This window comes from Morchella sextelata (genome assembly GCF_020137385.1).
Source record: "Morchella sextelata strain SCLS chromosome Unknown scls_17, whole genome shotgun sequence".
Lineage (NCBI taxonomy): Eukaryota > Fungi > Ascomycota > Pezizomycetes > Pezizales > Morchellaceae > Morchella > Morchella sextelata.
Genome location: NW_025408632.1, coordinates 607,603 through 1,100,840, shown reverse-complemented (window position 1 = coordinate 1,100,840; position 493,238 = coordinate 607,603). Strand labels below are relative to the sequence as shown.

At 48.1% G+C, this 493,238-nt stretch overlaps 112 protein-coding genes across 112 annotated transcripts; 60 read left to right on the top strand and 52 right to left on the bottom strand.

The window, feature by feature from the left end:
- Nucleotides 1–3,856: 3,856 nt before the first annotated feature.
- H6S33_004395 (uncharacterized protein) lies at nucleotides 3,857–5,393 on the bottom strand (the record flags this gene model as incomplete). Its single annotated transcript, XM_044835751.1, has 10 exons — nucleotides 3,857–3,903; nucleotides 4,003–4,147; nucleotides 4,234–4,301; nucleotides 4,433–4,498; nucleotides 4,599–4,692; nucleotides 4,792–4,863; nucleotides 4,931–5,005; nucleotides 5,098–5,132; nucleotides 5,188–5,316; nucleotides 5,390–5,393. The coding sequence occupies 10 exons, from the start codon at nucleotides 5,391–5,393 to the stop codon at nucleotides 3,857–3,859; spliced, it is 735 nt and encodes a 244-aa protein (XP_044691133.1).
- Nucleotides 5,394–7,465: 2,072 nt separating this feature from the next.
- H6S33_004394 (uncharacterized protein) lies at nucleotides 7,466–8,677 on the top strand (the record flags this gene model as incomplete). Its single annotated transcript, XM_044835750.1, has 1 exon — nucleotides 7,466–8,677. The coding sequence occupies one exon, from the start codon at nucleotides 7,466–7,468 to the stop codon at nucleotides 8,675–8,677; it is 1,212 nt and encodes a 403-aa protein (XP_044691132.1).
- A 1,005-nt stretch (nucleotides 8,678–9,682) lies between these two features.
- H6S33_004393 (uncharacterized protein) lies at nucleotides 9,683–14,569 on the bottom strand (the record flags this gene model as incomplete). The annotated part of the gene is made up of 6 exons (XM_044835749.1): nucleotides 9,683–10,303; nucleotides 10,358–10,621; nucleotides 10,678–10,833; nucleotides 10,892–14,131; nucleotides 14,220–14,319; nucleotides 14,394–14,569. 6 exons carry the CDS (start codon nucleotides 14,567–14,569, stop codon nucleotides 9,683–9,685), a joined length of 4,557 nt encoding a protein of 1,518 aa, XP_044691131.1.
- Nucleotides 14,570–15,286: 717 nt separating this feature from the next.
- H6S33_004392 (uncharacterized protein) lies at nucleotides 15,287–17,012 on the bottom strand (the record flags this gene model as incomplete). The annotated part of the gene is made up of 4 exons (XM_044835748.1): nucleotides 15,287–15,958; nucleotides 16,009–16,230; nucleotides 16,280–16,740; nucleotides 16,802–17,012. 4 exons carry the CDS (start codon nucleotides 17,010–17,012, stop codon nucleotides 15,287–15,289), a joined length of 1,566 nt encoding a protein of 521 aa, XP_044691130.1.
- Nucleotides 17,013–18,269: 1,257 nt separating this feature from the next.
- Nucleotides 18,270–18,830, top strand: H6S33_004391 (uncharacterized protein; the record flags this gene model as incomplete). Its single annotated transcript, XM_044835747.1, has 1 exon — nucleotides 18,270–18,830. One exon carries the CDS (start codon nucleotides 18,270–18,272, stop codon nucleotides 18,828–18,830), a length of 561 nt encoding a protein of 186 aa, XP_044691129.1.
- A 901-nt stretch (nucleotides 18,831–19,731) lies between these two features.
- On the top strand, nucleotides 19,732–23,307 carry H6S33_004390 (uncharacterized protein; the record flags this gene model as incomplete). The annotated part of the gene is made up of 10 exons (XM_044835746.1): nucleotides 19,732–20,130; nucleotides 20,202–20,319; nucleotides 20,376–20,498; nucleotides 20,548–20,903; nucleotides 20,985–21,366; nucleotides 21,420–21,536; nucleotides 21,591–22,969; nucleotides 23,023–23,107; nucleotides 23,187–23,213; nucleotides 23,279–23,307. The coding sequence occupies 10 exons, from the start codon at nucleotides 19,732–19,734 to the stop codon at nucleotides 23,305–23,307; spliced, it is 3,015 nt and encodes a 1,004-aa protein (XP_044691128.1).
- A 1,208-nt stretch (nucleotides 23,308–24,515) lies between these two features.
- On the bottom strand, nucleotides 24,516–25,791 carry H6S33_004389 (uncharacterized protein; the record flags this gene model as incomplete). The annotated part of the gene is made up of 2 exons (XM_044835744.1): nucleotides 24,516–25,632; nucleotides 25,706–25,791. 2 exons carry the CDS (start codon nucleotides 25,789–25,791, stop codon nucleotides 24,516–24,518), a joined length of 1,203 nt encoding a protein of 400 aa, XP_044691127.1.
- A 1,270-nt stretch (nucleotides 25,792–27,061) lies between these two features.
- H6S33_004388 (uncharacterized protein) lies at nucleotides 27,062–28,712 on the top strand (the record flags this gene model as incomplete). Its single annotated transcript, XM_044835743.1, has 3 exons — nucleotides 27,062–27,232; nucleotides 27,306–27,748; nucleotides 27,812–28,712. The coding sequence occupies 3 exons, from the start codon at nucleotides 27,062–27,064 to the stop codon at nucleotides 28,710–28,712; spliced, it is 1,515 nt and encodes a 504-aa protein (XP_044691126.1).
- Nucleotides 28,713–35,337: 6,625 nt separating this feature from the next.
- Nucleotides 35,338–38,955, top strand: H6S33_004387 (uncharacterized protein; the record flags this gene model as incomplete). The annotated part of the gene is made up of 4 exons (XM_044835742.1): nucleotides 35,338–36,344; nucleotides 36,593–37,076; nucleotides 37,653–38,009; nucleotides 38,485–38,955. The coding sequence occupies 4 exons, from the start codon at nucleotides 35,338–35,340 to the stop codon at nucleotides 38,953–38,955; spliced, it is 2,319 nt and encodes a 772-aa protein (XP_044691125.1).
- Nucleotides 38,956–48,733: 9,778 nt separating this feature from the next.
- On the top strand, nucleotides 48,734–50,176 carry H6S33_004386 (uncharacterized protein; the record flags this gene model as incomplete). The annotated part of the gene is made up of 1 exon (XM_044835741.1): nucleotides 48,734–50,176. One exon carries the CDS (start codon nucleotides 48,734–48,736, stop codon nucleotides 50,174–50,176), a length of 1,443 nt encoding a protein of 480 aa, XP_044691124.1.
- Nucleotides 50,177–53,440: 3,264 nt separating this feature from the next.
- Nucleotides 53,441–54,421, top strand: H6S33_004385 (uncharacterized protein; the record flags this gene model as incomplete). Its single annotated transcript, XM_044835740.1, has 1 exon — nucleotides 53,441–54,421. One exon carries the CDS (start codon nucleotides 53,441–53,443, stop codon nucleotides 54,419–54,421), a length of 981 nt encoding a protein of 326 aa, XP_044691123.1.
- Nucleotides 54,422–58,651: 4,230 nt separating this feature from the next.
- On the bottom strand, nucleotides 58,652–60,244 carry H6S33_004384 (uncharacterized protein; the record flags this gene model as incomplete). The annotated part of the gene is made up of 5 exons (XM_044835739.1): nucleotides 58,652–59,361; nucleotides 59,465–59,554; nucleotides 59,616–59,829; nucleotides 59,919–60,121; nucleotides 60,208–60,244. The coding sequence occupies 5 exons, from the start codon at nucleotides 60,242–60,244 to the stop codon at nucleotides 58,652–58,654; spliced, it is 1,254 nt and encodes a 417-aa protein (XP_044691122.1).
- Nucleotides 60,245–60,289: 45 nt separating this feature from the next.
- H6S33_004383 (uncharacterized protein) lies at nucleotides 60,290–61,026 on the bottom strand (the record flags this gene model as incomplete). Its single annotated transcript, XM_044835738.1, has 4 exons — nucleotides 60,290–60,334; nucleotides 60,416–60,674; nucleotides 60,742–60,772; nucleotides 60,837–61,026. The coding sequence occupies 4 exons, from the start codon at nucleotides 61,024–61,026 to the stop codon at nucleotides 60,290–60,292; spliced, it is 525 nt and encodes a 174-aa protein (XP_044691121.1).
- Nucleotides 61,027–63,660: 2,634 nt separating this feature from the next.
- Nucleotides 63,661–66,500, top strand: H6S33_004382 (uncharacterized protein; the record flags this gene model as incomplete). The annotated part of the gene is made up of 4 exons (XM_044835737.1): nucleotides 63,661–63,808; nucleotides 64,031–64,398; nucleotides 64,482–64,880; nucleotides 64,935–66,500. 4 exons carry the CDS (start codon nucleotides 63,661–63,663, stop codon nucleotides 66,498–66,500), a joined length of 2,481 nt encoding a protein of 826 aa, XP_044691120.1.
- Nucleotides 66,501–68,772: 2,272 nt separating this feature from the next.
- On the bottom strand, nucleotides 68,773–69,868 carry H6S33_004381 (uncharacterized protein; the record flags this gene model as incomplete). Its single annotated transcript, XM_044835736.1, has 3 exons — nucleotides 68,773–69,330; nucleotides 69,399–69,675; nucleotides 69,735–69,868. The coding sequence occupies 3 exons, from the start codon at nucleotides 69,866–69,868 to the stop codon at nucleotides 68,773–68,775; spliced, it is 969 nt and encodes a 322-aa protein (XP_044691119.1).
- Nucleotides 69,869–71,445: 1,577 nt separating this feature from the next.
- H6S33_004380 (uncharacterized protein) lies at nucleotides 71,446–72,970 on the top strand (the record flags this gene model as incomplete). The annotated part of the gene is made up of 3 exons (XM_044835735.1): nucleotides 71,446–71,501; nucleotides 71,562–72,439; nucleotides 72,501–72,970. The coding sequence occupies 3 exons, from the start codon at nucleotides 71,446–71,448 to the stop codon at nucleotides 72,968–72,970; spliced, it is 1,404 nt and encodes a 467-aa protein (XP_044691118.1).
- Nucleotides 72,971–74,179: 1,209 nt separating this feature from the next.
- H6S33_004379 (uncharacterized protein) lies at nucleotides 74,180–76,190 on the bottom strand (the record flags this gene model as incomplete). Its single annotated transcript, XM_044835733.1, has 9 exons — nucleotides 74,180–74,616; nucleotides 74,672–74,843; nucleotides 74,897–75,322; nucleotides 75,388–75,455; nucleotides 75,524–75,670; nucleotides 75,721–75,856; nucleotides 75,908–75,988; nucleotides 76,051–76,120; nucleotides 76,177–76,190. 9 exons carry the CDS (start codon nucleotides 76,188–76,190, stop codon nucleotides 74,180–74,182), a joined length of 1,551 nt encoding a protein of 516 aa, XP_044691117.1.
- Nucleotides 76,191–78,338: 2,148 nt separating this feature from the next.
- Nucleotides 78,339–80,174, top strand: H6S33_004378 (uncharacterized protein; the record flags this gene model as incomplete). The annotated part of the gene is made up of 3 exons (XM_044835732.1): nucleotides 78,339–78,458; nucleotides 78,524–78,931; nucleotides 78,987–80,174. The coding sequence occupies 3 exons, from the start codon at nucleotides 78,339–78,341 to the stop codon at nucleotides 80,172–80,174; spliced, it is 1,716 nt and encodes a 571-aa protein (XP_044691116.1).
- Nucleotides 80,175–82,463: 2,289 nt separating this feature from the next.
- Nucleotides 82,464–83,408, top strand: H6S33_004377 (uncharacterized protein; the record flags this gene model as incomplete). The annotated part of the gene is made up of 5 exons (XM_044835731.1): nucleotides 82,464–82,466; nucleotides 82,645–82,914; nucleotides 82,968–83,107; nucleotides 83,167–83,283; nucleotides 83,399–83,408. 5 exons carry the CDS (start codon nucleotides 82,464–82,466, stop codon nucleotides 83,406–83,408), a joined length of 540 nt encoding a protein of 179 aa, XP_044691115.1.
- Nucleotides 83,409–86,701: 3,293 nt separating this feature from the next.
- Nucleotides 86,702–87,292, top strand: H6S33_004376 (uncharacterized protein; the record flags this gene model as incomplete). The annotated part of the gene is made up of 1 exon (XM_044835730.1): nucleotides 86,702–87,292. One exon carries the CDS (start codon nucleotides 86,702–86,704, stop codon nucleotides 87,290–87,292), a length of 591 nt encoding a protein of 196 aa, XP_044691114.1.
- Nucleotides 87,293–91,728: 4,436 nt separating this feature from the next.
- H6S33_004375 (uncharacterized protein) lies at nucleotides 91,729–94,296 on the bottom strand (the record flags this gene model as incomplete). The annotated part of the gene is made up of 3 exons (XM_044835729.1): nucleotides 91,729–93,341; nucleotides 93,424–93,928; nucleotides 94,003–94,296. 3 exons carry the CDS (start codon nucleotides 94,294–94,296, stop codon nucleotides 91,729–91,731), a joined length of 2,412 nt encoding a protein of 803 aa, XP_044691113.1.
- Nucleotides 94,297–98,556: 4,260 nt separating this feature from the next.
- On the bottom strand, nucleotides 98,557–99,851 carry H6S33_004374 (uncharacterized protein; the record flags this gene model as incomplete). Its single annotated transcript, XM_044835728.1, has 5 exons — nucleotides 98,557–99,091; nucleotides 99,144–99,553; nucleotides 99,607–99,674; nucleotides 99,727–99,766; nucleotides 99,837–99,851. 5 exons carry the CDS (start codon nucleotides 99,849–99,851, stop codon nucleotides 98,557–98,559), a joined length of 1,068 nt encoding a protein of 355 aa, XP_044691112.1.
- A 2,875-nt stretch (nucleotides 99,852–102,726) lies between these two features.
- Nucleotides 102,727–104,508, bottom strand: H6S33_004373 (uncharacterized protein; the record flags this gene model as incomplete). Its single annotated transcript, XM_044835727.1, has 2 exons — nucleotides 102,727–104,200; nucleotides 104,279–104,508. The coding sequence occupies 2 exons, from the start codon at nucleotides 104,506–104,508 to the stop codon at nucleotides 102,727–102,729; spliced, it is 1,704 nt and encodes a 567-aa protein (XP_044691111.1).
- A 1,738-nt stretch (nucleotides 104,509–106,246) lies between these two features.
- Nucleotides 106,247–108,548, top strand: H6S33_004372 (uncharacterized protein; the record flags this gene model as incomplete). Its single annotated transcript, XM_044835726.1, has 5 exons — nucleotides 106,247–106,387; nucleotides 106,467–107,217; nucleotides 107,292–107,524; nucleotides 107,581–108,267; nucleotides 108,327–108,548. 5 exons carry the CDS (start codon nucleotides 106,247–106,249, stop codon nucleotides 108,546–108,548), a joined length of 2,034 nt encoding a protein of 677 aa, XP_044691110.1.
- A 1,602-nt stretch (nucleotides 108,549–110,150) lies between these two features.
- H6S33_004371 (uncharacterized protein) lies at nucleotides 110,151–111,056 on the top strand (the record flags this gene model as incomplete). Its single annotated transcript, XM_044835725.1, has 5 exons — nucleotides 110,151–110,204; nucleotides 110,261–110,289; nucleotides 110,430–110,576; nucleotides 110,956–110,978; nucleotides 111,043–111,056. The coding sequence occupies 5 exons, from the start codon at nucleotides 110,151–110,153 to the stop codon at nucleotides 111,054–111,056; spliced, it is 267 nt and encodes an 88-aa protein (XP_044691109.1).
- A 2,085-nt stretch (nucleotides 111,057–113,141) lies between these two features.
- Nucleotides 113,142–114,820, top strand: H6S33_004370 (uncharacterized protein; the record flags this gene model as incomplete). Its single annotated transcript, XM_044835724.1, has 7 exons — nucleotides 113,142–113,245; nucleotides 113,305–113,349; nucleotides 113,429–113,657; nucleotides 113,732–113,910; nucleotides 113,978–114,313; nucleotides 114,625–114,708; nucleotides 114,778–114,820. 7 exons carry the CDS (start codon nucleotides 113,142–113,144, stop codon nucleotides 114,818–114,820), a joined length of 1,020 nt encoding a protein of 339 aa, XP_044691108.1.
- A 1,765-nt stretch (nucleotides 114,821–116,585) lies between these two features.
- H6S33_004369 (uncharacterized protein) lies at nucleotides 116,586–117,746 on the top strand (the record flags this gene model as incomplete). The annotated part of the gene is made up of 1 exon (XM_044835722.1): nucleotides 116,586–117,746. One exon carries the CDS (start codon nucleotides 116,586–116,588, stop codon nucleotides 117,744–117,746), a length of 1,161 nt encoding a protein of 386 aa, XP_044691107.1.
- A 3,536-nt stretch (nucleotides 117,747–121,282) lies between these two features.
- On the top strand, nucleotides 121,283–126,512 carry H6S33_004368 (uncharacterized protein; the record flags this gene model as incomplete). The annotated part of the gene is made up of 8 exons (XM_044835721.1): nucleotides 121,283–121,429; nucleotides 121,505–122,367; nucleotides 122,430–122,547; nucleotides 122,600–122,921; nucleotides 122,972–123,522; nucleotides 123,584–124,999; nucleotides 125,060–125,434; nucleotides 125,496–126,512. 8 exons carry the CDS (start codon nucleotides 121,283–121,285, stop codon nucleotides 126,510–126,512), a joined length of 4,809 nt encoding a protein of 1,602 aa, XP_044691106.1.
- A 1,676-nt stretch (nucleotides 126,513–128,188) lies between these two features.
- Nucleotides 128,189–129,258, bottom strand: H6S33_004367 (uncharacterized protein; the record flags this gene model as incomplete). Its single annotated transcript, XM_044835720.1, has 2 exons — nucleotides 128,189–128,884; nucleotides 128,950–129,258. 2 exons carry the CDS (start codon nucleotides 129,256–129,258, stop codon nucleotides 128,189–128,191), a joined length of 1,005 nt encoding a protein of 334 aa, XP_044691105.1.
- Nucleotides 129,259–131,400: 2,142 nt separating this feature from the next.
- Nucleotides 131,401–131,691, top strand: H6S33_004366 (uncharacterized protein; the record flags this gene model as incomplete). Its single annotated transcript, XM_044835719.1, has 1 exon — nucleotides 131,401–131,691. One exon carries the CDS (start codon nucleotides 131,401–131,403, stop codon nucleotides 131,689–131,691), a length of 291 nt encoding a protein of 96 aa, XP_044691104.1.
- Nucleotides 131,692–133,279: 1,588 nt separating this feature from the next.
- H6S33_004365 (uncharacterized protein) lies at nucleotides 133,280–135,986 on the bottom strand (the record flags this gene model as incomplete). Its single annotated transcript, XM_044835718.1, has 3 exons — nucleotides 133,280–133,438; nucleotides 133,496–135,540; nucleotides 135,701–135,986. 3 exons carry the CDS (start codon nucleotides 135,984–135,986, stop codon nucleotides 133,280–133,282), a joined length of 2,490 nt encoding a protein of 829 aa, XP_044691103.1.
- Nucleotides 135,987–136,384: 398 nt separating this feature from the next.
- Nucleotides 136,385–137,163, top strand: H6S33_004364 (uncharacterized protein; the record flags this gene model as incomplete). Its single annotated transcript, XM_044835717.1, has 7 exons — nucleotides 136,385–136,451; nucleotides 136,651–136,673; nucleotides 136,730–136,769; nucleotides 136,816–136,821; nucleotides 136,911–136,956; nucleotides 137,013–137,070; nucleotides 137,149–137,163. The coding sequence occupies 7 exons, from the start codon at nucleotides 136,385–136,387 to the stop codon at nucleotides 137,161–137,163; spliced, it is 255 nt and encodes an 84-aa protein (XP_044691102.1).
- A 782-nt stretch (nucleotides 137,164–137,945) lies between these two features.
- Nucleotides 137,946–140,138, top strand: H6S33_004363 (uncharacterized protein; the record flags this gene model as incomplete). Its single annotated transcript, XM_044835716.1, has 3 exons — nucleotides 137,946–137,979; nucleotides 138,043–138,683; nucleotides 138,906–140,138. 3 exons carry the CDS (start codon nucleotides 137,946–137,948, stop codon nucleotides 140,136–140,138), a joined length of 1,908 nt encoding a protein of 635 aa, XP_044691101.1.
- A 1,533-nt stretch (nucleotides 140,139–141,671) lies between these two features.
- On the top strand, nucleotides 141,672–143,282 carry H6S33_004362 (uncharacterized protein; the record flags this gene model as incomplete). Its single annotated transcript, XM_044835715.1, has 2 exons — nucleotides 141,672–142,337; nucleotides 142,431–143,282. The coding sequence occupies 2 exons, from the start codon at nucleotides 141,672–141,674 to the stop codon at nucleotides 143,280–143,282; spliced, it is 1,518 nt and encodes a 505-aa protein (XP_044691100.1).
- A 2,356-nt stretch (nucleotides 143,283–145,638) lies between these two features.
- H6S33_004361 (uncharacterized protein) lies at nucleotides 145,639–145,887 on the top strand (the record flags this gene model as incomplete). Its single annotated transcript, XM_044835714.1, has 1 exon — nucleotides 145,639–145,887. The coding sequence occupies one exon, from the start codon at nucleotides 145,639–145,641 to the stop codon at nucleotides 145,885–145,887; it is 249 nt and encodes an 82-aa protein (XP_044691099.1).
- A 4,219-nt stretch (nucleotides 145,888–150,106) lies between these two features.
- Nucleotides 150,107–150,716, top strand: H6S33_004360 (uncharacterized protein; the record flags this gene model as incomplete). Its single annotated transcript, XM_044835713.1, has 2 exons — nucleotides 150,107–150,410; nucleotides 150,517–150,716. 2 exons carry the CDS (start codon nucleotides 150,107–150,109, stop codon nucleotides 150,714–150,716), a joined length of 504 nt encoding a protein of 167 aa, XP_044691098.1.
- A 1,191-nt stretch (nucleotides 150,717–151,907) lies between these two features.
- Nucleotides 151,908–153,534, bottom strand: H6S33_004359 (uncharacterized protein; the record flags this gene model as incomplete). Its single annotated transcript, XM_044835711.1, has 2 exons — nucleotides 151,908–152,994; nucleotides 153,155–153,534. The coding sequence occupies 2 exons, from the start codon at nucleotides 153,532–153,534 to the stop codon at nucleotides 151,908–151,910; spliced, it is 1,467 nt and encodes a 488-aa protein (XP_044691097.1).
- A 3,943-nt stretch (nucleotides 153,535–157,477) lies between these two features.
- H6S33_004358 (uncharacterized protein) lies at nucleotides 157,478–159,352 on the bottom strand (the record flags this gene model as incomplete). Its single annotated transcript, XM_044835710.1, has 1 exon — nucleotides 157,478–159,352. The coding sequence occupies one exon, from the start codon at nucleotides 159,350–159,352 to the stop codon at nucleotides 157,478–157,480; it is 1,875 nt and encodes a 624-aa protein (XP_044691096.1).
- A 3,833-nt stretch (nucleotides 159,353–163,185) lies between these two features.
- H6S33_004357 (uncharacterized protein) lies at nucleotides 163,186–164,345 on the bottom strand (the record flags this gene model as incomplete). The annotated part of the gene is made up of 2 exons (XM_044835709.1): nucleotides 163,186–163,199; nucleotides 163,253–164,345. The coding sequence occupies 2 exons, from the start codon at nucleotides 164,343–164,345 to the stop codon at nucleotides 163,186–163,188; spliced, it is 1,107 nt and encodes a 368-aa protein (XP_044691095.1).
- A 27-nt stretch (nucleotides 164,346–164,372) lies between these two features.
- H6S33_004356 (uncharacterized protein) lies at nucleotides 164,373–165,554 on the bottom strand (the record flags this gene model as incomplete). The annotated part of the gene is made up of 1 exon (XM_044835708.1): nucleotides 164,373–165,554. The coding sequence occupies one exon, from the start codon at nucleotides 165,552–165,554 to the stop codon at nucleotides 164,373–164,375; it is 1,182 nt and encodes a 393-aa protein (XP_044691094.1).
- An 831-nt stretch (nucleotides 165,555–166,385) lies between these two features.
- On the bottom strand, nucleotides 166,386–167,348 carry H6S33_004355 (uncharacterized protein; the record flags this gene model as incomplete). The annotated part of the gene is made up of 2 exons (XM_044835707.1): nucleotides 166,386–166,864; nucleotides 166,925–167,348. 2 exons carry the CDS (start codon nucleotides 167,346–167,348, stop codon nucleotides 166,386–166,388), a joined length of 903 nt encoding a protein of 300 aa, XP_044691093.1.
- A 740-nt stretch (nucleotides 167,349–168,088) lies between these two features.
- H6S33_004354 (uncharacterized protein) lies at nucleotides 168,089–169,521 on the top strand (the record flags this gene model as incomplete). The annotated part of the gene is made up of 3 exons (XM_044835706.1): nucleotides 168,089–168,151; nucleotides 168,218–168,785; nucleotides 168,833–169,521. The coding sequence occupies 3 exons, from the start codon at nucleotides 168,089–168,091 to the stop codon at nucleotides 169,519–169,521; spliced, it is 1,320 nt and encodes a 439-aa protein (XP_044691092.1).
- Nucleotides 169,522–171,851: 2,330 nt separating this feature from the next.
- Nucleotides 171,852–172,307, top strand: H6S33_004353 (uncharacterized protein; the record flags this gene model as incomplete). The annotated part of the gene is made up of 3 exons (XM_044835705.1): nucleotides 171,852–171,925; nucleotides 171,986–172,119; nucleotides 172,273–172,307. 3 exons carry the CDS (start codon nucleotides 171,852–171,854, stop codon nucleotides 172,305–172,307), a joined length of 243 nt encoding a protein of 80 aa, XP_044691091.1.
- A 46-nt stretch (nucleotides 172,308–172,353) lies between these two features.
- On the bottom strand, nucleotides 172,354–175,070 carry H6S33_004352 (uncharacterized protein; the record flags this gene model as incomplete). Its single annotated transcript, XM_044835704.1, has 5 exons — nucleotides 172,354–173,055; nucleotides 173,120–173,315; nucleotides 173,372–173,443; nucleotides 173,494–173,891; nucleotides 173,955–175,070. 5 exons carry the CDS (start codon nucleotides 175,068–175,070, stop codon nucleotides 172,354–172,356), a joined length of 2,484 nt encoding a protein of 827 aa, XP_044691090.1.
- Nucleotides 175,071–177,411: 2,341 nt separating this feature from the next.
- Nucleotides 177,412–179,028, bottom strand: H6S33_004351 (uncharacterized protein; the record flags this gene model as incomplete). The annotated part of the gene is made up of 3 exons (XM_044835703.1): nucleotides 177,412–177,891; nucleotides 177,970–178,584; nucleotides 178,672–179,028. The coding sequence occupies 3 exons, from the start codon at nucleotides 179,026–179,028 to the stop codon at nucleotides 177,412–177,414; spliced, it is 1,452 nt and encodes a 483-aa protein (XP_044691089.1).
- Nucleotides 179,029–183,282: 4,254 nt separating this feature from the next.
- H6S33_004350 (uncharacterized protein) lies at nucleotides 183,283–184,411 on the top strand (the record flags this gene model as incomplete). The annotated part of the gene is made up of 2 exons (XM_044835702.1): nucleotides 183,283–183,502; nucleotides 183,555–184,411. 2 exons carry the CDS (start codon nucleotides 183,283–183,285, stop codon nucleotides 184,409–184,411), a joined length of 1,077 nt encoding a protein of 358 aa, XP_044691088.1.
- Nucleotides 184,412–185,571: 1,160 nt separating this feature from the next.
- On the bottom strand, nucleotides 185,572–186,207 carry H6S33_004349 (uncharacterized protein; the record flags this gene model as incomplete). Its single annotated transcript, XM_044835699.1, has 1 exon — nucleotides 185,572–186,207. One exon carries the CDS (start codon nucleotides 186,205–186,207, stop codon nucleotides 185,572–185,574), a length of 636 nt encoding a protein of 211 aa, XP_044691087.1.
- Nucleotides 186,208–188,679: 2,472 nt separating this feature from the next.
- Nucleotides 188,680–189,560, top strand: H6S33_004348 (uncharacterized protein; the record flags this gene model as incomplete). Its single annotated transcript, XM_044835698.1, has 2 exons — nucleotides 188,680–189,276; nucleotides 189,336–189,560. The coding sequence occupies 2 exons, from the start codon at nucleotides 188,680–188,682 to the stop codon at nucleotides 189,558–189,560; spliced, it is 822 nt and encodes a 273-aa protein (XP_044691086.1).
- A 490-nt stretch (nucleotides 189,561–190,050) lies between these two features.
- Nucleotides 190,051–191,439, top strand: H6S33_004347 (uncharacterized protein; the record flags this gene model as incomplete). The annotated part of the gene is made up of 3 exons (XM_044835697.1): nucleotides 190,051–190,214; nucleotides 190,285–190,367; nucleotides 190,433–191,439. 3 exons carry the CDS (start codon nucleotides 190,051–190,053, stop codon nucleotides 191,437–191,439), a joined length of 1,254 nt encoding a protein of 417 aa, XP_044691085.1.
- Nucleotides 191,440–191,742: 303 nt separating this feature from the next.
- On the bottom strand, nucleotides 191,743–192,930 carry H6S33_004346 (uncharacterized protein; the record flags this gene model as incomplete). The annotated part of the gene is made up of 3 exons (XM_044835696.1): nucleotides 191,743–192,259; nucleotides 192,312–192,810; nucleotides 192,867–192,930. The coding sequence occupies 3 exons, from the start codon at nucleotides 192,928–192,930 to the stop codon at nucleotides 191,743–191,745; spliced, it is 1,080 nt and encodes a 359-aa protein (XP_044691084.1).
- Nucleotides 192,931–194,746: 1,816 nt separating this feature from the next.
- On the bottom strand, nucleotides 194,747–195,430 carry H6S33_004345 (uncharacterized protein; the record flags this gene model as incomplete). Its single annotated transcript, XM_044835695.1, has 4 exons — nucleotides 194,747–194,760; nucleotides 194,822–195,136; nucleotides 195,245–195,260; nucleotides 195,317–195,430. The coding sequence occupies 4 exons, from the start codon at nucleotides 195,428–195,430 to the stop codon at nucleotides 194,747–194,749; spliced, it is 459 nt and encodes a 152-aa protein (XP_044691083.1).
- A 1,577-nt stretch (nucleotides 195,431–197,007) lies between these two features.
- Nucleotides 197,008–204,320, top strand: H6S33_004344 (uncharacterized protein; the record flags this gene model as incomplete). The annotated part of the gene is made up of 4 exons (XM_044835694.1): nucleotides 197,008–197,078; nucleotides 197,129–197,182; nucleotides 197,255–199,284; nucleotides 199,339–204,320. The coding sequence occupies 4 exons, from the start codon at nucleotides 197,008–197,010 to the stop codon at nucleotides 204,318–204,320; spliced, it is 7,137 nt and encodes a 2,378-aa protein (XP_044691082.1).
- A 3,406-nt stretch (nucleotides 204,321–207,726) lies between these two features.
- Nucleotides 207,727–210,002, top strand: H6S33_004343 (uncharacterized protein; the record flags this gene model as incomplete). Its single annotated transcript, XM_044835693.1, has 8 exons — nucleotides 207,727–207,746; nucleotides 207,817–207,841; nucleotides 207,931–207,942; nucleotides 208,011–208,158; nucleotides 208,221–208,637; nucleotides 208,687–208,783; nucleotides 208,843–209,927; nucleotides 209,989–210,002. 8 exons carry the CDS (start codon nucleotides 207,727–207,729, stop codon nucleotides 210,000–210,002), a joined length of 1,818 nt encoding a protein of 605 aa, XP_044691081.1.
- Nucleotides 210,003–212,542: 2,540 nt separating this feature from the next.
- H6S33_004342 (uncharacterized protein) lies at nucleotides 212,543–221,002 on the bottom strand (the record flags this gene model as incomplete). Its single annotated transcript, XM_044835692.1, has 8 exons — nucleotides 212,543–212,557; nucleotides 212,617–213,791; nucleotides 213,842–214,777; nucleotides 214,831–217,375; nucleotides 217,453–219,063; nucleotides 219,171–220,529; nucleotides 220,711–220,857; nucleotides 220,949–221,002. 8 exons carry the CDS (start codon nucleotides 221,000–221,002, stop codon nucleotides 212,543–212,545), a joined length of 7,842 nt encoding a protein of 2,613 aa, XP_044691080.1.
- A 3,717-nt stretch (nucleotides 221,003–224,719) lies between these two features.
- On the bottom strand, nucleotides 224,720–228,263 carry H6S33_004341 (uncharacterized protein; the record flags this gene model as incomplete). The annotated part of the gene is made up of 5 exons (XM_044835691.1): nucleotides 224,720–225,568; nucleotides 225,624–227,378; nucleotides 227,437–227,705; nucleotides 227,867–228,035; nucleotides 228,126–228,263. The coding sequence occupies 5 exons, from the start codon at nucleotides 228,261–228,263 to the stop codon at nucleotides 224,720–224,722; spliced, it is 3,180 nt and encodes a 1,059-aa protein (XP_044691079.1).
- A 1,766-nt stretch (nucleotides 228,264–230,029) lies between these two features.
- Nucleotides 230,030–233,128, bottom strand: H6S33_004340 (uncharacterized protein; the record flags this gene model as incomplete). The annotated part of the gene is made up of 8 exons (XM_044835690.1): nucleotides 230,030–231,163; nucleotides 231,219–231,327; nucleotides 231,386–231,468; nucleotides 231,521–231,891; nucleotides 231,945–232,591; nucleotides 232,680–232,765; nucleotides 232,848–232,940; nucleotides 233,093–233,128. 8 exons carry the CDS (start codon nucleotides 233,126–233,128, stop codon nucleotides 230,030–230,032), a joined length of 2,559 nt encoding a protein of 852 aa, XP_044691078.1.
- Nucleotides 233,129–235,099: 1,971 nt separating this feature from the next.
- On the top strand, nucleotides 235,100–235,906 carry H6S33_004339 (uncharacterized protein; the record flags this gene model as incomplete). The annotated part of the gene is made up of 1 exon (XM_044835688.1): nucleotides 235,100–235,906. One exon carries the CDS (start codon nucleotides 235,100–235,102, stop codon nucleotides 235,904–235,906), a length of 807 nt encoding a protein of 268 aa, XP_044691077.1.
- A 1,290-nt stretch (nucleotides 235,907–237,196) lies between these two features.
- H6S33_004338 (uncharacterized protein) lies at nucleotides 237,197–238,982 on the bottom strand (the record flags this gene model as incomplete). Its single annotated transcript, XM_044835687.1, has 2 exons — nucleotides 237,197–238,662; nucleotides 238,715–238,982. 2 exons carry the CDS (start codon nucleotides 238,980–238,982, stop codon nucleotides 237,197–237,199), a joined length of 1,734 nt encoding a protein of 577 aa, XP_044691076.1.
- Nucleotides 238,983–243,566: 4,584 nt separating this feature from the next.
- On the top strand, nucleotides 243,567–245,715 carry H6S33_004337 (uncharacterized protein; the record flags this gene model as incomplete). The annotated part of the gene is made up of 2 exons (XM_044835686.1): nucleotides 243,567–244,017; nucleotides 244,070–245,715. 2 exons carry the CDS (start codon nucleotides 243,567–243,569, stop codon nucleotides 245,713–245,715), a joined length of 2,097 nt encoding a protein of 698 aa, XP_044691075.1.
- Nucleotides 245,716–248,282: 2,567 nt separating this feature from the next.
- Nucleotides 248,283–248,864, bottom strand: H6S33_004336 (uncharacterized protein; the record flags this gene model as incomplete). The annotated part of the gene is made up of 1 exon (XM_044835685.1): nucleotides 248,283–248,864. One exon carries the CDS (start codon nucleotides 248,862–248,864, stop codon nucleotides 248,283–248,285), a length of 582 nt encoding a protein of 193 aa, XP_044691074.1.
- A 1,956-nt stretch (nucleotides 248,865–250,820) lies between these two features.
- Nucleotides 250,821–251,700, top strand: H6S33_004335 (uncharacterized protein; the record flags this gene model as incomplete). The annotated part of the gene is made up of 4 exons (XM_044835684.1): nucleotides 250,821–251,042; nucleotides 251,151–251,255; nucleotides 251,322–251,383; nucleotides 251,436–251,700. The coding sequence occupies 4 exons, from the start codon at nucleotides 250,821–250,823 to the stop codon at nucleotides 251,698–251,700; spliced, it is 654 nt and encodes a 217-aa protein (XP_044691073.1).
- Nucleotides 251,701–252,629: 929 nt separating this feature from the next.
- On the top strand, nucleotides 252,630–254,058 carry H6S33_004334 (uncharacterized protein; the record flags this gene model as incomplete). The annotated part of the gene is made up of 6 exons (XM_044835683.1): nucleotides 252,630–252,693; nucleotides 252,819–252,949; nucleotides 253,015–253,132; nucleotides 253,232–253,428; nucleotides 253,499–253,568; nucleotides 253,631–254,058. The coding sequence occupies 6 exons, from the start codon at nucleotides 252,630–252,632 to the stop codon at nucleotides 254,056–254,058; spliced, it is 1,008 nt and encodes a 335-aa protein (XP_044691072.1).
- Nucleotides 254,059–255,400: 1,342 nt separating this feature from the next.
- H6S33_004333 (uncharacterized protein) lies at nucleotides 255,401–260,654 on the top strand (the record flags this gene model as incomplete). The annotated part of the gene is made up of 7 exons (XM_044835682.1): nucleotides 255,401–255,691; nucleotides 255,754–256,147; nucleotides 256,201–257,157; nucleotides 257,209–257,294; nucleotides 257,348–259,690; nucleotides 259,754–260,350; nucleotides 260,412–260,654. 7 exons carry the CDS (start codon nucleotides 255,401–255,403, stop codon nucleotides 260,652–260,654), a joined length of 4,911 nt encoding a protein of 1,636 aa, XP_044691071.1.
- A 1,025-nt stretch (nucleotides 260,655–261,679) lies between these two features.
- H6S33_004332 (uncharacterized protein) lies at nucleotides 261,680–264,656 on the bottom strand (the record flags this gene model as incomplete). The annotated part of the gene is made up of 2 exons (XM_044835681.1): nucleotides 261,680–264,175; nucleotides 264,243–264,656. The coding sequence occupies 2 exons, from the start codon at nucleotides 264,654–264,656 to the stop codon at nucleotides 261,680–261,682; spliced, it is 2,910 nt and encodes a 969-aa protein (XP_044691070.1).
- A 5,107-nt stretch (nucleotides 264,657–269,763) lies between these two features.
- Nucleotides 269,764–270,865, bottom strand: H6S33_004331 (uncharacterized protein; the record flags this gene model as incomplete). Its single annotated transcript, XM_044835680.1, has 2 exons — nucleotides 269,764–270,587; nucleotides 270,646–270,865. 2 exons carry the CDS (start codon nucleotides 270,863–270,865, stop codon nucleotides 269,764–269,766), a joined length of 1,044 nt encoding a protein of 347 aa, XP_044691069.1.
- A 2,796-nt stretch (nucleotides 270,866–273,661) lies between these two features.
- Nucleotides 273,662–275,485, top strand: H6S33_004330 (uncharacterized protein; the record flags this gene model as incomplete). Its single annotated transcript, XM_044835679.1, has 5 exons — nucleotides 273,662–273,899; nucleotides 273,962–274,050; nucleotides 274,110–274,342; nucleotides 274,405–274,919; nucleotides 274,986–275,485. The coding sequence occupies 5 exons, from the start codon at nucleotides 273,662–273,664 to the stop codon at nucleotides 275,483–275,485; spliced, it is 1,575 nt and encodes a 524-aa protein (XP_044691068.1).
- Nucleotides 275,486–276,758: 1,273 nt separating this feature from the next.
- H6S33_004329 (uncharacterized protein) lies at nucleotides 276,759–277,499 on the top strand (the record flags this gene model as incomplete). Its single annotated transcript, XM_044835677.1, has 4 exons — nucleotides 276,759–276,905; nucleotides 276,989–277,018; nucleotides 277,112–277,165; nucleotides 277,224–277,499. 4 exons carry the CDS (start codon nucleotides 276,759–276,761, stop codon nucleotides 277,497–277,499), a joined length of 507 nt encoding a protein of 168 aa, XP_044691067.1.
- Nucleotides 277,500–278,790: 1,291 nt separating this feature from the next.
- H6S33_004328 (uncharacterized protein) lies at nucleotides 278,791–279,720 on the top strand (the record flags this gene model as incomplete). Its single annotated transcript, XM_044835676.1, has 1 exon — nucleotides 278,791–279,720. One exon carries the CDS (start codon nucleotides 278,791–278,793, stop codon nucleotides 279,718–279,720), a length of 930 nt encoding a protein of 309 aa, XP_044691066.1.
- Nucleotides 279,721–280,917: 1,197 nt separating this feature from the next.
- H6S33_004327 (uncharacterized protein) lies at nucleotides 280,918–283,683 on the bottom strand (the record flags this gene model as incomplete). Its single annotated transcript, XM_044835675.1, has 10 exons — nucleotides 280,918–280,960; nucleotides 281,099–281,183; nucleotides 281,258–281,271; nucleotides 281,373–281,409; nucleotides 281,561–281,607; nucleotides 281,670–281,678; nucleotides 282,026–282,595; nucleotides 282,734–283,288; nucleotides 283,345–283,586; nucleotides 283,660–283,683. The coding sequence occupies 10 exons, from the start codon at nucleotides 283,681–283,683 to the stop codon at nucleotides 280,918–280,920; spliced, it is 1,626 nt and encodes a 541-aa protein (XP_044691065.1).
- Nucleotides 283,684–284,272: 589 nt separating this feature from the next.
- Nucleotides 284,273–288,221, top strand: H6S33_004326 (uncharacterized protein; the record flags this gene model as incomplete). Its single annotated transcript, XM_044835674.1, has 10 exons — nucleotides 284,273–284,345; nucleotides 284,471–284,521; nucleotides 284,611–284,640; nucleotides 284,719–284,759; nucleotides 284,841–284,937; nucleotides 284,997–285,217; nucleotides 285,315–285,862; nucleotides 285,955–287,033; nucleotides 287,123–287,418; nucleotides 287,484–288,221. 10 exons carry the CDS (start codon nucleotides 284,273–284,275, stop codon nucleotides 288,219–288,221), a joined length of 3,174 nt encoding a protein of 1,057 aa, XP_044691064.1.
- A 1,634-nt stretch (nucleotides 288,222–289,855) lies between these two features.
- Nucleotides 289,856–291,377, bottom strand: H6S33_004325 (uncharacterized protein; the record flags this gene model as incomplete). Its single annotated transcript, XM_044835673.1, has 3 exons — nucleotides 289,856–290,662; nucleotides 290,741–291,295; nucleotides 291,360–291,377. The coding sequence occupies 3 exons, from the start codon at nucleotides 291,375–291,377 to the stop codon at nucleotides 289,856–289,858; spliced, it is 1,380 nt and encodes a 459-aa protein (XP_044691063.1).
- Nucleotides 291,378–292,408: 1,031 nt separating this feature from the next.
- On the bottom strand, nucleotides 292,409–293,228 carry H6S33_004324 (uncharacterized protein; the record flags this gene model as incomplete). Its single annotated transcript, XM_044835672.1, has 3 exons — nucleotides 292,409–292,621; nucleotides 292,687–293,019; nucleotides 293,082–293,228. 3 exons carry the CDS (start codon nucleotides 293,226–293,228, stop codon nucleotides 292,409–292,411), a joined length of 693 nt encoding a protein of 230 aa, XP_044691062.1.
- A 4,103-nt stretch (nucleotides 293,229–297,331) lies between these two features.
- Nucleotides 297,332–299,727, bottom strand: H6S33_004323 (uncharacterized protein; the record flags this gene model as incomplete). Its single annotated transcript, XM_044835671.1, has 4 exons — nucleotides 297,332–298,695; nucleotides 298,818–298,908; nucleotides 298,980–299,104; nucleotides 299,157–299,727. 4 exons carry the CDS (start codon nucleotides 299,725–299,727, stop codon nucleotides 297,332–297,334), a joined length of 2,151 nt encoding a protein of 716 aa, XP_044691061.1.
- Nucleotides 299,728–304,259: 4,532 nt separating this feature from the next.
- Nucleotides 304,260–309,904, bottom strand: H6S33_004322 (uncharacterized protein; the record flags this gene model as incomplete). The annotated part of the gene is made up of 8 exons (XM_044835670.1): nucleotides 304,260–305,894; nucleotides 305,955–306,212; nucleotides 306,272–307,492; nucleotides 307,554–308,662; nucleotides 308,720–309,071; nucleotides 309,131–309,418; nucleotides 309,480–309,773; nucleotides 309,833–309,904. 8 exons carry the CDS (start codon nucleotides 309,902–309,904, stop codon nucleotides 304,260–304,262), a joined length of 5,229 nt encoding a protein of 1,742 aa, XP_044691060.1.
- A 6,700-nt stretch (nucleotides 309,905–316,604) lies between these two features.
- On the top strand, nucleotides 316,605–319,692 carry H6S33_004321 (uncharacterized protein; the record flags this gene model as incomplete). Its single annotated transcript, XM_044835669.1, has 3 exons — nucleotides 316,605–317,713; nucleotides 317,762–317,830; nucleotides 317,889–319,692. The coding sequence occupies 3 exons, from the start codon at nucleotides 316,605–316,607 to the stop codon at nucleotides 319,690–319,692; spliced, it is 2,982 nt and encodes a 993-aa protein (XP_044691059.1).
- A 1,622-nt stretch (nucleotides 319,693–321,314) lies between these two features.
- Nucleotides 321,315–323,033, bottom strand: H6S33_004320 (uncharacterized protein; the record flags this gene model as incomplete). The annotated part of the gene is made up of 4 exons (XM_044835668.1): nucleotides 321,315–322,207; nucleotides 322,266–322,719; nucleotides 322,790–322,882; nucleotides 322,950–323,033. 4 exons carry the CDS (start codon nucleotides 323,031–323,033, stop codon nucleotides 321,315–321,317), a joined length of 1,524 nt encoding a protein of 507 aa, XP_044691058.1.
- Nucleotides 323,034–326,084: 3,051 nt separating this feature from the next.
- On the bottom strand, nucleotides 326,085–328,642 carry H6S33_004319 (uncharacterized protein; the record flags this gene model as incomplete). Its single annotated transcript, XM_044835666.1, has 10 exons — nucleotides 326,085–326,648; nucleotides 326,723–326,758; nucleotides 326,820–326,932; nucleotides 326,989–327,217; nucleotides 327,277–327,408; nucleotides 327,463–327,955; nucleotides 328,023–328,182; nucleotides 328,267–328,284; nucleotides 328,347–328,577; nucleotides 328,636–328,642. 10 exons carry the CDS (start codon nucleotides 328,640–328,642, stop codon nucleotides 326,085–326,087), a joined length of 1,983 nt encoding a protein of 660 aa, XP_044691057.1.
- A 1,181-nt stretch (nucleotides 328,643–329,823) lies between these two features.
- Nucleotides 329,824–331,757, bottom strand: H6S33_004318 (uncharacterized protein; the record flags this gene model as incomplete). Its single annotated transcript, XM_044835665.1, has 3 exons — nucleotides 329,824–330,940; nucleotides 331,063–331,366; nucleotides 331,538–331,757. 3 exons carry the CDS (start codon nucleotides 331,755–331,757, stop codon nucleotides 329,824–329,826), a joined length of 1,641 nt encoding a protein of 546 aa, XP_044691056.1.
- A 3,724-nt stretch (nucleotides 331,758–335,481) lies between these two features.
- Nucleotides 335,482–338,564, top strand: H6S33_004317 (uncharacterized protein; the record flags this gene model as incomplete). The annotated part of the gene is made up of 3 exons (XM_044835664.1): nucleotides 335,482–335,572; nucleotides 335,671–337,156; nucleotides 337,214–338,564. 3 exons carry the CDS (start codon nucleotides 335,482–335,484, stop codon nucleotides 338,562–338,564), a joined length of 2,928 nt encoding a protein of 975 aa, XP_044691055.1.
- Nucleotides 338,565–339,475: 911 nt separating this feature from the next.
- Nucleotides 339,476–340,566, top strand: H6S33_004316 (uncharacterized protein; the record flags this gene model as incomplete). Its single annotated transcript, XM_044835663.1, has 5 exons — nucleotides 339,476–339,610; nucleotides 339,661–339,785; nucleotides 339,845–340,141; nucleotides 340,203–340,267; nucleotides 340,328–340,566. 5 exons carry the CDS (start codon nucleotides 339,476–339,478, stop codon nucleotides 340,564–340,566), a joined length of 861 nt encoding a protein of 286 aa, XP_044691054.1.
- A 1,130-nt stretch (nucleotides 340,567–341,696) lies between these two features.
- On the top strand, nucleotides 341,697–343,444 carry H6S33_004315 (uncharacterized protein; the record flags this gene model as incomplete). The annotated part of the gene is made up of 3 exons (XM_044835662.1): nucleotides 341,697–342,557; nucleotides 342,659–342,862; nucleotides 342,968–343,444. 3 exons carry the CDS (start codon nucleotides 341,697–341,699, stop codon nucleotides 343,442–343,444), a joined length of 1,542 nt encoding a protein of 513 aa, XP_044691053.1.
- A 1,517-nt stretch (nucleotides 343,445–344,961) lies between these two features.
- H6S33_004314 (uncharacterized protein) lies at nucleotides 344,962–346,609 on the top strand (the record flags this gene model as incomplete). Its single annotated transcript, XM_044835661.1, has 2 exons — nucleotides 344,962–344,985; nucleotides 345,053–346,609. The coding sequence occupies 2 exons, from the start codon at nucleotides 344,962–344,964 to the stop codon at nucleotides 346,607–346,609; spliced, it is 1,581 nt and encodes a 526-aa protein (XP_044691052.1).
- Nucleotides 346,610–349,718: 3,109 nt separating this feature from the next.
- On the bottom strand, nucleotides 349,719–350,346 carry H6S33_004313 (uncharacterized protein; the record flags this gene model as incomplete). Its single annotated transcript, XM_044835660.1, has 2 exons — nucleotides 349,719–350,099; nucleotides 350,161–350,346. 2 exons carry the CDS (start codon nucleotides 350,344–350,346, stop codon nucleotides 349,719–349,721), a joined length of 567 nt encoding a protein of 188 aa, XP_044691051.1.
- An 813-nt stretch (nucleotides 350,347–351,159) lies between these two features.
- On the top strand, nucleotides 351,160–351,564 carry H6S33_004312 (uncharacterized protein; the record flags this gene model as incomplete). Its single annotated transcript, XM_044835659.1, has 1 exon — nucleotides 351,160–351,564. The coding sequence occupies one exon, from the start codon at nucleotides 351,160–351,162 to the stop codon at nucleotides 351,562–351,564; it is 405 nt and encodes a 134-aa protein (XP_044691050.1).
- A 3,286-nt stretch (nucleotides 351,565–354,850) lies between these two features.
- H6S33_004311 (uncharacterized protein) lies at nucleotides 354,851–355,444 on the bottom strand (the record flags this gene model as incomplete). Its single annotated transcript, XM_044835658.1, has 3 exons — nucleotides 354,851–354,857; nucleotides 354,930–355,317; nucleotides 355,384–355,444. 3 exons carry the CDS (start codon nucleotides 355,442–355,444, stop codon nucleotides 354,851–354,853), a joined length of 456 nt encoding a protein of 151 aa, XP_044691049.1.
- Nucleotides 355,445–356,623: 1,179 nt separating this feature from the next.
- On the top strand, nucleotides 356,624–357,470 carry H6S33_004310 (uncharacterized protein; the record flags this gene model as incomplete). The annotated part of the gene is made up of 3 exons (XM_044835657.1): nucleotides 356,624–356,830; nucleotides 356,888–357,221; nucleotides 357,280–357,470. 3 exons carry the CDS (start codon nucleotides 356,624–356,626, stop codon nucleotides 357,468–357,470), a joined length of 732 nt encoding a protein of 243 aa, XP_044691048.1.
- A 3,506-nt stretch (nucleotides 357,471–360,976) lies between these two features.
- Nucleotides 360,977–365,080, bottom strand: H6S33_004309 (uncharacterized protein; the record flags this gene model as incomplete). Its single annotated transcript, XM_044835655.1, has 3 exons — nucleotides 360,977–361,662; nucleotides 361,714–364,400; nucleotides 364,644–365,080. The coding sequence occupies 3 exons, from the start codon at nucleotides 365,078–365,080 to the stop codon at nucleotides 360,977–360,979; spliced, it is 3,810 nt and encodes a 1,269-aa protein (XP_044691047.1).
- Nucleotides 365,081–368,949: 3,869 nt separating this feature from the next.
- On the bottom strand, nucleotides 368,950–370,647 carry H6S33_004308 (uncharacterized protein; the record flags this gene model as incomplete). Its single annotated transcript, XM_044835654.1, has 5 exons — nucleotides 368,950–369,066; nucleotides 369,134–369,541; nucleotides 369,591–369,828; nucleotides 369,876–370,355; nucleotides 370,409–370,647. The coding sequence occupies 5 exons, from the start codon at nucleotides 370,645–370,647 to the stop codon at nucleotides 368,950–368,952; spliced, it is 1,482 nt and encodes a 493-aa protein (XP_044691046.1).
- A 1,072-nt stretch (nucleotides 370,648–371,719) lies between these two features.
- H6S33_004307 (uncharacterized protein) lies at nucleotides 371,720–372,828 on the top strand (the record flags this gene model as incomplete). The annotated part of the gene is made up of 2 exons (XM_044835653.1): nucleotides 371,720–372,226; nucleotides 372,328–372,828. The coding sequence occupies 2 exons, from the start codon at nucleotides 371,720–371,722 to the stop codon at nucleotides 372,826–372,828; spliced, it is 1,008 nt and encodes a 335-aa protein (XP_044691045.1).
- Nucleotides 372,829–374,645: 1,817 nt separating this feature from the next.
- On the bottom strand, nucleotides 374,646–375,235 carry H6S33_004306 (uncharacterized protein; the record flags this gene model as incomplete). The annotated part of the gene is made up of 2 exons (XM_044835652.1): nucleotides 374,646–374,934; nucleotides 375,027–375,235. The coding sequence occupies 2 exons, from the start codon at nucleotides 375,233–375,235 to the stop codon at nucleotides 374,646–374,648; spliced, it is 498 nt and encodes a 165-aa protein (XP_044691044.1).
- A 1,084-nt stretch (nucleotides 375,236–376,319) lies between these two features.
- H6S33_004305 (uncharacterized protein) lies at nucleotides 376,320–379,551 on the top strand (the record flags this gene model as incomplete). The annotated part of the gene is made up of 4 exons (XM_044835651.1): nucleotides 376,320–376,386; nucleotides 376,565–376,770; nucleotides 376,826–377,335; nucleotides 377,398–379,551. 4 exons carry the CDS (start codon nucleotides 376,320–376,322, stop codon nucleotides 379,549–379,551), a joined length of 2,937 nt encoding a protein of 978 aa, XP_044691043.1.
- Nucleotides 379,552–380,575: 1,024 nt separating this feature from the next.
- Nucleotides 380,576–384,935, top strand: H6S33_004304 (uncharacterized protein; the record flags this gene model as incomplete). Its single annotated transcript, XM_044835650.1, has 6 exons — nucleotides 380,576–380,650; nucleotides 380,731–381,736; nucleotides 381,821–382,120; nucleotides 382,202–384,019; nucleotides 384,130–384,380; nucleotides 384,453–384,935. The coding sequence occupies 6 exons, from the start codon at nucleotides 380,576–380,578 to the stop codon at nucleotides 384,933–384,935; spliced, it is 3,933 nt and encodes a 1,310-aa protein (XP_044691042.1).
- Nucleotides 384,936–393,835: 8,900 nt separating this feature from the next.
- H6S33_004303 (uncharacterized protein) lies at nucleotides 393,836–395,824 on the bottom strand (the record flags this gene model as incomplete). Its single annotated transcript, XM_044835649.1, has 1 exon — nucleotides 393,836–395,824. The coding sequence occupies one exon, from the start codon at nucleotides 395,822–395,824 to the stop codon at nucleotides 393,836–393,838; it is 1,989 nt and encodes a 662-aa protein (XP_044691041.1).
- Nucleotides 395,825–404,260: 8,436 nt separating this feature from the next.
- Nucleotides 404,261–404,557, top strand: H6S33_004302 (uncharacterized protein; the record flags this gene model as incomplete). The annotated part of the gene is made up of 1 exon (XM_044835648.1): nucleotides 404,261–404,557. One exon carries the CDS (start codon nucleotides 404,261–404,263, stop codon nucleotides 404,555–404,557), a length of 297 nt encoding a protein of 98 aa, XP_044691040.1.
- Nucleotides 404,558–411,996: 7,439 nt separating this feature from the next.
- Nucleotides 411,997–412,368, bottom strand: H6S33_004301 (uncharacterized protein; the record flags this gene model as incomplete). The annotated part of the gene is made up of 1 exon (XM_044835647.1): nucleotides 411,997–412,368. One exon carries the CDS (start codon nucleotides 412,366–412,368, stop codon nucleotides 411,997–411,999), a length of 372 nt encoding a protein of 123 aa, XP_044691039.1.
- Nucleotides 412,369–418,615: 6,247 nt separating this feature from the next.
- H6S33_004300 (uncharacterized protein) lies at nucleotides 418,616–420,896 on the top strand (the record flags this gene model as incomplete). The annotated part of the gene is made up of 3 exons (XM_044835646.1): nucleotides 418,616–418,862; nucleotides 418,964–419,068; nucleotides 419,128–420,896. The coding sequence occupies 3 exons, from the start codon at nucleotides 418,616–418,618 to the stop codon at nucleotides 420,894–420,896; spliced, it is 2,121 nt and encodes a 706-aa protein (XP_044691038.1).
- Nucleotides 420,897–423,534: 2,638 nt separating this feature from the next.
- On the bottom strand, nucleotides 423,535–424,362 carry H6S33_004299 (uncharacterized protein; the record flags this gene model as incomplete). The annotated part of the gene is made up of 1 exon (XM_044835644.1): nucleotides 423,535–424,362. The coding sequence occupies one exon, from the start codon at nucleotides 424,360–424,362 to the stop codon at nucleotides 423,535–423,537; it is 828 nt and encodes a 275-aa protein (XP_044691037.1).
- Nucleotides 424,363–428,414: 4,052 nt separating this feature from the next.
- On the bottom strand, nucleotides 428,415–431,008 carry H6S33_004298 (uncharacterized protein; the record flags this gene model as incomplete). Its single annotated transcript, XM_044835643.1, has 5 exons — nucleotides 428,415–428,690; nucleotides 428,749–429,855; nucleotides 429,916–430,152; nucleotides 430,214–430,275; nucleotides 430,477–431,008. The coding sequence occupies 5 exons, from the start codon at nucleotides 431,006–431,008 to the stop codon at nucleotides 428,415–428,417; spliced, it is 2,214 nt and encodes a 737-aa protein (XP_044691036.1).
- A 6,906-nt stretch (nucleotides 431,009–437,914) lies between these two features.
- Nucleotides 437,915–439,258, top strand: H6S33_004297 (uncharacterized protein; the record flags this gene model as incomplete). The annotated part of the gene is made up of 2 exons (XM_044835642.1): nucleotides 437,915–438,971; nucleotides 439,023–439,258. 2 exons carry the CDS (start codon nucleotides 437,915–437,917, stop codon nucleotides 439,256–439,258), a joined length of 1,293 nt encoding a protein of 430 aa, XP_044691035.1.
- Nucleotides 439,259–445,713: 6,455 nt separating this feature from the next.
- On the top strand, nucleotides 445,714–450,657 carry H6S33_004296 (uncharacterized protein; the record flags this gene model as incomplete). Its single annotated transcript, XM_044835641.1, has 4 exons — nucleotides 445,714–446,328; nucleotides 446,384–446,483; nucleotides 446,543–450,531; nucleotides 450,586–450,657. 4 exons carry the CDS (start codon nucleotides 445,714–445,716, stop codon nucleotides 450,655–450,657), a joined length of 4,776 nt encoding a protein of 1,591 aa, XP_044691034.1.
- Nucleotides 450,658–451,927: 1,270 nt separating this feature from the next.
- Nucleotides 451,928–453,889, bottom strand: H6S33_004295 (uncharacterized protein; the record flags this gene model as incomplete). Its single annotated transcript, XM_044835640.1, has 1 exon — nucleotides 451,928–453,889. The coding sequence occupies one exon, from the start codon at nucleotides 453,887–453,889 to the stop codon at nucleotides 451,928–451,930; it is 1,962 nt and encodes a 653-aa protein (XP_044691033.1).
- Nucleotides 453,890–454,480: 591 nt separating this feature from the next.
- Nucleotides 454,481–456,364, top strand: H6S33_004294 (uncharacterized protein; the record flags this gene model as incomplete). Its single annotated transcript, XM_044835639.1, has 3 exons — nucleotides 454,481–454,593; nucleotides 454,667–455,315; nucleotides 455,411–456,364. The coding sequence occupies 3 exons, from the start codon at nucleotides 454,481–454,483 to the stop codon at nucleotides 456,362–456,364; spliced, it is 1,716 nt and encodes a 571-aa protein (XP_044691032.1).
- A 2,048-nt stretch (nucleotides 456,365–458,412) lies between these two features.
- H6S33_004293 (uncharacterized protein) lies at nucleotides 458,413–458,855 on the bottom strand (the record flags this gene model as incomplete). The annotated part of the gene is made up of 3 exons (XM_044835638.1): nucleotides 458,413–458,576; nucleotides 458,643–458,780; nucleotides 458,846–458,855. The coding sequence occupies 3 exons, from the start codon at nucleotides 458,853–458,855 to the stop codon at nucleotides 458,413–458,415; spliced, it is 312 nt and encodes a 103-aa protein (XP_044691031.1).
- Nucleotides 458,856–460,064: 1,209 nt separating this feature from the next.
- On the top strand, nucleotides 460,065–460,731 carry H6S33_004292 (uncharacterized protein; the record flags this gene model as incomplete). The annotated part of the gene is made up of 4 exons (XM_044835637.1): nucleotides 460,065–460,082; nucleotides 460,184–460,265; nucleotides 460,336–460,569; nucleotides 460,655–460,731. The coding sequence occupies 4 exons, from the start codon at nucleotides 460,065–460,067 to the stop codon at nucleotides 460,729–460,731; spliced, it is 411 nt and encodes a 136-aa protein (XP_044691030.1).
- A 1,467-nt stretch (nucleotides 460,732–462,198) lies between these two features.
- Nucleotides 462,199–463,222, top strand: H6S33_004291 (uncharacterized protein; the record flags this gene model as incomplete). The annotated part of the gene is made up of 2 exons (XM_044835636.1): nucleotides 462,199–462,614; nucleotides 462,730–463,222. 2 exons carry the CDS (start codon nucleotides 462,199–462,201, stop codon nucleotides 463,220–463,222), a joined length of 909 nt encoding a protein of 302 aa, XP_044691029.1.
- A 2,448-nt stretch (nucleotides 463,223–465,670) lies between these two features.
- H6S33_004290 (uncharacterized protein) lies at nucleotides 465,671–467,139 on the top strand (the record flags this gene model as incomplete). The annotated part of the gene is made up of 2 exons (XM_044835635.1): nucleotides 465,671–465,758; nucleotides 465,821–467,139. 2 exons carry the CDS (start codon nucleotides 465,671–465,673, stop codon nucleotides 467,137–467,139), a joined length of 1,407 nt encoding a protein of 468 aa, XP_044691028.1.
- A 3,399-nt stretch (nucleotides 467,140–470,538) lies between these two features.
- Nucleotides 470,539–471,074, top strand: H6S33_004289 (uncharacterized protein; the record flags this gene model as incomplete). The annotated part of the gene is made up of 2 exons (XM_044835633.1): nucleotides 470,539–470,666; nucleotides 470,744–471,074. The coding sequence occupies 2 exons, from the start codon at nucleotides 470,539–470,541 to the stop codon at nucleotides 471,072–471,074; spliced, it is 459 nt and encodes a 152-aa protein (XP_044691027.1).
- Nucleotides 471,075–472,585: 1,511 nt separating this feature from the next.
- Nucleotides 472,586–474,739, bottom strand: H6S33_004288 (uncharacterized protein; the record flags this gene model as incomplete). The annotated part of the gene is made up of 7 exons (XM_044835632.1): nucleotides 472,586–473,363; nucleotides 473,419–473,568; nucleotides 473,626–473,790; nucleotides 473,847–473,899; nucleotides 473,958–474,495; nucleotides 474,560–474,579; nucleotides 474,659–474,739. 7 exons carry the CDS (start codon nucleotides 474,737–474,739, stop codon nucleotides 472,586–472,588), a joined length of 1,785 nt encoding a protein of 594 aa, XP_044691026.1.
- Nucleotides 474,740–475,849: 1,110 nt separating this feature from the next.
- H6S33_004287 (uncharacterized protein) lies at nucleotides 475,850–477,419 on the bottom strand (the record flags this gene model as incomplete). Its single annotated transcript, XM_044835631.1, has 8 exons — nucleotides 475,850–475,956; nucleotides 476,013–476,118; nucleotides 476,174–476,383; nucleotides 476,476–476,535; nucleotides 476,598–476,894; nucleotides 476,995–477,098; nucleotides 477,189–477,249; nucleotides 477,315–477,419. 8 exons carry the CDS (start codon nucleotides 477,417–477,419, stop codon nucleotides 475,850–475,852), a joined length of 1,050 nt encoding a protein of 349 aa, XP_044691025.1.
- Nucleotides 477,420–480,676: 3,257 nt separating this feature from the next.
- On the top strand, nucleotides 480,677–486,133 carry H6S33_004286 (uncharacterized protein; the record flags this gene model as incomplete). Its single annotated transcript, XM_044835630.1, has 4 exons — nucleotides 480,677–480,978; nucleotides 481,165–485,461; nucleotides 485,511–485,823; nucleotides 485,883–486,133. The coding sequence occupies 4 exons, from the start codon at nucleotides 480,677–480,679 to the stop codon at nucleotides 486,131–486,133; spliced, it is 5,163 nt and encodes a 1,720-aa protein (XP_044691024.1).
- A 1,731-nt stretch (nucleotides 486,134–487,864) lies between these two features.
- Nucleotides 487,865–489,583, bottom strand: H6S33_004285 (uncharacterized protein; the record flags this gene model as incomplete). The annotated part of the gene is made up of 5 exons (XM_044835629.1): nucleotides 487,865–488,036; nucleotides 488,265–488,597; nucleotides 488,658–489,262; nucleotides 489,320–489,468; nucleotides 489,526–489,583. The coding sequence occupies 5 exons, from the start codon at nucleotides 489,581–489,583 to the stop codon at nucleotides 487,865–487,867; spliced, it is 1,317 nt and encodes a 438-aa protein (XP_044691023.1).
- A 1,369-nt stretch (nucleotides 489,584–490,952) lies between these two features.
- On the top strand, nucleotides 490,953–492,212 carry H6S33_004284 (uncharacterized protein; the record flags this gene model as incomplete). The annotated part of the gene is made up of 3 exons (XM_044835628.1): nucleotides 490,953–491,150; nucleotides 491,215–492,132; nucleotides 492,186–492,212. 3 exons carry the CDS (start codon nucleotides 490,953–490,955, stop codon nucleotides 492,210–492,212), a joined length of 1,143 nt encoding a protein of 380 aa, XP_044691022.1.
- Between the last annotated feature and the right edge of the window lie 1,026 nt (nucleotides 492,213–493,238).

The following is a 493,238-nucleotide window of genomic DNA, read 5'->3' as shown; positions in this document are numbered from 1 at the left end:
ACTGAAACCCTATACCCACACCCACTATACCCCCCTCCATCGGGGCAGCCCGGGTATAGATGCACATAAGCATTTTCCCTTTCCCACCTTTTTTCCTCCGCACAGGCCGCGCCGCCGGAAATCGCCGCTTCCAAGACAGAAAAGAAGCGACTGTGCAGACTCGCTACCCGTGTTGAAAAAAATGGATGCGAGGGATGAGCGAGTGTATCCGGGGTATTGCGAAAAAGTGATGCGCAGGAATTCATTGGGTGGGCTGGCCGGCTGGGTGGGAGTTCATGTTGAGGGTGAGGGCTGAGGGTTGAAGGTTGAGCTGAGGTCGCGAATGGGGCCGAGTGACCACCCATGACCCCGATCCCGACTCATTCGGGGAACTAGATGAGCGAAAAAACGCCACCACAACCACGATCACGAAAAACAAGAACAGACTAACCCCCCATCATTCCCTTCCCTCCCTCCCTTCGATCCCGCACTCATCCCCGCTCGCGGCCCGCGCGACGAAGTAGCAGCGTTCGGACAAAAGGCGCTGTCAGCACTCACGCCTACAGAGTGTACGCAGAGAGTCAGAGTACATGGAAGAATCTTATTGTACGCTTCAGACTTGAGTCTCGAGTCTTAAGTCAGGGGTACGCGGAGTCTCCCGTAAACGCTGCTTCTTTCTTCTTCTTCTCTACATGTGCATGTAGGTACACAGATGGACGGATGGAGACAGCTAGAGTAGATGGACAGATGTTCGTACCTAACTGTACTCTAGAATTGCGCACTGCCAGCGCCCAGGGTGCCACATGGCAAATTGACCGTGTTTGCGTTTATGCCTCTTCTCTGTAGAAGAGGCTCAACCCTCCGTGTCCCCTTCGTCTCCCTAAATATCCTCCTACTCCTAGATACATGTGAAGGGCTCATAGGTACATGGGATCGTCAAAACGTCATGATCTCCTTTTCCTCCCTCCAATGCAAGACAAGGCACAAGGCAGGAGATTAAGGGGCCGTGTCTATCTATGGACTGCAACGTGGAAGTCAGAAAGGAAAACTCGGCCTGTCGGCCCCTCGGCCAGGCCATCGGCTATGGGGCACGGCACTGTAGGGTGAGTAGAGGAGCTCGCTCGGCATCATATCCGTCCATACTCAAAAGGATACCGGTCCGAATCCTTGGCCCTGTGTGTGAGGGTTTTTTTTTATATTCCGCGAGGGATTATTCGATTGGCCGGATATGCGTTTTCGAGCTCCTCATTGGCTGGTGTTGTACTCCGCTACTCTGCTCTACCGTTCTCCAAGCCAGCCAGACAGCCAGCCAGAGTTTAAAAGTGTTCATAGAGGCTTGAACTCTAACGCCGCAACGGCATTTGTGGTGATGGGCTTCATGTAGGTACATACTGTTACCAGTGGGCGCTCCCACTCGCCAAGGCCTCCAATCCACACTGCGTAACCCCCATCACCGCAGCGCACATCCCATCACTCTTCTAAAATTGCGTCCAAGAGTGGGGCGCGCGGAATCGTCAATTCGAAGCTGAGGACTTTTGCGTGTTTGTACAATTGTGGTAACCGCAACCAAGATCTTCCTCCCAGAATGGACTAACCTAGCAGACTTTGTCTGCATCCTCGAAATTACAGGCGCCCTGAAGAAAAGACTACTGCACGTGTAGTGTAGCGAGCAATCGTGACAGCTCCTCCAACAGTGACAGTGACAAGTTTGAGGAGCTAGCCACACTTTGTTTCGACGTCCCTCTCCCCTCCCCTCCCCGCTGCGCTGCCCAGCGCTCCAATGCAATATCACCTACTCTAAGCTGAGAAAGCACCATATCATATGCACTCACTCACTCACTCACCAAGACATGCATCCCCATCCCCACGGCCAATCCGCACCGCCAGACTGCTGCTCCGGTATACCCATCACCCCGAGATGCCTCTCCAGTCCACGATGCAAGAGTCTAGACCACGGGCCTGTGTTACACAGAGAGAGGTCTAGATAAGAACGATAGGGCGCTGTCGCTGCTGTTATTGTTGCATCGCTGGAATCGAGATCACGATGTATCTCTACATCGCGCAATTAATACGAAGGTGTCCTCATGACGACCCGGCGATCAGCGTCATTAGATCTCCGGTAGGCTGGCCAGCCACTGCGGGAGGGGAGCTTAAAGGTGGAGGTGGAGGTGGAGGTTCTTTTTTCGCTGTTGCTGTTGCTGTTCCTCGTGAGCAGCATCATAACAGATCGGCATACGCCCAACAGTGGCTACCGCGCGCCTGTCAACTAGAAAGTGTCCAATAAGGCGCGGTAGTCGAGTATCTACAAACATCCAACAGAGACAGTGACAGAGACAGAAACATTGTTTATATTACTGCTTGACTGACTGACTTTAGCTGTCATGTTATGACGGGCGGGGGAAGGACCACATTCAGGTCTGCGCGCGGGGGCGACAAGCACTAGTATGCACTTCAAGGCGAGCGGGTGGATGATGAGTGATCATGTCGAGTGAGTGATGCACCATGACCCATCCGTGTACTGCCTACATGTACTACTACTGCAGTAGGTACCGACTATCACTCAGTCACGCCAACAGCAACAGCAACAGTCACGCTCTGTCTCTGTACCTACATGTCACTGTCTCTCGGAGCCCAATAAGCACCCGTTTCTCGGCGAGAATATTCAAGAGGAACATCCCAATCCCGGGAACGAGCACCCATCCGGCCTGTAGAACACCTTCATCCCGGGAACAACAGGAACAACAACCACCTCACCCGCCCGCCCGGCCGCTATTCCACACACCCGCCCGGTCATCAGTCATCCACCAGTAATATGACATCCAAGACCGCGGCCGACCTCCGAAACACCGCCATCCAGGATACAGGCGAGGCGAGGTGAGGCGAGTTGGGGGGGGGGGGGGGGGGGTTTGCACGGCGGTCGGTCCATCACAGTGGATCACTCATCCTGAGGACGCTTTCCGAACCCCCATCGATTTTCAAAAGAGGTGTCACTACCAGACACGGCGTACGTACGTACGCCGACCGGAGACTTGTCCTCGCCTCGCCTCGTCTCGGGTCGCAGAGTCAGGATTTGCTTTTCCCCACCCACCCCGAGTGTAGGTAGTGTGTGTGTGTGAGACACAACATCCATATGGGTGTATACTTCTAGACCGGCGGCGGCGTCTTCTCGAATGGTTCTTCTGTTCCGGTTTTGTTCCGTTGCTGTCTCGTTTGTTTCTGGTACTGTTTCTGGTTTCTTGTTCAACGCTCGAGCACAACCAGGAACAGACGTTCGGGCTTCTGGAATGTGACAATCAGCCCATGGATAGGGATAGGGATTTGGTGGTTGTGCAGTCCAAGCTTAGGATCACCGGTGCGAGACATAGCAGGTAGAGTAGATCAGATCAGATCAGATCAGATCATTTGTATGTGGAATATAGGTAGGTAGGGTACAGAGAGACGGGTCGCGATTCGATTGACGGAACTGAACTGGCTTTGGATGAGTATTGAGCATTGAGCATTTTTTTTTTGTTTCAGTCCCGCTTGGTAAGATGTTTACTCAACGAGAGACTGAACTAGATTTTTCATAACGGGACATGCAAAAAAAAAGGAGAAGTAGGAATCTCAGACATGGATTATCACGCGCATGACAGATCGGATCAGATAGCAAGTAAAAAAAAATTAAAAGGAAATCAGCAAGAAAAAAAGTTAAACGCGAAAAAGCGAAATAGAAAAAAAGTCATATCACACGTATGAAATGCACCAAATGAAAAGAAAAGTCCCCCCCCCGCGAATTAATGAAAAGACTGTTTTCCTTCAGCCCTACATCCCAACCCACGAAACCCCCAACCCACTAAAACAAAAGAAAAAAGGTCCCCGAAAATATACCCTGTCCCGTCTACCCAAAGATCTGGATCTTCTGCTTCTTGATCCTTGGATAAGCACCTACACGCCGTCCCCACAATCCATTAGCCATTTCCTCATCTCCGGGCCCCGTCGAAGGCCGCCCTCAAAATATAATCAGAACGGCGAATATAGACTCACCAATCACGACCAACACACCCGCCGCCACGACGCCCCACGTCTTGAGATGGATAAACTTCTGTCCATAGGGCAACCTACTCGCCAGGACGACATTGACCAGGTACATCAACAGGATGACGTATCCCGAGACACGATGGTACTTGTACTAACAAACCGTGCAAAAGACCCGTCAGCTTCCATCATTACCCCTTCCCTCCCTCCCTCCCTCCTCCCACATCAAGTTTTACTAACCAATTTCTTTGCATTATCCACGCCCCCATAGATGCGCGGCGCAAAGAATTGCGTGAATCCAACAAATGCTATATATCCACGGTTAGGGTTAGGTTAGTTGGGTTTTGGCGCTTTTTTATACATAGGTATATGGAGAGATTGATTGATATAGCTGGGCTGGAATGGGCTGGGCTAGTTTTTTTTTTGGGGGGGGGGTTACCCTGGATAAAGAGAAGCCCGTAGATGGTGATTCCAAGGTAGGCATGGACCGACTCGAAGTGCGGGACTGTAAAAGCAGAGCACGCAGATTGCATCAGTAAGAAGCCCCACTAGCTAGCCTTAAGGCAGCTCTCTCTCTTCTCTCTCCCACGTGGTAGAAAACATACTCCCGCTATGCTGCTTGTGCCAGATGACGATGACCAGCGCGGTAAAGAAGCTCAACGCGGCAAGGCCGTTGAGGGTCGCATGGACATATGTGCCCTGGTATACTACTATTAGTATTGAGCGGTGTGGGGGGGGGGGGGGGGGGGGGGGTGGGTGGATTGGTGGATTGGGGGATCCGATGGATGACAAGCGTACCCTGCGTTTCTGGTGCGCGGTGTGCGTGGGTTGAAGCACCAGGATGGCCTGGAGCGAGAGAAAAACGCCGAGCTGCGAGATGGGGGAACCAGTCAGTCCCGTTGGCGTGGAGTGGAGTGGAGTGGAGCAGTCAACTCACAGAGTTCAAAAGCGGATGTAGATTGAAGACCATCCATTTGTGACTGAGCACCGCGCCCCATACGGTCACGACAAGCTATACATGGCGGCCACAGACAGCATCGTTAGCCCACTATCCCACGTTTTTCTCCACCCTCCATGGTTTAGAGGTGTTTAGATCAGACATACCATCACGCCGCCGACCTGGGCGAGGGGAGCAGTGCCTACGGCAGATACGTCAGTTCGTCAATCCCGCTGTTGAGAATCGGGTATGCATACCGGTAATCAAGTTCCTGGCTAGCCAGCTTTCATCGCGTTGCGCCACGTCCCCGGGGCGCCCGAGCAGGGGCTCCTGTTCGGTTATGGGCGCGGCGGCGGCGGGCTGGTCTGGGGGGGCTGCTGGGGAGGCTGCGTACGGGCGGAGAGCATTAGATCTGGGGTGGGAAAGAGGGGCCGAAAAGGTGGGGGGGACGAGATATACTCATTTCGGTGATTGTTTGTAATTTAGCTTGTGGGTTTTTAACTTGTTCTGTTGTGTTTATAAGGATTGTCAGCAGGGGGATCCGGGAGCTCTGTGGGAAGCGAGAATAGCTAGCTAAGCTTGGAGGTAGCTACTAGCTACATGTATGTAAATAGCTAGATGGCTACCTAGGCGACGGACAGTAGAGCGAGTGCACGGCGTACTTTACCTGGGAACGAGCCCACGAACGACGTAGGTGGAGATCTTGGAGGTATCAGAATACTTCCAGGATCGGATATTGAGATGTTTAGAAGGCCAAAGACGTGGAGTAGCAGTTGTGAGAAAGAGGAGAGGTGGAGTGAGTACCTTAGCTATGCTTAGAAATAGCCTGTGACTGAGACAGGTGGGTGCCCGTATCGCCAATGATGCCATCGCCGGCGATTGTGCCGACCAATCGATAGGGCGCATTTCCAAAAAGCATGACGTTGACAGGCGGCACCCTGGATTAGGCTCCGATCATGGATGGCCGTCATTAACCGCTGGATCGAAGCGTAACCACAACTAATATTACATTTACCAGTTTTCTAATCGATACATAGGCACATAATTAAATCAACTGAAGAGTTGAACTGGAGCCTAGTTAACTCACGGAGCGTTGTTAATATAACTGGCGAACAGGCAAGTAAGTAGCGAGTACTGCGAGAATTCAACCTTGCATGGCCGGAAATAGACTGCCTCTCCTTTCCAATCTTTCGGTCTATCAAAACAACTCTCACGGGCAGGGTGTACGTAGGCTTCCTCATGGTTGTGTACGTATGTACATGGTAGGCACCAAATGAGGTTTCGCAAACCACAAGTGCAACACAGTAGTGTTTTGTCGGAACCTGCATTCTATTGACGGGGAAGCAGTATGTGTGTGATACCGGTACGGTGCTCTCACTTGTAAGCTAGATTATCGGACCATTGTATACATGTACGTTTCCTCGCGACGCTTAAGTTGGTTAAATGATAGGCTGTCTATCATATCGTGAATTTGTAGATCAAACAAGACAGTGTATCGACAGCTGGAATACATAAGTCTCGCTATGACTTAGAAAATCTTATTTTCTTCAGGATAAAGGGAGCACTATCACAAGGGCTTGATATTGTATGCCGCGTACCTGCAAATAAAGGCGACGTGCATACTCATTTGGGACGCATCCTTCCGAAGATATCACAGAACCAACCTTAGATATACTCATGTCGGCTGCCCATAACCAACCAGGGCTGATTCGGTTACAAAAGAGAATACGAGCCTCTCTACTTGTGCACACATATGATGGTGACATGTCTAGTTAAGATAGACTGCAGACACCGTTACTAAGACCGCCTTACAATAATACCGATATTGTCTGCATAGCAAGATATACTTGTTCTCCGGGAGAATAACAGATGGAACACCGTTCTTGCACCGAGCCAGCCATTGGATGTCTCTCCGCGTTCTTCCCTTTTAACTTTTGTCGAACCTCTCCCTGACTGACATAAGACATGTGCGCCGGTACTTACTTAACCTACATGATGTTTCTTATATATCACCACCACGTTCGGGCGGCTGTTGTGGAATCATACCATAGTCAGAGGTGCACAGACTTGTGAATGGCTACAAATAACATTCCGTACCAATCACACAGTCTGGGGTGTGTATGCACCGGTACCTTTGTACCTTTGTACCAAAAAACCCGAAATTAATACCACAGCATCAGAATTCTGAGATACCCAACTGCTAATAAGGCTCTCACGCTCCCGCCCTTCACGTGCGCCTGGAACTAACCAACATTTCCCCTGCTTCTGATAGTGCATCGGTACTATACCTATAGTCCAGGGAAGTAAAATCTCCTTTCCAATAAAATCCTCGGGGTATCAGCACCGGTGGTACATATTGCGAACCGGCCCGACACGCTGCTTGGTAGATGCCACTGTCAATGATCAACCCGCGCCAAGCGTTGCAGGGTCCCCGCCAGCCAGAGCCTCAGTCACCCCACCAACAACCTTGTCTGCCATACGACAAAAAAATACCCCAAACCTCGACCCCACCAACCACCACCACAGACTCCCACCATGGCTCAAATCGAAGAAATCGACGACCAAGCCGCCGACGCCGCCATCAACGAGCAGGTCGCCGGCCTGGACCTCAACGACCTCATCGCGCAGGCCGCCGCCCGCCACGGCCATGCCCCCTCCACCCCCGGCTCCATGGCGCCCGAGCTCCCCGCCGCCATCGCCGGCGTCAAGAACATGACCACAGACGAATTCCTCAAGACCATGAACAAGATGCCGCTCTTCATGACGGAGCTCGACGAGACCAACGCCGAGGGCACCGGCGAGAACATCGAGCTCGAGGCGCTCAAGGCCCTCGCCTACGAGGGCGAGCCGCACGAGGTCGCACAGAACTTCCGCAACCAGGGCAACGACAACTTCAAGGTCAAGCAGTACCGCGACGCCGTCGAGTTCTACACAAAGGCGCTCGCCGTCAAGTGCGGCGTCGCCGAGATCGAGACGGCCTGCCTGACCAACCGCGCGGCGTGCAACCTGGAGCTGAAGAACTACCGGAGATGCATCACGGACTGTAAGCTCGCGCTGCAGATGGCTCCCACGAACACGAAGGCGTGGTATCGTAGCGCGAAGGCGCTCTACGCGCTCGAGAAGCTCCCAGAGGCGATGCAGTGCATCAGCGCGGGGCTCGAGACGGCGCCCGAGAACGCGGCGCTGCTGCAGCTGCAGGCGGAGATTGCAAAGAAGCAGAACCGCATCGCGGAGATCGAGCGCGTGCGCAAGGAGCGTGAGGACAAGGCGCTGCGGGAAGCGCAGATTCTGCGCGTGGCGCTGCTGGCACGGAAGATACCCGTCAAGGTAACCCCGCAGCCACCGGAGCTCGAAGACGCAACACTCCATCTCGAGGACCCGACAGACCCGAAGTCGGCGCTGTGCTTCCCGACGGTGTTCCTGTACCCGCTGTCGCTGCAGTCGGACTTCATCAAGGCGTTCCCGGAGAACAGCACGCTCGCCGAGCAGCTCTCCATGGTGCTCGCCGAGCCCTGTCCGTGGGACTCGGCGCGCGAGTACTTCCCCGCGAGCAAGGTCGACGCGTACATGGAGACGGCGACGGGCGGGCTGATCAAGGTGGGCAAGAAGGTGCCGCTGTTTGAGACGCTGGGAGGGGGCAAGGTGGTGGTTGTGGACCAGATTTTGACGGTGCTGTTGGTGCCGAGGGCGCGGACGGAGGAGTTTGTGAAGGATTGGAAGAGGAAGCATCCAAGCCCTGCGAAGTAGTGGGAAGGGGGGGAAGGGGGTTGTAGGATTTGTGGTGTTGGTGGCTTTTTTGTTTGGGATGTTTGGCTTTTTGTATATAGTGCGTAATGGGTAGATAAAATTGCATGGTTTCTGATATCATTAAGTGACTTGATTCTTTAATCAACAAGACCCCAACAAAATATTTCTATGGTCACAGATCGGACAGGTTTGGACATGCCATAATTGAACAGACCACCCTCCCGGGTCTGGCATCATTCGAAAACCAAATATCCAATTGACTATCGACCGAGTGATATCCCATGACTCCAAATGCGAACTTAACACCAGGGTGGCTAAGCAAGCACTCGGCCCGCAAAATCAACGAGCCAGCCTCAGCTATCTGTTCTTGGGTCACTGCAACAATGTGGCCGTAGCCGTAAACATAGTCTACAGTGTGTTATTATTCTAAAAGCACTGTGATGGTGATCCGAGGATCAAACACGCGGCGCTCAAGAACTCATATACGTTATAAATACACCCAGAGCAAGTACCCAAGTGAGGGAGACAGCAAACATAGTAGAGAATTGTAGTATACAATATACAGTTTCCCGCCATGACCATTGAGAAGAGAAGACGAGGTGGGTAAAGTATTAGTACAAAACTATTGTAACTAAAACAACAAGATAAGAAAAAGAAAATACACGTACCCCGTAGCACAATTACTACTACTACACATGTACTCTAGAGTCCCCAGAAAAAGATAAACTGCTGTTCATAAACGATGCATCATCCCCGTTTTTCTTTTTTTTTGTACCATAAGCCAATTCCCGGCCGTTTTGCATTTACCCTGCATGCACCCAATAACTAGAGAAAGAACAAGAAGAAGAATAAGGTTTACAAAAAGAAACCCAAAGCAGATAAAAGGCTGGAAAGAAAAAGAAAAAAAACTCCTTGAACAAATCCCACATATAAAATCGAAATTCGGCTTTAAAAAACAAAAAAAAAAAAAAAAACGTACAACACTAAAGGCCGGTAATGATTGCTTTATTGAGGCGGCTGGTATTTCCAACCACCCTGCTCAATCATCTTCCTCCTTGCCTCCATATCCGCCGCAATTTCATCCGGGGTGAGTCTATCCGCACCCGACCAGTTCGCCGACGAAGTTCTTGCTCGGAACTTCTGTCTTCCGCCCCCATCCCTGAAGATGGCATCCATATCTAATCTGGCCATGGGACCGAAAACATCTTCGGGGTTGATGCTCTGCTGATTTTCCAACAGCCCGCGAAGCTCCGGAGATTCGGCCCATTTGGGTACATGGAAATCGCTCTTTGCCGGGTAGTCGTCATCGTCATCATCAGAGTCAGTTTGAATGTCGGGCAAATCAATTAGCTCCCCGTTCTGGTAAATTGGCGAGTCCTTGGCGCCAGCTGGGGTCTTGCTTGGTTTGGCAGATTTGGATCCGGGTGTTTTGAAGGTGGATGGCGTGGTAGATGCGCTAGCAGTAGAGGATTCGCCCGCAAACCGTATCTTTTCCTTTGAGAATTTAACACCCTCGACCGGAGGCATTGGAACTCCGTGCTTGGTAGGCAGCCTCAACATTGATGGCATTCCAGATGTTGATGCCTGTGTATATCCATGAGGCATTGCACTCTTTGGCACAATTTCCTTTTTTCCTATTAGCCGTGTTTTGTTTTCCCCGGAGACAAGAGCTTCTTTTACCTTTTTGGCGACTGATTGGCGGATGGGCGGTGCCATCTCATATGTACGTTCTCCACGCTCATCGTATTCTCCGGTTCTGCGTTTCTTTGCAGCATCTTGCTGATACGATGGAGCCCCAGATTTAGTAGCTGTTTGCCTGTATTGCTGCTGTTCCTCGGCAGCATCTGGCTGGAAGGCACGTTTTACGGCGGTCTTGGCAAGACCGGGCTTGGCCCCAGTCTTGAAATCCAATCTTCTCTCTGGTTCTTCAGATGTTTGGCGAAGCTACAAATGGTCAGCAGATTGCAACAGCTATATTGATAGGTAAACTCGGAGCATACATTTGCCACGGCGGGAGTCCTAGCCAGCGTCTTTTGGGTAGATGCTGGCTTTTGTCTTGCCCTGCGCGCTTCATCATCCATCTTCCTCTGGTTTTCCAGTTTACGGCGTTCGATTTCTCGCTTTGCGACCAGTTTACGTTCCTTGTCCTCTTGCTCCTGTACGTAATACATTAGCATCATAGCCACCACAAACAAGATAAGAAATGGACCATACCTTCTTCAGCTGACTGGCCGCCGCTGCCAACGACTTAAGCGGCTTGGATGGCCCTCCTAGGTTGGAAGACCTTAAGCTGTTGTTGGATGTAGACGAATTTAAGCTGGTTTGACTTGTACTAGTTATTAGAGACGGATTTTCGAAGCTTTGTTTGAGTGCGGCCACCAGTGTCGAAGTTGAAGGCGCCTGCGGTTTGTTTCGTTGATTCTGCATCTCCCTCTGACTTGCAGTGCCTACACTTATAGAAACAGGTGGGCCGTTTGGTTTTGCATGATCCTTCATTGCTGACCCAGGACGCTGTACAGGTTTGGTATCTCTTGTTTTTTGGAATCGAATGCTTCCTGCTTTTTGGAGACGAGATGGAGGACGTTCTGGCTCGGCAGATGACCTGATCATCGTGCGGGTATCAGCCTCCGAAGCATTATCATCCTCATTATCTTCATTTTCCTCTTTATCCGTAGAGTCATCTTGGTCGTGAAACCTAGCTGGGGCCTCCTTCGCCTTTTGGGCCTCTTCCTTCTGTTTCCTTAGTTCTTCCTGTTGTTGACGTCTCTTGAGTTCCTCCTTCTCCTGCTTCAACTTTTCTTCTTGAAGTTTCTTGAACTCCTCCTTTTCCCTGCGTATCTGCTCCTCTTTATGTTTTTGCTGTAATTCCTGTTCTTGACGCAACTTCTCTTCGGCCAGCCGTAGACTTTCCTCGCGTTGCTTCCTAAGTTTTTCTTCCTGTTGTCTACGTTCCAACTCCCTCTCCTCTCTTTCCCTGCGCAACTCCTCCTCAACCCGTCGTAGCTGTTCTTCTTTCTCGCGGAGCCTTTCCTCTCTCTCTAACCTCTCGGACTCTCTCTCCGCCCTAGCCTTCTGAATTTTGACAGCAGGTTGTTCGACCTCAGGGCTGTTTTCATGAGTATCCTTAGATGCCGAGTTCCTAGTACGACGTGGCTCTCTATTAGACTCTGTACCTGCTTCTGGTACATCAATGCTCATTTGGCGTGTTTCCTTCAGAGTTTCGGTTACTGGAGTTTTAGTAGAGGAGGGACTATCCATATCCTTGGTTATCATTGCTCCTAGATCAGGATAGAGCTGCTCCATCGGTTTAGCGGGTTTTTGCGAGTCAATGCTTTTGGGCTGTTCCCGAGAATTCTGCCCCCCTTGCCAGCCCCGCGATGCGGGATTCATAGTCTCGATCTTAGCAGAGGTACTGGCTGTCGAGCTTTTGAGCAGCATCTCCTTCGCTTTCTTAAATACAACCGAGGTGTGTGCTTTAACAGCTGTTATTGCACCTTCGCCAGATGGTTTAGCTGCTGGTGAAGCGGGAGTTTTTATCCAGTCCTCAGAGAATGATGCCTTGAGCGGTGAGAGAGGTAGTTGTCTGACTGCTGCTGGTGATCTCAGATTGGGCGCACTTTCACTGGTAGTTATTGTCCGAATAGAGGTAGGTTGAGGGGATGTGTTCTGAGGCGAGTGATGTCTCCACCTTGCGGATACTGGCTTCTCAGTCTCTTGTTGTTTAGATGCAACTGTGCCCTCTGTATGGCTTTGACTTCTAGCCAAGGTCTGCTCTTTAGCAGCGACCTCTTCTTTCTGACTTTGGCTTCTCGTCAACGTCTGTTTGGGCATCGGAATCCATTCTTCATCATCTTGGGCGACACTTGTCTGGCCAATGGCCGTAACAGAAGAAGGTTGGCCTTTCTCGCTTTCTGTGCTTTTCGAAGCTGGTACAGCCTGTACTGGCTCTTTTTCAAGCTGTGGTAACTCGGGATATGCAACATTCGAACCCGATGAGGGGAAAGAACGAGCTTCCCGAGATGCATTGACTTTCCCAAGTTGTTGAATTTTGTCATGCAGCCTTTGTGTCGATGTCTTATTATGTAAGGCTACGGCCTTTGCTGTCTCACCATTTGACTCGTCGCCTTCCAATTCCGATTCCTCGGAAGTACCCTTCGACTTCTTTCGTGACCCATCGCGAACAGTCTCGCTCTTTCGTTTTAGATTGTTTGATGCATCAGACTTCAGGACAATTTCATCCTCCTCCTCCTCCTCCTCCTCCTCGGCATCTTTCATTCCCACTTCTTCAGCCTCTTTATCTGCCTTTTCGATCCGCTCGATCTGCCTGCTTGAAGCCCCCAAACTCTTACCATTTCCTTTACGGTTCATCCAGCTGGCTCGGCTTGTACCATTAAGACGGACTTGTTCTACGTTGCTATCGCGCGTATGTTTAACCCCCAAGCTCTTCTTTTTATTTGTCAATGGTTCTCTAGCCGGAAGAGACGCAAAGTTAAGTATACTCTTCCGGGCCATAGGAATTTCAGGCGCTGGCGATTCAGATGATGAACTAGAGCGTGAAGAGTCTTCATCCCCCGGTGTTTGAGGAGCAGCTGGCGAGTTCTTTGCTGATTCGGCAGTCTTTTCGGGAGAGGGGGTCTGAGGTCTTACTGGTTCAACAGCAGCTAGCGGAGGAATGGACGATTGTTCAGTCGGTAGTGTAGATATTTTCTCACTTGTTTCTACCAATGTCTCCTGTTGGGGTAGGTTGGGCGGCGATGATGGTGGCAAAGATGAATTCGGGCGATCCGGTTGCGCTTCGACGGTTGCGGGTGGAGGTGAAGAGCGTCGAGTAAGGCGACCTGACCTTCGAGGTTCAGGTTCGCTTATATTGGCCCCTTCCTTTGGTAAAGAAACAGGTTTTACAGGAGACTTCTCTGAAGAGAGTGGTTTTTCCAAAGCAATTATGCCTGGTGAAGCGACCTTTATGGTATGTCCCGGTGACTCTGGCTTTGGTGGTTCTAAATCATTATCCTCCGGCTTCTCCGGCTCTACCTCCACCACCCCCTCCTCGGGCCCTTCATCCTCCTGCTCCTGCTCTTCGCGCTCCTGTTCCCTCTCATCCGGCTCCTCGGGGGCAATGTGGTAGTTTGAACTTCGATCCCCTGTTCGGCTATCAATGGCAGGCTCCGAGACAAATGAATTATACTCTGATACCAATCCAGTTTGTTGTGGCTGTGATTGAAAGTCGCTCCATACACCGCTGTCAGTGAGACTTGGCTGACTTTCTGGCTGTTTCAGGCCAAAAGAGTTATCCTTGATAGGGTTTGTGGGCTTCTTCACTTTGGTATCCTGTAATACTCGTAATGGCCGAGAAGGCGATTTTGATGAGCCACGAGCTGGCGAAGTCTGTCTCTTACCTGGTAGTGGAGCAACTGTGTAGAATGGATTGTCGCTTGGGTTCTCATTGGCCGGCTGCTGGAAGTCCGAAATGTTAGTAAGAGGCTGCAGCTCACAGAAATCAACCACCAGTAGCAGGGGGGGGTTAGAAATCTCAAATACAGACCTCACGTCCTGGCGCCGCTGGACGCACTTGCTTCCGCCCGGTCCTAGGAGTTTTCTGACCACGTAGTTTTCCTGGTGTCTTTAGAAGCTCGGCCACATCGCTAAGCACAAGAAACGGCATTAGCGATCAATGTTTTGCCTATTGAGAGACAAAGGAAGTTTTATGTCAGCATACAGGTTATTTCTCTCAAAAATCTCGGCCATATGTTCATTCAACCACTCAAGATCATTTCGAGCTGCAAACGCGAAATCCTCCATATCCTGATCCCCAAGCTGCTGAACAGTAGATCGCTCATTTGCGATCCAGCTAACTGATCCAACGGAAGGCTTTGCTGTCGAAGGACCTGCCATGTTGCCGACAATGTCGAAGACTACCGCTCGGTTGATACAAAAAAAAAACGGAAGCTAAAATGCTTCGATTGCTCCCCTCCGGTAATTCACTCCACGATGGTAGGAAATTTGTTGGGGAGAGTTGAGTTTTCGGCGTGGGGAAATTGGGTATTGGGTGGCGCCGTGATCGTTAATGTCTTGAGGAGCGGTGACTGTTCGTCGGTGTTGTCAATGGGGTGGGGGGAGGAAGGGATGGTAAAGTGATTGTTTTGTTGTGTCCGAAAACACGCTAGCAAGCCACTTCTCGCGTCTTGGCTCTCGCGTCTAGTCTTAAACAAAGCTGCCAACTGCTGCCAGCTACTGCCACATGGTATTTACATATACCCACCCTCCCACCAGATATCTCTTTGTGCCTGCTACATGATATATCCGACAAATGATTTTCTCTTGCGCAATTGGCTAAATTACTAACTAACCCCAGCATGTGTGGCCTCGCACACGCCTGAGACTTGATAAAGTACCTACGCGTAGAGGTGTTCTTGATGGTAGACTTTTGGCGCCCTGTCGTTGCCATGGAGATCAGGGTCCTCATTTCCAGCTATGTTCAAATAAAGTAACTATAAGCATATACATGTAATAATAACGCACATATATCTAACCCTTTGATTTAGAGTCTACCTAAAGTTCCAAACTTTTGAACGCCATATGAACCGAAATTACTTGCTTAGAAGAAACATTTTACCTCATGTACCATAGCTGCTGGTCCTTTTTTTCATCAGTCTTCCATGAGATATCAACTTCAACCTCCCTAGAGTTTTTGTTGCTCTTCCTGTAAGTAATTTCCCCTTCGATATTCTCACCAGATTTCAACATTCCGCTTTTGTTCTCTACTAACAAAACCCCCTGTCTCCAGTGCGTAGGGGTCTTGAAGGGTCCAGTAGTGAATGCAACACCCTTATCCTTGCTCGCCTTCCACGTCTCTGCTCTTGCATTCTCGGGAATATACTCTCCGCGCGAGGTAGTGAAGAAGGTGTCGAAGTAGATGACGAACGCATCCAAGCTCTCGATATTATCCTTCACACTCAGAGAAAATTTGCTTGTAAATGATAGCTCGGAAGTCTTGATGGTGTGAAGAGGGAGGTTGTAGAACACAACTGGCTCAGATGCTAGAGATTTGGATTCGAGCACGTGAACGATAACGTCCTCGCGGATTTTCTCCTTCATAGCTGACATGGAGAAGCCGTAAACGTGGTTCCAGAAGTTGACGTTCTCGTTGATGTACTCCGAGTCGTGCATTGCCGCGATTAAAAGCTTGCACTCGGAGGGGACCATAAGACCATCTGGAGCAAGATATTTATCACGGGCGTAGAGGACTGAATCCAACATAGCTTCGTATAGAAGAAGATATCCCTATGGGCTCGAATCAGCACATGGATGTTTCCCGGAAATAATATCATTACCATCCACTCAGAGACAATGATGTCCACTTGTTTTACTGGCAAGACAACTTCTTCAATCTTTCCATGCAGACAGGTGATGATTCCATCAAGGCTGTTCTCAAAGACATTCTCCCTCGCTTTGTCAATAATTGCTGAGTTGTCCACAGCAATGACCTTCTTCGCACCAGCTTTGGCGCAAAACATGGAAAGCACGCCGGTACCGCACCCGACATCAAGCACAACCTATTCGTAATCAACAATAATTCAACGACTCTTACTAAACAAATCTTACCTTATCCTTGAACAGATGCTTGTTCTCATAAATGAAATCTCTGTATGCGTCTGTCCTGACGGTATCCTTCAACATGGTTTCATGGATGTCATTACCCGCATATGAGTGGAAATAATGACTGTCGTCATCCCGCTTTACTTCGTCCTTATCCGGCTCGGCAAGTTGTGCCTCGAAACTCTTGTTTACGGCATTCTTGTATTCCAAAAATTGCTGCGAGAGACTTGCTAATCGAAGTTCTAGTTCCTTGACCTTATCTGCATCAGTAGTTGCGCTTTTTTCTTCTGTGCCCAAGTCCAACTCCGGGTCGTCTAGGCTGAATAGGAGAGTATCGTCTTCCAACACTGGCTGAAGGAATTTATCATCATCCAGGAATGCCTTGGAAGTGAAATCGGGGATGCGCGAGGCCTTAGTCTCGCTTCTGATGTAATTGACTAGTTTGATTGTTCCGTAAAAGTCCAACCCTGATCCAACACAGCTAAATCAGTAATTGGTATCTCCCAAGTGTAATAAGATCAGCCATACCAAGTTCTCCCTTTGTCTTCACAAAATCAAAGCCATGTGACTCCCCGCAGTGTTCAAACAATTTATTAGGTGCCGGGAATGTGTTTGGGCAAAACAAGCAAACGACAGGAGATTCCTCCTCGTTGTCAGGCTCTGCGTCTTCCCATCCCTCCTCATTTTCGGACTCAACGTCCTCTGGGATTGGATTGTTAATTGTCTTTTCGGACGCCATTTTGAAAAAAAAGTGTCAAATAGGATTGGCCGGGCGTAACCAAAGATATTTTTTTATGCGGGGTACCGGGCAACTGCTAGTGACGCAGGAGAAGGCCGGGTAAGGTGCCTTTGTATAAGCGAGTGATGACATATGAATTCACCTCAACGGCCCACTCAAATTGGCTCTGACAGCTCTTGGATTGGACTCCTTTACCAATCGACATCATTCTCTGGGGCTTTAGTTACTACACTTAGAAATGCCCTGTGTAGTTGATCTCCAGTAAGTAGAGCACCTATGCAGACGTACTGTACCAGTAGTTCACTAAAACCTTACAGAGCACCTTGCAGAACCATATCAGCCGAATTCAATTGGAATAGATACACATCAGAGCCTCTCCCCGCATCCTGAGCCTAGGATTACCGTCCAACCCTCAGTAAACTTCAGCGCACTGACTGAGTGAGGAACGGTGTGTGTCTCCCCAAGAAGTTGCAAACATCTACCGATAGCCCTGAACCCTGAATTTCCCCATACCTTTTTTGACACAAACCCCGAGATGCACAAACACAAGCAATACCTACCATGCTGACTCAACAGTGACTAAGCGCATAGGGTGCTTCAACCTCAGGACATTGAAATTATTGAGCCACAGAGGCTTATGTACTCGAATATCATTGATAGTTCAGTTCATGCCTGTACGCCGGTACAAATAAGTGGGAATCATCACACCGCCACATCTATAGCTAGTTGACTCAAAGGCAGCACTAAATACTTGGACGGTCAATAATCAACAGGGCCAAACTTCTGTTTGGGTACAAGATACCCGTATGTAACGAGGCTGAGACATTTCGATAACGGAACAGCGAACATCCATACTGGATACCGCATCATTGTCTTATATATTGATTGGAGGCGGCACGATTTTCCACAGTACCGTATGAGTGGCCTCGTGCGGCCCAGTGTGCACGCAAAGCCCGGGAGCGAGGAACACATTGTGGAGAATGCAAAGTACATGGAGTGCCTACAAATCCAAAGACACGGCTCGTCTAAATGTCACCCGGAGGTGGCTTCACAGGCTCACATACCATTTGCTGGTTTCGCCCGAGTCAGTGCGTCAGCAGATGTCTCAGGGGGAAAAGTACGACTACATAATACACTTGGTATCACGAAAGTTCTAGATTTGATATCTATCCCTTATTTATATAAAGTGCAACTCCTCACCCACCCAAAGGACCCTCTACTACTACTGTTACGACTGTGCAGCATCCCACCCCTGAAATGTCTACTAGATCAAGAGCGCCCGCCGAATCACTTCACGAACAATACAGCTTTCCGAACCTCACCGGCATCGGCCGAGGGTTTGAAGAAGCAATTGAACACATCAATAACGAGAGCCATCAAAATTTGCAAGCGGATGCTCGCTCATGGCTTATCGCAACCGCCCACCAGATTATGAAAGAACTCAAGTACGAACTCCGAAAGCTTCAGATCAATCGAGACACACCGTCACTACTCCCGAGATACGCCTATGATCCCACTGCATCATTACTCCTATCTAGCGATGACGTCCCACCGCCATTGTACGCATTCAGCGGGCAGTTTATCGATTATATAACCCAGCTGCTCATGGCATGCGGTTTTCACGCGAAAATATACTTGGTTGATCCTGCATCACTTGGGACCTGGGCGATCTCGAGTCCGGCGTACATTAGAATCGAAATTACTTTCCCTCATGTGTACAACAGAAGTGAAGCTGGTGATGGAAGAATCGTGGCATTTGATGTTGACGAGAATTTCAACCGGGATTTCTTTGGAAGTATGAGTACTTTGAGCACTTAAAGACTGGGATTAGAGATGGGTTTTTTGTCCTCCGTTAACTATTATTAATATTAATTATTTATAATTTGTACTACATTTCATTTAGAATTCCGAGTGCCGATCCTGTATAGTAGTAACGGGGTGTTTGTATTCCGTGGTTGAGATCATTGTACCTACACCGCAAAGGTACGTTGCTATGCGCGTCGGATGGCACGTGATGTTCAGGATGCTTCGCGAGGCTGCCATCCTTGACCATACATAGCCTGGCTGGCTGCCTTGCAGCATCAGCGACAACCTGGCATGGGCTGTCCACGCGTGTGCGAGAAAGCTGCAGCATATCGCCAGCAACACCAAGTGAGCAAGAGGATAGGAAAAGAGATAAAAGCGGGGAACAATAATAATTGCAAGGCGGCGGAAAGCCGGAGAGTGACCGAATGAAGAAATGATGGTCGTAGCATGTGCTGTTTTGTGGGTGAATTGTCAGGTTGAAAAGGCAGGGTGGTCTAGAGACGTCAATCAAACAGAAGATGCTCGGGAAACAAAACCTCAGCAAAGGAAACCCTGAGAGAGAGAGGTTTCTCTGGTACATTCCTGTAGTTACCCGGCACCTTCTCCACCCCCCGAGACACCGGATCCTAGACCCAGTTTCCCCAAGATGAGAAATCCTTCCTGAAAAATTATTTCAAAGAAGCCTTCCCATCCAAATTCTATATTATCCCTTTCTCCTTACATTCGTCCGTCTTTTCTGCTGTAACCTCACACCACCTTACGTATAAAAGCTCTTGCGCCGCGATCGCATTCCCCCTTCACCTACGACAGACTTTCATTTCCATCCCTTCCCTCACTTTCCTCTACTGGTCTCGCGAGACAGCTTTAGGGGGACTGTTTTGGCCAAGCTTAGCTTCCTTTACAGTAATTAACCATGGAAACAAACGGTGTGTCCGCAGGGAAACGGAAGCACGGTGGATCGCCAGCCCCAGATCGCCCAACAAAGCATCTCCGAGAGGAGTCTTTCGAGATCGATGAGGACGAGATGATGCCGGGGGAGGATGGTAGTTTCATTGTTGAAGCCAGCAGGATGCTACCCCCAACCGCTGCGACGCATGATTCAGCGGAATGGCAGAGGACCATCGAGAGTGTAGTTCGCAACGTCGTGTCGATTCGGTTCTGCCAGACATGCTCCTTCGACACCGACTCTGCTATCACAAGCGAAGCTACGGGATTTGTTGTGGATGCTGAAAAGGGTTACATCTTGACAAACCGACACGTTGTTTGTTCGGGTCCATTTTCGGGATACTGCGTTTTTGACAACCATGAAGAGGCAAGCTGCGCAAATCCCCACAATTCATAGCTGCGCCATTTTTTTCTAATAGACCAGTGGAGGGGGTGTAGTGCGACGTCTTTCCAGTGTATCGCGACCCTATCCATGACTTTGGTATTTTGCGGTTCGACCCGAAGGCGATCAAGTACATGCCTGTTGCCGCCCTAGAACTGAGGCCAGATCTTGCGCGTAAGACGAATAGAGAGAAGACTTTCATGGGAATAACCACGCTAATATTTCAACAGATGTTGGCGCGGAAATCAGAGTTGTCGGTAACGATGCTGGAGAGAAACTCAGTATTTTATCAGGTGTCATTAGTAGAGTAGACAGAAATGCGCCAGATTACGGGGATGGATACAACGACTTCAGTGAGTAAATCCGTATGGCTACTGTAGCTATGTCTAATATCTCGACTAGACACAAACTACATTCAAGCAGCAGCTTCTGCTAGCGGGGGAAGTTCTGGCAGTCCCGTGGTCAATGTGGATGGTTATGCTGTTGCCCTACAGGCTGGAGGTAGCACTGAAGCTGCAACCGATTATTTCCTGCCCCTTGACAGGCCTTTACGAGCGCTCAGGTGCATTCAAACGGGCCAGCCAGTCACCCGTGGAACCATTCAAACACAGTGGTTATTGAAACCTTTCGATGAATGTCGGAGAGTAGGGCTTACAGCAGAGTGGGAGGCTGCTGTGAGAAAAGGATTTCCAAAGGAGATCGGCATGTTAGTCGCTGAAATTGTTCTCCCAGAGGGTCCTGCTCATAATCATATCGAAGTAATTAAAATCCAATTGAAACATCGCGGACCAGTATTTCTCGTTGAAACAAAAATTTCTGACGTATACCGATATATATAGGAAGGTGATATCTTGATCAAGCTTAATGGAGAGTTGATCACCAAGTTTGTCCAGTTGGACAATATTTTGGATAGCTCTGTGGGCCAGAAGGTCAAGTTATTGGTCCAGCGCGGAGGGCAAGATATGGAAGTCGAAATTGAGGTTGGCAACTTGCATGACATTACACCGGATCGGTTTGTGACTGTTTGTGGAGCTGCCTTCCACGACCTTTCATATCAATTGGCCAGGTTATATGCGATTGCCGTAAAGGGGGTGTATGTATGCGAACCAGCTGGCTCGTTCAGGTTCGATGGAATGGACAAAGGATGGATCATTGAGTCAGTAGGCAACAAGAAATGTTACAACCTTAATGCGTTCATCGATATAATGAAGAGTATACCAGGTATGTTTCCCCCCGGACCCCATAGTCGGAATACTGACGCTAAAATCGCCTAGATCGTGCCCGAGTGGTGGTTACTTATCGCCATCTCCGTGATTTGCACACTATGCATACTTCCATATTGTACATTGACCGACACTGGAGTACGAAAATGAGAATGGCGATCCGAAATGGTAAGTATTTGTTAATCGAATGGTTTTGCAATCGCTAATTCTTGTACCATATAGACTCTACGGGACTGTGGGATTTCTCAGACATCGGAGATCCTCTACCCCCAGTGGACCTTGTGCCTCGATCAGCCCAGTTTATCCGATTAGATAATGTGAGCTATTCAGCAGCAACTGATTTGATTCGCAGTTTTGTGCGGATATCATGCACAATGCCCATTAAGCTCGACGGGTTTCCGAGAGCTAGAAAAACTGGATTTGGTTTGGTTGTCGATGCTGGTCTAGGGCTCGTTGTAGTTTCCAGGGCAGTCGTGCCCTACGATTTGTGTGATATTTCAATCACTGTTGCCGAATCCATCATTGTGCCTGGCAAAGTTCTGTTTATGCATCCACTGCAAAACTATGCTGTGGTGCAATACGATCCGAAGCTTGTTGATGCACCTGTGCAATCCGCAAAGCTAAGTACTGAGCACGTCAAACAAGGTTCCCCCACAATCTTCTTGGGTTTTAATCAGAACCTGAGAGTTGTGGTTGCCAAGACTTCGGTCACGGACATCACCACCGTCGCTGTTCCCGCCAACTCGTCTGCACCCCGATACCGCGCTATCAATGTCGATGCTATCACGGTAGATACCTCCCTGAGTGGTCAGTGTGGTAGTGGTGTACTTGCAGACGAGGACGGTACCGTCCAGGCCTTATGGCTTACCTACCTCGGTGAGCGGACCCATAGTAACAAAGACGTTGAGTACCACCTTGGATTAGCCACCCCATCATTACTACCTGTCATTCGTCAGCTCCAGGCTGGTGTAATTCCAAAGCTGCGGATGTTGAATGTTGAGCTCCATCTCGTACAAATGAGTCAAGTTCGGATCATGGGTGTGAGCGACGAATGGATTCGCAAAGTCGAAGAGGACAACCCAGAGCGCCATCAGCTCTTTATGGTCCGCAAAGTTGAGTGCGGGTACTCACAGACCCTTGAAGAAGGTGACGTGATCCTGACCATCAACGGGAAGGTTATGACAAGGATCACAGAACTGGATGTCATGTACGACCACGACTTTTTGGACATGGTGGTGGTCCGGAATTGCGAAGAAATGACCTTGAAAGTTCCCACTGTGCCTACTGAGGACTTGGAGACAGACCGTGCTGTAATTTTCTGTGGTGCTGTATTGCACCGACCGCATCATGCAGTTAGGCAGCAGATTAGCACGTTGCATTCAGAGATCTACGTTTCCGCGCGCACAAGAGGAAGCCCGGCATATCAATACCAGCTAGTACCAACCAACTTCATTGTTGCGGTGAATGGAGTTAAGACGCAAGATTTGACAGCGTTTTTGGCGGAGGTCTCAAAGATCCCCGATAACACCTATTTCAGATTAAGAGTGATCACTTTTGACAACATCCCGTTCGTCATCACAATCAAGAAGAATGAACACTATGTAAGCATCAATCCCCAAATCTGAAAGAAGCCGTTGCTGATTCTGTTCAAAAGTTTCCAACGATGGAGTTCATCAAGGATCCCGCTGAGCCCTGCGGCTGGCGGAGACAAACTTACGAGGGGACCTCAGCACACGCAGGTACGCAGCTAATCCCTAGCACAGCCTTCTCCACCAAGCAGATACTCGGGCTCTAATAGAATCCGATGTGATGTTTTAGGTCTCACATCAAGTATCCTCGCCGAGAGTATGCCAAACGATCCTTATGAGAACGATGACGGTGACTGTGAAGCTGACGATGGCGGCATATAGACATGGAAGAAGTTGGTGGTTGCGAGTAAATAACTCGGCGGCGGCTAGAATATACGATTCTTCAACAGCTTGCTCGGTTCTTTAACTTTGTTTTCAGCTATGATTGTGAAATTAATTGTACAATTCTTTTGTTGTTTAGGTGAAATGGCGGTACAATAGAAGGGGTTTCTTTTTGTGCTATTTTTGTGCGAGAGAGTGTGTGTTAAGAGGGAGGATGTAGGAGGGAGGAGGTTTCTCTTTTGCTAGGATTTCTTCCTATTCGGTTTGGCGATACGAACTGTAGTACATGTAATAAGCAATACTGTGCCCAGGTGGCTACCATGACCTTTCTCCTCAACCGTAATCAAATGCCAAGCCCAAATAGAGAAACGGCCGGAGGGGGCCTGTAAGTACAGTGCTCTTCTTGCGGCCGACTATTTGTATCGCCCCTTATCAGGGACCTCCGGAAGCCCAGGGAATAGTGTCTTCCATTTACCTCACCCCTCCCTCTTAGCAGTCTGCGGATGGCCCAGTCCGTTTTGGAGAGCCTTGGAGGGATAGTACAATGAGAAGGCCAAGCATGGGCTCCTCTAGCTTGTAGAAAAGTAAGGGACTAATGTCGGATAACGGTGAGTATGGGGAAGTGAACAGATTGAGGAAGGGAAAGCTCCCTAGCTACTACTATGCCTTGAGTATATGTACCTCTTCACTGATTCATTCCACAAGTTGGAACACGAGTTACTGGAACACAACCACCTGTTTGTGGAGCGGGGGGTCTCACATCACACGGCAGCCTTGTGTAATGAAAAGTAGCCAACAATGCAAAAAGGTATGGTTTCTATTGGAGTATAATATAAAGTTTTCTCTTCACGTCTTCTGTTTGTCAGTTCTTGCCCGCTGCAAGACCCCGCAGTCCTTCTTGACACCACCCTATAAGATCACCCCCGGTGGGAAGATAGAAAAATAAGATAACCGGATCTAGGCTCCCCCGTAGAATGAAGGTCAACTTCCTGCCTAATAAGAGTGACGGCGTCTCGAACTTTTAAGTCGATTTCAACTGACCACTGGGCTTTTCCTCACTGAGGAAACTACAATTTTCATGTTGGAATATGTACTACTCCGCAGATTACAAGATCAAAAGACTACAAACTGACCCATGTAGTCAGATTGGTACAACATCTTGAAACAGAAACATATGGTATATTTTATCTAATCCACTCTAGAGGCAGCAAAAATAAACAATATAACCCCCCAAAGCTTACGCACTCGTTGAATAGATGCCCTCCAAAATTCCCCTCAATCTCTCCAGCAGCCTTCCATTCTCCTCCTCTGTACCCACAGTCATTCTGAGGCACCCAAAGCATCCCTTCTCGCCGCCACGGAACCTCACAACAACCCCACGGGTCTCCGCAAGCCCTTTATACGCCGCCAGCGCAACAGTATTAGACGGCTTACCACCCGGCCCGTCCAGTATCTCCACCAAGATAAAGTTAGCATCGAAGCCTCCGAGAAATCTCCCGATTCCGGGAACGCTAGGCAGCTCCCGGAGAAGACGGGCCCTCTGTGAGAGGATCTTGGCAACATTCTCGCTCTTGACCGCAAGTCCTGCCTCCGAGAGCGCTGTGTATGCAAGTGACGACGTAGGTGTCGAGATGCTGTATGGCGCCTTCAAGTTGTTCAACAGCTGCGCGATTGGCGGCGATGTGAAGGCCGCTCCGAGCCTAATGCCCGCCAGCCCAAACGCCTTACTGAGTGTCTGCATGACGACCAGATTGGGGTAGTCTACGACCCAGGGTGCGAGTGAGCCCCCTTCTGGCGCAAAGTCTACGTATGCCTCATCCACCACCACGACACCGTTCCACGTCGGGTGTGCAAGGACCTTCTTCACTGCCTCGGGATCCACCAATGCACCAGTAGGGTTTCCGGGGGAGCAGATGTAGACAACCTTGATATTGGCGTCCTGCGACAAGGCCTCGTTGATAGCATCAGGGCGGAGCTCGAGCCTACCGCTCTCGAGGTTGAGGTCGACCTTAACGACCTCAATGTCATTGACCTGCGCGGAGACGGAGTACATGCCGTAGGTGGGTGGGCAGGTAAGAATCTTGTCCTTCCCGGGAGTGCAGAAGCATCGGAGAAGGGCATCAATTGCCTCGTCACTTCCGACACCGAGGAAAAGATTCTCGGGAGTTAGAGGCTTAGAGGGATTAGTGTTGCGAAGGGCACAGAAGGCGCTCTTGAGGACATGTTGGTGCGGGTCGGGGTAGCGGTGGAGGCCGGCAGTTTCGGCGGTCGAGGACGCAGTCAAGGGAAGTGAAGGGCCGTAGGCATTTTCGTTGGCGTCAAGGAGAATGTTGGTACCATCATCTTTATAGTCGCTATCAATTGAGTCTGGTTAGCTAGTTTTTCTTTCTTTTTGTGGGGGTAGTATTGCGGGGTGAGGGAGCTTACTCGCGCGCACATCGGTATGGGACGAGTTTGAGGATGTTGGGACGAGCACAGGTCTCGAGGTTAAAGGGGGAGGTGCTAGCGGTCATTTTAAGTATGCTTTAGGTCTTGGAGAAGAATTGGTCGTGGAATTGAGACGGCGACGGGATTTATGAGAGCTTGGTGGTGAGTCAGGTCAAAAATCTTTCAGGTTCGTGTGGGGCTTATCGGTATCGGGCTGACATCGATCATTGACAACGAGAGAGGGCCAAGAGTTGGGACAAGCCTCTCCATTTACGGACTGAGGGATGGGGTTTCGGCGCATATAATAATCACAAATGAGCAAATTACTAACGTGATGAGGATACAAATATACACCAGGGATATTTGTTTTTCCTGGGAACTAAAAGGCAGCGCGTAGCTAGAGTGGACTAGCTACATGTACTCTACCCCACTGTATCGCCGGCCGTCTCTACTCTGAACGGCTGGCCTGAGATATGATCAGTAGTATCTGGAACCCAAGAGGACATCTACTGGATGTGATAGGTCGCAGTGCTGGCCTACTAATATTGAGCAGGCCCATTGATTGGTGAACCTGCAGGTGCTTAAATATTACTTGGAAGCTTATTATTATTTCTACTATACCGGCTCAATCAGGCGACTGGGTCAATTGATTGATTGATAATTAGTAGGAAAAATCATTACCGCCAAATTTCCCGCATAAACATTATTTTCACGTTATCCAGCCGGCCTCAGGCTACTTTGTTCCAAATGGCAGAGTACAATTGTAGTAATACTGGTGTTCATCCACGAAGAAGCGAGCCCAAAGATGTTCCGGATCGCTGTAGGAAATGCAGGAAACATGCTACCACCTCAGCGTCAACAAAAGCAGGAGTCGACATGTTCTGTCTTTGTTTCGCTGGATTCAATTGAAACCATTGTGACGGGGCCTCATGTATCTACGTGCCCCGTAGAAACCAAGCTAGAGGATAAAAAGGGAAAACTGAAAGGGATTCCCTTCATCCTTTTCATCCACTTCATCCTCATCTTCTTCCTTATTATCGCATCTATTCGAATAAACCGATTCGTTTCCTCTCGTCGAAACACCCTACGCATATTTAGCAACCACTGAAATGCCTCAGGGACCTGCACCGGGACCCCCCGGCCGTTGAGCCCTCGAGAATTTATCCGAACCCCCCGGCCAGGTAAACACACAACTTATCCCCAATTATCCTTTGGAAAACGCTCCCCCGCTTTCGGGCCCCGCACCCCACATGACATAAAGCTGCAACCCCAGTCCCAAGACCGCCATGTAAAGCAGGCACAATAGAGAAGATCATCAGAAAACAAAACACCATCATCACCACACAGGCCTTAACAATGAGTGAAAACGTCCCTGAAGTGCTCACAATAGCAGAAATCTATCCAGAAGCTCTCCAAGAGTCTCAAAAACAGCGCTGGGAACACCTTCTCGCAAAGTTCCAAGAGCTCTATGGCGCCCCTGCTGACTACATCTCTCGGAGTCCCGGTCGAGTCAATATCATCGGAGAGGTTAGTCTAACTAATACTTCCCCACTGAGTCTCGCTTGATACCTGAAACTGAAGCTATGATTGTGGCATATAGCACATCGACTACATGCTCTACTCCGTGATCCCCATGGCCGTCACGGCCGATTTCCTTCTCGCGGTCCGCCTGGTGCCCGGAAGCTCTACAGTCAAGCTCGCAAACGTTCTGCCAAAGTTCCCCACCAGAGAGTTCACAATCCCGACCACGGGCGATCTCGAGATTGACGCCACACAGCATGAATGGAGCAACTATTTCAAATCTGGACTCCGCGGCGCAATAGAGCTCCTCCAGAAGAGGGATGGAACTACCAGACAGGTCGGGATGGAGATACTCGCCGACGGCACTGTCCCCTCCGGCGCAGGTCTCAGTAGTAGTGCAGCCTTCACGTGTGCGAGTGCGCTTGCATCGCTAGTTGCAATGGGAGAGGAGATTGTGAACCAGAAGGACCTTGTGAACCTTGCGGTTGTCGCAGAGCGATACGTAGGTGTCAATTCTGGAGGGTGAGTAGCTATCCAGGCGCATCTATTAGCTATTCGGTCATATAGACTAACAATGGTATAAAGAATGGATCAATCCGCCTCTGTCCTTGGCCAGGCGGGATCTGCGCTATATATCAGCTTCCACCCCGCCCTCACCGCACAACCAATTGCTTTCCCTACCACCTCCCCAGAGCTAACATTCATCATCGCCGATACCCTCGTAACAGCCGACAAGCACACTACGGGGCCTATCAATTACAACCTCCGTGTTGTCGAGTGCACCCTCGCTGCACAGATCCTTGCGAAGAAGCTCAACCTCGGCGCGCTTCCCGCTGACGCCGGCCCGCTCGGAAACACCCTCAAAGGATTGATGGATGTTTACTACGCCTCTTCCGCCTCCCTCCCACTCGAACAGAAGCTCGAGACCCTCATAGATCTTACAGAGAGCACACTAACCCAAGAAGACGGCTACACACGCGAGGAGATGGCCGCCATCCTGGACACGAACGTCGACGAGCTGGTAAAGCGTTATATGACCCGCTTCCCCATCCGCGCTGAACGCTTCAACCTGCGCTCCCGCGCCATTCACGTCTTCTCCGAAGCCCTTCGTGTCACCCGCTTCCAGGCGCTACTTGCCTCATCCTCCAACTCTAACTCCGACACTATCTTGACACAGCTAGGCGCACTCATGAACGAGTCGCACGACAGCTGTCGGGACCTCTACAACTGCTCATGCCCCGAACTCGACGAACTCTGCTCACTAGCAAGGAAAGCGGGCGCTTACGGGTCACGACTGACTGGTGCAGGATGGGGCGGATGCAGCGTACACCTGGTGCCGCAGGACAAAGTTGAAGCGGTGAAGGAGGCGTGGAAGAACGAGTACTATGGGAAGAAGTTCCCTGATATGAGCGCCGAGAAGATTGAGGGTGCTGTGGTCGTGAGTAGGCCCGGGAGTGGCGCGGTGCTGTTTAAAGTCACCGAGTGATGGATTGTGATGCAGCCTTCTTCGGGTGGGATGGGGGATTTGTGTATGTAGTTTTTTCTTTCTTTAGGTAGGGTGTATATATAAAATGCAAGTGACTTTTTTTCTGGTTTTTTTTGTGGGAATGAGATACATTCTTCGTGTTCCTGTGATGACTGCGAGTAGATCTGCCCGGATGAGCAGAAATTTGATGAGGTAATGGCTTCCATCTTCCACGGCATAGCAAATTTGCAAGATGTGTTCGAGATTCTTTATAACTCCGATACTAGCGGGCGGTGGGGCGCGGTGACGGGATATCTTACTTAGTAAGCGTGGGCGTGGTAGACTCGACACAGAAACAATACATCTCCAAATACTATAAAGTAACTCAACGACCAAACAAGCAGCACAAGAATAAAAACAAAAAACCAGCCTACACTCAGCCATCAAGCAACAAGTAGATACAATTAACAACCCTATATCAAGGGGATACGCAAGACTCCAACGTAGCAAAAGAAGGAGTGCTCTCGCTTCTACCTCTTTTTACCCAGTCACAGTCTTTCGACCAAGCCTGGGAGGGACTCGAACCACCGCTGGTGATGCAAGTTAGACCTCGGCCCCTCTGGGCGACACCATAGCTATTAACCTACAATGGCAGATGACGGTATGGAGCTAGCTTAAGGGTCATTTGAGCTACCCATGCTCTCGGGTACATACATACCTGGCCGACTGGGGTCCTTTCTATGTGCTGTGTGAGTTGTGGTAAGATCAAACTCGGGTACTTTGGCCTGAGCCTCACATACCACCAATGAAGCTTGCTTGAGATCTCTAGCTGAAAACCGTGCATCCGAGGAAAGAAATAATCAATCCTTAGCCTACGATCAAGTTCGAAAGACTACCCCGTTGACCGACAGCTCTTCATAGTTAAATCAGGATCCCCAACTGGAGAAGCAGTGATAGATTCATGAGGTCTAACGCCAAGATGCTTTATGCTTCACCTCGAGTTGATGAGCGGAATGTGGCTAAGGATGCCGGTGTACTGTTATACAGTATGTAACTCCTCCTTGAAAGAATAGCTAAGCTTAGTGAGATACACACTGTACACACTTGAAGCAGTTACTAATAAAGTACTCTAAATGAGTCTAATCGATTATCATGGATGATGGCAATTGGCCGAAATGTTGTGAGGAATCACGGAAGAGCACTTTTGATGCCATGGAGTTCAAAACTGACTGGTTGGCAGTAACTACTACCCGAGGAAGCTCGTGATAAAACTCCAGAACGGGTTGGAATTCTGGAAAGAAGGCTTATTATACCTTGAGGGACAAAGCAGTCGGCAACACCGCAAGATCTCCCGCTTTGCATATATCCAAAGAGAGGACGATAGTTGAGAGGATTGTCTTGCAGATATGGAGCATTAATCCATTCATTTTGCATCGAGCGGGATAACACAGCGAGTTAATGCTTATAAAGAGATGACAAATATATTCATAAGTTATCACTCGACCAGAGATGAGATTTTACAATGTCGATATATGACTTCTAGATCTTATATAGCCATTTCCGAAGCAGTATCTAGGTATTCCAAAAGTATTCGCATCCACAAATAGTGGTGCAAATGACGGGTATATAGGATTGTGGATTGGAGTGCTGTTTACTTCCTTTCAAAATGGAGGATAATTGACAGCCCCTGACGGAACACCCCCATGCGCCTCCCTTAACTAAAATCCTAGCAACTTACTAATCAATCTCTTTGTCCCCCTTTCGACTCTAATAAACTCCGTGCAGCTTTCTTCCCATCTGGATCGAGTGATTGTTTATGAATGCGAGTCATACACAATCACTCGGTAAGGATAGATAGCCCTGGCAGGCACACGTGGGATGTTTTTTTTTTTTTTTTTTGTTTAATTCATACTCGCATGCAGCCCGTAAGCTATGGCGGCCACACGTGGGATGTCATTAACACCAACGACACTTATGAGTTCATGGCTCACTAAACATCGTAATCTAACGCCTTGTGAGTTAACACCGTGACTTCCTTGGTATGCTAGACCAATTATTCCCAATTTCGAGGTTCTGACAGAACGCACATAGTCTTGGCCAATATAAAAGATCGTAAAAGAACATTTGTGCTCTCCTGGTGTCCAAGTTCGTTACCACTGAATATATGATATGCAGTTCCAAAACTGGGTGCTGCATCCCAATCGACAGGTAGTACTTGCGGCATCGAAAATCCTTTTCGAATCTCCTAGGGAGCATCACTCCAGTATGTACGACGAAATGAGGGCGAATGTGATACGCTACACAGTTCTCTAGAGATACGAGGGTAGAACCAAACATCCTAGTGACTTCGCCCCGTTATTTTTCGTTTCGTTTCGTACTGCATGCATGGAGCGCCCAGGACAGCATAGTAATCTCGCCTCGTCAGAAATTAAGTGGGTTTAAACAAGTATGTAAATGATATGGTCCCATAAGCCTCTTTTCTGCTCGATCGTTCCGCGGTCGAGTTCCAAGTCTCCCAGAGACATACCAGGCTATCAGCTTGGAGACTCCACGAAACTTCAATGCTCACCCTAGTAGCAGTAACGAATGTTTCATTATTACACATGTGCTCCTCAAGAGTGTATGTGGGTGCGCAATCCGTCAGCTGCCTCACCTCATGCAAGCCATGGAGGAAATCCAAGCAAATGAGGATTGGTTGGGGAGACTGAGAGCGGGGGTACAGCTAGCCCCCCGCATCCTTCGTTATCTATCCTTTCTGCAATATAGGAGAACGCTGATATTGTCCAGACGATGTGTGCTCTCTGTTTCAAGGACCCCGCTCCTCTTTTTGATGTTTTACCGGGCCATGCATTACACTTCTCCTGTCTCCGCTCATAAAGGTCTGGATAACAGTCTATAACCATGCCTTTGGTAAACACTGGTGTGATCTTCGCCGTAGGCGCTTCGTTGCAAACTGGAACTTTCAAGACGTACGTTCTTGGCAGTAATGAGTAAAGGACTGGCTGCTCGAGGGATTAAGCTTGTGGCCGCGGTGTCGAGATTATGTTTTCTTTTGCTGATTAGGCTATCGAAATATATATGGCGGTCTTTATCATAAGGGTACATACGTTAACGTGGAGGAACGTCCTCGGAAAAGTTGTCGAGGAGGACGGTGAAGCTAGTGATGTCACTCGGATATATATCGATCGAAACCGTTACGTTTGATCATCAGGGGATTTCCAAAACGCGCAATTTCATGCTTTTATACTTTTATCGACGGCAGATATCATATTTGAAAAACCGCACTCCCATAACTGCATCGCAGGCATACAATTAACCTACTAACACCAATATCGATACCACCCATGACCGCTGCTGTTCCTCTCCTACCCTACCTATCCCCAGCACCCCAGTAAGCCTCCTTTTTACCACACGCTTACCAACACAAACCTCCAACCTCAAGTTCTCAGAAACCCCCAACCACCACAACCACCGCCGCGCCAAGCGAGCTCTAGTCCCCTAACCCTAGTGCCTTCCATGCATGGAGGCTCAATAACCTCTGTCTGGCCTGGTCTGGTTTAGCTCAACCCTGCCAGCTGCAGTCTGATACCGTCTTGGACAGTTCTCGATACCTCATTTATATGGGAGGGAGCCCACCGACCGATCGATGGCTATATTTTTGGCGCAGAGCCAGCCCCGGAGATTTGGTTACTATTGTACTTCTACTGAGCACGACCCTACACTCTAGAGTAGAGTAGGGTATGTAGAGCTTCTGGGAATACAGTCTCGGGATGGGATAGCCTCTTAGGATAGGGGTGTTTTGCGTATGTGCTGCTGGAACGAAAAAAGAACATAGGGGATAGCTAGAGGGAGAGTGGGTTAGTGGGGTTGGGAGTTTGCGTACCCCTGGCTGGACTCTGGGTCTAAGCTTGATCTTCCCTACCTGGGTGTGAAGGTTTCACTTCTGCGGTGGTGGTGGTGGGCGTTGTCGCTGTTGGGGTTTGGATCATGAACTTCTTGGATCAAGTGTTGGTACAGATAGGTACCTTGAGGGCGAGAACTTTCTCCCGGCCCCGCGGCCACCACGGTATGCGTCGCGAATCTAGAAGGGCTGGTAATCTAGATAGGCTCATATCATAGCAGCTGGCTGTATGATAGCCGATAACTACTAATATGTGTAATATACCTACTTTGTACTCTGGGTACTCTGAGTAAGAGTACATTTCTCGTTTCTCTTCCAGCTGCATGCAGGTACATCCTTGATCCTGATAGAAAACATGTACCTCGCCTACTCTCCTCTACGCAAACACAGCCCGTCATCGCCCTCTTTCTTTCTCACGACTGTATAGAGTAGGCAGGTGCTGTAGGTAGACAGACAGGCAGACCGACCGTTGATCATCACTCGAGTCCAGTCCAGTCCAGTCGCCCGGCGAAAAACCTAACCCTTATCTAAGTAAGGCAAGCAGCCTTTTTTTTTACTTTCCCCACCGCGCGCCCGGTCCGGAGGAGAAGGAGAGAGTGATCTGAGTGAACGCGCGGATTTTTAGCCGGTCAGTCGTATACGTAAGCTAAGCTGCTTAATCGGCAAGCGATCGGACAGCTGGGACAGTGAATGACAATGCCTTGGGTTCAGTTTTCAGGCGGTTTCTATTTTGGGGGGGAGAGTAAACATAAAGTACCTGTACTCTAGGGTGGAGTAGGTACTTGCCTGCCCTGCCGGTTCGATGGATGGGTGTTGAGATCAAGCTTTGTGATGTCAGCTTGCCGAGATATCCTTGGTGCCTGGTGTACCTATGGAGGAACAGAGTACTTCTACTGTGAGAGACTCACTCAGTCAGGCACACACACTCTCTCTCTCTTCTCTCCTACTCGCTCATCCAATCCATTCTCCATACCGGGGACCCATATGCATATATATATTTAAGCCTCATTCCACCACCCCTCTCTCCCTTCTCCGCCGTCCAATCGATCGGTCGGTCAGCCCTGTTGTGTTCTATTTTTGCCAAAAGGGAGGTGGGTGGGGGGTGGGAAGGAGAAAAGGTGTGATGTTCGGAAGCCACAAAGAATGTTCGCCGCCCTGAGACAAAGATCGCCCGCTGTTAAGTGTCGGTAGGGATATCGTGGTTGGGCAACGATTGGCTGTCGTGGGTTGTGGTGGGTTGGTGGGATCTGATCTACTGGGGTTGGTTGTGTGTGTGGTTGTTGGGCTGCAGGTGTAGTTAGCGAGTGTTTGTGCGGAAGGGAGGAGGGGAGTAGAATAGACTGTGGGCAAACAAAGTAGCTATTGAGTCATGAAGTAGTTAAACATGTAGAAATACTTGTAGATCTATCATGAGAGGTATTCTCCAAACTCCACTTTCTCTAGGGCCCTCAGGGTTCATGTAGGAGATACTGCACTTGGCTGCCTGCCCCAACCTGCAGTCTGCACTGCACCGCACGCAAGTCCGGGGAAAACGCACACCCTTTTTTTCCCCTTCGTCTTGGGTTTCTGTCTCACCCACGGCTGAATCCAGCCAAAAGACAACTCTCGGCAGTCCTGATGCGGGTGGACAGGCCGTCCCAAAGTGGCTTCCTGTTTTTTAAATTGCTTGCTGGGAAACTCTGGAAAGGAGGGAGGAGTGGGTTCGTGCCAAAAGGAAAGAAGGAAAAAAAATAGGGAATTTTTTTTTTCTTTCTTGCGAGGAAAATTAAGGATTTTATTTTTTTCTTTCTCTGGAGCGTTAATCACTGACTGACTGTGGTGGTGGTACCGGTACTGTTGCTGTACGACCGATAGATGATAAGGGAGATTTGAAGGGCGCTGCAGAGAGAAAGAAGAACTTAAGACCAAGAAGCTGGGGAAAGCATAGAACTGAACTGAGGTATCCAGTAGCTACATAGCTAGGGATCCAGGCATAACAAGATCAAGAAGGGTCTCACACTCCCTACATCCTGCTTTCTACTGCTGCTGCTTCTCCTGCTGCTGTGGGTTTCTTCTTCTTCTTCTTTTTCTTCTTCTTCTTCTTCTTCGACTCTAGTTCTTCTTCTTTTGGGACCTGCAACTGCCGGTACTTGCTTGCTTGCTTGCTTGCTTGCTCCCCATAGTAGAGTACCTACGTGCCTGTCTGTCGACTTGCATTTCGTCCCTTCTACAAGCTACATACATCACATCACATCACACTCCCACGCGCACACACAACTGCACTGCACCTGCTGCTGCTGCACACTGCACCACCGACACCTGAACAGCCCACCACAACCACAACCACAACCACAACCACCACCAACTCCACCACCTCCACCACCGCCATCATCATCATCATCATCATCACCATCCATCACCATCACTGCAATCCGGTGAAAGGTGGCAGAGGGCAGCAGGTAGTGGTCTTAAAGCCCTTCGCCCCAAAGGCTTCGTCGAAGCTCAAGAAGTGGCTGCTATACTCATCCACAATCGCCTAGACTACCACTGCTGCCACTACTACAGCACACCTACGTATCTAGTACTTACCTCGCCGTTTACCCGGGGAATTAACGAACCACCACCACCACCACCACCACCACCATCTCCACATTAACCATCCACCACCCCCGCGAACTGCTACAATCTACCTACAACAATCTCTACGACTCTCCACCATCACCCAGCAACACTGACTCGCCAGCTCCGCCCCCGCCCGCCGCTACAATGGCTGGCACTAGCAGCAGCAGCACGCTAAGCACCCAAGCTCCCGGCAGCACCCCCCGCCGCTCAAACGAGACCATCCCAAACTTCTCCCGCCCGCACACACCGCGCTCGCAGACGGCCCCGCCCGAGCCGCAGGACCTCTACCTCCCAGCCGAGGCCACCACCGGCACGGCCACAGAGGGCGAACCCGTGCGGCTCGAGATTGCGCCAGTGATACTAGCAACAGTAGTAGTGCCAGAAGAGACCGAGCACACAACAATAACACCAGAATCAATACCGGGGCTCGCAATCGCCGACCTCCCCGCAGAGTCAATACCGGGGCTCGCAATCGCCGACCCCACAGTGTCAATACCTGGCCTCGCCATCGCCGACCTCCCCACAGCGTCAATACCGGGCCTCGCCATCGCCGAGCCCCCCGGCGACATCCCAGGGGTCGCAATGTCTGACCCCGACCCTGGCCCCGCAGACATAGACACGCCGCTACTACCGCGCCCATCAATAACGCAGCGCCCGCCCACCGCGGCGTCAACAACCAGCTCGACCTCTCCGCCGCCGCACACCCGCCGCGCCCGCATCGCAATCGTCGACGCCCCGCCGCCGCCGACGCGCAACGGCGCCGACAGCAAGAGCATCCGCTCGCAGATCGCGCCGTCCATCTGTTCGCCCGAGGACGAGGTGCTCAGCCTCAAGGTGCGGTCGCTCTACGACTCTGGCGTCGGCGGCAGCGACGCCGGCAGCCAGTTCTCGAAGCGCGTCAGCAGCATCATGGAGGAAGGGGGGAAGCGCGCGAGCCGTGTGTCGCGCAACTCGTTCGTGGGCAGCGGCGACGAGCGGTTTGCAGAGGAGGAGGAGGAGGCGGAGGAGCAGAGGATCAAGGAGGCGTTGGAGGCCGCGGCGATCGAGGAGGAGGAGGCGGAGGAGGAGAAGAGGGAGTTGGAGAGGAGCGTGCATTTGAGGGCCGGGGGAGCAGAGGATTGGGAGGATTTGACTGGGAGCGACGTGGACAGGTTTGTGGTCAACCTTTTCTTCTGCTTTGTTTTGTTTTTCCTTTGGCCTTGGCTGGTTTTGGGCTATCGTGTGCATAGCGTGGGGTGTTTGCATGCTTCCCACGTTTCTGTTCCTTTTTTTTTTTCTTTCTTCTCAATCAAGAACTATCACTCGATCCTATGTCACGTGACCTCCAACATCGAAATAAAAAAATAAAAAAATAAAAAAAGATATCTACAAACAAATCTAACATAAAACCCACCTACAGATACGGCTTCATCCACACCACCACCACCCGCCACTCCGCCCCCGCCGGCACCGCGCCCCCCACCCCGCGCGTATTCACTCCCCCTCGCCGCGTCTCCACCGCCCTACACCTACACTCCACCACCCCGCAAAAGCGGAGCCACCACCTGCACCTCCGCATCTCGCCCTTCGGGCACGCGGCGCCCGAAATGCTGCGCTCGCCGCTGCCCGGGGCGACAGCGCTGCTGCGCGAGAAGGAGAACAACCGCGCCAAGAAGTGGCGCGAGATGGCGGTCGTGCGCAAGATGAGTGAGCGCGGGGATGAGGGCGGCAGGGGAGGCGGGTGCGAGTGGGGTTTCGTGACGGGGGATCCGAAGCTGGTGAGTCGGACGTGGAAGGGGATACCGGACTGTTGGAGGGCGGCGGCGTGGCATGCGTTTTTGACGGCGAGTCGGAAGAGGAGGGGTATTGGGAGGGGGGATGGCGATTTGGTGGAGATGTATGCGGTTTGTGCGCCCTTTCTTGGATTTTGTTTTTGTGGGGTTGGGGGGTTTGGGGGGTTTGGCTTCTTTGGGTTTGCCTCTTTGGGGTTTACTCTTTGGGGTTTACTCTTTGGGGTTTACTCTTTGGGGTTTACTCTTTGGGGTTTACTCTTTGGGGTTTACTCTTTGGGGTTTACTCTTTGGGGTTTACTCTTTGGGGGCCCAGCCAGCTCTTTGGGTTCTAGCCTCTTTGGGTTGTGGGTCGCGGGTTGCGGGGAGCTTGGAAAACGGTTTGGTCACGTTCTGAGAAACAAGAGGGGAAATGATCGGAATGCTCATATGGCTGGATTTATGATCTCTGGATTTATGATCTCTGGATTTATGATCTCTGGATTTATGATCTCTGGATTCCGGTGTACAGTGCCTGGGTAACCAATCCGACACAATATATCCAGCAATATGAGATCACCGCAGAAAGAAAGAAATAGAGAGTGCAGAGATATGCAGACATGGCCAAACCACTCCCAAGAGCCCTCTACAAACATAAAACATAAACTACACTTGGATTTTCTAGAAACGTACGACTAACACTACATACAGGAATTCATCACACGGCCCTCAGCAGACGACGTCCAGATCGACCTTGACGTCCCTCGTACCATAAACTCGCACATCATGTTCCGACGGCGGTATCGAGGCGGGCAGCGGTTGCTATTCCGAGTACTACATGCACTGTCGCTGTATTTCCCGGCGATGGGATATGTACAAGGAATGGCGAGTCTGGCGGCCACGCTGCTATGCTACTACGATGAGGAGACAGCGTTTGTCATGCTCATCCGCATGTTTGAGCTTAGGGGACTGGAGAAGCTATATCAGGCGGGCTTTGGTGGCCTGATGAGTGCTTTGGAGGAGTTTGAAAGTGGGTGGATTAGAGGTGGGGCGGTTTCGAGGAAATTGGTGAGTGCAAAACTTCTTCTTTTGGGGGGATTCGTTTTGGGGGGGCTGGGAGGACCTTGGATGGGAGCTTCGGGGGTAACACCACAATGGTGTTTTATTGGGTGCTTCGTGGCCTGCCAATATCCAAATAGTGCCAGCTCCATTTTCTAGAAACATTATTAGCGCATATTACACTTGGCCAATAATTTTTCTAGGAAGTGGGGCTGGCATTGTTTGCGTAAAGTCCGTATTATGCCAGGAATGTGTTTGTTGTCAGCGGAAGGTGCTGCAAATGGCATCTCCCAGTGACTCCAAACGGCAGCCCGGTATAGCATAATCTTGTATGGGCGGGCCTCAGCCCCGATTAGAGCTATCAGTCCTTTCGAGTTAGGCTCGAGCCTGCTCACCAGGTTTTCTCAGCTCGCGTAATAGCGTTACATTAGAGGCCGGGAACGTGGTAGAAGGGACGCATGCTAATCTTCCCTTTGTAATGTAGAACCACTTGGGCATTGGTCCTACGACCTATGGGACACGATGGTACCTGACTCTGTTCAACTACAGCATGCCGTTCCCAGCACAGCTTCGTGTCTGGGATGTATTCATGCTTCTGGGAGACCCAGATGTAATCTCCGAATCGAAATCGGTATCCTCGCCGCTCGGAACAGCACCTCCAGCTGCGCCCGGAGGAGAAAGTGCAATCTCGGCGGATGAGGGGTTTGGTGGAACCCTTGACATCTTGCATGCGACGAGTGCAGCCCTGATTGACTCGATGAAGGACATTATTGTCCGCAGTGATTTTGAGGGTGCCATGAAGGTTCTGACTAGTTGGATTCCGGTTAAGGACGAAGAGTTGCTCATGAAGGTTGCAAAGTCAGAGTGGAAGATGAGGAAGAGACGACGTGGCGGGGGAGGAGGGGTTGCTGGTGGGGCTCATCATCATCCGGGAAGGGCCAGTCTTGGAACATAGCGGAAGCTATGTATTGGATGACTGGTTCTCCGAGGAGGGGTGGTGGGTGGGGTTTAATCTTGCATGAAGGAGGGTTGGCTGGGGTTGCTTCTGATTATTTACGAGACTGATTGGAGAAGGGACCGTTTGGGGTGTGTGGGATACGACGGCAGTCAAGACCACAATCCAGTGTCTTCTCTTAATGGGTGTGGTGAAAGATTGGAGGGGCTCGATTTTGCTGGTTGGTCGGAGGAGGGGGGAAAGGTGCAGCAGCTGACGCTACAGAAAGGAAGGCTTCTTACCTGCATGTTGTTTGCTACTCACAACTCGAATAACCCTGTACGAGTTTGTTCAGGGATCAGCACTTCACTTCTCTTTCTGGTTTGTCAAAACCTACTGACTGGCTTCTGGCATCAACACCTGGCAATCACTCTTTCTTTTTTCATTTCCCTTTTTTCTTTGTACAACACATTTTCCTTTTTTAAAACCCTTTTGGAAGGTTCGTTTATTAACGTCATCCTACAACTACTTACTACCTCTTAATGTAGCCCATTTCATGCGCAATTTCATTGCGGAAATATTGTGCTTTTGTTTTTGTTTTTGTGTTTCTGCTTTGGGATTTGGGGAGACCCTCGGAGTTTTATTGTTTTGTTTGCTCTGAGGTTTCTTGGTTTCTGTGGTCTTGATAGGTACGAACTGGAGATTTGAAGATTGTGGCGGCCCCCATCATCGTTGTTGCAGGTCACCGTTGTTGCAGCGGTGGTGGCGGTGGCTAAACATACCGAATCACATTACTGTATTCGGGTTGGTTGGCTGCGGGATTGGAGGGAGCGGGGGGATAATAATCAATCCGTCAGTACATAGTGGTTCCGTCGCACCGGAATCGAAACCCTCCATCACCCCCTTGAATTTCGTTTTGTGCTTTTTGCTTTTTTCCCCGTTCTTGATTCATATCTTTTTTTTTTCCCCACCAGCCTGCTTGCCCTTTTGTTGTTATTTCTTTTTTTTACCATCACGATCATTGGCCGCTGCCGGGAATTCCCCCCAAACTTCATCATTTCCTTTTTTTTCCTTTCCCTTCCCTCTTTCTACGCTCATTCTCTGGTCTCTCATTCACTCGTTCAGGCGGACTCTTCTTTAATTTGTTCATTTTGGGGGGGAGGGGGGGCAGGCATTGCATTGCATTTTTCTTTTCCTTCCTTTTTCTCTCTCTCTGTTTTGATTTTCCGTTTTCTTTACCGGTTTTAGATGGTGGTTCATTTTTCTTTCTCTTTCTAATCGGGTGTTTTTCTAACTACTGCTTCCATATCAACAACAGCTACTATAGTGTTTTTCTTTTTTTCTTATTCTTGAAATCCTTTTTTTTCTTCACTTTTCCTTAGAGTGTATACATACTTTCAGCTCCGATTTGGGTGTTTTGTTTTTTACTAAAAGGGTATTTTTTTTTCTGGCTTTTTTACTTCACTTCTTTGAATTATATTATGAATAGGCTTTTTTTTTTTTCTCTCTCTCTTCTCTCCTCAACTTCTCTTTTCGGATTTCCAGATAGGTAAGGCATAAAAGTGCTGGTTTACTGAGGAAGGAAAAGGAAGGAGGAGGGCAGGGTGATCTGCTTTGCGGTTTTTTTTTCTTTTTCTTCTCTTGATGAGTTTATGTATCCATCATCCCATAAGTTATGATATGCTCACCTCTTCCTCTTCATCGTCTGTCACTTCTTGTATTTAGATCGATTTACACTCTGTTCCTCACACACTACTCTCATTTGGTTGGCGGGGCCCGGGTGCTAGGTAGCTTTAGCTGTACATATACACACACTCGAAACACAGTCAAGGACACTCCGGGCCAACCTCATTCGATCGCACTAATGTTTAATTTCCTTAATAGTAATAAACAAACAAACAAATAAAAGACGATAACCGTTGGTTCACACATAAAAAGCAATCTGAATTTTGAAATACTAACTTCCTTTCCCCGGAAGTTTAAGGTTACTGAATGTCTCGCTGGATGGGAAAGTAGAACTAAAAGTGGGGATATGTTCTACTATACGAAGACCAGATAATATGACCTGAATTGCCCAATGTCAAATTACGCAAGCACCGCGTAGCTGCAGCAAGGGTGAAGCTGCTGGATGGATGGCATGGACGATCATCCATGTTAATTCCAAGGCGAGCTGACAGCTTCGGCCAAGTTAAGTTCTGCATGACAGCCTTGTAGTGTGTGCAGGCCTCGAAAAGGGAAACACCACTGTGATAGGGCGGCTTAGTGGGGTTGCTTTGATTTCCTGGAAGGATGGTTGTTTTCAGAAGCTCGCATGTGATACGCATGTGAGGAAGGAAGGGTGAGTGAATGAGGGTTTTTGCTGGTATTGGGGCGTTTCGGTAGATTTTGCGTGCACACCTTTGCCTACATTCTCGACAATTTCGCAGTAGCGGCGAATGAGAAAGTGCAATTCTGACATTGACATGCACAGGGCCGTACATATGTGTACATCCAGCCAGGTATACCATCCGTGGAAGAATGGATATGCCTTCAAAAGCTCTTAAGCTGGCTTAGAACGGCAAACCAGCTAGGTTCAAAGTTGGTCATAATACTAGGAAAGCTTTCTATCATGTTCCAAAGTCCCTCCTAGGCCTTATGGAAGCCGTGCTCTAGAGTGAAGGCCGGTAGTTAGTTGCAGGCTTGTTCTTTTCCGGAATTCTAAATCATGACCGTGTGCTTGCTACTACCTGCTGAGTACATCATGTCGCCCCACTTTTCGCAACCCCCCCCCCCTTGTGGAGCTTTTCGGGCTTCACTTCCTCTATTAATCTGCAGAGCCTTTGGCGGCGGGAAATAATTGAAGGATTAGTCTCATGTCCTTCTATAACATTGTAACCGCGGAAGGGCTCAATGAAGTGAGGGAGGGGAGGAGGCGTATTTTTATACGCAACAGACGCGAGCATACCTACCCACATAACCCACGTTACGCCGCGGAACGTGGGTAAGGTTGACCGGGGTTGGATCCTGTCCTGGACTCCCGTGCATCTAGGGGTTCTCGTTTCATGTTCTATAAGTCGTGTATCTTATGCATATGTAATCCCAAAAGGCTCCTTCATCTTCTCGGTGATGATACTGCCTCACTATCATTGCTGCAGTTGGGTTTACTCTCGTGACCATTCATACTTAAAGCAAGTTGTTGTGGCGCGGTGGTGGTGAAGGTGTTGAGTACTTAGGGTTTGATTAATCAAGTATCTTGTTTACACCTGACCTTCTGACCCTGAAGGGCACCCAATCTAGGCAGCCAACGGCAAAAATACCACTCATAGATACTTGCTAATATCAAAGGTTCATGGCCGTATGTAAAGTCGAAGATATATTGCGGGCCTTGAGATAGTGGCCGAGTAACAGAAAATCAATAGAGATAACCTAAACCATAAGTTAGCCACTCTAGAATTCATAAAGGCGTTCAGTTATGCATGCTATTGTTAGTTACGACGAGAGGATGATGTGTATTCATGGATAGAGAGAGAGGTGTTCGAGCAGTCTTCCAGCTCGTGATGTTTGAAGTGCAAACACGATCACGGGTGATAAGTAGGGATCCCCGGTCGTCGTCAACAAATTTCTGTGTACCGTACCACAGTGGCTGAGAACCCCAAAACAAAGAAATCTCTGTGTAGCCAGCCCCCAATAATGCAGGATAGCGCAAAGACTCCCCCACTCTCGAACCTAAAAGCGTTTTGTTTCCATAAAAACTCTTCCCTCCTGAGACAATGCCAACACCATAACGGTTTTTGCTTTTCTTTATCTTCAAGCCGTCGCTCTACACATTGCGATACGCAATGCCCTTATCTACGGCAGCAGCTCGCCTGATCACTTGGCACATGTTTTATCCAGTTCCGAGCTTGCTGGGGTTCGGATTTTCAAGCCATCGACAGAGACCGATATCACCAGCTGTCACTCGCTAGTCGTGGGCGGATGCAGTTCTATTTGGGAGTTATGTACATGCATGACCCTTAGCCACATATTTAATCCCGGCGCCACATAACGCCCATGTGAATGTTGGGATCCTACTGACTCGATTTGGACAGATATTCGGGATTGGCTGGCTAGTGGCACCCGATAGGCGGTCATCTAATGGTCAAAGCTTCAAAGGAATGGATAGGTAGGTTGTTAAACAGGCTGAAATGCCGGCATATCGCTCGCACCTTAACCACGTGCGTACATTTTGCTGTGTTTCATCAGTCAGATGCTGTAGATCCGACCACCGATTTTCACAATTGCAGCCACAACGGAATGATATGGTATTCAGTTTAGGTTGTGGCTGAAGGTGCCCCCCGGGTTCGACATAACTAGACACAAGCAACCACCCTTCGCATCTCAGCGCTTAGTTACTCTGCCGTATGCCTAACGACGTGGTGCCCGCCAAAGTGCCATGGGCATAACCATTATGATAACTGCACTCTGTTAGTTGTTAGTTAGAGCCTTAAGAATAGGCACCACTTCAAATTCCGAGCATGTTCGGATTATCTGTGCTGTGCATTGTACAACAGGTTGCCCCATAGTCGCAGAAATCTCTGAGGCTTTTGTGATTTCAGGTGTCCAAGAATTGGCTATCTTTTCACGAGTTGAACATTTCTTTTGAACCCATTTTATCCAGCCGGTTTTCCCTGCATACTAAAGGCACAAACAAATGTCCTTGCACGCAACCAAACACAATGTCGAAAAATTTAAAAGAGGCTGGGGGCTTGAGATATCAAAGAGAAAGTAATTGAATTGTTCGCGAATTTTGACCTATCCCTGTCATAAACATTTATGATATAATTCGCCCATATTTGTTCAACATTAATTTGTGGCTTTTGTGGCTCCTGCAGCAGAAATATGGCCGAATTATAAAAACCAAAATCTTCTTATTCTGGATCATTCGACCCTCTCTGGTCATGTGGTAGATCGATACTCCTTGATTTTGGCCGTTTGACGTTGAGTTGAACCTTGGCTAAGGCGGAAGACGATCTGAAATCAATTCCCCACTTAGTGGTTCAGACTAATTGAGGGGCTTTACCGCTGGAACGGCGCTGCACATTGACGGCGCGCGCGCTTGTCGACACTTGTGACATTAATGACAAAGTCTGAAAGGGCATCTCAAATCCAGTAATCTAAATCAAACCACAATAAAGGACAGCCCGTTACCGAGATAACATAGGATTTTCCCGAATGATATCCTATCCTATCAATTTCAACCGCGGTGAATAATGATTTTGATTAGCTGCACAGAGGGCGCAAATTTGAGTCGAAGGGAAAGGTTGGTACAGTACAAAAGCCTTTATTAAATATTAGTCATCAAGTGCATAACCTCTTTTAGGGTTGGCGTTTTGCAAGCGGCCGCGGAGTTCGCCTGAAGGAGCGGGGATGGACGAATAAAACTTGTGGGGGAACCGAGCAGATGGAATGTGTGAACTGCGCAATGCGGCACCGCTGATCTTGCCTTAGTATGCAGAGTGGATGAGATTAATGCTGTTTAAAGGAAATGATTTCATGAGTCTACCGAGTAATTTTTTAGCATGACTCTTGTGGTGTTTATCATTGGACTACTATAATCTGCGGCCTTTAGTTGCAGCTTTTAGTAAGCCATTGGTCAACTCTGAAGCAACTTTGGTCTGGGACGCAGCTCTAATCGAACCGCCACGAATCGACGCGAAAAATGTATGCCAAGAACGCAAGGACGAGGTGCGTTTCCAAAAAGGTAAATATTTCAAATGGCAGAGGGGTGGGGGGTAGTTAGCTATCTGTCAAGCTATCACTTCAGGTAATATACTCTATTAGGTATCGTTTGGGACGGGAAGAATACCAAAGGGCGCCCATCATATATTATCACTCGCCACCGATGGCACGCATTGCCTGTCAGTCCGGGGGCGCAGGCTGGGCCAGGGTAATCCCAACCGCCTTTCAGGTAATAAATATACTGCCGCTCACAGCTTTGAGAGTATTAGCTAGGGTTGAAATATCGGAATTCCGCACATACGCATATCAATTTCAGATCCTATGGAATGCACAATGGTCTCACCTGCACGCTTGGTAATTTAGTAATCCCGCCTGGTGATTCAAACTTGGATTTATGTAATGTGAATCGGAGCTAAAGGAGTTGAAAAATTGCACTCTAAAAACCACAATCCTCACTGGGGATCAAGTGCTGGTGCGGGTCGCTCATTACGTCTACTCGGAAATGTCAGTACGGAATACGGGTGATATAACTTGATCTTCCTTATCCACTAGTTAAAAGCAAAGAGTGGCGTGTTTAACACATTCACAAGCATATATTGCATGATAATGTGCATACACACAATCCTGTCCCTGAGGTGTATTCGTCCCAAAATAACAATAATAGCGCCAAAAAGCATTCCAGCCTAGTCCGGGACCGGTGAATAAACCGCAAAGCGGGGTATAGGATCAGCTTTCTTATGTATGCTCAAACTTAGAATTTTATAGTGAATTAGAAAACACACCCCACGACCCCATATAGCAGGACTCATGGCCTATGAAATATAATCGAGGGGATACAGCAGGTCATTCTTTCGGGGTCGTCTATCTATCTTCAGAATGCGTTAGGCTTGACGGGTCCACCAAGGAAGAAAGGAAAAAAAAAATGGCAACCAAGGTAAGCAGCCGTAAGAAACTGTGAGGGTACTTACTTACCTGCAATCTTCGTCAGGGATGCTCGGAACGGACAAAATTCGACGAACGTGTGAAACCTGGTCGGAAAATGACATACATAGGCTAGTTTGGGCGACAGGTTGCACAAGGAGGTAGAAGTGATTCACTGTAAACAGGAAACAAAGTCGAGGATGGACAAAAGTATGTCAAGACAAACACTAGAAAGCACGTGTTTCCGGCCCCAAAAGAGCAGTCAACAGGCCCCTCATCGCTCGAGCTGACTTGCGTAGCCAATAGATGCCAAAAACCGTCGTTTCGGGTCGGGCACCCCTCATGATCTTCAACAAGAAATTGAATAGACGTTAGATGCAACCCTGAAAACATGAAACAGCACCCACCAGATAGGTAATTAGTTCCGACCTTTTGATCCATGGCAAGTCGGTGGGATTTCAAGTTGAACCGAGAAAGAGAAGTCGATAGGTCCTTGCTGACTCGTTGCATGTTCGCAAGTAGGTACACGTTTTATCCCCAGACCCTGGAACCTAGTAGTTTACTGCGAAGTAGTCCCCAACTGGAAATTAAGAGGAATCCGCTATGCCTTTTTGCTACTTCAAACGTCAAAGGTGACCTTGGATAGCTGGTACAGCTTTATCAAATCAAATTCGAGTGTATGGGAAGCACTCCTAGCAATCTTGTCGGATTATGTCCTCCGATGCATGCCTATTTTCGTGCAATCTGTCCTCGTTCCAGTAACTAGGCTGCTGTATGCAGATTGAGGCTCACAAAGCAGCCAGAGATATCCCAATTCCTCTATTTACCTAGAGTACTCAGAATACATACATGTAGGTACATACTTCATGTATATCGGTGCATGCCTTTGCCTTCGCGCTCTATTCCGCATGTTCCCGGTAGGGCTAAGGCGCCTCATTCGTCCTCACTTGGGCTTATGGCGTTTATCGATCTCGGTCTCTCTTGCCACTTATCATCATCATGGCTTTTGACGTGGACTGGATTGGGTAAACTGCGATAGATATGTAGTCCTTGGTATATTCTCTTAGACTGTGTCTTGTCTCTAATTCGATGTCATCGGCAAATAAGAAGAGGGAGAAAGAAATAAAGGAGCACGATAAAGGCAAGCCCTACACCAGCCTCACTATCTTAACCTGCTGTGAAACTTCGCTTTGTGCCGGAATTCGTTTCTTTCAGCCCTCGTCGTGGCGCGATCCTGTATTCAGATTACAAGCTGCCCAAAGAGTTTCAAGTTCACGCATCGTGCAGGAGCCGTCTACTCTATTCCAACTTCTTCGGACCGTGACACCCAATTAGTCACTGTCGTTTTTAGGTACTTGGTGTTCGCCTTATTCGGTAGCGATGTTTAAAGAGACCCATCGATTCTACTGGGAGAATCTTTACAGTAGAAATCGTATCAGATCCCACTATCGTGGAGCTGGCTCGTTGGGAGTTAGGATAAACTGGCTTGCTTATCCACCGATCTCAACTATCCCGAAGAGAGCTTAGCGGCCCGGTGAGGCTGCTATTAGCAAAAAGTAGGTGCGCCGTGAAAAACGATTGTCTCAGACCGAAAAGAGAGAGAGAGTGTGCATCCGTGCTACGCCAACCAAGGTGCACCGCCAGCCGTGGATTTGCTTTTTTGTCGCAGCAAACGACCACCACTCTATCCACGCTCCTTCCACGCGCAGGCCACGCTTCTTTGAGTCTTCCAAAAAAAAAAAAATCTCCTTAATTTTCTCTAGTATATTTTTTCTGCCTTCTTTGAGAAATTAGCAGCGGCTCTACTTGTGGGTTCTGGGTGTTTGTTCTCTTCTCTCCTTCACTTCTCCGTCCAGAGTCACTCTTTCAATTCACGAGGTTTTATTTTCTCCGTCTTTTTTTTTTTTTTTTTTTTTTTTATCTTCGAATCTTGGGGAGGGGTTTTTCTAGTTTCCAATACCCCCCCCCCACATCATTCTTTTATTTCCAGTCGCTTTCACTTGAGAATTATCGCTGGTATCTTTTTTTATTTCGCAGGAAGTGGTGAAGTGGGCAGTGAATCCCTCTTCATCAACGTTATCGCAGTCAGCAATCAATTCAACCACAAGAACGACGAAACGATTTCTCCAGGTCGTCTGGACCTGCTGGCATAGCTATACATACTGCGTGTCCTCAGCTAGCAACATCAACGATACGCCTGTCCCGTTTGCAGCCGCTACCCCCACTGCAGTTCAAGGTTGGTATTTTCTGCCCTTCGTGTTTCGTGAGGGTGTAGCCAGAGCTCCTGGTCCTTCCCCTACGGACAGACGTACGCGCATTAGATACCTGTTTCTGCTTCTTCTGCGACCTACTTTGTATGCGTGCGTAGAATACAGTACCAGATTGCGGCTGGAAACTCGCGCGTTCGCCTGAAGCCTTTCCCCGCCACAAACACTATTTCTGCCATTACCGTTCCTACTGCCACACTATTACTACTACTGCCACCACCACTACCACTGCTACAGTACTACTAGTACTGCTACTACTGCCACCTCCGTTACCAGCTACTTCTTGTTACTGAAAGGTGTTGCTGCTTCCCGCCAACATCCCCTCTCGGTGCATGCTCACCGCCCATATATCATTATTTCCCTGTGAGTGCTGAAAGTGTGTTTATGTGAGTGTATGAGAGAGTGTATGCCCATACCTGTATCTATCCACCACCACCTTGTATGATTATCATTCTCTATCTGTACCTGTGTATGGCGTGTGTTTCTTTTTTTTTTTTGTTTTACCGTTCATAAAGTTCAGCTCTTTCCGATTCCATTTTAGAATCTGCACCCCCCTCAAAGTGGGTCCCTGCCCCCCCCCCCCCCCCCCAAACTGGCATATTACGTCCGCCTACCACAAGCTCGCAAGCCTAGTTCGAGGCACCAGCAACTACATGTACTTCTGTGACGCTAACCTCATTTTTTCACCTTTGCGATGTCTAGGTAACCCGGCTGTTGTCGATGCTTCGGACTTCCAGTGGTAGTTTTCGAATCCGCTTCTCTTCAAAAAAACACCTTTCGTAGCGGCCACACTGGCATCCAAAAGCTCACCGGAGGGCCCAGTTGTTATCTTTTCTATGACCTCACATCGACTGCCGCTACCAGCGGCCATGATTCCATTACCTACTCAGCAGGCTTCGAATATACTTGAAAATATGCCCCACCAATGGCAGAACCCCGAGATCCAGTTAAAAATCGAGGAGGACCGACGGAAGGCAGAAGAAGAGCGGACGAAACAGGAACAATCTCGAGTGGATTTCAAGAAGCTGGAGTTGGAGTTTTTGAGGGAGGCTCATCAGATGGGAATACCGCCACAGATGATACCGATCATGTTCGCCGGAAGTGCTCTCAAGGGCGTTGTTGGAGAATGGTTTAATGAACATTGTGCTCAAATGATGGGCCAACTTCAACAGCAGCATCAGATGGCCCAGCAGCAGCAGCAACAGCAGCCTCAACAGCAGCAAGTCCATCCCATGCCACAGATTCATTCACCAGGTCCTGATCGCAAAATACGGAGGGAAACACGTACAATAGCAGATTCTTTCCCGCCTGTACAACCACATATGGGCCCGCCTCTAGGAGCAGGAATGCAGCCGCAGGGTGCTCCGCCGGCGAGCTATACTACTTCCTATTTGCCTCCAAGAAATGGCCCAGCGCAGCAACCGCCGCGACCACCGCAGATCAACACTAAAGACATGCATCCTCATTCTCAACAGCCTCCTCTACTTCCAGGGCAGATCATTGGCACCCCAATTGGTGCCCCCCATGGTCCAATGCAGACAGTGGCACAGGGACACCCCCCCCAAGCAACTCAACCAGCTCAACAACAAGAGTCTGCTATATTCTTTCACCACTATGTTCCACCAAACAGTCAAGCTAGTAGCATGACAACACCAGTCAAAACGTCTTCGCCACAAACACAATTGCAATCCCCATTTGCTCACCAACCACCTTCGAATCAACTTACTGGGTCTGACTACGCGAGCTCCCCTAAAAAGCGAAAACATGGAAATGCCCCATCTTCACAACAGCAAACACCTTCAACACCTTTTTCTCCACCCTCATTTCACCAAACTCCTTTGTCTGCGGCGACTACACCTAGTCGGACACGGCGCGGGCACTCAAGACATCGGAGTGAGACAGTAGGATCCACCGGAAGAGGATATGAGCCCTACAACAGGTCGGCTACAACGCGTCACCGGCGATCAATCGGAGGATCGCCACTACCCGAATCAGGGCCACAGCTGCCTCCGGTGTCATCGGCAGGCGACGGTGTCAGTGGGGGAAATGGGGGACCTCACCACCCACGTGAACAAGAGCATTTACGACAAGAGCAACAAAGGCAAGATGACCAACAGAGGCATGATCAGCAGAGGCAGGAGCAGCAGAGGCAGGAGCAACAAAGGCAGGAGCAGCGGGGACACGAACAACAGAGGCAGGACCAGCAACGGCCACAGTCAGTGCCTCCTCAGCCACAAGGGAGGCCATACTCGGCCGGTCCCGGTCCCGGCTTCGGAGCCACATATCCCCCTCCCCACCCCCCACCTCCATCCTCAGACGGCGGTAGGGACAGCAAAAGCGGGAATGGGCGGGGTTGAGAGAGCAGACTCTATTTTTTAACATTTTCTTTTTATATTCCATTGCATCGGCTATATTGATGAAGTGATGAAGCTTTCCTGACAAAGATTGTATCGTTACAGCTCGGACTGGGGTTTTTCTTTCTTGGCACATAGATTGCCTCTTACTTTCGTTGGGTTTGCATTCTCCTTTTCTGTAACAATATTGTTATTCATTTCATAAGTACTTTCAATTCTTCTGTTTATATATTTAGGGTATTAGGGTTTGGGGGAGACTTCTTTTTCCCCTGCGTATTTTGGTTGTTTGCTTACACCCATCTCTTTCATTTGGCCTCCCCTTCCTGTCTCCTTGTTGGCTATGGGACAATTGCCCGAAGCTACCAATGGTAATGAATAGGTATGGGAGGGTTGAGTCTACTTTTATCTGTTCTGTTCATTGTTGCCTGGTGTGATCCTGCATTTTTTCCGCCCGTTTATATCCAATTTCCTTTTTTTTTATATTCATTTTCATTTTCATTTTCCTATTTCTTATACAATATCGGATGCATTTTTTTAGGGGAACATGTGCAGGATGATATTGCATCCACCATGGGCAAAAACATAGGGTCGAAAGAGTAGAGAAAAACGGAAACCTGGAGAGGGAGTTCTTTGTTTGGCCCGGATTTATGGCGTCGTTGAAAAAACAAATTATATATGTATATTCATCGTTTATAGGAAGTATCAAATGGCCTGAGCGGGACGTAAACAAAAAAAAAAAAAAAAAACCTCGTTCTTTTTTGTGTGGGGAGAATTCTGGGTTTTTCGGTCATTGACACTCTACAGATTACAGACACGTGCCGGGAATATTTTTTCAACATGTTTATTTACCGTAGGACAACCCGCCGCCGCAGAATTGCATGTTTACTCATACATGCACAACTAATTCCAAATAGTTTGTTTTTGTTTTATGATGGAAGAGAGGTTTTTTTTTCAAAATCCGGGAGAGGTGAGATTGACTACGCGTATTCACGTGTAGTTTGCACTAGAGCTCGGCGGTCGAGTCGGTGTAGAGCCAGATTCGGACAAGCAGTTCGTCAATGAAGTTTGTTTTGCGTGTCCCGGAGAGTAAAAATTATGTCGGTTGAGAAGTCGTCCAGGGGAAGGAAAAGATCTTCTCTATATGATTGCTTTTTATTTCAACCTTGGCTAACTGAGATTCTGTCTCTTTTCGTGACAGTACCGATAAAGGCAACCTTGGGAGAGGATCATCCCTGGATTCGCCTACACTGTGCAGCATCGTGGTATCTAATTCCATACGACTATCCTGATGAGGCAATCTGGATTTGTTGCTAAGGTTTCTATCTATACTCGGACCGTGGATTGGACAGAGTAGGGTACTTACGCCCGATACGTGCTACATTTCCACTCATGTACCTACATGTCGTACAATGATCCCTCAGACGGCATACAATTCCGCTCGCGAGAGCTTTCGGTGTCGGTCAGCACGAATCATTGGCCATCGATTCCGATCCCATGCGATGATGTTACCCCCGGGGGTGCCCGTACCGACTGGCTAGCTGCTAGCTGCTTACTCTGCTCCTGGGTAGCGTAGGGAATATATAAGGGCCAGGTAGCGTAGGTACTTTGGGTGGAAGATTCTCGAGTGAGAGATTTGGTCCTATCCTTACTGCGCTGCTAGCTGCACTGCAGCGCAGGGGTGCTTGAGAAGGAAGTGGAAGTGGAAGTGGAAGTTCAACAGAAGGATGAAAATGTTCAAGTGCGGCGCCGGCTGTGTGACACAGGTCCATGAAGGTACCTTCTCCTCCTTTCGCTCTACTCTACCCTCTACACAACGCACATATGTACCTACTCTGTACTCTGCGTTACCTAGGTACATACATGTACATGTACATGTACCATATTTACTCTAGATTACTCTAGAGTAAAGGTAGAGTACTTGTATGCTGCATGCAGGCAAAAGATCCCTCTAATTTCCAATTGCGTTCGAATCTCGCGGGAACGAGCTCTTTCCCCTTACCTATTCTGTCTGTCACTACTTTGCAATTTGTTCTGCCTTGGGCTAGAGGCATGTAGCCTATGCTATATATACTGGACTAGGAAGTACAATTGTTTCATGACGATGAGATTGAAGGGATATTGCTTTATGAGCGGGGGGAAGGGGGGGGTGGTTGTACCTAAGTTACTCTGCCCTATTTTTTGCTGTCAACGACTACATACTTGGCACACGGACTGGTATTGGGGAAATTTATTTATTTTCAGCCGCGCGCGCGCTGTGGAGATCCTTGTCACGGATCATCACGTTATTTCCGGCTTGATTACCCGGCCTCTGGTGTCGTTTTTTTTTGACTATTACATACATGTATCCATGCTTGATAACGGTCGGTACCGTGAATATGCCCTGCTCTACACATGCGTGGTAACTTCGTTTTGTGTACAGTTTCCGGTAGAATTATTGCGAAAGTCAGAGCTAAAAGAGTGGATTTTGTTGGTCTGTGCTCGTAGCAAAAAATTCTTAAGGGCCAATAGGACTATCGGGTCACGGAGAACCCACTTTCGAAATAACCCTACCGGAATCTGTAGTTCCCTCTTACTTGCACTGCAGCTAAGGACATAGGTACATTTTGAAATGCTGTGAACCGTGGAGCCGTTGGCTGGCAGACTAGGAGAGGGGGAGAGAGAGGTGGGGGGGGGGAGGGTGCGGGATTGCAGTAGCCGGCGGTGGTCGAAACGACGACGACGCATGGACCGTAAGATGAACTGACGGACGGGAGAGCAAGCGAAGGGAGATGATACATAGGGTGTTTTGACTAGGATTGCAGTGAACCTGGGAAACTGGGACTTGGCCTCCCCTCCCCCCTCCCCCCTCCCCCCTTCAACCCCCTTTTTCGTAGGTGCAAAAAGTCCGACCCGGGGGTTTGACTGATACAGTAGATAGGAGAATTTATTTCTCGGTATGTAAGTATTTGGATAAACTGGTACAAACGGGAGAGTGCCAAGAAATATAAATACTTACAATACATGTACTTAACTCTTGTTCCCAAGTTGGGCGGTTGTTGTAATCGAGGTGCGGTTGGAGACCCAAGGGTCTTGTCACTGCAATGCATGCACGTGATCTGCAAAGTCAACCCTAGCCCCAGACGTGTCTGTGCTCCTTGAATCCTGGTCAAAGCTTCACCTTCACCAAGCTCAAGCTCCATTGCTGCAAGGGATTCCCCATTCGATCCATCTCCTGGTCATCAATTTTTCATCCGTTACCTCAATTGTTATATCATACCCCCCTCCATAATGACATCAAAAGTCAGTCGTATCGCTATGAGCAAATTATCAGCTAAAAGAGCTGACCCTCCAAAAAGCTTCCTCGCCAGCCTAACACCTGTAGCCCCAACAAACGGAGCTTCAACCGCAGCAGCCATCAACTTATCTTCAACAAGCAACAACAAAAATCATTCCGCTCCTGCTGCTGCTGAGGGAGGTACAAGAAGTGGTGCCAACTCAGAAGAAGATCAATGCCAAGAAGGTGGTGCTGCTGCTCAAGTTGGAGCTGACTCGGGGCCCAACGGACCTCCTCCGAAGACCCTAACTATCCCCACCACCACCAACCGGCTGATAAGCTTTTACACGCGCCCCAATGGCGGCACCGACTCGGAGGACCGCACTCTATCTGAGATCCTTCGCTTCCCTGACCGCGATCTAGAGTACCACCACGACTACATCCAATGGCTCTTTCCGCTACCCGAAGCCTCCCCCTTCAACATAAGCGCCCCACGCATCGACAGACACACTGCAGAGGCCTTCCGAACACGCCTCGAGCTCCGTGAGCGAATGCGGGAGAGTCTAGTGCGCATGTTGGAATTTTATGGGTTTGAGGCGATCACCACCGCCGCCTGCGGGTTCGAGATCAGGGAAGCGTCAGGAATCGACTTTCGGCGTAAAGCGAGGTTCTGGTTGTGCCGCTTCAACCATAATCATCTCAGAATTACGAGGATCATCAGGTGTCTCAGGGTGCTTGGGCTGGAGCATGAAGCGCGGGAGTTTCATAAGGCGCTGGTTAGGGCTGCGACACCGGAGCCGGGGGGTAGAACTTTGGTGGGGCAGAATACTCTGAAGTTCTGGAAGAGAGCTGCGATGAGGCCATTGGAGGTGGAACCTGCTGATGAGGAATTTGATGATGAGGAGTATGAGAGAAATGGCGGCGGTGGTGGCGAGGAAGCTAATAATAATGGTGTAGAAGACGTGGAGGATAATTCTGGGCCCAGAAATAAGTGAGTACGACATGAGATATCAGTAGTCTGGTTTAGGATTACTCTAGATCTTAGAATAGAGTGTTTGCTTTTTTTACACTTGTCTCAATCACAGTTGAGTACATTAATCCGACACTTAATCGGAGTTTCTTTATTTTAAGCCTTAGTGAAACATGCATACATTGATTCATGCAGTTCATCTTCCGGAATCGGCAGCATGTAAAATAAAAGTTCTGTCCGTATCTGGAATTGTAATCATAGGATATCACTCGCGTCACTAATACACCGAGTGAGCATGGCACATGTAGTCAGCGGCACTTTTGTACTTGTAGACTGTTTGAGACCTTGGACTCTTTCCTTTATTTATATATACCGAGCATCCGGACCGTCTTCTGGTGGAACCCATATTTTCTTATCCCTCCTGCATCTTGATAGCTGGCAGTCCGTCCTGCTAAAGCAGAGCTCGAGAAGTTTTAGACGCAGAGCTTTCCATCGCCAGATCTAGAATCCCCGAGCACCTCCCTACCATCTCGTGCTCTAATACTGCATGCCCTAGAATCCAACATGCCCATGCTCTCAGGTCTGTATGTGCTGCTCCGCCTTCTACTCCTTCTTCTCCTCTTCGCACGGCGTGGTTATGCTTCCTTCCTATCAGTATAAAACATGTACACAGAGCTGCATGTAATTGCGTATAGACTTAAGCCGCCGGGAGAGACAAGAAAAAGAAGTCGCAAGTCCGTGAGCACTTATATGCTTCATGGCGCCGCTCGAGGCCAACCAGGTGGAAGATCCTCGACGTACTTATTCTCACCAGGTAACCACCTCGCCTGTGACACGAGTAGTGGTCTTTCTAGAATGTGGGAATCCATGAGACTAAGTCCAGATGCTAGCTTTTCTCCAGGGGTGAATTCACCATGCATTGATCGCATTGCGGAACACGGGGACAATGAAAGCCCATGCACCCCTTCCCTCCGGCATTACAGCAGTGACAAAATCAGACATCCGAAGATCCATGAGAACATATTAGTACCATCGAAGACACGAGGGCCCAGTGAGATTTTCTTTTTTGGTCATTGAAACTCAGGACTTTGGAGCAGCGGCTAATGTTCTGGTCTGGGTGATGAGGGTGTACGTACCATGCATGAGGGGCCGTGCTGCTAGCTTCTAGTCCTGGCTCTGTGTTGTTTAGTTCAAGGGCCGGCGGCTTATGTCGTTCTGGACGATACGTTTAAGCTAGCTCGGCTCATTGGGGACTAAGGCTTTCATAGCCGCCGGAGACATTGATACTACTGGTGGTGATGGTGATGTGGACTACAACAACAGGTCAATGATCGGGAATACAAGATATTCTTTTGCTAAATGCAGTGAGTGAAGAAGGACAGCGAATAACAGCCATGAGGTTCTCTGCTGGCTTGGATCTCGCCGTATAACACAGTCCACATTACTCACTTCTTCTTGCGGAGATATGTAGCTTTAGGTTCAAGCTGGCCCCGTTTAGTGGATGGTAGGGATTACTCCGAGCGAGTTCAAGGGTTAAGTGGGTTTGGTCGGCCCATGAAACTCACTCATTGAGAGATTTCTCTTCAATCTGAGGGTTGGTTTAGCTGAGTAGGCAATTCGCGTTGTTGTACGTGAGATGTCTATGATTTAGCAGAGAGGACGAGAAGTGAGGAGACTTTGTTGATATGTTTATAGTAAGCATGTATTATATATGTGCTACCCTGCGTGTATATAAACTACATATATGGTGTACGCATCCGGAAAGTCCCAAAAGTAGACCTCGTTTCGCTAGGCAATTCCTGGAAGAGTGATGAGGTCTGGAACGGCTAGAAAAGGGAACTTCAAATACGTACCGGCTTGTATCAAATTCTATGTAGAGATCAGAGATCATAGGAGCTAGGTCCTTCTGTTTGTGCTAAAGCCCATGTATAGAAAGTTTCGCAAAGCCCGGCTGTCTAACCTCACTGACTGATACGGTGTATAGTATACCCTCCATACATAAACTCATAGTACATTAGTACGTTCGTTTCTTTAGTTCATCATGATAAGTAAAGTTATTTTATATGTGCGTATGCTAGTACATGTATAGCACTGGCGGCCTGACTACATTGCTACTTGTAGTAGTAATCTAAGGCTGGATAAAGCTATGAAATTAAATATTATAAGCATGGGGCTGCTATATATATGAAGTAAGTACTCAAAAATCATGAGAGGTGGAGGGCCGGAGGTGGGGCGTGCATCATATATAATCACTCGTACCCAGCCTTTCGTCACCCCCGATCCTCGTCACCCCCGGAGGATCTGGCTTCACTGCGACCCAAGGCGCAAGTAGTAAGAAGGAACGTAAGGAGCCGCTATTTCAGGTGTAAAATAACCAGCGTGTATGCCTTGTGGGTCATACACTCGAGCTCGAGGGGGGAGCGGTGTACTCGGGTATGTATGCTGGTCCGCCAGTTGTATATTATGGTGTAAATTATAGATAATCTAACGACAAAAGAAAATTTGAAGCTTTGACGATAGGCCAAGAATTGGAGTTTCAATGTAGATGGCTTAAAGTCGTCGTAGAACCACGTAAGCCTTGTCTAAACCTTGCGTGACCTTTAGAGGATACATAAGCTGTTTTTCAACATAAGCCTCCGATAAGTCCTATAATGTACTTAAGTATGTTATAAGACTCAAATAAGGCTTTAATAATACATTGTATTCCGAAAGGGTTGTTTAAAACCAACGTTTTAGATATATAATGCTGGCGTTTGACTTTAAGGCATGATGATATTCTTTTTAGCTCGTCTGCCTTAGAAAATTTATGTAGTATCACAGCATCGGCAGCCTGGCCAAAGCTCCGGTCCAGGTCCGTCACAAGTCGTGTAGTACAAAGAACGATTTCTACCCTTGTCGACCACACATAAGACGTACATCCCCTCCCTAGCTCTGGCACGGAAAGTACATGTAGGTCATGAGACCATTGAACTAGCCTCATACCACCATCTGCCATTGCTATGGTGTCACCCAGAGGGGCCGAGGTTTAACTCGTATCACCAGCGGTGGTTCGAGCCCCTCCCAGGCTTGGTTGAAAAACTGTGTGACTGGGTAAAAAGGGGTAGAATCGAGAGAGCTCCTCCTTTTGCTGCGCTGGGACATGGGGGCTGGAAACCCTTTTTTTTATTGGGTCGTTGATGTGGGGCTTGATTTACGGAGACGGTTTCGCCCCGTCTTTTCTTAACCTGCGTTTTAGACGTCTTTTCTCGCTCGCCGTCCAGTCTTTTGTTGTTTTCCCGCAAGTCTTGAGATTTCGTCTTGGTGCAACTTTCCTCTTAAGCTTGCATACTATCCTCGCATATTAAATACAATTAATGAAGTAATCAATCAATCAATCCTCACATATTAAATGAGTGAACCAACCAATCAATCTTGCCCATCACTGGAGATGGAGGTGTATCACACCCAATCACTCGCTCCAATCTCGTTGAGTTTCATGAAACTACCAACTCCTGTCTCCTCTAAACAGCGTTTCCAGGCACTCAAATAAGGTTCTACCTGCTGCGTACGTTGTACAGCTTATGACGGCATCTAACCATACTGGTAGTCGTAGTAACACAAGCCTCTGGCGGCATACTTGCTCGCGTGATCACCACGCATACATACCCGCTAAATGCCATAGGAACCTTGAACAAACCCCATTCCGTCATCTGCCATTGTAGCTTAATAGTTATGGTGTCGCCCAGAGGGGCCGAGGTCTAACTCGCATCACCAGAGGTGGTTCGAGTCCCTCCCAGGCTTGGTCGAAAGACTGTGTGACTGGGTAAGAAGAGGTAGAAGCGAGAGCGCTCCTTCTTTTGCTGCGCTTGTGTCTAAAATCGGGGTTAGGGTTATTGTATTCTGGTGGTCTTCTGAAGTTGTTTTTTTGGTTTGTTGTCGTTCTTTCTTAGGGGTTATATTATGGGCGTCATGCGAATCACGGGGGCCATTGAGTACTCGTCGTAGTGACGGGTAGTTGTGGTCATGAATGATCACTCGACCGGCCAGCAGTCTGAATCTCTTTAGGTGCTCAGTTTGTGGGCGCGTTATCGAGTGATATATCATGATTACAATCCGGTTCATCTGGCCTGCCGTCCCTCCCCTACATGAGTTAACCCCCTTTAGAAGTTCAATTTTTGCTCATATCATGGTCCTCATGATTGTATAGCGTATCAACCACAATTATATACTTCTGTATTAACTACCAAAATACATCCATCCATTACAAGACCCAGCCCTACGCCCTGGCCTTTATTATATCCGCCGCCTTCTCTGCAACCGCATACACCATACTCGACAAATGCGTCGCCGGAATCAACGGCATCACACTCGCATCCACAATACTCAACCCCTTCACGCCGTAGACCCTCAACTGCGCATCCACAACGCCGCCATGCTCCCTCCTCATCATCGCGCACGTGCAGCTAGGGTGCGCCAACGTCGGCACCACATTCGCCCTCACCGCCGCCCTGATATCCTCGTCCGACTTCACTGTCGCCGGGTCCGGGTTCGTTATGATCGGGCCGAGCTCTTTGAGTGCTGGCATGCCTACGACGCGGCGGAAGTTCTTGATCATGTCGACGAAGATCTCGACGTCGGAGGGGTTGGAGAAGACGCGGTAGTCGGCGACGGGGTTGGCGAAGGGGTCGGTAGAGTTTATGAAGATGGAGCCGCGGCTAAAAGGTTTTTGGAGCGCGTTGAGCATGCTGGGGAGGGCGCCGAAGGCGTTTTCGCTGACGGCGACGCGGCCGGCGGCCATGAAGGTGGTGAGGAGGGTGCGCTGGAACTTGTAGCCGGCGATGACGGTTGCGTCGGTGTTGGCTGGGAGGTGGGCGGAGGGATCCTGCTGTCGGATGAGGTTGAGGAGGGATGACACTCGGGTTTTGTTGGTAATGTCCGGTAGGGTCAGGAAGGCGCCCGCTGTGCCGAAGCCGTTGGAGTATGGCCCTATGGAACGAGTGAGTGACTGTGATCCACGAAGATGAAAGGGTTTCGGGAGTCTCTATGTAACAACAACACTTCCCCGGCATTTGAATCGGGAAAGACTTACCTGTGCGATTATATTTATACAAGGCCAGCATCTCCGCCGCGTAAGTAGCGTTTGACATATTAGCCGGGCTCGGGTTCATATCATTCGTGACTACGCAAGTAGCATCAGTAAATTTTCTAGCTTCAGGTTCAATTAAACAGCCGTCACCTACATAATCCAGCAGTATAATACGACGGATGATCCTGGAAGTTCGCCCCCACTCCCGGCAGATCAACCACTATCGGAATCCCGAGACTCTTCAAAAGCGCCTTAGGTCCGATACCAGATAGCTGTAGAATCTGCGGAGTATGTCCTGACCCTGCGGCAAGAATTATCTCTTTCTTCGCTGATACAGTTGTGGTTGAAGCGGTTGGCGAGGACGCAAACTACTCATATATTCAGTTTTCAGTACTCAATACACAGGCCAATATCTCATAATACCTTAACAGCAGAAGCTTTTTTTCCCCTCAATAACCAATTTGGTGACAGTTTGACCGGTCAAGAGATGGAGGTTTGGGCGGCCCTTAACAGACTCATAGTGCGCAGTTCTAGCGTAGGACCGGGTGCGGGTGACCGGGTCGACTGAGTTGGAAAAGAAGAAAGCACCAAGTGCGTTGCCGTTTGTACCGTCTCTGGAGTATGGTATGCCGAGTTGTTTCCAGGCTTTGAAAACAAATTCTTAAAAAGAGGATGGGTAATATCAGTTATCGCTATATTACGCCCTTTGCATAAAGGGCCTATATTGTGAAGAGTTTCGAACTTACTCATAGCAGGGTAGTAGTATGTTGGCATCGAAGACATAACCGGTCCCTTGAACCTATGGGCGGAAGGGTCGTACTCCGTCCCTCATTCCTTTACAATCTCGGGCGGCGAGGGCGTAAAGGTCTCACTCTAATGGATAAGTTAATTATATATACGATCTTATATATAGACCCGCCTCAATTGAATCCAATCTGAAGAAGAAGGTCATACCTTCTTGAAGTACGGAAGTGGCCCTTCCCATCCCCACCCTGGATTTCCCAAAGCTTCCCACAAATCATAGTCACCTCTTGACCCTCTATCAAAAGCTTGACCATTTACAACAGTCCCGCCGCCAACAACGTGTGCAGCGAGAAAGCTGTAGGTGCGGTTATTAATACCAGGCTGGGGCTCGCAGGTCATGTTGTACATGTATTTTTTCCCGGTACCACCTGCGAGCCCGGGAACCAGGACGCCGTCTTCTTGATCGTCGCTGTAGGAGTTAAGGGTTTAGTACGAGGGATAACGTCTTGATGATCACATGGTGTACTGCAACTTACAGGTTTCCAGATTCAATGACGAGGACGGTTTCTGTTTTACACAGTCAGCTTATTGTCATTGGAATATCGCAGATATAGGGGTTCGGGAGTTTTACTATCTGCATCTTTAGTTAGTCTGTTAGCAACAGTAAGCCCACTCGTACCGCCTCTGACTACAATATAGTCGTAGTTTGCAAGAAGTGCTACATCGCGCCCAACGATATTTAGTGACACAGGTGCAGCGCACCCTCCTGATATGAGCGAAAGAGTTGTCAGTAAACCGGTAGCTAGGTATATATGAGCCATTGTAATAGACGGTCCTAATCTTCGAATAGAAGTAAAGATGTGAGAAGAAAGACCAAGGCCCCTATATTAGACACATAATCCAGTGTCGTCAATTTATAACTATATGTTCATGTCTCGGACCCCGTATCACATCTTCTCGATTGAGTTCATGCTTAAACCCCTTTAAACTAAGAGTCGTTAGGATAAATCTGCTTTGGGTTCGCTCAAGTCTTAATAGTAAACAACTAACCAAAAATGGAATTGATATTGAATAAGTAGATTGATTGTGGTATTACTACCAGCATCTGTGCCGCCATGATTAATCCAAAAGGCACATGGTTTGTACTACCATTCGATCTCACCGCTGCTTTGATAGTGAGGATTGGTGTCGCTTAAATAAAAAAAAGCACTTAGTTAATCAACATCACTGCACTGCGCTTGGTCATTGACCAACAGCCGAGAGGAACTTTTAATTAGACGCCGTATTCAATAGTAAGTGCTGTACGACGTGGGTACACGTGCAAGGTAAATCGAGGGCGGGAGACCCTTTGGATCTATTATCTTCTCAAAAGCTAGGAGCTGTTCCCAGTTTGGCAATATATGGGTGCCAAACGGAGCAGTTGAGTACATGTAGTTTATGTATCTCGTGAGATGATAGCATGCTATAAACTTCGTCTCAGCGTAACTGTCCAGTCGTTGGAGGTATGGTTGAAAGCGGGAAATTGGGTTTAAGTAGGCTAAATCCTAACTCCTGAAGAGGCAGGGTCTGGAAACACCCAATGATTTGTCGACTGTACCAGCTGATGATCAATGATACAGAGCAGCGGTCTTGTATCCCCGATGTATAATAGGTACAATAGCTAGAAAGGGGTCAGTATAAAGACAAAGTCAGAAATTGGAGGGTTTGGAACCGTGCACTTGGTATCATACACCAATGTAACTATTAGTAGTTTGAAGACTTTATAATAAGACGTGCAACTCTTACTACCAGATACATAATGATTTGTCTCGCGGTAACAAAATCGAGATCACAAATCTGGCGACACGCGTAAATATAACGCCGTTTTAAGTCAGAGGCCTCAGAATGTGATCTACTAGAACTCGCCAATCTAGGGGAATCCGATATGGTTGTAGCACCATCCTATTTCGTAGCATAGTGGAGCCCGTGGCATGCGAAATTCGGGAACGGAACGATGTATCTTTATTTGCGAGGGGCTATCAAAGTTCGGCTGTAAGTACCGGCCGGTAGGTTGCGATGATACTTGGATGGGCTGGCTCGGCCACGAAGTCGACACAAAGTAGAAAAAGACCAACTGATCCAGCAAGAGAAGGTTGGAGCTCTGTATCCTGGATGGGATTGCACGCAGATGATGCGATGTACGTACATGTAGCCATATGTTGTGAGCTTAAGCTTTAGGCTACGCTTCTCGCCCGCTAGCCTCTTTTTCTGGCTAGCAATCACGAAACATCACTCGATCTAGTGTATGCTTGGGTTCTGGGAGACTCATCGGACCGACTAATGTAATTCTTCGCGATCATCGTGTAAACAGGATGAATTCATTGTTTTGATCATAGATTGTGTTAAGGATGCGCATACACAGCGAAATTCCGTCGAATATATTTCTTCCCTGTTCCTAGGCACTCATTATATTATGCTCGGTTTAAAGTTCATTCATCCCGAATTTTTTGTGAAGGTTATGGTGTATGAGGCGCCTCATGACCTACAAGGTATCAGCGACCCCGAGTACAATGTATATCGAGAGGATGGATCTTGATCATAGCATTGTAGCACCGTTGTCTTTGACCCTTGGCGTCTCGCATAAAGTTCCTTGCGTCATCGCGGTACGGAAACGCGCAGATGAGATCCGGATGAATCCTCGGGGTTCGTGAAAAAGGAAATATTTAAATACAGATCGATATATTGTACTCTATCTACATGTATCGAGCCGGTCCCTCCTGTGTTTATTTCTTGCTACATTCTATGTGCAAAGGATGGTAGGCGTTCCGCTCGATCAAACCACAGAACAAAGGGAAATTTAAGGGCCTTAAGCAGAGAGATATTGTTTTAAAGTCCACAGTTTGATTGTTCCACGGAGGACCTATATAGCTGTAAACCCCAGTTCTCTCCAGAAAATGTTGTTTGAACTCGAAACTCCAAACGCACCGACCCGATGGACTGGATGGTGTTCGTAATGCGCTCCGAAAGAGGCATCTGGCCAGGGATGTTCTCTGGAGTTGAGGACAACCCCGAGCTCCTTTTACCCCTCGTAAACCATCTGGAAGCTGCATAAGTCTTGGCACCGTGGAGCTTTGCCAATGCCATTGGAACATCACCATCCGTTCCAGAATACCCCAGAGACAGTTGATGAGCCTTGGATCTGATATCTGATAGGTACTAATCTTGATAGGTCTTGCATAGAAAAGTAAGTAAAGCATTACTCCGGCCTACGAGGAAGCTCCCTCCACTGCTTCACCCCCCCTCACCCCCCCACCACCAGCCATCAGGCAAACACTGACAATCACAGCCACAGCCATCTTTCTACATCATCTTACGAAGGACATACGCATACGCAGCCCCGTATTACAGGACACACTCCAACAACCACAGTCTTTTTTTATTATATCCCCTCTTCTCCCCCCGCCCCATCCCCTCTAATGGACTTAGGCGATCCGCTCAACGGCTTTGAGCTTCCTCCAAAAGTCCCCAGAGTACTCCCCGCGGACCTCCCAACGTCATTAGACGACCGCCGAAGAACGCCTCCTCTCACTACCGAGACCGAAGTCTACGACGCCTGGCAAGGTGGTATGGCACCCTCCGATTCGAAACCCTCCCCATACTCTAGGGACTTCTACCTCCCACCCCAGCACTATCATAATCCCTATGATCAAGATGATTTCTATTCCTCTTTTACTCCCCCTGCTTCTTCTGCTTCTTCATCTCCCGGCGACTCCAGACGCAAACCTAGGAATATCATGATGACCAGTAGTACTGACGGAGCGATGATGCCCCATCTTCGGTTTACAGGTGAGCCTCAATTCATCACCGCGCCGGTACCTGCCAGGTTAAACTTCAACCTCGATCCGGACTTTCGCGATGAAGACGATGACGTAAAGGGAATTGCGGATAGCGATACACGCCTTGTCTCTATGCTGGCCGCCCAGGCTGCCTTCAATGATGGGTCGGGCTTGGAAGATGAGGATGAGATTGCCGATAATCCGAAGTTGTCGGACAAGGAGAAGACGGATCATTTACAACGTGCGCTCAACATGGCGGCCAGCAACGGAGACGAGGGAAAATGCAGGAGAATACTAGAGGGCAAGGGGAGAAAATACATCGATGTTAATGCACCGGATGAGGAGGGGACTAGCCCACTGATATATGCGAGCTGCTTCGTAAGTCATGTTTTTTTTTATGGTTTTCCACGCAATGCCGGCGGGGGGTATCTTGGCTGAATTCGAGGTGGAATTTGCGATAGGGACATGAAGATGTTGTCTCTGCGCTGTTGGACGCTGGTGCAAATGTAGACCAACAGGATAGGCACCAGTGGAGCTCGCTGATGTGGGCCATGACGAATCGCCATAAGGGTATTGCAAAGCTGCTGTTAGACCATGGAGCATCGGGTGAGATTAAGAGCTCTTCGGGAAGAACGGCGTTTGATTTCATGCCGCCAAATAGCGAACTTTCGGATTACTTGCACGAGAGCGGGTATATTGGCTCGGCGGGGGTCAGTGACGATTTCTACGACACAGGCTTGGCGCAGGACAGGTTTGAAGAGGAGATGGCGGAGAATGAGCTCAAGAGGCGGATGATGATGGAGAGTGCCATAAATCTAGAGGTAGATTTATCGAGTTTGGGACTGGATGAGCAACAGGAGGTGAGTGCGGATATCCGAATATACGCCGGGGGTGTGCTTGCTGACTTATAGCAGCTACCCGAGTCAGAGGAAGAAGAAGAAGGGCAGGAATTCGTGTGGGATAGATGTTTGAATGATCAAATGTTTGTGTTTCAAGAGCATGAGCTAGATCGAGTGCTTGAGGTTGTGATCACCAATATGCTACCGCAGCGATCACCCAGTCAGAAGCCAGTACCTGCGAATGTACTTTTCCTGGCCGCCCGGTATGCCCATTATCATAGTTCTCAGGAGCTTCTTTCCCGACTACTTCTCTCGGCAATGGAGAAGATCAATAACGTAGTGGAGCGGCATCAATGGGATATGACGATCCTTGCATTTTGGATCTCCAATGCAACCCTACTCCTTCACTATCTCAAGAAAGATGCCGGTCTCGTAGGCGCAACAATAAACTTTCAACAAAACCTTTCGGAGCTGATAAACGAGATTTTTATCCTCATCATTCGGGATGCCGAGCGGAGGATGGACAGGGTCCTCGACCAAGCCATGCTTGACCACGAAACCATTCCTGGGTTTGAAGACGTTCATTTTCAGAACGAATGGCGGTTATTCAAGACTAAAAAAAAATCGCCCGAGCCAGCAGGAGAACGGCGGTTCCGTCCGCCTTCCCCAAAACAGCGCGCAAAACCAAGTCCGAGAAATATAACATCTTTACTCTCGTCGACATTATTCGTATTGGACTTGTATGACATTCACTCAGTGATCATTTCTCAAGTCCTGAGCCAATTGTTTTATTGGCTTGGTGCAGAGCTTTTCAATCGCATCATGTCGAACCGTAAATACCTTGCCCGAACAAAAGCGATGCAGATCCGTCTCAATGTCTCCACACTTGAAGACTGGGCACGGACGAATAACAGACAGCCCGAACACTACGAATCCGGCTCACTGACAACAAGCGGCGAGAATACAATCGAGGCTGCGCGACGACATTTGGTACCAGTCATCCAACTACTCCAATGGCTACAATGCTTTACCTCCCTAGGTGAAGATCCTAGTGCGCTACAGTCCACAACGCAACAGTTCACTCGACTCAACCCACAGCAGCTTCTCCACGCGACGAAGAACTACAGGCCCGAAGTTGGCGAAAAGACCTTGAACCGCGAAGGAATGAAATACCTTCTTGATCTTAATGTATCATTTTTCGATTCCAAAGCACGCCGAAAATCTCGGAGTGTATCTATATCAACATCCAATATGTCCTCGGGTGGCCGCTCGGCGACTCAAACTCCCACTACTCCTACGGGCTCCCGTTCAAGTACTGCGCTTTCCCCGTCAAAAACACCGCCTTTCATCACAGCTACTTCTCCAGGAGGTCTCCATACATCCGAGCCAGCAGAGGAAGAAGAAGACAACAATGCGCCTGAAAATCTGCTCCTCGATCCTGCACTCATGCTCCCTTTCTCGCTGCCAACGAGTACAGATATGTTACTAAGCTACGGCGCAGGGTTAGGCGGCACAAACAGAGAGCGGGAGAAAAAGTATCAACCCAGTGTCCCACCAGAATTTCTAGCCAAGCTAGATTTTGGGCAAGGAAGGAGTAACGGTGCCAATAATTTTGGCGGAGGCTGGGATGATGAAGATTGACAACGAAGAAAAGCGGTGTGGGCGGTAGTGTAGAGAGGACTTGTAGTGCTGGTGGAAAAAAGAAAAAAGGTTAGGTTTCTTGTTTTTATTTTCAACTTTTCCCCTTTTATTCTTTCATATCTTATTCTTTCTTCAGTGGGACGGAAAAATGGGAATTGAACTGATTAATCAACGCAATGACTGTTTCTTTTATTTTTCATTATTATATGGGATTTTCGTCGTCGTTTTTTCTCATTTGTCACAGGAATGCATCTATATATTTCTTTGTTTTAGTTAGGGCGGACTTCATGCTTAGTTGAATATGCATTTATAATCATAGATGCCAGGGCTAAGCACGTATCGAGAAACTTGGGTCTTGCCGAGGCGAGTGACTGGCTATGACCAAACGCCATTAAAGCAATGTTGAAAGGCTCGAAGAGAGGTCACTTATCGTAGCGAGCCGTCCATATATGTATCCCGATAGTCAATAAATTAGAAAGAAATATGATGTCAATATAGCTGCATATATTATAAGAGAATTAGAATTAGATAGACTATGATGATAGATTCGCAAATTACTACGTAGTACCTACATAGTGGCAAGCCATTCAATGTTGGCAAAAATAAAAACCAAAACATCCGACCAATGTTTAACATAATATGAGCGAACGAGGTATCTTTGCGACAAACCCAGAAAGTTTATCAGCGCTTCGGCTTGCGTGTTTGTATCTGTGCAGGATATATATAGCCGTGGTCAGGGTTGATTGTTATCCCTACGCTATCTGTCCTCATCCTCACCCTCTGCTGCACCACTATCCTATCGTCTCTGCAATGTTCATCACAAAATACCAACACCATCGTAGCGCCTTGTGCAGATCAAGAAAAGGCTCTAGATACGTGAAATCAATGCACCACACCCATGACAGAGATTGGCCAGGAGCTAGCTAAGGCAGCCTACAAATTCCAAACACACAACTGTGCCTGCGCCAGTTGATCTGACTATTTACTGTCGCCGAGCCTCGCTGCGTTGTGGCTGGCCAGGCCGCAGACTGCGCGAATATGTTCAGCTCAGGGGGGAAGAAGGGACTATCAAACACCAGGACTTCTGGTTTCCTTGGTGCCGCTGGAGGCTCCACTAGGAGTTATGAAGCGGCCACACCTAGTGAGAACACCAACGACCAACCTCAACAAGGGAACCCGGGTACGCGGGAAACAAAGAGCGATCGGTTCGGTTTGGAAGCGCAATTGCTCTTCATGCATCATAGGGACTCCGATCTATCCTTTATAAGTCAGTATGTGTTCATCCCATCACCCTAACTACCGTAATGATACGTAAATAGCACCTACATATATGCATATCGATGATTAATAAAACATTGTAAAACAGCAGTCTTATCGAAACCAATGGTCCCTTTCCCGTGCAGGAACACACACTGGAAAACCGGCAACACGTTTGTTTTGTTTCGGATGAGACACCGTGCATCACTCGGTTTCGGCACATGCCAGCTTTACTTTTTTGCAAGAGTTGCATTCTACCACCGGAGGTCCCCAGAAGGTCTAGGCTACATTCTTTTGTCGGCTACACATGATTACTACAGCGCGGATAATACCCGTTACCATGTAGATCTACCGTTGTCTTCATGAAGATCAATGATGACCTTTCTCCCCCTATGTGTCACCGTTCCCGAAATGGCAAGGAGGGAGGAGGCTCGTCTCGTTTAGATATAAGCAATTTTCACACCCTGCAGATGCGGTTGTGATGATTTTGGAAGGGCAAACCATATTTTATCTATATACAGAAACAGACGCCTTCTGCCCACAGGCACTACTAAACCCAAAAAGGAAAATATCAATACATATCTGGCCTTTAACAGGGAACTTCCTCGCCAAATATCAATAATCAAAATCTATTCGGGTAGGAAGATTGTGCCTATGAGGTAGCGAAGATAACTAATCCAGTGATTGGGATCATTGGCCTTTTGGAGGGTTGCTACATGTGGGTGTTGTTTTAGTTTGAAAAAAGCTTGGCCTTGCCACGTTGGAGATCAGGGAGGATCGTGAGGGTTAGGGTTTCTTCATGTGGGGGCTAAACTTTGACAGCGGGCGGTTGCAAAACGTTTTGTTCGATAGGGCTGGCGCCTAATCAGCAGGATAAAACGGGCGAGTGATAAGAAATGACTCGCTTGCGCATGCACGATAGCCAACTACACTTCAAAGCAAAAACAGAATTCAATTCTTTTCAATGCCTAGCTAAAAACTTAAAAATAAAAGAAACGCCCCAATGCGAAAAAAATCACTCGTCCTTCTCGTTTGCCCAGACGTTGTAGCCAAAGGTATCCTTCATGTTCACGAACCTCGTGTGCCTTCCCTTTGCAACGGCGTTGATGGCCTGGAAGTCCTCCTCGGTCATATCGTAGTCCTGGAAGTTGCTGATGATGCGTGTAGGGTTGACACTCTTGGGAAGGACACAGTATCCCCTCTTGACGCCCCATGAGATCAGGGTCTGCGCCAGCGTGTGGCCCGTCTTCTCGGCGGCGGCGTTCAGGGTCTTGTTCTCCGAGACTTTCTCTCCTGTTGAAGGGACCTGGTTCTGGGAGCCAAGCGGAGAGTAGGCAATGAGGAGGATGTCTTTCTCCTTGCAGTATTGGAGGAGCTCTTCGTTGGGCAGGAAGGGATGGATTTCGACTTGGTTTGCGTGAGGCTTGACATTTGCGAAGGCAAGGAGCTGCTCGAGGCCTGGGATGGTCCAGTTGCTTACACCGATGGCTTTGGCTTTGCCGGAGCCGTAGAGCTCCTCCATGGCCCGCCAGGTGGGCTCAGGGTTGTTGGTGAGGTCGTGCTTGATCACATACTGGAGACGTAGAAGCACTGTCAGTTGTGCCGTCCGTTTGCTATCTTGATTAACAGGGTTCATCATACCTTGCCATCAGCCCCAATCTTGGGCATGTACTCGTCGGTTCGCTCTGCGGCAATGGGCCAGTGGATAAGGAAGAGGTCGACATAATCAAGCCTGAGCTTCTTCAATGAATCCTCCAGGGACCACTTTACTTCCTCAGGCTCGTGCAGGTGGTTCCACACTTTGGTGACAACAAAGATGTCCTCACGCTTGACAGCCCCGTTGCTCTCCTTGAGAAAGTCATGGATGGCATCACCGATCTCCTCCTCGTTCTGATAGTACCAGGCACAATCAAGATGCCTGTAAACCCGGTGTTAATCTCTTGATGGTAAAAGTACTCAAATGGTTTTGATGATTACCTGTATCCAGCCTTCAATGCTGCAAGGCAAGCTTTGTAGGATTCACCTTTTGATCCCTCGTTGGCGAAGGTCCCGAATCCAACAGCAGGAATCTTTGCTCCAGTGGGCAATGTGAAGGTTCTTCCCAAAGACATGATGATGATGTTATTGTTGATGATGTTGTTGTTCTTGAAGGAGAGAGATTTGTGTTTGTGTGAGGGGGGTTGTTTAGAAATTGGGACTTGTGCTTTTCGTTCTTTCAATCTATCCTTTTCTTTCCAGAAGGTGATGATCGTTCTATCAGTCGGCCCACAGCGCTCTATTATCTACTTTGATACTATACCGTCTTGAACAGAACGAAACTGCGTTCTCCCGACATGAAAATACCCGCACTGATGTCATCGAGTGAATTTCTCAATCGTTCTGCGTGCAGATCTGGCCGGGAGAAGGTTACTGGAACCACGGCCTGCATTTTCGAAAAGACTTCGCTGTGCATGTTTCGCCAGGGTGTTCCGCCTCCAAGCCTACGGATTCATCTACAGTTAACCGAAAAGGCCGTATTCCAGCCGCCTATGCAGGTTCACTTTGTCGATCCCTTCGGAAGGGTCAAATTTTTCTACCCAAATCCATGTTCGAACCGAGACTGACAACGAGGGAACGACTAGAGACTCCGACCCGAGGGAATTTCATTGCCTGGTTGCTCTACCGGCCTTACGTCCGATACCTCGATTTCAGGAGTGCCGAAAGTATGACGCAATGCCAACGCGCCCACGCTCTCCGGCCGCCTCCGCGCAGGTGCGACTAAGGTTTAGCTGCATTAGATTCTTCCGAGAACGTAGCAGCCCGAGACATCTCTGACGTCCACCCGCTGCTTGAAGCTGGGTGCAGGGATGTCATTATCAGTACGCGACAACGCTCTCCACTCCCAATACAGATCCATCATAGTCAATCAACCAACTCAATCAATCTCTCTCTTCTTCAGACGAACGATCGGTTCTCAGGCCATCAATATGCCTGCTTGATAAGCGCTTTAGGCGTGATTGAAGAAGGACAGCCCTGCGGGTACTTTACAATTAATATACGCAGGGCGAAATCAAAGATAACATTCACCCTAAGAAATATAATATGTCATCCCATTGTAATCAATTTCCAATATTTTTAATTGCTAATAATGAGCAATTGGAGATATCAACTGAGCTGAGCTTGTGAGTAAACATGAAATTATGAAATTGAACATGTACTTATCTGCAGATCCCGTTTTTTTCACTGAGTTTTGATCTTTCTCTCTTAGCAAGATCTTAGCAGAACCCCCCCCCCCCCCCCCTTCCCTCTCCCCTAACATAGTGAGTCTTTCATCGGTAATTGCACCATCGGTAGATTGGCGCTGGTACTGCAGCCGAGTGAAAGGATCCTCATCTTCAAAACCCTCTTGTAACAATTGCAAGCATGTACATTGTAGAGTACGGCACCCGCTTCCCGGAAACGTTGGACTCATTGAGCAACTATATCCAATCTTGGCAATCGAAGAATTGTTGTCGGGTTTCGAGAAGGAGTTAGTGTCTATTTCGAATATTTGATGATCAAGGCCGGACGTAAGGGATGGTCACATAAATACCTAATAGTCTCTCCCTTCAAGTCCCTCTCAAAATCATTCCAAAAATCACTACACTCACTCCACAACATCTTTATATACTACACTCAAATATTTAAACCTTATTACCACAACTTCAATATGACTACCTCCAACATGAACAACGTCGAGAACACCAACGGTACTTCAGGAAAGACGTAAGCAATTCTCCAACCATCTTCACACATAAGTATCAATATTCTAACAGCCTTATTCAGCGAACCAAAGTTGCCAGTTCCTGCACCTCAGGGTTCCGGAGTCATTGAGATTGAAGCAACTCGCTCTGCTCTCGGAGAATCCGAGAAGTTGATGCACTCATTGTCGATTGTTCCCTCTCAGCGAGAGCGCCGAGGTTCAAGAAACTCGTTCGGTGCTTCTCTTCCTATCCCACGAGTCAAGCGTCCATCCCACCTTTACCGCCCTGATCTTCCTGCCTCGGTTCCCTCATTCGACATTCTCGCTGCCAAGGCTCAGGATCTTGCTCAGGAGAAGGTTTCAGCAGCCAAGAACGTTGCCTTTATCTTTGATATCGATGGTGTCCTCGTCCACGGTGACAGGGTCATTCCCGAGGGTGCAAAGACATTGGAGATTCTTAACGGACAGAATGAACTTGGTCTCAAGATTCCTCACATCTTCTTGACCAACGGGTCTGGAAAGCCAGAGGCAGAGCGTTGTGCTCAGCTTAGTAAGATCTTGAACTCTCCCATCTCTACCAAGCAGTTCATCCAATCACATACCCCCATGTCTGCCTTGGCAGAGTACTACAACACCGTTTTGGTAGTAGGTGGTGAGGGCTACCGTTGCCGAGAGGTTGCTGAGAAGTACGGCTTCAAGGACGTTGTTGTCCCCAATGACATCGTCGCCTGGGACGAGAGCATTGCCCCATACCGAACCTTCGGAACATGGGAGAGGGCGTCTGCACGACCAAGAGATTTCACGAAGCACAACATTGATGCTATCCTTGTCTTCTCTGATTCAAGAGATTACGCCACAGACGCACAGATCATCATGGATCTCCTGCAGTCCGAGAACGGTCGTCTAGGCACCAAGGCCAAGGACCCTGTTAGCCAGCGTATCCCTATCTACTTCTCACATGGTTAGTATCCGATTGAATATTTCCACAAGACTTGAACGAAAATACTAACAATTCTCTCCAGGCGATCTTCTCTGCCCAACTGAGCACAAGTACCCCCGTATGTCCCAGGGTACCTTCCGTCTCGCCCTCGAGGCCATGTACAAGGCCATCACTGGTGTTGAACTCGAGCGTACCATCTACGGAAAGCCCGAAAAGGCTACCTACACCTACGCCGACGAGTGCCTCACCTCATGGATGGAGGAGATCCACTCCGAGAAGGTACTTCCCCAGAACATCTACATGATCGGAGACAACCCGCAGTCCGACATCATTGGCGGAAACCTCTACGGCTGGAAAACCTGCCTTGTCAAGACCGGTGTCCACCAGGGCGACGAGAATGACAAGGAGAACCCAGCCAGCATGGGTGTCTTTGAGAACGTTCTTCACGCGATTGTGACCGTGTTGAGGAAGGAGTTGGGAAAGAACTTCAAATTCCAATTCGACATCGAGAACCCAGTACTGGCCGGCGCCGGTGTCTCCGCTGTCGAATAGATTCATTTTTTTTTCTTTTCTTCACTCTCTTCTTGGGACCGTAAAGATTAAGGGAAGTCTTTTATTCAGGCGTTATATCCGTTTTTGTTTGTCACGTTCTGTCTTTTTTCTTTTTTTCGATTGTGTTTTCGGAAGCAAGGGTTATCTATGGGCTGGGCGTAGCCCGGGGAATAAAGTTAAAGCTTGGGATTCTGTTATTATTATTATTATAGAGTTTTCCTTTTTGTCCTATAGTCATGATCAAACAAAGTTCAAATCAAAATTATCATCATTTTGACTTTAATCGCTGAAGAATAATGAACATGCATTTAGCTTTATCTGTAGAAACGGAGGTTGGGGGGGGTGGCGGGTATTCTTTCCGAGGTCCTACCTTCTTTTGGTACTCGAACAATGCAGGGCGGCAGGGCGGCTGCTAGTGCTTGTACTCGTAGTCTCCTGGCGTTTTTGGACTGGGCCACTATTGCATACACCCAAAATCAGGATCTTGGCGTATTTTTGTATGGTATGCAATATCAGTCGCGTTCAAAAACGTCAGGAAGTTACGAGTAGATCAGATCCCGCATCTCATTTCCCTGCATAAGTAGCTGATACTGCATGGATGTAATTTCGAGTGATTTGATATGATCGAGCACAATGTAATTTTTCATCGACTTAAGAAAATCCTAGCCATTTTGTGCGTAACTACATGTAAGGGTTTAAATAAAGGATACATATAATATATGTGTACCTACATACATGTATGTACATGGTTTGCATAACGAGGACAAATGATATACCTACAGTACCCTAGGGATTGTTATTAATCAAGTCAACCTAATAAAGAACAAAAGCTTGGTTCAATAAGCTCTAGGATCCTAAGCCAAACCTATCAAATCCACTCCGGGAGACATGTGAACAGATATCTGGCCTTGATCACTTTTATGTAAGGGACCCAGGATCTTTGTAAAGACCAAGTAGACTACCGCCGCCGCAGCACGAACTTTTTATTACGAAAATTTTAGAAGACATTTTACTACATGTAGGTTTGGTCTTTATGATATCTTGGAATAATACACGTATATGTCTTGTACTAATTTCTACAGCCCTTCTATGAATGATGTAATATATATGTTTGAGGGTATAGATATCTAAAACTAAAACGATATATAAAGATTCCTTCATCACCCAAAATTCGCTTGCTAAAAAGATTCAATGTATAGTATTCCACTCTTAGTTTCTCCTTTCAACATCCTGATAGGCGGGGAGTTGCGAAAAAAGCGCTTTGCCTTCAATAAGGCTTCTCTCGGTATTGGCACGACTATTGACAAAGTCAGGGTAATTCAAGGTAAGCTCAGTTGCTCCATGAAGAATGTTATCAACCGCCTCAACACCGAGCATGAATGAATGGTCCTGGTTTCCGACTTCGTATTTCCAGCTGCCGAACCGACCTCTTGAGTGAATGCCCTTTGCTTGTAGTTTAGGAAGTAGCTGCTTCAAAACCCCGTCGCGTTCCAGGCTGGGTGTAGGGTATCCGTGATCGAATCGTCTGTGATAGGTAGATACAATCTCGGCATCTGCACTTATGAGACTGGTGTTGATACAGCCTTGAATAGTATCACGGAGTAGGTTAGGCTCATCAACTGGTTTCATTGACGACTCAGAAATTTCTGTAAATCCTGTCAGCCTATAGTTACTTCTTAACACAATCACACGTTAACATACCCATCATCAATGACCAGTAAGGTCCCCCCTGGGCTTCACTCGAGTCAGGCTTGCTTCCATCGGCTTTCTGGAGGGTGGGTAGCTTGATGTTTTCTTGTGGCTGGTTGTTGGGAGAATAGTTGCTGAAGATAGTTGCACGATAGAACGGGCAATCGTCTTCGGGGAAGTAAAGCTGTCGACAAATTTAGATTCAATAGATAGAAATTTTAGAATAATAGATCCTACCCAGCATTTGTCGCCAATGTTCTCTGGTCTCGCGCCTCGAATACCAATTCCAACAACGTGGGTGGTAGAATAGAACAGATCTTTGGTCATGGTTACCAATTCCTTGTCATCAATCTTTTCGCACAGAGCATCAACGGCCATTGTGCTGACGAGTCTTCCGTATGTAATAGTCTTTCCGTCTGCCAAAGTAGCAACCTTCTTTTCCGCATCAATTTTTTCAACAGTTCCACTCTTACCCAGGCGAATGTTTTGCTTTGGTAGGGTGTTTGCAACAGCGATCCAGATGCCACCAGTACCGCCATGGGCAGGGAAACGGAATGTTGCATTAGGGCCCCAGTTACCTGCCGTCTTCTGGAGAATGACGTTCTTGGTAACAGTCTTGAGATCCGGTGCTGCGACACGCTCTCCAAGCCATTCGCATTGCATCTGAAATTTGACAAGGTTGATGATAAGTATAAGGAACCAAACTTATAATGATCTTGAGAATTTACCTTGGTGGTAGGCACAGCCCAAACCTTGTAGTTGTATGGTCGCATAAATAGATCCGCGATACCCTCACCTATTGAGATTGAAAGTGTCAGTTAAAGATCAGTGCAAAGTCAAATTCAGATTCAAAAAATGGCCTACCCATCATTCTCACAATCCACTCATCGAAGTTTTTTGGCTTCGTGTTTGCAACTCGGAATTCCAAAGCTGCATCGATCATGCCATTCATACAGCTAACCTGGTCTTCCTTGGGCAACATACTAATGTTGTTCTGGAACGGGTATGGAACTTGGATAAAATTAGCGGCCTGTTCTCAAAATTGGATAAGATTCCTTTACCCCAAAGCTCCTTGCAACGGACGTAGGAGATGCGTTGATGTGTATACCAATCATCAGACTTGGGAAGAGCTTCGTTGATGCAATCATCGAAGTACTTGTAATGAGAGAAAATGACATGTCCGCCAACATCATAGAGCTACCGTATTCCATCAGTAACAGAATTTTGAAAGGGGATCAAGAGACGCACAAATCCCTCGGGTGTGACATCGGTAGAAGCAAGCCCTCCAGGGGTTTCATTAGAGTCAACGAGGAGCCAGGAAGCCTCGTTCTGGAGGAATGTTGTTTATTAGCTTGATATCTCTGAAGTCATTAAGATAGATAGAGACGTACAAGCTGGTTCAACCTTTTGGCAGCACCTAGACCAGTAGGTCCAGCGCCAATGACGAGAACATCAACATATCTAGAGAATGGTACTCAGCAACTGTAGCTTCATGAAAATCAGGGAAATCCACTCACGTATCTGAAGACATGATAGCTGGCGGAAATCAGAATTGGATATAACTTGGACGAAAAAACTGCGATTGAAACAAGATGGGGTCAATTGTCTATCGGGGAGGCTTTCTATACTTGGGGGGGTAGAGAAGGAGGGGGATAAGAGGGGAAAGGGGGAGGGAGACGCGAGCACGTTGTGCAGAGGCAACTTACTCTACAACTAGATTTGAAACTGGGCTGAAGCCCTGGACATAAGCCCCCTAGTTAGCTGTGGAACCCAAATTAGGGTCCACACGGCAGGGGCTGTCTATCAACACATATTCAGCAATTCCACAAGGACATCAAATTGCAAACCAGTTTTTGATACCGCAATCATGTAGGTATCCTGATTGCTTACGTCCTTCTCGACGGGCCCACTTCCGTTGTGCTTAGCCAGGGTTGTTGGTATGTATGTATAAGTACGCGTGTCAATTTTCAGGGGAGCTCCATGGCCTCGAACTCGAGCGAAGAAGTCAAGCTTCAAACGCGCTGTACGTATTCGAGGATCTGGGAGTTAGAGATTTGTTATTAAAGTCTAGACTTGATGCACACATGTACGTAGAGTAAGGTTAGTTGTACTCGGGGCAGGCATGAAGAACCTGAAAATGACTTTTTATGGTAACGACCTCTGATTCGCGGCTGGCGAAAAGCTACACCAAATTGAGCCCCTGCTTGCAGCTTGCATTTTCGGGTTCTTATTGCCTGCCCCGAGTACATCTTGTACTAGTTTGTGCGGCATATCCTACATACACATATGTATCATATACATACCCTTTGGTGGGGTTCGTGAATGTTTATTTGAGCCTCATAATAATCGTGCAAGGGTCCAAGCTACGTTTCTGGGCAAAAAGTCTTGTCTATAGCTGGCAGTGGCAGCGGTGTTTTCTCAATGCTTGACTATTAGGATTATGCGAGATTTCTCTGAACTTTTCCTACAGCAACACATTCATCTTGATTGTCGTTGATCTTAGATATTCCAATACCTATTTTTCACCGAACCACTATCAACATTCTTGGCGTTTTGTTTCCTGGAGACGGACCCTGATATCTGAATTAAGAATTTCTTTGCTAGATGCTTTCCTACAGCTTTAAACACCTTTCTTGAAGCTATATTTGGACATGCATCTATATTTTATGTATCGTGACCAATTGGTGGGGCAAAGCAATGTCAACGATAAGCGTCCCGCAGTGTCTTTGTTTTTTCCTATTGTGCTATTTTTTCGCGTTTCAGCATCTCACCCTTCTGGGGGACCGCGGTGTAAAAATACTAGAGCTCGCAAAACTATATGCATCTTGGGTCATGACGGGAATTTCGTCCAGGGGTGATCGTCTTTTCGAATTTTGAATAGGGGCTGGGTTACTCAGAACACGATAGCGTATCGTCTTGGTAGCACGTTGATCTATGTGTGGTTGTGGATCGAAATAAAACCTCTGCTGCATTCTTCCCTGTTTGAGCGCCGTCAGCTTAGAGCCAGCTCTCCAACCCCCTCCTTCTTCGGTATTATTTCGACCTTCTTTTCTTCTAGGTACCTCGCGTCCTAACCTACTGCTTTCGCCGTACAGTTTCTTCCAGAATCCTGCATCTATCATCTTTACTGTCGCTCGTTTCATCCGTTCTTCCCAACCTTCGTTCAGCATCCTACTTTAAACTTTAGCCATGGCCGCCGATTCCTCCGACAGGAGGGATGGTGATTCTTCGGGTTCACTGCCTGCACCGAATATCGCATCACCTCCCAAACCCTCTTTACACCCGGCAGTCTATGTAGCGTATGTTTTCAATCTTCTCAATAGGAATCCAGGAGTTAACGGCCGTCTCCTTACAGAGTATGGATTGGTTTGAGTTCGTCTGTAATTTTGTTCAACAAGTGGATTTTATTCAGTCTTGAATTTCGTAAGTTCTCCGAAAGTTTAGTGAGAGGTTCAATTGCTGATATTCCCCCCCCACCCACAGCGTTCCGTAAGACTCCCGGAAAGCCAGTTACTTGATTTCCCTATATCGCACGCATTCTTCGAGGTCACAGCTAAACCCCAGGAATTTGATTAATATAGCAATATTCTTAACCACATGGCACCTTATCTTTGCGACTATCGCGACGCAGGTTCTCGCGAGGACGTCTACCCTTCTGGACGGCCGTCACACTGTTAAAATGACCGGACGGATCTATTTGAGAGCGATTGTGCCCATTGGATTCTTTTTTAGCTTAAGCTTAATTTGTGGAAACAAGGCATATCTTTATCTCAGTGTTTCCTTTATTCAAATGTTGAAGGTAGGATCTTTTATCCAAACTAAGAGAAAATAATTCATCGATGCTTACCAAGGTTAATTATATAGGCGACCACTCCAGTAGCTGTGCTTCTCGCGGGGTGGGGACTGGGGATTGATTCGCCCAATCTCAAGGTTCTGGGCAATGTTTCTTTCATCGTCATTGGTGTCGTGATTGCCTCGTATGGGGAAATTGCGTTCAACCTTATTGGCTTCCTCTACCAAATCATCGGTATCGTTTTCGAGGCTATTCGTCTCGTCATGGTTCAAAGACTTCTATCTTCGGCAGAATTCAAGATGGACCCCTTGGTATCATTGTATTATTTCGCTCCGGTCTGTGCAGGCATGAACTTCGTCATGTTTCTCATTTTCGAAGGGTCAAAATTGGGATTATCCGACATTGCCCGTGTGGGCATCTTCACTCTATTGGCAAACGCCATGGTGGCTTTTGGTTTGAATGTTTCTGTCGTGTTTTTGGTATGTGCTGCCGGTTGTGGATGCCTCTGATGAATCAAAGCTAATAGAACGGCAGATTGGGAAAACATCGTCATTGGTTCTTACATTATGCGGTGTACTTAAGGATATTCTCCTTGTTGTTGCCTCTGTCGTTATTTGGGCAGATCCACTTAGCGGTCTCCAGATGTTCGGTTACAGCATAGCATTGGGTGGTCTTGTGTACTACAAGCTTGGATCAGATAAGCTCCGGGAGACCTATGTCAAGCTTCGTAACGATGGCACGGTGGCATGGCGAAACTTTGGGGATACCTACCCAGCATTGCGGAAAGCTACTCTTATTGGCGCAACCGTCATCTTCTTATTATTAGGCTTGGGATCTTTGTATGGAGGCGGCAGCGCTGGGCCCGCATACACGGGAGTCCGGTTATCTGATTCATCGGCAGTCCTTCCAGGCATTCTCCCAGGTAGCACTCCGGATGAAAGTTACAAGCCCAAGCGAAAGCTTGACATTGTCGTCAGCATAAATTCCGAGGAGCCAGCAATGGTCGGCTGGAGTCTAAAAGAAATCAGGGCTATCAAAGCTTTTTCTGGGCTTGACCCGAATGTTGTTGTCTACTTTAGAAATCCAAAGTTGGATCAATTATCTGTCAAGAAAAATACCGAGGCAGCTTCAGTAAAGGGATTAGGAAGCATTGGAGGAGATGACGACACCTATCTTTCACACATCGTGGAGCAATGGGACGACCTTGCGGAACACACATTATTTCTCAACGGTGCATTCAAAGATCTTCCAAAGGTTAAAAGCCGTATCGAGGATTTCTTTAAGCCCAGCACTGGTGTGCTTTCCCTGGGTGCCGGATACGGGAGTTGCTCTTGTGAATCATGCAAGGACCCTTGGGGTAATGATGATCTGAGCCGTGTCCCTGGTATCTTCTCTGCTGTCTATTCAGAGCTCTGTCCTCCTTCCAATGTGCTCTTGTCATCTTCCGGTCAATTCCTTGTCTCTGCTAAGCGCATCAGAGGAACACCAAAGCATACTTACGAACACCTGAAAACCCTATTGGAAAGCGACAAGAAACACTGGATCCACAAAGAGGCAAAGAGCATCGATGAACCTGATCACCCTTCCTTCGGGCGTGTCATGGAAAAGAGCTGGATGATTGCATTCAAGTGTGTCGACCCCAGGTTGGCGCAAAGCTGCCCAACTCTTGGCGATAGAAGAAGGGAGACAGACCCAGATGAGAGGTGCCAGTGCATCGATTAACCATACAAACCAGAATTGGTAATGAAGTTGCAGTGCAGAACATTTTGGGGTTTATGGGAAGAGTTAGAGTTAATAAAATAGCTATATAGAGGGATCGGTACCTTCTCCAACTTAAATTGATGGGAGCGAACTCAGGATCTTCGGCCCCGGATTTCTTTTATTTCTTTTTATTATTTTGCAACATTTTCCTGTACTATTATCGGCGTGCTTTAGAGGAGGAGACGGTATTTCCTCGGAAAAGATATACATGTATTAATGAATATCCACATGACATGGCTCGATTGGATGATAACTACGAGTTGGCGCATATATGCTGGATATAGGTAGAGCGGTTTGGTGCAATGGAACGAAGGCAACCTATCAAGGGCGATATTTTACCCTCATATGTACTGTGATGTGACAGCTTATAACCGAGAAAGAACTGCTATCGAGATTGGATTAAGGGGGACAGCATGATAATTGATATATAATATTTTTTAACAAGCGGGTTCGCGCTCTAGTAAGGCCCGGCCGGGGACATGATGGGTTCTAGAGATTAGATCCTTGATTCTGTATGCTACACGAGATCTAGAGCGTGTCGGGCCAATAATCCACTGTACACTATTTGTTCCCGGGCCCCGGTAGTGTAGTTGGTTATCACCCTTTCAGAGCTTGAAAAGCCAGCTCTTAATGAAACAGCTATAAGAATAATAGTTTGGTTGAGAATCCTATTGTTATCATGGTCAGTTTCTTTTTTTGCTCTCCCTCTGGATCCAAAGATATTTACATATGTTTCGCGATGCAGATGATCTACATGTATATAAGACTTGTTCCCAGTCAATCCTATCTAAAGAACACCATATCCACCTATATACTCTCCACAGTACGGTTAACTATAAATGTAGGATGTAAGCACAAGTACATGTAGTTATAATCAGTGCTCCATTCAACGGAGACCTTGGTTTGGTCAACTGATAACCTAATGTGGAAATTGATCGACCCGAGTGATAATACATGAGTATGCTAATTGTTACCCAAATGGTTAGATAGATATAGATTTTACGAGAATATAATAAGGTCTGAACTTGTGCACAAATACAATCTTGAACTATGGATGTGGAGGTCTGAATTTTTTTTAAAAAAAGGGTGGCGTTTCTTTAATTTTCATTGAGTGAACTCCCGAATTTGCAATTGAGGAAGTTCGATCCAAACAACACTTTGTTTAATACTACTGGACTTCAGTCAAATATTTTCAAATTTATTTTTGGGATTCTATGTGGAATTTTGCAACCCTGCGCGCCTCCCTTTTTAGAGATTTTTTCGCTGATAATACTTATATCGAGTGAGACCTGGTGACGAAAATTATGGCTACAATGGGTTAGGAAAAATAGAATCTTCGTTGAATTAAGGAGATTGTATTCCTAGCGATTGCATCCAAGACCTGCAACAAGCCGTAGGCCTGAGTTCTTTAGTTTTCTTTAGTGTGAGGTCATCTGGTCCATAGGGCCGTTCAAACTAATGCATTCCTCTTCAACCCTGAGACATCACCAAATCTCGATATTTCCACAAAATCCCAGCTAATATAATACTATCATTATCTCTTATTAAAAATTCTATGTTGGCTCCTGGTGGCCCGAGGCGACGGCGAGGCACCTATTTCAGTACAAAGATTTTTCTTTCTTTCTTCCTTCCTTTCCTCCTTCCTTCCTTCCTTCCTTCCTTCCTTCCTTTCTTTCTTTCAGCAAGTTTTTGGCCAACCAGTACCCGTCATTTGCGAAATTATTTTCGTCCTGACCTTTTATATTGATTACGGGTTCGAATCCCGTGCCCCCCACCCCCGGTATATACCCATCTCAAATGAGGACAGTGGTAATCCCTTGAACGTCGCCATAACATGCGAGCATGAAATTATTATTATTATTATATTATTACAGGAGATTAAATCATAGGATATCACTCGTATACAAAGGTACCAGTGCGTAGCTGTGCCTAGAAGTTTCCTTATGTGGGAGCGGTGTAGAACACATCACAGGTTGTGACCTGTTGTGCGGATGATGCGGGCATCAATGGATAACCCCACGATCTGCGGGCTCGGCTAATTCGTCTGTGAGTGGCGCGTGACCTTGGTTACGCAGCCGGCAGTAACAGCAACTATCCAACTGTCCAACTGCCAACCCCTCATCTAAAGGTCGCCGCCTCTCCGCTAGCAGTAGCATCCTAAGAAACAGCTCGCTCTCTTTAAAAGTCCTTCATATCTCGATATCTAAGTTAACCCAGTGTTCAAGTCAATTCGCTTTCCCACAATCGATCATGGTATGTATGCAACCTAATCTATGCCCCTCCCCCTCGCTCCCTCCCGTCCTTTTCACCCCCTGCTGCGATGCAGCAACTACAGTACATGTAGATATATACCCGCTGGGAGGGATGGAGTGAAGTGAAGTGCAGGTTGCATGGGCCATGATACAGTACGATATTAATACGCGGCATCTAGTCTACCGAAGAAACCGGTCTCCCCGCTCACTGGACCGTGCGGTTCTCCAAGTCTAAGAACCTCCCATACTACTTCAACACATCTACCAACGCATCGCAATGGGCTCCTCCGCCTGATGCGGACACTGAGAAGCTGAAGGTGTATATGGCGAATGAATTCCCCGCCACGATGCTGCAGCCGTCTGAGGGCGGTGGCCAGGCGGGGAAGATCAGATGCAGCCACTTGCTTGTCAAGCACGAGGGAAGCAGAAGGGCTAGCTCATGGAAGGAGGTTTGTTGTGCCCACCTTCCCCAGCCCCCAACTTATGCTGAATAAGAGTACAGGCCAAAATTACCAGGACAAAGGAAGAGGCTATGGAGATGATTCTCGGCTTCGAGGCGCGTGTGAGAGATGGCTCGGTTAGCTTGGCTGAACTGGCGCTCACCGAGTCTGATTGCAGCAGTGCGAGAAAGCGCGGCGATCTGTTGGTTTCCCCTTCATATATCTATCGCAAACCACCTTCCAGGCGCTGACAGAGAATAGTGGGTTCTTCGGAAGGGGCGAAATGCAGAAGGAGTTTGAAGATGCTGCCTTCGAGCTAAGACCTGGTGAAATGAGCCATGCCGTGGAGACTGCTTCTGGAATCCATCTTATCGAAAGGTATGCGCTTTCCTTCCTATTTTCATTTCTCTCCATCTTGCTTGCCGCTTTCTTTATCCCGAATTTAGACGGCTTGAAACTAATTCGGTGGCATGTGGCATGTGGCATGTGGCAGGTTGGAATGAGCTTTTAGCTTTAGGTACTTACCCGTTCAGAGATATTATTCTCGTAGGAAATGAGAAATGAAATACAGCATTTTTTTTTTCTCTCCCTCCTGCGTTCAGGTATTCTGCTCGTTTACCGCCACCTACTTATATCTTCCCCCTCCATTTCTCATCTTTCCTCTTTCCTCTGCTAGTATATGTAGCGTATTGCTATCGATTGATTCAAACAAATGAACTTGGAAGGCGGGTATATTGGGTGATTATGTATATTGTACATTATGTACTGTACATCCGGTTGCATCCCCGGATCCCCGGCCTTCGCATTTCTTTCTCACTTCTGCAGAGAAGGAATTTGGTAATTTGCCAGTCAGATACCGACTTTTGAGATAGATAGCAGAGCTCAATTGAGCAGTGTAGAGTACCTGAGACACGTGTATGTGCATAGAGATAGAGTAGTATACCCGGCCGGCGTCAATCAGATCTACAAGGCAGCCATTTTTGAGAAAACCCTCGGCCCGTGTTTAGCTGCCTAGAGCAAGCTTGAGAGAAAACAAATGTACTGATTGAGGTGATATAACCCGATCCATTCCATGAGTACTACAAATACCGTACCGGTACTCTACATACTATCTAATCCCTGTTACATGCGCATATCTGAGCCTTATCTCCAACGTTCTATCGAGATCGAGAAAAACAAACAAAAAACCTGAAAACAGCCATGTTCTCCACTCCATGGTCCACTCTACCATGGGTGGAGGTTAGGGCGGGGCGGATAAATTTGATATCCATCATACCTGTGGGATGACTTCACGAGCTCAAGCAGATCGGATGCTGATGCTCGTGAAGTGGGGAGATGGAGCGGGGGAAACACGTATTCATCAGTGAAACAAATCACCCAAGAGAAAATGAGATCGATGGGTGCGGGAGAAGTTGGGACCCTTCCTACCTATGGGCAGGATTAAAAAAAGCTTCAGAGGTTACAATAAGATGCCATGCACCGCACAGACATCGCCGATTCGCCTGGCGATGAAGTAGGTAGGTAGGTGTAGGTACATATGTATGTAGGTAATAGCTGAGCGCCATCACGAGTCATTTCACGTAATGAGTGTTTTCTCGGTTGGTTGAAGCGCTGGCTAGCTATCTGGTTGAAGGATCGATATCACGAACGGAATATAAGATAATCAAATCAAACGTTTCGACAGCCTATTCCTGTCATATAATCCAATTACCGGGTTCTAAGAGCGGAAACACAGCACTCTAGTAGTAACTCCAAGCTCTGTCAACAGGGACTGGGGGGGGGTTAAAAGTTCTTCCGAGGAAAATTTCTGGTGTTGACATTAGATGATAAATATAAACATTCGCATGTGATATGACTTGTTGGAAAACCAGAAATTTGGTGTTGGCGGGCACATGTCTGATCGTATCATATACAGTCGCACCTCGCTATGTCGTATCTCGATGTCCCGGATCTCTTGCTGTCTCGTACGAATTGGCCTGCTACTTGTTTTCCACACCAAAACCTATTTGCTATCTCGTATTTTGGCACTTTTCGGATCGTACGGAAAATTGAGAACAGATATCCCCTGTCTCCATACAAATAGTATTTGCTATCTCGGATTTTTAGGTCTTGGAAGCAGTTATAGCGGGGGTTGAGGGAGCAGCTATTCTAATAGAGAAGTGAGCTTAAGGAGGATTCTGCACTGCTCTGTACATGGGCTCAGAGTAGGCTCAGAGGATCGCTCCATCTCTCATTTATAGGAGTTAAACCTCTCAATAACCTTTATATGAATTTCAGGATATTTTAACAACTGATACTTGTATCTATCTCTAATTTGGTACCTGTTCGAATTCCAGTTATTTAGATAGATTCAGCATGAAATTCCATCCAAAAATGAAGATTTTTTGATTCCATACCCCTGTCAGCTTGGGAATTATTATTTGCTGTCTCGTATATTTGCTATCTCGTACGGACTGAGCTCCTCGAACGCGCTAACGACATAGCGAGGTGCGACTGTATGGAGGGGTATGTATTCTAGGGTGTGGTTTAATTGAGCCTCATGCCATTTCTTTCATTCCTAACCTTCACGAACCTCGGGTACACGGGAATGAGAAGAGGGTTTCTACTCGTTCTCTAGCCCGGTGGAATTGAAGCCGGGAAAAAGGGTTCTATTCGACCAATGTTGTTGTCGATGTGAGAGTTCAGGCTAGGTACCCACTACCAGTACCACCACCACTATGGTCCACCTAGGGAACGTTTCCGCCACAGGGCTGACACTGACGATGCATGTGGCGGCCGGAAGCGAGAAGTTCGTGTGTGTGTGTTTGGGTTTCCGAGCGAGCTTTAATCCTTGTCTTGCGCGCTGATCGTCCCTTCCGCGGATTGGGATTAGGGAGAGTTATCTTTGGCGCGGTGTGCTCGAGCCGCGAGCGGTTTTCACATGTGAAGGCGCCTTTCTTTTTTTTTTTATTTCTCTCGCGATGTTTGCAACACACTCAGTCTGAGCTCCTGAAGGCGAGAGATCAAGAGATCACCCTGTGATGGGTCAATTGGATGAAACCTAGAGCATTGAGAGTTAATTGACTGCATACAATACCTTCCCTACCCAGAGGTTGAAAGAAGAGGAGTTGACAGGAAAGTGGAGAAAACGGTTAAAATCTACAACGGCATGCAGCTGCAGATACGGCCAAACGACTCACAACCTATCGTCGAAATCTGTGGTCGTCGAATCTAGCGGTTTGCGGACAACATACCGGCAGATTTACGATATCGGAAAGCACACCCATGACAAGCCAGCCCAATGATAAGAGACCCTATCGAGTGTGTCCAACTGGGGGCTTTTCTTTTTCTTGCTCTTCACATGTCAGGCAAAATGAGGGAGGCGAAAGTTGCGGCGCGGAGCGCGAAATACAGTGGGGGACGAGAGGGGTTGCTGCTGCATACGTACGTAGACGCAGATACTTATCACCCACTCAATTCTAGGCAGATACGGTCTGTGTGAGGTACATATGTTTCGATACAAATACGACGGTTTCCCCCCCTCATCTGCCTTGATCTTACTTGTCTCTTAGTTCTGCTCATTGCTTCATCTACACTTGCGCTCCTACCTCATTGCTACATAGTAAGTTGATCCTCCTGGTTTCAACCCAACCACATATTTCCTCCTGTTCTACCCCTTCTACCCGCAAACCAATCCTTCTGGCCTCACTATATATATAACATCCCACTAACTCACCTCGTATCAATAGCTTCTTCGTCGTCCCCCAATAAAAAAAACTTAAATCACCTCATCCCAAACTACTATCACACCATCACAATGTCTGCCACCGAGACCCAGGAGCAAATGACCAACGGCGAGGCCGTCACCCTCAAGTCCCTCGACCACCTTGCCTCTTACCCAATAATCTCTGACTCCATCACCACCTTCAAAGGCTACCCTCTTGGCCAGCGATCCATCAACATCACACACTCAGCATACAGCACCTTCATTGCCCCATTCTCATCCTACCTCTCCAAAGCCGCCCCTCTTGTCAACCGCGCCGATGACCTCGCTGAGAGCAGCCTAGGAAAGCTTGAGGAGCGCTTCCCCATTGTCAAGGAGCCCACTGAGAACATCAAGAACTCGGTCGTTGGATACCCAAAGAAGCTTGCTGGTGAGGCCTACGCACGTGGATTAGAGCTTGCAAATGACACAAAGGAGTATGTCTGCACTGTCTATGGCGAAGAGCTTAACAGGCAAGGATCCGGAGAGAAGGGATATATTCCTATGGCCAAGGCAGGTGTGACGACGGGATTGGTGGTCAGCTCAGACTTGATGAGTTACATCGCGTCATACCTGGGAAAGAAGAGCAAGAAGGCCAACGGAAAGCTCGAGGAGATCAAAAATGATGCCAAGAGAAACAACTAGAGAGCGTTTTTAAGCCTCTTAAGTTATTGTTTTTGTTTTTTCCTTATCTCTGTTCTTTGCGTTGGGTTGGATTGATGTTTTGGCACACATCCTGGATCGGTCTGCCGCAAGCTTTGCTTTTTTGCTTGCAGTATGGAGGGATTTTCTTTTTTCTTATCAGCTTGGATCTCACTCCGCGGTTTTAAGGAGACATCGAGCAAGAGGCCGGGTCATCGCTTTTTTGTGCTTTTTTTCTCGGTTAGATGGAGTGGCAATTCGTTTTCTTTTTCACTCAACTTCTCTTCTAGGTAAATATATGTAGTCTAATAGAATCGGGGTTTTTCCTTAAAAAAAAAAAAAATACACGTGACTCGCAATTATTCTGAGAAGAAAAGATGAAACGCACTAAAGCTCCTCACTTCTGTAAACGGTATTTTTTTTCTTTTTTGCCCTTTTGCCTTCGTCCGAAGTCGAGCCTCCGCCCGCATGGTTAGGGCATATCCGCCGGCCGGACAAGTGGAAGGATGGGATGGGATGGGGTCAGGCAGGTCGGTAGGTTCGGTAGAGGAGAGGGATCTGAGCACAGACGGGGTCGCCGATGACAGCTACAGATGCGTGGCGCATACATATCGGCCGTGATCGCAATCGAGTGATATTTGGTGAAGACAGTATATATGTTTGTGGATTGTGTATGGTATCCTCGTAGGGCCGCTTGTAGTTCTTACGGGCCCTCATGATGGTTGTTTTTGGGGCGTTGGGTGATACGTGGGTGATGCGTGAGCTGTGGGGGACTGGGTTTGGATACTAAAATATCGAGGTGGGAATAAGAAAAGTCATTTATTTATATAGTACTGTTGTAAGATGGTCTTAGTAACGGTAACTAGACGTGTCATCTTTCTGTATAAAAAGATACCTGTCTTTCATTCTCCTTCGTGATAGAACCATCATCCTATCACTTACATATATTGCGTCTTCCCACAACCATTAATACACCCGTACCACAGCACAATTCTAATACCAGTACCAGTAGCCAGTAGAGAAAACTCCTCCCGAGCCCTCCATATCCCATAGTTGTCCCACCCCCACACTTACACCCCGCCATGGACCCACACAGCAAATCTCCCCATGACCAAGAGTGGTAAACCTATCCCCACCAACACGTGGCGAGACCGACGTACATACACATCCAAACAGGCCTCAACCGGCCGGCACCGTATGGCTACAAAACAGGCAAAACAGGCAAGTAAGCGGAGCCCACACTCTGCCCGTCGCCGCTCGATCTTGTCCCACCCCGCCCAGCGTCCGATTAGCACAACTCAACCAGACGTACGGGTACGGGTACGGGTAGCTATAGCTAGGCAAACTTGAAAACATGCATCTACCCCTCCCCCCGCACACTTTATCGATTCCCCCTGGCTGTAGGTGGTTCGAGATTTTAACTAGTGCAGGGTTCGGAAGGTCAATGATTGAGGATGCAGGAAAATGGTCTGCCAAGCCTCTGTGGCCTTTCTGCGGTTTGTTGTCGCGCGGGGTACTAGGGGTGTGGAGTCTGGATGTGTGGCATAATAAGCTGTCTTTAAGCGAGCCTCTATTCTTGGTCTTTTGGATTCTCGTCACTCAGGTTTGGTCTTGCGCCGGCCGTTAACGCGTTGGAACACAACACTCGTTAAGAGAAGTCACAACCCGCACCACGGGCTTGGCATCAATTATCTATGTCTAATACGGCCATAAGTTCCCTGCCTGAACCGGAGTCCTAGCCAGGAGATACTATCCTGGCCCAAACAGTTCTCTGTATGACCACCTATATCCTTCCCACCTAACCCTTTCGCCGGAGCTTGATCCTTCCCGCCCAAAAAAAGATTCCCAATGGCATCTCTGCTTCACAAATTCTCACTCGATCTCACAAACACTGGAAATTCAATTATAGAGGACTAAAGTGTTTTGTTTCAGCTACAGAACCTAATTATGATACATGAAAATCTGACAACACGCCAGAAAAGAAGAGGCACACAGGGGCCGCCAAAAAAGAAAGAACCATGACGCCATCACACATAACCGCGGCAAGACGGCGGAGGGCGGGGCGGGGGGTGTCTTTCGGGCAGTGCGGGATGATCTAGAGGGGCTACATACAGTTCGACGCGGGGAAAACAGTTTCTGCCGATGAAATACATGCAAGATGCACCTATGAAAAGAGCGGCATAGATGCACAGATATACCACAGCGAAAACTCCTTTTTTCCCCGAGAGGAACAATGTGGGCTCCGGATCACCTCGCGGCCGGGTTAATGGCGCGGGTACCCCCAATTGTTCGCTGCTTGAGTAGAAAAGTTGCTTGATCCTTCCAATAATAAGAAGGGCTGTACTGAAATATCAAGCGCGTCTAGTTGCAATTGGGGGGCGGGGGGTGTCTCTCAGGCAGTGCGGGATGATCCAGAGGGGTTACATACAGGTCAACGCGGGGAAAAGTACAGCTTCCGCCGATGAAATACATGCATATGCACCTATGAAAAGAGCGGCATAGGTGCCAGATGTACCACAGCTAAAACTTTGTTTTTCCCCCGAGAGGAACAATGTGGGCTCTGGGTCGCCTCGCGGCCAAGTAGTGGAGTGTTAGGAGATATGCGGGGTGCTCAAGGTCGATGGATAATTTCCTTTCTTGAACTGATCAGGGTCAAACTTGGCTTTTATCCAGCTCGATTCTTGAGTGTTGGGGCGATATTGACAGGTATCCTCACGGGCCTGTGCACGTGAATATCGCCCCCTCCCCCGCATATAGGGGTTGGTGTGAACTTGACAGTTTGCTGTGGGAGACAGAGTAGATATATATAGCCACTCAAACTAACAGCCAACACTCTCGGTTATGTCAACTGCTCGGCGAGTGGCAATATATATACTATACTACAGCTCCCAAGTCTCTCGAAGAGAGAACAAACCGACTTTCCCCAATACTGGTGCACACAGCACCCGGGAAGACGTGGTCATTCACACCGATTTGCGCCAGCCAATTCACTCGGCGTTCTCGGAGGGTGGAACTTCCGAGACCTAGGGTGTGGTTAGTGAGCTGTTGGGGAAAATGAATTAGTTAGGGTCAAGTCGGAGGCTCACCGCCATGTGAGTAGGGTTTTGTAAATAACCCTCGAGGCTCCGTACACACCGATACTCAGCGGTCTCGGTGGACGGTTCGACGACCCTGGCGTAGGTCGTTATAGAGCGTGCGGGCGTAAGGGTTGGGTGGACTGGCGCCCGCACGTAAACCATCCGTCTGCTACACACGGTGTCGTGAAAACAAAAGACCACTTCGTCCATTAACTTTTGTTTCCTCCACACGCCGGTAGTCGCCAAAAAGGCAAAAGGAGGGGGTGTCCCTTCCAGACGGATGATATTGGGGATTGACACCGGGGGGCGACACATGGGGGCGGGGCTTCGCAGCATGTTGAAATACTACACAGCCACCCAGGATGTGTCTAGCAGGTGTCGGGTTTGGTAGCAGGGTGGCTCAAACAGCGGAAGTGGGGGAATCCCATACCCGCCTATTGTAACCCCTTCTCTGTTGGATCAACCATAGGAGACGGGGGGTGCCAGTGGGTTGGGCTTCCCGACGAGAAGTGGGCCGGTGCTGTGAGCTGGTTGCTGCTGAGTTGAAGTGGGGGTGGATTGACCGCCTATTTATGCACGATTTCTGGACGCTAGACACCGCCTATTTCGAGAGACTGCTTTTCAATTAGTGATGTGAGAGGGACAGGTAGAATCTAGATGAGTGATGGATGGTGATGCAAACAATACCGCATAGCAACCCCGGATTAGGGCTAACCTAGCCCGCGCCGGAGAGTTTATGTCAACGTCGGAGACGGCCTTCAACAAACTTCTTCTTACGCGAGGAAGAGTTACACTGCATCTCCCCCCGCCTTCCTCGCTTCTGATGGCTTGATTCATATCGTGGGAGGAGACATCTGTTCTCTTTGTCAATCCTACATACCGCACTGCATGGATGGCATGATGCACAACACCTGGCGGTGGATGCTAGGACTGCCCATGTAATTATTCGACAATTGCTCTAACCACACCGCCTATGATGATATGGATGAAGTCTCTTGCTCTACATTGCACAACACGGAAAAAGAAGAGGCACGAGGAGAAAATAATTTGGTAAAGTAACGCGGTCATCTTCTAAGCCTTTCCCCGATGGTGGGAAAGAAAATGATGCAAAACTCCAAATCGAAAACCGTACGTAAAGTAATCCAAAAATAACCAGCAAAGAAGAAAAAGAAGCTAAAAAAAAAGAGTTCTATATACAAGAAGTTCTAAAGAAATTAGGTGATTAGATCCCCACCACCGGAGAGTGTGTGTCGTTCTATGTATGTATAGGGCGGTAGCTGTAGGTATTTACAGTATACTAATGTATTATACAATTCGCAAGGCAAGTCAAAAATTCATGAAAGTCGTAAAAAAAGATCCCATTCATTCCGGCAAAGGCACACCCTCATCCCAATGCTTATGCTCCCTCGAGCCTCCCGCATCCAACTTCGGCAAGAACTTCCCTCCTCTATGCCGCATCAGGTCCCTCACCTCAGCCCACGACTTTGGCGACGCATCGCTGCAAAACGCCCGCGAGAAGGCAAACTCCCGCAACACAGTGCGCGACGAAGCTGGTTCGGGCCGCCGCTTGCACTTCTTCAAGTAGTGCCTGACGCCCTGGGCGGTGAGCTTTGGACACACGGGCCACAGCGACGTGTGCGAGTACCGCGCGTTGGTGAGAAGCGGCGGATACTCGATCCACAGGCCAGAGTCCGCATCCCGCTGGGTCTGCGGGTTCTGGTTGTTGTTGTGTGCGACCTGCACGATCTTGTCCCAAGCCCTGATGATGAGTCGTTCTAGCTTCTCGCAGGGGCTGAAGATCTTTGAGAGGTTCGAGTCGCGGAGGTCCTTAGTGGAGAGACAGATGTCGACGCTGGTGATAGTGTTCCGCATGGCGCGCATGACGTCCCGGGTGCGGTCGGAGAGAAGCCAGACTGACACGTCGCCAGCGAGGACGAGGGTTTGAAGCTTTGTTAAGCTTTCGAGGGGGGAGCGGGAGAGAACTGTGCTGCGTGGATATCGGATTGCCCCGCGTCTGGCCTGGGATCCCATGCTGAAGTCTGCATCCATGAGCTTTAGGCTCGTTAGGCCAGCTCCAAGTGAAGGGAGGATGTTGGTGAAGAAGTGCATGTATGTCTTCTCCGCACCCAGATGCTTATCCTCCCAGGAAAGCGACAGCTCTTCAAGGTCCAGGGTGTGGTATGTGTAAGAGCACCGCGAGCGGGTATCGTCAAAGCTGTTTACACTCTTGGCCTCCGCTGCCGCCGAAACTAGCCCGAACATCCCGTTGAACTTTGAGAACTCCACTGTGCGGAGATCCCGCCAGAACTGGGGTGCGAAGTTCCATCCAGCAAACACCTTGCTTTCAGTAGCGCTATCCTCCATGATAAGGTCGATTAGCTTCAGTGCCTGGGGTACAAATCCAGCGGCACCCATGTCGACCAGCATTCGCCAGAGCTTGAAGGTGCCACAGCTCATCCTTGCCAGCCTCAACGCTTTGAAGCTCCCACTCTGGCGAATCGCAAATGGAACACTTCTAGGGTCCTTCCCGGGGAGCCGCGAGTACTGTATGTTGAAATCTAGATCCAATGAGGTTACAGAGTTGGGGTTCAGGCAATCAAAGAACCTTTCCAGGGCTCCTACAGACCAGTTGGAATCTGACCGATCACTCTTCCAGTCTTCGTTGTGGCTGTAGATGGGATCATAGTGCGTCTTGAAGCGCCAGTCGAGGATTGTTAGGCAGAAGGTGTCTGCTTTGACCTTTTGTCTTCCAGGGCGTGAGAAGCTGCGGTTCACCAGCGTGGGCCGGATCGAAGCTATGGCTTTCCCGAGCTCGGGGCAAACCATCCAACCGGAGGAGATAACGAGGCGAGACAAGTTTTCGAGGGAGCATATGAGCGATATGGGATGAGATATCCGGACTGGATCGAGGGTTCGCAGCTGACCCAATTCCGGGATTGTGAAGCCCTTGAGATGATGGATATGGGGATATAGGACTGGATTTCGGAGAAGAAAAATCTGTCAGTATCTCTCATCTGTAAAAATAATTAGCCAAAGTGCAAAAAAGGATTCACCCACAATCCATAATCATCAAAGCCGTATCTCCGACGAAAATCTTCACATCTTTCCCGTAAACAGGGCTTTTGGAGTCATACTCGGATCCGCCAACAATCATCCTGTCACCTCTCGACGCCCCCGCTATCTCCAACCCCCCCAAAAGCCCGCCGAAAAAGTACTCAGAGGCCCCGGAACCAAGCGCCGTCTTCACGCCCACAGCTCGCTGTGATTTCATGATCTCCGTCAAAACCATTACCAAGGTCCGCGCATCGAGGTGGGTGACATAGTTGATGTATGGATACAGCGTTGCGTTTGCAGATTCCGTGCTCGATGAGACGGTGAAGCACGAGAGAAGGAGTGTACGCCAGAGCTTCATCATCCTTCGGTCGGCCGTGGTGCTGAAGAAATCCACTTTTCGCGAGAGTGGGAAATATGTTGATACAAGGTCTCGATTTGAGGAGTCCGGCATGAAGACGCCATATCCATGCGTTTTGTACAGCATCGGAATTGCTGCATATGACCAAAGCTGTCGAATTCCATAGTTAGCCAGAAATTCGCAAATATCCTATTGCGTACAAAAAAAAAAAAGGACAAACTAACTTGGCAAGTCAAGGCACAGTTCAATAGATTCTCCAGCGGCGGATATCCATCATCTCTCAGGCCCGGTGCCACAAATCCAAATATCAACTCCCACAGCTCGAACGGAATCCGATCTATTGCTGGTGGCAACGGTTCTAGTTCCAGGAGACCTGGAGTGCTTGGTCTCGACTCGTCGTAGTCGTAGTAAAAAGTCCCCTCAACATCTTCATCATAGAGCTCTGCACCCCCCATTTCCTCATCCTCTGATTCGGGCGAAGAAGACTCCTGATCGTAGAAGGAGAACAGCATAGACATGACAGAAAGTCTACATATGTACAAGGCGCGTGTCTAAATCGATATTGAGCAACGTATTATCGATCTAATGATGTAGGACGGCCTTATTAATACCTGAAGATATCGCATGGCATGTAGGTACAGTAAGGTAGACTAGGTAGGAGGGCTTGTAGGAGAGGTTACGGTTTGGTGGTATTTATTCCAATGGCCCAGCCAGCCACAGGTCTCATGTCTGCAGTTTAACAACGCATCCTATTGACCCCCCTCCCTCGTTAGGTGCACAGATGGAATCGTACATACTCTACCGGTACTCACATACTTGACGTACATACATGGAGTTTCCCCAACCCAACGTCGTTTGTCAATTGGGTCATCCCAGCGTAAGCGTGAACCCGGTTGGCCGCATGAAAGTGATTGTTTGGCTTGCCCTCTCCCGGGGCGCTTCGAGAGGGTCCTGGACCGGTTTGAAACCCCTAGTCCGGTTCTAAATCCACCCCCAAATGGACCACCACGTCGACAGCTCAAGCACCACCGTACTGCTGTGTGTAATCGTCTTTTGAAAGTTCCAAGATGTGGAAACTCAATCGCGTAACCCCGCTCCACACAACCGACATTGTCAAACCACCCTCCTTGGGAAACATTCAAGCGAGCGAATGAGATTTTTTCTCTCTCTCTCACGCCTTACTCTAGACCCGATCATTCGAGTACGGAAAATACATGTCTAGCCAGTCAGATACCTAACCTGGCTCACACGATCTCTGGGCGTCGGCTTGCTTTCCGAGAAGAATCAGTCAAGTCAGGGCCAACGTCAGGCAACAATCAAGCTAGGTCGAGCTTTCTACACTTGGATCCAAACAATCTTGGCACATAATCTACCCCGCCAACGTTTGTTTGGATAATTTATGTTTGATTATGCGGTAGACGCGGTGATGCGTACTCTATCGAGGAAGCACGATCGAGACCTGGATCAGACCTATCGAAAATAAAAATATGAAGAAATTAATGAACAGCTAGAAACACGGCATGTTCATCAAAGATTGGCCAAAACTCAGCCAATCATACCGAGAGATACACATATAACATACCAAGATCAGATCAGAGCCCTCAGAGGTATCAAAGACAAGAAGACAATGAGTTATAATGGGCGAGTGCTCAGTACATGTCAAGAGTCTCTTTGACACGGTATCTCCAGCATCTCAAACATATTCTACTGATTGGCTCACCAAACAAAGTCGTGTACCTGGATCTCACAACTTACTCCAACATGTACCTACATGACATGAACCTGTCGGAATATTTGATATGGGAAGAGACACACAATACATGCCCCAAGTATCTTTCGGATATGACATTCTTAATTGGGTCGCTGAGCGCCCTATGCTTGTTTACCGATCATGAGGTCTCACTCGGTAATTAAAACCTAAAAGGGTTACCCGGTAAAGATTTGCTTCTTTTCCCATGGGAACCTGTTCCAGATTTCTCGGCAGGCAACCGAAAAACATCTGGAATCTCCGGGCAATTCTAGAAGGCAATATTGAACCGTGTTATAAAGTGGCCCAGGCAAGGAACTCTATTTGAACCCTGCCTTGGGGCTAAACCGACTTGGGTTCCATTATATGATGATCTGTAAGTTGTCGGGATAAGCTCGTGGGAACATAGCTCGGAGTCATGGATCGCCTTGACATCAATATCTGCAGAACCTTGGGGACCGGTATCCATGCAGCCCCGTTGCCCTGTGCTCATGGGTGATCACGACGAGCGGCAGGAGACGAGATGTCTTGAAACCTTTTCCCGAGAGCGGGTGCCCGGGACTTAGAATATCAATTCGTAGATGAGACAAGTCTTTCGGTAGGTCTCGAGATTGTGGAGGTCTATCCATTGACGGAAAGCTTCCGTGAGTACGGAATTGACTGTCTAAATTTAAACATCAGAAAAGGCCTTTTCTTTTTCAAATCTTCGAGGATAACAAAGCCCTGGTGGAACCGAACTTAATCGAGTGCCCTATGTAGAGTAGAAAGTAAAGCCTCTTGCAAGGCCTAAAGATGCATAACTGCACTGAGTTCAAGGTCGGCGACACTCTCCAGGGAGCAGGCTTTCGATCCGCCCGATTTAGATACTCCCTGGGCTCCTCTCATACCATCACGGACCGCCACGACACAACAAGGCTGATCTTTATCAGCCCGTGAGGAAGAAGAGGAGGGCTCGAGATATTCAAGCCCCTTCGGTTACATACTTCAGCTGACAGGTAAGCTCGCATTGATCATCATATTAATGGTGCACCCTCTGTCTTACCACACTACTCCAAAGTGCCCATGTGACTGAATATCTCACCTTTCTATCGTTGGAATCTTTCGGAGTCAGGCGTAGCCCTAAAAGCTCGTGCCACGCGTGGTCCCCCCAGATTTGCTAATAGGAGCTAGTACGTAACATCATTGCTTCTGATGGGCGTGGTGGATCTAGATGTGTGAGCTGAAGATGCACGATATATCCCACAGGAACCCTAGCCCTGAAATATGCCGACCCCACGTACTGTAGCTAGTGGGGGTCTGTAAGACTGATTAGTCTCTAGATAGGAGATAACCGAAGAATCTGATTGCAATGCTAGTCGAACTGAAGAATAAAGAAAGAAGGAGAGAGATTCCCTTATAGAAACAAAACTAAGAGTGGCTAAGTGTTCTTTAAAACAACATACGTACGCATATGGCTACATAAGCTGTTAGAACAACGTCCAAACTATACAAGCCAGCCAACTAACAATGATGAATTTCCACAACAACACCAATGACGTGGTGCAGTATGCAGACTCGCTTGTTAACACGCAATGAGCGTAACTATGTAACGTTATAGCGCCAAAAAAAGAGACTCGTAATTTTGAACTCCCCCGCCCCATTGCAGGCTTACTCCAGTATATTAAGAGCAGGGCTGTAGGACATCCAGACAGGCGCTCTTGCAATCGGGGATAGGTTGTACTGCTGTTGAAGCGAGGAGCAGATGAGATCCTTGGCTTCCTTATTCCTGTCTTCTTCAGTCATTACTAGTAGTTTTTAGAGTTGTGAGGGCGAGGGAGAGAGGCCTCCGTAAATCAATCACAGAATTTTCGCCCTTATACAAATTTTCTCATCAAAACAGCAGAAGTTCCCGATCGGTACTCAGTGCCTTGGCCCTTCGGTATATCTCTTATGCCTCGTGGTTGATCGTCTGAAACTACATGTACGACAGCTGTTATACCGCTAACTGAGCCATTCAACCACGGCACCACCCCCTAGCCCAATCCACTGGACATTATTTCGAAGCTACGCTATTAGCGTAAGGCTCTCGATCGGAGGTAGGAACGGATTCTATTGCCGTGTCACTCTTTCCAACCTTTGTGGTGGCTGCCTAAGGACCTCATGGCACTCATCACATTTCATTCATGGGCTGATGCATACGTGTACAAGACGCCGTGAGCATTCTGTGTTTGATAACTGCAATGAACAGCACACCAAACAGATGAAGTATATGCACATGTATGTACCAATTGGGGGTTGTTCTCCGTGATACACCTATAAATCACGAGTGATATTCTATGAAGCACATTCCAGAAGTGGAGACTTGAGGGCCATTCGATTTACGAAAACCAGAGTAGACCAACTCTGGTAGGGTGCGTATCTGTATAATATCCCCACAAAGATGCACCTGCACTGCTTTCACTAGCACCCACCCGCTAAGAGAAAGGGGCTTAGGGCTTTAGACGAAAGATCCGCCGTGCGACTAGTTCCGCTCATGCATGCAACAAGTTACATCTCTACTCTCAGGAGCGATATGCAACTCTCTGAATAACAGTACTCGAGCAGTAGCAGTCCACATGTGTGGGGCGATGGCATCCCCGATTTTGGTTTTGACGGGAGTAGTCTTCCCGGATTCTTATGTGTAAATAGTGGATTAGTGTAGCCTAGTCCGTTAATATCAGTATATAATGCGAGTGACATTTCATGAGGCAAAAATCAATTTCAGTACTTTTTTTTGTTCTCCCCATTATAATACAACAGGAAACCATCCAACCCGACAAAAGAAAAGAAACAAAAAAAGAAAAGATCCAATAGTGTAAGGACCAAAAAAGAAAGTAAAAACAGCCGCGAGGCATCCAGAAATCTTGGCATGTATAAACCTAAGAAAAGAAAAAAACAAAAGAGAATTAATAGGAAACAAAAACGAGGAAAACGCCAATCATTCACCCTCCGTTAAACATAAACCCACACAAAGCCGCTAACACAGAGACGTACAGACGTACACATACAGACATTACAACTTGACTCCACTACCGTTGCTCACCACCACTTGGTCCTGCATCACCATATCCTCCATCACGTCGCTGGGCTCACCACTGTGCCCGCCACCCCGACCTTTATACCCGCCGCCGATACCCTCAATCAGTGGGCGCTCCTCTTCGCCGCCACTCGCCTCATCATCACTGCATACCCTACTCCCAGCGCCACTGCGGCTGCCCCCAAAGTCGCGCCCCGCCTCAATGACTTTGAGCTTGTCTCGCAGCGCCTGGGCGGTGACTTCCTTGGACGAGAATCCATTCTTGGGGTGGTTGCACCCGTTGACGCAGCCGCCATATGTCAGACGGGCGGCCATGGCGGCCTCGAGCTTCTTGATCTCTTGAGGTACATCCTTGGCGCGCTTTTCTTCCTGCTCTTTGCGGTAGGCGGACCATGTGCGTAACGTGTTCTGCAAGATGTATTTGTCGGTTTGGGGGTCCTTCTCCATTAGTACGAACTCGCAGTGGTTGACATTGCGAAGGTCCTCAAAGTGCTCGACAGAGTAATGGTACCTTTTCACTTAATTAGCACTAACACAGCACTAAAAGAGAGGCGCGAACAAACCATTTCATCAGGAAGATCCTGGTCATAAGCCCGTGAGTGACAAGCACAAGCACACTCGGAAAGTCATCCTCCGCAAACTGTCGCCAAAGACTCTCATTGAACCCCGAGACCCGATCGTATGCATCCGCGGCGCTCTCACCATTCGGAATCCGGTAGAAGAAGTGTCCGTAGGCTGCACGCTCGTGCCACATCCGTTCCATCTCCTCGCTGCATGGTTGGAAGTTGCCGAAGTCTTGTTCACGGATGCGAGGCTCTTCGTAGACTTTGATGGTGCTGCTGTTGGGGTGGGGTGTCAGAGACTGGATGATACCAGCGGTGGTCTCACGGGTTCGTGTGTAGGGCGAGGTGATGATCTGGACGGTGTCTTCGGGGCGGAGGAGCTTAAGGAGGCGGTCACCAGCTTCGAGGGCCTGGAGGGGATTAGTAGGGTTGAAGTGGGGGTGGGGGCATTGGAGGTACGTACCTGACGGTTACCTTCTTTGGTAAGCTTCACACGGTGGTCGGGAACAGTTTGGTGAATTGCGCGGTTCTCTGGAGAGGGAATTAGTAGCTGACGATGAGATTTTGGCGGGGGAAGACATACTGTTTCCTTCGCTCTGGGCATGGCGGACGAGGATGATGAGCTGTTGCCACCGAGAGGGGCCCTGGTTAGCTACTAATCAATTAAACAGGTACTTGAGTAGAGAATCTCACTCTTGGCTTGCCCATGGTGATAGTTGTTGGAGACGGTGGTAGTAAGTTGTTGTTTATTTGGATTGCTAATCAATTGGCTGTAGTTGGATAGTCGGGAGTGCGTTGTCGTCTAAAATAGTTTCTCGAGTTGGTAGTGCCCGGTGGGTAGGGTAGCTAAGGGTAGGCTCGGTAATGTAGCGGGAACGTCGGTTGAGATCTTATCCTTCAACGTTAGCTGGATGTTAGGGCTGAGAAATACCCCTTGCTTATCGATGTGCTTGGTAAACGGGCAAAATAGGAATTCGAAAAAGGGCTTCCTCTACTGATTTATCATGCAAGGAGGTGGACTAACTAGGGAGACGAGAAAAGAGCTTGAAGAGATCCAATGGCTGCGACAGATGGAGTTGACTGACAGCTGGGAGCACTATCACTCTACTTAAGTACTCTTCGTTCCGCGGTGCGTTGGCGCCGATGTCCTGATCTGCTTGCTTATTCTGATTCTCGGGAGTGGGATGATGCCTGGGATTGTTGCTAATAATGTTGGTTTTTAATGTTTCTGTTTTTGTCTCTCGGTCTCTTTTTGTCTCTGTCTGTTTCTGTATCTGTAGGGCTTGAGTTATGCAGGTGGGGTGGATTCCCCTCATCCTTTATCCTTTATATTTCAAGCTCACCTCAGTGCGATTGCGATTTCCAATCTTGATGCATTGTCCGGGGGCATTGCTTGCTTACTGTCTAGCTTGAAACTTCTCTGTTGACTGATCGTGATCTTGACCGAAGCATTACCTCAATACCTCCCATACCTCGCGGGATTAGATGGAAGCATCACTGCGCTGCCCACAAAGCACAGTCCATCATCAAGTATTCCTACTGCACTGCACTGTAGATCTTCACCAACTGTACCAAGCGAGCCAACTGCCTCTCTAAATTAAACTGAGTGACAGACAGAAGAAGGCAGAGCACATGATTACAGTGGAAGCTGCACTCAGTGCTGACTTTAACCAACCAGGTCGTTCCTGACTGGGGGTTGGCGCATGCGCAACCGCCCAATGGAAAAAGCAAAAAGAAGGTACACTGCAGGCCACTGACAGACAGTAGTTCAATCGACGACACAATAATGCTTGATGGTGTGAGAGAGCGGATATTTCCCCCTCATCTATAGATGGGTCTAGTGGCGATAGTACTCGATATGTTAATACGGGGTAAAAAATTCAGAAATTGTCGATGGCACTGAGGAGGCCTTTTGGGAAAAAAACTGGGCAGGTTTTTTTTTCTGCTGCCATGTCCCGGCGGCCAATTAATGCCAACGCACGAACTGCGCTGCAACATCTCATGGAGAGGGGGGGGATGAATTGTGTTTTCCCTTTCTTTCTCTCCGGTTCAATCTTCCTATGCGCAGGATCGTACTCAATTAATCGTACGTCGTCTTAGAACAATTCCTCGATTCCAATCCCATGGCATGGGCTGGCGCATGGCATAAACTACATAATGCAGGTTTAAAGGCTAAAACACTCACCCATACATGTACTCTTAGGTATGGGGAGCTAAAGCTTAAAACCAATATTAATCATCGCCACGTGCTCTAGCTACATGTAGGACTCCTTGCAGAACTCTACCTACATACATGAGTGAGTGTATGAAATGTAGGTACTCATGAAACGGCGATATTTTCATGATGCACTGAATCTGCATGTAGGGTGATCTGTGTCAGAAATCCCAGCCTTCCAAAAGTGAGTAAAAGGGCAAAAAAAAGTCTGGATTGAAATTATGCTCTTTTGAGTAGTTAACTATCTTTGGTAGCCCAGCTCATCTCTATGCTATCCGCTGGCCGGATTGACATTCACACAGTTATCGGCTGTGCTAGTAATATTTGAAAGTTGCCATAGGTCATCGCAGTTGATACTCTTAACCCCTAGATGTCGCCAACGTAGATGGGCGCAGTCGTCTCCGTAGCGGAGTGGATTTAAAGTTTTTTTCAAGCCTGAAGACAAGTCCCTCCACCCCCTCCCTCCCATTATGTTTTGTATGCAGTATGAATACAGGGCAGTCGTGGTGCAGATCTGCACTTAGTATGATCAAACTACTAGGACGCCAATATGTCTTGTTCGAAGCCCCTGAAGTATATAATTCTCCCCATCAGTACATCTCGGTGGCTCTCGATTGGTCCTTACGATCCAGTCATAGGGACGGCCGCAGTCGCACGCCATGGCTCACCTACCACATGCATATAACTAACGGACAAGTTAAAAACATCGATCACTTAATTACTTAGCAACAAATAATGCACTATCATATCTACTTCGTGGAGAGGCTGGGCACTCCGGCTTGGTATGTATATACATATGATGTGCTGTTGTATTCGAACGAATTGGCCAAGGCTGCACAAGGCGGACACGAGTTTTGAAAAGAAAAAATCTTTCTCGGATGCTGGCGACTACAGAAAACAGCGAATCATGTATCGATAAATCAATATTTCCTTGGAAATCTCCTTCGGAGATAGACTACCTGAATGCCTTGGTGTAAGCCCAACCAAACGCTCCGAGGTCTCGATGATCATCATAAAGTTGTATCTATTGGTGGACGCCGGAGAATACTGAGATAGTGCTCTAGAAGATGAGATTGTCTCAGATACAAAGAAACACCAGTAGCGTGCGCAGAGAGGGGTTGATGGCGTGATGGGATGATAGAACGTGTGTTTCCGATACGAGATAGATATGCGCAAAAAAGTTATTGGTGCGGGTTCTGGTATGAGGGGTACGCTGTAGTGGGGGCGGACAAGGCTAAAATGCGAGTGATATTCGGTGATTTCATTATCGCACAATCACTCGTGACGCACTTGCATAGATCATCGCGGCGCGCTGAACGTTGGTATTAACTGGCCTCTAATCTAGCCGGTGCTCAGCTGCACCGACACCTACTCTTTGACCACCTCTTCCACGAGCTCGTTTTCCTCCTCTCTTTCTTTTGTTTTCGCCCTCAAGCTTCTCGCCTCAACCCTCCTATTTCTGTTTTCCATCCAATCCCCTTTCTTATCCACGTATCTTTTATTAATCACTTCCACCTCTTCCATTCTTTTTCTCTTCATCACAGGCATATACTTGCCCCTCAGCAGGGCAGCATGCCCACCATCCACAATCACTTGGCTCTTTTTCGAGCCCTTCAGCTCCCTACTAGTAACCCCGACCCCGCCACCAGCAGCGATAACGTCCAGCAGACCTCCTGCCAACACTTCGTCCACAGCAGCCTTGTGCCAGATTTTCCACACATCTCCGGTGAGCTCCGCTTTGCTCTCGTATTCCCACCTTAACATTCCCTCAGGAAACATACAATCCCATAACACAAGGCAGCGATCGTTTGCCATCTCATAGTGGGGCTTGCAAGGGTTAGTTTTTGTATCTAGAAGTTCGGTGATAATTGATGGCTCCTCCAGTCCCTGCCCCACAAGAAATAGCATTGCTACCATGTGGCGAACCTGATGCCATAAGAACGCGGACCCATGCAGCTCGAAGTAGAAGGTTTTTGGGCGCCCTGTTTCCGCCACCTCAGTAGCAGAGCCGGAAGCAGCGCCAAACGTTGGCGCTTGCGGGACGACCTCATTTATGGAAGCGTGACGGATAATGCGATCAAACCGGCTAATCTGCTTGCTAGCGTCGATCTTACAGAAATTTCTAAAGTCGTGATCACCAACATACAGTGCCGCGGCCTCTCGCATCTTGTCAATATCGAGGTGGATGCTTTCTTGGGTTGTTCCAGCAGTCCCTGGAGGGATTGGGGGGTTGGTGAAGAAGTAGCGGTAGCGGCGCTCCTCACAATTGAAGCGGGCGCTGAAGCCTTCCGGGGGATTGGGGCACCAAGCAAGGACCCGGATATCGGGCGGAAGAAGCCGGTTGAGAATTTGTGGGTAGAGGAGCTCGTCGGCATCAGAAAATTCAGGGGTGCTGGGCTCGTCAGCCTCGGCGGTTAGGTCGGCACCGAAACTATCGTCTAGGGTGACTGCGGCGGGGTCCTCGGTGGTTTCAGCGGGCGGAGAGCGGGGAGCTGCGGGGAGTGGTCTGTTACTGCGCACACGCACACCAATCACCTGGCCAAATGCTGAAACTCCCTTGTCAGTGCGCCCGCATTTAGAGTACTCCACCGCCTCATCTCCAGGCCAGCCTAGTACTGTTTCCTCCTCTCCAGGGAGCCCGTTGTGTGGGACTAATCGTCCTTTGAGCAGCGCCTTAAAGATCTGCTCTTCAACCGTAGGAGTGCTGAACGGGTTGTTAGCATGGTACTCGAAACCTCCGTAGTTTGCACCAAGATAGGCGATCTTGAGTGCGATGTGACGTGTTGAATAGGCCGAAGAGTCGAACGTCTTTTTGGCTTTTCGAGGCTGGACCTGCTTTACTCTGAGGGATGGGTTAATTCCAAGAGCACCAGAGGGTTCTCGATGCCAGCAAGGTCTGATGAGGGAGGGACTTACTTACGTTTCCTGTGACTTTTCCAGTTCGAGGATGCGAGTGATGAGTTCAGAGTGCGACCACTTTGAGTAGAGCTGTTCCCGCTGCTTCTCCATGGCTAGACGTTTAGCTTCGAGCGCAGTGACGTTGAAGTTGCGGCAGTGTATGTGGGGGAGTATGAGGGTGGTGCGAGTGGTGCGCTGAAGACGGATGAGTCGCAAGACAGTTTGTGAGCTGTTGAGCCGCAGAGTTGTCATTACCCCTCCAGTACCTGGGTAGGTATATAACGACCTGCTTTCAGATGTATTTCCTATTGCGGATTTGACTGGAGAATTGACACACGAAGCACCCGAACCTACTGAAGTTTTTTGGTATTGTTGTTATGTAGTGGTGGATGAGACAATATTTTTCTTTGACTGTGGGTCAAGGTAGATACGAGAAATGACTGTTTGGAGAGTTTTTTTTTTTTTTTTTGTTTCCATCCGAACTTTTACTACAGCGGGACTTCCCGCGTACTGCCACATAGAGGTCTCCACAGCATCAGCCACAGGTGCCCGAGCTTGAAGGAAACTCCATGGATGGACGGGGAACGGGCATTGCAACGTGTCCTTGGAAGAATTCTCTCATGTGAGAAAGGGGAGAGAGAGGTAGCAGACGATGGATTAGGATATATTATTGTTTTGGTATATGGGCAGAAGCAGCAGCAGTAGTAGTAGTTGTTGGGTGGTATTGAACATAGGTTGTAGTAATTGCAGAGTAAGCCCTGGTAAGCAGAACTGAGAAGGGTATGGGAGATAATATTCAGAATGTGCTAGGATCCATAGGGCTGGATTGGATGCTGACGCGAAATTAAATCTTTCCCTACACGCATGCCTACATACGTATCTACTTTATTTACCTACATGTGCCTGTGTGCTCTGCTCTACCTACGTCGTCTCTAGATCTATCTTCTCTACCTACCTACATCCTACCCCCCCTCCTTGATCTTGGATTCGACATCTCCTCCTTGTTATCACAAGTCTTCAGATAGAGTGTAGGTACCCAATTCACATATCCAAGAAGTATCTATTGCACTTACGACGGATACTCCCAACCACGCACCTCGACCAGCCAGCCCGCCAGACTCTCCCACCAACAGAAAACTTGTCCCACCCCCCCTAAGAGCCTCAACGCCTCGCAACCCCCACAGCGCGTCATCTACCTGCCATACATCATACTCACAATACATATCGAATCTGTCTGCCAGCCAGCCAACCCATCCACGCCAACAGCTTTTCCCCCATCTGCACTCCACGATATAGATGTTTCCACAAGAGCTCTAGCAGCACAATTACTTTTTTTTTTCTCCCAAGAAAAACGACAGCAGCAGCGAGCGCTCTCTACACCCCCGACTCGGTCACAGTTCCATGAATAGCTGCTGTTCATGCGGCCTCTGTCAGTAGTACCTATCTATTCCTACCTCCTATTCCACTTGCTCGCGCCCAACACACAACCCAGATTGAAACTAACAACCAAAAAGGCTATTGGCGATCTTGGTTTTCATTGCCGGATACATTACTGCGCGCTTCTCTCTAATCACCCAGGCGATTGAATTGGCATACTTTGCTTGGGACAACGGTGTTGTCGTAAATACTCCCTTCTCCTTCTCCCCCGTTCTCATCGAGACAACTCCCAACCCCCGTGGCTTGGCTGGAAGCTTATCCTCACCTCTACCCACTTGGCTAACTGGGGTGTCTGTGTGTGTGCGGTACAGGGACGAGCAACAAAAGGATTCCTCATACTATCGCTCTTCTTCTTTCTCTTCTTCATCCCCATCGAGCGCATCGCATCGCGGGAAACAAGCCTAGTTAGTAGTCGATTCTGCACCGTCTTCTCTCCCCCGGTTTGGTTGCTGCTAACCAAAATGCACACAGCAAACACGCAGCGGCAGCGCAATCTCGGCGCGCGAGCAGCTCCGTCGGCGCGGGAGCTTCTACTAACTACTGCGCGGTTACTATGGCCAGCGGCAATGAGAACGGGCTGATGCGGATATTCTGGCCGCTCGACTTCCCGCGCAGCAGCGAGCCGGGGGTGCTGGTGGGATGGCGCAACTCGGAACATGATGTGTTTGTCGTGGACGTGCTGAATGGCGTCGATGTGGGTCTTCCTGTGTTTCTAGCCGCCGGCGCAGTAGTAGGAGTGGTGGCTGTGGGTGCTGATAGAATTGAGGAAACAGAGCAGACGAATCGGCCGCGACCTCGCCTCAACGAATCTCTACCGCAAGTCCCCTCACTCCGCCACCCGCCTCTTTGAGCTCTGCGGTCAGAGCGCCCTTCATGTCCTCGGAAATGTCAACGAGCCTGCAGCATCAGCGCAGACATTCGACCCATCGCATATTTACGCCTACACGCAAAAGTCTAGCCGCTACCCGCGCATTCACTGCCCGCCGTCCAGCGGTATCGCAATTCAAGTGATCTTGTTCGAGCGCCCTCACCCGCACCGTATGCAGTACCTCTCTCTACGGCCTATATCACTGGCGCTCGAAGACCGCGCCGAGGACATGGAGGGAGAGGCCGACGAAACGGGAGAGCGGCTGCGCCGCGAGGAACTGGTGCAGAAATTGCGCCTGCACTCAGTGAAAAGACCGCAACCGACAGAAAAGGAGCGGAGTTTGGAGATGATTGTGGACCAGGTCAATTGCTCGCATGAGATGCGGGTACTGTTGAAGGAGAATATAAGTCTCTTGGTTGGTAGAAGGAATAGGAGGGCGCTGAGCGTGAGCGAGAGGGTGGTGGAGGGGGCGACAGGCCTGTGGAAGGGCTTTTTGGATGCGCTGATGAGGGCGGTCTGGGTCATGTGGCCGCTGGTGACGAATTGTTTCGTTGTGTTGATTGTGGTATGGAGGTTGGTCGCAGAGACCATATTGAAGGTGTTAGAGTGGAGACTGAGGCCGGAGCTGGCGGCGCTCAAGGATATCTCGGCGACTGGTGAGTTTTTTTCTTGCCTCTTCGTTTTTGGTTGAGGGGATAGCTGCTAAGCGGTGATGATGGGAGTGCTATAGCGCAGCAATTTGATATACGTTTGCAGCAGTTCTGCTATTGGCCCATACAGTACGTGACGCTCCGACGGCGAAAAAAAGACTGGGAGAGCGTCACCAGTTCGCACCCGGATTATATCCGGTTTTATAATAGTCTTTGGCTAGTCGCCAATGATGTAATCATCGGGATTGCTTTAGGGTCCTACATTATAGAGAACGCCCACATTGTAGCCCACCAGATTGATTCCTATCTTCATGTACGTGACCTCAATCATCACCCATCACTCGCCCCCTGTTAACACTTTATGTACAGGCTTACACCGTTGAAGGCATGAAGGGCATGATCTCCTGGCTCATGAACCTCCCCGGCGGTCTCAAACTCAATCAAGAGCTCGGCTCCTTCCTTGGCGATCTGTTCCTCTGGGTAATCGACTACTGGGCCGATACCATGACCAGTATCCGCCCGCACCTCCCGCGCGTCATATACGCCATCGGCTTCTCATCATTTGCCGGTGCTTCTATGCCCATAGCCCTATTCTCAGATCTACTCTCTATATTAACACTGCATATATACTCCTTCTACATCGCATCAGCGCGTATCTACAACTGGCAGCTGTCCATCATCATATCACTATTCCACCTCTTCCGGGGCAAAAAAAGGAACGTGCTGCGGAACCGAATTGATAGCTGTGACTACGACCTCGACCAGCTGCTGATCGGGACGATACTCTTCACACTGCTGATATTCCTGTTGCCAACGGTGCTAGTCTTCTATCTCACGTTTGCAAGTGCGCGAATGGCCATCATCATGCTCAAAGCAACGCTAGAGACACTCCTGGCATGCCTAAACCACTTCCCGCTCTTCGCACTCATGTTACGCGTCAAAGACTCCAAGCGCCTCCCCGGCGGCATCCGCTTTGAGCTCAAGAACACGCGCGCCATCGTCGCCGCATTCGATAATACCGACACCACCCCGTCTATATCCTATATCCACCTCAAAGTACGCCCCCCCCTCCCCCTCCATATATCCCTTCTTCCACTAACCAAAATAAAAAATAGTCCACCCCTCTCCCCTTCCGCGCAATGTTCCACCAATACTTCCAGCTCGGCCAGCGAATACGGGGTCACTACGTCTCCCCGCACGTCATACTCTGCCTCATGACCGGCCAGTCCGTGCCCCCAATCCACCGCCGAAACCTGTATAGCATGCAATACAGCATGTTGCCGACGAAGCGGGCAGGGCCGTGGGAGCTGTGGGGCAGGCTGGTGGAGGGAAAGTGATGTTGGGACTTTTTTTGTCTTTATTGTACCTTTTTATTTATTTTTTTTGTAAGCGGTTGTGACAACTAGACTTGGGAGAAGGGAGGGGCGGGGCGGGGCGGGGCGGGTATTTAATGATGAACCTTACAATTGGATTGGATTGGATCGGTGGGTAGATTGGGATGCGTGTGGGCTGTAATTGTGATTTCTGATGATGTGATGTGGAAAAGTTTTTCTATTTTTATGTTTGTAGTTATTTTGGACTATGTGTGGGGGTAAGGGGGTTTATAACAGATCCTTTAGGGAAGGGATTTGATGGACTTTGAGGTGCGGCCAAGTTGTGTGGGCACTTGGGGATGAATGGAGATATGATATCAGGTCCATGGGGGGTGTTCATACCATGTAGTTGGATTTCAGTGATGATCCACATCGCATCTAAATCTATCATGTGATGCATACATGTAGCTAACATACCTAGCCTTTTGTACCACTTATAACGTGTAATATTGGCGTGGTGGTGTTTGTATCGAGTGATTCTGTATGACGTAGACGGTCATGAATAGTCACTCGGACACAGAGCGGCTCTGTGGGGACTGAACCACCCATATTTATCGCCCCAACTCGCGCTCAAAGAACGTAAAAATGATAAGAATCGAGATATTTTGAGTTTACTAGCGACGCCGACTGAATGAAATATCAAAGATCGCGTAGGAACACTAGTAGTAGCGTACCCTTCGAATTCATGATGGGGGCTTATGTTTCAGGAAGCCTACCCATGGCCCGGCTTGGATAGATCTGGGTAGACGAGGATTTCCTTGGTGCTCGCGGTTGGAGTGGACCTGTGGCTTAGGAGGAGCTAGCGGAGCGGGAGCGGAGAGGCGCAGTGGTTCTCAGTCACCAGGCCTAGGTCTCACATATGTGATTTCCTCTCTACCCCACATCATCCGCACCAAGAAAATGCTGTGATATTTAATATATCTGGTGAGATAGAGCAGGGTGGAAGGGTAGAGGATGGGGGTTGTACCTAAAATAAAGATTACTTGAGGTCAAGATATGTACCCACTTTGTCTTATGAAGATCTTCCCAGGCTTGTCTTCCCAGTCATAGGCAAAATGCTTTTCCGATGTATTTCCAGATGCAAGTCCTAGTACTTTGGAGTGAGTCCTTAACATTAAGAGAAACTTTAGAAGGTAGTCTAGGCACGGCGTAAATAAAAAGGTCACTCAGGAAACAAAAGTAGGTAGGCGGTATAAGTCCATACGATGGAGAAGAGTACTCACTGTCTAATGAATTTGCGAAGCGCGTCGTATTTTGGTAGAAGGCAAGAACACAATTACCCTTGCCACAGATAGTCCGAGAAGAAGAAAGCTGGGGCAATAATAGCCTCTATTAGCGAACCTTCATTCATGGTTGTTGCAGTTGTTGGTAAGGTTGTCTAGCTGCAGATGTCTCTCAAATGCTGGGCTGGACCGCCGGTCTTACACCATCCTGCTTCCAAAGGTACATGTATATACATGTAATGTGTGGAAATCTTTGGCCCCTTCCCGCAAAGCAGGGAGCACCCCGTCTTCCTTCTTGTATGTTGGAGGCATTGGGGCACCACATCACTATCATTCATGCAGAATGTCTCGCCTTCGGATCTCAACATCCGTATGTAAGATCTTAGGGTTTGCCCATGTATGTATCAGTAATGGCTGCGTCTGCACTGATTCCAGCTAAACGGGAAGTCATAGTTTTACTTCATCTCGCGCTCTGGAGAAAGGTATAGAATGATTCACTTTGGACAACTCTCCTGATTGTCTCATATAGTTCTGTTCCGCAACGTGTTCTCCTCAGTTTGCTATTGAGTTTTCTCGTTGCACTGGCACAAGTAATCAAAGAATAACAGCTGTAGCTTATAAGTTCATCCATCACTTTGATTGTCTCAGCCAAGTCTGGAGCAACCCTGAGAGACCGAGGATCTCGGTTCCTGAATGGTGACCATCAGATGGCTTCAGAGGAATCCACAAGAGACCCACCAACGAAAGAAACCGTGCCTTCTATGCATAGGTACATGTATTCGGGAGCTGAGATGGGTAAATACATGTGTGTACTTTACTCTAGCTACTCTACAGCGTGAGGTAAAATTATTGTAGAAGCATGGGAAGAGTTCTATTGGCCGAGTCAGCCACCTAAACCCTGTTTTTAGACCCCTGTTTCTACAATAATTCTACCTCTCACTGTAGAGGACTCTGCATAGGGACAGTTGCATTACATTCAGAGCTAGTAGTTCGGTACACTGCCGAACCAGGGTTCTCAGAAGTCATGCAGGGTAAGGATACCTATTCCATGAGTTATCCTCGAGCATTCGGTTCTACTCCGAATACAACATGATTCCTGCATCTGCAGTAATTAGGGTGCTGATACATATAGCTTCCTGCTTGTCTAGGAAATCCTCCGGGACGTATGAGAGTAGTTTCTCCCCTCTTGGTCGAGTAGAATTATGGCGGCCTTTAAGCTGACCGCCCCCCCTTAGGCACGTATTTCTAACTTTCGTTATAGCCAGTCGAGTCTATGCGGTAGTGATAAGCGTAGCAGAGGAGGGTGAGCATAGGTACTAGGTACCTCGCCTAATATCGATATCAACAGCAAGTAGTGTCAACTGCTGGTCTACAATTTGGACATGAATTTGAATGATTCGACGAGACAATTTACACACCCATAGACTGTATCTAGCGCTTTCGATCCTGTTTGCCGTGTATGGCGGAGTTTCTGCCTGAGTCTTTGATCATCCGCATGTGTAGTACCTCCCTCCTTCGCCTGTTTCTCTCACACCTAAACCTATCAAAATTCATAAAGCAAGTCGACAGATCATTAGCTGATGGTTGTTCTCTTCCTGTAGGAATAGAAAGGACTTGATAGTCGAGTGCTTGAGTGAGGTGATACTACCCAAGTTTATGCTGCGCTTAAACTTATGCAAATCTCTGCAATTATCCATAAATGCTACGAGATAAATAATTATATCTCCACCACAGTGAAGAGATAGGGGTCTGGGCCTAAGAATGACAAACAATTCCTTTAACGCGGCTCTTTCCTGTCTGGGATATTCGGAGTTTTAACGAGCGGTAAAAAGCTCATGCATTCAGCGTGTAACTTCTCACACCATCCTAGAGGGTGTCTATGATTGCCCCCACACTTTTCACGCTTTTTTTTGATACATACATACAAGGGGATTAATAATCTGCAGAATTGATACCTACTTGAGGTAGGTATCACAGACATTCAATGATTACACGCTCGTGATTGTATCGAAACATCCGCGAGAGCCTGCAAATAAACGGCTCAATCCCTGAAGTTTTGACGCCAAATAGCGAGATTTAAAATCTGGTAGACGTCTCGATTAGCCGCGCAGCCAATTAGTAGAAATACTTCGGGTGAGATTTTGAGCTTCTACACACGCATACGCATAATTTGCGTGGCACTTTATGTGGACTTTACCCAATACATCGATGATCCATTTGACCCTTGTTCCGATGTCTGGCATGAACTAATGTACCCTGAGCATTGTTCAAAGTCCGAACACACGTAAAGTAAGTGCGCCTCTTGTGTGGAGAAGAGCTCTCGGAGATCTCGGGAACGGGAACGGGAACTAACATTCATTTCCTTTGCTTCTTTTATGTGTAGCTTTCGGCTTAATTTTCCTGCATTATTACCAACATCCAAATGACGGTTGGCTAATATATGTAGCCTGGCTTTCCACAGAAAAATCCGCACAAGACATTTGTGTGCCATAGAGCGATGTGCCTCCATACATGTAGAGTGCACCATGTAAAGCACTCTGCTTGCATCTCAGCGCAGAGTTGGTTTCAAGTCTCATGTCGATTCTCGTACGATATATGCCCTACGGCCATAGCAGGACTTCTCCTACTAGTACCAGCAGAACCGCAGTAACCGGAGATAATTACTGGAACAAAAAGCAGACCTAAGCGATGTTTACCTGGAGGCGGTATATCTATATTTTTAGGCTCTCCATATGACATGAGATTGCGCAGTGAGTTAAAGGAGAACATATGTTTTGATGTGTTGTGGCCGGCCGGACGGCCCACGCGGACTCCAGTTGACGAAGCGTTGTAAGGAACTGCATGTATCCCAAAAAAGATGCTCTATGCTAGTCTACTCTAGACAGAGTTAGGTGCTCTAGAAGGGCACAGCTCCTTCCTGCACACGTGGAGAAGAGAAAACGGTTTCCATAATGGACGTCGGCTAAGATGTTAGTGCTCGTATAATATAATATTGACCTACATGGTCGGGTCATATGTTTTTCGACATTCCGATTCGCCATATTGCCTGCTCCTTTTGTACCGGATATGTGGAACGGTAGTACCTTTCTACACCCCATGTTCACACCGTCACGGTAGACATACTTACTGTGACTTTTTTTTAGGGGAATTATACCCCGCTTCCTTCCTCTTCGGAATGTAACGGTAGGAGAGAGTCAATTTACTTAAGTGTGCGAGGCCGGTCGTTCAATTTTTGATTCTTCTTGTCTCCCAAATCTCTCAAAAAAGAAGAATCCCTGATCCTACGCACTTATTTTCGTTGAGATATATAAACGACTCAAGATATATATACGAGATGGCCGAATCAGCTAATGCTAATGCTGCGAGCGCCGCGCTGCCTGATCTTGATGTGGATTCCGGGAACACAACTGACGACTATTCCGTCTACTCCAGCGGACTGTAAGTTCAAATCATTGATAGTAGCTATACGATCATTATTGACGCAAACAATTTTCCAGAGAGAGCGCCACAACATCCCTAAAATCGAGTGTCCTAAAATACAAGTAAGTGTCGCCTGACTGTCAGCCTCTGGGAATATATATCCATGGCCAACCAAGCCACCTACTGATACTTTGCCTCCAGATATGAACATGGAAGAAGATACCACGCATACAAAGAAGGTTCCTACTATGGTCCCAACGACGAGGCCCAGAACGAGCAATTAGACATCTTCCACCACTACTGCACCCTCGCCATGGGTGGGAAGCTCCATCTCGCGCCCATTGGTGACAACCCGCAGAAGATCCTGGACATCGGCACGGGAACGGGAATCTGGGCCATTGATTGCGCGGATATATATCCTTCCGCCCAGGTTAGTAAACAATCATGCCATGAAAAGAAAAAAAGAAGAAAGAAAAAGGCCAATAATATTAACTCTCTTCACAGGTCATCGGTAACGACCTCTCACCAATCCAGCCGTCATGGGTACCTCCGAACCTACAGTTCGAAGTCGACGACCTAGAGAGCGAATGGGCGGTTCCTCCGGACGTGTTCGACTTCATCCACATGCGCTACATGGTCGCCTGTGTCAGCGACTGGCCCACGCTCTTCCGAAAAGCATACACGTAAGTCCTCCCCTTCCTTTCTCATCCCCCGCTGGGGCGGCCCGTCCTAACATAACCACGAAAACAGCGCAACCAAGCCCGGCGGATACTTTGAATCGCAAGAACCCACGCTCCAGATCTTCTCCGACGACGGCACGCTCCCGCGCGGCTCACCAATTGATATCTGGGTCGACAAGATGGCGGAAGCGGCAGATAAGTTTGGGAAGCCGGCTCATATCGCGCACCGCACAAAGGCCTGGATGGTCGAGGCAGGCTTCGAGGACGTTCATGAGAAGGTTATTAAGACCCCGCTGGGCCCGTGGGCGAAGGATCCGAATATAAAGGAGATTGGGAAGTATGCGCTGCTGAGCGCGTTGACGGGGTTTGAGGGATTCACGATGGCGCTGTTTACGCGGGTTTTGGGGTATGTCCTGGTTCCTGGATTAGTGGTGGTGGTGGGTGGTTGGTGGTTGGTTGGTTGGTTGGTTTGGCTAGCTACAGTACCTAGTACTAGCGAGAATATAAAGTCTGTCCGCTTTGGTACATGTGTGGACAAGAAAGTTTGGTGTCCTATCTACGTACCAAAGCGGACAGACTTTATACTTTCGGTAGTAGGCTGCTTGCTTGCTTCTTACAAGTAATTCTTGGCGTTAGGCTGGCTAGCTTCCAACCCATAGCTACCAATCAGCAACTTATACTGAGGATATACGCTAACATTGCTTCTTTAAATTCTAGATGGTCAAGTGAAGAGGTGCTGGCCTTCTGCGTAAAGTGCAGAGAGCAACTCATAGATAGAAAGACGCACGTGTATCAAAACTAGTAAGTCAACTTCCAATCATTGAACCCACATTGGTTACAGAAACTAAACATTTACACCTACACTTCTAGCCATGTCGTTTATGGACGCAAACCTGAGAAGGACGAAAAGTAATTGGACAGTGATTTATAGGCTGGGAAGGGAGTTGTGGCCGCAACTCGTTGTAAATTGTAGTTTTAGGAATCATTGACTTCGTAAAATATTATTTCGTGTGCAACTTGAAAGACACATAAAGAGAACCGAAATCCAAAGTATTGAGTTTCCCTAATTTGTGTAGCTTATTAACTCCTCAGCATCCGCTTGTAGAGTTAGGTGTCGTGACTCTTGTTATATGCGCACGTATTTATCGGCTCTTTTTGGTCGGTTGGCGCATGTCTACATAAATCATCCACTATATATCCCCAAACTTGTATCTGCATCTACCCTCCCATCAGAAACTCACAGTTCTTTCATGCGTTCCACCAATATTCCCCCTTTGCCAGCAGGTCTAGTAATAAAAAATCCCTTCTCTAGTTCTAGCCAGCTTTCCATCGAACCTTATTACACAAGTCAAAAAAAGTTTCAATGCTTACAACGTTACCCCGTCGACTACTTTTAACCTTCCACCATAGCTTGTTATTTATGTTGGACCTGGGTCATACAGGATTATTACCCCTTTCCCCGGATCTAAGAGCCTCTAGAGCTTAATTCGACCGGTAGTTATATCCAAGGACGTCATTGTCACACCGGCAAATAACAAAACCACCTACCCTCCTAGGAATCCCAATACATAGCTACAATTTAATTTTTTTTTAAACCCGGGAGAATTGGCATATGTAGGCCTCTTTATAGAAGGTGCCTAAGACAACGCAACTCTGCTGAGTTGTGCTGTACTGGGTTGTGTATATGGAATCAGGAGAAGTGTAGTACTGCTGTTAATTGATTCTAGTTTTTTAATGACCCGATCAGGAACTAAGCTCGGTGGTGGAAACCTTTAGGACAATTGAGCCACGTTACAATGATGCACCTTTGGGGGTACCCCTGTGCTCAGAGAAAAGGTTTTTGTCGAGGTGCCAATGACGAAATCTGTTCCTGGCTATATTACTGGACCAAGATTTAACGTGCATGCAAACCCTCACTCACTCAAATTAATTCCCCGGGACCTTCCTCAAAGGTACGGACGGCTGTACTGTACTTTAATTGGAGAGTTTCTCAAATAAGAAGGAATCTTTGTGGTTCAGGATATCTATTCTGGCGGTCTTGATTTTGGACCCGTCATCCTCCACCGCTCGATTTAGGGCTCGGGTTTAGCCGAGTTCGACTTGCCTTGGCAATTGTCGGAAAACAACGAATACCTGCTTAATACGCTGCCTTGGTTCGACATTATTATTGAAAGCTTCTATGTCTTTGGATCTGGCGTGTGGTCATGGTACCCACAAATATTTACCTACTGATATCAACTCAGCATAAGCCAGTTTCGACTTTGGCGGGTATACGGCACCCATTCTATTGGTACCACATTTACACCTCCTGCAAGTTGCAGGGGTAGAATTCATACCGCTAGGTAACCCGGAACGCTTAGCGCTATGTGCGCCACGCGTTCTTCCGTCATTCCAAGCTTTCTGCCACATGCGGCCCCCAAGGCTTGGACAAAGCTTGTTTCCTCGCGTTCCAACTTCCCAGAGACAAGACAAGACAGGACGATCAACCCTTCGTACATGCCATTTCGTCATGCCACCCAAACAAGAATTTGAACCAAGGAATGAAACCCTTAGCTGTGACGTGAACATCAATTTAGATGAATATAAATACGTTCAAGCCACCACGATGTATTTTTCCTAGATCATCAGCAAGCAATTCTACATCTCCACAATAACCTCGAGCTCTCTATTCCCTCACAATGGGGCTATTCTCACGCAACACTGAGGCCGCCGCACCTGCTGGAGATGGTACCTCCAGCAGGCATCATCATCACCGCCGCTCCAGCGCCTCCAATGGCCACCCCGAGAAGCACAGACGGGTTTTCGGGAGACACATGAACGAGCGGCCCACATTTGGCGAATGGCTCCGCACTATCTGGCTCGACATTTTAACCATGGCGTGCTTGGGAGCCGTCGGTCTCGGTGTTTACATGGCGCCTCCAGCGCCCTCACGATCCTTTCCCGTCTATTTCCAGGATGGTGAAATCGTATATCCTCAGTTTGCGTACCCCCTTCGCAAAAACATTATCCCCATCTGGCTCGCTGCGTTCCTCGCCTTCTTTATACCTTTGGTATTCTTCGCCCTATTCCAGATCCGCGTTCGCAGCTTCTGGGACTTCAACGCCGCAGTCGTTGGACTCCTCTATTCCCTCATCAACGCCGCCGTCTTCCAGGTCTTTCTCAAATGGCTCATTGGCGGTCTTCGCCCACACTTCCTCGCGGTTTGTAAACCAAACCTCCCAGACGTCGGGATGAATACCGGCAATGGTCTTCGCCAGATCATGTACGACCGCAGCATTTGTACCGGTGACGAGAAAGAAATCAACGACTCGCTAGAGTCGTTCCCATCGGGGCACAGCACCGCCGCATTCGCTGGGTTTATCTTCCTGTATTTGTACTTCAACGCGAAGCTGAAGGTCTTCTCCAACTACCATGGCGCCATGTGGAAGCAGACACTGCTGTACGCGCCTGTTCTTGGTGCGGTGCTTATTGCAGGATCGTTGACGATCGATGAGTATCACCACTACTATGATGTTATTGCGGGTGCAATTATTGGTACCATGTTCGCATTCTCATCCTTTAGGATGGTATACGCGTCAGTATGGGACTTCAGATTCAACCACATCCCGCTGCCTCGTGGCAGTGGAACAATGGGATTCTCATACACCGATTCGGATGAGATGAGGAGTTTCCATGATGCGATTGCGACTAGGAAAGCAGGATGGGGAACATTAGGTGGTGGTTTGACGGGTGCTCCATTTGATGCAACGTCGGCGGCTGTGGATATGGGAGATCTTGTTGGAGGATCTGGGAGGGGCGCCAGGATGAGCGGGAGGAGGAGAGGAGATGATGTGGTTTAATTGCCTGCTTCCTCCCTATTTTCTCTTTTTCTTTCTTTATCCCTTTGCTTTATGGTGTTGTGATGCCTCTACGAACTAAATTCGCTTCTGTTTAATGACGGGCTTGAGATCCCTTTTCATGCTGGGTTTTTCCTTCTTTTGCATCCTTGTACAATTGGAGTTATATCTACATAGTTAGTTGTCTAATGAATCTACACTCGGTTAATTGCGTCAATGCAATGCGTTCCGTTGATTTGTTAAGAGCGAATTAAGGCCTTAAACATTTGAAGATGTTGAGGTTTCGATGATAATTCCGAGCTCGAGGGGGGGTACTCACCTCAAGGTATTGACTTGTAATCATGCTCAATCCCAGCATCTAGCATACAATGATCAAACAGCAAGCTGTCCATAAGGGATAGCACGGGTTGATGCCACTTTTATTGTGGATACAATGTCATGTAATTAATCATGGGCGATGTAAAGTAGGAGTGGGGCGACGAACTCAGCACAGAAGACAGTCCACTAGCGTAGATATCGGCCCGAACCTATTTCGTAAATCCTGGCGCCAAGGAGCTCAAAGCTTCCAATATTTGCCAAAGAACTGTCAAGAGAAATTTTAAGGGCATTCCTTCAATTTCAACTTTTGAGAGAGCATTGTTGCATAGAACCAACAAGCACGGAATATCACTCGATCCAAGGCTAAGAGTTGGCAAATGCTTTAGTTTGGAATGTTTTCTCGAGGAAACAGACGTCAACAACAAGTGAGGTTTCGAATTATCCATGTCTATGTAGGTGGACGAATCAGAACATAACTCAGGCATGTAGCAAGAATCACCAAGTAATAACAGCGTTAATAATTATAAAGCAAAAGCCACCAAGAACGGGTTTATATAGTTCTCTCTATGTAACCTTCGGAACCTCGCCGAAATGCAGAAACCGAGCTCCAACTCCATGGACTCCGCACTATAACTGATGTAGATACTTTAGAATATTCTATTCAAATCAGGCGCTGTAGAGATTCACCTGGAACTGGTGTAATATCATTCGGATACACGCCGAAAGCTTCCCTCAAGGGGCGGTCTGTATCAATAGTGACCTCTTGAAATGCTTCAACATCACAAAACGCATTTCTACATGATACTAGATGAAAAAGCTTCATGTGTCTTATCTCACATACTTAACTGTCGCTCCGTCTTGATCAGTATGCAAGTACTCAACTTAGGGGGAAGAATGCCCCCGTGATTGAAAGAATATAGAGCTAAATATGGTGAAGCAATCTAGACGGCGCAATTGAAGAATAGAATTCCTTCCAACGGCTCAACAGAATGTTCTTGATACCAGACATTCGGTTGATTGATCGTACATGTGATTGAGTATTTAAGTACTCAATTAAGCGTGCATGTGGAGCCAAGGGGTTTTGGCATCCTCGTCTCCAAATTGAGATGTAACTACCACAAGCATGAATCTGATCTGATAACCGGGCTCAAAACTTGATACTTTACTAGCCTTATAAATAAGGCAGAAACTCTCATAAGACGTAGGGCACGGAAAGTTCCGTTATAGCCCTGTAAATCCATATACCCCTCTCATAAGAGTCATGTTATATGATCATGAGAGAGGAGGAATCCTCATAACGGCAGCAGTAATTACCGTACATTGTAGGTAGCTTTTTAGAGGGAAATCCATGCTGTATGAACGACTAAATGAGTGAATTTGAAGCCCCAATCCAATTGCTTTGCCAGTAGGTTGGTCTAAGACGGCGGATATAATCATTGTTAAATTCATATCCCAAATTTGGGTGAATATTCGCCTCCAAAAAGTGCATAATCCCGTTTCAAGTCTGTATATACCAGTGAAAATCGTTGATTTTGAGAAAGAATCAGGGGAGACCACAAAGAGATTTTCCCTTCAGGCTGGAATTCGAAGATCACGGAGAAATCTCCGATTTTGTATCGAGTGTAAATATCTACACCAGACAATACTGTGCATAGGTCGGACCGTATGCAGTAAATGCGGATTCTTCCTGGATTCCGGCCCTATGATGGCCATCAAGACTACTTTCCTAGATTTATTAACTTTGAGGAAGAAGTTTTGTACCAAATATGTACCATCTGAAGCCTAAACCACTGTCAATTCCTGGTAGTTGGTAGACACGCTGCTTGATTTACACGAAACTTGGGTTAACCCTGTTTGTCTTAAGCTTCAAGTTCGCCAAAGTAGGGTACCAAGATTCAGCGGTGAGTCTAATACACGGTCTTTCAAATCCCTTGACTTGAGCACATCGATGTTTGATGGGGTGACGCGGTCCCGGGATGACCATCTTATGTCAAACACCTTGGCAGCCCTCAAGCCTTGCTTGGCGTCTGGGAAAATAGTTGGCCCGGGCACAACCCCACAGCCATATGTGACCACTGCTAGTAGTATATAACTGAGGTTGTTTCAGATATATCGTAATACTGCTGCAATTGAGATAAACTCCTGAATAAAGTTTTGAAAGTGGGGAAAGGTACAGTTCTCAGACCTGCCCAGATCCATGTCGCAAAGGAGCTTTCTCAACATATGAAAACCTATGTATTGTCTCGAATCAGCAGCCATAACTGTCGTATTACAAAACATTTTAGCCGCTGCTTGAAGTTGAGATCGTCGATAATGTGATGAGGACGAAGCAAAACAGTTATTAGCAAATGGTAACCAATGGATCGTTTGATTCGGCTAGGTAGGAGTAATGAGGAGCTGCAGTTGCATTGTGGAAGTCTTGGCAAACGAGAAACCCCTTACCGACAAAGGCTTAAAACTAAGACATCCGTCTAAGAGCTTACTATCATATTACTCTCGTATCTCAGACACAGGTCGCGCGTAGCAATCGCAAGACATCTCTATTGGTTTAGTGGCACTTCATTTTTTTCACTATTCTTGTGAAAATCAAGCTTAATACTGATTATTCTATGGGCCAGTGAGTATATGTAAAGTCTGGGGAATCTAGAGGCACCTACAGATGTCTTAGAACCTCGACCCTGGCTACATACGGAGTTGGTTGGTGGAGAGGTGCCACATTGAAACGCGCGCGGGTTCGAACGGCGGTTCCACGAGTCAAACCCGTCGCGTGGGACCCGTGAAGACCTAACATACTGTTGGTGGTGGGTCCATTGCGCAGTGGCAAAGTCAAAGGGCATGCAGATGCGGTTCTGAGGCCTGACGAGTGAAACACAGAACATCAAAATGTAACGCCCATAACCACCTTTTCACAGGTATCTCGCCCGCCTCAATGAGACAGGAGAGACAAACTTGGCGGCGGCAGCCCAGCTGCGATTCAACACATAAAGGATCACGAGCCTCCGCCTTTTGTTGGTACTGGTGGTCTAGGCAGTTAGGTATTCCAGTGCTCGGCCGGTCCTCAACACAATATTCACGATACTCACAACCTAAAGATACTCATATTAAAAATTCTAGTTTCCATCATAACTTTTATTATTTATTCTTCCCAAAGCTGGATTTTGAGAACCCTTAATTAATATTACCTCCTCCTACGGATACTCCTACTTAAAGCCAAATAAACAATGGCAATCCACGATTCAAGATGCCCCGTTAGCGGTAATTCCGACGCCTCTGGTTCCTGTCCTGGCTCAAGAAGCTCCTCCAGGATGGGACCTAGAGGTTGTGCCTTTTCAGGCTTCTCTCAAAATGCACAACAAGTTCTCTATGGTGTAAGTATTATACTACCAAAACCATTAGCAATTAGCCATGATTGATAGACCCAATTGCTAACACTGCCTTAACAGGCCCCCCAAGGCCCAAACGCATCAGCCATAATATACGAGCACGAAAGGCGCACAATGGTCGACGTTCTCCTCCCCAGCGCACCCTCCAAAGACCAAACCCGCGGCCTAAAAAACGCCGACATCCTCACCCCGTCCAACGAAGATGTCCTCGCCGCTGCCCTCGGCGCACCCGCACGGCGTGTCCTACAGCGTGCGGAATCCATGGGTCCTCGGACAGGCTGGAGAGATGGGTATTTGACCAGCTCACATGGATTCTGCCCTCCTGACCCTTCGGCCTCTCCAATTGCATTGGCCTCCAGTCCGGGGCGTGTCTGGAGCGACTTGTGCGCTCGGATGCCAGGGCTTGTGGGCCGTGGGAAAATTAGAGAAGCTATCCTTGAGCTTCCACTTATAAGTGGCGGGCCTGAGGTTATCCCGGATCAGGCGCTGTGGGCGGCCACGGTATGTCTGGGGATATTGGCAAGTGTTTATCGTTATGAAGAGAGGAACGATGGACACGAGGGGATTGTAGCTGGCGCACATGCATCGGCCTTTCTAAATGCCACAGGAGATGCAGAAGATGAGGAGGAAGAGACGAAAGGAATACCGCGGAATGTAGCGATTCCACTGCGAACTGTATGTACGAGAATGGGAAGGCCGCTGCCGCATCTAACACAGTACGATGTATCGATATATAATTACAAGCTTAGAGATCCGACAAGCGTCTATCCATATGTGGAGCGATTTGAGAATATGGATTTGAGGTGGCCGGTATTTCAGGATTTAGCGGAGCGCGGATTCCTGATTTGTATGGCTGCTAGTCATGGATGCTTTACTCCGGGAGTGGAGTTAATAGCGAGGTGTCAAGAGATGGTAATGGATAGGTATTACCCTTTAGAAATTTCGTTAATTAAAAAAGCTTCAACTAATTACTCGAGTCGTTTAGGGATAACGAAGGGCTATTAAAGGAACTTGTAGCCTTGAAAGAAGTGGTCGATCAGCTAGGATACGTCTTCCATCAAATCAGCGTAAACCCCGGCTCCGGGGAGAACTTTTCCAATCCAGTAAGACCCAAAGATTCAAATATCTGCAAATATCATTTTAACGAGTCCTTAGGTCGAGTGGGGCCAAAGATATGCCAAATTCTCAGCGCCACTGTCAAAACGGGTGCCAGCTTTATCAGGGCTAGCATTGCCACTTTTCCAACTCATGGATGCCTTCCTGGGCCGCAAAAAATATGACTCTTTCCTTGGGCTGGAAGCATTGCATTTGAGGGCTTGGCTGCCGTTGAACATTCGGGCGTTTATCACAGCCGTGGAACAGTATTATTCAGTCCCTGAATATGTTAAATCTAGTGGTGATTCACGATTGATGGGTGTGATGGAGGGGATCGTCGAGTCTTATGCTGGAGAACGAGGCTTTATGGGAACACATAGATGTAAGTTTTATATCACGTTCACAATTCGTTTTTATACTAACGTGCAATAGACAAGGTATACGGGTTCCTGGAAGTAGTTGCAAAAACCGGGCGTACCGAAACCAACGGTGGAGCCGGCGCCGCAGACAACCAAGGCCGTCCCTGGGAGGAAGTCCACAAGACCCTTTCCGACTCGATGATTGAGCGTCTGCAGCCGTTCCGGGAGAACATATCGCGCAAGCCCCACGAAATGCGCGGGTGTTTCGAGGAATGCCGTTTCAAAGCCAAGATCGCGCGCCGCTCATTTATCGATAGTGATCCTGACAGAAGTACAGCCAAGGTTACAGTCGATCTCATGCAGTCTGGGATTACCTTTGGCCCTGGGGACCGTCTCGCGGTGATGCCGCTGAATGGGTGGAAGGAGGTTGTGAAGTTGGCGGATGTGTTGAGCTTGATAGAGAGGTTGGAAGAGGTCGTTGCGTTGGAGAGGTCTTCCGAATGGAAGAGATATGCGCACCACGAGGCAGCGATTTCGCGTGATAAATCTGCAGCGGTATTGAGGATAAAGGATATTCTGAGAAAGGGCCATCTCTCCCCTCTTACGAAGGAAACGGTCATGCAGGTGGGTTTTCATAATCCTTCAGTTCCCAGGACATTTCATACTCATGGTAAAATCTAAACAGGTTCACGTTCTTCTTCGAACATCATCATCGACTGTCCTTAAAGTGCTTGCATCCGAGACCTGGCCAGTCAGAGGGTCACTAGGTGACCTTTTATCTGCTGCATATTCCGAAGTCACCCAAGAAGTGTGGGACAAAGCATTCAACCCAGAAGACCTATCATGGCTAGTAAAACTTATCCCCATCGAGGTTCCCAGAACCTATTCAATCTCCAGCTTCTCTAATGAGCTCCTCCCATCCTCGTTGGATCTGACAGTATCACGCGTGGAGCATGATATCTCACCCACCCTTGCCTCTAGTACTGGTAGAGATGGATCCTACTGGGGCGTAAGCAGCGGGTTCCTAAATCCCCACCCCGAGGAAGAGAGAATCATCAACGAGATTCCCGGATTTGCAAATCTCGAAGATACAGTGCTCGTCGGCGTCTCTCGCCCGCTCAACTTCCAGCTTCCCATTTCTCCCGCAGCCCCAGTGGCCATGTTCGCTGGTGGATCCGGAATCGCGCCTTTCAGGAGCTTCTGGGCGAAACGTATCTTATCTGGGGCGGTTGGACGAAATATCCTATTCCTCGGAGTCCAATCTCGGAAGAAGTTGGTTTACGAGGAAGAGCTTCGTGACCACGTCCGGTACAACAACCTCGAGCTGCACACAGCGTTTTCACGGGACCGCAAGGGCCTCGTGTATGACCCCTACCTCCGCGACTTGGTGGACAAAGACATGGAGCCTCGGTATCTTGATCTAGCAATTGTCGAGAACGGCAACACTGTCTGCGACGTTGTAATGTCGACAAAGCTCGGTGGGCTGGGCGGATACCTCTACATATGCGGGTCCGTTTCCGTCTACGAGACCGTCATCTCTGGCATCCGGAAAGCGCTCTACAGCAACCGCGCAGTGACCGCGAAATCCGCAGACGACCTTCTGGCCACTGCGTTTGCGGAGCGCAGATTCATGCTGGATATATTCATGACGCCGAAAGACATGTCGTTCAAGGACCCTGTGATCTCCATCTCGGAGCTCTCGCGGAACACGGGGCACCGAGAAGGCTCAAAGACCTGGATTGGCGTCCATGGTGCTGTGTATGATGTTACCGATTTCCTGCCTATCCATCCTGGAGGGTCGCTCATCGTTGCTGCCAGCGCCGGTTTGGACGCGACAAAGACCTTCGATGATCTGGCCCATACGTCTAACCCAGAGGTTACAAGTCTGCTTTCGAAGTATTTCATCGGGTATATGGCGCCGAAGCCGCAATTACAGTCTGCGGAACTATCGTCGTTGTATGACGGGTGGCAGGAGTACCTCCGCACCTGTGTGGAGAGCTTGACAACCCTCTCATTTGAGGTCAAATCCCTCATGAAGGACGACCATATCTGGTTCTCCGGCGGCATGCTGAACATGGGAGGAGTGCGCAAATTCTACCAGGTCTGTAACCCCAACCCCGCCTTTTGAAAGAAAAACATGCTAAAGCAATCATTTCCACAGTTTCAATCGCGCCTGATGCAAAACGCATTTAGCGACCTGTTTGGCACAAAAATGCAGGAGTTGTACCTAAAGCTGACGTTCAACCTGATGGCCCTTCAGAACAGTGGGTCGCGCTTTCCGGATGTCATGGGGATTATATCCCGTGCGCAGTCGTCCCAGTCGGCTACTAAGGCGCAGAAGGAGATTGCCCAGATCGGAGATATGGTCTGTAATAGTGGGGCAGCGCAGTCTCTTGAGCGGGGCCTGATCAGATATGCCCAGTCTGTCACGGAGTTGGATGTGAGGTTCCTGGAGCAGATTCGGGAAGAGCTTTGCACAGGTATGGATGGGTTCGATCTAGTGGCATCCATGAAGACCACGACCAAAGAGAAACAGGTACGCCCCGAACCACCTCCGATATTCTGTAACTAGGTATGCTAACATTTAGTTTCACTAGCGGTTATTCAAAGTCTCCGCCTTCCTGATCTCCCTCCTCGAAAGAGTCGCCGAGCGCCTCGAAACCTTCTACGCCGAGATCGCCCAACAATCCGTCTACCACCCCAGCATCGAAGAAAACCCCGCCCGCGCCCGCTGGCGCCTCATCAAGCGGCGCATCAGCGACGGCAGCTTCTTCCTCTTCGCGCAAGAAGTCACGCTCGAAGGCCAGCCCGTCGACGAGATCAGTGAGCCCCTGTCGCCCTTCCAGCCGCTCCGCCAGGCGCGCATGCGCCAAAGCGTCTCCTTCAACCAGATCGTCTCGAACGCGCACGACATGGTCAACCGGCTCAACCACGGGCGCAGCATCGAGAGCTTCCTGCAGTCGAAGCCGCCGCTCCTCCACCACAACAACCACCACCACGACCAGCCGCCGCCGGTCCCCCGGAGACTGGCAGACATGCACACCACCCGCGCACAGGCACGGTCAGACAATCCGAAGTCGAGCTACACGGAGCATCTGGACCGCAAGGCTGCGAGCAGGATGACGAGCTTCATGAGCGAGAACGTGAGGGCGCTGCGGAGACTCAGCCGCATCCCGCTCGATATCGATCCGGCGGCGGTGCAGCATGCGATGAGTGTCTATGGTGGCTCGAGCCACGGCGGCAGTCACGATGGTGGTGGTGGTGGTGGTGGTGGAGCGCGCAGGATGGCAAGGCCGTTAATACCCGCGGAAAGTGTCAGCAGTAGAGCGAGTTCGCGGGATAGGAGTATAAACCGGTCGGTCACTATGGAGAGCCTGGAGACGCGGACTTCGTCTGCAAGGCCGAGTCATGCGCGGGCGGAGAGTGTGGCGTCGAGGTTCTCGCCGGCGCATATGCATGAGAGGTCGGCGTCGGTGGCGTCGGCGTCGAGGGTGCATCGGAAGTTGTCGATATCGTCGGTCGGTTCGCTGGGCGGGGGTGGGGGTGGGGGTGGGGGTGGTGGTGATCCGATGAGTAGGGGGTTGGAGGCGTTGAAGAAGAAGTTTGTTGTGTAGCTGTTTGGTGTTTTGGGTGGAGATGATTTGATGTATGACTTTGCGTTTAATGATTTTTGGGTAATTGGATACGATACGCCTTGATGGCTGGATGGGTTTGGGCAGATTACATGTAGTTATAGAGAAATACAAGAACAATTCATGACATCCTGGCTATATGTACTTTCACTCCATCTAACAAACAACAATTGCGGTAACATAACAGCCGTAAACCAATCCTCTTCACAAGTTATCACTCGCACCTCCAGACCGGGCGGTCCTCACCTTTGCAACTTAAGTCAAGCCGTCCGTCCACGTTGTATCCACATTCCCCCCCCTCCCCCTCCCTCCCTCCCTCCCTCCCTCCCTCCCTCCCTCCCTCCCTCCCCACCCGAGAGCACCCCGCGCCCGCTACATGTACAAGTAGAAGTACCAGCCGGCCAGTGTGCGGAACGAAGATGAACCGCTCCGGTCCCGGGGCCGGGGACATCCGGCTACGTGTTCTTCATGGGCGCGGTTCGTCGAGTGAGAGCATATGACGCAGTTTGGCTCACTGGAGGCACCTGCAGGTTGGGCCGGTTGGTGCTGAAGTAGATTATCTCCGCTTCGTTAAATCTTAATTCCGGGTTTGGGGGGGGGGGGGGGGGGGGGGAAGTGTGTATCCGTACGAATCCGTGAAGTCTGATAGGTCCGGACTTGTCACATACAAATACGGGGATAGTGGATTTTTTTTTTTTTTCGAGAATTAACGGTACATGTAGAGTAGGGTACAATACTTGTAGAGTATGCGTGCGTGCGCAACGCCGGTGGTGGTAATGATCGCCGTGCAGAACGCTTCACGACGTCGCGATCACCACTGGCCTGAAAACAAGAACCACTGCAGTATTATAACCAGAATCTAATCTAATACTATCCGTTTTTAATCCCATCTCCGTCTTCAGAACACCACAAACACAGTACAGATACTAACACTACCACTACCACTACCACTAGCTAACAGTACCAACAACAGCTATATAGAGAGCGAGGAAGTACATGTAGTAAAAGCATACAATAAAACGTACATAGTAAAGACGTACACAAAAAATGTAGTCTGTATATATTCCCCCCCCCCCCACCCACCACAAATCAAAAGCCACACAGTCAAAATTCTACACACATACAAGCTTTATCTCAGCGCATGACAACATCAAGGGAACAATAAGAACAAAGCGAGGGGGTAAAAAAAAAAGAATTATAATCCATAAATCCAAGCTCAAGTAAAAAGATGCTGGGATAGGTAAAGAACTAGGTAGGTAGGTAGGTAGTATAGTAGATAGGTAGTGACTAAACTAGAGTAGAGTAGAGTAGAGTAGATAGGCGGCAAAAATTGTAATAAGAAAGAAGAAGAATAAGAAGAAGAAGAAGGTAAGGGAGTCGATCCAATAGCAGTCTACAAGCCATACAGGCAAGCAGGCAGGCAAGCGGTGCAGAACACTAACACACAGAGACACAACACACTCAGACACAACAGACTATCCTAGATAACAGAAAAAAACCCACGCCCAACTCCTCCAGCCCTTACAACAATAAACAAGAAAAGAAAACTAAAAAGTCTGATCATGAATAAAACACATCGAAAAAAAAGAATATATAAGAAAAGCCACTAAAAGGACTACAGGAAGGCGATAAAAGAAAAAGAAGAAACAGCCACCACTCTACCCAAACAACTTCATAACCCCCCACACACCCACTGCACTCAGCACAGGAATCGTCACATTATCATCAAGCCCAAACGCATCCACCGCCTCACTCGCGCTCGCAATCAAGCCCGTCACCAGGCTCATCAAGCCAAGCGCCCACCCGCCCTCCACCTGCATCCCCTCCACCCCCAACCTCCCCGCCCACGTCACCGCATTCACCGGATCATCACTCCACCTCTGCGTGCCGGGGACCACCACGCCGAAAAACATCGCCGCCGTCACCGCGCCCACCACAAACGACGCCAGACTGCCGGCCAAGCTCTTTCCGCGCCTGATGCGCGGGGTGTAGCGCCCCCAGGCGCGGCCCACCGTCGACGCGGCCGTGTCGCACCACGACAGCAGCAGGATCGACAGCACGGCGATGTCCTTGGGGAAGACGGTCAGCACCGTGATGGTGCCCACGAGGTACCACACGACGCCGTTCCAGCCCGCCACTTCGGACTCGCGCATGAGCGCGCCCAGGCAGCGGATGTACAGGTTGTTGAACTCGGGCGAGTAGAAGCGCAGCAGGTCTGCGCTCGCGATGGGGATCAGCGCCGTGATGAGCGGCGGGGTGATGGTCGTGGGCTGGTAGCCGGTGCGGTACATGTGCAGCACGATGAAGCCGATCGAGACATGGAGGAGCTTGCGGGGCACTTCATGGCGGTGAATCTAGATCTGCCTGTTAGCATACAAGCTGTTCTAGCTAGCGCTATGAGATGGGATTTGTTTCTTACCAGAGATGAAAACTTTCGGTGGATAGGGATCAGGCCGAGGGGACTCGGGCTCCTTGAGAAGTTACGCCATACGCTGGCTGGCGTTGGCGGGGAGAGGTAGCCGTTGCTTGGGACGGTCTCTAGCGGCGCGGGAGGCGCTTTTCGCTTCTGGAGCGGGGAGCGGGAGCGCGCGCGCGATATGCTGTCGGAGGAGGTCGCGGAGGTGTCCGAGTTGTAGCCACCGTCGCTTGTGCTGTGGGAGTCGAGTTTTGCGACGTTGTTGAGCGAGGTGGAGGATGATGCGGGGGAGGACTGGAGGGACGAGGACATTTTCGAAAGTGGTGGGGTATTTCGATTCTATTGGTTGAATGTGGTTTTTTTTTTATTTATTCTAGTTGTTTGTGGAGAATGTATTAGGATGTGTAGTTGTGGGTTGTGATGGTGAGATGGTGAGATGCGATCGATGCAAGGGGTGATGTTTCTGGAACAGTGTCCTTCTAAGGTGGGAGTGTGTGCGGTGCGGGTTGATGACTGTGGAAGGTGAGCAGGAGGAGCGGAGAAGGGAGGAGAGAACAACAACTGAGCAACTCGGGAGGGCTGGGGAAAGAAAGGGCAGTTGGTAGTGTGACTGACAACACCCTGAAGTGCAGTTGAAGCTTTTCGTCGTTTTCTTCTCTTTCTTTGCTTTTTCCTCTTTTTTTTTTTTTTTTCGGTCTTGCGCGCAAAGTGGAGACCTAAGACAGTTCGAGTCGGGGCAGCAGAAGCAAAGAAAAGAAAAAAAAGTGAGAGAGAGAGAGAGAGAGAAAGTAGAAAACACGGCTGACTTACTTTACTGACTCGTAACCTCTCAGATTGCAAAAATGAAGACGACGACGACTACTTGAGCTCTCTCTCGCTCACCGCAGCAAACCAGCACAAGAACAGGTCTTGGACAAAAGGCAAGGATCAGCGGGGTGTAATAATGATGCCGTGGCGCATAGAATGGAAAGAGAGGAACAGAGCAGCAGATTCACAGCAACAGCAACAAACACAGCTGCTACAGACACAGCTGCTACAAACAAATACAAATACCAGACAGATGCAATACAATAAATAGAAGTCAACAGAACAGACCAGATCTCCAAATCCCCGTTTCCAGGACGCTCTCACGCACTGCAAACCAAACACCTGAATGAATCGAGATCCCTTATTGCCATTCGGGCCAGCTAGCTACATGCTCTTCCCCACAACACAACCTCCTTCCTTGACTTGCACCAACCACCCACAACCCCCCCCCCCCCCCCCCCAACGGCAACGGAACCTTACTGACCCGCCGGCAGAGAATTTACCTCGCAGCCCAGGATAGGCCCTAGAGCGCTCACTGCTTCCAGCTGTGTGCGTCATTTACGCTGCCTGTTTGGCCTTAGTTATGGCTTGTATTGGCATTAGTCAGGGGCTGTGGGGGGGCGAAGACTCAAGAAACTCTCACTGGGCTGCTAGTGTGCAACATGTGACAACCAGGAAAGAAAAAAAAAATGCCGTTTTGGCACGTGAAAAGCCCTAACCCTCCGCTTCTGAGACATCTTTCTGGAACATTTGGGCAGGGACCTGGCACCACGCAGGGCGGACCGGGGTTGATAAGATCTGTCCTTCTGGGCGCTTCGCTTGTGCACGGAATATCACTCGTGTTGCTGGGCAAACCCCTGCTGCGTCCCGTCATGTGCTATCACTCGCTGGGCAACACGTCACACGACGGTCCACGTCCAGGAGTGGGCGTTTGGGAATGACATGTCTATGACACTGCCGGAATATCATCTCATCGCCTGGTGCTCCTTACAACGTTTAAAACGGGGATGTTTTGCAGGTTTCGGCTATCGTGAAAATGGAGATCGAGGAATATTCCCCCATTAATTATATCGTATTCTAAATGGCCATGGGTAGAAAGCCGGAGCTTATTTTTATCTCGGAATGACATATGCGCGTGAATGGGTGGCTCCAATCGCAGATCCATGTATTTCAAGATATCGAAAATCTTGTTTTTTGCTGGAACCGTTGCAATAGGCTAGCACAAGGCTGCTGGATAAAACGTGTACACGATCAGCGGATGGCGCGTAGTGCTTGGTAGATGTGCGTAAATAGACGTTGCACCCTGAGGGACCGTTACTTAGTCTGTTTGACATCCCCAAAGTCTCTGATAAGGCTTCAACAGCGTTCAGAAGTGTTTTATCGATAATGGGCTCTCTCAGCCACATACCACTCTGTTGAAAAGCCCGCTAGATAGGTAGCTGGCCTAGCACCAGTGGATAGGGCCGGTACCTGCATAACACCTGTACGATGAAGTCAACACCCGTCAATAACAGCTCGCAAGAGGAGTTTACCTGTTCTAAAACGTGTCCACCACCCTCTACTTAAAGCCCAATCGCCTCCAACTAACCCCCCACGTCCCTCATCCCTCCAATCAGCTCTGAAGCACCGCCAACACCTCTCAGCACAATGTCAACCACCTCCGACCCCGGAAGCTCCAGCACCTCCACCTCCACTGTCACTACCGCCCCCCCATCTTCATCCTTCACCTACAGTTACGTCCTCTCGGACGAGCCAGCGTCGTCTTCTCCCGGGACCGGGCTTTCAAACCTGCGGTCCCGTTTCCGCAAGACCGGAGGCTCCTCGAGACGGCCTGTTGCTGGCAGTAAACGAGATGGGGAGGCTAGTGGAGAAGGGCAGGATGGACAGGGTGAACAAGGTGGGAGGATGCTCATCGGGGGATCGTGTATAGTACAGTAGGTAGGGATACTGTAGTGTGCTGGTTGATGCTGGCGATGGTAGAGGGGACTGGTGATGCTGTCTGGGATTGATGGGGGTCGGGCCTGGTGGTAAGTAGAGGTGATGAGAATGCCTTTGCTGCTGCTACTATCTGTGTGTTGTGTGAACTCGATTGCTCCGTGTGGGAATCGATGGACGCATTCATCCATAGATAAAGACATGTGAGCTAAAGCGCCGTTGATCAGCCTAAGCTAGTTGATTGGTGATGAGAGTGATGCTTGTGTTGACTGGACAATCTCACCTAGTCTACCAGTCTTATCGTTTTTCTTCGTCTTATAGTTGTGCATTCCTATCATGATCACCCTATGGTGCTCCAGTTCAAAAGTCATCGTCCGACAACAAAAACACACCAAAATTCGCCAAAACATGGCATTTGCCCACAACGCAATAACACTGATAAATTCCTGGTATTGCACGGACAGATAGACATACTTATAAGTACCTTAATTTATACATTTCGCGCCCAGGCAATAGTTATAAAAGTAGTTAGATTGCTCAGTATGGGTGTGATTTTGGTCTTGGCACAGTTCATGCAAGAACTGATCCGAATTTTTAGATTTTATGTTGCTGTCAGGCTTTCTTTTTGTAACCTTTTTTTCCTTCGCCATGACGTAAAGACGGCGCATTTTGAGGTACTCTATAACTAAAACGATGCCTCATAGATTACTGAAAAATATAATGGTTAGGATGAGTTAGAGGGGGGGGGGGAAAAAATAATAAATCACTGGGACACCAGATATCACTCGGCGATGTTCCCGCATCTTCATTTACAACTTCATACATCCGCATGCGTTAGTGGAGATTTAGGCCAAAGTTCGCAGTACCGTGCAGAATATAGAGAGTGATAATCATGATGTGTTCATTTGCTAAACGATAATAAGAAACCTACCCACCACTCAAATGAATTCGGAACATACACTCGGAAATCTCGCATCGTACCATTCATCCTAAGTACGCATAGGTAATCCTGCCTTTCTTTCCCTAATCATACTCTATTCATCCACCCCATGCATTCCCAATATAACTAAAACTAAAAGCTAAGGGCTCGTTACTGAAAACATTGTATTTCTTTCTCTTTCTTCTCTTTCTTTCTTCGATTTCCCCCCTTTTTTTAAAGTCTCGCCATCACCCATCCAGCAATTGATAGAAAGGAAAAAAGAGAAAAAAATGTAAAAAAAAGGGAGAAAAAAGAATTCCTACACGACACACGACAAACACATACACATAAACATACGGGGGCCTAACTATAACCACCATGGCACAGGGAGAGGAAAAAAAATTGTAGAAAAGGAAAATAATGAACATGAAAAAAACGGAACGCCCCTCAAAAAAACAACAACGCAAAACAGAAACCGGATGATAAAAAAACAGACAAGTACACACACTAGTAGAAGGAATATAACAGAGAGAAAAAAAGGTTAAAATTATCGATCAATCGATCGAATACCGAGTTAAGGAACCGCACAGGAAGAAGAAGATAACAAGAAGATAAACAGGTATTTTGGACTACCCCACCGCCGCCACCGCCGTAAAACTCATGTGTCCCATTCTAGTACTTGACTGACTGCGCAAATAGCTCCCCAAACCCGGCCGGGTACTCGGACAATTTTCCTGTCCACATATTCGCGACCGCATCCTTCATGGCCTGTGAGCCAAATGATGAATCGACAGGCCAGACCATCACTGACGATAATTGCTTAATCGGAATCTGCGAGCAAAAATCAGTATACGACTCGATGTTCAGCATGAGAGGGCTAAAACTTACTCCTTCAACCTGAGCCCTAACATCAATCTTCACCTCACTCTTTCCCATGTTCAGCACACCCGCGTTCTCCTTCAAGGCCGCCTTGGCAAAGACACCGCTTCCAGAGCTTTGTCCTTGCTGTTGTGAGAGCCCCTTCTTCTCGCCCTTGCCGCTGCTACTGCCTTCGCCGGCATTCTCCTTATCGGGTACATTCTCCTTCTCGTCCTCGTCCGCGCACCGGCTCTCACGGAGCGACGATGGCGCGGTAGGCTTGAACCTTTCAGCAGCGTTCTTCTGGCGCTGGAACGGAGTAAGAGGCGTCTCCTTGGATGGTGACATGCCAAGGCCGAAGCCACCCGCTGGCTGTGATCCAAAGAGGCCTCCGGAGAGAACAGGGGGTGAAGCGGAAGCTGTGAGCGGTGCGGGAAGAGTAGCGTGGGACATGGTCGGTGGTGGTGGCGGGCCATCGGAAATGTTCTCCTTGTCGGAGGTGTCTGAAGCAAAAGACCAGGCCGGTGCAGCGTTGAAATTGATAGTGGGGGCATCGGTGGGCGGGGGTGCCGTATTGATCTTGAAGGGAATATCGCCGGCTTTGACCTCGGGGTTGAGGAGGAAGCTGGGCGCGGGCTTTGAAGGGGTAAAGAGATTCCGTGATGGGGCGGTAGTGGGGGACTCGCGGGTTCTCTTGACGGGGGATGTTTTAGGAGGGGAGCCCGGAGAGGGGAGAGTTGTTGATGCTTCCTCGGCGGTCTCTTCAACGGTGGGATTGAGAGAGGTGCGCCTGTTTTCTTTCTCTTTGCCTTTGCCTTTGTCTTTGGGAGCCTCTGAGTCTGAATCGGGCATGATCTCGTCGTCGTCTGGGATGGGCTGGCCTAATGCCTTGAGGGCTTCACGCATCTCATACTTATCCTCTAACTCGGCGATCTTGCGTTCCTTTTGTCTCTGCTTGAGGAGCTTCAACTTCTCTTCTGGTGTGAGCTCTGTCTCTTCCTCTTGAGTAAGCTGGACCTTCTCCTTCGGGGGTGCCGCGCCCGTGCTTTTCCTCGCGTAGGGATCGTAACGTGGTGTCTTTTTGGCAGAACGCATCCGCTCGATGAAGTTGTTTGGCTTACGCAGACTAGACACTTCAATGGTGGGTTTGCTGTGCTTGAGAGGAGTGCTCATTGTTGACCTACGTTCACGTCGAGAAGGTGCAGTACTCGTCGTAACCTTGGGCTTATCATAAATGAATAAGCCAGAGTCATTTACCCTGGTAGGAGTACCACCGAAGCTTTGAGAAACCTCCCTGCTGTCGTAGTGATCATTGGTTTTGCTGTTACTCCGGTAGTCCAGCTGGAGAGACGTTGTCATAGATGATGGTGATGGTCTCTTGGGCTCCGGTTTACCAAAGGATCCCGGAAGGGAGTAAACATCGTCGTTCTCATCATCTGCACCATCCTTCCGGGGAGTACCAATGACAAGCTCCTTAGTTGGCGTGATAACCTTCGCCTCCATGTCATACGGATCATCATCGGGAGCGCCAAGAATAGCCTTTACGGGTTTCTTGACGCTCTCCGGTAAGATCGAACCAAGCCACTGTCCCCACGTCTTCTTTCCCGTTGCTGGGGTAGACGGTGCTCCCTTTGGCGATCTCGTGGGGGTCTTCTTCACAGGGCTTGGTGTCTTCGTGAAAAGATTTCTACTTGGGGTAATTTTGAATGAGTACTCATTGGCTGGTCTCTCCAAGCCTGCATCTACTGGATCCTCGTCAGTCGGCACCTCATCTTCATCGTCATACTCCTTGGCGCCGTGCATTGTATATGGCGATCGTTTGTCTGATGGTTCTTCATAGCTGGTATCTGAGATGAGCTGAGCCTCGTGGTTATCAACGCTTCCGTTACTCTGGGAGGCGGCTTTGGCGCGCTGGAGGGCCCGTGACGTAGTAGTCGAATAGGGGGTGCTTCGAGGAGCGCGGCCAGAGCGTTTAGGAGTTATGAGGGAAGAGTTGCGAGAGTTCCGGGAGCCAGAGGCATTCTGCGGGGTGTACACAGGGAACGAAGCACTTAGAGACTGCGACGAGTTGGAGTCTGAAAGCTTTGTTAGCCTCATTTCGGTGGTTGTATGTATGACAGCAGGGAGGCAGAAGTGATGTGCAACAGTTGTAGCTTCGCCACAAAACAAAGAAGAAAAAGAGACAAATAACAAAGCAAATAGTGCAAGAACGCGAAAATGAAAGATAAAGCCTACCTGTACCATCCAAGCTCATTCTCCCCTTCCCCTTGACCTTCTCAATCTTCTCAAACCCACTCTTATTCCCACTGAAAGACACCGACAGCTTCTTGCTCTCGTCGCCCATAACCTCATCCTCCTCGTCATCACTGAAGAGACCAAACCCTAGTCTTTTCGCGGGCATGGTGGAAGTGGTGGCACGGGTACTGGATTTGGCTTTGACGGGCAGTGACGACGGGCGCCCGTTGCTGTGTCCAAGGCTACGGCTGAGCATCGACGACGTCGTCGGGCGGTTAAGGGCCATCGCGGCTATGGGGTTGTGAGTGTAAATGAGAGATTTGTTTCTTTAAGATTATGTTTAGGTGTTTTATGTAGGGACAGGACAGTTAGTGGTTGTGGATTTATGATGGGCTCTGGCGAACGTTGGGAAGGGTTGTTGTTGTCCAAGCGACAGAAGGGAAAAAACTGGGTGGGTCCATCGCGATGTCTTGGCGGGGAGGCTGGGGTCTAGTACTGATTGGGGAAGCCAATGATTGACTGGTGGTTTCCTCCAGAGCGGGCTATTTCCCCCCCTCCCGCACTGTGAAACGTCAGATATGATGGACATGACATGACGACGCGTGAAATTGTTTTGGGAGATCGCATAGAGAGCCCTCGTTTAGAGGCGGAACTCCGAAGAATATCAAGGCAAACAAAGACACAATGATAGCATCGAGTGGCCAGGTGTACCCCGCCTTTTGGATCCCTTACTTCCATTATCACAAGGCTCGTCTCCTTGCCCTGAACTTTAATTAAACTCTGCAGAAACTGCTTTGTTTACTGCTGGAAAACTATCCTACAAGTCACGCCAGGATTTCAGAAAGAACCATCGCCGTACAGATCAGAGTATTTTAATTCTAGCCGGCCATAGGAACCATTCCATGATCATATGAGCGTTGGTCGATAAAAGTTAAGTGAGTTGATACCAGCTAAGTATGAGACACGTCACAGAGTGAATGCTCCCTCCTCAAAAGACACGCCTCTGCACGCAACATACTTAACTTACAGATGATCACATGGTACGGGATAAACAAACCTCCAAGCTGGAGTTCCATTTCGACATTCACGCCATCTATGAACTGCATACATACTAGACTTTGGTGCGTCTTATCGATTGGCATTTAGAATGGGCCTGGAGTCATCTCTTCTCCAGGAGGACCAGCCATCCTAACGATGTCAAATTGCACAGATCAACGCATCGGACGGAAAGCTCTTTCAAGTAAGACTACAGGCAGGTACGGAGTGAACTTAGTTATTTCTGGGGAAAATACGATTAACGATTATATTATAGGTTTAAACTAAGGTCGCTACGGATGCAATGCTCGTCCTCGAAAATGACATGCTACGAGGTTATTGTACTCCACGCATGGTTATCAGAAAACCAAGTATTACTTTATTCAATCTATTGAACTGATTTCCATCTATAGTATCGCATCGATTGAATTTTACTTTTGCGCAGTCACCTCGGGATCTTTCAGCCTGTTAAGAAAGAGAAAAAATTAAAATTAGGGGAGGGAACGCCATTCCTTGATCTTCTCTACATATATACACTAGTTCGGGCTCTAATCCCTATCTTTCCTAGAGTCCTGACAATATTACAAAGATAGAATGGACCGGTCTAGTTTAATTCATTTAACTACGAAACACGTCCATTCTGTCAAAGTTTCAAATCGAAACATATACAGTGCAGTCACTCTGGTTCTGGAAAAGTACAAATATTTGAGTTGTCGTGTCGACGGCTCCTCCTCTCATGCTTACATGAGCACTTGATGATCTCAATTCCCTTCAAACACTAGGGGTGTAATTTGACCGGCATTGTGGGAGAATGTCCAATAAAATCTACATTCCCCACGGAGTGATTCCTCCAAGCCTTGTCGTAATAAATGACTCCACATATCTCCTTCTGCAAGCTTCTGTAGCAATTTCATCCGTTTTCTTGGTACGGTTGATTGCAACAAAAACCAAATCACCGATAATCACTCGCACACTAATCGCTCACTCCCACAATACTTCTCACTTGGAATACTTTAGCATCTTACAGCGTCTTCTTTTATCTCTTCTATCACTTCAAATCCTCACTCAATACTTTTGTAGAAATCTCTTGGCAGCGCTGGTTAGGGCTAGCGCCAAGACTCTACCCTGCATCCACCAACTCGATAAGAATTTTTTTCCCTCTCACGACACAACGCAACCTCCCAATTACCACCACAAATACCCAACAGCCATGCCATTCGAGAATAAACAAAAGAAGCGCAAGGGTAAACAATCCATCAACCTACCCCTACTTACCAATTGAAACAACTGCTAACCTTAACATGTAGCCGCGGCCAGCGCGCCCTCGCCCACTGCCAAAAAGGCGAAACCCTCATCCTCTACCGTCCCCGTTGTCGCCGCGGCCCCCAAACCGGCAATAAGAGTCTCCAAGCGCAACAAGGCTGCCGACTTCATGTCCGATGGCGAAGAGTCTGAAGATGGCGGCTGGGATGCGCTCGAGGACAAGAAAGGCAAGAAGGACAAGAAGAGCACCAAGGCGGCCGCTCCTGCTACCGTGAAAGAGAAGAAAGAGAAGAAAGAGAAGAAGGGAAAGAAGAAGGATGAGGCCGCCGTCCCACCCCCTGTAGAGGAGAAGAAGGTGGAGGAGCCAAAGGCAAAGAAGGACAAGAAGAAGAAGGATGAGGAGGAGAAGTCAAATGAGGAGGAAATTATCTCCCTTGACGTTGACTATCCAGACTCTGGGCCAGCAGAGGGATATGACAGCGCGGATGACAGCGCAGAGGAGGAGATTGACGACCAGACTGCGAAACTCTTGCAAGGGTTCGAGAGCTCCGATGAGGAGATGGAAGACGGGGATGACGCACAGAAGGAAGTGAGTGAGGCTGATAAGTCAAAGTTCGCGGATGCGAAGATTCCGGGTGGGAAGAAAATGCAGAAGAAGATGGCCGCGCTCCAGGCCAATGAAAAGGTATGTTTCAGAATTCCTTTATTTTTAACTCCCCCACAGGATAATGCATGTTACATTTCCTGGCTTGATATGATGCTTTTATCTCGTAGCTCAGTCAGACATTCCGTGGTTAAAAAGTTTAAAACCAATAATAATTAGAACTGATCTTGCAAACATCTTTCACTTATATTCATACCACCGTTTCATATCATATTACCAATTCTAACAGATCAACTACTCTAGTCCGTTCCAGGTGTTGTTTACCTCGGCCGCATTCCCCACGGTTTCTACGAAAACGAAATGCGCTCCTACTTCTCTCAATTCGGCAAAGTCACCCGCCTGCGCCTCTCCCGCAACAGGAAGACCGGCCACAGCAAGCACTACGCCTTCATCGAGTTCGCGGACGCCGAGACCGCTAAAGTCGTCGAGGAGACCATGAACAACTACCTCCTCTTTGGCCACATCCTCAAGTGCAAGCGCGTCCCTATGGACGACAAGGACTTCATCGAGCTGCTGTTCAAGGGCGCAAACAAGAAGTTCAAGCCCCATTCAGGCATGAAGGCGCACAAGGCAAGACACGAGAGGAAACACACAATCGAAGGGTGGAAGGAGAGGGAAGAGAGGGAGAGGAAAAAGAGAAGGAGTATCACCAAGGGCTTGAAGAACCTCGGAATCGACTACGAGTTCGAAGCCCCAATTGTCACTCCGGAATTCGTGAAGGCCATTGAGGCTGCAGAACCCGCGAAGGCCATTGAAGCGGCTAAGCCGGCTGCTGAGGCTACCCAAGACGCTGTTGCCGAGAAGAAGGCTGCTCCCGAGAAAAAGACCGCCGAGAAGAAGACCGCCGAGAAGAAGACCACCGAGAAGAAGACTGCCGAGAAGAAGGCTGCCCCCGAGAAAACTGGCGATACCCCCGAGAAGAAGAAGAGGAGGAGAGTCTCCAAGAAAGCCGCTGCCGAGAGGGATGCCGCTGCGCAGAAGGATGCTGCGGAGAAATCCGCTACTGAGACTGCCGCAGTTGTTAAGACCGCCGCGGTTGTTGAGGCAGCTGTAGAGAGGGCTGTTGAATTCGTTGAGGCCTTGGCAGAGGCAGGAGACGGGATTGAGGAGATGGAGGTCGATGTGGTCGTCAAGAAGGGAAAGAAAGCCAAGGCCGCTGCTCCCGAGAAGAAGACAGCCGAGAAGAAGACCGCCGAGAAGAAGGCCGCCCCCAAGAAGAAGGCTACCAAGGAGGCCGCTGCTCCCGAGGAGGCGGCTGTTGTCGAAGAGGTAGCCGCTCCCGAGAGGAAGAGTAAGAGAGGCGCCGAGAAGAAGGCCGCTGCGGAGAAGGCTGCTTCCGAGGAGGCGGAGAAGGCTGCGGAGAAGGCTGCGGAGAAGGCTGAGAAGGCTGCGGAGAAGGCTGTGGAGAAGGCCGCAGAGAAGGTTGAGAAGGTCAAGAAGCCAGCCAAAAAGTCAGCCAAAAAGTCAAAGGCGTAATCTTTTTTCGTTTTTTTTTTCCCTTTCTCTCTCTCCAAGTTTTTTTTTTTTTTTTTGATGGGGGAGTAATTGTAGCTTAGCCTATATAATTTTTCGCCAACCACAAAAATTCTAACCCCAAAAAAGTCAATGTGTGTTTTTTTCTCTTTTTCTTTGTTTTTTTTTTTGGCCAAAAAAGATTTTGTAAGATAAATTTTAGCAATGATGAAATCATGGGCGCCGGCGGGTATGTTGTAAATTTTTTTCAGGCTTTGTTGATCGGAAGGCCGGTGTAGGCCAGGCACATCTAGTTGTTTGTTCTACACACTGCGTACATATTCCTCGTAGAGAGAAAATTTTGGTTTGAGAGAATCCTTTTTTTCTAGCTAGCCAGACCCAACTATCACTTCAATTGAAGCCCGGGAAAGACTTGAAGCAACTACACACTACAGCACTACTTTACAGCACTCCAAAGCCTATGGCCCATTAACGATAACTTCTAATAGACAGACCGGCAGCCCCGGCCCCGTAGTTTGTAAAGAAGCCAAAAACATCTAAAAACACCGTCTTTAATGGTACTTGGTATTTCAATCTCCTTAAACGGTAGAGCATCGTTAACCTTATATACCGTGCCCAAACTCTTTCTACATGCAGTTATAGCCAAGAATCAAACAAATTCTAGCTAACTAAAAAAATGATAATTGGCAATGTGAGGTTTTGGAAGCTGGTCATTCATCCGCACTCTTGATTTCTTTTTCAGCTAGATGCCCTTTCTCGTATTGGCCGCTTTGTTTCCTAGGTGCAACAACTTCAATATTATTCATGATGGTCCAGCTTGATCCATGGATCAAGCTGGACCATAATACATTCCATCGGCCAGGGCCGAATTCCTTGACAACTATAAATGACGGGAAGGAGCGTAAGCTACGATCTACAAATTAATCTATATACAATCAAATCTTTTTCTATACCAGTAACAAAACCTACACATGAGCTTTGAAGGCTCGAGCTCGGCAATAATCACAATTAAAACTTGTTCACAGCCAAATGTGTATGCCAATGACCCATTCCCCAGTCTAACACGGTGCCTAGTTGAAAGCGTTATCTCTAGGTCGTCAATTGATCACTCGTCGCGGTGGTGGCACCGGCTGGCCAACGCCTACATGTAAACTTCCCCATGATGGAATTCCAATGCACTCGATCGGGAAAGCAGCATATCTGACTCCTCAAGACTCAAGAGTCGAGTCATGATATCAATTGACGCTTCCTCCACCCATCGGTAGCCAGTGCAGTGCAGTGCAGTGCAGTGCAGTCATTGCAGTCATTGCATTGAGCTGCGGCCCCCACGATCATTACCAACCATGGCTTAGTTGCCGCCCCACCTTGAACCAAGACATCCAACCATTTACCTGCACCGCGGCCTCAACACCACCGCATCCAACAACAACAACCCCCCACCTCACTCACTCACCTTCCACCCCACATCCGCGACTCACCCAGAGTCAGTCCCACTCTCTCACACACACCACCGCCCTCACCACCACCACCACCACAATGCCACTGCCAACCACCCTCCTCCGCTCCCTCCCGCCTATAAAGCGTCGCTCCCTCCTCCTCCCTCTCCCCCTCCGCTCCCTCTCCACCCAACCCTCCCCCAGCGCGCCCACCCCCTCAGCCGAAACCGAAACCGGAACCGGGACCAACCCCAGGCACCCGATCCGCACAGTCTTCATTCCCCCCAGCCCCAAGCCCTTGATCCGCAAAGTCGAGTTCAGTCCCCCCGAGGGCTCCAAGCCGCTCGTCCGGCGCTACGAAAGCCTCCCCAGCTTCGCCTTTGGCACGGGGCGGCCCGTGGAGTGGGAGGCCGGCGACGGCCCACTGATCCGCAAGACAGGCGCGCACTGGAGCGGCGCCTCGCCCACGATCCGTCGCGAGTTCAACTACTTTGCGCCGGCAGAGGCACCAGCGGAGGAGGAAGGGAAGAATCCAAACAGAATTGTCATTGGGAGGAAGAAGCCGGATATGACTGCGCCGGGACACTCGACGTTGGGGAACGAGGCGTCGGCGGAGGAGGGTGCGGCGTTTAGGAGGCCGAATATGAAACCGCTGAAACCGACGAAGTTGACGGTGGAGCAGCATAGGCTGGATAGGCCGGAGATTGAGACGACGTGGGTGGACACGCATTGTCATCTGTTTACGACACTGAAGATGCTGAAGCAAGTGAGTACCCAATCATTGGCCCCCTTCTCTTCCCCTGTCCCTTTCCGAGAGTCAATGATCGATTGACGGGTGGATATACTGACACTCGCACAGGGCAGCGGCGACACCACGCTCCCCGAGGACGGCATCGACAGCCTCGTGAAGGCCATATTCCCCGCGCAGGTCACCGCCGTCGTCGACATCCACTGCGACCTGCCACTGACCAACCTGCACGAGCACGGCGCCTCCCTCCCGTGGCCCCCACACTTCAAATACTACTTCTCCAAGGGCGTGCACCCGCACTGCGCCACCGACTACAGCGACGACGTCCACGCATCCCTCATCGAGGCCATGTCGCACCCCTCATGCGTCGCCTGGGGCGAGTGCGGCCTCGACTACTTCAAGAACGACGTCTCCACGCACCCGATCCAGCGCGCCGTCTTTGCGCGGCAGCTCACGGCCGCCGTGGCGGCCGGAAAGCCAATCATCATCCACACGCGCGCGGCGGACGACGACACGCTGCGCATCCTGCGCGAGCACGTGCCCAGGGACCACCGCATGCACGTGCACTGCTTCACGGCGGGGCCAGTGCTGGCGCGCGCGCTGATGGCCGAGTGGCCGAACGCGTACATCGGCGTGACGGGCGTCGTGGGGTATCGGGACATGGACCATGTCACGGGCTTGCTCGAGAGCGGCGAGATACCCGTGGGGAGGCTGCTGCTCGAGACGGATAGCCCGTATATGGCGCCGAGATGGGCGTACGCGTGGATGGCGGCGCAGACGCCCGAGTTGAAGAAGAGGAAGTTCATTGTGAGCCATGCGGGGATGATACCGTTCACGGCGGAGCATGCCCTGGCGCCTATCAATGCTGGGAGGAGGGCGAGGGGGGAGGCGGAGATGGGGCTGGTGGAGATGCTGGATGTGACGAGGGGGAATGCGGCGAGGATGTATGGGATTGATGTTTGAGGGGCTTTTTGTTTGGAAAATAAGGAGTTTTGTGCGGTTGGTTAGAAGGGTGGTTTTTTTTCCCTTTTACTTTTCTTTTTGTTCCTTTGTGTGCATATTGATAGTGATACCTATCTCGGCGGTGAAACCGCCGGAGCGAGAAGAAGTGGAAATAAAAAAAACAGCATGGGTATATAATGCGATCCATGTTTTGTCCACAGCTCATTTAGATCCGACAGGATGATTTATAACTGACGAAGATATTTTTTGGTGCTTTTTCGACATGATCATTGAACCCCCCCCCCCCCCCCCGGGGGGGGGGGGGGGGGGTGGTTTAGGTATACTCATCTGGGCGCAGAATACTATATTGGGTTCCGTGGAACATATTGTTCCCGTAAGAGTATCTCTGGATATGAAGTGCGAGCATGATTGATCTAGATAATCCAATCTACTGTCATCTAGGATCTAGGCTGCTGTATCTTAATATCCAGCGAGCATATAATCAATGAATTAACATCCAGCGACTCTGAACGAGTGATAATTCATGACTAGACACACTAGGATGCACCTAGTGTTCGGACACCAACGCTGAATACAAGACCGGCAGGGGGAGTGGGTTAGAGCAGGGGTTGAGGGCATCGGAGACGACCTGGCCTAAGAGAGTTGAGGTTGGGGCGGAGGAGATGGTAATCTTTCACCATGGAGCAGAGACACAATTACAATTACAATTATGTATAATGGTTAGCTAAGTGGCTATATTGGAAGAGTGGCAGGTAATAACAAATTCTTGGGTTTACTAAATTAGTCCTGGAACGTCTTTATAATTTAGCCCCGACCTATTCCTTTATATACATACTAGAGGTTTTCCCGTTTGTTACCAACCGGAATCATTTCAAGATGCCCAATCTCAATTTATACTATCGATTCAAACCAGGTTGGTGAATGAAATAACGCCTTACGTTTCTCTTTTCCCTGCTACTCTGGCCTGGAACCTTTTTGCCTTTGGAAGTACTTTCCCGGGCGGAGTAAACAGAACAATCATTTTATTGAAGGCCTGTTCCGGCATATTATATTCCAGTACACCCTTATATTCGTTCTATGTAGGGAGCCTGGGTGCAGGGGCCAATCATCACCCGCCATTTGCGAAATTTCTTTTCGTCCTGACCTTTTATATATTAGGAGATAGAGATTATACATCCAGCACAGGTATCACAGTCTCGAGGCCACCCAACTCTCTGTGGTCGAGCCCTTTTTACCACTGAGCAATCTTCGACGACCGTGCAGGAAGAAGTCATGGCATGGCTTTTACTAGTTATATGGTGCCCCCAGTCTTAAAGGTAACATGAGAAAAACGCCAAGTCCCTTACAACTTTTCAACCACGATAGATATTAAAAATCTGTCAGAACAAGTTCTAGAAATAGTAACAAACAATAGAATGACCTGATAGATTTTTCATATCTATCGTGGTAGAAAGGTTATAAGGGACTTAGTATTTTTCTCATGTTACCTTTTAAGACTGGGGGCACCATATACTCAGATCAGGCCGCCATACCCCGCGAGTGAGATCCCATGACTCAAACCAAAACCCAAGCCTTAGGCATACGAGCATTCCAATCCCCCCCCCGCGCCTTCAAAACCTCACAAACGGGAAAGAATCCTCACCCTCCACGCCAATCCCACGCCCGATGTGCCCCTAGAAACCAATTGGTCTCAAAGCATCTTCAGACCAGCGGGTTACAAGCTGCCACGTGCACCCACATGCCCCCCATCATGTACGTGAGGGTTCGTACGTACATGTAGCTACCCACGTAGCTATCTAGCATTCTTTTTTTTTTTTCCCTTTGCCTACTCTAATATCGTACGATAGTAGGTACATACCTCTCCCGGTGAATGCGTAAGTGATCATTGGTTCGAAGGTCGTAGGTTAGCCACATGTGTATACATAGAGCCAGTAGATGTAGGGAGGAGTGTGCACAGCCACAGGGGTGTTTTGTTTCGTTATGTCTCAATTGTGGTACCTTGCCTTGCCTTGTCTCTTTTTTCTCACCTTTTTTTTTTTCTCTACATACTTTCGAAAAACCATCGTAGCATATACGGCATTCTTGAATGCAACATCAAAATGCAGAATCCTCGCTTCCTCGCTTCCAAGCCGGAGACATACTAGCCAATGCCTATCCGCATACTCTACGGCTGGGCCGGCCGCCTTGTCCATCTGGTAGAGTAACTTACCTATAGCTTAGTTTAGCTTACCTCGCTGACCTACATACTACTCTACGGTAACTCTACCTTCTCACAAGATCACTCTGATTAACCACCACGCGCACACATCGCATCACCCACGCTCCTTCATCCACTCCCCCCAACGACCAGCTAACCATGTTCAGCCTCCGCTCGCTACTGCACCTCTGTCTTCCCTCCCCTCCCTCCGGCGCACAAAGCCCCACGACGACCCCCATCGTGCGAGTCTCCTCCTCCTTCACGAGCTCGAACACGGCGGCCAACAACCACACGTGTCCGCTGTGCCGCGTGCGCTTCAGCGTCCCTCCCAAGACGCTGTGCAAGAGCTGCGAGGTCTTCGCTAGCACCTCGCCGGTGCCAGTCGTGGTTGTGACTTTCTGCGATTGAGGAGGTACAAAAAAAAAAAAAAAAAAAAAAAGAGAGAGACCGCTGGTTGCGGTTTGTGTTTCTGATTCCTCCTAACACTGGAAAATGTGGAACTACTGCTAGCTATAGGCGCTGGGTGGATAGGATAGTTAGTTGGCGATTTAACCGGGCTTTTGGGGGGGGGGGGGGGGGGGGGGTTGGTATCGAGGTTGGTTCGCCGGGCTTTGCTCCTTCTTATCGTAGCTAGCTAGCTGGGTGAGAGATATGTGATGCTGATAAGGTCTAGCAATCAATAGGGCGGGAGCAGCTTTTACTCAATAGTGTTAATTCGATTCGGAGAGTTAATGTGGATCACGAGGGGGATAAAAAAGAGAGTATACTTACGCACTCTAGTGGAGGACAGGAGAATGGGGGAGTTAATGGGATGAAGGGGAAACGAGATCTAGAGGTCGATGGAGGAGGTTGAAAGCTGATGTCTTAGCTAGCAAGACACCACGCTTTACCCAAAATAGGAACGACTTGGATCATATCAACCCCCAAGGCATCGCCCAGCTGTTTCAACCCTCGTTTTCTCAAAAGTACTGAACCAAGTACATAGCAGGGAATGGGAAATAAAAAATAAAAAAACAGTGGAGGATGATAATGATGATGGATGAACGATTGTCTCAAGAAAAAGAAACGACATTCGGGTAAAACCAATATAATATGATTTTCCCACTAACTATTCGTTACCGAGTGATCCATCATGTCGCCCAGGCCCAAACAGGTGAGACACCAAAACCCTGTTCCAAGACTTTTCCAAGCCCGCCGCCCCAAAGCCTCCGCGCTAGGATTGAAAGCGGATAGCTTACCCGACCATCTGTATGACGGCATGTAACCATGTTTCTCGGTTTTTTTTTGCCTTCTGGAACCAGCTTTTCCTTCTAGAACCAACATTTCCCGGCTTCCTTTGCAGCTGCTACTACAAGTTACGACTAGTGTTGAAACCTGCCAGGAACAACGTTGTTGCCAGTAGCAGAAAAGAGTTCGAAGGGGGCGTAGACACTGGAAGGAGAAAGGAAAAGGGCCCCACATGCATCTTACATACCGTACTTTACTCCGCTACATCTAACACAAAACTCTATTCCCACCATGGATGGCATATATCTGCACAATGACGATCCAGCCTTTTGCACCTTGGAGTGTAACACACATACACAGCATACGTATCGACGATTCTTCCCCCCTCCCCACCTCCCGCCTCCCGCCTCCAACCAGGCAGCGCGCAGAAACAGGTCTCGCGGGAGTATCACGGATCAGATAAAACCCGGTACGTGTACTTGATACATAGAGTACTCTACACCCAGCCGTTCAATTCGGCAAGGTAAGCAGATCGGGTGAAGGGTAGGAAGGTGTCATGCTCTCAGCTTGCAACTCATCTCCGCAAGAAGTCTTCCATAAAGGATTACTATTTCTGCTCTAGCCAGTTTATCCAAGATGAAGAGCTCCTATCCCATCCAGTCGTTCCCTTTGGAGCGTACAGAGCCGATATTAACAATAATATGATCAGCAAATATTAACTGACCCCCCCCCCCATGATTAGTATCAACCAGTAGTCGCCTATTCTGTTTTGCCCATCATTCCTCTCTTGACCGCACACAAATCCGAGGTGTCCAGCCGAGAGTATCGATAGAGTAAAAGAGGAACCCCAAGACATGCGCAGTATCTGTAAAGTACCGGCACTGAGACTCCCGTGATGTTGAAAGCAGTTAAAGCTCCGACCATCCCCCTCCATTACCGTACGGCGGTAATATAATATGACGTCGATGGTCCTTGAAGGAGTAGTCTCAACACGGGCGAAACGCTCGGAGATTTTTGGAATAGAGGCTGAAAACCGTTTATGTACAATGTATGTACCTACACATCAACCCCAGGTATCATTATCGTGGCTGGCTATGTGCAACATCATCGTCAGATACGAGGTTAGAGGGAAAAAAAGACGATGTTGGCATCAGGGAACATCAATTCAGACAACGGGATCCCTGTAGAATTGTTAAAATTCTGTATCAGACTGAGAAAAACGAAATACTTCATCCGAAAATTCAGGTAACTTCACAGGGCAAGATCGACTGTAGATGGATTTGTTTCCCCACGCTAACTTGTGAGACCTGTCGAATCGGAATGGTTCAAGGGCAGTACCAAGAATTCCGTTTTACTGAGTGGCAGGAATACTGATCGTGGAGTGGTGGCCAACGGGAATTCGAGAAGGCGTCAATCATTTCCTTCTAGCTTCAAGGCCCTTCCACTTTTCAAGGAGACCTCGGGAAGAACACTCAGGATCGGTAAATTGAACCATGACCTTGTTTTCATCAAAAATCTCGCCATCAACCCTGGCCAACTTTAAAGAGTTGATATTTGCGATCCAGATTGATCGACAAAATCGTAATCTTTTGTTCTGTTCTCCCTTTCGCAGCTGCGCAGGGACGTGTCTTTGAATTCATTGCTGGCCCGCTAAGGTAGATAGGCGTAGATGTTGACGCAGGAACCACGATTGAAAACAGGCCGCCGGGGCGATGAGTTGTTACTCGGAGGTGGACGGGGGGGGGGGCCGGGGAGTCTAACCAGCCATGATAGTTAAGATGAGGTTTGCAGGTGTCGTCATATGTTGTTAGGAGGAGATGCGCTAGAGTGGGCCTGCAACCGTGAGCCAGTGACGAGTGATGCTTTGTGAATCAAAAGCTTTGACGAAACAACGGTGCTCACGGTGGTGGCCGCCGTTTCACAATTATTGTTCTTTTCCGCCTTTTTTTTTCTGCGGGCTGATTTCAACCTGGACGCCTTTTTTTTTTCTTTTTATTTTTCGTAATCACAGTCCTCCCCGCTCACCGTGTTCTCCGCGGATGCTTGGTGCTCTATGAATTCTCTATGTATGTAGGTTTTCCATCGGCTCTCTCTCTCTGTCTCGGGCCTCTTTCTATCGACCGGTGAGCGTGGTATTGGAGCGATCTGATCAGTCCTGCCTCTTGCCCGCATTCGTTCTGCATGAGTGGGTTCATGGCCCTCTCGGTCTCTCTTCTTTTGCCTTCCCCACCAGTTCGTTTCGATTGGGGGGTTGGTTTAACGTTGCGGTCCTGCAGCAGTAAAGCAAACGTATGTATGTAGGTAGTTGCAGCTATCCACTCGTGGCCTGTCCTTAATAGGTTACAGAACACATGAATGGTGCTGCACTTACTGGGGAACGCAGATCAAACCGGAATGTACCGCTAGGTTTAGTATGTACGTGGGGCGACTGACCAAACAGACAGACATAATGGCATGTAGGTTATTGCGTAAATTCATGATGCACACCAGGGGATAGATGGGAGGGGAGTGGAGGGGGGGGCGAAAGGCGGTGAGGGGAGCCGAGATAGTGTGAGAGAAAGGTAGGTACATACATGCAGGACGAATTGAGAGGGAGGAGTGAGAGAGTGAGTGAGAGTTGAAGGGCCGTACGAGCCGGGTGGCATAGTTTATTAGGTACTAATTTGTTGTTACTTTTTCCTTGAGAGGGTATATATAAAACCTACCCGGGGGGGGACACACACATGAATCGATCTGTTACCCACCTTATTTTATTCCTTTCTCGAGTGGTTGATTGACCTGGTCTCCCATAAAACTGCACTACCAGTACCACTACTACCACATCCGGGCCGTACTATCAACCTGACCACCTACATCCATCCATACCCGCCAGGCACTTACACCTGACTTCATACACACCTATCTACAAAGCCTGCTTATCCCCAGTTAGAGTACTTCAACTACTTACACACCTTACTCCCAGCTGAGCCTACTACTTCTCAACTCCAGCAAGAAACCTCACGCAAGGATCCAATTCAGACAAGCTTTTCCCCGCGCAGACTAGGCAGACCCTTGATCTACCTGATCTGAACCTGCAAGTGTGCTTGCTGTCCCCCGGCTAGACTAGCCAGATTAATTCTACCGAGCAAAGGGTCCGATAACCTTACATATACCCACTCACTCCTCACGAAGGCGTTTGTCCTTTATCCTGAGACTCTCTCTCCACCAACGCCTCCTCGCCTCCCCTCCCTACCTCCCCACAGTACAAAACCACGAGCTCTCCCACCCATTTGCACCCACTACTCATACCACATCACACAACCATAATCAGTGCACTACCACTCTCACCACTACAATCCACTCCATCCACATAATAATACTCAATCAAAGAACGGATAATATAACCAAAACCACCACAGCAATGGCTACTACAACAACAATATTCCTCATGAGCGATGCCACCCTCCCCCTCTCACCCATAATCTCGCACACGCCTCCCCAGTCCGTGGCCGAAGCAGAGGCAGAGGCAGAGGCCGAGACCGAAGTCTACAGAAGACAGGCCTACGCAATCCGGGGTCTCGTGTACCCTGGCCCCCGCCGTATCCTCCACAGCAAGCGACCATCGCTGGCCAAGTCCTCGTCAACGCCCAATGCAAAGAGGCCCAAGAGTCTGGGTGGTTGTGGTGGAAGCAATGGCGGTGGTGCGGGGCAGACAGTTTCAGCCGGTAAGTACTTTTTTTTCCCTTTTATATTAATGGTTGCCATAACGCCTCCACCACGCTATCTTTTTGTATCACGATGATAAATACTAACGCCTCATTTTTTTACCAGCCCCCAAGCCTTCGCCTGCACCTGCAGAAGAGAGTTTTGCCACAAAGGAGCCCTCGTTTGCGCGCCTGATTGAAGACCTCCTGAGAACACATTCGTCCACGGCCTCGCCGTACGGTCAGCACTTGTCACACTCAATCCTAAACGACAGCAATAAAGTCTACCTCGGTAATTTCTATGGCGGCCTCGGACCCGGATATTAATTTCGCTACCCTTACCTTACCTATCTCTCTCAACAAATATGTGAATACTATATTTACTAGCTCGGCTTTTTGTGCGGCTTTTTAAAGCGTTGCTGTTTTTATATGTCATGATTAGATTTCCTTTGTCACTCTTCTCGCTCGGCCGGGGGGGCTTTTGTTTTGTTGGGTTTTTCGGCATTTTCGGGTTCTTTTTTTTTTTTGTTGTGTGTATAACTTTTTTACCCTTCTTCTTCTATCTCCCCGAGTCTCTTATCTTGCATGCATGCATGCATGCCATCAACGCATGGTACGTATGCAGGGCAGGTAGGACAAGAGGCAGGGCAGCAGGCGAAAAAACGGCGTCGTCAAAAAAAGCTATTTTTTGGGATCCTGGGTGTTTTCTCTTTTTTTATTATTATTCCCCTTTTTATTATTCCTTTTTTTATTCATTATTCATTTTCATCGATGATAAACGGGAAAAAAGAGGCATAGCTGCATGGATGGATTGTCGGGTAGGGTAGGGTAGGGTAGGGTAGGGTAGGGTAGGCTAGAGGGGAAGGGGAAGGGAAAGGGAAAGGGAGTCTGTCGTTTCTTGGTTTGTGCGTTTTTTTTTGTCTTTTTGGGAAACTGTTTTTTCAAACGGTGTTTTTTTTTCTTTCGTTCTTGGGATGTCATTATGGTTCGGATTGGGTTTTTTTTTTGGGTTTGTTGTTATAAACTGTCGTTTTCTTTCTTTTCTTTCCTTCTTTACGAGGTTATGACGCTTAACGATCAATTTATCATTCTTATCTGCTGCCACATAATATTATATTGAACGGACTGAATCGAACGAGTTACTTTACTGTGTTGTGGTGTTAAGTGTTGGTGTTGGTCTTGGCGGGTAATAATTGTGAAAGTAGCTGTGAAAGTAGCTGTGAAAGTAGCTGTGAAAGTAGCTGTGAAAGTAGCTGTGAAAGTAGCTGTGAAAGTAGCTGTGAAAGTAGTTGTGAAAGTGGCATTGATATCATTAGCCCCCCCAACTACCTGCTAGCTATCCGTCCCCAATTGCTATGCTATCCCAAATGCTCCAAACTCCAATATCTAAAACCAAGAACCAAGAAATCAAAGAAACTAAAGCCAAAGCTCAACAAGAACGACAAACCCCCCAACCTCATTAAAACAATCTACACACAATAACTAACCATCCATCCATCCGCCCAGTCCCTTCCCCAACTAATACCCCACCGGCAACCCCGTCCCTCCACCCGCAACAGCCTGCAAAAACTTCTCCCTCTCCAACTCCACCGTCCCCCTCCCCTTCATCCCCGCCACCAAACTAGCCCCCACCCACGCCCCCATACTCTCCAACCCGCGCACCCTCGGCGTCCCCGCCGGCTGCTGCTGCAGCCCCTTCTCCAAGCCTCCCCTCGGACTCCCAGGCGAGAGCGCGCCCCCGCGGTCCTCAACCCGCCACTCATAACTCACCTCCTTCTCCCTCTCCTGCACCTGCTCCTCCTCCTCCGCCTTCGGCGGCACTGGCGGCGGCACCCCGGACTGGCGACCGCCGACGCGGCACCACCCCTCGCGCTCGACGAGCAGCCGCACTTCGTCGACCACGCGCCGCTTTAGGCCGAGGACCTGGCTGGCGCCGCCGACGATCACGATGCGCTGCATGCATGCTGCGCGCACGTCGACGGGGGCGGCGCGCAGCGCTTCGTAGACGAGGCGGGGCAGCGGGAGGTCGTCGTCGTCGGGGTGGTCGGGGCTGCTGCTGGGGACGGTGGTGGGTGCGAAGAAGCATTTCTCGGTCGGGTCTGCGAGGGCGCTGAAGGGGAGGTGTGTGGTGCCGGTGGGGAGGGGGAGGGGGAGGGGGAGGGGGAGGGCGATGGGGGTGGTGTCGTCGGCGGTGGGGATGGGGGGGTGGTTGTGTTTGCGGCACCAGGCGAGGCGGGAGATGATGTCGTCGATCGTGGTGTTTGGGAGTTTTGGCGTTTTGGGGGTGGAGGTGGTGGAGGTGGTGAGGAGGTCGCGCCAGAAGTCACGGAGGAGGCGGCCGGCGCGGCGGGTACGGCGGGGCTGGCCGACGGGGCGGAGCTCGTAGATGGCGGTTGCCGTGGACTCTTCCCAGCCGAGGTCGAGGACGAGGGCGCTGCGGGTGCCGGCGGAGAGGGTGGCCATGGTGGGCGCCGAGAGGAGCATGATGCCCGGCATCTGGAAGTGCACGAAGAGGGACTTGAGGAGGGCGGTGAGCACCGGCGTGGAGAGGAGCGGGGGCGTCACGATCATGACGCGTTTGAGCTTGGAGTCGAGGAGGAGGTATCTGGTGGGCGGCGGTCAGTGTCAGTATCGGTTTTCAATTCCTCTTCTCATTCGTGTGATGCCGATGTGGATGTGTCTAGAGATGTGGAGATATCTCGATATGTGGAGATATCTCGATATGTGGAGATATCTAGATATATGGGTGGGAGCGTTATACGCACTTGTTATACGCCATCCTCACCCCCCTCTCCACCACATCCTCCACAACGCCCAGCTCCACACTCCTCAGATCCCCTCTCCACAGCTCCCCACGCCCGTCCTCGTCCCTGTTGCTCGCGCCGCCCGTCCACACGATGCCCTCGCGGCACCAAAACACCTCGTTGCTCCACTCGAGCACGCACCGGGGCGCGCTCTCGCCCGCAAAGCCCGCGCGCAGCAGACGGCTGCCAATCTCAAAGATCAAGGGGTCCTCGGTGTGGTGCGAGTAGGACGAGCTGCTGAGCTGGGCTTGGCGCGCGGGGGTGATGCCCGGCGAGAGGGGGGGGTTGAGGGAGGAGGTGCGCGGCGGGACGCGGTAGGTGTTGCTCGAGGCGGTGGCCATGGCCGGCGGTGTGCGGTGTGCGGGGCAATTGCAATTGCAACTGGGGGTGTGCGGTGTGCGGTGTGCGGTGTGCGGTGTGGAGAGAGGGCGTTGGGCGATTGAGGGTGCAGTGGTGGTGGTGGTCTGTGCGCGTATCCCTGCTGGCTGGTGATGCCCGCCGACACGGATTATCACTCGGGGTGTTTCTGCGTCAATGGGCCTAGAACTTGCAGAGACACACTGCGGGCATGGGGAGTTATACCGACCCCCTCTATGCACCGAAACAACAGTAGATAACCATCTCCATAGGCACGTGAGCCTCCGAAATACCCGTGTCTGGAATCATTGATGATGCCGCGGCCACCCACACCAATAGAACCCCCAGCTATACATACATACATACATACATACATACATACACACATACACCCGAAAGCTACGCAGCCCTAATAGTGCAACGTCGAGTATTATAACTCGCCTCTCTCCGGACCCAACCGACCCTTGGACTCCACAAATAGCCCCTCCCCTACAACCACAGTGCACACACGTGTATCCTCGTGATGATCCTCCCGAGGGCCCAACAGCACGTTGCCTCCGGAGGGAGCAACGCAAAGTGCAGATCAGACCCGTGAGGACGCATTTGGCTCAAAGTGCATGAGTGAGTGATGCTGCTGTTGTATTTACAATACTCTAAGTGCACCACATACCCCGGGTTTCCGGATGCAGTGGATGGCGCGTATCGGGCCGCGGATTGGATTTTCCTGGGCATGGGGTGGCTCGAATGAGGGAATCCGGGGTTTTTTGGCGTTTGCTTTCTTTCTTTCTTTTCGATCTGAAGCTTATTTGGTTGGAAAACCTGCAGAAAGGAAAAAAGAAAAAAGAGTCCCGCGGGGCGTAAAACAATTCTCCGGATGTTGGTACCGGTGTACATATGTTATGTACATAGAGTAGATTGTCGATAGATTGTCGATAGATTGTCGATGTATATTAATATAATATAGAGCTCCAATATAATTAATATGGTGGCCTAGATCATGTAAAACACGTTATATCGGGCATGAGCTGTGGATGTACATACTCATAACTTCATCTATAGCGTTTTTAGACACAGCTGGGTCTGCATACCACCAAAGTTTGGGGCCTCAACATGCAGGATTTGGCGGGTATGCACACCCCGCTGTGTTTAAAAACGCTATGAAATACGAGTATGTAGAGTACACGTTGAGTGATCTACATACCTGTCCGCCTTGATTGCACCACGGGAAGAATTCTCCGGCCGTCGCCCCGCCGTGAAGCTGCAATCAACGGTCTTTCCAAGTCTCGGGCTGTTGGTATCGGCAATGGGTGATATGGTGTTATATATTACTTATTGCATGCATGTATACCTTATCTTATGTGTATGGCTTGGCGCACAGGCCATCACTCGATCGGGTCGACGTGCTCTAGCTCGGTCATATTCGATTGATTGATTGATTGATTGGTTGATTGATTACTTCATTGCTCGTATGCTTATGACGAGTCGAACCCGATCTAAGCTACTAGTTAATGTAGGGTCTCACCCCTCACGGATGTGGAATAATATACCCCAACCGACAATCTAAGGCCAGCATGCTCCACTGCATTTTTCCCTCCATGTCCCATATTTCTCGGTCATATTTCGGATTCACCCCACTTTTGGTAGGCGGGGCCGAGGGCTGGAGCCATGCAGTCTCATATCACAACTTGCTCACTCGAATGGCTATTGTGGTTGGATCCTTGCTGACTGTGAGAGGGTTGTTGGAAAGTTAGCTGACTGACTCGATAGTGGAGTCGAAGGATGGTGGGGATAGAAGGCCTAGGGCGGTATAACTGGTGAATGTATGCCATTCGTCAGGCGGGGTGTTGAACTTGGCGTTCTTTAGACAATGTGCAAGGGCTATGGCGCCATACGTGCTTCCATAGATAGAAGTACATGTAGTACTATACCGCCATAACTCGACAAATTGGCTAGCCTCCAGAGATCAAAATTAATTATATGAGAAACTTCTGATGCAGATCGATGCCATTCAACCAAACACTCGACCAATAATCCCTGGCCGGAGATAGCCAATCTTTCGAGTTTTGGCGGTACATGTATGTAGGCTGATCTGGACGTTCTATTAAGAAGTTGAGATCAGGGAGCCTCGTGAAATACTCTATGAGAAATACCGGCCAGCTGGCACTTGGCGTCATGCCTTCGCCACGATACCCTTAACCTCTGTTGGACACATCGCTGTAACTGCTATATACTAACATGCAGATTTGACTGTCTAGAGCTTCATGGGCCGCCAAAAGTGTTTCGATAAAACCTGACACTACAGTACGCCCGGCCTGATCATTGATTGGACGGAGTTTAAAGATAAGCTCATTGGGGGTAAGGGTAAAACTGCCTAAATACGTATACAAGTAATAAGCAACTATCAAGCGAGAAGCTAATATAGTGCAAGCTACCATTATGGACCCAGAGAGATTGACATTACACCTAACCCACAAGGAGGGCTTAGCTATCCCTTGGACGCGTGAGACACTTGGAGAATCTCTCTCTCATGCATTAGTGTGGCCTATCTGAGAAACGATTTACTGTAATAAAGCAGCAACTTGCGAAGTTTTTGGCATCTCTGAGTATTCCAAAGACCGATAAATGCAGTAAACTGCTTACCCGGACGTTTTCTCAGCAAAATTCTAGGTCACATGACTGCCAACTCGCACTAATGCATGAGAGAGATTCTCCAAGTGTCTCATGCGTCCAAGGGATAGGAGAACAGATAAAGAATAAAAGTGCTTCTGGCCGAGGAATATATTTTTTTACGGGTAGCAGGTCCGATTTATGATTTACATATCCCCGCCGCTGAAAAAAAGAGCCCCGAGAGGATTCTAGCCCCATCTCCTTGGCAAACGTCCTACTGATACCCAGGCAGACGCATTATTTAACTACTATGCTACCGGAACTACTGTTGATAGGCTATGCGCTGGAGTGGGTCCTAAGATAAGTTGCCCACTAGATCACACTATCGATTAGATTAATAAGAAAGATCTTGAACGAGATTCGTGGGCAAAGGCGTGCACCAACTTCAGGGCCAGGGTGGGCAGCGTTTTCCGGCAAACGAAGGGATAATTTGCCTCCATTCTCGTGGCTACATGTTATTAATATATATGGCTTGTATTGACCACTTTCACTTGCAATTGCAGGGTTATTCAAGTCACGTGTGATAAGAAGAAGAACAGAGAAGATTTTTGTATTTTCCCATCTCGGGGTATATTTCTCCCTCTATCGCATAACCCTAACCCTCGGTATATGGACTGGCCCCCCGCAAAAATGATTTTGTAGGGGAAAATGGGGGGTGATTCAAACTAAGAACCATAAACGGTCAAGAGTAGAAGTACTTGACTGCGGGAAGCAGTAAAAAAATAATCATTAGGGTAGGCTCAAATAAGGCAAATATCACCGTTTTGGGTAGTATATTGCTTATTCTAATTTCAAGTCTCTAACGACGAACTCCAGCGATTAAGCATTAGTTCACAAAAGGCTTACGCGGTGTATGATCGCTTATTTCAATATAAGGTATCTTTGAAAATAATGACTATATAATCTTTAATCGTGAAGTATTCTTTACATTAATATACGTTATCTTAGCCTTACGGGTAAATAAGATTTTACAAAAATAAGCGTTATTTAAGATTTAATTTCATATATACCTCTCTATTAAATAACGATCAATACCTCGGCATGATTATTGGTGGATATGTATTATATTAGAGCACGTATTTATATTATTACTAAGCAATTACTAATCGTACAGTACAGTGCTTTTTTTAGTGCACCCCAACCCCCTATTGATTGCGCACCACACCCCTCCTTAGTGCACCCCTATTGCGCACCACACCCCTCCTTAGTGCACCCCTATTGCGCACCACACCCTCCTTAGTGCACCCCTTTTAGCATAAATCAGCAGAACCTAACGTCCCAATTGCACCACCAAAAGCGCCTATCTAAAGACGATTCTGACGGGTCAAAAGGCAGAATATAGAGGCGTTTTGACGATACAGCGGGTAGCCCGTATACTGCTCTCCGATTGGTTGATTTGAGCACCGGAATCGATGATATTGGGTCTAATTTTCCGGTGTCGTCATATATCTGCACGTGTACGAATAGGCGCTCGATTTGGTGCAATTTGTGGGTGAAGATATACTCGATTTGGCCTACCAGTGGAGGTGTATCGCCCTGATTTGGTGCTCTTAGGGTAATATATGTGCCTTTGGTAAACCCTATACGTTTCTGCTCTGTAGGATCGACAAAGGTGAATCGCTGGTAGTAAGCATACGGTTTAGCACCCAAATCGACGATATTTGGGCGCAAATAGTCCCTTTTGTACGCTAATCGGAGAATATCGTCAAAGACGCCAGAAGCACGTGATTTGGTAGGTAAAAGGGCGGTGTTTCTGACGTAATTGGCGGGAACTCGACCCAAAACCCTGGGATTGACGTGATTTGGTGCTGATTCTACCCCTGTTTCTGCTTTCTCTAGATATTGGTGTGAAGACGCTGGTAGCAGATATTCGATTAGGGTAGGGCACACCTTCTTGAGATCAGCAAAGGCACGTGATATCTCCGGATTTGACTCCTCGAAAGCGCCTTCTAGGACAAATCTAACGGTCTTTTTCCTACCGTCGTGGCGGAGAAGATGCAATTCAACGTCTTTGTGGTTGGTGTGTGTCACCTGACGTTTGAAAAGACGGTGATATTGCTCTCCGATTAGGACGTTGGTATTCCAGATAGTGGCGTATTGCCTGCAGTAATCGTGATAATGCACTGCAACGTGGATATTTGGTCGATTCAGCCACCCCCCGAGCACGTTAGCTGACGCCTTTGGTGGCTGAGCACCCCCTAATTGGCTCCCAGGCTCAGAGATATCGTCGTCTTCGTTGATGGGTGCTGGAGAGGCACCTGAGGAGGAGGCACGTGATGCCACACCACCTCTGCCCCGCGTACCTGCGCTAATCGCGCAATTGATCAGCCTAAGAGACAGAGATCGGCAAATTAGCGTTGAAGAGCTCATATTCTGCACGTTATCAGCGCTCAAGCAGTGCTTGGTAATCAGGGTGTAGCTCGATGCTAACTGGCTATAGACCCTAGTCACGATATCGCACTCTTTTAGGCGCAAATCAGGACTCAATTCTGCATCATACTCTGCTCTGATAGCACGTAATAGGGCAGGTTGGAGGCGTTGATTTGTCAGCCAGGTACGCAAAACCATCGCCGTTATGACACAAGCCCTGCTTTGCTCGCTCAAATCCCAGGAATTGCGATGACGTAGGGGGTTTTGCACCCTGCACCAGCCTGGTGGTAGGGCTTGCTTCCGGAAGACGGAGGCGTATGCCTCACGTTGATTGGGCAACAGGAGATTGTCGATCAAAAGATCCTGAAGTAAACGCCCTATTCCGGACATCTCGGCATGGGGGGGGTCAGGCGGAAAGCTCCTACACACGTCAATTGCGGGAGCTAATGACGTCAAAACAGGGGAGGGCAGCTCGTTGATACCCAGCGCTCGGAGATGCGCTTTGCGCCTAGTAGGCGGCATATCTGACGCTTTAGTCCTAATATCTAGCGTCACGTGGTGATATCTGCCTCTTTTGGTGATATCGTAGTCCAAATTGCCGTATTCTTTTGATGGTATTAGGCAGCTTCTGCACCCGAAAGCAGAGTTTTGGCGCAGGAAGCCAGCGCATTCGTTTTGCTGAGGCATATCACCTAGATACCCTAGCGCAAATGACGACACAAACGCCTCCACTAGCGCCTCCGATTCGCCATACGGAATCTGCATTATTACCCCGGATTCGAGCTTTTTGGAGGGCGTTTCCAGGCACCCTAAAACGTCGCGCAAATCGCTACCGTGTGGTCCAAGCGTCAGGGGAAAGACATTAACGAGCCTGGTACGCTCTCTGATTGGTAGGTTAGACGGTATCATATATACCCCTGATGCGCATCAGTCAGTACGGTAAATCACAAAGGGGGGGGTATACGCCATACACCCACCTGTCAGCGATCTGTACATATTGCGATATAAGCCAAAACCGTCGATAAACGTCATCTGGGGCATGCATCTGATTGGCCGTTGCCCTGCACGTGATACAAAATCACGTTCAAGCACCTGCCTACCGTACGCCTTGATTTCGAGCTCTGCCCTGACTGGGTGGGTAAGACGTACTGCCCTAATCGAGCGTTTTGATAGGTTGATTACCCTGCGTATATTGATTAATGCGGTAGGGTTGAAGGCTTGGTTTGGAGGCGGAGGTGGGGGCATACCGTGATTTGGTGCCTGGCGTTGATTTTGTAACGGGGGTCCTTTCTAAGAGAAATAGATTTGTATAGAATAGAGACGGCCGTGCAAGATAGACAATCAGGTTGCAGATTATTCAAAGATACTATCGCTAGAACTCAATAATCTTTGAGGGCTCTGCTACCGATAAGAACTTGGTTTTTTCCTTTTTTAATTAAGACTGGAGAGAACAGGACTGAAGGGCGAGAATGAGCCTGAGTACTTATACTTCAAAGGCCTCTGTCCTCTGCTCCTAACTCCTTTACTAAGTTCCGGTGGGCCTTCCCTCAGTACCGGAAAACAATACCACCGCTACCCCGCTTTTCTCTAAGCGTCAGCAGGTGTTTCCGATACCCAAGGCAACCACCCTTAGTCAAAGCCTTTATGACACCTGCAGCCTTGGTTGCCACACAACCGAGGACCTGCATGGATGAGCTGCCGCTCAGGTGTAAGCTTAATCATTGCTGTAGAGTTTCCGCTTATTGTAGACTTCCCTAGCATAGTCCCTGCCCTTCGGCGGACTTACAATGCTCCGAGGATACAGTGGATCACCGGACAATCAGAGCTTCACTCTGGCCGATCTTCTAGACACTGGCGAGGCATAGACTCGTCAGTCATTGCTCCCATGAATAGATCCCCTTCCTAGCGCCCGGAATGTAGTTACTCTAACAGCTGGTAGCTAACCACACTGCCGGTACTTGCATATCACCGTGCAACTGGCTTCTAACAATAACTCTCAGCATGTAACCGGGCCCTGTGTGCACTCATACACCAGACAGTTGAAATGGCTCCGTTACACCACTCCCCTCTTCCAGGATCTTGGTCTCCGAGATCTATAACCATTCTATTACCATTCATTCTATATGACAAGAAACTCCATGATATGCAAGGAAATGAAAACCCAAGAGGGAATAATCTACACCCCAACAATCCGCTTGTCCTTGGGTTTCTTAGGATACCTCATATGGAAATCCCGAAGGGCTTCTTCAGCACTCTTCTTGAGATGCTCCCAAGGTTCCCATGTAGCATCCTCGTTTTCATAACCTTCCCACAGCACTAGGTATTCCACTCGTCTCCTTTTCTTATTGACCCGGCTATCAGCTACCTCTCGGACAACCCAGTTCTGTTCTCCTTCAATCTCCTCGGGTTCCGGTGGTGGAACTCTTCTCTCAGGATCTACCGGTGCTCGGTAAGGTTCCAGAAGAGAGACATGAAAGACCGGGTGGATTCCCATTTGAGGGGGAAGAGAGAGCTTGTAGGCACGGGTACCAATAGCTTCTAAGACCTTAAAAGGTCCCATCTTCTTCTGATCCAATTTTCCCAAAGGCCGCTTTGTTTGCACATTGCGCCGGTCCAACATTACTTCATCTCCGGGCTTGATTTCAGGCGGTGCCAGGGCATGAGCATCATACCACCGGGCCATCCTTAATCTAGCTTTACCCAAGCTGGCGTTCATAGCCTGCCAGATAGATTCCCATTGAGATATCATGACCTCGCTCGCTGGATTATTCCATTCTACTCCTTCCTTTGGGGCCGGCCAGTTGGTCCTGGGTTCATATCCATAGTTGGCATAAAAAGCCGATACTTTGGTAGACTCAGAGACCGCCGAGTTATATGCATACTCTGCCAAAGGCAAGAGTTCTGCCCAGTCATCCTGTTGATATGAACAATAACTCCGCAAGTAATGTTCCAGGGTCTGGTTAACTCTTTCTGTTTGACCGTCCGTTTGGGGGTGGAAAGATGTGGACATCTTCAGCTTCACATTGAGGAGACTCATGAGAGATTGCCAAAAGTGAGAGATGAACCTGCTATCTCTGTCCGAGACTATGTCATCAGGTAAACCATGGAGTCTCCAAACTTCCTTCAAGAACAACTTAGCCAAATCTTCCGTCTTATTGAGGGTAGGAAGAGGGATGTAGTGTGCCATCTTTGAAAAACGGTCCACTATTACCCAGATCTTTGTAAACCCACTAGATTCCGGTAGTCCCACAATGAAGTCCATAGAGATGGAAGTCCATGGCCGATAGGGTATCTCCAACGGTTGGAGCATACCAAACTTCTTATGTCTTGAGGTCTTATTCCTCTGGCAGCTATCACAGCTCCGGACATATTCCTCAACATCCTTATCCATGTTGGGCCAAAAGAAGTTGTTTTTCACCCTCTCTAGTGTCTTAAATTGACCAAAATGACCAGCCACCTTAGAGTCATGGGTATCGGACAGTATTTCCATCTGAAGATTCTTGTCTTTGGGTATATACCATCTATTTTTGTAGAAGATGAGACCGTTCTTGACCGACAAGTTCTGGTCCAAATTTGGTTTCCTTTCAACCAGGGAGCGGTGCAATTCCTGCCAGAAACTATCCTTCTTAGCAGCCGTGTATAGGCGCTCTAAGAATGTATTCTGCAACTGATTCACCCTGACAGCCGCTAGCTTTGCAGGATCCAAAACCAATTGACCTGGCCTAAAAAAGGTCTGTGGCTCTGGCTGCAGAGTTTCACCTCCCTCTCCAAGGCGGTGATCCCAGCGCCTAGATAGCACATCAGTCTTGCCATTCTTTTCTCCCGGTCTGTAGACAACTTTAAAATTGTAGCCTGCGAGGTCTTCAGACCATCTAGCTTGCCGCCTAGTGAGAACCTTGGTAGAATTAAAGTACTCCAAGTTCTTGTGGTCTGTAAAAACCGTGATCTCTTGCTCACAAGATTTGAGCATGTGTTCCCATTCCCGGAAAGAGGCTACAATAGCACCCATTTCCTTATCATGAATGTCATAGTTGATCTCAGCAGGGGAGAACTTCTTAGAATAGAATGCCACCGGATGTAGCTTCCCATCATCCCCATACTGAGAGAGCACCGCCCCCTTGGCAAAATCACTGGCATCTGTCTCGACCACCGTTCTCCTACTAGGGTCAAAATGAAGAAGGATTGGAGCGCTTGTGAACAGCCTCTTGAGTTCTTCAAAGGCCTGCTCATGTGCTGCCGTCCAATACCATTTCTTGTCTTTTTGCAGGAGGTCAGTTAATGGTTTGCAAACTTTACTGAAGCCTTCAATAAAGCGGCGATAGAAGTTTGCAAATCCGAGGAATGCCTGTACTGCCTTGATATTTTCAGGGACCGGCCATTCCTTAACTGCCTCTACCTTGTCTTCTGACATTGATACTCCTTCTTCCGAGATGTGATAGCCTAGATATTCTACTTCTCGGACATGGAAGGAGGTCTTACTGATCGAGGCACAGAGCTTAGCCTTCCTAAGCTTCTGTAGTACCTTCTTGACCAATAGTTCATGCTCTTTCTCAGTCTCCGAGTAGATGAGGATGTCATCAATGTAGACAACTACTCCTTCATCCAGTAGTTCCTTTAGCACATCATTGATCATTGCCTGGAAAGCGGAGGGAGCATTGCATAGACCAAATGGCATCACATTATACTGATACAGTCCATAGCGGGTTCTGAAAGCGGTTTTCCACTCATCACCTTCTGCTATCCTGATCAAATTGAAGCCGTTCTTCAGGTCTATCTTTGTGAAGATCTTGGCCTTGAACAACCTGTCTCTGAGCTCACTCATGATAGGCAGTGGGTACTTGTCCTTGACAGTGACCTTGTTCAATCCTCTATAGTCCACACAAATCCGCAATGTCCCATCCTTCTTAGGAATGAACAGTATGGGCGCCGCAGCAGGGCTGTTAGATCTAGAGATCTTTCCTGAAAACAATTCTTTGTCCAGGTACTCTCGGAGGGCCTTCAACTCTGGAGCGGAACATGGGTACAGCGGGCCAAATGGGGGAGCGGTACCAGGCAAGAGTTTGATCTTCAAATCATTATGGGAATGCGACGGCATTTCCTCAATCTTCTCTTGACTGAACACATCAGCCCAATCCCGGTATAGATGGTGTATTTTCTCAGCAATATCACCTCCGTCCTCGTCATGCCATACTGAACCAACCAATTGATAGACCGTCTCTTCTTCTTCCATCATTTGGTATGGAGAGATTAGTTCAATCTTGGTGGCCGCTGGGAGACAATTCTGCTTGCAGTAGTCACTCCTCCAGCTCATGGTATTGAGTTCCCAGTTAATGTCCGGGTTATGCTTCCTAGCCCAACTAATTGGCAGGTAACCGGTCATTCCTTCCTCCAAAGTAGCCACTTCCCATCGGAGTGTCTCCCTATGATCTCCCATAGTCATGCGGACCGGGTGAGTGTAATACTCGCCTCCTCCCATCATGACATCTCCTTGAGCATCAAACATCGTCAGAGGTTGATCCCGCCGCACTAAGGGAATTCCATGTTTCCTGACAAAACTCTGATTGAGGATAGCTCCTGTACAACCGGTGTCAAACAGGAAAGACCCTTGGGCGCCTTCATCCTTTCCTTTGACCGTCCATGACAGTCTTGCCTTCAGTATAGGTCTTTTTCCATGTACTGGTAAGGAGGGAAGCCTCTGTTCCAACCTTCTTTGCTTAACAGCGGGTTCTGAACTTGTTTCTCTTTGTCTTTTCAACATAGCTAATAACTTCGGGCACTACTAAGATCAGAGATCCTTTGGTTCTCGAGCCCTGGTGGAAGTAGAAGGGTGGGAGGTGGTCGGAGGTTGATACTGCTGGGACATCATTGCCAACAGATTCCTCTGTTGCTTCTCCAACTTCTTCTTAAGGTATCTCCGCCAATTTCTTCTGTTACCACCTTCTGGTTCCGAGTCTGAGCTGTCAGAGTTATCCGAATCTCCTGGAGCGGGAGCGCGGGCTGCTGGAGGTGGAGGGTTCTGATTTCCGCCACTTCCTCCCTGTGCCTGAGCTGGAGGATTCTGATCTCCGCCACTTCCTCCCTGTGCCTGAGCTGGAGGGGGAGCGGTGGCCGCAGCAGAAGGGGCCACAGGTGCTACTGGTGCCGGGTTGCTGGCCAGTGGTGAGGTTGCTGCTGGTTGAGCAGCCCCAGACATGGTAAACCTTCCTGGGTTCCTGGCTAGCGGACTAGGAGGTCCTCGGCCTGCACCTGAGAAGAACTCTCCTTCATAGTCAAAGGATCGGTCGGCTCCTCCAAGGAGTGGATGTGTTCCACCGAAGCGGCTAGGTGGTAAGGGTGAAGCCCCCACCGCTGGCTGCACAATAGGGATAACTCTCCTAGTGGATCGGACCGGAAATGCTGCAAAGGGGCTGGTCTTCCGCTGCATTGTCCTGGTAGCTGCTCTGGAAGAGGACCTGGAGACTGAAAGTGGTGCCGGAGTTGCTGGTCTACCCACCACCAACCTTCCCTCATCAAGAGCTTTCTGTATCTCGGCAACAAAGTCTGGTGGAGTGGCCGGATTGGTCCACTCAATCTCCATAGCATCAACATCGGCATTCAGTTCATCTCTTTCTGCATACCTCCGAAGCTCTTCCTGAACAGAGTTGACTTCCGACCTCATGTACTCTAGAGCTTCTGCCATCAGAGCATTCTGTGCTGCCTGGCGCTCTTGTACAATGAGCAGTGCCTGACTGCCTCGGTTCAACTGACTCTGCAGGCTGTGCTGGAGGTAGGTCTGAAGCTCTGTGAAGAACTGTTGTAAGGAAACCTCATCGGTATCCTGCCAGACAGGCTCACAGCCGGGAATGTAGGTCTGTAGAGCGGTCCTGGGCTTCTTGACAAGCTGTGTCTGCCCGGTGGCATCAAGCTGGAGGGGCACCGGCTGCCATTCAATCTGAAGGGGTGCATCTGGAGCCGAGAGGGCGGACATTTGGTATAGAGGAAGAATAATCTGAAGGTGACTTGAGCCTCAAAGATTATCTGTAACGGGGGTCCTTTCTAAGAGAAATAGATTTGTATAGAATAGAGACGGCCGTGCAAGATAGACAATCAGGTTGCAGATTATTCAAAGATACTATCGCTAGAACTCAATAATCTTTGAGGGCTCTGCTACCGATAAGAACTTGGTTTTTTCCTTTTTTAATTAAGACTGGAGAGAACAGGACTGAAGGGCGAGAATGAGCCTGAGTACTTATACTTCAAAGGCCTCTGTCCTCTGCTCCTAACTCCTTTACTAAGTTCCGGTGGGCCTTCCCTCAGTACCGGAAAACAATACCACCGCTACCCCGCTTTTCTCTAAGCGTCAGCAGGTGTTTCCGATACCCAAGGCAACCACCCTTAGTCAAAGCCTTTATGACACCTGCAGCCTTGGTTGCCACACAACCGAGGACCTGCATGGATGAGCTGCCGCTCAGGTGTAAGCTTAATCATTGCTGTAGAGTTTCCGCTTATTGTAGACTTCCCTAGCATAGTCCCTGCCCTTCGGCGGACTTACAATGCTCCGAGGATACAGTGGATCACCGGACAATCAGAGCTTCACTCTGGCCGATCTTCTAGACACTGGCGAGGCATAGACTCGTCAGTCATTGCTCCCATGAATAGATCCCCTTCCTAGCGCCCGGAATGTAGTTACTCTAACAGCTGGTAGCTAACCACACTGCCGGTACTTGCATATCACCGTGCAACTGGCTTCTAACAATAACTCTCAGCATGTAACCGGGCCCTGTGTGCACTCATACACCAGACAGTTGAAATGGCTCCGTTACAGATTTGGTGCCTGGGCTTGATTCACCCGCATACCAGCGTTTTGACGTGCTGCCTGACGTGCTAACCTAGCACCCTCTCTAGCAGCCTCTTGACTGCCGAGCAATTCAGCCTCTTCAGCGAGGTCTCTGTCGTCACGGAAATCGCGATCAAATGTGACGTTTTCACCTAATCTAGCGAATATCTGATTGGCTGATATCAACCTGATGTCCTCGATTAGGAAGCACTCTCCAGGGTGGGGTGGTGGGTGCGTCACCAAAGGCTTGATATCGTCAGCCAAATCGACGTATCCCATGACGGGCTCTAAATATACGACGATATTGGGTGTGGTAGGCGCACCGGTGGTAGGTGCACCGGCGGTAGGTGCACCGGCGGTAGGTGCGGTACGCATGTCTTGGTAAATGCATCGTACACGCCCAGCATGCAGCATATTGGACTCTCGATACGTGACAAAATCAGAAGGAAATATGGGAGAGCCTGTTGATTAGTCAGTCTTGATTTGCTTAGAATTGGGTGCAATTTAGGAGGGTGTAAGACCGTCAGGATATCGAGCAAATACACCACTGCACGTGCGAATAGACTCCGCCCAAGCCTCTCCGTGCCACAATTCTGACGCCTCCTCCACCAATTGCGCCATACCAAAATGCATGTGCTGCCTCATCTTAGAGCGTAATATCGTCTGTGTCAGCTCGATTGGGTCAAAAAAATAGGCTTTACCAGCCCCTGATTGACCCGTTGGCATCTTATCTAATCTGAGATCGATCTTGCACTCGTAGATTGGCGGTGCGGGTATCTGTGCCTGGTAATGGTTTTGGAGGGTGTCGAGCGTATTTGGGAGGTGTTTCCAAACATCCGGGTTGTCACGTGCTAGGTGTATTACCTCGAGCAAAGCAGCGTAATCTGGGCGACTAATATTAACCCTATCACACCAAACAGCAAAAGCAAAAAGAAACGGGCTCATTGGGTGCTTTGAAGTAGGAGGTTTCCAAGCAATCGTCGGTTCAGGCACCGTTTCTGCATCTCCGGGTGCCTCCGCCTCCTCCGCCTCCTGCAAAACGGGTGCTTCTGCCTCCTCTATATCGGCGTTTTGCTCTGCCAATTGCTCGGTCCAAACGGTGTTTCCTTCCAAGATATCAGGGCGTCCTTCGTCATCAGATACCACCGGATATTCGTCATTATCAGGCTCAGAATCGGGCTCTAAATCTGCCTTAGATTGATGCTCAGATTGATGCTCGTGCTCAGCAGGAGGCTCGTCTTCGTCGTCCTTATCGGCATCTGGGGTGCAAAGGCGCTCCCCGTCACGTTTGCGCTTGCCTAACGCGTGTATAGCCCTACCAGGTAATGCTAGGAATCGATCGAGATCAAGGCCCCTATCTGGCATACTGACGAAGATTGGCGATGGTCTGGTAGGTTAGCGATGGTCTGGTAGAGTAGCGATGGTTTAGTAGACTGGCGAGGTGTGGTGTGATATCTTCGTGGAGGTTGACGATGGTTGAGGACTATCTTAAGACCGCGCTAGCCGTATTAGGCAGGTGCACGGGCCATATGAGGCTCAATGAGGCGGAAGTAGGGTGTGGTGACGTCAACATACCAGCATCAACCTCCACGAAGATATCACACCACACCTCGCCAGTCTACTAAACCATCGCTACTCTACCAGACCATCGCTAACCTACCAGACCATCGCCAATCTTCGTCAGTATGCCAGATATGGCAGATTCGGACGCCAGCGCTGAGAAGGAAGTGCGTATCTTCGAGATCAACGTGAGTACGGTGCAGGGGGTGGTAGGTGCGCTGATACTGACTGACTGACTGACGTGACGCCACCAGACATATAAAAATCGATGCCGTTGGGAGGTGGAGGATGTGCAGATGGCGTACTGCTTCTTCAGCGGCTTGCTGGCCGGTGAGCGCCCTAGCCAATGCACCGGGCTTCTGTCGGAGGTAAAGAAGGCCTTGTTGAGCTCTTCCAAATTCAAGCGAGGCGCCAATCAGGAAGAGCTCAGCCCTGCGAATGATTACCTCTTTGGGGTGCTGAAGAGCCTTGCAAGGCGTACGTATCTGAGGCAATTCGTGATCGATGACATCGATTCTCTAATCTCAACGGCTTTTGGTGCCGATTTCGTCAAGGACACCGCCATATTCAATCTAGTACGCAATCGTACCCAAAACGGTATCCACCAGATTAAGCATCAGACGATTGAACGTTTTTTTGAGCACGTGCAGCAGACTCTTACCCAGGAGGGTGTATTATTCCGATCTGCACGTAATCTCGACGCAATCAGAGACTACTACGCCAAAGCCTACAATATCGAGAATCTGATGTCGATATTCTACTGGGTGGAGCCCCTTGTCGATATCGCAAAGTCATCCAAAAGAGTGCAATTCATGATGAAGGGTAATACCCCCCCCTTTGGGCGATCAGTCAATCGCTAATCCGTGCAGTAATCTACGTCAACATGTGCACGTTTACCAAGATGCATATCCACAAACCCTATTCTGCAGATTACAATAGGACGGCGTTGAATCGATTCTGGGACCGATTGGGTGCATCGGCGGCGTGGGAGGGCATTGATTTGTCGCATTATCACGTCAAACCACCCAAAACCAAGCGCAAAAAGGTCAGGCACGGCAGGGACGAGGACTTTGACGATATTGATGACGACACGCGCTTCTTTATGCTTCCCGATGACGATTCCGGAGGTGCACCTCAACCCGAGGATACAGGCCAAGTTTTGGTAGATTTGGCGGGCAACGACGACGATTGGGGAGAGGAGGTGCGGTCAGAAGTGGCGCACGAAGAAACCCCTGCACGTGCGCAGGCTCCCCGTACTTCTAATATTGCGCCAACTCCCGGTATTGCGCAGACTCCTCGTGCGCCTACCCCTGCACAAGATGTGCCTGCTGCACCAGCTACGCCTGCTGCACCAATTCCGCCTGCTGTACCAATTACACCTCCTAGGGCGGTTGCGCCTAGTATTGCGCCTACCACGCCTACCACCACCACCACCACCACCACCACCACCACGACGATTTCGCCTGGTGTTGCTCAAGCCGCAACCCTTGCACCTGCCCCTGCGCCTGGAAGGAATACTAGAGCTCGAGGCAAAAAAGCCCCACGTGGTGCTGTTTGAGCTCGGAATCCACACCCTAATACCCACCAAGATGCACGATATAATTACCCCTGGTGCCCCTGATGCCCCTGATGTCTCAAAAGGCGTTGATTTTGTTACGATTCATGACGTTACGACCCTAGTCTAGGAAAAAGCAATAAAATGTGATTAAAAAGCAATATTCTGTCGTGATACCCCCTAATCTAGTGTACGGGCCCAATTATAAGCCGAAATGTCGTTTTTTCGATTTTTTGAGCCCTATCGCCAAGAAACGATATTTTTGAACCCTAACCCTACTACTAACGATATTTTTGAACCCTAACCCTACTACTAAAGTAGGGTTAGGGTTCAAAAATATCGTTTCTTGGCGATACGCGCGATACGATTTCACGTAATATCACCGTTTTGATGCGCAGTACAGCCAAAACACGACTTTTACCTGAGCGCTTGGGTATCTAGATACATATGCACCTCCTAATCGGTGCCTGGAGTCTAATTGTACGTAGATTACATGCCTAATTATCGCGCAATACAGCCCTATATCCCAAAAAGACGTACTACAGCTATGTGCGCGGATCCTAATCTAGATCGCGGAGCAGGCACCAAACTTCCACATGTTTGGCCTGAAAGCGATGCCCGCTCCATCCACAAATTTAATCTCTCGACGATGCCGCCACGTTCGTACGAAGCGTACGAAGGCAGGTCCGATGACTAGGCAACGATCTAAAAGGGGTGAAGCGGCACAGTATCGGGGGTTAGTAAACACCAAAATTGGGAGAATGATATACAGGAGGGATCCCCTAACGCCAGGAAAGCAGCCAGTACCCCGGTCCCCATGTAAGAGGCTCACGACGCTTATCTGTCGACTCGAAGCTGACACCACAAACCTGACGCGTCGGGAACGTTCAGGGCCCAAAGGACCGTGAACGACAGGAACCCATGAAGCGCCCCACGATGCCCGCCCCCATTGGTGGGGGGTAGGACCCCACCGCTGGCTAGTTGCACTGCTGAGTGCAAAGCGTCAAGCCCCGTGCGACGCGACAGGGTTAATTAAGGGTAAAAGTAAAACAAGGGTATCGTGGGCTAAAGGGCTAAAACGAAGATTAGTATCTACATGTATTACGTACTAGGTAGAAGGAAACGTACCAAAATCACGCGCGGAAGGTTGTACGAGGTTAGGAGGGAAAGATGAGTTATGATTCGGATGCCTCTACATAGATTAGGGAGTTACCCGGCTCAGCTACAGGCTTAGTCATCCACAGTTTCCCGGCTTAGATAAGCCCTATATCAGGATTACCTACCTATAATACTTCCTAGCCAATCAGCGTTGAGCTCAAATAAGCGCTGTTTAAGACATATCACGAAATAATGCCTATTTTGCCACTAATTATGATTACGTAACCTAAGATTTGCCTTAAAATCAGGCTTTTGGGCAGGTAAAGGCGTATATATGCCTTATGTGGGACAGAGCATTACCCGATTTGGAGGCTTACACCAAGGTAATGCTAAAGTGACCCTTTTTGGGTGCAAAACGCTTATATAAGCCTCCTCCGCCAGCAAATCGTAATTGGAGGCTTATTTTTTTACCCGTTGCCACAGTCAAGTACGAACAGGGGTGAGAAGGGTGCTTTCTTGGCGCTCGAGTGATATCCTATGATCGCACAAAGCGATGCTCAGCTTTCTGGTTGCGGGAACCCACCAAGGGCTGGGTAGCTGTTTTTATCTGGTTATATCTACGCAAGAGGGTTGCCAGCTGTGGATCATGCTGTACTTCGTCGTTCATGGCAGGGTTAGGTTTCCTTAGCTCCTCTTACCCTCGCCTTGTCCCGCCCCGTTAAGTGTTACTTCCGGGCCGCTGACAGTTGTGTGGGCGAGCGTGGTCTAGTGGTAGGCAGCTCGTCCTGCTACACCGAGTGTTTTGAGTCCACATGACCATCAGTGGGTCATGGGTTCAATTCCGGGGGTGGGAGTGATGCTGTGGGGTGTATATTATATACCGGGAAATGAGGAGCACAATAAACCGGACTGTTGATTCCAAAAGTCCAGTCCGCGAATTGAGCCCATAGCCCCGCGAAGGGTATATGGCCACAGCATCACTTTTTGTAAAATCTTATTTTTCAAAATTTATTGCCAGCTTGATGATCTTAGTTAGCTTCTCGCTCATAATTTGGTCTCCCTCTCAGGGTCGGATGTAGGATTGGGCCGGTTTAGCGAAACCTTTCTCAAACCATATTCTTTTATAGTATAGTAGATGTATCTTTCTTCCCTCTTTCCTCCTTCTCCCCTTCCCTTCACCACTGGCATCATCAACTTTACTCATATCACCCCTCCCCCGAGGGAGTAAGGGGAGAATGTTTCTTTCTACTCCCATTAGGCTCTGGGCAATTCAAAGGGTCAAAAAGAAGCGATGGGTTATATCTGACAGGTATGGGCTCAGATAAACCGCAAACATATAGCGAGGGATTTCCTCACAGAAAAGCACTAGAAGACTCCAAGCCTCACGCCTCTACCCTCTATTTCTGAACTTAAACGAGCGCGGAATGAATGCTTCACCAAAAACCTCATGGTGGCACGCATTACTCTATATTCATCTTCCGGTAACGCACCATGAGCTCAGCGGTACGCTTTCCAGCCAACCCCCCCGGGGCCAGCTCAATCAAAAGATACAGTCAAACGCACTTTATCATTGATACACAAAGCCCGAATTCTTTAACAAAATAGGATGAAACGGCAGTAAAAATAAACAATACACGATCTGATCCTCAATCAAAGAACTTGACCTCCAGCTCCAGACCGCGCAACATTAGCTCCCCAAAAGTCTCGATCACTCGTGATCACCTCGCCGTCTTTTCATTACTTGTTCCACGGCGCGGAAGGATCATCAAAGCTATCCTGGCTAGCCGTATCGCCCTGATCAGCGCTCACGTCGCCCTCACCGTTCGCGTCGCCCTTCCCGCTCTCGTAGCCCTCGTTTTCCTCGTCGCCGTCATACTCATCATCGTCCCACTCGTACTCATAATCCTCATCATCCTCATAATCCCCATACTCATCCGTACCATGGGCCATAGATTCCTCAACCTCAGCGTCCGTGATCTCTTGGTTCCATGGGGCATGAGGATGAAAATCGCTTTTTCTGATCGGTTCCTTATCTATCAAGATGCTAATCTCTTCTGGATCCATCCCGCCGTAGTCGTCATCGTCTGTTTCATCAGTCTCTTCCTCTTCTTCCTCTTCTTCCTCTTCTTCCTCCCCTTCCTGTTCCTGTTCCGTTGCACTCTCCGGATCCGAAAGAAAATCGTCATGCTCCCCCTCCGGATACCTTCCAAACCTTTTAAATATATCAAGTTTTTCCCGAAGTGTATCCAAGCAGAAACCGCAGCACCATTTCTTATAGCGCCTGACCAGAGGTAAGTGCTTAAGGGAAAACTTTCTGAAAAGTCTTTTAGCGTTTGGTTTGTCCCAATTTGTAGGCCCATAAGTATCCTTCCACTCGCGGCAGTTTTTGCATATGCCATGGATACATTTATCGCAGAATGGGGAGGTGGTAAAACAGCTCTGTAATATGTAGTTAATAAAAAGAATTTTATGCACCCCGATTATAAGTGTTGGCACGACTTACATCACAAACATCACGCCTACAGACGCAGCAAAATGACATCGCTGTATCTTTTGTATATTCGGTTCTACAATTGTCGCAAAAGCGACTGTAATTGCAACTTTCGCAAGCCTCCTGTAAACTATTGGAGGCATGGAGTCTGCACTTCCACTCTTTACACATCGTACAGGTATTATGTGGATGGACAGCCATACGACACCTAAGGAACGTTTAGTGTGTCTTGATCCAACGAGGGTTAACGTTATGAGCACGTACTTTAAGCAACTCTTACCACACTCCGTACACATATTCTGCACCCCTTCGCATTCCGACTTAGAACAGACATAACTGAACTGTTAGCAGAGAAACATGGCAGCACGAAGGACTGGAGAACATGCCGATCACATTGTCTACAGAATCCACGTTGGTACATCCTCTGGCGCAGAGAATCGCAATAGGCGCATTGCGCAATTTCCTCGACCTCCCCACAAACGTAACACCGTGCCTTCCACTTTTCACACATCCATATCGACGACTCGGAGAATGGCTGCTCACCAAAGAACTCATCCTCGGGATTCGATTTCCACAATCTCAGTCTCGTTTTTTTACCAAAGCATTTCGAGCGATGGTGGTTTAATTTTCCACAAGGGACTGAATCAAGGTTGATCCCTTTCTCTTCACAATATCTTACAATGAATCTGTAGGCTCTTGTGGCGCGAGCATCGATTCTGGTATCGAGAGTGAGATATTTTGAGTCAGGAATATATTGCCAACTTGTTTTTGGGAGGCCCCATATCTTGATGACGGAATCAAATTAGTAAATCATGAACTGTGGGTAGATAAACCGACAAGTACGTACGCATAAACGCTCCAGGTCAGGGAGAAGCCCTTTGCGTGGGCCCAGCTGCTGGGAAGATTGATTGTAATTTGGGAGGTGTGTATAGTAAAGCGCATCATAGCGACGAGAATTGTCTGGATCAAGAAGAACTTGGATATCGTCCAGAGTAAGATTCGTGCAATACTTTACACTAAGCGTTATCAAACTTGACCATTCGGCAATAGCTGCCAGTATCTCGAGATTGAGAGGTGTCATATCAAGGACCAAGTGTTTGATTGTTGACCATTCAACGACATCTGAAAAAAGGAAACGATCCAATTCGCCCTGTTGATAAAAGAAGTCGTACATTATGTTTTGATCGGTGAACTCTGTACCATTCAATATGATACCCGTGTAAGGGGTTTTATGGTTCGAGAAAGCATGGAAAGATCCTTTTATTATATGGAAGAGATGCACCGATGTGAGGCATAACTTCAAGACCTCGCGAGTCGAGAAGTTCTTGAAAATAGTCTGAAGAACAGGATAGACCATAAAAAGTTCTTCGAACTTCGTTGCTGGACGCGTGACAGTTTTGTTTAAGGCATCTGCAGTGGTACCAGTGTAAAAAGGGTCTAGTTCTCGTACTCGTACTGGTTCGGTCTCTGGCAGCTCCAACCTCGACCCTAGCTTTCCCCTTATCCCTCCTGCCCCCGGTATCACCTCCACCATTATCCCTGACCCTGACCCCGATCTCGACCTCACTCGCTCTCGTCCTGCATTCGACTCTGGTCCCTCCCCCGTATCCTTATCCTCCACCACCCCCTGATGCTGTTTCTCCTCTCCCTTAATTTCCACCTGCTCCTTCTCCTTCTCCATCTCTTTCCGACTCGGTATCGGGTCCCCATACTTCCTCCTATAGTAATCCAGTATAGACTCCTGCCCATGGACCGAAAATTGCTTCGACTTCTTCTTTATCCACTCTATGTCCGTTCCGTGCGGCGCATGCCTCATCATCCACTCTCTATTGACAGTACCCACAGGTGCGTTCTTCTCAAACCACTCCATGTCCACCGTACCCTGCGGTACTGGGAAGGTTTCCGGTGGGAATACCTGATGACTAGGGGGAGCGCGAGCCGGGGCGGGGTGGTTGTTCACCATTGTATATGTGTATGTATGTGTATTTGGTCGTTTAGATGGTGGTGGTGGTGAGAGCTAGAGCCGTTTGGTATAAGGGATGATGCGGACGGGCCTGAGGAAGTCTGGGACGTAATGACAATTTATGAAAGGCTTGAGAAGCAGGTTTGTAAAAGTGGCCTTTTTTCGTTCATAGTTACGTATGGTAGATCTAGACAGTCTACGTTTTCCAGCGTCAACCAGACAATGATATGCAGAAATATGAATACACCACAGAATTCTAGAAACGACAAACTCTCATAATCTGGGAGTCTAGATATCACTTAAAGCCCCATTGCAGAAGAAAAAATCATTTATATAGATCTATACATACCCGAGTTGCATAGTCACGCATTAATTAAGTACTGAGAGTTCTTGGTAGCAACGCGGACCTCACAATATTTCTCAGGACTTAATTAACGCGCGAGTACAATTATAATTAATGAAGTAATCAATCAATAGACCTACCCGAGTGACATCCCATGACGCCAAATCTACGCAAATATGACCGCAACAACCCGTCATCAGATGGCGGACCGGAAGCCTTTCTCCATTCCTACGAAAACATACCCAACATATAGACGCCTTCGTGTGGAATGTTGCACACGGTGTTGTGGCGTTGCCATCGATTACAATTGCGAGAACGAATCGACGGACGTATATATACTATCATTCCTATTGAGGTTGGGACAGACCCTGCTGCTGCTGACACCTGGGACAACCGGATAGCGGACCTGGCAATCTCCTTAAATTGTGGCACAAATCGAATCTTACCGATAGCTGACGTCCCAACCTCAATGGAAATGACAGTATAAGAAAACAAAGACAGTAGAAGTCTTTATTTAGATACAGCGAATCTTATCTATACGTCTTTATTTACTGATACGCCTCATGATCATACATTATGCTCTCATCCTTCACATTCAGAGCCCATTTGGGATCCGTCTGAAACGGAGTTTGGAGATGTAGATTTCTCCTTATTACACCCACTTTGTTCTCTACTGAGGCCAGTTACTAATCAGGCCCTTAATTATTAATTACACCACACTCCCCCCGTGAGCACCATACACGTACACTATTAAAAGCATCTACATTTATTTCCCCCTTTATAGTGGATCTGTAGTCCCCAACATGCATACGTGAATGCGCAACACCAATTCTCACTCGCGGGGTCGAAATGCCCCACGAATAAAACCAGAACATATATATCTGCGGGCAGGAGCAAATCCAAACTCACCATGAAGATGTAGGCTGAAGTATCTTATAACTGATGATTACTCCTATTCGTGATGTCTTTCTAAAAAGGGAAGGAGAGCCTTCGCCTTATTTAACTACCGCAGTCGTTGCCACATCTCTGTCTTCTTGCCACCTTACTAGCTAAACTACAGACTGGCTCTCTCGCTAAGCTCCACCTAAGCCTTATAGCCCATTGTTACTAGCTAGCCTGCCAAGCCTTATCACTTCGTCTATACTTCCAGGCACTCATACACGGATACCGCATATAGTATGGGGCGGTAAATGTGTCAAAAGTAATTTTACCAACGGTAGTAAATTATTTTACCACCGGTAGACCTTTTGGCCAAAAGGGGTCATATAATGCCAATATATATGAAAATTGTCCACCGGTGGGAAATTTTCATAAGTTTTGGCATTAATGATTGAACATTTACTTATGTAGTATAGCGCAGCATAAAAAACCGAAGCCCTATACACTTACATTGTCTATCTTTTTTTCTGCTTGGCTTGTCGACCTTATTTGTGAAAACACATATAACTCACTGGATCCGGTTGATTCTTAACGCCCGGCGCCAGACCCCGCAGAGTAAGGAGTATACACATGTAGATCTCCCATATAAGTACCCCCCAGAAGCCCCAACACGCCCTCAGCCACACCTCACATGATAGGCACTACAAAGAAACCAGTGCAGTACCGGGACCCCACCCCACGTATTGAGGAAGGCCAATATTAATAGGGGATTTTTGGATTTTTGCTCTCTTCCTGACTAGATAGATATATTAATTGAATTTTTATTCCTCTCCCCTCTCGGAAGGAGAAGGGGATGTTATGTTGCGCTACTAATTCTGCTATTTTTTTCTTTCCTCAAATGGAAATGGACGGTATCACACCACGAAACCCAACCCCCGAGTACAAGTGACAGCCCATGAACCCCGCCATCTCCCCCAGTCTGTCTACAGCCACACCTCCCCCCCCCCCCCCCCTTCAAAAAAAAGCACACAAAGCACAAATCACAAAGAGAAAGGGAAAAAAAGACATAAAATGGAAAACCCCCACTACTATCATTACCCCGCAAAATCCACTAGCCAACTACATCTTCCCCCTCGCCAACAACAAATACACATTCTCGCCCACCCTATCATAAAACTCCTTCCTCCTACTCTCCTCCTCCTCAACGCCTCCCCCGGTTTCCCCACTCAACGTATCCAAATCCCTCTTCTGGCTGCCCACCCACCTCTTCACAAAGCCCGCGGGGTCCATCGCGAGTGCATTCCAAAAGTCGCGCTTCGCCTTAGAATGATTGACCGCCTGTACCAGGACCGCAATCTGTTCGTCAATTTGCGCAATCTCGCGCAGCGATGCCGAGTACGATGGGGAACTGAGCAGGGCCGCCATTTTAGCGCGGATGGGATCGTCGATGGAGACGGTGATGTCGTAGACTGTGGGCGAGAAGTGCGTGGCGCTGTCGGTGCGGATGGTGTACGTGAGGGTTATGGGCTCGAGGGGGAGGATGTGCGAGAGGGTTAGTTCGGGGATTTGGGGGAAGTAGAGGCGGTCGACTTGGAATATCTATCTGCTTGTTAGCTAGCCTTACACCTAGGGAAGGAGGGAGATATGGGGGGGGGGGGGGGGGGGGGGGTTAAGTACGTTTCTAAGTGCAGCATCACAATTGATAGTCCGCCGCTCATCCGGGTCCTGCAACCCATTAATCCTCACATACTCCCAAATCCCCATTACAATCCCCGCCCTTGTATCCTCCTTCGTATCCAGCAACTCCGCCAACTGCGGCGACAGCCGAAACCGATCCGGCACCTCATCCCTCACGAGCTTAATCGTACAATTCACATTCTCATCGCCCTTGCGCTCAAACTCAAACCCATCAAACTCCGCCGGCCCATTACTTGCCGGCCCCTGCGGGGCATTCGGCGCAGGCTTGCGCCACTCAATGGCGTTGCCCTCGGGGTGGATATCCTTGTTTCGGTCGAGCTCGACACTGATGCTCTTGAAGAACGTCGAGAACTTCCGACGCGGCGGCGGCGGGAGCGGGTTATTGGGGTCGCCGAGGCCGAGGTCCGAGTCCGGGTCGAGCTCGGAGGCGTCGTCGTCTGCGTCGGGCAGGAGGCGGCCCTCGATGCGCACGCGGAACGTCGGGATCTGGCCCGTGTCGAAGTCGAACGCGTTCTCGTCGAGGGGGCGGTCCGAGTTCTGCCATGGCTGGTCTTTGGCAGTGTTGGAGATGTAGAGGCGCAGGGTTTTGTAGTTCTATTCCTCCCCGGCGCGCCGCGCCCATTAGAAACCCGCACACACACCGCCCAAAACACAAACAGACAAACACAGACGGTCACTCACCTTGACATTGCGATTCACCGCATCCTGCACATCCAGGCGCTTCCTCAATATCGTCGCATCATACCTCTTCTCCATATCCCTCAGCTGGCGATACAGGGCCACCGCCGGCACAATCTCCTCGACGCCCTCGGGGATGGTCTTATCCGTCGGCTTGCGCGCACGGCGCTTCGCCAGCTCGCGCTCCTGCATGGCCTGCTGGTGCTGCTGGTTAATCTGGGCTTGCGTTAAGTTCTGATGTGGGTTTCCTCCAGACGAAGCAAGCATGGGGCCCGGGCCGCGGCGCGCTGTGGGCGGGGGTTGTTGGGGCTGGGGGTAGCCGCTGGTGCGTGGGAGGGGCGTGTGGTGGGAGCGGTCCATTGCGAGGGCGGGGGGGGGGGCTATTTGAGTGGGGGGCGTGTGGTGGGAGGGGGCGAGTGTGGGTTGACGGTGGGATGACGTGCGGTGCGGTGATGTGCTGTGGGTTGTGTCGCGTCGTCAGTTGGGGAGTCGCTGGCCCGCGGTGTCTTTCTTGCTGTGCGGGTTTTCGTGTTCCTGGCTGGCGGTGTTCCGCAGGGTGTGATTATGTAACACACGCGCTTTGGGAAAGGCGCGTATGCAGGCGGTGCCCCCGTCACTGTGTATCACTCGATACCTGAGCTGCTCTTGAGGTGCTCTGCTGCTGATAGAACAGGCTCTATAAGATAAATCTTCATCTAATTGAGATTAGAAATGATATGTAGGACAAACATGCAGATATGTGTCAGTATACTAACTATAATGCAAACATACTGCTCGTGATCGGGATCTCGCTATCGGAGGTTTTGCTCGGACATCGGTATGAAGGAGTGATGATGCTTGGACTAAGCCGGTGCCGCATGCCTACATGTAGTTTTATAGAGTCTGAGAAACGAACAGATATGCCTAACCGAGTCCAGCCACGTAACCGCTGCATCTGTCACATTAACACCTGTGCGCGTAACACGCACCACAATGTGGACTATGGACATACATGTAGTGGGTGAGAATATTAACATGCCCGTAAAAGGCCTCGATACAAGATGATGTCTGTGTAAAGTATAGATTTCATTAGCAGGCTGCGAGTAACTAAACAACACCCTTGGGCCTTTCCGCTCGAGTGATTCCATGTGATTCCATTCTTTGACAACCAACTCGACATACATGTACGTCTCCGAATAACAACAACAAAAGACACCACCTCTTTCGCAACCTTCCACGTAAGGGACAACTCAGATATCGAGAATTACTATCAGTTGACTCTCTCGTACGCGTATCGGACCTCCCACAAAACCAGCCAGCTGATGCTCATATCATCTCAGCATCTCCAGCACAACTTCTACTAGACGGCGCTGTCCATCACTGTGTGTCCATCTGATAACACATCAGCCACATCGCACCCTCTATCTCTCCCAGCAAACAAACGCGTCATCCTCAACAAATAACGACCAGATTACCGTCTCGTAAGCTGACTCACAAAACCCACGCGAGTGATACACCATGACCAAGCATCACGAATCTTGGCGGAGCGGTCACGTGACTAGGGGTGGGGCGGCACTGCAAGGGTGTGATATCTTGGCAGTAGATCATATCGATATGATTAACTATTTGCTAGCTATCAGAGGATATATCATTCACTCAAGTGCCTCAACACCGTCAAGCTCCACGAAAAGAAAGGGAAACAGCACCTCTTGATAGCTATAGACCTCCACTAGCTATGGCTTACGCCATGGAACTCGCCGTATAGTCACAAGAGAGACCGGTGCTTCTAATGGGATCACAGGAAGCAATTATATTCCCTTTGGGAAGCCTCGTACGCCCGCCGTCCAAACCGCTCTATAGCTATTCCGCCTTCTGAAAAGAAAGAACACAAACCCCCAAATCAGTGGAGGAGCATACCATGCACCGCGCGGCGGTAATCGAGCCAGTACTCCTCTATCTACCCAAGCTATGTACCTACCCTACATCATGTGATACATCGGCGCGGTGTGGTGACACCGAGAGTTATATACGTGTGGCACCATCGGCCGCGGGAGTTCGGCAACTTTTTATTTCTTGTGTGACAATGGGTATTCGTGTGATGGCAGTCAAGTGAAAGAAATATTTTCCACCTTGGAGAATCTTATGCTCGTGGCTCGCCCCCGCACCAAAGCTAGGACGGTCACATATGTATGTGCTGGTAACAGCTCATGAAATTGGGACAGCATATGCTGTCGAGTGAGGGCTCATGATTGATCGGCATTATGTATGATATGCCTGTAGGATTTGGCATTCTTGGCTGCCAATGTTGTGTGGCGATGCTGCTGCTGCCAAAAGCTAAGGTCTTGGTATGTAGATAGATTAATGTCGATATATTGTGACCAGCTGTACAAGTGAGGAGTTGATTGAGGGTCACCGTCAATATCTGAGTATTCCTAAGAACTAAGTACCCACGAGGAGATAGATAATATTCGAGCAAAGTAAATTCGTGTTGCATATCAATACGATAAAAAGCCTAATGAAATATTGAGAGGCTATGCGCAGAAACCCATCGAGGGATGGTCAAATGGGCCTTGGTGTTTTGCAATCAGTGACTCACTGAAGATTGAGACCCATTCATCTCAGTTCTCTGAAATTAGGCTTGGGGTAGCTATGGATGACGGAGGTTCCACCGAGCCAATAGGCGACAAAGACCACCTTCCCAAAGCCACGATATGGACCACCAGGCGTCCTAACTTTTCTCCATGTGTATATTAAAAGCTGCTATTATTGCAGGCGCCAGTATAGCAATCGGCAAGACCGAAAGTTTGAGTGTAGTATGTAGGCTGTATCTACAACCAGCGCCGCTAGGCTCAGTATCAATAAATCTATCACGCACAAGGCGTTCTTTACCTCACCCAATTTCCCGGCCTTTCTATGTGATATTAAACAAGAACCTGAGAGTTCAGTAGCCTCAGCGGTATCATAAGCAATACTTTCAATGTATGCAGCTTACAACAAATCACCAGGTGCCGTATCTGAAAGGGACGGCCACCGAGTGGTTGCCTAACAGTCTATATAGGAATACCTCGTATGAGGTCGAGCCTCATAATAGGCAGGTACATACTTGGCAAATGAAAGTTTCTTTGCTGTGGTTCCACTGATGACAGGTCCAAGAACCAGAAATACGCCTTGCAATATCCGTTAACCCGCATGAAAATAAGGTTGCCAAGGCGCGAACAAAGTGGGTGGATCGAGGGTAAAGCGCACAAGGGTTCTATCTGTTCCGGTATAGGATACCGATTGTATATATCGTTCTGAGAAGGCACAGTGAGTGAGTGAGTCACAACGCTTTTGATATCCCTAAATATCAGCCAAGCGCATGGTAGATCGATCTAATAAAGAAGTCTATTTCTTTGTTTGTCGCCGTTGATCTCATAGCATTAAGAAGTGACTTTTGACCACCCACCATTCAACTGCATTGGGAGATCTCGAGCGGCTAAAACGGACTTTTGCCGCTGGAATTGGAATCTTGTTGTGAACGGAATCACACCGCCAAAGTCTAAGCCTTCTGACAGTGCCAGAATGGCGGGGGCTCGGTCCGTGGCCTGCTCGAGCTCTGGTATGTAAAATAGCTAGAATCACTGCTTAAGAAAGAGAATAAATTTGCCCAGGTCTTGGATGTTGTGAGATTCAGGGTTTATAAGGGGGGTGGGGCGGCGCGGCTAAGCCACTGTTCTTCAGAACCTTTTGCGTGACAATCCGTTAGCGAGCTTTCTGGAGTCTTTCCTACCGGAGATTTATGACCTCACCATGCCTGCTGATTTGGGACTGAAGGTGTCTCAAAAGAAAGAATGCCAATCCCCGTAGAGTTTACCTTTCCCAAGTAAGCAGTGATCTGGTGACCTTTAACGGGGAGCCTCGTTCCGCAGCTGGCACAGATTCATTCCCTCATCAATTCGGGCGTCACTGCTTATTTAGACATTCTTTTGAGGCTCTAATGATTGCGGTATTAGTTGACACATATGTTCAAACGGTACGGATTTCGTTTCACGGAGAATAATTTCCTAGGGAATTTCTTTAACGGGGGTTGAATCCTCGAAACAACGGATAGGTCGGCGTGTCATGTAGTACATACATACGGACATCTGTTGGAGCCGTGGGGGCGCACGGATCAATAGTATGAGCTTCGTTTGTGGTTGTTGAAGTCTCTAATTCTGCCTTGCAAAAAGATGGCAATCATTTGAGGTCCTGCGAGTATTAACAAGGCTCGCAATAGGTCCAAAGTAGTCCGTGCAATCCCGGTCACATTGTTGTAGCCACTTTCACTTTAAAGTGGAAGAACATGTTCTAGGATGTGATCCTGTGCCTCAAGTAATACGAGATATGACTGCGGGGTTAGTGTGGATAGACGTTGCCTGCAAACAGGCGAGTAAAGTAGGTAGTCCCTGCTGTGTTTCGTTCGATTAGTTACATGTCTCGCATAGCACCGCCCGCATCTTTCTATGGTTTGTGTCTGGCCTGATCAGAGAAGCATATAACAACCATTATCTGCCCTCTTCTGTTCGCTCTTTCAGACCGCACCATATCACGGTACAACAGCCAGAAGTCAATCCAAAGCTTTATTCAACTAATCCTTTATCTCCACCACACCTCAATATGAGTGCCATTGAACCCATCAAGACTACAGAAAACGCCTCAAGCAGCGGCGGCTATGGTGCCACTTCTTCGAACACAAACCCTCTAAAGAGGTCGTCTGACACTGGTGCACCTCTCATCAGCGTGCAACCAGCAAAACGCAGCGATCTACAGCCATCATATGCCCAGTTGCTTCCCGATGACAATGACGCTTCCACTACTGGATGGTATGGATCTATGAGTATGTTTCTTCCTAGGGATTATCAGTGATCATATTCTAATCGAATATTTAGTCAGCACTCTTGGTTCTACTATTGGATTTCTGGGCGCAATCCCTTGTTGTATTATCTGCCCCAATCCGTATAAGCCCGTCCAGCAGGGTCACGTTGGTCTCGTTACCCGTTACGGCCGTTTCCATCGCGCAGTCGACCCTGGTCTCGTCAAGATCAACCCTCTATCTGAGACCCTCGTGTCTGTCGATGTCAAGATTCAGATCTGTGAAGTTCCCCAGCAAGTCTGCATGACTAAGGACAACGTTACAGTTCATCTTACTTCTGTGATCTACTACCATATCAACTCACCACACAAGGCCACTTTTGGAATCACAAACGTTCGCCAAGCCCTCATTGAGCGCACCCAGACAACTCTCCGCCATGTTGTTGGCGCTCGTGTGCTTCAGGATGTAATAGAGCGTCGTGAGGAGATTGCACAAAGCATCGCAGAAATAATCGAGGATGTTGCTACGGGATGGGGTGTTCAGGTTGAGAGCATGCTTATTAAGGATATCATTTTCTCCCGCGAGCTTCAGGACTCCCTCTCTATGGCCGCCCAGAGCAAGCGTATCGGAGAATCTAAGATTATTGCAGCCCGCGCTGAAGTCGAGTCTGCAAAGCTGATGCGTCAAGCCGCTGATATCCTTTCCAGCGCTCCGGCCATGCAGATCAGACAGCTCGAGGCAATGCAGGCTATGGCCAAATCTGCAAACTCTAAGGTCATCTTTATGCCAACTTCCAACCCTGGACTTCAACACCAACTTCGCACACGATTGGGCGAGAGCTCTGCCTCTAGCCCGACTCTCGAGAACTTTGGCGATGATTTTGACCCTGATATGCAGAGGGCCATCAATACCCATATAGTCTCAGAGTTGTAAAGCTCTTGGTTATCCATGATTTAAGCAAGGCAAAACAATCTCGATTTGTTCTCTATGATGAGGAGTTTTGCGGTGGACTTTTTCAATCGAATTTCTTTTGTAGTTCTGGTATGAGTATTATGATAATTGGGATTGGTTTGGGAGGAGGTTTCTATTAATTCGGCCACTAATTACTTTTTCCTTTGTATCGATTTTCCTATAATTTCGGGATGGAGCGTTAAAGGGCTGCTATCCAGTTGATGGGAGGCTTCTGTGTATCTTCTCGGATGATTATTCAGTTCGTATGTTATGATAATTCAATGAAATCTCATGAATCTCCTTGTATATTCGGGGGAAGCGCCTATTTCGAGTGGATGGACACATGCATGAAAAGACCCCTTCCGTGATATGCGCCCCTGAATAGTACTGCATTTAAATGAGGCACAGAAACACTCTTCACAAAATATGGCATGCGGCCCTAACCAGGGAGCTTCCCTATGAGTACTGCATGAAATGCTGAGTACAGCGAAAGCTTGCTATAACGGTACCTTCTATAAGGGTAATCTCTCTATAACGGTAGCACTTCACGGTCCTTTTTTCCCGGATTTCAGCACAATCACCTCTTATATAAGGGTAATCTCTCTATAACGGTACCAAATTCCGGTCCCGAGCGTACCGTTATAGCAAGCTTTCGCTGTATATGATGTATCTTCCTGAAACAATATCCTCTAAGATATGCAGAACAGGGATACCCATGCAATCCATGAAATCATGATAACGCACTCGGAGTCTTTGTCCTAAAGGTTCAGTCCTCTGACGACGTTACTACGTATACATATACTAAGGTCCCCATTCTAACAAAGAGTTCTCCAGATCTCACCTCCTCCGTTAACTAAACATGCATTACGATTATGATTACATGTACTCTCGTACTCACCTACAGTATGTTCTATCTATTTAAAACTAAGCAGCTCGTGTCAAAAATAGGATTGAATGGGACGATATGAAAATCGGGTAAGAGGAAAGAAAACTTTAGAATCAAAGAAAGAGCATGTACGACTTGAGGGTAAGAGTGGATGGTATGTGCAGTTACTAATCCGAGCTGGGTATGAATTAGCTAAGAGGTGCGAATAGTGTGGTGTATCTCTACTAACCTAGTTAATGCAGTAAAAAGCTCTAATTTATACTGGAAAAGACCCATCTCCGTTCATAGGTGACCGATAAAGAATCATTTCGTTGAATTGGTCGATACGCACATCCCGCCGCTTCGATATGAGTTTGCAGGAAGCCTTCATATCGGACCAATTTTCGACCTCCCACTCCGATCTCCAGATCCATTCAAATCTGTTGGTTACTGCCTTGAAATCGGTAAAGAAAGCAACTAGAAATTCCTTTTTCCTACCGCAGCTGAAACCATACTTGAGCTTTCGGTAACATTTCTTGATAACCGCGAGGTCCAGTTTTAGACACCGGAGGAGGTCACGGTGGTGATCCGTGATGTGTTGGCGATCATGTTTATACGTTGAACCACAGTTGTCGAGAAGAGATGATCCCCCAGTAGAGAGAGAACTGTTTAATCGTTCCAAAGTCGGCTTCGTTTGTAAGGCGCATACTGGACCTCCATTGATTAGGACAAAATTTTGGAAAGTCTTTGGGTCGTCTAAACAGAACTGTGGTGCCTCTTTGCGCGCGATGTCGGCTTTCTTGACTAACTTCCTGAGACTTTTACACTGGGCCTCGATGGCTTTTTCGAGGGACCTGAGATTCGAGAGGGCGTGCTCGGTGCCTTCCAGAACCCTTTCGGGGGCGGCGTCCATGTAAACGCTCTTGGATTTCCTGGAGCTGCTAGCTGTTACTATAGTCCTATACCTGAGTGGAGTGCAATATACCCAATCCCGAAAATATCAAATCCCGAAAAAAAGTCAATTCCCGCAAAAATGTTTCTGAGTTCCCATTTCTTTGCCATATCGATTGAATCTGAGAACGACCTTGAGAACGATCTCAACTTCATGATAGCTTTGGTTTATTTTTTGGACTGTCATAGCGTTAGATTTGACCATGGACCTCAATTATTCTTGTATTGATGGATGATCTTACAGAAACTTTATGTCGAGTCGTGTTCTGATAGGTATTTTTATAGTTAATTGAGCAGGTCGATCTTAATTATAACGGTGTTGAAGGATTCTCGTGTGAGGTCGGTTTTTGTGGGGAATTCAAATCACAAGGGACCGTCTCGCCAGAAGTCGTGAATGACGTACATACCGGAGAACGGTTGCTCTCTCGCGTTCAAGTCTCATAGTACTCCGGCCCCGAAGGGCTCTACTTCAATTAGACGGTTTCTTCTGCGTATCCTCGAGGCCATACTATGTACCATACGGGATAAATTAGTATCACCCCGCTATCCCAGGGCGATCAAATAGGCCCCTTGTTTTCAAATTTGTAGAACAAAGCTGACCACTGGATGCTCTCTGCAGATTTTGCATATAACAAATGAATTACAACAACATCAACTCTCTGCAGATAGAGAGGCAATATGGTGCGTGTGATACCTATGATGCTATTGTGATAACAATTTGGTCAACCAAACGATTCCCATATCCACCAGAACTTGATTATCAAGGACCAGGGTTTTTACGAATGTACTAGTACTCATGTGTGTGATTGAGATAAGCTTTTCTGAAAAGCTTTGAAGGCAGCCACTAAATCAATTTCAAGCCACAGAAAAGGCGTTTTCGTGGGTTCGTAGATACGCTTTCAGGCTGTTAGTGTTCCGATTCGTCTCTCTTGGGCCATGGGTCCGGCCCTGTCTCTCAGGCGCTTACTCTTGCTCAGCGCAGGTGTGTGGAGGATGGATGGATGATGGTTGAACATCTCGGTTACCGCAGTTTAACTTATAGGTCACAAAACTAACATTCCCTGGTATCAAGTGAGCTCTGATTCACCAGGCGTTAGGGGTCCCCCACCGTACCACACAAAACTACATAGTACTGGTTGTTAAATCGACAGCCAAGAAGAAGGTACACAGGGAGCTCGTTCGACAAAGAAACGGAGCGCATAAGTTCATCCCATGCCGGGCTCGGAGCGGTACATATTCCAACTCGTCCACTTCATTACAGCACTCTACCAAGCTACATGTAGTTGTAGTTATATGCTATACGATTTATGCTTTACGCGCTACGGCCTTGGCCTCAAGCCACATATTGTATATTACCACTACACTACCGATCGCGATGTCTATGTACTCTAGGTATACCTACTACTAGATTTAGCTCTAAGTTCTAAATCGGGGTGTTGATAGCATTTTTGCTCTTTGGGAAATGATATACCTTCACGATTGCCAATACCTTCACGATTGTCAATACTTCACTGTCAATTGAACAGCTCATGATCATCAACTACTACCTATGGCTCGAGACACCTGAGGGAGTAGGTATATCAACTTCGGAAAACGGATTTTCTTTTTATGGGAGGCGAAATAGATCCGCTAATTTCTGAGAATTGATTTTCAGTTGATACATCCGCCCCCAAGGCGTCTCAAGCCATAGTCTATTCGCAATTGCACAAAACCTCCCCATGACGTGGCCCCTCAAACCCATGAATTAAGCTATGTGTAGATAGGTACCTTGCGCCTGCTTCTTTAAATTGGGAATCGCATACAACTACAATATAACTTATCATCGTCAACTGGAGTACCGCCATAACTCGAAAAATTGGCTAGATCAAAATTACTTGTACGGGAAACTTATGGTGCAGATCGATGCCATTCAACCAATCACTCAAGTGGTAATCCCTGGACGAAGATAGCCAATTTTTCGAGTTTTGGCGGTATATAGTAGACACAACTACTCACTCAATCGAGTACTTCGCTATTATGGGATGATTGATCTTCCCTGCTCAGGTGACACAATGTACAATAATAAAGCAGCTGCAGTCGCACGAAAACGTAACGGGGCATGTCCCGCACCTCGTATTAAGAAAATCGATCGTCAAGGCCAGGCCAATTTGAGATTCTTACATACTCGCGGTTGGACGAAACTACGAAATTTAAGGATTTATATGCCGAGCTTTAAGATTCTGGTTATAGTCACAAATGCCCAAGCGTGCTTGATCGAGATGGTGTAATTATTGAAAGCCCATTTGGCACATAGCTCCTGCAAGGCTGACAACAAAGATCGACCGCAACTCACAATTCCTAAGAGTTTTATGACCTTGTGGGCGCATATATAGCGCCCCAGGATTCCTGACACTGGTTTGAGCTCTGAATAGTAGATTACTCTACATCTTTCAGGATGTCTGCCTACCCTCGAGAAATACCACAGCCCACCCAGAGCCTTGTGATAACTGGACGCGTCTGCGACACAAAGTACGTCTTTACCCCATCCAACGGCACCAACGTCTGCTATTATATTCTAGCGCCTCCCAAATATAATAACAAACGCCATGCCCACGGTTGGTCTGCTATTGTCCACGCGGGTGACAATCCAAAATACCATTCACTGGCTGAGTCACCACTAGTTGGAAGATGCAAGAGATCGATGTTTTGGAGGAAATATTTTATTGAATATGGCGGATCTGTGCAGAAGGATGTTAAGAAAGATGAAAAGGCGATTAAAGAGAAGAAACTTAAGGGGGCGAATAGATTCAGAAAATGGTTCTGCATGAGCCCCAAGGATCTTGTGTGGTCGGAAGAAGAAGAAGCTGCGATCTCAGATGAAGAAAAGGGTGTTGTTACGGAGGCTACAAAGATGTTGGAGTTGGAACATACGGGGCATAGGAGATATGAATTTGTAGTGGATGGAAGGACATACAGATGGTCGGGGACGAAGATGCATGCTGGGAGCTTCATCAACAAGCTGGGCTTGAAAGGGTTCGCCTTTCATGTTAAGGTAGGTGTACCCCGCATAATATAGTGTTCCTATTCCCGACCATGTACTGATATGCTTAGCTGGTACGGATGGATGATCATAAACTCATCGCTTCGTTTAAAAAATGCTACCTGGGAAAGAACGGTAGATTCGGGGAATTGAACTTTTACGGCGGTGAGCCTGAGACTGGATTGGAGGAAGTGCTGATCGTTCAGACTGCCTTCTGTGTGACCAAGGCAGAAAAGGAGAAGAGAGACAAGGTACGAGATATCCTAGAAGAGATAGGCGAAAACGCTGAGGGTTGAGGATATCTATATATGCTTGTGCCAAATTATCAGCTTGCAATTGGGGGACACGACATTCATTCATAGTTTGAATTTCTTTTGTCCAAATTTCAATTATAAGTGGGAGTCATGTTAAGGTATAATGTACATCTCAATGAGCTTGAGCGCCTATAAACAAGCGTATGTAGTGAGTTTGTGTCGTTGAAGTGCTTGAATAGACCTTCTTTTGGAAGCCCACCTGGGTGGGCTAATACTTCCAACTAGAATTATTACTGTAGTGTAGAGTAGCGGATGCCAGCTCCAAATGATTTCGTTAGATGACTAATCCGCCTTGGCATCATGGCGGGACGACTCCATGAGCTTCAACGCGGGCAGCATGAGAGAATCCCACTTTGACATCGACCCGCCATCCATCAGCATCAACGACAGCATTAATCCCTTCATTTCATCCCTTTATCATCACCATCACCATCACCAATAATCCATATTTACCCGCCAATAGACAATCAAGATGGGTCGGTTAGAAGATGCTCAAGAGCTCGCAAAGACAGACCTGCCAAAGGCCGAGGCCATCTACAAAGAGATACTCTCAACGCCCCCTGGGATGAACGATGCTGCGCTGAGAGACTATGAGTTAGCTCTAATGGAGCTGGGTGGATTGTATAGGGATAAAAGGTTTGTTCGAATCTGGGGATGCATTTAAATCTTGGTATTGGGTCTAGGAATAACTCTGTGGGATGGATAGACGAACACCTGAGCTTGCAGAGTTGATCAAGACGAGTCGGTCCGTGCTATCTGCATTTGCAAAGGCCAAGACTGCTAAAATCGGTATGTTAATGGTTACCTGTATCCAAGTGCATAAGAATAGAGATGAGATGCTGATCGTCCACTAGTCCGTCAACTGATTGATCTCTTCACCACGATCCCCGATACCTTGGATATCCAAATTTCAGTCACTAAATCTTGCATCGAATGGGCTATCTCCGAAAGACGTTCTTTCCTTCGCCAGAATCTTGAAACCCGTCTCATCGGACTCTACCTCCAGAAGCACTCCTACACAGAAGCCATAACTCTCATCAACTCACTCCTTAAAGAGCTGAAAAGACTCGATGACAAGATGGTACTTGTAGAGGTCCAGCTTCTGGAATCTCGCGCCTACCATGCCCTTCGAAACATTCCCAAATCCCGCGCATCACTTACATCAGCCCGTACATCCGCCAATGCTGTCTACTGCCCTCCGCTTATGCAAGCAGGTCTCGATATGCAGAGTGGTATACTCCATGCGGAAGATAAGGACTACAACACTGCGTTCTCGTACTTTATTGAGGCCTTGGACGGATACTCTACTCAGGATGATTCAAAGAAGGCTATTGCTGCGCTTAAATATATGCTTCTGTCAAAGATCATGCTGAACCTTACCGACGATGTTCACCAGATCATGACCGGAAAGCTCGCAATCAAATATGCTGGTCGTGACATCGAAGCCATGAAAGCCGTTGCCCGAGCGCACTCGAACCGATCATTGGCCGAATTTGAGCAAGCCCTTGCAGATTTCAAGGCCGAGCTAGGATCAGATCCATTCATCCGCTCTCACTTCACGGCACTCTATGATACCCTACTAGAACAGAATCTTGTTCGAGTTATCGAACCCTTTTCTCGTGTCGAAATCGAGCATGTCGCAAAACTGGTGGGGCTAGGAACTCAACAGGTTGAGGGAAAGCTAAGTCAGATGATCCTTGATAAGGTATTTTCTGGAGTGCTGGACCAAGGGAGTGGATGTTTAATTGTATTTGATGAGGTCGGTCGTGATAAGAGTTATGACGCGGCGTTGGAGACGATCAAGAAGTTGTCTGATGTGGTTGAAGTGCTTTATACCAACCAAGCCTCCATGCTAGATTAAGATTTTAGCATGTTTGTTGTGCCTAGAAAGTGAATAGATTGTTGATCCGGGCAATTTCGGGGGGTAAAAAAGAAATTCACTGTATTTACTAGCAACTTCGCTTTTTCACCTAACAATCTCGCCATCCACCATCTTCAAAATCTGATAAATAATAATCTGAATTACTTCCCCAATAGTTGTTGAAACCAAATAAAATGCGCCACTGAGCCATACAAATAAAGACTATAAATTCCCAATCTCACACTATCGTGCCGATCCTGCAACACGTATAACCCAAGCTATGAATTTAATATAACCTATTACCTACTCATCATCTCCTTCTTCCTCTTTGATCTCTCCTCTTCCCTTAAATCCGGTCATGGCTGTGTCACACCCGCTCAGCCACCTCAGCCCACGTTGGAAACTAACAGGGAGAATATCCATAATCCCAATCCATCTCGCATACGCTGGCATTGCAATGATACCGCCAGCGCCCTCGTCTATGGCGGCAATGATTTCTTTCGCGACCTCCACGGGCTCCAGCACAGGTGCAAAGAAGTTACTAGGTGTATCAACTCCTTCAAACATTGGAGTTTGCAGTTGACCAGGGCAAACAAGGAGGGTTTTAATTCCTGGATGGGTTCCTGCAAGCTCTGCGGTCACACAAGAATGAAACGCCTTGAGGGCGGCTTTGGAAGCTGAATAGGCAGATGTGTTCGCAGGCGCTACAGAAGAAAGGACAGAGGAAATGGTGATAAGTGAGCCTTTGTTCAGGCGTTTCATGCCAGGGAGGAACTGTTTGGTTGTGTAGAATGCGGAGAGGGTGTTGGATTGGAAGGTTCTATGAGGCGCTGTTAGCAAGGTGTCAAGTTATAGTAATAGTGGAAACCTACTTATCGATTTCATCATAAGTCAGGTCCAAGACGCTCTTTCCATGTACAATGGAGGCGTTGTTGATCAGTACGGTAGGTGTCCCTAGGTCTCTCTCAATCTCCTTTGCTGCAGCTTCTACCTGCTTTCGGTCCCCAACGTCGCATTTATAGTACGCGACATTCCTAGCCTCACCGCCTTCAGGTTCACGGACATCCAGTACAGCAACAGAGACCCCGCGCATGCCGTAGGTTTCAGCAATGAGAAGGCCGAGGCCACTACTACCACCAGTAATCACAACGACTTCCTCGGTCCAATCAAATTCGCGCTTCTTGCCAAACGCAAGTCGTTTATTGATGAACTTCCATACGAAGAGAACGATGACTATACCGGCGTATATGCTTGAATAGATGAAGGGGGGGGAGTTATAGTGGTATGTCTGAGCACGGTAGGCGAGTGGTAGAAGGATTGCAAAACCAGGGTTCATGAAGGTATGGCTGAATATCGTAATGAGAAGATCGACTATAACTAAATTAGTAAAATGGCATCTAGTTCATGTCAGGGAGAGGTCGAAATACTCGTGAGGTGCTCTAATAGAGGTTTATCGCTCTGGAAAGAGCTTATAGATGGTGGTCCAGACATTACGCTTGCGCTGGTTTAAGTTATGAGAACTATTATTAACTGTGGATTCGTGATATTTTCCAGGTGTGAACTAGTATCACAGCTGTGATGCGTTTCGAGTACAAGAACGAAAGGTCAAGGTGACGATTAATGAGTTGAGGATATGAGATTGAAGCCGGGTCAACCGATGGATAGTAGAACGTGAAGTAAGGAGAGAACAAAGCAAACGGAGTGGAAAGGAATGAGGGGAGCGGGAAAGGAGGCATTCGACAGTGGGATCAATGATTGGGACGTCGAGATGTGATATGGTGTGGTGTGATGGGGGTTGGCTACATGTATGGTTGGGACAACTTGACACGGAGGTGGATCTGGTCTCCAACCGCTAATATTTCAACCACCACACCCCACGTTCCCCGTTCTCTGCTACATATGTATCTTTTCTCTACAACCAGCAAAGACCTCTTGAATTGATATCTCGATTTTTTTGTTTAATTTTGAAATTTGTTGTAGTAGTATCGATCGCGAGCGAATATCACACCAGAACAGCAATACTACCTAAATAAGCACATTTTTGGCTTAAAAAGATATTGGCGTATATAAAATCACTACTTGGCGAGTGTGAGAAATATTTAGCGCTGTGGGTGGGGTCCCTGCACAAAGGAAAGCCCCCGGCGCTTAAGAAACCACAAACGTTGCCAGATGTGTTCCGAGTCTTTCCAAACAGGGAATTACCTTAACTAGCAAATGGATAAACCTAACCTAGATGAACCCCGTGAACTTACGTAGTAGGTACAATGTACTGCAGCTGGTGCTGTATAGTGGAGTTAGAAGAATACTACGTGTATAGGTAAGTATCTAAATACTTACATGTAGTACATAAGTATGTGTGATTTTCCCTTGTCCTCTAAGTTACCTGATGCGTGGAATGTGAAGCTAGCTAGAAAAGCCATGAAATAAACCTGAATTAGCGGGGCTACGACATGTACCATAAAGTTTTTAAACATTTGACTTTAGTTTTGAGATCAATTTAAAGGGCCGGATTATCGAAAAAAACACTACGGGCTCATCTTGATACGAAGGAAGTTGATCATGAGTACTAAGGTCCAAGAACTAGGTCGCGGAACCCTAAGAGAAGGTTATATAAACTTTGGATCACAGAATATCACTTAGTGATTTGTGATCTGTTGGAGTAATGAGTTATGTACTTGCATGATTCCTTTAATTGCTGCGTAAGCCTTCTGATCGTGATTGGATTATTGTAAACTAATAAATATCAGCGGTTGTCCTATTTATGGCTGTGCGAGTAAGTGTCCGAAGTCGGCACATATATAGAGAGTTTTATACTACATGTAATAATGATTTCGATTTTCCCTAATTAGTAAAAGCTTAAGAAATTCAAATTAGTTGCTTGGGTAGAGATCGGGATTTGCACCACACCGGGGAATAAGAGAACCCAAATAGATATTTTGCTATGACCATGTAAAAGCGCTATCTCGGCTTGAATTGAGGATTAATCTGTAACAGATATGTGCCATACCAACTACACCAACTGTTTCTTTACTCGTTGTAAGCCGTGTTCTTGTCGTATAAAGACAGAAGAGCAATTCACAAGAAAAGAATATAATACTATAGAGAAATGTTCTTCGTGGTATACAAAGTAAATGCGCCTTATGTGAAACCCATCCTCCTGGAATGCTTTTGTTTATGTATCATGAGAGCTTGCTTCGTTTCTCCACGCACAAAAAAAGCCCAACTTTTGTTCACCCAGTTGCTTGTATTTTATTTGTTTACCCACAAGAACCCCCCGCCACGAAGAGAAATACAAAGAGAAGTGCATCTAGAACCGCAGAGCTGCAACAGAAAATTCGTTAGCAAAACCTTGACTATCAATTTCTCTAAAAGTGACACTTACGAGTGAAGAACCACTTGTTCTTTCCGGTCAGATACCTCTCCTCGAAGGCCTTCTTGATGGTCTTCTTGGCATCCTCCCTCTGTGAAGGCTCCTTGAAGGTGTCCTGCGAAATGACTCCCTTCAGAGTCTCGAGCTCGAGAGTGTAACGGGTGGGCATCAGGTGGTTGTAGTTGATGACCTTTACGAACGGCTTGACCTTGGAGCGACCAGCAGCCTTCTTTTTCGACATGCGGCGGGTGACTCTGGATGGGTAGCGTTCGATACCGGCAACCAAAGCGTGACCGAAGGGGTGGGACTTAGAACCGTCGTCCATCACTATTTACAAATTTGTTAGACTTTGAGATTGCGTGATTCGGAAGTGGGGGAAGCTGATGTGCTGATTCGATCTTGAAGGGAGGGACGGAGGAAGGGATTCGGACTAACCCTTGACGATGACGACCTAGGGAACTTTATCAGCAATTGAATTTAATAGTTATTACATGATTATAAGCTCACCTTCTTTCCGGCGAAGCGGCCCCGGGTGATAATCGCGACTCTACCAGTCTTGAGGACTACACCGACAGAAACGTTAGTTCTCATTCTTCCAGAACCATTCCGTCCCACTCCCATAGTATCCTTCCACCTCTTTCCCCCAGTCCGATTCCACCAGAGCTTCCCTTCTCTCTGCCGAGGCCTCCTAAACCCATCCAGACACATTCCCCCACCGAACCGTTCCCATCCTGCCACAGTCCAAATCCCTGAATTTTCCGGTAAACAAAAGGAGGAGAAAATTGCAACACGTACACTTCATCTTTCTGCTGGAGGGGTTGTCGTTGGGTGGATTGTTGGATTGTCGTTGGGTGTCGTCGTAATTTGGTGGAATTTGGCCGTGTAGAGGAAATTCAAACAGCCAGGAATGCACTGCACGAAATGTGTGGGCGGGCAGTCACGGTGGGATCGATGGCTTGGCATAAATCGGATTAGATTGGGGTTTTGCCCTGATGCTTGTAGCAACCAATTATTACTATTGTTTTTCACAAACATGTAGGTATGTACATGTACTTTTCTCTATATGAAAAATCGTTCTGCAGGTTCCGGTTCAATTTGTGGATAAATTAATAGAAATGACAAGGCCCGCTACCATGGATTTATTCCTCTTGGATCTACTCGGATAGAAGTTACTCCCTACTACTTGTATTTACTATGATTTAGAAGAATTCAAGTGTTTCCCGTGGGTCTAATCGGGACAACATACGCTGATCTGGCGATAGATACAATATTAAATTTGAGAACAGAGAAATCGGCGTTTAGTATGGTAGTCTCGCGCCTAGCCCTACGAGCTCTCTGCATATATCGTCATTAAACCAGAGCGGGTATAAATACAAGTAGTGGTTATGAAATCTTTGTAACTACTTATTGGTTTGTGTAGGTACTATTGCTGGCTATGCGTAGCTGGTAGTTTTGATGGCAATTCCCAGTGTCTGGGGGGCCATCGAAGTGGAAGGCTGAGATCCAGCCTATGTACTCTAATAGGTATACATACTCTTCTTTAATTGTTGTTTCTCCTTACGCATGATGCGTGTAATAAGATTTTGAAAGTGACCCTTTAGGGTATGGTGTTGACTAGAGGAAGCGCCGAAAGACTTTTAAGATGAGCTCGTTTGTGGAGATCAACGTTGTTGTCTCGGTTATGAAGCTCGGCACCAACCGATGAGCTTCTTTCATTTCAGGTGGACGGTTATCTAACCGGATAAGAAATAAATGCTCTAAGTAGGTGCCACATCATCTGCCAAGACCTGACAGTTGCTGCAGCAACGGGCCCTCGTTTACCATGTTTTTGCATGCAGCCACTCAATCAAGCTGGCGGGTGTTGATGTTTACATACCAGACCTGCAGGAGTGGACAGGCCAGCTGAGCATAGGAAGGCGCACATCACTCGCATCGCATACAAGAAGCACATACACACGGACTACTTTCCCTCATCGCCTTCAATATTTGTTTCTGATAAACACATCGCACTGTTTTTTTGTTTTTTTTACTCATCGCCGTGGCCCTACGAAATCCACAGAGAGAGAATTAGAATATCGTGAGTGGCCCCTCTTTATACATCTCATTCTCACCGATTATAACCTATCCCTTACTTCGTTCCTTTCTCTCAATCATCAGAATCTCACTCGCTCGTTGCTAGTGAACATAATCGATCGAGAATGCCGCCTACACCAGGCAATCCTTCCACTACTCCGAAGGCTTCACGGGATATCGTACATATCCCACCAATGTTTGTGTTCTTGCCTTTTGCGCATTGTTTTCAGTTTCTCATGACCATAGCTTTCAAAACAATGCCGTTCGCAACACTAGCAATCTAACGGCAAGCCGTGATAGGTGGGACTCAGCGGATCCTACTCGCCACCCACCTCCTTTACCATTGAATCCTAACCCGTTTGTTCCTGGTAGTCCTCGTACGGTCGGACGGATTGAGAGCCCGTTTCTGGCCTCCTCAAATCAAGCTCAATCGCGGGAGATATCCCCCATACGACGTCCTCGGGAGAGCTCGCCACCAAATGGCGGGGGTGTCATCTCTTCGCACAGGCGACTGAATTCCGCCCAAGCTACATCTAATATTCGTGAACTTGGAGGCATACATGCGAATGGTGGTGCTCCCCCCCCAGTGCCTGGACACGCAAGCAATAGGAATAGTACCCCCACCCCGAAAGAATTGTTTGGGACTCAAAACAGTTTTCCAACCTTGAGAGAGTCTGGGAGTCAGCCTAATTTCCCCGCCAACCATCCACCGAGTTTCCCTGCGCTAAGAGAATCTGGTAGTTTCCCTGCAATGAGAGACTCAATGCAAACACCTGGTTACCGGAGCTCATTGGACCTTGATAAAGTTCCATCATTACTTCCCCCAATGCGTGGATTCAAATCCCAGGAGGGCTCACCCCCGGGCCCTGGTAATGCTCTTGCGGCATCAACTTTCTCAACCTCCCCAAAAGAATCAAGGGAACAGGAAAGAGAAATGGAGGACCGACGCAGGGATTGGGAGCGAGATGAAGTTCCTAAATTTACAGTTCATGACCTCGAGACTCTCACATCTCAGCTTTCTGGACTCACATCAATCGCTAATAGCTTGCAAAGAGAAATGGCGAATCTATCTCGCCGTTCAAAGGATAACGCTACCGATCTTATATCTCTGAAAGAAGCTACCAAAAGCAGAGACGAGGATATTCGGACTAGTCTTCGTGATCTTGTTCATAGCCTCCGGAACATGGAGAACGAGAGGTTAAGCGAAAGTCACAATTCATCTGTTCCTATGATTACCGCTGGATCGAGCAGTAGTCGTGCCTCAAGTTTTGCCAGTGACCTTGCTTCTTCGAAGATTTCAACAGCAAGCTCTAAAGCTTCTAGTATCGACAAGCCGAATATCGAGATGCAAGCACTCGACAAGATCTTAAAAGATATGCCCACAAAAGAAGAACAGGAGAGATTGAGAGTCCTTTTACACGATGTTCAAGATACCTTGAAGTCTCAGGCCAACAAAGTTGAAAGCGAGAAAAAGGTTTTATCGTTACTGGAAGAGTTCAAGGACCGGGAGTATGCCAGGGGTAAGGAGTTAGCTATCCCTGGGAAACTACCTGAACAAGCAGAAGAGAAGATCATGGCTATGCTTCACGATCTCCGAGATGATCTTCACCAGCGGGAACCGAAGGAAGTCGATAGACGAGTTTTGTTCATGCTCGAGGAGATCAAGCAAAAGGACGTAGAGGATGAAGAGCGGATATTTTCTGTTCTGGAAGACTTGAAAGAAAGAGAGGGGGACGAGCGAATCGAAACAGTTCTCTCCTTGCTTCAAGAGCTTAAAGAGCAAGGGGATGATGCCAAAGTTCTCTCTTTCTTAGAGGAAATAAAGGTCAGAATCGACAGCATGACCACGGACCTAGAAAAGTGTGTTAGTGCGATACAAAGCCAACCAAAGTCGGAATCCTCTCCCGAGTCTGAGTTCAGGTCGACCGATTCGATTGCTAGCAGCGATCATGTTCTTGAGGTTTTGAATAGCGTGAAGGAAGGTGTTGTTAATGGAGGGGATATAATGGAAGAGGTCAAGAGTTTATTAGAGGATTTGGTGGAAAGGAAGGGTGGACAAGATCAAAGGGAAGCCCAGCAGATCCTAAAAGATTTGATGAAGGAAATTGAGGTTTTGGTAACCGAGCAACGTCACGCTATTGCTAGGTTGAATAACTCTTCGGGCCTCCCATCAAGTGCTCTCACTTTCAATCCCCCACTCCCGCCAGATCTTGATAATGAAGCCGCTATCACCGCCCTTGCAAATATTGCGTCCACAACCACACGCACAGATATCACCCTCTCTTCCATCAATGCTCTCATCAAAGTATTTCAGAAAGACGTCAATCATGCAAATACGCACAGTGCTGAGAGTCTTTTGTCCGTCTCCAGGTTTTTGGACGACCTGCAAGTGTCAATGGCTGGTACGAACTCCCAAGCTGGGGAGATGCGTAAAATTATTGAGGTTATTCGGACAGGGGTAGGCAACACCAACGATCAAATCGCCAAATTTGACGGTTCATTCTCGCAAAAGGTCGAAGAGCTTCTTGACATACAGAAGCACATGCAACGAATACTTCTCGGCAACGAGGACGAATATATCTGGAAGCAGGATGTAGGAGTCAAAGCGTCTGTCGAGGAGCTTCGAGGCGAAGTCGAGGATATGATGGACCGGAATACAGAGTCGCTCAACGAATCCGCCGAGAAGACCATCGAGGCCATCAAGAACTCGAACCCAACCCCCCTCATCGAAGAGTTGAAAACAGCACTTGCCGCTATGGCCGAGAGAAGTCTTCAAGCTTTAAGGGACGCTGATCCAAACGAATCCCTCAAAAAGCTTAGGATTGAAGTTGCCGAATCGGCCCAAAAGACTGTAGAAGCCATCAAACATGGCAGCTCTGAGCCCATTGAATACTTTAGAGCCGAGGTTAAGGATCTATTAGAGAAGTCTTTAACATCTATTGATTCAAAGGCCGATGCAGAAGAGGTAACAGAACTTCTTAATAGTATGAAGCAAGAGCTAAGGGAGCTTGTTGCAAAATCGACTGCATCAAACTTGAGTGAGTCTGTGGAAGTGAAGCTTGCCATCCAGACAGTCAACGCAGAGGTGGAGGCAATGCTTGAGAAGTCACTTAATTCAGCAATGTCACTCACTTCCTCTCATGCTGATAAAAAAACCAGTGCTGCGATCTCGAAATTGAAGATTGAGATTAGTGATATGATGTTTAAAGCAGCTACCATTGCGGATAAACCAGACAGCTCGGAGAAAATTCAGGAGTCGATTGAAATTCTCAAGTCGGAGATCATCGATCTTATGGATAAGTACACAACCGCCCTTGCTCCTTCAACGATCCATCCCGAAGCAGAGGAGATCAAAGCTCGCATTATTTCACTGGGCAAAGATCTATGCGATGCCGTGGAGCGAACGGTGGCTCTCGCCAATGAATCTTCAGCTGAATCTAACCTCACAATCAAGACAATAATCGAAGAACTCCGAAGTGATATTGGCGAATTGGGTAAGTCAATGGCAGCAGCCGTGACTATCAGTTCTGCCTCCAGCGTTGAGGAATCAGTCAAGAACACATTCGAACTGATGAGAGATGAAGTTCTTGAGAAAATTGAAAAATCGACCGCTTCTGTTGGGATGAATGACAAGATGGCTGCAGCTATCGAAAAACTCAAGAAGGAAGTCAATGAGGCAGTGGAAAACAGCATCTCCTTAGCTGTTGCTGCTGTTCCTGAGCCTGATCTCATCAACAAGGCGCATGAAGCCCTCGAGCGCCTCAAGGAGCAAATTTCAAACGCCATGGACAAATCATTAGCTTCAGTGGGATCCGGGTCTGCAACTGTTAAGAACATTGTCGAAGGTCTACGAAAAGAAGTTGTTGAGATGACAGAGAAAACGACATCTATGCTCGCCCCATCAGTATCGGAGAAGAGGACCAAGAAACTACTTGCAGATATCAGGAAATATATAGCCGACATGCTCAAGAAGACACCACCACCCAAGTCTAGTATCGATGCTGTAAAGAAAGCCGTGGACGAGCTCCGCAAAGACGTTTTAGACATTCTTGAAAAATCCATTTCAGCGGCCCCTACTCCGGCTAGTGGCCCCGATGCCGAAGCTACCGTCGACCCGAGTGCCGTCGAAAGAATCGAGAGCACTATCTCTGAGCTTAAGACAGACATCAGCGAAATGGTAGAACGAAGTCTGGCCGCTGCTATTGCAAATTCTACCTTTGACTCAGAAGAGAGCGTGAAGGAGGTAATCGAGGAGCTAAAGAAGGATGTACGTGATATCCTTCAAATGTCCATCGTACCAATCGGTCCAGCAAAAGAAGACACCGTCGGCCTAGTCAAAATGGCTTTGGAAAGTTTCAAGGATGAGCTCGGAGCTAGTTCTACAACAAAGGATTCTAGCGGATTGATGGAAGCAATTACAGAACTGAGGGCTCAGGTGACTGGGATGATGGAGAGATCTAAAGATGAGGAAATAAGGGGTGCTTTGGAGGCATTGAAGATTCAGGTTGAAGGGTTTTCTGGGAGTGTTGCTGGCGGGGCGGCAAACGAGGGAGTCAATGCGTTGAGGAAAGAGGTTGAGGGGCTGGCAGAAAAATTTGGTTCGACAGCAAAAGAGATGAAAGATGCGGTAGAGGAGTTGAAGGCGAAGGAACCGAAGCAGCTCCAAGTGCTTCAAAGTCCCAGTGATTTCGAAGTAAAAGCGGCTATCGAAACTCTGGCGAGTGAGGTCAAAGGGCTGGGAATAAAAGACACCGTGGATACCCTCAAGGCCCAAATCCAGGAGCTGTCTGAGAAGTCAAAGGACGAAGAGATTAAAGAAGCTATCGACTCGATGAAGCAAGATATCGAACAATCATTGGACAGATCTATATCTGCTCTCGTCACCCCCAGATCGGAGAATGTCCCGGCAATGAAAGAAATGATCGATACCCTCCGGAAAGAATTATTACAATCTGTCGAAAAAGGGTTTGGAGCCTCCAAAGACTTCGAAGCTGTTCGGGAATTGACAAAAGCTGTCCGGGAACTTATGGAAAGACCGATCAAGTTTGGCAGTGACGCCGGCAGCGATCAACCTCCTGTGTTTGATAAAGTGGAATACAGGGTTACCGACAAACCTGGTGACAAGGCGGACAAGCTTAAGGTTGCAGTTGATGTCCTTAGGAGAGAGTTCTTGGAGATGATGGAGAAGTTTTCTGGAATTGTTAGCACGTCAGTATCGGCTCCTGAATCTGAACAGGCATTTGAGGACATGAGGAATGCAGCATTCGAGGTTAAGCAGGCGACCTTCGAAGTAAAGAAGTCCCTGGGTTTGATATCAAAAGGGCAGGCGGAAGAGAATGAGGCAATTTCTGATATCAGCTCTGCCGTTGGTGAATGTCGGGTCGAGGTAGCTGTGGTGAGAACTTTAGTCGAGGAAAAGAACACCGAAGTCAAGGAGGGTGTTTCAGTTGTCGCAAAAGCTGTCAGTGAATCCAATGTTGAGATGAAGGAATTGGTGGCCGAAGTCAAGGATGGTGTCGAAATACTTCAAACAGTCACCACTGAAGGCATTCTTGGCGTTTCCAGTGCGGTCTCCGAATTCCAGTCTGAGACTAAGGAAGGACTTTCTGGGATTAGCGACAGTATTTCTGGGTTCCAAACAGAGACCAAAGAAAGCATTGTTAATATCAACACTTCTATCACGGATCTCAAATCCGAGGTGAAGGAAGATATTGCCGGTGTTAAGCACATTGCGTCCGAAATTCAGCTGGAAACGACTGGAAGCATCAATGATATCAACAAAGCGATTTCTGGGATTCAGACCGAGACTAAAGAAGGAATCAGTGGCGTAAAGGGTGTTGTTGAGGACACGAAGACAATGGTCAAGGAAGAGATTGAAGCGGTTAAGAACGCAGTTGAAGGTTCGCAGCTAGAGACCAAGGAGGCAGTAATCGGTATTGAAGCGAAGATCGGGGCATCAGAAGCTGGACTCAAGGTCGCTATTGAAGAATCTCGAAGCATGGTTCAAGAGAACATCGACAGTGTGAATGCTGCAGTTGAAGGATACAGCATAGAAGTCAAGGAAGATGTGTTCGCTGTGAAGAATGCTGTTGAGGAATCTCATACAACCACCGTTCAGGAACATCACAAGACTCAGAAGCAAGTCCAGGAAGTCATGGGTCTCGTGGATGTATTGCAAACAGAATGGAAAGGGTCACAGCCAAACTTGTTCAGTGCGCTCTTAGAGTTGAAGCATCTTCTTCGGGACGCGCAAGACTCGATCGCCAAAAAACCAGATTCAATCCCTCCACCACCTGCCTACGACGACTCCCAAACGCAAGAGAAGCTAAATATATTGTTAGCGGCCGAGACCAGGACTGCAAAACACCTGCCACAACTAGATCTTCTGACCACTATTCAGCGGCAAGTCTCTACCACTTCGGTAGATATCGCGGAATTTTTAAATATGCAAAAGGAAGTTCTCCTTGAGGATGCGACTGCTAAAATTGACGCCGCCCGGCAAGCTGAAAACGACTTGGAGAAAGCCAACGCAGAAAAGAAAATTGTTGAGGCAGCGACAGCCGCACTTCGAGATGAACACGCAAATCTTCAAGATTCCATTGAGGTTTTGAAGGATGAAACAGAGTTGCTCAACGCTCGGAGACTTAAACTTACTGCGGAGGTTGCTGGTCTCGAGACTGCGCTTGATTTGAGGAGAGATGAGTTATTGTTGCTTGAAGCCAGAGCCGAAGGTCTAGAGCGGCGAGTTATTGAGGGCGTCATCGAACAATCCCGAGCACTACTCTCCAAACCACGTTCGAATAACTCTCGCCTATCAAAAGCCGGTGTTGAGGCCATTAGGATGAAGGCCCAGCATAGCCCTATTCCTCGAGCTTCCGCTGCGCCTGGAAGACGTCATCTTTCTTTGAATGAAATTCCCGGCGATATCCCAAGCACCACAAACCCCACAAAGCCTACTAGAGGCATCAGCGGCACCATTTTAGGCTTGGGGCAGCATGAGTATTCTGCCAGTCTTGGACTTCTATCAAGGAGTCAATCTACCAGGAGTGTTCGTGGTACCCGCAAGAGCAGTTGGAACCTGAAGAACGGTAGAACGACATCTGGGAATGAAAAAGAAAATGAAAGGGAGTTGCCGGTGAAAGAGGAGGAGATTGATGATATTAATGGGGACGAGAGCGATCATGTGGATATTCTGAGGGATGGATTGATGGAAGAGGAGGAGGAGGAAGCGGAGGTAGAAAATGGATTCGATGAAGGAAGAAGGAGCAGTAGCGGGAGTGTTAGGAGGTTTGCGGATGAAGAGAATAATAAGGGTAACGAGAGCTCTAAGCGAAAGAAGAACTATCCGGCTCTGGGTCTCGATTTCTCGGGTGAAGGGATTGATAGGAGAGATCTCAACAGGCATAGGACGCCTAGTGATGATAGTGCAGGGCCTTAGCTAAGGGTATTTTGTTCATTTGCTTTCTACTTTTCTTTCCTTTTTCTTATCTATGGTTGTAGAGGCTGCAGTTAACATTTCTATTGTTATTATTATCATTGATACCATGGGTTTCACAAGGGCTTGTATTATGGAGCTTGGGGCTACTAGGGTTTTCCTTTTTCTTTATTAGTGCTTTCTTTTTTTTCTTTTCGTATGAATTGCTATGATATGATTTTGTTTCTTTGTGTAGATTTTATTACTATTCGATGTTTAGTAGCTTTGAAATATGCTTGTAGTAACGGTTAACTACAAATTAATGAGCTTAAATTTATTCACCTAAATAAGTACTTACCTATATGTAGTACTTCAGCACGTTGAGTCACAACCACTCCTTAGACTTATCTAAGTACATATTTAATACATTTACCCAGTAAAGGGCCTGGCTGGAAATTGCGCTCACGTAGGCCTTCCGAGTAACCCTTAATGATATAACTCCGGCAAACACCCGATTGCGCCGGTAAAACATCTATTTTGGAGGGGACGGCTAAAATTTGTGTGGGTGTTTGAACTACATTATATGTAAGTCAGTGCCCCTCTAAAGGCCAAATACATACTTGGTACACGCTCGTGGTTTGAATTGCGTTCTGTCAGCTTCTGGTGAGGCCGGGGCAGTGAGGACATTCAAATTTCGATTTATACTCAAATAACATATTCTCATTGATATTCAGATTTAATAACTATCTTGACGATCACTAGAGAGGACATCGTGGCCGAGTGGTTAAGGCGACAGATTAGAAATCTGTTTCGTTCGCGAGCGTAGGTTCAAATCCTGCCGATGTCGTTCTGATACATATCAAATCCTGGTTACAATTATTTCAGCAACCCCCAGACTTGCAGAGGTATCTTGTATGTTTTTTTATTATCCCTTAAGCCGTCAGGCCGGATCCCAATCGTGTTACTCAAACCCAATACGGAAGTCGTGATATAATTATATAAACATCGCAGAGGAGTGTCCATCATGAGGAGGTCTATCACGGTTTTGACGATAAGAGCTAGTGTAAAGTCGTGGGGAGTTGCGGTTTTTTATATCACGACTTCCGTATTGGGTTTGAGTAACACGATTGGATCCGGCCTGACGGCTTAAGCGATAAGCAAAAGGAATGAAGCGGCCAAGTTCAATTTTGGTCAAGTTAGTACAGGACCTAGGCTAACTATTTCTAGAATTTCGAAATCCCTATCAGATGCGGTTTTAACCTGGAGGTATATGTTTTCCAGTTCTGTTCTACGAAATTCAAAGGAACACTGTTTCTTAAATACGTAGTACTTGCGCGTTCAAAATTCTTATCGAGTGATATAACATGATCCATCATATTTGCTTTTGATATCTTACGATTTAGGAGTGTCTGCATTAGTACTTTCTGGTGGTACACGATGGTATTCGCGGACACCCTTGTTCGTCGTTGCCAAAGCTTGTTCATGGGATGAGAGAACAATCTCCAAGCCATGTAATTGAGAGGTCGGGTTTGTGCATCCCTCATCATACGGCGAACAATGTGTAGCCTCGTCTGATATATACATTTACTGCTCTATCCATGGGACTGTGCCACATGCAATAGGATACACCAGCTACATGTGAGCTTCCCTGCACATTCCGAACATGTCATAAATATAAACCTGCCATATATCTATACCATATGGTAAGCTACTACTACAACAATATACTTACGTACTAAATTGATTGTCTGAATCATTGAATTCCTGTAGTTCGGTCGGTCTACGGGTCTCAACTCTAGTACAACCGCTCTAAACTACATTATATATACGAGGTTAACAGAGTATTCTGGGATGATATTAGAGTACATGTAGTTCGCAACATAAACCAAGGTGTACATTAAAGCATCTTCTTCGTGGAATCATCTGCGGCAGATGTATATAATTATTTCACAGCTGCTGTCAAACAAAGACGACTGGATTAATTCTAAAAGGAAACTGATATGGCTGGGTTTTACAACCCAGAGGCCATCCCTGATATGTCTTGAAATACCCCAAAAGTACTCTCACAAGGAGGTGGTGTGTATAAGTAACCTTTCAAAGTACATACATGTACATATGTACTTAGATTGAGAACTAGTACTATACTTATTTAAACCCGTTTTTTCGCATAATATAAACTCCCAAAATCTTAAGAGTTAGAGGGGCATCTCCGGGAATTTTGTTAGCAAGTCTAGTTGAGATCCCTCTTCAATCTCTATAAAAGTGTTTTCAAACACGTTACCAGTGGGATGAGTCAATATGAAGTATATACGTCCATTATCTTCGTAGTCACGCTATCAACATGCAGGTACATCATCAACCCTCGAGTCATCATTATTACTACCATCGATTAACACCGCCATGACACATCCACGAATCGCTAATCTCGCCTAGGTGCATGTATAATATAGGAGGAGAACATAGAGAAAAACAAAATTCAATCACACGGTATCACTCGTTCAATTTTCCTCCTTGGGTGAAATAAACCAAACGAGGTTTGACCTGGAATTTCATGCAACTCGGTATTCTCATGGCTTTTTCCGTTCAAGAAAAATAGTTATTGTCCAGGACCACTTCATTTGAGTGTTGGCTACGTACATGAACAGACTCAACAACCCCGAAAATGCGACTATCGGCACTAAGATATCAGTATAGAACAGGAAGGAAACGGAGAAAATGACCATGTAAACATTATCGCAGAAACCTGGGAGTTTACATGTTCATTCAATAGAGCGTATTTGCCAACCGTCAATTTCAACTATTGACACTTCAAACTTGACAGTTTCGGGAGGCAAAATTTACAGTTCCCCGCAGTGGCCAAAATCGATCTGGTTAACGGTATGACAGAATAAACCCCGAAAACCAGACAACCCATCATGCTACCTGTGAAGTACGCTGTTGGAACTGAAAATTCATACCCATGATACTAGCTTCGGTAGTAACAAAACTGGGTACTTGTGATCCTCCTGGTATATCTCACAGCATGCCGCCCCACCGAAATTCAAAATTAACAGCCCCGGTTGCCATTTCGGAGCCCCACAATTTGTAAATTCTTGAAATTGACGGTTGGCAAATACGCTCTAATGTCGTTGCCATGGGGGGCTCCGGGAATTACTTACATCTTTACATCTCTACTTATCACAGTAAAAGCCCTGAGCCCTGAAGCCTTTAGTTACCCGCCAATCGTTGTTGTTTGAGAGGAGCTGAATCAGCACCCGCCACGCAAGCCACAGGATTCAGCCGCTAGTCGCATACCAAGACTTCATCTAACTTTTGAACCCCACCTAACAAGACCTTTCTGTTAGACGGTAACCCCTCATTTTGTTTCGCGATTTCAGAGCAATACCTATAAACGTCCACCTCTTGATTCATCGCTGGGTCAGGTAGCATAATGTCTGATAAACTCACTCGGTATGGCCTTCCAATTCGTTTTTTGGGGTTATTAGAAGGCAACGTAGCTAACGTTAGTTCGGTGAAAAAGTATCGCCATCGTGAGCACGGATAAGGTAAGAAAACTTCTTCGTATCCCTTTCTTTTGCCTTTTCTCTTATAGTGTTGTCGTCGATTTTGCTAACTGGCAGCTGCCCGACTACAGTGCAAACCGAAGGTATGAATATTCTAGCGGCGAACTCCGGTTGTGTGCACATTCTAAAGTAAAATTTCTGCAAATTATAGAAATGTCGACAAGAATGCAAAAAATCGTGTCCTGTTGTAAGAACAGGAAAGCTCTGTATTGAAGTGACCCCGGAGTCCAAGATCGCTTTTATCTCAGAAAGATTATGTATTGGATGTGGTATCTGTCCCAAGAAATGTCCTTTTGGCGGTATGGATCCCACATTCCAAGATTGATGGCCGATACAAGAGTCTGATCTTCTCACTCGATAGCGATTCACATCATCAACTTGCCGACAAATCTCGAAACTCAGGTGACGCATCGTTACTCCGCAAACTCGTTTAAGCTACACAGACTTCCTACTCCACGCCCTGGTCAAGTTTTAGGGCTTGTGGGAACCAACGGTATTGGTAAGTCGACGGCGTTGAAGATTCTCTCGGGTAAACAAAAGCCCAACTTGGGAAGATACGACAACCCACCGGATTGGAACGAGACGTTGGCATATTTCCGTGGATCAGAGCTTCAAAACTATCTTACCAAGGTCGTTGAAGATAACATTAAGGCTGTTGTAAAACCGCAATATGTCGATAAGTTGCCACAGGCTATTCTTGGGAAAGTGAGATCTGTCAAAGCACTTTTGGAGGGACAATGTCAAAGGGACAACTTCGATGAAATGGTTGATATTCTTGGTAGGGGTTTTGTTTCCTCCCGTGGATCGTAAAGTTAGTAACTTTATAGACCTTCGCCCGGTTTTGGACCGTGACGTCGAGAATTTGTCTGGTGGAGAGCTTCAACGTTTTGCTATCGCTGTGGCATGTGTTCAGATGGCAGATGTGTAAGCCACCCCCCCCCAAAAAAAAAAAAACTATTTATCTTCTTTTAACAGTATTCTAGCTACATGTTCGACGAGCCGTCCTCCTACTTGGATGTGAAGCAACGTTTGAAGGCTGCTGGAACCATTCGTGGTCTCTTGAGGCCGGATGATTATGTTATCGTGGTCGAGCACGATTTGTCTGTTCTTGATTACCTTTCTGACTTTATTTGTGTCCTTTACGGTAAACCTGCCGCCTATGGTGTCGTTACCCTCCCCGCGTCAGTCCGCGAAGGTATCAATATATTCCTCGACGGTCACATTCCCACCGAAAACTTGCGTTTCCGCGAGGAATCGCTTCAGTTCCGTATCGCTGAAGCCGGTGATGAATTCCTTGTCGACAAATCACGCGCCTTCAATTATCCAGCTATGAACAAAACATTCGGAGACTTCAAACTGCAGATTGATAAGGGAGAGTTCACGGATTCAGAAATTATAGTCATGATGGGGGAGAACGGGACCGGAAAGACCACCTTCTGTCGTATGCTCGCCGGTGTCGAACCTCCAGATGATGGCAAAAAGATCCCAAAAATGTCGATTTCTATGAAGCCTCAAAAGATCAATCCCAAGTTTCCTGGAACCGTCCGAGAACTCATCTTTAAGCGTATCCGTGCATCTTACCTTAACCAGCAGTTCCAGACAGATGTATTCAAGCCCCTCCGCATCGACGATTTCATCGATCAAGAAGTTAAGCATCTTTCTGGAGGAGAATTGCAACGTGTGGCCATTGTTCTTGCACTTGGTCTCCCAGCGGATATCTACCTCATTGATGAGCCTTCTGCATACCTTGACTCCGAGCAACGTATTATTGCTGCCCGTGTCATCAAGCGTTTCATCATGCACTCAAAGAAGACCGCATTTGTCGTCGAGCACGATTTCATCATGGCTACTTATCTTGCAGATCGTGTGATTGTGTTTGAGGGTACTCCATCCGTTAAGGCGGTTGCTACCAAACCTCAAAGTCTGTTGACTGGATGCAACCAGTTCCTTAAGTCCCTGAATGTTACCTTCAGACGTGACAAGGAGAATTTCAGACCTAGAATCAACAAACTTGATTCCCAGCAAGATCAGATCCAGAAACTCAGTGGAAATTACTTCTTCTTGGATGGTGAGGCTGCTCCATAACCTATTATTTTAAGGCCCTCAAAATCTAACAATACTATTTCTAGACCTACCTGCATAAATGTAAAAATTTCCATCATGAGTATGGGCACTTCATTACTCCTCTTTATGATTGTAGCAAAGTATATGATATTATACAAGGCATGAATATTCTGGGGTGGCGGAGAGAGAGTTTCTGTGTAGGCGTTAGGGCAAAAAAAAGGGGGGGGGTATCATTCTGTTAAAATTATGCGGTTCTTTCTTTCCTTTTCTTGCTTTCTTTGCTTTATTATTTTTTGTTCCCATTCAACTTTTTTTTCCTTGCCTATCTTATTCTTTACGTATGGTAAGGAAAGGGGGTCCCTACATAACGTCCTGAAAATTTAACCAATCATTCGCCTGTATAAAAGTTTGGAATGCTTGTTTTTGATATTGTACTAGAGTACGCTAGGTTTTATTTCACTTGGAAATAAAACCACCCTAGACGATAGTCAATAGCTATATAGTATGTAATAGTGCTCGTGATCTAGGCCCAATCAGCTTTTCTCTGCGTGTTTATATTTGCAGGGACCCCGAGTGAATACCGCATTAACTAGCCAAATCCACTACCGAGCTAGCAACGAAGAAACCCTAACCCTCCGAAAAAAGACCCGGAAGGTTGAGTTTGCGGGTATTTAGTTGCTAGCACTATGGTGGATTTGACCATATAATGCGGTAGGTGCTGTATCTATTAACTACGGCACAAAAACAAACGGTAGAAAGTATGGTGCGCCCACTCTTAAAGGTAACGGATCGCGACGAAATGTCAATGGCTGATAACTTTGCAATGAAAAATGGTAAAAAAAAAAAGCGTAATGATAGAACTCTAGTACTAGTGACGAAGTTTAGTTCTATCATTGCAGATTCTTGACATCTGTCTGGGTTGTAAAGTTATCAGAGCAAAGTGGAACAGTATTATACCCATTTATACCCCCTCAAAAGTGAATTGCGGCAGGAATACAGCAAAGTGGCTAAGAATAAGCCCTCTCATTGGCCTTGGAGTTCACCTTGCAGCCACGATTGTTCCACTTCCAGATACCGCCGTGTCACCTTTAAGAGTGTGCGCACCATATATAGTTTAAAAAAGAAGAGAAATGATTAGTTCGAGAGATTGATAATATTACTGTCAGGTACTTTCGTTTACTATTAAAGAACTATATATATGCATCTGTCAAAGTAAAAGTAAAGAAAGAATCCAAATATCCATTTCGGGACTACAAGAGCCTGTCAGTACAACAACCCAAGCCAGGAAATCGCCCATACCCTAGGGCGTGCAAGACACCAGCTAAATACATGTCCAATGGAAACGGGAGAATAGAATTAGGAGCAGCAGGATTGTAATGATAATGGATTATTCCATAAGAATATCTAGATCTGGTTCCTTCCCTACCCGCGACGGACAAAACATCCTGTCTGTAAGAAAATAAACAGGGCTGTTGGTTGCGTCATAGAGTATCACTCTTCAACTAACCGGATTGACTACATATATTATGTAATGGCATGTAGCTTTCTCAGGGTCCAATCTCTAGCTATGAAAATGACGCTAGGACATCATTCCTAACGACTAGGATGACAGACTTACATGCACTTAGCTCTACCTCCGGATTACTTAGGGCCCGTTTGACAACTAGACAAATCTACAGAGTTTCCAAGGGTCAAAGCCGCGACACCCACCCCAACTCCACCACCAACGAACCCCAATGCCAAGTGCTGATGTATTTTAAGCCTTTAGTATTTTTATTATTATTTACTTTATTGTGGACTCTTCGTGGTTGGTCGTCACACGGCACGGGGTTAGGTGTATGTACTACGGGTGGTGTTGGGAACCTTGGCGGATTCAATCGTGTCCGGGGACGAGGTTATTATAACCTATGTATGTACCTGTATCTCTAGGACGCTATGACCTACCTATATATGTATGTAGTTTTATATAAACGAGCCCATGGAATTGGAAGATGCTGTGCATTTGGATACGTATTCTACCACAACACCCTCCCTAAACAGAGCAGACACTAAGTATAAACTTTCACTAAGTATATAGGTTTACGTAGCGGTGTCCTGACATGCTTCCTCGCGAGGGGTATTGATTTTGGGTTGAGAGTTAATTGGATGTGCATCACTATCTGGGACCTAGGTATTTACATTCTCGTGGCACCCGGAGTACGTCTTAGCCAACCAAAAATTACTTACATTTATGTACACACCTCGGCTTACTTTCCAGCTTTGTAATATCATTAAACTCATTAACCCCCCGCCATCGCCTCCTTCCCATCCCCATTCCATACCCGATTCGCTTTCGCAAAGAACGCCCCATGCTATGAAAAGGAAAGAAAGGCAGAAGAGAAAGAAAAAGAAAACGTACGATGAAAATTGGTGGGCAAAAGAAGGTACGTACAAATACAAATCAAAAAATCAAAAATAACAAAAAGGATAAAAATAACTCCAAGAAAGCCTAGATATAAAGATCAATTTTGCCATTCCTCCGCCAAGGCCGCCACTACCACCTCCACTGCTTACTTCATCCCCTCTTAGTTCATTTCTTTTGGTATCATTAGAATCATCAAGCCATCAACTTTCAGCCGATCATAATATAATCGACTAAATCCATTTAGTCAGTCTCAGTCCTAGCTTAAGAATCCCGGTAGAATGATACTCACCTCAATCAATTTGATAGTAAGCCCCGCACATCTCTTCTCGAGATCCTTTGTTGTTTTAAAGCTCGTCGAGAACCATATTCCACCCAGCCCCCATCTATCTAGGTACGTGGCAAGTGCCTCCTTTGAATCTCTTCTGTTTGCAAATCTCGGGTCGGCAGAGGTCACACACATGAGTGTGTTCGCTTCCTTGAGGAGCATTGGGCTGTGCGAAGTACTGAGTACGTCATCGAGGTGATCTAATAGATGATCATATAGCAGTAGAAGAACCTCGGGCCTACGTCTAGCCAGCATGGTAAAGATGGATAAAGTTTGCCGCTGGATGCTCTCCTCACAGGACCTGAAATCGATGACGCCCAAGACCCCAGTGAGGAGTAGGTTTTGCTCACTCATTCCGTCGAGGAGGGGTCCCAACTTATTGTAGCATTCCGCCTCGATAGTTTCATCTCCATCAAGAGCAATGCCAACAACCCAAAGAATCTCTTTCAACTCTACAATACTGGTGGCACGAGTGCAGACCATCGCCAAATACGGCGGAACAGGTATGTCAATACCCCACCTAACATTCTCTGGCGTGTTGGTAGCAACAACTTCCATAAACGTTGTCAGCGTACGGAGAGCAGCTGGTTTTGTCGATGGATCTTGGAGTCCTTTGGCGAGTGTTGCAGCAACGGCAATATGAAAAGAGTCTTGGTTGAATTGAAGACCGTATAATTCGTCGATGGCGTTGGTGGCTTCTTCAACGGTGGGCTTACCTAGGAGGAGAACGGAGACCATGCGGTTATTTTTGAATTCGCCCGATGCAGCAATTGTACGCAGAGTTGCCTCTAGAAGCGCAGCAGAACAGTTAAAGATCAGTCCAGATCCAACACGGACCAACGATATTGCTAGCCAGAAAAGTTGCAGGAGGTAACGGGATGATGGCGAGAGGTTCTCCATCATTTTTGTGAGACTCGTTACGATGCTGGTCAACATCTCGTTATCATTGCTTTCTTGGAGGAACCTTGCCAGTGAGTTTTTCAACGCAACAAGAACCTGGTAGAGAAGATCGTCATCGACATCCTCCCTCGCCAAACAGCCCATCACTGAGAATGCTCTTGACTGAATAGCCGGATTTGTCTGGAAGGCGGTACTCGCAACGAGACTCATCCATCGTGCTCTCCAGATATTTGCCATATCTACCATCCGTTAGAATCATTGCTATATCATATGCTAAGAGTCAACTCACCAATCGACGGTGCCGCGATCGACACTATTTCCAGCAACAAGTTCGTAATCTGCTCCATACTCGTAGCAGTCGTCGGCTCCGCTGTCCTTTGATCTTGAATCGTCACCTGATCCCTTGATGTTGGTCGATTTAAACTAAACAGCAAACATAATTTTGGGCCCGACAAGTTCGTAAGAATAGCCTTCAGCTCCGTCAACTTTACTTCCTCTAGGGGAAACGAAACGCATATCGAATGGATAGTGTTAACGAGCAAGCTGTGAACCGTTGAACGGACTAGGATTGACCCGCAGTTGACCACCATCGTGATAATATGGAACAGTTCAGGTAGATACATCTGTGCCTGAACCCTGCTGTCGAATGATATCGCAAGGCATACACGCAAGAGAACACAGATCTCGCTCCATACAACGTTATCAACCAGGTGGCGGGTTGGTCTTAGCGAGGACTTGGTAATTGCTTTTCGGATCCTCATGATTATCTTTCCCCTGATCGTTAGCGTGCCAAAGCTTGACGCGATAGACCCGATTGTTTCAGCCCCGTCAGTGCCAAAGCCGAAATTCAAGGCAGTTTTAACCATTTCATCTAAGAAGACGTCCAGTAATCCTTCGTCTTTGCTAATCACCGACCAAGCATTCTGCTGGAATGTCGTATACAGCCTTGGCTCTCGAACGGTGATATCAATCATTTTCCGAGCGATAGTAGCAAGTCTCTCCCTTCCGCGCTCGCTGTCATCACCACTCATGAGAACCTGAGAATATAGGTTTGACAGCCACGGAACCATATACAGAATATTGAGGGGCCGCTGTTGTGGAGGTGTCTTTTCCCAGCCAACAAAAAATTCTGACATAAAGTCGTATGTCAATTGTGGCTCGCTCGCAGCCAGTTTTTCACTCACTCCAACAATCAGGGCTACCGGGTCCATTGGGATACTCAGGCCTAGCGCGGTCAGTGATCAAAATATCAATCAAATCAAGAGCCTATATCTTTACCTTTCGCGCTCACAAATGGCCTATCCAGATTAAATCCAAACGTCTGGCATAACGCACACAACAAATTGTACGCCGCCAACCTCAGCGACTGATCAGAGCTCGCAATGTTCATTAAGCTAATATTCAATAATGTCCCCGGCACATCCTCTGGACGAATTGTGCGTTCGTTCGTCTTACTGGGCTTATTATCTTTACTATATTTAGCCTTGCTGGTCTTGAGCGTCTGAAGAATATCGTTTTTCCTCGGGCTTGTGAAATACATCGGAACCTTCCCGTTGTCCGTTTTAATCCCAAAAGCGTTCTCGTCGTCAGTGTAGAAGCTAGGGTTTGCTTCTTCAACATCGGTGAGTCTAAATATGTCGTTTACAGTTGCAAACATATGAAGTGCGGCAACAATCTCCTGTTTCGCTGTCGGCGTGATCTGAATATATTGGCTACCGACCTTGAAGACAACATCTATTTTCCCTCTAGTCTTGCTGAGCTTCGTGATGTGATGGAAAACATATCTAGAATCGCTCAAAAAGCTCATAGTCTCTTTCGGCAGGTGTAAACTCCCCAAATTAAAATGTTGCTGCAGTTCTGAGACGGAACCTAGCATGATAAAGTCGATATTGCTTGGATGCCAAGCATGAGTATCGTCTCGGACTGCATATCGGAGTTGCCGTCGGAAAAACTTGCGGTAAGCACTATTCATATTGTAGATGTAAGCGCGGCTATAATTCTTGATCATGTCTGGAGGCATCAATGAGTTGATTTTCTTATAGACCTGATCCGGGAGTTCGTTGCTCAGAGAGTAACAGGTTGCATCGATCAATACTGCAAAATTCTTGTGCCAGACCCTTGAGGCGATCTTGAGGAAGCAGTAGATGAGGAGATCTGGATCCATGGTACCGGCATTGATATTCCTGAGCACGAGGCAGATGACTGGAACATTATCTTTCGTCTCCCCGCCATCATACACAATCCTAGCGCTCAAAATACTCTCCACACTTCTCCCACTGTTCCTCAGCATAAAGTGTTGATATCTTGAATAAGCTGGTTGGATACTCCCAGAGACTGCTGGTCGTCCCCAACTAACATCCAGCGGTGGTGCGCCAAGGGTGCTGATTAAGCTTGAGAACTTCGTTATACTTAGTTGCAATCCTGTCGGCCCATCAAAGCTCTTATCCCCCTTTATCCTCGCTTTATGTTTCTCCTGGAAAATCAACTTCTGCCTCACAACCTCCCAGTGATCGTACAAAAACCTGTGCAACGCAACACTACTCCCAAAGTCAAAACTCTCTTGTGCAACAACGGCCTCAACTGTTTGTGGTGGGCTTGAGATCTCCCTTAGAAAGCTCGTAACAATCCAGATGTGTTGGGTTAGGAACTCGTTCAATGGGATCATGTACGGTTCCTTTGCCCCGAAAAGCACATTGTTCGCAAGGTTCTGTACAATCTTGGCGATAAGCAGTAAGCCTCTCCTCATCTCTTTGTTCGGAGATTTATTGATGAGGCCCTCGCTATCCGGTGCTACGATAGCCGGGCAAAAGAATCGAAGGAATATAAAGGCGCCAACAGCAGTAAACTTTGCTTCCGGGAACCGGTCAAAGACGCAGGAAGAGATTGTATGGCATATCCACCGGAAACTGTTCGGAATTTCTTTGGTACTCTTACAGATCTCATTAAGGAAGACCTTAGTGAGGTACTTCAGCTGCATCTCATTCTTCTGTATCTCCTCCGTGTTGCTAGTTCGTCCGGGGTCCAGCTCAAGTTCCAGATCATCGCTCGCTATGATCATCCTCTGCAAGACCTTTTGCAACACTTTCCGGAGGTAATCACTTCCCTTCCATTTAGCAAATACACTGAGCATTTTCGTTGCAACGCAATTCCTCCTCAGCAGCTCGCTTTCACTCTCAGTATTGGCAACTTCTTGCTCAATCAGCTCCTTCAATAATGTCAGTCCCAGTCCCCGGGAATCAAATATATTGAGCAGCGCAACACTGATTTCGTCCACCTCGCTGCTGGGGCACGAATCACAAAGTGCCAATGCAAATTGTAGATCGTTCACCAACAAATCGATCAACCGCTCATACTTTTCTCCAATTGCACTATCACCCAGCGTGCCAAATTCAGTACCTTGTGTGAGGATATTTGTGAGCACATGCATGAAAGCTGTTCTCATTTCCACATCATCATGGTAGCCAATTTCTAGAGAGAACTTGAGACCAACGTCCACGTTTGCGCTCAAAAGATTCGACAACGCCAGTATCGCAAGTTCCTGGAAACTGCTTGCATCGTCTTTCGCAAGGGAGACAGTCTGCATGTCACGTCTTTTATCGTCTCCTAGATTCGTAGAATCAAGGAGCGCCAAAAAGTTTGTGAAATACGAGCAAAACATCTGACTCCTTGCATCAACGACATCGGTATCGTTCGCCGTTTCCGAGGGTTGTAAGGGTAGTCGATGTAGCAGGTTTACTAGCGCTTTGAGACAAGCCCTATCGAGGTCCCTCTGCAGTCTGAAAAACTCGTCTTTGCGGATCCCCGAGCCCTGGTATACCTCACCCTGGTCACCCCATCAGTCACCGCCCTCCGCGTCATACCACCACGCCACAAAATCGCCACTAGTGGGAGGGAACTTACTTTCTGCATAGCACTCATCCACCCTACTAATATTTGCAGCAGATTGTTCCTCACTCTGATATCCTGCCTCAAGTTTACAATCTCTTTTTTCCTTGCAACCAGCTCCACAAGCTGGCACATCCGGATCTTCACCCTGAGTGCAGTATTATCCTCCTTTAAACTCCCCAGATACCTCGCCAGACTCAACGTTAGTGCTCCGAGGTCAACAGTAAGGAACATATCCTGTGAATCCTCCATCCTCTCCACAATCGTCTTCAACAGACTACATGCTTGCTCCGCAAATAATGTTCTGTTCTCGGTCTGTGTATCCTTCGTTGTTGGGTCGAAGATATAGTTAAACTCTACCTCCAAAGACCTAAAGAGTTGCAGATACAATCTCGGGTTGAGTTCTGTGCCTAGCACTTCTCGGATGTTTTCTCTGACAGAAACGAGTTTACAGAGTAGCAACTGCAAACACTGTTTCATGAATCTCTCCAACAAGCTCATCCCATCCCCGTCGCTCGCGAGTCTATCAATCCATCGTAGCCCAGACAAAGATGCATCATCTGCACGCCCATGATGTGGGAAATCTGCAATACAGCATCCCGCGACACTCGCTAGGAAACCACTGTAGTTGCGCCACTCCATGTGCATACGGTCGTCAAAGGAGCCAGTGTTTGAAAGAATATGCTTACACAAGCTCCGCCATCTAAGAAAGACCTGCTCCCACGCCATTAGGATTCCGGGCCCGGGCATCGACATTCTAGTAAGAAGTCTGCGCAACCGTTTCTGGAATGCGACAGGGCCGGTGATTCGGAATGTTTGGAGCGAGAGCTCGGAATAGACGGGGAAATTACGCATTACTGTGAGATTTGAGCGGGCGAGATCATCAGGGTTTTCGGTAAGACGACCTTCCTCGCAGAGGAGAGCGATAGCGTGAGTAGTAATTGAGCAGATATCAAGATCGCTGCTGCAAAGCAAGACAAGAAAAGATACCTCGAGCGAGACATTTGCAATTGTTCTCTCAGGGATGTCTGTAAATGCTTCTGTGAACTCCTTCCTACTACTGATGATACTAACCCTTGTCTCAAGATACCCATGCACCAACTCCAACATACTCTTCAACCCGGGATCCTGCGCATGAAAGTCCAATAACTTCTTACTCAGGCTCGCTACTACTGTACTCGTCGCCTTCCAAAAGAACGCCAATAAAGAAAGATTACCGTTTTGCCGCATTGTAACCTGGAATGCCTCGGTACTCAACAACCGTTTCGCAAATATGACTGCCGAGTTCCTCACAAACTCATCATCATCGCAGATCAGTCGTAGAATAGCGTTAATAATGCGGTCCCCTAGTTTCTCCCATTCTTGGTCCGTATCCCGAGGCTCGCTCTCTGAGGTTTGGCACGGAAGGTTCTCATACATTAGTAGAGGGCGGATTTTCAGCAACTCGAGAAGCTGGTAGAGGAGCTCGACGGAACCGATAGAGTCGGAAGATGAGTTATTATGGCGGGTTGCGCTATTGTCGGGTGAGCCATTGGGAGCTTTCCGCATGGCGGCAATAGTGATGAAGTATTCGCGAACTTCAGGGGCAATAGCACGATAAATAAGATTGTAATCTTCGGCGTTGCTCTAGGTTTCAGACATGAATTAGCACTCGCCCTCGATCACAGGTCATCACTCAACCCCACGTGGGGGACGAGGGTATCTAAGATATGAGAAAGGAATTGGAGACCAACCTGCGTAGCCAACACCGCAACTCCTGCAAAAACTGTGACTTTGAACCCCACGGGACTACTCCTATCTAAACATCTCGGTAGAAGTCCTTCCACTACGCTCTCCACGTTTAATCTTGCGCTACTAACAAACGCCTTGATCATGATATCCCGATCTACTGCGTCTCCATCCTTCTCTCTTCCGCCTGCTTCATCCTTGCCTCCATCCTTGCCATTAGTTCCGTTGAGGACACTCATTGCAGCTCCTCCCCACCCCTGTCTCTTGAATATTTCGTCCGTTATATCGTTCTGCACATCCAGTGCAAAACTCAGCAATGCACTCTCGCTCTCCGCCGGAAACAGTGCACCAGCCCGGCAAATGGTGATGAGACAAGACGCAGCAATATCTGAGCTCCTTGGCAATCTTAAAGACTGCCTTAAATTACTAAGGAACGCAACCTTCTTCGCAAAACTACCTCCCCGCTGCTCCCCCCGCATCTCAAGAACCCAAAATACATCAGGCAGCAGCAGAACCAGACTTGTCTGCAGAGGCCATAGGATACCCCGCCGCTTTGTGCCGTCCACGAGGCCGGTGGCAAGGTCAAATAGGATCTCGGCACCTCCTTCGAGACGGCGGTTTGCGACATGAAGATCGACAAATTCACCCGGTCGAGCGTCGATCCATCGCTGTATTGTTTCTGGCAGCAATGAAGCAAGGGTGTTCTGAGGTGCTTTCCTAAGTGGGAGAAAAGATCCACCAATCTCCTGGAGTAGAAGAGAGAGCTTTTTAGAGTTTAGGTGTAGATGCGATATGAATGATAGACTAGTCGCATCACTATCGTCTGCAGCTGTTGTCCGTAGAGTTTTCAATTTTATTGAAAAGGTGTGATATACTAGATTCCAGTTGCTCGCAGATAAGTATTCAATGACCTTGTAGGTTGCTCGTTCTAGCTCTGTTGGCTTCTTTGGTAGGCCGTCCAGCGGTGCCTCCACTTCCGATTCTCGGTCCCTGTTATCTCGATCTCGGTCCCTGTTTTCCCGATTGGTAGCTCTCGAATCACGGTGCGTGGATCCGGACATATTTGAACCCCTTTCCCGTCTAGTGTCTGTAGATGTCATGGTGTTGATAGTCATCACCATGCTATGAGCGTCGGTGTCCGCAGCCGGTGACGCTGTGAGTCGCATTAGTGAGTCCAAAACATATTTAGCTAGTGAATCGTCGAGAGGCGGTGGTTCGCGGTCACGGCGGCGTGATTTCCGCGGGTGTGTGGGATCGAGTGTGTCCCAATGGGCGGAGGTGCAGTCGGCGAGTATTTCAACGAGGTATGTCTGTGTAAGGAGAACCAGTTGCGGGCGGGAGCGGGGCGAGAAGTTTTCGTAGCCCTAGGTAGCAGCGATGAGTTACTTGTGGCATTGGGTGGGGGGAATATGTGCAGCAGATTAGGAGTAATATATGGGACATGCGGGGAGGTGGGGGTAGATGAGGAGATGAGATGGGGTCCCGACGAAATGGAAATTCCGGGGAAATAAGAAATGGACATGAATGAATGGAGAAGGGACATACCCTTGACACAATCTCCAACTGCTTCGAGATGCAATCGACGAGTATATCAATCTGGCTGCGCGCCAGCTCAATCAACGTCCCCCTCGTCAGCGCGACCAGATCATCGCGTCTAACATCATTCAGATCATCGCCAGTCCGATTCGGGAGCTACAGAGTTCCCCATCAATCATCAGCCCTGATTAAGAAGAACGGAAGGAGATAAGGCGTGGGGAAAATATAAACGGGCGCTATGGCTCACCCTCGACGAAAGCCGCTCCAGGAGAGTCTGCACCAGCTTCCTGTCCCCATCCATGGAAGGGGAAGAGAGTGTTATATCGTGGGGGGCGGTGAGAATGGAATCGCGGGGGGTACGGGTGGTGGGCGGCAGGTTTGGTTGGGAGATTGTCGCAGGAAAAAACAATGATAATATTACAAGACACGTTCGTCCTGGGGGGAGCTACGGACGGTTCTTTCCCCGGTAACTTCCTGCAAAGGTGGGAAGGAGGTTGTGGGAGATACTCGGTGAATGGGTGAGTGATATGGAAGGTAATGTAGGTAGTAGGAAGAGTAGTTAGTAGTAGGTAGTAGAGCAGTTAGGTAGGTGATGGGACAGAATGCGGGTTTTCTGGTCGGGGGGCCGGGATGGGTTGGCTGGGAGGTAGAGTAAGGTTAGAGAGGGAAGGAACGAGCGATCTTCTACCTAACTACTAAGTACCTGGAGAGGAGGGGAGGAGGTTTTTACTTGAATTGCAATAATTACATGCAAAGCCGGTGAGCTGATTGTAATAACGAACGGGGGTTTAACTACAGACACCTAGCTATTGCGCACATCCAACCCTAACCCCACACTCTTTTTTTTCTCTGTAGGCGGGCGGGCGGACCTGAAAAGAAAGAAGGAAATTGGATCGGAGCGATAGAGTAGGCAAGCAGGGCTTTTCGGCCACTCGGTTGGGGTGAGCCTGGACCTGGGATGGGAGGGAGAGCGAGAGGGAGGGGGGGTATGCCGAGGTGTGGCGGGGTGTAGAGCACCGCTTTGGTGAATTGAACGACTGTGCGCTGCATTTCTAGATCCGCCCTTTTCACTCTTATGTGTGTTCGCCTAGAAGCAGTAACTTGCTGTGTGTGAAGAGTAGGATCGATCTGTATCGCTGGACTAGTCTCATCTCCTCTGCCTCCTCTTCCTCTTCTCCTCTCCTCCTGATCGTCAAGGACAAGTGACGTTTGCGATATAGCAAGGAAATTAATCTCCCCTTAAGCAAAACACTTGACTGAAACACAGCACCATCACCGAGTACGCACTGTCATTAACCTTGATGCGCGCGCCTATCACGTGACGGACATACATCTAGACATCCTTGGCGCTGTGAGCGGACCTTGAAGGCGTCATTCTGCTGTATGTCGCTAATGCTTGGGATAGACATGCATCGCCATTTGAGGTTTGCATAACAAGCAGTAAGACCTTTGCGAGCTTTACATGAGGCCTTTCCTTTCATGAGCTGGATCCGGCAGGGCTGGTTGAAAACGAAATGAGGTAAACATTGAATGTCTAGGGGAAACACTAGCTAACATAGGTACCTCCCTGACACCTAATTTAGGGTTATCATTGTTGCCACAGAGCTACATACACATCAACAGAATCAAAATAGATCCGGCAGGTGGTTGTCGACAGAAATCCCGAAATGATGAGTTTCAGTACACATGCACAGAATGTTCATGATAAACATTTATAGTGGTTACATACATGTACGTATGGTGGTTCTGAATTCGTGGGACGCTTTCACGGTTCATTGCAATACTGTGCATTTCTAGGGATATAAGTCCCAGCTGAAAGGGGGAAACTGTGTCACTAAAATTCGCGGGCTCAAAACGTTTGGCTGAACTCTATTTTAGAAGCAGGTTGTGTGGAATTTGCGGCCTGAATACTAAAAACGAGTGATTATATGTGATGGCGATTCTCGATGAGTGGAGAAAAGCACTCAATGATGTCTTCCCCTCTTACGAGGTCACTACACGCTGTTATAAAACGCTGGCTGCCAGCTTGGCACATCTTTATTGAATGGCATTAAGCACAATTTTAACTGCTGCATGCGGCTTAACTATGCCCTAACGAACAGGGGTCATAGTTCGGCCAGAGGGCTTAAGAAACTGCGGAGTAGTCTGTACTAGGGACACATCGGTGCCTTTCGATTGTACCGCTCTCAAGCTAGGGGCGGATATCAGTATGAGGCCAGAATGCAGCATTACAGGTAGTCGCAGAGTGTGGACATCTGAAAATCGTCGAGCTTCTACTTTTACGTTATAACCCTCAGACACTGTCATATTCAGTCAAGAAGTAATCGATACTAACAATCCATTCGAACCGGCCAAACTTGGAAAGTAAGACCATCTATTTGAATATCTCTTGTTTAGAGGGTTAATCGAAAAACACGAGCCTACCACAAACTATGATATATGACTAATAAGGATTATTTCAACCTATATGTACCTACCTGATTAGATCTATCCACAAAATATCAACTGATAACTAAACCTTTGCTCTAATCCTGAACGAAGTGAAGGGTTATGGGGTAAGAGCTTATCGCTCTCTGATTGGCTACTCGATCTGGATCAACAACCCTAACCTATACTAACATATCAATATTCTAAATAATCAGATTAATATGAGGCTACGTAGCTGCCTATTCTTACGAGCTAGGAGGAACTCGTCTAGAAACAAATTCAGGCTTTTGTTCAGGGCATACATACGACTGCCTCCGTAGGATAGGGTCGAAGCCCAGGGGCGTCGTGCCTAGTAAACTGTCAATCCTTACCAATGGTGATTAAATTAAACCTTTACTCCAGTACACGTCTAAGTTCGCGTATAGCTGTAGACTCACTTGATAGGATTTTCAGCTGAATATTTAAGAGGTTTAGGGTGTAGCCCATCATTTAACCTGGCTCAAGCTTCGGGCCTAAATTTCGAGCTCACCCAGTCCGAGCCGACTATAGCTAACCACGAAGCTACTACTCACCATTGATTAGAATATAATGAGTTATGGTTTCTGAGAAGGTTAAATATTCGGGATATTAGAGATTTTCATTTTTTTAATGATTTGTCTTGGAGGCATTCATGGAGGTCCTTGAAGGGGTTTCTACGTAGGTATAGTACGAAAAAACGGGGTGAAATTAGTACTGTATGACTACGGGATTTAGTGAATAATACGGAATTAAACAGGCATTACAAAAAGGATACTGTAGTAATACCGTATTCTTGCTGAATTACTAGCGCATTAACGGGAATAACTAGCGAATCCATACCCTTTTTGGTATTGTATTTTCTCCAAATTGAGGTTAGAACTACAGGTCGTCTAGTGGCCGTCTATGAGCTGGTTTGAACCAGTAGTCAATGATCAAAATAACAAGGTATTTACCGCCAAGTGCTATGAGCGGGGGTTGATAGATGGGTAAATGGTCATATAGTCACCATGCAAAAATGATTATGGTTCATAATTCTCTCAATTACAGCAGGTTTCATAATACTACATGTAGGCCTAGGCGATTTTCTCGCTCTCAGTATGATTCTCAAAAGATGGCCTATCCGGGCAATTGAAATTACCTTTTCAGGCAATCACTTGAAAATCTTAAACTCTGATTTCCTAAGCAGGCTATTATTTTAAGGTTTGAAGAATTACACTGTATGTGTGTGAAAGTTAGTCGAGCCTAGTATTATGAAACCTGCTGTAATCAGGACAGTTTCCACGATTCTACATACCCAGATTGATGATATGTGTCCTACCTAAGCCATATCCATGTGTTACAACTACTTACGTAATACTCTTTCAGGCAACCAATTAATGTCATGTTCATACCTTCGAAAGATTTAATTCAGTACTGTGACCAATCCAGGTGAAATGAGTTATTCGTTAGGGCCTATCTCATAAAACTAAACGTCCATCCTAAACCTACAAAATTCAAGAAAGAAAATGAAAATTTTCAAGAAAATTAGAGTATGTCCCCAATCTAACTATTTAGTACATGCCATCATTTCGTCTCATCTCTGGTACCCCTGCTGGTAGCCTCTACCACTACCACCACCCTGATACCCGCCTCTATTCCCACCGCTTCCCCTCCAAATACCAGCGTTGCCGCCGTCTCTATCGCCGTGGCTTCCACCGCCGCCACCCCTTCTATCGTTTCCGCCAGGCCTATACCTGTCGTCACCCCTTGATTGATGGCCGTATCCGCCACCACCATTGTTACCGCCTGAGTATCCTCCGCCCCGACCATAACTAAACCCAGTCCCTGGGGGCGGCGGGGGAGGCGCATATCCCCCAGGCCCACCAAGCGGGTTATTACGCCAGCTCATGGGCGGTGGCCCGCCTGCCATTGGGGGAGCTCCAGGTGGAGCCCAACTATTATTACCACCCCATGTTCCTGGCGGCGGCGGTGGTGGAGGTGCCGACCATGTCCCGGCACCATAGCTAGGTGGACCCCCTCCACCTCCTCTGTCACTTCTGAAGCTTCCCTGATGGTTATTGCCATAGTCGCCTCCACCGCCTCCACCGCCTCCGCCGCGGCCGCGGCCACGCCCAGAGTTATTGCGGTAAAGCTGTGCGCCGCCATAGCTACGACCGCCGTTAGTGGAGCGGCGTTTCACCTCCTCTTGTTCTGCACGGGTGAGGACAGGTTCATTGAACTTTACACCGCGGAGAATCTGAGATTTGTGGACATGCTTGGACTTGGAGAATTCGAAGAAAAGCGACATGCTGCGATCGTCGGTGATTTCAGGCATTTCTCCAGTTCTCAGGGGGTAGGGGAGTGTGGAACGGGGGATATAGGCGGGGTCTTTGCTGACGGTGCCGGAGAGACCTTGGGATTTATGTGGGTTAATGGTGTATTTCTGTCCTTGGTTAGTGAATGGTGATTTAAAAGTGGTGCTGTGAGAGAACACATACGGTAACATCCTGCCTCTTACTATAGAACTTTGCCGCGACATCGTCGTAGAGTTCATTAGTGTCCGCAACAAACAATACATCGTGACCCATGGCGTTCCTTCCCGCATCCTCCTTGCTCAGCAAAGGGTAAATCTTCTGCGCCGCATCTAGCAATCTCTTCTCATCGATGAACGGCAGCAGTGCAACACCCTGCCAAGCGAACTTCTTTCCATTAAGATCGATTGGGAAGCTTTCCGGGTAGAAGTCGATAATCTCGGAGTCCTCGTCGGTCATGAGCTTCTGGAACGGCTCAGGAAGATTTACTTTACTGGCAGCTGGGAGAACTCCCATGAGCTGCTCAAAGGGTTTGAACGGAGTCCCACGCTCAAATTTTATGTCGAGACTACTGAGGTCCTTAAAGTCTTGGGCAAACGGGGCATAGTGATATGGGTAGTACCAGTTCCACGATGGACAGCCTTGAAAGTAGTATAGGAGAACCCAGCAGAGACCCTCAACGTAAGCATCTGCGACCTTTTTGCGAAACGCATAATCGTCGGGGGAAACACCGAATTTTTGCTCATAATATCTATCTTGGTATCCATTTTCCCACAGACGCACAGTGTCAGGCGGCATCTCACCATCAGCGGGAGTTGGGGGAGTAGCGGGCGCAACTTCGTCGGCCTTCCGCTTATGAGCGACTGGGGAAGCCACTTCTGTTGAGGATTCAACGGGCATCTCCTCCTCAACCTCAGCAGCATTAACAGGAGTTTCTACTGGGGCTTCGGCGGATCCTCCACCCATGAGTTGGGCTTTAAGCGCCTGTGCGGCGCTCTTATTCTCCAGGTTTGCCTTTCTAATGTTCTCCCTGTTCATGACCATGTCGTAATTCATCTTTCTCGTGTCCTTCGTGATATCGCCTGGCTTGAATAACGGGATCATAGGCGGCGGGGCCGAGTCGGGCTGCCCGCGACCCCTTCCTCTACCTCTACCAGCGCCTTGTGGCGAATCTGATGGGGAGTCGTTTCCTCCAAAACCACCTCTTCCACCTCGGCCCCCTCTACCACCGCCAGCCTCGTTCAATCTCCTCCTCTTTGCACCTTCCTCGCGACGTTCATCAACCTTCCTTCTGTTCCTAAAAATAGCATCCTCCTGCTTCGCAAGGCCGTCAAGAATGAACTGAACATTCTTTAACTCAACGCTACCGTCTTTCGTTACATACCCACCCATCACAGGAAGGTTATCTCTCCAGACAGCCATCAGAGTATCGATTCCATTCTCTCTAATCTCCAAACTCGGAAGATGTGGCAAGAAATCGTTACCGACAAAGAAGCACATAAACACCCAATCATCAATAGCGCGTTCAAGATCAAATTTAAATCCCTGCCCGGGCACCTGAAGTTCTACCTCCAGATACTCCCGGAGGATACCAACATGCAGCCATACAAATGGCTTTACGGACGGAGCATGTGACTTCTCGTCGAACTCGCCCTGTTTTTCCTTCGCCTTTCCGGTACATTCTTCTGCACGGTGGCCCTTTTGACTGCAGATCTTGCAAGTCTTGGCGCGAGCCTCCTGTGCGAAGACATCTTCACGGAGAACGCGGAAGTGAGGCTCATGGGTGCCAAGACCCAACATGATGAGATCGGCATCGAGCCCGTAGATCACATGACGAGTATTAGGATCATGGTCAGGCGAGGCACGCTGGGAACGAACAAATTCCATGATCTTGTGTTCACCTTCTCCAGGAACAGTGGAGTCGGAAATGATCACTTTCATCTAATAATATCATTGGTTAGTTGGATATTATGACGGGAAAATAGAGTGTTTGCTTTACTTTAGCCCAGGCAGGGTCGGTATTGAGCTTATACGCAATCCAATACTTAATTGATGCCGCAAGAATATCCATAAAAGGAGTTCCGGGAGTTATAGCATTACTATCCCAGACTTTCTTATCCTTAAGCGAGTCGTCGACCTTACTGCCTCTCTTCTCCTCGAGCATCCTGATAAACTCTGCGGTATCGGCCTCCTTCTCCTTCGCCTCTTTTGCGGACCTAAATCTTCTTGAACGTTGTTGATTCATCTTTGCACGTGGCGCGACACCGTCTAGAAATCCGAGGTTAGCTCAAAATCGGACAACAATCATGGACAAAACAATGAAAAATAAAAGAGTTTCTTCGGAGAAACTCCTTGATCTCCCGAAGTAAGTATTGATTGGTTTTGGCAAGTGCCCTTAACGGCCTGGCTCGCGCGAACGTTAAACATACCAACAGCGATCATGAGAAGCTTGCGAGGCCTCACCATGTTCACAACTCTCTCAGTGTACTTGAACACTTCCAACATCATTTCCTCCTCCGTCTCCGGAGGAGCCCCGTCTTCGGGGTGGGAACACGGATGCACAATCCCGTTCATGTCGAGGTAGAGATTATCAAACTCCTGGTTGTAGAACGACCAGTTAGTAACGCGATTTTCAAAGAATTGCACACGGATTAACACGTGCGCCACTCAGCTCTAAAGAGGGCTTACTTCGCCATTAGGATTTGGTTTAGTAGTGTCGACCGGAATGATCTGACCATCTACTTCTTGTGGTTGATCTTCAATAACCGAAGAGACAATCTTCGGGTACTTGTTGGTGAGCCATCTAAAAAGCGCTGGGACACCCATCGCGAGCTGGTCTCGTTATCGGGGGTGGAAAGCAGGGGGCGATTATGGAAGAGTAGTGTGATAGTAAGCACCGGTAAAGGAGTGACGAAAGTGACTTTGACTCGGATTTCTGGGGGAAGTAGGTGGTTTTTGTACCTGAACGCTTGCGACGGTCCTGTGTTGCTGGATGGTGTTGAGTCTCTGAAGTCGATCTTAGTTGTCGCCGACCAGAAGAAAACTGAAATAGTATTAGCGTCAAGGTATTGTACTTTAGGAATAGTAGGTCTTGGCAGATGACATCTTATTTCTCGGCACAGCCTGAGTAGCGTACTGTAAACTACGCATTTCCCGGGATACATGAGTATGGGTTCAATACATTGATACCGTACGACAGAAGGGATACTTAATCTCGCTAACTACATGTACATGTAGGCACTTAAATGTATGTATCCCGTCCTACGAAGTCACTCGAAAGATCGAACACCACGTTTCCACCAGAATGTATTCGAAATCATATGCAGCTGACTAATATAAGTTCTAGTGTACCTATCCCTTAAGCCGTCAGGACCGATTTCAATCCTGTTACTCAAACCCGGCGCGGGGTGGTGATAGATCACCTCATGATCACTTCTCTGCGATGTTTATTATATCACGACTTCCGCATTGGGTTTGATGACGGCTTAAGGGATACATTACCCGGCCGTAAGGGCGAGCGAGAATACATGATTGTAGCTAGTGTTTGATTGCAGCATTATACAGTGTGACCAAACAGATACGTGTATCTAAACTATATAGTCTTCCTCATCGTCACCAGGAACATTTTATATTGGTTGCGTACTATTTCTAATATTAGTTGCATATCATTAGACAAAGAACTACTCCCGAGATGGAAGGGAACTGGCATTATATTAGAGCGTATTTGCCAACCGTCAATTTCAAGAATTTACAAATTGTGGGGCTCCGAAATGGCAACCGGGGCTGTTAATTTTGAATTTCGGTGGGGCGGCATGCTGTGAGATATACCAGGAGGATCACAAGTACCCAGTTTTGTTACTACCGAAGCTAGTATCATGGGTATGAATTTTCAGTTCCAACAGCGTACTTCACAGGTAGCGTGATGGGTTGTCTGGTTTTCGGGGTTTATTCTGTCATACCGTTAACCAGATCGATTTTGGCCACTGCGGGGAACTGTAAATTTTGCCTCCCGAAACTGTCAAGTTTGAAGTGTCAATAGTTGAAATTGACGGTTGGCAAATACGCTCTATTGCATTCTACTTTTTCACTTTAATTCCAACACGATACTATACTTGATATAACCAAACCAAACAAAGGGAACAACAAACGAAATAATCTGGGAGATCAAAAGAACAAAACACAAACTCCGTGTTTCTTTTTCTTCGTCGCAAAAACTATTAAATACAAAATAAAGAGTACGGAAATAAGAAGAGGACGTAAGAACTAGAGGATATATAGAGCTAGTAGCCCGGTAGTGGTGCTGTTTTGTGTTAGTCAGAGCGGAAGTAATTATATCAATAAATACCAGCTTTCGATTAATGGAGAGATATGAATAAGACAAAGGAAAAGATTTTTTCAAGACACGTCCAGACCGGACAAAAAAGAACCCATACACACGAGGAAACAAAAGGAATGTGGTGACGATGTTGCGCTATAATGAACGGAGCCTATCAATTATACCCCAGCCATATATTTCTGGGGGTAAAAACCGTAGTATAAAACAAGAAAGGAAAAAGAAAAATAGACTATTAACCCCAACTACCACTGACTTATCAGTTGTCTTTCTGCTGGTTAGCCACATACTTCCCACTGACCACCTTCCTCACCGTCACAACGCCCTTCCACTCTTCCCCACCAGCAATGACAACATCAGTGCTAACCATACTCTTCACCTCCGCATCTGCGAAAGGGTCTTCAGGCTCCTTCTCTTCTGTAGGTGCAGCTTCAACCTTATCCTTTACAGAAAGCGCGATCCCGCTCCCAACATTGCTTGAATCCTCTCCGGAGATCTCCCATCTAACGTCGACAGGCTGATTCCGCGCCTGGCCGTCGGTAGCAAACCGCGCGACAAGTTTCTTGGCACCATTTTCTACATCTTCAGGGCTGATAGAAACATCACCCAGCTTCCATACCAGACGGCCCCTTTCTCGTGAGAAAGCGCCGACAGGCTTGGACTGACATGATGAGGTTGCGGCGCCTTCAACACCGGTGGAGAAAATAACATTTTTCATAGTGAATGCGCCAGTAACACCGTTCAAGCGCCGGAATAGCGGGTTAGGCTTCCAGTGCACAATGACGGAGCTCTGGTGGGGCTCGATCCGCCATACAGGGTTGACAATGATTGGGGCGAAGACATTCGTATTGTTCTCGTCAACATGGATCTGATACTTGAATGCGACGGAGGTTCTATGGATGTTGGCAAGGGAGAGGGTATACTCTGCAACATGGTCGGGAACAGCAGTTATGAATGCTGGGTTTGGTGCTACCTTCTCCAACAGGCTGAAGTTATCGATTCGGAGGATCTCAGTGGTGGGGTGTGAGGGGGTGTCGTGGGGATTGTATGCAACCGCGATTTCGCCAGTGACTTGGGTTCTTAGTGGGGCGCCGTTTTCAAAGGACATGCTTATGGCTTCTATTAAAGAAGCAGAAAGCCCCAGTTCATTTAAATCTGGATGCCTCATCTGGGAGTTCGTAAGGCTTGTTATGGATCTTGAAGACCTTATTGATAGGGTATCCGAGGCACACTCGGAAGCGGCATTGGACGATTTAGGGGTGTATTTAATTGGAGTAAGTGGGGGCGACGAAGGCGTTTCAAAGTCTTGTGGATTCGGAATAAACATAGTATTTCGCACTTGACTAGCATCCCTCCGTCCCCTCGTTCTTCGAGAAACCGTATTTTGTTGTTGCTGTAAGCTCTAATGTCAGCTTGTTTGCTAGTCATGATCACGTGATAATACTTACTGCTCTTAGTGTAGATGTGACTTTTGATAGTGCAGCATCTGCTTCTTCCTCCTCTTCGTGAATTACGTCGTTTTTAATCTCGACCTTGAATTGAGGTTGGCTTTGTTCGCTTTTGAGTTTGTTAGCCCAAACTCATTGCTATATTGAGTGTGTCTTAGGGATCTCACTCAGTAGCCTCATCTGGTATTGAACCTTGCCCAATATCATGAATTGGCGGCGGAATTGTGTATCCTTCAGCATCCGTTTGAGGCTAATCTGATCAGTATATTTCCCTTATACAAAAAACGAAGAATCGTGCTAACCTCAGAAGCTGTGACAGTCACAGAAGGAGTAACGGCGCCTGGTATCTGGTTGCTCTCGGACAAAGTCGTTGCAGTCTCAGGACGACTCTCCCCGTTCGTAGTGGGTGTAGGCGGCGGACCATTTCCAGTTGAAGGCCTCGGGGGTGTTGCACTACCAGAGATCCCCGCGGACTGGTGTTCTGGAGAAAGGCCATTGTTCGAAGGCGACGCCGGTGACGGCGGCATAAGCCCAAGAAGACCTCGGCCAGGACCCCCCTTGCCATTTGAGTCCGGCCGCTTATCTGGTGATGCTGACCTGAAATAGGGTATCGAGCTATTTCGATTTCGGCCTCTGAGAACAGTGCCTAGCCGCTTGAGACCTAAAGAAGAGCCTTTAAATCCTGTCAGTTCATTAAGATACGGAGCTTGATTTGTGCAAACATACCTCCTCCTGAACCTCCTCCGGAGCCGGAGGTGTGAACACTGACAGCATCATCTGTAACAATGGATGGTGTTGACGGCATACCTGGCACTGGCGGGCCACCACTGCTACCCGTTCGGCTTCTTAGCCTCTCAATCTTCGCCTTCCCAACTGTAACCTTGTTCGCAAATCCCTTGATCTCATCGTTGGTATTGATATCCAAAATTGCATTCAGCGTCGTCTCAGCAGCCTGCATATTCCTCTGCGCCTGGTCCAGCTCCAATGTTTGCCATGTCGTCAGGACATCCCGTAGATGATTACACCGGCTCTCATCCGCTGCCTGGAACTTTTCAAATGCGAATGGCGCCTGGCTCTCCCACTCGCTATTTGCGCTCTCAACTCCCTTCGCTGCCTCGGCTACCTGCGCGTGTTTCGCCTTTTGGCCCCGTCGCTTGATCTTTTCAGACTTTTCCTCCGCCTGGTCGACGGCCTTTGCCGCGGCCGCTAATGTCATCTCCATGCTCTTCATTCCCGACCATTCGGCATTTCTGTTCGTGAAGTCCCTAAGCGGGCGCTCCACTTCTGTGTCAATGCGCTGCGCAAACTCCTGGTGCGAGATTGCCAGGGCCGTAGTCGAGCTGGCTATGCGAGTCCATGGACCTTGAAACACCCTGAAAATGAGGAAGAAAAAATGTGTGAGGAAGGATGCAATTGACAAGAACCTGCAAAGCAGTAAAGGCAAAACTGTGGGCGACTTACCCTAAATCCGAACCGTCCCCTTGTATCGTTCGCTTTGCGAGTTTGTTCAGCCCTTGTGCGTAAGCTTCCTCGACTCGTCGGCGTTCCTAGCGATACGGTTTAGTGGGGAGAAGATCGCTCTCGCTAGCTAGCTAGCTAGCCAGCCAGGTGCGTGGAGTGGTATGGTACCTGAAGCCAATCGGCGATCTCAAGGTTTAGAGTCTGCACTCTCTGTAACCGATCCCGGAGAATCTTGACTGCAGGTGTTGGATGTACGGAGCTCTACATGGGACGGAATGGGACGAAGACAATCCCAGAGAGGTCAGCGATCAATCATTCCTCCAATAAACAGGAAAACATAGCCCTGGGAATGAGGGGAGGCAATGGCAATGGCACCTGTTGTGAGTGGGAAATAAGTGAGGGAAAACACAAACCACAATGCCCGGGTACTCGGAACGTGACAGTTCCATGGTGTAGTTTTTTTTCTTCCTGCTTGTTTTTCGACTTTCTTTCGCACACTTTCAGAACCCACCAGCGAGTATCAGGGAAGCGCAGAAGAGGTATGAGGAAGTGAAAATAACAGTAGCGATCGATGACGATGCTGATAAGGGGTGTGGAGAGGGGTGTTGTCGATATACTGATGGGTATGCGTGGTGAATACAGGCGACAGTTAGTTAGGCTAGAGCATGTACGTAGACTCTAGTATTACATGTAGTAGCTGGTAGTAGATGGGTATATGTATGTTGACGAGTGCGAGGCGGACGGATGAGATGCAGGAAGGGGACGGGGGGAAAGTTCTGAGAGAGGAAAGACGAGTGGGTTAGGTGTCAATCAGTCAGTCGGGTCTCACTCAATCAGTCAAGTCCGTGTGGTTGTCTCACATAGGGAATGTGGGCAGAATGTCTAAGTAAAGACAGGAGGGATTGGTAGCTAATTAGGAGTTATTGGTATGTGTAACCATGTATCGTTGGTACATACCTTGAAAATACTCGGGATAAACAAACTCTACTCTACTTCCAGATGGCCAATAGATACTCCGCAGCATAGAGTATATATAATCCAGCATAATTACCTGCAAGTGCAACAATTACTCTCTCCTCATTCTTCGAGCACTGGCCTGTGTCCTAGTCAGCCGAGATGATGTGGCTTGCTGTGCGAGTGCCAACAATACCTACTCTTGAGTAGATTGAGTACATACATGTAATTCACCAAGGGTAAATCATCCCATCATGCTTGTTGTACCTACAGAACCATGGCCAGAGCTTTACCCTGTAAAATGCCTCCCGCTGTGGCATAGTCACTGAGCCACTCTCCACAACCCCTACCAGCCTACATGCTCCCCGGGAAAATCGTAGACACGGTGTTGAGGTAGGCAGGCACTCTAGGTTATTCTCCGGGTGGAACCGTTGTCCGCAGAAAAAAGGAAAGAGAAAAAAAGCGCTCTCAAAAGCACGATTGAAAGAAACCTCGGTCAAGTAACACCACTTCGATTCCAGAAGCTCTACGCTCTTCTAATCACTTCTTCCACTACCGGTACTCTAACTGGCGTATGTGCGTGTGATGTGTGTGTGTGCCGTGATTGTGAGGAATAACTTCGCTTAAAAGACCTATCTAAACAAATTCATCCATAAAGCAAAAGAAAGCAAATTCCCCCTCATCCTCAACTTCTGCTTTTATCCCCGCACCCACGCACCCTCGCAACTCGCACGATATTCCGCCCCTCTCCGCACCGCAACCACGCATTAGCAATGTCTTCGAACACGCAGCAGTCGTGGAAATCACTACTTAGCTTCACGGATAGATTTACTGTCATTGATCAAATGTTGGTCCCGTTTGATATTCCCCTTTTTTACTAGTTTGTTCACGATATATTACGGACTCCCCCACGTTCATGTGTTGACGTTTCCCCGTTGTTTTCTTCCGCAGAGCCTCATCCTTAAGACTAGACCCTACATTACAGCATTCCCAGACGCTCAAAACCGCCCAGGAGATTGAGACACAATGTTTCAATGAGGCTGATACAGAGGTACTGCGAGTTCCTCCTTTAGTCGTGATTTTCTTGGTGTTTTTGAACCGAACTCGAGTTTACAGCCATTTGTCTGTTGCACCTGTGTCACGTGACACATCATAATTTGAAATTTCCACTCACCAATTATCACTCGCTGAACATTGTGTATCACTCACAGGAAGATTATACCTACGCCTGGAAATCAAAAATCTCCCAGGAAACCAAACAAATTCCTCTACCCACACCCTCCCCTCCATTCTCTCCACCCACACCAAATGGGTTCACTTTCAGTGATGCTGTCGGCGGCACCACATTAGGAAAATATACCTCCTGCCATCACCATACCTCGGGCCTTTTCTCCACCATCTACCGGGCGACTTCGCATCATACCACCCACCAACTTGTGGCCCTAAAGCTTACTAACCCCGCAACCATGATTGCTCCGCATGATTCCAAAAGGGAGGCCAGGATCCTTACGCAGCTCACAGGCCACCCCAACATCATCCCACTGCTAGAATCCTTCACCCTACCCCCATCTAGCTTCGTGCTCGTATTCCCGTTCTACAACTACGACCTCAACATCCTGCTTCATGACAACCCCGGCGGGAAGGACCTTACCCTCCAGGCGCGGCTTTCAATCCTCCGCCAGACTGCCGAGGCCCTGGTATGGTGCCACGAGCACGGCGTGATCCACCGTGATGTCAAGCCGAGCAATATCCTCGTCTCCGAGCCCGGCACTTCTGTTGTTCTCGCCGACTTTGGAATTGCATGGCATGCATCTGATTCTGCAAGTGAGCCCGCGGACGAGAAGATCACGGATGTGGGCACGACTGCATACCGGCCACCCGAGATCCTGTTTGGGTGGAGGTCCTATGGGCCGGAACTGGATATGTGGGCCTTTGGGTGTGTGGTTGCGGAGTGCTTTATGGCGCCGCAGGAAGAAGACGTCGAGACGTTCTTCAATGCAGGGGATCTAGGGAGTGAATTGCGGCTTGTCGGAAGCATCTTTGGAAAATTGGGAACGCCAACAACAGAGACGTGGCCAGAGGCGAAGCGATTTCCTGATTTCGGGAAGATTCTGTTCCATGTTTTCCCGACAAAGAGCTGGGAGGAGTTGCTACCAGGCGCCAGTGTAGAGGTGAGAGATTTGGTGGGGAGATTATTAGTTTATGAGGGCGTCAAGAGGTTGAATGCAAAGGAAGTCGTGGCCCATGAGATCTTTAGAGGGGTTTCGGGTTAGTCAGGTTTATTGACAATGCATGTTCATTCATAAGACTACATATCAAGATCTATATAGCTAGAATTGTGTTCGATAAAACGGGGACATAAGAAAGATCAAAACCAACCTAAACTACTAGCGAGTGAGAATCTATGATATAAAGACACACGTATTGAAAGAGAAGTTCGACTAATCGTCTTACTTATTTCGTTGCCCCAGTCCCGAGAGTACCAATATGGATCTTGTGCCAGACCTGGGGCGCGGGGAACGGTGGCTACATGTATATAGCAAAGATTGAAGTAGGCTAGGCTCTGGTGACGTAGATGGTTTATATATTTACATCTGGTTCTTGTCCTGACACATACAGGTAGGAATATAATTGATGTAGACGAGTCTACATACATGTAGTCTCATGCCTATCTCCTACGGGCAGCTCGTTGCTTTCCGTAATCATTTACTGGCAGTGGAACGGAGCCGTGGGTAAATACATGTACATGTAGCTACATGTATATATATAAGATCTTATGCAATTGCAATGATCCACATAAAAGTCAACTACATGTACATGTACACTTACATGTACCTACATGTATGTACATGCACGTATCAAACTTACCCGCCCCCACCCCTACGACCTCCCTCTCTACCTCAACTTGCACCCAGTGATGATGCATGTCCCAATTATATAATTATCTGGGCTTATCGGTTATATGGCATCTTACCTCTCCGCCACATAACCTAGCACAACGACCCTACTTTACTACTACACCTACCAACGTAAACCATATTATCAATACATCATAGAATAAACTAACCACTTCGATCTAAGATGATAAACCTTGGGCTAATGTTTCAGTTTCGGGACGTGGTCTTTACGGTTTATGAACTATAGTGTCTACTTTGGTTGAAGACAAGCCTGAGGGTTACCAAAAGTTTTCAAGTACGCCTGACCAACTTTGTCTACTATATTCATGACATCTCACTCGTGGTTATGAGCTTAGGAAATTCCTATTGATGAATGATAACTAATTATTGTATTCAGCCTAGGAAATTCCTATCAACCGTGGCGGCTTCAATCAAGTCACGCTAGTACAGCCTAAGACTTTGAACATCAACAAATATTGTGGTTGATTTACATGCATGGCCATGGCTTTGATCGATTTTATGATCAAAAGAACGATTTTCATTGTTTATAAACCTATTTAGACAATCCACCCCAGAATTGATAAACGCCATATGTATACCCCCATCCCAGTACGATAGTATAGTACACTACATGTATATCATGACTAAAAGCCATAGAAGATAAGTTCAAGAAAGATCTATATTACCATCTTTTCTCGGTCTACCTCTACCCCTCTTTACTACCTGTGCTTCTTCGCCTGTGATAGTGGTAGTAGATGCAGTAACGTTGACAGCGGCATTTTCGTCCTTCCTCGGTCTACCTCTGCCTCTCTTTACCACCTGTACTGCTTCGTCAGAAGTGGTGGTGGTAGCGATATCTTCATTCTTCTTCGATCTATGGCATCTCGGTTTCTCCTCTTTGTTGGTATCAGAGTCGCTGGCCATCGTCTCTCCTGCCGCCTTTCTCCTCCTCCTCACCCTCTCTACCGTCTTCAACGCGTCCTCATCGATCTCAACCTTATCCCTCGGTTCCACCTTCTTATTTGCTGCAAAACTATCCCTTGCCTTCTTCCGAGTCTCCTCAAGCTTCACGAGTCTCCATGTACATCCCTCCTGGAATTCGCACATGCCGCATTTCCATGCTTCCTCGATCACCACGCCTCTAGTTGTCCTCTCGCCCTTCCACCATTGCATTACATCATCTAGATGTCGCTCCCGCACGTCCTCCTCTACCCGCCATGACCGCTCCGCGATCACTTCACCATTACCCTGGAAGCGGTATGTCACACCGACTGTGTCACCAATGCTGTCGATGGCTTTAGCATACTGGGACAGCACCAACGACCACATCCCCGGGAGTGAGTTATTGTCTAGGAGATCTTGCAGTGAGATGGCGGACTGCAATGATGCAATTTGTGCAATGAAGGCGTCCGAGAATCGGGCTGTCGGGGAGAGGTTATGGTGCGCAAGGACCTCGTTAAATGGAACAGAGGGCAACGAGGCGAGCAACGTGTGGTAAAATGTTAACTGCAGCGATGCGGAAAGTTGCTGTGACTGCCTAGGTACTGTGGGCGTCATGCGGGTCTTGGTATCTGTGATATAAACAACCTTTGGGACATCGTCAGGGCAGGTCGTGTAACTCTCATCATCCGACGGAGTCTCTATCGCCTCCATCCCTGCCTCCACCTCCGCCTCCACCTCCGTTTTATCTGGCCGAGGGTGGTCATAAGTTATCTCGTCAATAATTCCACTAATAAATATCCCATTCAACCACCCAAATACTTCTAGCTCTCTCGTCATTCCATACTCCTCTAGTGACTGAAGTCCCTGGCATATATTGAACAACTTAAGTCCCCACTGGTCTTCTTTCGTTCTGACCGTCACAGGCACCGTCGTATGTACCTCCTCTTCTAGCACCTTATGTAGCCTCGTTCCCTTTCGCATCGCCGGCGTTTTACGCTTAAACCCCGTTTCTAACGTATACATAAACTGCTGTTCACACCACACGCCACTGACCAGATCTGTGACGCTCAACCGGCCACGCCTCGACCGAAAACGCTCGTACGGAGATCTCCCCGGGAGTGGCGGGGAAGTATCAGCGGCCTCCATCTCGGGCTGCGCGGGACTGATCGTTGGGAGTGTTGGTGTTGGGCCTGCGCGCGCGACGTCAGCCTCGGTCTGTAGCAATCTTTGCGGGCATATTACTGGTCTGCGGAGGCTCGGTTTCGTACTGCACCACCAGAGATGCCTGGTTGAGAGACCGCGCCGGGAAATCATGATGTGGGAGCGGCGGGTATAGATGTGCTGGATCATCAAGAAGGTTGAGGAGGTCGATGTCAGTAAGATCGATGTCGCTGCCGTAGTCACTACCACTGGCAACTGCAGTCGACGTTGAGGAATCGTGGCCGTCGAGGTCTGGGAGGTTGATATCGCTCCCGTAGTTGCTGGACGATGATGATGATGGTGGGGACATGGTGGTAGTGTATGCGCAGGTAGTGCACAGGGAGGACGCGCTCGAGGGGGTTAGGTGGTGGGGAGTGGCGATAGCGCGTTATCCGGATGCATCCATGAAGATCGAGGATGCCAAGTGTTTTTTTTTATTGTTTGTAGAGTTTTAAGGGGTAAGGTGTTTGCTGTTGTAGGGATTTAGTTTTATGTTGTACTGAGTTTCTGGACTCGCTTCAGTATTATAACTATGTATATATGTACACCCGCAGGAAAAAAGTGAGGAAACAATGAGTAGCGTGACAGCAAGTGCATCTAACTTGACATCCCCACACCCCCAATACAGCCTCACGAGTATTCCCTAGCCATGCCTTTTGACAAGTCCGGAAAGTGAAGAGAGGCTACTCTTAATGAAAACATAAAAGTTATTGAAGCCCAAGCTAGGGAAGAGTGGGAAAGGCTAGATTGGAAAAATGTATATAAAATCATTGACAGCATACCAAATAGAATTGCAGTAGTAAAGAACAAGGGAAATCATAAAAAGTGGTAAATATAGTTCAGAGGCCGTAGTATCTATTCTGTATCTCATTGTGTAGTCATATTACTTCTATTCATTTCCATTTTCACTTTTTCATTAGGGTTCTGATTGGTTGCACTCGTTGTTTCCTCACTTTTTTCCTGCGGGTGTACATAAGTAACGACCAGATATCGTGGTGGTCTTGGTTATATAGCCGAAACTTACACTCACGGCACTGGTAGGAATGCAGCAACGGGAAAGGAAAACAAGCAAACAAACGATCTCGCACCTAATTCTAGGGTAATTTTTGTGGTTATAATGAAGTAAGTACCCGGCGCTATAAGATATCGATTTAAGGTTACTATATCTGTTAGGGCATACATGTAGTTATGTTGAATCACCAGATATCACTCATTCTATTAGCACAGTAACGGAGCCATGGTTACAAGTATTTGGGTTACCTAGTTGTATTGTTGACTCCTTCAGTGACTTATATATACGCATACGAAGAAATACTGGACGATCACTTGAACCAATTAATATCAACTTTAGAAGAGGTATTAATATACCTGCCGGCCTGGTACCCAGAATATAGTTATAAGTAAGATGGAGCAAAGTACTAAACTACCCTCCACGGTTACGCTTGGGTTTACAATTCCCTCGACCCCCGATGGCAACAACACAACGAACTACGAGAAAAAAGGTATGATATATTTATGTGTAAATTACTCGCGCGTTAATTAAGTCCTGGAAAATTTTGTGAGGTCGTTGCTACCAAGAATTCTCAGGACTTAATTAATGCGTGAGTACATGTAGCTACAAGTCTATGTTCATGTCGGAAGGGCATAACACCTAGTGCGAGCCCGACTCCCTATTGGAAGAGTAGGACAAATGCGAGTCTGTCTTATATAATTATGTTGGAAGAGCAGGACAAGTGCAAGTGGTGTGTCTACAGCTTGTAGGTTATGCATAACGTGAACATTTATTTGTACCCGCACGAGGTCCTTGACCAACTCTTTCCTACCTGGAAAGTTGAGGCCTAGCCGTTTTTTTTATTGTGGATTGGTGCGAGATATTCCTTAGAACCTGTGTTAAATGTGACCTTTATTTCTCACAGGTATGTTGCGTTGCTCATTCCATTGGGAGTATCTTAAACCTTCGAGGGTATTGTAAACCCAAGCGCAACTGTGGAGGGTAGTTTAGTACTTTGCTCCATAAGTAAAGTCACAACCCCCCCCCCCCCCCCCCCTTTTTTTTTTTTTTTTTTTTTTTTTTTGATATTGAGATAAAGATGAACTAAACTACGTAGAGCCCGCGCACAGAGTGAGTAAACAACGGTTCCATATGATCTACCATTTCCCACGAGGTCGCTATGAGACAACAAAAAGTTTCTAGTTTGAGAATTACGACATACGTCTGTACCTGCACCCTCTATCTAGTAAGCATTATGCCTGCTTCATGTACATACATACATGTAGTATATCAATTCAATTACATATACATAAATGCACGTCTCTTCACACCCCAGTGTTTTTAAAAGTGAAGACGCACTGTATGATAGTTCCACGCGCGCGGCCAGGTACCGCCCCGTTAGACACGAGGTATGTACCACCTCAAGGCCAGGTTTTGAAGCGATAATGCAGATGAAAAAATTATACGAATTCCGATAGCTAGATAATGGAGGCATCTATATATGTTTAATTGGTTCCCTGAACGGTGGAGGTTATTTCGGGGGTACGACTTCAAACCAAGAACACTGATATTATTCCACATTTGCGTTGATAGTTATATTATATATATTCCCCGGCCCCACAAAGTGATATTTAGTCTAATCGCATGTTCCCTCTTATTAGCCATTTCGCACCACACAACTTCTAGCCCAATCAGACAGGGTTCGATTTATTACTGCACCCCGTCGGGGCTGAAGTGAGTCACCCACCCACAGCAAGTATTTCAGCGGCGGGAGCTCAACAAACCAAATAAATGTTTGATTACAAACGCAACATGAGATAGGTGTAGGTTAATACTGTAGAGTCCCTACTCTAGGCCGGTGAGACTCAAGACTTAGGCATGTAAAGGTCTCGTCTCGGACATACATGTATGCTCGCGAACGATGGGGCTGGAAGATGGGATTTCGCGTTTATGGTATGTTCTGGACTGAGTGATGTCTTCATTGATTTAATACGACGTATGCGAGATGACACAAGGTTTAGGGCTCAGAACGGAGCAATAAGGTTTCTCACAACATCAAGTTGGAATACCTGTCCAAAATGGGAGGATAAACCGCGACCGCAGAAGTTCAACATTTTTCTCCAGGCTTCATTTACTCCACTCAAAAACAATCCTACTTGCTAAACTGTCAGGCTATTACATAAACAGTAACGAAAAGGTACTTACGGTCGATAGATACTCTAGGTACTCATGTTGAGATAAAGTACAAACCTCTCCGTGTGTTTTAATACGCGATAACTGACGTCCAGTGCCTAAAAATAGATAGCATCCATGCGTTCCTAGATCTCTCCACACGGGTAAAACTAGGAATGCGTACCTGCGTTAGCGTTGTAGCGCCACTGCCCAAAGCGGACGGAGAGTTGTTGACGAAAAAACTTCGAACGACAAGGGTCCTTGTTCCTGCGTTGCTAGGATTTAAATTGCGACCACTAGCTAACCTGAGCAGCCGAAATGGTGCCTTATCGTCGTGCTTCTGCTCCTGCTAGATCGGGGGCAGAGAAAGAAGAAGGAAAAAAAACATGATGCCCCTGTTGATAAATTGCGGGGAAGGTCTTGGTTGAGGTTATTGAGAAGAGAGAGAGAACCGGGCGAGCTTTCTTTCTTTCGAGTCGGTCGGTACTGTGAATATGATGTCGGCTCGAGGGCCTTAGCATAGGATCAAGGTACGGATATGCTGTCATGAACGTCTGTGCTCCGATACACGGTTTTACAGAAGCCTCCGCCCTGTCCGCCTCTCTCTCTTGTTGTGTTGTGTTGGAGCATATAAGCTGCACGCGGATATAGGGACTTCCCGGTAGTTAAAGAACTATTGAGGTCCATGGCCAGCCAGGTGTGCGCATATGTATGAACAGGTGGGCGGAAAGCAACATTGTTTCTTCCGTCTCACCAAAGACTAATAACTTCAAGAACAAGAAGGTGTTATACAAGACAAATTGGACCTCCGTACCTGGAGGATATACCCCATTCTGCGCTGATGATCATGGCATTAATTCGGAGTCTCCGGATTACAGTGAAAAAGGAGAATGATTGGCCCTTTTAGGCGCGGCCGTTTACATTCGTGGTTCGAAGAACATCGAATTCTCATCTTATTTCTGATGAATTAGCCGAAGATGGAAGCAACGGCTCAAGACGAGAACTCTCTGTGCGGGAGGGTACCTCATGAGTTGTATGTACATATAGGTACCAAAGTTTACATGGGTGGAGTGAGTAGGGGGGAGGTGGGGAATTGGCCAATAAATTATGGGTTACCCCTGATACTAGTGATTTCGACAAGGCGGCCATACTGTGAATTTAGAGGCCATGGGCAGAGGAAGAGGTCGGTTTCCCTCTGGGGAGACATGATGCCTGTTTGGATGTCTGCTGTTCCGCAGTAATGCAGTTGATGGATGTTGCCCGGCGCCTGCAGGCTTTGGCAACAACATCTTATGTTACATGCACTCACCTCTTGTCTTGTCTCGCTCCCCTTTTTCATTTGGCCCTTGTCTTTTTCTCTCTCTCTTCGGTTCCTTTCCTTCCCTCTTTACCTCCACCGTCTCTTCCACTCTCTCTCTTTCCTTCTCTTCTTTTCTCCCCCCCCCCCCCCCTCCCTCTACTATCACGGCTACCAGAAACGTACGCCTTGCTGTCCTTCATTTATCAGCAAGCGTTAATTGCCGTTTCATTCCTTCTTTGGCAAACCCGCCTAGTCTTTCATTTTTGTTCCTAATTGTCTCGAAAATCCACTCCTTCGCTTCCGTACTAGGATATTATCCAATTCCCTATTCAGGAAGAAATTCAATTCATTAACCCAACCAATTGGCAAGAATTCACTTTCTGTGCAATTGGCAAAGGAAACCTCAGTTACCACATTCATTACTATTAAATATGGACGGCCATAGTCACAATCGCCGTTCGCGCGTGCAGGGCCGTGATGCCCGTGCCCGTGCTCATATTCATGATCACGCAAAGAGGGAGGTTGAGACAATGGTAGAGGTCGTCTATGTAACTGCAACGCCGACTGGGACTGGGAAAGTGATTGGGTATCAGACTTTGGACGATAGCGACTCTTCCTCAACCCAGGTCAAGACAACCACTCCTGCAACGCCAAAGACAACCGCTACCAGTACCCAAGCAAAGACAACCACTACTGCCCAAGCAAAGACAACCACTACAGCTGCAGCCACAACACCAAGGACAACTTCGACCCCGAAGACCACAGCAAAGGCGACGTCAACCCAGGAAACTTCTGAATCTGAGACAGAATCCGAGACCACCGAGGCCGCTTCGTCAACTACTGAAGAGCCAAAGACCACGGCGTCTTCAACTGTGGAGGATGGTGAGTCGCTAATTCCTTCGGTGTTGAATGATCCATGGACTGAGAATTGTAGACGCAAGCACTACAGAGAACCCTATAACTTCGGTTCAGACAACCTTCAGTACTCGTGCCGCTTCCAGTAGCAGCGTCTCTTCTGCGGTTGCTCTCGAGTCTGCCACCAGTACTATAACATCCGCCTCCTCGACTAGCAGCGCCGTACCAGCATCGGGCGGATTAGGGACTACTGCGACTGCTGGGCTGATTGCTGGCGCTGTTGCGATTCTTTTGGTGGTGGGCGCATTTGCAATTTTTGCTTTCCGCAGGAGGTCGCAAAAGAAGGCGGCTGCAGCTTATGGAAAGACTGAGGATGAGAAACGTGGGGCTGCTGGAGCCGGAGGATCTCATGGGATTTCGTATGACGAAAAATCAAATGACACCCCCCCTGCTACGAGCTACGACAAGGCACCGAGGGTTTCCCTTCGTCCAGTCACCGAATTCCTTCCAAATTTGATGACAACCCCCGCCGCAACAACTTCTGCTGCTAGTACCACGACTGCAGCTACTGCAGCAACAGCAAGTATAGCAACTACTGCTACTGCCAGTGCTGCTTCTGCCACCGCTGCCGCCGCTACCAAGCAGGCCAATACTTCTTCCGCTGGCTCTGCTACTTCAGCCGCTTCCCGCAAGGCACCACCAGCAGCTCTTAACCTCGTCAAACCAGAAAGCGCTCCTGCCGCTGCCCCTGTCATCATCGCCCCATCGGTTGTCTCCCCATCGGGCTCTACCTTCACAGATGTGTCTACTTCTGCATTCGTTGCGGCCAATGGCGGAATTGGACCAAATCCCGTTCACCGTGTTCAAATGGAGTTTAAGCCTTCTATGGCCGATGAACTTGAACTTCGCGCCGGTGCCCTTGTACGTCTTTTGCACGAGTATGACGATGGCTGGGCGCTCTGTACCCGCCTTGATCGTTCCCAGCAGGGTGTTTGCCCGCGTACTTGTCTTTCCCAGCGCCCTGTCAAGCCGCGTCCTCAGGGTCCTCAGATATCCACTCAACAGGGTTATGCACCTGGTCCTAATGGCCGTCCACAGAGTCCCGCTAGAAATGGACCCATCCGCGCCTTTTCTCCCGCTGGTAGCCCTGTGTTGCGCACTCAATCGCCAGGCCCTGGTCCTGCTGCACGTGGATTTAACGCCATGTCTCCTACATTGAAGACACCCCAATCCCCGGTACAGCGACCCCAGTCTACAGGTATGGGCTACGTGAAACCCCAGTATCGCCCTGCTGGCGAGTCTGCACCTAAAGTCGAATCAACCCCCAGTACACCGATAATCTCCGCCCCATCTTCGCCTATAGCTCCTCCTGCGATCTTGAGGGTTGGCCCTCCACCCCAAATCACAATCTCTGCGGCGCCAGAAGATCGCCCGGCCAGCCCTAGCAACTCTAGGCCACAGAGCCCCGTCAGTCCTGTGAGCCCTATGAACTCTGCAAGCCCTCCTGCGAGCCCTGTGAGCTCCGTGAGCTCTGGAGAAGTACCTTCTCCTAAATTTGCGCCGGTCAAATCAAGCCCCTTGGCCAATGAACAGAGAGCCAGTATCGTGGACGTTGTTGAGGAACCTGCAAGCACCGCACAACCACGTGCTAGCACCGAAAAACCACGTGCCAGTTCCGAGCAGCCACGTGCCAGCTCTGAGCAAGCTACTTTCCACGCCATGTAAAAGTGATAAATTTGTCTTTATTTCTTGCCGTGAAGAGTAAATCTCGTAATGGAGTTGTGGGGGTTCTTTTTTGTTCGAGCGGCGTGCCTCTCTTTATGAATGCAATGCGATTGTTGCGAAGGGTGGTCTTTTCATTCCTCCCTTCTCTGTTCTTGTTTTGGGTGGAATTTTATTGATTCCCCTGTTATGTCCATTTTTTTTTGAACCTCCCGTTATATCTCCTGGTGCGTTATATATTTTGTGTGATCGACCATTATTGTTTGAAACCTAGTTCGAGACAGTTTACTTTTTACCTTATATCTATTTGCCCCCCTCCAAAACGCGGTTCACCTGTGGACAATGTGCTTTTTACTTTAACTCTTCGATTCTATTTGTAAAGCTTAAGCTTGGTACCTTACTTTTTTTTCATCTCTCTATTTGTATGTGTGTGTTTTTTGCGAGAGATTCGCGATTGAGCTCTTTTTTTTGACATGGCTAATTATGCTGGAAATATTGGAATTGCTTGGCGGGGTGGTTGGTACAGGTTGGAAACTTGGTGGTGAGGGTGGCGGCGGGAGGAGAGGGGAATTGAAAAATTCGAGGTTGGGGTCTGATTTGGATTCCGTATCTATGCTGGCTATGCTTATTCTTTTGTGATGTGAAGTTTGTTTTTGGTTATAAGTGTGTTATGTGATGCTGGTACATAAACTTTGTTGTAGGCACTGTAGCGAAAGAAGATAGGCTGGTGGTTGAGTCAATGCGGGCGGGCCGGAAGTGAGCATCGGTATTACAAGTGAGCATCGGTATTACAAGTGGAATTGTAAGTTGTGAATACATGCACCTATTCAAGAAAAGAGTCCGAAAGACGGTCCCGAACATCTTCACCCCGGCTCCGAGGAAATTGATACGACGCAGGGGTTAACGTTATATCGCGGTCTTCCCTGTACCTGGGACTTTCTTTCCCTCTCAGCGTATATCGGGTAGGGCGGAAGGGGCGCAGGATGCGCCCTTGTTGTGTATTGAAGGTTACAGGAGCAAATTTCCGTCTACAGTGGTGGGTTCGTCGTTGAACTTGACTTTTGGTGAGGTCGGCCAATGTTGTTTATTATGGGTGATGGTGGGTCGGTTCTGTTTGCGTGGATGAGCCTGGTAAACGTACTCCTAAAAACTGGTTCTGGAAACTTCTATATCGGGAACTAGGGTTTAGCTCTACACGGGGCTAGCGAGGGCCAGCGAGGTCGCAGACAATACATGTAGTAATGAGATATTTTAGGTGACTACATAATACTCTTTCATAATTTCATTGGAACGTAAAGGGGAACAGTAGTAGGGTATCCACGCGGGAGGGACTGGTGTCGGAGCTATTCAAGTATGTAAGTGGCGTGGGAGGCATACAATCAATGAGTTAGTAACAGTGACGACAAATGGCATGGGAGGACCTTCATTCAGTGGTTGGAATAAAGACGAGTGATAACTGATGATTGACACATCGGCCTAGGACATGCTTTATTAGTTCATTTTTTATCCTAGCGCACGCATAAATGTGGGGTGCAGATTCCTGAAAAGGTCTAGGTAAAAATATAATCTATTGGTTGGTGCCAGCTGCCCACTGTAGAATGATGGAAAGAACGATTCTGAGGCCTGAGATATATTAGGCTAGATGGAGAGTCGGTCCTGTCCCTTACACTGTTAAAGCTGCCACTTTAATTGCCAAGCATTATGTGGCTTATGTGCGCGCAAAGTTCGTCTGATGTTACCGTCTCTTATATGCATGTTGGTAGTATTTAAATGCTTTATAACAGCTTAAGGGATGGCTATGAAAAGCTTGTTTATCCAGATGCCTGGTTCTTCTTGGCGTGGGTTCCTCAGGTACCGTTTTGGACGACGAAGAATATAGATGAGCGGCCTAATAGTAGACTACTCGACGTCATTACAGGTTAGGCACCGAGTATTTGATCCCTGGCCACCAAAGGTCCTGGGTTGAAACCAGGGGTACAGGTGAGAGTAGAAGCCGGACCTGGTTCTCGGGTAGGGTGCTTTTTTATTTTTATTTTCATGTAACATTAATTACCACTGTTGAGCAGTTATTTTCTCCATATGAGGAGCGGTGTTAATTAAATTGGGGGAGGAGTGGCATTAAGGATCGAAATGGCAGCTAGGGAAATGATCAGAATGCATCAAAACCTAATGCCAAGCCGTTCTAGCCTCAGACACTTGGTGTCTAGCAGTGGTCTGTCCATATATAAACCTTTCTGATATAATTATAGTAGAATATCATAATAGACAAAATCCTTATAGCGCGATTCGAGGGATGTAGTGAAGATATGTCAAGAATTTGGATGTGAGCATTCCGCGCGCTATTTGGACCAACGACGTCTCAAATTGTCTTTGAGGAAGTCTAGAATTAAAACGATAAAGCTAAGGTAGTAAATGAAAAGACAGTAATAGCCTTTGATTGGAGTAAGATGTGTCTATCTACTCTAAAAATTGTCATAATAAATAATACATAAGAAAAGGAATGCATCAGACGTTATAAATACATGTACTCAATAACAGAGAAGCAGTTCATACTTGGAGATGGTTCACATCTAGCTTAGATCCCTAAGCCTCGAATGATAAACAAGCACCTTTCCCAAAAATTCGAACTCCCCTCCCTCCACTTTACCGCACCTCTTCATTATCTCGTCCGCTGCAAATCCCACATCATAGCACCTAGCGCACATACCGCGCATCCCCGCCAGGCCAACCGTAGCTCTCGCATATGTCGAAAAGCTCTTCCCGTCATCACGGGTCTGACAACACCACTTATCCCCGTTCTCTTGTAGAATCTTGATCACCGACCACAAGTAAAAGGTGATATCCTCGCCCCCGCCTTTACACTCCAGCTCGCCCTCAATGACTGGGACCGCAGCGGTATCATATATCCGGCCGCGGGCAAGCTCGGCGGCGGAAGCAGCTGGTGGGGTTTTCTCCCTGCCGAAGGTGAGGTTGACGTCGCCGGCGGTTGGGGGCGCGATCTCGGCGAATGGATGGGAAAGTAGGAGTAGAGTTGGGGGAAAGATAGCCGTATTGCTGGCGACGGCATCGGCGTAGCTGATTAGCTCGGGGGTGTATGCGGTGCAGAGACCGAGAAGGAGGATGTGAGTGACGAAGGTGATGGGACTTAACATGGTTGATTATATATTTCCTTGCAGGTAGAGATAATGATAATCAGGAATAGAGATACTGATATATATCGGCCCCGCGCAGAATAAATTGCAAGGGAGAGCCGATCAATGGGGGTTTTATATATATGAGAGCCTGACTGACTGGCTTTCCATCATTAGAGTAGATGTGGCTTGATTGGTGTTGATGTCTGTTCCCAAAATAGTGTTCAGGTGTTCACGGCCTATCAAGATTTCCTCGTAAGTACCTTCTGTTGTTTAATTCGCCAGCAGATGGTGGCGTAAACAACGCCCAAAATATTGGCAATCTCTATCAACTTCCTGTGTGACCTGAGAGAAAATACGAGCTCAACATCTATTAATGGTATGATCAATACCTTTTGACTGGACATCCTCGGAATACATCTAGGTGTAGATGAGCATTCGATCCCAGCTAGAGTACATGTACTCTACTCGACGTGTAGGGGAATCCTTGGTGATTATTTGCTATGTTGCGAAACATTTGGTTATGTCACTTGTAGAGAGACTTGCCCATGCATGCATATACTAGTGCCAAGGTCAGATGACACGCAAAATGGTCTCCAGAGTATCATTCCACAAATCCATATTGGATCGTGTCTCCACAAGGCTAATAAACCTCAGCTTTCAGCCGTTCGATACGACATAATTATCAAAATGTCTCCTCGCGCTCAGAAAGACAATCTCAAAAGCTATATTAGAATACATAAATTAAGTATAGGTAGAAATAAAATGTATACGCAGATACAAAAACCATTACTCATAAGCGGTGATAAATATCTTTTCAAAAGGTTACCAGCTAGCTGTAGGTATTTCCTCGAGGAGGTTCGATCGTTGCGCATCAACACAGATCAGATCAACCAGAGGATGTCTTTGAACGCCAACTCTGCAAACTTTGGTAATACCCCTGCTGTAGCGTAATGAAAGTTCTCGAGATATGTAGGCACTACATAAATAGAAGTCAACTTATGGATTACTTTCAACACTAACTGGGTTATGTTCAACCACGCACTGTGACCACCGATCGCGGCACCTACTCTATCTCACGGGTCTGATTGGCTGGTTCCGTTGCGAAAGGAGTGACTACCAATTGGGTCTTGAAATACACAGACCGCTAAATCAGCTTCTATTCTATGTATAAAGCCACCTTAACCAGTCTCGTAAGAATTATGCCAACCCAAGTAGAGTTCTTGGAGTTCATGTATTTGACCTTGGGGAAATATAGCCATTAGAAACAGCGCTGTGGAAGTGAGACAATCAGGAGCCAATGACGATATTGACCTCTAAAATTCTTGTAGTGAGCATTGAGCACGAGGCCCTTGCCCACGAACCCTAGTTAATAAGATTGCCAGAGATTGCAAGTGCTTTTTCCTGTCAGGTTTCAGTTGTACTAATCATAAGATATCACTCGCTGATGTTTCATCGATCCCCCGACAGATATACCGGGTTTGATCGAGCGATCACAGTACAAATACATACCCCAGGGTTACCGGTCTTTGTAGCCGATCATTGAGGTCCAAGTGCACAGGCATATGAGGCTCTGAATCATTGCCGTCATAGCCAAGCTAGACATGCGCCGAATCACGTCATAACCTAACCCTGAGGATAAAGTCCAGAGTCGTTATGGATAACGGGGCACACTCCATGATGGAATGTTGACGAATTGTAAGGTGGCAGATCCCCCACAAATTAGTTGATTATGGCATGCAATAAGGGTATGCCATGCACCGTCGATCCAACCTTGATCCAACCTGATCCTCGTCAAAGAAATCCTGAATTGAATTGTTACCAACCGGCGTATATATGGCTTCGATTCCGCCTCTAAGTTTACCCCGGATTGTTATTCGAGCAACCACAAAAATTCACGGCAATATCAGCAGAAGAATAGTAACTTCACATCCAGAATTTCTTTTTAGGCCCAGATATTATAACACATCATTGAAAATGTCGAGCGCACACCCGAACAACACTGGCGGAACGTACACGCAGACTGGGACAAAACACGCAGATCCTTATAAGGAAAAGAACTTGGATAATGAGTGTCCGCTGAAGGACAAGGTGCAGGATTTGGTGGAGTTTGTAGAGGGATTGAAGTTTGGATTGATGACGACCCGACAGAGGGATTCAGGGTTTTTGGTTAGTAGGTGTATGGCAGTGGCTGCGAGGGTATGATCCATTCCTTACCTTTGACGGCTGATCACGAATTGAGTTGTGATTGGGGGCTCTTCTTCATTGTGCGAAAACGGACTCTAACTGTGAAACAATTAACTGCAGGAGGATGGAATCGATTTCCTATTCCACACAAACACCGAGAGCGGGAAGACTGACGAATTGGCAACTGATCCTCATGTAAACTTAGGGTTTATCAAGAGTTCAACAGTACGGAATTAAATTGGTCACTCTTTAAAAGAGAGTAAAAGCTGATGAATGGGTGATTTTGTCTAGGGTGAATGGGCTTCCATAAGCGGAATCGCAGATATTGACAACCATAGAGAGAAAGTGAAGCAGTAAGTTCAAAACTGGTAACCATGCTAGAGTTTAAATAATAACTCCTATTAGATACTACACCCCTACTCTCAAGGCTTGGGTTGGAGATCTTGGCGACGGGGTTCACAACGGAGGCCCTGATGACCCTCGTTTGGCTGTTATCAAGGTCCACGCGAAGACAGCGACGTATGCGATTCAGAAAGGAACCGCCATTTCACGGGGCATTGAGATCGCTAAGGGCACCATTACCGGAAATGCTGCAAGCACGAACAGGCTGAGAGAGTTGACGGAGGAAGAATTGAACACATTTAGGGCTAGCCAGCAGTTGATTTCGTAGTTTTTCTTTTGATGGTTTCCTTGCTTTCTGTTTTGATATGATGAGTCTTGTTCATGCAATTACGATAGTGTTCTATTTTTTGCATCCTTATCAGGGTGTTGAGGGTGTTCAGGGCCTGTTTCCAGAAAGTTCCATGTAAATCAATGTCGACGGCGATGAGGCCTATCAGTTGAGTTTCTCACCCGACATCCACCCATGTTCAAATGTTGTAAACAGAAGTATCATTCGGTCGTGTAGCCAACCAGAATAGCAATCGGCGTGTAAATTATGAGACTTCTTTACAGATGCGGACTGCATCCACAAGTCGTGAAACAAAGAGTTGATTTTCGCGGTTTGTTATCCATGTGGCGTGATCCGTGAAATGACTTCACGGTGACGGTTAATGTGGCTAGTGGGATGTTGCAACAAGCTCGTCTTCTATCCTTGAAATTCCAATGACCTTCCCGCATGAACAGAGCAAGGAATTTAACAGTTTGTCGCAGGAGAGATGCCGCAGCATGCAAATGTGCCATTTTTGAAGACGGGGATCAGCATTCTGGCCTTGGATCTGTTCGTGACTGGCTGCAACGCGTTTCGGCCCATCACATTCACATGCGATAGTCTGACGTATGTGCATGGGCTTGCTCCGTTCCTTGGAGGTGCCGGGTCGTCCGGCTGAGTGACTGTGCCACAGGTTCAGTTCTGCGGAGGAAAGCTTTGCCGCTGATAACAAGGCTCCAGCCACGACGTAATAGAGGATGCGAGACTTTTATCTGGCTCCCCTGCAGACGCACACGACACGGAGAGCCCTCGGGATTCAAAAAAAACCATAGCTACCCTTCCTCCCTTCCATCTCCTTCTCTTCATCACAATTCATCTTTGCAACTTTGTTATACCTGCTCTTTTACCTTTCTGATCCAATCAAACCGTAGTTTCAAACCATCTGAACAATGGAGTCACCAACTTACTCCTCGCCTTCATCAGAAGAAACAGCTCCTCAACAAGTCTTGAACGGTTAGGTATGTTTCCCCACTGATTCGAATGATTTCTTGCTGGTTTTCACTTTTACTGATCATATTTTTTTTATCTACAGTTCCCGATTCTTTCATTTCTTGACATCTCGTATTGACATTTGACAGGAACCAATACCGTTATCCAGAAGACAAAGGCCGACTTCCAAGGGCTTGCGAATTCAGCGTCAGTCGAGAATGATTATGAAGGAGATCAACCTTTGACACATTATCATAGTTTCTTTTTTGATCTTTTTACAGTTCGTACCACTATCCTGTTCTTATCTCTCTCCCAACAGTTGATTTGTAGCTGACTTTCAATAAGTGGAAATATCCGCGTGCCACTGGTTTCTTCTTTTTCTCAGTCATCTCTATGATTACTGCGTTCCGGTTCATCAACGTGCTCCGCTGGGTTTTCAAAGGAGCATATCTGCTCTTTGCCTGTAAGATTTGTCTCTTCCACATTTGTGCTTATTCCGCTGCAGGGATATGGTTTCTGTGTTTCAGTTAAGTATCAAACTAACCTTTGGGATGATATACAGCTGCTGCCCTTCTTGAAGTAGCCGGCAAGCCTTTTGGCGCAAAGGGTCTTGTATCTTCAATGCGCCCTAGACGATACCACACTATCCCTAGGGAATCGGTCGAAAAGCTCTTTAACGAAGCCCACGACTTGTTGAACTTTTTCGTTGTTGAATTCCAAAGGGTTATTTTTGTAGAGAATATCTTTGCTACAATTGTCGTGAGTATAACCTTTTTTCATTCCTTATTCATCTTTGGAAAAATATGGTTTGCTGATAAAGGGTTTGTAGGCATTTGTGACAACATTCGCAGCATACTTTCTTATTAAGTACATGCCATTCTGGTCCCTATTGCTCACTGGTAAGGACTGCTTGGCTACATCAGCTCTTAAGTTTAATCAAGCTAATTTTTCTTTGCACTAGCCACTATTACTGCATTCACTGCTCCTTTGATCTACCTTCAAAACCAGGAGTTTATCGACGAGAAGATCCGCCAAGGAAATGAACTAGTTAACGAACAGCTCAATACTGGACGCGAACTTACTGTAAAATACGCCGGAGAAGCTGCTGCCCGCGCTCGCTCTACTGCTGTCGACCTCTCGCAAAAAGCCCAAGGATATGCCCAAAACGTTCGTGGCTCATCTCCCGCTGCTACCTCTAAACCATCAACAACCTCAACTGCCGATAAGGAATTCCCTTCTGTCCCTGTACATGAACCGGCTACCAACGGTCATAACGGCCAGGTTAATGGCGCCAACGGTCACAACGGTCTCAATGGCGCCAACGGTGCCAATGGATTTAGTGCCAAAGTACAGGATGAATACAGACCAGAGCAGCCTATCCTTGCTTAGATCTAGGAGAGCTTTCGGCTAGGTCATAAGATTCATTTGTCTTAATCGATCGAGGTAGTAAATACTGGTGGGGAGAGAGGAAGAATGGAATTGGGATAGGGTGTTAACAAAAAAAATACGGCAGAAGGTGGTTTCATTTTGTTTCTTTTTAACCAATTTATGCTATTACGTTTGGGTGTAAGAACCAACAGAGAGTCGGGGCGGTCACGAAGTTAATGCTTTCGCTATATTTACTGCGTATCATTTCTTTTCTTAGTTTTTGCTCTTATCTGGGAATGTTGTAACTACTTTTTTCGGGTTCAGTTGTTACCAGTATGCTTCCTTATTCGGTTTGGGTGGTGTTGTCTACTGTCTTGTGTGTTGTCTTTTCCTCGAAATTTGTTCACCTAGCTTCAGTTCTTGATACCGCGTTGATGAATTCAGAATGCAAAGTGCAATCGAGGAGTTCGACAATCTTGATCTAATGCATTGCATGAAAATTTTCTTAACCCTTGTTGATCCAGGTCATATCCATTACGCTGTCCTTTGTTATCATGTACTGAGGTGGAGTGAGGAAAGGATGTGAAATTTGTGCCTGAAGATACCAGGCGCGCTACCTAGTGACACCTGCAGCCAGCTTCCCGCCTCATCAGGATGTGGACACTGTGGTTCGTAGTTTGTGACAACGTGATGTTCCAGACATGTGGGCTGAAAAGAGTCAAAGCCTCAAAGGACACCTTGTAAAGATGAATCATGATACATGTTGTACCAGATGCAGGGTTAGGGTTCCAATATTCACTTTGAATTTGCATGAGAAGTCTCCAACGGCCACAAGCTCAGTTCAAATAGAACTGAGTCAAGTTACCGAAATATGACTTACCCTACTATTTTCGTTTCGGGCCTTGGCACGCAATCCCTAGTGAGGGTTTAAGTGAAATTCAATATGAATTAGCGTGAGCCCAATCTCGGTTCAAAAGGCACCAGTGGTACCCGATGGATTGGGTTTAATGGTTATTTTACTTTCAACTTTCAAAATCCCCAAATTCTTGGCGCAAATATTCAGAGTTCTGCTTTAAGTAATGTCTTCAAATAGCCTTTCCATCTTTGTCAAGATAGTATGATTCACATGCTTGCTGTTTATTATATAAGCGGCGCTGCGGGGATGAGGCTCGTATGTAGCAGGGCAAATACCCTGTAGGGCAGGCCTTAATGTAGTTACAACTTCTAGAATACACTGGACGGTGCGTCATTTCTCAAGCAAACGGAGGAGTCTCGCATAGAAACAAAAGGACCCCGATCACTCTGGTCCTGTATATTACCACCCGAAAAGCTCTACATTACTCTCTAATTAAGTATACGCAAAATGAGCAAAAAACAGTCCGCCCGCAGCAGCAAAGCATTCACACCTTCCACATCCTCGGGGGTGGGGGGATTCGGTGGATTTGGTGGATTCGACACAGCATCAACATTCTCATCGGCCTCAGCGTCGCAACTATCCTATGTCACACCGCCACCAGACCTTAAAGGAATCAGCGATTCAAGCGTCGTGGTGTTATTTAAGAATTTGTCAAAAAAAGATGATACGACGAAGTCGAAAGCCCTGGAAGATTTACAAGCGGTGACAGATGTTGAGGACACTATTATCGCAGCCTGGGTGCGTATAGATATTTCGATTCATGAAAATAGTGCTGAATTGTTCTGTCCTGCTACTTATAGGTCTTACTATACCCCCGACTCTCGACCGATACTTCTCGACGAGTACGGACCCTCTCACACACTGTTCACGGTCTTATTTCGCAGCGTGCTGGGAAAAGAATCGCGGAATATATGCCTCGAGTGATTGGAGCTTGGCTTGCCGGGTTATACGATAATGATCGGGCTACATCAAAAGCTGCAAATGATGCGCTGAAGCTTGTATTTTCATCCGAGGAAAAGATTGCAAAGGTGTGGAAGGCGTATCAGGTAGACATTGTGAAATACTGCACGAATGTGGTTCTACATGAGACTGTCGACACTTTGAGCGATGAAAGGCAGGTGTCACCAGATGATGCGCAGAACAAATTTGCGAGAGTTATCGCGACGAGTGTTTTAGCTCTTGGTCACCTCATCTGTAAGCTCTTTCCCGTTGTACTAGTGATTCGTGATCATAGCTAACAGGAATAGCCACACTTCCGGAAGCCGAATTGAAGAAACAGCACGACTCATATTCTGCAGTCATTTCTGAACCTTATCTATGGTCATTCTCCTACTATTCGGACCCTTACCTTCGAAAGGCATTATACAGATTTCTCACTCTTACACTAACTTTCATCCCCTCAATCATTTCCTCTCCAGAAACCTTTCCCATCGTTTCGGAGGCAATCATTACAAAATCTCTTGCCAAAAGTCAAATCGGCTCTGTAATTGATTATTTAGATGCCCTTATATCATTAACGTCCTCACTCCCGACTTCATGGACAGTCTTAAAACCGTCAAAGAAGCGGACTCCAATTGGAATGCTGATAAAATTTGTGAAAACTGGATCCCAGTCTGCTGGTCAGGAGTATTGGAGAAAACTAGTGAACTTGATTTCTGCAATACCACGAGAAATTCTTCCGAAATCACTTGATGGCATCCGGGAGCTATTGGTAGGATTTGTGGATGGTATCTGTAATGGGCCGGAACCAAGGACTCATTTGATATCAGCTTGGGGAGCCTACTTCAGTGTCATCTACTATCTCCTTGCTTTAGAGGGAGGGGATGCAGGCGAGGCTGCTAAAATCATTGAGAAGTCGATATGGCCCATATACCATAACTATATGCTTGGAAATACGGACGAGGCAGAGAAGATGAGGGTTCCATATTATGCAGCGAGTATATGCGCTAGTGGAGTAGCAATGGCTGGTGCGCATGACGAGCGAATTGTACATCTTATGAGAGAAGGTGTATGGAATAAGGTGGAAAATTTGCTACTTGAGCGCATCGCCAAAGGAGATACCGATGGCATGGGTCAAAAATGGGTCGATTTGAGCGCAGAAATCCTCAAAAAGACTAAGGAGGAGAATCAAGTGGCTGATATCGTAAAAGCTAGTAATGTCGACATTTTGTTGCAGTGTATTTCGGCGGTGGTGAGCGAAAAGGGTGTGTATTTTGATCTTTTTAGTCCCACGAGAGGAAACTGACAAGAAACAGGCAAGTCAAGTGATATGTCCTTATTACTAGAGCAGATGCTTTCGAATTTTGGCTCTAGCGTTTTAAGTATTCAAACGGCGCAGCAGGTTTGTTTCCAAGTGGCTACACAGACAGGGAGGAATAATACTAATATCACTAGGCAACGACCGTCTTCTTTACCGAAAGCCTTCCAGATCTCCTCCTTTCACCATTATTGCCGCATATCCTGTCAGCCCTCATAGCATATGGCACACACACGCCCGATTTCGCCCCCTTCGAAACAGCATGGAAGAAAACAATCCGTTCCATTCTTCTTTCAACTCTTTCAAAAGAAACCAAAGAAGCCCGCATAATCCAACTCCTACAATCAACCCCAACTTCACTTCAAAACAGAGTTCCACCAGTGGCAGAACTAGAACATTATGTGAACCGGAAATTAGAAGCTAGTTTAGAAACTGATGAAGCTGCAGGATGGGAGATGATGAAATCGTCATTCGGTTCATCGGTATTATCGGAGGGTAAGATTATGGAAATGCTTGTGATGCTTAGTGATGGGTTATCGCTGCAGGAGGGACGGAAGTCATCATCTGTGTGCAAGCATCTTGCAACTGTTGCCAAACAAAACCCGCAAGTATTGGTGGGCTTTGCAACGTCGAAGGATGGTGCAGATATGGTATACCGATTGCTGGTGCTCATAGAATCACCTGAGAGCGAGGTTTCAGACGCGGCGAAAAGTATCTACAAAGTTCTTGAAGCAGGGCTCGCGGCTAGTAATACGAAGGATCAAGCGGAGGTTGTGGGTACTGTGGTGGACATCATCTCGAAGAGTGTCAGGGAACCCAAAGATGTAGAGCTTTCGCTGCATGCCCTTGCGGAAAAGGCAAAGGCCTTAATCGATCGAGCTCCAGCGGGCGAAAAGGTGACGCTTGTAGAAAAGCTGTTGTTTACACCGGAGCTCTGGAAACGTGAGCTGGGCCCATGTTTGATGGGTGCGGTGAAGATGTCGCTCGCTATTACAAACCCGATCGGTGGAGCAATTTTCTTTGCTGACAAGCAAAAGGCCCCAGTTTCCACTTCTATTGTTCGGGACCGACAAGGTGTTTCAGCTGCAATGAGGATGGGAATATTTACAATCGAGTTCCTCAAAGCGATGGGCTCGTTCAACAGAAGTCAGGATGATGTGTTCTCTCAGATCTCAGAGGATGCACGGACAACGCTGTTTTACCACCTTGCGTTGACCTTGGAGTTGGCCAAGGATAATGTCGCCATTACTGGTGCCAATTATCTCTGGACCGAAAACTTGCCAGAAGTTGAACAGGAGGCTCTAGAGTTTGTTTCTGATATCCAAAGTTTCATTGCAAGTTGTTTTGAACAGGATGATCTAGCAGGATATCTGTTAGTCGTGATTGAGCGCCTGATGGAGGGCTCCGTGGAGCAGCCCGCGAGTACGTCAGCATTTTACTCGGCAAGGGCTTTAACCGGGGTAATTGGAGGCCTCGCAGATCATCATAAAGTCACATTGGAGCAAACACAAACTTGGCTGAGACTGTGTGATGTAAGGAGAGGCACTGACGTGTTTCGGATTACTGCGATACTCACAGGACTATCCGAGTTGTTGGAGCATAGTAAAGATGCCGATAGACTACGGAATGAGCTTGCAAGTGATGTGATGGGCGTCCCCAGATCCAAATGCGGGGAGGAAGGTTTTCGCAGGCTGGTATTCTTGAATGCAGTTCTTCCTAAACCTGGTGAAGACGTGGCTCCGCTTCCACCTCAACGCACAATCCTACTTATCAAACACCTTCTTTCCTGGTTTGGTGAAAAAGAAGAGCCCGAGACAGAAATTAACACAGAGGTCCTCACAGAAGCTATGAAAACCTTTGCAAGTGTTCTGCCTACAGTTAAAGAGCTATATGGCGAGCATTGGCAGTCGTTGTGTGAATTGGTCGGCATGGGCATATCTAATCCTATTGTGGTAGAGGATTGTGTACCCTTGATCTTCGCATCACTGAAGCTATTCCAGACCCTGAAGTCACTTCGTTTTGCAAACGATGACATCGAAGAAGCCTGGGAAACAACCGATCTTTACCCTATCCTAAGGGAGACATTAGGAAACTCAAGACATGCAGATGATCAACATCAACCCCGGAATTTATGCAACGCTCTTATGTCCCGACAGACAAGATCAATGGATCTTAAATATATCGGAAATCCTACTGACATTTATCCACTTTTGAACGTAAAATCAAGACCAGTTCAAGCGGCTGCATTTGAGCTCTTGCATAGATATATTCCATCCATCCAGGAGCACGTCTCCATCGAAGCCGCCTTGTCAAAAGAGGATAACTTCACACTTCAGCTTCCAATGGAGTTATTGAGCTTGATTATGGAGCCACCGACAATGGATCAAGTAGAGGACTGGGATTTTGAAAGGGCTATGCCATTGACACTAAGAGGGTATCTATTGACCTGGATACTGATATTTGATCATTTTGAGAATTCTGTAAGTTATATATCAAAGCCCCTTGATCTCCTTGCCGTCAGATTGCTGATTTGGGAACAATAGTCATTCAAAGTCCGATCCGCCTACGTGGGTAACCTCAAAGAAGGCGGTTATCTTACCGGATTGCTTGACTTCGCCTTCGACTTTCTCGGCCACTCAAAGGGGCGCTCAATCGACGCCTCCAAATTCGATATCGAGTCATACACCCCCGACCTGGAAGAGTCCCCCTTAAAAGACACCCAATGGCTTCTAATCCACCTCTACTACCTCTCACTTCGCTTCACACCCTCGCTCTCGAAATCATGGTGGATAGACTGCAAAGTCCGGCAGAAGGTGCTCTCGGTGGAATCCTTCACGGAAAAGTACATGTCGCCACTCATCATAGACAAGGAATTTGCAGCAATCCGCGCATGGATGGCCGAGCAGCCCGCCCCTACGCCTGGAGAGGAAGAAGGCATGCAGGTCAAGATCTCGCGCGGAACGGCGAAGGAAATCCTAGCCGTGTATCCGATCGACGACCAGACGATGGAGATGATGGTTAGGCTTCCCTCGACGTTCCCACTGCGACAAGTGGAGGTCGAGGGGGTTAAGAGAGTTGGTTTGAGTGAGCAGCAGTTCAAGAAGATGCAGCTGGCTTCGCAGGCTGTCATCAACTTCCAGGTAGGAAGAACATTGTCCTCCCCTTCTGAAGATTTAAGCTGACTTTTTTTTCTCCGTGCAGAGCGCATCCATCATCGACGGACTGACCCTCTTCCGCAAAAACGTCTCGCTGCTCTTCCAAGGCATTGCCGAGTGCGCTATCTGTTACAGTATCCTGGCTGTGACGCCCGACAGGTCGCTGCCGAACAAGGCTTGCTCAACGTGCAAGAATAAGTTCCACTCTTCGTGTCTGCTGAAGTGGTTCAGGACCAGTAACTCGAGTTCATGCCCGCTTTGTCGGACGAGTTTCTCTTTTTACAGTTAGAAAGGGCCGGGCTGGTGAAGGTTGGGTGTATGTGTGTATGTGTGTGTGTGTGTGTGGGGGGGGGGGGTGGTATTGGTGTATTATAAAAAGTAGCGAAGAAATGGGGGGGTGACTGGATTTCGGAATTGTAGCGTTAAATCTTAGACTTGAAAAGGATTCCCATTTTTTGGTCATGGAATTACTTGCCGTCATTTTCTATGCTGATACTCTCCTCAGTGCTCTTGTAACTGTAAACACGCAAATCTACCAACAAGGCGACTTACAAGAACCCAAATAAATCTTATTGCAAAATCTCACAACTGGCTCCGGTCGGGCTTACTTGAAGGCGACCTGCGAGCCGGCGTGCGGGCTTCAAGTCCTCCTCGGCGAAGATAGGCACGTGGGTATAGCCACCCGCCTACAGGGGGTTCTAATGTAGGCTTCAGGGCCAGTTAATAGCGTTTTTGTTTTCTATTTCGGTGGAGCTAGTAGCAAAGATATGACCTAACCCAGAGTAATAAGAGCTCGTTGCCAAGAATTATAGGCTCTTCGGACAGGTGCGAGTGATGCATAGTGACTCACTCGCTGTACTAGCTGCCTCAACGGAGCTAAAACATGTCCTGACCAGTGCTGCGAGATTCAGATCTCTTCCACAGGAATCTCAGGGATACAGCGCTTGTGGTGGTAAGAAGGAAATGCGGAAGTAAAGCTTATGCACCTCTTCCGAAGAAGAACCGTGTCCAGAATACCGCACGCTTCGTAATGTTGGGCTTTCTAATTTTATTTTCGACCGCTTGCGCGACTACGATATGCTACAGGCGGAACAACAGAAGGGGGGCTACAGCTTGCCCATAACGGCCATCCATGGCATCTACTAACATAAACAACCTCCCCTGATATCGGTGCGCCCATGTACCATCAACAATAACCACAACCACAACCAAAAAGAAAGAAAAAAGAGCAGTAAAAAAAACGTAGTAAAAAAAAGAATAGTAAAAACAAATTACTAATTACACCCGCCCACCTCCCTCCCTCCTTCCAAACCACTAATCTACCGTCTCAATCGCCTCGATCGCCTCCCTCGCCCTCCTCCCACACGCCTCAAACAGCGCCACAATCCTCTCCCCCTCCCCCTTCATCCTGCCTTCCGCCTGCGCCGCATTCCACTTGACCCACTCGGCCACGGTCATCTCCCTCTCGCGCGCCGTCAGGACGCCCGCCCCCTCATCCGACTCCTCGCTGCCGTGCGCAAACACGGTATCGAGGTCGACAGCGACCCACGGCTTTCGGCTATGGAGCGCGGTGACCTTGGGGTGCGCTTTGGGCGTGGTGGCGGCGGCGGTGGCGAGCGGGATGTTCATCCCGCGCCGGACGGGCGAGAGCGGCATGCGTGTTGGTGCCGGGGCGCGCGGGGAGACGGGGCGATCGGTGGAGGCTTCGGTTTCGGGCGCGGGGGAGGAGGCGGTGGAGTGCGGGTCTATGTCGGTGGCGGAGAGGTCGTCGTCGTTGTGGTTGTCGGAGACTGTTCGCTCTTCGGCTGCGTGCGCGGCTTCGGACATGTGCACGTCGTCACCCGGCGTTACAAACGCTGGTGAGCTGCTGCGGCCCTTTGTGGTGCTGTCCCGCACAGTGTCCTCCTCCTCTGCCTCTGCGGCCATCATGCTGCTCCTGGTCCGTCTTCCCTTGCGGCCTTTCATCTCTTCGTTCTGCGCGCTGTTGAAGAAGCTCTCGCTCCCTTTCTTGAGGGCGTCGTCTTTGGTCTTGCGTTGCCTTGCCTGCTGTTTCTTTGTGGGCTTGCGGCCCTTCTGGCGAGGTGTGTTGTCGGAGTCTGAGTTGAGGTGCGAGCCCGCGATGGATGAGATAGTGGTTGAAGCTGTGGAGACTGCGCTGCTGCGGGTGGAGCGCTTGGTCGTTGGGTTTGCGGTCTTCTTTGTGGGTTTCGGAGTGGGTTCTGCTGCTTCTTCTTCCATTTCGACTTCCGCTTCTGCTTCTGCTGCTTGCGGCTCGGGCGATGGTGCGAGTGTGGGGTACAAAGTGTCGGCGACATCGTGGCGGATTACGCTGCCCGCATCTGAAGTCTCGGCGGGCTCTTCTTCCTGATGGTCAATGTCCATAAAGCTCTGCGCCGGTTCTGGCTCTGTCTCTACGGTGCTCGCAATTGAGATTACGCTTTCTCGCTTTGGCCTTGTGCCCCTTACTAGTCTCTTCCTCCCCTTCTGCGGTCGTTCTTCTTGCTCTTGGTAGAGCTGGAGTTCGATTTTCTCTTGGACCGAGTCGACGGTGACATTGCTCTCCCTTTCCCTTGTAGATGCCGCCTTCTTGGCCGCTTTGCCTCTCTTGGGCTTTGGTGCTTCCGGCTCGTCTTCAGTGGCAGTTACGGTTTCCGCCGCATCTTTCTTCTTGCGCCCTCGTGCCGCTTTCTTAGCCGGTGCTTTCTTGGGCTTGACTTCGATTTCCATCTCCATCTCTGTATCCGTGATATCCCTAGCAGCGACCTTGATAGTGTCACCAGCAAAATCGTCTTCCAGGTTCCTCCTCTCCGGACTTTTCACCTCCTGTAAGTCGTCCTCCACAGCCAGATGCTTCGGCACCCTTACAGGGATCGAGAAATCCTGCGAACTCTCACGGAAAAACTTTTTTGAAGGACTCTTCGTAGGGCTTCTGTCCACGTCTGCAACAGCCGGCGTCCTGCCTCGTCCTCCCTTAGTGGTGGAGTTGAGGATGGAGTCGGGCGGGGCATTACGCATCTTCTCTTCCACGGCCAAGGAGGCGCGGGAGCGGGTGATGCGTTTCATGGGCCTGATAAACGGCTTCTTGAAGTCCTTGAACCCCTCCTCCTCGTCCGTGAGCGGGCGCTCAAGGTCCAGGGCGAGCGCGCGATCAAGCTCATCGTCCGAAGGGATGGCGGGCTGGGCTTTGGTTTTGCGGGCAACAGAGTTGCCGCGGACCTTCGAATTGCGGCGTGCGGCGGGCTTCTTAGCTTTTGCTTTTGGTTTAACCCCGGTCCTTGAGGCAACTGAGGCGATGGATTCGTTATCGCTGTCGGCGTTCATCTTTGCGTCGCGGGATAGCTGCTGTGCTGCTAGAGAGGCGCGGGTGGCACGTTTTTTCTGTGCGGGTTGCTGCTGCTCGTGTCCTACTTCTTCTTCGGTAGATATTGTGCCGTCATACATGACGACGGGGCCCTGTTGAGCTGCCGTGCTGGTTCGTTTCCGGCCGCGGGGGGCATCTTCGAATACGTTGTCGGGCTCCGGCTCTGCTTTCTTGGACTTCTTTGCGCGAGGTGCCTTCTTGGTTGGTTTCGTGACCGGCTCGTCGTCTGAGTTGGCCATCACCGACTGCATCGAAGCTCTCGACGTCTTCCTCGTGGGCTGTCTGGGGGGTGTCCAAGTGAAAAACGCACAGTTCGGCGAGCGCCGCCTGTGCTCCTCTATCGGATCGTCCGTCGGCTCCCATCCATCCAGCGACAGATCGCAATACGCACAATTCGCGAAATCGTCCGAATCCTTCGTGGGTGAATAGTGCCAACCCGCTTCCGCCATCTATAGTTACACCCGTCAGTCAACAATCCTCTCTCCCCCGACCACAAAAGACAAAAAACGAACGCACCCTATGCACCGACGGCGCCCACCCCAGCTTCCCCTCATGCGGCCACCAATCCCCAAAGGTGTCCGCCCTCGCGCGCACCATGCGCGCGCCCCGCGGGTCCTCCGCCGTCGATGTCGACGTCGACGTCACGGAAACTCTCGCCCACCCGCAGTCGGGGCAGTGCTTGACGTGCTCGGCGCTCGGGTCGTCGTCCGACTCCCAGCCGTCGAGGTCCTTGGCGCACAGGTAGCAGGTCACGTTGTCCGGGTGGTCCTCGGACGGGTTGTAGTAGAGGCCGGCGGCGGCGAGCGTCTTTGCGGAGGGTCGGTCGTGTGGCCATTTCATGGGCGGGGGCTTGTTGGTGGAGGCCGAGGAGGGGCGTCGCTTGGGGCGGAAGGAGTTGAGCCGTTTGCTGTAGATGTTCATGCCGGACATGGCGGTGCGTTCTCGAGATCTGGGGTCTCGAGATGGATTGTCGAGGTGTTTCTAGGGAAGTGGGGGGCCGTGTTAGGGAGTGTGGCCTTTTCTAAACTGCCAATTGGTGGCCCTGCTGGTTGGGCTGCTTGTGGTTGGTGGTGATGTTGATTTTGGTGCTGGTGTTGGTCCTCTTTGTTGTCTTGTCCCGAGTTCGTTCGTGAGGGAAGTGAGATGTCGCGTTGTTGTACATATGTAGCGCCAAGGATTTCTGTTTGTTTTGGGATCGGCAGTGACAGGGGTATGTAGAGGTGATCTGCAACAGACCGTTGGAGCTGGACCAAATCCAGTGAGTGACAACCACTTTAGAGTACTTCAGTGCTGAGAGGATAAGAATAAATAAGCTGGGCGAGTAGGTATAAAATAAAGAAAAAAGAAGATGGAGTCATGAAACAAGAAGGTAGCAGATGTAAAGAGCCCGAGTACACACGAAGGATAGCACTCGATCGAGCTCTCGAACAGCTATGTACTGAGATCGTCCTTGGTCATAGTCAGCGTAATGCGTTAATATATCAGCCGAGCTGCATGTATGTAGGTACCAATACCTTGCTTGAAAGAGCTCTCGTAACCGGGTAGGTATTGTCTCGAGAAGATTTGAATGAAATTAAACTCTGTACATATGAAAGAAGATCGTGTAGCGAATAAGACTTGTATCGATGATTGTGAAAAGTGTTCTCAGACTAGTAGCCACCTATCATGATGACAACACAGTACTACATACTTTAGACTACATAAACCTCTTCTAGTCCGGGTGCTCCGTAGGTAGTCGAATATTATGTCCCTGATCCCCCCACGCATCGATTCTCCAAAATCCCAGCTAAAGGTAGACTACTGCAAGCCCTCCACTCCCTACCCTCCCCCTGTTTAAAGCCTCCAATTGCGACTATGGAGAGATTGTACAAATCATCTTGATTCTCTCTACCTCAGAGTGTGAACTGCAATACTTTGCATATATGCCGCAGTATTTATGGAACGAACCTTTGAATGGATACGTACTAATGCAGTAAAGCTCAAAGATTAAGTTGGACCTTAAGGCGCTTCACCTAAATCATATGCCTCATTCATACTGTGGAGTTAGTCTTTTGGCATAGACTTGGTTTTTATCCTTCGTCATAGGAAACCACTCGTAAATCGGGATGGGGTTGGGGGGCCGGTTTCTCGACTGGGGTGTTCTAGCTTTGCTAGGCCACATAATATTAAAGCTGCGGGGCTGCATTGTTGTACTCTCGCTCCTGGTGTAGGAGCTATTCTATCTCAGAGCTATCCCCATGCAGCATTGCCAAGCTAGCGTAAAGTGAGAGCCGACTGGTACACACACAGTCAACAACACTAACGAAATCATAGTGAGCATGGGTTGGATGGTCCAGCAGTATAGAGTTCACACTCTGTACCACAGCTGTGATCGTTCAACCCCCCCTCCGGACGTAGAAAGAGATGTAACAGCCAAAGCAGTGCTGCGAACTCTTTTTGCTGGCGAGACAAAATATTTTTCTTCTCCCCTTCTGATTAAAAAAACACACGTATCCTACATGCACCTAACCTATAGTCGAGAAAAGTAGATTGCCTACACAAGTACGTAGGAAAGAAGAATCGACTGTGACCACTAGGGGAGCTCCCCGTATTGCAACTGTCTTCCACATGCACTGTGACAGCAATTACACATACCCATACCCGTACAAGTACATCTGGCCATTCACTTGTTTATCTGTAGCCAACCAAGCAAGTATAGTAGTAAAGGCGCAGCAGGAAGAAAAACAACTTCATCTTACCCCCCTCAAAAAGAATCCTTTAGTCATTCGCCAGAAACAAACTACACTTTACCAGTCACAGCAAGTCTCTAGCGGCTGCTTGCGCTGTGTGACAGTTCCAGTTTGAGATTGATATACGTCGGCCATTCGACCTCGACTGGATTGGATTGGGTTGGATCACGTACTATCACTCGTCCCAACCATCAACACGAATTGCACTTTTTTAGTTACTGTAGGCTCTACCATACTACTAAGCGGTTTATATAAACTACCAACACACGGGGGGCCGCGGGGTACAACAGCCCAACAGGAGACGGGTTATGGTTAACCAAGGCTACATACATGGGCGTACTTGGACACAGATGTCCAAATTCTCGCATCAAAATCTTCTGATTGTGACTGAAAAGGTTCTCAACTTGTGGGTGTAGATACAGGCTCGTTTTCGGATCCCGCAACGTTCAACAGAAAGCAGTAAGTCAGAAGCGAGGGAAGAGAAGAGAAAAAAACAGCCGAGTAGATGTCACCAACGCCTTTAGAAAGCGAAAGGCCTTTGCTGTGATTTTTTCTCAATTAACCCTATAATCGTAATTAAGCTATGCATAACCCCCCAAACATATGAGTTTCAGCCGGTACAAGGTCATAGCTACATGTACTAAGCATCCACACTCCCTTCATTTCGAAGTGCACTGGCGAATTAGGCGACCGTCTCCATGGAGTCATAATCATTGACATCACCGAAATCTCCTTTGCCGGAACGAAATTTCGAAAGCTCTCAAGCTACGTCTCTACTACGGGAGTAAATGCATTAATAAGCACATTGCCCACAGAACGCTGCGTGGAAAAGGCTCCGATTGATGCAATTACCGCGTCGAGGCATGTTGTAAATGAATCAATTGATGCAATTGCATATACTATAATTACCATGTACAACTTTCATGATCACTTTTAGCACAATATAAGATACAATTTGGGGAACACATTATTCAACACATTATTCAATAATAAACCGATTTTTTGATTTTAAGTACAGCCTATTAACACAAAAACATATTACCGGTAGCTGAGCTCAACTCCAGGTGATTTCATTTTTTCTTTTCTCAATATACATGATTCATTTAGGGATGCATTTATATTTTTTTTATTTAATTATATGATGCATTGTGCATTCGTTCTGCCACACATGCCCGGCTATATGTGATGCATAAAAGGCTCATTAATCGATGCATTCCCCGATTCGTTACATGATGCATTAAAACACAAATTTCCGAACATATTAGTACACTCATATCGCGATTCATTATTGAAACTGAATCTGATACCCCTTCATACGCCTTAACATACGCATATCACATACACGTTACAAGACGGCTTTCCCTGATGCATCAATACTGTTAATAGAGCGTACGACACAACCAAACAGCGGCACCGCCGACAAGATAGTGCACCAGAGCTCTATCCAACCCAGCAGTTCCCGCGGAGAGAGGGGTAGCTATTACCGTGGCCGGGACGGTATGTATGTACAGCGGTGGGTAATAAGTGATGGGACGCCCTGAGGTACAGTTATACCTGCAAACACCGTATGTTGGTGGCGTTTTACCTAAAACAGGTATCACTGTGTCTCAGGGCGTTCCATTACTTATTACCTACCGCTGTACAGTGGGGCTCCGCTGTGAAGTCAAGTACCCGGAGAGTCGGAGGGAACTAGACGCGCACCCGGATCGCACGAAGGACACAAAAGGACTAATTATAAGTGAGCTCGTATAGATTTAAATGTGGTCCCAGTACTATACGGGGTAGCCCGGCGGAACCCCGGGGGGGGGAGATTGCGAGTGATGATCTATGATTCTCAGACTGAACTTTGTCTTCATATCGTTATCTTCTCTTCCTCGACCACCTAATGGTGATGAAAGATTAAGGGTGGTATATATTGTTAGCACCAATAGTTGCATTATATTACCGGCTCGTTCGAAAGTGAACCACAAACGACTGGAGCGATCACAACACATGGATAACAAACGCCCCCCCCCTCTAGATCTCCAAATAAAACACCCCATCTTAAACCACTTCCACTCACCCAGACCAATAATACGCATTATCAAGTCCCACGGTCTAGCCCTATCTCCCTTAGAAAAAACTCCAAGCCAAAGTGACAAGCCATCCATCATCAAATATCACTCGCCCAACGACCCGGACTGTCTCGGGCTTCACTAGACACGCAGCTCGCGGGGCGTCTTCTCTAACACATTCTATCTGCGCAGTAGTCTCGAATGCTTATTTCTGGCTTACACATAATCTTACTACCTGCTCAAAGGCCGGTTTACAGCCGGCCTTATTAGTCCGAGTACCTACTTCACACCTGCAGCTAGACAACCACTAGACGGAAGATTGGAGTCTATACCCATACAGTGTCACAACTTGCCACTACAACTGGGTGTGTTTCTGGTATTCGGGGGTGTTTGGTCAACCACCACCAGATGGGCAAAATTTGCCAACGAGTAGTAAGGTATCTAAAGAAGATATTCAAGTACTCAGAATTCAGCATGTCTCTGAGTTGTGATGTGGGATCAGGGGCCAGGAAAATGTGAAGATTCTAAAAGCATGGAAGATAAGATTATTGTATAGAAAGATAGATCTACTTCTAAACTATATGGAATTAAATCATACTGACCGTGGGATGACTTTGAGCGGTTGTTTGAGGCGGTTATAAAGTTGGCTTTTGCTGATTTTGAGCTTTGATGGGGTTTTCCTCGACAACGGTTGACAACGCCCAATTACCAAACACCTCCGAATACCAGAAACACACCCAACTATAGTCCGCGCCCTATCCACCATGTTCCGTGGGTGATATCTAGTACCTTCGGGCTAGAGAGATAGGGCGGGCTATAGCTAGCTTTCGAGACCAGAGGCCATTATATCTGCAGCTCAAGTAAGATTATGGCTGGATACATTTAATTACAGAGTGATACTCTTTATCTTCGCTTTGTTCTTGATCCAGATCGGTCACTGTTAAGGAGGCTATGGAGCTTCTACAGGGTGCTATCGGGAGGGTGGGATGTCAATGATTTATGACTATATACATCTGGGAGAAAAAAAATCCTAAGGAGAAGGAAAATGAGATGCACGCAGCTGGCTAATCTCTCGCTGGTATGATGAGTACCGCAGCACACAATGCAACCCAGCTACAGAGCTCAGGAACGCAAGAAAGCAAAGAAGACGAAGAAAAAAAAAGAAAGAAAAAAATGCAAACCCCATGGCCCACCAACTCCAACACACCCAAAACAACCGGAGAGAAAACAAAAACAAAAACATACCACAACCAATCACACCCCACTCCCACCCTGCACCGGCCACGCCCCCTCCCACCCCCCAAACCCACCCCTCCACCCCCACACCACACAATAATGCCTCGCCAACAGCCTCCACTCCTCCATCTCATCCAGCATCTCCAACCCGCCAATCCGCCCCCTCTCCCCCTCGCCCACCCACCGCTCATACAGAAAGTCCACATCCGCCGCCTCCTGCCCGCCCGCCAGCCCCAGCACCCGCAGCCGCTCCTTCTGCCGCTCAAGGCTCGAATACTTCTTCAGCGTCCTAAGCACGATCCCGCGCGCCGCCAGGTTCTGCACCATCACCTTCCCAAAGGCATCCTCGCCGCCGATCGGCTCATACAGCACGACGCCGACGTCGCCGCTAAAGTCCCCCGTGATCCAGCGCACGATGGCGTCCGCCTCCTGCGGCGCAAGGTAGATCAGACAGCACTCGGAGATGAACAGCGTCGGCAGCCCGCGCTCCACGCCCTGCGGGAGCGCGCAGCCGGGGTGCAGCGTGCGCAGGTCCAGCGGGTGGATGTGGTAGTGCTCCGATGCTAGTGCATCGGCCGTCAGTGCCGTCGGGGGCGATATGAGCAGCTCCGAGACCAGCGAGGGGGCGCCGCGGGTGAGGGCTCGGATCTTGCGCGAGGTGACGGCTGAGAAGTCGATTTCGTGGTAGAGGAGGGAGGCGGCGGCGGCGCGGTGGGTGGTGAGGAGGCGGAGGTAGCGCGTGTCGGAGCCGGCGCCGAGGGAGATGATTTGTTTTTTTGCGGGCGTGGAGGCGAGGAAGCGGGTGACGAGCTGGTCGATTGCGGTGGTGCGCACGTAGGTTCCTATAGAGGGTATGTTTGTTAGATTTCTTCTTGGGGAGGATTATAGAGTCCGGCAAACCTCGATTAATCAGCGGCAGCTTCTTCTGGACGGGCCCTTCAACGAACGCTCGCGCAAACGGGTCAATGAGATATCCGGTCTCTACGGCGCTGAGGCGGGACTGGCTTGCATCTTGGTCTGTCTGCTGGACGACACGGTCTTTGGCCTCGGGCGTCTGGTCTTTCTCTTTGTCGGCCCTGAAGCGGTTTGGGCCTGGGAAGCGGAGGGGCGTCGAGCTCATCTGGGGTGAATATATTGAATTGTAGGTTTATCTGCTGCTGTGGATTGACAGACGTTTTGACGGGTATCAATGATTGTCGATGCGAGTGATGTCAGCGGGGATGCAGATGTGTTGGATTAGGCTGGCGGGGTGGGGGGGAGGGATGGTGTGTGGTTACTAGCAGCAGCCTTGGTAATCAGGGCCCTCCAACCAACGACTAAGATCCCCTCAGCTAGCTGTGTGCACCTTCACCGGGACAGGGTCGATGATGCTAGCTGATTATTATTCGTCCTCTTGATCCTCTTACATCAACGGCCAACTCTGTTTCGATACGATTCGGCATCTCTGGGATCTACAGTTAAAGGTAAATCATACATACTCTGCCTATATACATCCGTGGATTCATAACTAGAGAAGAGTAATCAATCTCCTCTGATCCACACAAATCCAATTCCACAATCATCGCGAATCTCGTAACACCATATTAATTGAGCCAGCTGAGTCAAAAGCCTTCCTTATTAGCCGTCTAACTCAAATACCACACATCGCACATTTATAATCTTAGCGCCGCTATCGCAGAGCCCTACTCCAATCATCATGTAATAGCCTCTCATTCCCCAATCTATGATAGCTAGATGCACTCCACTCCATCGGCCGCGCCGGGGGGGAGGGAGGGGTGCCACATGTGTGCGCCTAGATCCTCAATCTTGCGAAAAAGGGGCATTCTGCGCCGAGATTGGGGTGCCTTGTGAACGTCGTCGGTGGCTTGAAAACTAAAAAATTACTCTGGCGCGCGTTGGCGGTGGTGGTGATGAGTATTTTGTTTTTCGGAGTGCTTTCCTCGATCTTGAGCGCCGCTGTGTGTGTGAAGAGTGCACGACTCGATAGGTGTGGTGGGTGAGGGCATGCCCCTGATTTACTTTGAGCTTTCCTTCGAGTATGTACTCTATCTTCACTACTCCACTACCGGCAGCGGTAGGTAGGCAGGTAGAGTAGAGCAAGAGCAAGAGTAAGAGTAGGTTCTGCTCTCTACCGCCCATTTCAAGAACGCAATCTCCAACCCTTCATGCAGTTGCTGTGCCAACGCCCAGGCACCGCGCCGCCGTACCTGCAGCAGCATGAGTGAGACCCTCTTCACCTCTTCGCCTTCGCCTCGCTCGCTTCCTGAGAGCGACATTAACACCGTGCGGACGATCCTGTCTGTTGTGTAAATTTAACAACACTCAAAAACAAGCATCACATGACCTGCGTTGGTTGAGCTCAAAAACTACCTAGACTAGGCACTAGTTCCAATTCGCGGGGAGACCAGGGGAGAAAAAGGGTCGGAAAACGAGTTCGATGATCTGATCTGTGGGGAGAGCTCCCTTCGCGCACTGACTAGGAGAGTTAGGGCCAGGGGGCGAATTGGATACGCCACTGTGCAGCGTGCGTGCAGTGACTCTCGCCTGTTCTGCAAGCGAAAAAGCGAAAAGACGTAAAAAAAAAAAAAAAAAAAAAAAAAAAAAAAGGAAAGAGTGAGATGAGACGAAACGAAATGAAAAAGGGGAGTTGCACTTTGTTTGTGGATGTGGATCGTATGCACTTCTGGGCTTTGGCTTTCTTCGGAAGTGACCCGAAACGCCGAAGAAAAACTTAAAATCCTCTTGCTACTATGGGCTGGGCTGGCCATGGCATCAGAATAGAAAAGAGAGAATCCGTACCTGATCTGAAATCCTGTTCCGTACCTACATAACAAAAACCCGTACTCTACCTGCCCACCGCACACATGCCTACGGCACAGCGCATTGTTTAATATCCATCCATTCTGTGCCTCGTTTCTCTATCTACTCTGTGCTGCCCACCGCCCCCAAAAGTCTTAAGATCAACATTTAGTTCCTCCAAATCAGCTCTTTCCTCCCTACCCAGAGTAGTTACCTCCGCAATTCTCCCCATTCCCTTCCCCCACTGCTATCCATGGAGGCCTCCATGTGCCGCTGGAGTAGGAAGGAACCCAGATATTACTCGTCCATTCTGAAAGCTCATGTCTATTTTTTGGGCGTCATATCCAATCTAAAATCCGTGCATTAGCGCCAGCTATGGGGTTCCCAAAATGTTATTAGGCTTTTAAGCTTGCACTTTACTACCTACCTTTATTGTAACTGGTCTCAGGGCTTCCTTGCCTCAATTTCCCAATCCACCTTGGGAAGGCTCTTAATACGTCCACACACCTCCCCTGGTTAACGTTCGAACCCGATCTGACCAATCGTATATTGCTCGTACTGCCTATAGCGAAAGATAAACCGTGCACTGCAGCCCTCATAAGGTTAATTAGTGAGACCGGAATCTCTGGTAGTTAGATCATGTAGCCTGTATCATAATGTGGTATTCCATAATTCGAGAGAGGCTGTTGGTAGGTTAGGTTGGGTCTAGGCAGGTAGGTGGTTTGGTAGGTTGGTAGGGCCGAATTCAATCACATCGTGGAGACTCCCCTTGCGGCACCTTGCACACCTAGCTGGGTCTCTCAGAGGTTCTGCGCCGACCCGCCCGTTGGTTCGTGTGTGGAGCAAGCAGCCATGGCTCCATCAGTTATTATGACCGTCTCCCCCTTCACATCCCCTTCTTCTTTTCCTCACCTTGTCGTCGACGTTCTTTTCGCTCGAAGGTGCCCCCCCAGTCAACATTCTACAGTCGCAGTCGACTCTCACTCTTTCGAGTTCGACGCACTACATTCTCTTTACAGCAACTGTCCCTCTAGGAATAGTCACTCCTTCTATCGAAATCACACCAACCATCACCATCATTAATTCAAAAAATACCCCCAAAAAACTAATAATAATAATGCACTCCTTCAAATTCTCCACAGTCGCCGCTGCGGCGCTTTTCTTTTTGTCGGCCGTCAGCGCAGAATCTCATGCCGCCATGGCAAGAAGGCACATGCATGTCCACGCCCACAAGAGAGGAGAGATCACAAAACGCTCGACATGCGAATTCCCTAAAGATGCTGGTCTGATCGCCGTAACACCAGGAGAAAAGAACGCTGGATGGGCCATGTCCCCAGATCAACCGTGCGAGCCTGGTATGTCGAGTGATAGGTTATGCACCAGTGGAAAAGCTATTGTCTAACCAACCGGTGTACAGGGATGTACTGCCCATATGCTTGCCCCCCAGGTCAATTGATGGCCCAATGGGATCCTAGTGCAAAGACATACTCATACCCACAGTCAATGGTAAGATATTCGAGCAGGGATGGCTTACTTGATATTGAAGGGGCTAACAATCGAGGTAGAATGGAGGCCTTTACTGTAACGAGGATGGCGAGATCGAAAAGCCATTCCCTAAGAAGCCCTACTGTTATGATGGTGCTGGAACTGTTAGCTGCAAGAACAAGGCTGGCGGTCAGGTCTCGGTTTGCCAGACCGTCTTGCCAGGTAACGAGGCAATGCTTATCCCAACCCTCGTTGAGAGCATGTCCGATCTCGCAGTGCCTGATACATCTTACTGGGCCGGAACTGCAGCACAGTGAGAAAAACTCCATATTTATCCAAAGTTAAAATAAATAGAACCAACTAACTCGAATATAGCTTTTACATCAACCCTCCAGGTGTCAACCCTGAAGAAGCATGTGTCTGGGGAACCAAGGACAAGCCAGTTGGCAATTGGTCTCCTTACGTTGCCGGTGCAAACGAAGTGGACTCTGGCGTAACTTTCGTCACAATCGGCTGGAATCCCATTTACATCGAGCCCGATGTCACCTTCAGGGATGTCATGCCTGATTGGGGTGTCAAGATTGAGTGTGAAGGTGGAAAGTGTGGCGGTCTTCCCTGCTACATTGATCCCAACGAGCACAGTGTCAACGAAGTCTCACAGAAGAACCCACCTGGCGCTGGCGGAGCAAACTTTTGCGTTGTTTCTGTACCCAAGGGTGCAAAGGCAAACATTGTTGTGTTCAGCAAAAGTGGCAGTGGTGGTGGGAAAACCGAGAGCAAATCATCTTCCGCGTCCTCTGCCAAAGCTACACCAACTCCAACTAAATCTTCATCCTCTGCTAGCAAGACCTCAGAGGCTAGCAGTACGGCGTCAGCCAAGAAGACTTCAAGTGCGAGCTCCACCAAGAGTTCTGGAAGTGAGAGTTCACGCACCACTGACCCATCATCTTCTACAGAGACGGAATCTCCATCCTCGACTAAGGATTCGGGCCCGAAACCCACTAGCACTAAAGGTGACGACGATAAGGAGGATAAGGAGGAGGAGGGCCACGAGGAGGAGGGCCACGAGGAGGAGGGCGAACAGGGCGAGAACGACTCAGAACATGAAGGCTCTGGTGATTCCGAAAACTCCGGCGACGACGAGCACTCAGGCGACGACGAGCACTCCGGCGACGATGAAGAATCCGACGACTCAGCAATCCACCCCGATGATGGCGCCGAATTATATGTCGTTGATGAGAACGAGGCTTCAAGCGGATCGTCTTCTGAAACTACTGGATCTTCAAAGGATGCCACCGGCGCTGCCTCTGGCAACGAAAATGGGAGTGTCATCACTGTTGGTCCCTCATCATCATCAACTGATCAGCCACTGAGCTCTGGTGGATCGATATTGTTCTCAAGTGCGACATCTGTGGCAATTTTCAGTATATTTTCTACTTTGGCTATTTTTTTGTAAAATTATCTGTCATTGTGGATTTTTATTGAAAATTTCTGGTATTTAGTAGGGCGGGAGCTGTGTTTAATTTATGTTTTGATGATAGTTTTTGCGCGGGTGTATTTTGCATTGCTTGTTCCGCTTATTTTTTGGAGCAAAAGGATTTTTATCTCCATATTTTCTATTTAATGGTGGTCTGGGAGCCTCTGTTCATTGGTGCGAGGGCGTTTTTATTGGTGACGCCTTTTTGCGTTTTTCTTCTTCATTATACCCCTGGTCTTGTACCAATTTTTCACTGTAAAGTGCTTTTTTATTTTACAATTTCCCACCTTCGAGGTTGTTTGGAGAAAAAACATGTGCTCTCCATAGAAGGTGGACTGGTTGGATATCATAACTAAATTAGTATTGGTATCTCCTCGCTACTCTTTGTTTCGCGTTGGGCCTTTAGGACCCCTGTTCTTAATGATCGTTGTTTGGTGAGCGAAATATTTAATTTGATGCGTCTTTAGCGATGGGAGGATTGTAAATTGTTGTTTTGTTTCCCTCTTGAGAGGATGTCAGTGCTCTGGGAACTATGTTCCCTACTATTTCCTTTGTGTTTTCCTTTTGTATATCTGTGCTGTGGTAAATATTGAGGGGACCTGCGGTTCCACGGGTGATCTTTGCAAGTATCGATACTTTAGCGTATAATCATAAGAATTTGTTTCTTGTCTCACATCAGCTTCAAACTGTACCATTCTCCTTGAATATTATCAATAGATAAAGCGAATACTGTTCAAACGTAGTGGAGATAAAGTCTGAAGTCAGTGTAGTTTCTAAGCTCAAGCGGTGGCATACTTAGGCATGCATGTGCTTTGGTTATTTCAAACGGCTTGTCTTCATCTGAATTATGTCATATGTGTACTCAACTTTGGAATTGACAGATATGAAGTCTCTAGTACTATGGCTTCAGGCACGGCCTAGTTGTCCATGTATGAGGTAGCACTACATTCATCATTACACTTCCGGTACATTCGTCCAGGTAGCTTAAAGCGATCACAGATCCTTTATTTCCATATCCCTAGAGCCCTAATGTCTTACCTTCTGAACGGTGGCATTTTTTTTAATTAGTGTCAAAACCTGTCATTACCCCCCCCCCCCCCCCCCCGAAAATCCCCTAGAACCAAAACGGAACTATACCACGTGACGGTCCCTGAATCAGCAAGCACGGAAGCTTAGCTCTCCCGCCAGAAGAAGCACTTCACCTCAACCCCGAAACAACCTCTCAGCTCACCTCCGTCGATTCTCGCCGGCCATGGTCCTTTCTTTCATCCTTATCCAGAACCGACAGTATGTAGCTCCTCCCCCCATCGCACCTCTCGGCCCTGAAGATTGGCTGACAGACCGGGCGCGCGGACACAGAGGCAAGACCCGGCTTGCAAAGTGGTATGCACCGTACGATGTACGCAATAACCCCATCCTCCTCTGCCCATCACGGGCGCTACAGCAATTGCGCGCGGAGATAGGATATTGACATTTTCGCAGGATGAGGAGAAGGTCAAGTTGAAGGGAGAGGTACGTTTAACGTTGCTTTAAGCTTTGCCCTTCCGTCATTGTCGCCTAGCCGAATGTTTCAACGCTTGCTAACCCAACTTCCCCTTGTTTCAGGTCCACAGGCTTGTTGCGCCACGGGACCAGAAAAATCAATCAAACTTTGTCGAGGTACACTCGGCCTACGTTATCCGCCCCTCCTCGCCATGCACCTAGCTAACGAGCGCAGTTCCGGAACAATAAAATCGTATACCGTCGCTACGCCGGCCTCTTCTTCTGCGTGTGCGTGGACGCGAACGACAACGAGCTGTCATACCTCGAGGCGATCCACTTCTTTGTCGAGGTCCTGGACGCGTTCTTTGGGAACGTGTGTGAGTTGGACTTGGTATTCAACTTTTACAAGGTCTATGCGATCCTGGATGAGGTGTTTCTTGCGGGCGAGATCGAGGAAACCTCCAAGCAGGTAGTGTTGACGAGGTTGGAGCATCTGGATAAACTTGAGTAATGGTTTAAGGAGACTTGGCGTGTTAATTTGATAGATACTTGTGACAAATATTGAGCTAGTGTAGATAGTGCATAGCTTCTTAATTGTGCCATCAAGATGGTTGCTTATTTACAGTAGTGAACTTTGCCCCGATACAGTTATTGAGGAGAGGGCGGGCAATTTTAAGCTTGCCCATATTCTTTGTCGGCCAATTCTTAGCTCATGTGCTGACCCATATGTCCTGGTCCTTAAGCTGGCCTTCAATCGGATTACTCTCAAAATAGTGGTCAAAAAGTCGGAGGTTACAATAGTTCGGTCTGTGATCTCACACTACTAGGAGGATTGAAATTGTTTTTTCTTGAATGCTTGTTCATTGTATCCACTTCAAATTTGGCTTGGTATTATGGGAACAACTCTCAGAAGAAAATAGCTCCTCACGCGACCTGGGAAATACGCAGGCAGTATATAAAATGCGCCAGCCACTACCATGATGTCAACTACATACTGTGTCTAGCCTGTAGATTTGATATCATTAGCACTGTAAATCACAGTCCGGCAAGCGACTCCACCCCCAAAATGACAATTAATAGAGCGTATTTACTAGATAATATCGTTTCTGAAGTTGCAAAAGGCAAAATTGACACGGCGTGATTGGAGTAACTCTGAGATCAAATAACTTCTCACGCTACCTGCGATAGGTATATGTACGCTGACAGTATATGAAATGCGCAAGCCGCAACAGGATGATAATTACTGTGATGTCCGGTAAGTGCATTTTATATCATTTTGGCCCGGGAAAAAACCACACCCAAAAATTGACACTTGTGGGTGTCGCCTTGGAGAGTAGCGAAGTGTCAATTTTCAAGGTTGACGGTTAGCAAATTTAAATACGCTCTAATGTAGCTTGGCCAACTCGTTTGTTCATATCGAGATAAGATTAGAGTACAAGTGACAGCAACCAAAGAATAAGGCGTCGGGGGGGAAGGAGTTATTTTTTAATTATTTATTTATTTTTCGAGTCACCGAGGGACTATAGGTGACGATCAAGGTCTAGTCTTATTTTCTTGGCCTCCAATTCGGGTTGATTTGATGGTTGACAGAATCGAGTGACATCGTGTGATTCTGTGTAGAACTGCGTGCCTTGCTTTAATCAATTCCCACAATTTGGGTCATAAAGGTCGTAGTGACTCAATTGCAGAGAATTTTTACCCACCCCACCTAACCTTACTTACCCCACCAACGACTCTCCCCCCTCCTTCCCACACACACACAATCCTCATCCGAAACCACCCAAAACCCATCTCCAGAAAAAATGAACCGCCCTCAGTTCCCACCTCCTCGTCCGTATATCTCCCCCTTCGATCGTATCCCCATGTGCGTCATTGTCGAGCTCATGGTTTCCATGACTTTCGCCGATATCGTCTCCTTCATCCAAACCTCGCGCACCCACTATCACATATTCCTGCTTTTTCATACCCAAATCATCACCCGCCGCGTCCGCCGCCTCTTCGGTCGCTGTGGCCCCGAGATCCTCACGATCCTGCACTTCCAGCGTCCCACCACCCTCCATGCACCCTTTACAACGCTGCCGAAGGACTTCTTCCTCGTCCCCGACGACATTCCCAACCTCCGAAAGAGCTACCGTGTCTTCCGCAGCGTCGAGAAGAAGTTCTACGAGCAGCAGCGTGCCATACGTCTTGGCTATATGGCTATGGGAAGACCTTTCGACGGAGAGTGGACGATCTCGCTGGGCCGTTTCTTTGCGGCCTGGCTGCACGCCATCCAGTTCCAGTACGACGACATGAACCCGTTCCTGCTACGCCGAAGGCTGTCGCCAAGAATTCTGAACAGCTTGTTTGACCTTTCGACCGCAGTGTTGGCCTCCGACGGCTATGAGCTGATGAAGCAGTTGACAGCGAAGCGTGTGGTTCCGGGGGGGCTGTATGTGCCCAACCTGTTCGCTTCATGTGTCGAGTGGATGCCGTCCTGCCTGACCAAGCCAGAGCACTTTAGGGGCCATAATGAGGTCGTGAGGATGAAGCTTGTGCACCATTTCAATATCCGCGTGCTCTCCGATTATCCGGCCGAGCGTTGGGCGGAGGTTATTAAGGTCCGCATTTTGGGTGGGATGGTCGAGAGCTTGATGGATGATTTTGGGGACGGAAGAGTGGGTACCATTGGGCGCATCATTCAATTTTATGGGCTTGAGAAGTCGGCTTGGCCGGAGGGCAGCAGGGGTTGATAGGACTGTGCTTTCTAGCGCGGTTTGAGTTTATCCTTTGTGGGATGGGCTCTGGGGTCACCATTACTGTGTTAAATTGGAAATGTCAAATAGTCCAGGAAGATATGAATAAAAAGTCGTTCAATTGATAGTAACAGATAAGAGTTCTCACATAACGTAGAGTAAGTCGTGTGGTTGTGGGGCGCGGTGTTTTTAGAGGACAGTGCATCTTAATGAACGTGCAGAAAATAGTGCATGGGTCCTAGGAAAATTCTATAATCAAATACTTTATACTTTTATATGTACTTGTACGTACATCTACATGTAGTACGTTAGGCTCGTCCCCAGCCCCCCGGCCCCCCTGCTTCCATCCTTCTTGCTGCTAGTAGGGAATTGGTACGAGACTAGTACAGTAGACTCTCGCTATAAGGATATGGTCGGGGCCAAGAATATGTATCCTTATAGCGAATTAATAGCGAAATATCCTTATAGAAAGTGGGGAATGCTAGCAAAACGGCGGTTGCGGACCGGGCACTGGTATCCTTATAGCGAGTATATCCTTATATCAAATACTTGTTCCTTATAGCGAGAGTCTAGTGTAGTACGTTACTACGCCCATCCCCGCCCGGAGAACACCAAGTATGAATCCTCCAATCCATCTAGAAATAAGTACATGTATGTTCACCCAGGAACTAGAGATGGGCCACACACCGTACTTGTGCTAGTGGAGTTCATCAAAGCCAGTCTTTAACTGCCAGCCTATAGACTACAGACAGGAGAGAGAAAGGATGGAGACAATTCTCGATTTATAATATACATAATGTATCAGTTATTACCAACCAGAGCAATAGAATAAACTCCTAAACCTTCCTCAGTTATTTACCACTCACCACGCCCTATCCACCAGAGGGCATTTGTCCAACAGCTACAGCATTACGAACTATCACTCGCGTAAATGCACTTGGTCCGGATAACTCTAGCGATCCACAACCTCTAATTTACAGGCCGGTAGAAGTGCCACAACATCCTCCTATTGCACCTACATCCCACCGCAACAATTGCGACTTGGCGGCAGCGAGTGATATCTCATGACCGCACGAGAACCCTCCTTACCGCGCGAAAAGGGTAAGTTCACCCAACCAACAGTGTGTGAAACTTGGTTCAAGATTTGGTCTCATACTCTCCCCCAACCCTCAGAAAACCGGGTAGAGGGTTGGTTTATCTTCCCCTTATGGTGCGCTGGTTGCGAATGGTTTGTACTCTGCATAATAAACTAAGAATATCAATCAGTTGTTTTGTTGACAAAATCTGGCAACAGAAGCACTTCTTATTCCCTCTCTTTCTTTTCCGCAAAGGTGCAGAGCGTGTCTCAGCAAGTGGTGGTCAGTACTGCCCGTACCTAATATTGGTGTAGGAGCCATTCCATCTCCGAGCCGTCCCCATGCGGTATTGCCAAACTAGCTTAAAAATGAGAGCCGACTCGCCTAAACACGCAGTCAATAACACTAACGAAATCATTGTTACCATGGGTTGGATGGTCCAGCGGTATAGAGGTCACACTCTGTACCACGGCTGCGATCGTTCAACCCCCCCTCCGGACGTAGAAAGAGACGTAACAGTTAAGGCTGTGAACTCTTTTTGCTGGCGGGGAAGGCAAAATAGTTTTCTTCTACCGTTCTGTCCTCCTCTGCCTGATACAGAAGACATTTACTATTATCCTAATTAGTCTCCGTTTTGATTTGAACTTTTGTCTGTCTCGAAGTAGTGTGGCGACAAAAGCAGTTGGGGAACTAGACTATGGATTTGGAGCTAAAAGAAGAAAAAGACCCCCAAATCACACCGGAAAACAAACCACACCTACCAGCCACAGACATAGCCAAGTCCCTACCTGGTGTGATATTAGATTCACTGCTCTCTTATATTAGAGCTCTAACTGATATGGTATTGATATGATGTATGTATTCACTCACTTGGTTGTACTAAATCATAGACTATCACTCGTCCCTCAGCACGGCTACTAAGTAAGTATGATAAAAACAAGAACGACAACAACTCCGCTTTTTAGCATATCCATATCATTACCTACGCCACGCTACCGGGGCCCGAAATAGGCGGGTGTGTTATTGTTATTGTTATTACTAGCTATTTATCATTCATTACCATCGTCTCCTTATACCTATAACCCCCCCCCCCCCCCCCCCCTTTCTTCTCTTTCTGTTCTCCGCCTCTTCCTTTCATCCCAATCACACCTTCCCCACAACTCCCACCTTTACCGCCATACCCACCTTTGCCCCCGCCTCACCTAAGCAGCTCACCCGCAACCTACCCCACAAACTCTCTAAAGTTCCTCCACCTCCTCCCCGTCGTCACAAACCACTCCCACTCCCCCTGACCCCCATCCCCCTCCCCAACCCCATCCCCATCCTTACCCGCACCCGCACCCACACCCACACCAGGGCCCACCGCAAGCGTCACCTCAGGCACAGCACACACCTCCCTCTCCCTCTCCCTCTCCCTCTCCCTCTCCCTCTCCCTCTCCCCCGTAGTCGCCGACGTGGTTTCAGTTGTCACACTAGTCATTTGCTCCTGAAGTTTGTAGTGGCCGAACGGCACTACAGCACTGCGCTGGAGGTATAAATACGCCGCGAGGCCGAGCACAAACACGAGTAGTAGCGCCCTAAGCGGCATTGAAAGATTCCGTGCCTTCTTCTTTGGTGCGCGGGTGGTGAAGGAGGAGGAGGTGGGAATGGGTCTTCTAGCACGTGGCACAGCGGTCCTGGGGGGCATTTTGGGCGCGGAAGCAGCAGCAGCAGTGGCAAAAGAGGAAGCAGAAGTAGAAGCAGCAAGAGCAGTAGTAGCAGAAGTAGCAGCAGAAGTAGTAGTAGGAGTCCTATGTCTTAACCACACAACTCGCACGCGCACCCACAAACCCGCACAACACCGAATTAGCCCGCCCACCCAAGAAACAAAAAAAACCAACAGAGCTCAAAAAAAGAAAGGCAAAAGACAAAGATATCCCCAGAAAACCTATAACCTTTTCAGCGCAGCAAACCTCGCCGCCAGATCATCATCATCCAGCGGATTCTTCTTCGCCGCCGCCACCGCCGGCCCCTTCCTCGCCACCGGCACCACCGCCGCGGGGCCCGGAACCTTAATCGTCGGATGCACATTCTCTGTACTCGGCGACGGCGGCGCCACATTGACCGCGCCCCTCATGGTCCTCGGCGGCGCCAGCTCCGCCGCCGTCGCATCGCCCAGGACCGCCTCGGCCGTGCTCGGCTCGTCGTCGTCGTAAGCGGGCGGCAGCGGCGGGCTGGACGGCGGCGTGCGGCCCCACGCAATACCATACGTGCGCGCAATCTCCTTCAGGTACAGCGTGACGAGCGTCTCGGACGGCGGCTCGACGCGCAGCTTCTTGAGCACGCGGTCGCCAACCTTGTTGTCGGTGTTCTCGATGGCGGCGAGGGCGAACTCTTTCCCGTACTTCTCGATGAGCAGCTGGCGCGCTTGCTGCAGCTCTTTGATCTCGGTGCGGGGCGCGGCGTAGATGATGCTCTTGATTGCTTCTTCGAGGCCTGGGTCGCACTCCCTACTCCACAGTCAGCACCCTCCTCTCACACCCCCCATGCCAAGCTTGCTACGTACTTTGCTTCCAGCAGCTGCACGCGCGCCAGCAGCAGCTCGCAGTACAGCTCCAGGATCTCCATGAGCTCGACCGAGATGTCCTGGCGGATGATGTTCTCGACGCGGATGCGCGCCGACTCCTCCTTGCCCTGCTCGAGCAGCTGGGCCATCTGGCGGCGGTTGACCTTTGCGAGGGCCGTCTCGCGCTGCTGCACCATGCGCAGGCGCGAGACGGAGAGCTTCAGCGCTACTTTGAGCTTTGTCTATATGTGTGTGTGGTTTGTTAGATTGCGTGTGTGGAGGGGGAGAGGAGAGGGGGTGCGGGGTAGAACTTGCAATTACGGTGGAGGGAGGGGGCATGCTGTCTGTCTGTCTGTCTGTGTGTGTGTGTGTGTGTGTGTGTGTGTGTGTGTGGTGCAGTGTGAGATGGGAGTGGGAGAGATCGTCGTGTAGATAAAGCTGGCTGTTGCTAGCCAGAGAAGAAGAGCAAGAGAGCAAGAGAGCAAGAGAGCAACAGAGTGTTCTCCCCATTCCCACGATGACGACTCCGCCAAGCAAGCCACACCCTCTCACCCTCCCTCTCCCACTATCAACCATTCCCAGGCCCCCATCACACCCATCACACCCATCACACCCATCGCCCATCACACCATCACACCCATCACACCCATCACATCTCACTCTCTCTGCCCCGGTCTGCCCCCCTGTCCACAGCTTGCCATCTATCCGGTTTTATGCGTGATGAGCTCTGCCGCCAAGCCCGAAAGCTTAATTAATTAATTCCACCCAGCAGCTCCCAGCATAACAGAAAAGAAAAAAAAATTAAGGGACACAATTTTTTTCTGTGAGACTCCTCATCTTTTTTTTTCCACCCCCCCCCCCCCCCCCCTCCTCCCCTCTTTCAACCCCTTTCAACCCCTTCTTCTCCACCCAATCGTACCTGGATGCAATGGCCAGTAGCAGCGGTGCGATGCTGAAGGCGACAAAGCGGTGGAACGCGCTCAAGGCGGAACTGACGAGAGGTATGTATGTCTCTGTCTGTGTGTGTGTGTGTGTGACGTCGGTCGGTTGGTCGGTTGGTTGGTTGGGCGGGCGGTCGGTCCGGTGGTGTCGCGTGGGCAGATGGGGGATGCTTACTGGTGTACAGATAGGCTGCCGAAGCGGATATTCAAGTGTGTTCTTGCGACAACTCTGACTGGTATGTTCCTGCTGCAGTATTACTCTGTTTCCGTTGGTTGTGAATGGCTGGAGTCAAGGCTGGCATTTGACTGGTGGCACTGCATGTAGTTATCATCACGCTCCTGCCAAACATTCGACGTATGGTATTCTTTTGTTACTATTACTCTTGCTGCGATATGTCTACGAGTGGTTCAGTGTGCTGATCCAGTGATAAAGATGTATACGGCCCCGCCGCCTACCTGGCCTCCATAACGACTGTGTTTGTGTCCTGGCCCCCCCCGCACTCATTTGTTTTCCTGCCATTCCCATGATTGGCCCTGGTACTGACTCTTCCACAGCTTCGGTATAACCACTATCGCCATGAGTCTCCCTCCCGCGCTTTTTCTAACAACTTGCCAGGACACCCCGGCCGCCGCCTCGGATCCATGGTAGAAGGTACCACGCCCTGCCCTTGAAAAAAAGCATACAAAGAATCATTGACTCACCTCTGCCAGCCCTAATCCTCGCCGCCGTCGGTGCGCTGATCGGCGTCGCCTGGACCACCCTCGCAACCTACCTGGGCTCCCTCGTACATGCCTCGAACCCCCAGGCCATGATGTCCATCCGCGCAGTGTTTGTAGTGATAGCGCTCTTCGTTCATGGCTATGTGCGGAGCTCGACGCCGCGACTGTATCTGCTAGTGTTGTTGATGATATTCCCGGTGCTTATCGGACTGGTACATCCCCTCCATCCTCCAGTAGACTCATATGTAGGCATGAGAGAGACAAAGAGCATTCACCTGATTTTTACAATTGTAAATCCACCCATCGTAGACCTCGCCCTCATTCGAAGTATCGCCAATGTTCCCTAAACAATTCCTCTACCCCATCCTCACGGCCGTCGCCATCGTCCTCCTCGTCAGTGTCCTCGTCTTCCCAGAGTTTGGCAGCACCTACCTCGGTCTCACCACCATCCAGACCCTGCAGTCCACCATCAAGGTCCAGCGCTCCGCCAACGCCCTCTTCGTCGCCTACGCCTCCGCCACCGGCGACGACAAGCTCCTCCGCGAGCTCACGGCCTCAAAGGCCGACCTCCGCCGGCAGGTTGCCGGCTGCAAGGGCGCACTGACAGAGTGTAGTTTCGAACTTGCCTTCTCTGTGCTAGCGCCGTGGGAGCTGCGGCCCATCGCGAGCCGCGGCATCAAGCGCCTGGTGGCAAACACCGTGAGTCTTGTTGGTGCGTGCGAGAGCGAGTACGCGCTTCTGGGGCGGCAGCAAGGCGTCGACACAGAGAAGAAAGAGAAAGACGAGATCGATAAGCTGCGGCCTAAGCGCGAGATCGAGGGCGGCGATGAGCGACTACTACGCTACCTCCTACGGCGGTGAGTGGCCCGAGTGATGTCCCATGATGACAGTTCGAGTGACAGCCGATGACTCATTGACTGACGATGCCCCTTTCGCCCCCTACCTCCAGAGTCGAGCAACCGCTAAACGGCCTACAGGCGGTGATAGACCGCTCGATTGACATAGTGAACACATGTGTTGCCTACACGTACGACGTGCCGACGCTCCCCTCTCACAAGCAGGGCGGGACGCCGCGGCGCCCGCATGGCGTCCTGCTGGAGGAGCTGGATATATATATTGACACCCTTTCGTCCGCGATCTCACGCTTTGGGCAGCTGACTACTGACGCACTTGAGGGTGCTGCGGTGCTGACGGAGCCTGTGGCGGACGCGGAGGGGGACGTAGACGTGATGCCACGGGATGAGGTCTTTCTGATCTCGTCGTTCATGCTGAACCTGCGGCAGGCGGCCAGCCATACGCTGGACATGCTGGTGTGCAGTCGAGGACTGGTCGAGAAGCGGCTAGAGCGCCGAGAGCGCCGGCGCCTCTGGTTTCCCAAGATTAGGTTCCGCAAGTGGTTGTTCTCTGGGCGGGAGGAGGCGGACCGGATGCCGTCTGTAACGAGGGCTGCGTTTGCCGTGGATGGCGCGGACGGCGAGGAGTCGGATTATAGTTCGAGTCGGGAGACGCTGACGCGGGAGCGCCGACGGCGTGAAAAGAAGGCGAAGAAGGTGCGGGAGAAGCTGGCGGACTGGCTGGAGTGGGTGGCGGCTAGCGACGACGTGCTGTATGCGTTTAAGCTGACATTGGGAGTGATGATTTGTGCGTGGCCGGCATTTGTCAGGAGCTGGGCGGAGTGGTTTTATCTGAACCGTGGGGTATGGGTGGCGTTGATCTTTATTCTCGTTTTTGAGAATGCGGTGGGGTCAACGATATGGATTTTTGCACTCCGGGCGGTGGGGACCGTGATTGGGAGTACGTGGGGCTTTGCGGCATATAAAGCCAGGGGAGGGAATGCGGTCGTGATTGCGGTGATGATTATGATTGGCTCAATACCCAGCTATTACGTCCAGCTGGGGACAAAGTATATGAAGGCGGGTATGGTTTGTACGATCAGTATGTGTGTGGTTGCGGTGAGCACGCATTTGCAGACTGTGCCCGGTAGCTCGGAGGAGAACTTTTACAAGAGGACGGTGACTATGCTGATTGGTGAGTTAACATTTTGTTTTATCTAGTAAGGGATGATATTAGAAGGGGCGAGGGAATTATTTGCTAATTTGAATGATTGCTTTAACTAGGCGGGTGTGTGGCCACCTTGGTGCAAATGATCATTCTGCCCGCAAAGGCACGGGTGAGGTTGAAGGAGAGTTTGGCTTCCGCCATCGTCCAGATCAATAAAATGGAATCGTGTATTGCCTATGGCGTAGACGAGATCCGAAACATCACCAGCTCGCCGCGGGTCTTCAAGAAGTTTGAGCGGGCGCGAAAGAAGGCCGAGGCATCATTAGCAAGCGCAGAGACATTTCTGACCTACACCCGACAGGAGCCCCGCCTCAAGGGCAGCTTCGAGATGCAAGAAGTCGTCTACAAAGAGGTATCCATCTTACCTGAGTGAATTCCATAGTAGTAGTTTAGTCCCCTAACCTGTATGCCTCTCAGATCATCTTTGTTCTCCGGCAGATAGTCGACCGTATGGAAAACTTGGTTCAAATGCGCAAAGCCTACGGCTCGGCCATCCTCGAACAGTACAACGCGCGCGTCTACAACTACCGCCGCAACGTTGCCGCCTCCATCACGTTAATGCTCTTCGCCTGCCACGAAGCCCTAACCACCAAGCTCCCACTCCCTCAGTTTCTCCCCTCGGCGCGGATCGCGCATCTACGCATGGTAGTGCGCGTCCGCCAGCTCCTCATGGAGGAGGAGGACGAGCAATCGCACGAGGGTGTTCACCCGGCATCGCTCGCAAAGCGGCGGGCACTGCGGCTAAAGTTCTTGTCGTGGAACGCGGCCACGGCGGCGCTCGAGGAGTGCATTGAGTATGTGGAGGAGCTGGTGGACCTGCTGAAGATGCTGGTGGGTGCGAACGAGTTTAGGTCAGGTCTTCTGAATAGGCCGACGTATCGTGATTATGTGCAGCGCATTAGGCAGATCCGCACTGCAGGCCCCGATAAGGGCGAAGAGGATGGAAGGACCGTGACGACGGGGAACTCGTTGGGGAGGTTGACAAGTAGGATCATGGGCAGTGGTATGGAGGATCAGGTGGAGGCGGAGGATATTCCAAACCCTTTACAGAGGATTCAGAGTAGAAAGGCGGCGGGGGCTAAACTAGGGAAGGTGAAAAGCGATATCGTTGGCGGCGGCAGTGGCGGCCGTCACGGGTCTTTAAAAGAGGAGTGAGTGAGAGGGTTCTAGTTTTCTTTTGTGAGACTTTTCTTTTGTTTATATGGTTGGTATGGGTATGGGCGGGCGCTGGACTTACACTTGGTTTGATTTTTGCCCCCCTTTTATTATTATCATAATTTTTGTTTCCACTTTGATTATACATTAGAAAATCTTATCTCTTAATGGCTGGACTTATCTTGTGAGTTGATATACCATGAATCCTCCAATACACAATTAAATACTTAGGAATCTGAAACTGTGTGCTGTACACATACAGTGTGAATTAGCAACGGTCCAGTCTATCCCATAATCTCAAGATGAGAGAGAATAAGGGTACTTGACCGCTTTATATCTCCCGAGTCGTCTCGAGGCAAGAGGGCTGCAGTGTTTTGAGGTGCATATGCTTCATTGAAGGTATGCCTCTGACTGTCTCAGACACTGAGGTCGAGGCGAGGTGTAGGAGGTGTCTCGGAAGAAGTATCAATGATGATGATTCTATTAGGAGGTCCGGAGGGAACCTCCTTAAGTACACTACTAGGTTGTCATAATGACTACACGTCACCTCCGCCACGACATCCGTAACTACTATTGTACACATTGCTATAGCTACTAACGGCTCCCTGCACGAGGTATTTCTAGCGGAACACACTGAGTGTGGCATCTCCAAGGACGAAACAACTGACAGACTGCATCTGCCGCCAAGATGAGGTTTTTTGGTGTGATAGATAGCCCTCTCCTCCAAAGCCTACTGTAGCTGGCAAACCCACAGCCAAGACGCACATAGCTTTGAATATTTCGATTCGTCCTCTAGACAAACCAAAGAGATGATGATCTGTGACCCCTCGACCCCGCTAGTTATAGGTGTACTAAATACATGTAGCTATAACCACGTTACAACAAGAAGCGAACCTAACACTACGTTACATGTCCTGACACCTATGTCCATACCGGAAATATCCGATGGGTTAAGGAGGAGCTGGTCTTTGTGGGTCTTTCAAGAGAGGCGCGCGAGTGAGTCACTGTGCATCACTCACTGCATTCCAAATCCGACCACGGCCATTCGTTCCAGCAACAGCTACCCCCGATGTTTACTCTCTTTTAGCCCTGAATTATCCGGGAGACCGTGAGAGCTGCTGAAGAGGTATAATAAAAAAGCATAGCAAACTCGACTCCGCCTGTGATAGTAACAGGCCCATGGTTATATATAGCGGGCATAGGCTCCTATGGGGTTTCGCTTATAGCACGAGGGAGCGCACTTCTGGAGTTTACGACCGTGACAGGGCTGAGATGTGGAAGTAGATCTGTGAATAACCATGTAGGTCCGGTGTGCACTCTGACGCTTATTGATACTTTCCAGGCTTCATTACTAGGCCAAAATTCACTTGCGGACGAATTGATTGCAATCTAAATGACTATCTAAAGGGAAAGGGGAAACGCCAATAACTGAAGCTCTGCCACAAGCACCCACATTTATCTCCAAGTCTGCCAGTCCTGAAGAGAATAAAGGAAAAAAGAAATTAAAAGAATAATAAAACATAGATTTGAACAAAATAAACTCGAGAGAAAAGGATAATAGCTGGATATAGTCTCCTCTCTCCCTTTACGCAAAAGAATCTAGCCAAAAAAACAGATAAATATATACCGCCCACTTAGTTTTCCTTTGTTTTCTCCTCGACCTTCGCTTTTCCTCCCCTCCTCCACTTGCCCATCTTTTCGGTCAAGTACTTTGCACTCCTCACCGGCCCTGCCGTCAAAACACCCTTCAGGCTCTGCGCGGTACTCGGCCAGCTGATGGTGCTCTTTATCACCTTCTTGACCTTATCCGCCATCTCATCGGTACCACCCTCAACTATTCTCTTTTCAAACTCCCCTCCCTGCTTCGAGGCCACACGCTCATCGTCTTCCGATAGATTCACCATCTTCTCGAACTCGAGTGCCGGAATGGCGAACTTCCGCTGGTACTGAAAGTACAGCTTCTCCCTGAAGCTCGTCGGGAGCCTCCGCACCATATTCGCCCGTTTCGAAGGACTCATATCCTGGACCAACCACGTCTGCTGTGCTCGGTCACTCCACTCCTGCCCGCCGCCCTTCTCGTAGCTCAGGTTTGGAAGCTGCTCTATCACCTTTCCGTACAATAGCCTGAAGTGGGCGAGTTGGTTGTCGACGATGTTGTCGATCTTGTTTGGGTTCTCAGCGCCGACGCTCATGCGCGGGTCGCCGAGGTAGGAGATACCTGTGATAGTTGAGTAAAGCTGGTACTCGGTGAAGCGCTCCGGGAGCATGAGGAGTGCTGTACGCGTGGCTGCAATGAGGTTGGCCTGGTAGGATAGAGTGATGCTGGGGTCGTCACGGAGGATCTGGACAGGCTTTTGGAGGCGGCCGGCGAGGTAGAGGGTATCCCATGTCTTGAGATCACGGCTCAGTGTGTCGATATTTGTGACGCCGTATTTCACTAGCTGTGGAATACGGAATCAGCCTCTACATCTCCCATGGCAGCCGGGGGGGTAGGGGCATTGAGATAAGGAAGAGCATACAGTTCCGTTTATCTCAACATAAGGATTGAAATACACCCCCGCACCCATCTTATCCTGGACATAGCTGATGGCACCGCTGCCCAATGTCCCCATGAACGAGTAATGGTCTCTATGCTGCCCCAAGTTTAGACTGTGCCAGTGCTGCGTGTACGTAACACCAAACATCAAATCGATCATTGGCTTCTTTCCCGACGCGCGGGCCGCCGCCGCGCCCTGCGAGAACACGCCCGACCCATATGCGAACGCATACCTCACCGGAGCCCGGAACTGCATCATCAGGGAGCGTAAGTATCCTTGGAGCTCATGCGCTAGCGGTAGGTGCTGGTTGAACCCCACGGTCTTGGGAGCCTTCTTTGGGCTGGTGGTGAGCGGGATAGGGTCATCGTCAAAGTCGGCGGGAGGAGGTGGGATCTTAGATGTGGCTTTCTCTTCGAGGTAGATAGGGGTTGAACTTAGGGCTCGGAGGTGCTGGAGGCATTGTCGTGACTTCCAGGCGGGGGTGACGAGACGGGTGTAAGGAGAGCTCAGTGAAGTGCGAGCATGGAGGGAGAGCTGCTATAGTATCAGTGAATGATGAATTAGATAGCTTTTTAAGGGGCATATCAGGGAAGAGACCCACTGAGAATCGCGAGGCCATTTGGGGATATTATTTGGTGGAGCGCTGGTAAGGGGGAGTTAAGTTAACTTGGCTTATGAGTATATATGAGATGCTGGGATCAATTGGTCGGCGTACTCGATATTTTTTGATGTTTAGTTGATGGAAATTGTGTTCTGGGGGGTCTCTAAGGTGGGGAGGAGTATCAATGTTTCGTCTTGTATTCCGGCTATTGCAAGAGGAGAGTCGATGCGGGTTGGTTGGCTGTTGGTTGGTGAGAACGTGTGCCAAGAACGTTGAAAGCAAGGCACGCCGATCATCCACAGAGCCGCAGAAAACTCGGATATCCGGGGTGGGGTTTCGCGGTAATGATCTAACTACGGGCTTGAAACGCTAAGTGATTTTTGATGATCCAGAATTATGTATAATCTTTACTTAATTTTAATTCTCACAGGTCCCGTTATTTCTTGATCCCGCTCCCGGTTCCTTCTTGATGATCCCGTACGTTCCCTCTTGATCCCGCTCCCTCTTGGTCCCATTCCCTCCTTCAATTGTGCTGATCTTACTCCCTCCAGCTGCCAGGTACTCCCCTCCAGATTGATCCAGCGCCATCAGTCCCGTCCGTAATTGACTCTTTCCCCCCCCCCCCCCCCCAACCCAAACTTCTAAGCCCACCTGCCTACGGACACCGGGTATGTGCCTACATATCACAAACTACATTTAGCTAACATCCAATACATGGAATTATTTCCTGATGACAGAAACCTGATCATTCCACGCGTACGCGGTGCCGTTGGAATTAAACTGTAAAAATAAAAACCCGCAAAGATAAAAAAACAAGAAATAAAATAAACTTGAAAGCACGGGACAGAGGAACTTGATATTCGATTATGATTGTTCAGACAGGCGGCGTTACTAAATTTACCAAGTTTGACCGCAGCTAGCAATTGCAAGCCAGAACATCTGACATCCCCAATTCCTTATCGAACACAAAACACACTTTATATGGTAATACGTTCTCCAAATCTAATTACACACCCAATTAGGCAGTAAAATCCACCCAGCAGACCACCCTACTTCTGTTTGCTCGCCAGAAACCTCTTCTTCATCTTCTCCGTATAAGCTTCATCCCAAGTATTCGTCACACTCGGCTTCGCCAGAACCGCATCAGTCCACGCAGTCCAGTTCTTATTTTCCTTCAATCTCTCCCCCACAAAATCTGGGAACCAACCATCCTTAGCCTTGATAACCGAATCGATCCTGACCACGAATGATGCCGTATTAACCTACCAATACGATACCAGTCAGCAAACAATCACCACTATACACTCTTATCACTTGAATCTCTCACCTCGGCCAACGTCAACTCCTTGCTACCACCAAAGAACGGGCCAGCTCCTTCAAGCAACGGCGCAATCTCCTTTTCGATCGTCTCAACAAACTGTGTACCCTTTGCTATCTTCTCCTCCTCGCTGTCTGCGCGAAGAGTTCCATAAAACCCACTTATAATCTTTGTATTGAATGTGTCGACGAAAAATGCGATCCGGGCTCTCTTGAGCGCTGCGTCAAGGGTTCCAGATGCAGGGAGGAGATGCGATTCCTTCAGGTCTGCAAGGAATTGGGTGATCACGCTAGACTCAGTGATGATGTGTTCGTTGTATTTAATTGTTGGAACTAGGCCTCTCTGTTCATCTTATCAATACTGCCCATAAGGTTATAGAGGAATAATGTATGGAGTCTGCATACAGGGTTGATTTCGAGATACCAGGGCTCACGAGGAGTGTCCAAATCAATGATGACCTCCTTAAACTCCACTCCGAGCTCCTCGAGCGCAATGTGCGCACGGTGGGCGAAGGGACAAGCGTGGTTCGTGTAAAGAGTAATTGTTCCCATTTTGAAATTCTTCGTAAAACCAAATCTAAGATCGTATAAAGGAGAGATCGAGAGAGAGGTGCTATCTTAAAAAAAAAAAGCTGTGTTCAAAGAGAAGCTTTATATCAACCAGCAGCGGATGATATCATAATCGATCATTTTAGCGACATGGTTGGATTAATTGAAAGAAGTTAGCAGAGAAATCGGGAAGCTCGACAAATCACGGGGAGCATTTGTAAGCTATCGGCCGAAATGAATTTGTAGAGCTCCCCTTCTTGGTTAAGGCCGGCTTTATTACCTATTACTGAGTGATGGATCGATGTGCATAAGCCGCATGCGCGCAGGGAATCGAAATCGTACTGTACAGTCTGTTCCACTCTACTTATTTTATATATTCATCCATATAATCGGACCCATTAATATTAATTTCGAAATTTTTCCCTACGGAATTCAACCAGCATCTCGCCAATGATATGACCATGAGCTATATCCCTAGCTTGACATTCTAACGATATTCTTGTTTCTTATTTTGATATACGCTTTGTATACATCACTCATGGGCACTTACGATTGCAAATCGCAGCCATCACAGTAATCTTTTTTTCTTTCTTACATGCATTGCTTCCTACCTCACTGAACTCTGAAAGTTAAGAGGATCTCCTAACCTTCAGCTCGCCGTGATTACGATACGCACCTAGGTGGTAGAGTCTTCATCGTTCAAACCTAGCCCACATAAGGTTAATGGTATTAACGCGTGTGCGTACCGGTGTGTCAATAGTAACGGAACCCCGTGTCTGAAAACCCACAAAGCCGTATGTAGTTACGGAGCCCCGGGGTGCATATGAAAGCACTGCCGTTGAGGGTTTGAGAATCTTAGTGCTGAATAATCTATATATGAGCTTGTGCAATTGTGAGCAGTGTGCTTTAGGAAATGTCATTAAAGTACATGTTATATGTAGGTTATATGCACCGCGATTGGGTATGTTCTTGGACGTACGTTTCTTCCTTCTACGGCCTATATTGTTAGCGATATATTTAATGATGGACAGTTTACTGACCGGGATCCAACTATGCTTTATATAATGGAGGGTAAATATTAATGAACTGGGGTTCAGAGGAACGTATATACTACTGGCAAATGGCATCGCAGGGTAGAGTATAGGGCAGACGTTGTTGGACAGATTTACGGTCAAGCATTAGTCATACAGTAGACGCGTGGAATTGCCGAGACAGGCGCAGCAAAAGGAAACGTAGCGATAGCGCCAGCAACAGTTCGTTTAGGTGTCCAGATCATGGATTACCTCTAGCTAGTTTTCTTTTGTCTTCTCATCATCATTATCATCATTGAATATACATCATTGCTCTCGTTTTGTCTTGATCGAAGTTTTATTCATTCTCGTATCTTTCGAATCGTCGTTGAAGAAGAGTGAATACAAGCAACCGGCCCACAACGTCTAGTGAGACGCTAATCGAGACAGAGTTAAACCCTAGGCCTGCAGCTGGAGATCTTAGAACAACCACTGTACAGTCGCATGCAACAAGTTCCCGCCGTTTTTTGACGGTGAGTCAAACCATAACCACTCCACCACGAACTCTGCAAAAGTTTCAAGATATGACAAGTGGCAAGCTGTTGTTATTCTCCATAAAATTGGCTGAAATACTGTACAGATAAATAAAGATACAAACTGTCAGTCAGGAGGAGGATTGGCCTACTGGATCACCAGATTTCAACGCCATAGAGAATTCATGGGAGATGCTCAAGAGTGCACTAAAAAGGGAATGAAGTTATAGACAGAGAATACCTCATCGTGATGATGAACCTTTTATCACTGCACAAGAGGAGTAGGGGGCATTGTCCCAACCAAAGCTAGATAAATTGCCATTAAGGGTTGAGGTGTGTCTCAAAGCCAATGGAGGGCATACTAGATGGTAGTCTCAAAATTGCTTTCTTTATATTCTATTTAACTTTACTATGTATTCTCCATTAAATATCTTCACTTATGGTTGAGTAACGAGTATTGAGGTTGGGTGTTGCATCGTGAACGGCGAGAACTTGATGCATGCGACTGTACATACGTACGTTCCTAGCTAGCTGTGCGCAATACATGATATCTGTTGGTACTGAGTGAGTACATGTACTTATAATTATACTTCATGCAATTACCTACAACAAAGCGAAAAAAACATAGAAGGCCATACATCTATTCTGTTACTGAAATGCTCTATTCAAACTTGGTACGTATAGCTAGCCCGGTAGAAAGGAAAAAGAATGATTCTCACCACAAATACATCATGATCATATATATCATGGCGCTTAACGACTACATAATAACTTCTAAAAATCTTTAACAGCCCCTTAGTATTAATTATCCCTTACACGGTCAGTCCGGATTGGAATGACAAATTAACCGTATAAGGCAGTTGTGCTGTGTTGAACACTGTGAACGTTTATTCTCTCATTGAGTTGTTTATTACACGCTAAGGAACTGTACCCTAACTAGATGACTGAATGAACTGTTCCAGAGTTCAGCAGAGCACAGTTACCTATTAAGGTTAATTTTGTCATTCCAATTCGGACTAACCGTGTAAGGGATAAGCAGTATCCCTTAGACTATCATATCAGTCCGAGCCGGAATCACAAAATTAACTGTATAAGGTAGCTGTGCTGTGCTGAACGCCATGAACGTTAATTATGCTCTCGTTGAACTATACTAACTCAATAACTGAATAAACAATGCCGAAGTTCAGCAGAGCACAATTAGCAAATTAAGGTTAATTTTGTGGTTGTGATTTGGACATCAATTTGAACCAGATCAGCAGACCGGGGCGGAAGGTTTGATACCAGTGCAATCAAGCCACATGTATACTTTCTCATATTATCGACATAGAACATGCATCATATCAGGAGAGTCTGGGTATACGATAAGGCTTATTTGCTGTACTTATGCCCAGTACCTTGAAGCGTTGAAAGACACGCGGTACTTTATCCTATCCATCAAACAACCGTATAATCTGATACCTGCTGACTAGCCAGCTGGACGTCAAATTCTGGTGCGATCCATTTGAATGAGTATGATCTGGCAACGTTCTAGACAGATACTTAGCATATACAAGCCACCAAAGGGTCACCTAACGAGTTAAATGCTATGGGGCGGTAAATGTGTCAAAAGTAATTTTATCAACGGTAGTAAATTATTTTACCACCGGTGGTGAAAATAATACCAGTATCTATACCTATAATCCTAATTTTTACAGACTTTTTGGCTAAAAGGGGCTATATAATGCCAATATATATGAAAATTGTCCACCGGTGGGAAATTTTCATAAGTTTTGGCATTAATGATTGAACATTTACTTATGTAGTATAGCGCAGCATAAAGACCGAAACCTAGTGTTTATACCGGTGGGAAATGTACTAATGTAGGATAGCGTGCAGACACAATGACTGAAATCCAGTACTTATACCACCGGTGGTAAATAATTTACTACCGTTGGTAAAATTACTTTTGACACATTTACCGCTCCATAAAATGCACCTTATTATCATCATCTCATATATACAAATTTTAACATTGTATGTCGAATAGTGACTGAAAGAGAACTGCAGGGTAAAGGAGCTCGGATATAGCAAACTTCTATGGCAGAACTTCGCATAGATAGGCTAAATGTGTAGATTTAGATACGTACAGGATGAGAAAAAGCCTTGACCAAATCTTGCACTCTCTCAAATTTCACCGCTAAATCAAAGCCTCACCTCTAAATCACCCTCTGATTGTCTGTAAAATACCCTTAGGTTAACCCTCAGATAATCTACCCACCCCAGTTGTTCTAACATAATAGTCGTTAGGTTATTTATTTATTCGCCCAAATAAGAACTCCTGAAAAGACCACCTTCCTGATGAACGCCTAATACATCTGATCTAGATCTAAACATGCCCTATAACCTTTTATTCTATACATGATGAAACATCCCAAGAAAGCCTGAAATACTGATGATAAAAAAAATAGTGAAAATTCAAGGACAAAAACAATGGTTGGTTCCGCCCAAGACTTAAAAACGCCTCTAAAAAAATAGCTCCAAACGCCAAGTCATCATTGATCCCAAGTATTACCCACTTCAACGATTAAGTCGATCTCCGACGTTTCAGATAAGAGTTCCCTGGCATACCATAAATGTGTTGGGAAGGGCTCTCGATCCAATCTCTGTCATGATATCTGCATTTGAGAGCCATTAAACTCGACGCGGCTTGTACCTCCTCCGGTTTCTCCTCTATCTGGCTAAAAACAAGCCTATCGTAACATTCGCGTGTGAATGGATTCTGAATTCGTGGCAATGATTCGTCTCGGGACGACCTAGGACCGGAATTTTGAAAAGTTCCGACCTCTAATTTGATCCTGTTCATATACGGATTATTGAATCGGTGCGGCTCCGTCAATTTTGTTTTCTTATTTGGAGACTGCTGAGAGTCTTCTGGGCCCAGTTCAATTGGGGGAAGCAGAGGAACGTCGTTTCTTTGGAGGGATATAAAAACATTCTTTGGATTACAACGCTTAGTGACACCTTTTCCTCCCACTTCTCTAACTAATGGCTGTGGAGTAGACCGATTTGTTGTGGAGAGCCTTCTGATTGGGGTATTCAACGATGGATTCGTTGTGGGGCCATCATCAACCCTTGGATGCCCCAATGTCGGTACTCTTAAGCCTTCCTGGATCTCCTGAGCTGCTGTATTGGTTTTAAATGGTCGAGTTCCCCGCACACAACTTTCGTTGAAGTAATAATGCCCGGTAACGGGGGAGCCGGGCATCTGCATGTACGTGTGCTGCCCAACTAAGGGAACAGTTGATGTCTTTCTTGTGGTGACATTCCCGCCAAATGCACCGCTGTAAGTGACTTTGGGTGCCCTCTCAGATTTGAATACTGTCCCAGTTGAGATTTTGGCCGGAGCTGAAATATTTACCGTCCGAGAGTTATTTTCTAGTGGACTACAATTTTTGTTGGCTCCCCCAAGAGTCCAAATTCCGCGGGCAGTATCATAGTATCGACCTGTCTGACCAGATTTGTAGATTTGAATATCTGAAGAGCCCCCATTACTATCAGATGTAGGAATACTGCGGACATGATCGTGGTATCTAATAGTCTGGCCAGACTTCTGAGCCTGAATAGCTGAAGAAGTTCCACAACTGTCCGACGCAGGGATATTGCTAGCTGATGTTAGTACCTTAGGCCTAGATTCCGATAATGTTGCAGAATTCGGCCGACAAGGGCTTGTACTAGCCCTCTGCTTTTCCAATACAAATTGTTGGGCAGATGTTTCCTTGCAAGACTCTATGATTTCGAGGTCGATTGAATACTTTCCAAAGTTTGGATGTGACTCTGGGAGACATAGAGAAGGAAAATCTTCGCCAAAGATGATTGTTAGTGCGTAACGTATTCGGAAACAGAACTTCGTGGCAAGAGCTTTTGCTGCGGGATAAGGAATCCAGTAGCCTTTTGACAGGGATATATTGTTAGATGTTATTTTCCATTAAAGAAGAGATGAAGTTCTCTCAAAAGACTGAGGGAGCGGCCATGAAAATGGCGGGTGGGAGGTATAAAAGAGATAGATCTACCTTGAGCGTGCAAATTTCCACCTGTGATATTATGGCAAATAGATTGAAGGCCGGGGTTTATCTTCTCTTTTACAGCGTTTCCTGGTTCTGTCTGATGGGGGTTAACTATTATCAGTACTCAAGCTCAAATATTCATGTAGCTGCATGTAGTGGGATACTCACCTTCCCCGGTTTACAACAGTCAAAAAAGTCATGAACCCTGACAAGACCATTATAATAATCCCACATCACCCACCAATTCTTGTCTTCTCCCTTTGTATTGGGTGCTGTGAATCGGTATTCAAATACTGGGATGTAATCAGCAAAAGTGATATAGAACAAAACGGGGAAGGCCCTTACCATCAAATCTACTCCTACCAGTGCTTTTTAGGAAGCTCTCTTTTGCTCCCTTAAACGGTATACTTCTAGAGTAGTTGCTGATCCCATCAACAGGGTACACACTCAACTCCAATAACTTTTGGCGATGGAATTCAGATAGTCCTTCGTGGCAAGGATAATTGACTGTTTCGATAGGCTTATTTCTAACGAGTGTCCTCTCTTTCGTCACCCTTCCCTGACGACCAGCGCGACGAGGAGTGGTTGTAGAAGAAGACACAAGAGCCGATATCAGCGGATAAATAGGATTTGGCGAATTGGTACAGGCATAGGCGTTGGAAGAAGTGGGAGTGTAAATGGCGGTGAAGCTGGGAGCCAGGGCTGTAGTAGGTGGTACCAAAGGAGGTGTGGAAATTTTAGAGATCGTAGATGCCGCGTTTGGAGTACATGTAGCTTGATAGTCAGGTGGGGGAGAATCAACACGTGATTCGAGATTGGGCTCCATCTTAATCCTGGGGGATGAACCAAGCTCGGGTGTATCAATCTGTGTAGATACAGCCGACACCGCCTTGCGTGGTGAGGAGAGTTGGGCCATTCTGATCTACTTCGAGTGACTCTTCGTGAGTAGCGTACGTCGTCCAGGACTCGGGGGATTAAGTTAAAAGTGAAGGGCGTTCTCCTAGTTGAACCTTCAAAGATGGGCAGCTCGAAGAAAGCAAAGTTCTACAAGTGCAATCAGAATCAAGAGTGTTGTTTGAAGATTTGAGTGTATGGAGGCGAGGGCGTAAGAGGTTATTTATTAATTCCGACGAGCGAAGCCCTTTTATTGGATGGGAGTTGAGTACAAGCCCGTTTGGTTTCCCTTTCTTCAAGCCGAACGCGCAGTGGTTTCTTGCTAGAACGGTGAATGACTGACACGTCAAACAAGTCCAAGTCAGTTGAGCTTTTTTTTTTTTATTGTTATTACCTTTGGACTATCACCGTTCTCTCTCAACGAAGTAGGGGAGATCAAATGGGGAGTTGAGCGGAACTGAATGGCTTGCTGAAGAAGATGTCTCTTTCTATTTTGTCCTGGCAACGAGAATAGTGGGTTCTTTTCTATGGAGTACCCCACAAAGCCGACACCAGGATCAGACTCAATGGGCAGACTTAGTCTTTTTGACACGACAGTTGAATGGGTGTAACAGCAACGTCAGTCTATCATGCCGGCCTTACTCACGCAGAGATAGGCTCCGGCTCTTTGTCTCAAGAAACGTCGAGCACCAAAGCACCGATGGATATACTGATTATTCCTATCAACCTCTCAACCACCTCCTCCTTCTTCTCCTTCTTCTTTTTTCCTGCTACCCTTCTTTCTTTTCCCTCTATTCTTTTTGTTGAAGACGACTCTCTCTCCCTATCTCTTTTTTCTTTCTCTCCTGGAGTTCAAGGGTTCAAAGAATGGGTATGGATTGGATTGGAAATAACATGAGCTGTTATGTCTGCATAATACTTCTTCCTCGTGGTAATGAAACTCAGCCAGGTATAGATGATGAGACGAGTCTATGGATTTCGAATTATGTATGCACGTGTTTAGTTTTCGGAAGCGCAAGGAAGAATGTTTAAACATACACCCTTTGAGTCCCAGGTCCGCCTTCGTCAAGATACAAGAGTGCGCGACATATGGGTGCAGTAAGCTGCTGAAACTCGGGATACTCACACTCAAACAGTAAAAGATAATAGAGCAGAATGACTGCAGGAAGATACGAGAGAAGATAAAGAATAGGGTAGTAGTAAAGCTTGACCATGTACCAAACAAAGCCCTTACCAGGTGTTCCAGCAGAAAAGAGAAGACTTGGTCCGAACCAGCTTCCCTGCTTCACCCCATCCACCGGAACGGAACTGACAGGCTTCTGGAAGGTTTAGTTTGTTTTTTCTCCACCCACTATACATTTGCTTGTTGTAACCCGTAGCTGCAGCCAACAGGGAAGTATTCCGATTAGCAGATGCATGTACCTCTGCAGTTTTCTACACGCAGCTACCCGTTGGATGGTGGGCCAACACCTCAATATACAGCCGGAGCCTAAGAGAAGACATACGTTGTGCAGTAAACAAACCTCTGGAGGAAAGGGGCTCTATTTTCTGGGAGATGCAGGTCACCTTCTAAATTTTGAGAGCTTGTGAAGACATCCTGCAGGCTTTTGTAGCCCTCCGGGCATGCACGTTTGCATAATATTACTTACTCTGGAGATAACTCAAAAACAGGTGCAAGATCCTACACAAAGATGTAGACTTTCGGGAGGATAAGCATCAGATCAAAAAATAATTATGCATCATCATCAGCAATGGATGAAAGTGCCATGAATAGATCCCTGGAAACCATCTCTGGCCTATATACGGTGCGTGCATACACTGTACACAGGATAATCAATGAACTGTATTCACATATATTCATTATCAGTGCTTGTTAGCACTTTTTATAATTGAAGATTTTATGTTTCCTGCAAACTTTCACAATTGAATATTCTTGAATAAGATTCATGGTCAATCGAAGGATAAAACTAGAGAATAAACAACACATGATAATACAGTCAAATACTTGTAGTATTTGACCTGTTTGTGGTTTGATATAAGTTATGAAATCAAATCCTCGATGAGATGCTTAAAATAACTTCTTTTTTTTTTTAGTATTGTGATGTTAATTAAGCTGATATATATGGAGAAATAATTGTATAACTTTAATTAGTAGCATGATTTAGTATCATGACTACTCTTTCTCTGTTGATAAAATTCGGTTCTGGAACAAGACTAATTTGATCCCCACAATCTCTCGAAGTCATAATATTGCTGCAGGAATTTAGCGATCGCAAGGCTACCGAGCGCACAGCATGAACGATGAACCCACGAGTGAGCGTGCTCGATGCGAATGATATCCGGTGATGCAAAGGCAATGCACATCCCCGCTTATTACTGATGTTGTACACGCCATATTAATATATATTACCAGATGTAAGCCCCGCTACACCAGCCACATCCAAACAAACTTCGTGAGTTGTTTTCCCACCGGCTTCGACTTTCGAATTGCAATCGGTATTTATTTCCCTAACGTTTCTCGATATCCTTACCAATGGGATGCAGTTATAGACATGATGGACGGTTGAGGTTGAGTGGGACAGGGCACCAGGATTGTTTCCGCTACCTTGCTATGATGGGGAATAAAATCTAGAATACACGTAAAGGAAAATCTGGTTTCGTTGAGGTTTCTTTAGACTTGCAGATAGTGACCATGATGGTGCCGGCGCCAACCACATATATACATGCTAAATATTCAGTGAATGTATGTACTCAAAAGTTTATCATACAGGGGTTGTGAACAGATATGTCGAGGCGCACCATGATAATATATGAGTGGAGCAGACTATATTAGTATGAAGGTGCCCTGCAGGAATATTAACATCAATATATACATGCTCATTTAGGCTTCGAACTCGAGGAGACTCAATCAAAAACAACCCAAGCTTATGTAGTTAATTAATTAATTACAACTTACGTATCCAATTGTACGATCTCCCCCATTATTATAAACACATATGTAACAGAAACAACTCCCCTTTAAAATTACCGCTGGAATTATAGGTCTGCAGGTACAGTCCTCAAAATCCCGGGGACATCTTTAAAGCTTTATTTGCTACTAAGTGGTGGGGTTCATTCTGACCGAGTTCTGGTTCGCCATGCGCGGCCACGAATTTATTATCTATGTGCATGTATTATGCTACACATACTATGGAGGGAAGGCGGTGGACAGTGGCTCATGTAGTCGTTTCATCTCTAGGAAAGCCATGCCCAAGAAGTCTCCTTCGTTGTACTTAAGTGGGGTACTGAAAGGATAAGTCTGTATCCCTAGCGTAATTAAACCGCGGCAGTCAGGCTGAATTGAAATTAATGAAACCCAACGGTATTTGGGAATCGTGATATGAATAGCCCGCAGTGTGATTGTAGGATGGGATTATTTATTACATCTTATCTAAGCATGCTTGAGGCCAAATTTATGTACATCAAGAGCTCCTGCCCCGAGCTTTGCTTTTATAACGTACGATTCCCATAACTCTTTTGGTTCCATTTGTTTTGGTTCTACCTGACTGTCTATACATGTAGATAACTGTATTATATAAATGCATCCGGTATAGTATGTAATTTTATAATAGTCATGATTAAGTCATCCTACTAATAAAATACGAATACCAGTACCAAACTCACCAAAGCCACACCAATAGTATAATGGTTAACTTGCGTGGAAGGAATTCCCATTAGCGACAACAAACCAAAGGTTCTAAAGACCAGAGCCCCAACCCATCAGCTGATAAAAGCTTTTGATTGGAAAAAGAATATTTGGGGTGTATTAAGGAGTTGTGTTTGATATATAATGACTGGGGACATTGTGGCTCAGTATCAAACCATTTGGGGAGCCTGGGCCCGATGAACAAACATCTCAAAAAGGATTTCACTGTCGAGTGATAGTTTATGAATCAAAGCTGCGCTTACCACCTCACTCTAGGTGCACCACAAAGAGTCTAGATCAAAAAAAAGAAAGAAAAAAAAGAAACGCTAACATTTGATCCCTATTGTGCTACGATTATTCCTGATTTTCGGGTTCCAGCATGATAAGGAGACACGCTTGCTAGACCTTCACTCGGAAAGCTGCTGCAGCTACACAAAAAGACTTACATTGCATATGCTTGTCATTATGTCTCAGATCATCCCCAGAATCTGCATACGCTACCACGAAAAACATCAGCCATGATAATGCTGAACAAGGCTCTCTTATTTCACTAAGGATATGCGCACCCTAGGCATAGACCTACCTAGAAAGATGTACTTGTGCATGATATAGACACTACATGTATAGATTTATTGCTTGGTACTTCATAGATGAAACTTGATGAAACAGATACTTCAGAAACAAGATTCCTTCCCCCTTTAGTGAACAGGAAACACACAATGGCCAAAACTAGAAATACTCAAATAATCTCGAAACAAAATTGACCCAATTTGATATTCATTGCTGCTGCCTCCGCGCCTTGATTAATACAAATGATCTCCCACAAAAAAAAAAGACTCGATTTCCGAAAAAGATAAATCGCGTAAACATTACTCCGAATCAATATCAAAATCTTCAGATGCATCGTCATCATCGTCATCACCATCGGAGTCAATAGGTGTAATCTTGTAGCTAACAGGTTTTGCAGCTCCTCTTGAAGCCCGGCCGCGAGATACTGGTTTAGGCTCTGGATCCTCCATCTCTTCATCGGAACTCAATAACTGGTCGAGGGTCGCCTCAACGTCGATTTCTTCATCAGATTCATCAAGAACCTTCTTTCCACGTGCTTGGGTAGTAGGCTTTGTGGGAGCTTTTTTGACAGGCGCGGCTTTCTTCACAGGTGCAGCCTTCTTCGCGGGGGCAGACCTCACAGGTGCAGCCTTTTTAGAAGTTGGCTTCGTAGGCGGTTCCTCCTCCGAATCTGAAATGAGCATATTTACATTCCCCTTAAGTTGTTTACCAGCATCATCAGACTCGCCCTCATCCTCACTGTCAAGATTAATTGCCTTCCTCTGTGCTGGTTTGGCAACAGTCTTCTTTAGGGCTTTGGCTGGTGCTTTCGCCTTTGCTGGGCTTTGTTTGAACAATGTAACAGAAGCAGCCGCGCCACTTCCTACACCTTTAACCATTGCGCTTACGTCACCCAGGCCATCATCATCTCCTGAAAGATCGGAATCTATATCGACGAGAGACTTTTTAGGCGCCGCAGTACGTTTTGGCTTACTTGCGACAGTTTGCTTAGGCATTACTATCTCATCATCCATGGCATCCGAAAGATCAGAATCCGTATCCACCAAAGATTTTTGAGGAGCTGCAGCGCGCCTTAGCTTGTTGGTGGTAGTTTTCGCCAGTGGCAATTCATCATCAGAATCGTCAAAAATACTATCGATCTTTGCCTTCGTTGCTTGTTTGGCTGTCGGTTTCGCTTTAGCGGCTGCTTTTAGGGGAGCAGCCTTCTTAGCAACAGTCTTTCTCGGCCGCTCGTCTTCAGAACCGTTAAAATCAAATTCATCTTCTAATTCAACCCTAGAAGCTTTTTTGGGTGCCTCTGCTCTCACAGCTTCGGCCATGAACACGTCATCTCCGTCATCCTCACCATCGGATTCGGCCTTGAAAACATCGGTGCGTTTTATTTTTTCAGCTGCTGCAGGTGACGATGAAAGCAGCTCTGCGACTTGGGGCTTTCCGACTTTCGGCTTTGCGAGGGGTTTTGGCTTCGTCTTCTCCGCATTCTTTTCAAGCATTTCGAAGTCTTCATCACTCAGCTCTTCGATAATTGGTGCATTCTTTGCCGCTCGAGCAGGTGGTTTCTTATCGATCACGTCATTTTTTTCAGCAGGTTTAAATCCTAATGTTGTCTGCTTCTTTGCATCTGCCTTAGCTTTGGCGGCTGTTTTCTTTTTTGACTTTGCTTCGTAATCAGACTCATCGGAGTCGGCCTTCTTTTTGCCTTTGGCACCTTTACCAAGCAACTTCCCACGACGCTTCTGCTTCACGGTACCTAACAGGGCACGTCTCTTATCATCCTCCAAAGTGAGTCTCCACTCCTCAACGAAGGCGTCAAGATCAGTAGCCCAAAGCTGCTTTGGCGAGAGTTTTAGAAGCTCATCAATCTCGAGTTCCTTGTTGGCAACTTCCTTGAGGAGCTTGTCGACCTTTTCTTTAGTTAAGGACCAGATAGCCATCTATGACAACGTAAGCAAATTTGTAGAATGAACCGGCCAAGGGGAATTATTCATACGCACCCCCAAAAGATAGTTATAACCATCACCGACCGAAGAATCATCGTCCTCCTCGTCTTCCTGTGCGGCCTCGGTCTCGCCGGCATCTTTGGCCAAATCTTTTTTAGAAAATGTGTCGAAGTTCTTTCTTTTGAGCTCTGAAATGATGTCCGCGCGCTTTCTGCCCGAAACAATCAATTCTTTGTCGACGATCATCTTAATAAATCTAGCTTGGTTAGTGAGCCTGAGAAGTGTTCGGTTCATCTCGTTAAGCATATATTCCTACGAAGTGTCAGTATTTAACTCGAAAATTAAACGCTTCTCACTATGGGTATTTATACTTTTCGTTCCTGATAAAGCTTTAGACGAATGAAATAGAATTCCTTCAGGATGTCGTTGACAGTGTTGTATTTGTTGATTCTCCCCTCGGGATCGAAGGCAACAAGATTAGTTGTCGCAATCGTCTTCGATAGCTTGAACCTATTCTCAAGACCTTCTGCCAGCGCTTCCTTCATATGCTTCTCGGATTCCATGGTTATAATGAAATGCACTTTTTGTGGAGAGTTATAGTCAACATAATCCTTGATAAATCTGGGTGTCTTCTCTGCTTTGATGATCTCCTCAAGTCTTTCCTTAAACTCTTGCGTCCACATCTTGACAGGCAGTTCTGTGACTTCGCAAGTGACGTCATCAATCTGTTTCACGATACCAGTAAACTTGTATTTATCGTCTGACAGCTTCTCGATGTGTCCGGTCCAATTACGGTACCATGGCACCATTTCCTCCAACTCTTCGTTTTTCATCAAGCGGCGGATATTATTCACAACATCTTCAGGGTTGTAATTAGGAATGTTTGTGCTCCAACCAGTGCCGATACCGTCTGCGCCATTGATGAGGACCAGCGGCACAATTGGTGCATACCACAACGGCTCGATCTTCTTATCGTCGTCCAGGTTATATGTCAATAGAGGATCATCCATCTGAGGGAACAACTTTCTAGCAAAAGGTGAAAGAAGGGTGTAAATATAACGAGGGCTAGCCGCATCTTTACCACCATCGAGACGAGTACCGAAAGATCCTTCGGGTTCCAACAGATTGAGATTATTGGTTCCAACAAAAGTCTGCGCCAAGTTGACAATCGCGCCTTGAAGAGACTGTTCACCGTGCTGATACGCAGTTTGCTCGGAGACATATCCAGCCAATTCAGAGACCTTGACCTGTTTTTTGAGGTTCCGCTTAAAACAAGCGAAGAGAATCTTGCGCTGGCCAGGCTTAAGACCATCAACCATAGAAGGAATAGAACGGATGTTATCCGCCATGGAGAATAGGATCAATTCCTTGTTGACGAATTCAGGGTAAGAGATCTTATCAACGCCATGATCGAGAAACGTTCCTGGTTTATAAAGTCGAAGCCATTCCTTTCGCTCATCTGCCTTCTTTTTCGAGAATGCTAACTCGATCAAATTTCGACCCTCTTCTTCCATGACATGAAACTCCTTCATATGTTTCTCCAAATCGGCAAAGTACACCCTCGCATCCGCTTCGGTAGATGTACCCAAACCCTATCAAGGCATTAGTTATATGCATTCAAAGCTACTTTCTTCACATGTTGAGCTGCCATACTTTGTAGTATTTATGCTCCCATCCCTTCTCGGTATTATTTGCCTTCCAATATTCGTATTCTGGCATAGTGAAGAAACTGAGCTCCTTGGTAGGATTCTTCAAGGAGCCCTTGTAAACCTTTACGATAGGGGTGATGAACTCAATCAAAAAGCCAGGTAGCTTCAAAAGACTAGGAAACTGGGTCTCAAAGAAGTTAATCAGCAATCCCTTGATGTGGCTACCATCGTAATCTTGATCGGTCATGATCATTAAATGGCCATATCTCAACTCAGTCCTACTCTCATAAACCTTTTTGTGTTGTAAACCGAGAATTTGCTTAATAAGTTGGATTTCTACATTCTTCATGATTTGATCATGGGATGCGTCTCGTACGTTGAGAAGCTTTCCACGTAAGGGGAAGACACCATATCTATCACGGCCATCAATAGCAGAAATGCCAGCAATTGCCAACGATTTGGCGGAATCTCCTTCTGTCAAGATAAGAACACATTCGTGGCCACTCTTCGTGCCAGCCTTGTTGGCATCGACAAGCTTCGCATTGTTGATTCTAGAACGTCTGGAGCCATCGGTCTTCGTCAAAGCTTTATCGGCCTTCATATTGGCGTAGTCCAAGATATTTTTTACAACCTCGGTCTTAGCGACCTTCTTGATGAAATCTTCGCTAACCGGGCACTTGCTTCCAAAGGCAGTCGCCCTCGTAGTCAATTGTTCCTTTGTTTGGGATGTGAACGCCGGGTTTTCGATCAATGAGTTGACGAAGAGAAAGAAATGATTTCGAATTTGTGCTTGTTTGACAGCAGCGCCTGTCTTGTTCCTCTTCTTAACCAAATCCATAAGTTTGGCACCAATTTGATCGGCAATTGCGTTGACGTGTGTACCACCAGATGTTGTAGCGATACTGTTAACAAACGAGACTTGCTGAAATGAACCATTGCTAACAGCAAAACCAATTTCCCAGCGATCATTAATAATTTCGTGGATAATCTGCGGCTTAATATCACCGCCACCATTCTCTTCATGCAGGGCATTGGTATACATCTCGCAGTATTTCTTGAAGCTCAAATTGATTCGCTCGCCGTTCAAAAAGACTTTCACGCCTTTCACAGCACCTACAATTTGCAAACATATCAGTATCAAATCTCTTCAACTGAGTAAGGATTACACACCAGCAAGATCGTAGACTCTTCGCTTGATGATTGCCTCTAAATCGTCGTCCATTTTCTCCATCTGAAATTTGGCCAAGTCAGGCTTGAATGTAATTTTGGTGAACTCTTCGCCTTTTGCATTTGATGTGATTTTGGCCTTTTCCATTTTACTCATGTTTTCTCTCCATGTCTGTTTGTACTTCTGCTTTGTGGCTTTATCACCAGTCTCGACGGTGAATTCGGTACTGAAAATATTGCAAAGCTTCGCACCATAACCGTTACGACCACCAGTAACCTTTTTTTCATCATCATCATAATTAGATGATGTAAGAAGGTGGCCGAAAATCAATTCCGGGACGTAGACTTTTTCTTTCTATAGAATTGTTAGCTTGAGTTCACCATTATGTCTGATGAGGTTCTTGGGCAACAAACCGAGTGCATCTCGATTGGAATACCACGCCCGTTATTAAAAACAGATACTGTATTAGATTCTTTGTCCACCGTAACTTTGAGGGTGTCCATCTTTGAATCACGAATCTTGTTGTCTGCAGCATTCACAAGAATTTCATCCAAGATTTTTAAAAGTCCGGGAACCATGTTTACGGTCTTCCATTCCATGGAATTCGTGGCCGAATTGAAGACCCACATCTGTTTTTCAGTACGCTCGACAGAGCCAATGTAGGTGTCCGGGCGTTTGAGGATATGCTCTAATTGAGTAAGCTGTATAGATAAAGTCAGTAACTCTTGACTGCAAACTTTCAAGCCAGCTATTAAGGCAAACCTTCTGGTAGGCATCTCCTCCAGATTTCTTTTTCTCTGACTCTGGACCATCGTCAGCATCTTCGAAAACATCATTGTCGTCCTCGTCTTCATCCTTTGCCTTGGCCTTCGCCTTTTTGGGGGCTGTTTTTTTCTGTTTCTTGTTGACCGGGGGTGTTGATCCTGGATCCTCAGAATCATCGTCAGAACCTGCTGTTCGTTTTTTCGTTGCAGTCTTGGTCTTCGAGGTCGCAGTTTTTTTAGGAGCAGCAGGCTTTTTCGGTGCTGTTGCCTTTTTTGCCGTAGGTTTTTTCTTCTAATTTAGCTTTTAGCTTGCTGCTTAAGATGTGTTAAGTCGAGGAGCTGCAAGCTCACCACCGGTTCCGGGGAAAAGGGACTCTCATTCCCATCATCATCACCATACATCATTAAATCGCTATCACTCATGACTTCTGTGTGGGCTAATAATAATTTAGATGGAGTTTTGCAAGGTCTGTGATAGATTGAAGGACAACCCGACAGTGCACAGGAGCTAAAGGTGTAAGTAAAGGTGTCAGAAGTAGGGATAAATCAATGCAATTATCGTAGAAGTGGTCGTAATCTGATTCGAAACTGTCCGTGAGCAAAGGCCTGATATGAGCAGTTTCTTGCTAAGTTCTGCGAGGGGGCCCGTGATCGATTTCGTGGGTTTTGCTGGTGTTTTGGGCTGGTCGGTTGCTTCGTCTGAGATGGGAGGCTGGTGATTTTTCAACGCGTTTTGTTTTGGTCTTGGCACTCTAAAATCTGTAGGCTTAATACTCAAACCTACTATCAAGATCAACAGAGCCCCTGGCAATGCTAAGCTACATACCAGCGAGCGCATCCCTTGGAAGCACACCTACACCTACCATGTGCGCTTATTACTTGATTGGAGTTTCCTGATTCACTAAGATACCAACATATAACGAATAAACATCTAAGACTAAGACTAAGACTAAGACTAAGACTAAGACTTAGGTACAGGTTCAAACACGTGACTTCTGTTCTGTGCAATGTTAACTGCGGCAATATCGATCTAACTGCAGCGATAAACTCTTGTCGCGTTGATGTTCCGACTGTAACACAGGAAGAATTGAAACTCCTACACTTATATAATAATCTATAAATGCATATATTAAATTTAAGTACATGTAAAGTAGAGAGTACTGTAGTAATTGCAGGTACATGTGAGCTACAGAAAGTAGATAGATAGATGATGTATCCAGAGTATAGCGATAAAGATTCTCAAACTGGTATCAATGATCATAACACCTTGTGTGCGAGGTAACATTTGGTAATCACAGATTTGTTTTCCGAGAGAAACTGTATCTTCTTGTGTCCCTCATACATGCCATCATTTTCGGAGATGATTGCATTGTATGTTCCTTTGAGTTCTTACAACTGATAATATAACCTCTTAATATCCTACTCCCGAGTCTAGATCTACAGTAGGCAAATTATAAACACGGCATTTTGAATTTTGTCAATCTTCACTACATAAATGTGCATATATCAAAAGTGACACCCACAATATCTACATATATGTATCCAACATCTACTAACTAGAGTGAATTTATCTGTATGATACGTATCATATCATACATGCATCTCCTTTTCTGTGTGTGTATCCATGTATTCCATCAAGTGACTCCGCGCAGGCGCATGAGCCAAGCATAGGACGTTGTGAGTAGATTCGATGAGCTCCGGCATCCTACAAAGATCCTAGTATGCAGTCTAAACCGAGACTCATGTGGATATTCCGGACAATTCTTCCGTCTGATGACCCTAACCGTGCAAAATATATGCGAGTGATATCTTATGATCCATGTACATACATGTACACCTGCAGGAAAAAAGTGAGGAATCAACGAGTGCAACCAATCAGAACCCTAATGAAAAAGTGAAAATGGAAACGAATAGAAGTAATATGACTACACAATGAGATACAGAATAGATACTACGGCCTCTGAACTATATTTACCACTTTTTATGACTTCCCTTGTTCTTTACTACTGCTGCAATTCTCTTTGGTATGCTGTCAATGATTTTATATACATTTTCCCAATCTAGCCTTTCCCACTCTTCCCTAGCTTGGGCTTCAATAACTTTTATGTTTTCATTAAGAGTAGCCTCTCTTCACTTTCTGGACTTGTCAAAAGGCATGGCTAGGGAATACTCGTGATGCTGTATTGCGGGTGTGGGGATGTCAAGTTAGACGCACTCGTTGTCACGCTACTCATTGTTTCCTCACTTTTTTTCCTGCGGGTGTACATTAAACCCATAAATTGCATATACTTATAATTTCAGTATAAACCTCAGAGTTTCAACTAAGCCCATAGGCTTAATATCTACTACTCAGTATCATCACCTATTCGTAATCTCATGTTAGTCTTTGCCCTCAGGATTGGCATTTCGATGCGCGTGGGATGCAAGGGATCAAAAATGGCAAATTGAAACAGTGGTAAAGCTAGGTAAGCACCCTCCCTCTCTACCAGAACACCCCTTCAGCGGAAGAAGTAAACCTAAGAGGGAAAGTGTTGTCGTTGTAACTGGCCTCTTCACTTCTCGAGTCGGTTTCCCTCACCAAGCCTAAGTATCAATCAAAATATATATACATTTGTTACACTCTACCAGACATGTTAATGCATCAATTTACACATTACCCATACAAATTCGACGAGGAAAGGGCACAAATGATGCATTAACTCGGGATGTTATTTGTAAATGCATCACCTGATGCATTATTTGATGCATTTACTCGGAATCTAATCGGAAGTTAATTGAGAAACGATTTTAAAACGATTAATGAACGACTTATAGGCCCTTATTTTACACATTTGTATCACATACGACTTTGATACTCATTTTATACAATCAATCAACGACATTATAATGTACTTTCCCCATCAATCTTCATCCATCAAGCCTACAATTGATAAGATACCATCCTCATCCATGGAGTAGTAGATAGAGGATTGAGTAGTTGAGAGATTGACTCTAGTTCAAATCCCCAACGTTCACTTTTTGTTTTTATTACCGTTATATATTGGCAGCAGGTAATGCATCAATTGATGCATTAAATGATGCATTAAAAGATTCATTGTTTGATCCATTATTGATGCATTTCCACGCATATTAAAAGTAACACATTTAGAGTACGACTTTCGGACGAGTTTACCCATACAAAAAAAGATGCATTACCCCACCGAAAAAAATATGCATTAAAAGATGCATTTACATGTCTGGTAGAGACAGTAATGGTGTTCCGGCATGCAGAGGGAGAAGGTCTCTCTAATGAGATCAGGTTGATAGAAGCGTTTGTTAATATTTTAATTCTCTTGTGTCAGGTCTTTGAAGAGCCTCGATCGCCGATAATTAGCACCAAGAATTCATAAGTACATTTGCTGTTTTCTTGTCGTTGGTTATCGGCACCAGGCTAGTTCATAGTGTTTCAAGGCCCAATTGCGGGCATTCACGCATCACATAGCTATGAGAAGCTTCCTACCTGGTATTGAGGTTCAGGTTGCGTATTGTGATAGAACTGGTTTTGGTTAGCTGCGATCACATCGTGGCTAATTCTTGGCTCTATCTTGAACCGGTTAGGGCTGATCATTTGTACTATTTATAGAAGCTTCTTTCAACCTCATAGCTTATCCTTACCCAGATATCGCGAGTTCGAAAATAAACTATGTGACTGGTGATCATTGAAGGGTATTTCTAGTCAAAGCTTGCTTTTGTGCATTTGAAACTAGCTATGCGATCTGTATCTATACTGAAAGATCGATTCTTTATGTAAATTCTGAGGGCCGTAAGCAATCGCATATTTGTCCTCGTATTCTTGACGGCCGAAAATAACAACAAAGGGCAATATTCCAGGAAGAAAACTTTATGTATCTAAGTTCGGTAGTAAAATTCAGATCAGTTTCCGCCAATTCGAGGCTTCGTTACCTATGTAGTTGGCCTATATGTTTTGAGATCACCGTCCCACTTTCAGCAGCGGGGAAATCGGGGTAAGCACCGAAAACCGAGTTTATATCAGTGAAATAAGCCCGTCCCTGCGGTAGATCGATTATCGGTACCACCGCTCGACAGGTTCATAAGCCCGAAAACCGAAAGACAGACCAGAGCCGGTTTATTCTCCACGGCAACACTCAAAGTTAAGGATCGGCCGTTAAACCAAGTATAAACTGTAACGTTTTTGACCTGGTACCGTGTTAGACTGGGAATCAGGTCATTGCCATACAAATTTAGTCGTGTTTATCGCCGGGCCTTTTCGCCTCGAAAATTTAAGTCAAGATTTTGGTGCTGTTGCTATACGACACGATCCTAGGTCTGACACGGTACTCGGTCAAAAACGTTACCTCCAAAGTCGAGCTCGAGGTCCTTTCTACTATGGGTACGCCATATGCATATGCAGCAGAGGAATGGTATCAGCCGGGTTAATCCTTGTCTTGATATCTCCGCTCCGAGGGTGGGAACGGTGGTATGTACGTATATGTGTTTCGGAGGTTTGTTTTGTTCCTTAACCTTTACTCCTGTTAGATGCCAGGTAATTCATATCTGTTCCAGTGCCCCGGGATCTGATAGCTGCCCGAAACCCAAAGCGGGATAAGCATTTGTTGTTGCAACACCAAAACTGACATGTTCGATCATTGATCTATTCATGACTGTGCGCCGTTGAGGTAGCAATCTCCCCCCCAATCAAGTGCTGGAATTTTCTCATGCACAATGACTTGCACCAGGTGTTATCAGACATTTCCGAAGAATGCTAAGGTTGGGTTGTATAAGGCTAAAAATAGTACCTCGAGCGGGTTAGGAAAAGTTTATTCGTTACTTAATGTTAGATCGAGATTTGCGGTATGACGGACATGTGTTGTCGCGACTCGCGAAAACAAAAACTATTATGGCCGGTCGAGAACAATAGTAAAAACGGTCTGCCCTTTGTGCTTGATATCTTCCGAAGAAGTGATTATGCTTTGCCGCACGGCTACTAGGGTTGTTTGTAGGCGCACACCGGATAGGTAAGGGGAGTACCGGACGGGGCTATTTCGCTCTCCGAGTTGGTTATTTGATGCCTTTGAACGAGTTAGACATGCAGTACAATGGAGAGGCTATGCAGTAACAACTTCGCGATCGGTGTGAAGGCTAATATGACGATATTCGATATAAGTGTAAATCCTGAATCTACAGAGAAGTTCGTATCGAAACACGTGGAACTGAACTCTCCACAGTTTTTATCCCTCGAATTATCGAATTATCGAAAACCGTAACAGCATGTATGAAAAAATAGAATTGATACCGCGGTTTGGGGGGGGCGGGGGCGATTAGCAGAGCTAGAGGGGCTGGTAGCAACCATTTTTATTACTTGGTTGTCTTGTCTTTTGGGTGGACGACTGAAAGTGCCTACTGTGTTTCTATTACCATCCTGGGGCTGAGCAGGGGAGCATGATTCAAGTGTGTATCATTGGCGGTAAGTAGCGAGTTTCAGCGGCGACGTCAGCGGCACCTGTCTTTCGGTGCGTAATAGTTGAGAATAGGCTTCGTGGGGTCCGAGTGTGTTAGTTATTTGTGTAGAGATAGAAGGCTGTTTCTAGGTTTTCATCCGAATTTCTTTTCAGAGTTTTAGAGCAGCATAGATAGAAGAAGAAGAAGAAGATCGTGATAGGAATTTAAGGATGCCGAATCACGGAGGTGTATGAAGATGGTCCGTGGATTGTCCTCACTACCATGTAGATCCAAACCAGTTGAGAGTATGGATTGGTTGAAATTGTGATAAGCGACCGGATGCGGAGCCGACCAGCCCTGTGAAAATTAGATTGGGCGAGTTTGATGAAGCAGAAAATTGTGACGATGCAGACGCATAAGAAAATGTTTTATAAACCAGGAGAGTAGCGAATAATGAAAAGGTCAGATTATTCGTACGTTGTGGGTAGGTACAACATCGTACACATGTGTGATTTTGGACAACCGTTGAGCGGGTGTCTACAAACCACTGCAGGCATATGTAGAGTAGCAGGCGTTAGTACTCTAGAGTACAGAATGGAGGTTACCGTTGCCTATTCTCTGGCTAGCACCGTGGGGTTTTGCGCGACTAGTAGGATTAGTCGGGGGATACCAACTGCAAGTGGGCGGTTTTCCCCTGTAAGTTCCCCTGAAACTAACCACATGGGTAAGGATGTGGAAGTGCCCGTCCCACAGTCTGCCCTGCACGCGCCATGAATATTGTGAGACCCTCAACGCCCAGAGCTGCAACACGACACAGGGAAGTGCTAAGGGAAACAATAACATCCCCGTCCGAAGAATCCCTTCTTTTTCTCCCATCCTTCGTCCGAAGAGTCCTTCCTTCTCGTCGTCCTCCTAGGTAGTCCGCCTGAGAAGAGTACTCCACCTTCATACCTAGCAGCAATACGTACCAAACTTGCTCTACGGCCTGGTGTGCAGCCACATATCCTCCTCCCTACCCTATCACATCTGTTTTCTGCAATCTATTCCATAATCCAATCTCCCGTAGTCTCCCCACCCTCCTGCTCATAATATTTTCGCAGTTCAATCTTCCCACCTTCTACATACTCTCCGTCCCTCCTCCCCCCTCCTCCTATCATCCAATCCCCACCCCTACCCCTCATACACACCTGCCCACCCCTACGACATATTCATTGTATTGCTTTTTCCCTCTCGAAATTGCAAGCAATAGCTTGCTAGGTGTGCGTGTATCACTATCCATCCCTATCTTAATGGTAGTGTGTGCACTGCTAGTGTAATTATCTTTGGCACATTCCTTTGGTCGACCTCTTGCCTCCACTACCATTCCGAGCAGCCTGTCACCGTCTGGCTGCATCATTACCTTACATTACTCGGGCACTATCCACCCTCATCTCGCGCATACATAGTTGATCTATCTGTGTCAGCACCATTCACTCATATTAATCTTAACCAACCCCCTAGTATTGATACCTAGCAGCATCCCTCACTCCAGACGTCCAATATCTTGCTAGAGTGCCCTCATTTTGCATGCCAACTTGACCTTTTCTTGTGCTTGGAATCCTGCCATCTCGTGTCCCACGATTTAGCACTGAGCTCCAGTACATCCAACATCCAACAACGCGTCTTGTTCTACATTCCTCTCAACATGACGCAAGCCGTCGATACAGCCAGACCCAGTTCCGCAACGTCAATCGAAACTACCACCGCAGAAAGTATTATTACCCCTATGGAGAACCAGAGCCATTTAGAACCCAAGGAACAGGAGAAGGAGTTGGTGGAAGCGAAGGAGGTGGAGAAGGAGGTAGAAGTGGAGGTGAAAAAGGTAGAGGTGAAAAAGGTAGAGGTGAAAAAGGAGCACATTCCAATCTCTAAAACAACTGAGAGTATGGTGACAGTCCGACTTTCCGATCCTGAACTCGTGTCCCTCCCTTCTCCAACTCCGACCTTGAAACTAGTCGACGATAAGGCAGAAACATATTCACTTAATAGCGAGCCAACGTACGCCGCCGAACGAACAGAATCACCATTACCAGAGGAGATGGCATCTAGAAGAACTAGCAAGGACTCGGTGGCATCTCATACTGGCCCGGATTGGGGCTTATTGGAAAGGACAGAGGGTGAACACACCAAAGACGATGCTTCACAAGAGGTTGGACATTCTCTCGTGATTTCGCGCGCCACTGTGCTTTCATCAACAGCTATGAGTGAAGATAATAGTTCTGACCCTGCTCCTACTGTTCAGGGAACTGCTTTCCTTCTTGCAAGGCTCGAGCAAGAAAATAAACGTCTCGAAAAGGATCCTAAAGCCCTACTTATCCATCCTGAGCGCCCTCCTTCATTGGCTCAACTGAAAAGGATGATGGACAAGCCAGACCCAGCAACGCTCAGATACTCGATGCTGCCAGCACCTCCCCCTCTTACTGACCTCGATTTCTATGCGGCGCTAGTTTCCGACTATAAAAGAGCAGCCTTGAAGCTCCCGCATCTTCTTAGTCAGAAAATCCATGGAGGTGTTCCACCACCTCTTCGTGGTGTAGTATGGATTGCTATGTCTGGAGCAAGAGACAGCAACCTGGAAGGCTTGTATGATCAATTGTTGGGTGAAACCTCTCCCTATGAACAGTTGATCGGTAAGGACATAGGTAGGACGGGGCTGGAAATGTTTAAGCAAGAAGGCGGAGAGGGACAGCGAATGTTGGGAAGAGTTTTAAGAGCATTCTCGATTTACGATACGCAGATCGGTTATTGTCAGGGGTTCGTACGGTTCTCCCCGAGGTCGCCACCGGTTTCTAACTATTGCAGTCTTGGGTTTTTGGTCGGTCCTTTGCTCATGCATATGGGAGAGAAAGAGGCGTTCTGTGTCCTGGTTAGGTTTGTGGCATCTAGCTGGGTGCGAATTTAACAAAGACAGCACGCTAAGAGCTTTTAGACTCATGGAGCATTACGATCTTCGCTCTTGCTTCTTACCAAACATGTATGGCCTTCAACTGCGCATGTACCAGTTTACGCAACTCCTTGGAACGCATCTTCCTGAGCTTGCAGCGCATCTCAATTTTCTCGGCATCCAACCAACATATGCTTCGCAATGGTTCCTCTCATTCTTCGCCGTTAGCTGCCCCTTACCAATGCTTTTCCGCATTTACGACGTCATTTTTGCAGAGGGTGCACCAGAAACCATTATGCGTGTTGCATTGTCTCTAATGAGGAGGAACCAAAAACGGTTACTGGCATCGTCCGAATTTGAGGATGTGATGCAGATGCTTCTTGCTAGAGGCCTGTGGGACACTTATAATTGCAACGCAAACGACCTTGTACAGGATTTCGTAGGGTTGACAGGTGTGGTGACAAGAGAGGCATTGACGGAGTTAGAAAAGAAATTTAAGGAGGGAAACCCAGATGATGGCACCGTGAAAGTTGCGCCAAAGCAGCAACAGGTCCCAACCACTGATCTTCAAGCTGCTGCCTCAAGGTTTTTGGGTAGAATTTGGGGCGGTAGTTCGTCTCCTGGGACGGTCAATCTGAGCCCAAGCTCCTTGCAATCATCTCGCCCCGCAAGCACCGTAATGATGAGAAGGACGCCATCCAAACAAAGTTTATCAACTGTTAGCTCTTTTGAAGCTTCCGACAGTAGTATTAGCAGTGCTAGCACTGATGCTACAACACTCTCGCGCTGCTCATCCATCACACAAGATGACCGGAGATTATCGACGAGATCATTCTCCTCACGAAAACAGAATAAGGATGGCGAGTTACATGGGCAGATTGAGGATTTGCTCATGGCTTTGAGTCAACTGCAACGCGAGCATGCAGCAAGAGTAGAGGAGCTTGCGGCAGTCAAAGCCGAACGTGACGAGGACCGACAGCTCACCAAGAGGCTTGTAGAGCTTCTCGGGAATGGCTCTCAGAACGAAGAGGAAAGTGTTGCTGAGATTAGCGATATTTGTGATCACATCACTGAAACCCTAGCAAAAGCTGAGACAGAAGCTGCCTCATCACGAAAACCCCCTACATCAACAGTACAAATCAAGCAGGATCTCGACCATACTCGGGAAAACCTATACCGAGAACAGCTTAGATCCAAGGACTTCTCCAATCGGATAACAGAACAAGATGCCGAGATTACAAGATTGAAGGGTCAGCTCCAGGATGCCAGATCAAAATGGCAAGAGAGCCAGAAAGAGAAGCAGCAGCTCCAGAAACAAATAAGTGATCTGAAGTACCCTCTACCTTCACCAGAGCTCAAATTCGACAGCAATGGCGAACCTCAGAAAGGAGGACTGAGAGAACTTAGGCTTGGACGTTCAAATTCTACTAGATCCCAGCAAACACCTACATACAACAAGCGCACTAGTTCCTTGGGTATGCACCAGCTTCTCTCATCTCAACAGAATAATTCCCCTGCCAATGAGGATACACTTCTCCTCGAGCTCGTCGCGAGTAAAACAGCCGAAGCTGTTGCGAAACAAGAAGCGGAGGAGGCTAAAGCAAAACTTGAGGCATTGAGGAAAGTTCTCGGGGGCGGGTCCAACAGTACCAGGAACGCCGGCGGTGGTAATACGCCATATTCACCCGGTCCCAGATTGGAGAGAGTAAACAGCACTGCAAGCTTTTCATCATATGTGAGCTTTAATTCGAATACTCCACCCACACCCAGTCAACCTAGCAATACCAATAGTGGTGGAGGTGGTTTCTGGGGCGGATGGGGGAAGAAGGCAGCAGTTGATTCACGATGATCCCTCACCTTGGACTGGCAGAAGTCAGCTTTACCTATTTATACTGATCTGATCGGACCTTGGGTGTAATATTATACGAAGAACAAGATGAAAACGCAAGTGGTAGAATGGCGCAAAGCATGAAAGTTGGCTATAAGAACGGAAATGGCTTTGTCTGGGTTGTCTTTTTATGATTTCTTGTCTATTTTGAGTTTAGTATATTGCGCTCCTCACTATTCTCTTTGCTTCATATACCATACTACTGTAGCGGTACTGCTTTTATTGAGAGGGGTTTGTATGTTTTATAGCTGGGAGATATATTTCCTGTTTACTTGGTTTTGTGTTTCTTCGGATACATTGGGTGGGGTTTTTCGCTTTTTTCTCTCTTTTTTCTTTCCTTTTGCTTTTATTTGTCTTTTTTTTTCGGCTGATGAAATTTCTTGTTTATTTGGGGAACAGTTAGTTTTTCGTTTTCTCTTTCCTTTTCCTTCCTTTTCTCCTCTAGGGATTATCCTACGATGCTCGTTTCTTTTTTTCTTTCATGATATCGATGCATTTGATCCCAACAAAAAAAAAAAAAGATATCACAAAACGATTTCGATCGAACCTTTATCTCTCCTCTCGTCTGATCGGTTCAACTTCTTCACTTGTTAATAAAAACTACATAGTTTCCGAGGCTTCTTTTTGCGGATACCTACTTGCGGCGAGAATAAGTTTCCGCCAAATTTGTACGTGAAAATGCGGTTGCAACAAAAAGTGGTGGCGGAAACTTATTCTCGCAGCAAGTATGCGTGTGTTGAATATACAAAATCTTTTCTTGCAAAGTAACAAAACCAGTGGATCATCGATACTCACTCGCCCAGTCGGGCCGAGGCGTACCTACTCTACATTCACTCATGTATGCGTTATCACACCACCTTGCACACTATGCATCTCTAGGGGGTTCAACAGCGTCAACAGCACATGGCAATTTTTGTAGAGTAGTGCTGTTGCAGCAATTGCGATAGCGACTGGGTCTGCTGCATACCCTCTACTCGTAATTTTTTGGCGTTTCCGGACTGGACTGGGTCTGCATGCCACCAAAATATGATTGTTATGCACGATTTTCGCCCATATGCAGACCCAGTTCAGTCCGGAAACGTCAAAAAATTACGAGTAGTGAGAAAAAAAAATCTCTTAACGAGGTGCGCCGTTGCAATTGCCATTGCAGATTTCACCGGGATAACGTTGCTGCTCACCGATATTGCCCCCCCTAGTCAACTATCCGCATCGGTTGCAGGGATGATTAGAGTAGGTGCGCACTCTACTCCAGAGTGGATGCTACATATGCGGAGAAGGAATTTCTAGGCTATGCTGTGATCGCGGGCGGGTAGATGTGGAACGTTGATGTTGGGAGGAGAAAAGAGGGTTGCTAACGGCGTGGTGGGTAAGGGTTGTAATCATGTGGTATCACTCGGAGGAAACTGCAATTTTTTGGATTCAGGAATTTGATTTTTTTGAGACCTAGCTAGATATTCCTGTATGCCACACTTGTTTAGAAAGGGAGAGATACATCGTAAACGACCGATTTTTATAGAGAAACGCCTGAACTCAAAACCATAATGAAAATATAAACGAAATTGAGAAAAAACAATGTCGCACACTTAGTGGTCCAAAGGAGGCACTACAATACCGCTCCTCCTGGTGAAATTTACCCTCAAAGCAGGCTTTCTCCACAGTGTGTAGCACTCGTTGTCACGATCCCAGTCCAAGTCCTTGCTTTTCAACTCCATATCGTAAGTCCACATCATCTTGGCAACGATAGCACGCATCTCAAGGAGTGCCAAATTCCTGCCCAAGCAGACACGCGAGCCAAGCATAAAAGGTTGGCTGGCCTCCTTCTTATCGGTGCAGTTGGGATCGATCCATCTCTCTGGGATAAACTCATACGGCTTGTGGAAGTTCGCTTCTGAGTGCGTAGCGGCCCACGCGGAAACATAGACCTCAGTTCCCTTGGGAACAAAATTTCCGTCAACGGTCTCTCCAGGGCTGATTCTTGGCATGCCAACTGGGACTGGAGGGTAGATTCTAAGGGTTTCATCAATGACCGCGTTAAGGTACTTGAGCTTCTCGGTAGAGATGCCATCGATGTCTTCGTAGTTCTGGAAGGCCTCACGGAGCTCGTTGGTGAGCTTGGCGTATGCGCTGGGGTTCTTGCAGAGGTAATAGGTGAATCCTGAGAGGAAGGTTGCAGTGGTTTCAGAGCCAGCGAGAATGAAGACGTTGGAGTGGGATTGGAGCTCGTCAACTGAGATGCCTTGGGCTTCCTTGGCGGCGAGGATACGTGTGAGGAAATCCTTGCGAGGAGTGTTGTTGTTCATACGCTTAATGATCTTGTCACGACTGTACTGGAAATGGGCCTTCCTTGCCTCGCCGGCACCTGGCGGGGTGATGTACTGCTTGATGTATTTGGTGATTGGAAGTCTCTTGAATACAGTTATCCATGGAAGAAATTTGATACTGGTGAAAATAGAATCAACCCAGAAATGAGGTTCAGCTGTGGAATATGTTAGTATTAAATTTCGCCAATTGGTACTCAGAAAGAATGAACATACCACTCTTCAAACTACCAAAAGGATCCCCAAAAGCCAAATCTCCAATAATATCAAAAGTGATATAATTGTACCACTTTACCATCTCCTCACCCTGTGGCTTATTAGTAGCATGGGTTTGGATTTGCTTGATCAACAAATCGACATATTCATGCACGATATCCTCCTGTTCCATCAGCGCCTTCTGTGAGAATCCGTGACTGAGGAGTTTGCGCATCTGTCCATGTTGAGCGGGGTCCCGGGCAGACACGATGTTGGGGTGGTACTCGTTCTGATAAGTATCAGACTTGAGGAATTGTTGTCTTCCACCAACATGGCCGTAGATATCTTTCCATGAGCTTGCAGAGCAAAATGAGAGCTGGTTGGGGGAGATTCGAACTACGGGGCCATATTTATCGTGGATCTCCTTGTGGGTTTGCGGGGACGTTCCTGAAGTTAGAACACGCATAAGCCATGCCTATGTGATGTAGGATATGGTTAGTTACTTCTTCACATTATAATATAAAATAGGTAGAGTAAAGACAAACATATGATACAGCGGCACGCTTAGGCCCCGGAAACCTTGAAAGAGGATGGAAGTAAATGTTGTAAATGGCGTGACTGACAAAATAAACAATAACCTGATTTTTAAGGTTAATTAGTACATGGTAGTACTTGGGTAAGGTGTAAGGCTAAAATCAAGCTTACCAGCACCCCTGAGATCGTCATTAGATCTATCACGTTAAGATCTGACACATGGTGTGCTCCTGACAACTTCGACAACAGCGCCATTTTGAAAATTTATATCAGCTTGGATGATCTTAGAGAGTTTGATTTTTGAAGTTGTAGGACGAGAATATATGATATGGATTGAATGGTATGAATTGTAGATATCATCGTGGGGGAGGGTACTATATGTATCAAAGGTTCGGAAAATCGGCATGGCTGGAGACAATATATTAGGTATAAACGGCTTTCATCACAGCCGGCGACCATGCAGGATCATTTGGGCTGGTACCCCACACGGTGGGCATCAAACTGCTGGAATGACAAAAACAGGAACTGGCAGACAGCTATGGGCAATCACCATCGTGCCCCTTTCGTGGCACCGGGTCCACCATGTGACGCTAGCACTCGGAGCTCCGTAGCATCGATTACGAAGCATAGTATATCCCAGGGAAGTGCAAGAAACGGACCTATCAACAGCACCTTTTTGTCGAGGCATTGCGTTTAAGGGCAATAAATTTTAATTGGGAATAGTTATCCTGTGGGTGGACAAGCAAGTCCCTCAACTGAGCAGTAACAGTTTGGATTCACGCTAACCCCAAGGTGACGTCCTCTAGTTACCTAAATTAGATAGCACCCGGAAGCTTCGGGTTCCGAGCGGGCCTCCCCCTCGGACCCCGGTCGGCATGTCGATCTCCCTGATGAGGTGTAAAGCGCCGGGCCGTTCTTAGTTTCAAATTTTTGAGATCAACGTCAGGGTGGTGGTGGTGGTGGTGGCACTCGTGCTTGGTGCTTTGGCGCATGGACAAACGTTAATTACCATGTTGAAATTGTTGTTTGAACTCAGAGACATTTCTCATTGGCATCCATCTGCTTATACAACCGCATGTTCAAAAGGTCCTGGACAGGGATTTTAATGGTCTTCGAGAAAGGCCGGAGAATATACTGTATCTGGTCTCTCCACTGCCGACAGCCGAACCTAGCTAGGTATATACCTCCACCAGTTAACGGTTTCCGAATGAGAAACCATGACGGACCAGGAATCCACACAACCCCTTCCTGTAGGCTATGTTGGTTGCTGAGAGTGATTTTCGGAACATGTCATTCCCGTTGTAATAGTTGATTATTAACTATGGTAGAGAGTTCTTGGTACCCGCATTGGGAAGTAAATAATTATTTATTAGGTCCTTGCTGGGGCCGGGGATGACTCCCATGCCGGAAGTTTCAACCTGTGTCACGTCACAATTTTTGTTCTCGCAGACACACACACGCTGGGAAAGCCGTGTTTCCCTTCTTTTTACCTAGGTATCTCGGAGCATTCGGCTGAGCTGCGGGGTCGCTCCCAATAATGCGTGGTAATAGTTCGATATTGTCTCTTTGTGATCAGGAGGCTAAATTTTAAATAAAAAAAATATCGCTCTTGTAATACTGGCTTGTAACTTTATGATTTAGCGGACGTCCACTGTCACACAAGACGTCGAAGTTACCTTTTATGGCGAGTATGAGCGAAGATTAGCGCCAGATAGGGGAATTCCAACGTCCTGTGTGACCATCTGCTGAACTAAATTAGTGGTGTATATGTGAAAATTGAATGGCCTAAAGACCTAAAGAGGGGGACATCCTTGTGGCAATTATGAAGTGATATTGCTTGGGAATCGATGCCCACCTCCAGCTGTGTATAACCGGTCATACGACACATTAAAGGACCGGACGATAGCGAGAGCCACGGAAGTATCGATTGTAGTGGAGACCAATCACACCAGGTATCGCAATAAAAAGTAAGTTTTGAAGTTATATGTTAATTACATGTAGTTTGCAATTGAGAACACTTTTCACAATGCTGTTGCAACGTCAACAAAAGTGCTAGTTTTTAATTACGTATGCATATTGCATGCAATTAATGAATTAAACAAAAAAGATTACGTATGCATATATTTCACAGCTCTTGCCCTCCAGATCCTTCTCAGTGATGGCACGGTTCAGCTGATCATCAGCTCAATCTTCCTAGGCCGCTTAGACTGTATTCATGTGGTTCGAGTCTAGGTATACATATACGTCCTATCAAGTTTATATAAATGCATGTAGTAATATGTATTCCAGGATGACTTATGAAGTAATATTATAGCAAAGAAACTATCGAACATTCCTTCGTAACATCACCTATGAATGTGTGTTGAGACGTCAGAGCCGGATCGCGGAGCTTTCAAAGGAGTAAGCTGGAGGCTGGCTTCGGTTGGGCTATTTGATCTTAGGATCGTCATGCTCAAGCCTTCTCGCCTTGTGCCTATGCCTAACACCAGTTAATTAAATATGAGACGGAATGGGATCCAGCGGTCCATAAACTAGAATGTTGTAGCCGATGGGAACTCTGCTCCAGTTAGAGATGCAGTGTCCAAGCACTTTTTTAATAACACGTCAAGATTTAAATTTACGGAACGAAATCCTTCCATCAACCTCTGCCAATTCAGTGGCTCTGACCGATGATGTATTTACATCTGACTTACCCGGGCTTGGCACCATGAGTAAACAGGAGAAATTAACCACACCGATCCCTTACTTGATGCGAAATTATTGTTTTCATGGAAGGGTGCGCATATCCTTATCTCCCACAACATGCAGGAACTCCGATTCGGCCAGCCTTTGATTTGGTTCCGGGTACTCACGAGGTCGAGGTTTGTGAATTTAAGAACCTAGATCTATTTTTTATATTCACCGCAGGCGTGGCAGACGGGATGTATATGATCCTGCATTGCCTTGCCGGAGTGGCGCCGCCAGCCAGTCTGGTTTGTAATCATACATCTGCACTCGGTCCTCAGCCCTCGGGTTCCAGAGCTCCGAGATTTGTGAAACCTAACCCTCATACTTTTGCCTAGTCTCTTGGGAGTCTTGGGAGAGGTTATAAGTCGAAGTGGCATAGCTCCATAGACTTTATAACTTAACTGAGGGACCGTAAGGGTCGTGTGTTTCTGCATGTTCTCGGTCACGTCGTCGTCATCAAAACCTTAACCTTAAAACTGCTGGGATTCTATTGATTCATGAAATATCACTCGCATATTGTTGAGATTGTCTAGACAGATATTTCTAACCTACCCTCAACAATCACCATGGGGATATCACTCAACTCTTTCTCTGCACTTGCAACCCTCTAACCCTATTCACCACTGCCAACATCTCCAACTCCCTGCACCTCACCAGCTTACCCCCAACCACTGACCCACCCCTCAGCGTATCTAAACCACCCTCATCCAAAGCGCGCTTCAGGTAGCTCGCCCATTGCTCCATCGTATATTTCAGTCCTGACTTGGGCATAAGGTTGAGCAACTCGGCACACGCATTCGTTTGCCCCTCCTCGACCAGCTGATCCAGCCCCGAGAGGTCCACAGCCTCGTCTTCGCGGTCCCGGCGCTGAATACTGCGCATGCCTTGAGCACGGGGTGAGTGTGTGAGACGATGGAAGTCTGGCAAGATCGGAATTCGTTTAGTGACGCTGCCGTAGGTGTCGTCTTGGTCGACGGTGACAGGGAATTGCGCAACAATCTCGCGTGCACGGGGGGTGATGTCATGAGCATGGTAGGACTCCATTCCAATGACAGTATCGGCGATGGTTAGGTCTGATGAGATATTAGTCATCTGCAGTGGGTGTTTCATGGGGGCTATGGAGATAGTTACAATCGCCGCATCCTAAGAAGGGAGATATTAGTACAGACGGAGAAAGGCGTTAGTGGAGCAACCATCTTACCTCCGATAATAATTACAGTCGAAACACCACACTTCTCGAATAATGCTTTTGCCTGCAAAGTTATCAGATAATTAGCAACTATATTGCAGTATCAATATCACTGGAAGACGGACTTTAGAGACAAAAGGCGAGATCGGCTCGGACTTAATCAGCTCCTGCATCCTACGATCCCTCACCAGGAAATTAGTAGCACTCGTATCCTCATCGATCAGCAAAGTAGTCGCGCCTAAATCAATATCAGCCTCCGAAATAGTAAACATGGAAAGCAAGGTCTGAACCAACCAATCTCAACGGCCTCCTGGATATTTGCAGCCATAGAGGTACTCCCTGAAGCATCTGTCGAGGTAAAGCTCGTCGTGGTGGTGTGTGGTCCTGGGAGATTATTGATAAATGGCGATATATCAGTTCCAACGACATTCCGGCCATCTTCGGCGCGGATTTTGAATGCGTTGATGTCGGTGACTACGAGTTCTCTGCCATCGCCAGGTACAACATTATATATTCCAAATTCCTGATATCAAAGGTTAGAGCTCGACGAGGCACTCGAGTTGCGAGTAGGTATATAGTTACCAATGCTTCTAATAGTGTAGTTTTACCATGGAAACCACCGCCAGTAAGAACGGTAACTCCACGAGGAATTCCCATACCCTCGACTGCGATCTTGGCTCCGGCGGGATCTAGAACATCGGTTTCAATTCTCACCTACAGCCATTAACAACCCGCCACTACTCAAGAAGATTTCAGAAAGCAACACACTTTCAAGGACTCTGGTGCTACAAATGGCACCGCTATATCTTTTGACATCGGGTAGGGGCTCGCCCCCGAAACTCTCGGAAGAATTGAGCCATTCCCCACAAAAGCCACCAGATTATGTTTTCCCAACGCTTCTCTGAGCGCTTCCTGGACTTCTATAGACCTTATATGCTCCCCAACTTTCCTGGAGTCAAGGTTCTTCCACAAAAGACCCTTTTGGACCAATGCCGGGATCTGCTTCAATATCAGGTCCTGGGCTGCATCAGCAAGAATAGTCCGTCCCCGTGCAGGCAAATTGAGCGTAAACCGCAGTTCGATGAACGAGTCCTGGATCAGGCAACTGGTGCGCTCAAGGACCTGCTGTGAAGGATAGTTTATACCAAAGTCGCCACCTTTAGGGCCGGACCATCCGCGGCCGCTTTCGCTCACGTCGAGACCGTGGGATGTAATGACTTGTTGCACTTGTCGAGTGATGTAGTCACAGAAGGCTATTTTTCTGTAAGGCGGAGAGTAGGGAAATGAGCATTTTGTGGGCATTTATGGGGAGGCAAGGGGCGCCTTACCTAGTACGGGTATTGAATGTATCTCCCGGGATTCCTGCATCATTTGTAGCGACCTTGACTCGGAAACGGGATGGAGGGGCAAAGCTGTCACTTTGAACTTTATCGATAAAGAGCTGGTAATCGATATTTTCGGTGGCATGAGTGCAGTTGTATGAACCCTCTGCAATATAAAGATTTACATATCAGTAATGCATTGGTTATTGTGTAATATCGCTCGTTTGCCTGGATAAGATATTGGTCTTACCAAGATCTCTATAATTCCCTAGAACCAACCAAATACCGATTAACAAAGTTCCGTAAAATTGGCTATGGGAAAATAATTACCATAAGACTGGTTATGCAGTCCTCTGAGGATATTTTCCAATTGCTGCTGGTGTCTGGGACTTTGAGAAGGTGTAGATTGGGTGCCCTCAGTAGGTGGTCTTCCTCTGCTAAAACCACCACCGCCACCACCTCTACTAAAACCACCACCTCTGCCACCACCTCCACCACCTCTCCCACGATATCCTCCACCTCCGCGACCACCTCCGCCTCTGTATGGATGTCCGCCGTAATCTGTGTTACTCGATAAACCTTAGCAGATACATATTTGCAAATGATTCTGGGCACCTACCAGACATTTCCCTTGTAGTCGTACTGAAATAGCTTGCTTGCAGGAATATTACACGGTTTGTAACGTTGTTTATGGTAGAGTATAATCCTCCAAGCCAATAAATCGAAGAACTACTAGTAGAATATGAGGGAGTTTTACGCGTAATACTTCTCTCCAACAGCTTCAGACCACGTGCACTGGATCGGGCAACTTGTAGTACCGTCATTTTAACCTTTATCTCCTCTTGGACGCGATTGGCAGTTGGCTGGCCATGGTGGTTTTACGAATGATGCGGCTCTAGGCAGTGGGCTAACCGCTTTCGGCGGTTTGCATAAAGTTGTCAATATGATATCGTTTCACAAGCGGGTGTTTTCTTCGAATTCTGGTACAAGAAGTACGTTTTGTAGTAGCAATCGAAATAGAACTAATAGGGTAGAAGAAAGTTATGAATCAATCATCTCTTTCCAAAATTTGTCCAATACAGGCTCCCAATGACTTTTAGGTTGTTTAGACATCGCTCCCTACAAGAAAACATTTCGATACGATATAGTTCACATTAAAGTTTCCAAGTAGTTTATATATTTCATATCATGATGAATTTTTATCACCGCTTGTATGTAGATTTCCGTTGGTACATAGGCAAAAATTTGTATCGGGTTCTAAAAATGTGGCATCATGAGATCTGGTTCAGTTTGAAATGCTTATTCAACCTAAAATTGGATCCCATGTTCTGAGAGAAAGTGGAAAACACCTGTCCCAAGTACGACGGAAAACTAGTCCCTTATGATCGCACACCCCCAACACAGGATAATAGCGAGCACTTGACATTGACAACTTAAGCTGCTGTATCTGGGCATTATCGAGTACTTGATATCTTATTGCAATTGGAGGATAGTCCCCCCTAAAAGAAAATACATGGAAACAAACCACAAAAATCCATCCCAGAGACAAAAAAAGCAAGAAATAGACATGGAAACCAGCTAGAAACCATCACAACCATAAACAGCATCCAGACTTTGGCGGTTTATCCGCCACCTTACCCATTTTTCGCCAAAGATATAAAATAGCAATATAACAACAGGAACCAGAATAAAAGATACGAAAGCTCCTTAAGAATGCATGCAGCAATAACAAGAAAAAAAGATAAAAGACAACCCCTCATGCTCACCAAACTAAAAATATAGAGTTTACAAAATAGTATTTAAATTATTAACCCTGCCCGGGCCAACCTCCATTCCACATGCCCTGGCCCATGTTCTCCTGGAATCCCGGCTGGCCCATGCCTCCGCCCATGCCCGCACTCATGCCGCCCATGCCGCCCATGTTCCCCATGCTCATGTTCATCCCCCCCATCCCCATGTTCATAGCCGGGTTCATAGCCGGGTTCATAGGGCCCATATTCATGCCCGGCATGCCCATATTCATGCCCGGAGCCCCCATGCCCGGAGCCCCCATGCCCGGCACTCCCATCGGTGCTCCCATGCCCGGGACGCCCATCCCCTGCGTCATCCCTTGAGGGACCATCCCTTGTGACCCCATCCCTTGTGGACCCATCCCCATCGCCATACCCGCCATATTTCCCATCATTGCTTGCTGTGGCATCCCCGGGTGCTGCCCCATTGAAGTTACGGGAATCCCATTGCTCATGCCGGTTGACACGATACCGGGGTTCATACCCATACTCGAGGGGATGCCACCTATCTGAGCCTGCATCTGGCGGCCTTGCGCCTGTGCCTGTGCCTGCATCATTGCGGCGTGGCGCTGCTGCTGAAGGTGGGCATAGTTCGGGTTGATGCCCTGCTGGTGTTGTGGCTGTTGTTGGTGCTGCACCATCTGTGACGGATTATGCTGGGCAGGATTCTGCTGCTGTGAGTACTGTACATGCTGCCCTGGCATTCCCGGTATGCCCGCTATATGCTGCATTGGCTGCTGTGGCTGTTGTTGTTGCTGCTGCTGAGGCGGCATCTGGTGCGATATTTGCGCAGGAGGCGTCGGCGACGCGGCGTGTCGAGGCATCTGCGCATGTTGAGGTGTCTGCGGAGGTTGTGGCTTATTGTCTACAGGTACCACCTTTGGCGACGCGTTCTGGCTGCCTCGGCCTCCCTGGGAGTTGGCATTCTGTCGCTGCTGGTCGAGCGGGGGAGGGTTGGTGGGCTTTACACCTGGGTATAGCGCCTGTAGCCGCTTGTATAGGTCTGCCAGAACTGGCATGTCCGGAGGGGGGACGAGAATGTTAGGGGAGGGCGGGACTTGTGAGGCGGGCTTGTGGGATCGGTCGGCGATGGCGGCAAGATAGGCAAGATTGCATTGGAGGCGACGCATACACCTGTGAGTGATATCTCATTAGTTCTTGGGTTCAACTGTGCTTATTAGTTTTCCCCGGGAGAAGGATATATGGCGAGAACAAGGTGCGAAGTCACGAAGGAAGGAAGAATATTTTGCGCGTACTCATAAAACCCCTTGTCATGCCCAGCTCTCTCCTCGCCGGGCTGCGATGGGCTTTTCCCATTGGCCTGGATGGACACCGTTTCCCTTAGAAGCTCTGCATTGATTTCGAGGAGGAGCGTGACACGGCTCTTGTCCAGCTGTAGCTGGTTCTGAGATTCCATTTGTCTGTTGAGCAGCAGCTGCTGTTGATGTACTGCTATTGATGAGGCCGATATTGACGAGGCCGAGGTGGGTGTGGACGGCGATTGTTGCTGCTGAGATGCCTGTTGTGACACTTGCAGTGACGACGAAACTGAAGACTGGCCTAAAGAGAAATCAAAACCATCCCACATGGGAAGGGTGAGCAGTTAGTCTACTATACATATCGGTACATCGACTCCCAGCAAGGAAGAGAGGGCCAAGGAGTGCCCAAAGCATCGCTCCTTTCCTCTCTTCCTCCATCATAATCAATCAATCACATCGGCGACCCGCATACCTTGATACGAAGGATGCTGACCTAGAGCAGCCTGGGACGCCTGGAGCTGCTGCTGGTAGGCGTGGAGTGGATTGTTATCCCTCGCAGCTATTGCCCCTACTCCTGCTCCTACTCCTCCTACAGGGGCAGCCATCATAGGAATAGCGCCGCCGCCGACGCCGCTGTGGTGGCTGGCGGCTGAACTCGAGATGCTGGAGCCGTTAGAGGCTGGTGGCGGCATGATCGCTGTCGAGGACCCATTCATGACAACAGGTGTAGAGCTCAGGTCGCGGTATTGGTGTTTGTGGTGGTTGTGTGTGTGTGTGTCTGTGTGTGTGTGAAACGGGGATAATGCTTTTTCGATTTGAATTTTTCCAGGCGTTGAGGCTGATTTGCAGTGCAGCCAAGTGAACCAGGGATTTGATCTGCCCCCGGATATTTTTGTGGAGTGGAGAGGAGAGCTCGGCGAATTCTTGAGTGAGTGGTCTGGATCCTCGATTGGGAGGAGCTTTCTTTGAACGTGCGGAGGGAATTAATCATAATAATGACATTATTGCCTCCACGATAGCTCCACTGACTACCTAGGACCGTCTCTACCCCTTGGCCGCTTATTGCGTTCTCAACATCGACAGGCACATATCTCCTACTTTGTAAAGATACAGAATAGATAAAGGCACTAGTGACCGTGGTAGTATCGACCGATGCGATGTTCAGCTTCGAATAATGTTTCAACCAAGCAGGCCGAACTTCTCGTTATCATGCTCTCTAGCATCAAATCTGTCCTCCTCGGCCAGGGACTTGGCAATCCTCGGCCAGCGTGTTGAATACAGGCATGCATTGCCGACGGCCCCTCGAGGCCAGAAAGAAATCAACCGGTCTCAAATCAAGGATGGATGTAACAACTCCATTGATCCGGCGAACAATACTTAGCTTACGAGGTTGATATTTGTAGGTATTCGAGTTGCCAAAATTAACCGGACACTGCGTTACAACCAAATTTAGTTGGGAATGTAACTTCAACATCGCCTTGCAACACAACCACAGCTGGAAAAGTCAAGAGGTGTTATATCTGTGATTCTCTATGCTTGTACCATCTCAGGTTTTAATATGGGCTCAATCGCAGGTATTTGAAAGCTTAGTTATTGTGGCCTATTTGGTTTGGGTGGTTGTAGGAGAGCGTCCGGTTAATTTTGGCAACTCGCAATACATGAACTCGTATTCTGGAGAAAAAATACTTGTACCTACTACATACATGTGGCCTAGCTACATCTCTATTACCCGGAATATTAATCCACAGAGAGAATGTGGCGTAACTAACACGAGCCTCTTTCTAAGTATTGCTTTTATCCGGTCTCTTTTTTTTGTTTCCAGGGGGCTGGCCAGCTTGATTCTTGTAGTTTGATGGAGGGATTTCCCAAAAATGCGTCCTTACGGGAATTTTTGTGGCCCCAATCTGGGGTTAGATGCATATCATACGATACAGTAGATCCATAGGTCTTTTGGAATTAAGATCCCTGGGTATGTACTTATTCTACCGCAATTTCTAGAACATCTTGAGCAAACATTTAATCTTGGGGTACCTATCGTATACACACACTGTTCAGATGCCGTCAAGGGTTAGTTGTACGTATGTACATATAGACATTGAGTCGATGTCAATGATCGATTTCTCACCATGTGAGGTTTACATAAGATTCTCGTACAAAAAGATCATCAGGAGTCCAGGACCCTGTCTCAGAAGACAAAGGTCGCCACCGCCCGAGTGAAAAAAAATCCCCCTCGACGTGTTCGTTGCTTTTGAAGTTTCCGCGATGTAGGGGCCGAGGTGTGGCCTTTTGAGATCGATGAAGCTTTAACTTGTTCCTGAAAAATGTCAAACGCTCGATACAGTTGTGCATGCTATAATGACGTAGTTGATCGCCTACTATGAGACAAATGGAGCAAATGGAGCTCGGAGGTAGGCCCTTCAGCTTCTAGAATTGAGTATGGCATATTATGTCACCACACGTGGGGTTTGCGCTAAAAGGATAGTATGAATACACACGGGGAAGGGGCCTTATTTCGTAAGCATACAGGCAACTTTAATTTGACCTCTAACGTCTCCTGACCTACACTCCACATGTCACCCGGCCTCAAGATAATACACAACCCTGAAGTACACGTGTATAGACATTCAAAAACATGGTATTCCGGCTGATTGAATCTTGTTGTCGGGACGTGGTGTTCCACATTGACAAATACTGAAGAAACGCCTAACAGACCTAGGGCACAGGGTGACAATGCAGCTTGCTTATCCAGATTAGATTGGTATCAGTCGTCTTGAAGTTTAGCTGTTGTCTGTGCTCTTGTCTCTCGTTTCTTGCGCTGTGATGGATAGGGTCTTTGTTAGAGATGTGCTTGCTTGAAAACTACGGTCAGCATACTCTAGAGTAATCTAGAGTGAAACCCACATACCCACTGCGATATCAACCAGGCCATGCATCACATCACTTCCGCATGGCTTCGAGATGACCGTATTGAGATAGTACCAACGTATTGAACATCGTCGATCAAAAATTGTTTTCAGGTCGATGCGATGAGAAGCCCCGTACCTACTCCCGTCCGTCCCGAGACGCCCGGGCGTGTGTGAGGCTATCGTGCATACATATGTCGTGTCAAGAGAAGGAAGAAAAAAAAAAGGAGTAAATCATTTTTTTTTTTTCCATTTTCGGGTGGCTGCAGACTGGAAGAAAGGAAATTTCCCTTAAGAGTTTTACTGGTTGCACATATGTGCTCCCGGGCAGGGAGGCTCAACTAACTGCAGACAATCGTGAAAGACGAGACACAAGCCAACTAGCTAATTCAGACTGGATAGGTGGGGTAGGTGGGTGAGCGGTATTAGGTACATATATGTACTTCGTGCATAGTAGATTTTGTGAGTGGTAACTTGTACACATATGTCCTTTATCGGGTTACGGAACTTGTTGAGGGCGGGCAGGACCTCGCTGTTCTCCGCGATCGTCAGAATGGTCCAAGTATGAATAAAATGGCCCTGTCGATACTCGATACTCAGGGTGCATACTCTAGAGTATGTACCTACAACAAATGACGCAGAGGCCAGGAGGGAGACTTTCTAGAGAATTCGACAAAGACCCTTCAAGAGGGTCCAAAAATGACCCGTGAGATGATCGATGGAATATGGGACTGTCTGTCCTTGCTACCTTCTCACATATCATGTAGTGTCGAGTGTGTGATAGGAGTATGCGTTGTCCAGCATAGCAACGGTTGCCTTGAAGGGAGCCAAAAGCCGGGGAGGGAAAGCAGATCCCTGCTTCTATTCGTTGACTAGGCATTGGAGAAGGACGAGTTAGGTGGGGAGAGGGCGCGAAGGTGTGGGAATCTGCCATCTGGGAGAGTTTACATCTCAGTAGAGTACATGTACTTCTTACTCCAGAGTCCAGGGTCCCCTCCACGCTAGATACGCACAGAAAAACAACACCACGTCCCCTTCTCCTCCCGCACACATCATTTGAGTGTTCTGCAACTCTACCCGCCCCCCTCCCCCTCCTTCTTCCTCGGACCCCCCACTCAACCCCCCTCCATTATTTTTCCTTCTATCCGTTATTTCCTTCTACCTTACCTATCCTTCATCTATTCTCCTCCTCTTGTTTACTCCTCATCGCTCTCCCGTTGTTTGGATTACGATTCGTTGGTTCCCCGCTCTGTAGCTGCACACGAGCAGATTTCTACCAACAGACACACACAGCCAAACGCCTACATTTTACCCCACAAACGAGTCACGAGCTTCAGTAGTGGTGACTTTTACCTAGCCAAACAGATCTAATCATTAAAGATCTACAATAGTCTTTACATCAATTTTACCATTTGGGTGATACCCAAAACGATTTTGTTGATCGACCACGGCCCCCAAGCCCATATAACCTACTTCCTGGCCACCACGGAGGCCCGGGAGCAACTATATTTAAATGGCACCTAGTGAGGTTGACTTCTACAAGACACTCTCTGTCCACCGGCATGCAACCGACGATGAGATTAAAAAGGCGTTTCGAAAAGCTGGTTGGTCTAAACCCTTCACATTCCTGCTTCTTATCAGCTCCTTCAAACCTATGTTTCATCCAATTAGACTTTATTCTGACGGCATCCTCCATATGTAGCTCGGGACACCCACCCGGACAAGAACCCAGATGACCCCATGGCTAAGGAAAAGTTTCAGGAACTTCAAAGGGCGTATGACACTTTGAAGGACCAGCTTGAACGAAGTAAATATGATGAGGATAACCAATATCATGGTATTCCCGAAAGCCAGCGCCCTAAGCCCAAGTCGAAAACAGCTACGCGCTACACCTCTAGCTCATCTACCGGTGCAACTGGAGCTACGCCTAGCTGGGGCGCACCTCCTGCTACCTTTGGGAGAGGGTTTGCACATCAAGCTCAAGCACATACTACACCTAGCTCCCGCCACACTGGGGCGCACAAGTCGACCTATGAAGACTTCTCAAGCACATATGGCAGTGCTAGAAGGCAGCGTTCTGGGGGATTTGAACGTTCTGGATTTGATTACGCTAATAGCTACCGCGCAACACCGCCTAAGCCAGCTACTAATGATTTCGATGATAGTTACGATGGTTATTATCATGACCGAGGCGGATATCGTCCAGAGTCACCACGAAATCGTGAGAGTGCATACACCCGTACTAGCCAAAGGCAATCTACCACAACACCTGCTGGGACCCCTAAGCCTTCTACCTCAACTCGTAGGGCACATTCAACAGTGGGTGGAAACCGGGATCCGGCTGCTGGCACCGATTTCAATATCGGGGCTTATATCAAGGAGCGAAGGGCCATGGTAGAGGAGGAGGAAGCAAGACAAAAAGAAGAAGAGGCCGCCAAGGAAAGACGTAGAAAGGAAGAAGCAGCAGCTGAAAGGGAGAGAGAACGACGACGCACCGAAGAAAAAAAGCGGAAAGAAGATCAGAGGAGGAGGGATGAACAGAAGAGAGCCCAGGAAGATCAGAGGAGAGCCGAGGAAGAGGCAATGAGAGCTGCGGAGGAGGAGGAGGAGAGAAGGAGACAACGTTGGGCCCAGTCGGAGACCAATCAATATTCCGGAAGTGAGTTCCGTGCAGACCCGCCAGTGTTTCATGGCCTTAGGGATGAAGATTTGTCGAGGACGGCAGATGAGCGGTTAGCCGAAGGGCGAAGGTCCAAAACGGCCACATCAAGGAGCAATTCTAGGAGATCACCAAATAAACCTAATACTGCGCGACGCGATAACGAACGGGCGACCAATGATACGGATGGATGGGGAGCCAAGTCCGGCAGTGATCACTCGGGGACGTATGCCCGTTTCACCTCTGTAAATCCTGATGAGGAGCAAAGCTATTATGATACAGTCAAGAGAAACCAGCGGGATACGCAGCAGAGATGGGAAGAAATGCTCAAAAAGGGTAGCGACAGTAATAATGTCCACGGCCACGGCAGAACAAAAAGTGAGACACAACCGCGGGAGAGGCCCAGTTCACCGGATCGCCCACGTACATCTGGGCCTCACAGTGCTACCGATTCAGGATCAGGAGAGTCAAAGGGACAGAGCCCCAGTTTCGAGCCTTCCAAAAGACGCCAAAGCTCGACTGATTTTAGGTATTCTTTCTTGCCTATACAGAGAGAGGTGTGCCGTCCATCTAACGCGCGATGTAGCTTCAAATTCCCCACCCCTGGAATGGCTAGGGTAGATTCCTATAGATCAGAGCCTCACATCTCCCCCCCGCCTCCGCAAGATAGCCCTTTCCAAAAGACTCCAGATTTCAATTTCCATACAGCCAGGGACATCCCTAATCCCTTTACTTACATTTCTCCTGAGGACAATGGCATACACAACTCAAACAAGCTACATGCAACGGCCCCATTTACTCGACCACAGAGCCAACCTATCTATCCTACACAAAAACAAACTGTTCCAAAACCTCGGCCAACACCCCAGCCCCATCAGCAGCAAAGGCAGCAGATGCAGCCACCGCAGCAGCGCGATTTCAGCGAATTCAAGAAGGAATTATGGGATAACCTTAATCAAATAGCATTCGAACCGCGCCTGTCAACCAGCCCCAAGAAGAAAAAGAGCGCTGCTAGTTTCAAGTCTTTCAGCAAATATAGAAGCAAGAGCAAGGAGAGTGTGAATCTTAATAGTATGGCTGCTCGGGTGGAATCAGAGGAAGACAGCGATGATATTTCGTCACCAAAGCAGAAGAATTTCGAACAGGGTGCGGCACCGCAAAGTCCTCCCATTGGAGATGGAGGGTTTGAGCCCATGGATACTGCCCCAGACACCGGCATCCCCGATCCGATTAATATTCAAGCAATGAGGTTGAATGGACACATGGGCCCTAGGAGCCCAATGGGGAATATTAGCTCTAGAGCGCCAACCCCGATTTCCCCCCGTTCAACCAAGGAAGATGGATTAGACACAATGCACACGCTGGGGTCTGTTCATCCTTTGAAAGCTAACGGATTGGAAAACATGGGCAGCCTGGCTTCAACCGTACCATTCATTCGTAGCCCTGCTGAAGTCGGACTCAATGGTCTCGATGAGCTGAAAGATAACCTTCCTTTCCCCTCTCGAGCATCTAACACCCCAAAGCCTCTCTTCGCAGGCCCATTACCAAAATTGAAGCCTGACCTGCGAGATATCTATGGACCCGCAACCCCTATGGAGGATACATTTGCCACACCAACTCCACCAAAGGTTCCGAAAACACCTGGAGAGATAGACCTGCCAACCTACAATCGATTTTTCGTGAGCGTCGAGGGCTATGTGGAGAACTGGAACGCTTATGAAGACAAAGTGCGCAGACAACAAGCAATTTTGAGCAGCAGAAGTCTCAAGGATGTGTACTTGAACCAGGATGCGATCAAGGATTATATCAAGAGGGTCAAGGAGCAGGATTTTGTGCTAGAGGAATCCTACCGACAAGCTAGAGAGAAGCATATGGCTGCGCTCGAGGATTGGCTGGGGTACCGAGAACGGGTGATCAATAACAGGAACAATTCGTAGACTGGAATTACCTCGAAAGATGGCACGGAGAAGTAAGGTGTATAATTGTGCGCAGATTTTGATGCTGTTTGGAATTTAGGCATGATAAATCATTACGAGCCTAAACGATTTAGTGTTTCCCTTCTTTTATCATCCTTTTGTTTTAAGCCTTTCCTAAGGTGGAAGTCTTTTCGTTTTTTTTTTTAAAGCAGCTTCGTTGTCATCTGGTAAATGAGGCGTCTTTTGGTTTGGGACTTTCTCTTTGTGGAAGGGATTCCTCCATCAAAATGTTGTAGAAGTCTTTTGTGTTTAAGGACTTTTCAGGTTGCCGAGCTTGTCTTTCTGCTCACTTTGTTTGCTTTTTTCTCTCTACGATATACCTTTTAGTGCTTTCCTTGACACTTTGGGACTATGGAAGGTTGTTTAGGTTTTTTCTTTATTTTTTTCTCTTCACTTTCTTTTCGTCTTGTTTGGACTAGGGGCTATCTATGTAGGGGTTCTGGATCTTTGTATTATTACTACTAGGGTATTTTGCGAACAGCGTGGAGGGGGTGGTGGAGGGGGACGCATATTGGATAACGATTGATGGTAGATTTTATGAGTAAACGAGTTACGGTGAATTATGTCCAGGAACGGAATGTTTATTTATCATTTAACTATATTTTCGTAGTGTTGAGTCTCGAGTGATGTCCACTCATGACCCGATAACTAACCAAGGCGGCCTTATTATCTGCCAATCTTCACAGTCAATCACTCGTCACGCTAACAAGCGCACGGACCAGACGCTCAAGAGCCTCATGCAAACTTAACCCCCCACTATTAACCCCACCTCCACAAATTAAACCTCCGCTATCATAGCAGCCCTCAAACCCCTCAAACCCCACAAACCCCCTTATACATTCTAATAATATACACAGTAGCGCCAGCCAACCATGCTCTACCTCGTCGGCCTCGGCCTCTCCAACGAAAAAGACATCACCGTCGCCGGCCTCGAGGTCGTCAAGAAATGCGCCCGCGTTTACCTCGAAGCTTACACCAGCATCCTCATGATTGACAAGGAGAAACTCGTGCCCCTCCCTTCCCTGTCTTATACTCCCTAGCATTCTAATAGCAGCAGGAAGAGTTCTACGGCCGCGAGGTAATCATCGCAGACCGCGAAATGGTCGAGTCCTCCTCCGACGAGATCCTCTCCGGCGCAGCCAGCACCGACGTCGCCTTCCTCGTCGTCGGTGATCCATTCGGGTACTACATTGAAATCTTCCTCTGATATTTCTACTCCTCCCAGCTAACACACATGAGAGAGCCACCACGCACACCGACCTGCTCCTGCGCGCGCGCGAGCTGTCCATCCCCTTCCGCACAATCCACAATGCGTCCATCATGAACGCCATCGGCGCGTGCGGGCTGCAGCTGTACAACTTTGGGCAGACGGTGTCGATGGTGTTCTTCACGGACAGCTGGCGGCCGGCGAGCTTTTATGATAGGATCAAGGAGAATAGGGATGTGGGGCTGCATACGCTGGTGCTGCTGGATATCAAGGTCAAGGAGCAGAGTTTGGAGAATATGGCGAGGGGGAGGAGGGTATATGAGCCGCCGAGGTAGGTTGCTATCTAGTGGGACTGGGAGGGGGAGGGAGGCTGACGGTGTGCGGCGCGGTAGGTATATGACGGTCGCCCAGTGCGCGCAACAGATGCTCGAGATCGAGGAGGAGAAAGGCGAATGCGGTACGTGACCCCCTCCCCTCTCCACCTACACTTCTTACTTATCACACTGCCCGTATACAGCATACTCACCCACCACGCTCGCCATCGGCGTGTCCCGCCTCGGCTCGGAGGACCAGCAGTTTGTGGCGGGCACGCTGCAGCAGCTTTCGGAGGCCGATCTGGGCCCGCCGTTGCACTCGCTGGTGCTGCTGGGCAAGCGTGTGCATGAGCTAGAGATCGACTATATCCGCCCGTTTGCGGTGGATGTGGAGGAGTTTAATAGGGCGTATGAGTTGGAGCATGGAAAGAAGACTGCTTAGACTTGGCCAATTCGTGCTGTAGATAGATGGTGGGGTAAATAAAACAAAAGACTTAGGTAGACGTGTGGTAGAGGATTTAGATCCGGAAATTAGAGGTTCGGTGTAGCGGTCATGGTGAGAATGCGGGGCCTCATCTGGTAGCACGCAGGGAGTACATGTACGAATGGATCTCTGGACACCACCTAGTACATACATGTAGTACAAGAGACGGGGGCATATTCGTATTACATACTAAGGGGAGAGGGGAGGGCACGCACAGTAACAAAATACAATCTTCTTTACACCCATATATATATACTCAAGAGGTTGTACGTCGTGGGGGATTGCCATGGCAGGGTTAGGCATCGGATACGTGACTGTAACCTACGTTACGTATGCTACGACTGTGGACTTATGGAGAGGAATAGGTGGCGTATGCGTGACAAGCTGTCCTCAATTATGTTGTATAAAGCTAGAAACTCTAGCTAGTAATCCTATCAATATCATAATTGTCTCTTCTCGATCTCATCCAATAGTTCGGTTGAATTCTGCTACAGCCAATATTAGAACACGCGCGCACTACCTTACAGTATTGAGATAACTATCGATCAGATCTCTGGCCCCCATAATCGCAGCCTGAGCTATCTTAGCTTCTCGCTTGACACTTGCTCATTATTTGGCCCCCCTCCATTATATTAGCTCATCGTTAGGCTCCGTTCAGGGCCAGATATAGGCCTAGGGGGTTTAGTGAAGCTTTCCAATTTATATTCTTTTATAAAAATACAATAGATTACTTTAATTCTCCCAGTGCAACGACAGAACCGGGCACTACAGAGCACCGCATGAACTACACGATGGCCAAAAATTGGATCAATCATTGATACCCTTCGCACTAGTCCCATTACGGCCAGTGTCAATGACCATCCGGCAAGGTTTGCCAACAACCCAAGCAAACAGTCCTCGCCATGCCTAATCCCGTAGATATATGACTCTACTCAGAGCAAACTCCCTCCCCACCCGCCCATACTAACTCTAGAGTTAAAAAAAAAGAGCAAACAACTGACCCTGACTCCGGATCTTCCCCCCCATCATTTTCTTCGATACTCATCCGATCACCGTACTACCCCTTTCTCACCATCACGACTATTGCAATGCCGACAGAAAACGCTGCGAACACGCTCTCCACTCTCATTAGCTCTGTGCGGTCGTACGCCGCGCAGGACGCTTCGCCGTCTCCGTTGAATTCTCCGCAGGGGCTTACAGACGTATCTGACGGCGCAGTCGACGTCGGAGAAACAAGCTTCGAAGCTACTGCTGTAGCTGGCGAACCAGAAGCACCACCACTACAGCAACCCAAAATCGAGGGCGAGAAACAAGCTTTCACTGATGAACCCCATGGTCAAACCCCCAGCTTCCACGCCGGCGAACAAACAACAACAGAACAAAGGCAACCATCACCCTCGGCACTGCAGCTGCAGTACCAAGAAGAAGCAGCACTGCAGGTACAGCTACAGAAAGAGATAACCGCCCAAGATGCGGAGCTGCTCTGTGTTCCCACCGGCGCCGTGCTACAACCCGCAGCTACCGGTCATGATCAGATGGGACAAACCGTACCGGTGCCGGTACCGGTGCTAGCACAACCTGCGTACCAGCAGCCTACAGCCGTGGCCGAACCTGAAAGCACCCCAGAAGAGTCAGAGCTAGAGTTCGTACCCGTGATCCAACTAGCCACTCCGCAAACCCCCAACGTCCAAACCACGCCTAAAGCCCGCAACGCCCGCCCCCTCTCTGCGACCCGCCCCACCACCCTTCCCGCCGCCTACAACCCCGGCCGCGGCCGCTCCCCCCAGCGCCCACCACCACCACCACCAACAGCGTACGAATACGACTTCTACGGGCGCCGCTCCCGCGTGCCCACCCCGCCGGCGCAGAGGGACCGCGACGACCGCGATAGCTCTGCGTTTATGGGCTTTGAGAGCGATGGGGGTGGAGATGGGGACGATGAGCTTGATGTGAGTGTTTTCCTCTACTTTTTCTCTCTTTTTTTTTTTTTGGGGGGGGGGGGGGGCGGGTAATGATTGGTTTGCTGATTTTTGTTTTTTGCGGGGCATAGGGCCAGTGTTCGTGGGGTGGTGGGAGCTTGAGGGAAAGGGGGAGGAGTAGAGGGGCATGTTTTAAGCGGACGATGATGGGGGAGAGTGGGGAGGACGTGGGGGAGAGGGTGGCGGAGAGTATGGGGAGAATGGTGGAGAGTATGGGGAGAATGGCGGAGAGGGTGGAGAGGATGGGGCCGTTTGATCCTTCGCAAGGGTGCGTGGTAGGTTTTTTTTCTGTCTTCCGGGCCGGGGGGTTACGTATCGGGGTTGATTTTAAGAAACAGACAAATTATCTATACTAACCCGCCCTCCCTCCCTCCCTCTAGCCCATAATCTCGCTCATCAGCTCCTCCTCTTCCTCTTCTTCCTCATCCTCTCCCACCCCCACCCCTCCTCCGCCGCGCAACCCCCGGAAGCGGCCGCCGCCTAGCCCCAGTTCGACACCCACTCACTCTCAGTCTTCCACGCCCTCCTCGTCGTCCACTACCTCCACCTCCTCTGAGGCCTCCACCTCGTCGCTCAAGATCACGCATGCGCACAAGCGGCGCTGTCCCCCGGAGGTATTGAGAACGGGGCCGTGGAATAGTACGGAGAGGATGCTGCTGGTAGAGAGCATGCAGGGCGGGGTGGACTTTGAGAGGTTGGGGGATATGATGGGGAGGGACCCGGGGGATGTGTTTGAGAGGTTCTCGGATGTGGTGGCGGCGGGGCTGTATATGGGTGTGGAGGGGGTGGGAGTGGGAGTGGGAGTGGGAAGGAGGGATTGGGGGGTGCAGACAGAGGGTGAGGGTGCGGGTATCTAGTTGGGGGTGCTGGCTTGGATTTTTACAGTAGTGGTGTTGGCGGTTGTTGGCATAGATTTAGCTACATGTAGGTTTGGTTATGAGTATTTGGGTGTTGCGAGTACTAGCGCACCTTTTGTTGTTGTTTGGCTACGAAGTATACGTAGCTATAGAGGCCCCAAATGATGAATGGTTGAGTGCTAGCCTGTTTTTCTTTTTTTTTTACGCCTTCATAACTTGTTACTATTATGAATTATGATTGTTGGCAATTTACGATTGCGATCGATTTTGTTTTTCGCATTTACTTATCACTATTTAAGGAGGATGTTATGAGTATTTGAGTGCTGCGAGTACTAGCCTTCTTTTCATGCCTAATGATGGGTACGAGACAAGACGAGACCATTTTGCACTAAGTCCTGTCTCGTCCCATCATAGTCTTGAAAGTCTTGAGACCTGAGGTAAGTCTCGAGACGAATCTCGAGACGATATAAGCTAAACTCAATCTGGATTTGAGATAAGACGTCGTACTAAAAAAAATGGTGGATAAGGTTCGGAGCCAAAGTGCGCACCCAATTTTTAGAAGTCCGAGCATGAGGAAGCCTTGCTTTGGATCATTTCACAACACTCGGAGGTCTCGTCTTGTCCCGGGTAGCTACGTAGTCTCGTCAAGTCTCGATCGAGACTGAAATCTCGGGACTGTGAGTCTCGTGCCCATCATTACTCATGCCCCTATACAACTTATTAACAGCTTGCCCAACGGAAGCATATGTATCATTTGGGGTGCCGGGTCTGTTGCATGGGAGGGGTTTCATCACAACTCTTAAGCGTTTGATTTTCCTTTTGGCGGAGTGTGTCGAGACGAGTTGGGCATCCTGACTAGAGTTTAGATTGCAATATGTTCACGGATTATCACTCGGCAGTTCGTTCTTGGAATATAGCTGTTAAATAATTAGACAACGTTTAGGAGTGAGGAGGTAGTTTTTCTTGTTGCCCGCTTCTCATGATCAACACGCACTCTATTAGTTAGTAATTCATGGTTCGTATGGGCTCTATCGTGTCATCTGGCCGTTATTGACATCGATGAGCCAGATGACCTCGACATTGGCAAATGGCCTGGCTCATCTCTAAGGATCGAATCGCAATAGTATTTCTCTATACCACCAGTTGAAATGGGTCAGCCAACCTCGATCTCGAGTCCCATACAAAAAACACCCCGTGCGGTGCTACTGTTACTGCTGCCCTGCGTAGTATCCATCTCCCCAGAGCGCCAAGCAGTGGCTTTGCATGGGGGCTGAGACACCCTCGTGAGGCGCACGGAACCAGGCGAACCACCGAGCTGAGCAACAACAACAACAGACATCGACGGAGATCCTCACAAAGAGAGCTCGAGACATCGCCAACCACCGCCAGCATCGCCCCATAGACAATGTGCAGAGCTCCCTAGACTGTCGATATCCCCCAGCGAAAGCTTCTGCACCTCTCGGACACCGCTGAACACCCCGCCCCCGCCCCCCCGCACCCACAGACAGAGACAAGCCATGGAGGACTCACCTTTGACACTGGTACAGTGTCATCATACCCCCCCTCTCCCCCCGCTCATAGCTGACATCTTCCCCCTCCCCCTCCTAGGCACACCAGCACGCCTCCACAGCATCCAACATCCTCCGCTCCTCCGCGCCCCCACACTCCCCCAGCACGCTCCTCGCCGCCGCCTCCTCCCACGCCCTCGCCTCCACCTCCTTCGCCGCCGCCGCAAAACTCACAAAGGACCCCGAAGCCCTGCGCACGCTCGACCTCCTCTCCACCGAGCACGACCGCTGGGGCGCCCGCCTCCGCCTCGAGGCCGAACGCCCCGTCGAGCGCTTCGGCGCCACCGCTGCCGCCCTCGAGACCGTCGTCGAGGGCGCCGGCTCCACCGAGAACCTACCCGACGAAGCCGAGGCCGCCTCGAGGTCGAGGCCCGGCGGCGGCGGGGCAAGAGAGATCCTACCGCCAGCGTCACTCCCGTTCGCGAATACCGGCACGGCCCCCATCCCGCCGAGGCTGCAGAAGAGCACCTCCTCGCTCGCAACGAACCTTGCTTCGGCGCGGGGCATACCGCAGCAGTCGCGTCTCGGCAGCGGAGGGGGCGGCGCCACCTCTCCCAACCGGCGGCGATCCCTAGTCCCCGAGCGCTCCCAGACACTGCCGACACCCCACGACTACCACTCCTCCTCCTCCTCCAAGCCAACCACAAACCCGCTCACCCTCCTCCCACCAGACGACCCCACGCACCCCCCACCGCCCAAGCGCGCATCCACCACCCCGCGCCTCTCCACCCGCGCCTCGGCCCCCGACCTCGGCCCCACCTCCACAGACGAGCCCTTCTCCAAGTTCTACACCTCCCTCAACACCCTCGTCTCGCGCATCGGCTCCCCCTTCGCCGCCTCGCTCGCCTTCGCCGGCCTCCCACTCACCGACGACCCGGCCTCCCCTGCGCCCGACGCCGACCCGCCCGCGCTCCTCCCGCGCGGGTGGACCGCCAGCCGCGGCGGCCCCGCCGCCGGCGCAGAGAGCTTCTATGTCGTGCCTGTGTCGGGCGGCACGCTCAGCTACGCGGGCGTGGTGCGGCGCGGCGATGCCGGCAGGAAGACGAAGGAGGAGCTGCAGCTGGAGAACACGGGGCTGCGCCAGACGATCGACCACATGAGCCGCACGATGCAGAGCTGGCAGCGCAAGACGCGCGAGAGCGAGTGTGCGCTCAAGAACAGCATTTTGGCGCTGGGGGCCGGGGGCGGCGGCGCGACGGAGAGGGAGAGGGAGCTGCTGAGTCAGGTGCAGAGGAGGTCGTGGATGCATGTGCCGTATGAGGAGGGGGAGGACGACGGTGTGGGGGCGATGGCGGTGGAGGAGGAGGCGGAGGCGGCTAGGAGGGAGTTGGAGACGGTTAGGAGGCAGATGGAGGCGGTTAGGAGGGAGATGGAGGGGGTGAGGGTGGAGGCGGCGGCGGCGAGCAGGGAGGCGGAGGAGTGGAGGAGGGAGGCGGAGGCGTGTAGGAGGGAGAATGAGAAGTTGAAGGCGATGCTGGAGAAGTTGAAGGCGAAGTGGGAGAGGCTGAAGGAGGGGGCGAGGAGCAGGAAGGCGGCGGGGGCGGGTGGGGGGAGTGGGAGTGCGGGGACGCTGGGGAGGGTGGAGGAGGGGGAGTAGTGGTGGGGTGGTGGGAGGGGGAGGGGGGGTTGTAATACTAGATATGGCGTTATCAGCATTCTTTTTTTATTATTATTATTATTTCTTTTTTTCTTTTTTGTTGCTTTTTTATACTACCTTCCGGCTCTCGTTTTTCTCTCCTGTGGCTGTCTGTAGCTAGTCTGGCCGGGGCTGTAAGTTAGCAGAGGGATGGAATAAATGTACAGGAGTTCGCTGTATCATCTTTTCTGTGTGTGTGTTGTGTGTGTTGAGGTGGTGATTTATATGGTTGACGAATCTAGTTGCAATGTCGTTATATATCTTGATGTGCTTTTATCTTGAGCCTAGGTGCTGGCTAGCTTAGGCCTTGGCTTAATGAGATATTTGATATTTGTGTAGCTTCTTTCTTGCTAGTATATGATCAGCCTTGATTTGCCATCCGTCGCGCCGGATAGGTCTTCCCACCGGGAAGTTTGAAGACGAGGCATTAATAAACTGGCGGCCTAGCTAGCTAGATGGGCTAGTCCACACGACATAGTATGAAGTGAAAATAGATTTAATCGTCTATTCGAGGTTTTTTTTCCCTATGAGCAGGGTCTGCAAGATAGTATAGCCAAGGTTACTAATAGTATTAGGGAGTTTAGTTGGGTTGGCCGTAAATTTGACTGCTAGACGCCTTCACGGGGGGTATGGTTCTCACGGGGGGTATGGTGCAACGTTCAAGGGCGTCAAAAATGAGCATGGAGAATTCGAGAAAAATCAACAGAAGTCCTTATTTTGCACAGTGAATTGTATCTATATGCTTTTATTTGCTGATATTCCTCGTATTTTTTGTGCCCATTCTTGTCGTTCTTAGCTGTTGCACCATACCCCAGTGAGCACCACCATACCCCAGTGAAGGCGTCTAATATGTTGCCGGTTGCTTTGAACCCTCAGGGTAAGGTATAGTTTAACGAGTGATAGTGTATGACTGAGCCCAGTGTTAACCGTTGGGAACTTGGTAATCCGCTGACTCATAGGCAACGTACACGGGTACATATGTAGTTAACTGTGTAAGCGAAGCTCTGTATGCACAGCCCGCTGCTCCTCGTCGGTGAGACAGCGGTAGCAGACGTTGATGCATGTGTTGGTGAGAGTGCTGTAGCTATAGGCGGTTGTGACGGTTTAGCTATGTGTTCTGTAGATATAGCTAGCGCTGGAGGTACGTTAGTATGGCGTATATGCGTATGGCCGGTTATGTCGACTGGCTAGACGGTCTGGGTAAGACACGTCTTTTTCTCCCCGCCAACCTCAGCCCCCGCTCCTTCCCTCAACATCATGAACAGAGGGTTGCGAGAGACGTTAGACATAATATGTCCATTGATCTGCACAGGTTGGCAAGCTGTACCCCAACTCACTGGTTGGGTACTGCTGCTTGGCTTGGAGGTGCACGTGCACGGACGACCGCCGAGTACTACAACCACAGTGTTGGTCTGGCTGTTGCTGGTTGGAGCTGGAGGAACTAGATCTTGCGTCGGGTGGTTATGGTGAAGGCCGGAATGATCGCTGTGTTGTGTTAGTCTTGTCTGTAGGTACGTCTTGCTTCTTGAGTTGTAGGCTGTGGATTGCCGACGCTGTGGATGTCCCCTAGAAAGACATGCGGGTTGGTTGTCGGCTCTATGAATGGATTGGCTAATCGACTGTTGGTTAGTTCTGGGCGCGTAGAGAGGATTCCTCTTCTTTATGTGTGGGTAGATTCTTGCAGAGGGGGTCTTTGCTTGTGTAGTACGCCGCCTGCTAGACGTTGGGCTGTATCCTGTATCTGCATATCCAAAAGCTCCACTAGCTGACCGGCACATATGTACGTTCAGAACAAAGTGCTGGATGTGTTGAGAATGTGGTCCTCGAGCCTACGGTATAGGTAGGAGCATGTTGTATCTCACCCTGCCCTAGAGATTCACGATCTTGGGATTAGATAGGTGAAGGTTTTGACGTGTGTATGTCATTAGTGGCTGGGCCGGTGATCGTGGGTACTGCATGTATGTGGTCCGGTCCATTACGTCGGTCACGCAGCTCACCCTCGACTCTATGTTAGTGGTTTCCTGGAGTTGGTGTTGGTGTGGATTTGACAATGGCTCTAGTGCCTACCAAGAACATTCTTCCTCTGGCTCGACGGGTAACTGAATGATACTAAGCACCGGTCTTTTTTAAAAGCCTCAGTGCTTATTCTGCCCCACTTTTAGTCACTTACACTCCATTGACGGACAAAGACTGAAGTGGCATTTTGCTTAGAGATGACATGGCCTCGTGGGGGTAGTCTTAAGGATTTCAATGACTGTGTCAGAAAGACTTATGCCATGGCCATGGCCAGCAATTAGGGGTTTCTATGGCCGGTCCACGTTGGGAAAAGACTTGGACTAGTGGGTCCATATATTCACCAACATTCTATATAGGTACTGTCAAGAGGCAGGAGCAAACATACATTAGGGCCCGTTCGGCAACATGACAAAACGGAGTTTTCAATTAGGGTCAATGCCTAAGAAAAAGGTCGTTAAAACGGAGTTTTCACCCCTCTAAACGCCGGTTTGGACTGTTTCTGAACGGGCTCTTAATCATCATTGGCCCAAGCTGATGTGATTGCAGTGTGACGAGGATATGATTGCAGCGATTTTGGTATACATATGTTTGAACTCGCACACCTCACAATTGGTTTCACCGAGCATTAGATTACTATCTATAAATCCTAATAAAAGCTTATGCTAAACTGCGCTAGGATGAAATAAAAACAGTTCATTTGAGACTGTTTGATCTGCTCATAAAGAATAGGAAATGTTTTTGTCGAGTCGTGTAATATTGACTAGAGCTGACGAGCACTCGAGGTCTATTTTCGGCCTGGTCCAGACAGATCCATGTATCGGCTGGTTTATCAAACCTCTACTGACCATACCCGCGGTAATAGGTTTGCTTATAAGACCCGTACCATAGGCCTGACCTGCACTCTACGTATAGTAGCTACATAACCAGATCTTCTTCTTAGTAAGCTCTTCATAGGTCTCGTCCTGCACAAGACACCAGCAACGATAATCAGAAATATACAAGCCCATTTCATTACTAATCAAATAGGTATTATTTATTCACCGCCGTCTACTCCCTACTTCTTAGTCGGAATCAACTCCTCAATCGGTTCCTGCACCAGCCTCACCTTTACTCCCTCAATCTTCCCCTCCTGCCCCTTAACCTCCGCATACATCGCCCACTCTCCGTCCTCCTCCACCGCAACAAACCCATACCAGTCCTCCATGTTTAGTCCAAACGCATCATACGTCCAGGGCCCAAAAAGTCCTTCCGCTGCCTCGGCGCGGTTGCCGTACTTGACCCGCCTTGTCTCTTTGTCTACATACAACCAGCCGAGTGCTGGCGGGTCAAAAGACGTTGACGAGACGAGCGCGGGCGTCTCGCTGTTTATGAAGAGTCGGATGTACCCGCCAAAGGGATGGCCAGCGGTGGTGGATGAGGTGGTGTTAAGGTAGCACTGGGTTTTGGTTTTGTTAGAAATGAAGGGAACCTAGAGGGTGTGAGATACGGGTACATACGTTGTTGTCACGGAGAACGAGCTGCTTGTGCGAGTGCAGCGGGCTGGTTTTGCATTCGGAGAAGAGGGTGAAGTATGGTGGGAGCTTGGCTTTGGCTTTCTCTTCTCGGTCACCTTTGATGCCTTGGGCTACGCTGGTGGTTACGGGGATGGCCATTACCGCCAGCAGGCCGATCATGGATGCCATTGCGATATGTGGAATCGGAGTGGTACTCTTTTTCGAAAGCTTACAGAGAGGTAAACATCGATATGAGAATTGACTTGTGCTGAGTTTACCTGGAGGAACTAACCAGAGCTACTATTGATAACAGAACCTCTTGAGGTGGGTCTAGCCAGACAGGAATCCTATCAGTATCAGATTGAAAAACAGGTTAAATGGTCATTTCTACTTTTAGTACCCGATGTCGGCCAGGTCCGACAGAGTTTAGTCCGCACCCCGGCCCAGCTGGCGCTTTCTTGGAAGCCGCTGTGGCTGCAGCTGTCAACCCGTAAACGTCATGTGGCAGGGGTCTACTACCCTACCCATCACAACCCAAATCCTGCCAAGAACTATTAATTAATTAATTTGATCAACGAAACCCCCCCAGTTCGTTGGTGATGTAAAGATACGCAATACCTGGAGATCGTGAGCGATATGACGGAGAAGGATCGCGGGGTTTGCGTATGGTCAACGGCCATGGTAGTTGCACACAGACAAGCTATGTTGAGCGTAACCCACCCTGGAAAACGACAGGGTCTGGTACGGAATTGATAGAGTATCTAAAAACAGGAAAAGTGTGAAGTGCGAGTTCCAAGAAACAGAGCAAGAGGTCTAAAACTTAGGTCTCTCTTATAAACTCATACTCGCCCGCCACATTTTCAAACCTTACGGAGTTTTTAAAAAAAAAAAAACGAACCCATTTCATAAGAGCCCACTCCCTCCAGAACTCTTTTCCTCAATCTTTAGCCCTCCTAAATCACAAGATCAACATCTAAATCAACTCAACCCTATACAAACATAATGGCCGGCGAGAAAGATCGTGTCGTTGCCGAATCAGACGAATCCGCCACCGAAACCGACTTCGGCTCTCCCCCACCCCGCCGAAACAACCGCGGACGCTCCCGCCGCCGTGCGAAGAAAAACCAGCAGCTTCAGCAAGGTGGCGGCGGCCCCCTCGGTGGTCTGGGAGGTGTTGGTGACCTGGGAAACACACTATCACAAACCACGGGACAAGTAGGCCAGACTGCAGGAAATCTTGGTGGCGCCGTATCGAACACTCTAGGAGGAGTAGCTGGCGGAGTAGCAGGTGGTGGTGGTGGTGGGGGTAAGAAGGATACCCTGAAGCTGCGGTTGGACCTGAATATCGATATCCATGTCGAGCTACACGCGAAGATTCATGGTGATCTGGAGTTAAGTTTGCTGTGAGTAACCCTCTTTATATTTCTCTACCCCTTTCCATTTTTTGGCCTGACTGAGTCTTGACAAAGTTCTTAATATAGAAACTGATCCTTCCCTACCGGGAGTTAGGGGTTGAGTTAGTTTGTTGAATATTTTCCATTCACGGGTTGTGGGTGTATTGGGTATCAGATGGTTTCCTTTTTTCTTTATTATTCTGGTCACCAAAGTTCTTAATTTCCTTTTTGTTACAAACCTTTCCGAACTTAGAGTAGCAATAATGTCATACCTACATGCTTGTATTAACGACACATAAAATCATACTCCTACTTGGTACCCGGTTCGTTCCCACTGTGCATGTGCATGTGCATACGCTTCGGTTTGTTTGCTGCTATCAAACATCATCAGAGAACAAGAAGAGCCTGGTTGCTTGAGTTTGAAATTCATAGCCAACAGTGCGGGAAGTGTTGGGCCATTGCATGTAGTACGACTCTGGGAGTTCGTGGATATGAAGGAGGGAGGTTGATGTTAATCAAGCCATGCATGTCTCATAGCTCCCACGCGGTACTGCGGAGGAGCCAGTCCACCACCGCGTGCCAGTCACTGATTCCCTCGGCAATGATAGATTAGGCTAGTTTTGTGCCAATTCGAAGAAAATTGTGTAGATCACTCGCCCAAATGATCGTTGCCGAGAAAATGAGTGACTCCCGCCGTGGTAACTGGCTGCTCCTTCGCGGTACAGTATCATCTATGTATCCAATCCAAGGTATCTTTAGGTGAAACCTTATATATAGCGTGCTACAAAATACTTAATCCGATAGCAGTGTCTTTCTCCAGTGACAACAGTTTCATTGAACCTTATTTTACCAAAGTTATTCCCCGAGTAACTCTACTCTACTCGCAATTTCACAGCGTTTCCGGACGCAACTGCTATTGCATACACAGAAAAAACCCGCCAAGGCTATCTTTTGTATGGCATGCAATAGTGGTCGCGCCCGGAAACGTCAAAAAACTACGAGTAGATCTATGCCAGTCGTGTTTGCAATCCAACCAGCCCAATTCTGAACTCCATGTCCAACGGATTCATGAGTTCTCACTCGATTCTAAGACATTTAGGAGGAGAGCCTATGGTGCCAAGCTCCTTAAATATATCTTTACACATCTAATCACTAAAGCGGTGTATTAAGGGAGTGTTAGTGGTAGGAATATTGGAGTGCACTCTACTAGCTAGGCTTGATATCTTTTCTTTAGATAGAAGAGTATGATCGATCACTATCACCTTTATTCCGATTTAAATCAGTTCATCGTATGGCGATTCAGTCACTGGAATCAGTTCCACATGGGAAAATATATATTGATTGTGTAGGAGGAGTTAAACTGTGAGTAGTCGCTGAGTGTTGTTCTAGTATCAAATCTTGCCAAGCTTGGTTAGAGGTACTACATTTAGCAAAAAGACCATCTCGCCGCAGAATTGGCCTCCAAATCATAACCTTTAGGCTACAGTGTTACGCGTACGACAGCGCCTCATGTTTCAAAAACCCAGCGCTAGCTGGCCTCAAGACGTAAAACAACTTCAAGTTATGGCACTCATACTAGGTCCAGTATTCCTATTTTACTTACTGTACTGACCTTGGAAACCGGTTAGCGTATTCTCCTTAGACACAGTCAAATTCTAACATTCCTGAGAACGAGCCTGGTTGCGTTTGCAATCGGGCTGGGCTGGGCTGGTTCGAAATCGGACTACGACTGGGTCAGGGATTATCACTCGATGCCAAGAAATTCATGGTGCTTGAAAGTTGAAACCCACTAGGACTACACAAGGACGAGCACACAGCACTGTGTCCACGAGGTCGGGGATTTCCAAGTAGTTGAATCTTTAATAGCCACGGCCTGTCTCCTACCTGGCATCATTCGGTCGAACAAGTCACAAATACAGTTACGTCTCTAGAGCACAAAGGTTACAGTGACCTAATGTCCACTCTGACAATATAATGACAAGACTATCCAAAACCACCAATGCAAAAATAATAACGAGTTAGCAGCAGTCATTCTCCACAACAAAAAGGTAATGTGTCCCTTGATATAGTCACCTCTGGTATAAATTAAATTGAATGGCTGTTATAGCTCGTAGTAGTCAGAATATACTGCTCATCCCTACTACTACCTAAACTACTCTATATATTCAATCCCCACGCTTACAATATTTGTTATGGTAGCTTTCCCAATTGGGTGGGTGACCTAAGGGAAGAATGACACTGGTGCTAGAATAAGGAAGAGGATAAATTGTTTACGGAAATGACAGAGACTCTTGGTTTGGATTATCAGATTTCTATTTTATTTTCTACTGTTATGTTTTGTTTCGTTTTCATTTTCATTCTCATGTTTTGGTACGTCAGATATTGTCATAGCATCCGGGCTGCACACAATTAATCAATCAATCAATCAACCTTGGATTTCTAGGATTCTTGCGCTCGCTGGGCAATACTATATGTGACGCTGGTATAACCGCATCTAACCCAACTATTAGCCGGATGACGTCATCAATAGCCTTGTCTATGGACGTAAAGGTGTATTCCCTGGCGAGACACGCAGATTCCAGAACTTCCTATCTCAGTAGTGATTTCCAGTGGCAAAGTCACTGAGCCTGATGGCCGATCATTAAGCCACGCTCTATTATTCGAGGAAAGATGACTTGGCTTCACCTGAATCTGCGTGTCTCACCAGTCGATGGGATAAAGGATTTAGATATACATACCCAACTGGATTTACCGAGTGGCATACGTATCATTATTAAGATAAGAACATTTGTGGTTACTTGTAACTAGATATCAAAGGTGTTCGATGTTCCTCGAGATCTTTACTTTAAAAGACAAGTGTTGTGAAGAATTTCTGGCATGCATGCATGCACTTAACTTGATGTAGTCAGAGGCAGACCCCTTGAGAGAGGCTAGTCGATAGACAACTCCGCCACTCACCTGGACAGTTTGTGGCGGTTGGCTGAGAAGAGGTATAAGCCGGTTATGTGGTGTGCATACAAAGTACTTTAATTAATCTATCACCCGCCCCGACAACCTCCACGACAAAAGAAAGAAATATGGTACAACGTCCACCTTTGCCAATTAACGATAAATAACCCCAATTAATCCCATACACAAACGTACATCTCTCATCAACCATCATATACTCTACACCTATCAATTAATCCCGACCTACAACCTCCACACTGTCACTCAAACAGACCGCAAATCAACCCGTACTGTCGAGAAATACAGTAGTCAGTCGCCGAACAACTGCTCCATGCAATCATCTAGGTACTTTATGAACTAGTAATCAGTCAGCCCACTGGGCAGGCCTCCCGTGGTGAAAACGACAACAAAAAGAAAGGGAAAACGTACAGCAATGCCAATTCCAAATCACCATGAATCTTTGCCTTCAACTCGACATCCAGCTCGAGGTTAAGATCCAGCCTTAACCTCAACGGCTTATCCTTCTTGCCGCCGCTCTCCTGTTGCATGGCCATCTGCTGTTCCATCTGCTGCATCTGCATTTGCTGCTGCTGATATTGTCTCTGCATCTGTTCCTCGCGCTGGTTCCGCTGTTGTAGCTCCCTCCCGTCTGTTTCTGATTCAGACACCGGGGCGAGGTGTGCCTTCTTCCCACGACGGTTGCGACGACCGCCACGGCGAGAGCGGGAGCGGGCAGCAGGAGCGGCGTCAGAGTCGTTATCGGAGTGATCGCCAGAGGATTGTGAGTGGTTGCTGTTGTTTGGAGAGTTGGGGGCGCCTTCGTTGTTGTTATTGTTATTATTCTCGTGATCTGACTGCTCCTCACGCTGACGGGATTGCTCACGGGATGAGGATTGGGCTTCGGGGTTGAACTCGTTGGGCTTGGTTGCTTCCGCTGTAGACATGGCTGCTTGGTGATTTGATTACAGAAATTTTGAAAGTGTCTTTTTACTGTAGATAATCGAAAGGGAAGCTCGAGCTCTATCATGCAGGAAAGTGGAAATTTATCCTGACGCGCGCGGCGATGTCCTGCGCTGCTATATACATGTATTTCCACCTTCCCACGACACCAATGCGATGCGCGCTTGCAGGTTTTTGGTTAAACGACGTCAATAGATAATCGCTGATTGTCACTGACTTGTTTTCTCGGCATGATGCTTGTTTTAGTAACAATCCCTGACCCTGGGGTAATCGAACAATCATCGGGATCTCCAAGAGGAATTCCAAGGTTTTCCATCGAACGTCACTCGCTTCCTAAAATCCTAGACGCGTTCGGCTCCAAGACTTGTTTTCTCCTCTTGGCCCAGGGCCCCTGACACATTTCAAGTTTCTCCTTTTGGGGGTATGTAGAGTGAAGTAGAGCGAGTTCTTGGCAACGGTTGCGCGAGGGCCCGGTGTGGCGCTGTCAACTGTTATTGGGTTGTGTAACGAAATGGCGGCTATTCCTTGTTTGTGATGGCGTCAGTTCAATGAAGGGATCAATGATAGGGATGCATCTCAAGCTTCAATGCCACCACTTACGTCCTCTCCACCCCCACTCCGAGCCTTGTAACCTGATTATTAGTTACTCCCTACCGTATGTAGAAGGAGTAATGATTAAGATTTTCAGCCACTTAGAACGCAAAGAGTAGCAATGTGGTAGAGCAGGTACCATTTACCACGGCTTGGGTGCATGGAGAAACGATTACCCATGGCACATATTTTCAATATGCAGTCGCATTATCGATAAATTGGACACGCGTATACCGATTCACAGGGTGTTTCCTGGGTACGTGCCTTAACAACCTTCTCCTTTGATTGCAATGCGCAGTAGTAGATTGCAGAAGCAATTTTCATCCCTCCCCACGAGAAAATCCGATGGCGTCGCTCTGACGTTTATCGGAGTTCAGGTTTTATTCTCGATGGGAGTAGGTAGAAGTGGAGAATGTAAGGGAGCATAGCGAACGAAGTTGTTTATAAGGCCACACTTTGTCCACAGTTCTCGATAATCATCAAGTCAGAAAACAAACAAACATACAAACCAAAATACATTACCACTCTACCACTATCTTCACTTCAAACGCATCTTATTATAAATCACAATCATGTCCACCGCCGGCTCTCACAAAGATCTCGAGCTCAAGGAGCACGGCAGCGAGGCCGACCTTGAGAACAAGGAGACTAGCCTTATGAAGAGCGAAATGGAGAGCGATGACCCAGAAGTACAAGCCAAGGCGATTGCAAAGCGCATGTCTCTGATCGTAGACACTGCTCTAGACCGACTTAAGCCCTTCCTTGAGATGATGGTAGAGGTGTGTATATCCCTATCCCCATTCTTCCAGTATATTCGCCATACTAACACAAACCAGAGCGTTGAGCGTGCCGAGCGCAAGAAGCAAAACGAGCAAGAGGTCGACGAGCAAGAACTAGTCGACCAAGTCAAGCCACTCCTCGAACGGTCCACCACTATCCTTCAGGAATGTTACGGTGCCATCAAGGCTCTTGACCCCGATGGCAAGATCGCAAACAACGCCCAGAACCGGGCCAAGAATAGCGAAGCCAGCGCCGAGGAGCAGCACCTTGCACAGGGTCTTGCAACTTTGGCAGGAGATGTCACCAAGACTATCGAGCGCATCAAGGAGTTCATCAAGGATATGCCACATGCGAAGAACCAGCTAGGGCCATTGCTGGATTTGTTTGGTGGTAAGTTGCCATGGTAACTCCTACAGTGGAGAATGATATTGATTAAATTTTGTGATAGAACCATTGTTCCAAATTCTCTCCGCTGTCGGGTTACTCTTGAACGGTGTCTTGGGACTCGTTGCGGGTATCCTTGACGGATTGGGTCTTGGCGGAATTATCAGGGGCCTTCTCAACGGATTAGGACTTTCGAAGCTACTCAAGGGCTTGGGATTGGGTACTTGGTTGGAGGAGAAGCCAAAAAAGAGTTAAGCGGTTCTCTTTAGCGTTTTTGTCCTCATTTGTAGTTGTTGAGGCGCATAATTTTTGCTTTGGGGATTTGTATTAGTAGCTTTTACTGTTTTGTTACTTTATAAAGAGATGAGGATACGATATGATTGGAAAATTAGTATAGGGTTATTGATAGTTGGGGGAATATGAGAGAAACGTATTCAAATGACTTTGATCATAAGTGATGACTCGGTCTTGGCGCGCTAATAACCTTATCAACCAACAGTTATATGTAGGCAAGTCCGTTCATTGGCTACGGCCCAATAATCCGCTCTCCTATAACTTTAACTGTGTTCTAGATGAGGATGAGAAACCGGGATTTTCTATCTACAGGCAGACATGTAGATCGCCTGCTGCCAGTATCCTGGTATGTAAATTATAAACGCGTGCTTTTAGCCACTAGCTGGCTAAAGTTCTAGAATTCTACTGATCGACCTTGCACTCGCGTGGCCAGGCATCAGGAATGAAGATCATGATGATCAGGACAAAAGTATCTCAAGGTACTTTCTAAGATGGTGTCGAGTGTGGTGGCGTGGACAAGGTGATAGGTCTTATGTGGCTTGTTTTACGAGTGAGTGGTTGGGTGCTGCAGGTAGACAGAGCGCTTGTATAGGTACATGTACTTACATAGGTGTCTTGATGTGTTGAGACCTTCTGCCATGGTGCTACCAGCTGTATACAAGCCTTCCCTACGACCTGTGCGGTCAGTCTCTAAAAGTGTTTTTGATATGGTAATATTGTGATGTGGTGATGACAAGCACTTGGTGTTCTTAGTTGCAAAAAGCCATCATCAGATTGAGAAAATCAATCTTATTTCTTCCAGTTAACGCCTGCCAAATACATTTGAGTGGCTGTAGTTGTCCGCCTAGGCGCCTATCGCTACACACAGGTGTGGCATGCCGCGGTAGAAAGTGAGCCATTGATAGAAATTTCGCCAAAAAAATAAATAGGTATCCCTTCGTCTGGCAAAAAATGCTGACCCCCCTAGAAAAGCAAATTCTTCTGTGGCTTTACTAACAGATCTTGTTATCTCTCTTATCAAATAATAGATCTCCCATACAAATTTCATTCCTCTATTATAGGGTGATCAGCATTGCCAGACTAAGGGATAAGTGTCGACACTGCAGTACTGTATTTTCTGGGACAATGGCGAACATTGTTCGATGCCGAATTGGCCAATCAAAACCAACAAAAGCTAACAAAAGCGCACCGACCTACCGCCATAACTCGAAAAATTGGCTAGATCAAAATTACTTGTACGGGAAACTTCTGGTGCAGATCGATGCCATTCAACCAATCACTCAAGTGGTAATCCCTGGACGGAGATAGCCAATTTTTCGAGTTTTGGCGGTATTTGCCTTGGCTGACTATCAGCTCTATGGTTGGCTGAAAGTTTTCCATTCGTCATTAACCCAGTTTCGCCATTGTCCCAGAAAACACTATACTGTAAGGGCCAGTTTGGCAGTTTAAGTCGTTGCAACGGACTTATCCAAAGGGTCACTTATGTGGAGAGGAGAAGTCGCTCTCCAGAAAAGTTGGTTGGTAATTTAAGTTAAGTTGACCGAATGTGGTTGAGTTGGAGGTGATATCGTTTCAACAGAAACAAAAAGCAGGGTCGGGGCTGCTTTTTTATTTCAGTCGATTTGTTGGCTTTGGGTGACAAATCTACTGGACCAAATATGTTACCAAGCAGCCAAAACTTTTTAAAAGTCCAGAATACGCGAATAAGTTACCCCCCACCAAATCCGATAAGTTGACCTCGTTACCAAACGGGCCCTAAATCAATCCACTTAATCGGGTGGTGGATACTGGGTCTTTCGTAGTGTTGATGTGAATCAATTGGCTTGTGGGAGTGAGTTACTTAAGACTTGAGCGTTCCTCATATCCTAGACCGTCAAGCTCGAACCACTAGTAAGCCCGTTACAACAGATGTGATAGTGCGAACACAAATGGGGCGCATGCTATCACGCTTGAACACTTATCAGATCGCCTTGGCGAGCAGTATCAAAATCTTCGTTTAGAGAGTTCATAGTATCCTGCCTGCTATATGCGGCCAGAGTAGTAGTCATCCCGCCAAACCTGGCCTGGCGGTCCGTGAGAGTACTATTTAGAAGAGGTGAACAGAATTGTGTGGTGTAACTGGAATAGAGCGTATTTGCCAACCGTTGGTATGATGGGGCCAACTCTCGAAATGGAGTGGCTCCTCACGCTACCTGCAAAATAAGCTGGTAGTATATGAAGTGCCCCTAGACATTACCATGATGTCAACTACTGTGGTGTCTGGCGCCGGCCTGCGGATTTGATATCATTAGTAGTACAATGCCAAAAAAGGGTATGGATCCGCTACGTTATTCCCACTAGTAATGCGCTAGTAATGCAGCAAAAATACGGCATTACTACGTTTGTAATACCCGTTTAATGCCGTATTATTCACTAGGTCCCGTAGTCATACAGTACTGATTTCACCCCGTTTTTTCGTACTGTAGTACTGTAAATCACAGCCCGGCAAGCGACTCCCTCCCAAAAATGGCATTTACTAATGGCGTTTTGGAGAGTGGTGAACTAGTGTCGATTGTCGAAATTGACGGTTGGCGAAAGTCTCACATCAAACAGAAACTGTTGATTGTGCTTGCGGAATCAAGTGAAGGTAAAAGGAGACTCTTATATACCCATATAACTCTTGGCATAGCCTACGTTCAACCTCCTCCTATGACCACATAGTGATCGATAACCATGTATATATAACTCCGGGGCTCAGAAACATGCAACAGCAACCCTGAGTGATTTTCCATGAGCCAATATCCGGGATATTCCCGGAGGACTTAACCAGGACCACAACACAAAAGATATAAGGGGCAGAAACTGTGACATACATACGCCAATGTGCGGCCAAACCAACGGGGTCAAACTTCTTGTATTATCTCTCATCTGTATGTATACATTCCCACCCAAACGTCGCATGAGCATGCCGCAAATTTCAAAGATTGCAGCCTAATATCACAACACAATCATAGATGTACTTAGTATCTTGCCTCGTTCTCAATTTCCCAGCATGATCAAATTACCAAACCATTGAACTGTAAGAAACCTAAAGAAAAAGAAAAAGAAAGTTCTGCCACAAGAGAGATCAATAACAAAGCAGTAAATAAACAACACTACTCTATCCACGCTACACTAAGAATGGAGATTTTGAAATGATAGAAATTTTAGAGAATATAACCGATGGAACCCATACATAACAGAAACTGTGCCCCCCAAAACAATAAGTAACCCAAAGTAACCCCGTGGTATAAAGTATACCATCTTCAGATAGGTTCAAAATGAACCTGATACCGTACATAATAGAAATAAAAAAAGGAAAGTGAAAAAGAAAAAGCTACCCAAGCGCCATGTGTGGTTCACCACCAAAAGAAATAAAAAGAAACCCGAGAGATATTCTCACAGGAATGTCGAAGGACAAAAATCACGCTTAAATCAACGAACCGGTCTCAAAGCTCTGGGTTCTTAACTTTCCTCCCTTCGACCACCTTTTTGAGCGTTTCAAGTCGCTCCTCCATGATACCTATCGCCTCCTCGACCTCCCGCTCTTTCATCCCTTTGGAAATGGCACCTCTTCGGTTACCAAGAACCTTCTCAAATGAATCCATCCGGCGGCCTCTACCAATATCCCCAACACCGCCAAGTCCTGAACGGTCCTCGAGCCATTCCCAGAGGCCTTCCTCCTCACGCTGCCAAGCTTGGTCCCAATATTGTGCACCACCAGCTGGGCCATTCCTGATAACTGTCACGGAAGCCTGTTGATTCCCACGCCTGGACATGAAAAGCATAACGACGAGGACACAGATGATGATAAGGCTGAGGTTGCCACCAACAAGTGGCTGAATCATATCCACGATGGGGCCGAGATATGTCTTCAATGGTGCAAATATCCCCCAGCTCTCCATTTCGGCAGGGCTGGCAAATCCAGCGGCTTGAGCTGCCCGCCCCTTGACAGTTCCGCCGACAGACCGGCCAAGAGCCTCTCCCTTAGCCTCCATAGCCTTTCTCTTCTTTTTGCCCTTAAGTTTGGCGGATTTACTGACGGGCTCTTTCGGCAAACACTCTGTTTTCAGAGCTTTGATAAGATCTGCGTTGTAGGCAATTTGCCCGTCGCTGGCACCCTTTTCAATAGGACCTACTCATGATAAGCATCGAAAAAACGAACTATTTGTAGCATAGAACATACCTTTTAGCCAACTCTTTCCTGACCACTCTACTGTACAATTCGCAATCATTCTCGTGTGACCCCCCTCGCCCCACATGAGACAATATTTTGACTTGACCACAAACACATTTCCCGAAGGAACATCTGGGGTTTGTGTGGCTACGACAACACTCACATGATCCTCCAGATCACAGAATTCAATCGTCTCAGTGATGAGGCACTTTGTCTGTTTTGGTCCGATCGGTCCACCAAGAGGCTTGATGTAAGAGAACGATCGAACCTTTTTCCCACCCTCTCCTTCTGTCCACTCGCCCTTATCTGGGATTTGAATGTCGAGAACCTTTTCTTCCTCCGCGAGGAAGCGTGAAATGAACGGATAACTTCCAGGCCCAAAAGCAAGCGAATAGACCTGTCCTAAAGGCGCTGGGATAATTTCGTCGCAAAGTGGTTTATCATAGTGAGCATGGTCGGCTGCATCAGTGCATACAGTCGGAAGATGAGTCGCCGGGCCAGGGTAATCTGCAGCCGGAGCCGCTCCAGGAGCCGCTTCGCCACTGGTAGCTCCCCCAACGGGCTGTTGGCTGACTTTTCTACTTACGGTTTTTGAAGCAGTAGCGTCCCCATTGGCTTTGGTATCCAAAAGGCCATCCCCGGCGTCGGTGTAACTCTCTCCAAGGTCCTCATCGCTATCATCTTCGTACTCATCCTCGTCTTCATCTTCCTCGTACTCACTTCCACCATCAGCCTGCTCTTGTTCTTCTACTTCGCCTGTAACTCCACTTTCCTCTAGCCTGACGCCAGTTTGGTTTGCCACAAGCTGCGGGTGCCCAATTCTCCAGATCCCAACAATGAGATCATACGTGCTATCCCTAGAAATAAAGCTCGCAAAGACATGACGAGCATGCAATGTCTGAATTACGATTGCATTCGGAAACACCATCGCAGTACTCTTCTTCTCGACACTTACGACTTCGTCAAAACTGATAACCAAGGTATTTATCCATCCAAAAATATTCGAGTTGAAGCAAATGTGACCCTCAGAAACGTAGAACCTTCCCTGCAGCAAAATCTCCTTCTGAAGAGCACATCCATAATCTTCAATAAGATAATCGTCCTCTGGTACGGATCTGAACAGCGTATGGAAATCACGATTCCTCTTCTTGCTTGCCACTGCAAACCCAGTCGGCTTAGGAGCGGGTTGTACATTTCCACCAGATGCAGCAGAAGAGCCGCGTTTCCTCCCAATTCCGGTGGAACTCTTCACGCTACCAGATCGCCGTCTGTCACCATCGCCGAACCATGTATCGTCCATTTCATTCGTAGCCAGTATACTACTTCGCTCAGGAGTCATAGTCCCGGCAGCTGGAAGGCTGTCTCTATGCGAACCACTATAAAAGGCGGAATCTTCTGCAACCGGTGTTTTGATCGTTCTTTGGGGATCACTCGTCCTTGTAGTATGATTTATGGGACTGTTGGCGGCGGTTTCAAAATTGGCATCTTGGTTGCTGATAGCAGATAACGGTGTCGGTGACTTCATGCTAGTGGCGCTGTAGGGATCTGAAGCATGTGAATCATTATGTAGGGCAGCCTGGTCGCCATCTGAACTGTTATTAGATCTTGATACCGAGTTTCCTCCCTCGGGCACCTTCTTTGGACTAGGCAATATGCCCAAACTTCCCAAGCTAAGCTCTCCATGACCCAGTGTCTCAACCGCTAACCTTCTCTGAGGCTCTGCCCTCCGATCCACCTCTGAGCCTCCGTGAGCAATGTTTTCCTTGTCATGATCACTCTTGTCCGACAATCCTGTTGCAGTTCTAGGACGGCCTCCGGGGCCATTATTCGCCAAATTTGTGTTGGCGATACTGTTGCTGATTGTCGTGGCAGCGGTCTGTGCAGCTGAAAACATACTTTGGAAAAAACCTCCCGTCCCAGCCTGGTTGGTGCCACCCGGTGATCCACTTTCCTTGGGGAGAGGCGTCTCGTTTGTAGGTGTTAGTGGTGCAGACATGCTTTGCGAAAGCTTACTTGGGGTTCCGCTTAAAGAGTTTGTTCGGTTTCGCGTCCGCGTCGTACCTCCAGAGACTACTGCGCCTACTGGACTCTTTGGAGAGAAATGACCTGAGCCGTCAGTTGGAGTAGGCGGGGTAACTGTTGTTTGGACAACAGTTCCATCTGGGTTATATGGGTCTGCAAGAGTACCAGGCGAAGCATGGTCCTTAGTTATTATTCCACCTGGCCATGCCCGACCGTTCCGGGGTGCGTTTGATGAGGGGTTCTCTTGCCCGAGAGAGATTTCGCTAGCATCGGAGGTGCCGACGGATGTGCGGCCCGTGCGCCGCCCACGGTCTTCGGACCTCCTAGATTCGCCTCCTGAGGTTGCGGGCCTGACTTCGGAGGTCTCGCTAGGGGTCGGAAGGTTCGTATTGACCCAAGCTAGTTTATTCGGCATTCCTCCGTTTTTCGTGAGGGGATCCTCTTTCTCCAAGGGGGTCGGAGAGGTTCCACGGCGAAATGGTGCCTTGAAGATGTCTGCGGCACTTCTAGGAGCTGGTTTCTCGGATTGGTTGTTCCCAGCTATTACTGAACTCGCTGTTGTGCCAGTAGCTTGTGAGAATGTAGCGGCGTGTAATGGCTTGCTGGGCATTGGCTCATTAGACTTCTTTGAAGGTGTCAAGACACCAGCGGTGTTGGGACGTGGTGGAGAGTTGCTGCGACGAGAATTAGCGTTACTGAGCTGCATATTGCAAATAGAATAACTGAGTAGTGAACAACAGAGCTTGTCTGCAGTATAAACTGAACATAGAGAATAAGGCAAGCTTATATCAACAGGGCGAAGAAGGACAGGACAGGAATAGAACACATGGTTGAGGACTAGTAGTGTGCCAGTGGCACCGGTGAACCCCAGTAAAAGCAAAGGCAGCAGACAAGGCGGCTGAAAAAGCACCACTTACACATCTGTCTCCGAATCATAGGACAAAACGCCATCATCTTCACTGGCTCGCTCCTTATGTTCTACGCCCTCGTTCTCGTCGGTCCTCTCACCATCCTTGATGCTCCCAATAGAGCCACTACCGCTTCCTGACCCGTTTTCACTCCTGGCCCCTTTCCGTTTGAATATGCTCTTAATACCCTTTCCCCCGCTGCCAGTTGAGCCTGGGCCCGAATCGGATGGAGCCTTATCCTGAAGACTTTCGCTACTCTGGCCGCTTTTTAGGGAACTACCGGCCGAGCCCGAAACGAGATTGTCTAGTGAGGGTGAAGACCCGAGATTTACGGCGGACTTCTTCTTGCGATTGAACAAGCCGATTTTTCCTCCGGTGGGCGTGGCGGGGGCTGAATCTGACGATGAAGCAGGAATGGGCTGTTGGTCTGTGGCTACTGTAGACATTGCTTATAGATTGATAAGAGAATTAAAGAATAAACTGATATATGTGGATCTCCCCAGCTTTGCTGGGAGAGATCTATAGATAAAATATTGCTATGTAGTGGAAAAAAGATTCAGTGAGGGGCGAATGAGGGGGGGGGACGAAAGGGGACGATGGCGGTGGTGGAAAGGGAAAAGAAGCAGAAGGAGAAGAAGAAGCTCTCAGGAGGTTTAGATGGGGGAGAGGATGAGGTGATGACAGAGCCCTGGAACAGGTGGAAGAGCTAAGTACCTCCTCGCACAGACAGACTGCAGAGTGAAGCCACTTCCTAGATAGCACTCTAATAAACAAGGTGTTATGGACCTATGCTAGATGCACTTAGCTACCGGACTTTCTCTTGGTCCTGTCCGTCCTCCTCCCGCCTCGCGAAGAAGAACAAGCCGTGATGACAGAAGAGATCCCAGCACACGGGTAAAACATGACACCGGGACCCGAATCAGCCACAGATTCTGCGCCTGAGCGCTTACTGAATTGAGATCTACGCCACATCCCTACATTGATTCAAATTTCTCTCCTCCCACCGGTAAAGGAGGTGGTGGAAGAGCAACTGCAACTGCTCCACAAAAAAGAGCAATAAGTACTCTACGCCGTTTCTCAAAATGGGTGAATGTCAATGCAAAGCATTGATATTCGCCGCCCTCTGATGTGGGATTAAGGTTAGCGAGAGCTATTTTTAAACCTCACATTCCCAGGGGAAGTGAGACTGCAGTTACGAACCAGCATCTCCTTGCATCAGCGTAAATTTCATAATTTACAGCGGTGTAGTAGAGTTCGGAGTTCGGTGAGAGTTTTCGCCTTTTACTTATATCACTGGATGTCACTCGCGTCGAGAAAACAATTTCCCGGTTACCCCACGATGCACATAAAGTACCTACATGTACCCGGTAAACGAACAGATGGGAATCACCGTTTTTAGGGCGTTACACAACGTCTCACTTTCATCTCTGCATATTGGAGCCAGAAATTGCCTATTTGCTTGATGAAGCTTGTCTGCGTAGGGCTAACGAAAAAAACGAAGGCTTGATGCGCGGCGTGCTTACTGAATATGGTCTTATAAATCCAAAAGAGGGAAAGTCTACAAAGAAGCTTCGTACTGCCTGTAGGCCACATGGATTTGACACCCAAATAAATTAACCCTGTTACCAGACCCTGACTGCACCTTGTCTACTCAAAAACAGGGAGAAATAGATTAGGCCCAATAACAGTACGAATACGGGACCCGTCAAACTTATAAAGGGGACTCCATAATATTCTTGGCACATCATTGATTAATGGTTGAAGAGATCATGAGTCTACTCAGTTGGCGGATATCGAATAATAGACTATGCATGTACAATTCTACATCGAAAAGGTAAAGTCTATATAGACTTGAACATCTTAGAAAGCAATAGCTCGAGAACGGTCGTGCCAACTCCTTTGAGCATCGTACTCCAGTGAGCCCTAATCATTCTAACACTCACATACGCGCGTACGCACAGTACCAACTTGAAGTACTCACACTGCAGTACTGATCATAAGCAATGACTCGCTAGCAGTTAAATGAGCCCCATCTCTATTCTCAAGCAAATGTGTCTGTAGAAATACGAGGACCCAATCCCTAGCTTAGCTGACGTTGACATATTAATATACCATCTAATTGAGGTATAATTGTGGCTGAAAGGATATGCGTCCAAGCATTGGCACGTTGATATTTGCCTTCAGGGCGAATCGAATGCGGGCTCACATGTATCCAAGGTGCACAACAAACTACACTTACCGCAGCATGGAGGGCTAAGTCTGAGGCTATCTTGTGCTCAGCATTAGATCAAGTGCGAATTAGCATCAGATCAAATGTTTTGCCTAGCCAATGGTAGCTTTGGTTTTTTGAAGTGCACTTCAGATGCTCTGCAACGGTTGGGGCGATTCATACACAGGGTCTAGTGGAGTTAGTCCATAGATCGAGCTTAAGGTAAGCTCTGAAACATAATCTTGATCTCACTTTTCCATCCAGCTTTTTGTGAGTCCAAAAGATCAAATCGACTTTACCCAGTTGGCCAATCAGAAAACTCACCCGGACCGGATCATGACTTGATCCGCACATTGACCACCGTGCGTAGTTTACTACATCCTAAGATGTAGCCAGCTCCGAGGCTCCGAGACTCGGAGTTCGGAATGTAATCTTCCACAAAAACTAACGACAGCAGGAAGCACCTCCACCAAAGAAAACTGTCCGTCAATAGGCCCCCAAGGATCATGATTTAGGTAGACGGGCTCACGACCACCAACAGCCTCATAATACTGCACTTTTCTCGATCTCCGAACTGATCACCATCCGGCTATCATTCCCAATTACTTTCCCTCTATAATTTTATCCTCTTTATCAAAAGCACAATCTTAGCGTCATTCTCATGATGTAGCGACCTCCGGGAGCTATTCCAGTGGTGTGGTTCACTAACGATAATTATTAGATTAGATTGGTCAAGGTCGAGCCCCTCTTCGATGGGATCGGTACTGGCATGCGGGGTTCGGCTTAGCACAATCGATACAATCTTTATAGCTGCTGTCGCAGGAGACGGCCTGGGCTCAAATCCCAGGTCGGGCGAGGAGGGGTTCACCGGTAATAAACCAAACTGCTCGAGTTTTTGCTGCCGGATTTGTTTTTTTGACATGACCATTTTGCTTGGTCGTATTTACATTCTGCAGTGAAAGCTTGCTATAAGGGCACTGCATATAAGGGTACCGGTAATCCCTTTATAAGGGTACCATTTTTCCTGTCTCTTTTTTGGTAGGTAGGAAGGTAAAATTAGCTGTAATAATATCCGTGCCTTAAGGAATCTAATTGGAACGAATTTCTGAGAGGTATGATGATTCAAAGGTGATGAGAAAGCTAATCGAACTAGACGAAAGATCGATATGTAGGCCAGTTCCTGATGCTGATTGAGATGAGGGTGATGAGGAAGAAGGGGGCAAGGATGGCAACGGGGAACAACAAGTGGAGAGTACAGCTAGTGTAGGTGTTGAATAACACTAAGTGAGTGGTAATGATGATGAGTAGCAACCGTAAGAGGAGGAGTACAACGACCCTTAAGCAAGTCACAAAGTCTACAATAAGCAGAGAAGCTAACATTGAAGTCACTACATATAACTAAACTATTTGTTAAACTCAAGGTAATTTATATTTGGACCCCGATCCTTCTCGCAGACCGTTTGCTCAAAATACCTATTTCGGCCTTACGTTTATATTTACCGATGAGATCTTCCCCACGTTAACCAGTCATATGATATCACTCGATATTTACTTCATGAATCTTCTCAACAATAGGCAACACCAAGATAACAAAAATTATCTTTATTGCACCACTAACGAAAAGGTTTCCTCCCGCAATGTACAATGGGCCAAAGTTCTCACTTCTACGAGGGATGCCACCGAATCCTTCAGAAAATCTCGGCTGAAATTCGCGCTCAGATGTTTTGTAAAAACTTGAACTCCTGGCTTAGAGCCCGCCTTATCGGAAGAGTAAACACCATACTATTTCTTATCAATGCCTAGAGTGCTAACCTCCGTGGCATCAAGATGGTTCTCCCACTCCAAAATACCAGAATCATGAGGTTATTTTGGTGGCTTCAAAGAATCTCACTTGCGTACGAACCCAGTCACAAATTATGGTTATCTTTATGCGCACTTGCAAGTAGGACAGCCTATAAAGTAGACGTTTGATCTTTACTTATTATTTCTGAAAGAATTCTTAATCGTGGTGATCCCTTCAAACCTAATTTTCCCTGGTATTCTTAGCATTGTAGACTTTTCCATCACCCAATAGCCTTCTACCCTCATGATTTCCTCACCCAACATTTACCTCCGCGATGGGCGCTGAGGAGGCCTGGAAACCTCGTGGCGGCTATGCTCCATGATGTCTCCCTTCTTTGGCGGACCAGACTTAAGGAACTTGTTCACGATGCGTTCAACCTCCTAAAATGAACAGCAATTTCTGTCAATAATCTTTGGTTCATCCTTTATGTGTGTAGGGGTGGCTCACGTCAATGTCATCCGCGGGGACTTTCTGCATTGGCACATTGAAGTAATCCGCAACTTCACACAACTCTCGCCAGGTGCTTTGATTGTGGACGAACGAGATGCTAACACCCACTCTGCCAAACCTTCCGGTCCTCCCGATGCGGTGGAGGTATGTGGGGGTATCTACAATCACCATACCACTGTTGGTCACCATAGTTGGCAAATCGTAATTCACAACCATAGACACAGTCGCAACGTCAATTCCGCGCGCAAGGACATTGGTGGTGATCAAAACCTTCGCCTTTCCCGAACGAAAGTCGTCGATCACGCTGTCTCTGCAGCTTGAATTTTCGAGTCCTGAGTGCAACACAGCAACTTTATGACCAGCATCGGTCATACGCTTGTAGATCTTGTCTGCATCAACGCGGCGCTATCTCGAGGTTAGCTAGATGCAAAGAGAAGAGAAAATGAAAACTTGCCTTAACGAAAATGACGGAGGAACCAATGGTGAGAACTTTGTAAAGATCTGTTAGGACACGGTACTTGTCTGCTTCGTTGGCACAGTCCATGTACATCTGTTTGATACCAACGACGGTGAGTTCGGCATGCTTCAATGAAAGAGTATTCGCATTTGGAGCGAAGTGTTCGGCGTAAGATACTACAGATGTTGGAAAAGTGGCGGACCAGAGGACGATCTGTACCCCCGCAGGCATAGCCCTGATGGTGTTAGCTGGAGAAAAGAAAAGGATGATAGAATGTCTCACATTTTGACCCTGATGCACTGATCAGCCATGTTTTGCTGATCCAACATATTGTCCGCTTCATCTACGACGAACATCTTGATGTCTTGAACCGGAAGAATCCTGCGCCGGATGCAATCAATTGCAGTGCCTGGAGTGCCGATGATAACATGTGCATTCATCATTTGACCCTTGTCCACCATGTTTGGAATTGCGAACTGGCCTTTTACATTGGTGTACCGTCCCATCTTTTTAAGGACATCCCCGATTTGGCGAGCGAGTTCACGGGTTGGCGCAAGAACGAGAGCCTGTGGTTTTTGGAGTCCGACATCAACACGAGAGAGAATATTGAGCATGAATGCTGCCGTCTTTCCTGTACCAGACTGCGACTGGGCAATCATGTTATAAGGGGGGTTAGCAAGAAGAAGGGGTAGCGCCATTTCTTGGATCTTTGAGGGACGCCGGAACCCCATGTCGTGAATCCCGCGCATGATTTCATCAGATCTAGAAAGTTAGCCAAACGGAAGCAAGTGATTGAGGCAGAGGAATGAGCATACAGTCCTAGTTGCTCAAAGGTCTTTGCCGAATACAAAGGGCTACTCGGATCCCCTTGTAAATCAGAGAGTTTAAGGACAACATCGTGCTCGCCATCGTCTTCTAGAGAATTGTTTCCTGATGGGTTGTTGGCTGGGTCTCCGTCGTTCAAAGAGAAAACCAGGCCCTCATCGTCGTCGTCGTCGTCATAATTGAGTTCGATATCTTGGGGCCTGGAAGCGCCGTGGATGTCACGAGACATTGTTGGAATTTATGGTTAGGAGTTTAGATGAATATCAAAATGAGGTAGATGACGGTCAAGGAAAAAAGTGCGATGATGATGGGGTGGATATCTTCGTGACGGAAGAAATTCATTGATGTTTGGTTGCAGGAAGAAGTTTGGAAAGGCAAGCTCCCGGGTGAGTGTGCGAATTTAGCGAGTGATAAAGCATGATGAAGGCCTTATCACGTGGGAAAGCTTGTGATTATCTAAGCAATAACAGAAGTATTTTTTAGGTCAATGGCGAATGACTAACCAGGGTGAATTGTGCAAGCTGTCTCACCCGCACGGAATTACTCATCTGTGCATTTCTGTTTTGCTTACTTCGTGCAAAACAGCTAGACACTTTGTTTACAGAGATTTGTTTTCTTTATCTTATCTCGTTATTTCTATCTCTACATGTAAATTTAAGTTATGATTCTCCTTCTGGTTTTTATTGGGACATCCACCATCGATCCAGGTTCGCCATTGATCCAGAAAGGACTCTACATGTTCCTCCTGATGGTGGTTGACCCATGACCCTGCAGGTCAGCCCCAACAACTTGGCGGATGACCGGCATTCTGCAGGGACATGACCGGGGAAGCTAGAGTTGAAGCTGAATGTTTTGAGACAGCTCAGTCATTGTCCGTCTGTCAAATATCTGTCTATCTGTCCAATGACCACCCTTCATCGTGTTCCCCTTCGATCACTTATTCTAGCGAGAGTTCGGAACAACATAAAAGAAGACAGAGTGGTCGATTACAGCGTCGACCGCTCTTAAAACCGTCCTCGTTCTTGCGGTGTCGACCAACAGATTCTATATACATGTATGTGTTGAGTACTTACTAGTACATGTAGTGAGGCTCAAACAATCTACGCCCTAAACTCCAGAGATCTTGCCCAGCCTCCCGGCCGTCAGTAACCCAGATCGCTACTAGATCTCAACCCGAGCATTTCTAAGCATTTCTACCCCCCCCCCCCCAGCGCATTCAGCGACGGCAACTCTCCTCTGTCCCCTTATCCTTCTCTTCTCCAGCTTTCTCCATCTGGCGTCATTTTCAACCCAGCGCAAAGATGGACGTCTTCGTGTTTCCTTGCCCTGAGTGGCTCTCCTCGCTCTCCTTCGTTCAGTCATTCTCCAAGGCCCTTAATCTCCCTACCCTCCCGGCCCATATCCATTATATCCTCTTGGCCTTTTGTACGTATCATTCGATATTTCTGTTCGTCTCGCCCTTTTTCTCGCGCCTTCTCCTGCCAAACATATACCCGAATTTCAACAAGCGCACGAAGGTCAACTGGGACGTCCACGTGGTGTCGTTCATCCAGAGTACCTTCATCAGCATCTTTGCAATCTGGGTCATTTTCAACGATGAGGAGCGCGCCGCATGGAGAGAGCAAGGGAACACGGATGCCATGCTTGGGAGGGTATTCGGGGAAACCCCCATGTGCGGCGCCGTCACGGGTTATGCTGCGGGCTACTTTTTGTGGGATCTGTTCATGAGTGGCTACTACCTGAGCATCTTTGGCCCAGGATTTCTGGCACACGCCGCGAGCGCTGTTGCAGTATACAGTCTCGGATTTGTGAGTCTATCCCACCAGCGCGTGTCCATGTACATTCCTCGGAGCCCCGTCAAAAAGCTGTGAGTCAAAAGGTTGTTACTCGGCTAATCAAGTTTCAATAGCGTCCATTTGTAAACTTCTATGCGCCTGTCTTTGTCCTCTTCGAGCTCTCCAGTCCTTTCCTCAACATTCACTGGTTCTGCGATAAGGTCGGACTTACGGGCTCCAAGGTCCAATTATACAACGGATTCCTCCTGATCGGTACATTCTTTGGCTGCCGTATATGCTACGGTACCTGGTCCAGTTTCCTGGTCATGAAGGACGTGTGGAGCACCCACTTTAACCCACCTTCAGTTTTAACCGCTGCGGCAAAGGGCGCCGATGAAGCGATCCCACATGTGTTTGAAGGACTCGGTGTGCCGTTCTGGTTGGCTGTGGTGTACTTGACATCGAACAGCATCTTGAACTTGTTGAACTACTTTTGGTTCACCAGGATGATCCAGACCGTCGCCAGCCGATTTACCGGGGACAAGAAGGCGGTCAAGGAGGTGAACATTGAGAGTCATGACCTCAAGGTTGCGTCTGGGATCGAGAAGCCGGCGGCGAGGAAGAGGAAGGCGTAGAGAAGGAAGTTTATTCGGGAGTTTTTTTTCTGGTTACACTTATGTACTAATAAATAGACTCAACGTATTTATTTATGAAGACAAATGGTATGAACATGGACTGGTTGGTTGGTTGGTTGGTGGGTTGGCTGGTTGGAGTTTGCTGCTTAGTTTGGATTTTTTTATTTTTTATATATTTTTTTGTCTTATCCTAGTTGTGATATCTTAGCTGCGCTGCAGCTGGCGCCATGGAACGAACATCTTGGGAAAACTTGCCCTGCGCTGCGGTATGGGGCTTAGTTTTTCTAGGTAGCATCTAGCATCTCCGGCTTGGCTGTCTTTAGATCATGAGTCACGATGTGTCACTCGCACGGCTGAGAGATTATAAATTTGTTTGTCCCCTATTGGCTATTATTAGGCTCTGAGCTCAAGCCGAGGCCCGAGGGCGAGCCCGGTTTTGTTGACTCTTGTGCTCGGCGGTGTGGTGTTCTAATGAACCTGTTGAAGACAAGGCACCTGGCGATCGATATGCTCTTTCTCGCTCCCCCCCCCAACCCTCCCCTTTCTTCTTGCAAAATCTGCACAATACTAGCGTTCTATATATGTGTACGTATGGTGAAATGTCTGCGAATAGTTTGAGACCTGGTCGTTTCGGTATACTAGCATCCTAAACACCAGTAGCAAAACACTGAAACACTTAAATGCTTCGATTCTTTTGGAGGGCTTGGCTCACAGTCACTCACTCGACTCTCGCAAGCATGTCTTGAAATAGCGAAACAATTGCACAAGACGAGATTAGTCTATAGTCCCTATTCTCTAAGATATGAGATAACGTCTCGTCTTAAATAGTCTTGTGAGAAAAAATTTCTAGAGCCGAAAGAAGTATCTCTTATACCGTGGTTTATCTGTCGTCGTTTGCCGTGCTATCATTATCAGTTCATGATCATTTCTGTCAAATACAATTATTCCCTTCCAACTAACAGTCGTACCGTTCCTGTTCCAACGTGTGATCTCCCGGTTTTCAGATCTCCTCTTTTCCTCTTGAGGCCAAGACAGTGAATCTCTATGTAACATCTGCTGTACCAGCAGGCAGCAACGAAGGGTTAATAACAACGGCCTAGCTATAACAGCGAGTAAGTGCAACACCGAGTAAGTGCAACGCCAATATCTTAGCTACAACAGAGAGTAGAATAAGTGCTACGTAGCTTCCCCTCCTTCGTAGCAGTCACCACAATCTCCCAAAAACGACTTTGAAAACCCTGTGATGCCAAGTAGAGAGGTGAATGCGCAATATGTCTCAGTTAGGTCATTCATGAATGACCTTCGTGCAGCACGAGTATTCCAAATAAGAAGAGCACTTTGACGACCTTCAACTCCTATCATTTCTCATGAAGCCATCTCTTCTCAAGGCATATATACAGTCGTTGTTTCCTCCTTTCCTTACCCGCCTAGTACCCAATCACACATCAATGTCATGTCCGCTTTTTTGTGGTAAAACTTTTACCCAGAGTAATAATACTTCTTCCTTTAATACTTCTTCCCTTTTCTTTTTAACGCCGCTAACAAATCCGAGTAGAGCTAGCTGTTTGGACGCCTTATTTCGAGATCTGATACTCCAGTGGCCATGGTTAGCAACCTCACGACGATTTCAATGGGAAAGGGGGGGGGGGGGGGGGGGGGTACATACTGCCAAAGAAGACAATGAGCAGCAGCGTCACCGCACCAACAGTCAGAACCGCCGTAACCATCGTGCAGCTGGTCGGCCAGTCGTCCACGATGGAGTTTTGGTAATACCTAATCCAAGACACGCACGCACCACGTTTCAGACCACTTCCACCCTACACCAAAGACGCAATTAAGGAGCATAAATAAATCAAATACCTGATGGGGCTCTCCCTCGGCAATACTTCTGACGGCCCCGACTCTGAGCTAGCTGGTGACACTTTTCCGGATTCTGCTGCAGCGGCTTTATCTTTTTTCTCCGCCTTCTGACGGCTGTTCGACGGCCCGTCAAGCTGCTCAATCGGTGTCTGGGCCTCCAGATCCCTTGCACGGGCCTTGCCCTTCCACTTTTTCTGGATCCTGGTAGCGTTGAGGAGCTTTGTCGTTTCGTTGCTGGGCTTGGTCCTCCCATTGAGGTAATTAGTTGGTGGCATATTAGTGGTGGTAAGAATAAGAATAAGTGTTTCGAGCAAGCACGGTATGTGGCTAGCTAGTACAACAGCAGCACTAGGACTCTCGGAGGGAACGCAAGCTCTTTGACACAGTTGATCACGAGGTATACGATGAGCGGCGTGATGAAGAGGAGCAGGAGGAGGACGGTCACGGGGAGGATGAAGAGGGGGACGCCGATGAAGAGGATGGCGAGCACGGCGAGCCAGTTGATGAGTGTTTCTTTCGGGGTGACGATGGTGTCTTTTGGTGGCATTGGGAGGTGCCACGGGGGAATGGTGCACTGGTTATCGTGGCCTGTTGGGCGGTGGGAAGATGACAGGATGGGTTGGCTGGTTGGGTGTACTAAGTGGGATGAGGATGTGAGGATGTTTGGATACTTGTTATCAATACTACATACAGGTGCTGGCAGTTCTGGTCACGGTAGGCGCAGTGCCCCGCTAGTAGGAACTGCTTAAATTTTACTAACAGCTCAGCTCTGGGTTCTGCTCAGGAAGACAGACCTGGTCATATTCTTGGGGAGAAGGAAAAGTACAACTTGGGATGGGGGGGGATGGATAATGGCACTGCGAGTACAGGAAGGCTTTGTGAAACCAACACCCCATTCTCAGGAATGTTGTTATCAGGACATGGGAGCTCTAGAGAATATAGCCAGTCAATCCTATGTGATTCCCTCATAACGAACCAGCCGAGCATTGAGGTTAACACTTCCATCAGAAGAAAATGCAAACTTGCTTCATGTGCAGTCACTCGGCCATGCCAACCCCCCAGATTGTACGCAAAAAAGCGGTATAGGCAAAATCGATCATTAGCACACACCCAGCACAGCCCTCACCACCGCATGAGCTGCCCGGAATGCCACAAAGGCCGTGTGCATTCCTCCCTTCGACGAGCTCGAGCCCTAACCCACCGGCACCAATTAGGGCGCGTTAGGGCTAGTGCGGTTGGTAACCAAGCAACAGCAACAGACAGACATCCAGCGAGCGAGCGGATGACAACAACAAAGAACACGAAACCGATCCCTGTTCGCGATAGGCAGAGCAAACACCCATCCACACACCCACACCTCACACCCACACCCACACCACCACATCACCGCCGAGAGAGAGAGAGAGAGAGAGAAGAAGGCAACCCACTAAGCGTATCATGGGCATGTCACCTCCCATAGGTAATTGCCATTGTTCTCAGCGCCGTGCATGATACACTACTGCTACTAGTCGATTGTAATACCCACATTCAAACCCCGTACATACTTACCTACATCATCATACACACACACACACAACCGCATTATATCGAAGCCCGGGCCTCATGCAAGTGTTGCTGCTGAGTGGTCGTCCATGCAACCCCCACAACAAGGCGACGATATCGGCGCATCACATCCGAGATATCACTACAGCCCCGCAGGTATATAAAAATCTCAGCCTTGTTTTTTTTTTTTTTTTTTTTCATTTTCACAAAGAGTCCATCCATTTCTTTTGTCTCTTCTTTCCTCCATCCCTTCATCCCTTCATTCATTCATTCACAATTCACACAATACAAAGACCAAACCACTAAATTTATCCACCATGGCCACAACACGCAGACCTCCAGATCCTCCATGAAATCATCTCCCTCGCGACCGTCTTCCCGGGCAAGAACTCGTTCCGCGCCGTCTACAGAGCCTACGATGTGGTCCTCGCCGCACGAAAGATCAACCCCGCGTTCGACAGCGTCTACTTCCGCTTCATCCTGCAGCTGCAGTCCGTCCCGGGAAAGAACATCTATGAACGTTTTATGGACCTTCTCTCTGTTAGCCCCCTCCCCTCTCCCCCCCTCCTCCCCCACCTAGCTAACACCCCCGCAGAGGCAGGGCATCGACGGCCGCTTCCTGGAAACGCCGTCGGCGGCGGCGACTGCAGAGTTTACCCGGCAGCGCTACGACACTGCGCGGCGCCGGCGCGACCGCTCCAGCCACGGCACCACCACCGACGTCTCGTCGGACGACTACCGCGCCCCATGCCGTTCGCGAAGGTCGTTTAATGGGTTGGCCAGCTCGCCGACGCACGAGGCTATCGTAGCCGCTGAGCTTGCGGCGCGCACCCGGCGCGAGGAGGTTAGTGCGCGCAGGGGCAGGGGCAGGGGCAGGAGGCGGTCGAGGTCGCTGATGGGGGTTACGACGGCGGATGAGGATGAGGAGGAGGAGGAGGAGGAGGAGGAGGAGCTGGGAGGGAGGGGGGCCGATGACGAGGAGGTGGAGGAGGTGAGGAGGCCGAGGGTCCCGGAGGATGCGGCGGATGGGCTGTATGCGCTGAGGATGAAGGGGGTGATGAGGGATTTTTTTAGGCATTGGCATGCAGAGACGGTGAAGAGAGTGGTGGGTTTACCCAATGCGATTGAGCACTCCTTGTTGCGCGAGACTTTTCTAACATGCTGCAGGAGCAAAAATGGTTCGCGGTGGTCGAGCAGCGCGCCGAGCGCCGGTACAACACCCGCCTGATGGCCAAGGCATGGAGCGTCTGGATCCAGAAGACGGCAACAATCGTGCAGCGGACGCAGGAGGTGCGGCAGCGCATCCTCGTGCGCAAGTACTTCAACGCCTGGCGCGCGCTGGTCATTGAGAACGAGGAGAAGGTGCGGCTGTTCCAGCTGTCGAACGCTCTCTATAAATGGCGCGCCGCAACCAAGAAGCGGCGGCAGATGGCGCTGGTGGCCCAGCGCGTCTACCAGGAGAACCTCGTGCACCGGGCCTACTGGACGTGGTTCTTCCAGCTGTGCGGCATACTGGGCATGCGCAGGTACAATAAGACGATCGCGGAGCAGTGCTTTGATGTCTGGGTGGAGAAGACGGAGAGGGTCATCCAGATGAACCGCATGGCCAGCGCCTTCTACCGGCGCCACACGCTGCAGACGGTGTTCAACCAGTGGTCCGAGAAGACGCTGCACTGTCTCGACGCCGCCGACATCGCCGCCGACCACTGCGAGTGGAAGCTGACCGAGAAGGCCTTCGACTCCTGGCGGCGGCAGGCCAAGTTCGCGCCCCTCACCGCCACCATGACCGCCCTCGTCGACACCCGCATCGCCCGCGACCACCTCACGCTCTGGCGGCACCGCACGCAGCAGTCTCTCGCCGCCGCCGCCCACGCCCGCACAACGCTCCTTGCCAAAACCCTGCGCAACTGGCGCCTCCATCTCCGCAGCAAAATCCTCACCGACAAAACCCTCGACGCCCTCGAAAGCCGCACCCTCAAAACATGGATCCTCCACACCCGCTACCGCCAGTTCACCACATGGCGCAACACCAACCTCGCCCGCCGCGCGCTGACCCACTGGCAAACCCACCACCGCACGCTCTCCAACCGCCTCACCAGAGCCGGCACACAGGTCGTCATCGCTGGCAACGCACGCCTGGCCCGCGAGGTCCTCGAGTTTATGAAAGAGCGCCTCGCCTTCCGGCGGCAGATGGAGGCCGACGCCGCCGCCTTCCACGCAAGCAGTCTCCTCAGCGCAGCACTCGTGCGCTGGCGGTTGAAGGCCGACCTGGTCCGCATGTACAACGACTGGGCCGACGACGCCGTCTACTACTTCACCGCGCGCCGCGCCCTGCGCACCTGGAAACGCGCCTTCAAAGCCTCCCGGCGGGACCGGCTGCGCGCCGCATTCCACGCCGTCTCCCGCCGCACGAAGCGCACGCTCGCCTCCGCCGCCCTCGACCTCTGGCTGTCGCGCACCGCCCACCTGCGCACGCTGCACACCGCGGCCGCCTCCTTCGCGCTCGAGCACACGTCCGACGGTGCCGCCAGCGCCCTCGTGCACTGGCGCGACCGCACGGCGCACATCACGCGCCTCCACGCCACCGCCGCCAACCACCACGACACAAACCTCCTCGCCCACACGCTGGCCCTCTGGGCGGCCAAGCTGCAGCACCTGGCCGCGCTGCACGACACGGCGCTCGCGCTCCTGGCCCGCCGCGACGAGGCCCTCGCGGCAAAGTATCTCGAGAAGTGGACGGCCGCGGCGTTCCGTGTCAAGCTGCTGGCGCTCAACGGCGGCCGCTTCCAGAGGAAGCGTCTCAAGGGATTGTTCCGCGCGTGGAAGAACGCTGCGCTGGACCGTGTTTACATGAGACAGCAGCGGCAGGAGGAGGAGGAGGAGGAGGAGGAGGAGGAGGAAGGGGGAGGGGGGGGGCTGGATGATACGCTGGACGACGCGTTTGGTGCGCAGTGGGTGCCGCCGCTCCCCCCGCAGGTGCAGGGGGTGGATCTGGGGCGGAGTATCTTTGGCGGGAGTGTGGTGAGGGGGGGGCAGGGGCAGCTGGGGAGGAGTGTGCTAGGACGGAGTGTGCTGGGACGGAGTCTTACGGGTAGTAGGGGGACGACGACGACGACGCCGGCGGCGACGCCGGGGTGGAGGGGGAGTCGGTGGGGGCGGCTTGTGACGCCGTTGGAGACGCCGAAGCGCGGGTTGGGGGGGCTGCTGGTGACGCCGAGGAGGGGCGGGGGGGTGGGGGAGACGCCCGGGAGCCCGTTGCTGAGGTTTAGTAGGTCTAGGGGGTTTTCGGGGATGCCGGCGATGAGTGAGGAGTCTCAGTAGGAGTAGTGGTGGTTAATGGCAGCAGAGGCAACCTTTCCGCTTTTTGTGTGTAATCTTCACGATGAATTTTTGCTCTTTCTTTTGGTGTTTTTTGTTGTTTCTTTTTGTTTCTTTTGTTTGTAAGCGGGTGAATGGAGTTTTTTTTTTTTTTTTTTTTTTTTGTATGGGGGATAGGAATTACTTTGCTCTTTTTTTTTTATTTCTAGTTTTGTTCCAAATGTTATCCTTCTCCTCCCTTTTCTCTTTTGTCGCCTATCTCCTTATCTCTATATCTATTACCCACCGGTTTTTGGATTTCTGGTTTCAGTATGTATTTTTTGGATACCATCATACATGTATTGTGCGGGGAAAGCGGGGGGGGTGGGTTTATATCACAGCGGGGTCTTATAAGTATCTATTTGTAGCGGGGTTAAAATTGAAATGTGTGTCTATCACCGAGGTTAGTGAGCGGGGCGGGCGGGGGGGGTTCGAGCGATGGATGCCCTCGAGTGATTTCACGTGCTGTGCGAGTGAGCGGCTGTGGCACGGAATAAGGTTTCTCCGGGTGCTGTCTGTTGCCGCGTCTGTTAGCTGGCCCGCGGGGGGCAACTGCTGGGGGGCTGTTGCTGTTGATGGCTCGGGCAGTGGAGGTGGGAGTGGGATCTCTGCTGTGGAAGAGTGAGAGGGTTGGAGAAGAGTAGGGGATAGCCCCATGGTGGCTGTGTTGTGTTCTGTGTGGAGCCGGGAGTGTGTGTGTAAAGCAGAGATGCAGTCGAGTAGCTGTCGAGCTGCAGCAGCGTCGTCATGCGGCATTTGTTCGCATCACCACAGACAGACACAACCAACCCGTTCATCGTTCATCGTTCATCGTGCATCGTGCATCACTCACTCACTCACCTCTCAGCTATTCTATATTCTATATTCTATTCTGCCATCTCCATCCACTCCTTCCCCTCTCTCCTCTCTCTCTCTCCTCTCTCTCTCTCTCCTCTTCTTCTCTCTCCTCGTCCCCCCTTTCCCCTCCTCTTCTCACACAACACACGCAATGCTCCAACCCGGCCGGCCCAACTCAACCCCCCACGCCGTCACCACCGCCGAATGGGAGCGAAACCGCCTAATCGTGAGCTCTCCCCCATCACCCTCCCCACGAAGCTCCCCCCTCCACCTCCCTCTGCCCTACTAACCACACACCCCGTGCAGGCCTACATCTCCGGCACCGCCCTAATAGTCCTCTCCTCGCCCACCACGCTCCTGCAAACACTCTACCACGACGCCCCCCTCACCGCCGTGACCCTCGACGCCACCACCGGCGCCATCGCCGTCTCCTCCGCCAACACCGCCCACATCTACCACCCCGACAACCGCGGCGAAGGCTTCCTCACCTGGGTGCTCCACACCACGATAACCCTTCCCCCCGCCGACGGCGCCATCACCTCCCTCTCCTGGTCACCCACCGCCGAGCTCCTCATCGGCTCCTCCTCCCTCACCCTCTGGTCCACCGCCTCCACCACCCCGACCCCCCACCCCCTCTGGCGCCGCCCGCTCGCCAACCCCTGCCGCGCCGCCGCCCTCTCCCCCGACGGCACCCTCGCCGCCTCCATCGGCCCCGCCGACCGCCTCGTCAAGGTCTGGCGCCGCGTCAGCATCGGCAGCGAGTCCCTGCAGTTCGACTACACCTACCTCCCGCACCCGCGCGCCGTCAGCGCGCTGCACTGGCGCCGCTGCGCGCGCGGCGGCGGCGGCGCCGACGAGAACGTGCTGTACACGGTGGGCGTGGACGGGGTGCTGCGCGTGTGGGCGCCCGTGTGGCCGCACGACGTGGGCGTGCTGCAGCTGTGGGCCGTGGTGGACCTGACGTGCGGGGCCGCGGGGGCCGCGGCGCGCTTCGTGCTGGTGCTGGATAGCGGGTGTGTTGCGGTGGCGGCGGAGGCGGCGGTGGCGAGCGCGGGAGAGGCGGAGAAGGACATGGAGGTGCTGCAGAGGCTCATTGAGGTGGCCAGGCGCGGGCCTGAGATTGTGCTGGCGGTGGATGCGCGGGGGAGGATGTCGGCGTGGGGCGTCGAGAATGTGGGCTGTCGGACGAGGAAGACGACGAATGTGTTTAGCATCCTGGAGGGCGCGGAGGGGTCGGGGTTGGAGCCGTTTCTGCAGAAGGAGGGGGAGGAAGGGGCGTTTGTGTGCTTCCAGGCGTGGCCCGGTGGGAAAGGTAAATGATCGATATGCCTGGTTTTGTAGTTTCTGTAGGTTATCAGGGCGCAGTAGGGCTTATGGGTGTGTGTGTGTGTTGTAGGCCTGAATGTGCTCGCGCACGTCTTTGACGGGCGGCTGTGCTGGTTCGAGGCCCGGCTCGACCGGCTGCTCGACCTGTCGCCGCGCGGGAAGAGGATGGACGTGCTGGGCGTGCTCTCGGGCCACTCGACGCCCATCGAGACGCTGGTGCGGACGGCCGACGGAAAGGCCATGATCACGCTCACGCGGGACAACGAGCACATCGTGTGGACGCAGCCCCGGGGCGACCACTTCACGCTCAACAGGCAGAGCTCGCTGAAGCCGGACATGCATGTGCACAGAGCGGTGGTGCTGGACGACGGTTTGTTTGTCCCCTGGGTGTTTCTGTGTTTGGCGTGTGTGTGGGGGGGGGGGGAGGGCTGACCAATGATCGGTTTGGCAGGAAAACTGGTAATGACGATGCACCATGAATGTGTGGTCCTCTGGAACACGAGGCAGCAGCGCGCGAAGGAGATCGCGCGCCTCCCGTACAGCTCCAAGGGGAAGATGCTCTGCCTGCTGCTTCTGCCGGAGGCGAAGGACACCCGTGAGAAGCTCCATGTGGTGGGCCTGACCTCGGAGATGAAGGGCATAGCCTGGGAGATCAGCACGACGGCCTCGCCGCCGAGTCTGCGTGAGTTCGCAACGTTCGAGCTGGACCACGACGAGGACCTGCTCATGATCCTCCCCGTCGACCCCGTCGGCTGGAACGCCACCCTCTCGCCGTCCAGCACGCTCGACACCTTCTCCCGCGAGGTCGCAACAACCGTCAACGCCTCCGGGCTCCTGAAATCCTTCACCGCAAAGCTCTCCCCCACCGACACCCCGCCCACCCTGCGCTGGCTCCCCACCAGCACGGTCCCCACGGGCATCGCCAACCCGGCCCTCGCCAAGGGCAACTCCATCCGCAAGATCGCGCTCGTCAACGCCGCGCGCAGCACGCTGACCATCTGGGACTCGCGCGCGGCGCAGCTCGAGCACAGCCAGGACTTTGCGACCGGCGACGCCATCCGCGACCTCGACTGGACGAGCACGCCCGACTCGCAGGGCATCCTCGCCGTCGGCTTCCCGCACCGCGTGCTGCTGCTCTGCCAGCTGCGCTACGACTACCTCGCCCACGGGCCCAGCTGGGCCGCCTTCCGCGAGATCCGCACGCGCGACCTGACGCCGCACCCCATCGGCGACTCGCTCTGGCTGGCCAACGGCGGCCTCGTAATCGGCGCGGGGAATCAGCTGTTTGTGCACTCGCGCCGCATCGAGGAGACGGACGGCATGGGCCTGGCGCTGCCTGCCCACCACAAGGGCCGCCTCGACGACGACGTGTTTGAGATTGTCAGTGTCCTCAACGGGCCAGTGCCCGTGTACCACCCGCAGTTCCTGCAGCAGTGCATCCTAGCGGGCAAGAGCGCGCTGGTCGAGGAGATCCTAGTGGCGCTGCACAGGGCGCTGCGCACCTGGCACGAAGAGATCCCACTCGACAACCTCCTCGACATCCCGATCGAGCGCTTCCTCATCCCCGACGACGACACCAGCGGCGGCGGGGGCGGGGGCGGGGGCGGGGCGCGCAACCGCGCCGCGGCCGGCGGCTTCTTCGACTATCTCGCCGAGGAGGAGTTCAGCAGCTTCGACGAGGCGCTGGCGGCCTCGCTGTGCGCGCTGCTGGTCAAGATCCCGATCCCGGCGCTCACGGGCAGCGAGCAGATCATGCTGGCGGGCACCATCGAGTGCGTCGGGCAGGTGCGGCAGCACCGGCGCAGCATCGACGAGAATGCCGCGCGCTATCTGCTCTTCTACCGGCAGGGCGCGCTGCAGCGGAAGAAGGAGGCGGCGGCGGTGTCGTACCGCGAGGTGGTGTGGGCGTTCCACAGCGAGTCGCAGGAGATCCTGTCGGACATTGTGAATCGCGGCAGCATGACGTGGGCGGCGGCGAGGGAGTGTGGGATCTTCCTGTGGCTGCGCGATGAGGCGGCGGTGAGGCGGCAGATGGAGGTTGTGGCGCGGAATGCGTATAATAGCACTGATGAGCGCAATCCGGTGCATTGCAGTCTGTATTATCTGGCGCTGCGGAAGAAGGCGGTGCTGGTGGGGCTGTGGCGCATGGCGGCGTGGAACCGCGAGCAGGCGGGGACTATGAAGCTGCTTGCGAGCGATTTTAGGGAGGAGCGGTGGCGGACGGCGGCGAAGAAGAATGCGTATGCGCTGTTGGGGAAGCGGCGGTTTGGTTAGTATAGCAATTCATCCTCCTTTCCCTTCACATATATATACATACATCTGGAAGTTGGGGGGGGGGGGGTTGAAGATATTACACTAACACCGAGAGCGAGAGCGCAGAATACGCAGCAGCCTTCTTCCTCCTCGCCGACAGCCTCAAAGACGCCGTCAACATCTGCCTCGACAAGCTCGACGACCCGCAGCTCGCCATCGCCATCGCCCGCGTCTACGACGGCGACGCCTCGCCCGTACTGCACTCCCTCCTCGAGCACCGCATCCTTCCGCTCGCCGCCGAGCACGGCAACCGCTGGCTGGCCTCATGGGCCTTCTGGATGCTGCGCAAGAAGGACCTGGCCGTGCAGTCGCTTCTTGTACCCCCCCCCCCCCCCCCCAAAACCCTTCCCCTCCCCCCAAAAGCAACAGCTAGCTAACGCGGAAGCCAGATGCCACTATGCTCCCTCCTCCCCACCCCCGCGGCCACGCCCGCCTCGCAGCTGTTCACGTCCGACGACCCCGCGCTGGTCATCCTCTACCACCAGATCCGCGAGAAGACGGTGCAGACGCTGCGCGGCGCGGCGCGCATCAGCCCGGCCGACGAGAGCGCGTTTGTGCTGCACACGGCACGGCTGTATGACCGCATGGGGTGCGACCTGCTGGCGCTGGAGCTGGTGCGGAATTGGCGCTTCTTGCCGGCGGGCGGGGATAGGGTGGGGGTGCTGGGGGGTGCGAAGGTGGGAGGTGCCGGGGAGAGGGTCAAGATGGGGAGGAGGAGGGGGTCGGTGACGGTGGTGGATATGGATGTGCCGGGGATGGGGGGCATGGGGGGCGTGGGGGCCATGGGGATGGGGATGGGGGGGGTAGGGGGTGCGGGGGTGAGGCCGCCGGTGGCGGTGTTTCAGGAGCCGGATATGAGTTGGGCGTTTTAGAGGTAGAGACTTGTGGTTTTGGGTTTAGGTTTAGGTTTGGCTTTCTTTTTCTTTTTCTTTTTTCTTGGCTAGCTAGGTATTTCGTTGGTAGGCCCTTTTTTTTTTTTTTTTTTAGTTCTGGGGTGGTTGTAGCATAGCTTGCTTGCATATTATGGGGCGGCATCTTTTTTTCCTTCTCTTTGTTTCTTAGTTGGTAGTTGGTTTGGTGGTTGGTGGTCGGTTTGGTCTCGTTTGGTCGTGATCATTGACACGGCCATGTAGATAGGAAGCGAATCCGTCGGTGAGCACGTGTATGTAGGCATTCGTGATCCGGGGGAAACATATCAAGTCCCCCCGCGAACTGTGGTTATCTGTCCAGTCTCTGTCCAGCCTCTGCCTTTTTTTTTTTTTTTACCATAGTACAAGCCGTTTACCGTCGCTTGACGAATACTGCCAGGGGGGACCTTGAGCCAAGAGAAATCAAAAAAGAACTGGAGATCTCACAGCAGCTTGCCCATACTTGGAAACCATGCTCGTCGAGTGGCAGTATTCGTCAAGAGACACGGTAAACGACTGTAGAAAGTAAAAAGTGCCTGTAGTTGGTCGTCCGGAAAAGAAAAAAAACCAGCAGAACGATCATTTCCACCCCGTTACAGTAACAACAGTTGCCAAGGGTTAACCGAAGCCACGCGAGACTGTGGGGGGGTGCGCCCTGGTGCCGTGGGCGCGGTGCGGGGGGGTAAGGGTCTAGGTGCTAGCTAGTGGGGTGGTGTGATGGGGGGGGACTCAGCCGGTGGTCACCAGCTTGCCCCGGGGGGGGGGGAGGCTGGTGGACGGGGTGTGTCATGGAATGTCACTCGTGGCTACGCGCGCCACATTTCGTAATGGATGACTACATGAAAAAATTTTCTTTGCAAGAACCCGATTGGGACCCCCCACGCCGCTACAGTTTATGGAATATTGTCTGCTGGTCTTTGGTAGTGTACTAGCGGTGCGTATATAGATGGGCCCTGGGGGGGGGGGGGAGATGTCAATTATTAGAGCGTATTTTACAAAGTGTCATTTTTTTGGCAATTGACACTTCGCTGCGAAACGCAAAATTGACACTTTCCCCGGCGGGCCCCTCCATGGGGGTGTGAAATGCGCAAGCCGCAAGAATAGGATGATAACTAGTATATTATGGTGTCCTCTAATTGTATTTGGTATTTCACAGCCTGGCAAACTAGCGGCCTGCCCAAAATTTATCTATGCTTTGGCAATTAGCTCAGCATTGAAAGCTTAAATTTCGCTTAAACTTTAGGGTACTTTAGGGTATATACAAGTCGCTACTGTAGGTTAAATGTAGCTTAGTATCGCTACCACCACCGCCCTGGCTGGAAAGTTAAAGTCAACCATCACCCACCACCGTGCACCACCACCACCACCACCACTGCCAAAAATCTCTTATGCACTTTAGCGCACGGTATTATGTATGATGCTCAAGATGTCTTTTCATTGATGCTACGGAGCTAAGTATTTATAAATATAATTGTCGGCGGGCGTACGTGGTCCGCCCACCTGTCCGCTACATCTGTCCACTTCGCCGAAGCGGTCCACCACCGCTTAGTAATCATGTACATGTTGTCCTCCGTCAACACACTCCTCGAGCGGATTCCGCGTAGCAAGGACTGATATCTAAGACCACTGAAAAGCACGAGTAGCACTCTGATTGGTAAGCTTTAGCTGGTAGTGAGTGGCTCTATAAAAAACAAACCACCACCTATGAATTGCTCCCAGCCTCCCACGATACTTCATCATGGCACATCACTCGTAGCCGCCGAGACCGGCGGATTGCGGGCATTGATCCCTTCTAGCCGATTCTCACACGTCCACCAGCCACAGATACATCCTTGGGTCACTGTTGTTGTTCATACAAGGGTCTCAGATGTATCGGTTACTGGTTGTTGCTAGCATATCCTTAGGTCTATTTCACCGCATGCGGTCGGGTTGGCCTCGAGATCTCCCCGTCTGAGTTCACAATTATGTACCCATCAATCTCACATGCTCCCAACTCAACTGTTTTGATATATCATCACACGCACATCAGACCTACGACACCTAGGGTTCGAAGCTTTCATCCTTCTTGCCGCCCAAGCTTAAGAGGTGTCTGTACTTGCACTCGACTCTTCCCGCCTTCCACCCGCTAATTTTGTATACCAGAGGGGAGATCAGTCCCGCCGCAAGGCCCGCAGCGGAGCATCATTACGGCGATGTTCGTTTATCTATTCGTTTATCAAGGCGGGTTCCCGCATGGCCGTAAGGGTTAAGACAGCGATCCCCGGATACCCCCGACATACAGTTGACGATAAGCCGCATGACGTAACTACATGTACCTGCTGAGGCTCTCTGGGTTTAATTAAACCACTCGTCATGGTGAATATACGTGTGCAACAAAGCCTCATAGTGACTTTGCACCGCCAGAAATATATCGTGTTCCATCAAATCTCGCTAAAGATTTCTAATATAAAACCACTGGGTAGCATCCCCCATCTAGAGGTTGAAGCCGTGACAGTACGTCTAGACGTCCTCATTGAGTGTAACATCGCGCCGACTCCCCCCGTTCGTTATCTGAGGTTCGATTTTCAAAACTAACTCTTAGTTATGCAAACGGCCAGGAAAGATTTTCTGGATCGAACATACGACCAATGAGCGTTGAGGCCTGGTGCGTAAAGGTACAATCTGACTTCTTTAATTCTTAGTTCAATCTTCGCAGAAAAAAAAAAAACCATGAAGACTCCTAGGCTAACCATACGTACGTCAAACTCGCAGCTCAGGCCCTGGGGGGGGGGAGGTATGATGGAGGGAGACGGCTCTCTGGCAACCGGTTACCATCGACATACGTCTCAAGAAATCTAGACGTCGAGAATTTGGAGAGGTTCCCTTATTCAGTCCTGGCAATTCTAGATCTCCACTGGTTGCGGTTTTGAAGTTTTCCTTTGATCTTGATTCAGAGAAGGCCCTAAGAGGGCTTACCAATCAGCAAATTTCTGGCATCGGGAGCTCTCGGTGTTAGCGCCTAAACCCGCGTTGCACGATGTCGCCCCCAAAAATGAAGTTAGAAGCTACTAGAGCCTTCCAAAAATAGTATATTCCGAAACACGTGTTTTTACTCCGATGTCAATGTCTACTCTAAATGACTACATGTAGGTCTGTTACCGATGCTCCAAAGACATGAATGGTCAATGCTAGTTCAGACGAAACACCAAAGATGAACGAAAACTGATGATAAAGGTATTCTAATCGAGTAATCCACCGCGGCGGTTGATAAACCGGACCCCTTCATCAGTGAGATTCCCCGAGCCCGAATCCACGGCTCCCGCGGCCGCCGGAACAATGGGTATGGTGTAGATGATCTCCGGCAAAATAAAACCATTCCAGGGCATGCCCTGATGACCATTTCTATACCTAGCCCTAAGAAGTCTCCGAGCTCCATTCCATGTTCCTATCAATTCTAAGGGTAAAGAGCGGTCCATTGCTCGTGAGCGATATTTCATTGACGGAAGAAAATGCCAGATGGATTGGTTCACGATGATGAAAAGAACGAGAGCGAAAATTACTTAGTCAGTGGAAGAATTTCCCTTTGATGAAATTTCCTTTTTTTAAAAAAAAAAAATACAATAGGTATCGCTATTAATTGCGGACCAGTGACTTTCGTTGACGTCATTCATAAAAACATCGCGACCGCGAGTTGTTCATCAGGGCTACATCATAGGACCCGAATAAGTTAGGATGTAAGTAAAGATGAGATTGATGAGATCGATCGATGAGATAACAGCCATACAAAGATAAAACACGTAGCGCTCACTCCATAAGAACAAAACTGGGTTACAAAACAACTACGCCCCAACGAACAACAACTACAATAGATATAGGAAAGATAATCGTATATCATTGAAGCCAGAGAGCGATAGATTTACAATTAGTATTTTAGATCATGGTTTGAAGGAGGATTGAGGATTGTGTCGTTGCTATCCGAGATACGGCGTTCTTGTCTTGGCTATCGAGTGATATCCGGTGACTAATCAACGCAATCCCTTTAACAGTCCCACAATTATTCACCCAACTAATAGCGCAAAATCTACCATAGAACAAAATACCGAATGTAGAATGAAAAGGGCTCGCTTTAAGTTCTCGGAGGCCGGAAGAACTTCTGAATGGTCGGAAACACCGCCAGCTACAAACACTCCTCATGCCAAACTATTGAAAATTAGGAGGAATATTTTCTAACGCTTCTCAACTATTTCTCGCTTACTTATAGCTACTAGGATTTCAGTCGCCAAAGCCAAGCCTTTGACATTTTTACCAAACTCATACTAAGCACCAAAATGGCTAGAGTGGCAAGGTATCGATTTACACTATCAACCCGCGTTATTAAAATTCTCTCAAAAATTCAAATAGAGTCTTTAATACCAATGGGGGCGTGGTTTAGTGGTATAATGCTTCTTTAGCATAGAAGCGGTCCGGGGTTCGATTCCCCGCGCCTCCATTTTGCTCCCCTATGGAGCATACCCTTTATATTGCATCTTTACTAATCCTTACTGGCCAGTTGAGAAGTATAGAGAGCATTTTTTCACCGTGTTTGCCAACTCAGCCGAGGCACAAGGATCACGAATTTCCCCTGTGAAACGGCGTTGACTCATTCTACATTTTTGGTCATGAGCTTCGGATACGAGAAGGGGATAATCAAATAGTTTGTCAAAAGAAGCGAAGAGAGGCCCAAAATATCTATTATGAGTGGTGGACAGGGGGTGGGAAGGATTTCTGATGGTAGCGCTGATCATGAGACAACAGTCAATGATTGAAATTAAACTTCAAGCTGATTAGTATTCAGTGATCACATTAGCGATTTATCTTTGACTCAATACTTATTCGAAAGTTCTACGATGACTGCAAAATACTCTAAAAATCTCGTGTGTAATACATGCTGGTATGTACCTGTACAATATTGGTCTCCAGACTCAGTCAGAGCCTTACATTTGCTAGTAAACCAACATCACTAAGCACCATCGGCCCCAAGTGCAAAGACCAAACCAGTAAGTGAGCCTGCCACTTCTGCCTGCATTGGAAAAACCATAGGGGGTGGGTGTCTCAACTTGGGTGGCAATAAATTTTGGAGGGAGAGCCTCAAGTCAAAACCCTAAACCACGCTTCTTTCGAGCTAAAAGTCAGTTTCGGTCAATGAGAATTCAAGTTGACACGCCCATCCTCTATCGTGAATTGAGCTATATGTTGCAAAGGACACATTCCATGTACAGCGTGGGGTAGAAGCATGGGAAGAGTTCTATTGGCCGAGTCAGCCACCTAAACCCTGTTTTTAGACCCCTGTTTCTACAGTATCCGGTAGAATTATTGCGAAAGTCAGAACTAAAAGGGTGGGTTTCTTGGCCCGTGCTCACTGCAAAAATTCCTTTGAGGGCCAATGGGACTATCGGGTCACGGAAAACCCACTTTCGCATTAATTCTACCAGAATCTGTACAATAATTCTACCTCTCGCTGTAGGAACAGCGGCGCCTCATAGTCCTAGCTTGCTTTAACGAAAGAGGTAAGGATTTACACTATATCCTGGGTAAAGCGCCAGCTTATTCGTTCTTACATGAAATTACATGTACTCTAGAGGTGATCTGTGAATCGATTCCCCGGTATTCATGTTCTTCTATTTCCTCGGAGATTTGGGTCGAGACCTTGTGGTTGGTTCATTGGTGGACACTAGTACTAGAGGTATTATATGCCGATCGCATTGCATTATTAAGTAAGCCACTAAGGACGAGTGACATTATATGATCTCTAGTGGTTTATTGGCGGCTGGGACGACGACCATCTAGAGGTAATATGTGGCCTGATGGCCCACGCACAGAAATTCAACTTTCTACCTTACTGGGATCAACACTATCATGGGACTCAGACTCAGGAACCTAATCTGCCTTGGTGGCTTCCAGTGTCTAGATCGAATATCAGATACCCCGCTCATTGAGGGTGTTTGGTGGTTTCATCTTGTTTCCGAATTTTTCTTTGATGGGCGCTGTCACATTAAGCTCGATGAGTTACATGTGCATTACCAACTGACTGGTGCCCACGGTATCTGAGACTTGAAACAATATCCCTTTCTTTGTGTCAGTCATCTCGGCAGATAAGTGTCTATTGGGCTACATGTGGCCACGGCGATGAGACCTCGAAAGGAAATGATCAATTAATTATGTTTTATAGAGATTGGTGTGGAGGGGATATCGCCCGATCATCTTAACGGAGAAAGCCCTTCCAGACTGCTTAGCTGTCTATCTGTAGGCCTGTTAGTGAGACCTCGAAAGGAAATGATCAATTCGGTTTTATAGAGATTTGGTGTGGAGGGGATATCGCCCGACCATCTTAACGGAGAAAGCGCTTCCAGACTGCTTAGCTGTTTATCCGTAGGCCTGTTGTTGAGATCGGGATGATCAATCCCTAAACATCTGGTTAGCCATAAATTGCACAACATGATATTCAAGGCATACTCATTCTCCTCCCCCCTTTCTTTCCCCCCCTCCTCCTCCATGCTGGCCGCAACGAATACCCCGTTTACGGTGACGGACCGTTTCAAGGTGACTCTCAACATATGGATTCTCTTACGACGACTCTTGCGTACTATCCCACCCTTAAGGTAGCCGTTATTCACCCCCCACCATGCAAACCGTATGTGGAAATCGAACCCGTGCCTCCCCCTCGTTCCCCCGCGTAATGCTAAGGTGTTTCCACTAGAAGCACTCTGTTTTACCGAATTGACTACCATACCCGAGGATCCGGACAGATGGATGATGCTCTGCCGGGTTTCGGTCGACATTGGAATTGTTTACAGATTGCCACGAGAATGATATGTGCAGAAGAACAGATTCCCCATATCGAAACAAACTGCAGACAAGAGAAAACAACCAATCAGATAACCGTGTATTTGGTTCAGCTCTTGCCACTCTTCGAGAACGTACGTGCCCAGATCTATTACTAACTACTATCAGATACATTAACCAAATTGATAGAAAGATAAAGGTGGCAAAAATGAAAAAAGAGAGAGGCCATACATGCTTCATACATATCCTCTGCCTGCTCCGCCGAGAGTGCCGTTTCAAATTGTCGAGTTAATAAAACCGGCGAGGGGCTGAAAACGCAAAAAAAAAAAAGCAAAGAGAATTAATTCTCCACCGTTTACCCAAAAAAAAAACACATCATCAGTATCATCATCGATCATGATCAATGAATAGAAATTTGGAGACGTATCTCGAATGTTGTCAAGAGTTCTGCAGTACTCCACAATGGAACCGAAAATAAAACGTGGCTGCTCGGGCTGTGCGTGTGTAGGTGCACATATGCATGCATATGCGCCACGCATGCTCCTGATCTAGCCCGAATCATGTCTTGGCCAATAATTAACGAACCAAACTCGTAGACTCCACGAGCCTAACCTTGTTTTACTGGCGTTGCATCGAGAATGAGACACAGAGCCAATGATTAAGTCCCCTCATGAACTTTCAACCGTTGAACTGCTGCGCGGCCTGCGCCAGGCCCAAAATACATTGCTCTAGTAGAATAAGAGGGATGAAAATTACTCCCATGACGCGCCGCGACAGGAACACCAATGATCAAAATGCAGATTCGGTAGAACGAAAAATTCAAGGAACACGCTGGGCAGGGCAACAAATTTTAGGTTAACGGCACGCGGGTTGGTCTGCATGTCGGCTCCACAGGTACGCTTCGATGGTGCATATCATGGGAGAAAAAGCAACCTGGGTTTCAATCGTGCCCACATTCAAAGGACAGGCTATTAAGATGTCACGAGAAGAAGTTTGTGAAAAGTGTTGAACTTATTCAATGCACGCAGTGGAAGTAGCTAGTGATACAAAATAGTAGTACAGTATTGAACAATAAAACAAATAACCACCCAAAATCAAATAAACACCAGTCATGAATCTCGCACCAAGGAGGCACACAATAATCGTAATGTTACAGTAATAGGTTCATAATCCAAAAAACAAAATACCCCCCCCCCCCCCCCCCCGCGGCCGATGATGCTTCGAAGAAGCTCAAAACAAATAACGCCAAAAAATGATTCATGTCTTCTTTTCTTTCGTCTTTAGAGTTCTACCCAAGTGCGCTCAGAACAAAGGAAAAGCTACCAGCGCATAAAAGCAAAACAAAAAACCAAAGATACCCGTCTTGAAATATTTTTCGAAATATATGAAAAGATGAAAGGAAAGTAGTAACCAGACCTATACAAGTAATAACCAATCGAGATAGAGTGCAAAGTGTTGAAGTAATAATACAAACTTTAGAATCGAATGGAAGTGTAAAGAAAAACATCTCTCAAATAAGAAAATAGATGACGATAGTGATGGTGGTAAACGGTTAACCCCGAAAACAAGTGGCCGAAATCGAGAACCGAGACAGGTGGAACGAGACCTTCTGAATGAAAAACCGGAGGTCCACGCTTTGATGTGATTGTGCAAGAAAGTGAAGTGAGTGACGTCATGGTTGTACATGGAGGACTAGTGGGGCGGGTAAGCCGCCAAGCCTATACAACCCATGTTCTTCCATGCATCTTCCCACCCTTCTAGTGTAGGGCGAGCAAGAAAAGCAGTGAACTGCTGATCTAACTTGTGTTGATTGTAGATCCCTCCTCAGTTTATCGATCGCAACAGGATTGTTTTTGAAGTTAATTGGTGTCGTTCACCATCACCCCGCGTCATCAAGAAATGAAAAAAGGAGACAATTTGGGCGCGTCCGATCGGCTATTTGTCGATACCATGTTTTACCTAAAATAATGATGTTAGTGAAAATTCACATCATACCAAGGCGATTCAACACAAAGCCATCTAAGATGGTTATCTACAAAGCAGATCTTCATGTTGATTCCTTATCAATTAAGGGGGAAATTTACCTTTTTGTGACGTGTAAGGGCATCTTGCCTTGAGAAGGTTTTTTCGTCGTTGCAAATTTCGCATCGTACCTTCTCGCGATGGGTATTGTGGATGGTATCCTCATGACGAGTGAGGTCGTAGGGCCGAGAGAAAATTGTGTTACAGGGCTTGTTTGTGGTAGGATTTAGGCGGTTGCACTTGTGAGGTCCGGGGTGGTGCGACCTGGCGATGCCATCACCGCGGCTACCGGGACTCGTCTGTCTGTGTGCTTCGCGTCTGTGCTTTGCCATTTTGTTCGTGGTGGGAAACCTTTGGTTGCATCCAGGAACTGTACAGGTGTATCCTCCCCTATTCGCTTTGGACTCTGCAGGCTTCGTAAGGGGTGAGCCGGCAGACTGGTAACCATATTCGCCCTCATCTTCGGCCATTTGAGGCTTGTGATCAGAACCATCGGCGTAATTGCTGTAGGGGAATCCAAGTGGGGTGAATTGCTGGTTGGCTGGGAACATGGTAGCATTGAAGTTCATACTAGCATCACTCTCTCTGCGGCTGGTGGCCATGCTAGCATAGCTCTCTTGAGTCTCTTCCCTCTTGAGATTGTAAATTTGATCGTCTTCCTCGTCGCCTTGAACTGAACCCTTGTAGCTGCCGCTTTGAATACTGCCGTTCTGAGAGTACACATCCTCCTGAGAAGCAAAGAGAGGACCCTTGATGCCCTCTTGTGATGATTCGTGGTACTCATGGTAGGCATCTTTTGGTGAGATAGTACAAGGGTGATCGACGAGATCGATGTTATGGTAGTCTTCCTCCATTTGCTTCTTCAGTACCTCTCGCTCAACTGCTATCAGCTTCTCCCTCTGAGCACGAGCAGTTGCGAAGCCAGCAGGAATCAAGGTCGTGGTTCTCTGGGGTGAGCGAGTGACAACTGGGAAGTGCGCGTAAGGCGAATTGGCACGGAAAGGTGAGTGGTCGCGAACTATTGGCGACGTGGTAATGGCGTGCTGGTTTTGGGCTTGCTGGTAGAGAAATGCAACCTTGGAAGGGGTCGTGCAAGGAGAGGATGGCCGAGTAGCGTGTTCTGTGCCAGGGGCGACACCAGGGTTATATAGCTCGTCTTGGATAGCGTCGGAGACAGTTCGATCGAGCTTAGGGGGGCCTGGGATTGGATGGTGTAGTTCTGAATCGGAGAGTAAGTAATGGTCAATCCACGACTCAATATATTGACAGGCATCCTCACGAGCTACTTGTACTCCATCGCCACAGACAGACTCTGGTGAAGCGATGGGGGTGGTGGGCGAGTGCAGGTCCACATCCGAAGCGGAAAGTCTTGACGAGAACTGGCCCCGGTGGTGGGGTGACAAAGCTGGAAGCTCGTCGTCATCGGAGTGCATGACTGCGCGACTGTTCACCAATCCCTGGCTCCCGAATTGCTGCTGCGATGGAGGAGCTTGCAGGTAATGGCGAGGTTGATGGTCAAAGAATTCGAGTGGCTGTGTCATCGATGAGTCGTAGCCATTGCCGAACCGTGATTGGGTGGAAGTATTCTCGAAATTCTGGATGTTCCGTCGCTTGCGATCATAGCACTCGTCGTACAGCTGGAAATCTGCGGGGGAGCCGTGGGCAGACATGATAGTAACTCTTGAAGGTGAAGATGCTGGTGTAGAGTGGGTAGAAAGAGAGGTAGCAATGGTTATTGGGGAAGCTGGCTCTGAGGCCCTCTGGAGGTTGATGTGAGGGTTAAGAGGAATGTTCCTGATAGGCATGGTGGTAGTTGGGTAAGAATGGAGTTGAGAGATGAATGGATAACCTTCGTCGTCTGGGGGGAAGCCGGCAGCAAAGTCTTGTTCAAGCTTCTGTCTCTTCTGTGCTGGAGTGAGCTCGACTTGTGGTGGAGCAGTGTAGAAAGCAAGGTCGTAGGTCTGGTAAGGTGAGGTGTAGCTACTGTGGTGGTATTGAGTAGTAGTAGTCTGGGGCGAAGGGGCTCTCATTATGAAGAGTTAAAATAGGATGTGAAAGAGGATTTGGGATAGATAGCACGGGATAATGATGCTGTGAGAGGATTGGGGATGGCTTTATTCTTGAGCTCCCTTTAGGTGGGTAAGTAGGACTCTAGAGGATAGGTGCGGGTCTCGATCGGAACCCCCGGGGGTAGAAAGCTATGACGCTGATCAAGCTACATTATAATAAGGCACATGGGTTAGATAACTGACAACCTTCATAACGGGTATCATCTAGCATGTTTGAGAAGAATGTGAGTGCAGTGGTATGAGGGCTGAGGGCTAAGGGCTTATTAACTGGGAGTGTGTGGGTAGAACTCCGCTCCGAGGATAGCCATCTGCGGCAGAGGGTGTGGGTCAGGGTCAAGGAGACCCTTAATGACCTATGCGGGCTGCGGACTGGGCTCTCCGCCGGAGGCGGTAGGGTGTATGTCCGGGGGGAAGGGTAGGGTAATACAGAAGAGAACTTACAAGAAAGACCAAAGCTGAGAAGCTATCTCGGGGGGGGGGGGGCACGCAATTACCGGTCCACCTGATCAATTACCGAACCAACTGAATCGTGAGCTGCTTAATCGGCGTTTAGACTTGACTACTTATAGTTCTATATCTTCTCAGTATAGACGGGGTCTATTAAAGCTTGCAGAAAGTCGTCGTAGTCGTGGGGCTGAGAGGCGTTTTGTAGGTGATGATGATTTTGAGCGATGATGAAGGTGGTGTGTTAAACGAGGGGAGTAGAGCTCGACTCTAGATATTATAGCGTGATAAGCTTCTTGTTGCCGTTTAAGCAGACTGCTGTTGATAGTAAAGACATCCATCGCGGCGGCTTTGATATATATGGCGGGATCTGATAGTGTTGGTTGAACGATCTGCTGGGTGCAAAGTGGGGTGTGGTGTGCGGGTGGAGCAGCCAACTGCGAGAAGTTCAGGATGTGGTGGTGCAGGCAGCGGTAGCAAGCATGATGCGTCATAATAATAATCGAGTCTCCCAGAAAGTACCAGTGTACCACATCCCTAGACTCGGCCTCAACTGCTGTCAACCCTTGCTCGCTGGTTGAATCCCATAGCCTCCGTGCACAGGCCTCACTCACTCCAGAACCCTAGCAGCTAGAGTAACGTTCTCTCTTGCCCTCACCTCCCCCCCAACCAGAACCTCGATGCGACCAATTCAAAATTCAAAACCCGGCTTTCCGGAAAAATGGGCACACACCACCACCACTCACACTCACACATTCACTCCGTTCTTACAAATTCTTCCACCCTTGTCATTCCCTGTTTGGTTATTTTTTTCCAAAGCTGACGGGAAAGCTCTTGTTGGGCCAATCATCCCTTCCACATATTCCCTCTTCTGTGGTCCACAGGTCCACAAGTTCCTTATTTCAGATTACGGTACCTATGGAGGAGTTTACGCGAGTCGTACCCAGTATTTTTAGTTTTCCCCCACACAAACCCATGCTTTTCCGATAGATTAGATTTTTTTGTGGCTATGCTGCCCATCCACGGTGCGAGAGGTAGCCACATTTCATACACTTTCTGAAGCAGAGTGACATAGCTGGTATCCAGGTCTCAACATTCCCATCCCTTCTTCTCTCGTGCCGAGGTCCAGCCCACACCGACCGACTGTGGCTTGAACGTGATAGACAACATTCCCAGGGTCCACAGTCTCCCTTTCCCACCACCCCCTGCCAAAAAAATTTCCACTTTGCTGTGCGCGGAGAAACAGCGGACTTCCCAACGCCCGAAAGACCCTTGTAGACGATTATCGATCGCCCCGCAAAAGATCCCTTCCTCCCTCCCACCCCAGCAAGTTGGTGTAACCCCGATCGGTAAACGCTAGGGCAGCGACAAAACACAAGACACGAAACAGCAGCTCCTCTCCCCCGTTTGGGTCCAGATTTTTGTTCCCCCCATCTCATCGCGCTTAATTCGCAGGAGGCCGGATGTCTCTTTTCCCCAAACTCACCCATGCAGTAAGTAGTAGAGGCTTGGACAGTAGGCACCTAGCTCTCTCCGTCCGTAATGCACGCACCACAAAGCAGAGCAAGAAGCTCAGGTCAATGCAGTCCCTTTATCTCCTGGCCTGTCCAGTCTCTCTCTCGTAATACATAAATTGTTTCTCTTTGCTGCAGTAGCGCGTTTAGAGAAACCATATCTCTCCTCTGAAAAAAAAAACAAATCCTCCTTCGGCATTGCCGACACGAGGAAAAATAAAACATGGAAAAAACGTGAGCTCAATCTCATGTTCACGCACGTAAGCTCGCTCGTGGACTCAATTGCAATCCCCACTGGTCGGACCGATCACGAGTCCTTAATCCATCTGTCCGTCAATATGATTGGGAAAGAAATAGAAGCTCGATGCGTATACAGTAACTAACTACATGTATGTATGGTAAGGCAAGTATCTCCGTATGACATACGAAACACGATGCCTAGAGTATAGATCCCAATAATATCTATTCGGAGTATGAATTGATAAACACTCGTTAATAATAATCAAGGCAACAAGAGCTCTCCTGATGGTTCTGCAACTATTGTGTGCTCCATCACGAGGTGTGGACGAAACTCGCAACAGGCCACCTCTCACCAAAATGATCCGACGATAACCTCCCATGACTCTCGTTACTCAACCATTCATGTCTCTGTTATCGTATTCGCAGATTCCAAAATAATCTACTCTGCACGATCCACATATACATCCTGAAGCTCCCGTGCAAACGAAAGGATACTAAATTAACCGATGTCTACATGTACTGACTCGGCTATCCTCCCGAGTCATGGCTGCCGGGACTGGATATGCAGCTCGAGGGCAGCAAGCAAGCCATCTCTCCCCTCTGTGTATAGTGATGGGGAGAATTATTGTGAAAGTGTGTTTTCCGTGACCCGATAGTCCCATTGGCTCTTGAAAGGACTTTTGCTGTGAGCACGGACCAAGAAACCCACTCCTTTAGCGCTGACTTTCGCATTAATTCTCCCAGACTCTGTACTCGTTTACGCCTCCAAAGACTCAAAATGTATAAAAGTCTATTGATCCCCCTGCCTATTCCCACCAGATGGAGATGGCCAAGAGCCAGGGGGGGAAGAGAGATCGCAGACAGAGCAGAGGGAGCACCGTGAACAGTGAGTTACTGTGAATGGGGCAGGGTAGTAAACACCGCGCTACTCGTAAGCACTGTATCTGAACTGACTGACAACTGACAGGCCCTCACCAAGAAGGTTTCAGCAACCCATCTCCCGGAACTCGGGAATTTTTTTTTTTTTTTTTTTTTTTTTTTTTCCCTGCCAAACCTCGTGGGAATTAGGATAAGCGAACACAGATCTCGGTCAGAGACAGCGCGGGGGGTGGGATAGAGAGGCTAGCCCCACACACACACATGAACGGCACCGGTCCAGAACACCCTTAATCTTGCAGCAGGACCAGTCAAGGAAAAATCCTTCTGAGATCCTTCCATGCATGCTTCTAGAGTTCTGTACTGCCGGGGGATGCGCAACAACACCGACCGAACCGTCCACTAAGGTAATTAATGCATGCATGCACCGTGCACACCACTGCCTCGCATCTATCGATTGCAGGGATCATGACACCAAAGACAAGCAGCCACACACCTCGGTGCGAGTTTTCCATGTCTTTGATTTGACTGCGGGAATCGCTTCTTGCACTGCTAGTTGGGCTTTGGGAATTTGATAACGCGTGCTTTTTCTTCCTTGCGTTGATCATTCACCCACACGCACCCGCCTCAATTAACCTAATCCTTGTTACACGGATTTCTTTTTCTCACGAACGAGATTTCGCTGCCCACACACCACCCCTTTTCCAACTACTTCCGGGTCACGGAAAACAGTACCTAGTACTAATGATTATCAAACAACAATAATCAACCGTTTTATAGCTCTATATCTTTATTTCCTTTTATCAAGTCTCGACTCTGCATGCTGCATGAATACTACTCACCGAAAAAATTGTTTGCTTCTTTCTACTTGTTAATCCAGCTACATAGACGACACTCCCCGGACACCGAAGCCTATATCTCCGGCCGCGCGATCCATATTCCTTAGGTAGGTAGGTTGTGTTGAAGACATTAGAGCAGATACCTGCATTCCCGATCATTACCTTACCGAGGATCGGTAATGATCATGCCAACAACATTGCATTGCGGTGCGTTAGCCGGCTAACGGAGTCGCAGCCACACTACGTGGAAAGCGATGATGCGCGCTTGCTTGATGATCATTGACCATGGCCCTGGTAACGCCAGCTCCTTCAGTAAAGCGAAGGGCACTTAATACCTCGGCTAAAAATTAATAAACAGCCACTGAGTGAGGGACCTCCGCGGAAACGCGTCTAAAACAAACAATTTGTCACTGGCGATGATGCGCCAGGTTAGGTATTTATTTTCCTTTTCAGTTTTCATCTTTTTTTCTTCTTTTTTTCCTGCCGTTATTTTTCTTTTTCTTTTTTTGGAACCCGGACACTTGCCTTGCATGATCTGCCAATGCCACATGGAAGGAATTTTCTCTCTTCCATGATCCTGCCGAATCAGGAATCATTCTGGAAATCTGGGAGAAAATGCCTGTCGGACTGTCAAATTAACAGGGGTGTTTGCTGGCAAGGATTCGGGCTGTGTAGCACAGCAGCAACTTGCAAGGTCAAGCGAAGGATTTGAGTGAGCGAGTTTTTCGGGCGGGCCAGATCAACGGAACCGACCGGATGCCAACTTTCACTTAGCTCAGTTTTTGAGAGACAGGACCCTTTTTGTGTGTGTCCACACCATTTTTTTCCCTTTGTCTGCTCGGAGAAATGCGTAGCTGCCAATCGATCCCTCCCACTGCAGTGCCATGCGAGCAAGTGTCTGTGTTCTTAATCTCTGGAATCGACCCGGCACTCCGCGAACCGTATGCAAGTCGTACCCAAAATAACTGTCTCTGCTGCAGAATCTGGATTAAGGTAGGTAGAGTACTCTAGCAGGAGAGAAAAGTATCTGTGCTCACTCACGTCCCTGTCCTGGACCCCTATCCGATCCAATTACGGTCGGCAGCGAGAGAGCTCCAAAAGTTAGAGAGCTAGGGCTTCCGCGGTGAATTCTTCCCATCAACGGCATCATAAAGGGGGCACGGGTATGAAGGGACCCTGAGTTACTGAGAGCTGTGACCCTGAGACACACAGCACCACACCACACCCACGCACACAAGCCACACGTCGTCACAGGGTGGATGAGCGGGTTTTTGATTTTCCTGCTTCACGTTAAACGATGATGCCCTGCGTCAGTGTTAATTTACAGGGCGACCGGTGCTCGGTGTGTCCGTCGGTCTCATTCGTTCATCAGCCTAGAGGGGGGATCGGCCCGCCGGCCTACTTTACGTGCTCTAGTAGATATTCTACCTAGTTAGGCCAAGCTATTATTACATTCGCTACCCTAACGGATGAGATGGGGCGGATCCCTCCCTCCAGATCTCGCTAGGTTTTTTTTTAGCTTTAACCTCAGGGTCAAGCAAGTAAACAAAATTAAAAAACCTGAACCAGCCACGTCAAGATGGTAGATGGATGATGGTATGGGGAAGATCTCTATCCATCATCTTTCATCCATCGTCACCTCGCTAACTCTGATCTCGATTGGATTTTGTGGGGATCTCCCTTCTTCTCTCTTCGCCTACCGTAGCCCAGCTCCTAGCTAGGCATTCATTCCGTCAGATAGACGAAACATTTACGCAGCATACATGTACCATCGACAGCAAGTCAGTAAGCCAGCAATGCCCAAAGTTTTAAACGCGATAGACGTTTGCTGTTGTTGGCGGTGGTGTTGTTAACGGCGTTACGTTACTGTGGGATTTCGTCACGTTGTGCTGTTTTTCAGCTCTCGCTTGCCCTGCTCTGCTATGGTTGGGGTTGGGGACACCTTGAGCCGGAGTATGCGACATTCGATCCAAAAATTAACCGGATGTTAATTAGACTCTTGGCACAGATAACTGCTTCTCGTTTACAGTTAGCTAGTGTATTAATACTAATTAACATGGCACGCGACATTCATCACCAAACCCCGACCCTAATAACTCCACCCACAGAACAGCTAAATTAATTTGGACTATGTAGGGTGATAGATCAGATGAATACTAGCCGAATAACAAAGAGATAATTAAAATAGGGTGTGGTTGTGGAAAGTTATTAGCTTGGGAAATCCTGACGTTGGAAGTGCTCCGGCTCAAGGTGTCCCCAACCATACTTGTTCTTGTTTGCTTACCTCCCTATCGCTACCATGCTACGGTCGCGACATCATAGTTTCCACAGGGCGCCAATTCACATCAACCCACAACCACTCCGGAAGCTTAAGCCTCCCCCGCACACAAGAAAAAAAGATTCGAAATCGATCTCATCAAACGCGTGGCAGGGCGCGCGAATCTTCAGCCCGTCAAAAGCTTCTTCCCATGCCCTGCATACATCAACCATAGAGTACTCTCTCTACATGTAAAGTAGATTACCTCTTCCCGCAGCCGCAATGCAAACGTGGTCTGGCTGCTGCGCTGCGCCACCACGGGGTTTTTTATTTCCCACCACAACGAAGTACACTTACAACCACGACCACGACCACGACCACAACCACGACTGCTAACACGATGGCACGATATACGACGACACCACTGGTTTGATTGTTGGCACGATGGTAGGGTCGGGGGAAGTCGCAGATGTGCCCGGTGAAAGAGGGGAAGATTCCGAGGCCTGCAGGTGGATGTAGATGTAGACTGGTGGTGGTGGATAGATGGATAGATAGAGTAGGAGAGATATCATGCACGGCCGCATGGCATGGTACGTGCGGGATCAAAGCTAAAGCAAGTAAGCAAGTAACCTATCCGGACCGGCCGATCGATCAGGTAGTGGGATCTGTGCTTTGTCTAGACTCTAGACCAGTGCACCGTGTGCTGCTACTATTTACCGTGTGTGTTTTGGGGCAGTCTGATAGGAGAGAATGGATTCAAGTAGAGACCATGGGTTTGGTTTGGCTCAGTGAACTGAGGACTGTGCATTGACGATCGATATCGAGGGTTTAGACATACGTACAGGTAGGTCTTTGTTTGGGCCACCTACTCTACATACTACTATTTCGAGATCAGATCCAGTCCCAACCCGTCACGTCGGTGGTCTTGGAGTTGATGCACCGATGCGATGTCCCTCTCTAGCCCTCTAGCCCTCTGTCTATCCGTTTAGCTAACCCTTCCCACCAGTGAACCCCCCCCCCCCCCAAAAAAAAAATACGCCCTCTTCATGTATGTAGCTGTAGCTAGGTAGCAATTACTGCTCCACCACATAACAGAACAGATTGAGTTATCTGAAACTGAAACCCACTGTCCACCGTCCGCCATAAACTGTGGATCCGGAAAAACGAAAAGAAAAAAGTGAGCCCATGTCTACGCTATCTATGCTGCGAGCGAGGGCTGAAACATTTGTACCCAATCGCTATTTCCGAAACCGTGAATCACATACAATGTTGTAGTATCGCCCCATGCCCCACAATCCTCATCCCGATCCTCGTTTAGAGTAGCTAGCTAGTAGCGTAGTGTAGATAATTGCAAATGTAAGTGCAAATGCAATGCTTAACGCCCCCTCCTCTTAATCTTACCTACTCCTCTTCTGCTGTACTCTACATACTAGGAATCGTGGATGGATCGTGACGACTGAAACAGCGCCCAACACCTCCCCCCGCCCATGGTTTGGTCGAGTAGCTAAGCGTAGATCATACTCTATCAGCGGGGCGTGGACCTGGCGTGCCAAATATCCTACATACCACAAACTATCTCACTATCTAGAGTAACTAGAGAGTAGAGCATTGACTGGCCCGCATGAAATGTAGAACATGAATGAAGTGAATGAATGAATGAAGCAAGCCCATCCATCCCATCCCATCCCATCCCATCCCTCCTCTGTAACGCGTTACACATACTACTAGCTACATTCTTGACATACAAGCCCTACCCGCTACCTACCTCCTTAGCCCTTCCCACCGCCCCCCTACCCCGCTATCTGTCTCTGGCCATCTGTCTATCTGTATCCATGGCCAGCTGAAATGTGCATATACATACATACCAGACACCTCCTACCGGACATCTCCTACCCACATGCAGTGCAGTGAGGTGCATTCTCCGCAATCGATCACTCTACTCATGCAAACCCGTTTTACTCTACGTCTATCCCTTGGGGCCATCTATCGAGTGCGTTGACACCGCCCACCCCACCCCGCCCCGCCTCAGCCGGACAGCCCTGACCGGCCTTCCCTGACCGCGCGTGACGGACCCTGACCTTCCGTCACCCCAATAACCTACACCGCGGTACAACATCACACCTCACGCGTAACACCTCAAAAAAATTCCACCCCCATGACGTCGTCGTTGTGTCGCCGTAACATTCACCACCATTAATTAACATGTAGCACGTTACGTTGTGCGGCTATGACTGACCCTGCCCGCCCCAACACAACCGCACCCCCCACCGCACCCCCCAACATAACCGCAACACAACAACCTGACCTAACCGCTACCGGCGTGCACCAGCCCCACAAAGAAGCGACAGCTCACATCTCGGCACTACGCGATCCTAGTGGAAAGAGCACGAAACACCAGATGCTCCGCCACACTCACCTTGCACTCCAACTCTATCTTGCCACGGCAGCAGCTAGCACAGCTACCAAGATCCGCTCCGTGCTCGATCCAGGGCGCTGGGTAGGGTCGTTTAGGGCCAGCAGGTAGGGCAGCGGGGTAAGGTATGTGAGGCATGTAAGCGGAGGCTCTGTGGAGTGTCGTGTTGGTCCCTGGTCCAGCTGAACTCGAACCCTGACGTGGTGTGTGATTGGGCTGCTGGAGGTTGGTTGGGGCTGCGACTGCCAGATATGGGCGGTGGGTGATGCGTAGCTGATGATAGAGTACAGATGTGTTGTGTTGTACGTCACTCACTCAGTACAATATAGTGTATGCCCGAGAATGCGCTGCTGCTCCCTTCGCCACAGGTACGTGACCCCAATCCCAACCCGGCACCTCCGCTCTCCAACGGCTGCACAGTTAAGGTTGTGGCTGTGCTATGCCCGCTAGCCTACCTGCTTGCCTGATTGCTTGTTGGCGATGAGCATCGCATCGCTTTCACATGCAAAATTAAAAAATTTCTTGCAAGCTACCCTACCTACGCGATATCTACACGACATACATAAGACGCGCGTTTTTTTATTATTTGTTTTCTTCATGGTCAATTGATTTGCAGTAGACGTAGAGTACAGATATGTGTTCGGGTTCTACTTCCGCAAGAGGAATCTCTCGAGAATGGACGGCGATTGCAATGCACGCAGCGCAGCGCGGGCAGGATCCGAGAATGAGTGGCAGGTCCATGGTATGGCTCAGTGCATCCACATAGCATAACATAGCTTAGATATCATCAATTAAGCACAGCACATCACTTCAGGCGGTCCATTCAATTTCAATTCCCGCTCAATCCCGTTCCACTTCAGGCAGTTGAAGCTCAGGCTCAGGCAGTCCGGTAAGGTACTCTATTCATGATAGCTGTACTCTACGTAGGAGCTCCGCACGGGTAGCGGCGAATTGGGTTGAGTATTGCAATTGATTCCAATTAATTAACCTACATACCTCGGTCCAAAAAGCCAACAACCAGCTAGCTGCAGCCGGATCTAGTTGACAAGGATTAATCAGCAACAGCACCAACGTAAATTTTTTTCATGCTCGTGAATCATTACCAGGCGCTACTAGCTGTTTCTAGGCGGCCTGTTTCTTTTCCCCCCTCGATCTCCCGCCCGACGAATCAAGTGCAGCGGAGCCGACAGAGAAAGAAGAAATGGCATCAAGAATCTGCCTTGTAACGGCGGTCGTCTAGATGGGGCTTTCTAACATACATGTATTATATGGTCCTTGATATTGCCTTTCAAATGTTATGTGCGATTTGCTTGTGCGATGTTCCTGTCCATCATTGCCCTTTATCGATACCTGATCCCCGATTGCTTGCGTGGACGTTACTAGCAGTAAAGTAGGCTGTAGCCAGCTCATAAAACGGCGCAGCAGCAAAAAACCAAGTTTTTCTCCTACTCGATATGGGCATCCATCTGGGTATCTGGGTTTCAAGATTTTGGATCTTTTTGATGGGCCATTGATTGGCTGGAGACAACCGAATGAGGTAATGATCTATGTATGTAACCTGCAGGGATGGGAGGGCCAAGCTGTCGAACAATGTGTTTTTCCTTGGCACTGCCAACCAACGAGACCCTACTCTACTAACTTGTAGCTGTGGTGTCTGCCGGTTGCTTGGCAGACAGCCCTGTCCGTGGTTTAGGTAGTTCGCCTGATCATGATATCGCCTTCTTTAAGGCACACCCTTGGTTTTGTTTGGGATTAGTTTGATTGTTTATGCCGGGGCTAGTTAGCTAGCTGCTCTAGTTGGTTGCAACTAGCTACTCGTAAATTCTTGATGTTTCTGAACACGACTGCTATTGCATACCATACAAAAAAGCGCCAAATCCACCTTTTTGTATGTCATGCAATATTGGTCGTGTTCGGAAACGCTAGGAAATTACGAGTAGTAATCTAGAGTACTTGTGTTCCACAAATAGCATATCGCGATGCATCCATCCACTTCGAAGGCCTGGACAAAGGAAAGATAGGACACCAAGATTTTTTCCGAATTTGCGCAGCTGTTTTCAGGAACCACTTGTCCCAACAGATTATCAATCCATATCTCTCCCCCCCCGCTCCCCAACATTGCATTTGCAAAAAGAGTCATAGATATTTCCAATTCATTCTCACAAGCCCCACAACCCAATTTGCAAACGGCTAGTTTTGTAGCTATCGCGAGATTTACTTTAGTGGGCCATTAATATCCACTCCAACTCATTCATGATTCTGACTCCCTAAGGGGACTCAGTAGATGAAGCACGTATGTGACTCTCAGCATAGCCTCAATAGAGAATTATTTCCAAAGCTGATATGATTACGAGGACACTCACTGGCGACGTGGTTGATCGTGGAAAGTATGAATCGTTAATTTGATATCCCACCACTGTACCACCACTTCACGTGACCCTTATTATAGCGATGAGTCATCGTGGACAGACCAAATTCTGGCACACCACGTAGAGTAGGATCCAACCGCAACACGCAACGCCGGCGGAGTCATCGGGGATCCGGCCATCGGTGGGATTGTTTGACCCTTTCGGCCGTAGGCGCAGATAAGAAGAAATATCTTAGTAAGAAGTACTGCGCAGCGCAGGGAGTGGGAAACTTTGCGAATATACATGTATGATGTAGATGATGCAGATGCAACCTATCCCTGGCTCGGCGTTTAACTAAGGTTTTTCTGCCTGTGCGACAGACCTTTGATGGAAGATTCTCTCAAGTCTACCATCTGGAGATAATGACGGTTCGGGACATCGGGTGCTACGGGCTGCGACGGAGCCTTGCTTCAAGTTGGTTGCCTTTGGTTGCCTTTGGTTGCTTGGTTGCTTCTTCCGGTAAATCCATACCAGGATCCTCGGTTTCGAATCAAAATGGAAGCGAGGATCAGCAGGGATGTGGGGAGGGAGGTTTACTCAACTACAAAATACATGTAATCTACTTGTACTTGCTCTACTCGAACGGGTGCATATGTCAGCACAGCCTGGAAATGATGTTCTTGTAATACGGTCCTTCGTGTACCGTTCGCATCTGGCAGTTACTTAATTATAAGCAGTTACACATATATATGTACATCCGTTTTCAATCAGGTAGACTACGTACTCTACCCACTCTTCCCACTGCGTACTCATCACTCGTACATACATCGTCATCGTCGTCGACATCCGGCACCCGATCCGAAGCCGAATTCAAACAGAGTCGGAGATTTGGTCCATCCGATCCACCCCATACATCTGCACTTTTCCTGCGTTGTCAGATTCGACAATCGAGGTTGGTGTAGGTAAGTGAGTTCGATATGCACTCAGGTGCGTGCTGAGTGAATATTACACATTGCTGCCAAACAAAACCAAACAAAGACATAAGCAGGCCTGTGGGGGCTGATATCGCTCGGCGATTCGGTTTGGCGTTGATGTGTTTCGACTTGTGTTCGGAATCGTGATTCGGGGGTGCCGATCGGTGGTTAATGGGGGTGCGAGTAATACTCAAAACTCGTCCGGAACATGGAATATTGATATTTGTGAGATACTAGTTGATGCCCGACTCTATAAAAGGCCGAATTTCGGGTTTCCTTTTTTTTTTGTGGTGAAATTCGGATCATGAGATATCACTCGGTAAATAACCAGATGTGAAAAGGACGAAATCAATGGGATGAGAATAGGCGATGCTAGAACCGTGTTCTATTATTTCTTGGACTTAGAGGTCCTGTATGGTAGCATTATAGTAACAGAGCGAACAGAACGACGTAAATTATGAAGCTATGCAAACGTGTCCAGTCTCGCTGTCATTTTACAAAAGCCAAATAAACTTCGTAGCAGTTTCCTCTCAGGCCAAATATCGGAGTTTAAAGTTTATTAGTCATAATATATCTCTTAACATGTTAGCTATTTTAATAAGGCCAGGAGTCTTCAAGTACATCGCCATGGCCACTCGGTATGTACGGTTAACTCTGCATAGGAACCTGAACCCCATAGACCCTGGTTACAGAGATAATACATGTTTTTAAACTAGGTGAACTTATGAAGCACTAAGCTCAGTAGCCTGATGATGGGAAATTACTTTATCGCAGAGAGCGGGAGTATATATATATGACTTGATGATCAGACAGGCTAGGTTAGGGTTGTGGTTAAAGACGTATCATTCCGGAACGGCAGGACATGGTGCATCTTTACTCAACCACTCCCATACCATCGCTCTACATACAAGGTCGAACATGCTCGTGGTGATTTTCCCGTACTAATACATTTCTATTACCAGCACCGTGGTATGAGACTGAAGACTAAAACATATAATGAATGAATTTTTCTACCCCGCGGTTCATGTGGTCAGATCGAACATAAACTCCACGTCGACTCTCGACTAGATCAACCACCAGCAAGGAGGATATATATATCTGACCAGCTGGCTAGTTGGGGGGGTCTCGCCCCGGCTTTTACAGTTTACTGAAAAAGACGATGTTATTTTGTCACGTACAATTATCCCGGAGCTGCAAAATGAAGTGTTTTTATCCTCAAGGTTTAATTACGACTGCATAAATACTAACTAAGCCCTAACTACAACAAGTTTAAAAAACCTACTCATGTACCTACAAAACAACGCTGGGCTGCATACAATTAATGAATTAAACAAAAAAAAATACAAAACAACCCTAACCCACCACCGATCGCTCCAAAAGGAAATTGGGAAACCGCTAGTTAAGAGCGATGGTTTCTAATTCAAAGAAGATTGAACTGGAAAAACGAGGGGACTCGGTGCTGCTAAAAGAGATGGGGGAAACTGCAACTAGGACACTGTCAAGACGGAGAAAAATATTTTTGGCTGCTACCAGTATTTCGAAAAACTCTACGAGGAGGGGTTAAAACAGCTCCGTGAAAGTCATCAAAACTTTCGCAGTTGAGTGTAACGTAATGACGAACAATTCTTAATCAATTAATGAATTAAACAAAAGAAAACAAAACAAAAAGATTCTTAATCATGTAATATCACTCGGGATCGGTACTTGGTGTGTCTTGGCATGTTATGTCACTACTAAGCTGACGAGAAGGTTCTACGTAACACGGATATGCCTTCACACAAGAGTTGTTTTGGTTCTCCTACACTTAATAGGTCTCTCGGCTGCAGTCATTTGGTGAGCTCTGATCTCGGGAAAGTTGATGTTCTGATCATGATAGGTTTCGTAGGATTGCATCCCTTCGGTCGTCAGGTCAAATCGGAAATCGAAAGGTATGTAACCGTATTTGGCAACTATACTCTGTTGAACGCCGTAGTGCCATTCCCTCATCAAGTCCCTAGCGTGTTGTAATGAACTCAATGATAGGATGTGCGTTGCCCGCGTTCAGCTGAACACAGCTCGTTCCAAATGACGACAACTAGCCGCTTAGAGCAGGTATGATGTATACGTATTGAACTCCCAGCAAAAGGGCTCATACTCTCACGGTAAAATCGTCACGGGTGGCTGTGCCAAACAACTCCAGTCATAGAGTTCATGATATCATAGCCTACTGTATACGGCTAGCAGCCGTCATTTGAATCAGGCCTGACTGAGGGTTTAAAGATGACATAAAAGAAGAGGTTTTCTGCTACCCAGTCATATATCAAGGCACAGTATCTGGTGTGAATCAGTAGAACGTAACGTGGCTTGAGCCGTCTTGCTCGCGGGTACCGCCTCTGTGTACTAGATACCGTATAGTTTTAGGACACCTGTACTACCCAGAGTATTTTTCGAATCGTCGCGCTCCATAGCGCCGAGAATTACTTGGGCTCGAGAGCATGTCTCTCTATTCTGCTTGTCTACAACTTGGCAGAGGCTGATTGATTTTGTTTTACTTGATTGTTGAGTTATCAAATTATGATTCTGAATATTACGGACAATATCAGTGGAAGGTTAAGGTAAATGGCTATTGATTAACATGGTTTACATGTGGCTGAGCATGAGTATTAGCTATTAATAGTGTGTTAACGATTAGTCGAATGTTGCACTTCAGTCATTTCCGAGTCAATGACAAACCTGTCTTGGCGAATGGGCTAACCAAAAGCCACTCTATGCAGATAATTGGTCAAAGACTCCCATTCGCCATTGAACCGACCCGAGAATTATTGTACAAGTATCCAGAACCCGGGTACGAACACATCAGTCCGCCGTAATAAAAGATTATGAAACAGGGGTAAAAGGAACTTCGAGGTAGGGGTCCTAGTTTTAAAGAAGAAAAACCTATTATTTCCAATATGTACAGTGCCTAGTTTTAAAGGTGACATTCAGCTTTTACAAATGGAATAATCCTGGCTAGAAAGTAACTTTAGACCAATGAGAAGGCTAATCTCCAGCCACCTCACTGAGGAGCCGCCACAGATCAGTGAAGTGGCACCTTTTGGGGGGTATAAATGGGTATCCCTAGCTTAGGCGGTCAGTACAGTCCGAATCCCAATGTATTACCGAACCTGATATGGTTAATATGCTCTGATGAACGCTGTCAGTGTTCACTCTCTCATTGAGCATGAGTTTATTACCATACGCCAGAGAGCTCTATCGCCACAATGATAGAACAGTAACAGAGTTCATCGGAGCACCATATCAGGTCCGGTAACACATTGGGATTTGGACTGACCGCCTAAGGGATAAAATTGCTCCACTTGCTTCATGACTATATCTACCTTTCTATCAGATATCTTGCCTGGTTAAAAGCTTTAGGGGAATTGGAAGAGAAGGGTTAGGGTTACTACGTAGGTAACCTTTTGTCTTGGCCTTGCTAGGCCTACATTTGCTCTGACTGATATATATATAGACCCCTAACCTCGAGAAGGGGTTAGGGTTAGTAAATAAGCAACCTTTTTATCTTTAGATACCTACAGCATTTGCTCGACTGATATGGGCATGACATCTTCAACGCAGAGTGATTCTTCATGATCCAGCCTTGTAACCTGTTCTAATTGTTACTACACGCCAAGAGACATATTTGCTGATCATGCCAGATTTGATGAGACTTTCTTGCTCAGAACAGCCAATTGCGCGCAAGCCTTGCTTTAATCCCGGTTTGTTTCTCTACGTCATGATCATAATATCAAACTCGTTTTCAAAACTGCGTAAAAAAGATTAAAAAAGATCTGAGACGGAGAGGCGTGGGCTGTTAATGCTTGGTATCTGTCATGGCCTGATAGTCCTAAGTCTGGCTGTGGCGATCTTTGTATGCTATGACGCGAAAGTAATAATAACGTTTTCATGTAGATCTAGATATCGTATGCATATGGTACAATTTTGTTTTTTTCCCAAAATTAATTAATAGTAGGAAACATAATAGAAAGTCTATAGATCTAGAAGGCGTAGAGGAGAGAACAAAAACACAAAAAAGCCTCTCCCAAAACAGTCGATTAAGTCCAGTAACGTATACATATTGAAAACTCCCCATGAGATATTGCGATATCAAATTTCGTAACAAACCCCATAAAGTCATCGAAAAGAAAACGAATAAAAAACTTAAACCCCATCAAAAAAAAAAAAAACTGAATCAAAACTCCTTTCACCGCGACTATATCTGTGACGCACCGGATTCGGTTATGCTCTTTTTCTTTTCCTTCTCTACCGCCTTCCTCGCCATCCGTTCCTGCCACCACCCATATCTCGGGAACACATATCTGGGTAGGAACCACCATAGGAAGAGTAGGAGGACGACAATGCTAACAACGATGACGATGATCTTCCAGGTCATTCCTTCGCTGCTTCCATAGCCGCCTCCACCGCCGCTACCGCCGCTGCTTCGGCCTCCACCGCCTCCAGCAGCTCCACCGCCTCCACCGCCGCCTCCGCCTTTACGCTTGCGCAGAGAGACAGGAGCAGCATCCGTGGGGTCGAGCTGGGTAAGGAGGAGTAGGAGAAGGGTATGGATTGTGAAATTGCACATAGCAATGGTTGTTGTTGTAGTTTGATTGGTGCTTTTGGGCTTAGCTTATCGTGGGATCGATTGTAGAATTGTGATATAGGTTTGAGATGAGCGGAACTAGGTAGTGATTGGTATGGTATGATGATATTCTTTTGTTGACATCGAGATGAAGTAGCTTATATAGTGGTAGTAGGATAATATCCGCAGCCAGCTAATGATCCGGATCCCCTGGATTGAATTGACTCAAAAATCTAGCTCTCTGCGCGTGTAAATTGTGATCGATTGTATATTCCGTTGTGCGAACTTCTACTACGTGTGAGTCTTTAGGACACATCAGCCCAACTTTATATACACCTTTCCTTCTCAATCGACTTGATCAATATCCAATGGCCCCTGGCCTTCCCCAATCCAAGTTTTTGCGGACCGTGAGCTCATGAGACCTGCGCCCGGCCAGATTGTGCATGTGTACCACCAATCATTTCAACAGGGGACTATGTACTAATGTAGTTAAGCCTCGCTTAAAAGGCCTATTTCAGCCAGAGTATCGTGAAGATTAGGTTATGCATGTGCAGAGAGGCTGTGTACCTATATTATATATCTGTTCCTTAGGACTCTCCCTCTCTTCGTCTGATCATGAGCACGAGGGTGGAGTAGTGAGTGCCGGAGGCTGGAAGAGGCAGTGATCGCGATTTGTAGGCAGATATTTAGGCATATATATATATGTGTAGGGCTGGAAGGAGGTTGAGGAATGGAGTACATACGAGAATGACTCGGGCTCATGAAATTAATTAATCTAACGTCTACGATCATCTAGTATACACCTACTAACATACAATACTGTAGGCGAATTAACGCTTATGTTGGTGACATGCACGATATGTAGAGTATCGCTAATTTCTACGTTACACTGGTACTACAGAGACAGGGGAGCCTTCTAGGCTTGTATTACCTATTCCTCAACACGGCCCCCAGAGTAATATATAATGATTTCGAAGCGCAGTGCACTCCCCCCAAATCTTTGTGTATTTTATCACTAAGCCTTGATCTTCCTCATACCTTACAGTCGATAACCATGACCCCTCACATCTCTCTGTTGCATCCGGCTTAATCCATGATCGCGACTCGCAAGGCACAATGGCACAAAGTAGAACCATCTTCTCAGAGATTCTTCCAACCTTACATAAAAGCAATTAATCAATAACCGTATTCGGCTATATCTAACATGTCGACGAGGATCGAGAGTAGTACTTACCCGACGCTGTTAACTGCGGAGGTCCTCCGCTGCGAGAGCTAGCCTAACGTATAATAAATATCTCCTGCTTTCTCGGGACTATGGCGGTGCGCGATTGCAATTGATGATATGCATGCAGCGTGCGAGATCATGACATATCATCCGGCATTTCATTCTATACTCACTCACTGGGTGATATCTGATGGCGGTCAGACGACAGAATCCACCGTCACCAGGTGAGCGAACAGTCCTTATTTTACTTGGTGCTTAGGGGATTGCGAACACTGATTTAATCCTAGTAGTACATGAATCAAGAGATCTGAGCCTTCCCATCGACTAATGAAAAGGTTAAATATGAGATGCCGTCATACGTTTCAAAAACCTATGGGCATAGGCCCAGCCAGATTCTTGATATTAGAGCCTTTGCACAGACTACCTACAGCTCTTATAAATTCAGATTATCTAATTAGCTGATGAGATGATCGGCACCAATCAGGTTACCGGAAAATAGAGCTGGTTCTATTTACGCAAAGGCTCTATTTGCTTTGTCGATCCACAAGCCCAAGGCTCGTTAGTCTTCTAAAAGATTTTTCAATAATCTACAGATGCTCACGGTCAGGCTGATTTTCACCTACATACTGACAGCCCTAGCCAGTATGGTTGCAGTTCTGCATGTATGAAATAAACGTGTGATCGACTATTAATACCTGTTACGGAATCTGCATACTCTACTATTTCGTGTGTCATGTATGTCCCGGCCATGAGCCCTGGTTTGCCTTGGTTAATTCATAAGGTGTGCTTTTAAAGTGATCATGAAAGCACCTGTCTCGTAGTCACAAATCTTTCGAATCCTGTAAAAAAAAATGACAGCCAAGCGGGCAGTGCAACTGATATGTACCTATCATAATTGTAATATATTCTGATTGGTCAGCGCCGACTCGCAGTTCTTATCAGGGTTGGTTGAAAACCGTGCTTGGCCGAGATGGGAAGTTGAACTTTAGGTACTACCGTACTAGACCCTTTCACTGGGATAATATGGTCGGGGGTATGGTCAATCTCAGATATACGCCGGAGTGATAAATGATACGCAGAGGGCAGATCGACTGCCTTTTTAGAAAAAAAACTTGGAATTGATCACACCTCCATGTTGACCATACCCCGGTGAAGGTGTCCACCGATCTTGAACCAGATTGGGTATTATTTAAATTGAACCGACTGGTGGTGTTTGGTACTTTGCCTGCTATCCTCTTGTTGTGGATGTGCAAGTATCTTTTACAAGGCCATGATCTGGTTTGCCGTTTTTCTTTTCTCACCTTTTTTTCTTTTTGACACTGAAGATAGTGTAGAGAACTGAATACTCTTAGACCTATCCAGACTGTATCGACATATCCATATAATCGATGCTTTATCGATCGATACCTGACAATGCCTCTTGCCATTACACTTACACACAGTTCAGGTAACCGTTACTTCCGATTTCTCACAACTATCAAGGTTCTGATATCCTGTAAAGAGAGTCCCACCATTGCAAGGCGACACCTCCACGGCTTTATACTTCACTCAGGCTACCCAAGTGCTCACGGCCATGCAGAAAAAGTACCAGAAACTGCGGTTTCCATTGATTACTTATATAGGAGAAGGTATCTCTTATAGTTTTTTTTTTCCTTCTTCATGCCATGAAGACCGTAGTGGGTAGTGCAAGTGCACTTTGTTGACGAAAATTAAAAGTCTCACCGGTATTAGTCATGACTGGTGCATAGCCAATCAGAGTGTAGGTGAAAGTGCACTTTGTGGTCTCGTGTTCTCAATCGCCTGATTGAGTATGCACAGCATATCGACCCAATAGGTGCTTAGATACACCCAACCAGCCAGACGCTCCATGCCGGTATTAGTCGGACTGGGCTGGAATACCGCTTACCCATTGGCCCAATATTCCCAGTCCAGTTCCATTTGCTATTCCTGAGATTTTGCGGTATATACGGGCGTTCTTTCCATTCTCTCCCACCATGACCATGGCTGTGTCCGTAGTAGTGATCTTGCTAGTGTCGGAGACATTTTCATAACCCTTCAGTGTTCTTGGGATTCGGTAGCTAGCCTGGCCAATGATTTCCCGGGAACATTGCGGGTAGCTATCTGATAGATTAGTAGAGTAGATGAAAACCCACAGTCATGTTAACGTTAGTATTCCCGCAGCCAAGCCCATCCCAGCCCAGCCTCCCAGCCCAGCCTCCCAGCCCATCCAGCCTTCGAGAATATAGAATTCTTCATCCCATCCCATCCCAACCTTCGAGAATCTAGATGCAACTCCATCCTCAAGGCGAATATTCTCGAATCTAGCTGTAACTCTTCATCCATCCCAAGGCGAATATTCTCGAGTCTCGACAGCCCCAACCATTAAAACAGCCTGGCCAGAGTCGCTGTTGCTGCACAACAGTCTGCAAGGATGATTCCCGTTTCTCCAGCCCAACATGCATAAAAGTGCAAATTGATAACTGCATGCAGATAAATTCGCAGTTTGACTGGTTGCTGACTGGTTGCTCCAAATGCCTGTGAACGACTGTACCTACTCTTGAACTGTAGATAAGCTGACCAGCTTAATGCACTTTCCCCTCTCGTTGCCACTGGTAGGAAGCTAGATCGACCCCGGCCCCGCCCCGACGGAAGCTTGGGCGGTACCGATAGGTAGCCTACAGTTTCCGGTAGAATTATTGCGAAAACAGGGGTAGGCGAGTGCGCTAAAAAACGCCTAGCGAATATCAAAATTTGGGTGGCGAACGGGTGAGTGAATGTGAACAAGTGAGTGAACGAGTGTATAAATTTCTATTCTTCTATGACTACCAGCGGGTGTGCCCTCCATTTGCATCAATGACTGCCTGTATACGCTCTGGCATATTATCTACATATTTAGTGATCTCCTCTGCAGTAATAAGATCCCATTCTTCCAATATTGCTGTCCTAATCTCTTCTCTTCCTCTAGGCCTCGGTCTCCTGGTATTCAGGCGGTCCTTCAAGAGACTCCAAATGTTCTCAATTGGGTTTAGATCAGGTGAGGAGGGAGGCCAGTCAATGGTAGGTATCTGGAAGTATTCATGGTGTTGCTGTTATGCGGGTCATATCAGTCAAAGAAAAAGAAAAAAAATGCGGAAAAAGAAATACTTGACAGAATATGAATTGAGAACTCACCCGAGTAAGTGCTGCAGTATGAGCTGGGGCTCGGTCTTCCATCAACCATAACCATTGCCCATTTGCATGACTTTCCCAGAACCAGAAGGGGTGTATGAGGGGTACGAGGATATGATTGCAATATGTATGTGCTGTAATTGTCCCCCAGTCCTCTCTTTCCCATATCCTAATTGTTTTCCTTCCACCTGAGCCCAGAATACCCCCCCATATCATGATTGAATCCTTTTTCGCAAATTTAGGGGCAATACAATCATCATGCCATTCTTCCTCAACTGCACGAGTAACATATATCTTTCTGCGTGACCCTCCCAACCAGATATAGCATTCATCTGTCCATATTACCTTCCTCCAATCCTCTCTCGTCCAGTGGCGGTGTTGGAGTGCGAATCTTAGTCTTTTGTCTCTCTTGACTTGGTCCAAAAAAGGCTTTTTCCGTGCGATCCTACGATGATAGCCCTCTTTTGCAAATGCAGTCCGTAGGGTTTTGTCAGAAGCCTCAATTCCCATCTCGTTGGCGACTTCACTGTAGGGTTTCCGGCGATTTTCTGCTGTTGAAGTAGCTTCAAATACAAGCCTACGGCGGGTAGGAGTATCAATCTTTACTTTACGCCCACACCTCCCTACCCTCTGTGGTGTAGCTGGTCCCCTACATATCCCGTAGACAGTTGAAAGTGCTAGACCTTGGTCTCTAGCAATCCGTTGAAATGTCCAACCTGCATTATTTCGGAGTGCTTGTACATAGCATCGCTGCCTGTAACTGACATCTTCTGTCCGGATCGAGACCATAGGGAACAAGCTGTTAGTGGGGAAGGAGAGGAAACCGTCAAAGGTGCTTCACAGGAGTATCGAAGGCAATTCACAGTTTTTAAATTGATAACTCCTGCAAATTTTTTCTATCATTCTTCGTTCGCCACTATCTTTCAACCGTCGCCATCAACCATTGACGTTCACTTCCCACCAATAGGACCACTCGCCACCTTTCAAGACCCACAACCTTTTAGCGCACTCGCCTACCCCTGTTTTCGCAATAATTCTACCGGAAACTGTAGCTGTCTCATCTCGGTCCCAAAGTCTGAAACCACGACAAGGTAGCGATGTGCGAAGCTCATGGCTGGGAAATGCGGCGAGCTGCTTGCCCGGAGGAGACGTTTGCCAATAATCGAGTGTGCACTTTTCTAACTACGAAGAAGCTCCGTGAGGTACGAGCCTTGGCGCCAAGAAACATGGCACGAGACAGCCGTACAGGAAACGTGACTACAACTGTGGACTTAAGGCGGGAGAGACGTGACAAGCTGTCCTCAATTATATCGTATAAAGCTTTCTGTTCTAGTAGGTAGTCCTGTTAATATCACCATCGTCTCTTCTCTCATCCAATACTTTGGTCTTGCTACATATAGCATGCATTGTATATCTGGAACGGTGGCGTCATGGCCCCTGCAATATGCACATCTCTTCCACGACCGATCTTGGCGGGTTCTGGCATGTCTACTTTGGGGAGGATACCTATCGATCTTCATCTAGAGTAGGTAGAGCATCTCGGGGAGGACAGAGAGATCTCTCGGAGACCCACAGTCTACCCTGCTCTACTTGACCAACCGAAGTAACACAGACTCCTAGATCGTTCTCTATCTACTCTATTTAGAATATTAGATCATCATAACCCTCCCTGTCTGTCACTCGGCGGAACCTCCATAGCGTCATGTGAGTGAGGAGGCTGCTGTAATAATGCGCCCTTATCGATAACCCCGACACGGAGAATAATCCCCCCCTAATACAGCACTAGAACCCGATCACCGGTTGCTTGTTAATCAGAGATTAGAAATATAGGAAAGGACAAACAAGAAAGGGAAAGAAATGGAGTCCGAGACGTCTATGCCCTCCAGCTCCCCTTCCTCTCCTTTCCACTTCACACCACCAGACACAGACGTCGAAATGAGGAGCCTCACCGCACCAACAGCAGTCCACACAGACACAGATACAGACCCACGGCCCGAGAATGAAGAGAAGGCAGACACGCGCCAGTTCACAACGCGCGCAGTCGCCGTGGGCCTCCTCGTGGGCACGATCGTGAACTTCTCAAACATGTATTTTGGCCTGCAGAGTTAGTGATCTCTCCCCCGGGGGTGGTGCATACATACCTCTAGATCTGTATACCCCCATATCCACCAATGCCAACTAGCTAAACCGTCTCTCCTCCTATAGCCGGCTGGGTCTCCATGATGTCCATGCCCTCATCCCTGATCGGGTTCGCGCTCTTCAAGACCTTCTCCGCGCACCTCTCGTACCCCTTCACGCCCACCGAGAATGGTAATTGTCTCCCTACACCCCCCAGCGCAGTCAGTCAGCCCAAACTTACCCATAACCAGTACTCGTCCAGACTGTCGCAGTCGCCGTAGGCTCCATGCCCCTCTCCGCCGGCTTTGTCGGCGTTATCCCCGCCCTCGAAACCCTTCTCCTCCCCTCCGAGGGCGGGCCCCTCCACATTTCAATCCCCAAGCTCATCCTGTGGAGCATCGGCGTCGCCTTCTTCGGCGTCTTCTTCGCTGTTCCCCTGCGCCGCCAGGTCATCGTCAAAGAGAAACTTCCCTTCCCCAGCGGCACCGCAACAGCACTCATGATCGCCGTTCTCCACGGCAAGGACACCCGCAACCTCGTCGCCTCCTCCTCCACCTCCTCCTCCTCCACCTCCTCCCCCAGCGCCGAACCCGAGCGCCCACCAAGCGCCGAGGACCACGCCCGCAGCTGGAAATCCAAGACACGGCTGCTCGGCGGCGCCTTCTGCGTGAGCGCGGCCTACACGCTTGCCTCCTATTTCGTCCCTGTGCTGCGCAACCTCCCGGTCTTTGGGCGGGGGCTCGCAACGCACTGGCTCTGGGCGCTGAACCCAAGTCCTGCATATGTGGGGCAGGGTATCATCATGGGCACCTCGACGACGCTACATATGCTGCTCGGGGCGGTGGTGGGATGGGGCGTGCTGTCGCCGCTGGCGAAACACAAGGGCTGGGCGCCCGGGCCCGTCGACGACTGGGTGAAGGGCAGCCGCGGCTGGATTGTGTGGGTCAGTCTGGCAATCATGCTCAGCGACAGTGTCGTCTCGCTCGGTGGGCTGGTGCTGGAGCCTGCGGTGCGCGCAGTCATGGCACTACGAAGGCGTGGCGAGGGCGACGGAGGATCCTACCAGCGGCTTCTGCAGGGCGGTGATGAGGACGGCGCGCAGAACAGCTCCTACGAATCTGTCGCCGGGACACTCCACCACCGGCGCCCCCGCAAGCCGCACCACGACCTTCCCGAAGAGGAGGAAGCGGAAGACCTCCCCCCCTCACACCTCGTCTCCAACAAGACCGTCTTCATCGGCCTCTTCCTCTCCGGCCTTCTCTGCATCTTCTCCACAACCCTCGTATTCCCCACCGTTCCCCTCCCCGCCACTCTCACCGCCTTCACCCTCGCCCTCCTCCTCTCCATCATGGGCGTGCGCGCACTCGGCCAGACAGACCTCAACCCCGTGTCGGGCATCAGCAAGCTCACGCAGCTGCTCTTCGCCCTCATCACCCCCAGCGTGCTCACCAACCTCGTTGCCGGCGCCATCTCCGAGGCCGGCGCACAGCAGGCCGGCGACATCATGCAGGACCTCAAAACCGGGTACCTCCTCCGCGCCTCGCCCCGCGCACAGTTCCATGGCCAGCTCATCGGCTCCGTCGCTGGCGCGGTGGTCTCCGCCGTTGTCTACAGGCTCTACACAACGGTCTACCCCGTGCCTGGCGAGCTGTTCCAGGTACCCACGGCATACGTGTGGGTGGACTGTGCACGGCTCGTCAGCGGCGAGGGTCTGCCCAGGGGCGCGTGGACAGCCGCGTGTATTGCTGCTGCGGCGGGCGCGGCGGCAACGCTCGCGAGGGGGTGGGGGCTGAAGGGGTCGGCGTGGAGAGAGTGGGTGCCTGGAGGTATCGCGGTGGCCGTGGGCATGTATAATGTCCCGAGCTTCACGCTGGCGAGGGCCGTAGGCGGTGGGGTGGCATGGTGGTGGCAAGGTGAGGAGACGAGGTTGGTGATATTGGCGAGTGGGTTGATATTGGGGGAGGGCGTGGCAAGCGTGCTGTGTCTGGCGATGGCGAGTGTGGGCGTGCCGCACTGGTAGGTAGGGGTGCGTCATGGGGTGTCACTCGGGTGGGGGGTAAGTATGGTGTGTTTAGATAGATGCTGGGTTAGATTGTGCTTTTTTTTTGTATATTAGATGATTGCTAACCGCGTAGTTGATAAATTAATTAATTTTACAGGACTCACCTCGACTCCTCCTTCCTCCTCCGCTACTTGTAGATTTCTTTGTCCTCCTCCGCGGTGTTCTCTAACTAAACTGGTAAGACAGAAGCACCCGAATCGGCGATTTTGAAGAAGAAATAAGACTATCCTTGATAGTACCCGGGCCCGCGCACCAATGTTATCATTGCAAAAGGATCCAAGAGAGTGGTCTCATGCCGTATATAGAGATAGCCTAGATCAACGATATTGCAGCAGGAAGATAAGCTGGAAAGAAAAGAAGAGATTCTCTGTCCCAAGCGCCCTAACCCTATCCCTGGTGGTGAGCGGAGAGAGTCGTTTCCTAAAGACAACACAACACGATTTTCCGTGTGCTGAGATGTTCCAGGAATGATAGTGTGATAATTCTTTTATTATATACAATCTGGCCGCGGAGACTCTGGATAGCCTTCTCACTATCCCTTCCTTCGTCTGTCGATCGATACTAACCCATATTTCTATGATATAATAGAAGGTTGTAATTTTGGTGAGATACAATGAGATCAAGATAAAAAAAGCTTGGGGGCCTAGTAGCCATATCGGTCGGAGCAAATGGTTTATGGACGAAGGTTACGTTACCTGCTTACTTACTAACCCTAGCCCTCGGTTTATTGAAGAGGGTTGCGTTAGCGGCTTACTTACTAACCCTAACCCTCGGTCAGAGTAGGTACGGGAGCTGCGCTGCGCTTAGCAACGAGTATCTGAGTACTCTTACTCTACAAGGACTCGAAGTCGGGCTCTCAAGCCGCTGCGCGGCTTTCGACCCCTCCTTTCTCGCACTTGTAGTAGTCTTTTATATAGGAGACTGCTTTTACTACCCAATTCGAAGTACATAGTTTCGTCCCCAGAGTTATGTAAAACAATCTGTTGGCGGAGGTCGTTGATTATTTTTCGCGATATCGAACAGGATAACTACATCTACATACATCATGTCGTCTTGGCCTTTCTCACATTTCTCCCCATACCCTGAAGTAAACTTCAGGGCAAACGGTTTATGAAAGAGGGTTACGTTACCTGCCTACTTTATGGCGCCAGCCAACTTTAGCGGTGGGCAGCGTTACAGCTACGAAGGGATAAAAACACTAAATAGGTACATAGGTGCTCTACTTATCTCTCCAAATAAGAAGCATGGAGGACCTAAGCTACATGTACGTAGAGTAGGCCTCGCTAGAGTTTCATCCTCCACGTTCCACACCACCAAAGTACCAGAGCTCCCCACAATCATGAACTCTCAATCGCCGCGAGAGCCGACGCCAGCGGCGAATTCCGAAGACCGCCAAGCCTTATCTGTCTAGCGCTAACCCTATCTGTAAGCTGGGCCAAAAAATGAATAATATAAATCGGTTAAAGTGGCAGCTATCTCAATGGGGGCGTGGTTTAGTGGTATAATGCTTCTTTAGCATAGAAGCGGTCCGGGGTTCGATTCCCCGCGCCTCCATTTTTTTTCATTTTGACTTTTTATCTCTGGTATCGTGGGGAGCGTCAGTGAGTTGATTTTTTGGATGTGCGCTGTGAGGGCTGCGAATGGTGTCGGTCGCGAAACGGAAAATACCCCCCACCCTACCAATCACACCATGAAAAGAAATTAGATAGAGGAAAAATTAAAACGACCATTCTCCAGCTCTGTCGATTCTCTATATAGATTGGACATTCTATTTTTTGGTAATTTCTTATTTTTGGGGTACATATGCTAGCTAGCTAATCGAGGTATCTGTTACTGCTACCGAGATTAAGGGTTAGGGTTGGTGTGAGTGAGATACCATGTCTGCAAATCCGGTCACGTCCCGAGGGTATAGCATTGACAATCCGCGCCTTACAGAGCTCAGGGCCCGGGTAGAGTCAGTCACAGTACTTGGAACTCTCTCATCGAGAAAGTTTTCTAAATTGATGAGAATGCTAATTAAAAAAAAGTGTATGGAGGCTGGATGGATGTATGAAACTGAACAAATTCGTAAATGCCGTCCGTCTCAGGCTACAAAAAAAAAAAAAAAAAAAAAAAAACCTAACTAGCATAATTTCTATCCTCTCGAAAATTTGGTCCATACGAAACCTCCGGAATTTTTAAAGAAAAGCAAAACCTATACTATACGGGTGCTCAACCTAGCGTGAGAACTTTAGAATTTCTAGGGTGGCGGAAAGCCACATCCCCTCAAGATCAGAGACTCAAATTAGGTACAATCTTGTCCCTCTGATGACTTTGCCTGCATGTAATTATTACGGTGATTATGCCAGTCTATGCGCCATTATCACTCGCGTTGCTCACAGTAGGTTCCAAATATTTCCCAAAACATGTTGATATTCTTCTCGAGAGTCCAGGTATGCTCTATATAAAATTAAATACATACATAGTCAAGCGTGCAGGTAAACCGCCAAAACCAAATATCAACAATAAAGCACCCAAGAAACATCAACCCATCCCACTCATTAGAAAAGCTCCATTAAAATATACTCCCGCCTCATAAACCCCATACATCATTTGCTTACAACATAACAATAGCTGCGGCCCCAGAAATCAACAGAGCAACCAGACTGGTCATTCCAGAGATTGTGGAAGCCGAATTTGTGTTTGCGACGACTACACCAGTCGACGAGGCAGTCGCATTGGAAGAAGAGTTAGAGGCAGCCTGGGAAGACAATGCCGCAAGTGTTGATGTCGCCATGGTGGTAACAGCAGCTCCGGTAGCAGATCCGGATCCAGTCGCGGTGGCAGAGGCCTTTCCGGTCTTGGTGGCAGTGCTAGCGGCGTAGCCAGAGGCGCTTGGGACGGGCGTTATCAATTCGATTCTGTAACCATCGATGGAGAGCTCTCCACTGGGAGATGAAGCGGTCTTGATGTACGAGGAATAAGCCTCCTCATCAAAGGTCTTGGTCTCCCACCCAGGATTGGCGGTGATGGTGCTAGAAGCGTCCAAGTTTACACATCCAGGAGTGGCATATTGACAAAGATATCCTCTGCAGTTGCATCCGGATACTACATCATTGTCAATGTAAAGACTGTAGTATTCGTTGGCAGCCGCCCCAACCTCAGGCTGATCAGTGACGACAGAGCCTTCGGCGGTAATGGTGGCGTATTCATAGTAAGAATTGTCGGTGTCATAGTCACTGAGATCAGCGCTAAGATAACTATAGTATTCGATACTTGATGTTGGGGCGACAGTTGATGTTGGGACGACAGTTGCAGGGTCAACGTATCCGGGGCAGCCTGGGACGGTGGTCTTGGGAGGTGCACGGCCGCCGCCGCAGTCGAGGTAGGCAAGGGCGGTGGTAGCGGAGAAGAGGGCAACGAGGGCTGATGTGCGGTATTGCATTTTGAAAGGTTTTATTGATTATTAGATAACTGCAAGTGCAATTGATTGATTAATTAATAACGAATAGATAGCGATAGTTGAACGCTGGTTTGTTTCGTGAAACGAATGTGGGGGGATCGGACGGAATTAAAGTTGTCTGTCGAAAGAGTGGGACTACCGAAAGTTCGATGAAGAAGGGTAAAAAAGAGGAGGAAATGATAGAGACTTTATATCTTTATGATAGCACTAATGCAAGCTTAATATTTGATCACTTACCCTAAATGATTTTCTAGGAAAGGGAGCAGAGATCCGAGGTAGCCGAGACAGGGGCCTGGGGTTCGCTAGCAAGTGTGACTCTTCTTCAACAGTTGCAGTTAGATATAAGATTGTTGATCTCAATTGGGACATACACTAAACTGTACCGACGACCAGGTTTGTGGGCCCACGAGAGGGTCTCCTCTTTGTCTTTGATCTCCTCACCATTTTTTGCTGGAGGTCAACTGTGTCTGTAGGCACCCAAACTCACCTGGCATGGCCTTCAGTTCTCTGCCCATAAACATCGTCACATCTATCAGTCCCACAAAAAGGGTGAAAATAAAAGCAAAGCTCATATATACCTTCCTCACTCGGACGCCCCTGTGATCATGTTGCCACCAGCGCTTCCAATGAGTCAGGAACACGGCTCGTTTTTTACTTTAATTGCAAGGATATATAAATACCCGGTACCGATAGAATAACACCTTCTGGTTAACCATAACCGTCGAACAAATTTGAGTTTTAGACTTGCTAGCTCGTCCCAGATGGTCCAGGAAGAAAGACTTCCCCTGCACTTGGCAAAAGCTTGCTTCTTGAGGAACCTCGTACGGCATCAACCCGGGTATCCGACGGTTGATGATTTATCCTCTCACACCACTAGAGATAAAATCCTTAGTTTATTCTCAGGAGTTGAGAATTCAATCCGCGATATCCGGGGGCAGCCTGCGGATGCACTGTTATGTCTTCTTCCTATGTTCTATGTATTGCTGTTAGATTATCGATCACGGTACAGGTATGTATATATCGATATATAAAAGACTCGATATATAATATAATGAGTAGACATGTCCCTTGCATGAGCGTGAGATAGAAAAGGGTTGCAAGCATTATATCCCTTCTCCCGATTTCATACCCTCGTATATAACTAACTAAATGAAATGGCAAATTTAAACCTACTCAAGTGAGGTGTTGGACCCTCGGAACTTGGAAGCCCAGGATGGAAAGGAGTCCATCAAAAGGTGTATATAGGGCCCCACGTCTATCTGCTACCTCCGAAAAACTGATCAAAATCAGAGATCTAGGTGTTCCAGTAGTTTTGTTGGGCCTTCGGGGCTGCACAAGCAATATCGATACTTACTAGAAAAATAACGGCACCCACCGGCCTCGAAAGGTGCATACAGATTGCCGATTGCTCTGGGCAGAAATAAAGCGTTCAAGGGATAGATGCTGAAGTGTGATGAGACTTGGCAGGATTCGAGGTGTTTGTTGCCCTAGGACTAACAGCACCCCTCACGCCTTGGCGCTCCTCATTCTGTTCGTACAAATACCAGTGTTCCACCACTTGATAAACATTATCATTTTGATGGGCAGGGCGCACACTTTAGAAGGGAAGTTGATAGCATAGATAAAGGAATATTGAGTAAAAAGGTCGAATGCTGATGCCCATTCAGAAGATAACGATTCCGACAGAATAGTGGGGAGGTAAGAACAGGGACGTAAAATCCTAATTCTCAGCAGTTATAGGTCATATCTCTATCATGTAAGTCTAGTCTGGCGAACTTTAAGTTTCTTAGTTTCAGGCTGTACGAGCGGTACGATTCTAGTATTGCGAAATCTATGCCTGTGTCTTCATATATGGGCATATGTGCGATTTAGGGCTTCGAAGCTCTTCCTCTACACAACGTAGTCTAATGACTTATATATCCGCATTATTAATATTCGGCAAAGAGAGTAGTATCAGACCCCACGTCCTTCGAAAGATCGCGGCTACGGCAATCCGCGCCTACCAATAATAAACATCCAACCTCCCGTACTCGACTAAACTTATATCGTCAAAACTGTGCAATATGAGCAACGGTATATTCCCCGAACCACATACATGCTCTGTCAATATGCGGGGTCGGGCTCTCCAGTCCAATTACAACCCCGGTTTACCAGCCAGCCCCCGGGAGTTCCAATCCAGTCGGATATCTCCATCGTCTTCTCAAAGACATTTGTTTAGTGCCGATGCACGAGTAATGGTGACGTAGCTGTGTGCATCACTCATCGAGGCCTGGACACCAGGATATAGGTACGTTCAGTGTGCCTCATGAGCGATCACTCGAATCTCGTGCCGTGCTGTGCCTTGAGGATTTGATTAAATCTTCCAATAATGTTCTTCCAGGTATGCATACAAGCAATTATTCTCGTTTCAAAAATAGAATCTACGATAGTTGGCATCTAGCTGCCAAGATCGAGATCCGAGGAGGAAGTGAAGCAAAACAAAAATCCACCAGCCGTAGAGAATCCATATGAAGCTGCTTTTCCTTTCTATACCCCGCCCCCCCCTGGATATACATAGCCAAATGAAAGCCCTCAAAACCAGTGAGCTAGGGGTGTAATACGGAATCCAGGCTAGGTGAGTTAAAATGGCGGCCCATATCAGCTATCTAAACAGCAAAATAGCAGCTCAAGTCGCTCTACTCATCTACCCTAGATACCGCAGTACCTAATATGTACATCCTCATTTAGTTAGATTCAAACCAGTTCTTGGCGGTGTCTACTAGTATCTTCCTAACGTTTTTGAACTGGGCCATTATTGCATACACCCAAAATCATGAGCTTGGCGTATTTTTGTATGGCATGCACTATCAGTCGCGTCCACAAACGTCAGGAAAATACGAGTACGGCACATACATATGTACATACATACATGTACTCTACATATGAACTACATGTACGTGAGATTTCTTAATAGCTTGGCGAAATACGATGCCAAATAATTAAAGTGTGCTAGAAAAACAAATACAACCATGCAAGAGTACTCTAAAAGTACAACCAATCAAACAAATTTTTGGACTTTCCCTCCCTATAAAAAAACATAGCGCACTGATAATGGATCCCCGAACATTAATATGATGTGAAAAATAAAAATGCCCGAATTCCCTATCCCTTATTTCCGCGATCTTCCTCATGGAGACTACTATAATACCGCATGTAGTAAGCCCAAGAATAAGAATGACTCTCCCATTCTGGCCCATTACGTCGGTGGATACGTACATTCACAAGGGAACTGAGTGGTAAATGAGGCGTTTATGACGCATTTAGAGTAGCAAACTGAAATGAACCCCCAGAATAAAAGAAATAAATAAATAAAACTCCCAGGCTGGATGGATAGTTGTACTAATAAGATGAAAATGAGCAACAACGAACAATGAACATCTAATAAGGACGGCAAACTCGATCCAAAATGATGCTTTTGTTAAAAGAAAAAGCAGACAGTGGATAACAAACGAAAATGTAACTCAGTCTGTGAGTGTGGAAATTAAGGAAAGAGATCGACAAAGTACTGAAATCATGAAAAAAGGTAACCCGTGCTCCTAAAAATAGATAGAAGAGAAAAAAAACCACCTGTACTATCCTTACCAAATCCCAATAATGTCGAGGGGAACCAACAAAAAAAAGTTATCAAAATACGCAAGATATATGTAAAGCGCCTGAACGTGCAGTAGATCAGGTAATCAACACACAGATCCTAAGAGCACTGAGAGTAGTAGCAGTAGAGGCAGTAGAGGCAGTAAACGACCTCTAACGACATAGGGGAGATCACGCAAAAAAATAAAAAAATAAAAAATACTCAAAACACCCTGCAATGATATCTTTGACAGAAGTGTTTGCAAATCCCATCGTTCCAGAGCAACCAACAATACTGACACTGCGCCAAGCCCAGTAAAAAAAAGTACAGAATGAGAAACGGCATATATCCACATTTGTTCTCCAAAGTCCCCCCCAGTGATGCACACTGGACAAATATCCCTTCAATTCCTCGCTCGCAATTGTCAAAATACCGCTGCTAAACCGTGTCGAGAATTCCTTTTCGAAAATCTTTTGTTTGTTCGCCCATCGCCACTGTCACCAGTGCCACGTGCTTGTTGGTGCGAATGACTGGTGATTGCCTCAAGAGTGAGGGTAGATGAAGGGCTGGACAAGGTGCTCGCCATAAAGCTATCGTCTGGTGGGTGATTTGCACTAGCGATTTCCCGGGCACGATCTATTGTTTCCAGCCACTCGCTCGCTGAGGTCTTTGGATCTTCAAAGGTGTATGTTTTGTCGCGCTGAAAAATACCGTCAGTTATTTACCCACTCAGCAACCAATCGTGTAATAGGTCTTACGGTATCAATAGCCCAAGTGCTGTCAGTAACCTTCCTCGCAATGACGCCTGACCCTTGTAGGTTGATCTCCATCTTCATTTTTTTGTCACCACCCGAGGCTGCAACGATGGCTCTGGCGCAGGTTGTAATCATCACCAATCTTTGACGTTTCTTGCTGTTGTTTCCAGTAAAAAACCGGGCAAACTTTTTGGGTGCTTCTACATGACTATTAACACCCCCCTTTCCATCCGGAGAATGAGGTGCCGGACTAGTGTGTACAACAGCGTTACCCAGCTTCAATATCCGCTCATTAGACCTAGTCAAAACTGGAGACCATTCAATATCAAGCTGGCTTGGTGGTGCCAGTTCGGTGATAACACGAGGAGGCTGAGGCCTAGAGCCCGGTGGCCCTCCATTCGATGATGCTCCATTCCGGTGAGATGAGGAGTTAGATGCGGAGGCATAATCGTCAAGTTTGATTATTTTTGCTTCTGTTGGTGGTGCGACGTACGGCTTTAGCCTCGGCGCCTTCTGTTTCCAAAGTTTTCGACCCCACTCAACCCCTTCAAAAAATTCGTGGTTTTTGATATGTTCTATGCTTAGCCTTTTCGCAGGGTCCAATACCAACAGTCTTTCAACCAAATCCTTCGCCACCGGGGGAAACCCTTTTGGAAATTCGTATTCCAGGTTGACAATTTTCTGGAACGTTTGATATTCATTCCCCGCCTTGAAAGGTGGCCGTCCAGAGAGTAACTGAAAGACTATACACCCAAATGCCCACAAATCAGAAGCCTTACAAGCTGCCTTGTAAGTCAAAAGTTCCGGAGAAACATATTCTGCCGTTCCCACAAATGAATTTGCTTTCGCGTCATCACCTTCTGTTTGGTCATTAGGATATGAACCTGCACCATTAGCTGAATCCCCATTCGTTCCGTCCCCTGTCTTTTCTGGTGGATCAAGAATCTTGGCGGTTCCAAAATCCGTTATCTTGACGCGCATCTGGTCGTCGAGGAGTACATTTTCGGGTTTCAAATCGCGATGAATAACGCCTTTTATATGCATATACTCAATTGTGTCCAAAATTTGTGCAGAATAATACCGAGTGCACTCTTCATCGAAAGTAGTCATCTTCAGAATTAATTAGTTTTACACAGCCTGAGATAAATAATGAATGGATTTGTAACGTACCCTTTTCAGGAAACCTAAAAGCTCACCACCCGCCGCAAGATCTAGCACAAAATACAAACTTCTCTCGTCCTGAAATGTATAATACAATCGTACTACCCCCGGATGTTCCCCCAACCTATTCAAGGTGTTTTTCTCAATATTGACGTATTTGACCTTTTTTTCTTTGATGATGTGTCGTTTATCAAGGACCTTAATGGCGTATTCTTTCAGTGTTGTTCGATCAGTAGCAGCAACAACCTATCACATTGTCAGCCAAAAGAGGACAAAAATCGAATATTTTTCGAAACTCTAAACATACAGTACTGTAGCTTCCTTCTCCCAAAGTTCTCCCAAAGTTGAAATCTTTAACCCCTTTCTTCACTACACGTGTGACCGTGTTCCCGTTAGCATCGACGTCCTTTTGGATCCCCATAGCTGCACCCTTCTCCTTCCATTCATCACTGCTCGCGAGAGGTCCATTCTCGTTATACATTCCTCCTCCTCCCCCTCCACCTTCTTCTCCACCGGATCTTATTGGGAGTGGTATTCCCCTGCTGCTTCCTACACGAGGGGGGTACGGACCTGTTGGATGGGATTGACGGTAGGACCTGTCTGTGTTGGAACGCTCTCTTTGTGTCTGTCTAGAAGCTGCTCCAGAAGGGCCTGATAATGATCCTCGCGAGGGCTCACGAGTCATGCGAGCATAGTCGGGATACATTTGAGGATTCGAATTGATTGACGCGGAGGACGAAACGTTTTGCGAGGGGTAGCCAGAGGATGCATTAGATTGATATGGCCCTGGGGCAAACTGGGAATTCGATCTTGACGGCGGAGTGGGTGGGGGGTATGTAGAGCGAGGCGGTGGCACTGAATGCTGCGACCCGACAAAAGATGAGCTTGGAGACTGGCTCCCAGCTGGCGCATTGCTTGTTGGTGAATTTGCAGAGTAGTTTTGGTGAGAATAAAAGGAGTGAAGATCTGGGATGTGAATAGTAGAAGTGTTGTTTGAGTTTGACGAAGTTCCCGTACGGGGTGACGGGGGAGGCGAGTCTTCTGTCTGATTTGCAATCCGCAGCCCCCCTAGCGCCTGCGAGAGGTTCAAATCACCCTCCATTTATTCTCTCTGTTTGTACTTGAGCTTTATCTCACAGTTGTTTCGATTAAACCAGTCCAGTCAAGAGCTGCTATTGTTAATTCAAGGCCGATGTTTCTACCTAGAGTTGTGATCTAGAAAGGGGTAGGCAGCGGGTGACGGGGGTGGGGGTAGTAGCGAGTGTGATCCGAAGGTCGAAATTTCTTGAGGGTTTGGTGTGTGGGAGCTAAGCAAGCTGGGTTGCGCTATGCCTAGATTCTAAGATTAAACGAAACAGAACGGCCGGATCCTCAGAAACTTATTGAAGTGATTTCAATATTTTCAATTGCAGCCTTCCATGAATTCAGCAGAACACGATATAGAGGACTATTATCGTTGTGGAGCAGCAGGAGAATCGCGAGGCTGAAAGTAGCCGGCTTGTATCGGCTCTACGGTGCGCAATCCCCAGAGAATTCGGTAAACTGTCGGCGATTAATTCAGAAAGAACCTGCTGAATTGGGTTGGGTGTTCAGCCGTGGAAAGAACGTAAGAGAAGTGAACGACCCTCCTTCTGTCTTCTTCTTCTTCTTTTTCTTCCTGAGGTTTCTGGAGACGCTAGGTGACTCGAGGAAGGGGGGTGTGAAGAAGTTATTGTAGTGTATAAGGGGAGTGAAAGGGATAGTGAGAAGGGATTTGATGGAGGAGGTAACGGACGACGATGGTTGGATTGATGACTGGGGGGCGAGAGGGAGGTGATGAGGGCCAGCTGCAATGACGCTCCTCCAGATGGGTCGTGATATGGATGTGATGTTCAGTCGGAGGGTAGAGAGAGCCGAGAGAAATAATGGAGGGCCGGGCAGCGAGCAAGCAAGGGAGGCGAAGTTGTCAAGGTGTTCGCCCGTATATTCACTCACGCCTCTCTACATACGTGTAGAACCTATCACTATTCTTTCCTCCCAAGACCCCTCAAGAGCCCTAAAATAAGAAAAGAGACATCACTTACTCCACCCCCTCCCCCCCGATATAGTCGTAATGCACGATGTTGAAAGAATTATGCGCTCATCTAATATGTGTTGAATGACTGTATGTATGTGCTTCCTTTGCTTTTTATGGACTACTCCACTCTGCTCTATATGTAGACATTTCACCCACTCAAGAACAATAGGTACCTACAATGGGTAGAGCACAGCTAAGTCCACATTATCTTCACGAATCATCGCAGAGATGTAGAGATACACGTGCGACAGGGATTGACACGCACTGCTGCCTGGCTAGGTAATCTTGGATTCCCGCATAACACAATATCAACATATACCAGTACCACTCTATAGCTTCGTACATGTACTCTAGGTGCATTCCTACAAATAAAGGGCAATGATGATGTTGGGTGGAAGTGAGCGCAGTACACAGTACATTTACTCTAACTGTTCTGCTCTCTTGAATTTCATGTCGCTCAATCTAATTATACATACATGTATTGTAAAATGATATTAATAATAACTTCGTGAACATGTATGTACTTGGATGTGCTTCTTTAAAAATACATGTACCTGTATTATCTCGAGGAGCGTGTAACTACAACGCGTTCATACCCGTAATTTCTCACATATGTAGACGTGGACACGTAGATCAAAAAAAGAATGTGGAGGAAACAGGTAACGGTAACGGCCTTGCTGACTTGACTTGACGGAACTCCACTACATACAGACTGTCAAAGTTAGAGTTGTACGCGTGGGCGTGAGACCACACGGCCAGGTTTTCTTACGCTCTTCCAATCCTCGACGCCGACAGAGCATTTCAGCCATCTCAGGGTTTCTGAACAATCATCTTCTCTTGATCTCCTCCAGAATCCTGTAGGGGACCTGCCCGTAGAGCAAGTACCCGCATGATCTCCCAAAGCACCCCGTTGACCGAGACAACAAGCAAGTGCCTCCCCCCGGTGTCCACCTGAAAGCGGAAATAGCCAAATTTATACTGACAGTCCATATTAACAGTTGCATGCCCTGCGTCATGGGCTAGACTGTGCGGGCCAGCCCAGTTAAGTCTGGTATGATCTGGTGATCTTCAGGGCACAATTTGCGGCCTCTCCCTAGCACTAGCCGTTTCCATATCCTTCTAGCCAGATCGGCTCCCAGACACTGAAAAGGAAGTTATCAAGGAAAAGGTGCCAGAAACCTCTTGGAAGAAGCTCAGAGAGCCTCCGAATCAACGGATTCCACCTCTGAAATTTACGACTCTAGTGATTATACATAGCACTGATGATTGGAAGTTTAACAAAACCAATGACATCCAACCCTAACCCTCTCTCTTCACCACGGTAATGTTTACCCTCGCTGGGATCAAAGCTATCGCATTAACCAATTTCAATCTGCAAACCCAAGCTTCATGTTCCCTACCCGCGCTTGTCTTTGCTACTAGGTACGGAAAGGAGTTGCAGGCATCCGAAAGATTAGCGATCAGACGAACTCTGTTCAGATAAGGCTGTCACACACAAGCACCTACATACTTCGATCAATTGCTGATATATAGTTATATACATGACTATATATATGGCGGGTAATATCCGGGGGATCGGGGAGGATTCATGTTATAATTCGTCATTTCCACAACCTGAATTATAGAGTGCCTGGAGGTTGGTGAGGAACAATGTGATGCTGCCAATAATAACACTAGCACGCAACGATTGCTATTGATCTTGACACTGATTGAATTCAGCATGTCTTCTAGACATCACACAACGTACTTGGATATACAAATCCTCAACTATATAACTACGTGTATATAAGTATATATGTACGTATTTATCTACTTACTTACACAGGGATATCAAAATTTCTGTACATGTACCTCGAAGCGCCTAAGGATTAAGTCATTTGGGGGACGTTACACTTAGTCGCGGCGATACTTCCGTGAGTTTCCCCACAAAACACAATTGACGATAACTTGGCAGATCTTTGGGATTTATACGGTTTTTTTTCTTTTTCCAATATCTATTGACCAGATTGTTTCCCGGTAAAGCTTACCCAGCTAGCTAACATTGCTGCTCATGCAAAGAGTCTCGTTGTCATTGGGCACCATGCAGTAAATCTAGGCTCGAGAACCGGAAGAGCTTCCTTGGCTTATTATTATAAAAATGTTGCTGGACAAAGATCACACGAGTGACTAGACTTAGGATACCAGAACTATCAGGCTTGGCACACAAACTCACCACATCGCACTCGACCAGAACACCGCTTATTTTTCACGATATCAATCGCACGGGAGCTACATAAATACATATACAGTCGAATCTCTCTATAACGGTACGCCCGGGACCGGAGATTGGTACCCTTATAGCAAGCGTTATTTTGTACTTAGAAGGGCAAATAAGGACCGAGAAGTCGTACCCTTATAGGGCGATTATTCTTATAGGAGGTACCCTTATAGAGAGATTCGACTGTAGCTCGGTCGGGCTCGAAAAACAGTTCTAAATTAGTCTAGATACTCCACCGGAAACTATGCCTTTCAACAAGGCGCGATATATCGATACCAATCTAGTAATTAACTGGAATAAACTAAGACCTTTGCGACGATTTTCTTGGTACATAATTTAAGTATGTACGTTGAGTACATTATATAGCGACTTACACATAGCCAAAATTCTCCAGATAAATCTCGTATACTTCTAGAAATATCAGGGTACGATTAGCTAGACCCGGTAGATTGGGTGGTTTCCAAAATAGAACACATTTATCATACTGCATAGCATAAGCTAGCTTGCAATCGCTAAAGACTCCTCGAGTGAAGAACGAGCTATCTGTATTTCTCAATGCGGGGCATCATAGATAAGCAGTCACTTATCTAACTAGAGCATTATCTAAATCTGATCACCTTGCAGGGACACTGAATCTCAGGTGTGTATACGCAATGGCCAGGGTTATGATTATTTTTAGTCCGGATTGGAAGATTTACCTTGACGTAGCGAGAGAGTCGGGAGATTATCATACGTACGCTGTCACAGTACTCCTTCTTTTCGCGAAATGCTGTATGAAACGAGGGATGGTCATTGTTTCATTCGGATTACATATGTGGCTTTAGTTACGTCCAGTAACACAAAAATAGAAACCATCGCTTTTAAATATTTTGAGAACGAAATGTCATGAACTTTTTTGCGATAGTTGCAACATCAAATTGCAAAACCCGAAAGACCCTGGAACCTAGCTAGACATCACGGGTAATAGTCCGCGCCGTTATCAAGTTGTAGGGATGTAGAAAGAGGCTGTGCAGATGCTGATACTCAGACCTTGGGCAGCTACATCATGTACGTTTGTTAATAATTAAAGGGACATACCAGGGTCATTCGCGTGTAACCCGGGACTTTATCCAAAGATCATGGATCATCACTCCATAGATCCAGTCAATATCTATTACAAGCGCAGAATTATAAGCAATTGATAGATCGAGGGTGTCTGAGAGTCTTCTTGAATACGGACGGCCGAGCGCTAGCTCCATATTTGTATAAAAATAAATGGCCGCTGATCGAGACTGTGATCAATGATCATGTCATGATGACATGAGTATATATAACTATGATAGATTCCATTAATGTCATCCAAATTCAACCATCGTAGGGTGAGATTTTGTTCTCAGAACAGATATATCAAACTCGATTTTGATCGAGGGAAGAAGGGGGACCAACTCCTCCGAGTGAGGGCGATCAAAGCCTGGCGTATATTCTGTTGACAGGCTGAGTTTATATCTCTCACAATCGCAGAATTTTCTCTAGTCCTGACCAATTCTGTTCATAATATCTAAATGGAGTCCTATGAAAGTATTCGACCGATAGAATTGGGTAAAAGTAAGTTGATATATATAGAATGTTTGCTTTAGTAAGTAGAGTGAATCTATCTTGCGGAAGTACATGTATAGTCCTCTAATTTTACTACTCAATGATGGCCAGCCAAAGTCAATGATCAGTTAACCAGTAACAACAAAATTAACTATCCAAACGCCTCGCCTTGGAAATTACTGAATACTAGCAAGCGGAGTTTAAAATATTCACGGACATAGGGACTCTGCTCACTGATACATTAATAACTCGATCAGTGAGAAGCACGAGATATATGATGTATATTGTGGGAACTGCTTCATGTACGATCGAGGCTTATAATAGGTAGGTCATAGGGTGCATGCACATACATATACAATACCGGAAATGGTGGTAATTACGCCACGGTAGTACTCTTTTATTGCTTGTAACAAAAACTGATACCATCGGAGTCCTGTGATACTTCCGTACTCTTTTATATAATAGATTATTAGTATAAGTAGTAGCAATCGGGTAAAAATAAAATATATTTGGAAATACGCATTATTTAGTCAATACTGATTCTCTTACATCCAGTATTCTTACAGTATCGTAAGAAATCTAGTATTGGTATGGTATTGATGTGGTAATTCGCCTGAGTACCGCATCTGTACCGCTATGGTTTATACCAAAATGTCGTTTTCAGGCCTGGAGACTAGCAGGTTCTCGATATAGAATTTAAAACTGACCGTAGAAATTATATTTCTGTCGGTTTTGATACCCTGGGTGGTGGGGCGTACATGCGCATGTGTGAATAGATTCAATTAGATACATGTTATAGGCTGGTTGGTACGGAGCGGTGAGTCTGTTTGGAGTTAATCACTGACGAAGCCTATACTACAACATGTAACAAGATACTATGTGACACTGCTACTAGTCACAGCGTGACAGCCATGAGGATGACAGTAATTGCGTGGCATGCGGCGTTACTGATGGTCAGAGCGGGGGTAGTGTGGTCCATGAGCCGACCTGGCTCGAGCCCAGCGAGCCTTACCCTCCAGCGAGCCTGAGCCGGCTTGAGCCGTTTTCTCTAAGGCTCGAGCTTAGGATCGAGCTTAATTTGCTTGAACTATGTAGGCTCTAGAAGCCATAAGAGAAGCAAAAAGGAGATTTATACCGACTTGAATGCTTAGTTAAACAATTAATTCCTTCTCACGGTATTACTACATGAAATGAAGCCTATATGTAACCTGCGCCTGCTCTTTTACTACACTTGGTGCAAGGATAACCTGTTTTTTGTATCATTGACCACCGGCTCGAGCCAGCTTATGAGCCTGTCACCAAAGCTCGAGCCTTGTGAGCCTCTGTCTCCCACGAGCCGAGCCAGCTCGAGCTTATGCGTCGGCTCGACTCATGGACCACACTAAGCGGGGGCGGCCTTGATGGCCGCTCTGGCATACTAGAATTATTGGTATGGTATTGGGATGGTATTGATACAGTATCCCTCAAAATTTATTATTTTCCGCCATACAGTACAAATTCCACCCAAATGCAGCACTTTATTTAACACGTCTTCATAGGAATAAACAATTCCCAACACTACTGGTTAACTTCGGGGCGTCTGAGCAGCAAAAAATTGCTTACCTTACGGCATTACTACTGTAACTAGGGTACCCCGATTTCCGGTATTGTACTTACATGTATTTACATGTACGTAGAGTACTCTATAGTAGAGTATATGTACGTATATAACATACATACATTAAGTACGTATACGTACGTGGCGGCCGTGGACTCAGAGTACAGTGCGTTGCTTGGTTCTAAGAGACACCACATGTACTTTGTTTCGGTATAGAAGAACCTCATTTCTAGATTTTGTAAAGATGAACGTTACCTCAGCTGCGGATGAATGAAATCTGTCCACTTAGATTGCGCAAGAGGACAACGGATAATTACAAGGATGCTGAGTTCCTCCCAGCATATATATCTAACTCCCTAACTCACCGAAATTTAACATTCGAACTATTCGAACCATTCGAACTCACTACATATAATTATACTGGCATAGAAAACCAACGGCAAGCGATTAAGTCTTTAACTTACTATATCACATGACCGACGTCTTCATATTACAACAGGCTCTAGATCTTTTCAAACCGACCATGGCGGGGATGATTCGATTAAGACCCACACAAATTATCCTAACCGGCGAAGAAGTCAACAAAACTCTCCATAAATCATATCCAACCGTCCCAAAATCACAGACATTGTCTGTACCACTTCAATGGGATCATAACGTTACGTTTAGAAAAGGACGAGGCACAATGATAACCGAAAAAGCTAAAGCGTCATGTTTTGGTATCCACGAGGATAGCACTACCCTCAGTGAAGCTGATAGTGACGAAATTTCCGAAATGTCAGACTTCAGCTTTGGACCTATACTCTTAGATATCAACCCCAGCGATACGAACTCTGTGATAGCTGAAGCCAATTGCAGTTCTGAAGATGGTGACGAGGGCAGTGGCGGAGATAGCGTAAAGTCAGCCTCTTGGGATGGAGAGTACGATACTAGTGTGGATACCCTTACGAATAATTCTATTGGGTCCGATGATGAAACATTAATTCCTTCGACACTTAACGTTGGTGGTTCGAATTTTCTTCTAGATAGAGCTAGAGAACAGGACGCAGTTTGGGAGATATACTCAGATACTCCTGCTGAGCATGAATTCATGGTCAATGGCGCTACACATGATACTCCCGACGTTTACGACTTCGAGTATCAGGCAGATGCTGAGTTAATGTCTATTGGGGATGATGCGATGTCAGGACAAGATTCGGATGCGGAAAACTGTGCCCAGGAATCTTATTCTCTGCCTATGGATGGAGCAGGCGAACACAGGCTCGGTGAAATATTCGCAGATTTGGATCTCTACGCATCGCCAGCTTCTCCTGCACAAAAAAACTCGTCATTCCGCGAGAAAGAATCGCCTTCCAGCCGGACTCCAGGATTTCTGGAGGTTCCAGATAGCTCAACTAATATCACTCCAACTCCACCCTCGGTTCGGAGGCTTCTCAACGAGATTCCCCCACGACTAGAAGATGTTATTGGGCTGTCGCCTCGCCATTTAGCTTTATCACGTGCCATTCTTGCTCGATATCGCTCTGATCACACAAAAAACTCAATTCCTTCTCGATCTAATTCATCAAGCATTCACGAAGGTAACAATCACCACCACCAACGCTCTCGTACATCTTCTCAACAACGATCAGTTTATTCCAGGGACTTATCTCCTAACCGTTCTGGGCATCGTTCATTCAGTGAAATTATAACAACCCTCCCAACTCAGGAATACCCCAGCGCTGGTATCGACGATAGTGATGGCAGGATACAAATTCTTGGAAATAATCCCTGGGGAGATGTCAATGCAGATAGCCATTACGACGAAAGTAACGTTGGTTTCTCAGACGAGGTGGAAGAATATTCTGCAAGAATATTAGATAGATAATGACTCTATACGAATCATTACCACACCCCTTAGAATAGAGGCCTAAAGAAATACAGGCTTATGAGGCATCAAAAAGACAGCCTTATGAATTGATTATGAGTGACACAGCTGTGTCGTTATTGCTCATTCATCGCCCGTATTTTTGGTTTGATTGAAGTGAAGAAATATTATATCCTGATATGGTGCGCCCAATCATAAAGGTAGTCAAAAAATTGGGGCGAGGTCGAGGTTGAATAACTTTCCAACGAAACAAATTATGAAAAATCCGGTTGGTAAAATTGAAGTACTAGTGATGAAGAAGAACTTTACCAACCAGATTTTTGATATCTCTCCTGGTTAAAAAGTTATTCAAGCTTGAAATTCGGTATTTTAGTATGTAAAAAGCGCCAAGACTAAACAAAGTGGAACAGTATTATACCCATTTATACCCTTAAAGAAGCAAACCTGATCAGGCCATGGCAGTGATGCAGCAGAAGGCTAGAAATGGGCCCTCTTATTGGCCCATGAGGCCATATTGCAGCCACAATTGTTCCACTTCTGTATCTTCCGTATGCCACCCCATCACCTTTAAGAGTGTGCGCACCATACTTCATGCATAATGATCACCGACGTTTATTCGTGATACTCAGAGGCTGATCATATTAGCATCAAACTACCCAAAGTGGCTTGCTAAATAGAATCAACTGTAGTAATTGGTAGTTTCTCATGGGTGGTTATGCGGTATCACGTCTATCAAGGTAGACGCAGCCCTCAAAACAGGATAAACTTCATGAGTTTTAACAGACTTCAAATCAGCTAGTCTCAAGCCCTACCAAGAATTAAGAACTCCATCCACTTTTGCTATGTAGTACTAAACTTCGTAGAAGTATCTCATTGATCTATATAAAGTACGTGTATGTGGATATATTTAGATATAAATGCATAGTACAGGAACCACTATATATACTCAACCATCATTATTCCTAAGCTTAAGAACTACATATACTTTTGAGTGATGAATCATATTGGCATAGCCGTAAGGCTGCATGTAATTAATGAATTAAACAAAAAAAAAAAAAAAAAAAGGAGTGATGAATCATGCATTATCACTCGTTTGTTTCTCTTTCACGGACAAGTCTACCCAGGCCCTAGTCTCGTGGTGGGCTCATAATATACATAGACAACAAAATCTACGCGTGAGTGCTATATAGAGTTTTGAAGAATCCACGGAGATATACATAAACACACATGTAGCATTTCAATCCTTAGCTTTCGACAATTTTATGCAACAGTAAATACATGAATCATTATTCTTGTTGCATAGTCTTTGGACAGTGTTATGCATGTAGCCATCTCTTCTTGCACGTGAAAAGGGAGTTGGTGCATATCATGCCAGATAAGCGAGTGATTTTCTATGACTCACATCACTTTTCTGACCACCACTGTTAATACTAAGTACTGGTACATACAACTGAGATTAACACCTCCAATAATCAAAACGATCAATCATTCTTAACATATATTCGCATCATGTAGCAACGATTAGTTATCGCTGCAGCCTTGAAGCACATACATATGATAAGCCAGGGCTAGGGCAGACATTCCAACCATTCTACTGGTTTTCTCGCTGGTGACACGAAGTTGGTATCTTGGCATCAAGGCTGAGCACGGCTACCGGCTGTCGATCAGGTGCCTATGTTGTTTTTTCCCCCCTCTTTGTTTTGTTTTTTTGTGACTGCGTGGAAAAATGTTACAGCCTTTTGTACCTACTTGCAGGGCTTAGGTAATCACATGGTTCACTGAGTCGCGAGTTGCGCTCTTTTTCGTATTGAATCGCGCAGAAAAGATGAGAGAAGGCAAAGGTCCGGCCATATTCATTTTTATACTGCCCATGATTGGTGCGATCGACCCCGGGCCCCAGGAGAGTCTCAATTTCGCCCGAGCAGCTTGACTTGCTATGAACAGGACACATACGACCGCATCGATAGCTAGATTTGGGAATTGACATTTTTAAATATATTATGCATGTGTAGCGTTTAGAAAACAGCTTAAACACAAGCTATCGCGCGCGTATCGTAATAATCGAATAGGTAGAAGTACATATGCGGCTACTATAGTGAGCCTATCGGCTGAGGCTGTATACGAGACTCACATGATTTTAGTCTTCTTCCAACTGAACGCCAAAGTTCCACTAAGCTTTCAATAGGGCTTATGAATATTGTTCCTTTGGGCTTCCAGACGTAGCTGATATATTTTGTCTCGTTTCGATGCATCCGCGGTCTGGTTCCTGGTTCATACTCTACACCCCTGTGCCGTTTCCTGCTGACATACATAGGGGTAAACTGGGATCAATATATTACTTTTGTTAACCTTTTTTCTTGTTGGTTAGTGGTCGTTGATATGTATGGCTTAGCAGAGGCGCTCGGGGTCATCGAACGGTATCATTGGCTGAATTGACGAAAGGTCGCACCTATAAATCCAAAGGGGCCCCCCAAACCGGATATTGCATTCTTCACAGGAAATCTCACATTTTCGAATACAAAAAGGTTGTAATCCTCCCCTGAGTTTTCTCCTTTAGCAACATTGCAGGCCGATACCAACAGTCTTTCCAGAGCAAACGTCTACCTCCAAATATCGCGCAGAAACCAAAACCACAGTCACTCTATATTCAATTAGCTGCACACTCGTTAAAAATGACTTCCCGACCAGCCTATATTCTGTCGACTTTCATAAATCTTATCCTCTTCCTCTTCATTTCATACTGCTCTGCGGCGCCGACTTCAACTCATATTCTCGAGAAGCGAAAGGGAGGCGGCGGTGCTGGTCGCGGTAGTAAAAAAAGCGGAGTCATCGCTGGAGTTGCGATGGCTGGTCTTGTCGGGGTTGGAATATGTTGTTATGCTTTCGTTTGTTGTACTAGATGTATCCCTTGTTGCGGGGGCAGGAAAAAGACTGCGGAGGCGGCAGAGGCGGGAGTAGTACCAGAGGAAGAAGCCAAGCTTGATCAAGCTACACCAGAAAGCAGAGGAGGGGAATCTCAATGGAGCGAAAAATAGCGGAGTTCGGCAAACCCCCAAGAAACAACACGCACCAACTTCTCAGGCAGGATTATGGTGGTCAGTAGAATACGATGACGATGATCAGCGGCGCCACAACGATCTCGACAACTGTCAACCCACCAGGTGTGGGATGGCGAGAAAGAACTCTTGTGGTGATGGGGGATAATTCATGTTAAACTTATCTATCTTCTTTATGTTAAAGTTACATTATAATCACATTCATTCTCTTTTCATATTTCTCCTCTAGCGTAGAGCCAGTGGTTTCCCCGCCCTCAGGATATTCGTTACATTCCTTTCTATGCGTGTGCGTGAGCACATGTCCGATCAGCCTTTTCCTGCACCTTGTGACTTGACAAATCAGTAAATTTTTGACAGTACATACATACCTAGAGTACTCTACTCCACAAGTGACCAGCCTTCAAAGACATGCCTACCATATTTCTAGCATAATTCAGTGGTGGTGGTTGAGTGGTTGCATGTTGTAAGGTTAGAGTGTGTCCTAGCGTCAAATAGCATATAAGGTTATGCCAGGGTCTAGGTCTAGGCTCGATACCTTGTATTAAAGTACCATGGCCAACCATGGCCACCGCATGCACAACATGCTACTGAATACCAGCTTAGGTACACTATTCGGTTATATACGAACTTACCTTTCAATGATACGTACATGTGTCTATGTGGGGAATGAACTTTTCGGCTATATTCTTGTCCGTGGGGTTGTGGAGTTGTTTCAGGGTAAACATTCGCCCGGACTTGGGAAATCTAGCTCATCTACTCTATATATGTCTCTTTAGTCATGCATGGTTTCCAGCATACGTATACGTCATGTACTGAACGTCACACTCCTCTTAAAGTTCCCCATGGCATATCACTCGTCCGTGGTATGGTAGTACGTACTCATCGATATTATATATATTAAACTACTGCAAGGTCTACATAATATAACACACAATCGATAGAAGAGAAATCAACGTTATTGGGTCTAGATTAATTGTTTCAATAAAGGGAATATCTACTTTCGAGTTTCAGGCGCCACGAACTAGAAACTTGTATATATATTATAATTAGATCTCATTATAATATAGATAAACTTGCAAAATGTGGTGATGGACTTTTTTCATCTCAACCGAGACAAACCAGTCCACCACTTACTTAACGGTACTATATACAATATACGTACTGATTAATGTGTACATGCACTACATACATGTAGTTACTAATAACTAAAAGAGGTCTTGCATTGGGGGTTGGCTTTAATGTTTTCTACAATAAACCTCGAATAAAAAATTTACCAAGATCTAGATAGTAAAACCGGATCTCGGTACAAACACCACCTCGTAATATTGATCTTCCAAGTTGGTTGATACATATCAAGCTGGCTTTAATTTGGTGTGCATGGCGCATATGTACTGCTGGGAACGATATTCCTTATATATATATGAATTCGCTCTTCTACAGAGAGAAGTGGGTGGCCCGCATAGTCCAGCTGGGGCCTTTCTTCTTCGTGAATATACATTTATAATGAATGCTGTATATTGCCCTGCCTTTAGTGGAATTCAATGATACATTACCGTCGAAATGCGTAAAATAATAAGGCTTGCAGTAGGCTTATCGCCAAAATAAGGCATGTTTGAGCGTTTTTTGACGAAAAATTGTGTCCTTAGCCTTTTCTCCATATAAGGCCTAAAAATTTTTAATCATTTGCCGAAAAAAAGGATTATATACATCTTTAGGTCTCTATACACATTAATTTAGTTTAAGTGTTGTGAAATAATTTAAGCCTTTATACCAGATAAGTCTTTTTATCAAATAAGACTTTTTCCGCAAATAAGGTTTATATAAGATTTGTAATTTCCGATTTTACTAGCATTTCATCGGCTATCCTGCCTATATATTACCTCTAGCAAAGAAATTTCAGTTCTCCCATAGCTTAGTGGGTAGCATGAGGTACATTCTACCTACAACGCTCTAGGTTCAAATCATCTCTTTTACTTTTTTGAACCACCAAGGACATAATCTTATCTGGAAAAAAGTCTTATATTAGCCTTAAAAAATGCATAAGTCTTAAAATATGGAAAAAGTCTTATTTCGAAATAAGGCTTTTCACCTATAGTTACTTGCAGTAGGCTTATTTACAAAAAAGGATTATATCAAATAAAAGCCTTATCTTAGGCTTATATAAGCGTCTCCTGAGCCTTCTGCAAGCTTTATTTTTTTACCCATTCCGACGTTAAAGTAAACCCCCCCATATACTTTATATATATTTGTAGGCTCAGATGCAATATCTTATTGCCCCCTAGCTTTGATGTAAAGAGAGGTAATGTCTATAGATCTATATATGTGGCATTTTGGCGATCGCGATAGGATATTCTTGTCAATATTCTAATCACCTAATTTCAATGTTTACTCCTAAGTTTGTGTTAGATGTTAGTATATTGTGAAGCTTAATAGACTATGGAAGCATTGAATTCCCCGGGCTTGTTTGAGATATATAGGCGTAGCTATAGCTGAACCCCTCCCGATTCATCGTCTGTAACCATTCGATCATAGAAGCGTTATGCATGTTAATTTCCCCCATCTTGTTCTATCAAGAACTAGCTTACGTATACGCGTATACGAGCTTCATAATGAATCCTACGTACTCAAACCCTCGTACAACGCTGTCCTGGCTAATTCTAAAATCCTAACCGTTTAGTTAATTAGCTGATAAAATAATTAAGGCGAGCAATTGATGTGACGTTGAGACGTGCAGTCAAGTGATTCACGCATTGGTGGTGTAGATCAGGAACCAAACTGAACAAAGCCTAAATCGAACCCTATATTTCAGACAAATTTATGCTCAGTAATCAGCAGCCGCTACACCTAAATTTGTTTAATTCCTCACCTCGAAAATTTCTCCGGAGTAGATACAAATCAGCGCAATTTGACGATTCGGTGGTAGGTGTAGTATGTACACTCAGTGCCAGCTAAGTGGACAATTCTGAAACCAACTTGACATCTAAAAGCTGCATTGTGAGATGTCAAATACTGAAGCGACAGCAGTTCTCATCAGCCCTTGTCCACTTTTAAGCAGGGTCCATCTTGCTGCCCCACTATTCACCCCACCCTCTCGATCTCTACTCTCAGTTGCTTCCCTCTCCCGAAAACACCCACCCAGGTACATTCCACGGGCTACAGGAGCGAATTAACCGCAAAAACACTCTGGCTCTAGTTACGGGTTAAGTACGTTGTTTGTTCCCCGCACGCAATTGCCTATTCAATTACCCCGGGCGACCCTTTCTCTTTAGAAAAAAAGTACCTGCATTTCTGATTGTGTGACTCAGGCAGCATCAACCTCAAAACCCCGCTGCAGCAACCCACGAAAAAATTTCTTCCTCCCTCTGTGAAGGAAAAAAAAAACTTTAACCCACGACAACAATGGTTACCGCCGAAACTAATGGCACTTCCGTGCCCATGGAAGTCGCCACAGTATCAATTCTAGGGAAAGATACAATTAAGGTTGGGTATGACCTCATTCATGAGATTACCTCAGATATTCTGCAAAACCTTAAGTCGACAACCTATGTCCTTATAACCGATATCAATATTGGACGTATTTACCTTCCACGGATCGAAGAGGCTTTCGAGCAGGATTCGCAAAAGTATTCACCAAATGCTCGGCTACTCACTTACACTATCCCTCCCGGCGAAGCTTCGAAAACTCGTGTCACAAAGGCCGAGATTGAGGATTGGATGCTATCGAAAGAATGCACTAGAGACACCGTGATCATTGCGCTTGGTGGGGGTGTGATTGGCGACATGATTGGGTATGTTGCTGCAACTTTTATGCGCGGTGTCAGGTTCATTCAGGTACCAACGACACTGCTTTCGATGGTGGATTCATCAATTGGGGGTAAAACCGCAATTGATTCGCCACATGGAAAGAACTTGATTGGCGCGTTTTGGCAGCCGGAGAGAATCTATATTGATCTACAATTCCTGGAAACACTACCGGAGAGGGAGTTTATCAATGGAATGGCGGAGGTTATCAAGGTAAGCTCTTTCGATTCTTATCCAGTTGCAGGATGACTCATTGGCTCGTCTATAGACTGCCGCCATCTGGGACGAGGAGGAGTTCACAAAGCTCGAAAAGAGTTCGGATGTGATACTTCAAGCTGTCAGGTCAAAGATCACTACTACTCAGGAGGGTACGCAACGTTCACGCAGTCAATTCTAAACATAGCTCAGTATTCCTAACCGTGTCTAGGACCATCGCGCCTATCATCAGTTAAACAACTACTCAAAGAAGTTGTCCTTGGCTCTGTTCGTACCAAGGCTCACGTCGTCTCCGCAGATGAGCGTGAAGGTGGACTCCGTAACCTCCTCAACTTTGGTCATACAATCGGACATGCCATTGAGGCTATTCTCTTCCCCCAGATGCTTCACGGAGAATGTGTCGCAATCGGTATGATCAAGGAGGCAGAGCTCTCCCGCCACCTTGGACACCTGAAACCAAGCGCTGTCGCGAGGATATCAAAGTGTCTAACTGCTTATGGACTCCCAACTTCGCTTGATGATAAGAGAGTCAAGAAGCTTACGGCTGGGAAACACTGTGAAGTGGAGGAAATGATTAGAATCATGGGAGTAGATAAGAAAAACGATGGTCGTAAAAAGAGGGTTGTTCTATTGACAGCTATTGGAAAGACTCTTGAAAGAAAGGCATCCGTCGTCCTCGACGACGCTATCAGAGTCATTATGGCACCCAGTGTCATAGTCGATTCGCAAAAGTCAGCCATCCCAGAATTGAGCATCACGCCACCTGGGTCAAAATCAATCTCAAACAGAGCTCTTGTGCTCGCCGCCCTTGGCTCTGGCACTTGCCGAATTAAAAACCTCCTCCACTCTGATGACACAGAGCACATGCTCACTGCCCTTTACAAGCTCGGGGGTATGCAATTCTCCTGGGAGGATGATGGCGATACATTAGTTGTAAACGGCAATGGAGGTAAGCTCACAGCATGCGGTGACGAACTATACCTCGGAAACGCCGGTACCGCAGCTAGATTCTTGACCACGGTTGCTACCCTTGTGTCCCCATCAACTGAAAACGACTCCATCGTTCTCACCGGTAACGCCCGTATGAAGCAAAGACCCATCGGGGCCCTCGTGAATGCGCTTCGTTCAAACGGAAACACAGTCGATTACCTTGAGGGTGAAGGATGTCTTCCCCTCCGTGTACCGTCAACTTCGGGCTTTGCAGGTGGAAAGATCGAATTGGCTGCTACAGTCTCGTCGCAATATGTTTCCTCGATCTTGATGTGTGCGCCGTATGCCCGTGAGCCAGTCACATTATCGCTTGTGGGCGGAAAGCCGATTTCGCAGCTTTACATCGAGATGACAACCGCGATGATGGCGTCTTTCGGAATTGAGGTTACAAAGTCTGAGACTGAGGAATACACTTACCACATCCCGCAAGGGACATACAAGAATCCTTCTGAATACGTCGTCGAGAGCGATGCTAGTTCAGCTACCTACCCATTGGCTATTGCAGCTATCACCGGTACCACTGTTACTATTCCCAACATTGGAAAGAAGTCGCTCCAAGGTGATGCTCGTTTTGCGGTTGATATACTTCGCCCGATGGGCTGCGAGGTTGTGCAGACCGATTACTCTACCACCGTCCGGGGCCCTTCAAAAGGACAGCTAAAGCCGATTCCACAAGTAGATATGGAACCCATGACTGATGCCTTCCTTACCGCATCTGTCCTTGCTGCTGTGGCTGTCGGCTCTGAACGCACGAATATTACCGGCATTGCAAACCAAAGGGTTAAGGAATGTAATCGGATTGCAGCGATGGTCCACGAGTTGGCCAAGTTTGGTGTCACTGCTGGAGAGCTTGAGGACGGTATCTGGATCGAAGGGAAAGACTATAGTACTCTTCAGAGCCCCGTCGATGGTGTGCACTGCTACGATGATCATCGTGTGGCAATGAGTTTCTCGGTACTGTCACTTATAGCGCCGGAGCCCGTCATTGTGTTAGAAAAGGAGTGTACGGCAAAGACATGGCCTGGATGGTGGGACGTCCTGGCTTCCAGTTTTAAGGTCGCTCTTAACGGCACTGAGATCATCGATCATTCCGAACCCAGTATCATTAAAAAGGGGAACAACGCTTCCATCATTATCATTGGTATGAGGGGTGCTGGGAAAACTACTATGGGAAATATCGCAACAAGGATAATGCAACGTCCGCTTTTGGACCTTGATGTAGTGATGGAGGAGGAACAGGGGAGGGTTATTCCCGATATTGTCAAGACTGACGGGTGGGAAGGGTTCCGCCAAATTGAATTTGACCTCTTGAAGAGGAAGATGGCCGAACATCCCATTGAACATATTATTGCTTGTGGTGGCGGTATCATCGAGACCCCTGAGGCGAGGGAACTATTAATACGCTATCACCAAACCGGCGGAATTGTTATCCACATCCACAGGAATATCGAGAATGTCATTGATTTCTTAAACGTTGATAAGACTCGTCCTGCGTTCTCGGAAGATCTTCATAAAGTATGGCTTCGCCGCAAGCCTTGGTACGATGAGTGCAGTAACTTCCAATACTACTCCCCAGTTGTCAGCGCGGAGCATCTAGATATCGCCCAAGCGGACTTTGCAAGATTTCTCCATGTCATCATCGGGAAAGCTAACTACCACGAAAAGTTCTTGAGACGAGAGAGAACTTTCTTCGTTTCCTTGACTTATCCTGATATCTCGCAGGCTATAGATATTGTTGGTCCTGTCACCATCGGGGCTGATGCTCTCGAGATCAGAGTTGATCTCTTGGAGGATCCTGATGGTGAGTATGGTATTCCAACAATAAAGTTCGTCTCGGAGCAGTTGGCACTCCTGAGGAGTAAGACACAGCTTCCGGCAATCTTTGCTATCAGGACGGTGAGCCAAGGTGGACGCTTCCCCGATGATGCTCCTGAGAAAGCATTAGAGTTTTTCCTTACCGCGATAAGAATGGGGTTGGAGTATATTGACCTCGAGATGTCGTGGCCCTTGCTTATCATCGAAAAGGTTACTGCTTCAAAGAACCACACTAAGATCATCGCATCCCACCACGATGTCCAAGGTCACCTTCGCTGGAAAAACGCGAGTTGGGTATCTATCTTCAACACTGCTCTGAAGTTCGGAGATGTCATCAAACTCATCGGTGTAGCAAACAAGTTACAAGACAACTTTGATCTTCAGAATTTCCGTGAATGGGCTAGCTCACGCGCAACTCGTCTCATCGCCCTCAATGCTGGTGAGAAGGGTAAGCTTAGCAGAATTCTGAATATGTTCTTGACACCTGTTACACACCCGGCACTCCCATTCAAGGCTGCCCCTGGGCAGTTGACAGTGTCGGAGATTCATCGTGGCCTCTGGTTGATGGGTGAGATTGAGAGGAAGCAATTCTACCTCTTCGGAAAGCCAATTCAACATTCCCGAAGTCCCGCCCTTCACAACCACCTGTTCCACGATATGGGTCTTCCTCATCACTACCAGATCTTTGAGAACGATACCGTCAACGACGAAGCCACTCGAGCCATCCTCTATGCCGACGATTTCGGTGGTGCTAGTGTTACGATCCCGCACAAACTCAGCATTATGCCACTTCTTGATGAGATCACCCCCGAGGCCGAGATGATTGGAGCAGTCAACACTGTTCTCCCAGTCCTTGTCAAGACTCGTGGGGAGACTAAGAGAAAGCTTGTTGGTTACAATTTCGACTGGGTTGGTATCAAGACCTCCCTTTTCCAGGGAGGTGTTCGTGACACCTACGACGACCCAGGCAGTGCACTTGTCATCGGTGCTGGAGGTACGTCAAGAGCGGCCGTTTATGCTTTGCATAACATGCGCTACAGTACGATTTACATCATCAATCGTAGTGTTGCGAATCTCCAGCCCATCATCGATGCTTTCCCGGCTGAGTACAACATCATCGCTGTCAAGACACTCGATGAGGCACAGGCTATCTCCGTAAAACCAGTTACTGCGGTTTCTACAGTTCCTGCTGACAAACCCATTGATGCCGCAACTAAAGCGATTCTTACTGAGCTCTTGAAGGCCAACCCCGCCGATAGCCAAAAGGAGAGAGTGTTGGCGGAGATGGCATACAAGCCAAGACATACTGAAGTTATGAAGCTTGCTGAGGAGGCTGGATGGAAGACAGTTCCAGGGTTGGAGGCATTGACTGGGCAGGGTGTAAAACAATTTGAGGTAAGTTGCATCTGGGCGAGTGACATATTATGATGCTAATGTTTCCCGATTCAGGTGTTCACCGGTGGGATCATCCCGGACTATGAGCAGGCTCGTCAAGCTGTCTTGGGAGATGAGAAGTATTAGTAGTGTTGATGGAATTGCTTGGAGCTAGGACAAGTTTCTAGGTTTTTTTTTTTTTTTTTTTTCCTTTGCGTTTATTTTTTGATTCGTTCACAAAAGATGAATTAGTTGCTGTCCTTCTCGAAAGAAAAAAAAAGATTATCGTGGGGTACATGTGTTTTTCAAAATCAAAGATAGTTTGGAGATTTTGTGTGGTTTATTGTTTTTGCAAGCCCGTTCCGTTTCGTGTAAGCTGGAATGTAAACGTGGTTGGTGTCCCTACAAGTACATACCCGAAGCGACGAGGGGGCCGACCGCATCACGGACCTCGAAAAACCACCGCGACGCTACGGAGATAGTCTATCCATGTAACTGCCACTGCGCATAAGAACGACACCCTCCATCCATCCATCCAGTTCAATGCGGGCCATCTCTTCGAGGCGAATCCACTCTGGCGATCAAGTCAGGGTATATATATACATAGCGTGCCACTACACAAAACCGACCGAAACCCCCGCCGCAGCCGAAGCTTTCTCTCCAACCTTACGGTGCCCCCCCCCCCAAACGTCTGCGCGTAGTTGGGGGGGTACGTGTGGTGACTACAGTACTGTACAGTTACTCGCCAACAAAAAAAAAAAAAAAAAAAAAAAAAAAAAAAAAAAAAGGGGGGGGGGGGGGTCTGGCAATGAATTAAGTACCGTTGCAACGCTAGGAGGGTACATACTTAAAATTCATCGCCAGACCGTTTTATCCTTGGTGGCGAGGAGTAACCGGTCTGCCGATCATTGGCAGGTCTCACGTGACAGACAGGCCATTGGCAGGCACAGCCAATGATAATTCGGGGGGGATACTTGTATGTAGGTACATTCTTTCGACGCCAAGATGATGGATAGATAAATCGGAAGCCGCAGCAGGCCTTGCAAGTATCGGGTTACCTATAAAAAATTCCTTGAGGGGTTACCAACTGGTGCTCGATCATGGCGTATCACTCGACGCACCCCGCGCCCCTCCGCCTTCCCTTTTTAACCTACTCCCACTCACGTATGTAGGAACTCGCACACAAAAAAGCTCACCCAGAAACAAACTCACCACAAAGGTCCCCAAAGCCCCCAAACTGGCAAAAAAACAAAAACACTACGATTACACGCCCCCTAAAACTAAAATAGTACAAATATCGTAGAAAAGAAAAAAGCCCTAAAAGAAACGAAAGAAAAGAAAAAAAAAGAAAAATACACTTTTCCGCCCCCCCTTCTCCCCTTCCCCCCCCTACTCCGATCCTCACAACCTACTGCCCCTACTGCCCCTGCCCCTGCCCACCCTGACCACCCTGCCCCTGCTGCGCACCCCTACTAAGACTCAACAAGTTCTGCAGCGCCCTAAACGCCTCTGGATCCACCCTCTGCTGCTGCTGCTGCTGAGGCGGTGGTGGCGGCGGCGGCGGCCAGCTGTGCCCCTGGAAGAACGCGGGATTGACGTGCGCGCCCTGCGGGAGCGTCTGTGGATAGAAGCCCTGCTGCTGCTGCTGCTGCTGCGGGAACTGTGGGAACTGCGGGAACTGCGGGAAGGGCGGTGGCGTCCAGTGCTGCTGTTGCTGCTGCGGGAAGTGCGGGTGGTGGGGGGCGTATTGGGGTTGCGGCTGTTGCTGTTGTTGAGGGGGGGGGTATTGGGGCGGGTATTGGGGCTGCGCGGGGAATTGGGGGGGGTAGGGTTGCTGCTGCGGGTGCTGGGGGTGTTGGGGTTGTTGCTGATGTTGGGGGTGGTGTTGGTCTTCGCGGCGGCCGACACCGCTGCCTCCACTACCTCCACCACCACGCCCACGCCCATCACGGCCCCTCTGCCCGCCGCGGCCACCACGCTCATTCCGGCCCCCCCTTCCACCCCCACCACCCCCTCCTCCTGCTCCACCTCCCCTCCCTCGCGACGGCGGCGGCGGCGGCGGCGGCCCCGCCAGCATCTCCTGCAGATTCGCGGGCCTCGCCAACGGCACATACGGCTCATCCGTCTCCTTCACCACCTTCTTTCCATCCGCGCGCCTCTTATCCCCCGCCCTCGCCTTCCTCTTCCCGCGCCTCGCCTCAGCCTCCGCCTCATCGTCGCTAAACTCCCTCTCCCCCTCCGGCACCTCCTCGTCGTACAGGTTGCTCGCGTCGCTGCCCTTGACGGCGCGCAGCGGCGCCGTGAACACGTACGAGCTGTGGTCGGGCACGTAGTAGACGGCGTCGCCGACGGCCACGCCGGTCTCGGAGAGCTCTGCGGGGGTCGCGAAGCGCACGGTGTAGAGGGGCTGCTCGACGCGGCCGAAGATGTCGGAGACGGTGCCGAGGATGGTGCGGTCGGCGGTGCAGAGGAGGGAGGACTCGTTGAGGACGCGGTGGTCGCCGGGGGTGGCGGCGGTGATGAGGAGGGTGGTGCCGAGGAGGGTGGTGACGGTGCCGAGGTGCGTGATGGGGTGGGTGGGGGTGAGGGTGATGGTGGGGCGCTCGATGGGGAGCGCGGACTCGGGGATCTCGTTCTTGGTCTTGAGGGCGGAGCGCGAGGGGTGGCCGTCGGTGTCGGAGTGGTCGGAGGCCTCGTCCATTAGCAGTGCCGCGAGGGAGGACGGGTCGAGGAGGTCGTAGTCGGAGGAGCCGGCGGAGGAGGTGCTGTCGGAGTCGGAAGAATCGGAGGCGTCGGAGTCGAGCTCCCACTCGGCGGTGGGCTCGGACTTGTTGGCGAGGGCGGCGGCTTGGAAGGCTGCTTCGGGGTCGGTGTCGCCCATGGGGACGTCGTCTGTGGAGACGGGCTCGGGCTTGACGGCGGCGGAGTGGAGGGCGGTCTCGGCTTCTGGGGGCCCGGTGTCTTCTTCTTCTTCTTCTTCTTCTTCTTCTTCTTTTTTAACGGGCTTGCTGTCGTCCTGCATATGGCTGTCCTGCCCCTGTTCCTGTGGCTGTTGCTGCTCCTGTTCCTGTGGCCATTGCGGCCCCTCTTTCTCCTCGGCCTTGATGGCTTTTTCGCCCGTTTGCGCAGCGGGGTCGAGGGCGAACTTGAAGTCCTCTTTTGAGAGGGAATCATTTGTAGCAGTTGTAGTAGGATTGGGATTGGGGGTGGTGGTATCGCCCTTCTCGGTTTTAATTGTGTCTGTGTCTGTGTTCTCAGCGCTGGTGGGGGGGGCAGCATCCATCATTGTCTCTTCTGTCGAGGTGGTGGTGGGGTCGCTGAGGAGGAACAGGCCGGGGATTCCGCCGCCGGTGGGCGGTGAGGTTGTTGTTCTCTCCATTGTCTTGTTTGAATTGGGATTGTAGCGATGGATGTGGTTGTGTTTGTTGTTGTGGTTCTTGTTTGTGGTTTGTGGTGGGCCGTGGGCTGTGGGCTGAGTTGGGTTGAGGATTTTCAGAGCGAGAGAAAAGTTTGGGTTTTGACGTGTGCAGGGATGACGCTTCGGGTGAGGCGTGCACAAGGGTTAGGTTGGGCTAGCGTGGGGCTGCAGGCAAGACACGAGGAACACGAAGAGCACGCATCACGGCTCAAGACTCGGTTGGGGATTTGGAGGGACTCGGGTTTCTGGGCTTGCTCAACTGGGCGGGGGGTCTCCACTACAGCTCGATCGCTGTGTCTGGTCAGATGCTGATGCTGTGATAGCTACATGTTTGCACTGTTCTCGTCCCACGGGTGCATGCCCGTGCTTGATTGCGTGTTTGCGTGTTTGCGTGCGTGCCGCATCCCTGAAGCTCACCGTGGCCTCATGGCAGCAGCCCTCGAGTTCTCGCTCGCTCCCCCCGCTCTACAACCCGCACAGAGAAACCCACATCCCACATCCCACATCCCACACTCTCTACAGCACAGTAACCACGCCTAGCACACCTCCACAATGTCCGAACTGCGGGCCCGTACCCGCCCCGCGACCACACCCGCACCTGATCCTCCCGCTTCAGCAATCCCCACAAACCCCCGCCTCTCCAAAAAGGCCGCCCAAGCACCAACGCAAGTCCCTCCCCACCCCCTTCCACCTCCCCCACTAGAGTCAAACCGAGACTAACATACCTCTCTCTTCTAGTCCCCTCATAACCTCCGCCGCCGCATTCGCCCTCCTCCTCATCCCACGCCTCCTCTCAGCCCGCTACGCGACAATCCCCGACTGCGACGAAGTCTTCAACTTCTGGGAGCCCGCCCACTACCTCGCGCACTCGCACGGCCTGCAGACCTGGGAATACTCGCCGGCCTACGCCATCCGCTCATGGGCATACATCCTCCTGCACTCGGCCCTCTCGCGGCCCGTGTCGCTGCTGCCGGGCGTGGGCAAGCGCGCAGAGTTCTATGCGCTCCGTGCCGTCTTTGCAGTCGTGTGCGCGTACGCGGAGAGCAGGCTGTACCGCGCGGTGGCGGCGCGGCTGGGGCGCGGCGTGGGCGCGCTGTATCTGGCGTTTGCGGCGGGGAGCGCGGGCATGTTTCATGGCGCTGTGGCGTTCCTGCCCAGCACGTTTGCGATGTATACGGGCATGATGGCGGCGGCGGGGTTCTTGGAGGGCGCGGTGGTAGAGGGGGTAGTATGGACGGCGGTAGGCGCGGTGCTGGGGTGGCCGTTTTGTGCGGTTATGTGTGTGCCGTGGATCTTGGGGGCGCTGGTGACGGGCGTGGTGGAGGGGAGGGTGGTGGGTGTCGTGGGGAGGTGTGTTAAGGGGGCATTGTGGTCGGTGGGGGTGTTGGTAGGTTTTTCCCCGTGTTGTTGGGTGCGGGTGGTTGGGTGGTGGATAGTGAGTGAGTGGTGGGCTAATGATCGATATGTGTGTTTCCCCCACAGGCCATAATCGTCGCCATCGACTCCGCCTTCTACCGCAAGCTCGAGATCGTCCCGCTCAACATCGTGCTCTACAACGTGTTCAGCGACGCCTCGCGCGGGCCAAACATATACGGCACCGAGCCATGGCACTTCTACCTGCTCAACCTCACCCTCAACCACAATATCCTCCTCCCGCTCTCGCTCGCCGCCCTCCCCGCGCTCGCCCTCTCCGCACTCCTTGCCAAAACCCCCGTCACGCGCCGCGAGATCACGGCAACGCTCCCGTACTACATGTGGCTGGCCATCTTTACGCTCCAGCCCCATAAGGAGGAGCGGTTCATGTTCCTGGCATACCCGATGCTGCTCGTCAATGCCGCGATCGCACTCACCCGCGCGCTCGACGTCGTGGGCGCGCTCCTCCCGTCAAGGGTGCTCAGGAGGGTGTTGGCGGCGGCGGTGGTGGCGCTGACGACGCTGCTGTCGCTGTCGAGGACGCTGGCGGTCACGACGTCGTATTCGGCGCCGCTCACCATCTATAACAGCCTCCCCGCGGATGCAACGGGTAATCTGTGTGTTGCGGGCGAGTGGTATCGCTTTCCGTCGCACTACCTGCTGCCAGAGGGGGTGCGGGCCAAGTGGCTGGTGTCGGAGTTCCGTGGGCTGCTGCCGGGCGAGTTTGTGGAGGCGGGGTGGGAGGGGACGTGGAGGGTGCCGCAGGGGATGAATGATATGAATCGGGAGGATGTGGGCAAGTATGTGAGCCGCGGGGAGTGTGAGTACATTGTGGGCCTGGGGGAGAGGGAGAGGGGGGTGGTGATGGCGGAGGGGTGGGGGGTGGTGGTGGCGAGGGAGAGGTTCCTGGATAAGGAGGGGACGGGGCTGGTGGGGAGGGTGTTTTGGGTGCCCGGGTGGCTGTGGGAGGGGAGGAGGTGGGAGGAGTATTGGGTTGTGAAGAGAGGGAAGGGGGGCGAGTGAGAGTGTGTGATGGGGATTGGGGTTTTTGTCTTTGTAGTTACACACATGTATGTAGCTTTAGGTAGTCAGGTGACAGGTGCAATAGACGACACTCACCCGAACAGACAGCTGATGGTGACTGGTATAAGTCCAAGGCAGTGATGAGATAGATCCTCTAGTTGCGGCGGCAACTCTCGGGGCGAGGGGGACCGCCGGGTGAGTCTGCGGACTCGCCTACCGCAGAAGGGACACCCACCATCTCCACCACGTATATTGCTTGACTCATTTCATCAGCTTGGCTGACTCGTAAATGGATATGACCCATAGTTGCCAGTATCTAGGTCTCGTGCCCACAGGAAAGTATCTTCCTTCTTTTGGTCAGCATCCGTACAGCTGTATCCGGACACTTTGTGTAAGAGTATCTTTCAAAAAGTATCTTTCAAGCATAGATGAGTGTAATCGATGATTCAGAGGTCCTCAGTAGCTCTCAGCTCTCGATTTAAGTGAGTCTATAATATCTATAATAGAGTATACTTGTCTTCTGGCGCGTGACTCAAACCGTGTCCTTACACTTTGGACCAGCTGGCGCAAAAGAAGCGACAGTCGACCAAACTTATCCCGGAATCACTCCCGCTAAGTACGTACCTCTGCGTGATCTCAGCCGGCCGTCCCTGATAAAAACCCCTGAACGGGCCAACCAAACAAACATACTGCCCGTAAGGTGTGACGCTCGTTTAGCCATCTCCGAGGGCGCTGTCAGAGGGGGGGATAACGTTCGCGGTAGTACTCTAGGTAGACCACCACACGATAGATACCGCCAGGCGCTACACTGCTACACACCGCTTAACCACCGCCCGCCGAATCCCCCCCCCATAAAAGGCTGTTAGCAATCAAAACCGAGTGAGCACCCATGACCCCCCATACCCCAAACTAAAGATAGGCTTAGCGCAGATCGTGGCGAATGAGGCTCATGGAACGCGTCGTGGAACATTCCGCCCCCCCCTCCCCCCCCCCGATTTGCTCGCTCGCTCGGCTCGGCTCCAGCTCCAGCACTGAGCAGCAGGCACAGGGGGAGGAGATTTTTTAGCTTTGCTGGCTGGCCACCGTGGCACGTGCGTGGGGGCCGCCGCGGCCGCGTCGCGCACCTTTTTTTTTTCTTTTTTTTTTTTTTTTCTCGTTGAGGGGTGGGTGGTGGGTTAGGGTTCGGCGGTTGCGGCTGGGGTTGTGGTGGTGGGTGTAGTGCGTCATGGGAAATCACCCGGTATTGAGGTGTCTTGGCGGGGTTGTGGAGGGGCGGAGTGCCGGTGGGAGAGAAGGAGGGTATGACGCGTTAGGTGTGGTGGGGGGGTGGGATGGAATCGGAGATAGGATGAGGATGGGTTACTGGATGGGGGGATTGGGGATTGGGTGTGTGTGAGATTTCTTTCTTTGTTATCTGGATGGGTTTTCAATTAATGACGACTGGTGTGTACTGTAGATAGAATGCGAATTCGAATGGTGGTGAGCGATGTGTTGGATTGCGCACGGTGGGAGACGGCAGATTGCTCGTTTACAGGTTTCGAAGCTCAAATAAAAGAGTGGGCTGCGTAGATACATGGTTTTTCTGGATCCTCAAGACTGTGCTGCGCCATTGTGGCCTTACAGGTACCGGTATGGTTTAAGCCTGGTTGTCACACGCGCGCAGCAGCATGATTTACCGTGACGAAGTTTATCATACCGTGTCTCATCGTTGCTTCATCGCATATTGTCACTCACTAGAAACGCGTCTACGAGAAAAATTCACAACCTAATAGTTATAATACGCAAATTACGGTTACAGAACAAAATACGGGGCAATCATTGTAATTTCAGAGCTCAGGAGAAGCCACCGCATATTAAAGACAGTGTCTTCTCCCCATCTTCATTCCTTCATATAGAAAGCTGGCTATAGTACAAATCCCGGTAGAAAAATAGAAACACAATTCCCCCGCGTAGACTAAGAAGAAGAAAAGAAAAAGAAAATTCCAGAATTTAACCCGAACACCCGAAGAAAATCGACATAATGTAACACTTGGCTGGAAACGACACGCTTAACCACCGAAACCGTAGAGAGTGCGTCCCTGGCGCTTGAGGGCGTAGACAACGTCGAGGGAGGTGACGGTCTTCCTCTTTGCGTGCTCGGTGTAGGTGACGGCATCACGGATGACACCCTCGAGGAAGGTCTTGAGGACACCACGGGTCTCTTCGTAGATCACTGCAAGGCAGACACGTTAGAGATTGTTCATGAAGCTATATGTAAAAGAGTTAGAGGTAAACATACTGGCAGAGATACGCTTGACACCACCACGACGCGCGAGACGGCGGATAGCGGGCTTAGTGATACCCTGGATGTTGTCACGGAGAATCTTTCTGTGACGCTTGGCGCCACCCTTTCCGAGACCCTTTCCACCTTTTCCACCTGTAGAGAAAACAAGTTTAGTAAATGGACGCGTTGATCAAGCAAGCGGAGATATTAAAACCTACGTCCAGTCATTTTGAGTTGAGTTGTTGGGGGGGTTGCTTTAAAAAAAGAAGTTGAAGTTTATGAAACGCGAGATAGTTGCGTTAGATTCGTAGTAGTGCAGGATGAGTTGAAGGAAGTGCTTTCGAGGTGGGGGAAAACACGCGGTATTTGAAGAGGACCCGTACCCCATTTGATTTTCAACATCAACCAGGCCAGACAGGCAAGGCAGGCACCGACCGCGCTCGAAAAAAAATTGGGGGGCGCCATCTTTGTGCTGCATGACTGAAACCCTGGCCCTGACCCACGTTGGGCGAAACACGCTAATATCTCTGCTTCACTCTACGATGCTACAAGGGGGGTGTAGGACCAAAGAATTGAATGGGCGCACAAGGTGGTGGTGATCTATGGGATTTTTGAGGATCCAGATTCCAGAAGAAGCCTGTATTGGGGAGCGAGGTACGGCACGGATCTATGGAATGCATGTTACATCAACATACCGACCGACTTGTAACTCCTGCATCGGTTGGTCGGCCAGTCATTTATGGCAATTCTATCTGCTGTAAAGCCTTTTTTTTCTGCCTGTTATATGTTGTCTGCAGGTTGAAAAGAGAACACGGTAGATAGAATGAAAATGCCAGGTTCGGCGAAAATACTCGGTCGCTCAAAAGATGAAATAGAGAAGGACACATTCAAACAATACTATGGCTTTAAAGTTGAATACGAGGAAAAGAGAATTATTTTGAGAGTAACGCAATGCCCATCTACTATTGCACATGCGACATGACTCAAATCTCACGTCTTTGAGATTTTGGAGATGGAAATGGCAGTTCACCAGGTTCCTTGCCTTAGTTAGTAGCAGCGGCTGAATGCGGAAGTGGTGTGTGTGGGTGCGCTGCACAACCAACCAGGATGTGATACCTTAGTTGCAACTCAGCCATTTTGCACCCAAATCCCCCATACAAAATTATGGTCGAAAAACACGCTGGAAAGGAGAACTTTTTTCGGGGTATTTCCGGTTGCAACGTACTCTGGGTTTTTCAAGAACCCCAACCTCCCATTTCTATTCTTTTCCCTAACCCTGCCCTGCTCACTCCTTGTTCTGTGTCCTAAGTTGATTCCGTGGCCTTGACCCACGGTATATAAGCACAGCTTGCCGCCCTCCCCGATCTCGTCTTCTTCTCTATTCCACTTCACCACAACAACACCAACAACATCTAAATCAGCCAAAAATCACCAAAAATGGCCCGCACCAAACAGGTAAGATAATAACCCCATCCATACATCTAGTACTAGGACATGATGACCATCATGTCCCACCTTGCTTAATATGTTGATGTGTTAACGCGTTTTGTTTATAGACCGCCCGTAAGTCCACCGGAGGAAAGGCTCCTCGTAAGCAGTTTGCCAACAAGGCTGCTCGTAAATCTGCACCATCCACTGGTAAGTTTAAAGATCCTACCTCATCCTATCACATCACGAATAGAAACAGTTGCTAACTAAACAACAACAGGTGGTGTCAAGAAGCCTCACAGATACAAGCCTGGTACCGTCGCTCTCCGTGAGATCCGTCGCTACCAGAAGTCCACTGAGCTTTTGATCCGCAAGCTTCCCTTCCAGAGGCTTGTTCGTGAGATCGCTCAGGACTTCAAGTCCGACCTCCGCTTCCAGTCATCCGCCATCGGTGCTCTTCAGGAGTCCGTTGAGGCCTACCTCGTCTCTCTGTTTGAGGACACCAACTTGTGTGGTAAGTAACCACTTCTGCCGCGTTGCCACTCGCGTCTATTTTTTTTTTTTTATTAATAGAATAACCACTAACATTGTCATTACAGCTATCCATGCCAAGCGTGTCACCATCCAGTCCAAGGACATCCAGCTCGCTCGCCGTCTCCGTGGCGAGCGCTCTTAGAGTATTACCATAACGATAATCTTCGGGGGGATGGGTTAGTAGTGTCTTTTAAATGAATTCAATGGTTCTTTGTTCCTGGGTTTCCTTTTTTGCTCGTACAGTACTGGGTGGGGTGTTAGCTTTCTTGTTTTTGCACCGCCAGAACGGTGGAGTTTGTTGTACTATAGTTTCAATTTCGTGAAAACAACAAATGTAAGAAGGTCAATAACCTGGCCTTCTAGTTCAAAACATGCTCTCTCTCTCTAGTTAATACCACCAATCTAGCTTGACTGTGAGAATAAATGAAACCCTTAACGATATCTTGTCTTTGCCATCCTCCAAGTGACACCTGTAGAAGTAAATAAAGTAGTAACGCACGACCTGTGAGTGGTAGGAGGTAAGTATGGGAGCGCCTCTATGTAGATATCGTTCATCACGTCTGATTGTAAATGTTCTCGCTTCCGCCCTTCGGAGATTTTATTACCATCACGCCCTGTGCAACATCACGCGGAACCGTAACGAAACCTCCAAAAGAACGTTCCCCTCACTTCTGACGAACAGAAGTCCAGCAGTTCGATGCCTTGGTTTCAATAGAAAACGGAACCTGCACATAATGTGCTCTACATGTATGTACTCCGCACTTGCTATCGCGAGAAACAAGAATGGCAGGAATGCGACCGTGATGAACAACTCGCCCGGCAGGCTTTCCACGAATAGCATGCAACAAACGCGAGGAACACAAAACGATCATCCCCCCCCCCTCAGCAAACGCCGGGCCCCGCCAACGGATAGAATCTGTTTCGCCGCTGCAGCAGCACAGGTCTTTTTTGGGCGACGGTCTGCCTTCGTGGATCCAGTTGGGACGAAACAGGTAAGATACAGGGGTTGAGGGGGGGAGGGGGGTTTATCGCTCTCGGATGGGGAGGCTCTTGTTGACGAGAGATCCAACCCGACCGACGTCCCTGCATGCAGTGCAGTAATCAGTGTGGGTGATGGATTTGCACCATCACCGAGCCAAACGCCGTCATTTCTGCCACGTTCGGCGTAATCTACAGGAGTATGATTGGTATTCCGAGGTTAGGCATGGGGGGAGGGGAGGAGGGAAGGAGGGAGGGAGGGGGGTGTTCTGGGCGGCTGGCGAATGGTTGAGGCGTGTGGCTACTTTGGGGGGGCGAAGCGTGAATGGACAAGCCACCACTTGGGTCTAGTCACCTACTCTTCAACTGTACCTCCTGTCCTTTCCTTTGGCACTAGTACCACTACACCTTACACCTTCGCTCTTTGGTTACTCCCGGTACAACACAGATGGTGATCCCCAGGTACAGCTGAAAGTATTAATACCATCACCTCCCCCCCGGACTTTCGTCACCTTACGATCCTTATTTTTCCACTTTTTACAATCCCTCGCCTTCACACTCACTCACTTTGTTTCAACGAAAAAAAGCCAACCACCAGCACCAGAATAAGAAGAAAGACACAACTAGCACGATGGCATCTCTGCTCACCACTAGCTCCAGGCTATTTGCAAAACGGGCTCATCCAACATCAAGCACAATACATCAGCTTCTAAAGGGCCCCCAGCGCCGGCGCGAGATATTCACAACACCTCACCCAACACACCCAATCTTTGCGAAGCTTCCAACGAGGTTCACATTGACGCTGAGGACGGCATACAACTATGGGACATACGCGGCCGCACCGGTGGTGCGCACATTTGACCGGTATGGGCAGGCGCAGAGGAAGAGGCCATATGTGACGCAGCTCTTGACGTCCATTGCCATCTATGCATTGGGGGACCTGAATGCGCAGTTCCTGTTTGGGGAGGAGGGCGTGGCCTATGATCCAGTGAGGACCGGGAGGAATATTGCCATTGGTGGAGTCTTCTCGATTCCAAGTTATCTTTGGTGAGTCAGCCCAGCCTTGGGGACGCCTTTCCCCTTCAATCCATCAATTCATCCGTTTCAAGCGGGGCCAGCAAAGCAACCACGGGTGAAACAACCCCGCTAACGCTATTTTCAGGTTCAAATATCTCGGCGAGTCTTTCAACTTCCGCAGCAAGCTGCTGTCAATCTCGACCCGGGTGCTGGTGAACCAGATCTTCTTCACCCCCGTCTTCCTTGCCGCCTTCTTCACCCTGCAGAGCGTCTTTTCATCCGTCGGCACAGTGAGCACACGGGAGATGGTTGACACCCTCAAGAAGACCATCCCCACAGCATACATCAACTCCTGTAAGCTGTGGCCCGCCGTGACCGCCGTCAACTTCTGGTTCGTCCCGCTCGAGTTCCGCGCCCTGTTTGGTGGTGCAATTGCCGTGGGCTGGAATGGATACCTCAGCTTTTTGAGCCAGCGGGCTAACCGCGAGGATGCGTTTGCGGCGATGGAGTTTGAGACGCCGGCTGAGATTGCGGAGGTTGTTGCGGTGACTCCGGTCCCGGTTGTTGCCCCTGCCGTTGCGGCGCCTGCGAGGAAGATCATGTTGGCGGTAGAAGCCGGCGTGACGATGGCTGTATAGACGTCGTTTCTGTTTTTGTTTCCCCCTCCCTTTTGATTCATTTTTCTTTTTGGCTGCTAAACGCTAGAAGAGTCACATATACTATATTTTTGGGCTGGTCTGAGACCCCTTTACACTCCTTACCACTGATCCTTTTCCTTTGTCAGTTTCCCTTTGTTTTAGGTCGATTTTTTCTTAGGGAATCTAGAGAGCTTCCTAGATGATCTTGTTCTTTTTTTTTGCACATAGAGGCTTGTTTTTTGGTTTATTCGGCATCATTTTGTTTTTGTGCTGCTGCAATTGTCTATACTTTTATTTATCATTTTTGGATTTGTTATATTTTTTACGCCATATATAATCCCTTCGTTTTTTGCTCCCTTTTTTCTCTTTCCTTTTTTTTTTGTTACAGTGGCTTTTTGATTATAACCGGACCTGGGGGTTTTTTGCTTCTGTTTTCTTTTTGCTCCTTCTTGTATGATTCGACATCTGGCAGGCGGTAAAGCGGTGAAAGAAGGGACTGTGGGTATAGTTACGTGTAGCTATTCCTATGGGCTTGCTTGCTTTGCTTCGCTTCTTGGAGAACCAAATTTATATCATATTTTAGTAACCTTTTTTTTCTTCTTTCCTTTAGGCACGGGCAGGGGTTGTTGTTGATGCTACTATAGACTAAGGTACTGGATAGATATTGGAGACTGGATAGATGGATGGAAGGAAGAGCCAGTGTTTTTGATAGACGGGCGAGAAGGGAAAGGTTACGTAGGAGGTTATGGAGGAGGATACGTTGGGGGAGGGGGGAGTTATGAGGTCATTTTCCTTGGTCGTTTAGAGAGCTGCGGGCTAGTGTAGTGTATATGAAGCGGTGAGAAGCAGAGGGGGGTTTAGGTAGTGAGTGGATGCTCTGGTCTGGTCTTCTGACGCTAGAAGAGAAGGGGACTAGAATTCGAACAGAGAATCTGATGCACGAATTGTACTCGCTTCCTGTGGCCATTGTGGCGGATAGGCAGGCTCAAATGAAGTAAATACATGTAAATGATCGTTGGCCCGGCCAACCCACGAAGCTCCCAAGCCAAACCTTAACGGCCATGATCTGATCTATAACTGCCCTGCTCCGGATCTGACACAGCGAGCCATGAGCAAGCAGCATGTTAGATCCAAAGTGACGAACCCCACACATCCATTTGTGAAGTTGCTTTTTTTGGACGTATGATCTTAAATTGCTTCTGCTTTCCCCGCCAAACGCGGGTCTGGCCTCGATTGCTAGCGTAATATGATTGATACTCTACTTTCTACTTAAGCTTGTAATGTTGTAATTTTGAGGGGTTTGCAGGAGATGTTCTACCTTGAGCGGAGTACGTGGGTAGAGGGCATAGAGTAAATGTGTGTACTCCAGCTTAGTACGACTCTGTCTGGACGTGGGCATGGTCGAAACATGAGTGAATGATTCGTCGAGCTTACTGGCTATCTGATTGGTCGCCCTGATTGGCTAATTAGTTGATTGGTTGGTTGCCCGTGGAGCTCTAACTAGCTAGCTAGCTAGCTTATGTAGTGTAGCTTTGAGGTCTTTTCTCACCACCTACCAACCTACTTACCTGCTTACCTGCCTGCAACGAGAGGAGCAAATATATCGGGGCTGTATTCGAATCGAATACTCCAACCCATTCTACCAACCATCTATCTATCCAGCTAGCTAGCTTTCTAGCGAGCTCTAGTATGTAGAAACATCCAGAAAACTTTTTTACTTCTTGCCATTTTACCCGGGAGGGCGATTTGATCGATCGCCCACTCACTCACTCAGTCCTCTATAGCTATAATGGAAAGGAAGAGAGGCAAGCAAGAAAAGAAAAAAGGCGGGCCGGATACATGCCGTCGCCGGTGGGAGAGAAGATATTGTTTTTGTGTTTCTGGAGATAGGTGGTATCTCACGGGAAGCAGAGGCGCGGTTGAATTGGCTACATCCACCCTCCCCCCCTTCCCCGTCCCCCTTACTAAGGGGGGAGGGCTCGACGTTGCGGATACACGTGGACGAGTGATATTGCATGACCACATCTGGCCGATGGGGAGTGATTATCATCATGCAGCTAATCAGCTGTGTCCGATTGGGCGAGGGAAGGGGTAAGGGTGCTGGGTAGAGAGTGAAGGAAGGGGACAGACAGACAGACAGAGAGAGAGAAAGGAAACAGACAGACAGCGGCAGAGGGAGAGGGTGGTTGCAGTTCTTGATACTCATTCTCTCCGCCGGCATCATCAACCATCACCAGCACCGACTGCCTGTTCCCTACCGTTTCCTCCCCACCACACATCCATACACCCCCACCACACACAGCATACGCCCCACCAGAACCACCAGAACCACCAGAACCACCAGAACCACCAGAACCACCAGAACCACCAGAACCACCAGAACCACTACCACCAGAACCATTACCACCAGAACCACAGCACAGCATCACAACCAAACCCACAAACGCCATGGCCCCCGCAACCGCAGCAGCAGCGGCCCTCACGACCGCCTGCACAACTGCAATCTCCACAATCCACTCCGACCTCACCACAGACAGTCCGTGCATCCCTCCCCACCACCCTGCACACTGCACGCACTAACACACACCCCCACCACAGCAACCCTCAGCGACTGCGGCCTCGGCGCCCTCCAGCTCCACCGCTCCCTCACCCTCGCCCTCTGGACACCGGCCCCGCCTCCCGCGCCTGCGCTCGAGAATGCAATAACCCGCGCAACAGACCTCCTCCGTCTCTGCACCGACAAGCTACACACCTACCCCTACCGCGATGTCCCCCTCTGCTGGCGCCGCCTCTACACAGACGCTAGTGTGCTCAAGGCCGTCGCGCAGATACTACTCCTGACGTCCTCGACGCCCACCGAACAGCTCAATGATTCCGACTCCGAGATCGTGCGCACACTCGACATGGCGCTGATCATGGCCGGCGCGCCGGGGAACAGCCGCCGCGAGATCATCGAGGACCTGCTCGAGAAGGTGGACGTCTATGTCACGGCCACCACCACCGAGCCCGCAGTACCAACGAGCCACAACGACCTGATCGCGGCCGACTCACCGCCGGCACCGAAGCTGGACTGCCCAATTGAGCGGCACGGCACGCCGCTGTCGCTGGAGGGGTTCACGAAGCACCTACTAGCGCAGAACACACCTCTCATCATGGCCGGGGTCGTTGACGACTGGCCCGCGCTAACTACCCGCCCCTGGGCGTCCTCCGCCTACCTTCTCAGCCGAACCCACGGCGGCAAGCGCCTCGTCCCCGTCGAGGTCGGGCGTAGCTACACGAACCGCGACTGGGCCCAGCGCATTATGTCGTTCCGGGAGTTCATGAACACGCACGTGCTCCCGCGCAATACCGTCCCAGCGTTCACGGGGGAAGAAGATGACGAGGGGGAGAAACAGACGCCGCAGACAGGCTATCTGGCGCAGCACACGCTCTTCCACCAGATCCCGCCGCTGCGTAACGACATCCTGATACCGGACTACTGCTATACGACACCGCCGGCGCCGCCGGGGGTGCCGACGCCGGTGCAACTGGAGGCACCGCTGGTGAATGCGTGGTTTGGGCCGACGGGGACGATATCACCGCTGCATACGGACCCGTATTCGAATATTCTGTGCCAGGTGCTCGGTAGGAAGTATGTGCGCCTGTATGCGCCGAGCGAGACGGCGAAGCTGTTTCCGAGGGGTGTGGAGGACGGTGGCGTGGATATGTCGAATACGAGCTCGATCGATATCGAGAGGGTTGAGGGCGGCGGCGAGGCGGAGAGTGAGGAGGAGAAGGAGAGGTGGAGGGTCTTTAAAGAGGCCAAATATGTAGAAGGGGTGTTAGAGAGGGGGGAGGGGCTGTATATCCCGGCAGGTTGGTGGCATTATGTGAGGAGCTTGGATACGAGCTTTAGTGTTAGCTTTTGGTGGAATTGAGGAGTGGGGTAGACCAATAGACGGGCTGGAATGAATAAAAGTTTGCCTATTAGTTTTCAGTTTTCAGTTTTTTTGTTCAAAATTGGTGATTTTGTCGAATGGTGATATCTTGTGATGTGAGAGAATATGACAGCCGGACCGGCTGCTATCAGCGATATATATGCCATTCCAATGAAACTGTGAGCCTTCCAATCGCAACCACCGAGAAGAGCCCATATGTGGCCCATGTCTCCCATTGACTGACATAGTCAAAACAAAGCAGACATCCAATGGTTCAACCACCGAGTGACCATACATGAGCGACCGAAACCGGCAAGAGCCGGCATCAACCGCTCCAAGCAACAGATATGAAAACAAACATATGGCAACCACTCGGGTTCCTAGTTCATGTTCTTGGTTGGTTGCGTCGGGAAACCAAAGTAAGTGTACTGTAGCTATAGCTAATCGTTACACTACTTACTACTCCCACCTATCACTGATTTAATTTGGAGCCCAGGACCTGTGGAAGACCTAAGGAGCGGACATACAGTATAGGACAGGTGCCCTTATGAGAACGAGAGTTAGGAGACTCAAGCGGCTTTTAATCGATATACGACGCAAGAGCTGCCTCTGAGAGAGAGAGAGAGAGAGAGAGAACCATTCATTGCTAAATAACTCATAGACCTAACCTCGACTCTATCAGAGTAGCTCCTAAAGCTATATATTGTTATGGTAATAATTTAGGTATCTATTCTAGAATCTCCATAGAAGAAAGATGAATATTGTAAGGCAGCGCGTGTTCCAATGGCTATAGCAAGTCCAAGTGATTGGACGAAAGAAGGGACGAGGATGATATTAATGAAACTAGATACTAAAGTTTCTAGCTTTATACGACATAATTGAGGACAGGCTGTCACATCACCTATTCCTCGTCATAAGTCTACAGTTATAGCATAGATAGATGGTAGTCACGTGTCCTGTACGATAGTATTTATTAGGTGACTATATGTATTCTTATAGAGGGTACCCCGATAGGAAGAGCCAAAAAACACCCTGGGACACTATGTAGATGGCGAATACTTCAAATGTTTACCACTATGAGGCATATGGCTCTTGGTAAAACCCTAACCCTGATAAATTATTGAATTGACTTTCATGCCTTATTCAAGGGTGCGAGCTGGTATCATATCGGAGCCTTAGAGCTCCTCGCAACAGGGACGATGTTAGTTATCTCTTTGGATAGCATTGATCTATGCCACGGAGATAACGTTTCGAAATCCGTAAAGGCGGAGCAGCTATGACAGATATTCCCCTGGGCCATGAAGGGGAGGACGCTCCAGTGAGATCAAATCCACGATTTTCCAAAGAATCCAAGAATCTATTCGAATCCAGGCGCTCCACCTCTCGTTGAGAAAAGCACAAGCCCCACAAGCAGCTCTAACAAAAGCTGAGGCAAACACTTCCACCTCTCGTGATTGTAGAAACTTCGATGCGCATTGATTCCCTTTCTCTCGTCAAAGTTTGCTTTCTACTGGCCCTCCCAAAGTCCCGACTATGACTTGGACCCAAATTTATATCCCAAGAGCAAACAATTGCACTTGTATGTAGTCATACCTCGTTTCACGATTACCAAGGTGGGGGTGGGTTTTCCTTTGCCTCAACTTTTTACTGGTGTTTTGACCTCTAAGTATCTACAGATAACGGTGGAACAGTAGACAAGTGCAGTTGACCAATGTTGCACTTAGCAGCATCGAGGCTGATGGGGGTGTATATGGGGGCCGATATCCAATATCTGGCTCTATTGGCAGATGGTTGTAGCTCCAGAGGCACAGTACTCCACAGTACCGGGATGGAGATAATGTCTCGGTCGACTCTTGAGGATCTAAAATCAGCACTTTACTCCAACTACACGTAGGTATTAGCAATGTACCCTGACCGGCGCGAGTACACATGAAGGCTCTAGAATGCGTAGACTTTGTACTCTAGATAGCTACCATGGCTGAGAGCCGCACGATAAATGAATGCACTGGCCACCGGCCCTCCCCCACCGTCGCGCAGAGGCACAGCGGACTGTCTCAGCGTTAGTTAGTACGTACATGTAGTCAGGTACATACGTGTTATCCAACGAAGAGCTTCTCTCTCGCGCCGGCCTAGAGGTCTCAGCCGCCCTACCTTTTGCAACCCCGTTACCCGTCCATTGGTTTGGACGGAGAGATAGTCGCGCAATAAGGGCTATGTGCGACACACACTCGCCCGCTGGTTGTTAAAGGGCGGGTTGGAATTACCGGCCGGTGGCGCTTTTGACAGAGGGAGACGGAGCTTTGTTTTCAGCTATGAGCTCTCGGGCAATGAAATTGAGTTGGGGCTTTTAGGTTGTATCTTTCCGAACAGCGGAGCTTTTCGATTTGGTTAGTGGTTGCATGCGGGATGACGTTGATTGGCTGTGGATTTAAGCTTTTAAGCGACCAATCACGCCCGGAACCTGCCGAGTTATTACTAAGCACTAACTGGGGTGGATGCTGTTCCTACTGGTTTGTGAGGTAACAGTAATACGAGGCAGACACTGGCCTATGTGTCGATGTAGCACAGCTTATGTGCACTTGTTAGGGCACTCCTTGCGATACTCATGGGGAGGAGGGCTACATCCTCCATTTAGCTCCCCTTACTGAAGATAACATCTTCAACGTTCGGCATTGGTGAAGCCCGCACCTCCGGGCTTGTGTGTGGAGACGAGGCTGAAGTTTTTCGAAAAGCACTGTAACTAACGGAAAGCTAGGCAGCAGCCGTTATTTACGACCTCGCGATTTTCATATTGGTAGTCGAATTGTAACATTGTGTTTCTCCACTAAATCCTAGCCAACCTGGGTACTTAGTGCGAGTGATGTGCTATGACTAACAGCCTACACCTGCGCAACGTAATCGTCCCTATTGCAATTTGGTAAAATGCACATGTCCCATTCCATTAACGGAGGTTTGACTCCTTTGACTCTTTTTTTGGCCCTTCTGGAAATATTGGATTGCAGACCCCGCCCGCGGCACCACCTCAGCTGTACATAATGCAGCCAAGCTCTCCAGCCAACCATGTCCCGACCCCGGGTGTCTTGCGATTAGTCTGCCTCGCTCGCAACCTCCCAGACTAGCACTTTCCGGGCGAATCCCCACAGCTTATTTAATTGTCGTCCATCATACGTATGGTATATACCACCTCATCGTAAAAGTATAGTTTAGTTCGCCTTTTTACTCTCAAGAGCTCTTGTCGGGTCAGCAGCAGGGCCTCAATTTATAAAGACCCGGCCCGCCAGTATCAGCAGAAGGCTTCCAATTACCTGCTCCAGTCTCGGTCTAGAGGCTACAGCGCATTCCTACACATATCCTCGTTAGCAATCTATTCCAATCAAGACCCTTCAATCCCCAGAACACATGGACCCAAACTGTGCCATCTGCGGCGGCCCTCCCAAGAACCGCTGCGACTGCGAACTCCGCACTCTTGTGCACGCCGTCGAGGAGTCCGAGCAGCGAGTGCTGGAGCCCATGTACGATGAGATCCGGTACTTCAGTCCTTCCTCTCTACCATTGCAGCTCCCTCCTTGCCCTTATAGCATAGCTAACAAGCCCGCCATTATAGTACATGGGTAACCACACAAGCGCGCGCCGCAATCCACCGAGACTTCCGAGCGCGGGAAGTGCGGCGGAAGACAGCCTACGAGCGGTGGCTGCTGGACTATGGGGCGAGAGCGTCGAGATGGGAGCGGGAGGAGATGGCGTTCAGTCTGCAGAGGGCCATCAGCGAGGACTGGAAGGCGGCCGTAGAGAGGTATCCGGAGGTGCTGGATTATTACTATGGCGAGATCAAGTGGAATACTAGGTCGGGTGGGGAAGGGAGACGGTCAAGTGGCGGCGGCGGGGGTGGAGGGAGTTCGAGGACTAGTAGGAGGAGAGAGGTGTGGCAGGGTTGATTGGCGTTTTTATATGAGGAGTTATGTTTTTTTATGGGTCACGTTTCTGGTTGCTGTGCTGGATATGGCTGGTACATGTTGGGCTTTGGCCGGTAGGCCTATGGTTGGCCTGCTGTTTGAGTTTCTTGTGTTTTTTTTATTGATAGAATTGCATGTACATAGAGCACACTGCCCTTTTTGGTAGTGTTTGTATTTCTACCAGTGAGCGAGCTTTGTAACGCTGGAATGATACTTTTTTTTTGCCTTCTACCAACCACTATATACCAATCACCGTATGTACAGTAGATGCAAATGAATGTGAGGTCGAGTCCCCCAATCACCAATCCTAATCCTAAATACAGCTTCCTAACCCCGCCAACACACGCCCGTCCCTGCCCTCGTGACACACCGGCTTCCGCAAAGCTTATCCACAAGCTTTGTCGATCCGGAATAGACTAGACTAGATAGTCGCATCATCTTCAACTCTAAAGTAAACGCTCCTATCCCATATATATGGTCAACTTCGCAAACACTTAAATCCAGAAGACGTTATGGAATCTCAGTTCATTTGTTATGGATGCTAAAAATTCCCATGTAGTAGTACTATATCACTCTTGGGGGCAACTCAATCAAGATAAGAAGGGCACATGACCAGGTGTGTAGTATATACACATATGGGGTTTATGTTTAAAGATTATCCAAAGTTTCAACCCTGAGCTGTGTATATCTGTACCGTACTCGTCTCTTACCAAAAGAGCCAGAAAGTAGTACTCAATACAAGGATAATTTATATGGAGCGGCGCCGTTCTCAAATCGGATACTCGTATGTATCTTAGGGGCCATCTGAGTGCCTTGTATATACCGCATGCGATACAGGAGTAATGTATGTTTGGATGTTTGCGCAAGAAAAGATGGCCGACTCTAGTAGATTTTGAAATGCATCAAACAATGTGTTAAATTTGACTATGGTGCGAGTTCGTTGGAAAGTCGTATAAAAAGTCATAAAAAGTCGTCCAAGAACTCGTATATTTCGGAAATGCATCTTTTAATGCATCAAATTACGACTTTTTGATGCATTAAATGAACTCTGAAGGGTTCAAACCTAGAACCGTTACCATGTCTATCTAGCTACTACCATATCCACTATGCTATGAATTGAGATATCAGCTTAGCTGTGATCGCCCCTACGAGTAGAATATTGCGATTAAAGTCATCCGAAAGTCATACAAAAGGTATCTATAAGTTGTCTATAAGTTGTCCACAAATATTTCATAAAGAACCTAATATATAAATGCATCTTTGGATACATTTACTAACAACATCGGGTGTAAATGTTTTTTTGTATTGGAGAAATATCATTTGATGCATTTACACGGCTACTAGAGCGAGCTGGGTAAGTGAAATTCTAGATTCACGGGCATTTTCTTTTTTTTTAAAAAAGTAGACATGGAACTTTTTCGTATACTCTAGAAATATCGAAGGACTCGGCCGCAGAAGTAATTACAAGGTATAGATGCTTGATCCATAGATGGCTATTTATCCATTTCCTGCTTAGGTTTGATATCCTTGATTCTTCCTTCTAGTCTCGGGGCAATACTATTGGTCCAGTCCACAATATTCGCCAGTCTTGCCCATTTGGTCCCAAAGTTTTTGGCCAAGTTCTCGGCCGGACTTGAGTGAGTTGTATGAATACTGTTGCGTTCCATCTCATCGTCCGCCCCGGCTGCATCCGCGTCATGTTTTTGCACGAGCTCTCCCCTTTCGGCCTGTGAGCACTTGAGCTCCCCAAAGAGTTTTTCGAACACATCCCCACGTTTCCATTTACTCAGAACCTTTAGAGACGAGAAATATTGGCGAAGAATCATGGTTATGAGAATACCGTTCTCCTCGTCGACAATAATTTCCGCTCCACCGTGCTCGGGTGTTAAATCTTCGTATCCATCTCTGCCAGACACCATGTAGTACCTAGTAGCCATTGTGTACTTTTTATCTGGCACTAAGTCCTCGCCGTTGATCTTGCAAGACACGATGCGATTTCCAGCTGGTAGTGAAGAGTCATATTCGTAGAATATGTTACTAACATGTGGGAAACGCCCTTCAAAGGCCGGAAGTTTTGAGATGCCGTTTTCGAGCGCTTTTTTGATGCTCGCGCCAGGAATTCGGATAACTACGACCGGATCTTCAAATGGGAAACAGTTGACAATATCGCCGAGCTTGAGAACACCTCGGGGATAAATCTGATCTCCTCTGCACGTCCCTGCGGCCATCAATGAACAATCCGTCGAGTAATAAAACCGAATTATATCGCATCTGAGCATTGCGTGTTAGCAAAGATGACTTAGTGGCATTCAGTATAGCAACTTACACAAAGTTCGCCATATTCGATTCTGAAGCTCGTATGGTGCTGAATCGAGCATCCAAATCAACAGCTGTAAGTCCGATAGGTTTTGATAATTTCGCCTTTAGTGCAGAAGTCAACTTATCTACGATTTCTCCTGTCGGTTGGTCCTCGGGTCTGGGTTATTGGGTCAGTCCAGAGGTCTGGTACAATTATAGTAAGGGGGTCACGTACATTTCTTTCGTTATATCTCTTCGGACAATATCAAAGTTCCAACCTGGCTCAGAGCCATCTTTGCTCTTTTTGCGGGCCTCAATGTATGAAAGCTGCTTGAAGTCACAACCGGATCTGATAACGTGACATCCATTGATGATTTCGTGCGCATAATGATGATCATGTCTAGGTGAAATTAGTTAAAGCTCTAAGCCTGTTAGATGTAGAAGTATGAACAGTACCCTCCAAGGATAATGTCAATAAGACCAGCAGGAATGTCATTGGCAAGTTTAATCTATTCGCCATTAGTTCCCATCTAAGCTGGACCATCTACCATAACTAGATTAACTTACATCATTCGGCTCTCTCTGATGGGACACAGCAACTATAATATCGGCCCCAGCATCCCTCAAGGTGGGCACCAAGGCTCTCGCAGCGTCAGAGGAGTTCGTATATTTCAAGTTTGGCGGTAAAGCGTTGATCGTATCTAGCCACTCCCTCTCCACTAGACCGATCACTCCGACCTTCAAGCCATTGCTGCTCTTCAACATAACTGTTTTGGGCAAACCGCCTATGCTGATCCCTTCACCAAGAGCGGGATCATCGACATTTGCTACAAGCCAAGGGAAATTGCACTGCTCCGCGAGATATTTGAGTTGTTCAACACCAAAATCCAGATCATGATTTCCCAGACAGGCGACATCTGTTCCAATCTTATTCAGAATGGGAACCATGTGTCGCCCCTTTGTGACGGAGGACTCGAGAGAAGGATTGAAAGCATCCCCGGAGAAAAAGGTCAAGGGCGCTGGCTGGCCTTGGAACTCTGGAGCGTCGCGGTAATGGTTGGTTAAGGTGACAAATCTGGCAGCACCACCAACTGGTTCACGGGAGCTGTAATTTTGATTGATTCATTAGTTGATCGAAGATGACGGTATGGAAGATAGGGATTCGCTACCCAGCCTCAATGTGATAGACCTTTATGGGTGTATCAAGGATGTTAGCAAACCCAGGAAATACATGTAAATTATACAACCCGTGTGATCAAATTGCTTACATCGTTGAAATGCAATAAACGTAAATCAACTTCACCGATGGCACCAGAAGAGTAAGTGATACTGGAGTTAGAAGTGGCCATGGCGGGGTAGTGGGGCAGGGTTAGGGTTTGATAAAGGTCTTAAGGAAGAATAATTTGGGCAAGGGAGGTTGGGGGGGACACTCGGGGTACTTTATAAGCAGCAGTGCTGGTGGGTCTGCGAGGAAAGGATGGGACAGAACAATCCACTGTAGTTGACGGGCTGAGTGTAGTTGACGGGCTGAGATGAGATGACCCGTGTTCAGCTCGATCCAAGGTCATTTTGTCACTTTTTAGGACTTCATTGGTATGCACCTATCACATCTGCATGTGAGTTGTCTTTTATGTATTTTTGTTACTAAGCTATCTGTTTATCTCGAGCTCGAAAATATAATAGGCGATGCTAAGGATCGCTGTGTGCGGGCTACTACATGTACTTTTTTACATGTAGATAGGTTACATGTATATACCTCCATACACGGTGGACACATGATGGCTACATGTATGCCCCAGGTTATTTTCATTGTAACCATTACAAGAATATCGATATAGTCGGTAATGGTGCGTTAGACCGGACTAAAGTACCGAGGCAATTGGTAAAATGAAGCCTGAGAATTGGTGCTTTTATAGAGAGACTACCTTTATGCGGTACCGATAGAGAGATTTGGCTTTGTAAGAAGTATATACCAATGAATTACCAATCATTGTTAGCATTTACATCGGGAGTATGTTCTTATGCAAACTAGGGATAAGCCTTGTGCTTGGAAGGTTGTTCGAGCGCTCGTTCTCAAGAGAAGAACGAATCCCCAACTGTCCAGAGCGAAATCGAAATGAATAAAACAGATAGTTTTTGCAAGAGAGAGGTTATCAGTTACAACAAACAAGGAATTAGAATTAAGACTGAACGCTGGCAGATACTAAAGCAATCCAAAACGCAGAAAGGAGTGATGCAAAGAACTCCGGTCCCTTAAACTCCATATCTCATCATGGTCATCATTTTCGTCGTTATCATCATCGTCGTTATTAAGGGCCTCCGTTACGAATTTCGGTCCCTGATGTTCCTTCCATCGATAACTGTACCGGGTCCCGTATACCCAGCTTTTGCCACCAGACATTCGAACGTAATAAACTGTAATACATCGAGATTGCTAGAGAAGCAAGCTGTGCCCACATTCAAGCAGAGACAACGCCTGGTTGTATTTGTTGCTGGGGCGGATAGTTGCCTAACTCAAGGATCTGCTTCATCAAAAACCCCTTTTCGTCGATGAATTGTTCGTCCTCTGTCACAGATCGAATTAAATCTCTTTTTCAAACATACAGCTAGGGATGGCTTTACCTCTTCGGTCGTCATGAAACTTGGGCAGAAAGGCGAGCAATTTCTCACGATTTTTTAACAGAATATCCTGTACAGGCTTCGACTTTTTGGGATTTGCAACAAAAACCTTTTAATCCAAGTTTAGCAGTTATCCTAAGGTAACCATACAAAGGGGTAAATACCTTGAAGACATGAAAGGCTTCATATTGAATATTTTTGCTTTTGTCTCTCAATAGGTTCATTGTCAATTTCAAGTGATCCGGTGAGTCAACATATGCGAGCATTATGTTGTAGTTTGCCCTGTCCAGCAATATCTCCCCGAGAAGTTTGATTGATTGTCGTTTTGTAACATAATTGGGAGAGGTTAAGAGGGTGTTGTATTTTTGAAAGAACTGATGATGGTAATTTATTTAGAACCAGTATGACATATGGTGATGTGTCAAGGGGGAAGAAAGGGAGGTGAATAAAAAGAGGTTGAACATACTCGAGCATAGTTTTGGTTGAGAAATTGTGCAACCATTGGTTTGTGTTTAGTTAAAAGTTCCTGGAATAAATAATCAGCAAATAAGGTTATATCAAATGTATAAAGAGTCTGGGGAATCGAACCCGAAAAGTGCCGAAAGCATCACTGGCAATGTCAAAACTCCCACCTTGTACATAATCGAAGAATCTCCAAAACCTCTCATCGTAAAGAACTACTTGTGCTAGTGCTTGATGTTTAAAACTCTCTCGGAGGATAGTCCCACAGTTGTTAGCAACATCTTTGTTTTCGTAGCCCTTAACGAGCGTAATGAGTGTATCGGGCCGACTATTGTGCAAGTATTCGACAGTAGGGAACCTATTTATAGGCTGGGGGCAATATCGGAGAAGACCGTTGAAAAGAGCAGTAACATCTTTCTTAGCCTATTTGGGGTGAGTGGTTAGTTAACTCAGAACCTGGAAGGCTGACCGGAAGGCTTGATGGGGGGGTTTTATAGGCTAGTTAAATATGTAGGGCGCCCACCTCAAAGTCTAGCCTGTGTAGATTATTCGCAAGGAGCGGCAATAAATCGATTGCGTAAACCTCTTGAGCAAGTACTTGTACCTGATCAGGAATGGGGTCGGTTTCTGTTTAAAAGCTATTAACAATGAAGCTCTGAAAGATGTTTGCGGATTCTCGCTCGTAACTAGGGATCGCGAAAGTATGAGCTAACGGACCTGCGTTTCCTTGTAGGACAACCTTCATCTGGGCCAATAGCCGCGATACTTCTTCAGAGGCCTAAAAAAGAATCGACTATTTTCAGTATTGCGACTGTGTTGAAAGGGGACATGGGGTTGGCTCACACGTCGTCTCTCCAGCGGTACATCCATACGTGATATGGATTCTCGAACAGCACGAACAAGATCCTGTGGGGTCTTTTGACGGTTTCTGCCAAAGAGGAAAGACATGATAGCTATGTGATTAGACTGATGTAGTCTAATAGGCGGTGAAGGGATTTGCGAGAAGAGCTATCGTGCGGGGCTGAAGAGATGTGTTATATCGAGATGTCTTGGGGAGGTGAGGTAGCTATCTGACGTAAAGACCGAAGCTTAATGACTGTTAGCAGGTGGGGGAGGGCATACGGGAGGATGCTTGCTTGTTTGGTGTTTACAGGCTCTCGTGTCAGTCGAGGATTGAAGTGGAGGGTAACAGCAAAGGGATAACTACATACATACATGTATGTGCCTCCAGTACAGTACTTGAGCTAGAACGCCGTCGTCTTGGCAACCTCAACTCAGAACATCGAAAAGTCTGCAGCTGCTAGGATTTACTTAGGCCTTAGATCGGCCCCTCCTACCAGAAATACATAATGTATATATACATGTAGTATTAGATTTGCGCACTTGCCCTACGGCCCGCTTAGAACTATAGGGCATGCATGAGAACTCGAAAGACCGGGCGAGGATGTTTACATGTTGCGTTTACAGTAGCGATATACCTAATTTATCCATCAATTGTGTGTTTGAATCGATCTTTGTGATTCTATGTAGTACTGCTACTTTATCATAACGTCGGCTCATTTGCTTGCAATGTATTTTTCTTTTTGATACGCACCAACCGCATGTATCTACTTAATTGTAGAGACAGCTTCTGACGAAACCACGTGGGAATAAGTAGAAACATCTCAAAGAGGACAGGAGGTTGGTTTCCTACTCATAGAGTATTGCTGCTGCGATGTATACAGGCCATGTTATAGTCAATATTCATAAATCCTCTGTCTTTCCGGGATCGCTGATCTCATAGCGGTCGAGTTTAGTCCTACAGTGTTATGTGCATGTGTAGTACACGCGTTCGATTTCTGTATATATAGAGTACATGTTCATACATGTACTACATGTATAGTACATGTATCCAAAGAAAAAACGATGGATTCAGTACAATATGTACCTTATATATCTGGCCGAATACTGCGACCGCGAGGTTGCGGTATATGTAGTTACGATATATTACTGCTACGGTATAATGGTTAAGATTCTGATTTAGCTTACATGTAGAATTCTGTATTTCCACAGTACTTATTACATCCCCCTTTTGGTAATCTAGATCTATATACATGTATGTATACATGCGTATATATAATTATAACGTGGTCGAGTGATGACTATTGCAATATTAATATTATTGCACATACTTGCATTGTTTTATACATTAGCTCAAACTCCTCGAGCCTTGAATTATAAGGCTTCTCAAAGCTCTTGAATTGGATCTGGTCAAAAAAAGGTATTACTTTGAAGGAGCCCGTGCCAAAACTACAATAACAAGTACATGTATGAGCGCGTATACTACATGCAATATATGATGTACTATCCCTTCGTCTGGCAAAAAATGCTGCCCACCCCCAAAAAAGCAAATTTTATATGTGGCTTTACTAACAAATCCCATTATCTCTCTTATCAAATAATAGATCTCACATACAAATATAATTCATGTGTTATAGGGTGGGCAGCATTGCCAGACGAAGGGATAATGCAGCATTGAAATAAATATTTAAAATGTGGAAAACTAGTACTGACCGTCTAGATACGGATAATGAAGTAGGTAAAGCCATTTCCTAAATAGCAAAACTGGCCAATAAACGATAGGTGTTTAACAGATGGAAATGGCGAGGGCGAAGATGAACCAGCGTTTATATTTTGCCTGGGCTGAGGGTAATGATTGATTTGGTGCTTTTTATTCTGGAGATGTACGTACTCTCTCAACTAATGCGAAATAAGCTGGGGTTTACCACTTGGCCGAAAGCTTGGGTTATTAGTTTTCTATGGTTTTATTTTAATTGACGGGTAGGGATCAGTGAGTGTCAATTACAGCTGCAGCCTAATTTTCTTTTGTCAGTTTTAATTTTATTTAGATCTAGATGAATATTTCGCTGACTAGAAATTAGAGACCATAAACGAGCTCTCGGGATCAGCAACATGCACAACGCTTAGGAAAGATGAGAAATGTTGGATACAATCTATGATGATAGCTGATCGTGTCGAAGGTGAGCACATATGCCCTGGAATTTAGAAAACTTTTATCAATTGGCCGAGTTCTACTAGCACAAAGTAACCTAGCTACATGTACATGTATGTAGCTACATGCTGCTACTAAGGTCTTTCTCAAGTAGTTATTTCCGCTCTTCAAACAGTTCTGGCTTAAGCAGTTCATGTCCTCGAATTCCTTTCTGTGTAGAAGTTCAAGCAACCCTACCAATTGATCGATATCGCGCGAGCTGCATGCATGGGTATGAATGTTACCTAACCCAGGTGCTTATACAGGGGTAAAACGTCAGCTAGCTTTATCGAGCAATGCGTGTGCACTCTCGAGCAGGGTGTTATTGGACGAACCAGAATCCTGGAATCTTTGGGGGTCCTACAGGGCCATCGTTCTCATCTTCGGACGAGGTCCGCGTGGGTGAAAGTTGAGCGTTGCCGCACAACCTGCCTTGTTGAAATTTCTGAACAGAGTCCCTAAAAACCGAGGGGCGAAAATAGTTTACCCTATATACATGTATGTTAAGTACCCGGTTCATCCCAGCATCTCGGTTCATCGCTCGCTCCCCCTTTGGATGAGTCCTCCTCTTCCCTCGCTCCCGTTTCCAGCCAACCGGTAATTGGCATACCAGACAGTAGTTGGACAGGTCGAAAACAAAACAAAAATATACAAAACAAGAAATCAACACCGAAAACACGGAAACTAAGGCAAACAAAAAAGCAAACCGGAACTCAACTCAAATCTTGTTTACCACATACAACACAACTATTCTGACAACAGCCACTTCAAAACTAGCTACTGTAGTCACGAACATTCTCACATTCGTTTCTGGGACACTCACGCCGCAAGTCGAAGGTCTTCCTACACTGCTTAACCCATCTGTCGATCTATCTGTACGAATCTATTCCGCTTACTCGCTTTTTCCTTCTGGACAGTTATGCTTTTTTGTCGAATGTTACGGTAGCCATTTCGGTCCCAGCTTCTAAATTAAACTTTTAGCTTTCGTAGAGGCCGGAGAAGTGACCTCCTCATCGAGGCCACTCTCTGTCTCTACTATTGTCATCCCCTTTACAAGAAATAATTCTCCATCACTTTCAATACTACGGAAGCCGACATCACCCTAATTGCTCCTCGGTTGTGTGTTGGTTCAGACTCTGAGAAAGGGTCCTCATCGTCTGGAGCAAACTTGGCGATGGACGAGCCTCTCTCCGAACTTTGCATTCAACCTACTCCATCCCCGGCATTGTTGCAACGGATTCACACCCACGACCCCCGGCGAAGACCTGACCGAAAATTTCCTACTCCGACAACCACTCCTGTAGAAAGCCCAGAACGAAAACGACATAATGCTATGATTGATGGGGGACAGTCAAGTTTTGAACGGCCACGAATGAGGGACAAGTGTTATATGTCGAAGCCAACTGCCCAGAACCATGCGAACCGTGGGCAACAGTTTACTGTAGGAGGTGTCAGTGGTGGCATGATATACCTCAGGTATCATTCTACTCTCCATTATCCTTCTTATCTCTTTCTTTGGACAGACGGCATATACAGATATCAATAAATCATCCGTTAACCGTGGCTTGGGACGAGTGTCTGTAAATCAAAAGTTGTGAATGAAAAAAGGTTGTTCAAGATATATTTCTTGCTGATTCGTATATTTTCTATTTTCTTTGATAGACCTGTTATTCGACCAGCGCACGAACTGCAACAACAGCAATTCGTACTACCCCCGAATACTCCACCAAATTCTGCTGAAGAGAGAGACAACAAGGGTTGGCAACAAGACCACGTAGATGTGGGCGATCGACGAGTTAGAAAGCAACTACCCCCAACACCTCCTCCGAAAACACCCCCAAGGACGAGAAGTGGAGAGCAAGATGAATATGATACATTCATTAAATCTTCCCCACCAATGCCACGCACCAGAAATAACCGGGCCCATTCTTATAGTACTATCAATGACAATTGTCCATCTTTTAAGCCACCAGATCTGGGGGGGTTTCGAATGAAGGTGGATCAGGTGGATGGTCCCAGTGGGGAGCGGATGAGGCCAAGAACGGCTGGTCATCCGAAGTCTTTTCAGACACTTGACGTTCAGATTCCGCATTATAATTTGGGGTCTCCTCATTTTTCGCCCAATGGTACGCCGTTTCTCTACGGTGCATCGAGTCTGCATATCCCGTCGATCCAAGGTGAACTGGGCACGGCATCAACCGTTTCTCACCACGCAGACGTCCGGTGGCTTTGGCCAGGTGCTGATCCGACATCACTCTTAGCCTCCGCCATTCCAAGCCCCATACCTTCGCCCTCCATTATATCCTCACCAACATCTGATGTTCAAATCCCTCTCATGTCCCTGTCCTCTTTTATGCCGTCTACCCCACGTCGACTGATAGATCCTGATATTTATGATGACCTTTCTTTTCCACCAAGCTCCGAGGACCCATTGATAGTTCGATATGATTCGCGCCAAGAAATCAGTGCCGCCACCCCTGCGCGGATAATATCGCAAATAACATCTGCGAAATTTGTGGACTATCATCTTCTGTCCGATTTCTTTCTCACCTTCCGCCTATTCATGTCGCCGTCAGATCTAGTCGCTTATCTAATCACAAGGTTGCGCTGGGCTTTTAATCGAGATGATGATACTGGAAGAGTCGTGCGAGTACGGACGTTTGTTGCAATTAGGCATTGGTTACTGAACTATTTCGCCGATGATTTTGTCCCCTCATTACCTTTGAGAGAACAATTTGTCAGAGCATTAAATGAGTTGTCGAATGACATCCGTAGTGAGGCGAATCCATCGGATATGAAAATCATTCGAGAACTTAAGAGATGCTGGAGAAGGACATGCGCCTTGTACTGGGATAGCTCAATATGTTTGGATATGAGTATCGATCAAGATATCGTTGCTGGAGGCCCACCTGGGATCAGGCGTGAGAGATCTCAGTCCGCCCTGCTAAGACCGCGGACCGCAGCACCTAGGCTAGAGTCTTTACTGCCAGATCACAGCTCTGGGACTGATGCGTTTATCAGGCAAGTCGTAGAGGCACCGACAGGATTGAGGGACGGGCGAGAAAAGACTCAACGTTTCACATCAAGACCATCCAGTAATTCTAGCAACGATCAAGTAAAGACACCCTCTCTCCCGTGTTTCGCCCCAGACCGTGCATCGATCACAGGTCGATATACCCCAACAGCTCAACCAGCTCAATTCTCTATGAAGCCAAAATCGACCAGGACACTTACCCCGGTAAGTACTATCAATACCGATGAGTTGACTAGAAAATTACGGCCGTCGCCTCATAAACGATCAGGATCCTTTTCGGATGCATTGAGAGATACAAGGCAGCCTTTACCACTGCCAAAATCGCTCGCACGATCTACGCATTTGCTTATGGCCTTTCCATATGCTGGGTCATTAGTTCGAGGCAACCTATTTCCGCCAACGCAGGCATATGTAGAGGTCATGGCTCCATCAACGCCGGTAGCTGAATTATCTAATTTTGGCGCACTCACGACGTTGAACTCGTCAAACAATGGTACAATGGGAAGGCGAAATCTTCAAAAAACCCAACACGAACAATATCACAACAATAAAAATGCTAATAGTCCTGGCATGAAAAGGTTTTTGGGAAGTGTTAGGAGAGCGTTGAGTGGGAAGGTAGGTGGGAACTTCACAAATGGCACAATGAACTCGCCGCCTATGGGGTATAGAAATCCTCATCAAAGGTCTCCAGGAGCAAATTCGCCACAAAACTCATCTGTAGCAAGATTCATAACTGTCAATGCCCAAGAGGGGAACAGTAGAATGTCAGGCGATTCAAGGGCTGCGAGGATCGATTTGCTGGGGGCCGGTGTCGTTGAGGCTTTCGAGCGGGCAATGCAAGAGGAGGTAACCCTTGAGGAAACTCAGTGGGAACAGGGAGGTTTTGAAAACAGCGATACAGACATTCTAGGAAACAGTGCCCAGTTAGACGAGGTGATGGACGGGCAAGTGGATGAAATGATAGAGGTTGGGAGTAATGTTAGTCAAGATGGAAGCGCATCACCGGATATCACAGACACTGTTCCATCAAAATCGACAAAGAGGCAACGCAGCATGTATGATGATGAACAGTCGCACCGCAGCTTCGTACCTTTACAAGTAAGAAGGCCCCAACGGAGTGAGCAGGGCGAAGGTATCAAGCAGCCTCAGGATAGGTCTTCGTCTGCGGAGATGGATTCAACTATTTTCTCCGGGAACTCTCGATTACCTCGAAGAAGCAAATCATTTTCTTTTGAGAGCTTTCAAAAAAACCCTTACCTGTCACAAATTGCTGGGGTTGATAACATGTCTTTACATTCTGCGAGATCCTTCTCGTTAAAGCGGTTAAACTCGGGTCGAAGTCAATATAGTGTTGGTATGGACGATATTTCTGAGATCTTTGGAAACGCCCGTTCTTCCGGTAGTAGGAGAAGGTTGGACCTCCAACCTTCAAGAATGTTACGGCGCAGGCCAGGTGGAGACCTGAGAGCTGCCGCTACTTTGGGTGACATGGATATGCCTAGACCAAGATCTACAGGTTCTGTCGATACCGCAACATTTTCTACAGCAGACACCTTTGGGATCTCAATATATCATAGACCAGCGTCTACCATAGCGACATCAAGGGCTGAATCACCTCATCAGCAATTTTTAGCTGGAGTGATTTCTCTTGGGGCGGTGGCACAGGGCGGCGTCTCACTACCAAGGTCTTCTCGTACTTTGAGACGTCACACTGTTGCTCGCTCATTGGGATTGGACCCAAGGCTTTCATTCGAAGTCGGCGTCCAGAAGCTCCGGGATCTTCCAGATACTGAAAGTGACGATGGAGGGATCGAAGTTGCATTGATGAAACTAGAAGGCACGTATCAGAAAAAGAAGTCATCAGAAAATTCTCCCACAGAGGACAAAATAACTTTGAGACATCTTGCGCAAGATCCGCATGAATCTCGAGATTCGTCTATGATAACGGCTGAAGAGCATGTATCGGAGCGTACATTTGGGCTGGATGGAAATGACGAAGAAGATCATCAAAAGAGAATGAAACGAAGGCAAAAGCAGGTTTTCGATCAAATCTCATCAAAAAATGTGCCTTTCGAAGAAATAGGCTCAGTCACACAACAAGTAGATATTAACTCTGTGGGGATTGCAATGGCTATCGAAAGATTGGAAGAGGCTGGACCTTTGCTAGAACAAGGCCTGGTCACCGATCCATCCCATTATCATGAAAGAGGAGCGTTAAATCAGCCAGTTACCGCTATTGATGGCGCGGAACAGTCTCATAATTCTACACCAATCCTACATCGTACATTATTGCCGCATCCTTCCTCTAATGATATCGCCCTAAGAAGTATAGACCTGGGGTTGGAGAAACATTTGATCAAGTCTAAAGAGTACCCCAGGGACGACACCAGCGAACTTTCATCAGAAATGTCATTCCAGCCGGTATCACCGGGAAACTTTGTCTCTTCAACATTTCCACCGATACAACCCGGTACGATCATTGCAGAACTTGGAATACCTTCACATCCCCTCCGACATACTCCTTCGCCCGCACCTAATATTGAATCGACTATGTCGTTAAATTCTGCTCAGGCTACCAAAGTAGCGCAAGATCCAGTTGTTTCAAGGCCTCAAGCAGGAGCATTTCAGCAAATGGACTCTTCAGGAAATGTTTCTTCAAACAAACCTGAAGATAGCCGAAATGCTACTCTAGAGACGACAATTCAGCCCTCCTCAATTCATTTACCGTTTATCCTCGCCTACGATTCAGAGCTTCTTGCAAAGCAGTTTACATTAATAGAGAAGGATGCTTTGATGGAGGTAGACTGGAAGGAACTCGTGGAGTTGAGATGGAGTCAAACAAGTTCTAACGTCAGAGATTGGGTTGAGTTTTTGAATTCTAAAGATATTAGGGGAGTTGAAGTGGTTATTGCGAGATTTAATCTGGTTAGTGCACCTTTACTCTATTATCAGGTCTGTTACTAACAGCGAATAGATGTGCAAATGGGCAAGGTCTGAAATTGTCATGACGAAAGACATCCACGAGCGAGCGAAGACAATTGTCAAATTGATTCATGTGGCCGCTCATGCTCGAAGACTTCAGAACTTTGCCACGATGTACCAAATAACAATCGCGCTTTTAACTGCAGATGTGGCTCGTTTGCGAAAAACATGGAGTATCATTTCTGCCGCAGACATGAGCACTTTCAAAGAGATGGAAGCTCTGGTCCAGCCTGTGCGAAATTTCCACAATCTCCGTACAGAAATGGATAAAGTAACCGGAGAATCAGGCTGCATACCTTTTGTTGGTACGAGATCCTGCTTTAACGCTAGTAGGCATATTTGCTGATACGCAGCTTTATTATAGGAATATTCACTCACGATCTGATTCTCAACGCTCAGCGTGCCCTATTTATCGCTACATCACCAACAACTGAATCACTTGTAAATTTCGAGCGGCACCGGACTACGGCTGCAATTGTCAAGAGACTTCTTCGCCTAATAGAAGCATCTCATAAGTACGATTTTAAGGCCGTTGATGGCGTCTGTGAACGGTGTCTCTGGATAGCCTCGCTTTCAGATGAAGAAATACGAGACTTGAGTAAGGTCCTGCACTAGTGCCTTTTCCCTATTCTTTTTCTCGCCATCCCACGATATTTCTTGTCATTCTTCTTTGTCTTCTGGATTTTCGTATTTCGTAGATTGGAGATTCGATATATGGCAAAAGGAGCAGTAGAGTGGAACTATGATGAGGTTTGGCTGCTGATTTCCCGCGTGGTTCATGCGGTAGCACCTGCACAATGGTTATGGTAGCATCCGAATCTTTCAAAGTTTCCCTCGATCGACTTTTTCGCTATATCGTAGCTCTACCCGGTATCTTCCCTTCCTTTTGTCTTGCGGCGCTTTTTTTTCTTTCGTTGGCTCAGGCGTTTTACACTTTGATATTCACCTTATACCATGAATTCCGTTTTCGCTAGCTTTTTCTGTCACTGGGTTGGCTTGGCTTTGCCCTGTCTATTATTATGATATCCTTCTACGATTGTTTTATTTTTTCAACTTCATATTTACGATTCGATGTATACTATTTTATTTTTTATATTTTTTTATTCTCATTCTCACGCGCTGGTTTATTATTTCGATAATTTCTATCGTAGAGGATTAGTTTCTGGGGCACCGAATATTGGTTTTTTTTTTTTTTTTTTTTTTACCATTTTAAACGTTCTCTACAGCTTCATTTGCCAACATAATTGATGATTGAGATTAGTGTTGAAGGGATATATATATCTATGCAATATATATATATATGTTTGTGTAGGAGGGCTTACGGAATGAACAGGATAATGATAATCCGTATTATTCTTAGGGAACGCTGTGTTCGGAGAATCTTCAAAACTCCCTTCTCGTATTTGACAAGTTACATACACATACATCGTACAGTCTATTCTAGTTCGTTGGCGAACATGGACAAACAACAGCATTACACTTGTAAATACAGTTGAACCACCCTATAAGGGTGCGCCGAGGACCGGAAATTGATACCCTTATAGGGTGATTCGACTGTATGAACCAACTATTGAACAGTAACGGCACGAAGGCATTAATGACCCTTAGGACTGCATGGTGTGATGAGGTTTGAAATATAGGGCCCGTTTTGATGGCCCAATAAACGCAATAAACCCAATAAGCTAAGCACTTCTATGGATTGTAAAATAAACGGACTGTTAGGACAACCGCGATGAACTGCTATAAACCCGAAAAAATAGGCAGCTCTAGAGGCGATTATTGATAAATAAACTAAAACAAGTGGCTCACAGGTGATAACACTACACACTCAACCCGATATCCCCTGATTCAACATTTGAGGTTTCTCACAACTGTTATATACCCCCTTCAATCTTTCGGCACTAATGATTGATTGATTGATAAATTATGAGTTGAATATTTCGGCACTAAGCCAATATAGGTTAAGTCTCTTTTCTTGTAACTGATAGCTAAGCAGGTCGGTTTAATTTCTCTTTCCCTGGATGCAGTTTATTTCCAGTTTATTGAAATTCTTTACGGAAGTAGAAATACAGAAAGATAAACTGGGGCGCATTCAAATGGAGACTTAAAAATCATGGTCAATATAAATCCTTTAAACCTGGCCGCACCTACCAACCTTGAGGGCATTACATGTAATTAACCTCATGAATAATAGATAAATAGATCAATTAATTAATGGTCTTTATTTCTATAATAAACAAATTATCAATCATCAATCAATCAATCAATCAGAGCCTTTATTTCTATCAAACTTAGCCGAGTGACATCTCATGAAGAAACTACATAATCAACAATTAACGTTCCCACCTATTTATGCCTCTTTGCCATCCCCCTATGAAAAACAGCCGTCATCACCATCCCCAACGCCGCAAACCCCGCCCCCAAGTACCATGCCGCTCTGAAACCTTTCAGCCTGTCCCTGCCACCATCATTAGTGGCAGCCTCCAAATTCCCCGCCAATGCCAATCCTAACGCGATACTATAATTAACAATGGTATTAATAAAGCTACCCGCCACACCCTGTTGCTCCTTTGGCAACTTATCACTTGCGATCAAGGAGGAGCATGCAAAAGACAGATCGGGCCCGCAGCAGATCAGCATAAACGTCGGAAACGTCATTTGCCAATAGGTCTGCTCCACAGGCGTGAGCGCCAGCAGTAACTGTCCCAGGAAAAAGCACAGCATTGAGATACCAAAGATAACGTACCCCGGCACTCGCGGAAGCATAAACACGGCCATGCATGCTATCGCGACGCCAACAATTGCGCATGGAAGCAGCTGGAGGGATGTTTCTAACTGAGAGAGCCCACGGAACTCCATCAAAAAGTGCGGCGTGTAGAACTGAAACATTCCGAAGGACATCCAGCCGAGGCAGAGGGATATGGCGACGGCAACGAAGGCCGGCGACTGGAAAATGCTCATGGGGAGGATTGGGTGGGCGACCCGCGTCTCAATATAGCAGAATGCTACGAGGGAGAGGAGCCCGATGGCCAATAGAACACCACTAGTAGGCGCTTTCCAGCCGAAGGTTGGGCCACCGCTGAGACTCTGTTAGTTCATGATAATTGGCTGACCTAGGGTCAATGATCAGGATACCTACTTCAAAGAAACAAACACCAACACCAATCCCGCAACACCCACAAAGCTTCCTATCCAGTCCACATCTCCCTCACCCCTGATATTCATCCTCCCACCCCCTGGAATCACAATCCACCCCATCACTGCAATTACTGCCGCCACAATCGCCATACTCCAAAAGATCCACTCCCACCGCCCACCGCACTCCGTAATCACCGCACCAGTCGCGCACCCAATCACAAAGCCGGCCGGCGCAATTGCGCCAAAAACCGCAAACGCAAGGTTCTTCTTCCCCTGTTCGCGCCAACCGTTGGCCAACAGTGCCGCCGCATTCGGCATTAGGATTGAGGGCCCAATGCCTGCCAGCGCCCGGAATATATCGAACGAAATTTCGTTGGGTGCGAACCCGCAGGCAAGGGACCATATAGCAAACCAAACCCAGCCGATGGTGAACATGGTTTTGAAACCGTAAAGGTCGCCGAAGCGGCCGGTGATCAAGACGAAGGCGCCGACAGTACAGGAAAAACTAGCGATGAACCAGCTCTGACTCGCGGCATCATGTTCTCCGACACCGAGGCCTCGTGAGATGTGGTAGATTGGCATAATTGTGTTTCCGAGGTTTGCTTGCTATTCGTATCTTTATGAGTTTACTAACTATTGATACTGGAGATGGGAGGGAATTACGGTTATTAATTGGGCGGATGTCACGATTAAAATGAAGAAATATTCGTGCCAGATGTTTTTGAACAAGTTTTCTGGAATTGTTTCTTCAACATTGTTGCTTCCTCCGTGTTGTCTCTCTAGTTTGATGGGTCCTGAACCATCACTCGATTCTAGATATTGCTGTTAGTATCGGCATTGGCATATGGACATATTAGTAGGGTGCCTACTTTCTAGATCCTCGCTGGCATTCATCATTTCTGACCTCTTTTCAATAACTGATGTCATTTTCTAAGGTCGTTTATCGTTATGTTATGCTCTAGAGAATCTGCGACCACAGCCAACGTAGTAGGGCGTAGTGGGTTTTGCTCGTAGAACTGAGTATAAGGAGATCTGCGCTGACTAGATTCAGGTACGAACTTGTACCACGCGAGAAATAAACAGCAGTCAAAAAAAAAAGCGAGTGAGTGAAGGTCTGACTGAACGAGTTCAATTATAATTCCATTTCCTTCGGGGCAGGGCCTTTTTAACTACGTATTCCATTGTAGATATACTTTACAACAACGTTGAGTATTTGCCAACGCTAACCTGTAATGTTGGTTCCACCATCGGTGCTGCTATCGCTTCCCCCGAGCTCTATTACTATCTTTCGGGGTGGCCACCTGCAGCATTCCTTCTACCATCGTCAACAAGACAGGGCCCGGACCCTCGTTCTGAATAATGATGATTCCTAAGTTCCCGGTAAGCATACATACATATACGTACGCGGGGGTGGTGGAAGAAAGTCGTTTCGTCTGCCCAATAGTACTATCGGCTATTCCGGGTTTGGTGTGCACCATCGACGAAATAGTAGGGGAGATACCGACACAGTGCCCGAATAGTTGCTGTCGGTGTGCGGTACTAGGACTATATAGTTCATTCGGTCCATCATCACATCGGGGTGTGTCGGTCCTTCATAGCCCACTGGAGGGAGGTGTAAATTGAGGGCTGACGACTTGTAGAGCAGTTATCAATCATCGGGTGTGTAATGGATTAGTGAGACAGGCCTTTCCCAGCCAGTTTGGTGTTTCAATGCACATTACAACCGGTAGTTGGCGAGTTCTCGTCGTTTGGATGCACATTACAACAGGGTGCTGGATGCCCGGGGGTGATGGACTACTAATTAGTACTGATGAACGAAAGTTTTCAACGCACAGTACAACGGGGAGTGGATGAGGGCCATTATTTAAGTTTTGCGAATGCAACTTACAACCGGACTTTGCAAACTCCGAATTGATTGCTCCGGGATTTAGATATACTTGGGGCCTTAGCCAACACATTAGGGACTCGCAGTAGGTAGAGCCGGTGGTCGGTAGGATTTTGTCCCGCGCGATGTGAGATCCGGGTCGATTCGTGCTGTGCAAACTATTTAGGAATCTAATCATTAATTTCCAGAGACCAATACTTGAAATAATGTGGCGGTTCTTAATATACAGTTAGTTTCTACCTGCCACTCAGTACCGGTTGTTGAAAGATGTGTAAAAGTGGTACTCTATCCCATGGACGGATGAAATTATCAAAGTTGCGACCTGGACCGTGCGCATAGCCAAGCTGTCTCAGAAGATGTCTCAGTTAGACCTCAGCTCACTGGCAACTTCCAACTTGAAGGGACGAGATAATGATGAACATGGCACCAAATACTGGCATTCCGAGTCGGCACCCGTTAGGAGAATTGCAACAACCTCCAATTCGACCAAGGAGGTGTCGCCGAGAGAAAAGTAGTGGTATCACTTCACCAGCAGACCCCTTGAGGCCGTACACGCCAATGCATAGGAATCTTCATGAGGCCGAGATACTATTGCCAGAGGAGCTAGAGGTATGTCCTGGATCTAATACTTATTACTACTGGTAGTTCTGACTAGGAGCGCACTAAACTTTAGAATGTGGAACTCGCACCTTTGGATATTTTTGAATTCTTTTGGACACCAGAAATACTCCACTCACTATCGGAAAATACCAATGCCTACTACGCTGTGCAGAGGAAGTCTCGTGCCTGTCGCAAATGGAAGCCTACCACAGCCCAAGAAATTGGTGTGTTCTTAGGGCTTTTGATCGCCATGGGTGTAAACAGATGCAAATCACCTAATGACTTATGGAGAAAAACATCCGGTATCCGGATCTATGTCCCAGTTTGGAAAAGACCAGTCTCCAAAGCAATGGGCAACAACCGCTTTTTTCAAATTAAGCGGTATTTTCATGTATCTCCGCCTTCTAGTGTGATTGGGCCAGATAATTGGTGGGAGAAGCTTGAGCCTTTGAGTAGTAAGATGCGTGAAAGCTGCAAGAGATACTACCTACCATCCACATCAGTAACAGTTGACGAGATGATGATAAGGTTTGGGGGAAGAAGTAAGCATACTGTTCGTATACCTAATAAGCCAATCACAGAGGGATACAAGGTGTTTGCGATTTGCGACCATGGATACACAATCAATTGGCGGTTTCACTCCAGGGTTAAGGGTATTGGTGAACTGTCTTCTGCCTACCGGGATTCGGTTGGTATCTCTGCACCGACTACAGCTGTCGTCTATCAACTAGCTGAATCATCGCTACCTTATCGAGAATACGACTTTGTCATTTATATGGATAATCTCTTTAGTACTGTTGCCCTTTTCAGCAAGCTCAGAAGTATCGGAATAGGTGCATGTGGTACAGCACGCCTACAAGCAGGCCGCTTCCCGCTTGAATACAACAACAACGCAAAAGATATTCCCTGGAATACGGTGGTTGGTGGTGCAGTATCAGATAGTAACGGACTTGCCAGTGTACTGGCAATGCAATGGCAGGACAACAATCATGTGCACGCACTCTCCACCATACATACTTTAGACGAGAAAGTTACACGGTCTAGAAAGCGGCCACGCTTAACCAGTACTAGTGGTCCCTTGATCCGACAGGCATTCAGGGATAACCACAAAATGAATATTCCAATTCCTGCACTTATCGATGACTACAATTATCATAAGGGTGGTATTGATATAGCTGATCAGTTGCGCAGTTATTTTTTTACACAGCTGATTGCAAGACGCAATTGGTTACCATATTTCTTTTGGTTACTGGATACAATGGTTGTCAATGTCTTTCTCCTCTACTCACTCCATCAAGCCGTACCTCGACCCAAAATCACACATAAAGATTTCCGGCTTTTACTTGCTGGTCAGCTTCTTCAAAAGTACGGACCAGAAGAGATAAAAACACGCCGCTGGTACAAAAGAAAAACAGCAAGAGTCACGTACAGCAAAATTTATAGAGTTTTGGATTTACCACCACCCGTTGACCGGCCTCTACAAGAACATGTACAGGTAGGTAACACATCTAATATTTTTCTAATTGCTACTACTACTCGCCATCTAACAGTGTTTCTGGCATACTAGGTACGCATGGAAAAAAGAAGAGAATGCGAGTACTGCCGGCTGAAGTTGAGGAGAGAAGGACAGAAAAGAAAAAGGGCCCCTACATCATATTTTTCCTGTGTACTTTGCAAGTTTGTCCTGTGCCGTGCCTGTTTTGTAAAATATCACCGTGACGACCTGATTCATTGACAACTCCGAGTCAGTGCCTATTGCACCACTTCCTACTGCACCACTCGACAGGTCAACTATAAGTAATTTGCAACCATTATCGGTTGCCAGGGTGAACCAAAAGTGATTTGCAATCATTATCGGTTGACAGGGTGAACCAAAAATGATTTGCAATACATCATCGGTTGACAGGGTGAACCAAAAATGATTTGCAACCATTATCCGAGTCGGTTGCCAGTTGAACTAAGCCACCGGCCCCCCCTACCAGACCAAATATGATATCACATGACCTCTCAAAAAGGAAATCATCAGCGCCAAGTGGGTGCACGGTCCAGGTCGCAACTTTGATAATTTCATCCGTCCATGGGATAGTCGAATCGTAA